The sequence below is a fragment of the Carcharodon carcharias genome, chromosome 5, assembly GCF_017639515.1.
Source record: "Carcharodon carcharias isolate sCarCar2 chromosome 5, sCarCar2.pri, whole genome shotgun sequence".
Lineage (NCBI taxonomy): Eukaryota > Metazoa > Chordata > Chondrichthyes > Lamniformes > Lamnidae > Carcharodon > Carcharodon carcharias.
The window spans coordinates 21,275,425-21,833,889 of NC_054471.1; the positions used below are offsets into that span (position 1 = coordinate 21,275,425).

General features: G+C 46.2%; 4 protein-coding genes and 1 pseudogene across 6 annotated transcripts; 4 read left to right on the top strand and 1 right to left on the bottom strand.

Moving 5' to 3' along the window:
• The first annotated feature begins 70,587 nt into the window (after positions 1 to 70,587).
• Positions 70,588 to 73,037, top strand: LOC121277658 (annotated as a pseudogene).
• A 52,929-nt stretch (positions 73,038 to 125,966) lies between these two features.
• LOC121278032 (transport and Golgi organization protein 1 homolog) lies at positions 125,967 to 246,418 on the top strand. Its single transcript, XM_041188050.1, has 29 exons — positions 125,967 to 126,104; positions 129,971 to 130,104; positions 133,584 to 133,670; positions 138,798 to 141,882; positions 147,717 to 148,514; positions 157,665 to 157,819; positions 176,997 to 177,128; positions 177,482 to 177,503; positions 178,553 to 178,641; positions 179,736 to 179,813; positions 179,899 to 180,009; positions 190,119 to 190,190; positions 194,744 to 194,848; positions 194,937 to 195,059; positions 196,389 to 196,500; positions 203,709 to 203,761; positions 203,856 to 203,946; positions 205,010 to 205,148; positions 215,004 to 215,105; positions 218,386 to 218,446; positions 225,682 to 225,717; positions 228,738 to 228,805; positions 229,865 to 229,989; positions 233,729 to 233,869; positions 233,984 to 234,100; positions 235,473 to 235,586; positions 238,774 to 238,850; positions 245,110 to 245,266; positions 245,389 to 246,418. Exons 1-29 carry the CDS (start codon positions 125,984 to 125,986, stop codon positions 245,637 to 245,639), a joined length of 6,756 nt encoding a protein of 2,251 aa, XP_041043984.1. The 5' UTR covers positions 125,967 to 125,983; the 3' UTR covers positions 245,640 to 246,418.
• A 169-nt stretch (positions 246,419 to 246,587) lies between these two features.
• Positions 246,588 to 324,264, bottom strand: aida (axin interactor, dorsalization associated). 2 transcript variants are annotated; one of them, XM_041188053.1, is made up of 11 exons: positions 323,796 to 324,264; positions 310,689 to 310,758; positions 298,488 to 298,541; positions 288,037 to 288,091; positions 286,145 to 286,208; positions 284,387 to 284,490; positions 280,974 to 280,985; positions 255,369 to 255,491; positions 255,155 to 255,277; positions 254,429 to 254,546; positions 246,588 to 247,314 (listed from the first exon to the last, which is right to left on the bottom strand). In XM_041188053.1, exons 1-11 carry the CDS (start codon positions 323,900 to 323,902, stop codon positions 247,218 to 247,220), a joined length of 927 nt encoding a protein of 308 aa, XP_041043987.1. In that variant the 5' UTR covers positions 323,903 to 324,264; the 3' UTR covers positions 246,588 to 247,217. The 2 variants fall into 2 exon arrangements, with proteins under 2 accessions (XP_041043987.1, XP_041043988.1); XM_041188054.1 differs by lacking the exon at positions 280,974 to 280,985.
• A 66-nt stretch (positions 324,265 to 324,330) lies between these two features.
• On the top strand, positions 324,331 to 371,937 carry brox (BRO1 domain and CAAX motif containing). Of its 2 annotated transcripts, none has more exons than XM_041188052.1 (12): positions 324,331 to 324,464; positions 333,996 to 334,102; positions 339,458 to 339,554; positions 351,485 to 351,580; positions 351,672 to 351,744; positions 354,060 to 354,165; positions 354,912 to 355,001; positions 361,925 to 362,010; positions 362,862 to 362,943; positions 366,016 to 366,166; positions 366,827 to 366,986; positions 369,671 to 371,937. In XM_041188052.1, the coding sequence occupies exons 2-12, from the start codon at positions 334,054 to 334,056 to the stop codon at positions 369,755 to 369,757; spliced, it is 1,077 nt and encodes a 358-aa protein (XP_041043986.1). In that variant the 5' UTR covers positions 324,331 to 324,464; positions 333,996 to 334,053; the 3' UTR covers positions 369,758 to 371,937. The 2 variants fall into 2 exon arrangements, with proteins under 2 accessions (XP_041043986.1, XP_041043985.1); XM_041188051.1 differs by lacking the exon at positions 324,331 to 324,464 and adding an exon at positions 324,504 to 324,925.
• Positions 371,938 to 383,878: 11,941 nt separating this feature from the next.
• Positions 383,879 to 487,173, top strand: LOC121278401 (protein FAM177B). The gene is made up of 5 exons (XM_041188780.1): positions 383,879 to 384,148; positions 478,259 to 478,405; positions 479,905 to 479,971; positions 482,709 to 482,806; positions 486,406 to 487,173. The coding sequence occupies exons 1-5, from the start codon at positions 384,119 to 384,121 to the stop codon at positions 486,628 to 486,630; spliced, it is 567 nt and encodes a 188-aa protein (XP_041044714.1). The 5' UTR covers positions 383,879 to 384,118; the 3' UTR covers positions 486,631 to 487,173.
• The last annotated feature ends 71,292 nt before the right edge of the window (positions 487,174 to 558,465 follow it).

Consider the following 558,465-nt stretch of genomic DNA (forward strand, 5'->3'; position numbering starts at 1 on the left):
GAGACTGGGGGTTTGGGGCCGGGGGAGAGAGAGAGACTGGGGAATAGGGGCTCGGGGAGAGAGTGAGACTGGGGGATAGGGGCTCGGGGAGAGAGTGAGACTGGGGGATAGGGGCTCGGGGAGAGAGTGAGACTGGGGGATAGGGGCTCGGGGAGAGAGTGAGACTGGGGGATAGGTGCTCGGGGAGAGAGTGAGACTGGGAGATAAGAGCCAGGGGAGAGAGTGAGACTGGGGTATAGGGGCTCGAGGAGACAGTGAGACTGGGGTATAGGTGCTCGGGGATGGAGTGAGACTGGGGGATAGGAGCCAGGGTAGAGAATGAGACTGGGTGAATAGCGGCTGGGGGAGAGAGTGAGACTGGGGGATAGGGGCTCGGGCAGAGAGTGAGACTGGGGGATAGGGGCTTGGGCAGAGAGTGAGACTGGGGGATCGGGGTTCGGGGAGAGAGTGAGACTGGGGGTTTGGGGCCGGGGGAGAGAGAGAGACTGGGAAATAGGGGCTCGGGGAGAGAGTGAGACCGAGGGATTGGAACTCGGGGAGAGAGTGAGACTGGGGTATAGGGGCTTGGGGGAGAGAGTGAAACTGGGGGATAGGAGCCTGGGGAGAGAGTGAGACTGGGGGTTTGGGGCTCGGGGAGAGAGTGAGACTGGGGGATAGGGGCTCGGGGAGAGAGGGAGACTGGGGGATAGGTGCTCGGGGAGAGAGTGAGGCTGGGGGATAGGGGCTCGGGGAGAAAGTGAGACTGGGGGATAGGGGCTCGGGGAGAGAGTGAGACTGGGGGATAGGGGCTCGGGGAGAGAGTGAGACTCTGGGATAGGGGCTCAGGGAGAGAGTGAGACTGGGGGATAGGGGCTTGGGGAGAAAGTGAAACTGGGCGGGATAGGGGCTCGGGGAGAGAGTGAGACTGGGGGATAGGGGCTTGGGGAGAGAGTGAGACTGGGGGATAGGGGCTCGGGGAGAGAGTGAGACTGGGGGATAGGGGCTCGGGGAGAGAGTGAGACTGGGGGATAGGGGCTTGGGGAGAGAGTGAGACTGGGGGATAGGGGCTCGGGGAGAGAGTGAGACATGGCGATAAGAGCAAGGGGAGAGAGTGAGACTGGGGTATAGGGGCACGGGGAGACAGTGAGACTGGGGTATAGGTGCTCGGGGATGGAGTGAGACTGGGGGATAGGAGCCAGTGGAGAGAGTGAAACTGGGGGATAGGGGCTCGGGGAGAGAGAAAGACCTTGGCATAGGGGCTTGGGGAGAGAGTGAGACTGGGGGATAGGGGATCGGGGAGAAAGTGAGACTGGGGGATAGGGGCTCAGCGAGAGAGTGAGACTGGGAGATAAGAGCCAGGGGAGAGAGTGAGACTGGGGTATACGGGCTCGGGGAGACAGTGAGACTGGGGTATAGGTGCTCGGGGATGGAGTGAGACTGGGGGATAGGAGCCAGGGGAGAGAGTGAGACTGGGGGATAGGGGTCCGGGGAGAGAGAGAGACTGGGGGATAGGGGCTCGGGGAGAGAGTGAGACTGGGGGATAGGGGCTCGGGGAGAGAATGAGACTGGGTGAATAGCGGCTGGGGGAGAGAGTGAGACTGGGGGAGAGAGTGAGACTGGGGGATAGGGGCCCGGGGAGAGAGTGAGACTGGGGGATAGGTCCTTGGGGAGAGAGCGAGACTGGGGGATAGGGGCTCGGTAGAGAGATTGAGACTAGGGGATAGGGGCCCGGGGAGAGAGTGAGACTGGGGAATAGGGGCTCAGGGAGAGAGTGAGACTGGGGGAGAGAGTGAGACTAGGGGATTAGTGGCCCGGAGAGAGAGTGAGACTGGGGGATAGGGGCTCGAGGAGAGAGTGAGACTGGGGGATAGGGGCTCGGAGAGAGCGTGAGACTGGGGGATAGGGGCTCGGGGAGAGAGTGAGACTGGGGTATAGGGGCTCGGGGAGACAGTGAGACTGGGGTATAGGGGCTCGTGGGGACAGTGAGACTGGGGTATAGGGGCTTGGGGAGGGAGTGAGACTGGGGGATAGGAGCCCGGGGAGAGAGTGTGACTGGGGAATAAGAGCCAGGGGAGACAGTGAGACTGGGGTATAGGGGCTCGGGGAGACAGTGAGATCGGGGTATAGGGGCTCGGGGAGAGAGTGAGACTGGGGAATAAGAGCCAGGGGAGAGAGTGAGACTGGGGGATAGAGGCCTGGGGAGAGAGTGAGACTGGGGGCTAGGGGCTCGGGGAGAGATTGAGACTGGGGGCTAGGGTATCGGGGAGAGATTGAGACTGGGGGATAGGGGCTCGGGGAGAGAGTGAGACTGGGGGATAGGGGCTCGGGGAGAGAGTGAGACTGGGGGATAGGGGCTCGGGGAGAGAGTGAGACTGGGGGATAGGGGCTCGGGGAGAGAGTGAGACTGGGGGATAGGGGATCGGGGAGAGAGTGAGACTGGGGGATAGGGGCTCGGCGAGAGAGTGAGACTGGGAGATAAGAGCCAGGGGAGAGAGTGAGACTGGGGTATAGGGGCTCGGGGAGAGAGTGAGACTGGGGTATAGGAGCCAGGGGAGTGAGTGAGACTGGGGAATAAGAGCCAGGCGAGAGAGTGAGACTGGGGATAGGGGCTCGGGGAGAGAGTGAGACTGGGTGAATAGGGGCTGGGGAGAGAGTGAGACTGGGGATAGGGGCCGGGGAGAGAGTGAGACTGGGGGATAGGGGCTCGGGGAGAGACAGAGACTGGGGGAATAGGGGCTCATAGGAGAGGAGTGAGCCTTGGGGATAGGGGCTCGGGCAGAGAGTGAGACTGGGTGATAGGGGCTTGGGCAAGAGTGAGACTGGGGGATAGGGGTCGGGGAGATTGTGAGACTGGGGGATCGGGGTTCGGGGAGAGAGTGAGACTGGGGTTTGGGGCCGGGGGAGAGAGAGAGACTGGGGAATAGGGGCTCGGGGAGAGAGTGAGACTGGGGGATAGTGGCTCGGGGAGAGAGTGAGACTCGGGGATAGGGGCTCAGGGAGAGAGTGAGACTGGGGGATCGGGGCTTGGGGAGAGAGTGAGACTGGGGGATAGGGGCTCGGGGAGAGAGTGAGACATGGCGATAAGAGTAAGGGAAGAGAGTGAGACTGGGGTATAGGGGCACGGGGAGACAGTGAGACTGGGGTATAGGTGCTCGGGGATGGAGTGAGACTGGGGGATAGGAGCCAGTGGAGAGAGTGAAACTGGGGGTGGGTCCGTGGAGAGAGAGATACTGGGGGATAGGGGCTCGGGGAGAGAGAAAGACCTTGGCATAGGGGCTTGGGGAGAGAAATAGACTGGGGGATAGGGGCTCGGGGAGAGAGTGAGACTGGGGGACAGGGGCTCGGGGAGAGAGTGAGACTGGGGCTAGGGGCTCGGGGAGAGAGTGAGACTGGATGATAGGGGATCGGGGAGAAAGTGAGACTGGGGGATAGGGGCTCGGGGAGACAGTGAGACTGGGGTATAGGGGCTCGGGGAGAGAGTGAGACTGGGGAATAAGAGCCAGGGGAGAGAGTGAGACTGGGGGATAGGGGCCCGGGGAGAGAGTGAGACTGGGGGATAGGGGCTCGGGGAGAGAGTGTGACTGGGGGATAGGGGCGCGGGGAGAGAGTGAGACTGGGGGATAGGGGCTCGGGGAGAGAGTGTGACTGGGGGAATAGGGGCTCGGGGAGCACGTGAGTCTGGGGGATTGGGGCTCGGGGAGAGAGTGAGATCGGGGAATAGGGGCTTGGGGAGAGAGTGAGACTCGGGGATAGGGGCTCGGTGGAGAGAGTGAGACTGGGGGATAGGGGCCCGGGGAGAGAGTGAGATTGGGGGATAGGGGCTCGGGGAGAGAGTGAGACTGGGGAATAGGGGCTCAGGGAGAGAGTGAGACTAGGGGATTAGGGGACGGAGAGAGAGTGAGACTGGGGGATAGGGGCTCGAGGAGAGAGTGAGACTGGGGGATAGGGGCTCGGGGAGAGAGTGAGACTGCGGGATAGGAGCGCAGGGAGAGAGTGAGACTGGGGGAAAGAGGCTCGGGGAGAGAGTGACACTGGGGTATAGGGGCTCGGGGAGACAGTGAGTCTGGGGTATACGGGCTCGTGGAGATAGTGCGACTGGGGTATAGGGGCTTGGGGAGGGACTGAGACTGGGGGATAGGATCCCGGGGAGAGAGTGTGACTGGGGTATAGGGGCTCGGGGAGAGATTGAGACTGGGGGCTAGGGGCTCGGGGAGAGATTGAGACTGGGGGCTAGGGGCTCGGGGAGAGAGAGTGAGCTGGGGGGCTAGGGTCTCGGGGAGAGACTGAGACTGGGGGATAAGAGCCGGGGGAGAGAGTGAGACTGGGGGAGAGAGTGAGACTGGGGGATAGGTCCTTGGGGAGAGAGCGAGACTGGGGGATAGGGGCTCAGTGGAGAGATTGAGACTAGGGGATAGGGGCCCGGGGAGAGAGTGAGACTGGGGAATAGGGGCTCAGGGAGAGAGTGAGACTGGGGGAGAGAGTGAGATTAGGGGATTAGTGGCCCGGAGAGAGAGTGAGACTGGGGGATAGGGGCTCGAGGAGAGAGTGAGACTGGGGGATAGGGGCTCGGAGAGAGAGTGAGACTGGGGGATAGGGGCTCGGGGAGACAGTGAGACTGGGGTATAGGGGCTCGTGGGGACAGTGAGACTGGGGTATAGGGGCTTGGGGAGGGAGTGAGACTGGGGGATAGGAGCCCGCGGAGAGAGTGTGACTGGGGAATAAGAGCCAGGGGAGACAGTGAGACTGGGGTATAGGGGCTCAGGGAGACAGTGAGATCGGGGTATAGGGGCTCGGGGAGAGAGTGAGACTGGGGAATAAGAGCCAGGGGAGAGAGTGAGACTGGGGATAGAGGCCTGGGGAGAGAGTGAGACTGGGGGCTAGGGGCCCGGGGAGAGATTGAGACTGGGGGCTAGGGTATCGGGGAGAGAGTGAGACTGGGGGATAGGGGCTCGGGGAGAGAGTGAGACTGGGGGATAGGGGCTCGGGGAGAGAGTGAGACTGGGGGATAGGTGCTCGGGGAGAGAGTGAGACTGCGGGATAGGGGCTCGGGGAGAGAGTGAGACTGGGGGCTAGGGGATCGGGGAGAGAGTGAGACTGGGGGATAGGGGCTCGGCGACAGAGTGAGACTGGGAGATAAGAGCCAGGGGAGAGAGTGAGACTGGGGTATAGGGGCTCGGGGAGACAGTGAGACTGGGGTATAGGTGCTCGGGGATGGAGTGAGACTGGGGGATAGGAGCCAGGGGTGAGAGTGAGACTGGGGGATAGGGGCTCGGGGAGAGAATGAGACTGGGTGAATAGCGGCTGGGGGAGAGAGTGAGACTGGGGGATAGGGGCTCGGGCAGAGAGTGAGACTGGGAGATAGGGGCTTGGGCAGAGAGTGAGACTGGGGGATAGGGGTCGGGGAGATAGTGAGACTGGGGGATCGGGGTTCGGGGAGAGAGTGAGACTGGGGGTTTGGGGCTGGGGGAGAGAGAGAGACTGGGGAATAGGGGCTCGGGGAGAGAGTGAGACCGAGGGATTGGAACTCGGGGAGAGAGTGAGACTGGGGTATAGGGGCTTGGGGGAGAGAGTGAAACTGGGGGATAGGAGCCTGGGGAGAGAGTGAGAATGGGGGTTTGGGGCTCGGGGAGAGAGTGAGACTGGGGGATAGGAGCCAGGGGAGAGAGTGAGACTGGGGGATAGTGGCTCGGGGAGAGAGTGAGACTGGGGGATAGGGGCTCGGGGAGAGAGTGAGACTGGGGGATAGGGGCTCGGGGAGAGAGCGAGACCTGGGGATAGGGGCTCGGTGGAGAGATTGAGACTGGGGGATAGGGGCCCGGGGAGAGAGTGAGACTGGGGGAGAGAGTGAGACTAGGGGATTAGTGGCCCGGAGAGAGAGTGAGACTGGGGGATAGGGTCTCGAGGAGAGAGTGAGACTGGGGGATAGGGGCTCGGAGAGAGAGTGAGACTGGGGGATAGGGGCTCGGGGAGAGAGTGAGACTGGGGTATAGGGGCTCGGGGAGACAGTGAGACTGGGGTATAGGGGCTCGTGGGGACAGTGAGACTGGGGTATAGGGGCTTGGGGAGGGAGTGATACTGGGGGATAGGAGCCCGGGGAGAGAGTGTGACTGGGGAATAAGAGCCAGGGGAGACAGTGAGACTGGGGTATAGGGGCTCAGGGAGACAGTGAGATCGGGGTATAGGGGCTCGGGGAGAGAGTGAGACTGGGGAATAAGAGTCAGGGGAGAGAGTGAGACTGGGGGATAGAGGCCTGGGGAGAGAGTGAGACTGGGGGCTAGGGGCCCGGGGAGAGATTGAGACTGGGGGCTAGGGTATCGGGGAGAGAGTGAGACTGGGGGATAGGGGCTCGGGGAGAGAGTGAGACTGGGGGATAGGGGCTCGGGGAGAGAGTGAGACTGGGGGATAGGTGCTCGGGGAGAGAGTGAGACTGGGAGATAAGAGCCAGGGGAGAGAGTGAGACTGGGGGATATGGGCTCGGGGAGAGAGTGAGACTGGGGGATAGGTGCTCGGGGAGAGAGTGAGACTGGGAGATAAGAGCCAGGGGAGAGAGTGAGACTGGGGTATAGGGGCTCGGGGAGACAGTGAGACTGGGGTATAGGGGCTCGGGGATGGAGTGAGACTGGGGGATAGGAGCCAGGGGAGAGAGTGAGACTGGGTGATAGCGGCTGGGGGAGAGAGTGAGACTGGGGGATTGGGGCTCGGGGAGAGAGTGAGACTGGGGATAGGGGCTTGGGGAGAGAGTGAGACTGGGGGATAGGGGTCGGGGAGAGAGTGAGACTGGGGGATCGGGGTTCGGGGAGAGAGTGAGACTGGGGGTTTGGGGCCGGGGGAGAGAGTGAGACTGGGGAATAGGGGCTCGGGGAGAGAGTGAGACTGGGGGATAGGGGCTCGGGGAGAGAGTGAGACTGGGGGATAGGGGCTCGGCGAGAGAGTGAGACTGGGAGATAAGAGCCAGGGGAGAGAGTGAGACTGGGGTATAGGGGCTCGGGGAGACAGTGAGACTGGGGTATAGGTGCTCGGGGATGGAGTGAGACTGGGGGATAGGAGCCAGGGGAGAGAGTGAGACTGGGGGATAGGGGCTCGGGGAGAGAATGAGACTGGGTGAATAGCGGCTGGGGGAGAGAGTGAGACTGGGGGATAGGGGCCCGGGGAGAGAGTGAGACTGGGGGATAGGGGCTCGGGGAGAGAGTGAGACTGGGGAATAGCGGCTCATAGAGAGAGTGAGCCTTGGGGATAGGGGCTCGGGCAGAGAGTGAGACTGGGGGATAGGGGCTTGGGCAGAGAGTGAGACTGGGGGATAGGGGTCGGGGAGATAGTGAGACTGGGGGATCGGGGTTCGGGGAGAGAGTGAGACTGGGGGTTTGGGGCCGGGGGAGAGAGAGAGACTGGGGAATAGGGGCTCGGGGAGAGAGTGAGACCGAGGGGTTGGAACTCGGGGAGAGAGTGAGACTGGGTTATAGGGGCTTGGGGGAGAGAGTGAAACTGGGGGATAGGAGCCTGGGGAGAGAGTGAGACTGGGGGTTAGGGGCTCGGGGAGAGAGTGAGACTGGGGGATAGGAGCCAGGGGAGAGAGTGAGACTGGGGGATAGGGGCTCGGGGAGAGAGTGAGACGGGGGGATAGGGGCTCGGGGAGAGAGTGAGACTCTGGGATAGGGGCTCAGGGAGAGAGTGAGACTGGGGGATAGGGGCTTGGGGAGAGAGTGAGACTGGGGGATAGGGGCTCGGGGAGAGAGTGAGACATGGCGATAAGAGCAAGGGGAGAGAGTGAGACTGGGGTATAGGGGCACGGGGAGACAGTGAGACTGGGGTATAGGTGCTCGGGGATGGAGTGAGACTGGGGGATAGGAGCCAGTGGAGAGAGTGAAACTGGGGGATAGGGGTCCGTGGAGAGAGAGATACTGGGGGATAGGGGCTCGGGGAGAGAGAAAGACCTTGGCATAGGGGCTCGGGGAGAGAGTGAGACTGGGGGACAGGGACTCGGGGAGAGAGTGAGACTGGGGAATAGGGGCTCGGTGAGAGAGTGAGACTGGGGGATAGGGGATCGGGGAGAAAGTGAGACTGGGGGATAGGGGCTCGGGGATGGAGTGAGACTGGGGGATAGGAGCCAGGGGAGAGAGTGAGACTGGGGGATAGGGGCTCGGGGAGAGAATGAGACTGGGTGAATAGCGGCTGGGGGAGAGAGTGAGACTGGGGGAGAGAGTGAGACTGGGGGATAGGGGCCCGGGGAGAGAGTGAGACTGGGGGATAGGTCCTTGGGGAGAGAGCGAGACTGGGGGTTAGGGGCTCGGTGGAGAGATTGAGACTAGGGGATAGGGGCCCGGGGAGAGAGTGAGACTGGGGAATAGGGGCTCAGGGAGAGAGTGAGACTGGGGGAGAGAGTGAGACTAGGGGATTAGTGGCCCGGAGAGAGAGTGAGACTGGGGGATAGGGGCTCGAGGAGAGAGTGAGACTGGGGGATAGGGGCTCGGAGAGAGCGTGAGACTGGGGGATAGGGGCTCGGGGAGAGAGTGAGACTGGGGTATAGGGGCTCGGGGAGACAGTGAGACTGGGGTATAGGGGCTCGTGGGGACAGTGAGACTGGGGTATAGTGGCTTGGGGAGGGAGTGAGACTGGGGGATAGGAGCCCGGGGAGAGAGTGTGACTGGGGAATAAGAGCCAGGGGGAGACAGTGAGACTGGGGTATAGGGGCTCAGGGAGACAGTGAGATCGGGGTATAGGGGCTCGGGGAGAGAGTGAGACTGGGGAATAAGAGCCAGGGGAGAGAGTGAGACTGGGGGATAGAGGCCTGGGGAGAGAGTGAGACTGGGGCTAGGGGCCCGGGGAGAGATTGAGACTGGGGGCTAGGGGCTCGGGGAGAGAGTGAGACTGGGGTATAGGGGCTCAGGGAGAGAGTGAGACGGGGGGATAGGGCTCGGGGAGAGAGTGAGACTGGGGGATAGGTGCTCGGGGAGAGAGTGAGACTGCGGGATAGGGGCTCGGGGAGAGAGTGAGACTGGGGGATAGGGATCGGGGAGAGAGTGAGACTGGGGGATAGGGGCTCGGCGAGAGAGTGAGACTGGGAGATAAGAGCCAGGGGAGAGAGTGAGACTGGGGTATAGGTGCTCGGGGATGGAGTGAGACTGGGGGATAGGAGCCAGTGGAGAGAGTGAAACTGGGGGATAGGGGCTCGGGGAGAGAGAAAGACCTTGGCATAGGGGCTTGGGGAGAGAGTGAGACTGGGGGATAGGGGATCGGGGAGAAAGTGAGACTGGGGGATAGGGGCTCAGCGAGAGAGTGAGACTGGGAGATAAGAGCCAGGGGAGAGAGTGAGACTGGGGTATACGGGCTCGGGGAGACAGTGAGACTGGGGTATCGGTGCTCGGGGATGGAGTGAGACTGGGGGATAGGAGCCAGGGGAGAGAGTGAGACTGGGGGATAGGGGTCCGGGGAGAGAGAGAGACTGGGGGATAGGGGCTAGGGGAGAGAGTGAGACTGGGGGATAGGGGCTCGGGGAGAGAATGAGACTGGGTGAATAGCGGCTGGGGGAGAGAGTGAGACTGGGGGAGAGAGTGAGACTGGGGGATAGGGGCCCGGGGAGAGAGTGAGACTGGGGGATAGGTCCTTGGGGAGAGAGCGAGACTGGGGGATAGGGGCTCGGTAGAGAGATTGAGACTAGGGGATAGGGGCCCGGGGAGAGAGTGAGACTGGGGAATAGGGGCTCAGGGAGAGAGTGAGACTGGGGGAGAGAGTGAGACTAGGGGATTAGTGGCCCGAGAGAGAGTGAGACTGGGGGATAGGGGCTCGAGGAGAGAGTGAGACTGGGGGATAGGGCTCGGAGAGAGCGTGAGACTAGGGGATAGGGGCTCGGGGAGAGAGTGAGACTGGGGTATAGGGGCTCGGGGAGACAGTGAGACTGGGGGTATAGGGGCTCGTGGGGACAGTGAGACTGGGGTATAGGGGCTTGGGGAGGGAGTGAGACTGGGGGATAGGAGCCCGGGGAGAGAGTGTGACTGGGGAATAAGAGCCAGGGGAGAGAGTGAGACTGGGGTATAGGGGCTCGGGGAGACAGTGAGACTGGGGTATAGGGGCTCGGGGAGAGAGTGAGACTGGGGAATAAGAGCCAGGGGAGAGAGTGAGACTGGGGGATAGAGGCCTGGGGAGAGAGTGAGACTGGGGGCTAGGGGCTCGGGGAGAGATTGAGACTGGGGGCTAGGGTATCGGGGAGAGATTGAGACTGGGGGATAGGGGCTCGGGGAGAGAGTGAGACTGGGGGATAGGGGCTCGGGGAGAGAGTGAGACTGGGGGATAGGTGCTCGGGGAGAGAGTGAGACTGCGGGATGGGGCTCGGGGAGAGAGTGAGACTGGGGGATAGCGGATCGGGGAGAGAGTGAGACTGGGGGATAGGGGCTCGGCGAGAGAGTGAGACTGGGAGATAAGAGCCAGGGGAGAGAGTGAGACTGGGGTATAGGGGCTCGGGGAGACATTGAGACTGGGGTATAGGTGCTCGGGGATGGAGTGAGACTGGGGGATAGGAGCCAGGGGAGAGAGTGAGACTGGGGGATAGGGGCTCGGGGAGAGAATGAGACTGGGTGAATAGCGGCTGGGGGAGAGAGTGAGACTGGGGGATAGGGGCCCGGGGAGAGAGTGAGACTGGGGGATAGGGGCTCGGGGAGAGACTGAGACTGGGGAATAGGGGCTCATAGAGAGAGTGAGCCTTGGGGATAGGGGCTCGGGCAGAGAGTGAGACTGGGGGATAGGGGCTTGGGCAGAGAGTGAGACTGGGGGATAGGGGTCGGGGAGATTGTGAGACTGGGGGATCGGGGTTCGGGGAGAGAGTGAGACTGGGGGTTTGGGGCCGGGGGAGAGAGAGAGACTGGGGAATAGGGGCTCGGGGAGAGAGTGAGACTGGGGGATAGTGGCTCGGGGAGAGAGTGAGACTCTGGGATAGGGGCTCAGGGAGAGAGTGAGACTGGGGGATAGGGGCTTGGGGAGAGAGTGAGACTGGGGGATAGGGGCTCGGTGAGAGAGTGAGACATGGCGATAAGAGTAAGGGAAGAGAGTGAGACTGGGGTATAGGGGCACGGGGAGACAGTGAGACTGGGGTATAGGTGCTCGGGGATGGAGTGAGACTGGGGGATAGGAGCCAGTGGAGAGAGTGAAACTGGGGGATAGGGGTCCGTGGAGAGAGAGATACTGGGGGATAGGGGCTCGGGGAGAGAGAAAGACCTTGGCATAGGGGCTGGGGGAGAGAAATAGACTGGGGGATAGGGGCTCGGGGAGAGAGTGAGACTGGGGGACAGGGACTCGGGGAGAGAGTGAGACTGGGGGATAGGGGCTCGGGGAGAGAGTGAGACTGGATGATAGGGGATCGGGGAGAAAGTGAGACTGGGGGATAGGGGCTCGGGGAGACAGTAAGACTGGGGTATAGGGGCTCGGGGAGAGAGTGAGACTGGGGAATAAGAGCCAGGGGAGAGAGTGTGACTGGGGGATAGGGGCGCGGGGAGAGAGTGAGACTGGGGGATAGGGGCTCGGGGAGAGAGTGTGACTGGGGGAATAGCGGCTCGGGGAGCACGTGAGTCTGGGGGATTGGGGCTCGGGGAGAGAGTGAGATCGGGGAATAGGGGCTTGGGGAGAGAGTGAGACTCGGGGATAGGGGCTCGGTGGAGAGAGTGAGACTGGGGGATAGGGGCCCGGGGAGAGTGTGAGATTGGGGGATAGGGGCTCGGGGAGAGAGTGAGACTGGGGAATAGGGGCTCAGGGAGAGAGTGAGACTAGGGGATTAGGGGACGGAGAGAGAGTGAGACTGGGGGATAGGGGCTCGAGGAGAGAGTGAGACTGGGGGATAGGGGCTCGGGGAGAGAGTGAGACTGCGGGATAGGAGCGCAGGGAGAGAGTGAGACTGGGGGAAAGGGGCTCGGGGAGAGAGTGACACTGGGGTATAGGGGCTCGGGGAGACAGTGAGACTGGGGTATACGGGCTCGTGGAGATAGTGCGACTGGGGTATAGGGGCTTGGGGAGGGAGTGAGACTGGGGGATAGGATCCCGGGGAGAGAGTGTGACTGGGGTATAGGGGCTCGGGGAGAGAGTGAGACTGGGGGCTAGGGGCTCGGGGAGAGATTGAGACTGGGGGCTAGGGGCTCGGGGAGAGAGAGTGAGACGGGGGGCTAGGGTCTCGGGGAGAGAGTGAGACTGGGGGATAGGGGCTTGGGGAGAGAGTGAGACTGGGGGAGAGAGTGAGACTGGGGGATAGGTCCTTGGGGAGAGAGCGAGACTGGGGGATAGGGGCTCGGTGGAGAGATTGAGACTGGGGGATAGGGGCTCAGGGAGAGAGTGAGACTGGGGAATAGGGGCTCAGGGAGAGAGTGAGACTGGGGGAGAGAGTGAGTCTAGGGGATTAGGGGCCCGGAGAGAGAGTGAGACTGGGGATAGGGGCTCGAGGAGAGAGTGAGACTGGGGGATAGGGGCTCGGGGAGAGAGTGAGACTGGGGGATAGGGGCTCGGGGAGACAGTGAGACTGGGGTATAGGGGCTCGTGGGGACAGTGAGACTGGGGTATAGGGGCTTGGGGAGGGAGTGAGACTGGGGGATAGGAGCCCGCGGAGAAAGTGTGACTGGGAATAAGAGCCAGGGGAGACAGTGAGACTGGGGTATAGGGGCTCAGGGAGACAGTGAGATCGGGGTATAGGGGCTCGTGGAGAGAGTGAGACTGGGGAATAAGAGTCAGGGGAGAGAGTGAGACTGGGGGATAGAGGCCTGGGGAGAGAGTGAGACTGGGGGCTAGGGGCCCGGGGAGAGATTGAGACTGGGGGCTAGGGTATCGGGGAGAGAGTGAGACTGGGGGATAGGGGCTCGGGGAGAGAGTGAGACTGGGGGATAGGGGCTCGGGGAGAGAGTGAGACTGGGGGATAGGTGCTCGGGGAGAGAGTGAGACTGCGGGATAGGGGCTCGGGGAGAGAGTGAGACTGGGGGCTAGGGGATCGGGGAGAGAGTGAGACTGGGGGATAGGGGCTCGGCGACAGAGTGAGACTGGGAGATAAGAGCCAGGGGAGAGAGTGAGACTGGGGTATAGGGGCTCGGGGAGACAGTGAGACTGGGGTATAGGTGCTCGGGGATGGAGTGAGACTGGGGGATAGGAGCCAGGGGTGAGAGTGAGACTGGGGGATAGGAGCTCGGGGAGAGAATGAGACTGGGTGAATAGCGGCTGGGGGAGAGAGTGAGACTGGGGGATAGGGGCTTGGGCAGAGAGTGAGACTGGGGGATAGGGGTCGGGGAGATAGTGAGACTGGGGGATCGGGGTTCGGGGAGAGAGTGAGACTGGGGGTTTGGGGCTGGGGGAGAGAGAGAAACTGGGGAATAGGGGCTCGGGGAGAGAGTGAGACCGAGGGATTGGAACTCGGGGAGAGAGTGAGACTGGGGTATAGGGGCTTGGGGGAGAGAGTGAAACTGGGGGATAGGAGCCTGGGGAGAGAGTGAGACTGGGGGTTTGGGGCTCGGGGAGAGAGTGAGACTGGGGGATAGGAGCCAGGGGAGAGAGTGAGACTGGGGGATAGTGGCTCGGGGAGAGAGTGAGACTGGGGGATAGGGGCTCGGGGAGAGAGTGAGACTGGGGGATAGGGGCTCGGGGAGAGAGTGAGACTGGGGGATAGGGGCTCGGGGAGAAAGTGAGACTGGGGGATAGGGGCTTGGGGAGAGGGTGAGACTGGGGGATAGGGGCTCGGGGAGAGAGTGAGACTCTGGGATAGGGGCTCAGGGAGAGAGTGAGACTGGGGGATAGGGGCTTGGGGAGAGAGTGAGACTGGGGGATAGGGGCTCGGGGCGAGAGTGAGACATGGCGATAAGAGCAAGGGGAGAGAGTGAGACTGGGGTATAGGGGCACGGGGAGACAGTGAGACTGGGGTATAGGTGCTCGGGGATGGAGTGAGACTGGGGGATAGGAGCCAGTGGAGAGAGTGAAACTGGGGGATAGGGGTCCGTGGAGAGAGAGATACTGGGGGATAGGGGCTCGGGGAGAGAGAAAGACCTTGGCATAGGGGCTTGGGGAGAGAAATAGACTGGGGGATAGGGGTTCGGGGAGAGAGTGAGACTGGGGGAAAGGGACTCGGGGAGAGAGTGAGACTGGGGGATAGGGGCTCGGGGAGAGAGTGAGACTGCGGGATAGGGGCTCGGGGAGAGAGTGAGACTGGGGGATAGGGGATCGGGGAGAGAGTGAGACTGGGGGATAGGGGCTCGGCGAGAGAGTGAGACTGGGAGATAAGAGCCAGGGGAGAGAGTGAGACTGGGGTATAGGGGCTCGGGGAGACAGTGAGACTGGGGTATAGGTGCTCGGGGATGGAGTGAGACTGGGGGATAGGAGCCAGGGGAGAGAGTGAGACTGGGGGATAGGGGCTCGGGGAGAGAATGAGACTGGGTGAATAGCGGCTGGGGGAGAGAGTGAGACTGGGGGATAGGGGCCCGGGGAGAGAGTGAGACTGGGGGATAGGGGCTCGGGGAGAGACTGAGACTGGGGAATAGGGGCTCATAGAGAGAGTGAGCCTTGGGGATAGGGGCTCGGGCAGAGAGTGAGACTGGGGGATAGGGGCTTGGGCAGAGAGTGAGACTGGGGGATAGGGGTCGGGGAGATAGTGAGACTGGGGGATCGGGGTTCGGGGAGAGAGTGAGACTGGGGGTTTGGGGCCGGGGGAGAGAGAGAGACTGGGGAATAGGGGCTCGGGGAGAGAGTGAGACCGAGGGGTTGGAACTCGGGGAGAGAGTGAGACTGGGGTATAGGGGCTTGGGGGAGAGAGTGAAACTGGGGGATAGGAGCCTGGGGAGAGAGTGAGACTGGGGGTTAGGGGCTCGGGGAGAGAGTGAGACTGGGGGATAGGAGCCAGGGGAGAGAGTGAGACTGGGGGATAGGGGCTCGGGGAGAGAGTGAGACTGGGGGATAGGGGCTCGGGGAGAGAGTGAGACTCTGGGATAGGGGCTCAGGGAGAGAGTGAGACTGGGGGATAGGGGCTTGGGGAGAGAGTGAGACTGGGGGATAGGGGCTCGGGGAGAGAGTGAGACATGGCGATAAGAGCAAGGGGAGAGAGTGAGACTGGGGTATAGGGGCACGGGGAGACAGTGAGACTGGGGTATAGGTGCTCGGGGATGGAGTGAGACTGGGGGATAGGAGCCAGTGGAGAGAGTGAAACTGGGGGATAGGGGTCCGTGGAGAGAGAGATACTGGGGGATAGGGGCTCGGGGAGAGAGAAAGACCTTGGCATAGGGGCTTGGGGAGAGAAATAGACTGGGGGATAGGGGCTCGGGGAGAGAGTGAGACTGGGGGACAGGGACTCGGTGAGAGAGTGAGACTGGGGGATAGGGGCTCGGGGAGAGAGTGAGACTGGGGAATAGGGGCTCGGTGAGAGAGTGAGACTGGGGGATAGGGGATCGGGCAGAGAGTGAGACTGGCAGATAGGGGCTTGGGCAGAGAGTGAGACTGGGGGATAGGGGTCGGGGAGATAGTGAGACTGGGGGATCGGGGTTCGGGGAGAGAGTGAGACTGGGGGTTTGGGGCTGGGGGAGAGAGAGAGACTGGGGAATAGGGGCTCGGGGAGAGAGTGTGACCGAGGGATTGGAACTCGGGGAGAGAGTGAGACTGGGGTATAGGGGCTTGGGGGAGAGAGTGAAACTGGGGGATAGGAGCCTGGGGAGAGAGTGAGACTGGGGGTTTGGGGCTCGGGGAGAGAGTGAGACTGGGGGATAGGAGCCAGGGGAGAGAGTGAGACTGGGGGATAGTGGCTCGGGGAGAGAGTGAGACTGGGGGATAGGGGCTCGGGGAGAGAGTGAGACTGGGGGATAGGGGCTCGGGGAGAGAGTGAGACTGGGGGATAGGGGCTCGGGGAGAAAGTGAGACTGGGGGATAGGTGCTCGGGGAGAGGGTGAGACTGGGGGATAGGGGCTCGGGGAGAGAGTGAGACTCTGGGATAGGGGCTCAGGGAGAGAGTGAGACTGGGGGATAGGGGCTTGGGGAGAGAGTGAGACTGGGGGATAGGGGCTCGGGGCGAGAGTGAGAGATGGCGATAAGAGCAAGGGGAGAGAGTGAGACTGGGGTATAGGGGCACGGGGAGACAGTGAGACTGGGGTATAGGTGCTCGGGGATGGAGTGAGACTGGGGGATAGGAGCCAGTGGAGAGAGTGAAACTGGGGGATAGGGGTCCGTGGAGAGAGAGATACTGTGGGATAGGGGCTCGGGGAGAGAGAAAGACCTTGGCATAGGGGCTTGGGGAGAGAAATAGACTGGGGGATAGGGGTTCGGGGAGAGAGTGAGACTGGGGGAAAGGGACTCGGGGAGAGAGTGAGACTGGGGGATAGGGGCTCGGGGAGAGAGTGAGACTGCGGGATAGGGGCTCGGGGAGAGAGTGAGACTGGGAGATAAGAGCCAGGGGAGAGAGTGAGACTGGGGTATAGGGGCTCGGGGAGACAGTGAGACTGGGGTATAGGTGCTCGGGGATGGAGTGAGACTGGGGGATAGGAGCCAGGGGAGAGAGTGAGACTGGGGGATAGGGGCTCGGGGAGAGAATGAGACTGGGTGAATAGCGGCTGGGGGAGAGAGTGAGACTGGGGGATAGGGGCCCGGGGAGAGAGTGAGACTGGGGGATAGGGGCTCGGGGAGAGACTGAGACTGGGGAATAGGGGCTCATAGAGAGAGTGAGCCTTGGGGATAGGGGCTCGGGCAGAGAGTGAGACTGGGTGATAGGGGCTTGGGCAGAGAGTGAGACTGGGGGATAGGGGTCGGGGAGATTGTGAGACTGGGGGATCGGGGTTCGGGGAGAGAGTGAGACTGGGGGTTTGGGGCCGGGGGAGAGAGAGAGACTGGGGAATAGGGGCTCGGGGAGAGAGTGAGACTGGGGGATAGTGGCTCGGGGAGAGAGTGAGACTCTGGGATAGGGGCTCTGGGAGAGAGTGAGACTGGGGGATAGGGGCTTGGGGAGAGAGTGAGACTGGGGGATAGGGGCTCGGGGAGAGAGTGAGACATGGCGATAAGAGTAAGGGAAGAGAGTGAGACTGGGGTATAGGGGCACGGGGAGACAGTGAGACTGGGGTATAGGTGCTCGGGGATGGAGTGAGACTGGGGGATAGGAGCCAGTGGAGAGAGTGAAACTGGGGGATAGGGGTCCGTGGAGAGAGAGATACTGGGGGATAGGGGCTCGGGGAGAGAGAAAGACCTTGGCATAGGGGCTTGGGGAGAGAAATAGACTGGGGGATAGGGGCTCGGGGAGAGAGTGAGACTGGGGGACAGGGACTCGGGGAGAGAGTGAGACTGGGGGATAGGGGCTAGGGGAGAGAGTGAGACTGGGGGATAGGGGATCGGGGAGAGAGTGAGACTGGGGTATAGGGGCTCGGGGAGACAGTGAGACAGGGGTATAGGGGCTCGGGGAGAGAGTGAGACTGGGGAATAAGAGCCAGGGGAGAGAGTGAGACTGGGGGATAGGGGCCCGGGGAGAGAGTGAGACTGGGGGATAGGGGCTCGGGGAGAGAGTGTGACTGGGGATAGGGGCTCGGGGAGAGAGTGAGACGGGGGGATAGGGGCTCGGGGAGAGGAGTGAGACTGGGGAATAGGGGCTCGGTGAGAGAGTGAGACTGGGGGATAGGGGATCGGGGAGAAAGTGAGACTGGGGGATAGGGGCTGGGGGAGAGAGTGAGGACTGGGGGAGAGAGTGAGACTGGGGGATAGGGGCCCGGGGAGAGAGTGAGGACTGGGGGATAGGTCCTTGGGGAGAGAGCGAGACCTGGGGGGTTAGTTGGCTCGGTGGAGAGATTGAGACTAGGGGATAGGGGGCCCGGGGAGAGAGTGAGACTGGGGTATAGGGGGGCTCAGGGATAGAGAGTGAGACTGGGGGAGAGAGTGAGACTAGGGGATTAGATGGCCCGGAGAAGAGAGTGAGACTGGGGGATATGGAGGGGCTCGAGGAGAGAGTGTGACTGGGGGATAGGGGATCGGGAGAGAGCGTGAGGGACTGGGGGATTGGGGCTCGGGGAGAGAGTGAGACTGGGGTATAGGGGCTCGGGGAGAGGGGGAGACAGTGAGACTGGGGTATAGGGGCTCGTGGGGACAGTGAGACTGGGGTATAGGGGCTTGGGGAGGGAGTGAGACTTGGGGATAGGAGCCCGGGCAGAGAGTGTGACTGGGGAATAAGAGCCAGGGGAGAGAGTGAGACTGGGGTATAGGGGCTCAGGGAGACAGTGAGATCGGGGTATAGGGGCTCGGGGAGAGAGTGAGACTGGGGAATAAGAGCCAGGGGAGAGAGTGAGACTGGGGGATAGAGGCCTGGGGAGAGAGTGAGACTGGGGGCTAGGGGCCCGGGGAGAGATTGAGACTGGGGGCTAGGGGCTCGGGGAGAGAGTGGGACTGGGGTATAGGGGCTCGGGGAGAGAGTGAGACTGGGGGATAGGGGCTCGGGGAGAGAGTGAGACTGGGGGATAGGTGCTCGGGGAGAGAGTGAGACTGCGGGATAGGGGCTCGGGGAGAGAGTGAGACTGGGGGATAGGGGATCGGGGAGAGAGTGAGACTGGGGGATAGGGGCTCGGCGAGAGAGTGAGACTGGGAGATAAGAGCCAGGGGAGAGAGTGAGACTGGGGTATAGGTGCTCGGGGATGGAGTGAGACTGGGGGATAGGAGCCAGTGGAGAGAGTGAAACTGGGGGATAGGGGCTCGGGGAGAGAGAAAGACCTTGGCATAGGGGCTTGGGGAGAGAGTGAGACTGGGGGATAGGGGATCGGGGAGAAAGTGAGACTGGGGGATAGGGGCTCAGCGAGAGAGTGAGACTGGGAGATAAGAGCCAGGGGAGAGAGTGAGACTGGGGTATACGGGCTCGGGGAGACAGTGAGACTGGGGTATAGGTGCTCGGGGATGGAGTGAGACTGGGGGATAGGAGCCAGGGGAGAGAGTGAGACTGGGGGATAGGGGTCCGGGGAGAGAGAGAGACTGGGGGATAGGGGCTAGGGGAGAGAGTGAGACTGGGGGATAGGGGCTCGGGGAGAGAATGAGACTGGGTGAATAGCGGCTGGGGGAGAGAGTGAGACTGGGGGAGAGAGTGAGACTGGGGGATAGGGGCCCGGGGAGAGAGTGAGACTGGGGGATAGGTCCTTGGGGAGAGAGCGAGACTGGGGGTTAGGGGCTCGGTGGAGAGATTGAGACTAGGGGATAGGGGCCCGGGGAGAGAGTGAGACTGGGGAATAGGGGCTCAGGGAGAGAGTGAGACTGGGGGAGAGAGTGAGACTAGGGGATTAGTGGCCCGGAGAGAGAGTGAGACTGGGGGATAGGGGCTCGAGGAGAGAGTGAGACTGGGGGATAGGGGCTCGGAGAGAGCGTGAGACTGGGGGATAGGGGCTCGGGGAGAGAGTGAGACTGGGGTATAGGGGCTCGGGGAGACAGTGAGACTGGGGTATAGGGGCTCGTGGGGACAGTGAGACTGGGGTATAGGGGCTTGGGGAGGGAGTGAGACTGGGGGATAGGAGCCCGGGGAGAGAGTGTGACTGGGGAATAAGAGCCAGGGGAGACAGTGAGACTGGGGTATAGGGGCTCAGGGAGACAGTGAGATCGGGGTATAGGGGCTCGGGGAGAGAGTGAGACTGGGGAATAAGAGCCAGGGGAGAGAGTGAGACTGGGGGATAGAGGCCTGGGGAGAGAGTGAGACTGGGGGCTAGGGGCCCGGGGAGAGATTGAGACTGGGGGCTAGGGTATCGGGGAGAGATTGAGACTGGGGGATAGGGGCTCGGGGAGAGAGTGAGACTGGGGGATAGGGGCTCGGGGAGAGAGTGAGACTGGGGGATAGGTGCTCGGGGAGAGAGTGAGACTGCGGGATAGGGGCTCGGGGAGAGAGTGAGACTGGGGGATAGGGGATCGGGGAGAGAGTGAGACTGGGGGATAGGGGCTCGGCGAGAGAGTGAGACTGGGAGATAAGAGCCAGGGGAGAGAGTGAGACTGGGGTATAGGGGCTCGGGGAGACAGTGAGACTGGGGTATAGGTGCTCGGGGATGGAGTGAGACTGGGAGATAAGAGCCAGGGGAGAGAGTGAGACTGGGGTATAGGGGCTCGGGGAGACAGTGAGACTGGGGTATAGGTGCTCGGGGATGGAGTGAGACTGGGGGATAGGAGCCAGGGGAGAGAGTGAGACTGGGGGATAGGAGCTCGGGGAGAGAATGAGACTGGGTGAATAGCGGCTGGGGGAGAGAGTGAGACTGGGGGATAGGGGCCCGGGGAGAGAGTGAGACTGGGGGATAGGGGCTCGGGGAGAGATTGAGACTGGGGAATAGGGGCTCATAGAGAGAGTGAGCCTTGGGGATAGGGGCTCGGGCAGAGAGTGAGACTGGGGGATAGGGGCTTGGGCAGAGAGTGAGACTGGGGGATAGGGGTCGGGGAGATTGTGAGACTGGGGGATCGGGGTTCGGGGAGAGAGTGAGACTGGGGGTTTGGGGCCGGGGGAGAGAGAGAGACTGGGGAATAGGGGCTCGGGGAGAGAGTGAGACTGGGGGATAGTGGCTCGGGGAGAGAGTGAGACTCTGGGATAGGGGCTCAGGGAGAGAGTGAGACTGGGGGATAGGGGCTTGGGGAGAGAGTGAGACTGGGGGATAGGGGCTCGGGGAGAGAGTGAGACATGGCGATAAGAGTAAGGGAAGAGAGTGAGACTGGGGTATAGGGGCACGGGGAGACAGTGAGACTGGGGTATAGGTGCTCGGGGATGGAGTGAGACTGGGGGATAGGAGCCAGTGGAGAGAGTGAAACTGGGGGATAGGGGTCCGTGGAGAGAGAGATACTGGGGGATAGGGGCTCGGGGAGAGAGAAAGACCTTGGCATAGGGGCTTGGGGAGAGAAATAGACTGGGGGATAGGGGCTCGGGGAGAGAGTGAGACTGGGGGACAGGGACTCGGGGAGAGAGTGAGACTGGGGGATAGGGGCTCGGGGAGAGAGTGAGACTGGATGATAGGGGATCGGGGAGAAAGTGAGACTGGGGGATAGGGGCTCGGGGAGACAGTGAGACTGGGGTATAGGGGCTCGGGGAGAGAGTGAGACTGGGGAATAAGAGCCAGGGGAGAGAGTGAGACTGGGGGATAGGGGCCCGGGGAGAGAGTGAGACTGGGGGATAGGGGCTCGGGGAGAGAGTGTGACTGGGGGATAGGGGCGCGGGGAGAGAGTGAGACTGGGGGATAGGGGCTCGGGGAGAGAGTGTGACTGGGGGAATAGCGGCTCGGGGAGCACGTGAGTCTGGGGGATTGGGGCTCGGGGAGAGAGTGAGATCGGGGAATAGGGGCTTGGGGAGAGAGTGAGACTCGGGGATAGGGGCTCGGTGGAGAGAGTGAGACTGGGGGATAGGGGCCCGGGGAGAGAGTGAGATTGGGGGATAGGGGCTCGGGGAGAGAGTGAGACTGGGGAATAGGGGCTCAGGGAGAGAGTGAGACTAGGGGATTAGGGGACGGAGAGAGAGTGAGACTGGGGGATAGGGGCTCGAGGAGAGAGTGAGACTGGGGGATAGGGGCTCAGGGAGAGAGTGAGACTGCGGGATAGGAGCGCAGGGAGAGAGTGAGACTGGGGGAAAGGGGCTCGGGGAGAGAGTGACACTGGGGGATAGGGGCTCGGGGAGAGAGAAAGACCTTGGCATAGGGGCTCGGGGAGAGAGTGAGACTGGGGGACAGGGACTCGGGGAGAGAGTGAGACTGGGGGATAGGGGCTCGGGGAGAGAGTGAGACTGGGGAATAGGGGCTCGGTGAGAGAGTGAGACTGGGGGATAGGGGATCGGGGAGAAAGTGAGACTGGGGGATAGGGGCTCGGGGAGTGAGTGAGACTGGGGGATAGGAGCCAGGGGAGAGAGTGAGACTGGGGGATAGGGGCTCGGGGAGAGAATGAGACTGGGTGAATAGCGGCTGGGGGAGAGAGTGAGACTGGGGGAGAGAGTGAGACTGGGGGATAGGGGCCCGGGGAGAGAGTGGGACTGGGGGATAGGTCCTTGGGGAGAGAGCGAGACTGGGGGTTAGGGGCTCGGTGGAGAGATTGAGACTAGGGGATAGGGGCCCGGGGAGAGAGTGAGACTGGGGAATAGGGGCTCAGGGAGAGAGTGAGACTGGGGGAGAGAGTGAGACTAGGGGATTAGTGGCCCGGAGAGAGAGTGAGACTGGGGGATAGGGGCTCGAGGAGAGAGTGAGACTGGGGGATAGGGGCTCGGAGAGAGCGTGAGACTGGGGGATAGGGGCTCGGGGAGAGAGTGAGACTGGGGTATAGGGGCTCGGGGAGACAGTGAGACTGGGGTATAGGGGCTCGTGGGGACAGTGAGACTGGGGTATAGGGGCTTGGGGAGGGAGTGAGACTGGGGGATAGGAGCCCGGGGAGAGAGTGTGACTGGGGAATAAGAGCCAGGGGAGACAGTGAGACTGGGGTATAGGGGCTCAGGGAGACAGTGAGATCGGGGTATAGGGGCTCGGGGAGAGAGTGAGACTGGGGAATAAGAGCCAGGGGAGAGAGTGAGACTGGGGGATAGAGGCCTGGGGAGAGAGTGAGACTGGGGGCTAGGGGCCCGGGGAGAGATTGAGACTGGGGGCTAGGGGCTCGGGGAGAGAGTGAGACTGGGGTATAGGGGCTCGGGGAGAGAGTGAGACTGGGGGATAGGGGCTCGGGGAGAGAGTGAGACTGGGGGATAGGTGCTCGGGGAGAGAGTGAGACTGCGGGATAGGGGCTCGGGGAGAGAGTGAGACTGGGGGATAGGGGATCGGGGAGAGAGTGAGACTGGGGGATAGGGGCTCGGCGAGAGAGTGAGACTGGGAGATAAGAGCCAGGGGAGAGAGTGAGACTGGGGTATAGGTGCTCGGGGATGGAGTGAGACTGGGGGATAGGAGCCAGTGGAGAGAGTGAAACTGGGGGATAGGGGCTCGGGGAGAGAGAAAGACCTTGGCATAGGGGCTTGGGGAGAGAGTGAGACTGGGGGATAGGGGATCGGGGAGAAAGTGAGACTGGGGGATAGGGGCTCAGCGAGAGAGTGAGACTGGGAGATAAGAGCGAGGGGAGAGAGTGAGACTGGGGTATACGGGCTCGGGGAGACAGTGAGACTGGGGTATAGGTGCTCGGGGATGGAGTGAGACTGGGGGATAGGAGCCAGGGGAGAGAGTGAGACTGGGGGATAGGGGTCCGGGGAGAGAGAGAGACTGGGGGATAGGGGCTAGGGGAGAGAGTGAGACTGGGGGATAGGGGCTCGGGGAGAGAATGAGACTGGGTGAATAGCGGCTGGGGGAGAGAGTGAGACTGGGGGAGAGAGTGAGACTGGGGGATAGGGGCCCGGGGAGAGAGTGAGACTGGGGGATAGGTCCTGGGGGAGAGAGCGAGACTGGGGGATAGGGGCTCGGTAGAGAGATTGAGACTAGGGGATAGGGGCCCGGGGAGAGAGTGAGACTGGGGAATAGGGGCTCAGGGAGAGAGTGAGACTGGGGGAGAGAGTGAGACTAGGGGATTAGTGGCCCGGAGAGAGAGTGAGACTGGGGGATAGGGGCTCGAGGAGAGAGTGAGACTGGGGGATAGGGGCTCGGAGAGAGCGTGAGACTGGGGGATAGGGGCTCGGGGAGAGAGTGAGACTGGGGTATAGGGGCTCGGGGAGACAGTGAGACTGGGGTATAGGGGCTCGTGGGGACAGTGAGACTGGGGTATAGGGGCTTGGGGAGGGAGTGAGACTGGGGGATAGGAGCCCGGGGAGAGAGTGTGACTGGGGAATAAGAGCCAGGGGTGACAGTGAGACTGGGGTATAGGGGCTCAGGGAGACAGTGAGATCGGGGTATAGGGGCTCGGGGAGAGAGTGAGACTGGGGAATAAGAGCCAGGGGAGAGAGTGAGACTGGGGGATAGAGGCCTGGGGAGAGAGTGAGACTGGGGGCTAGGGGCCCGGGGAGAGATTGAGACTGGGGGCTAGGGTATCGGGGAGAGATTGAGACTGGGGGATAGGGGCTCGGGGAGAGAGTGAGACTGGGGGATAGGGGCTCGGGGAGAGAGTGAGACTGGGGGATAGGTGCTCGGGGAGAGAGTGAGACTGCGGGATGGGGCTCGGGGAGAGAGTGAGACTGGGGGATAGGGGATCGGGGAGAGAGTGAGACTGGGGGATAGGGGCTCGGCGAGAGAGTGAGACTGGGAGATAAGAGCCAGGGGAGAGAGTGAGACTGGGGTATAGGGGCTCGGGGAGACAGTGAGACTGGGGTATAGGTGCTCGGGGATGGAGTGAGACTGGGGGATAGGAGCCAGGGGAGAGAGTGAGACTGGGGGATAGGGGCTCGGGGAGAGAATGAGACTGGGTGAATAGCGGCTGGGGGAGAGAGTGAGACTGGGGGATAGGGGCCCGGGGAGAGAGTGAGACTGGGGGATAGGGGCTCGGGGAGAGACTGAGACTGGGGAATAGGGGCTCATAGAGAGAGTGAGCCTTGGGGATAGGGGCTCGGGCAGAGAGTGAGACTGGGGGATAGGGGCTTGGGCAGAGAGTGAGACTGGGGGATAGGGGTCGGGGAGATTGTGAGACTGGGGGATCGGGGTTCGGGGAGAGAGTGAGACTGGGGGTTTGGGGCCGGGGGAGAGAGAGAGACTGGGGAATAGGGGCTCGGGGAGAGAGTGAGACTGGGGGATAGTGGCTCGGGGAGAGAGTGAGACTCTGGGATAGGGGCTCAGGGAGAGAGTGAGACTGGGGGATAGGGGCTTGGGGAGAGAGTGAGACTGGGGGATAGGGGCTCGGGGAGAGAGTGAGACATGGCGATAAGAGTAAGGGAAGAGAGTGAGACTGGGGTATAGGGGCACGGGGAGACAGTGAGACTGGGGTATAGGTGCTCGGGGATGGAGTGAGACTGGGGGATAGGAGCCAGTGGAGAGAGTGAAACTGGGGGATAGGGGTCCGTGGAGAGAGAGATACTGGGGGATAGGGGCTCGGGGAGAGAGAAAGACCTTGGCATAGGGGCTTGGGGAGAGAAATAGACTGGGGGATAGGGGCTCGGGGAGAGAGTGAGACTGGGGGACAGGGACTCGGGGAGAGAGTGAGACTGGGGGATAGGGGCTCGGGGAGAGAGTGAGACTGGATGATAGGGGATCGGGGAGAAAGTGAGACTGGGGGATAGGGGCTCGGGGAGACAGTGAGACTGGGGTATAGGGGCTCGGGGAGAGAGTGAGACTGGGGAATAAGAGCCAGGGGAGAGAGTGAGACTGGGGGATAGGGGCCCGGGGAGAGAGTGAGACTGGGGGATAGGGGCTCGGGGAGAGAGTGTGACTGGGGGAATAGCGGCTCGGGGAGCACGTGAGTCTGGGGGATTGGGGCTCGGGGAGAGAGTGAGATCGGGGAATAGGGGCTTGGGGAGAGAGTGAGACTCGGGGATAGGGGCTCGGTGGAGAGAGTGAGACTGGGGGATAGGGGCCCGGGGAGAGAGTGAGACTGGGGGATAGGGGCTCGGGGAGAGAGTGAGACTGGGTGATAGGGGCTCGGCGAGAGAGTGAGACTAGGGGATTAGGGGACGGAGAGAGAGTGAGACTGGGGGATAGAGGCTCGAGGAGAGAGTGAGACTGGGGGATAGGGGCTCGGGGAGAGAGTGAGACTGCGGGATAGGAGCGCAGGGAGAGAGTGAGACTGGGGGAAAGGGGCTCGGGGAGAGAGTGACACTGGGGTATAGGGGCTCGGGGAGACAGTGAGTCTGGGGTATACGGGCTCGTGGAGATAGTGCGACTGGGGTATAGGGGCTTGGGGAGGGAGTGAGACTGGGGGATAGGATCCCGGGGAGAGAGTGTGACTGGGGTATAGGGGCTCGGGGAGAGATTGAGACTGGGGGCTAGGGGCTCGGGGAGAGATTGAGACTGGGGGCTAGGGGCTCGGGGAGAGAGAGTGAGCTGGGGGGCTAGGGTCTCGGGGAGAGACTGAGACTGGGGGATAAGAGCCGGGGGAGAGAGTGAGACTGGGGGAGAGAGTGAGACTGGGGGATAGGTCCTTGGGGAGAGAGCGAGACTGGGGGATAGGGGCTCGGTGGAGAGATTGAGACTAGGGGATAGGGGCCCGGGGAGAGAGTGAGACTGGGGAATAGGGGCTCAGGGAGAGAGTGAGACTGGGGGAGAGAGTGAGACTAGGGGATTAGTGGCCCGGAGAGAGAGTGAGACTGGGGGATAGGGGCTCGAGGAGAGAGTGAGACTGGGGGATAGGGGCTCGGAGAGAGAGTGAGACTGGGGGATAGGGGCTCGGGGAGACAGTGAGACTGGGGTATAGGGGCTCGTGGGGACAGTGAGACTGGGGTATAGGGGCTTGGGGAGGGAGTGAGACTGGGGGATAGGAGCCCGCGGAGAAAGTGTGACTGGGGAATAAGAGCCAGGCGAGACAGTGAGACTGGGGTATAGGGGCTCAGGGAGACAGTGAGATCGGGGTATAGGGGCTCGTGGAGAGAGTGAGACTGGGGAATAAGAGTCAGGGGAGAGAGTGAGACTGGGGGATAGAGGCCTGGGGAGAGAGTGAGACTGGGGGCTAGGGGCCCGGGGAGAGATTGAGACTGGGGGCTAGGGTATCGGGGAGAGAGTGAGACTGGGGGATAGGGGCTCGGGGAGAGAGTGAGACTGGGGGATAGGGGCTCGGGGAGAGAGTGAGACTGGGGGATAGGTGCTCGGGGAGAGAGTGAGACTGTGGGATAGGGGCTCGGGGAGAGAGTGAGACTGGGGGCTAGGGGATCGGGGAGAGAGTGAGACTGGGGGATAGGGGCTCGGCGACAGAGTGAGACTGGGAGATAAGAGCCAGGGGAGAGAGTGAGACTGGGGTATAGGGGCTCGGGGAGACAGTGAGACTGGGGTATAGGTGCTCGGGGATGGAGTGAGACTGGGGGATAGGAGCCAGTGGAGAGAGTGAAACTGGGGGATAGGGGTCCGTGGAGAGAGAGATACTGGGGGATAGGGGCTCGGGGAGAGAGAAAGACCTTGGCATAGGGGCTTGGGGAGAGAAATAGACTGGGGGATAGGGGCTCGGGGAGAGAGTGAGACTGGGGGACAGGGACTCGGGGAGAGAGTGAGACTGGGGGATAGGGGCTCGGGGAGAGAGTGAGACTGGGGAATAGGGGCTCGGTGAGAGAGTGAGACTGGGGGATAGGGGATCGGGGAGAAAGTGAGACTGGGGTATAGGGGCTCGGGGATGGAGTGAGACTGGGGGATAGGAGCCAGGGGAGAGAGTGAGACTGGGGGATAGGGGCTCGGGGAGAGAATGAGACTGGGTGAATAGCGGCTGGGGGAGAGAGTGAGACTGGGGGAGAGAGTGAGACTGGGGGATAGGGGCCCGGGGAGAGAGTGAGACTGGGGGATAGGTCCTTGGGGAGAGAGCGAGACTGGGGGTTAGGGGCTCGGTGGAGAGATTGAGACTGGGGGATAGGGGCCCGGGGAGAGAGTGAGACTGGGGAATAGGGGCTCAGGGAGAGAGTGAGACTGGGGGAGAGAGTGAGACGAGGGGATTAGGGGCCCGGAGAGAGAGTGAGACTGGGGGATAGGGGCTCGAGGAGAGAGTGAGACTGGGGGATAGGGGCTCGGAGAGAGCGTGAGACTGGGGGATAGGGGCTCGGGGAGAGAGTGAGACTGGGGGATAGGGGCTCGGGGAGACAGTGAGACTGGGGTATAGGGGCTCGTGGGGACAGTGAGACTGGGGTATAGGGGCTTGGGGAGGGAGTGAGACTGGGGGATAGGAGCCCGGGGAGAGAGTGTGACTGGGGAATAAGAGCCAGGGGAGACAGTGAGACTGGGGTATAGGGGCTCGGGGAGACAGTGAGATCGGGGTATAGGGGCTCGGGGAGAGAGTGAGACTGGGGAATAAGAGCCAGGGGAGAGAGTGAGACTGGGGGATAGAGGCCTGGGGAGAGAGTGAGACTGGGGGATAGGTGCTCGGGGAGAGATTGAGACTGCGGGATAGGGGCTCGGGGAGAGAGTGAGACTGGGGGATAGGGGATCGGGGAGAGAGTGAGACTGGGGGATAGGGGCTCGGCGAGAGAGTGAGACTGGGAGATAAGAGCCAGGGGAGAGAGTGAGACTGGGGTATAGGTGCTCGGGGATGGAGTGAGACTGGGGGATAGGAGCCAGTGGAGAGAGTGAAACTGGGGGATAGGGGTCCGTGGAGAGAGAGATACTGGATGATAGGGGATCGGGGAGAAAGTGAGACTGGGGGATAGGGGCTCGGGGAGACAGTGAGACTGGGGTATAGGGGCTCGGGGAGAGAGTGAGACTGGGGAATAAGAGCCAGGGGAGAGAGTGAGACTGGGGGATAGGGGCCCGGGGAGAGAGTGAGACTGGGGGATAGGGGCTCGGGGAGAGAGTGTGACTGGGGGATAGGGGCGCGGGGAGAGAGTGAGACTGGGGGATAGGGGCTCGCGGAGAGAGTGTGACTGGGGGAATAGGGGCTCGGGGAGCACGTGAGTCTGGGGGATTGGGGCTCGGGGAGAGAGTGAGATCGGGGAATAGGGGCTGGGGGAGAGAGTGAGACTCGGGGATAGGGGCTCGGTGGAGAGAGTGAGACTGGGGGATAGGGGCCCGGGGAGAGAGTGAGATTGGGGGATAGGGGCTCGGGGAGAGAGTGAGACTGGGGAATAGGGGCTCAGGGAGAGAGTGAGACTGGGGGAAAGGGGCTCGGGGAGAGAGTGACACTGGGGTATAGGGACTCGGGGAGACAGTGAGTCTGGGGTATACGGGCTCGTGGAGATAGTGCGACTGGGGTATAGGGGCTTGGGGAGGGAGTGAGACTGGGGGATAGGATCCCGGGGAGAGAGTGTGACTGGGGTATAGGGGCTCGGGGAGAGATTGAGACTGGGGGCTAGGGGCTCGGGGAGAGATTGAGACTGGGGGCTAGGGGCTCGGGGAGAGAGAGTGAGCTGGGGGGCTAGGGTCTCGGGGAGAGACTGAGACTGGGGGATAAGAGCCGGGGGAGAGAGTGAGACTGGGGGATAGAGGCCTGGGGAGAGAGTGAGACTAGGGGTTAGGGGCTCGGGGAGAGAGTGAGACTGGGGGATAGGGGCTCGGGGAGAGAGTGAGACTGGGGGACAGGGACTCGGGGAGAGAGTGAGACTGGGGGATAGGGGCTCGGGGAGAGAGTGAGACTGGGGAATAGGGGCTCGGTGAGAGAGTGAGACTGGGGGATAGGGGATCGGGGAGAAAGTGAGACTGGGGGATAGGGGCTCGGCGAGAGAGTGAGACTGGGAGATAAGAGCCAGGGGAGAGAGTGAGACTGGGGTATATGGGCTCGGGGAGACAGTGAGACTGGGGTATAGGTGCTCGGGGATGGAGTGAGACTGGGGGATAGGAGCCAGGGGAGAGAGTGAGACTGGGGGATATGGGTCCGGGGAGAGAGAGAGACTGGGGGATAGGGGCTCGGGGAGAGAGTGAGACTGGGGGATAGGGGCTCGGGGAGAGAATGAGACTGGGGGATAGGGGCTGGGGGAGAGAGTGAGACTGGGGGAGAGAGTGAGACTGGGGGATAGGGGCCCGGGGAGAGAGTGAGACTGGGGGATAGGTCCTTGGGGAGAGAGCGAGACTGGGGGATAGGGGCTCGGTGGAGAGATTGAGACTAGGGGATAGGGGCTCGGGGAGAGAGTGAGACTGGGGAATAGGGGCTCAGGGAGAGAGTGAGACTGGGGGAGAGAGTGAGACTAGGGGATTAGTGGCCCGGAGAGAGAGTGAGACTGGGGGATAGGGGCTCGGTGGAGAGATTGAGACTAGGGGATAGGGGCCCGGGGAGAGAGTGAGACTGGGGAATAGGGGCTCAGGGAGAGAGTGAGACTGGGGGAGAGAGTGAGACTAGGGGATTAGTGGCCCGGAGAGAGAGTGAGACTGGGGGATAGGGGCTCGAGGAGAGAGTGAGACTGGGGGATAGGGGCTCGGAGAGAGAGTGAGACTGGGGGATAGGGGCTCGGGGAGAGAGTGAGACTGGGGTATAGGGGCTCGTGGGGACAGTGAGACTGGGGTATAGGGGCTTGGGGAGGGAGTGAGACTGGGGGATAGGAGCCCGGGGAGAGAGTGTGACTGGGGAATAAGAGCCAGGGGAGACAGTGAGACTGGGGTATAGGGGCTCAGGGAGACAGTGAGATCGGGGTATAGGGGCTCGGGGAGAGAGTGAGACTGGGGAATAAGAGTCAGGGGAGAGAGTGAGACTGGGGGATAGAGGCCTGGGGAGAGAGTGAGACTGGGGGCTAGGGGCCCGGGGAGAGATTGAGACTGGGGGCTAGGGTATCGGGGAGAGAGTGAGACTGGGGGATAGGGGCTCGGGGAGAGAGTGAGACTGGGTGATAGGGGTTCGGGGAGAGAGTGAGACTGGGGGATAGGTGCTCGGGGAGAGAGTGAGACTGCGGGATAGGGGCTCGGGGAGAGAGTGAGACTGGGGGCTAGGGGATCGGGGAGAGAGTGAGACTGGGGGATAGGGGCTCGGCGAGAGAGTGAGACTGGGAGATAAGAGCCAGGGGAGAGAGTGAGACTGGGGTATAGGGGCTCGGGGAGACAGTGAGACTGGGGTATAGGTGCTCGGGGATGGAGTGAGACTGGGGGATAGGAGCCAGGGGTGAGAGTGAGACTGGGGGATAGGGGCTCGGGGAGAGAATGAGACTGGGTGAATAGCGGCTGGTGGAGAGAGTGAGACTGGGGGATAGGGGCTCGGGCAGAGAGTGAGACTGGGGGATAGGGGCTTGGGCAGAGAGTGAGACTGGGGGATAGGGGTCGGGGAGATAGTGAGACTGGGGGATCGGGGTTCGGGGAGAGAGTGAGACTGGGGGTTTGGGGCTGGGGGAGAGAGAGAGACTGGGGAATAGGGGCTCGGGGAGAGAGTGAGACCGAGGGATTGGAACTCGGGGAGAGAGTGACACTGGGGTATAGGGGCTTGGGGGAGAGAGTGAAACTGGGGGATAGGAGCCTGGGGAGAGAGTGAGACTGTGAGTTTGGGGCTCGGGGAGAGAGTGAGACTGGGGGATAGGAGCCAGGGGAGAGAGTGAGACTGGGGGATAGTGGCTCGGGGAGAGAGTGAGACTGGGGGATAGGGGCTCGGGGAGAGAGTGAGACTGGGGGATAGGGGCTCGGGGAGAGAGTGAGACTGGGGGATAGGGGCTCGGGGAGAAAGTGAGACTGGGGGATAGGGGCTCGGGGAGAGAGTGAGACTGGGGGATAGGGGCTTGGGGAGAGAGTGAGACTGGGGATAGGGGCTCGGGGAGAGAGTGAGACATGGCGATAAGAGCAAGGGGAGAGAGTGAGACTGGGGTATAGGGGCACGGGGAGACAGTGAGACTGGGGTATAGGTGCTCGGGGATGGAGTGAGACTGGGGGATAGGAGCCAGTGGAGAGAGTGAAACTGGGGGATAGGGGTCCGTGGAGAGAGAGATACTGGGGGATAGGGGCTAGGGGAGAGAGAAAGACCTTGGCATAGGGGCTTGGGGAGAGAAATAGACTGGGGGATAGGGGCTCGGGGAGAGAGTGAGACTGGGGGACAGGGACTCGGGGAGAGAGTGAGACTGGGGGATAGGGGCTCGGGGAGAGAGTGAGACTGGGGAATAGGGGCTCGGTGAGAGAGTGAGACTTGAGGATAGGGGATCGGGGAGAAAGTGAGACTGGGGGATAGGGGCTCGGCGAGAGAGTGAGACTGGGGGATAGGGGCTTGGGGAGAGAGTGAGACTGGGGATAGGGGCTCGGGGAGAGAGTGAGACATGGCGATAAGAGCAAGGGGAGACAGTGAGACTGGGGTATAGGGGCTCAGGGAGACAGTGAGATCGGCGTTTAGGGGCTCGGGGAGAGAGTGAGACTGGGGAATAAGAGTCAGGGGAGAGAGTGAGACTGGGGGATAGAGGCCTGGGGAGAGAGTGAGACTGGGGGCTAGGGGCCCGGGGAGAGATTGAGACTGGGGGCTAGGGTATCGGGGAGAGAGTGAGACTGGGGGATAGGGGCTCGGGGAGAGAGTGAGACTGGGTGATAGGGGTTCGGGGAGAGAGTGAGACTGGGGGATAGGTGCTCGGGGAGAGAGTGAGACTGCGGGATAGGGGCTCGGGGAGAGAGTGAGACTGGGGGCTAGGGGATCGGGGAGAGAGTGAGACTGGGGGATAGGGGCTCGGCGAGAGAGTGAGACTGGGAGATAAGAGCCAGGGGAGAGAGTGAGACTGGGGTATAGGGGCTCGGGGAGACAGTGAGACTGGGGTATAGGTGCTCGGGGATGGAGTGAGACTGGGGGATAGGAGCCAGGGGTGAGAGTGAGACTGGGGGATAGGGGCTCGGGGAGAGAATGAGACTGGGTGAATAGCGGCTGGTGGAGAGAGTGAGACTGGGGGATAGGGGTTCGGGCAGAGAGTGAGACTGGGGGATAGGGGCTTGGGCAGAGAGTGAGACTGGGGGATAGGGGTCGGGGAGATAGTGAGACTGGGGGATCGGGGTTCGGGGAGAGAGTGAGACTGGGGGTTTGGGGCTGGGGGAGAGAGAGAGACTGGGGAATAGGGGCTCGGGGAGAGAGTGAGACCGAGGGATTGGAACTCGGGGAGAGAGTGAGACTGGGGTATAGGGGCTTGGGGGAGAGAGTGAAACTGGGGGATAGGAGCCTGGGGAGAGAGTGAGACTGTGAGTTTGGGGCTCGGGGAGAGAGTGAGACTGGGGGATAGGAGCCAGGGGAGAGAGTGAGACTGGGGGATAGTGGCTCGGGGAGAGAGTGAGACTGGGGGATAGGGGCTCGGGGAGAGAGTGAGACTGGGGGATAGGGGCTCGGGGAGAGAGTGAGACTGGGGGATAGGGGCTCGGGGAGAAAGTGAGACTGGGGGATCGGGGCTCGGGGAGAGAGTGAGACTGGGGGATAGGGGCTTGGGGAGAGAGTGAGACTGGGGATAGGGGCTCGGGGAGAGAGTGAGACATGGCGATAAGAGCAAGGGGAGAGAGTGAGACTGGGGTATAGGGGCACGGGGAGACAGTGAGACTGGGGTATAGGTGCTCGGGGATGGAGTGAGACTGGGGGATAGGAGCCAGTGGAGAGAGTGAAACTGGGGGATAGGGGTCCGTGGAGAGAGAGATACTGGGGGATAGGGGCTCGGGGAGAGAGAAAGACCTTGGCATAGGGGCTTGGGGAGAGAAATAGACTGGGGGATAGGGGCTCGGGGAGAGAGTGAGACTGGGGGACAGGGACTCGGGGAGAGAGTGAGACTGGGGGATAGGGGCTCGGGGAGAGAGTGAGACTGGGGAATAGGGGCTCGGTGAGAGAGTGAGACTTGGGGATAGGGGATCGGGGAGAAAGTGAGACTGGGGGATAGGGGCTCGGCGAGAGAGTGAGACTGGGAGATAAGAGCCAGGGGAGAGAGTGAGACTGGGTATACGGGCTCGGGGAGACAGTGAGACTGGGGTATAGGTGCTCGGGGATGGAGTGTGACTGGGGGATAGGAGCCAGGGGAGAGAGTGAGACTGGGGGATAGGGGTCCGGGGAGAGAGAGAGACTGGGGGATAGGGGCTAGGGGAGAGAGTGAGACTGGGGGATAGGGGCTCGGGGAGAGAATGAGACTGGGTGAATAGCGGCTGGGGGAGAGAGTGAGACTGGGGGAGAGAGTGAGACTGGGGGATACGGGCCCGGGGAGAGAGTGAGACTGGGGGATAGGGGCCCGGGGAGAGAGTGAGACTGGGGGATAGGGGCTCGGGGAGAGAGTGAGACTGGGGGATAGGGGCTCAGGGAGAGAGTGAGACTGGGGGAGAGAGTGAGACTAGGGGATTAGTGGCCCGGAGAGAGAGTGAGACTGGGGGATAGGGGCTCGAGGAGAGAGTGAGACTGGGGGATAGGGGCTCGGAGAGAGCGTGAGACTGGGGTATAGGGGCTCGGGGAGACAGTGAGACTGGGGTATAGGGGCTCGTGGGGACAGTGAGACTGGGGGATAGGTGCCCGGGTGAGAGAGTGAGACTGGGGGAATAGGAGCCGGGGGACAGAGTGAGACTTGGGAGTAAGGGCCTGGGGAGAGAGTGAGACTGGGGTGTAAGGGCCCGGGGAGAGAGTGAGACGGGGGGATAAGGGCTCGGGGAGAGAGTGAGACTGGGGGTAGGGGCCAGGGGAGTGAGTGAGACTGGGGGATAGGGGCCAGGGTGAGAGTGAGACTGGGGGTAGGGGCTCGGGGAGAGAGAGAGTCTGGGGGATAGGGGCTCGGGGAGAGAGTGAGGCTGGGGGGTAAGGGCCCGGGGAGAGAGTGAGACTGGGGGATAGGGGCTCGGGGAGAGAGTGAGACTGGGGGATAGGGGCTCGGGGAGAGAGTGAGACTGGGGGATAGGGGCTCGGGGAGAGAGTGAGACTGGGGGATATGGGCCCGGGGAGAGAGTGAGACTGGTGGATAGGAGCCAGGGGTGAGAGTGAGACTGGTGGATAGGAGCCAGGGGTGAGAGTGAGACTGGGGGATAGGGGTCCGGGTAGAGAGAGAGACTGGTGGATAGGGGCTCGTGGAGAGAATGAGACTGGGGGACTAGGGGCCGGGGGAGAGAGTGAGACTGGGGAATAGGGGCCGGGGGGAGAGTGAGACTGGGGGACAGGGGCCGAGGTGAGAGAGAGACTGGGGAATAGGGGCTCGGGGAGAGAGTCAGACCGAGGGATTGGAACTCGGGGAGGGAGTGAGAGTGGGGGATTGGGGCTTGGGGGAGAGAGTGAAACTGGGGGATAGGAGCCTGGGGAGAGAGTGAGACTGGGGGCTGAATATCTGGCTTGTGGAGCCCAGCATTTTCTGCAGAGCTGGGTTAGCAGCAGCAATGCAGTGAGACTGCTCCTCGATATCCCGGTTGTTTAAAGTTGCCTCACTGTTGAAACAGGGATGGGTGCTCCCCTTAGTGAGAGAAGAGGGAAATGCAACCCAGCACGTTTCCAGACCCAGTCTCCTCCATTTTGTGCCCCATTTGTTTCTGAGGCCATTTTACAGGCCAGCTCTGATCATAAGTCACAGCAATTTCTGCATATACAGGAAAAACACATTTAAAATCTAAACAAGAAGCATAATGACCTCATATTTTCCTACATTTACATCCATTTGCTCATGCACCATTCACTTAATCTATTCACATCTTTTTAGTCTTATTCCATCTTGTAATATTCTACCTACCTTTTATCATGGGCACATTTGGATATGTGGTTTTCCTTATAATCATCAAAGTCATTAATAACCACAGTGAGTAGTTAATGCCCTAATACGAACACTTGTTACATAGCCCATAGTGCCATTCATAGCGGCTCAGACTCTGTCCTACACTCTGTCAGCTGCTTCTCAGACAATTTCTCAACCATATCAATAAATTGGCTTGAATTCCCAGAGCTTTAACTTTAGCTAACAGTTTTTTTTCAATAAAGGACTTTATCAAATGTCTTTTGGCCATACATTCCCATGTCCACTGCAGTGCTTCAAAAATTCAATCAGATTCGTCAGGCTTGATCAAGATCCTTTATAAATCCCTGCTGATTCTCTCTGATTGGCTGTAAATTTTCAAGGTGTTCAGTCACTCTATCATTAATTGTAGTTTCTAGTAATTTCCCGTGCCAGATCTTTGGTTAGCTGGTCTATAATTCCGTCATTTCCCTCTCCCGTCTTTCTTAAATAGCCAAGTGACATATGCAATTTTCCAGTCTAAAGGAATGGTTCCCAAATTATAGTTGGATTATAGCTGGAGCATCTGCAATGTCCTCAAACACTGGGATGAAAACCACCTGGCCATGTGGATTTGTTGCACTTTAGTGCCTATAATTTCTCCATTACTGTCATTTTTGCGTATATTAATTTTGATGAGCCCCTGTTCCTGATTCATTAGATAGCAGGTGCTGAACCTCAGGCATTGCTGCTGACTCATAAATGTTTACAGCACAGAAGGAGGCCATTCAGCCCATCGTGTCAGCACCGGTCAACAAAATCTGACTACACTAATCCCATTTTACAGTGCTTGGCCCACAGCCCTGGAGGCTATAGCAACGCTGCTGCTCTCCATTCCCTTCCTGGTATCACCTACTCAAAAGATTCCAATTATTACCCACCATTTCCCCAGGAAGCCTTTGTAAAGGCAGTGTACCTGCTCCAGAGCATTTGCCAATCAGATCTGGAGTTCTGAGCACCACACCTTATGAAGGATATATTAGCCTTGGAGGGAATGCAGTGTATATAAGAACATATGAATTAGGAGCAGGAGTAGGCCATTTGGCCCCTCAAGCCTGCTCGACCATTCAACAAGATCATGACTGATCTGACTGTGGCCTCAACGTCACTTTCCTTTTCCACCCCCTACACTCTTTGACTCACTTGTTGATCAAAAAATGATCTAATTCAGCTTGAAAAATATTCAATGACACTGCCTCCACCACTCTCTGCAGAAGGGAGTTCCACAGACTCATGACCCTCAGAGAAAAAATTTCTCCTCATCTCTATCATAAATGGGAGACCCCTTCCTGTATTTTTAAACTGGATCCCCTATTTCTGGTCTCTCCCACTTGGGGAAATATCCTTTCAGCATCCACCCTGTTAAGTCCCCTCAGGATCTTACATGTTTCAATAAGATCACCTCTCATTCTTCTAAACTCCAATGGATACAGGTCCATCCTGTCCAACCTTTCCTCAAAGGATAAACCCCTCATTCCAGGTGTCAGTCAGTGAACCTACTCTGAATTGCTTCTAATACATTTATGTCCTTTATTAAATAAGGAGACCAAAACTGTACACAGTACTCCAGATGTGGTCTCACCAATACCCTATACAACTGTAGCAAAACTTCCCTATTTTTATATTCCATTTCCCTTGCTTTAAATGCCAACCTTCCATGTGTCTCCCTAATCACTTGCTGTACTTGCATACTAATTTTTTGTTATTCATGTACCAGTACACCCAGATCCCTCTGTACCAAGTTCTGCAACCTCTCTATATTTAAATAGTACGCTGCTTTTCTAATTCTTCCTGCCAAAATAGTCAAGTGCACATTTTCCAACACTATACCCCATCTGCCAAATTTTTGCCCACTCATTTAACCTATCTATATCCTTTTGTCGTTGATATAGATTATAAATAGCAGAGGCCCAGCACTGATCTTGTGGCACTCCACTTGTTGTAACTTGCCAAGCTGAAATGACACATTTATGCCTATTCTCAGTTTCCTGTTAGTTAACCAAACTTCTAACCGTGCTAATATGCAACCCCAACATCATGAGCTCTCATTCTGTCTAGAAACCTTTGATGTGGCACTTTTAAAAATTCCCCACAGTTCCCTCTTCCAGTAGACTGCTGACAACTTGGTATCTCCCTTGAGATCCAGAACTCACTTGATATTCACTGTTACTCTAACTTTAGAGCAACTGGTCTAAGATTCTTACATTTACTTTCCTCAGAAATCTGTTAATATGTCCAGCTAGGGAGAGACTTAAACTGCGTCCTCCACCTTAAAGCATAATCACCAACTACACTCAAACTGCTTTCAGCTTCTCTGTGTCTGTGGGCCCCTCTCTCTGGGCCTCTGTTGCTAGGCAACAGCACAGTTTTTTCTATCTTGTGTTTGTTAACTTCCCTTCAAGAGTCACAAAACCTCGTTTAAATGCAGGCATCTTTTAAAGTGAAACTAAAACTGAGGTTTCCCCCCCACCTTAACACAAAATACAAATTAAACTTAAAGATATATCTTATTCCTGACGTCCACAAATACAAGCGTAACTTAACTTAAACTTTGTCATCTTGCAGCCATGTCTCTGTAATGGCTCTCAGATTGTGCATACTTATTTCTAGTTGAGCTGTCAATTCACCTGCTTTGTTATGAATGCTACGTGCATTCAGATCCAGAGCCTTTAATTCTGCCTTTCTACCATTTTTGCAACCTCTGGCCTTACCTGCTGGCACACACTTATGTTTGTATACTCTATCCCTTCCTGCCACACTCTGATTTATCACTCCTCTTATTGCTACCTTGCCCTCTAGCCTTTCCTTCAATCTTTAATTGATCACATCTTCCCACACTTGATCCCTTATCCCCACTATTTAATTTAAAGCTCTCTTTACCGCCCTAATTATACGACTTGCCAGGACACTGATCCAATGGTACAGCTCCCACTTTCCCCAGTACTGGTGCCAGTGTCCCATGAATCGAAACCCATTCCTCTCACACCAATCTTTGAGCCATGCATTTAACTCTCTAATCTTATATACCCTTTGCCAGTTTGCTCATGGCTCAGGTAATAATCCAGAGATTGGAAGCAGTTCAGAGAAGGTTTACCAGACTAATACGTGGAATAGGTGGGTTGTCTTATGAGGAAAGGTTGGGCAAGCTGGGCTTGTATCCGCTGGAGTTTAGAGTAAGAGGCGACTTGATTGAAACATACAAGATCCTGAGGGGTCTTCATTGGGTGGATGTGGAGGGGATGTTTCCTCTTGTGGGAGAATCTAGAACTGGGGGTCACTGTTTAAAAATAAGGGGTCACCATTTAAAACAGAGATGAGGGAAATGATTTTCTGAGAGTCGTGAGTCTTTGGAACTCTCTTCCTGAAAAGGTGGTGGAAACAGAGTCTTTGGATATTTTTAAAGCAGAGGTGGGTAGATTCTTGTTAAGCAAGGGGTTATCATATGTTACCAGGGGTAGGCAGGATGCAGATTTGAGGTTACTATCAGATCAGCCATTAGTCATTAAATGGCGAAGCAGGTGACTCCTGCTCCTTGTTCATATGTTCATATTACCTTTGAGGTTCTGCTTTTTAATTTAACCCCTAGCTGCTCAGACTCCCTCAGAACATCTTTCATAGTCCCACCCATGTCATTGGTAACTACATGGACCATGACTACTGGATCTGTCCCCTCCCATTGCAAGTTTCTCTCTAGTCCAGAGCAGATGTCTCGAACCCTAGCGCTGGGCAGGCAAAACAGCCACCTGGACGCTCTCTCTCAGCTGTAGAGAACTGTGTCTGTCTCTCTGGCTATATTGTCCCTACTACCGCTACATTCCTATTTATTGTCCCCTCCTGCCCCACTTGAATGGCCTCTTGTCATGGTCAGTTCGTTCATCCACCCTTCAGCCCCACTTTCATCCATGCAGGTTGCAAGCACCTTGAATCTGTTGGACAATTGCAAAGGCTGAGGCTCCTTCACTTCTATATCCTGGATCCCCATACCTGCCTCACTTGCCATCATAGCTCCTGTGTCTGACCTCTGCCCAAATCTGAAGACTCTATCCTAAAGGGTGTGACTGCCTCCTGATACAAAGTGTCCAGGTAATTTTCCCCCTCCCTGATGTGCCAACGTGTCTGCAGCTCGGCCTCCGGCTCAATGACTCTGGGCGAAGCTCCTCAAGCTGCAGACGCTTACTGCTGACAGGTTTGCCTTGGATCACGGCAGTGTCCAAGATGCCCCACAGCCTGAGGTCACAATACATCACCTGCCCTGCCATCTTTATTATGTGTTAACTAATTTTTCTTAATTTATAATGAATAAACACTGCTACTCCCAATAAACTTTACTACTGATAGTAAACTTTACTATAACTAATAAAACCTCACAATTACTAATAAATTACGCTAATTTTGAAGATAACCAACAAAATATTCACCAACCAATCACTTATCTGTTTTCCACAAGTGACAGGGGGTACGGCACAGTCCAACTTCTTGAGGCGTATCATGCCAGCCTGGACCTTTGCAACACTGGGGACAGGTAGAACCTCAGCACATAGTAACACTTGATGTTTGCATACCGAGGGTCTATGCATTGCTTGATGCAGCAATATACAAAGGTGGCCATCAGTTTGAGTTTTCCCCCTTTATCTAGAGGTTTGTACATCATGTCCCTTCGAACATGGTTGATTTTCAACCTTCAGATAAAGCAGAAGATGGCTCGGGTGATCGTCACAGTGCAGGAGTGAGGAATGGGCCAGACCTGCACCACCTACAGCAACACTGAGAATGACTCACACCCGATAACCAGGTCCTTACCCACAATGGAGAGGGAGCATCGCTCCCACATTTTGTTTTTGTTTGACCATAGACACACACTCCTTCCAGTTTCTAACGCATGTCCTGGTCCCTCTGAACCATATCCCCAGCACCTTCAGGTGTCTGACCTGATGGTGAAGGGGACGAAGGTTCAGTCAGCCCAGTTCCCAAAGAACATGGCCTCAATCTTGCCACGATTTACCTTGACACCCAAGGCCAGTTCAAGCTGGTTGCTGATGTGGATCAGTCTGCGCACCGACAGCGGATACAAGCAGAAGACAGTGACATCATTCATGTACGGGGAGGCTTTGACCTGAGTGCCTCCACTGCCTTGGATCGTCACTCCTCTTATGCCCGGATCCTTCCTTATGGACTCAGCAAAGGGTTCTATGCAACACGCGAACAGGACAGGCCTGACTCCAGATTTAATTGGGAAGCTTTCTGATTCCCACCAATTGATTGAAACTGTGCTACTGATGTTTGTGTACAGCAGTTGGATCCAATTGCAGATTCCCTCCCCAAACTCCACTTGGAGAGCACATCCACCATGTAGGTGTGCGATACTCTGTCAAAGGCCTTCTCCTGGTCCAGGCTGATGAGGCAGTTTCCCGTACATAGGAAATCATATCCCTGAGTAGCGCAAGGCTGTCAGAGATCTTCCTGCTGGGTACAGCTCAGGTCTGGTCAGGGTGGACCACTGATTCCAGAGCAGATCTGACTGAATTGGCAATGACCTTGGACAGAATTTTATAGTAAAACATTCAGCAGTGAAATGGACCTCCAATTTCTAATTTCCTCCCTTTCCCGCTTCTGCTTGTAGATGAGGGTAATGATGCCTTTGTTCATGGATTCTGACATGCTGCTGGCTTGGAGCATACTCTCGGACACTGCCAGATCTGGGCTGATCCAGTCCCACAGAGCCAAATACAACTCAGCCGGTAAGCCTTCTCTTCTGGGAGTTTTACTCTTCTCGAAGGACTCAAGAGCCTTTGTCATTTCATCCAGAATTAGCGGTTTGTCCAGACTCTCCTGTGTACTGTTGTCTAAGACCTCTGTGATAGAGGACAGGAAGGACTGGGAGGCCATGCTGTCTGTGGGCTTCATGTCATACAATCTGGCATAAAAGGATTTGCTGACCCTGAAATGACTTTACTGAGCCATCTTCTGCCTTCAGGCTGCTGATCAGAGCTCTCTGTGTGTACCTTTTGGAAAAAGAAATGTGAGCACGTCTCATCCTGGTCCACGGAGTGGACTCTGGACCGGAAGATGATCTTGGACGCCTCTGATGCATAGAGCGAGCCTTGCTGGCTCTTCATCTCTTGGAGTTCCTCCTTGACATCAGCCCTCATCGACTGAGGCCAGAGCAGGTTCTGCATGCTTTTCTGGAGTCGGAACATTTCCCTCTGTTCCTTTCTACCCTTCTGAACACCTTTGAGGATGAAAAGCCTCTTGACGTTCTCCTTGATCGCTTCCCTACAGCGCGTAGGGACTCAGAGGGGTTTCACAGTTCTCCAATCCCTTTTGAGTTCCTCAGTGTTCTTTGGAGTCAGCAGCTTCATGTTCAGCTTCCATGTCCCCCTGCCCACCCTCTAGTCTTCCTGTAAGTGATAGTCAGCCAGAAGGAGGCAGTGGTCAGAGAAGAGCAAAGATATATCCCAATGAGGAAGAAGGATTCCAGGAAGGGGATAAACCAACTATGGTTACCCAAGGAAGTTAAGGATAATATCAAATTGAAAGAAAAAAACATACAATGTGGCAAAGATTAGTGGTAAGCCAGAGGATTGGGAAAGTTTTAAAAACCAACAAAAGATGACGAAAAAAAAATATGGAGAAAATAAACTTTGAGAATAAACTAGCAAGTAATATAAAAACGGACAGTAAGAGCTTCTTTAAATATATAAAAAGGAAGAGAGAGGCCAAAGTGAACATAGGCCCTTTGGAGAATGAGGCTGGGGAAATAATAATGGGGAACCAGGGAATGGCAGAGCAGCTGAATAAATACTTTGCATCAGTCTTCACAGTAGAAGACACTAATAGCATTCCAAAAATACTAAATAATCTTGGGGCAAAAGGGGGGGGAGGAAATAAATACAATAACTATACCTGGAGAGAAAGTACTAGGGAAACTAATGGGGCTAAAGGCCAGTATGTTCCCTGGACCTGATGGGTTGCATCCTAGGATATTAAAGGAAGTAGCCACAGAGATAGTGGATGCACTGGTAGTAACCTTCCAAGAATCCTTAAATTCTGGAAAAATCCCAGAGGATTAGAAAACTGCAATGTTACATCCTTATTCAAAAATGGAGACAAAAAACAGGTAACTAAAGGCCAGTTAGCTTAACATCTGTCATTGGGAAAATTTTAGAGTCAATTATGAAGGATGTAATAGCAGAGCATTTAGAAATGCATAATATAATCAAGCAGAGTCAGCATGGCTTCATGAAGGGGAAACCATGCCTGACAAATTTATTAGAATTCTTTGAGGAGGTAACAAGCAGGATAGATAAAGGGGAACCAGTAGATGTAATATATTTCGATTTCCAAAAGGCGTTCAATAAGGTACCGCATGTAAGGCTACTTAATAAGAGCCCATGGTGTTGGGGGTAGTATAGAGTCATAGAGGTCTACAGCACAAAAAAGGCCCTTTGGCCCATCGAGTCTGCACTGGTCAAACAAGTACCTAACTATTCTAATCTCATCTTCCCGCACTAGGCCCATTGCCTTGTATGCCATCGTAAGTGCACATCCAAATACTTCTTAAATGTTATGAGGGTTTCTGCCTCTACCACCTTTTCAGGCAGTGAGTTCCAGATTCCCACCACCCTCTGGGTGAAAAAACATTTTCTCACATCCCCTCTAAACCTCCTGCCCCTTACCTTAAATCTATGCCTCCTGGTTATTGATCCCTCCACCAAGGGGAAAAGTTCCTTCCTGTCTACCCTATCTATGCCCCTCATAATTTTATACACTTCAACCATGTCCTCCCTCTATCTCCTCTGCTCCAGGGAAAATAACCCCAGTCTATCCAATCTCTCCTCGTAACTAAGACTCTCCAGCCCAGGCAACATCCTGGTAAATCTCCTCTGCACTCTCTCTAGTGCAATCACATCCTTCCTATAATGAGGATTCCAGAACTGCACACAATACTTTAGCTGTGGCCTATTAGTATGGATAGAGGATTAGCTAACTAATAGAAGACAGAAAGTTTGGATAAGGGGGGTATTTCAGGATGGCAACCTGGAGTGCCACAGGGATCAGTGCTGGGGCCACAATTATTTACAATATATATAAATGACTTGGATGAGGGAAGTGAATGGACTATCGTCAAGTTTGTGGATGATACAAAAATAGGTGGGAAGGCAAGTGATGAGGATGACACAAAGAGTCTACAGAGGGATATAGACAGGTTATGTGAGTGGGCAAATGGAATATTTGGCAGATGGAATATAATGTGGGAAACTGTGAGGTTATGCACTTTGGCAGGCAGAATAGAGGAACTGAATATTATTTAAATGGAGAAAGGCTGCAGAGGAATATGGGGGTCCTCATGCATGAATCCCAAAAAACTAGCATATAAATTCAGCAGGTAATAGGGAAGGCTGGTGAAATGTTGGCCTTTATTTCAAAGGGAATGGGGTATAAATATAGGGAAGTCTTGCTAAAATTATACAAGACACTAGTTAGACCACACCTAGAATACTGTAAACAGCTTTGGTCCCCTTATCTAAGGAAAGATGTACTGACATTGCAGGCAGTCCAGAGAGGGTTCGCTAGGTTGATCCTGGGTATGGAGGGATTTTCTTATGAGGAGAGGTTGAGTAGGCCTGTACCCATTGGAGTTTAGAAGAATGAGAGGTGACCTTATTGAAACATATAAGATTCTTAGGCAGCTTGACAGGGTGGATGCTGAGAGGTTGTTTCCCCTTGTGGGATAGTCTAGGGCCAGAGGGCATAATCTCAGAGTTAGGGGTCGCCCATTTAAGACAGAGATGAGGAGGAATTTCTTCTCTCAGAGGGTAGAGAATCTGTGGAATTCTTTACTGCAGAGGGCTGTAGAAGTTGCGTTGTTAAGTATACTCAAGATTGAGATAGACAGATTTTTAATCAGTCAGGGGATCAAGGGTTATGGGGAAAAGGCAGGAAAATGGAGTTGAGGATTATCAGATCAGCCATGATCTCATTGAATGGCAGAGCAGCCTCGATGGGTTGAATGACCTACTTCTGCTCCAATGTCTTATGGTCTTAAGAACACTGGCTTAACGCTCAGGACACAAACAGGAGGTCCATCCTGGAATGGATGGACCCATCTGACCGTGACCAACTGTCCTACGCTGCGCCCCGTCTGCAGGGTTGTTGAAGACGTCGTGCAGCTTGGCATCCTTTACTGTTTCCATCAGGAGTCTGGACGTGGTGTCCAGTCTGCTGTTGGCCCTGCCGGATCGTCCAGCTGCTAGGTTGATGCAGTTGAAGTCACCGCCCTGAATGTCCAGCCTGGAAGTCGCCAGCAGCATTTGGAATTGCTGAAGGACAGCCAGGCCTTTGCTGTTTTGAGCCAGGACGTACACGTTAATTAACTGGAGCGAGCTATTCTTGTACAATACATGTGCTATGAGGAGGCCCCCGCCCACCAGCTCCTTAAATTCGGAGATGGTAAAGTCGCCTCCACACAGAATACCCAGGCCAGATCAATGGCCCATGGGATCACCATCGCGACCATTGCCTGTAGGAGCTGTGGTGCAGTATCACATACTCCTGCAGAAACAACAGGTTAGCTTTGTCCTTGGCAAGATAATCCAAGGTTACAGCTCATTGCGTGTAGATTTAACTCTACGCATGCTAATGGACACAATCTTTATCCCCATTTTGCTGCTTACCAGACCTGTTGTCTTTGACAGTTCCAGTCCTTTGGCCTGCTCCTGCGTACCCATAGTGTTCGCAAATGATCTCAGTTTTAGATGGGCTGAGATAACAGTCTTGAACCGTCCTGTTGGAAATGTTCAGCTCGGGTGACAGGGAGCAAGGCTCGGACTGTTCTCTGGTGGAGAAATCTCTCCAATCCATTCACCCTCAGGGACGTTGCTGCTCTCGGATTCCCAGAGCTGGGGTGCGCTCAGCACTTCACTGCTCCCAGCTTCCTGGGGCTGGGGTACGCTGGCCTCTTCAAGTTGGGGTGCGCTGGCCTCCTCATTCTCTCCAATGTTCTGGAGCTCGGGTGTCTCCTCCTCCAGTTCCCTAGAGTTTTGCCGCTTCTTCTGTAGGTGCTGCCCTTGCCCTTCTTCATTTGAAGAGCAGCAGTCGCTGTTGTCCATGTTGGAAGGGAGTCGCCTCTTGCCACTCATCTGGGAAGTAGCCTGATCCCTTCTTGGGCCCCTTCTTCTTTTTGGTCGTCTTCACCAGCTGCCACTCCCCTGGTTGATCCTCTGCTGGTTCCTCCTCCAGTGATTTGCTCTGCTGAGGAGTGGGAAGTTCAGGGGATGATGCTGGTGTTTGGCCATCTGCCATCTTGCTCTTTTCCTCCCTGTTGTCTCTCTCTGGCCTCCTTTGTCCCATTCTGCTCACTGGAGGCCTTGGCGAATGAAGGTTTGCAAGTCTCATCGGTGATAGTCATACTCACCGTTTCGTCTGTTTGTCCCTCCTTAGTTTCCACCTGCTGTGCATAAGTGAGGCAGCGTTTGGGGAAGGTCCTGTAGAGGTGGCCTGCCCCACCACACAGGTTGCAGCAGCGTTTGCAGTCCTTTGTCTGGTGCCCTTTCTGCTTGCAGTTCTTGCAGAGGACGGTGCTATAGTTGCCCGCTACATGACCACATTTGCTGCATGAGCGACAAACTTTGGGTTGCCCGGCATCCAAATCCTGAAGGCAGCTTGACCTTGGTGCAGTTCCCAACCTTGTCGACAGACCTGGCGAGGAAGGTGAGCACATTGATGACAGGAACAGGGGGTTGTAGAGGTGCAGAGTCACCATGCAGTCCCTTTGCGATGGCAAAGTAAAGATCACCTTCGCCGTGAGGATTCTCAGCTGTTGTTCATCTCTCTTCTCCTCAAACACCTTCAGGAACTTCATGCAGGCAGCAACAAAAGGCAATTGGTGCTTGACCAGTTGTTAATTTTCTGAAGAAGAGTCATACAGACTGGTAACGTTAACTCTGTTTCTCTCTCTGTAGATGCTGCCAGATCTGCCGAGTTTTTCCAGCATTTTCTGTTTCAGATTTCCAGCATCTGCAGTATTTTGCTGTTATGTTAATTTTCAATCTAAGATTAACAGATTTTTTGTTCATGATACCTATTAAGGGATATGGGGAAAAGTTGGGTATGTGGAGTTAGGTCACAGATCAGCTATAAACACAGTGAATGATGGAGCAGGCTCAGGGGACTAAGTGCATGTTCCAGATGGTGTAAAGCTGCCTCATTGTTGAAACAGGGCTGGGTGCTCCCCTTAGTGGAAGGGGAGGGAAGTGCAACCCAGCACATTTCAACACCTAGTTTCCTCCATTTTGTGCCCTCTCTGTTTCTGAGGCCATTTTACAGGCTGCCTCTGAATTCATGAACCACATAGGCTTTTATGACAATCTAGTCATTGCACAGTCACTATTACTGACACTAGTTTGTTTATTCCAGATTTATTTAATTAACTGAATTTAATTTCCTCACCTTTGGTGGGATTTGAGCTCCCGTCTCCAGATAGCATCACTCACCAAAGCACTTTCGAGAGCACTTTCCAAACTCTCAAACTCTACAACCTAGGACAGGCTTGTCCAACATACAGGCCATAACCCGGCCCACAGAGCCAGTGTTCAAGGGAGATAGGGAGAAACTGTTCCTGCTTGTAAAAGGATCGAGAATGAGAGGGCACAGATTTAAAATGCTTTGCAAAAGAAGCAAATGCAATGTGAGAAATAAACTTTGTCACACAGTGAGTGGTTCGAGTCTGGAATGCACTGCCTGGAAGTGTGGTGGAGGCAAGTTCAATCGAGGCATTCAAGAGGGCATTAGATGATCATTTGAATAGAAACAATGTGCAGGGTTATGGGGGAAAGGCAGGAGAATGGCACTAAGTCATAATACTCATCTGTGAGCCAGTGTAGACATGATGGGTGGAATAGCCTCTTCCTTCACCATAACAATTCTGTGATTCTGTCACATAAACTCCATCTATGTTCTACCTACAATGCACTTACCAGTCAAGGAGAAGACCCAAGTAGGACTGGAACAAAGATTGTTCAATACGTGGCACAAAAATACCAAGTAAGAGCTTGTAAATGAATCGTTCTTCAATCTGTTGCAGAAAAAGAAGCTGGTTTTACGGTATCAAAATCTCACTTTAGTCTTAAAGCAGGCAAAAATAGGGACTAACCAGATAATGTTTTGTATGAGTTGTCAACTCGTGGCTATTGAAAGGTGCTATGACCAATGCAGTAGGTAAAGCAGAGTTATTTAAAAATCCCAGAGGGAAACTTTAAACAACTGTCATAACCAATAATTTTAAGTGTTATGTTTGAGATGCGACTCTAAATTCAGGAATCAGATCACCAGTTCTCGAGGTTTTACATTAAACTAAATGAAACATTTTATTAATTTACACAGGTTAAAATATATGTACACGTGACTACAAATTACTATCATAACTTTTAACAAATTCCCAAACTAATCTCCATTAAAGCAACAGCAACCCATAGATTTAACCAAACACCAGGCAAAGCATTTTCACCGTACAAATTCAAAATGAGGTTCTTTTCACTTTGGTTCCTGTGAAGTCAGTTGGAGGCTTACAGCTGCCTTTTGATCTCACATTGCCTCTGCTCAGCACACCCAGAACGGTTGCCTTGTTATACCTACCACTGCCTGTTGAATGTTAATTCTCATTGTATCAACAACCCCTGAACTAAACCTCTCTAACAATAAAACTTCTTTCATAGTACCGATTTTATTAGTAATATAAACATATTGCTTGGTAGCTGCTGACTGGGTGTCCACTTTCACCCTACTTCTTGAATGCTCTATTCAAAAAATGCAAATGTCCCTAACTCTCTTACATATCAAAACTAGTACCCATCACCCAGACTAGCTGGCTTTAATCCAATTAAGACACACCCACAGACTAAACCTCTATTTTAAAAGAAAAACATTTTCCAAAATGTTATATATATTAATAGCTTCATGACAAAGGCTGAGTGAAGTGAGACATGCCCAAATTGCTGCCCATCATGAACTGTTTGGATCTCCAATTCCCATTTTGATTAATTTGAAATCTTTATGACCAGGGCCAGGAGCTTTGGAAAGGCTGTTTTTAGCACTTTGCCTCATTGGTGATCAGCCCTAGGGCACCAAGACCTGTTGGTGTGAGCCAGTATTGGGGCTCCATACTGAGTCCCTGGAAACCCCGCAAAAAACCTGGCCTCTGACCCTTTCTCAGTAGCATCAGATTTACAGGCTGCATTGAAGATACATTGTCTGAATGAAGTCTAGCTGAAAGTGAAATATTGCAGCTACTTTTTAATGCCACTACCCACCCGTGATGAAGGGGAGCAGAATTGGAATTACACAATCAGCATCGGGAAAATCTGAAAAGCTGGTTATGTTACAAGTTATGGACCTGGTCCTCATACTACAGAGAGAGGCTGGGAAGTGGGGCAAGTGGAGCCCGGGCTGGAGGGGGAGTCTAGATCTGGGCAGGTGAAGGGGAACCCAGGGGTGTAGTGGGAGGGGAATCTGGGAGCGGAGGAAGGTTAGGGGGTTGGGGGGAAGGAGAAGCCCAGGGGAAGGGAGGCCTGAGGCGATAGGGTAGGGGAAGGGGGATTCCAGAGGGTTGAGGGGGAAAGGGGAGTCCAGAGGGTTGAGGGGGAAAGGGGAGCCTGGAGGATTGAGAGGGAAGGGGAGTGTAGTAATTATAGTTTTGATAAACGTTGGACTGCAGCCTTAAGAATAATCCTGTGTTGTAAGATCACATGGTCTGTGTAAACCAATCAGTTAACAGCACAGGGAACCTCTAGCTGGGAGTTCTTTAGTTATAGGGTTTGGCGTACACATGTAGCTGCTGCTGTCTTGTAAATAAAATTCAATGTTTCCACTAAGAAAAGTTGCCTGGAAAGTCAACTCTATAACATACTGGCAATGAGGATAAATCAGATCTGTTGCTGTCCCTTGCCCAGCAATTGTGAGTATCTAAGATAATTAAAAAGAAAGGAAGATATACTCATCTGGGATGCCACAGTTTGGCAGAATCGATCCCTTTGAGCCAGCCAGAGACGGCTGGTCTCAATATATAGAACGTCTTGCGTTCTACTTTCAAGCCAACAAAATCATGGGGGAGGAAAAGAGGAGAGTGATTCTCCTGAGTATTTATGGGAGTAAAACCTACAGTTTAATTGAAACTTGACAGCACCCAGTGCTCCAGATTCGAAGACTTTCAGTGAATTAGTCGACCTGGTTAAGGGACATTTCTAACACAAGCCCCAAGTCACAATGCAGAGGTTCAGGTTCAATTCACGGAACAGATCCTCTGAGGAGACCATTGCTCCCTATGTGGCGAAATTAAAACAACTAATGGAAAATTGTGATTTTGGTGAAACCCTGAATAATATGTTCAGGCATCATTTGGCCTGTGGTGTGGAAGAGGATGCTATTCACCGAAGCTCTTGATTTTAAGAAGTGAATCTTGATTTTAAGAAAGCGTTAGAAATAGCGCTTGTGATGGAGAGTGATGTAAGGGATTCACAAGTGATTCAAGGTGCACAAAATGGCTCCTTTTTCCTGGTTGGGCAGAAACGGTCAGCAGAAAGTGAAGTGAAAAGCCGAGACTCCACCGCGGAACAGGGAACAGCCCCCGCTAACCGAAAATTTAGAGGAAACAGCTCAGCAGCAAATTCAAAAACGAATATTTATCAACGTGGAAACAATCATACTCCTAACGATTGGCAATTTAACAAGGTGGAGTGTTATCTTTGTCACAAAAGAGGTCACAAATTGAAACATTGCAAAATGAGATTAAAACAGGCTTCCAGGCAACAGACAAACTCCAGTGAAGTATATTGTGTGGAAGAGCCAGAAACAGCCAATTCTGACACTTATTCATCCTGAAAGTTGAGAAGACAGAGACTGTCACATTGCAAGTGAATGGTAAACCCTTAAAAATGGAAGTAGACATTGTAGTAGGAGAACAGACTTTCAGATATTTAAATAAAGGTGCTCAGCAATTAAATTTGGAACAAACCTCTGCCAATTTGAAAATGTACACAGGTGAAGAAATCCAGGTAAAAGGTATCACCAGAGTACCAGTTTATTATCGATACCAAATAGCACAACTACCAGTGATGTGTTTCTTTTAAAATTTATTCGTTCATGGGATGTGGGCATCACTGGCCAGGCCAGCATTTATTGCCCATCCCTAATTGCCCTTGTTCAGAGGGCATTTAAGAGTCAACCACATCGCTGTGGGTCTGGAGTCACATGTTGGCCAGACCAGGTAAGGACAGCAGATTCCTTCCCTAAAGGACATTAGATTGAGTCGGTAGTTAGGAAGGCAAATGCAATGTTGGCATTTATTTCGAGAGGACTAGAATATAAAAGCAGGGATGTGCTGCTGAGGCTTTATAAGGCTCTGGTCAGACCACATTTAGAATATTGTGAGCAATTTTGGGCCCCGTATCTCAGGAAGGATGTGCTGGCCCTGGATAGGGTTCAGAGGAGGTTCACGAGAATGATCCCAGGAATGAAAGGCTTAACATATGAGGAATGTTTGAGGTCTCTGGGTCTATACTTGATGGAGTTTAGAAGGATGAGGGGGGATCTGATTGAAACTTACAGAATACTGAAAGGCCTGGATAGAGTGGACATGAGGAAGAGGTTTCCATTAGTAGGAGAGACTAGGACCTGAGGGCTCAGCCTCAGAGTAAAGCGAAGACCTTTTAGAAAATAGATGAGGAGAAACTTCTTTAGCCAGAGAGTGGTGAATCTATGGAATTCATTGCCACAGAAGGCTGTGGAGGCCAGGTCATTGAGCGTATTTAAGACAGAGATAGATAGGTTCTTGATTGGTAAGGGGATCAAAGGTTATGGGGAGAAGGTGGGAGAATGGGGTTGAGAAACTTATCAGCCATGATTGAATGGCAGAGCAGACTCGATGGGCCGAATGGCCTAATTTCTGCTCCTATGTCTTATGGTCTAGTGAACCAGATGGGTTTTTACAACAATCGACAATGGTTTCATGGCCATCATTAAACTTTTAATTCCAGATTCTTATTGGATTCAAACTCCACCCACCCGGGATTTGAACCCAGCCCCCACACCATTACCCTGAGTCTCTGCGAATATCACCATGCCATCGCCTCCCCATGGTATTAGAAGGTAGAGGACCAAGCCTTCTAGGTCGAAATTAGTTGAGGGAAATTAACCATGATTGGCCAGTGAGATTTCAAAAAGAAGCAGGAAGAGTTCCTGAGTTGAAAAAGGAACAAGGCAAGAAAACAAGGAATGTGGTTCCTGTCAAATTGTCGGAGGTTGTGGAGCTACGATGTTCCTCACAGATCAGGAAACCACCTGAAAGACTGAACTTGTAATACTGTAATGTCATGAGATAAATATCCCTGTAAGTACAAAATGTACAGAAAAGTTAAATGGGGAGGAATGTAGTAATTCTAGTTCCGATAAACATAGGACTGTAGCTTTAAAAATAATCCTGTGTTGTAAACTAATGAGTTAGCAGCGTGATGAACCTCCAGAAGGGAGTTCTTCTTTAGTTATAGAGTTTGATGCACACATGTAGCTGCTGCTGCTGTCTTGTACATAAAGTTCAATGCTTCCACCAAGAAAAGTTGCCTGGAAAATCAACTCTATAACACTGCCCATTCCTATAGGGTTAGGATCAGTGCTGCCCATTCCTATAGGGTTAGGCTCAGTTTTACACATTCCTAAAGGGTTAGGCTCAGTGCAATCTATTCCTATAGGGTTAGGCTCAGTGCAATCTATTCCTCTAGGGTTAGGCTCAGTGCTATCTATTCCTATAGGGTTAGGGTCAATGCTGCCCATTCCTGTAGGGTTAGGATCAGTGCTATCTATTCCTATAGGGTTAGGGTGTATACTGCTACTTTATTACATTGCAATTACATTGGATTGGTTCTAAAAAAGCAAGCAGTGAGTAAAAGACGGAGTGACTCTGCAAAGTGTATTGTGTGTACCTGTGTTTGAGTGAAGCCCATCCTTTAGAGTAAACAATAGGAGCTTTGAGTAAATGTGTTGTTTCTAAAGTGTTAACTGTTTGGCCTCTGGATTTTTTTGAGAATTTCACCAGGTCATCATCTAACGGACTGGCGAAAAGAACAGTATAAACTTTTAGGGCGGGAATGGAGAAGTTAACAGGTGAATTGTTGAAAAGAAAACTTGCTCGTTCCCTATTTCGCTACAGGACAACCCCCCCAGCACGACAGGTGCAACACCTGCAGAGTTATCGATGAGCCACCATCTTCGAACAAGACTAAGCCTGACACTTCCCAATTTGGAGCAGAGGGTGAAGAATAGTCAAGAGAATCAAAAAGTGACTGATGTTTTGCATAGTTGTGAGCGACAATTTACTGTTGGAGAAGCAGTATATGTAAGGAATTTCGGTGGATCGAAGTGGTTACCTGGTAAAGTAAGCTCTATGACTGGACCATTGTCGTACCACATGGAAGTGGAGGGCCGGATCACCCTGTAAGCATCTGGATTATTTAAGAAGGAGGGAGATAACCCAACAAAATGATATTCCACCTGTAACCATTGCTGAACCTGTGATTCCTGTTGAAGTTCTCAACCAAAGATATAGGGAGGCAATGGTGTAGTGGTATTGTCCCTGGACTAATAATCCAGAGACCCAGGGAAATGCCCTAGGGACCCGAGTTCAGCAGATGGTGGAATTTGAATTCAATGAAAATCTGGAATTAAAAATCCAATGAACCCATCTGATTCACTAATGTCCTTTAGAATAGGAAATCTGTTGCCCTTACCTGATCTGGCCTACATGTGACTCTCTTGTTGGAGATGGTCATTGCCTGACACTTGTGTGGTGTGAATGATACTTGCCACTTGTCAGCCCAAGCCTGGATATTGTCCAGGTCTTGCTGCATTTGGACATGGGCTGCTTCAGTGTCTGTGGAGTCACAAATGGTGCTGAACATTGTGCAATCATCAGTGAACATCCCCACTTCTGACCTTATGATGGAAGGAAGGTCATTGATGAAGCAGCTGAAGATGGTTGGGCTGAGGACACTACCCTGAGGAACTCCAGCAGTGATGTACCGTGACTGAGATGATTGACCTTTAACAACCACAACCATCTTCCTTTGTGCTAGATATGACTCCAACCAGTGGAGAGTTTTCACCCAATTCCCATTGACTCCATTGTTCCTATGGCTCCTTGATGTTGCATTTGGTCAAATGCTGCCTTGATGTCAAGGGCAGTCACTCTCACCTTGGGAGTTCAGCTCTTTTGTCCATGTTTGAACCAAGGCTGTAGTGAGGTCAGGAACTGAGTGGCCCTGGTGGAACCCAAACTGGAGTCAGTGAGCAGGTTATTGTTAAGTAAATGCTGCTTGATAGCACTGTTGATGACCCCTTCCATTACTTTACTGATGATCGAGAATGGACCCAAGGGGTAGTAATTGGCCGGGTTGGATTTGTCCTGCTTTTTGTATACAGGACATACTTGGGCAATTTTCCACATAGCTGGGTAGATGCCAGTGTTGTAGCTGTACTGGAACAGCTTGGCTAGGGGCACGGCAAGTTCTGGAGCACAAGCCTTCAGTACTGTTGCCGGCCTATTGTCGGGCCCATAGCCTTTGCAGTATCCACTGCCTTCAGCCGTTCCTTGATATCACATGGAGTGAATCGAATTGGCTGAAGACTGGCATCTGTGATGCTGGGGACCTCCAAAGGAGGCCAAGATGGATCATCCATTCGGCACTTCTGGCTGAAGATTGTAGCAAAAGCTTCAGCCTTGTTTTTTGCATTGATGTGCTGGGCTCCCCCATCATTGAGGATGGGGATATTTGTGGAGCCTCCTCTTCCAGTAGTGGTAATGGTAGATTGGGGGATATGGCGGGCCATGAGGTTACAGATTGTGGCTGAGTATAATTCTGCTGCTATGGTTGGCCCACAGCGCCTCATGGATGCCCAGTCTTGAGTTGCTAGATCTTTCAAAATTCAATCCATTTAGCACGTCAGTAATGCCACATAACACAATGGAGGATATCCTCATTGTCAAGGTGGGATTTTGTTTCCACAAGGACTGTGCCATGATCACTCCTACTGATATTGTCATGGACAGACGCATCTGCAACAGGTGGGTTGGTGAGCATGAGGTCAAGTATGTTTTTCCCTTTTGTTGGTTCCCTCACCACCTGCTGCAGACCCAGTCTAGCAGCTATGTCATTTAGGGCTCGGCAGCTAAATGTATAGTGGTGCTCCTAAGCCACTCTTGGCGATGGACATTGAAGTCCCCCACCCAGAGTACATTCTGTGCCCTTGCCACCCTCAGTTTCCTCCAGGAGGTGTTCAACTGGGAGGAGCACTGATTTATCGGCTGAGGGGGGACAGTAGGTGGTAATTAGCAGGAGGTTTCCTTGCCCACGTTTGACCTGATACCATGAGACTTTTGGGGTCCAGAGTTGATATTGAGGACTCCCAGAGCAACTCCCACCCGCCTGTATACCACTGTGCCGCCACCGCTGGTGGGTCTGTCCTGTCGGTGGGACAGGACACACAATGGTGATGGTTGTGTCTGGAACATTATCTGTAAGGTATGATTCCGTGAGGATGACTTTTTCAGGCTGTTGCTTGACTAGTCCGTGAGACAGCTCTCCCAATTTTGGCACCAGCCCCCAGGTGTTAGTAAGGGGGATTTTGCAGGGTTGTTGTTGTTTCTGGTGCCTAGGTTGATGCTGGGTGGTCCGTCTGGTTTCATTCCTTTTATTGATCTGTCTGCCTGTGAGAATGAATTTTTTAAAAAGTATTCTGGGGAATATTGTGTTGTTCTGTGAAGAAGGCTGTGTGTGTGTGTTTATGAGTGTGAGTGAGTGTGTGTGTGTGTACATGATTTAATTAAGCTGGGGGAAGGTTACTAGAAGACAGGCTGTCTGGGTGGGTTTAAGACAAGAAAGGATAGAGGTGTTAGGTTTGTACATTTGTAATATGATATGAGGGGTTTGGGGTTCAAGTGAATAGGTTGGATCTAATATTTGCATTTTTAGATAAGCTGAGAGTCCGTTTGAATATCAAAGGGAAGTCAAAGGTTACAAGTAACGTGTTTGCATCTTGCGGGAGTTCCATAGGTAAACCAAAGAGGGCATATTATGTTTTATTGACCTGAAAGCAGAGACAAAATAGAAACATGAAAGATTTTATATTTGGAAGGACTTGTGTCAAAGAGGTGTGAGAACAATGGAATATGAAATGAAAGAGGGAAAAATATATTTTAGAGTTACTGTGGAGAGTTTAGGGGCACCTGTTGGCTGTGAGTTGGTTGCTGGTTGGCTGTGGGCTATTGGCTGTGTGAGGAAGATTTCCTGGAAACAAATCTAGGCTAGAAGAACACACAGTTTGAATCAGCCATCCAGTCAAGCCAGAAAAGTCTTGGGCTGCAACAAACAGTCTTGTTCTGAGGTTTTTGATTTCCACAGCAGGATGGGAGAGAGTTTGAGGTCATGTGGTATGCCTGTATTAAAGCTACAGCAGTTTGCCTTGGGTAACATTACTGGATTTTTATAGTTAAACATCAATAAGGGAGTGTTGCCTGGAAGGTGTTTACTTGTGGGTCTGACCAAGTAGGGAGTTTTTTTCAGGGAATGTTTTGTAAGACTAATTTTAACTGCGTAATTGTAATCTTGTGTGCTTAAGTTTTTTTTTCCTGCTAATAAAACTTTTACTTTTAATTTTTAAAATCCTACTGGACATCTTGCTGCTGAGATCAGTACATTTTCTTCTCATTGTCAGAGTACAAAAAAGGGTAAGCCAAGGTTCCGTCTGGGATTTAGTTTGCACAGGAATTAACATCTGCTGTGGTCATAACACTGCCATAGGCCTTTTTCCTTGTCTTTCACGACCAGCTGCTGGTACAGTTCTGGAAACCTGTCCACGTCTTCTAAAAGGAAATCATTTGGGACTTCTGACTTTTAGCTTCCATGCTCCTCCCTCTGGAGCTTTTCCTGATGAATTTTCTCAGCATCTGTAGCTTCAGTTGGGAGCTTCTTTCAGTTCATAATCTGTTGAAGATATAATTTTTCCTAACCTTTCAGCATTTCTGTGAGGATGAGGGTTTTTAATCCTGGAGCTGTCACCATGTTGGGATGATGTTGGTTGTAGAATGTGTCTGTTAAATAAATCTCCATAGTGTTCTGTATGTTAAGAGCAAGTCTTTATTAACTGCTTGTAACTATATACAACTATACAGTAAAGGTTACAGGTGTGGAGCTATCTCCACCCTAAGTCTTAACATGACTCTGGCCAACACCACGCTGACCCTAGATCTAGGTCATGTGCTTTCTTACATCACTCTGTAGGCAGCACTGTACACAGTCTCACATTACCCCTGTATGTACCAGGCCCTTCTACTCCAGGAACCGCAGTATTGGTCAAAGAAACAAACACAGCTGTAAAGTGAGATTATATGTGAGAAGGATCATCAAATGAGACCATATGGGTTAAACTGAGAAACAAGAAAATGGCAGCCATACTGATAGAAGTGAACTATACAGCCCCAAGCAGAGGGAGATAGAACAGCAAATATGTAGACAAGTTGCTGAAAAGCTATTCTAGGCCTGGTAGTGTGCAGTGAGGCAAGATTAATTAATGACCTCATAGTAAAGGAGCCTGTTGGTAGCAGTGATCATAACATGATTGAATTTCACATTCAGTTTTAGGGAGAGGAGAATGTGTCCATGATTATGTTTTAAACTTAAATAAAGGCAATTACAAGGGTATGAAGATGATGCTGACTAAAGTGAACTGGGAAGTTTAAGGTAAAGGTCAGTAGAAAAACAATAGCAGACATTTAAGAAGATATTTCATAATGTTCAGCAAAGATATGTTATAGTGAGAAAGAAAGACTCTAGGAGATGAATGTCTCACCCATGGCTAACTCAGGATGTTAAAGATAGTATCAAATTCAAAGAAAATGCATATAATCTGCAAAGATTAGTGGTGGGTCAGAAGATTGGACAGAATTTAAAAACCAGCAAAGAATAGCTAAAAATGTAATAAGGAAGGAGAAATAAGAGTGAGAGAAAGCTAGCTAGAAATATTAAAACAGATGGTAAGACTTTCTACAGGTATTTAAAAAGGAAAAGAGTAAAGTGAGGCTGGGTCCTCTACAGAGAGAATCTGGGGAATTAATAATGGAAAATAGGGAAATGGCAGAAGCATTGAACAGATATTTTGTGCCTGTCTTCACTGTAGAAGATACAAGGCAGTGACCATCACCAACAGGAGAGAATCTACCCACCTCTGTTGACATTCAATGACATTACCATCGCTGAATCCCCCACTTTCAGATCCTGGTGGTTACCATTGACCAGAAACTGAACTGGACTAGCCATATAAAAACTGTGGCTACTAGAGTAGGTCAGAGGCTAGGAATCCTGCGACAAGTAACTCACCTTCTGACTTCCCAAAGCCTGTCCACCATTTACAAGGCACAAGTCGGGGGTGTGATGGAATACTCCCCACATGCCTGGTTGAGTGCAGCTCCCACAACACTCAAGAAGCTTGACACCATCCAGCACAAAACGGCTCGCTTGATCGACACCCAATCCACCACCGATGCACAGTGTGTACTATCTACAGGATGCACCGCAGCCACTCACCAAGGCTCCTTCAACTGCGCCTTCCAAACCTGCGACCTCTACCACCTAGAAGGACAAGAGCTCAATACTACAGAAAGCCTCAAGCAGTATAGAAAGTACAGGGTGAAATTAAAAAGAAAATTATGAAAGCAAAGAGACAGAATAAAAATATTGGCAAAGTAAAATCAAGGAAAACTCACAAGATGCTTTATAAACATTCAAGGGCAAGAGGATAACTAAGGAAAGAACAGGGCCTATGAGAGACCAAAAAGGTAACTTGTGTGTTGAAGTGGAAGTCCTGAGCATGGTTCTCGATGATTACTCTGATTCAGTTTTAACAAAAGAGAGGGATGATACAGATATTGTAGTTCAGGAGGAGTGTGAAAAGGTAAAGATAATGAGGGAGGAAATATTAAAGTGTTTTGAAAATGGATAAATTACCAAGCCTGGATGAAATATATCCTGAGATAACACAGAAAACAAGAGAAGGTTCTGACCATGGCCCCCCAATCCTCTGGCTGCAGCCATGGTGCCAGAGGGCTGGAGGAGTTCTAAAATTGAACCATTGTTTGAGAAGAGAGGAAGGATATCCCAAACAATTACAGGCCAGTCAGCTGGACCTCGGTGCTGGAAAGATAATTCAAAAAATTCTGACATGATATAGATCGTCATTTAGAGAGACAGTCAGCATGGATTTTTTAAGGGAAGGTCATGTTTGACTAACTTGAATTTTTTGAGGAAGTAACAAGAAGGGTTGATGAGGGTAGCACATTTGATATACTTTAGATGGATTTTAGCAAGACTTTTGACCATGTCCCACCTGGTAGACTGATCAGTAAATTAAAAGCTCATGGGATCCAAGGGAAAGTGATAAGTTGGATCCAAAATTGGTTCAGTGGTAGGAAGCAAAGGGTAATGGTCAATGGGTGTTTTTGTGACTGAAAAGCATGTTCCAGTGAGGCTCTGCAGGGTTCATTATTTGGCACCTTGCTTTTCCTGGTATATATCAATGATTTAGACTTAAAAATAAGGGTCATGATTAAAATTTTTTCATGTGATATAAAATTGGCTGTTTGGTGAATGGTGAGGAAGAAAGCTGTCGACTGCAAAAAGATATCAATGAATAGAAAAATTGGAAATGGAATTCACTCTAGAGGAGCATGAGGGAATGAATATGAGGAGGGTAAACGAGTAGGGGATTACTCAATAAATGGTTGGGCACTGAGAAACATGGAAGAACAGATGGATCTTAGAATCCATGTCTGCAAATCCCTGAAGGGATCAGGACAGAGCGATAAGATGGTTAAAAAAATATGGGATACTTTCCTTTATTTGCCTGGGCCTATAAAAGCAGGGAGGTTATGCAAGAACTATATAAAACACTAGTTAGACCACAGCTAGAGTACTGAATACAGTTCTGAATTACTGAAAGAATGTGATCACATTGGAGAGGGTAAGAGGTGCAAGAGAAATTCACCAGAAATGTAGAATTGTAACTTTGAGGAAGGATTGGACAGACTGTGTTTGTTTTCTGTGGAACAGAGGAGGCTGAGGGGAGATTTAATTGAGGTGTGTAAAATTGGGATGGCTATAGATAGAGTGGTAGAAAAGATTTATTTCCGTTATAGAGAGGTCAATAACCAGGCGGCTGAGATTCAAAGGGTAGAATTTTTCACTGAGCAGGCGGGCGGCACCTGACCTGCTCAAGTGTAGAATGAAGGGCGATGATATTAGGATGCTCGCCTGACATTATTGTGCACTCACGCGATATCTCACTGGGCGGGCACGCGCTGGAGCCAGAGCCACGCTCGCCATTAACAGGCCAGTTAAGGCCCTTAATAACCCAATTGATGGCAATTTGACGTTGCCCGTATGAGTTTTTTCCTCATCCTCGGGCAGGATAAGAAGGGTCAGCAGTATTGTCAATATAAGTAGTGAGGAGCTTTGGAGATAGTTTGCTGCTAGTGGCTTATTGAGACTTGGCAGCTTATTCTCTGAGCGGGGCTTCATTTCTGGACTCATTGGTGTCTGCAAGGCCCCCGGAGGATTCAGACCATGTGGACCCTTCCAGGTATCCCTTACCCTGGTGATAGGGATTGTGGTCTCCGCTGTGAGGCACCTTCTCTGAGGAGGAACAGAGGGGCAGAAGGGAGACGAGGCCAGGTGTCCCAATGCAGCTTTCAGGGGAGGGACCTGTGGGAGGCCAGGCGCAGGCACAAGGGGCATGGGGCCAGCAGGTAGTCCAAGACGGAAGGGGCCACAGAAGACGCCACTATCCTGCTGCCAGGGTTTACAGGCGGCGATGCAGCTACCTCAATATGTCTGAGGTACAATGCCAAAGGAGGCTCTGCCCCTCCAGGGAGACAGTCATCTCCATTTGCCAGATGATCAGGCCTGAGACTGTGTGGGTGGACACCCCATGCCAGTGGCTCTGAAGGTCACAATGGCCTCAACTTTTATGTCTCCGGCTCTTTCCAGAGCTCAGTGGGGGATCTATGTGGAGTCTCCCAATCAGCTTTCCACAGTTGCATCAAACGGGTGACGGAAGCTCTGTTCAGGCAGGTATTGACCTTTATTCATTACCATATGGATGAGGCCAGCCAGGCTGAGCAAGCCAGAGGCTTTGTAGGGATTGCTGGGTTCCTCTGCGTCAAGGGTGCAATCGACTGCACACGTGGCCATCAAGGTGCCAGAGGGTCAGCCGGGTGCCTTCATCAACAGGAAGGGCTTCCACTCCATGAACGTGCAGATAGTGTGTGATCACAGGATGCAGAATCTGCAAGTCTGTGAAAGGTACCCTGGCAGCTCCCACAACGTGTCTATCCTCAGACACTCCCAAGTGCTGGGGCTGTTCAGTGCTCAGCAATGCAGGTGGATAAGGTAGTCAGGAAGGCATATGGCATGCTTGCCTTCATTGGCAGGGGTATTGAGTATAAAAGCTGGGAAGTAATGCTGCAGCTGTATAGAACGTTGGTTAGGCCACACTTGGAATATTGCGTGCAATTCTGGTCGCCACATTACCAGAAGGATATGGAGGCATTGGAGAGGGTGCAGAGGAGGTTTACCAGGATGCTGCCTGGTCTGGAGGTTATTAGCTATGAGGAAAGGTTGGAGAAACTCGGATTGTTCTCACTATAGTGATGGAGATTGAGGGGCGACTTGATAGAAGATTACAAAATTATGAGTGGCATGGACAGAGTAGATCGTCAGAAGCTTTTTCCCAGGGTGGAAGAGTCAATTACATGGGGACATAGATTTAAGCTGAGAGGAGAAAACTATAAAGGAGATGTGCGGGGTAAGTTTTTTACGCAGAGGGTAGTGAGTGTCTGGAATTCGCTGCCAGAGGAGGTGGTGGAAGCAGGTACGATAGTGGTGTTTAAGAGGCAGCTTGACAAATCCATGAATAGGATGTGAATAGAGGGATACGGACCCCGGAAGTGCAAAATGTTTTAGTTGACGGGCAATATGATCAGCGCAGGCTTGGAGGGCCGAAGGGTCTGTTCCTGTGCTGTACTTTTCTTTGTTCTTAGTTCTTTGTTCTTTGTAATCTAGCCCGGCTGGATGGATGGCTTCTGGGTGACAAGGGCTATCCCTTGAAATGGTGGCTCCTGATGCCTCTCCGCCACCCAAGAACAAAGGCAGAGAAGTGTTACAATATGAGTCATGCCTCCACAAGGGTGGTGTTAGAGAGAACCATAGGTCTTCTCAAGATCCACTTCCAATGCTTGGACCGTTCAGGGGGTGCATTGCAATACTCCCCAGAGCAGGCTCACTGATAGTTGTTGCATGTTGCGTTCTCCACAATCTGGCCCTGGCAATGAGGGACCCACTGGAGGAAGAGGATGTTGACGCAGCTGCACAGGCCACAGAGGATGAATCCAGTAGTGAGTCAGAAAAGGAGCATGGTGAGGAGAACGCTGAGGGTGTTAAGCCAGACCTTGGTGTCCTTCAGGGAGGTAGGGACACCAGGGACACCTTGATGCAATGTTCCTTCAACTAGGCTGCCAAATAAGAACTACCACCTCATGCCAGGGCTGCTACATCCATCGTGGATCACACAAATGACCCTTTCCTTGGCCCCAAGATATACTCAGTGCCTCTGGAATAAAAATTCAAGCCGCCCACATCCAGCATTACATACTGGCCTACCCAGCACCTAAAAAATAAATGAAGCATAACTCAGGCCAATAACACAAAAGCAAATTTAATTGTATGTTTGAACTCTCATAGTCTTGAACAGAAATAAATCGGCGTTGGTAGTCACACCATTAAAAAAGAAAAAAAGTGGGGGAACAAAATGTGACCTTAAGGTGCTTTAAACTTATGTTTACTGGTGCTTCATCTAGGTGCTCCCCCCTCGCTAGCACCGGCATTGGAGGCAGCCCGCTGACTCTGCTGTCCTGTGGGCATTGATGACCTTGGCGGTCATCCTCTGGCCCGTGGAGCCTGTGCTGGCCGTGCCTGGGAGGGAGCGGGCAGTGCCATGGCTGGCATCTCCCCAGTCACCGCAGCCTCATCAGATGCCATGGTTACTGGCAGAGGGGCAGAGGAGCTGCTGACGTCATCTGGGGCATCCTGAGAGGAGCCCGCAGAGATGACAGGCAGCTCGTATGCCAATGTGAGGTTGCTCTGGACCTCCCTGCTTATCATTCACAGACAGGCACCTAGCTGGGATACGGGGTGCCCCATACATCTCACACACGGACACTGACCAGTTGAGGTCAGTACCTGTGTGAGGGTTTGAAGGCTGAGTACAACCCCAGGAACCTGTGATTCTGTCCCAGGAGCTGCCTCTCCATGAGAGTCACCATTCTCTCCACGGAGGAGGCATTGCGATCGGCCACAAAGGTCAACACTGCTCACGCTCCACAAGTACTCCTCCACAACGGAGACCATGGCACGCAGACCCTCACGTATCCTCCCACACATCCCGCTGGACATCCAGCAGCTGCTGCCTCAGGGACGACTCCAGAGGCTCATCATCTGCCTTCGTCTGAGCATTGTCCTGATCTCCAGCAGTCCTCCGACTGCCAGCGCCCTGGGCACTCTCTGCCTCCGCTTGCACCTCAAGTGAGTGTGAAGTGCCCTCACCAAGGTGCACCAAGATACTATCCACCAAACTAATACCCACCGAGGTGCTGGTATCTGCGCTGGTGCCTGCTTTAGAGACCGGGTGTGACGCAGGTGCTGGGGGTCCTCCGGTGTCAGGGGTGGTCCCTCAGGGTCCGGAGAGCAGACTGGTGAACCTAAAAGGGAGAACGAGGACATGTCATTAGTTAAAGCCATCACACTGTCACTGTGCCAGGTACCCTGGTGAGACAATGGAGATCTGCATCATGGTGCTATCGTCTTTCAATGATCAATGGGGACTCCAGGTTGGAGGGTCCATCAATGAAGAGACTAGACTAGAATGGTTACAATCTGAAACTCTCACCTCTGTGCATTGCGCTCTTACCTTCGTCTAACACCCCAGCCTCACCACGGCCGCTTGGTGCCTCTCGAGCTCCAGGGCCTCCTGCTCGTTGCAGGGGAGGATGAGGAGGTGTGGGGGTCCTCCGCCAGTCCGTGACCTCTCAACATTGTTATGGGATGTCGTCTTCTGAAAGGACGGAAGAGCATGGATTAGTCCACTCTCTACCTGCAGCTCTAATGCAGCCTGGTCAACCCCAGCTGAGGAACACCTCGCAGGGCACATCCGACTCGTGGCCTTCGAGCCGCAAGGCACTCAGTGCAAGCAGCCAGGGCTCACCCCCTTGCCCAGCTCCAGCATGGTTGACAGTTGGCACTCAGACTCTAACACCCCTGAGCTCCACAGGGGGACAGTCAGCCCAAACCAATTCAACACACTGACCCATGCCAACACGGTATTCATCCATCCTGAGCGCAGCAGGTCATTGAAGCACTTCCAGCACTGCACCTAGGTGCATCGTACCACATCGTGGCTGCTCACTGCTCACCTGGGATGCCATGCCACCTCCTCCCATGTCCTCTTGGTGAGGTGCGGCGGCCTCCTCTTCCCATCGCTGAGGACAAGGGTCTCCCTCCTGACAGCCCCCTCCTCCAAGAGTGAGGCTCTAGGAAAAACAGGAGTGGGGGTGGGGGGGGGGTGCGCAGTTGGAGCCCGAGTGCCCTCTCCCTTGACCTGCCCTCCTGCTTGTCATTTGCTGACACTCTGGACTCCATCCTTGCAGCAGTAGATAGATGTCCTTCTCTGACAGCCTCCCTGGGGCTGCCTGGGCCTTTTTTAAACAGGCCACTGGGCAGCTATTGGACCCAGTGGCTGACAGGCCCCTGGCCCCGCTTGGCCCTTCCCAGCCAATGACAAGCCGCGTTTCACGCTGGGCGGGTCTTAATTGGCCCACCAGCGTGAAGTCGCGGTTTGGCCCCAATTGGGGGTGGCAGTTGGCTTTCTGCCCCCTCTGAGTCCACCCACCCTGGGCAAAATTCTACACAAAGTAATTGGCAGGAGAATAAGAGGGGAGCTGAGGAGGAATTTTTTCCACCCTAAGGATGAGGTGGGTGTGGAACTCACTGCCTGAAAAACTGCCTCATTGCATTTAAGAAGCACTGGGATAGGCACTTGAGGTATCATAAACCTCAGAGCTATCAGACCCAGAAGGTGTGATTAAACCAAGCAGCTCTTTTTCAACCAGCATAGATGCAATGGACAGAATGGCCTCTTTCTCTGCTGAGAATCTTTCTATGTTACGAAATGCACAGATTGTTTCTGTTGACACCTTGAAGACAATTGAGGCTATAACACTGACAGGTCATTGCTTCAGGTAGCTGTATCCAAAAGTTTCCCAGTTTTTAAAAAATATGTTATCCATCTTGACCATGTTTTCTCTGGAATTTCTCTGGGTGATTTGTCTTTGAGAATATTTAGGAAAGAGAAGCTTTCAAAACGGAATCTTTGCTGTTAAGGTTATGCTCTGAGCAAAACAACAGGAAACTTGAGCAGGATGACTCATGGTGTTCGGCCCTTGCCAGATTTATTTTTCAGTCTGTGGATTGCCGTCTTAGCTCAAGCTAAACTTAAACAGGGACAAAGCAAGAGGAAAAGCAGAAGTTGAAAGGAGAATCCAGGTACTGCTGGTAACACACAGATTTATTATAACTTAGAACAAAAACAAAGATATCTGGAAAAACTCAGGTCTGACAGCATCTGTGGAGAGGGATACAGTTGATGTTTTGAGTCCGTATGACCCTTCATCAGAACTAAGACATATAGAAATGAGATGAAATATAAGCTGGTAGAGGGGGGTGGGACAGGTAGAGCTCAATAGGGGGCCAGTGATAAGTGGAGGCCAAGAAGAGACTGCCAGAGATGTCATAGACAAGAAGACAAAGGGGTGTTGACAGTGGTGATATTATCTAAAGGACATGCTAATGGTGACATTAAGGGAAGCAAGCAGGACAAGCTAGTGGCAGATGGGCCTAGTGGGGGCGGGGTGAGGGGAAGGGATTGAAATGGGCTAAAAGGTGGAGATGAAACAATAGATCAAAATAAATTTAAAAATAGGAGGGAAAAGAAAAATATATTTGTTAAAAAATGATAAATTATTGGAAAAAGGGAGATTGGAAAGAGGGTGGGGATGGAGGACAGAGTTCATGATCTGAAATTGTTGTACTCAATATTAAGTCCGGAGGACTGTAAAGTGCCTAGTCGGAAGATGAGGTGCTGTTCCTCCAGTTTGCAATGAGCATCACTGGAACAATGCAGCAGGACAAAGACGGACATGTGGGCATGAGAGCAGGGTGATGTGTTGAAATGGCAAGCGAAAGGGAGGTCTGGGTCATGCTTGCGGACAGACTGAAGGTGTTCCGCAAAGCGGTCACCCAGTCTGTGTTTGGTCTCTCCAATGTAGAGGAGACCACATTGGGAGCAGCAAATGCAGTAGACTAAATTGAGGGAAGTGCAAGCAAAATGCTGCTTCATTTGAAAGGAGTGTTTGCGTCCTTGAACGGTGAGGGAGGGGAAGTAAAGGGGCAAGTGTTGCACCTTCTGCGGTTGCATGGGGTTGCATGGGGAGGGGGTTGAGGTGTAGAGGGTGATGAAGGAGTGGACTAGGGTATCCCGGAGGGAACGATCCCTGTGGAATGCCGCCAGGGGGGAGTGAAGGGAAGATGTGTTTGGTGGTGGCATCATGCTGGAGTTAGCAGAAATGGCGGAGGATGATCCTTTGAATGCAGAAGTTGGTGGGGTGATAAGTGAGGACAAGGGGGACCTTATCATGTTTCTGGGAGGGAAAGGAAGGTGTGAGGGCAGATGCGCGGGAGATGGGCCAAACACGGTTGAGGGCCCTGACAACCACCGTGGGTGGAAAACCTCGGTTAAGGAAGCAGGAAGACATGTCAGAGGAACTGTTTTTGAAAGTGGCACCATCAGAACAGATGCAACGGAGGCGAAGGAACTGAGAGAATGGGATGGGGTCCTTACAGGAAGCGGGGTGTGAGGAGATGTGGGAGTCGGTAGGCTTGTAATGGATATTGGTGGACAGTCTATCACCAGAGATTGAGACAGAGAGGTCAAGGAAGGGAAGGGAAGTGTCAGCAATGGACCATGTGAAAATGATGGAGGGGTGAATTGGAAGCAAAATTAATAAGTTTCCAGATCCAGACGAGAGCACGAAGCAGCACCGAAGCAGTCATCGATGTACCGGAGAAAGAGTTGTGGGAGGGGGCCGGAGGAGGATTGGAACAAGGAATGTTCCACATACCCCATAAAGAGACAGGCATAACTGGGGCCCATGCGGGTACCCATAGCTACACCTTTTATTTGGAGGAAGTGAGACGATTTTAAGGAGAAATTGTTCAGTGAGAGAACAAGTTCAGCCAGACGGAAGAGAGTAGTAGTGGATGGGGATTGGTCGGGACTCTGTTCGAGGAAGAAGCCAAGAGCCACCAGACCATTCCGGGGGGGTTGGAGGTGTAGAGGGATTGGACGTCCTTGGTGAAGAGGAGGCTGTTGGGGTCAGGGAACTGGAAATTGTTGATATGATGTAGGGCAAGAGAGGAACTGCGGATGTCAGTGGGAAGAAACTAGAGAAGGGGAGAGAGAATGGTGTCAAGATAGCAAGAAATGAGTTCCGTGGGGCAGGAACAGGCTGACACACTTGGTCTACCGGGACAGTCCTGTTTGTGGATTTTGGGTAGGAGGTAGAAGTGGGCAGGCCGAGGTTGGGAGACTATGAGGTTGGAAGCTGTGGAGGGAAGATCTCCAGAGGAGATGAGGTCAGTGACAGTCCTGGAAACAATGGCTTGATGTTCAGTGGTGGGGTCATGGTCCAGGGGGAGGTAGGAGGAAGTGTCCTATACTGATTACTCACTCAGTGACATCCCCTACAGTTAAAGGGATAGATGGTTAAAAACCTTTAGGGAGGAAGAGAGTTGTTTTGTGAGAGTTGCAATTAGAGCTGAAGGATGAGAGGGTTACTCAATGCTGAAGAAGCAGTGGGCATAGGCTGGAGCAAGCTCATTCAGGTTAAATGGGAAATGATAGTTCATTTCAGATGGGAGGCAATTCTTCTCTTTCTAACTTCACAATCTTTCTTTCCTAATTTGATATGTTTAAATTTATATTTTTTAATGCAATAGACCTTCACAGGGATGGCAGGACGAAGGATAAAGGGGATAAGACACTAGCTGGAATATTCCAGCCCTTCACGTCGGCAGGATCTTCCGGTCCCACCAATGTGAATGGAGAATTCAATGGATTGCTGGCCCCACCACAGGGAACCTGCCTTGGTGGGGGGGGTGGTTGGGGGCTGGAATATTCCGGCCACTGAATAGGAAATGGGAGATGGTTACAGGAAGTAAGTAAAAGCACTGAGGTACATGGTAAAGGGGCTTTTAATGACAAGGAGATATATCGCAGGCAGGGGAGGGACATGCACTGATCTAGAAACGAGAACATAAGATAAAATGTCAGGGGAGTTTTCTTTTTACTATTTTTCTATAGAAAGGATTTGGAAACAAGTATTATCCTTATGCTTCTGGCTTATAGTATCGCGTATATAAATGTAGACAGTGTCAATTATGGTTTGACGTGGGCAGGGTAGGTGTTATAGAACTGGAAATGGTTACAGAGATAGTGAAAGGCGTAAGTTATAGACTGATAAATCCAATACTGAGAATTTTAGATTCTAGACTTTGGGAAACCAGGAGCCAAACTGGTGATGGGTGAGGAGAGGGAATGCAGTTTGTAGAGGGCTGTTGATAAGAGGTCAGCCAGGAGTAATTGAGCATGGTGGTTGCAAAGGTTTGGCTGGTGGATGAGCTGAAGTAGGACTGGAGCCAGAGTGGACAGAACGTGGCATTCTCTCCATAGTTTTCTAACCAATACTGCTCTGTAACCTCCCTCACTAGATCAGTATCCCAGCTGAGATGAGCTCACAGCATTAATCAAAGAATTGACCTATGAACTTCCCAGTCTCTACAGCCCAGTATCAACTTGATATTGGGCTGTAGAGGCTGTGGTACCTGACACTCACACTATATGCCTTTAAAAGTCCCTCTGATGTCTCAACAAGTTAAAATGACAGCCATTACAGGCTAGCAGGCCCGATTCCCCCATTTGTGCTGAGTCATCACATCTTAGCCAAGCCCATGGTGTGAGCCTCAGCATCCCTGGGTTAGTGAGGGACAAGACTGGCCTGGGTTTTTACACCTGAGCAATATTTTGTTGAAAAGTGTGAGTTTGGATTGGATGTGATTGTAATGCCTTCCAAGGCCAAAAAGATTGCCAACGCTCACTACCCAGACTTATGTGTGAAGAATAGGCACTGGGTAGCTGATGCACATGGAACCATTCCCTGGTGAGTCACTGCCTTTGGTAGATGGGAAAACAGTAAACAGTTGGAGTAAAACTTATCCTCAACTACAATTGGCCTTACTTCACTATAGTGTCAGCTGTGGCTCAGTTGGGAGCTTTCTTGCCTCTGAGTCAGAAGGTTGTGTGTTTAAATCCTATTTCAGAGACTCTGTCTGACCACTGTGGCACTAAAGGAGTGCCATGCTGTCAGAGGTAGGTATTTTGATGAGATGTTAAACCGAGGCCCTGTCTGCTCTTTTGGTTTGTCATGAAAGATCCCATGGCATTATTTCAAAGAAGAGAAGGGAATTCTTCCCAGTATCCTGGCCAGTATTTACCCGTCAATCAACATACTAAAATCCGAATATCTGGTCATTATCGCATTGCAATTTACCTTGCTGTGTGTAAATTGGCTGTCACCTCCCTTATACTACAACAGTGTCTACACTTCAAACGTATCTCATATTTTGGGAAGCATTTGATCTTGAGGTTGTCAAAGATGCTTGATAGATGCCAGTCTTTTATTTCTGGAATTTCTCCCAGCCCTAACTGTTACAGGTTTGGGTCATACCTTATGGGTTTAATGGGGTTAGTTATGACGGTTAAGTGGTCTGAGAGTGATGGGGAGGATATGGGGCTGGAATGTGCATGTACATGTGCATGGGATATCATGGGGGGAGGCAGTGGCATAGTGGTTTTATCACTGGCTAGTGTTCCAGAGACCCAGGGTAATGCTTTGCTGAAGGTAAGCATGCAGGTGCAGCAGGCAGTAAAGAAGGCAAAACGTATGTTGGCCTTCATAGCCAGAGGATTCGAGTACAGGAACAGGGATGTCTTGCTTCAGGACCTTGGTGAGACCACACCTGGGATATTGTGTGCAGTTTTAGTCTCCTTATCTGAAAAGGATGTTTTTGTTAAAAGGGAGTGCAGCGAAGGTTTACCAGACTGATCCTGGGATGGCGGGATTGACATATAAGGAGAGATTGAGTCGGTTAGGATTATATTCACTGGAGTTCAGAAGAATGAGGAGGATCTCTTGGAAACCTATAAAATTCTAACAGGACTAGACAGGGTAGATGCAGGAAGGATGTTCCCGATGGTGGGGGTGTCCAGAACCAGGGGTCACAGTCTGAGGATATGGGATAGACCATTTAGGACTGAGATGAGAAATTTCTTGACCCAGAGAGTGTTGAGCCTGTGGAATTCGCTATCACAGAAAGTAGTTGAGGCCAAAACATTGTATGTTTTCAAGAAGGAGTTAGATATAGCTCTTGGGGTAAAAGGGATCAAAGGGTATGGGGAGAAAGCAGGAGCAGGCTATTGAGTTAGATGATCAGCCATGATTATGATGAATGACGGAGCAGGCTCGAAGGGCTGAATGGCCTACTCCTGCTCCTAATTTCTATGTTTCTATGTTTCTTTCAAGCAAAGTATTGATCAAATTGAGCCTTGATTTCTTCCTATCCGATTGAAGACCCTATTGAGACTTACTGTCCACATATATAAGTGAAGAAGGAATAGTGGTGGTGGAGCACCCTAGGGCTACCAACACGAGTGTTCAAAATTAGGAAGGATTTGAATAGAGTATATCAAAAGAAGCTGGCAGGAGGGTCAGTTACCAATGGCACAGATTTAAGATAATGTCAAAAAAGCCAAGGGAGGAGTTAGGAAAAATGAGTTTTTTTCACGTAGCAAGTTGCTATGATATGGAGTGCATTCCTTGAAAAGGAGATGCAAGCAAATTCTACTGTATCTTTCAAAAGGAAATTAGATACATATTTGAAAAAGAAGAATTTGCAGAGCTATGGGAAAAGAGTTGTAGAGTGGAACTAATTGAGTAGTTCTTTCAGAGAGCTGGCACGGGCATGATGAGCTGAATAGCCTCCTTCTGTGCTGCGAGATTCTACAAACCATTGGCAGCAGAAAGGACAATATGTACCCAAGCATTAAGAGCAACTAACTGTGGATATCTTTTATATTCTAGGGACATAGCAATGCTAGGTCATCACTTCCTGCATCTCCTGGGAGCTGTCCTCTTGGTGAGCATAAACTGTCAGAGAACTGTATGCCCAGTGTATGGACGGGCTGCTTTCTGTCACTCCAGCTATCTTACTGCGATCCCATGAGTACCGAGTAATATTGTCAAACTCAACTTAAATTCCAACTATATCCGCCTCGTCACAGATGCATCATTTTCTTTTCTCAATGAGTTGCAGGAGTTGAGGCTGGGAATACAGCAGAGCAAATCACTACATGTTGGGGCAAGAGCATTTAGAAATTTGCCCAATCTGACATCTCTAGACCTGGGAGGAAACAAAGAATTAGAGCTGGACTTAAAGGCATTCGCTGGGCTCGAAAACCTGCAGGTCCTGTATCTGGACTATAATGGTCTGAATGACTCAGTTCTACAACAAGGATATTTTGAAGATTTAGTCTCACTGCACACCCTCATTCTTGAAGGAAACAAGATAGAACATGTCAGGCCAGATCCAACATTTTACAACCTACAGGCGCTGGTAAACGTTCATTTTAAGGCAAATCGGATTCGCCAGCTTTGTGAGGGGGATCTGCATAATGTTCGACAGAGGGTTTTCAAAACATTTGACATCTCCTCAAACAGATACTTGTACAGCGGAGAAAGCTTCAACTGGGAGAAATGTGGCAATCCTTTCCAGGGCATAGTGCTTCACATCTTGGACATTTCACAAACTGGCCTCCACATCCAACAGCTGGAGAAGATGTTTTTAACCATAAGAGGAACGATTATTATTCAAATAAAGATGCAGTACCTGCCCATTGGTAGATCATTTGGTTTTAACAATACAGAGGATCCAAGTAACCAGACATTTTTTGGTCTCAAAGACAGTTCTGTGATGATTCTGGACATGTCCCATGGGTTTATCTTCGCTCTTGCAACTTCTGTATTTTCACACTTGCAGTCCTTGCAGATTCTAACATTATCTTTGAACAAGATCAACCAGATTGAAAAGAATGCATTTTTTGGCCTTGAGTCTCTTCAACAGTTAAATCTTTCTTTCAATCTTTTGGGGGAGATCTACTCATCAACCTTTGAAGGTCTGAGGGACGTCTCGTTAATTGACCTGCAACACAACCATATTGGGGTCATTCAGAATAATACATTTCATGGACTGAATCAACTGAGGACATTGAATCTTCAAGACAATTCTCTCTCCGTTATTTCTGGGTTGCACCACCTTCCACTTTTGGCTTGTTTCTTAGTGGGTCACAACCGACTCAAGACAGTTTATGGCCTGGAGGCAGTTTCCAATAGCACCTTTCTCGATTTCTCAAACAACGCCTTTACCAACCTCAATGTTTTCTACGAGATCATGCAGCTCCCTGCTGTGAAGCATCTTTTGTTGAGGGACAATCGTGTGTCGATGTGCACTCCTGCTCTTACTGACACCATTCCAAAGGACAACCAATTAATACACCTTGACCTCTCAAGCAACTTCCTAGAGTTGATGTGGGCATCGAAACAGTGCTGGGAGGTGTTCCATAATCTGACTAACCTAACTGCCCTTCTCCTTGATCATAATTATCTCACTGAGCTTCCACAGGATGTTTTTAAAGGTTTGGATTCTCTAAAGAGACTCAACTTGTCATCTAACTCTTTGTCCCAGCTCAGCCTCGGCCTGTTTCCCAGCACTCTTGAAATTCTTGACTTGTCTAAAAATCACCTTGTGTCCCCCAGCCCAGAGGTCTTCAGTTTCGTGAGTCATCTGGACATTGAGGCAAAACCAATATATCTGTGACTGTAGTCTCAGGGACTTTATCAAGTGGCTCAATGGCACTGAGGTGGACTTGATGGAACCATTAACAGAGATATACTGTGTGTTTCCAGAAGAGTTGCAAGGGATACCTCTTCGTTATCTCAATGCTGATGGGTGTGAGGAAGAAGATGCTGGGTGGCAAATAAGATCTGAATTCAAGATGAGCACAAAAGTGGGTCAACTAAAGGACCCTATAAAGTTGAGACAAATGTGAACTCCTTATTTCCATACTCTCTCCCTTTAAGCCCACTTTCTTTTACAAGGTTACCACGCATTTACTATTTAGGCAGCGACTCACCATCCTGACTGCGATCACCTGGCAGCATACAGAAAATAACGGGACTTGGAAATATCATCCAAAAGCCCACCACAGTAGTGAAACAATTATTTACACCCTAGCTCTGTGCCTGTGTCCATCATTCAGGCATGTCACATAAACAATGTGTTTTTTAAGCAGTTCTCAACATTTGTCGGTAGACTCTAGCACTAATAGTTGCTGGACAATGTAGTAATGCACAGAAATGTAATTGAAAATTTTACAGGATACATCTAAAAAAATCAAATTCTATACATATCTTTAAACAATATAAATTAATTTCACACTTTCAGTAAAATACAAAAATATATGTCCACCATGATGCTACATAACTGATCACATACGAACATAGGATTTAGGAGCAGGAGTAGGCCACTCAGCCCTTCAAGCCTGCTCTGCCATTCAATAAGATCATGGCTGATCTGATTGTAACCTTCCGCCTAACCCGATAACCTTTCACCCCCTTGTTTATCAAGAATCTATCTACCTCTGCCTTAAACATATTCAAAGATTTTGCTTCCACTGTCTTTTGAGGAAGAGAGTTCCAAAGACTCACAACCCTCTGAGAGAAAAAATTTCTCCTCATCTCTGTCTTAAATGAGTGACCCCTTATTTTTAAATAGTGGCCACTAGTTCTCCCACAAGAGGAAACATCCTCTCCATATCCACTCTGTCAAAACTCCTCAGGATCTTAAAGGTTTCAAATACGTCACCTCTTACTCTTCTAAACTCCACTGGATACAGACCTAGCCTTTCCAACCTTTCCTCATAAGACAACTCACCCTTTCCTGGTACTAGCCTAATAAACCTTCTCTGAACTGCTTCTAATGCATTTACATCTTTCCTTGAATAATGAGACCAGTACTGTAGTAATGTACACAGTACTCCAAATGTGGTCTCACCAGTGCCCTGTACAACTGAGGTATAACCTCCCTACTTTTGTAATCAATTCCCTTCGCAATAAACCATAACATACTTGATATCCAACAATAATTTAATGTATTTTTTAATAATAGATAAATAATATTATGATATATCTATTGAGAGAGCACTTTTAACATAGAAAATGATTTCATGGTGCGACACAGAGGCAGTCGATAAATCTGGCACAGAACCAAAGAATGAAAGATTGGTAGCCTGGGTCAAAGAGGTGGATTTTACGGAGGGTCTTAAAGGAAGAGATGGAGGTCGGGAGGTGAGGAGTTTAGGAAGAGAATTCCAGAGATTAGGAGGCTAAAAACAGGGTGCCAGCGATGATGCAGAAAAAAAGCAGACCCACAAATGACAAAGACAGGACATAGGGAGGAGTGAGGCCAGGGAGGAGTGTAAATACAAGGATGAGAGTTTTAAATTTGAGGTTTCTGGGGAAGCAGGAGCCATTGTGGGTCAGTGAGCCTGTAGATGATGGACAAGATGGATTTGATGCTGAAGAGAATACACAAAGTATGTTTGTTTTGGATGAGCTCAGGTTTACAAAGGGTTAAGGATTGGAAACCAGACAGGAGAGCAGTGAAACAGTTAAGTCTAAAGGAGGCAAAAACAGGCATGAGCACAATAGTAGGAGCACTATCATAACAAGGACTGCAGATATTCAAGCAGAAAGCCCACCACCATCTTGTATGGGCAGCTAGGAATGGACACTAAATGTGGGTATACCACGGCCTGAATTTTACACCTGGTGCGGGAGCTTGAACAGCAGGCCCAGAAGCGGATGTGATACCTGCTTCCGCCCGCGATCAGCTCCTGATCCCAATTTCACGCTGGCTGGCCAATTAACGGCCGGCCAGTGTTGCCAGCAGGGGGCGGGGGCTAGGCAGGCACTGATCCAATGGAGTTGTGGGGGTTGTGGGTTGGGGGGCAGCGGTAGATTTGAAAATGAACAGGGAGCTCCCTGCTGGCTGCCTCGAGGTGGTCAGAAGCCTCAATGAGCTGTATGTGAGTCTGTCAGTGCCTCGGAAGATATTTTCGTTTGGAGCAGCAATTATGGCCTCTGGACCTGCCTCCCAAGCCAGGAAGGATGGCAATGTCTATGGACAATCTACTTCCTGTTTTACCGATGAATGCCCACGTGTTCTCCAGAAGGCAGTGACTGCCCGGCGGGATATATTGATTTCGTGGGATGGTAAGAAGGTGTGGATGGAGGTGGCTGCCCAGGTGAGAGAGCACGATGTTGTGTGCCGCACTTGGCTCCAGTGCAGGAAAAGGTGTGCTAATGTGATGGGCATCTGCACCTATGTCTCCTGAGTGGGGGTTGGGAGTAGGGTATAGGATATTGTCTGGCACATAGACGGGAGACTCATGAAAGCACTTTCACCCTTACAGGAGAAGGGAAGTCAATGCTCAGGAATGAGGTCAAATGGATGGAGGTGTGCCCAACCTCCTGATTCTGACACAGGTTGGGGTAGGAAGCTCTGGAGATGGCCTGCAAGTGTGGAACCAGGTCCACAGGTCATGAAGAGGAAGGGGTCTTGGAGGAAGGTAAGAGTCCAGTGGACAGGAAGAGTCTGGGGGAGGGTATAAGAGATGTAGGGCAATGGCATTTGGCTGGAGACCAAGACAATGCTAAGTCCGAGGCAGACAATGAGCCTCTGGAGCCATCCGTCAGGCGGCAGATGCTGGATGTCCAGCAGGATGGGAGGGAGGATCTGGCAGAGTTCTCTGAGGGCCTGTGTGCCACGGTCTCTGTCTTGGAGGAGTCCATGTGGAGTGTGAGCACTGCATTGGGCTGGAGCTCTGAACGCACAGCCTGCTCCATAGAGAGAGAGACAGTGGCAACTCTCATGGAGAGGCAGCTACGGGAACTCAGTCAGGAGTTTCTGGGGTTGTGTTCAAACCTGCAAGCCTACACACTGGCAGTGATCTCAGCAGGTCGCTGCCATTGTGATATATGGATGAGACACCTAGTAACTGCTAGCTTCCTGTCCGTCAATGGTCACCAAGAGGTTCAGACCAACCTCATGTTGGCGAATGAGCTGCAGCTCGAATTTGCAATTTCCTCTCAGGGTGATGTGGATGATGGCAGCAGCTCCTCCACCATTCTGCCAGTGGCTGTTGCATCTGATGAGACTGCGACGACTGAGGACTACCCAGCTTTGGTGCTGGACTCTCCCACCCAGACAGGGCCTGCACAGTCTCCGCGTGTGACACAGAGGAAGGGATGCAAACCTTATTTCAGAGGTTGGACCTTGACATAAGGATGACAGGATTGTCTCGTCAGGAAAGATCGTTAAGGTGGTGTCACTCTTGCCATCGCATTGACTCCTTGCATTGGAAGCTGAGCTAAAAGTTCCCAGGATCAAGACCTCCCTGGCCTCCTTGCCTCTCCTGGGAACCTCACATTGGTCTCTGCCTCCTCACCTGGGGCTCCTCTGACTCCTCCTTATACCCAGCACTCAACTCATCTTCTGCCCAGCACTCGACTCATCCTCTGCGGTATGTATAGCAGGATCGCTATCTTCACCCGCTAATGGCTCCCCCTTCACAAAGCCAGACTGTGCAGTTGCAACAAACAACAACAATAAGGGAAACGCGCTCTGGAGGAAATTGAAGTGATCCCCCACAGCAGTCGAGGGAGTGGAACCTCATCCTGACTAGACCGATGATCCTCTCAATTTCTGCCTTTGTGGAGGCATGACTGTGATTATATCTCTCCTCAGCCTCTGTCCTTGGGTGTCTCAGTGGATAGCCTTTGTCCCCCAAGAACTAACCATCTAAGCAAGCTGGAGCAATGAAGAGCCTTGACACCTGGGAGGATGTAGGCATCATGACAGCTTCCAGGATACCTGACGCAAACCTGCAATATCTGACGGTTGTGGTCACACACAGTCTGTACATTAAGGGAGTGGAAGTCCTTTCTGTTGACGAAGGCACCCAGCTCCCCTGCTGGCACCTTTATGTCCACATGCATGCAACCTACAGAACCCTGAATATGGGGAAATCCTGCAATTGCAGCAAAGTCTCTGGCTTACTCAGCCTGGCTGGCTTTGTCGGTCCAGGAGTAAATGAAGGCACTGACCCCTCGGAACAGAGTGTCAGTGACAGTGTTCTGCCCACAGTTGGTGTTAATTGCAGTGCAAACCAAATCCCAGAGGGAAATTTTTTTTGTATTCTGAAACCAAGAAGTTGTATCGATCTCAGCAGTAAGAGTTCCAGTAACACTTTTGGAATTAGAAAAATTAAAAATAAAAGTTTTATTCACAAAAAATAAAAGAAAACTTAAGCACACAATATTACAGTTACACAATTAAGGTTAGTCTTACAAAACATTGCCTCAAAACTCTCTACTTGATCAAACCCACAAATAAACACCTTCCAGGCAACACCCTTATAGATACAGAATTACCTGGAAAAACTCAGCAGGTCTGGCAGCATCGGCGGAGAAGAATAAAGTTGCCATTTCGGGTCCTCATGACCCTTCAACAGAACTGAGTAAAATTAGGAGAGGGGTGAAATATAAGCTGGTTTAAGGTGGGGGGGGGGAGAGAAGTGGGGAGGGGGCGGTGTTTGTAGGGACAAACAAGCAGTGATAGGAGCCGATAATCAAAAGATGTCACAGACAAAAGAACAAAGAGGTGTTGAAGGTGGTGATATTATCTAAGAGAATGTGCTAATTAAGAATGGATGGCAAGAGACACAAGGTACAGCTCTATTGGGGGTGGGGTGAAATGAGACTAACAGGGCATAAGAGGTATAGATTTAAAAATAAAGGAAATAGGTGGGAAAAGAAAAATCTATATAAATTATTGGAAAAAATAAAAGGGAGGGGGAAGAAACGGAAAGGGGGTGGGGATGGAGGAGGGAGATCAAGATCTAAAGTTGTTGAATTCAATATTCAGTCCAGAAGGCTGTAAAGGGCCTAGTCGGAAGATGAGGTGTTGTTCCTCCAGTTTGCGTTGAGCTTCACTGGAACAATGCAGCAAGCCAAGGACAGACATGTGGGCAAGAGAGCAGGGTGGAGTGTTAAAATGGCAAGCGACAGAGAGGTTTGGGTCATTCTTGCGGACAGACCGCAGGTGTTCTGCAAAGCGGTTGCCCAGTTTGCATTTGATCTCTCCAATGTAGAGGAGACCGCATTGGGAGCAACGAATGCAGTAGACTAAGTTGGGGGAAATGCAAGTGAAATGCTGCTTCACTTGAAAGGAGGGTTTAGGCCCTTGGACGGCGAGGAGAAAGGAAGTGAAGGGGCAGGTGTTGCACCTTCTGCGGTTGCATGGGAAGGTGCCGTGGGAGGGGGTTAAGGAGTAGGGGGTGATGGAGGAGTGGACCAGCGTGTCCCAGAGGGAATGATCCCTACAGAATGCCGCCAGGAGGGGTGAAGGGAAGATGTGTTTGGTGATGGCATCATGCTGGAGTTGGCGGAAATAGCGGAGGATGATCCTTTGAATGCGGAGGCTGGTGGGGTGATAAGTGAGGACAAGGGGGACCTTATCATGTTTCTGGGAGGGAGAAGGCGTGAGGGCGGAAGCGCGGGAGATGTGCTGGATACGGTTGAGGGCCCTGTGAACCACCGTGCGTGGAAAACCTCGGTTAAGGAAGAAGGAGGACATGTCAGAGGAACTGTTTTGGAAGGTAGCATCAACAGAACAGATGCAACGGAGGTGAAGAAACTGAGAGAATGGGATGGAGTCCTTACTGGAAGCAGGGTGTGAGGAGCTGTAGTCAAGGCAGCTGTGGGAGCCGGTAGGCTTGTAATGGATATTGGTGGACAGTCTATCACCAGAAATTGAGACAGAGAGGTCAAGGAAGGGAAGGGAAGTGTCAGAGATGGACCATGTGAAAACGATGGAGGGGTGGAGATTTGAAGCAAAATTAATAAATTTTTCCAGGTCCAGACGAGAGCATGAAGCGGCACCGAAGTAATCATCGATGTACCGGAGAAAGAGTTGTGGGAGAGAGCCGGAGTAGGACTGGAACAAGGAATGTTCCACATACCCCATAAAGAGACAGGCATAGCTGGGGCCCATGTGGGTACCCATAGCCACACCTTTTATTTGGAGGAAGTGAGAGGAGTTAAAGGAGAAATTATTCAGTGTGAGAACAAGTTCAGCCAGACGGAGGAGAGTAGTGGTGGATGGGGATTGTTCGGGCCTCTGTTCGAGGAAGAAGCTAAGGGCCCTCAGACCATCCTGGTGGGGGATGGAGGTGTAAAGGGATTGGACGTCCATGTTGAAGAGGAGACGGATGGGGCCAGGGAACTGGAAATTGTTGATGTGACGTAAGGTGTCAGAGGAATCATGGATGTAGGTGGGGAGGGACTGGACAAGGGGAGAGAGAAGGGAGTCAAGATAGTGAGAAATGATTTCCGTGGGGCAGGAACAGGCTGAGACGATCGGTCTGCCGGGACAGTTCTGTTTGTGGATTTTGGGTAGGAGGTTGAAGTGGGCCGTCCGAGGTTGGGCGACTATCAGGTTGGAAGCTGTGGGAGGAAGATCTCCACAGGAGATGAGGTCAGTGACAGTCCTGGAAACAATGGCTTGATGTTCAGTGGTGGGGTCATGGTCCAGGGAGAGGTAGGAGGAAGTGTCTGCGAGTTGACACTCAGCCTCCGCGAGGTAGAGGTCAGTGCGCCAGACAACAGCACCACCCTTGTCAGCGGGTTTGATGACAATGTCAGGGTTGGACCTGAGAGAATGGAGTGCAGTAAGTTCACAGAGAGAGAGATTAGAATGGGTGAGAGGAGCAGAGAAATTGAGACGGCTAATGTCACGCCGACAGTTCTCAATGAAAAGATCAAGAGAAGTTAAGAATCCAGAGGGAGGGGTCCAGGTGGAGGGAGAATATTGGAGATGGGTAAAAGGATCCGTTGAACTGGGAGAGGACTCCTGCCCAAAGAAGTGAGCCCGGAGACGAAGACGGCGGAAGAAGAGTTCAGCATCGTGCCGAGCCCGAAATTCATTGAGGTGAGGGCGTAAGGGTATGAAACTAAGTCCTTTGCTGAGCACTGAACGTTCAGCATCGGAGAGGGGAAGGTCAGGGGGTATAGTGAATACATGGCTGGGGTTGGGATTGGAAGAAAGGGTGGGGACGGAGGAACAGGCAGGGGTGGAGGGTCCTAGATGGGTGTTGGTGTCAATGAGTTGTTGCAGCTTGCGTTCCTTAGCACTTGAGAGAAAGAGAAAAAGTTTCTTGTTGAGGCGTCGGATGAGCCGAAGGATAAAATGAAACTGGGGGCACGCGCAGCTTTGAAAAAGGGTACGGCGGTGCTGCTGGAGGGAGAGGTCGAGTGTGTTCATATGGCGGCGCATGGCACTGAGTGTGGATTTCAGAATGTGACGGGAACAGCAGTCCGAGAAACGTTTTATGTCCCGGAGATACCTGTAATCCTGGGTGGGTTCAAAACATGAGGGATGGAATTTCAGTTGAAATCCACATGGGGTAAGTCAGAGATGGAGACTCACTGAGAAAGGAGATATGGCTGTGAAAGCGGGTTTTAGTAAACACCTTGATCTTTTCATTGAGAACTGTCGGCGTGAAATTAGTCGTCTCAATTTCTCTGCTCCTCTCACCTATTCTAACCTGTCTCTCTCTGAACTTACTGCACGCCCTTCTCTCAGGTCCAACCCCAACATTGTCATCAAACCCGCTGACAAGGGTGGTGCTGTTGCTGTCTGGCGCACTGACCTCTACCTCGCGGAGGCTGAGCGTCAACTCGCAGACACTTCCTCCTACCTCCCCCTGACCTCTCATGACCCCACCACTGAACATCAAGCCATTATTTCCAGGACTGTCACTGACCTCATCTCCTGTGGAGATCTTCCTCCCATAGCTTCCAACCTGACAGTCGCCCAACCTCGGATGGCCCGCTTCTACCTCCTACCCAAAATCCACAAACAGAACTGTCCCAGCACACCGACCGTGTCAACCTGTTCCTGCCCCATGAAACTAATTTCTTGCTATCTTGACTCCCTTCTCTCTCCCCTTGTCCAGTCCCTTCCCAACTACATCCGTGATTCCTCTGACACCTTACATCACATGAACAATTTCCAGTTCCCTGGCCCCAACCGCCTTCTCTTCACCACGGACGTCCACTCGCTTTACACCTCCATCCCCCATCAGGATGGTCTGAGGGCCCTTAGCTTTTTCCTCAAACAGAGGCCCAAACAATCCCCATCCACCACTACTCTCCTCCGTCTGGCTGAACTTGTTCTCACACTGAACAATTTCTCCTTTAACTGCTCTCACTCCCTCCAATTAAAAGGTGTGGCTATGGGTACCCACATGGGCCCCAGCTATGCCTGTCTCTTTATGGGGTATGTGGAACATTCCTTGTTCCAGTCCTACTCCAGTGTCCTCCCACAACTCTTTCTCCGGTACATCGATGATTACTTCAGTGCTGCTTCATGCTCTCGTCTGGACCTGGAAAAATTTATTAATTTTGCTTCAAATCTCTACCCCTCCATCACTTTCACATGGTCCATCTCTGACACTTCCCTTCCCTTCCTTGACCTCTTTGTCTCAATTTCTGGTGATAGACTGTTCACCAATATCCATTTCAAGCCTACCGACTCCCACAGCTACCTTGACTACAGCTCCTCACACCCCGCTTCCTGTAAGGACTCCATCCAATTCTCTCAGTTCCTTTGCCTCCGTTGCATCTGTTATGATGCTACCTTCCAAAACAGTTCCTCTGACATGTCCTCCTTCTTCCTTAACCGAGGTTTTCCACCCACGGTGGGTGACAGGACTCTCAACCGTGTTTGGCCCATCTCTCGCGCTTCCGCCCTCACGCCTTCTCCTCCCTCCCAGAAACATGATAGGGTCCCCCTTGTCTTCACTCATCACCCCACCAGCCTCCTCATTCAAAGCACCATCCTCCGCCATTTCCGCCAACTCCAGCATGATGCCACCACCAAACATATCTTCCCTTCACCCCTCCTGGCGGCATTCTGTAGGGATCGTTCCCTCTGGGACACCCTGGTCCACTCCTCCATCACCCCCTACTCCTCAACCCCCTCCCACAGCACCTTCCCATGCAACCGCAGAAGTTGCAACACCTGCCCCTTCACTTCCTCTCTCTTCACCAACCAAGGGCCCAAACACTCTTTTCAAGTGAAGCAGCATTTCACTTGCATTTCCCCCAACTTAGGAGAATTCGTTGCTCCTAATGTGGTCTCCTCTATATTGGAGAGACAAAACGCAAACTGGGCGACCGCTTTGCAGAACACCTGCGGTCTGTCTGCAAGAATGACACAAACCTCCCTGTCGCTTGCCATTTTAACACTCCACCCTGCTCTCTTGCCCACATGTCTGTCCTTGGCTTGCTGCATTGTTCCAGTGAAGCCCAATGCAAATTGGAGGAACAGCACCTCATCTTTCGACTAGGCACTTTACAGCCTTCTGGACTGAATATTGAATTCAACAACTTTAGATCTTGAACTCCCTCCTCCATCCCCACCCCCTTTCCATTTCTTCCCCCTCTCTTTTGTTTTTTCCAATAATTTATATAGATTTTTCTTTTCCCATCTATTTCCATTATTTTTAAATCTATACCTCTTATGCCCTGTTAGTCTCATTTCACCCCACCCCCACTAGAGCTGTACCTTGTGTGTCCTGCCATCCATTCTTAATTAGCACATTCTCTTAGATAATATCACCACCTTCAACACCTCTTTGTTCTTTTGTCTGTGACATCTTTTGATTATCTGCTCCTATCACTGCTTGCTTGTCCCTATAACCACCCCTCCACCCACTTCTCTCCCCCCACCTCCACTCCCCCACCCCGCCACCTTAAACCAGCTTATATTTCACCCCTCTCCTAATTTTACTCCGTTCTGTTGAAGGGTCATGAGGACTCGAAACGTCAACTTTGCTCTTCTCCGCCGATGCTGCCAGACCTGCTGATTTTTTCCAGGTAATTCTGTTTTTGTTTTGGACTTCCAGTATCCGCAGTTTTTTGTTTTTAACTCCCTAATAGATGTCTAACATGAAATCCAGTAATATTACACAAGGCAAACTGCTGTAGCTTCAATAAAGGTGTATCACATGACCTCTACCTGCTTCCACTCTGTATTGGAATCCACTTCAGAATAAAACTGCTTGTTGCAGCCCAAGACTTTTCTGGCTTGACTGGATAGGTGATTCAAACTGCATCCTCTCCCAGCACAAATCTCCAGCCATCTCCAGTTCAACAGTTATCCAGCTTAACAGACATTTCTACCCCAACAGCTATCCACAGTAACTCTAATATACCGTTTTTCCCTTTCATCTCAGTCCCATTGTTCTCATACCCTTTTGAAACTCAACCCCTTCCAGATGTAAGATCTTTCATGTTTCCATCTTGTCTTTGCCTTTGGGTCAATAAAATATCATATCCCCACTATTGTTTACCTATGAACTCCTGCAAGATGCAAACATTTTCCTTCAAACCTCTGGCTCCCCTTTGATATTCAAACCAATTTTCAACTTATCTAAAAATGCAACTGTTAGATCTAACCTATTTACTTGTACCTCAACTTAACACACCTGTCATAAGAATATAGGAACAGGAGTAGGCCATCAGCCCGCTGAGCCTGCTCCGCCAATTAATGTGATCATGGCTGATTGAACGCTTCAATGCCTTTTACCCACGCTACCCCCATAATCCTTTATTTTATTGTTAATCAGAAATCTATCAATCTCTCCCTTAAACCTACTCAGTGACTGAGCTTCTACGGCCCTCTGGGTTAGAGAATTCCAAAGATTCACAACCCTCTGAGTAAAGAAATTTCACCTCATCTCGGTCCTAAGTGGCATCCTCCTTATTTTGAAATTGTGCCCCCTGGTTCTGGATTCCCCAATCAGGGGAGACATCTTACCTGCATCTACCCTGTCTATCCCTTTAAATATTTTGCAGGTTTCAACGAAATCACCTCTCATTCTTCGAAACTCTAGAGAAGGCAGGCTCAGCTTCTCCAATCTCTCTTCATAAAACAGTCCTGCCATCTCCAGAACAAGTCTGGTGAACCTTCACTCCCTCTATGGCAATAATATCCTTTCTGAGGTAAGGGGACAACACTACACACACTACTCCAGGTGCAGTCTAACCAAGCTTCTATATAATTGAAACAAGACTTCACTACTCCTATACTCAAATCCTCTTGTGATAAAGGCTAACATTCCATTAGCCTCCTAGTTGCCTGCTGCACCTGCCTGTTAGCTTTCAGTGATTTACAGACCAGGACACCCAGGTCCCTTTGTACATCTACACTTTCAAATCTCTTACCATTTAGGAAATACTCTGCACATCTGTTCCTTCTACCAAAGTGGATAATCTCACATTTTTCCACATTATATTCCATCTGCCATGTTCTTACCCACTCACTAAGTCTATCCAAATCTTCCTGTTGCCACTTTATATCTCCCTCATAACACACATTCTCACCTAGCTTTGTATCATCTGCAAACTTGGAAATATTACATTTGGTCCCCACATCCAAATCATTGATATACATTGTGAACAAGTACTGATCACTAGTCACAGCCTGCCAATGTGAGAATGACCCACTTATTCCTCTGTTTTCTGCCTATTAACCAATCCTTAACTCATGCCAGAATATTGCCTCCTATCCCATGTGCTTTTATTTTACTTATCAACCTCCTGTGGGGAACTTAATCAAAAGTCTTCTAAAAATCCATCCACTATCAGTTTTGTTAGTAACATCCTCAAAAAGTTCCAACAAGTTCATCAAACATGATTCCCCATTTGCTAATCTATGCTGATTATGCCCAATCAGATCATAATTATTGAGGTATCCATTTATCACATCCTTTATAGTAGATTCTAGTGTTTTCCCTACCACTGATGTAAAGCTAACAGGTCTGTAGTTCCCTGTTTTCTCTCTCCCTCCCTTCTTAAATAGTGGGGTGACATTTGCTACTTTCCAATCTGCAGGAACCATTCCAGAATCTATAGAATTCTGGAAAATGATCACCAATGCATCCACTAACTCGATAGCACCTTTTTCAACACCCTGGGATGCAGAATATCAGGTCCCGGGGACTTATCAACTTTCAGCCTCATTAATTTCTCCAATACAACCTTCTTATTTATACTAATTTCCTTCAACTCCTCATTCTCCCTAGTCCCTTGGATCTCTAAAAAATGAGAGATTTCCTGTATCTTCCTCTGAAAACAGACACAAAATAATTATTTAGCTTCTCTGCCATTTCTCTATTCCCCATTTTGAATTCTCCTGGCTCTGTCTGTAATGGGCCCACATTTGTCTTAGCTAAAACGCTTCCTTTTTACATATCTATAGAAGCTTTTACAGCCCGTTTTTATGTTTTTTGCTAGATTGCCTTCATATTCTCCTTTTCTTTACCAGTTTCTTGGTCTTCCTTTGCTGTATTCTAAAAACCTCCCAATCCTCAGGGTTACTACTACTTCTGACAACTTTACAAACCTTTTCTTTTAATCTTATACAATCCTTAACTTCCTTTGTCAGCCACGGTTGACTGAATTTTTTGGGGTTTTTGCACCTTGAAGGAATGTATAGGTGCTGTATGCTATGTAATAGGTCAATGAAAGCTATCCATTGCCTATGTACAGTCATACCTTTTAATGTATTTTCCCAATCCACCTCAGCCAATTTGTCCCTCATGCCTTCATAATTTCCTTTATTCAACTTTAACACCCTTGCTTCAGAGTGAACTACCTCACTTTCAAACATAATGTAAAATTCTATCATATTGTCACACATCCCTAAAGGTTCTTTTACAACAAGATTATTAATTAGCCCTTTTTCATTACATCTAAAATAGCCTGTCCTCTAGTCAGCTCCTCAACCTACTGCTCTAGAAAACCATCCCTAACACACACCAGAAACTCATCTTCCACAGCATTAGTGCTCAGTTGGTTTACCCAGTCTATACGCAGATTGAAGTCACCCATGATTACAGTATTGCCCATGCTACATGCTTCTCTCATCTCCTGATTCATACCATGCCCCACATTACCACTACTGTTTGGTGGCCTATAAACAACTCGAACCAACAGCCCTTTGCTGTTTCTAAGCTCCACCCAAACAGATTCCACACCTTGTTCTTCCAATCTGAAATCCTCCCTTACTAATACACTGATCCCATCCGTTATTATCAGCGCAGCTCCACCTCCTTTCCCCTCTTGTCTGCCCTTTCTAAATGTTAAATATCCTTGAATATTCAGTTTCCAGTCTTGGTCACTATGCAGCCATGTTTCCATAATGGCAATTATGTCATATCGATTTGCTTCTATTTGTGTCTTTAGATCATCTACCTTATTGTGAATGCTACGCGCATTCAGGTAGAGTACCCTTAACTTTGTCTTTTTGACATCATTCCACATTCGAAGCATACTCGATGCTCTGCTTTGTTTCTGCTGCCTCTGGTCTCACTATTACTTCCTGTTACCAATGTTACTTTCTTCCAATTTGGGCCACCCCTCAGGTTTCCACCTCCCTGACAAACTAGTTTAAGCCCACCCCCAACAGCACTAGCAAATTTCCCTGTGAGTATATCAGTCCCAGTCCTGTTAAGATGTAACCTGTCCAACTTGTACAGGTCCCACCTGCCCCAGAACTGGTCCCAGTGCTTCAGAAATCTGATGCCCTCCTTCCTACAACAGTTTTCCAGTCAAGTATTTAATCGATCTATCCTCCTATTCCTATGCTCACTGGCATGTGGCACTGGGAGTAACCCTGAGATTACTGCTTTTGAGGTCCTGCTTTTTAATTTCCTTTCTAACTCCCTAAAATTTGCTTTCAGGACCTCATCCCTCTTCCTACATATGTCGTTGGTACCGATGTGGACCACGACTTCTGGCTGATCCCCCCTTTCCTCCGAAGGATGTCGTGCAGCCACTCTCTGACATCCTTGACCCTGGCACCAGGGAGGGACCACACCATCCTGGCATCACGTTTACTGCCACAGAAACGCCTGTCTGACCCCCTGACTATTGAATCCCCTATCACTGCTGCTGTTCCATCCTTAGAATCACAGAGTTATACAGCACAGAAACAGGCTCTTCGGCCCATTGTGTCTGTGCCAGCCATCAAGCACCTCTCTATTCTAATCCCATTTTCCAGCACTTGGCCTGTAGCCCTGTATGCTATGGTGTTTCAAGTGCTCATCTGAATACTTCTTAAATGTTGTGAATGCTCAAATGCTCATCTAAATACTTCTTAAATGTTGTTCTCCCCCCCCCACCCCGTACAGCTGAGTCACCCATGGTGCCACAGGCTTGGCTCTGGCTGCACTCTACTGAGGAACCATCAGCATCCAAAATGGAAAACCAATTAGCAAGCAGGATAGACTCAGGGGACTCCTGCACTACCTGCCTGGTTCTTTCAGACTGTCTGGCGGTCACCCATTCCCTCTCTGACTGTACATGTCTGACCTGCAGGGTGACCACCTCCCTGAACATGCTATCCACATAGTCTTCTACCTTGCAGATGCACAGCAGTGACTCCAGCCACTGCTCAAGTTCTGAAACTCAGAGCTCAGACTTGTGCAGCTGGTGACACTTCCTACAGGTGTATTTGTCTGGGACTCATGGTGCATTCATGACTTCACACATAACGCAGGATGTACGCTCCACTTGGCCAAGCTGACCAGCCATCCTGTAACTGTAAAAACTATTGATTACACTCAGAGTAAGTAGAATGAGTAGAATAAATTGCTGGTAACTTAACTTTACTATGCTTACGCTAACTACACTTAAGCTATCCTTTTCATGTTTCCAAACCCCCAGACAACCTAACTGATATCAAACTGTAGCCCAGCTTAATTAAATCACATACACACAGACACAGACACCCAGCCTTCTTTCCAGAATAACACAATATTCCCCAAAATATTTTTAAAAACATTCATTCTCACATCTTTCTATTTAACAAGAAATGAACCATCATAATTCAAAAAGATGGTTTCATTTTTCAACACATTTCTCATTCCTTATTACATTTAACTACACAAACAATTACACTATAATGTACATGCATTAACCATGAAAATATATATACGTCTTCTGCAAAAATGGAGTTCATTCCAGTCCATTCCCCAATTGCCAATATTCAAGTTCTTTGAATTTTAAACTCTTGACAACGCATCTGTGATCAAATTTTCTCATTCAGCCACATGTATAATTTGTAGATTGAATGGTTGCAATAATAACCTCCACCAAAACAGTCTTGCGTTTCTGTTCTGAAACTTTTCCAGAAACTTCAAAGGATTGTGGTCAGTATATACAACTGTCTCTAAAGACAGTTGCAACATCCATTTCAAAATTCTGCAAAGCTAACACCAAACTTAAAGTCTCTTTTTCTATAGTTGAATATTTCTTCTGGTGCACATCCAACTTCCATGAGAAATATCCTACCAGCTTCTCAGTTACTAGGTCATATACTTGGAGCAATATGGCACCAATATCGACATCACTGACATCAATAGCCAACTTAAACTGCTTTGTAAAATCAAGTGCTGATAGAACAGGTATACTTGTTAGTACAGCTTTCAAACTGTCAAATGCATTCCGACACTCCTGTGTCCATTGGAATTTTCTGTTCTTTTTTGATAATTCGGTCAGTGGAGCAACTATACTCTGAAATTTGGCACAAATTTCTAATAAAATCCACTTATTCCCAGAAATCTCAAAACTTCCCATTTCATTTCAGGTATTTGGAATTCCACAACAGCTTTAACTTTTGCATCTCGTGGCCATGTCCACAGTGTGGCCTAAATATGTAACTTGCACTTTTGCAAATCACTTTTAGACAAATTCATAACAAAATTGGCTTCCTGCAGTCAATCAAACAGTTCCTTTAAGTGTTGTAAATGTTCCACGTCTGACTGAATATTATTAAGTCATCAATATAAACAGCACAATTGCTCAGTCCTCAGGTCGCTTTGTTTGTTAGTCTCTGAAATGTTGCTGGTGCGTTTTTCATAACAAAAGGCATTACTTTGCATTGCTATAGACCACCCGACACCACGAAAGCTGATATCTCTTCTGCCCTTTCCAATAAGGGTACTTGGCAATATCCTCACAGCGTGTCAATTTTTGTGATAAATGTTGACTGTCCCACTTTCTTGATACAATCCTCCAATCATGGAATAGGATATGAATCTGCTTTTGTTACTGCATTCACTTTCAATACCTAGTTTTTGTGATCCACCCGGTTTTGGCACCATTACAATAGGTGAACTCCAGTTACTGGGACTGGGCTCTATGATGTTGTTTTGAAGCATGAGTTCAATGTCTTTCCACACCTGGGCTAATTTTACTGGATTTAATCTAAATGGGTGTTACTTTATTGATTCTGAATTGCCCACATCAATATTGTGTACAGCTAAACCTGTTTTCCCCAGTTTATTTCCACAAATTACTTGTGTGACTGCAATAGCTCTTTGAAATCGCTCCAACACTTTTCTGGGAGGTAATCCAATATTACATATAGATTTTTAAGCATTTCCACATTGTCTAATTTAATCAGAGGAAGATCTATTTAGAATCCTTAATTCCTACCTCCATTTCCTTAATTACAACTACCAGTCTATTCTCTCTGTCAAAGTATTTTTTGAGCATATCTGCATGGTACATTTGCTGCCTCTTCTTTCTATCTGGGTACTTACTACATAGTTTACTTCACTCAGTCTTTTTTCAATCTGGTAAGGTCCACTAAACCTTGCCTTCAAGGATGGACATGTGGGCATGAGAGCAGGATAGTGTGTTGAAATGGCAAGTGACAGGAAGATCTGGGTCATGCTTGTGGACAGATCGAAGGTGTTCCGCAAAGCGGTCACCCAGTCTGCATTTGGTCTCTCCAATATGGAGGAGACTGCATTGGAAGCAATGAATGCAGTAGACTAAATTGACGGAGGTGCAAGTGAAGCATGCTTCACCTGAAAGGAGTGTTTGGGCCCTTAGATGGTGAGGAGGGAGGAGGAAAAGGGGCAGGTATTGCACCTTCTGCAATTGCATGGAAAGGTGCTGTGGGAGGGGGATGAGGTGTTGGGGGTGATGGAGGAGTGGACCAGGGTGACCCAGAGGGAACGGTCCCTATGGAATGCTGACAGGGGGTGAAGGGCAGATGTGTTTAGTGATGGCATCATGCTGGAGTTGGAGGAAACATCTCTGCAACCTGCCCTTCAGAACTCCCTGGGGTATGTTGTGGACACATTCCCACTTCCTTACCTATCCCTGATTCTTCCTGCTCCACCTTGCCTCTGTATCTCAGAGCCCACAGTACTCTTATTTTCAGAACTTTTCTAGATTCCAATTACCGCAATCAGTTTCCTGTTTAACCTCCAACAACTTAATCTTCTGTGCCCCGTCTATTTGCAATGGTAACATATCAGTTTCCTTCTTTCAACCCTACTTTCCTCCTTACCATCTTTAATAGACTGGCGTCCTTTCAGCTTGATCCTTGTTACTAATATTTTTACCATCACCCGGTTTTCTAAATGACCAGCTTCCTTGCTGAATTCCTTATGACCCTTTTCCTAAACTTATCTGTTCGTGTGAAATATCAGATGTATCGGCCAAAACCGCAGCTTCGCTGATCTTTTTTCTTTGTCTTTCATCTAAATATGTCTTAATGTTTACTGGAATGCTATTTCTAAATTATTCCATAATCATAAGACCATAAGATGTAGGAGCAGAAGTAGGTCATTCAACCCATCGAGGCTGCTCTGCCATTCAATGAGATCATGGCTGATCTTATAATCCTCAACTCCACTTTCCTGCCTTTTCCCCATAACCCTTGATTCTCTTACTGATTAAAAATCTGTCTAACTCAGCCTTGACTATACTTAACAACCCAGCTTCTACAGCTCTCTGTGGTAAAGAATTCCATAGATTGACTACCCTTTGAGAGAAGAAATTCCTCCTCATCTCTGTTTTAAATGGGAGACCCCTTACACTGAAATTATGCCCTCTAGTCCTAGACTCTCCCACAAGGGGAAACAACCTCTCAGCATCTACCCTGTCAAACCCCCTAAGAATCTAATATAAGATTCAATAAGGTCGCCTCTTATTCTTTTAAACTCCCAACAGGCCCAACCTACTCAACCTCTCTTCATAGGAAAATCCCTCCATATCCAGGATCAACCTAGTGGACGTTCTCTGGACTGCCTCCAATGCCAGTATATCTTTCCTTAGATAAGGGGACCAAAACTATTCACAGTATTCTAGGTGTGGTCTGTTATGACCGATGCAGTTGGTAAAGCGAAGTTATTTTAAAAATCTTAGAGGGAAATTTTAAACAACTGTCGTAACCTAAAATTTGAAGTGTTATGTTTGAGATGCGAATCTAAATTCAGGAAACAAACCGCCAGTTCTCGGGGTTTTACATTAAACTAAGTGAAACATTTTATTAATTTACACAGGTTAAAATACATGGCTACAAATTACTACTATCATAACTTTCAACAAATTCCCAAACTAATCTTGATTAAGGCAACAGCAACCCAGACTTAACCAAACATCAGGCAAAGCATTTTCACCTTACGAATTCTGCAGCTTTCTTCAGTCTTTCTCTATTTAAATAATATTCAGCTCCTTTATTCTTTGTGCTAAAGTGCACAACCTCACATTTTCCCATATTATATTCTATCTGCCATATTTTTGCCCACTCACTTAGCCTATCTATATCCCTCTGAAGACTCTTTGTGTCATCCTCATCACTTGCCTCCCCACCTACTTTTATGTCATCCGCAAACTTGGCGATAGTATATTCATTCCCCTCATCCAAGTCATTAATATATTGTAAATAATTGTGGCCCCAGCACTGCTCCCTGTGGCACTCCACAAGTTACAGGTTGCCTTACTGAAAATGCCCCCTTATCCCATCTCTATGTCTTCTATTAGTTAGGCAGTCCTCTATCCATGCTAATATACTACCCCCAACACCATGGGCTCTTACCTTATTAAGTAGCCTTATGTGTGGTACCTTATCGAATGTCTTTTGGAAATCCAAATATATTACATCTACTGGTTCCCCTTTATCTATCCTGCTTGTTACCTCCTCAAAGATTCTAATAACTTTGTCAGGCATGAAGCCATGCTGACTCTGCTTGATTAGATTATGCATTTCTAAATGCTCTGCCAATACATTCTTTATAATAGTCTCCAACATTTCCCAATGATGGATGTTAAACTAATTGGCCTATAGTTACCTGTTTTTTCTCTCCCTCCCTTTTTGAATAAGGGTATAACATTGGCAGTTTTCCAATCCTCTGGGACATTTCCAGAATCTAAAGACTCTTGGAAGATTCCTTTCAGTGCATCCACTATCTCTGCAGCTATTTCCTTTAATATCCCAGGATGCAACCCATCAGATCCAAGTGATTTATCAGCCTTTAGCCCCATTAGTTTCCCGAGTACTTTTTCTCTGGTGATAGTTATTGTATTTATTTCCTCCCCACATTTTGCCTCTTGATTATTTAGTATTTTTGGAATGCTATTAGTGTCTTCTACTGTGAAGACTGATGCAAAGTATTTATTCAACTCCTCTGCCATTTCCTGGTTCCCCATTATTATTTCCCCAGCCTCATTCTCTAAGGGGCCTATATTTACTTTGGCCTCTCTCTTCCTTTTTATATATTTAAAGAAGCTCTTACTGTCTGTTTTTATATTACTTGCTAGTTTACCCTCAAAGTTTGTTTTCTCCCTCTTTATTATTTTTTGGTCATCTTTTGTTGGTTTTTAAATCTTTCCCAATCCTCTGCCTTACCACTAATCTTTGCCACATTGTATGTTTTTTTTTTTACTTTGATACTATCGTTAACTTCCTTGGTTAACCATAGTTGGTTTATCTCTTTCCTTCAATCCTTCTTCCTCACTGGGATATATCTTTGTTGTGAGTCATTAACTATTTTCTTAAATGTCTGCCATTGCTCATCAACTGCCTTTTCTGCTAAACTCCTTTCCCAGTCCACTCCAACCAAATCTACCCTCATTCCTTTGTATTACCCTTATTTAAGTTTAGCACAGATGTTTCCGAATAATCATAACCTCTCTTACGTTTTCAAAAGTCTTATCTAACTTTAATGCCCTGGACCACTGATCCCAGATAATGTCTTTTTCTCTTGCAAACTCTACATAAGTCTGATTAAGTCTTTTCCTTAAAGCTCTAAACTTCAACTGATAAGCTTCGGGGACAAGATCATAAGCATTTAATATTGCTTTCTTTACTGTTTTGTAAGCTGCAGACTGCTCCTCTGAAAAGCTTGCTTACACATTCATTGCTGTACCTAAGAAAAACACTCTGTAACATAATAACACAAGCATGTCTTTAACAATTCAATTTCATAGCTATCTCTTCAAATGAGGTGAAATATCTTTCAATTTTATCCTCCGTAAACTTAGGCACTAACCGCAGATTTTTAATTAAATCAAATTCCTCAAAGGAATCAAAATCATCATCTGAATCACTATCTCTCCTTTCTTCCTTCATTCTAAGTTTCACTTTAGACAATTGACACTGTTTAGCTTCTTTCTCTCTCTGAAGCTCCCTATATTTTTCTCTCTCTTTCCTCAATTGGTAACTTCTCTCTCTCAAGTTCATGTTCAAGCCTTCGCATTTCTATCTCTTGCAATTTTTTCTTTTCATTTTCCTGTTCCTCCTTTTCCCATTTAGATTTTTTATTTTAAGTTCTTTTAACCTATCCTTTTCTTTTTTGAGCTTCTTCATTTCTCTTTCTTTCTCTTTCTTCCAATACAATACTTTTCAGTTCCATTTCCTGTTCGAGTTCAAGCTTCTTCATTTGCAGCTGAATTCTTACTACCTCCAGCTGTGACTCACTGGTTTCAGGTATCCCTTCCTCCAGCTTTAAATGCTGGGTAAGTACTTATACAATAAGACCATAAGACATAGGAGCAGAAATTAGGCCATTCGGCCCATCGAGTATGCTCCGCCATTCAATCACGGCTGATAAGTTTCTCAACCCCATTCTCCCACCTTCTCCCCATAACCTTTGATCCCCTTACCAATCAAGAATCTATCTATCTCCGTCTTAAATACACTCAATGACCTGGCCTCCACAGCCTTCTGTGGCAATGAATTCCATAGATTCACTATTCTCTGGCTAAATAAGTTTCTCCTCATCTATGTTCTAAAAGGTCTTCCCTTTACTCTGAGGCTGTGCCCTCAGGTCCTAGTCTCTCCTACTAATGGAAACATCTTCCCCATGTCCACTCTATCCAGGCCTTTCAGTATTCTGTAAGTTTCAATCAGATCCCCCCTCATCCTTCTAAACTCTATCAAGTATAGACCCAGAATTCTCAAACGTTCCTCATATGTTAAGCCTTTCATTCCTGGGATCGTTCTCGTGAACCTCCTCTGGACCCTCTCCAGGGCCAGAACATCCTTTCTGAGATACAGGGCCCAAAATTGCTCACAATATTCTAAATGTGGTCTGAACAGAGCCTTATAAAGCCTCAGCAGCACATCCCTGCTTTTATATTCTAGTCCTCTCGAAATAAATGCCAACATTGCATTTGCCTTCCTAACTACCGACTCAACCTGCAAGTTAACCTTAAGAGAATCCTGGACCAGGACTCCCAAGTCCCTTTGCACTCCAGATTTCTGAATTCTCTCCCCATTTAGAAAATAGTCTATGCCTCTATTCTTCCTACCAAAGTGCATGACCTCACACATCCCCATGTTGTATTCCATCTGCCACTTCTTTGCCCATTCTCCTAACCTGTCCAAATCCTTTTGCAGCCTCCCCGCCTCCTCAATACTACCTGTCCCTCCTTCTATCTTTGTGTCATCTGCAAACTTAGCCAGGATGCCCTCAGTTCCTTCAACTAGATCATTAATGTATAAAGTGAAAAGTTGTGGTCCCAACAGTGACCCCTGCGGAACTCCACTAGTCACTGGCTGCCATCCTGAGAAGAACCCCCTTATCCCCACTCTCTGCCTCCTGCCAGACAGCCAATCTTCTATCCATGCTAGTACCTTGCCTCTAACACCATGGGCTCTTATCTTACTGAGCAGCCTCCTGTGCGGCACCTTGTCAAAGGCCTTCTGGAAGTCCAAGTAGATAACATCCGTTGGCTCTCTGTCTAACCTACTCGTTACCTCCTCAAAGAATGCTAACAGGTTTGTCAGGCATGACCTTCCCTTGATGAAACCGTGCTGACTTTGCCTTATTTTACCATGCACTTCCAAGTATTCTGAAATCTCATCCTTAATAATGGACTCTAAAATCTTACCAACGACTGAGGTCAGGCTAATCGGCCTGTAATTTCCCGTCTTTTGCCTCACTCCTTTCTTAAACAGGGGGTTTACATTAGCGATTTTCCAGTCCTCTGGGACCCTCCCTGACTCCAGTGATTCCTGAAAGATCACCACTAACGCCTCCACTATCTCTTCAGCTATCTCCTTCAGAACTCTGGGGTATAATCCATCTGGTCCAGGTGATTTATCCACCTTCAGACCTTTCAGTTTTCCTAGCACCTTCTCCTTGGTAATGGCCACCATACTCACCTCTGCCCCCCCCAACTCTCTTGAACTTTGGGGATGTTACTCGTGTCTTCAACTGTGAAGACTGACGCAAAGTACCTATTCAGTTCCTCCGCCATTTCTTTGTTCCCCACTACTACTTCTCCAGCGTCATTTTACAGCGGCCCAATGTCCATTTTTGCCTCTCTCTTACCCTTTATATATCTAAAAAACTCTTGCAATCTTCTTTTATATTACTGGCTAGTTTACCTTCATATTTAATCTTCTCCCTCCTTATTTCTTTTTTAGTTGTCCTCTGTTGGTCTTTGTAGGCTTCCCAATCCCTGGTTTCCCACTGCTCTTCGCCGCATTGTATCCTTTCTCTTTAGCTTTTATGCTGTTCCTGACTTCCCTTGTCAGCCATGGTTGCCTCATCCTCCCTTTAGTATGCTTCTTCTTCCTAGGGATGAATTTTTGCTGTGTCTCCCAAATTATTCCCAAAAACTCCTGCCATTGCTGTTCCACTATCTTTCCTGCTAGGCTCATCTCCCAGTCAATTCTGGCCAGCTCCTCCCTCATGCCTCTGTAGTTGCCTTTATTCAACTGTAATACCGTTACATTGGATTCCAGCTTTTTCCTCTCAAATTGCAGGGTAAATTCTATCACATTATGGTCACTTCCTCCTAAGGGTTCCTTCACCTTAAGCTCCCTTATCAAATCTGCCTCATTACACATCACTAAATCTAGAGTTGCCTGTTCCCTAGTGGGCTCCACCACAAGCTGCCCCAAAAAGCCATCTCGTAGACATTCTACAAATTCCTTTTCTTGGGATCCACTACCAACCTGATTTTCCCAGTCTACCTGCATATTGAAACCCCCATGATCACTGTAACCTTGCCTTTCTTACACGCCTTTTCTATCTCCTGGTGTATCTTGTGCCCCACATCCTGACAACTGTTCGGAGGCCTGTACATAACTCCCATTATGGTTTTTTTACCTTTGCAGTTCCTCAACTCTACGCACACATGTTCTACATCACCTGACCTTAGGTCATTTCTTGCTATCGATCTAATTTCATTTCTTACTAACAAAGCAACCCCACCCCCTCTGCCAACCTGCCTATCTTTTCAATAGGATGTATATCCTTGGATATTTAGCTCCCAGTCCTGATCCCCTTGCAGCCATGTCTCCGTGATGCCCACCACATCATACCTGCCAATTTCAATCTGCGCCACAAGCTCATTTACCTTATTTTGTATACTGCGTGCATTCAGATACAACACCTTCAGTCCTGTATTTCCCATCCCCTTTCTCATTGTCGCCCCTTTATCTGATGTGCTTGAAGTTAGATTCCTAGCTCTTTCCAAAAACTCTGTCCTATTTTGTGTTCTGGGGACTTTAATAGCCTCCCCTGGGCTCTCCTTTCTTTTCAGTTTTTTCATAATTTTCAATGAATTTGAATCCACCCCCCACACGCTAACCTGCTGCTTTATTTCCCATTAGTTATACTTCTTGGCGTTTTACCCTTCCCTGCCCCCCCACTTTCTAGTTTAAAGTCCTGTTGACCCCCCTATTTACCCTTTTCGCTGGAACATTGGTCCCAGATCGGTTCAGGTGGAGACCGTCCCAACGGTACAGATCCCTCCTGTTCCAATACTGATGCCAGTGCCCCATGAAATGGAACCCCTCTTTCCCGCACCACTCCTTTAGCCACGTGTTTACTTCCCTTATTCTCGCGCTTTAATCATACCAGCCTTACGAAATTCCAGTTTTATCTCTACCTGCACATTCTCTGCTAATCCTTTCAACTGAGTTTTAGTCAAACGTTTAAAATACTCCACGGATACATTTTCCACTCTCAGAAAAGTCATAGCAATTGCCAAAGCCATTTTGCAATTTAACCACTTTAAAACCCCTCAACACAAAACTCCTGAGTTCAGCGTTCTTCTCGCACTCGTATCCCTTGGGTTCACAAACTCCAACCCAGTCAAGGAATTTTAATAACCCTGCAAAGAGCCCCCAAATTTGTTATGATAGCGGCCGGTGTTAATTGCTTCGCAAACCAAATCCCAGAGGGATACCTGGCTTACGGGCCATAGCCTTTTTTCATATTCTGATAGCGAGAAGAAGGCGTAAGTAAAGCAGTAAGAGGTCAAGTAACACTTTAGGGATTTAAAAAAATTATAAGTAAAAGTTTTACTCACAAAAAATCAAGGAAAACTTATGCACACAAGATTACAGTTACACATTTAAGGCTGGTCTCACAAAACGTTCCACCAAAACTCTCTATTTGGTCAAACCCACAAGTAAACACCTTCCATGCAACACTCCCTTATAGATGTCTAACATGAAATCCAGTAATATTACACAAGGCAAACTGCTGCAGCTTCATTAAAGGTGTACCACATGACCTCTACCCGCCTCCACTCTGTATTGGAATCCACTTCAGAACAAACTGCTTGTTGTAGCCCGAGGCTTTTCTGGCTTGACTGGATAGGTGATTCAAACTGCAACCTCTCCCAGCACAAATCTCCAGCTATCTCAACAGCTCAAACAGCTCCAGCTATCTCCAGCTCAACAGTTATCCAGATTAATAGACATCTCTACCCCAACAGCTATCCACAGTAACTCTAATATACCTTTTTTCCCTTTCATCTCAGTCCCATTGTTCTCATGCCCCTTTGAAACTCAAACCCTTCAAATATAAGATCTTTCATGTTTCCATTTTGTCTTTACTTTTGGGTCAACAAAATATCCTATCCCCACTACTTATTTATGAACTCCAACAAGATGCAAACATTTTCCTATACAACTCTGGCTCCCCTATGATATTTGAACAAACTCTCAACTTATCAAAAAATGCAAATGTTGGATCTAATCTATTTACTTGTACCTCAACGTAACACCTCTGTCCTTTTCATGTTTCCAAATCCCCAGACAACTTGACTCCTATCAAACTGTTTCCCAGCTTAATTAAATCACACACACAGACTGACACAGACACCCAGCCGTTGTTACAGAATAACACAATATTCCCCAAAATATTTTTTAAAAGCATCCATTCTCACACCAATTTGATGCAGCTGTGGGCAGCCGACTGTGAGTCACCAGACAGATCTCCCACTCACTCCTGGAAAGAACCTGAGGGGTGAAAGTTCAGGGCCACTGTAACCTTAAGAGCTACTGGCTACACTAACCACCTACGCAGTTGGAGGCAATCTCTGGACCAATCATCTGACATATGGAGGTGACAGTCTCCCTGGAAAGGCAGAGCCTTCTTTGGCACTGAACATCAGACATGTCCAGATAGCAGGAGCACTGCCTCTAGACTCTGCTGGATAACGGTACCTTCCTCCAAACCTTTCTTCATTACACTTCCTACTGGCTGTACCTCCTGATCCAAAGGATGTAGTCATAGAGTGCACTAGATAAGGATTCCAGTACCAGGGATAAAAGCAGCACAGCCAAGCGCCTGTCCAAAGCAACCTCACAGCATTAGGTCCTGGAATAGGGAGGGGGCGGGGGTGAGGAGGTGCGCCTGAAAACTGTCATTGTGCTGCCAAGGAATTCTGTGATGATGAAGTGCCTCGACTGAAACTCACCCCTTGAAACCACAGTCACTCACTAGTCACCGATAGGAAGAGGAGCACAGAAGGCTGATGCTCACTCATGTTTATCTTCAATTTTCCAGCAGAGAGGAGAATGGGAAGAAGATGAATGGTGTGTTTAACGTAGTCTTCATCATCGCCGCAGGCAGGAGGAAAGGTGGAGTAGAGTGCGACATTGGCATCAGGCTCAGCAAATGGAGCTGCATCACCCTAAAGAGCAAGGGGCAGCAAGGCCCCCTCCCAACGCAGAGGATGAAACTCACATATCCGTTAAGCATAGGCGGCTCACAAGATTGAGGGTGTACAGAAGAAACATGTCATTCCTCCATATGAGTGCTCATGCCTGTTAGTCATTCTCAGCGTTACTTCAATCCTAGTAACATTAACATCCGCACTCTTAGTGAGGGATGCAGGGCTACAGTCAGCCTTCTGGCCAGCCAGGGCCCTAGCTAGTCCAAAAATGCAGACAGATCATGGAGCCCTCAAGGTTCAGCGTCATTGATAATAAAGAGCACACATCAGCTACATTCCATCCTCACTCCTATCCCATCTCCATCCTCAGCACTATCATCCCACCTAGCTCACCAAGATCATTGGTCGTTGAGATCAGGCTGAATGGTTCAAGTGATCCCAATACATCACCATCGCAGATCTCACCAAGGCTTTAGATGAGGGGATTGTGCTGCATCCCTACATATCCACGGTAGCCTTGTGGGAACAATGCAGACAACTCCAAAGTCACTAACGGTAAGTGCTGTAGCATTGAGTGCCAGGAAAAAAATGTGCTGGTGAGGGTCAGAGCTCAAGAAGATTGAGATGGGAAGGTGCACACCAATACTGAGGAGCTGTGCAGATTTTCACTCGGAGAGTCAACAATGATGAAGGCAGACATGAGCGCACAGGAGCTCAGAGTGTTTGCTGAGAGATTGAACGCCCTCATGGCTGACGGAGAGTTCACGGAGATCAAGGAAAAATTACCCGTCTCCATCTACATCTCTCCTTCGACACTTCACCTTGACCTTTCCACAATGCAGACAAGTCAGGGGACAACATGAGCCTCCATCTTACACAGCCAGGAATGAACATCATTTGAACCTGCAAAGCATGTCCTTGCACAAGCGCACTTTACATTGAGGGTGATGCTTCCACTGATGTGGAATGAGCTGAGAACCGACACTATACTAAATATTATTTAATGGCTACACAGAACATCCACCTGAGCCACATGATGCGACATCTGTGATAAGTTGGGGGAGAGAACGTGGTGTGAGACCTGATTGACCACCACCCAGCTCACCATACAGAGGAGGCATACACAAGAGGAGATGTGGAATGGCTGCAATTCTAGTTACGTTGTTGGAAACTATGTACATCCGGTGAAAACCTGTGCAACTGTTGTGCTTCTAGTATTTCTTGATCTACCTAACCTTGCCGCTATGTCTTGGTGCATCCCTGACATCTAGAGCTGAGGTGGTGGCAGCCTGCTGACTGCTACGCCCTGTTGTCTTTGATGACTTTGGTGGGCATCCTGTGGATAGCTGAGACCTGGAGGACCCTGGCCTGCTTTGAGTGTCCTGCTGTGGGGCAGGTTTACTCTCCTTGTTCTGTGGAGCTGCAGTTGATGGGGTCACAGGCAGAGGAGATTGGGATCAGCTGGACACTTCTGGAGTCACCTGGATGGATGGCCCTGGGGTGTCCAGCTGCTAGTCTTCATCCCTTTGGGTGCCTGAGGGCCTCTGGCTGACTCCCTGAGGAGAAGGGGAAGTTGGATTGAGATCAAGGTGCCTTGGCCCCCTCACGTGTAGTCACTGCTAGTTGCCACCAATGCCTACAGCTATGGAGTGCAGCTCCTGCAGCAGCACAGGTGCTATGTCCTGGACCAAAGTCTCCAAGGCAGCTGCCATCTGACCTGTTTGACCTCAGTACACTGGCATACCGATGCACTGACCTCAAACTGAACGCAGACGGACTCCTCCATCAGAATGCAGTTGACAACCCTGCCTAATATTCCTGTGACTGTTACTGCAGCTCCAACATTTGAGTTAGTCCACAGGCCCATCATCTGACTGGGATTCAGCAGAATCCTTGCCTCCAGCAGTCCTCTGAGTGTCAGTGACCTTGGATTTTCCAACCTCTGCTTGCTGTGAACCAGAATCAGTGCTGTGCTCACCAGGTTGTGACACCAAACCTGCTCTAGACCTAGGTCCCACTGAGGTGTGTGCCTCTGTGCTGCTAATGGTGTGGCTGAGCGCTGTGACGGCTCTTCCAATGGCGTGTCATCTGGATCCTCAAATGAGGTGTCTCCTGGTGTCCCCGGGGCGTTTGGCTGTGCTGTCTATTAAAGAGAGTAGAGATTGTACATGGCAGCAGATTCCAAATCATAACAATACACTCACAGTGTCACTGTCTGAAGGAGCAGCTGGTGAAGGGTCCTCACTTGGCTCTGCATCACCACAGGCAGAGGGCCAGTCCTCAACGTCACCACAGGCAGAGGGCCAGTCCTCAACGTCACCACAGGCAGAGGGCCAGTCCTCAACGTCACCACAGGCAGAGGGCCAGTCCTCAACGTCACCACAGGCAGAGGGCTAGTCCTCAACGTCACCACAGGCAGAGGGCTAGTCTTCAACGTCACCACAGGCAGAGGGCCAGTCCTCAACGTCACCACAGGCAGACGGCCAGTCCTCAACGTCACCACAGGCAGACGGCCAGTCCTCAATGTCACCACAGGCAGAGGGCCAGTCCTCTCCAGCCAGCCCAACATCTTGCTCCACATAGGGAGTGAGTGCCTTGAGCTCAGGCATCCCACCACTGCTCTGGGACCCCTTCGTCTTATTGTGGGCGAGTTTGTCCTCCATAAAGACAGATGCAAAAGTGTGATCAAGATGTATGCCGAGGCAGATGATAAGGATGCCTGTCTTGTGCGGGTGCTGAGTGGTGCCATGCACAAGATGTGAGGCCAGATGGAGATGTCAAGGTGAGTGTGAGACAGTGAGTGATGATGTCCCTTGAGCTGGCAGTGTGTGAGATCCCTGTGGAGACACTTATCCTGTGAATGTCTGATGAGCTTGGGAAAGTATGAGTTGAGAGTGATGAGATGGTTGAATTAGCCTGGCAGAACAGATGAGATCATTCACTCTCTTCCTGCACTGGATGGCTGATCTCTTATGGGCTGAATTGGTGCTCACTGCCCTGGCCACCTCCTCCCAAGCAGCAGTTGAGAGGTTTTTGGACCTCCTTCTGCCATCATGGGGGTAGAGCGCCTGTCATTGATCCTTGATGGTGTCAAGAAGGTGACCCAGTCTGTGTTGCAGCAGTCCTGGACTGCAGACATTGAAAAGACTGAGCATGGCTACAGTTTCAATATGGCCCCCGCGGCGATGATCCACTTAAATCACAGTGAGGCGGGCGAAACACAGGCTGTCCTTCTGTGATGCTAAGTTTCCTGTTGATGCATATTTAATGAGGCATGAAGCACACAGTCGGGGGTGACAGCCGCCAATGTAGCTGGCAGGAGAAACACTCCCTGTTCCCACCCTCCACCACACTCATTCTGCAGAGTGGAAAATCCCGCCCAGTGTCACTGTTATCAGCTTTCAAAGGGCTCACATTGCTCCTGACCACCCTCTTTTCCTAGTAGTAAACAGTCTATGTGTTAATTTTCATATCCCTTGTAAGTTTCTTTTCATACTTCCTTTAGTAGCTCTTACTTTCTGCATTGTCAGCGTTTGCTGCTCTTTGTATCTTTCCCATTTATCTAGATCTGTGCTATTTTTTGAATTTTGTATGCGTTTTCTTTTAGTTTTATGCTGTCTCTTACCTTTTTAATTGCCCACAGTTGTCTTCTTTACAATCATGGGACAGCACAGAAGGAGGCCATTCGGCCATACAGCCTGAACCAGCCTTTTCAAAGAGCAATTCATTTAGCCTCACTCTCCCACTCTTTCCCCATATCCCTGCAATTTTCTTTCTCCTTCAAGTATTTGTCTAATTGCCCTCTGAAGGATACTAAAGCACTTTTCACTTTGCTGGTGGATTATACGCTCCCACTTTGCTGGTGGATTATACACTCCCACTTTGCTGGTGGATTATACGCTCCCACCTTGCTGGTGGATTATACACTCCCACTTTGCTGGTGGATTATACACTCCCACTTGCTGGTGGATTATATACTCCCACTTTGCTGGTGGATTATACGCTCCCACTTGCTGGTGGATTATATACTCCCACTTTGCTGGTGGATTATACGTTCCCACTTTGCTGGTGGATTATACACTCATCCTTGCTGGTGGATTATACGCTCCTACTTACTGGTAGACTATACACTACCACTTGCTGGTGGATTATATGCTCCCACTTTACTGCTGGATTATACGCTCCTACTTGCTGGTGGATTATACGCTCCCACTTTGCTGCTGGATTATACACTCCCACCTTGCTGGTGGATTATACATTCCCACTTTGCTGGTGGATCATACGCTCCTACTTGCTGGTGGATTATACGCTCCTACTTGCTGGTGGATTATACACTCCCACTTGCTGGTGGATTATATGCTCCCACTTTGCTGGTAGATTATACACTCCCACTTTGCTGGTAGATTATATGCTCCCACTTGTTGGTGGATTATACGCTCCCACTTGCTGGTGGATTATATGCTCCCACTTTGCTGGTAGATTATACACTCCCACTTTGCTGGTAGATTATATGCTCCCACTTGTTGGTGGATTATACGCTCCTACTTGCTGGTGGATTATACACTCCCACTTGCTGGTGGATTATATGATCCCACTTTGCTGGTAGATTATACACTCCCACTTTGCTGGTAGATTATATGCTCCCACTTGTTGGTGGATTATACGCTCCCACTTGCTGGTGGATTATACACTCCCACTTTGCTGGTGGATTATACGCTCCTACTTACTGGTGGATTATACGCTCCTACTTGCTGGTGGATTATACACTCCCACTTTGCTTGTGGATTATACGCTCCTACTTGCTGGTGGATTATATGCTCCTACTTGCTGGTGGATTATACGCTCCTACTTGCTGGTGGATTATATGCTCCTACTTGCTGGTGGATTATATGCTCCTACTTGCTGGTGGATTATATGCTCCTACTTGCTGGTGGATTATACGCTCCCATCTTGCTGCTGGATTATACATTCCCATCTTGCTGGTGGATTATACGCTCCTACTTGCTGATGGATTATACGTTCCCCACTTGCTGGTGGATTATACACTCCCACTTGCTGGTGGATTATACACTCCCACTTGCTGGTGGATTATACACTCCCACTTGCTGGTGGATTATACACTCCCACTTGCTGGTGGATTATACACTCCTACTTGCTGGTGGATTATACACTCCCACTTGCTGGTGGATTATATGCTCCCACTTTGCTGGTGGATTATACACTCCCACTTGCTGGTGGATTATACATTCCCAATTTGCTGGTGGATTATACGCTCCCACTTGCTGGTGGATTATACGCTCCCACTTTACTGGTGGATTATACGCTCCCACTTTGCTGTTGGAATATATACTTCCACCTTGCTATCTCATCCCCCTCCCACGCTATGAACCTATGCCACCAGTGCTCACCATGCTCTGGTGCCTGTGAGCCTCACGAGCTCAGATACCAAGGACCGTACCTCCCAACCCTCTCCCCAACACCCCGGCAAGCTCTACCACAGTGTCAGATGTGGCTCAGTGGATTGTACCTTTTCCTATCTGAGTTAGAAGGTCACAGGGTTCGAGCCCCACTTCAGAGACTTGCACACAAAATCCACCCGACGGTGCAGATAGCCCTTAGGGGTATAAACTGGTTCTGTATTATCTTAAATTCTTTTCTGAACACCTCCCATTGATCTTTTTTTGTTTTACCCATTAACAGATTGGCCCAGCGTGCTATGGAAAATCTGTCTCATCCCACTGAAGACAGCCTTTTCTAAATCTAGAAACTTGATAATAAAAACATAAAGAAGTGGAAATACTCAGCGGGTCTGGCAGCATCTGTGGAGAGCGAAATAGAGTTAACGTTTCAGGTCATGACGTTCCATCAGAACTGGGAAAAGTTAGGTTTCAGGCAAGTGAAAGGGAGGAGGGCGGGGAAAAATAACAGAAGGTGGAAGGCAGGAGTAATCAAATGACGAAATGATTGATGATACAGGCCAAAGAGAGTGGTAATAGGTCAAGAAAAGAAACAGAAGATGTGTCAATGGCAGAACCATGAACTGCTGCTTTCCAAAAGCAAAGGAGAAAAACTAGAGAGAAAAACTAAAACCAGCAAAGAAAAATGAAACAAAATGGAGACAAGATTTGAAATTGTTGAACACAATATTGAGTCTGGAAGTCTGCAAAGAAAACTCTTGCATTATATAGTGCCTTTCATAATCACTGTATGTCTCAAAGCATTTTACAGCCAATGAAGGACTTTTGAAATATGGTCAGTGTTGTAACGTTAAAATATGGCAGCCAATTTGCCCACATGAGAAAGCCCCAGTTAGAGGGTGAGTTCGAGGCCCCAGTGAGTGGGGGAAAGTGGATCAATTTAAAGGGCAGAAAGGGACCCTCCGTTCCTGTCAGCAGGTGCCTCTGTGGGGCATAGAATACCAGTCAAGGAGGGACACGCCCTACCAGGCCACAGGGTTACCCGCCAGCGGGTTGAGCCCCAGACTTAATTGGAGAGTGTGGGAAGGTGGCGAGATCTCCAACTCACACCTTCTGCCAATCACATGGTCACCCCTCTGCCTCCAAACCTGCCTCAGGGTGGGGAGGGGGCGCCAGGGGTTGGGAGGGGGAAAATAAATTCTGTCCCATGTCACAAAGCACTCTCATGCTGTACCCCAAAATATTTTTTGTTGAAAGAAATCTGCATTTCAATGAGTCCTCACAAATTTCTTCTACCCTCTCTTTAGGTAGCCTGTTCCACACATTTACCATCTGCAGGAATCTACAACCCCCACCTTGATGAGTTGTCTTTCTTCATTTGACCAGCTTGGCTGAGAGGCACTGAGCAGAGCAATGGAGGACAGAAAAGGGAAATTTAGAAGATGAATGGACCTCCGCTATTCCCGATCATGTGTGTCACCAAGGAAGCCTTCGTAACACACGATTTATAAGGAACTAAAAGCAAGAGAGTGATATGAGATGGAAGGGAGACCAGAAAACCTTTTTCAAACCATCTTTTATAAAAAGCATTAAAAAAATGGCAGAAATATTTAGTGCTATGTGATTTAAATCTTATAATGATTCTGGATATTTACAAAATGCTTTATATTTGTTATTAAAACATTGTTGGAGGAAAACCTATCCTTCCATTGAAAGTGCATGAGCTGCTTTCTGATTCTCCTCCTTCCATTTAACCTGAGGGAAAGCCTATCGACAAAAACCTTGGTCTCCAAAGATTCTACCAAGAAAACAGTAGAATATTTACCCATCCTTCCATTTCCATTAAATAACTGTTACACACTTTTCTTTTCCTGCTTCCCCACTCCCCTGGGCACAGATAAAGAGAAACTTATTGACACTGAATTGGGAGTAGAGTTAGGACCTATACACCTGTAATGTTTCGCTCTGTGAATAAATGTAAAACTCAGTAAAGATTGTCTTCTGGTCTCCAACTTCACCAACTGGCTGTCAGGAATTTAACAACTCCTACCAAAACTGTCAAGACCAGATGCATCTGTGATGGGTAGATTATTGAGAGCAAGGTCAAGCAGGTTTTTTTCCACTTGTTGGTTCCCTCACCACCTGCCATAGGCCCAGTCTGGCAGTTACGTTCTTTGGGACTTGGCCAACTCAGTCAGTAGTGGTGTTACCAAGCCACTCTTGTTAATGGGCATTGAAGTCCCCCAACCAGAGTACATTCTGTGCCCTTGTTATACTCAGTGCTTCTTCCAGGTAGTTCAACATGGAAGAGTGCTGATTCATCAGCTGAGGGAGGACAGTGGGTGGTAATCAGCAAGAAGTTTCCTCATCTATGTTTGACCTGATGCCAAGAGACTTCATGAGATCCAGAGTCACTGTTGAGGACACCCATGGCAACTCCCTCAACTATATACCACTGTGCCACTACAGTCAGGAATTGTGATGGAGGAATCTGGGGCTGAGCTATGTTTTGGTACGTATGGCTATGTCAGGCTTGCCTCGTCTGTGGGACAACTCTCCCAATTTTGGCATAAATTCCGATATTAGTAAAAAAAGACTTTGTAGGGTCAACTGTGTGTTATTGGGTAGAATCGTCCAAGCATTGATCCCTGCGGTACCCCACTAGTCACCACCTGCCACTTTAAAAAGACCCATTTATTTCTACTTTCTGTTTCCCGCTGCTAACCAATTCTCAACCCATGCCAATATATTACCCCCAATCCCATGTGGCTTAATTGTACACACTAACCTCTTATGTGGGACTTTATCAAAAGCTTTCTAAAAATCCAGATACACCACATCCACTGGTTCTCCATTATCTATTCTCCTAGTTGTGTCCTCAAAAAACTCCAGTAGGTTGTCCATCTGAGTTGACCTGCATCACCACCCCCCCATTGGTTGCACTCCCATGCGGCACCTGTGGCCATCCAACTCAAGGCTCCTCTCACCTTCGATTTCGACAACCATGGTCATCGTGAAGTTTTTAATCAGCTCCCCTGTTCTTTCCCCTCCTGAAGTCACCCATGACCTTTCTCCCACCACTGTTGACCCTCCTGATATTACCTTCCACCAACCCACCATCACCTACCAACCCGAATCCTTGTCATTTCAGGATGTCCAGGTGAATGTGCACATTTCCTACTTTACTGAGAATCCCACCCTCATCCACATTGACCTTCCTGGAGATCAATGGGTGGGCGGAGATGCAGATCAGCTCAGATGGACAACTAGGAGAATAGATAAGGGAAAAATTTATTAATTTTGCTTACAAATTCCACTCCTCCATCATTTTCACGTGGTCCATCTCTGACATATCCCTACCCTTCCTTGACCTCTCTGTTTCAATTTCTGGTGATAGACTGTCCACCAATATTCATTACAAGCCTACCGACTCCCACATCTCCTCACACCCCGCTTCCTGTAAGGACTCCATCCCATTCTCTCAGTTCCTTCACCTCCATCACATCTGTTCTGATGATGCCACTTTCAAAAACAGTTCCTCTGACATGTCTTCTTTCTTCCTTAACCGAGGTTTTTCACACACGGTGGTTGACAGGGCCCTCAACTGTGTCCGGCCCATCTCCCATGCATCCGCCCTCACACCTTCCTCTCCCTCCCAGAACCATGATAGGGTCCCCCTTGTCCTCACTAATCACCTCACCAGCCTCCGCATTCAAAAGATCATCCTCCGCCATTTCCGCCAACTCCAGCATAATGCCACCACCAAAAACATCTTCCCTTCACCCCGCGCCGGCGGCATTCCACAGGGATCGTTCCCTCCGAGACACCCTGGTCCACTCCTCCATCACCCCCTACACCTCAACCTCCTCCCATGGCACCTTCCCATGCAACCGCAGAAAGTGCAACACCTGCCCCTTTACTTCCCCTCTCCTCACCATCCAAGGGCCTAACCACTCCTTTCAAGTGAAGCAGCATTTCACTTGCACTTCCCTCAATTTAGTCTACTGCATTTGCTGCTCCCAATGCAGTTTCCTCTACATTGGAGACCCCAAACGCAGACTGGGTGACCACTTTGTGGAACACCTTCAGTCTGTCCACAAGCATGACCCAGACCTCCCTGTCACTTGCCATTTCAACAGTCCACCCGGCTCTCATGCCCACATGTCCGTCCTTGGCCTGCTGCAATGTTCCAGTGAAGCTCAATGCAAACTGGGGTAACAGGACCTCATCTTCTGATTAGGCACTTTACAGCCTTCCGGACTGAATATTGAGTTCAACAACTTTAGATCATGAACTCTCTCCTCCAACCCTACCCCCTTACCGATCACCCTTTTATGCAAAAATTTATATCTGTTTTTCTTTTCCTATCTATTTCCATTATTTTTAAATGTATTTCCATCCATTGTTTTATCTCTATCTTTTAGCCTATTTCGATCCCTTCCCCCCACCCCACCCCTACTAGGGCTATCTGTACCTTGCTCATCCTGCTTTCTACCCTTAGGTGATCTATTTGCACATTCCTTAGATAATATCACCACCGTCAACATCTCTTTTTGTCCTTTTGTCTGTGACATCTTTTGGCAAGCTCCACCTATCACTGGCCTCTATCCAGCCCTACCTGTCCCACCCCCCCACCCCTCACCCCTTAAACCAGCTTATATTTCACCTCTTCTATTTTTCCTTATTTCTGTTGAAAAGTCATACGGACTCGAAATGTTAACTGCATTCCTCTCCGCAGATGCTGTCAGACCTGTTGAGTTTTTCCAGATATTTTTATTTTTATTTTTGTTTTTGTTTTGGATTTCCAGCATCCACAGTTTTTTGCTTTGACCTTCCTGACCTCATTCTCCTCACCCCCCAGGGTCCATGTCTGCCTCCAGGTTCCCACCAACCACCCTTGACATCCATCCTCACCCTTCCACCCCTACCTGCTCCCTCTGCCCCCTCTCGCACTCACCATTCCCTCCTATAACGTCCACCTTCAGTTCGCTCCCCAGGAGGCAGTCATTGACTCCACAGACCCCCCCCCCACTGTACGTTCACCTGGATGTCCCAGCCCCTTACTCCCTCCTTCTCCCATACTCCCTCCTCCCCATTCCAACCTTACCCCCTGACACCTTTGTCACCACCCTCCCCCTCCCAATCTCAACCCCGTGACACTCCCCCCCCCCCCCCCCCCCCCCCCCCCCCCCCCCCCCCCCCCACAGCCCCCTCAGAATGCAGCCACCATGCGATGCACATGTTCCTCCAGGATCTGGTAGCTGTAGGGCTCCAGCATCCTCTTCTCCTCAGACGTCCATGATCTGAGCAAGGCCCTAAAGGTGAATCCTGACTTCTGCACGTCTCACTTATCCAGACATGTTCTGGGTCGGTGTATTTTCCTGCTGGTGAATGGTAAATCTGACATAGGGGGAAAACGATTCTGGTCGGGCCTTACTTTGCATCCCATCACCGGGACGGGAATCCCAGGGGGTTTCACGTTCCGCCATGGTGGACACCTTCGGATGATCCTGCTGTGCTTTCACCTGGTGTGAAACTGAATTCTGCCCCTCCCGCCGAATTGATCCCCTACCACCCCACCAAAAACCCCGGATGATTCTGCCCATTGTCTTTTCCTGTGCCGAGTTCAATACCAGATGCTCAGTCCAATTTTATTTCTTTATGACTTTTCTGTATCCGTTTGGTAAAACTGAGTGGCTTGCTACACCATTTCAGAGGGCAGTTAAGAGTCAGCCTAACTAGTGCCTTGTATAGTTTTAGAAAGACTTCCCTATTTTTATACTCCATTTCCTTTGAAATAAAGACCAACATTCCAGTTGCCTTACCTATTACCTGCTGAACTTGTATGTTAGCTTTTGGTGATTCATGCGTGAGGGCCCCCCAAATCCCTCTGTGCTGCAGCTTTCTGCAGTCTTTCTCCATTTAAGTAATATTCAGCTCCTCTATTCTTCCTGTCAAAGTGCATAATCTCACACTTCCCCACATTATATTCCATCTGCCACGTTTTTGCCCACTCACTTAACCTGTCTGTATCCCTCTGTAGACTCCGTGTCATCCTCACCACTTGTCTTCCCACCTGTTTTTGTGTCATCCGCAAACTTGGCGATAGTACATTCATTTCACTCATCCAAGTCATTAATATTTATGTAAATAATTGTGGCGCCAGCACTGATCCCTGTGGGACTCCACTAGTTACAGGTTGCCACCCTGAAAATGGCCCCCCTGGTATCCCAACTCTCTGTATTCTATTAGTTAGCCAATCCTCTATCCATGCTAATGGATAATGAAGTAGTAATGGGCATTTGGAAAGTCAAAATGCAATCCATCAGAGTCAGCATGATTTTATGAAGAGTAAGTCGTGTTTGATTAATTTGCTAGAGTTCTTTGAAGATGTGGCAAGCAAAGTGGATAATGGGGATCCTGTAGATGTCGTATATCTGAACTTCCAGAGGTCCTTTGATAAGGTGCCGCACAAAGATTAATACACAAGGTAAGATCACACGGAGTTAGGGGTAATATATTAACTTGGATAGAGGATTGGCTAACCAACAAAAAGCAGAGTCGGGATAAATGGGTCTTTTTCTGGATGGCAAGCTGTAACAAGTAGGGTGCCACAGGGTTCGGTCCTTGGGCCCCAATTATTTACAATCTATATTAATGACTTGGACTCAGGGATAGAAGGTACTATAGCTAAATTTGCAGATGACACCAAAATAGGTGGGAAAGTAAGTTGCAATGAAGAGATAAGAAATTTACAAATGGATATGGACAGGTTAGGTGAATGGGCCAAAATGTGGCAGATGGAGTTTAATGTGGATAAGTGTGAGGTTATCCATTTTGGTCTGAAGAAGAAAAAGGCAACTTATTATTTAAATGGAGAGAAACTTCAGAATGCTTCAGTGCAGAGGGATCTGGGTGTCCTTGTGCATGAATCACTGATAGCTAGTATGCTGGTACAGCAAGTAATAAGGAAGGCAAATGGAATTTTGACATTTATTGCTAAAGGAATAGAGTATAAAAATAGGGAACTGTTGTTGCAACTCTACAAGGCATTGGTGAGACCGCACCTAGAGCACTGTGCACAGTTTTGGTCCCCTTACTTGAGGAAGGATGTAGCTGCACTGGAGGCGGTTCAGAGGAGGTTCACTAGATTGATTCCAGAGATGTGAGGCTTGTCTTATGAGGAGAGATTGAACAGTTTAGGCCTATACTCGCTGGAGTTTAGAAGGAATGAGAGGAGATCTAATTGAGGTATATAAGATGCTAAAGGGGATAGACAAAGTAGACGTGGAGTGGATGTTTCCCCTTGTGGGGCATTCTAGAACAAGAGGCCATAGTTTTAGGCTAAGGGGTGGTAGATTTAAATCAGAGATGAGGAGGAATTACTTTTCTCAAAGGGTTGTGAATCTGTGGAATTCACTACCTCAGTGCAGTAGATGCCGGGGCGCTGAATAAATTTAAGGAGGAGATAGACAGATTTTTAAGTAGTAATAGGTTGAAAGGTTATGGGGAAAGGGTGGGAAATTGGAGTTGTGGTCGAAATGAGATCAGCATGATCATAACGAATGGCGGGGCAGGCTCGAGGGGCTGAATTGCCTACTCCTGCTCCTAGTTCTTATGTTCTTATACTACCCCCAACACCATGGGCTCTTATCTTATTAAGTAGCCTTATGTGTGGTACCTTATTGAACCCCTTTTGGAAATCCAAATATATTACATCTACTGGTTCACTTTATCTATCCTGCTTGTTACCTCCTCAAAGAATTCTAATAAATTTGTCAGGCATGATTTCCCCTTCATGAAGCCATGCTGACTCTGCTTGATTAGATTATGCATTTCTAAATGCTCTGCTATTACATCCTTTATAATAGATTCCAACATTTTCCCAATGACAGATGTAAAGATAACTGACCTATAGTTACCTGTTTTTTGTCTCCCTCCCTTTTTGAATAAGGGTGTTGACATTGGCAGTTTTTCAATCCACCAGGGCCTTTCCAGAATTTAAGGATTCTTGGAAGGTTACTACCAGTGCATCCACCATCTCTGTAGCTACTTCCTTTAATATCCTATGATGCAACCCATCAGGTCCAGGGGACTTATCGGCCTTTAGCCCCATTAGTTTCCCCAGTACTTTTTCTCTAGTGACAGTTATCGTATTTATTTCCTCCCCTGCCTTTTTACCCCATGATTATTTAGTATTTTTAGAATGCTATTAGTGCCTTCTACTGTGAAGACTGATGCAAAGTATTTATTCAACTCCTCTGCCATTCCCTGGTTCCCCATTATTATTTCTCCAGCCTCATTCTCTAAGGCCTATATTGACTTTGCCCTCTCTTCCTTTTTATAGATTTATGGAAGCTCTTACTGTCCATTTTTATATTACTTGCTAGTTTACCCTCAAAGATTATTTTCTCCCTCTTTGTTTTTTTTGGTCATCTTCTATTGGCTTTTAAAACTTTTCCAATCCTCTGGCTTACCACTAATCTTTGCCACATTGTTTGTGTTTTCTTTCACTTTGATACCATCCTTCATTTCCTTGGTTAACCATGGCTGGTTTATCCCCTTCCTACAATCCTTCTTCCTCATAGGGATATATTTGTTGTGAGTCATGAACTTTATTTTTAAATGTCTGCCATTGTTCATCAACCATCTTTTCTGCTAAACTCCTTTTCCAGTCCACTCCAGCCAACTCTGCCCTCATTCCTTTGTAATTACCCTTATTTAAGTTTCGCACAGATGTTTCTGAACTAAGTTTCTCACTCTCAAACTGAATGCTAAATTCCACCATGTTATGGTCACTGTGTAAAAGGGGATCTTTTACTCTGAGGTCATTTATTAAACCTGCCTCATTACACATTACCAGATCCAAAATAACCTGATCCTTGGTTGGATCCTCAACATTGTTCTAGGAAACTGTCCCGAATACACTCTATGATCTCTTGCTTGTGTCTACCTCTGCCAATTTGATTTTCCCAATCTACATGGAACTTAAAGTCACCCATGATTAATATATTGCCTTTTTTACATGCCCTCATTATTTCCTGATTTATTCTCTGTCCGACAGCATAGCTACTTTATGGGATCTATAGACTACTCCCATCAGTGTCTTCTTCCCCTTGTTATTTCTTACCTCCACCCATATGGGTTCCACATCTTCCAATCCAAGATCATTTTTTGCTATTGTACTTATCCCATCTCATACTAACAAAGCTACCCCACCACCCTTTCCTTCCTGTCTGTCCTTTTGAAAAGTCACATACCCCTGAATATTTAATTCCTAGCATTGATAGGCTTGTAACCATGTCTCCGTAATGGCTATAAGGTCATATCCATTGATCTCCATTTGTGCCGTTAATTCATTTATTTTGTTCTGAATACTATGTGCATTTAAGTAAAGAGCCATTAAATGTGTCTTCTTACCATTTTTTCTCCCTTTGACCCTATTTGCTGCTGCTTTTTATGTTTGTACACTCTGTCCCTTCCTGTCGCACTCTAGGTATCATTACCTAAGTAGCTGCCCTGCAATGTTGCCATATCCTTTTGCTTTGTAAGCCTACTTATCCCCTCTCCAGAACCCTCCATCCCTCTATTTAGTTTAAAGCCCTCTCTACAGCCCTAGTTATCCGATTTGCCAGGACTCTGGTCCCAGCATGGTTCAAGTGAAGCGCATCCCACCGGAACACCTCCCTTCTACCCCAGTACTGATGCCCAGTGCCCCATGAACTGAAACCCATTCCTCCCCGCACCAACCTTTGAGCCACACATTTAACTCCTTGACTTTATTTAACCTATGCCAGTTTGCTCATGGTTCAGGTAGTAATCCCGAGATTATTATCTTGGAGGTTCTGCTTTTCAATTTAGCTCCTAACTGTTCAAATTCTTTCAGCAGAACCTCCTTTCTAGTCCTGTCCATGTCACTTGGCTGAGCTGCCCTGCCATGACTTACCCTTACATTTCTCCCTTTACTTTTACTTCCTCTAGTTTAGAGGATATTAGGGACATGAAGTGGTGTTCAAAATGGAGGAGTTCTGACTCATCAGCTAGAGGTGTCAGAGGGCATTTAAGAGTCAACCACATTGCTGTCCCTGAGAGGACATTAGTCCCGGTCCTGTTAAGGTGTAACCATCCTCCTTGTACAGGTCCCACCTGCCCCAGAACTGGTCCTCAGAAATCTAAAGCCCTTCCTCCTACTCCATTTCTCCAGCCACATGTTCAATATTCCTATTCTTATCCTCACTAGCACGGCACTGGGAGTAATCCTGAGATGACTGCTCTTGAGGCCCTGCCTTTTAATTCCCCTCCTAACTCCCTAAAATCTGCTTTCATCCCTTTTCCTACCTATGTCATTGGTCCCAATGTGGGCCACGATCTCTGGCTGCTCACACTGCCCCAAAAGAATGTCCTGCAGCCGTTCAGTGACATCCTTGACCCTGGCACTAGGGAGGCAACATACCATCCAGGAGTCTCATCTACAGCCGCAGATATGCCTGTCTGCTCCCCTAACAAAGGAATCCCCTAATACTATAACACTTGCACTGTTCCTTCTCCCCTCCTGTGCAGCTGAACCATCTGTCCTGTGCCACAAACTCGGCTCTTGCTACAGTCCTCTGAGGAACCATCTCACTCACCAGTAGCTAAGATGGAAAAGCGGTTAGACAGCAAGAGAGTCTCAGGGAATTCCTGCACTACCTGCCTGTTTCTCTTAGATACTCTGGTGATCACCCATTCCCTCTCTGCCTGTGTACTTCTAGCTGTGCTGTGACCACCTCTCTAAATGTGCTATCCACAATACCCTCAGCCTTGAGGATGCAGCACACTGACCCAAGCCACCGCTCGAGTTCCACAACTTGAGCTCAAGTTTCTGTAGGTGTAGTCATCAAGGGCACTTTGGGTCTGCATGACTTCCCACATTCCACATGGCTGAGCTGCACTGACATACCTTAAGCTTTATATAAAGCGTTCACTACTGTATTTATTTACTAATTTATTTTAAATGTTTTCTTAATTAATTTAGAATAACTTCTATGTATACTACAAACTACTCTGCTTATTAAATGCTAGTACCACCCACAAATACAACTAAAAGTTTTCTGTTTCTTAATTTGTCTTTTCTTAAATATATCCCCATTCCTTCACTGTCGCTGGGTCAAAATCCTGCAGCTCACTCCCTAACACCACATGGACTGCAGCGGTTCAAAAAGGCAGCTTGCCACCACCTTCTCAAGAGCAATTAGGGATGGGTAATAAATGCTGGCCTAGCCAACGAAGCCCACCTCCTGTGAATGAATCAAACAAAATTACACAGGTATGTGGTTTAGGACTAGCGCTATTTTCACATTCCCGACTGTCTCTCCTCTCGCTGTTTTCACACCCTTGAATGCCTCTCCCCTCGCATTGTTTTCAATCTCCCGATTGTCTCTCCTCTCGCATGGGAGAAAGGAATGTAAATTTTTGCTGATAGGGTTACATGAAGTAGGGTGGGAGGAAGCTCATGTGGAGCATTACACCAGCACAGATCTGTTGGGTTGAAGGGCCTGATTCTGTGCTGAAAAGATTTTGGAAGGTACTCCCTCAGGTTAATGCCTACTGAAGTGAAATATACTTTTTAAACGTTAACTTTCTGCTTTGCTCTCATAGACTCAGACTCATATACATCTATAGCACAGAAAGAGGCCATTCGGCCCATTGTGTCCACGCCGGTCAACAAAGATCTAACTACATAAATCCCGTTTTCCAGCGCTTGGCCCATAGCCCTGGAGACTATGGCAACACGAGTGAATATCTAAACACTTCTTAAGTGTTATGAGAGTTTCTGACTCTATCACCCTTTCAGGCAGTGAGTTCCAGACTCCCACCACCCTCTGGGTGAAAAAAGTCTCTCCTCAACTCCCCTCTTAGCCTTCTACCTCTTACCTTAAATCTATAACCCCTGGTTATTGACCCCTCTACTAATGGAAAATGTGCCTTCCTATCCACCTTATCCATGCCTCTCATAATCTAATACGCCTCTATCAGGTCCCCTCTCAACCTTCGCTGCTCCAAGGAAAACAACTCCAGTCTATTCAATCTTTCCTCATAGCTCAGACCCTCCAGCCCAGGCAGCATCCTGGTAAATCTCTTCTACACCTTCTCCAGTGCAATCACATCCTTCCTATAATGTGGCGACCAGAACTGCACGCAGTACTCCAGTTGTGGCCTAACCAGTGTTTTATACAGTTCCAGCATATGCTCTCTGCTCTTGTATTCCATGCTAATAAAGGCAAGTATCCCATATGCCTTCCTAACCACCTTAGCTACCTGCCCTGCTACCTTCAGGGATCTATGTATATGCAAGCCAAGGTCCCTCTGATCTTCAGTACTTCCTAGGGACCTAACATTCCCACTGTAATCCCTTGCCTTGTTAGCCCTCCCCAAGTGCATTCCCTCAGACTTTTCCAGGTTGAATTCCATTTGCCACTGCTCTGCCCACCTGACCCGTCCACTGATATCCTCCTGTAGTTTACGGCTATCCTATTTACCACCCGAGCAATTTTCGTGCCATCTGCGAACTTCTTGATCATACCCCCTACATTTAAGTTCAAATCATTTATGTACACCACAAACAGCAAGGGCTCCAGCACCCTTTGCATGGCTCATTCCTCCAGCAGCCAATGCCGTTACCCCCTCAGATCGTGGGGTGCAGGGCTCGAAAGCAGGATCCTCATCCAATCCATTGTCTGCTCTGTTGTTCAATCAGATCATGACTGGTCGGTACCTCAACTCTATTCAGCTGCTTTAGCTCCATGTCCTTGATATCATTACCCAACAACAACCTTTTGATATCAGACTTGTCAGTTCCAATTGACACAGTATTGACAGCCTTTTAGGGGCTGGGTTCCAGATTTCATAGAATCACAGCACAGACAGGAGTCAATTTGGCCCATCAAGTCTGTGCCAGCTCTTTCAAAAAGCATTCCAGTTGGTCCCACTTCCCCATTCTTTCCCCAAAACCCAGCAATATTTTCTCCTATTCATCCAATTCTCTTTTGAAGGCTACTATTTGGTATCCACCACCCTATCAGGTGATACATTCCAAATCCTAGCCACTTGTTGCTTTTGCTTTTTCTAACTTTTTCACTCTGTAGGAATTGGTTCTTACTCTACAATGCATCACAGTGTCTGCAGCTCGGTCTCCAGCTCAATGACTCTGAGCCGAAGCTCCTCGAGCTGCACTTACTGCACATGCGTTGGCCCTGGCTCACATTGCCATCTGGAAGCTCCCACATTCTGCAGCTGTGATCCATCACCTGTCCTGCCATCCTCAATGTGTTTTAATTCACTTTTTAATTTTCTTTTGTTAATATATTTTGTTAACCTTATCACCAGTTCCTGTACTATTTTAAACCTTAGCAATAGAATAGACCTTAACCACTTACCAGATACTCAGCAAATAGCTAGCTTCTTTCCCTGTAGTAGAGTAAGAACAGGGTGAAAAACTTAGAAAAAGCAAAGGAACAGCTCCTTCCCCTCCTCACCTAACTCCCAGGTATATGCTCAGTTCCACTGAAGACCCCTGAATTTATAAACCAAACTGCAGCTACAGAAACTAGATTAAACCAGTTAGCTAGTTAACCACTCAGTTCTCTCAGCAGAGTGTGTTTACTCTGCCTAAGACTGAAAGAAATTTACTTTTAGGTTAAGCAACTTAATCTTAGGGAATGAAGCCGGGCAAGTAGTAGAGGTATCAGTGGGAGAGTATTTTGCAGATAGTGATCAGAACTCCATTAGATTCAGGGTTGTTATGGAAAAAGACAAGGATGGGTCAGAAATCAGAGTTCTAAATTGGGGGAAGGCCGATTTTAATAAGATCAGATATAATTTGGCCAGATTGGACTGGGAGCAGCTACTTTTAGGTAAATCTGCGTCAGAGCAGTGGGACTCATTCAAGAAAGAAATAGGGAGAGTAAAGGGCTGACATATTCCAATAAAGATAAAGGGTGAGACTAACAAATCCAGGGAACCCTGGGTGTCAAGGGATACACAGGATAGGATAAAGAGAAAAAGGGAAGCTTATGCCAGATACCAAGGGCTCAAAACAGCAGAAGCCCTAGTGGAGTATAGAATCTGTAGGGGGAACTTAAAAAGGAAATTAGAAGAGCAAAAAGGGGGCATGAAAAACATTGGCAGGTAAAATAAAGGAAAATCCAAAGTTATTTTACAAGTACATTAAGAGTAAGAGGATATATAGGGACAGAGTAGGGCCCATTAAGGACCATAATGGTAATTTGTGTGTGGAGCCTGAAGACATAGGTAGGGCTCTAAATGAATACTTTGTGTTAGTGTTCACAAGTGAGAGGGACAACGTGTGTATGGAGATCAGGCATAGGATGTGATATAATTAAAGAAACTAACATAGAAAGGGAGGAGATTCTAAGTGGTCTGGCAGGCTTAAAAGTAGATAAATCTCCAGGCCCGGATGAAATGTATCCCAGGCTGTTGAGTGAGGCAAGGGAGGAGATAGCAGGGGCACTGGCAATAATTTTCAATACCTCTCTGGCAACAGGAGAGGTGCCACAGCACTGGAGAACAGCCAATGTGGTGCCATTATTCAGGAGGGAGGAAGGGATAAACCAGGAAACTACAGGCCAGTCAGCCTAACCTCAATGGTGGGGAAACAATTGGAAGCAATTCTGAGGGACAGAATTAATCTACACTTGGAGAGGCAGGGATTAATCAAGGACAGTCAGCGTGGTTTTGTTAAGGGGAGGTCATGTCTGAACAATTTGATTGAATTTTTCAAAGAGGTGACCAGGGTGTAGATGAGGGCAATGCATTTGACGTAGTCTACTTGGACTTCAGCAAGGCTTTTGATAAGGTCCTGCATGGGAGACTGATAACGAAGTTAAGAGCCCATGGGATCCAAGACAATGTGGCAAATTAGACCCAGAATTGGCCGAGTGGAAGGAAGCAGAGGGTGATGGTCAAGGGGTGTTTTTGTGACTGGATGCCTGTGTCCAGTGGGGTTCCACAGGGATTGGTGTTGAGTCCCTTCCTATTTGTGGTATATATAAACAATTTAGACTTGAATGTAGGAGGGTTGATCAGTAAGTTCGCGGATGACATGAAAATTGGTGGGGTGGTAACTAGTGAGGAGGATAGCCTTAGATTACAGGAGCTGGTCAGATGGGCTGATCAGTGGCAAATGGAATTTAATCCAGATAAATGTAAGGTGATGCACTTGGGCAGGACAAACAAGGCACGGGAATACACAATGAAAGGTAGGACCCTGGGAAGTACCGAGGATCAGATGGACCTTGGTGTGCATGTCCACCAGTCCCTTATGGTAGTGGGGCAGGTAGATAAGGTGGTTAAGAAGGCAGATGGGATACTTACCTTTATTAGCCGAGGCATAGAGGGAGGGGGGTATGAGACAGAGGGCCGTCTGTGACCCCCGTATTGACCTCCTCGGAACCGCTGCTGCCTACCCACCTCCCCCCCCAACCCATCCCAGGCAGTCTGTGCGGGGCGAGGGCCCAGGGTGGGGTGGAGGGCAAAAGGCCAAGGAGAATGTGCCATCCACTGGTGTATTTACCCGTCTGTGTTTTCTCCCTCCTTCCTTCCCTCCCCACCGCCGCACCAAACCCCAGGGAGGTTGTGCTGAAACTATAAAACGCTGGTTAGGCCACAGCTGGAGTATTGCATGCAGTTCTGGAATCTACATTATAGGAAGGATGTGATTGCGCTAGAGAGAGTGCAGAGGAGATTTACCAGGATGTTGCCTGGGCTGGAGAGTTTTAGTTATGAGGAGAGATTGGATAGACTGGGGTTATTTTCCCTGGAGCAGAGGAGATTGAGGGGGGACATGATTGAGGTGTATAAAATTATGAGGGGCATAGATAGGGTAGACAGGAAGGAACTTTTCCCCTTGGTGGAGGGATCAGTAACCTGGGGGCAGGAGGTTTAGAGGGGATGTGAAGAAGAATTCTTTCACTCAGAGGGTGGTGGGAATCTGGAACTCACTGCCTGAAAGGATGGTAGTGACAGAAACCCTCATAACATTTAAGAATTATTTGGATGTGCACTTGCGATGCCATGGCATACAGGGCTATGGGCCTAGTGCTGGAAAATGGGATTAGAATAGTTAAGAACTTGTTTGACCGGCGCAGACTCGATGGACCGAAGGGCCTTTTTCCATGCTGGAGACCTCTATGACTCTACTCTACTTACTTACACAGAACTTTCCAGTTACTGCTAATTATAGACATCCACTGATCACTTCTGGCTGAAGATGTGTGCAAACTCTTCAGCCTTATCTTTTCCTCTTCTGAGCTGGGCTCTGTAATCATTGAGGAGGGCCAATTCCCAGGCCACAAGATTACAGATTGTGGTGGAATACAATTCTGATGCAACTAATGGCTGCAGTCGCTCGTGGATATTCAGTTTTGAGCTGTTAGATCTATTAAGGATCTATTCTGTCCAGCACAGCGGTACTGCCACATAACATGATAGGGGCGGTAAGGGTGGGTTGGTGGGTGGGTGGAGGGGACGGAAGGAGGGTGAGGTGGGGAGAGGGGTGGGGTGGGGAGGAGAGTTCCCCTACTCTCTATTTTACATTTTTACGGAGTGTTGGAACGTTTGGATGGGAATTCAACATTGTTCAAATGTTCCCTTCATCTACAATTTTATGATTTGTCCCATGTTTCGCCATTATTTGCATTAGAAGCATAGTAAAGACCAACATTCATTAACAGTATGCATCAGGGTATGAGCTTAATGTAATATTATCTATAAATCCAGTTGGTGAAATACTCCAAAGAGAAAATGCTGGAAACACTCAGCCAGTCATGCAGCATCAGAAATGAGAACAGACAAGTTCAAATTTTCAGACACAGTTGAGGTTTATAATGTATTTTTTCACAACTGCAGTTTCTTGGTTCTCAGTTTACACTGAATTACTATCCCCAACACTTCACCTCCCCTCCACAACAGCGTGCCATTATCTCCCCCCGACCATCCCCGGTTGCCCTGGTAGCCCTCATTCCACCACCCATCCTAGTTGCCCTGGTAATCTTCCACCCTACCCTACCCATGATGCCCAGTTACCCCAGTGACCATCCTACCCCCTGTAGCCCTGGTAATCCTCCTCCTTCCTCCAGTTGCCCTGCCACCCATACCACACCCCACCCACGCCGAGGTTGCGCCAGTAATCCTTGCCCACCCACTGTACCAGTTGCCCTGGTAACCCTCCCACCTCCCCATTACCCTGACCCCTCGCTCCTCTTCCGCCCTCCCTCCCTGCTCTGCCTGTTCCTACCCTCTCCTCTTCTCCCCCTCCCATGTACTCCCCAACCCCCTTCCTCCATTCCCCCTCCTCCATCCCCCCTCCCTCCCTCCTCCCATCCCCCCTCCCTCCCACTTCGCAACCCCATCCTCCTGCCTCCCATCCCCCCCACACTCCCTCCTCTCATCCCCCACACCCTCCCTCCTCCCAGCCCCCCAACCTTGCCTCCACCCATCTCCCCCACACCCTCCCTCCTCCTATCACCCCCACACCCTCCCTCCTCCCATCCCGCCCACACACCCTCCTGCCATCTACCCCACCCTCCCTCCTTGCTCCCATCCCCCCCACACTCCCACCCCTTCCACCCTCCCTCCTCCGATCCTTCCACACCCTCCCTCCTCCCATCCCCCCCACACCCTCCCTCCTCTCCCACCACCCAACACTCCCATCCTCCCACACTCTCTCTCCCCCCACACCCTCTCTGCTCCTACCCTCCCTCCTGCCATCACCCCCAACCTCCCATCCCCCTCCACCCTCCCTCCTCCCACCCCCCACCCTCCCAACCCCCACCTCCCATACCCCCCACCCCCCTCCTGCCATCTCCCTCAACCTCCCTCCTCCCAACCCCCCACACTCCCACCCTCCCTCCTCACATCCCCCCACCTTCCCTCCTCCCACCCCCCATCTCCCCCCCCCATCTCCCCCCCATCCCCATCTCCTCCCCATCCCCATCTCCCCACAATCCCTATCTCCCCCTCCCCATCTTCCCTTCTCCCCCCATCCCCATTTCCCCCTACCCGCATCTGCCCCTCCCGTCCCCCTCCCCCATCTCCCCTCCACCTTCCCCATCCCCATCTCCCGCTCATGTCCCCCTCCCCCATCTACCCCCCTCCCCCATCTACCCCCTTCCCCGCCATCTCCCCCTCCCCCTCATGTCTCCCTTCCCCCCATCTTCCCCTCCCCCCATCCCCATCTCCCCCACCCCCCATCCCCATCTCCCCCTCCCCCATCCCCCCTCATGTCCCCCTCCCCTTCCCCCATCTCCCCCTCCCCCTCATCCCCATCTCCCCCCATCCCCACCTCCCCCCATCCCCATCTGCCCCTCCCCATCCCCCCTCATGTCCCCCTCCCCCATCTCCCCCCCATCTTCCCCTTATCTCCTCCTTCCCCCATCCCCATCTCTCCCTCATGTCCCCCTCCCCCATCTACCTCCAACTTCCCCTCCCCCTCATCCCCATTCCCCCCCTCACCCACCCCATCCCCACCTCCCCCTCCCCCCATCTCCCTCCCCATCACCCCCCCATCCCCATCTCCCCACCATCCCCATTTCCACCTCCCCCCCCACCCCCATCGCCCCCTCCCCCATCCCCTTCTCCCCCATCTCCCCCTTCCCCCATCCCCATCTGCCCCTCCCCCATCATGTCCCCCTCCCCCCCATCTTCCCCTCCCACTCATCTCCCCCTTCCCCCATCTCCCCCTCATGTCCCCCTCCCCCATCTATCCCCATCTTCCCCTCCCCCTCATCCCCATCTCCCCCATCCCCATCTCCCCCTCACCCCCCCATCCCCACCTCCCTCCCCATCCCCCCTCCCCATCTCCCCTTCCCCATCTGCACCTCCCCCCATCCCCCCCTCCCCACCTCACCTTCCCCTCATCTCCCTCCCCATCTCCCCCTCATCCCCACCTCCCCCTCCCCTCATCTCCCTCCCCATCCCCTCCCCATCTCCCCCTCATCCCCATCTCCCCGCCATCCCCATTTCCACCTCCCCCCCACCCCCATCGCCCCCTCCCCCATCTCCTTCTCCCCCTTCCCCCATCTTCCCCTCCCCCCCATCCCCCTCATGTCCCCCTCCCCCCATCTTCCCCTCCCCCTCATCTCCCCCTTCCCCCATCTCCCCCTTCCCCCTCATCCCCATCTCCCCCTCAACCCCCCCATCCCCACCTCCCCCATCCCCATCTCCCTCCCCACACCCCCTCCCCATCTCCCCCCATCCCCATCTCCCCCTCATCCCCAACTCCCCCTCCCCATCTCCCCCATCCCCATCTCCCCCCATCCCTATCTCCCCCTCCCCATCCCCCCATCTTCCCCTCCCCCCATCCCCATCTCTCCCTCATTCCCATCTCTCCCCATCTCACCCTCCCCCCATCTCACCCTCCCCCAACTCCCCCCCATCTCCCCCTCCCCCATCTACCCCTTCCCCCCATCTCCATCTCCCTCCCCATCCCCCTCCCCATCCCCCCTCATCCCCCTCCCCCCCACATCCCCCTCCCCCCCATCCCCCCTCATCCCCCTCCCCCCCACATCCCCCTCCCCCCCATCCCCCCTCATCCCCCTCCCCATCTCCCCCCATCCCCATCTCCACCTCCCCATCTCCACCTCCCCTCTCCCCTCCCCCATCTCCATCTCCCCCCCTCCCCATCTCCCCCCATCCCCATCTCCCCCCCTCCCCATCTCCCCCCCTCCCCATCTCCCCCCATCCCCATCTCCACCTCCCCATCTCCACCTCCCCTCTCCCCTCCCCCCATCTCCATCTCCCCCCCTCCCCATCTCCCCCCATCCCCATCTCCACCTCCCCATCTCCACCTCCCCTCTCCCCTCCCCCCATCTCCATCTCCCCCCCTCCCCATCTCCCCCCATCCCCATCTCCACCTCCCCATCTCCCCCCCTCCCCATCTCCCCCCATCCCCATCTCCCCCCCTCCCCATCTCCCCCCATCCCCATCTCCACCTCCCCATCTCCCCATCTTCCCCTCCCCCCATCCCCATCTCTCCCTCATTCCCATCTCTCCCCATCTCACCCTCCCCCCATCTCACCCTCCCCCAACTCCCCCCCATCTCCCCCTCCCCCATCTACCCCTTCCCCCCATCTCCATCTCCCTCCCCATCCCCCTCCCCATCCCCCCTCATCCCCCTCCCCCCCACATCCCCCTCCCCCCCATCCCCCCTCATCCCCCTCCCCATCTCCCCCCATCCCCATCTCCCCCCCTCCCCATCTCCCCCCCTCCCCATCTCCCCCCCTCCCCATCTCCCCCCCTCCCCATCTCCACCTCCCCATCTCCACCTCCCCTCTCCCCTCCCCCCATCTCCATCTCCCCCCCTCCCCATCTCCCCCCATCCCCATCTCCACCTCCCCATCTCCACCTCCCCTCTCCCCTCCCCCCATCTCCATCTCCCCCCCTCCCCATCTCCCCCCATCCCCATCTCCACCTCCCCTCTCCCCTCCCCCCATCTCCATCTCCCCCCCTCCCCATCTCCCCCCATCCCCATCTCCACCTCCCCATCTCCACCTCCCCTCTCCCCTCCCCCCATCTCCATCTCCCCCCCTCCCCATCTCCCCCCATCCCCATCTCCACCTCCCCATCTCCCCCCATCCCCATCTCCACCTCCCCTCTCCCCTCCCCCATCTCCATCTCCCCCCCTCCCCATCTCCCCCCCTCCCCATCTCCCCCCATCCCCATCTCCCCCCCTCCCCATCTCCCCCCCTCCCCATCTCCACCTCCCCATCTCCACCTCCCCTCTCCCCTCCCCCATCTCCATCTCCCCCCCTCCCCATCTCCCCCCCTCCCCATCTCCATCTCCCCCCCCTCCCCATCTCCCCCCCTCCCCATCTCCCCCCCTCCCCATCTCCACCTCCCCATCTCCACCTCCCCTCTCCCCTCCCCCATCTCCATCTCCCCCCCTCCCCATCTCCCCCCCTCCCCATCTCCATCTCCCCCCCTCCCCATCTCCCCCCCTCCCCATCTCCACCTCCCCATCTCCACCTCCCCTCTCCCCTCCCCCCATCTCCATCTCCCCCCCTCCCCATCTCCCCCCCTCCCCATCTCCCCCCATCCCCATCTCCCCCCCTCCCCATCTCCCCCCATCCCCATCTCCCCCCCTCCCCATCTCCCCCCATCCCCATCTCCCCCCCTCCCCATCTCCCCCCCTCCCCATCTCCCCCCATCCCCATCTCCACCTCCCCTCTCCCCTCCCCCCATCTCCATCTCCCCCCCTCCCCATCTCCCCCCATCCCCATCTCCACCTCCCCATCTCCACCTCCCCTCTCCCCTCCCCCCATCTCCATCTCCCCCCCTCCCCATCTCCCCCCATCCCCATCTCCCCCCATCCCCATCTCCACCTCCCCTCTCCCCTCCCCCCTCCCCATCTCCCCCCATCCCCATCTCCACCTCCCCTCCCCCATCTCCATCTCCCCCCCTCCCCATCTCCCCCCATCCCCATCTCCCCCCATCCCCATCTCCACCTCCCCTCTCCCCTCCCCCCTCCCCATCTCCCCCCCTCCCCATCTCCACCTCCCCATCTCCACCTCCCCTCTCCCCTCCCCCCTCCCCATCTCCCCCCATCCCCATCTCCACCTCCCCTCCCCCATCTCCATCTCCCCCCCTCCCCATCTCCCCCCATCCCCATCCCCATCTCCATCTCCCACCCTCCCCGGTTGCCCTGGTAACCCTCCCTGGCGCCCCCAGCTCTGCTGGGCTGCTGCTGCTGACGTGTCGCTCCGTCCAGTGCGCCTGCGCCGGCAACTTCTCGCAGTCAACATGGCTGCATTGCTGAACCAAATGTGTGTGTCAGTGTTACTGATCACAGTCATCAGCTGTAAAGAAGCACAACAAAAACTCTTCTCTAACTTCAAACGGTGCCTGGATGAGGAATGCAGCAGTAAGTAACAGCCACTCATTGGACTTTTTCAACAGATGATTATTCTTTAAAGTTCATGCATCATTGGTGCTGGGAGGCGGAGGGAAAATATTCAATTACGTACAATTGGTGACCAGTTGGCAACTCAGTAATAATCTGTTCATTAATTTGAAATTTATTGTAACATTTTTCTTTTCCAAAAGCGTGGGAAGCTTTGAGCAACATCAAGGAGCCGAATTTGGGGACATTTTATCATTAATTGGAATATATAAGGGGTGTGGCCATCTGTTTCAAACATAGTAAACTTTTATTCCCTCTTTGTTAGTTGTTTCAAAAATCAGAACTCTCCTTTCTTTGGTTGTAAATTTTCTTGCAAAAATCTACTGGAATCAGAATGTTAGCATAGCGTATTCCCAATGAGGACGTGCCACAGTTCTAAATAAAGACTTGTCTTATAAGACTGTCCAATTCAGGAGAGGGGAAAAATGAGCAAATTTTCATCCTCTCCATCCTTCAACATGGAGGAAAGGACTTTTCATGTTGAGTGAAATATCCTACACATCGTATCCCCTTTTCTAGCTCTGTTTTAGTTTAATTCCTCCAAATTTCTGTTGTAGGGAAAGTTGCTTTTTTTGTTCTCCTTGATGAACAAAATTGATGTGATTTCATTTTGTCACTGAGTAACCTATTCTTGTTTTTATATATAAAATAACAACAATTGTGATGTCTGTGATTGTGGCACAAGCTGGAAGATTGCTACTTGGAGAGACTAGTCTATTATTTCTACTGCCCTTAATGTTTAACTCAGAGTTGATATTTCTTCTGCCAGTCTTAAGACTTTTTTGGTGACCTTGGCTTCCTGCCATGTATATGTTTGTTAGTTCCAACATTGGTGCCAACTTTGGCCTGAGCCCCAAATTATTGCTGATATTTCTGGCAGTTTCCTCTGCTTTGCAAGATGGCTCACCAGCTCTAACTCTTTCTGCTCATTCTAATTCTACATTTTACTTTATGTCCTGAGTTGAAATACTACATTAACTTTAAATAGATTGTAGGTGAGAACATAGGAACACAGGAGCAGGAGTTAGCCATTTAGTGTGATCATGGCTAATCATCCACTTCAATGCCTTTTTCCCACACTGCCCCCCATATCCCTTTATGTCATTGGTATTTAGAAATCGGTCAATCTCTGCTTTAAACATACACAATGGCTGAGCTTCCACAGTCCTCTGGGATAGAGAATTCCAAAGATTCACAAAGAATTTCTCATCATCTCAGCCTTAAGTGGCTTCCCCCTTATTTTGAAATTGTGTCCCCTGGTTGTAGACTACCCAACCAGGGAAAACATCTTACTTACACCTACACTGTCTATCCCTTTAAATATTTTGTAGGTTTCAATGAGATCACCTCTCATTCTTCGAAACTCTAGAGAATACAGGCCCTGTTTCCCCAATGTCTCTTCATCGGACAGTCCCGCCATCCCCAGAACAAGTCTGGTGAACCTTTGTTACACTCCCTCTATGGCAATAATATACTTCCTAAGGTAAGGGGACCAAAACTGTGCACATTACTTCAGGTGCGGTCTAACCAAGGTTCTATACGATTGAAAGAAGACTTCGCTACTCCTGTACTCAAATCCTCTTGCAATAAAGGTTAACAAACCATTAGCCTTCCTAAATGCTTGCTACACCTGCCTGTCAACCTTCAGTGACATATTGATGAAGACACCCAGGTCCCTTTGTACATCTACACGTTCTAATCTCTTACCCTTTAAGAAATACTTCGCACGTCCGTTCCTCCTGCCAAAGTGGATAATCTTTCATGTTTCCACATAATATTCCATTTGCTATGTTCTTGCCAACTCACTAACTCTGTCCAAATCCTCTTGAAGCCACTTTGCATCTTCCTCACAACACACATTCCCACTTAGCTTTGCATCATCCGCAAACTTGGAAATATTACATTTAGTTCTCACATCCAAATCATTGAAATATAATGTGGACACTTGTGGAATACTGTGCGCACTTTTGGGAACCTCATGTTCAAAATAATATTGATGCATTAGGGTTCAAGAAACTGCAAAATTAATTTGGGGACTTGGCATTGAAGTTATGTAAAGAAACTCATTCAGCAGAGACATATCTGGTGTGGACATAAGCAGACATTGTAGTGGGATTTAGAGGGCACAGGGTTAAAACCAGCATCCATGGAAAAAATTGGGGAAATTTTAGAACTCGAGACTGTGGGTGTGATTTCATAGAGTTTTTTAAATGATGAAGAGATGGGACAGAGTAGATAGAACAGTCTGTTAACAGACTGAGGGATTGAGGGGTCCAGAAGAAGGGAACGTATCAGATGAAATGCGAGAGATTGAGGTCAGAGTTCTTGATTGAAGCAGGACCATGTAAATCAATAAGAGTAACTTATAAGTGATTGAAGGAGAGGTGAATAAGAGATATGAGAACAGGAAAGGGATTTAGAATTGTTCCTTATTAAAGATGCAGCAATTAAATGTAAACCGAAATGAATGGCAAGGGACAGTCTGTAAGGGGGGATGCAGGAGGGGGAGACGGTGTACATGAGGGAGAGTTGGAGGGGAGGGAGACGGTGTGCGGGAGAGAGAGTCGGAGGGGAGGGAGACGGTGCGCGGGAGGGAGAGGTGGAGAGGAAGGAGAGGGTGCGCAGGAGGGAGAGGTGGAGGGGAAGGAGAGGGTGCGCAGGAGGGAGAGGTGGAGGGGAAGGAGAGGGTGCGCAGGAGGGAGAGGTGGAGGGGAGGGAGACGGTGTGCAGGAGGGAGAGGTGGAGGGGAGGGAGATGGTGGAGGGGAAGGAGAGGGTGCGTGGGAGGGAGAGTCGGAGGGGAGGGAGTCGGTGCGCGGGAGGGAGAGTCGGAGGGGAGGGAGTCGGTGCGCGGGAGGGAGAGTCGGAGGGGAGGGAGTCGGTGCGCGGGAGGGAGAGTCGGAGGGGAGGGAGTCGGTGCCTGGGAGGGAGAGTCGGAGGGGAGGGAGTCGGTGCGCGGGAGGGAGAGTCGGAGGGGAGGGAGTCGGTGCCTGGGAGGGAGAGTCGGAGAGGAGGGAGTCGGTGCGCGAGAGGGAGAGTCGGAGAGGAGGGAGTCGGTGCGCGGGAGGGAGAGTCGGAGGGGAGGGAGTCGGTGCGCGGGAGGGAGAGTCGGAGGGGAGGGAGTCGGTGCGCGGGAGGGAGAGTCAGAGGGGAGGGAGTCGGTGCGCGGGAGGGAGAGTCGGGGGGAGGGAGAGAGTCAGTGCGCGGGAGGGAGAGTCGGAGGGGAGGGAGAGAGTCGGTGCGCGGGAGGGAGAGTCGGAGGGGAGGGAGAGAGACGGTGCGCGTGGAGGAGATGGTGTGCGGGAGGGAGAGTCGGAGGGGAGGGAGAGTCGGAGGGGAGGGAGAGTCGGAGGGGAGGGAGAGTCGGAGGGGAGGGAGAGTCGGAGGGGAGGGAGAGTCGGAGGGGAGGGAGAGTCGGAGGGGAGGGAGAGTCGGAGGGGAGGGAGAGTCGGAGGGGAGGGAGAGTCGGAGGGGAGGGAGAGTCGGAGGGGAGGGAGAGGGCGCGCGGGAGGGAGTGTCGGAGGGGAGGGAGTGTCGGAGGGGAGGGAGTGTCGGAGGGGAGGGAGTGTCGGAGGGGAGGGAGTGTCGGAGGGGAGGGAGTGTCGGAGGGGAGGGAGTGTCGGAGGGGAGGGAGTGGGCGCGCGGGAGGGAGTGGGCGCGCGGGAGGGAGTGGGCGCGCGGGAGGGAGTGGGCGCGCGGGAGGGAGTGGGCGCGCGGGAGGGAGAGTCGGAGGGGAGGGAGATGGTGCGTGGGAGGGTGAGGTGTGAAGGTGGGCTGATGTGTGGGAGCTCAGTGCTAACCATTTCTTTGATGTCTTGTCTCTTTCAGTGCTGATGTGTCGAGGTAAAGCTGTGCAGGATTTCACAGGTCCCGACTGCCGCTTTCTGAAGTTTAAAAAGGGTGAAACGATTTATGTATATTATAAATTAGCAGGAGAAAGGAATGATCTTTGGGCTGGAAGTGTGAGTAACATTTTATTTCTTTGCATATTACCCCAATGATTCTTTAAATGGGCTTGGATCTTTTAGAAGTCAAATCAAATTTCTACTAAATAATTGACGCTCATTCTGAATTAGCAATTTGTGGGTTCAGGCCTGAGTCCAGGACTTGAGCACTATACCTAGGAGATATCGGAGTTGAGTCATGAGGATGTGTTGTATCATTAGCTGCAGAAGCCTTTAAACTAATTTGAAGTACTGTCTGCCTGCTGCGGCAGGTGTTGACCTAAGAATTGCTAGGTGAAGACCGACCAAGATCCATTTTGTTCATCTTCTAACATCCTGGAAGTTGTAATATAAAATGATAATGGAGTTGTTGTCTCATCAGGGCATTGATGATAATGCTGTTTGCAAAGGAGTAGGGAGTGCTCTGACGAGTGACTCGTTCAATACCAATCATAGCCTGTAGTGTAAATATCTCCACGTGTTACATCCTTGTTGGGAGTTAGCAGACAGGAACTGTAAGTTCTGTACTTGTTTAACCAGCTTATCACTGAGAATGAGAGAAGAGAGGAAAAAAAGAGCTGCAGTAATCCTGATGAAAAAGCAGGAAGTGTTGAATAGAGAAATTCTTATGGCCCAGTGACACATTCCGTGGAATGACTTGCTTGTGTTTCTGTGCACCCCTTTTACAGTACAGATCAGATTGTTATCCACGTTATCCCAGTGTTACCGCAAGGGCCTGCCTGGCATGCTCGCTGTCACCACTTTATCCAGTGGGTCACTGAGCCACACAGACCAGGAAAGTCTCAGGTTCACTGACCTGGCCTCTGTTTAGCTGACCTCCAGAATAGTGACCACACTGACTTTGCAATTAGCTTCCATCTGGTTTAAAGGAGGTGAAATTTGAGAGGATTTTTGTTCCTGATCACTATCCAATAAACCTGTCTGTGACCGTTGGGTGCACCCAGGGCTAGTCTCTCCTTTGTGCAATTCCTCTGTGAAGTGGAATAAAATACTGGCACTCACTTCAAAGCCTAATGTGTGATTGTCTTTGAGAGAAGTAATAGTGTCTGTGGAACTCAATTGCAATATTTTAAATTTGTCACATGGTGTTTCACAGAGGCTAGAAAATGGTTCTGTATCTAGGAAGGTGTTTAGGAGAGTGGAGGAAGCATGCTGCAAAGTGCTTTTATTTAAAAACTACCAAACAGGCCAATAATTTTACATTTAAGGTTCCAGAGACCAGTGGCTGAGAGGTTCCTGGATTGTGCAGTTGTGCACAATGTCCTGTTTCCATGAGTAACCTGTGCCTCACAGAGATGCTTCTCTTTTTACCTTTTGTCAGGAGACATTCCTTTGTGATTATCCATCGATTACGAGCAAGCTAGATCCCACCTATTTCTGGTGCTCCCACACGTTCCAGGCAGGGGTTCACTGAGTAGTGATCAGGAGCAGGAACTCTAACTGGTTTCTATTTTTTTAAAAAGGCGGACTTGTATTCTTCCCTCCCAACCCAGGGGACCAGAGGGCAATTGTGGTATTTCAAGTGCCAAGATTAGGTTACTTGACCAGAGTGCCTCAGCTACGCCCTGCCTTACCGCTCTCATTATCAGGATGGTGAGGGAATGGTTTTAAAATGCTTCTGCTTCACTGATTCTCAGTTTTGATTTTGATACTGATTCTAATCTTCTAATTCTCTGAACCTATGTCCAGTGAAGAAAGCAAAATACTGCAGATGCTGGAAACCTGAAAGGAAAACGCAAAATGCTGGAAAAACTCAGGTCTGGCACATCTGTGGATAGAGAAATAGAATTAATGTTTTGAGTCTGTATGACTCTACTTCAAAGCTAAAGAGAAGTACTTCAGCTCTGAAGAAGAGTCATACAGACTTGAAATGTTAACTCTGTTTCTCTCTCCATAGATGCTATCAAAGGTTACGGGGAGAAGGTGGGAGAATGGGGTTGAGAAACTTATCAGCCATGATTGAATGGCGGAGCAGACTCGATGGGCCGAATGGCCTAATTTCTGCTCCTATACCTTATGGTCTTATGCTGCCAGACCTATTGAGTTTTTCCAGCACTTTCTGTTTTTATTTCTGGTTTTAGTCTGGTGAAGGATTCTGGATAGAACCACCCATGTGACTGGGCATTACAGTTGTCTGTAATCTAATCTGGGACAGTAAATGTTCACAGGAGCTGTGAACAGTCAATAAAATTGAGGGCGCCTCAGATAAGTGGACTGTTGGTGCAGCTTAATATAGGTTTATTGCCCATGATATCTCTACCTATTAACCAGCAGAGTGATAAGGGGATGTGCTTATCTTTGAGTGACAGATATGTTTACTTTGTGAAGTTTCTAGGACACTACACTGAGTATTGTACCATTTCACAGCAAGGAGATGTTGGAATTCATGGTATCAGGGTCAATTAATTCTTTAATGTTTTCACTTTTAAATTCTAAAATTATTTGAAGTGATAACCCTTAATGGTGACGGAGATTATATTTTATTCCCTGTGAGTAGGACTGGACATATGCTAATGCCTGAGCAGTAGCATTAAAGCACTTTACCATTAGACCTGTTTGGAAATGCAGTCTCCTGCTAACTACTTCTATTAAGTTGTGTCCCAGTACCGTCAGATCAGTTGATACACCGTGTAATATCTTTCTAATCTCTTTGCCCTGGGAATCCCTTCTTGTACTTTGTTTACACAGCAAAGCCTATGGAGACCAATTTAACCCATTCGTTACCTCACTATCGTTTGAACAGCCACATTACGAAAGGTGTCATTTATCCATCTGCCTGCCCAAACCAGCTCAGACTCTCAAGATCTCTGACTTCCCACACCCGGTCTCCTATCAGCTCATAAACATTTCCAATGCCAACCTTGACTAAAGGGAGGAAAATCCTGGTGGACTTGGTACTTGGCTATTTTGACTGGACCTTTAAGAATCAGCTAAAAGTTTATCGTTTAGTTCTAATGCAGCAGCCTGTTTGGCTTCATGCTCTGCTCGATTTCTCCAGAAGCTTATCTTTTTACAATTTGGTCAATGAGGCTCCAATTACAACGTCCCATCAAATCACCTCTCAGCTGCTTTTCGTAAGCAGGAATAAATAAATCTTCAGTTTAAAATTCAGAAGAGCAATGAAATTGAAGTGCACAGTCAGCCATAGTATTTAAAATAGTTTTTGTTAATTAGCAAGACAACTCAAAGTAGAGATTTTGCAGGATTCTTACACAGGGGAGCCCCTGCTAATTAAAGTTTTTAAAAAAAAAAAATTTTGATAGTGTTGGTGGGTGAAGACGTGTGGAGTGTTTTTTTGTTTGTTTTGCTTTTGCATCTGTCTTTTTAATACCTATATCGAAAGGGGGACTTGCTCTTTGGCCTCAGTTTTGTTCTGCTCTCCTGAAGATGCTGACCCTCTTTATGTTAACCAGGTAACCTATTTACCTCCTTTCTATCTGCAACGTTCCTTGATCTCCAAATTCTTTCTCTCACAGGTGGGGAGTCAGTTTGGATATTTCCCCAAAAACCTTATTGAAGTAAATCTAATATACTCAACTGCCGAGGTGGAACTGCCTGTTGAGGTAGGTGTGTGATTTCAGTCATTTGTGTGTGTGTGTATGAATATGAAAGGACCAACATCACCTAATGGCATTGTTAATTCTCTAAACCTTAGGTTTCAAAATTGGTTCTTTGGGGCTATCCCAGGATATTCCACCAAGTGATCAGATTGCTGTTTTTCTGCATCTGTTGAATTATTGGCTCATTTCTTATGTCACTGAATACTAATAAATCATACTTCCTGCAGTGGAAGCACAGTGTTTCTTTGTGAAGCTGACTGTGTCTTTTAGGAGTTATCATTGAGGCTTCTGGGAGTGTGTCAGTGTTTACAGGGAAACCCTTGCATGTGTGTCAGTATTTACATGGGGTCTTTAGGAGTGTGAAGGTGGAGGGGCCAAGAGCGCAGATGGTGAGGGTGGTCCTGCCAGTGTGCCTATTTTTGCGGGAGTTGTCTTTGGGAGTTTTTCAAAGATTCATTCTTGGGATGTGAGCGTCACTGCCAAGGCCAGCATTTATTGCCTGCCCCTCCCTAATTGCCCTTAGAAGATGGTGATGAACCACCTTTTTGAACTGTTGCAATCCATGTGGTACAATCCATTGTGTTTTAGTTAGTAGCAGTTTGATATAACCGAGTGGCTTGCTGCTTCACTTCAGAGGGCAGTTAAGAGTCAACCATGTTGCTGTTGTTCTAGAGTCACATCTAAACCAGAATGGGTAAGGACAGCAGATTTCCTCATTAGTGAACCAGATGGGGTTTTTTTAAAACAAATCTAGCAGTTACATAACCATTATTAAAGAGACCAGTGTTTTATTCCAAATTTACTAATTACACTAACTGATTTTTAAATCAGCCCAGCTGCCATGGTGGGACTTGAGTTCATGGCTCCAGAGCATTAGTCTCAATTACTAGTCTAGCAAAGATACCACTGTGCTACTGTCCCAGTGTGCCAGTATTGGTGGGGTGGGGTCTTCATGAATGTGCCAGTTTTTGTGGTTGCTGGGAATATCCCTCAGAGTGTGGTTGTCCTTACAGGGATTCTCACTGAATCACACAGTGCAGAAGAGGCCCTTCGGCCCATCAAGTCTGCACTGACACGTAAGAAACACCTGACTTGCCTACCTAATCCCATTTACCAGCACTTGGCCCATAGCCTTGAATGTTATGATGTGCCAAGTGCTCATCCAGGTACTTTTTAAAGGATGTGAGGCAACCCGCCTCCACCACCCTCCCAGGCAGCGCATTCCAGACCGTCACCACCCTCTGGGTAAAAAAAGTTTTTCCTCATATCCCCCTTAAACTCCATATTCCATTTACGTATCCTTACTATAAAAGTGAATAAATCTGGAGTTTTGTACCTATAATGTTACCTGCTGAGCCAAACAGATAACTATTTTTGATCACAGTTTGATTCTTTGGTTTGTTTTTTACGTCTTCTGCCAATTTCATAAGATCTTAAGAAATAGGAACAGGAGTAGGCCAGGAGAGAAGTAGCAGGAGGGAAGAAGTTCCTTCCCATCTCCAGCTTAAAAAATGGGAGACCCCTTATTTTTAAACTGTGCCCTCTAGTTCTAGATTCCCCGATGAGGGGAAACATCCTTTCAGCATCTACCTTGTCAAGCCCCCACGGAATCTTGTATGTTTCAATAAGATCGCCTCTCATTTTTCTAAACTCCAATGAGTATATGCTTAATTTGCTCAGCTTTTCCTTATAGAGCAATGGGAGGTTGTCTTTATAAGTTGTTGCCCCTTTCTGGGGTAATGTCCTTTGATACCTGCATTAACGTCGCACATGTACTCACTCTTCATAATGTGAGTTTAACCAGTGAGAACCTTCTTCAAAACCTGCTGCATTGATAAAACTTTTATTCATTCCTCCTTGTGTTCCAACACCGTGAGAAACATAGAAACTAGGAGCAGGAGTAGGCCATTCGGCCCTTTGAGCCTGCTTCACCATTCATTATGATCATGACTGATCATCCAACTCAATATCCTGCTCCCACTTTCTCCCCATATCCTTTGATCCCTCTTGCCCCAAAATCTATACCTAACTCCTTCTTGAAAACATGCAATGTTTTGGCCTCAACTACTTTCTGTGGTAGCGAATTCCACAGGCTCAACACTCTCTGGGTGAAGAAATTTCTCCTCAACTCAGTCCCAAATGGTCTACCCCGTATCCTCAGACTGTGACCCCTGGTTCTGGACTCCCCCACCATCGGGAACATCCTTCCTGCACCTACCCTGCCTAGTCCTGTTAGAATTTTATAGGTTTCTATGAGATCCCCCCTCATTCTTCTGAACTCCAGCGAATATAATCCTAACTGACTCAGTCTGTCCTCATATGTCAGGCCCGCCATCCCAGGAATCCATCTGGTCAGAAATTTTGTACCTGAAAAGCACGGCATAAATACAAATTACTGTTGGCCAAACAACAAATGTAGCTTGAATCAGGAGCTTAACAGAGTGAGGTGAACAAACCTACATCTTCGACTGCACTCTGGCTGTTGTATCCCTAACTAAGCTAATGAAAAATTTTTAAAAAATTTATTCTTTCATGGAATTGGTGTCGCTGGCAAGGCCAGCATTTGTTGCTTATCCCTAATTGCCCTTTGAAGAAATAGTAGGACATTAAGAAAAGCTTAACGCAATCAAACAGAGTCAATATGGTTTTGTGAAAGGGAAATCATGTTTGACAAATTTGCTAGAGTTCTTTGGGGACATAATAAACAGTTGATAAAGGGGAACAGGTAGATGTAGTGTATTTGGATTTCCAGAAGGCATTTGATAAGGTGCCACATAAAAGGTCATTGCACAAGTTAGGAGCTCACCGTATTGGGGCTAATGTATTAGCATGGATTGAAGATTGGTTAACACACAGAAGACAGAGAGTCGGGATTAATGGGACTTTTTCAAGTTGGAAAGACATAACTAGTGGAGTGCCACAAGGATCAGTCCTAGGCTCTCAATTATTTACTACCTATAAATGTTTTGGAGGAGGGGGCAGAGTGTAATGTATCCAAATTTGATGATACAAAAACAGGTGGGAGGGTGTGTTGTGATGAGGACATAAGGAATCTACAAGGGGATGTAAACGGGTTGAGTGAGTGGGTAAAAACTTGGCAGATGGCGTTTAATGTAGGAAAGTGTGAGGTCATACACTTTGGTAGAGAAAATCAAAAGGCAGACTATTATTTAAATGGAGAGAGACTCCAAAAAGTGTAGCACAAGAGGGATCTGGGTGATCTTGTGCATAAAACACAAAGAGTTAGTATGCAGGTGCAGCAAGTAATTAAGGCGGCAAATGGAATTTTGGCCTGTATTGCTAGGGGTTGGAGTTTAAAAATAGGGAAGTCCTCTTACAACAAGAAGGGAAGGCAGTGGCGTATTGGTATAGTCACTGGACTTGTAATCCAGAGACCCAGGGTAATGCTCTGGGGACCCGGGTTTGATTCCCACCATGGCAGATGGAGACATTTGAATTCAATAAAAATCTGGGATTAAAAGTCTGATGATGACCATGAAACCATTGTTAAAAACAAAAAAAACTGCGGATGCTGGAAATCCAAAACAAAAACAGAATTACCTGGAAAAACTCAGCAGGTCTGGCAGCATCGGCGGAGAAGAAAAGAGTTGACGTTTCGAGTCCTCATGACCCTTCGACAGAACTTGAGTCACTCAAGTTCTGTCAAAGGGTCATGAGGACTCGAAACGTCAACTCTTTTCTTCTTCGCCGATGCTGCCAGACCTGCTGAGTTTTTCCAGGTAATTCTGCTTTTGTTATGAAACCATTGTTGATTGTTGTAAAAACCCATCTGGTTCACTAATGTCCTTTAGGGAAGGAAATCTGCCATCCTTATCTCCTTATTGAAATAAATTTACATGTGACTTCAGACCCACAGCCATGTGGTTGACTCTTAAAATGTCTTCTGAACAAGGACAGTTAGGGATGGGTAATAAATGTTGGCCTAGCCAGTGACGTCCACATCCCATGAATGAATTAAAAAAAAAACTGTACAGGGTGTTGGTGAGGCTGCAAATGGAGTACTGTGTACAGCTTTGGTCCCCGTATTTAAGAAAGGATATATTGGCATTGGAGGCAGTTCAAAAGATATTCACTAGGCTGATTCCTGGGATGAGGGGGTTGACTTAACAAGAACGTCTAAACAGATTAGGCCTTTATTCATTAGAGTTTAGAAGAATGAGGGGTGATCTTATTGAAGCGTACAAGATTCTGATGGGGTTTGACAAGGTAAATGTTGGGATGATGTTTCCACTATTGGGGGAACCTCAAATTAGGGGACGTAGTTACAGATTAAGGGGACACTCATTTAAAACTGAGATGTGAAGGAATTTCTTCTGAGGGTAGTGAATGTCTGGAATTCTCTACCCCAGAGAGTTGTAGAGGCTAGATCACTGGAAGTATGTCAAGAGGAAGTAGGTAGATTTTTGAAATATCAGGGAGTGAGGGCTATGAGGAGCTGGCATGAAAGAGGCCTGGAGCAGATCAACCATGATCTGCGAGGCAAGCTTGAAGGGCAGAATGGCCAACTCCTCCTATTTCTTGTGTTCTTGAACTGAATGCAGATGGCATTTAAGAATCAACTGCTTTGGTGAGGGTTTGGAGTCACATGTAGGCCAGACTGGGTAAGGATGGCAGCTATCCTTCCCGAAAGGAATGTCCTAAAGGACATGAGTGAACCAGATGGGTTTTTATGACAATTGCTGATAGGTGTTATGGTCACCATGGTAATTAGACTAGCTTTATATTCCAGAATTATTAATTGAATTTAAATTCCACCAGCTGCCATGGTGGAATTTGAACTTAGGTCCACAGAACATTAGCCTGGGCCTCTGGACTACTAGCCCTGTGACATTACCACTTCGCCTAAATCTGTAGTATTGTCACTGGGGTTGTTTGGTCTATTGATACTAATGCACAAAGGGGAAAATTGCACCTTAAATGTGTGCTGTTAACACTTTTTGTATGTTACTGATAATTTGTCAACTGAAATAGTCCTGTCATTGCCATCACTAGCTACAAACCTGTAAATGCTTCATCCCAATAATATGCAGCTCTTAAATGCAGTCTTCTGTGGGAAATTTTGCATTGGCCTGTGTTTACTTCAAACTCTGCTTTTGTCCTGTTTTACAGGAAACAGATTTTGTTTGTTTTGACGGAGGACCTGACGAATTTGATTACGTAGACCTTGATCACTTGATACGAGCAAACGGAGAAACGGGGTTCAACGAAGGCAAGAAGGTATCACATATTGCAACAACAGAAGAAAGTGTGATAGAGAAGAGACATGAAGATACTGGGCAGAAAATTCCAGATGCTGAGTTTAAAAGGATTCCGAAAGTGCCTGAAAATAAATCAGAAGAAAATAAAGCAAGAGATGAGAAAGAGGCCATTGTAGGTTGGAAAGTCAGTGACTCTCCATCACGGATTGAAGATAAAGGAGATGAAACTGTAGATAGTATAATAAATGGTGAACAAATTCTTCACGTTGAAGATGGAGAATCTGAAGAAAAACCTGCTAATGTGGGTGAAAATGCTTCCTCTTTGGAAGAGCATCCAACAGAAGAGGATGATAGTAGCCACGTTAAAGTGAGCGCACATTTGGAAACTCAGGGGCTCCGAACCTCACCTCTAAAAGACTTAGAAAGTGAGGAGCTTAGTGAAGACACCAAAGATACTAGAGTTTCTCGGGGTGAAAACAAGTTATTGGATACAGCGGAACAGGGATCTCAAGATAAACGGGAAGACATTTTTGAACTTGCAGGGTCTTCAAAACTCGTAACTACATTTGGGTCAACAATAGATGTGATTGTGGGAGATGATGAAGTGACCAGCAAAGTGACCACGTTAGATGAAGATCCTGTGTATGATTTTGAGCTGCAGAAAGATGAGTTAGTTGAGTCACCTGAGAAAGTACCTCTGCTCATGTATTCTGATACTAAATTGCAGCAGCAGCCAGAGCTTCCAGAAGCAGACAGTGTTGAAGATGAGGATGTTGGTGAAGACTATGCTGCAAAATCCAATGAAACTGACACTAAAATTACAGCTCAAGATGTTAATCTTCCAGTGACTTCTGTCAATCCAGAAAAGGGGCAATCATTGGATGGAATAACTGAGGAACTTGCCAATATTGGAGATGAGAATGAGGAGAAACTTCAAGCAGGAACCTCAGAAGATGAAAACAGTCAAAAGGGAGAATTGTGGACAACTCTTGGTGACACTTTCTATGCAGTTGTTACTGGAAGTGAAACAACAGCAAAGGTTACAGACCCTTACAGTTTTAATTCTGAAGACATTCAGGAAGATATGAGGGAGGGAAGAATTGAAGATTCAGAGGAAAAAGATAGGGTATATTTGTTGAGCATGTCAGAAAAAGGGGTTGATGATAAACTTGTGAATGCAGTTAATGCAGCAATAGAAAATGATGCTATGAAAGAGAGATCTGACATAATGATGGAAGATTATAAAGTTGAAGATACAATTCAAGCTTTTGTTAGGACCTCCAAAACTGATACTAATTTAGAAACATCCTATAAAGAAAATGAAGGGACAGAGGAGGATCAAGGCATTCGATCCAAAGCAGCACATCAAATTCCTGGGCTAGAAAAAGAGGGTGAATCAAAAATGAATGGCCCAACATTTAATGAGGAAGTTGACAATGATGAATTCTTAAAAGTGCTGGAAAGGGATGACCAGAGCGGAAAAATAGAACTGCAAACTCTAGAGCATCCTAGCATTAAAGATAACTCAAGTACTGGGATGAATCAAAGTTCACAAAAATTGAATCAGTTCGAACAAGAAACTGAAACAGAAAATTTGTTTGGCTCCGAGTCAAGATGGTCTAGAAATCTATCTGAGGTCTTAGATGCTGGAAATGAGGAGTTGGGATCACAAAACAAAATCCAAGCAGCAATACGTGAACAAATTTCTGTAGAGGACTTTCATGCCAAACGATCACAAGATGTAGATGAAGCTAAGGAACATGTTATGAGCTTCGGTGCAAGTGATGAAGAAGTAGAGGACCACAAAATGGTAAATAAAGAATACAAAGGACTTAAAGAATATGATTTGGCAGAGAACCAGAGAGATATAGGTCTGTCTTTGGAAAGTAATTCAAAACTTACTGGAGATGATATTTCAGATCAATTACAGGAAGAAATGAATGATGAGGATTTTGATGTTCTGGAAGAGATCTACACCCTTCAGCCAGAAGTGTTATTAGAAGATGAAAATGCGGCAGAGGCCAGAATGGCACAGAACAGTGATCCTAATGCCACTGATGATCAAGAAGAAGCTTTAGATGATCAAGATTCAGATGTTGATGCTGAGAAATTAAAAGAAGAAAGGAATACAATAGAGCTAAAAGATCGAGGAGATGACACTCCAATTAGGCAAAAGGAAATGCCTGTAAAAGTGAACCATGAAGTCAAAGAACACAGTGATCTTGCTCAGAGTGTTCAAGAACTGTCAGATAAGACTGAAAGCCAAAGAGAATCAGAACAACTGTGCATCAGGCCTGTGCATAAGAATGCTCTGGACATAGTTAATGAAGACCAATCCCGGCATCTGAAACACCTTTCTGAGATGTCACAGAAAGATGTGGGCAAATTCAATGAGGGCAAGGGTCACAAAACTAAAGAGAGCAGGTTGGTGGGGACATACTCGAGTATTGAAAATACATCAAACCCATCTGAAGTTGAAGAAAATAGTGCTGAAGAACCTGCCCATCAAAGAAAAGATATTGGATCAGAGGATGAAAGGAAAATGTTTGCTGGTCCAAGGTACAGTGAGGCAGTGGAACAGCTTACTATTTTGAAAGGCTATTTAAATAAAAAGAGTATTGAATGCTTGTATAGATATCTTGATTCATGGCAAGTTCTAGAACTAGAAGCTGTGCTCCATAACTTGAAAGAGGAACTCAGCCTTGGTAAATCATCCAGAACCAATGAGGAGGATATTGAAAAAGCTCTGGATTTTATATTGGAGGAGTCTGAGATGAGGATTCTTGATATGGTGGAGGAAATGTTGGATAAAAGAGCTGAAGAAAACCACTGGAAGATTGAGGAAAATTCACCAGAACATGATGGAGAAACAATGCTCTTGAGTGATGTCCAGGAACTTATGTTTCAATTAAGGGAGAAGTACTCGGTCAGCAAGGAGAGTGATGCACTCACTCCTGGAATGAAAATAACACAAGAAAGCAAACACTTACCCTATGGTAATAGTTTAAGACAAATTTTTGTTGGGGTGTGGTATTTTTAACAAGCAGCTTTAGTCCCCACCCTCCTCCTCCCCACTTGGTTTTCCTAGATCCTGTATTCCCCATAGCAGGAAATATGCCACCATTGTGTATCAATAATACCCCCAAGAACTATATACCCTTCTCCTTATTTTTATTTTGCGCATCCCTGACTCCACCATTGGAAAGAACTTAGTCTCCTTTTGGTACATCCCCCCCACACACAGCTGGATTTGGAAGTTCTGTTACAGGGGCAGTGGTAGAGGGAAATTCTTGTTCTATTGCTCTGTTAAAGCAGTGTATATTCTTTTAAAGTAATTTTTATTGCTAGCTTTCTTTATCCTCAGGTCTCGCTTATCATACACCATCCTTGCTTGAGAGGAATGAGAAGAATCCCCATTACTAGCTTTGTTCTGTATCACTGTATAACTAAGTGCAGGTATGGCACGATAGATAGCAAACTCACTCTGTAATTGGGGCTGTGACAATGTATAATTATGCAGCCCATGACAGTCCTGAATATTGGAATCGCTGTAGGCTATTCAGACTTGAACCTGTTTGCTGGTCAGTTAGATCATGGCTGATTGGTTCATCAACTCCAATTTTGTTCCACATCTGTTGATTCTCTTATCTGTCAATCAATTTAAAAAAAAATGATTGACCAATTCACAGACTCTTATGGGAGTGAGTTCCATATTTCCACTGTCTTTTTATCTGGAACAAGTGCTTCCTGATTTCAATCCTGAATGGTCCAGCTCTAATTTTAAACTTCTCTTGTTCCGCATACCCCAACCAGAGAAAATTGTTTCTCTGTATCAACATTATTGAACTCCTTAATTATTTTAAAGACCTCAATTAGATCCTTGTTCAACCTTCTAAACTTGGAAATCAAGCCAAGTTTACACAATCTGTCCTCATAATTTAACCATATCATTTTGATGAATCTGTGCTGTAACCCCTCCCCTTCTCGTCACCCAGCCAACACCAATATATCCTCCAAGGTGTGGTGTCTGAGTATTGAACGCTTGTATAGATAAGTTGATTCATAGCAAATTCTAGAATAAGAAGCTGTGCTCCATGATTTGAAAGAGGAACTCAGCCTTGGAAAGTTACCCAGAACAGATGAGGATATTGAAAAAGCTTTGGATTATATATTGGAGGAGTCTGAGATGAGGATTCTTGATATGTTGGATAAAAGCTGAAGAAAACCTCTGGAAGATTGAAGAAAATTCACTAGAGCACAATGGAGAAACAACGCTCTTGATTTGTATTCCTTTCCTCTTTTAAGCTCTCAGCTTCAACATCTAAATCTTGATCATCTAAAGCTTCTTGATGATCATCAGTGGCATTATTTAGTCAAAACTGAATGCAGTATTTGGGGTTTTATTAAGGCTCTGCACCTCTAAAGTATCATTTCCTTAATTTTATGTATTAGGCTTTTTGAGTACATTTTTGTACTTGTTCACTGATTTTTAGTGATTTGTGATTATGAAACCCAAATCCCTTTGCTGTCCCATAGTTTCCAATCTCTCACCATTAGGAAAATATTCCTGTTGGTCCCTCTCAGAGCTGAGGCGGATGAGCTCATACTTCTCTGCAGTTCAAGCATCTCAACTTTACTGAAATCCTATTGATGACTGTGACTCAAAGTTATTTTCTTTTCCTTCAGGTTCACTCAGTCTATTTCATTCGCTACTTCCCAGCTGAGAAAACCTGCTACCTGACCTTATTATCAGCCACTTGAAGGTGCAAAAGAGTACCTTTAGGTGATTCATCTGTTTTTGATTACCTATGCTCTTACCACCACCACAGGTACACAGGACCTCATCTGCAGGATATTGGCTCTCACAATGCAGCACTCCCTCCATATTGCATTGGAGTGTTAACCTGGATGAGGAGCTCAAATCTCGTGTGTTGCTTGAACCTAAAACCTTCTGATCTGTGGATGAGAATATTACTGAATGGGCCACAGGGAGTAGGCAACCCTGATCTGCCCTGAAGAGTACCAACCAGGGCCAAAGCTAGGACCATCCCCATGTCTTTCTGATTGGATAAACCCATGGCCTTCATCTGGTGATTACCACCTCCTCCACAACCAAGTTTGGGATCTTGCTGCACAGAGCCTGCAGATCCATTTACAGCATTGGGGTATAGGTTCAGATCTCACTGCGACAATGGTTGGAATTTAAATTCAATTAATAAATCTGGAATATATAGCTAATGTGACCATGACAGCTATCATCGATTGCCATAAAAACCCATCTGGTTTGCTAATGTTCTTTAGGGAAGGAAATCTGCCATCCTTACCTGGTCTGGCCCACAAATGACTTCAGACCCACAGCAATGTGGTTGACTCTTAACTGTCCTCTAAAATGGGTAACAAGTCACTTGGTTCAAGGGCAATTAGGGATGGGAAACAAATGCTGGCCTTGACAACGATGCCCATGAAAGAATAAAGAAAACAAACTGATTCATCGTGGCAATTTCCTCTTGCATTTTATACTGTAAGTTCCACATGTAAAATGGCAACAGAGTGAGAAGAAGCTCCCTACCCTGATGCCAGTAATGTATACAGTGTGCTGTGATACTGAACCATTCAGGACAAAGCAGCCTGCTTGATTGGCACCCATCCACCACCTTAAACATTCACTGTCTCCACCACTGACACACAGTGGAAGCAGTGTGCACCATTTACAAGATGCGCCGTTGCAACCAAGGCTCCTTTGACAGCACCTTCCAAACCTGTGAACTCTACCATCCAGAAGGACAAGGGCAGCAGATGCATGAGAACACCACCACCTGCAAGTTCCCTCCAAGCATGCACCCACCCTGACTTGGAAATATATCGCTGTTCCTTCACTGTCATTGGGTAAAATCCTGGAACTCCCTTCCTAACAGCACTGTGATGTTCCTATATTACATAGACTCCAGTGGTTCAAGAAGGCAGCTCACCATCCCCTTCTCAAGGGCAGTTAGGGATGGGCAATAAGTACTGGCCTAGCCAGTGACCAAATCCCATGAACAAATACATTTTTAAAAATGGCCAAAAGGGGGTTAATCTTGGCTTCAGTATCCTCAAGATGGGGAGGAAAAAATAAAAGCAGCTAAAGTTTCTTCTGTCGAGTTGAAGATGGATTTGTTCTATCTAGAGCACAGGAGATTAGAGATATTGAAAATTATAAAGGGTTTTGATATGGTAAATGAGGAGAACCTGTTTCCTGTGATTGTAACCAGAGGACACTGATTCAAAGTGGTTGGCAAAAGTATCAGAGATAACATGAGGGGGGAAAAAAAGAGTTTCCATCATATCACGTCTGGTTCTTTTGTCAGTCATCTTGAACTGCAGCGAATTGTTGTACGCTGCCAAAAGTGGTTTTAAAGCAGATTAAATGGTAACATTTTCAAAGAGAATTGGTTAAATTGTTAAAGGGGAAAACATTTGCAGGGCTTTGGGGAAAGAGTGGTGAAGCAGGACTAATTCAACAATTCTATCAAAGAACGGCACAGGCATGATGGGCCAAATGACCACCTGTACCATATCATTCTGATTTTAATACTCTGGCATATGTTCACACATGATAAAAGACCAACTACAGACTAAGGAACTTTAGCCCAGTTTGAGTTCCAACATTTAATAGGCAAAGAGGCAACATTTCAATCATCTATTTCCAGCTCCGCAACATTGCTTAATTCTGTACCTGCTTCAGCTTTTATTCTGCAAAAACCCTCCATGCCTTTGTCACTTCTGGACTTGACTAACCCAATGCAACCCTGGCCGGCCTCCCATCTTCCACTCTGCATAAACTTGAGGTCATCCAAACTCTGTCTTTGCACTAACTTGTATCAAATTCCATTTTTTTTTTATTCTTTCATGGCATGTGCATGTTGCTGGCAGGACCAACATTTGCTGCCCATGCCTAATTTCCCTTGAGAAAGTGGTAGTGAGCTACCTTCTTAATCCATTAAAGTTTATGTGGGGTAGGTATAACTACACTGCTGTTAGGAAGTAAGTTCCAGGACTTCGACCCAGTGTCAGTGAAGGAACAGTGATATTTCCAATTCAGGAAGGTGAGTGTCTTGGAGGAGAATTTGCAGGTGGTGGTGTTCCCATGCATCTGTTTCCCTTGTCCTTCTTGGTGGTGGAGCTCGCAGGTTTGGAAGGTGCTGTTAAGGGAGCCTTGGTGAGTTCCTATAGTACATCTTGTAGATGGTATACACTGCTGCCACTGTGCATTGGCGGTGGAGGGAGTGAATTTTGAAGGTGGTGGATGGTGTGCCAGCCAAGCAGGCTGCTTTGGCCTGGATGGTGTTGAGCTTCTTGAGTGTTGTTGGAATTGTGCTTATCCAGGCAAGTGGAGAGTATTCCATCACATTCCTGACTTGTGTCTTGTAGATAGTGGACAGGCTTCACGTAGTCAGGGGGCGAGTTACCCGCTGCAGAATTTCCAGCCTCTGGCCCACCACAGTGTTTATTTGACTGGTCCAGTTCAATTTCTGGTCAATGGTAACCCTCAGGATGTTGATAATGGGGATTGAGCGATGGTAATGCCATTGACTGTCAAGGGGAGATGGTTAGATTCTCTCTTGTTTGAGATGGTCATTATCTAGCACTTGTGAGGCATGAATGTTCCATGATCACTGTGCTTGCTGACATTAACTTTTGGTTACAAACCACCTTGATTTTAAAGCTCTGATCCTTGTTTTAGAATATCTCCATGACCTTTCCCTTCTCTTTCCCTGTAATCTCCTCCAGACCCACAATCCTTGAAATATCTGCTAACCTCCAGTTCTGGCCTCTTGAGCATCCCCAATTTTAATTGCTCCATCATTGGCGCCTGTGCCTTCTGCTGCTAAGGTTCTAAACTCTTGTATTAGCTTCTTGAACCTCTCATCCTCTGTCCTGCTATAAGACCCTACTTAAAACATACCTCTTAACCAAGCTTTATATCATCTGCCTTAGCAAGGCTAGGTGTCACATTTTGTTTGATATCGCTCCTGTGAAATGCCTTGAATATTTTACTACATTGAAGGCACTACATAAATACAAGTTGTTTGCTTATTGTAGATTGTAGGGAAAGGAACTTTTAGCAAGTTAGACTTGTATAGTTCTGATGTCCTGTGAGGGTATTAGACTCTTGATTTCAACTTCATAAGGATACAGAAAGTCAAAAGTGTCTGTAGCGTGTAAACTTGGGGCATACAAGTGACATGAGTGGAAAATGAAAGAACATCAACATAGAGAAGGACAAGAAAAGAATTGGCCAATGGACGATGAGCTTTATATTGTCTGTTGAATGTGAGGGAAGTGCTAGATGAGCCTATCCAGTTATTTGACCCCGAGTGAATTTAGGTTTTACGTTGAGTTAACAGATGTTGAGGGGAAATTGAGTTTCCTGAAGGCCACTACAAAGGCATGCTCTGAACGCCAGCAAGGTTGGAGAGGACCCACAGAAGAAACCTCCTGTTGGATCTTTGCAGTGAGCCTAGTGTCAGTGCAAGAATTTAATTTGAGGTCAGAGTAGGTTACGATGGCCTAAACATTTCTGGGTTTGAAAAACTAGTGTAGGGTGTGGGGATGGAGCAGTAGAGTTTCTGCTCTTGGTGAATTGTGCACTGGTGAGTAAAGCATTGAGCTCTGCCGTGATGCTTCCAATTGTTCCTTAGCAGCCTTTTGAGGTAGAAATGGTCTTTTATTAAGGTAATGAAGGCAGCCAATTTTGATTGAACTGTACAGGAGGAATGGTTTTCTCCATTAAAAAAAATACTGTTTAGCTTAAAGAAAAGTTACATCTTTGCTAATTTTTATTCTGTAGGATCACTGGACCACAGCAAACAGGAAGAGCAAGAGAGGGATGCTACTGAAGCACAACAAGAAGGGGAGGAGAAGATGAAAGATCAACCAATGAGAGGATTGCCTTCTCCAATCTTCACTGAGGACACATTACATTCAGAGGGAAAGCAGGAGGAAGATGAAGGCCAAGAGCCACAGGGAAAGAAGCAATCTGGAAACCTTACAGAGAGTGCAGCATATCAAGAGAGAAAGGAGGAGGGTGAAGAGAGAGTAAGAGGACCATATTTTCCAGAGAGTGTTAAAGAGACTCGGAAAGAGCATCCTATCTCAAGGAGTGCAACAGGTCAAGAGAAGGAGGAAACAGCATTAGAATTATCTTCCTCAAATTTTACAGAGATTGCTGGACATCCAAAGAGAACATGGGAGGAAATGAAGGACCATGAAGAGGCCACAAGAACTCCACCTCCAAATGTCACAGGGAGGGCAGAAGAGATTCAGAAAGAAACTCCTGCTCTGGTAAGTGGCAGACTTAAAGAGGTGGGATCGAGGAATGACAAAGAGCTTGAGAGAAAAGCACCTTCCTCAAATGTTGGAGGGAGATTGGAGGAAGGGGAGGCTTGGAGAGAACTGAGTATCCTGAACATCAGTGAGCAAAAAGAAGAAGCACAGAAGGAACCTTCTGATGTGACTTTTGCAGAGAATGTGGCACAGTCTGATGGAGGAGACACTGCAGAGAAGAGTTGGCTGAAAGAAAAGCAACAGGAGGGGAAAGATACAGCAAGGGAAGGTGATGAATTGGGCCATTTGGAGGTGGAAATAGGTGAGTGAAAAGTAGCGGCTGATTGCATTGAGAAAAGCCTTGAAGTAATAGTCCCCAGATTGTATAAAAGTCCTCTATGATTAGATCAACTGATTTCATTGTTCCAACTTGTGCTTTCCCAGAGTCTCAAAACTGGAATTCCTCACCTCAATCTTGTAGTCTTTTTTCAATCAGGTACATCTTTTTAAACCCAAACTTGGAGTGACCTCATCACTGCTCCATTTAACTTGATTCTCGTACATCCTCTGGTCCTTTGCTCTTTGACTAGATTTTAAAGAAAAGGCTGTCTTCTTTTAAAACAGGAAGAGGTGGTTGAAGAAACACCTGGTGTTTACACAATCATTATCACCTCAGAAATATCCCAAAATGCTTTACCAGAAATGGAGTATTTGAAAATGCCATCAGTATTTATCATGCAGACAAAATTGGCAGATTCCACTAACAGCAAATGGGACAAATAACCAGTTAATCTAAACTATGTTGGTTGAGGCAGGAATCCTAGTAAGGATACTGTGAGAAATCCCTGTTCTTCTCTGAATAGTGCCATGGGATCTTTTATGTTTGTCTGAACAGGTGAATGGGGTCTCTGTTCACTGCCAGATTCAAAGGAGGGCAGCCTCCTACGCTGAAGTACTCCCTCAGTATTGCACTAACCTAGTAAGCCTAGATTATGTCCTCATCTCTGGAATTGGAATTGTACCCACAGCTTCTGCCTCCCGAACATCACTTTAGTCCATCAGGCTAAGTGAATCAGCCATATAAATACTGTGGTTACAAGAGCAGGTCAAAGGCTGGGAATTCTGCTGTGAGTAATTCACCTCCTGACTCCCCAAAGTCTGCCCACCGTGTGAAAGGCACAAGTCAGGAGTGTGATGGAATACTCTCCATTTGTCTGGATAAATGCAGCTCCAACAACACTCAAGCTTGATACCATCCAGGGCAAAGCAGTCTGCTTGATTGGCACCCCATCCACCAACTTAAACATTCACCTCCTTGACCACCGTCGCACAGCAGTAGTAGTGTGCACCATCTACAATCTACAAGATATCCTTGAGGAAAGGAAATCTTCCCTGGTCTGGCCTACATGTGACACCAGGTCCACAGCAAGGTGGTTGACTCTTAAATGCCCTTTGAAATGGCCTAGAGAAGCTACTCAGTTGTATCAAGCTACTAGAAAGTCAACAAGGAATGAAACCAGACCTGGAATCGACCAAGGCACTGGAAACGACAACAGCAAACCAAACCTTGTCGACCCTGCAAAGTTCTCCTTACTACCAACTGGGGGTTTGTGCCAAAAGTGGGAAAGCTGCCCCACAGCCTAATCAAGCAGCAGCCTGACATTGTTATACTCACAGAATCAGACCTTACAGACAATGTCCTAGACACCACCATCTCCATCCATGGGTATGTCCTGTCCCACCAGCAGAGGTAGCAGCACAGTGGTATACAGTAAGGAGGGAGTTGTGCTGAGTCCTCAATATTGACTCCGGACCCCCTGAGGTTTATTGACACCAGGTCAAACGTGGACAAGGAAACCTCCCACTGATCAGCATGTACTGCCCGTCCCCGTCCCCCCCCCCCCCCACCCCCCCTCACCCTCCAACTTCAGCTGATGAATCAGTGCTCCTCCATGTTGAACACCACTTGGAGGAAGCACAGAGGTTGGCAAGGGCACAGAATGTACTCTGGGTGGGGGGCTTCAATGTCCATCACCAAGAGTAGCTTGGTAGCACCACTGCAGACCGAGCTGGCCATGCCCTAAAGGACATAGCTGCTAGCCTGGATGTGCGGCAGGTGGTGAGGGAACCAACAAGATGGAAAAACATATTTGACCTGATCCTCTCCAACCTGCCTGCCGCAGATAGGAACATAAGAGCAGGAGCACACCCTTGAGCCTGCTGTGCCATTCACGTATGAATGTATGATGTATCTATCCATGATAGTATCAGTAGAAGGAATGAAAAGAGTCTGGCAACAAACATAAAAGGGAATCCCAAGGTCTTCTATAAGCATGTAAATAAGAAAAGGGTAGTAAAAGAAAGATTAGGAGCCGATTAGGGACAGGAAAGGGGACTTGCATGTGGAGGCTGGAGAAATAGAGGTGCTGAACGAGTACATTGCACCTGTCTTTACCAAGGAAGAAGATGCTACCCAGGCTGAGGCGAGAGAGGAGGTAACTGATGCACTAGAAGAACTTAAAATCGAGAGGAATGGGGCGTTGGAAAGGCTATCTTTACTTAAAATAGATAAGGTACTAGGACCGGATGAGATGCATCCAAGGGTACTGAGGGAAATGAGATGGAAATTGCAGAGGCACTAGTGATAATCTTTCAATCTTCCTTAGATACAGGGGCGGTGTGAGAGGGCTGGAGAATTGTGAATGTTACACCCTTGTTCAAAAAGGGATGCAAGGATAAAGCCAGCAACTTCAGACCAGGCAGTTTGACTTCAGTGGTAGGGAACTTCTGGAAACAGGATAAAATCAATCGTCACTTAGACAAGTGCAGGATAATTGAGGAAAGCCTGCATGGATTCATTAAGGGAAAATCATGTTTCACTAACTTGCTGGAGTTTTTTTGTGGGAGTAACAGAGAAGGTTAATAAGGGAAATGCTGTTAATGTGGCATATATGGATTTGCAAAAGGCATTTAATACAGTGTCATACAACAGATTTGTGAGAAAAATTCAAGGTCGTGGAATAAAAAGGAAAGTAGGCACTTGGGTAAGGAATTAGCTGAGTGACAGGAAATAGGGCAGTGATAAATGGTTGTTTTTCAGATTGGAGGAAGGTTTGTAATGGAGTTCCTCAGGGGTCAGTGTTGGGACCCTTGCTCTTCCTGATATATATTAATGACCTAGACTGTGCTGTGCAGGGCATAATTTCAAAATTTGTGGATGATTCAAAGATTGAAAATATTGTCCACTGTGATGAGAATAGTCTGGAACTTCAAAAGGCCATAGACATGTTGGTGGATTGGGAAGACAAGTGGCAGATGAAGTTCAATGCAGAGAAGTGTTAGTTGATTTATTTTGGTAAGAAAAATATGGTGAGACAGTATAAAATAAAGGGAGAGCCTCTAAAAGAGGTGCAGGAAGAAAGGGATCTTATTGTATACATACATAGATCATTGAAGATGGCAGGGCATTTTGAGAGAGCAGTTAATAAAGCATATAGTATATTAGACTTTATAAATAGCGGCATTGAGTACAAGAGTAAGGAGGTCATGTTGAACTTGTATAAGGCACTAGTTAGGCCTCATCTGGAATATTGCGTCCAGTTCTGGGCACCATACTTGAGGAAGGATGTGAAGGTTTTGGAGAAAGTACAGAGGAGATTCTCAAGAATGATTCCAGGGTTAAAGAACTGTAGCTATGAGGATAGATTGGAGAGGTTGGGATGCTTTTCATTGGAGAAAGGAAGGCTGAGAGGAGACTTGATAGAGGAATTCAAGATCCTGAGGGGTATGGACAGGGTAAATAGTGAGAAACTGTTCCCACTCAAGAGAATATCAAGAACTAGAGGGCACAGATTCAAAATAATTGGCAGAAGGAGTAAATGTGATGTGAGGGAAAGTTTTTTTCACCCAGAGGGTGGTTGGAATCTGGAACCAACTTCCTGAAATGGTGGTGGAGGCAGGTTTGATTGAGGTATTCAAAAGGGAATTGGATTGCTACCTGAAAGGAAATAATATGCAAGGTTACGGGGAAAAGGCAGGGGTGTGGGACAAAGTAGAATGCTCTTTCAAAGAGCCAGTACAGACTTGATGGGCTGAATGGCCTCCTGCATTGTAACAATACTGTGAAGGGACCACCATGTGGTCTTTGTGGAGACAAAGTCCTGTCTTCCTGACGAAGTACCCTCCATCGCGTTGTGTGGCACTACCACTTTGATCATTTTGAACAGATCTAGCAACTCCAGACTGGTCATCCATGAGGGCTATCATCAGCAGCAGAATTGGACTCGACCACAATCTGTAACCTCATGGCCTGGCATACCCCCACTCTACCATTACCACCAAGCCAGGGGATCAACCCTGGTTCAATGAAGAGTGCAGGAGGGCATGCCAGGAGTAGCACCAGGCATACCTAAAAATGTGGTGTCAACCTGGTGAAGCTACAACAGAGGACTATTTGCCAAACAGCATAAGCAGCAAGTGATAAACAAAGCTAAGTGATCCCACAACCAATGGATCAGGCCTAAGGTCTGCAGTCCTGACACATCAAGTCATGAATGGTGGTGGACAATTAAACAACTCACTGGAGGAGGAGGCTCCACAAATATCCCCATCCTTAATGATGGGGGAGCCCTGCATATCAGTGCAAAAGATAAAGCTGTGGCATTTGCAACAATCTTCAGCCTGACGTGTGGATTGGATGATCCATATCAGCCTCCAGAGGAGGTCCTCAGCATCATAAATGCCAGTGTTCAGCCAATTTGATTCATCCCATGTGATATCAAGAAACAGCTGAAGGCACTGCATATTGCAAAGGCTATGGACCCTAACAATATTCCAGCAATAGTATTGGAGACTTATGCTCTAGAACTTGCTGCACCCCTAGCCAAGCTGTTCCAGTACAGCTACAACACTGGCATCTGTGGAAAATCTGTGGAAAATTGCCCACATATGTCCTGTACACAAAAAGCCGGACAAATCCAACATGCCCAATTATCGCCCCATCAAGCTATTATTGATCTTCAGCAAAGTAATGGAAGGGGTCATCAACAATGATATCAAGCGGCGCTTGCTTAGCAATAACCTGCTCACTGATGCTCAAATGGGTTTTTGCCAGGGCCATTCAGCTCCTGACCTAATTACAGTCTTGATTCAAACATGAACAAAAGAGCTTAACTCCAGAGGTGAGGTGAGAGTGACTGCTCTTGACATCAAGGCAGCATTTGACCGAATGTGGCATCAAGGAGCCCCGGTGAAAACTGCAGTCAGTGGGAATCAGGGAGAAAACTCTCTGCTGGTTGGAGTGCTACCTAGCACAAAGATGGTTGTGGTGTTTGGAGGTCAATCACCTCAGCTCCAGGACATCACTACAGGTGTTCCTCAGGGTAGTCTCCTAGGCCCAACCATCTTCATCTGCTTCAATGACCTTCCTTCCTTCCATCATGTTCTGATGTGGGGATGTTTGCTGATGATTGCACAATGTGCACCATTCACGACTCCTCGGACACTGAAGCAATCCATGTCCAAATGTAAAAAGATCTGGACAATATCCAGGCTTGGGCTGACAAGTGGCAAGTTACATTCATGCTACACAAGTGCCACGTAATGATTGTCTCCAACAATAGAGAATCTATTTATTGCTCCTTGACTTTCAATGGCATTACCGTTACTGAATCCCCCACTATCAACATCCTGGGGGTTACTGTTGACCAGAAACAGAACTGAACCAGCCATGTAAATACTGTGGCTACAAGAGCAGGTCAGAGGCTAGGATGAGCAACTAACCTCCTGACTCCCCAAAGCCTGTCCGCCATCTACAAGGCACAAGTCAGGAGTGTGATAGAATACTCCCCATTTGCTTGGATGAGTGCAGCTCCAACAACACTCAAGAAGCTGGACACAGTCCAGGACAAAGTAGCCTGCTTGATTGGCACCCCATCCACAAACGTTCACTCCCATCACCACTGATGCACAGTGGCAGCTATCATCTACAAGATGCCCTGTAACAACTCACCAAGGCTCCTTCAACAGCACCTTCCAAACCTGCAACCTCTACCATCTAGAAGGACAAGGGCAGCAGACACATGGGAACACCACCTCCTGGAAGTTCCCCTCCAAGTCACTCACCATCCTGACTTGGAAATATATTGCCGTTCCTTCACTGTCGCTGGGTCAAAATCCTGGAACTCCCTCCCTAACTGCACAGTTGGTGTACCCACACCACATGGACTGTAGCAGCTCAAGAAGGCAGCTTACCACCACCTTCTCAAGGGCACTTAGGGATGGGCAATAAATGTTGGCCTAGCCAGTAATGCCCACAGCCCATGAATTAAAAAAAGGTCCCCCTCCTTTGCTGTACTGATCTGATTCCATGATAGGGGTTCATGGATAAAATGAATAATATTAAAAATAACTAACCAAGGCTCCTGCAACAGCACCCTTCAAACCCGCTCCTTTACCACCTAGAAGGGCAGCAGACACATGGGAATAGCAGCACTTGCAAATTCCCCTCCAAGTCATCCACCATCCTGACTTGGAACTATGTTGCCGCTGTTCCTTCACTCTCGTTTGGTCAAAATCCTGGAACTCACTTCCTAAAAGCAGTGTGGGAAATGATTCAAGAAGCTGACTCACCTCTACCTTCTCAAAGGGCAATTAGGGTTGGACAACAAATGTGGCCTAGCCAACGACTCCCACACACCATGAAAGAGTAAAAATATATCAGGTTCATCTCGCTCTTGGAATCCTCCTACTTATGTAATTTCAGAATATCCACCGCCCTGAGTCCAGTGGGGATTCTCCTTTGTCACCACAACACATTCCCTTCACCTCTCCAGTGTTGCTGTGCAAAGATCATCCCCACTTCCATTGGACTCTCATTGAAACAAGTGAATGTGCACAGTTCAAGGAATCCATAGAACCGAAGAGGTCTTAAGGATTGCAGGTTGGCCTTGCATCTGCAAGTCAAAGTTATTAAGTATATGGACTTCCAAAGCCTTTTGACAAAGTAATACATAAGAGTTGTTAGCAACATTTGGAGCTAACAAGGGGCTGTAGCAGAATGGATACCAAGTTGACTTAGAGATAGAAATTAGAGAGCTGTAGTGAATGGCTGCTTTTTGAACAGGAGGGAGGTGTACAATGCAGTTCCCCAATGTTTTCTACAAGGATCATTGCCGTTTTTGATATACGTTGATGACTGCGATACAGGGCAGAATTTTCAGATGATGAGAAACTTGGAAGTGTGAACAATGAGAAAGCTGGAGGACATAGCCTGGCTGGTGGAATGAGTCAACACATGGCAGATGAAATGCAATACAGAAAAGTGTGAGGTGATGCACTTTGGTAAGAAAAATGGGAGCTAATATAAGCTAAATTGTACAGTTTTAAAAGGAGTGCAGAAACAGTGACTGGGGTGCGTTGGGGTGTTTATGCACCAATCTTCGAAAGTGTAGGACAGATTTTAAAAAAGGTAAAAAACCATACGGGAACCTGGGCTTTATAAGTAGAAGCATGATGTACAAAAGCCAGGAAGTTACGCTAAACCTTAATCAAACGCTACTTCACCCCCAACTAGAGTATTTTGCTCAGTTCTTGGCATCACATTTTAGAAGGACATGAAAGCCTTAGTGAGCGTACAGGAGAAATTTATTAGAATGGTTCCATGCATAGGTGATTACAGTTACATGGGCAGACTGGAGAAACTGGACTTGATTTGTTTCGAGCAGAGAATGGTAAGATGAGATTTGATTCAATGTTTAAAATCCATGAAGGGTTTAGATAGAGGAAAATAAAATTTCTCCAATGGCTGAAAGATCAATGACAAGATGGCACAGATTTTACGGTGTTTGGCAAAAGAACCAGATGTGACATGATGAAAAACTCTGTTTTGCAGTGAGTGGTTAAGATTTGGAATTTACTACCTGATAGGGTGGGTGGATACAGATTCAATAGTAACCTACAAAAGGGAATTGGATAAAGAATTGAAGGAAAATTTGCAGGAATATGAGAATGTGCAGGGAGTTGGAACGAATGGGATTGTGTTTAAAAAGATCCAGTGCAGATCTGATGGGCCGAATAAGCTTGACACCATCCAGGACAAGACATCCACAAACATTCACTCCCTCCACCACTGATGGACAGTGGCAGCGGTGTGTACCATTTGCAAGATGCACTGCAGTAATTCACCAAGCCTCTTTATACAGCACCTTTGAAATGCATGATTGCTACCATCGAGAAGGACAAGGGTAGCAGACACATGGGAACACCAACACCTGGAAGTTCCCCTCCAACCCACACACCATCCTGAGTTGAAAATATATTGCTGTCCCTTCACTGTCACTGGGTCAAAATCCTGGAACTCCCTCCCTAACAGCACTGTGGGTGTACCTACACCACATGGACTGCAGCGGTTCAAGAAGGCAGCTCACCATCACCTTCTCAAGGGCAATTAGGGTAATAAATCTTGGACTAACCAGCAACGCCTACATCCCATGAATGAATTTTTAAAAAAGGGTTTCTTTCTTTGCTGTATTTTTCTATGGTTCCATGATGGGGGTTCATGGAAAAGGTGAATTCAGTTTCTCGGGCACAATATGGAGGTGATGACACTGAACTGAGACTAGCAGCATCCCCACAGTGTGGAAGGGAAGGCAGTAGTGAAGTGATATTGTTACTACACCGGTAATCCGGAAACCCAGGGTAACGCTCTGGGGACCCGGGTTCGGATCCCACCACAGCAGATGATGAAATTTGAATCCAATAAAAAAAAAAAATCTGGAATTAAAAGTCTGATGATGACCGTGAAACCATTGCCAATTGTCAGAAAAACCCATCTGGTTCACTAATCTCCTTTAGGAAAGGAAATCTGCAGTCCTTACCTGGTCTGGCCTACATGTGACTCCAGACCCACAGCAATGTGGTTGACTTTTAAATGCCCTCTGAACAAGCGCAGTTAGGGATGGGAATAAATGCTGGCCCAGCCAGCGACACCCACATCCCATGAACAAATAAAAAAAAATCAATGGTCCAGTTACTCCAAACTAATTTCGGGAATTTCTAGTCACAGACCATGGAAAAGCACATGAGGTCAGGGAAAGTGCATGAGTGGGAAAATTGGATTTTTTTTAAAATGAAGCTGCAGCCAGAATCTAGAATTTTTTTTGTCTTAACGAGTAAAATGTGTTGGGTTGTTCTTTGGACCTCTTCCTCAACTGACAACTGATGCGAGATCAGTAGTTAATTTTAAATATGAGTTTAAATAGATTTGTGTTAGCCACAGATATTAATGGATATAGGGCATATGTGGGTTTATGGACGGATCTAGGTCACAGATCAACCATTGAATGGCAGAACAGTCTCGAGGGGACTGAATGGCCGTCTCCTGTTCCATTATTTGAATGAATGTGTGACTATAACATTCACTGTTACTGCTAAATTAATACTTTTACTGTTTTCATTCTGATTGGAACCCCAGAGACCCCTTCCACCCTGGACAACAGTGTGATAATGGACAAAGGTCAGCTGCAGGATGAAGGCTTGTTCCTGCCGTGGATTGTCACAGTGCTGGATGCTGTTGTCCTGCTGATCAAGGACAATGTGTGGCCTGTCGCTCAGTCACTCTTGGAGTATGTAAGTTCTTTTGTTCTTTTCTCCAGTCAACGTCTTACCTCTTGCTCCTGAGGTGCTGTGGTTCCATGGTGCCAGCCACCTTTTGGTACTTGGATCAAGTTGGCAGTTCTTAATGTTTGAATGTGCATGTTGTTGGGCCATACCTGTGATATTGCATATTCAGGTGCTGACAGGCATGCAGCAGGTCCTTCTGATTTTTATTTCCCCTCCTTGCATGCAGGAAGGTGCCCATTCTCTGTTCCTTCCTATGCTGTGTGACATTGAGACTTGGTGGACCATTGTGGTGTCATTTTGTGGCTTGCCACTTGGTGGCTCCACTGTGCCATTCCATATAAAAATGATTGTAAATTAAGAAGTTATTCTCTTGAAGCTTTTTCTATTACAAAATCACAGAATCAGAGTGCAGAATAGGCCCTTCGGCCCATCGAGTCTGCATCGACACGTGAGAAACACCTGACCTACCTACCTAATCCCATTTACCAGCACTTGGCCCATGGCCTTGAATGTTATGACATGCCAAGTGCTCATCCAGGTATTTTTTAAAGGATGTGAGGCAACCCACCTCCACCACCCTCCCAGGCAGCGCATTCCAGACTGTCACCACCCTCTGGGTAAAAAAGTTTTTCCTTACATTCCACCTAAACCTCCTGCCCCTCACCTTGAACTTGTGCCCCCTCGTGACTGACCCTTCAACTAAGGGGAACAGCTGCTCCCTATCCACCCTATCCATGCCCCTCATAATCTTGTACACCTCGATCAGGTCACCCCTCAGTCTTCTTTGCTCCAACAAAAACAACCCATGTCTATCCAATTTCTCTTCATAACTTAAATGTTTCATCTCAGGCAACATCCTGGTGAATCTCCTCTGCACCCCCTCCAGTACAATCACATCCTTCCTGTGATGTGGTGACCAGAACTGCACACAGTACTCCAGCTGTGGCCTCACCAAGGTTCTATACCACTCCATCATGACCTCCCTACTTTTGTAATCTATGCCTCGATTGTTAAAGGCAAGTGTCCCATATGCCTTTTTCACCACCCCACTAACATGTCCCTCCACCTTCAGAGATCTATGGACACACACGCCAAGGTCCCTTTATTCTTCAGAACTCCCTAGTGTCATGCTGTTCACTGAATACTTCCTTATCAAATTACTCCTTCCAAAGTGTATCACCTTACACTTTTCAGGGTTAAATTCCATCTGCCACTTATCTGCCCATTTGACCATCCCATCTATATCTTCCTGTAGCCCAAGACACTCAATCTCACTGTTAACCACCTGGTCAATCTTTGTGTCATCCACAAACTTACTAATCCTACCCCCCACATAGTCATCTATGTCGTCTATATAATAGGGGACCCAGCACAGATCCCTGTGGTACGACACTGGCTTCCAGTCACTAAAACAGCCTTCTTTCATCACCCTCTGTCTCCTACAACTAAGCCAATTTTGAAACCACCTGTATCCCATGTGCATTTGCCTTCTTTATAAGTCTCCCATGTGGGACCTTGTCAAAGGCTTTGCTGAAATCCATATAAACTACATCAACCACTACCCTCATCTACACACCTGGTCACCTCCTCAAAAAATTCCATCAAATTTGTTAGGCATGACCTCCCTCTGACAAAGCCATGCTGACTATCCCTGATCAAACCTTGCCTCTCCAAGTGGAGATAGATTCTCTCCTTCAGAATTTTCTCCAATAGTTTCCCTACCACTGATGTGAGACTCACTGGTCTGTAGTTCCCTGGCTTATTTCTACAACCCTTCTTAAATAGTGGAACCACATTAGCTATTCTCCTGTCCTCTGGCACCTCCTCCGTGGCCAGAGAAGAATTAAAAATTTTGGCCAGAGCCCCTGCGATCTCCTCCCTTGCCTCCCTCAGCAGTCTGGGACACAAATTATCTGGACCTGGAGATTTGTCCATTTTTAAGCCTGCCAGCACCTCCAATACCTTGTCACTCCCTATATCAATTTGTTCAAGAACCTCGCAGTCTCTCTTCCCAAGTTCCATACCATCATCCTCATTCTCTTGAATGAAGACGGATGTGAAGTATTAGTTCAACACTCTACCGATGACCTCTGGCTTAGGTGAAACTAGTGGTGGATCAGTGAGGATAGGCACAATCTGGTGTGATACTGATTGAGAAAAGTTGATCTCAGCTGTAAATGCAATGGGGTAACAACATTGTTAGCTCATGGGTTTATAGGGAATTAAAATCAACCAGAGTTGCATTGCTGTCCATTGACCCTTTCATGGAAGGTTTATTGATGTCAGATGAGGTCGTGGCTGTGATGCCCTCAGTGGTGGAGTAACCTACAGATGCTTAATGTCAGTGAAGAGTGGTCGCTTCGAAGGGATGCTGGAGATTTGGGTGGGAGGTGGGGCTGATGCTCATGAAGCCCTGCTCAGCATGAGTTGGCTTTCAAAAGAGAATAAACTGAAGGATGTGTGAAATTTTCAAGGTGAAAAGAATAATTTAAATATATTTTTGAATCAGTGATAAAACCAAACTGCTGGAAATATTCAGCAAGCCAGGCAGGCTCTGTGGAAAGAGATGATGACCTTTTACCTGAAAGTTTAACTATTTCTCTTTCTATAGATGCTGCCTGACTCGCAGAGTATTTCCAGATTTTTAACTATCAAACATCTGCAAGTTTGCTTTCTATTTGAATCACTAGGTTACTTTGAGACTCTCTTTTGGAAAAATCTTAAGTTTTGGGCTGGGAGGCGGTGAACAGCGAGCAGAGACTGGTCCTCCAAAGCTGCGGGGCGCTGTCGGGGGAGTGGTCCCTTTGGCGGCCGCTCTCACCCCTGGTGCTGGCTGTGCCGCTGCCGGTGCGCGCATGCGCGCGCCCTCGCGCTTTCCGTGTGTTGACGTGTTTTAAACGGCGGTTGTTCGGGCGCCGGCAGCGTCCGTCAATATGATGCCGAGGACCTGACACCGGCCTGGGCCCCAATCTCCTCTCCTCACCCCATCCCCCATTTAAAACATCGGACAAAGTGTATCCCTCCCGGCGTCCGCCATGGGCTTGGACCAGGAATCGCCGCCCCGCCAGCCGCAGCCCCCACCCGCCGTAGCCGCGCCCGGTGCCGCTGCGCTCGTTTACTCGGCTTTGGTGGGCCGGATCGGCCAGGTCAGTGTGTGCGTGTTAGTTAATATCAGCTCCCCCCCCCCCGCCTCTCAGTGTGGGCCGGATTGGCCAGGTCAGTGTGTGTGTGTTAGTTAACATCAGCTCCCCCCTCTTCCCCCCCCCCCCGCCTCTCAGTGTGGGCCGGTTTGGTCAGGTCAGTGTGTGTGTGTTAGTTAATATCAGCTCCCCCCACTCCCCCCCCCCCGCCTCTCAGTGTGGGCCGGATTGGCCAGGTCAGTGTGTGTGTGTTAGTTAACATCAGCTCCCCCCTCTTCCCCCCCCCCCCCGCCTCTCAGTGTGGGCCGGATTGGCCAGGTCAGTGTGTGTGTGTGTGTGTGTGTGTTAGTTAACATCAGCTCCCCCTCCCCCTCTCAGTGTGGGCCGGATTGGCCAGTTCAGTGTGTGTGTGTGTTAGTTAATATCAGCTCCCCCCCCCCCGCCTCTCAGTGTGGGCCGGATTGGCCAGGTCAGTGTGTGTGTGTGTTAGTTATAATATCAGCTCTCCCCCGCCTCTCAGTGTGGGCCGGATTGGCCAGTTCAGTGTGTGTGTGTGTTAGTTAATATCAGCTCCCCCTCCCCCTCTCAGTGTGGGCCGGATTGGCCAGTTCAGTGTGTGTGTGTGTTAGTTAATATCAGCTCCCCCCCCCCCGCCTCTCAGTGTGGGCCGGATTGGCCAGGTCAGTGTGTGTGTGTGTTAGTTATAATATCAGCTCTCCCCCGCCTCTCAGTGTGGGCCGGATTGGCCAGTTCAGTGTGTGTGTGTGTTAGTTAATATCAGCTCCCCCCCCGCCTCTCTGTGTGGGCCGGGTTGGCCAGGTCAGTGTGTGTGAGTGTTAGTTAATATCAGCTCCCCCCCCCCCCCCCCCCCCCCCGCCTCTCAGTGTGGGCCGGATTGGCCAGGTCAGTGTGTGTGTGTGTGTGTGTGTGTATGTTAGTTAATATCAGCTCCCCCCTGCCTCTCAGTGTGGGCCGGATTGGTCAGGTCAGTGTGTGTGTGTGTGTTATAATATCAGATCTCCCCCACTTCTCAGTGTGGGCCGGATTGGCCAGGTCAGTGTGTGTGTGTGTGTGTTAGTTAATATCAGCTCCCCCCCCACCTCTGTGTGGGCCGGATTGGCCAGGTCAGTGTGTGTGTGTGTGTTAGTTAATATCAGATCTCCCCCCCCCCCTCTCAGTGTGGGCTGGATTGGCCAGGTCAGTGTGTGTGTGTGTTACTTATAATATCAGCTCTCCCTCGCCTCTCAGTGTGGGCTGGATTGGCCAGGTAAGTGTGTGTGTGTGTGTGTTAGTTATAATATCAGCTCCCCCCCATCTCTCAGTGTGGGCTGGATTGGCCAGGTCAGTGTGTGTGTGTTAGTTAATATCAGCTCTCCCCTGCCTCTCAGTGTGGGCCGGATTGGCCAGGTCAGTGTGTGTTAGTTAATATCAGCTCCCCCTCCCCCTCTCAGTGTGGGCCGGATTGGCCAGGTCAGAGTGTGTGTGTGTGTGTGTGTGTGTGTGTTAGTTAATATCCAAGTGGTTATGGTGCTGGGTTTGTAATCCCAAGATCAAGAGTTCAAATCTCACAATGGCAAACTTTGAAACAATATAACTTCATCTGAAACAGATGGAAACGGGTTTGTACTCGAAAGAGTTACATCTTCTATTAAACTTTGTTCTTGGTTTTACAGCTGACCTGAATTAGGGGCTGTGCCTGATTTATCCCAATTTTGTTGATTTAGTTTTCATTTAAAAGATTATCAAGAGTTCAAATCTCACAATGGCAAAACTATGTAACTTCATCTGAATAGGAACACATGGAAACATGTTTGTACTGGAGAGAGTTACAGTGAAAGGGAAAAAGCATTGGCTTGGCCTAAATAGCCAAGTGGTTATGGTACTGGGCTTATAACCCTGAGATCAAGAGTTCAAATCTCACAATGGCAAACTATGAAACAACGTAACTTCATCTGAAACAGATGGAAACGGGTTTGTACTTGAAAGAGTTACATGGATTTTAGCTTGGCCTAAATAGCCAAGTGGTTATGGTACTGGGTTTGTAACCCCAAGATCAAGAGTTCAAATGTCACAGTGGCAAACTATGAAACAATGTAACTTCATCTGAAACAGATGGATACGGGTTTGTACTCGAAAGAGTTACTCCTCTTAGTATATTGTTTAATATGGTACCGTGGCCAAGGGGTCTAAGTGGCTAGATTATAATTGCAATCTCTTTGGAAGTGTGGGCTCGAATCCAACCGCTGCCAAACATTTGCCGGGCATCGGGGTGGTCCTTTCGGCTTACGCCGATGACGTGCTCCTTATGTTTAGTGACCCGGCTGACCTGCGGAGGATGCGCGAGTGCCAGGAGGTCTACTCTGCCGCTTCTTCTGCCAGGATCAACTGGGGTAAATGTTCTGGACTCCTGGTCGGTCAGTGGCAGATGGATCCCCTACCCGAGGAGCTCAGGCCTTTCACCTGGAGCAGGACCAGCCTCCTCTACCTGGGGGTCCATCTCTGCCCCGCTGAGGAATCCTGGCCGGCAAACTGGCAGGAACTGGAGACGAAAGTCACCGCTCGCCTGCGGCGCTGGACAGGACTGCTCCGAGTGCTATCTTACCGAGGTCGAGTTCTGGTCATAAACCAGCTGATCGCCGCCATGTTGTGGTATCGGCTGGTCACTTTGACTCCTCCCCCGGACTTTGTCACAAGAATCCAGAGATTGTTAGTCGACTTCTTCTGGGACAAAAGGTTGCACTGGGTCGCTGCTGAGGTTCTGAGTCTCCCGCTTAGGGAGGGTGGTCAGGCGCTAGTGTGCCTACGCACACAGGTGGCGACTTTCCGCCTTCAGACCCTGCAGCGATACCTCTACGTCGAGCCTCCTCCTAGATGGTGTGCCCTGATGACGTATTTCTTCCGTCAGGTGCACGGCCTGAATTATGACGTGCAGCTCCTGTTTATAGAACAGCTGGGCCTCGGTGGCTCCTTGCAGGCGTTGCCCGTCTGTTACCAGGACCTGATCAAAGTCTGGAAAGTGGTCGCCTCGCGACGCAGCTCTCCCCCGTCAGGAGTAGCGGCTATCGTCAGAGAGCCGCTGCTCAGGAATCCGCCCCTCCGTCCTTTTCAGTGGTTGGCGGAGAGGAGGGCTGTGGCCGCAGGGGTGACCAGGATCGGGGACGTGCTGGGTGGCGGAGGACTGGGCTGGATGCTCCTGCAGGAGTTGGCGCGACGCGCGTCTGTGAGTGTCCAGGTCGCAGCCGATGCCATCCAAGACCTGAGAACGGTCGTGCTCGGACCCGACGTTATTTTGGGTCTTGAGGTGGCCCAGGTGCGCGGTGGTCTTCCGTCTGAGCGTTCCCCTGTTCGGACGGAATTCCACATTGGCCCCAAGCCCCGAACCCTCCCTCGGGTGCTGGTGCCCCGCAATATGAGCCGCCTCGGGGACATGCCCTCTGTGCCTTTTGGCACGGCAAAGAGGGGCTTTTTGTACGGACTGCTGCTGCACACCTTCCATTTTCTCGCCCTTGTCCGTCGACCGGACACGCCCTGGCGTGCCTTGTTGCCGTCCGGCGGCGGAGGCCCCCGATGGGAGGCCCTCTACGGAGGTGTCCTCCCCCTTTTTATTGGGGACCTGGGTTGGAGGGTGTTGCATGCAGCAGTCCCTTATAATAAGAGGATGCATAGGTTCACGGACTCTCAGGACACGTGCCCTTTTTGCGGTCTTGTGGAGTCCGTGGACCATGTATACGTAGGGTGTTGTAGGCTGCACTCCCTTTTTAATTATTTGAAAAACCTTTTATTGATGTTTTGTTTGCACTTCAGCCCCACGCTCCTGATCTATGGGCACCCGGTGCGGAAGGGGGTCGGGAAGGAGGAGGACCTCCTCGTGAACCTGCTCCTGGGCCTGGCCAAGTTGGCCATTAACAGGTCCAGGCAGCGGGCGATCGGCGGGGGAGTCCCGCCCGATTGTTTGTCCCTCTTCCGTGGCTACGTTCGCTGCCGGATGTCCCTGGAGAAGGAGCACGCGGTGTCTGCTGGCACTCTCGAGGCCTTCCGTGCTCGGTGGGCACCGCGGGGACTGGGGTGTTTTGTTGACCCCTTTAATCACATTTTGATATAAAGTTTGTAAGTTTCCTTTAAACTTTGTTCTTGGTTTTACAGCTGACCTGAATTAGGGGCTGTGCCTGATTTATCCCAATTTTGTTGATTTGGTTTTCATTTAAAAGATTATCAAGTTCAAATCTCACAATGGCAAACTAGGAAACAATGTAACTTCATCTGAAACAGATGGAAACATGTTTGTACTCAAAAGAGTTACATCTTCTTATGGTATCGGCTGGTCACTTTGACCCCTCCCCCGGACTTTGTCACAAGAATCCAGAGATTGTTAGTCGACTTCTTCTGGGACAAAAGATTGCACTGGTTCGCTGCCGATGTTCTGAGTCTCCCGCTTAGGGAGGGTGGTCAGGCGCTAGTGTGCCTACGCACACAGGTGGCGACTTTCCGCCTTCAGACCCTGCAGCGATACCTCTACGTTGAGCCTCCTCCTAGATGGTGTGCCCTGATGACGTATTTCTTCCGTCAGGTGCACGGCCTGAATTATGACGTGCAGCTCCTGTTTATAGAACAGCTGGGCCTCGGTGGCTCCTTGCAGGCGTTGCCCGTCTTTTACCAGGACCTGATCAAAGTCTGGAAAGTGGTCGCCTCGCGACGCAGCTCTCCCCCGTCAGGAGTAGCGGCTATCGTCAGAGAGCCGCTGCTCAGAAATCCGCCCCTCCGTCCTTTTCAGTGGTTGGCGGAGAGGAGAGCTGTGGCCGCAGGGGTGACCAGGATCGGGGACGTGCTGGGTGGCGGAGGACTGGGCTGGATGCTCCCACAGGAGTTGGCGCGACGCGCGTCTGTGAGTGTCCAGGTCGCAGCCGATGCCATCCAAGACCTGAGAACGGTCGTGCTCGGACCCGACGTTATTTTGGGTCTTGAGGTGGCTCAGGTGCGCGGTGGTCTTCCGTCTGAACGTTCCCCTGTTCGGACGGAATTCCACATTGGCCCCAAGCCCCGAACCCTCCCTCGGGTGCTGGTGCCCCGCAATATGAGCCGCCTCGGGGACATGCCCTCCGTGCCTTTTGGCACGGCAAAGAGGGGCTTTTTGTACGGACTGCTGCTGCACACCTTCCATTTTCTCGCCCGGACACGCCCTGGCATGCCTTGTTGCCGTCGGGCGGCGGAGGCCCCCGATGGGAGGCCCTCTACGGAGGTGTCCTCCCCTTTCTATCGGGGACCTGGGTTGGAGGGTGTTGCATGCAGCAGTCCCCTATAATAAGAGGATGCATAGGTTCACGGACTCTCAGGACACGTGCCCTTTTTGCGGTCTTGTGGAGTCCGTGGACCATGTATACATAGGGTGTTGTAGGCTGCACTCCCTTTTTAGTTACTTGAAAAACCTTTTATTGATGTTTTGTTTGCTCTTCAGCCCCACGCTCCTGATCTATGGGCACCCGGTGCGGAAGGGGTTCGGCAAGGAGGAGGACCTCCTCGTGAGCCTGCTCCTGGGCCTGGCCAAGTTGGCCATTAACAGGTCCAGGCAGCAGGCGATCGACGGGGGAGTCCCGCCCGATTGTTTGTCCCTCTTCCGCGGCTACGTTCGCTGCCGGATGTCCCTGGAGAGGGAGCACGTGGTGTCTGCTGACACTCTCGAGGCCTTCCGTGCTCGGTGGGCACCGCGGGGACTGGGGTGTTTTGTTGACCCCTTTAATCACATTTTGATATAAAGTTTGTAAGGTTCCTTTAAACTTTGTCCTTGGTTTTACAGCTGACCTGAATTAGGGGCTGTGCCTGATTTATCCCAATTTTGTTGATTTGGTTTAACTGTTTTCATTTAAAAGATTATCAAGAGTTCAAATCTCACAATGGCAAACTATGAAACAATATCAGCTCTCCCTCGCCTCTCAGTGTGGGCCCGATTGGCCAGGTCAGTGTGGGTGTGGGTGTTTGTTAATATCAGCTCTCCCCCTCCCCTCAGTGTGCTTGGTCGTGGCCCCGCAGGTTCAGGTCGCCTGTCTGTCTCCGAGTTGTACAAGGGTGTGTGGCTGGTCCGTCAGTACCTTCAGCTGCATGTAGCATAGTCCTTATGTCACTGGGCGAGTAATCCAGAGCCCTCGACACAAGCTTAAATCTCACCACGGCAGCTGGGAAAATCAAATTCGGTTTGTTAAACAGATCTGAAACTGTAGCAGTCACCTTGAAACTACCAGATTTTCATAAGGGAAACCCCCATCTGGTTCTCTGATGTCAAGGGACAAAATCTGCTGACCTTAGCTGGTCTGGCCTACATGCGATTCCAGACCCATAGCAGTTCAGTTGACTCTTAAACCATCTAATGAAGTAGCCTAGCTAGCCACTCAGTTGTATTAAACTGTTATGGCGGTCATTGTGGGTGTACCCTCGCCACATGGACTGCAGTGGTGCAAAAATATGGTTCCCCACCACCTTCTCCAGGGCACTTAGGGATGAGCAACAAGTACTGGCCTTGCCAGTGACATCACACCTGGTGAACAAATTTTAAAAAGTAAATTAATTCCTAGTACTGCTATGCATATGGTTATCATAGGTAAGATTGTAAGCATAATGTTTATATAGCCATTTTGTATGTAATATAGCATAGGTAACTTTATACATATGATGTATGTGTGCGCAAGAAAATAGCCATGGTAATACTTTCTATAAATGCAAAGCACTTACATTAGCTGCTGATCCAGCAACTCAGCTGTTTTATAACTCTCATCTTTGTCTTCCAATCCCACACTGGCCCCAGCCCTTGCTATCTCTGACCTCTTACAATCCTCCAAGAACTCTCTGTTCCTCTAAGTCTGGCTTCTTGAGCATCTCCTTCTTCCTTCATCCCACTTTTGGCAGCTGTTCCATTAGCTCTCTAGGACCTAAGGCCTAGAATTGCTTCCCTAAACTCTGCTGCCTTGAGGAACCTGTTTAAAACATACTCTTTGACCAAACAGTTGACCACCTGTCCTAATTTCCCCTCCTTTGGCTTGGTGTCAGTTTTTATGATTACACTTTTGTGAATTGCCTTGCGATGTTTATGGTTAAGATGTTATGCACAAGTTATGTTAATATGACCAAGATGGGTGCACTGTGATTTTTAACATTTGGCTTTATAAATGTGTGCAAGTAATGTCATGTTAATATGTATGTGTGAATGTAATTTTAATCATTTTTGTGGGTGAAGCTGATAATGTAAATTTATTGCTAATGCCTAGTTACTCTGAAAGTGGGGGATCTTGAGTAGCAATTGTTTTGTATTTGAGTAGCCAGCTTGGTGTCTTGAGAGGGCATCAAATATCGGCTATGTAGTATGGTGCTAGGATGTAGTCCAGGCTGTGTAGGGTTGGCAGGTTTCTGACCCAGAAAGCATGATCCAGATTGCCCTCGTGATCTGACAGCTTTTAAGTGTGTGAATATAGTCATGTATGTCTGAATTTTATAATTGATCCATCTTTATGTTGATCTCCTGTGACATTATACGCAAGGAGTCAAGGGCAAGTGGCCTTCAGGTAAAGTAGGCTTAGGTGGCTTAGGTGAAAAATATTGGGACCAGTGTGCACAAATTTAATTCAATCCCCATTTTCATTTCAAGTATATATTCTATCTATAATTGTATATTTCCATTAAGTCCTGTGTTCCTATATTCAAGACCGAGTTATATAGGTTCTTGATAGATGAGGAAGTTGAGGGTTATGGAATGCAGAGAGGAAAGTGGAGTTGAGACCACAATCAGATCAGCCATGACCTTATTGAATGGCCTACAGCCCCTAAGTCCTATGTTCCTAGGAATATCTGTGCCCTTATTTATGATGGAAGCTACCTATACGTAAACTGATCATGCTTCAGCAATACAAATACATAACTGCTATGTTGCTGGCTTGGTAATCATCCCAACCTGAATAGACATTTTTTTTTTAAATCCTGTTCAGAAATTTATTCTAATTTATGTCTTGTTACCATGATCACTTCAGGAGGTTGCAAATATTTTTAAATGCTCTGTCACCTGGCAGTAAACCTTGTAGTTAAACAATTAATATAATTTTAAACCAGTGCCTTAGTTAATTCACAGCCTCTTATCGTTCCATTGGCCTGTTGGCTGATGGTCACACTGAGCTCTATTTTAAATGTTGCCACTTTGAGATTTTCCCTTTTAAATAAAAGTTGAGAAAGAGTTTTAATCAAACAGCTTTTCTTATCCAAAATCAAAATATTGCAGATGCTGAAAATCTGAAATAGAAACAAATGTTGGAAATACTCACAAGGCCCGGCATTATCTGTGGAGAGAGAACCAGTTAATGTTTCAAATGATTGATCTTTCAACAGGCCTTTTCTTATCCTTCACTTGACTGCCTAGGTCAGCTCTATTGTGCTGATTGTTGTAGTGCATTAAGAAAAAAATCTTCTAGTTTATAGAAGTGACTCAGTTTGAGTTTGATTCAGTAACAGAGCTGCACAAACCAGGGTGACCATTGTCAGTGCTGAGTAAACTGGACTCAGCCAGTCGTACAAAGAACAAAGAAAAGTACAGCACAGGAACAGGCCCTTCGGTCCTCCAAGCCTGCGACGATCATATTGCCCGTCAACTAAAACATTTTGCTCTTCCGGGGTCTGTATCCCTATATTCCCATCCTATTCATGTAGTTGTAGCTGCCTGTTAAACACCACTATTGTACCTGCTTCCACCACCACCTCTGGCAGCGAATTCCAGACACTGACTACCCTCTGTGTAAATAACTTGCCTCTCACCTTAAATCTATGTCCCCAAGTAATTGACTCTTCCACCCTTGGAAAAAACTTCTGACTATCTACTCTGTCCATGTTACTCAAAATTTTGTAAACTTCTATCCAGTTGCCCCTCAATCTCCGTCGCTCTAGTGAGAACAATCCGAGTTTCTCCAACCTCTCCTCATAGCTAATAACCTCCAGACCAGGCAGCATCCTGGTAAAGCTCCTCTACACCCTCTCCAACGCCTCCATATCCTTGTGGTAATGTGGCGACCAGAATTGCACGCAATATGCCAAGTGTGGCTTAACCAAGGTGCTATACAGCTGCAGCATGACTTCCTAGCTTTTATACTCAATACCCCTGCCAATGAAGGCGAGCATGCCATATGCCTTCCTGACTACCTTATCCAGCTGCGTTGCCACTTTCAATGACCTGTGGACCTATATACCCAGATCCCTCTGCCCGTCGATGCACTTAAGGGTTCTGCCGTTTACTGTGTAATTCCTGCCTGTATTAGACCTTTCAAAATGCATTACCTCGCATTTCTCCGGATTAAACTCCATCTGCCATTTCTCTGCCCAAGTCTCTAACCAATCTATATCCTGTTGTATCCTTTGACAATCCTCTTCACTATCTGCAACTCCTCCAACCTTAGTGTCATCTGTAAACTTACTAATTAGCCCAGTTACATTTTCCTCCAAATCATTTATGTATACCACAAACAGCAAAGGTCCCAGCACTAATCCCCACGGAACTCCACTAGTCACAGCTCTCCATTCAGAAAAGCACCCTTCCATTGCTACCCTCTGTCTTCTATGACCAAGCCAATTCTGTATCCATCCTGCCAGCTCACCTCTGATCCCGTGCGACTTTACCTTCTGTACCAGTCGGCCATGAGGGACCTTGTCAAAAGCCTTACTGAAATCCATGTAGATAACATCCACTGCCCTTCCATCGTCGATCATCTTTGTCGCTTCCTCTAAAAACTCGATCAAGTTAATGAGACACGACCTCCCCTTCACAAAACCAAGTATTACAGCTGGATTCGCTGACCGAGTGCTGTCAAGAGACCTATATTGGAAGTGTGTATATATCCTCATCATTGTTCACCTAGTTGGTATGTTGGTATCAGTACGTGTATAAGCATGTACAACAACTTGGATTTGTATACCGTTTTTAGCAGTAAAACATAATTTAACACACCCAAGACACTTCACAAGGTGTGTTATCAAATAATTTTGATACTGAGCCACACAAGTAGATATTTGGGCAGAAGACCAAGCTTGGTCAAAGAGAGAGGCGCCAAGGTGCATTTTAAAGCAGGAAGGAGGAGAGATTCGGGGTGGAAGTTCTGCCACTTTGGGCCTTGGCTGTTGAAGGCATAACTGCCATTGGTAGAGTGATTGAAATCAGGGATGCTCAAAAGGCCAGAATTGGAGGAGCACAGATATCTGAGAAGGTTGTAGGGCTGGAAGAGATTACAGAGCTAGGGAGGAGTGAGACCATGGAGGGCTTTGAAAATGAAGATGAGAATTTAAAAATCGAGCTGTTTTTTAACTGGGTATCAACATAGGTCAGTGGTAGATACAAATGTGGATTTTTATCTATTTATCCCTGCACATATTTTCTGTGTATACTATGTGCATCACATTCATACACTTCTTTATATAGGCAATACATTCATTATTAATTTGTATTATGTTTATTTATGTATTTCGCCAGTTCATGCATGTCTGTGCTCTCTATAATATGCAATTGCAGGCTAGGTCGTTTTCCCATTAGACTGGTTTTTGCCTGGTGTCTTGTGATCAGCTGTTGAGGTAGAAGAGTCTGTAGAGGACGCACTGTCCTGTTTGGAGCAGGACGTGGTAATAATATGCATATGTGTGAATTGCATATTGTAAACCAATTAGTGTTAATTTAGAAGATACCAGAACCCACAACAAGTGGACTAGTAATCCAGAATCTTGGCCTAGTAATCCAGAAGCCTAGCCTAATGCTCTGTGAACAAGACCCTTGTTCATTTTCCCTTCTACAACTTTATGAATTTTTGGACTGAGTCTTAATTTGAACATCTGATGTTTGGGATTAAGATGAGGTAATAAACTGAATTTACAAATCTGAGCAGTTAGAGTAGAGTGGAATGGGACTTTGTAGCTTAAGTTTCAGCTTTGAAGCTGATAAAGCAAATTTGACTTCCGGTTTCAAAATAGTGAGGCTAGAGGTGAGCCTTCAATTTTTAAACCCGCAAGCCTTACTTCTGCTTTTGGGAAGGTGTTGAAAGTACTTCAAGAAAATCACTATAAGCTACAGCATTTTGTTCCTTGTCAGATTCCACAAAAGTAACCATGTGCACGTGGCGTAGTGTTAATGTCACTGGGCTAGTACTGTAATCTGGAAGTCCAAGCTAATGGACATGAGTTCAAACCACACCAAGGCAGCTGGTGGAATTTAAATTCAATTAATACAATCTGGAATTGAGAGCTAATCCCAGTAATGGTGACCATGAAATTAACATTGTTGTAAAAACCCTCTGGTTCATGCATGTTCTGGATATCTCTGTAGGATTGAATATTCTATATTATGCTACAGTAATGCAGCCCAAATATTCTGAGTTTTTAATCTCCTGGTTTACGAATGTCCTCTGAACCTGTTGACCTGGATCACAAGTTTGTAACATGCTCCAAAATAGTATTATTCTATATTTAGTTGAGCCAAGTTCACAATTGGTTGACCTGTCAGTAAGCCAGCTGGTCAGCTGGCAGGAGAATGGTACAGAGCTTGCTGGGTACACCCTTTGGACCTGCTTGTTTAGATCCTGTTTCTGTTAAATGCAAACAGTATAATAGCTACATTAAATAAGCTGCTGTGTATTGATCATAATCTCTATATATGTTAATAATGTGTGTGAGAGAGATGCTGAACCAGCATTTAGCTGTACTCAAGGTTCTTCCTTTTTCTATCTCAATAGTACAGCAGAGAACGTGTGCAACTGCAATTTTAGTGGTGTCTGGAATCAGCATGCTATGTGTACACAGTCTTAATAGGTTTTTATGTGGGAATCCTGCATTGCCCTTTAATTCTTGGGAAAACTGATTCCTCTGGTTTCATTGATATTCACAGGGCTTGTGAATCCATCCAATGTTAATTGGATTTTACTGTGGTGGTTGTGTGACATGTTAACACCATACCCACATCCTGTTTTGTAATTGCAGTGGTGCCTGAGTTTTAATAACATGGGACTATGGGATTTCCAGGATCCTTTCTGTTGTCTGGGGATTGAGTGTGTTTTCATGCTGATTCCATCCATTTTCCAGTGAAAAATGCAGATTTTGATCTTAGATTTTGTTCCAGTTCTGGAAAAAGGTGCTTGTAGTTAGTTCCAGGTTCTGTCACTGGAAAATTATACAGCACATAGAGCCTGTTCTGGCTCTTGGTAAGAGCTATCCCATTACTCTTGCTCCCCTGCTCAATGCCCTGCAAATTCTTCCTTTTCAAGTATATATCCTTTTGTAATAAAAACAGAAAATGTTGGAAAAACTCAACAGGCCTGTGATGAAGTGTCATCAGTGGGCTTAAAGCTGTGTGCCTTCAATCTGTTAAAGCTTCTCAAGGAGAAGCTGTGGGGTAATCTGGCGAAAGTGAACTGGTTACAGCTACTTGAAGGGAAATCAGTGACAGACCAGTGGGAAGCTTTCAAAAGTGAGATTCTATGTCCCCACAAAGAAAAAGGGCGGTACTGCAAAATCTAGGGTCCCCGGTCATCTCAACATACAAGGTAAGATAAAGCAGAAAAATAAAGCTTATGACAGCCACAAAAAACTTAATACTGTAGAAAACCTAGAGGAGTATAGAAAGTACAGGGGTGAAGTAAAAGATAATTAGGAAAGCAAAGAGAGGATATGAAAAATATTGGCAAGTAAAATCAAAGAAAACCTAAAGATGATTTATCAGTACATTAAGAGCAAGAGAATAACTAAGAAAAGGATAGGGCTGATCAGATATGCATATGGTAACTTGTGCCCTGATGCTGAAGATAAACACAGGCTACACAATAAGTACGTTGCCTCTATCTTCACTAAGGAGAGGAATGAAGCAGATATTCTAGTTAAAAAGGAGTGTGAAATATTAGATACCATAAGCACAGTGAGAGAGGATGTGCTGGAGGGACTGATATTCTTAAAGGTGGATTGTATTCCAGGCTGTTAAAGGAAGCCAGGGCAGATGCTCACTAGATACAGGTGAGGTACCAGAGGATTGGTGGTCTGTGACCGTTGTACCATTATTTAAAAAGGGTGCGAGGGATAGACCAAATAATTATAGGCTGGTCAGTCTGACTTCTGGTGGGCAAATTATTAGAATCAATGCTGAGACAAAATAAACTGTCACTTGGAAAGGAACGGATTAATCAGGGATAGTCAGCGTCGTTTTGTTAAGGGAAAGTCGTGTCTTACTAATTTTTTGAGGATGTAACAAGGAGGATTGATGAGGGTAGTGCAATGGATGTTGTCTACATTAATTTTAATAAGGCGTTTTACAAGGTCCCACATGGCAGAGTGGTCAGAAAAGTAAAAGCCCATAGGATACAGGGGAATGTACTGAGTTGGATTCAAAATTGGCTCGGCAACAGGAAACAAAAGGTAATGGATGATGGATCTTTTTGCGAATGGGAAACCGATTCCAGTGGCGTTCCACAGGGCTCAGTGTTGGGTCCCTTTGCTGTTTGTATAGATTAATGATTTGGACTTAAATGTGGGAGGCACGAATGGGAAATTTGCAGATAGCATAAAAATTGGCAGTGTAGTTAATAGTGAAAAAGGATAGCTGTTGCCTCCAAATGATATCAGTTGCTTGGTTGAGTGGACAGAAAAGTGGCAGGGAATTCAATACGGAGAAGTGTGAGGTAATGCATTTGGGGAGGGCAAATAATGCAAGGGAAGATTCAATAAATGGGAGGATAATGGGAGGGTTAGAGGAAGTGAGAGACCTTGGTGCGCACGTCCACCAGTCCCTGAAGGTGGCAAGACAGGTGGTAAAGAAAACTTATGGAATGCTTTCCTTTATTGGATGAGGTCTAGAATACAAGAGCAGGGATGTAATTATGAAACTGTGCAAAACGCTGGTTGGGCCACAGCGGAATTTTGTGTACAGTTTCGGTTGCCACATCACAAGAAGGACATAATTGCTGTGGAGAGAGTACGGAGGAGATTCACAAGAATGTTGCCAGGGCTTGAAAATTGCAGCTATGAGGAAAAATTGGATAGTCTGGGGTTGTTTTCCTTGGAATTGAGGAGGCTGAGGGGTGACCTGATTGAGGTGTACAAGATTCTGAGGGGCCAAGGTAGAGTAGACAGGAATACCCAGTTTCCCCAAGCAGAGAGATCAATTACCAGAGGGCACAGATTTAAGGTGATTGGTAGAAAGATTAGATGGGACATGAGGAAAAGCATCTTCACCCAGAGGGTGGTAGGTGTTTGGAATTCACTGCCTGGTTTGGTGGTGGAGGCAGAAACCCTGAACTCATTTAAAAGGTACCTGGATCTACACCTTAAGTGCTGTAACCTGCAGGGCTACGGACCAGGTGCTGCAAGGTGGGACTAAAATGGACAGCTGTTCTTTTAATTTTTTTTATTTTTGGCAGCACAGACACGATGGGCTGAATGGCCTTTTTGTGCTGTAACTTTCCTGTGGTTCTCTGGAAACATTAACTCTGTTTCTCTCTCCACAGATGCTGCTAGACAGGCTGGGTTTTTTTTTTGTTTTTATTTCAGTTTTCCAGCATTTGCAGTAATTTACTTTTATTTATATCCTTTTGTACTGGAAGCATATTGAAGGCCCAAATCTGTTTTTTTTTTTCTCCCCCCCCACCCAAAGTCCATAGTTACGCAAGATAATTTATAAGAAGTGTAGTTTATGGGAGATTAGTTTTATTAATGTGCTGTGCAAGGACAAGTTATTTTTTTCAGGGTCACATTACTGAGTCTGTGTGAATAGCATTTTGGGAGTTTCAGTTCTTTTTACTGAAATAGCATACCATGCTAGGACTCTGCAAGAAATCTTCAGAGAAGGCACTGGTAAAGTTCCTGTAATTACTGCCCATTGTTTGCTTGAAAAACTAATATTTGGGTGTTTGTCAGTTATGTGTCTTAAGTGAATTTATCATGAAGGAATCTATTCCTGTACATCTGCCACAGGTCTGATATGTGAATTGCTAGTGCCTTCCATAAGCACACGACTGCTTCATTCCCTGCCTAGTACTTAGGCTATTTGAGACGGACACTGATTTATCTACTTGTAATACATATATATAATATATGTATGTATACTCAATACTCAATGAGTTAGCGATTGAATTGTCAGTAAGAGAGTGCAATACTGTGACTTAATTTCTATTTACGTGAGTGCATTTAATTTATGCCTGTTCTATCTAGTGACATCGCAGGTCATTTACTACTTGCTGATTCACCATTTTGTCAACATTTGTTTCAAATGATACCAAATTTAATCCCAGAAATCCTAATTTTTTTTTATTCATTCAAGGGATGTGGGCATCGCTGGCTAGGTCAGCATTTATTGCCCATCCCTAAGTGCCCTTGAGAAGGTGGTGGTAAGCTGTCTTCTTGAACTGCTGCAGTCCATGTGGTGTAGGTATACCCACAGTGCTGTTAGGGAGGAAGTTCCAAGATTTTGACCCAGCGACAGTGAAGGAACAGTGATATATTTCCAAGTCAGTATGGTGAGTGACTTGGAGGGGAACTTGCAGGTGGTGGTGCTCCCATGTATCTGCTGCCCTTGTCCTTCTAGATAGTAGTGGTTGTGGGTTTGGAAGGTGCTGCCTAAGAAGCCTTGGTGAGTTTCTGTAGTGCACCTTGTAGATGGTACACACTGTTGCTACTGTGTGTTGGTGGTGGAAGAAGTGAATATTTGTGGATGGGGTGCCAAGCTCGTGGGCTGCTTTATACTGGATGGTTCACTAATATCCTTTAGGGAAGGAAATCTGCCATCCTTACCTGGTCTGGCTTACATGTGACTCCAGACCCACAGCAATTTGGTTGACTTTTAACTGTTCTCTGAAATGACACATGCTGGCCTTGTAGCGATGCCCACATCCCATGAAAGAATAGAAAAGGAAATGTGTTAGCATGCACCATTAACACTACTGCATGCTCAATTGCTCAATAGGGATAGGAGACAAATACACAACACAAAGAATGAAGAATATGAACTCATCCTTTTGTCAGTAAAATCTTCTTTAAAATGTTCTTTTCCTCATTTCTAGCTTGTATCCTCCTTGCCTGAAGAAATGAGGCCAGGTCCTGATTTCCGTGGGGTGCCCTGGGAACCCATCTTGATAACTGCTGTTCTAGGAATCATTACTTTTGTCGTCTTTTTATGGAGAACCTGCCTTTCAGTAAGTTTCATTTACATTTTCATAAAATCAAATTGCTTTCTTCCCATGAGCTTAATAATAAAGGAAGGTTACCAGGTGCAGACCGTTAAGAGGTAAAATGTGTATTTTTTGCCTCATCAATGGTACTTTATGCTGTAAAGTTTCAAGCCGCATATGGTGTTTTATGGGGTTGTGGTGGAGGCTGTTTGCTGTTTTGTGGATAAAGCAACCAATGGGACCAGGTTCTGCCTGTAGTGTAATCTTCAGACCTTGCATGGCTTAATGAAAAAGGCTGTGGTACCTTGTTACAGCCCTGTTTGTGTTGATATCAGAGTGGTGTATTGTTACTAATTGTATTTTAATTTGTTTTTCAGGTGAAAAGCAGAAAATACCAAAGTAAGTTTACATCTACCTCGTACACAGAGTATATCTTAAAATGGCCTTTCTGATCAGCTGCTGAGAATTTTTATTTTCAAAAGTATAGCTTTAATGTCTTCCCTCCCCATGACGAAGGTAGCCTGCACCCGAGTCGATCAGACCAAGAAGGTCTTATGTTTGGCTGCTTGTCTGCGTTGTTGATCGATCTTGGTTGCTGTAATTGACCTTGTGCTCCTGGGATTCTATCAACACCTCTCCGTTATCTTGTCCAAGTTGACACTTGTCATGTGTGAGCAGATTATTCATGTCATGTGTGAGCAGATTATTCATCCGTGTAAGATGTTGCAAGTGAACCATCTTGTGGTCACCCACAATGGGTTCATTCCAGCAGAGGTCAGGGGTGGGAAATTTAGCCCTGATTTCTTGCCCAGCAATGCTCATGAAATCAGTTGAAACTTCTCAGTTGGTTGAGAACTATTAGATTTAAATTCTGCTGGCCTTTGTGACTCAGTACAGCACAGGATAATGCTTTTATCCGCTATAACATATAGGAGGAGGATCCTTCAGTTTTAGAGGAAAGCATCTATAGACTCAGACATTTACAGCACAGAAGGAGGCCATTCGGCCCATCGTGTTTGTACCGGTCAACAAAGATCTGACTACATTAACCCAATTTTCCAGCACTTGGCCCATAACCTTGGAGGCTATTGCAACGCAAGTAAATATCTAAATATTTCTTAAATATTACAAGAGTTTCTGACTCAACCACCCTTTTAGGCAGTGAGTTCCGGACTCCCACCATCCTCTGATTGAAAAAAAATTTCTCCTCAGCTGCCCTCTTAGCCTTCTACCTCTTACCTTAAATCTATGCCCCCTGGTTCATGACCCCTCTACTAATGGAAACAAGCCTTCCTTTCCACCCTGTCTGTCCCTCATAATCTTATACACCTCTACCAGGTTTGTGTCATGACTCAACATGTAACATGTTGCTGTACAGATTATTTCAATCTAAGCTGGCTGTGAAAATATTTAGAATTACACTTGTTGAAATCTTTGCCTCTCCCCAGTGACTGAAAAACAGCTATCTGCGAAAATCAAACAGCTTATTCAGGAGAAGACTGAGGTTTTGGAGAAAGTTTCCACTTACGAAAAGAAGGTACAAATCTAATATTTGCTGCTCGGCTTTATTGAAGTTTATGAAGGGGAAAATTGTTATGATTTATGTATTGGGTGGCTTCCATTAAAAACAAGTTGCTCACAGCTCATGTTGGCCTCTTGTTTACCCCTCCAGACCCAGTGAAGCTTAAAATGCCTGGAGAGTTTCCTTTATTTTTAGAATGCAGGTAAACAGTTCTACGAGGTCAGTGGAAGGAAAATGGAAAAAGAATTGTCCTCCCAAGGCAACATTTTTGAAGAAAACACTTACAAAGAGAGAATTTGCCCTTTATGATTACATAAACTGTGCTGTACGTTGTCTTGGGTGGCTGATGGTTTTTGGGTGTTTTGATGTGTTCCTGACCCAAGAGTGTTTGATCAGCTCACCAGCATTCTTTGTTTGGCTACCAACTGGATTTAGGATACCACCTTCCCAATAGCTATTATTTTCTTCCTTCAAGAAGGTGGGACAACAAGGATTGTGTGTTTGACACATGTTATATGGTCAGAGAACCCTATTGTAATCATTGTGATTTGATTCATGTTGAAGAATCAAGGTGAAGGGTCAAAACCCATAGGACAGGGCATCAGTGTAGGGGAGGAGATAAATCAAGTTGCAATTAACTGATGCCCAGCATGGTTTTTAGAAGCTGGAATATTGAAGGGAGTTATAAACTTCCATAGCTCTGGGAAAGAATGAGCTAGATTAGAAATGTGTGATGGACTTTGATTTCAACAATTGAGGATGTAAAGAGGACATAGGACTTTGTACTTGAAGCATAAGAGAAATGAGTGAGGAACATTCAAAGAAGTGCTGACTATTGTACCATTTAAGTAAAAATAAAAAAATTCTTGATGAAGGAGGAGAGATGTGAAACTGGAGGTAGTAGAGAGAAGGATGATCAGATCCCAACAACTTCCTTGTGTCCTGTCCAGGAGTGTGGGAGAAGTGTTCAAAGAGGCTCCATAGATTGAGGATCAGTCTGGAATAGACTTGGGCTACACAGTGGCCAGTGTTAATTATTATTAATTGAAGTATGTTTGAAATGTACTCTTTCTTTCTCTCTCCCTCCTCATCATCCCTGACCCCCTTAGTTGGAAGAAGCCAAGACTGTAATTGATGAAGCACAGAATGTGAAATGCAGTATGTCTGATGAAACTAAAGAACTTAAGGTGAGAGGATACTGTGTACCAATGTGTATATAAATAGTTGACTGAAAGTTTATATTCAAATTTTACAAGTTGTATGTTCCTAAAGGAGACCTGCAGGGAGCTTGAACAGGTGAACCTTCATTTGGAGACACGTGTGAAAAATCTTCAGGCATTGTTAGAGAAAGAGAAGGAGGAGACAGCTAAACAGCAGACTCTGGTAAGTAGTGAGCATTTTTGAAAAGAGAAACTTTTGTTTATTACCCTAATATAGACTTTATAGAATATAGAGGATGGAACAGCAACAACATATTTCACTGTTGCCCAGCTGAGTGGGACTGTTCTCACCTGATTCCACTCTTATCTATTTAATTGTAGCCAGAGAATCACTTGCAATAACCACCCTTCCTGCCCCTGCCCTGTTACCTCTGGTGTCATCCACCAGATAGATCCTTGGCCCTCCCCTCCTACTTCTCAGTTGCTTACCTTGACATTAAACAAAGCTACAGCATTAGTTTTCACATGTATGCTGATGCTACCTAGCACCACCTTTTTTGACTCCTCTACTGTTGCTAAATTTATCAGACCCCTTATTCAACTTCCAGCACTGGCTGAGCAGAAATTTCCTCAATTAAGTATTGGCAGATCTGAAACCATTGTTTTTGGTCCTTGCTCAAACTCTGTTCACTCCATCCTTCTCCCTGGCAACAGTTTGAGAAGCCAAGCTATTCGCAACCTTAGTGCCACAGTTGATCCAGAGAAGAGCTTCTGACCTCGTGCACACCATCACTAAGATCACTTGTTACCTTCATAGACTTCAGACCTGACTATTCAAACGCGCTCCTGGCTGGCCTCCCACATACCCTGTAAACTTAAGGTCATCCAAAACTCTGTCGCCTGTGTCTTAACTTGCAGCAAGCCCTGTGCTCAGTGACCCACATTGGCTCCCAGTCAAGCAATGTTTGGATTTTAAAATTCTCATTCTTGTTTTCAAAACCCTCTCTGACCTTTCCTCTGTCTAACTCTATAATTTCCTCCAACCGCACAACCCTCAGATATCTGAGCTCCTGTATTCCTGGCCTCTTTTGCATTCCCTGTTATAATTGCTGCACGTTGGTGGCCGTGTCTTCCTAAGCTCTCTGCCCCTCTAGCTCACCTTTTTTGACCCAGCTTTTGGTCATCTGACCTAATGTCTCCTTATGGGCTCAATGTCATACTTTGTTTTATAATGCTCGTTAAGTACCTTGGGGGGGTTTCATTACTGTGAAGGTGCTATATAAATATAAGTTGTTGAATGTGGGGAAACAAGCCAAGAGTGATTTGGGATAGTTGAATCTAGAGCTAACAAAGGCAGGGTTGATGGTTTCAGCAGCAAATGAGCTGAGACGGGCAAAATCATTCTACCTTCAACCGTGAGGTCATCCAAAACTGCTGCTCGTTTTCTTAGCTCACAGCAAGTCCTGTTTTCCTATTACCCCTGTTCTCGCTGACCTACATTGGTTCCTGACTAAGCTAAGTCTTTTAAATTCTCATCCTTTTTTCAAATCCCTCCATGGCCTTGTCCCTCCCTATCTCTAATTTCCTCCAATCCCACAACCCTGCACTCCTCTAATTCTGACCTCTCGTGCATTCCCAATTTTAATTGCTCCACCATTCGTGGAGCTAGGCCCCAAGCTCTCTAATTCCCTCCCTGAACCCCTCTATTTTTACTTAGCTTTCCTCCTTTAAGACACTTAAAACATATCTCTTTGACCAAGCTGTTTGTCATTTGATCTAACATCTGCTTATATGGCTTAGTGTCAAACTTTGTTTTGTAATGATCATGTTAAGTGTCTTGAATGTTTTATTATGTTAAAGGTGCTATATAAATATAAATAGTTGTTGAATGGCACGATTGGAATTTCTTGATACATGTACAGGAGAACCTTTTCAGTCACTAAATCCACACTCCAATAAGGGAAGAAGCAATGTTGGATCTGGTTCGTGAAAATGAAGTAGAGCAAATGGAAGTCATCAAATTTACAACGACCATAGTATGTTTTGTTTTGGGAAGACGAGAAAATATCAAAATGCTCAACTGAGGAAGAGCTAATTTCAGTGACTTTATGAAAAAAGCCTCACACAGGTAGATTGGAAAAGGCGATTGCAGGATAAAGCAGGAACTGAACAATAGAGGGCATTCAGGAAAGAGAGAGTTTGTTACAAACTAGACATTTTCCTTTGAAGGATAAAGGTAGAGCATCCAAAACTAGTGTGCTCTGAATGACACAGAAAACAAATAGAAAAAGGAGGCTTATGACTAATGTCAGGCGCAAGTTTCAATCAATAACCAGGCACAGGACAGAATTGAACAAGTTAATAAAGGAAACAAAAAGAGGTATGAGAAAAGATTAGCAAGCAACATTAAATTGAATCCCAAAATGTTTTATAAACAAAATGTGAATGATTAAATAGGGAAAAAAATGAGCCTACTAAGACCCAAAGGAAAGTCTATGTCAAGGCAGAGGACATAGGAGAAGTATTAAATGAGTTCTTAGCATCTGTTTTTATACAGGAAGTGGGCGCTTTGAAGGATACAGTAAAAGAGAGGGATGCTATGGGCAGGATAGTAATAGATAAAGAAGTGATACTAAAAATGTTAGCATTACTGAATGTTGGTCCAGATGGAAGCATCCTATGGAAGCAAAGCCTCAATGGATGCAGGTGTTTTTTTTTATATTTGCTCGTGGAATGTCGGCATTGCTGGCTAGCATTCATTGCCCATCCCTAGTTGCCCTTGTTCAGAGGGCATTTTTAAGAGTCAACCACATTGCTGTGGGTCTGGTGTCACATGTAGACCAGACCAGGTAAGGACGACAGGTTGATTTGCCAGCCAGCGGAGATAACAGATGATTATGAGCTGGTCGATCGTAAGGGAGCATAATCAGCCCAAACTGAAGCTGATGAAGTTCCAGAACATTATTACATTAAAAATGGAATTCTAATGAGGAAGTGGAGACCTCCTCACAGACCTGCAGATTGAGTGGATGGTTGTTCATCAGGTAGTGGTATCGCCTAAATATTGTAAAGAGATATGGGTAGCATGTGAAATTCCTATTGCAGGACATGTAGGAATACAGAAAACACGAGAGCTGATAAATTGGCAGTTTTACTGGCCAGGTCTTCATAAGGACATGGTGCAGTTTTGTAAAACATGCCAGATGGTAGGAAAACCACAACATGCAATCAAAGTGGCACCCTTAATTCCCATATGGGTTTTTGAGAAACCGTTCAGTAGGGTGTTAGTGGACTGTGTGGGGCCATTACCAAAGACGAAAGCAGGGCACCAGTATATCCTTACTGTTATGGATATGACAGCTTGATCTCCAAAGGCCAACCCTTTAAGGATAATTACAGCTGAAGTAGTGGTAGAGAAGTTAACCCAATTTTTTACTCGATATGAATTACCGGTTGAGATCCTGTCGTATCAAAGTTTCGATTTTATGTCTAAACATTTCAGAACATAATGAGTAGTTTGGGCATACAGCGGTTAAAGTCCACAGTATATCATCCACAAACACAGGGAGCTTTAGAGAGGTACCTTCAAACTCTCAAAACAATTATTAAAGCATATTGTCATATATTCCCATGATTGGGACAAAGGACTGGATTATCATTTATTTGTGACCTGAGCTTCTCCAAATGAATCTCCTGGTTTTAGCACTTTTGAATTAATTGATGGACATGAGATAAGAGGCCCTCTGAAATTAATCAAAGAAAAGTTTTTAGGAGAGAAGGACGAATCCTCTGTCTGTTTGTTTGTTTGTTCGCGTTCCATGGGAGCCGGCAAAGTAGCTCAAGAACATCTTAAAAGTTTCTTAGACAAAGATGAAAGAATGGGTAGATAAGCACACTGTGACCTAAATATTACAGCCAGGGGATGATGTGTTAGTGTTATTGCCATTCCAGGGGAACCTCTGAAAGCAGGGTTCAGTGGTCCATACAAAGTAATTAAGGGAGTTAATAAAGTAAATTCTTTGATAAATACCCCAGATCATAGGCAAAGAATCGGCTAAGTCATATCAATATGTTAAAACGATACCATTGTAGTGAGGAAGATAGGAAAGAGCAGGTATGTCAGGTTGTAAAATAGTGAAGGATGAAAAACAGTGAGAGTGAAGTAGAAGGAGTCTTATAGTTCACAAATTGAACCTCCTACTATCCGGTTGGCTAACACTGAAGTATTAGGACAGTTAGATTTTCATACTTAGAGATAGGACATTGAGAGGATCCAGTGAGGCTACTTACAGAATTTAAAGGGACCTGTAGAGATAAACCAGGATGTACAACTTTAGCCACATAATGTGGATGTAGGGGAATTTTCTCCTATAAAGCAACACCTTTATTGTTTAAATCAGAGAAACAAGCTCAAATGATGGCAGAAATTCAAAATATGTTAGAAAATCACCTAATTGAGCCTAGTCAAAACAATTGGTGCTCTCCAGCAGTGTTAGTGTCTAAACCTGGTGGGTCAACCAGGTCCTGCATAGGCTTTAGGAAGATTAATGCGGCAACAAAAACGGATTCCTACCCAATCCCCCATCTTGGAAGATTGTATTGACAATGTTGGCAGGTCCTTACTTAGATAGATTTGTTGAAAGGATACTCGCAGGTACCTTTAACGTTGTGAGCTAAGGAGGTATCAGCTTTTGTCATGCCAAATGGGCTATACCAATGCTGTGTAATGCCATTCGAACTAAAGAACGTTCCAGCCACTTTCCAAAGACTAATGAATCAGATGATTACTAATGTTCCCAACTGTGTGGTTTATTTGGCTGATGTATTGTTTTATAGCAACATATGGAAAGACCATTTCAAACAATTAGAAGCCTTATTTAAATGCTTACAGTCAGCAAATCTAGTAATAAACCTTGCAAAAAGTGAGTTCGCAAAAGTGCGAGTAACTTATTTGAGGCATATAGGATAGCGTACAGGCTTTGATGGAATTCCCTGTCCCTAAAACTAAATGGGAAATCATGAGATTTTTAGGGAAGTGCTGTTTCGATCATAAATTTGTGCCAAACTTCAGCACAATAGCAGCTGTACTGATTGATTTTATTGTAAAAGAAAGCAAATGTGGTGTGGTCAAGAGAATGCCAGACAGCTTTTGAGAAGCTGAAGGCGATTCTAACCAATGAACAAGCATGAGCTGCCCCTAATTTTGCTAAACCCTTCAAGCTGGCAATCAATGTTAGTGATTGGGGGAGGGTGCAGTCTTATTGCAAGAAGATGAATTGGGCATAGGGCAATGTGGGTACTTTGCTAAAACGTTAAATCAGCATCAAAAGAGGTACTCTATGGTAGAAAAGGAAACACTGGGATTGTTACTGGCTCTTAAGCATGTCGAGGTATATATCTGTCATGGCTGTAAAGAAACATTAGTATATACTGGCTGTAATCCTTTGGCCTTTGTGGAAAAATTTTAAGACTCAGATGACAAACTGTTCTGGTGGAGCTTGCTCATACAGCCTTATAACTTAAAAATTGTTCATATTGCTGGAAAAGATAATTGATGCATTATCAAGAGTGTAAATTTTGTAAAATTATCTGAAAAGCAAGGAAGTCAGAAAACTGTACAAGCTCTGTTTGAAGGAATGAGTGGCTGAGTGAGTGCATGTTTGAATTTTGTCTATGAGTATTGTATCTATCTTTTTCTGTCTGATATGTGAAGGAAACATATTTTGAAATGGTGTTTCATCTCTTAAGGGTGGAGGCATGTTAGGATCATATCTCTTTAAACTGGTTTTGGAAGGACATTGCATTATTTGGACATTGGAGACTGCTAAGAGTTTTTTAAAAGGGCCATAGGTTCGCCTTGGAACTGTCAACAATTAGGCCTCTTCCGAGAAATCACCTGAGCTATATGATACTTGAGAAGGAGTTGTTAGTTCGTTTTGTTTGTTTTGAACGGCAAAGGACTGTAATTAATGAAAAGCTGGAAGACAAAAATGCACTCACATGGCAGAGGCAAATCTTAAGCTAAACCACAGGTTCAAACTTTCGGTCTTGAGGAAAGGCTGAGAGTAGAAGGCCATCCTGATCAGCTCTCTCTCACTCTCTATGCTTTGTGAAACCATGTGTGCTTCTCAACCTGTAGCTAGATAATCCTCATCTGCGTGTAGTTTGTCTGAGACAGAAAGAATTGGTCCAGCTATACTCTCCATACTGAAGTGTCGTTGGTGAACTGCCCAACACCTGTTGGGTCCAGTGGCACATCTTCACCCAAGGGAACTTCAGACCGACAGCCTTGAGCCTCTGAACTTTAATTTTTTTTTCTCTGTAAGGTTTTTTTCATCGGCTCAACTGCAGAGAAGAGCTGTGTGTTTTTTGTTTGTTTGTGTGTGTCTATGTGCGTGCTGCGGAAGTTTAAAAGGGTGAGTTAGTTACAGTTCCAGATTATAATCTTGTGTTAACCAGTTCTTGAAACTTGATTCAAAGGAGTTTTGTTCTATAATAAATTAATCAGAGTTTTTTGATAGAAGCCTGGTCAGAGTCTCTTTTCTTCTGCGTACTAGAATAATAGGTAAACAGTTGGCCATTTTGGTGAGAAAATTAAGCACATAAATTAGTTGTACAGCCTGCGGAGTAGCGGGGCTTGATAATTCGCTCACTCCTCCCGTCACGGTCATTACAGGATCCGTTTCTTAATCATCTTTATAAATGACTTAGACTCAGGTGTGGGGGGCAGCATTATAAAGTTTGCAGTTGATATCTATTAAATTGCCACGTTTAATGCGGATAGCTGTAAACTTCGGGGTGACATGGTGAAATAAGCTGAAGCATGGCGGATGTGAAATGTTGCACTTTGGGTGGAATATGAAAGGACCATATACTATACTATAAATGGCATGACTTTGAAATGTGTAGATGAGCAGAGACATCTTGGATCAAAGGTTACGGGGAGAAGGCAGGAGAATGGGGTTGAGAAACTTATCAGCCATGATTGAATGACGGAGCAGACTCGGTGGGCCGAATGGCCTAATTTCTGCTCCTGTGTCCTATAGAGTCCGTAAACACAAATCCTCAAAAGGTGGCATAGCATTTAGAGATGGATACCAAATATTGGCCTTGCCAGTGACGTTCACATGAAAGAATAAAAATATTGATAAGATGGACAAAATTCTAGAAACAATTATTTGGGATAGGATTAGTAGTCACATGGAAAAATATGGGTTGATAAGGAGGAGCCATCATACATTTCTAAAGGGGAAATCGTGTTTAACTAACTTGCTGGAGTTTTTTGAAGAGGTAACAGAAAAGGCAGATGAGGGTAATGCTGTTGATGTGGTGTACATGGACTTTGAAAAGGCATTTGACACAGTACCACACAACCAACTTATGAGAAAAGTTATTGCTCATGGAATAAAAGGGACAGTAGCAACGTGGATACAAAATTGGCTGATAAATAGGAAGCTGAGAGTAATGGTCAATGGATATTTTTCGGGCTGGAGGAAGGTTTGTAATGGAGTTTCCAGGGGTCGGTATTGGGACCCTTGCTATTCCTGATATATATTAATGATCTAGATCTTGGCGTGCAGGGGACAATTTCAAAGTTTGCGGATGATATGAAGCTTGGGAGTGTTGTGAACTGCGAGGAGGATGGTGTGAAGCTTCAAGAGGACGTAGACAAGTTGGTGGAGTGGGCAGATTGGTAGCAGATGAAGTTCAGTGCAGAGAAGTGTGAGGTGATGCGTTTTGATAGGAATAACATGGACAGACAATATAAAATAAGGTGTGAAATTTTGAAAGGATGCAGGAGCAGAAAGACTTGGGTGTATATGTGCGTAGATCATTGAAGGTGGCAGGATAGGTGGAGAGAGCCGTTAATAAAGCATATAGTATCCTGGGCTTTATTAATAGGGGCATAGAATACAAGAGCAAGGAGATTATACTGAATTTATATAAGAAACTCGTTAGACCTCCGCTGGAATATTGTATACAGTTCTGGGCACCACACTATAGGAAGGTTGTGAACACATTGGAAAGAGTGAGAAGAGGTTTACAAGAATGGTTCCAAGGATGAGAAACTTCAGCTAAGAGGATAGATTGGAGAGGTTGAGACTGTTCTCCTTGGATAGAAGAAGGCTGAGAGAAGAATTGATAGAGATGTTCAAAATCATGAGAGGGCTGGACAGAGTAGGTAGGGAGAAACTGTTCCCGCTGGTAGAAGGATCAAGAACAAGAGGGCACAGATTTAAAGTGATTTGCAAAAGAAGCAAGTGTGACGTTAGAAAAAACTTTTTCACACAACGAGTGGTTTGGGTCTGGAATGGGCTGCCTGGGAGTGTGGTGGAGGCAGGTTCAATCGAGGCATTCAAGAGGATATTAGATGATTATTTGAATAGAAATAATGTGCAAGGGTACAGGGAAAAGGCAGGGCAATGGCACTAAGCCATAATGCTCATTTGGAGAGCCGGTGCAGACACGATGGGCTGAATAGCCTCGTTTAAGAGAAATCTATGGGTTATTTGCGATTACGAGCAAAGAGATCATGCTGGAACTTTATAAATCTCTGGTTAGGCCTCAGTTGAGTATTGTGCACACCACATTTTGGGTAAGATGGGCTTGAGGATACATAGGTAATTTTCCACAATGTTATCAGGGACTAGAGGCTTCAGTTATAAGGAGACTGGAAAGTTAGAATTGTTATCCTTGGAACAGGGGAGGTTACAGGGTAGGTAGAGAAAAACCTCCCTCTGGAGAATGGGTCACACTACGTATGGAACCATGTTAAAATTTTAAAGAGAGCTTGGAGTTTCATTTATGTAAATCTTTGAAGGTTGCAGAAAAAGTTGTGAAGGCTCTTTTTGAAAAGAAAGCATACAAGATCCTTGACTTTATAAATAGAGGCATAGAGCTCAAAAGCAGGTGAGTTCTGCTAAATCTCTAAGGAGCCAGCGCGCTTTAGTTCAGAGGGAGAAATTATTTTACACAACGCGTTGTTTTGATCTGGAATGCACCACCTGAAAGGGTGGCGGAAGTTTCAAGAGTCACTTTTGAAAAAAAATTGACGTAAATTTGAAAGGCCATGAGGAAAGAATTGGAACAGTGAATCTACTCTATAGCTCCACCAAAGAGCTGGCACAGCCACATTGGGCAAAAGTGTTTTATGATTCTGTGTGCAGGAAGAATCCCAAGGTTTCAACAAGGTTTTGCATGAAAATAAATTGTAGTTTATTTGTGCAGTTATTACGAAAGCCAGACTTGCCTCGCCAGAGACCAAGGGGCTGGGAACTCCAACTCCTGACAGTTCTCAGGAGTTTCCATGCATGTGTGGAATGGCAGCAGGCTGCACAATTCAGCAGTTTAAGTTCTTCAGGCCAAGGACAGGCCCAGTGTGCCTGTGCAAAAAAGAAAATGGCGTTAAAAAAAACCAAATCATGTGACTGGGATTGGAACGCCATAGCAGAGTCCCTGGCAGGGAACAGGGAGAGGTCCCAATAAAGAAGAAAGAGGAGCAGAAAGAGTGGCTCCAAGCGAAAAAGGGCTGCGGTTAGCAGACTTTGTGAAGAGGGCTTAGGAGAAGCCCTGGCCAGCAAAGGGGGCTTGGCAGAAGCTCTGAAAATCTCAAAGTTGGCACTTCATGCTGCGAGCTGTTGGGGCAGATATCCCTTTGGAGTAGTGGTAATCTGTTTGGTGTGGCCGTAGAGCTGAAGTTGTGCTTGTGAGTTGGTGCTTGAGTGCAGATTCTGGAATCTAGGGGGACTGACCCTTGGGAGACAAGATTGGAACCCTGTGAGGCGAGCTGCTATTAAGACCGTCCAAGTTGGAGTGACTTTTGGAGAGAATTCCAAATCTAGATCTTCGAAGATAAAGATAGGAATCTTTTGTGAGAGAGACAGTTCCAATGAGATTGATTGACTCAGCATTTACTGACATCTGGGTGGGTTGCAGAGAAATCTGAGAGATCTGTCTTGATTGCATTTGCTATTTAATGTGTTGTGTGGTGTGTTCAACCACAATGTACTTGTTAATTCATGCATACTTCATATTAATCCTGAATGTTGAGAGTGTAAGATGGATATTATAAATTGTTTGATCTTTCTGACCTTGTATAGTAGTTTTTTTTTGTTCAAAACCTGTGGAATCTTATGGCTTTATTCTCTTAGCAAGTCTCTGAATCTCAAACAAATCTCATTGTCCACTTTAAACAAAATGTTATTGGTCCCTAACCAAATCTTACCAAAATCTTGGGGGGAGGGGCCTGGTCTAGGATCATAACACAGGACAGACCAATGTTCTTATCTGTTTTTGTCTTGATATTAACTTTTCTCCTTTTTTAAAACCCAGATTGCCGATACTCAGAAATCTGTGAAAAGTTTACAAAATGTTATTTCAACTCGTTCAGCAGAACTCTCTCAGGTAAGACCGCCTTAAGTATAATTGGATAAATGTAGGCTAATGTGAACAGATGTCACAGCAGTATAATGTGGAGGATTGTCATTGTGCAGTTAATGTTATAGCAGTGTAATGTGGAGTATTGTCAATGTACAGTGAATGTTATAGCAGTGTAATGTGGAGTATTGTCAATGTACAGTGAATGTTACAGCAGTGTAATGTGGAGTATTGTCATTGTTCAGAGAATGTTACAGCAGTGGAATGAGGCAATATCATTTACAGAGAGCACTATAGCAATGCAATGTGGGTAATTGTCATTGTTCAGAGTGTACAGAGATTGTTACAGCGTTATAATGTTTTTTTATTCAGTCATGGAATGTGGGCATCGATGGTTAGGCTAGCATTTATCCTCATCCCTAATAGCCACAGTGAAGGAATGGTGACATATTTCCATGTCAGGATGGTGAGTGGCATGGAGAGGAACTTCCAGGTGATGGTGTTCCCATGTGTCTGCTGCCCTTGTCCTTTTAGACGGTGGTGGCCTTGGGTGTGGAAGGTACTGTCTAGGGAGCCTTGGTGAGTTCCTGCAGTGCATCTTGTAAATGGTGCACACTGCTGCCACTGTGCGCCAGTGGTGGAGGGAGTGAATATTTATGGATGGGCTCCTTTGACCTGCTGTGGGAGCTGCACTCATCCAGGCAAGCGGAGAGTATTCTATCACGCCCCTGACTTGTGCCTTGTAGGTGGTGGAGAGCCTCTGGGGAGTCAGGAGGTGAGTTACTTGTCACAGGATTCCTAGCTTCTGATCTGCTCTTGTAGCCACAGTAATTATATGGCTATAAAAACAAAAAAACTGCGGATGCTGGAAATCCAAAAACAAAAACAAAAACAGAATTACCTGGAAAAACTCAGCAGGTCTGGCAGCATCGGCGGAGAAGAAAAGAGTTGACGTTTTGAGTCCTCGTGACCCTTCGACAGAATTATATGGCTAGTCCAGTTCAGTTTCTGGTCAGTGATAACCCCCAGGATGTTGATCATCCACTTGGCACTTTTGGCTGAAGATTGTTGCAAATGCTTCAGCCTTGTCTTTTGCACTTATGTGCTAGGCTCCCCCTTCATTGAGAATGGGGATATTTGTGGTGCCTTCTCTTCCAATGAGTTTTTTTAATTGTCCACCACTATTCATGAATGGACACGATAGGACTGCAGAGCTTAGATCTGATTTGTTGGGATCGCTTAGCCCTGTCTATCACTTGCTGCTTATGCAGTTTGGCATGCAAGTAGTCCTGCGCTGTAGCTTCACCAGGTTGACACCTCATTTTTGGGTATGCCTGGTGCTGCTCCTGGCATGCCCTCCTGCACACTTCATAGAAAAGGGTTGATCCCCTGACTTGGTGGTAATGGTAGAGTGGGGGATATGTTGGGCCATGAGGTTACAGATTGTGGTTGTATAGAATTCTGCTGCTGCTGATGGCCCGCAGTGTCTCATGGTTTTCCAGTTTTGAGCTAGATCTGTTCTGAATCCATCCCATTTAGCACGATGGTCGTGCCACACGATATAATGGAGGGTATCCTCAGTGTGAAAATGGGACTTCGTCTCCACAAAGATTGTGCGGTGGTCAATTGTACTAATACTGTCATGGACAGATGCATCTGCGGGAGGCAGGTTGCTGAGGATGAGGTCAAGTATATTTTTCCCTCTTGTTGGTTCCCTCACCATCAACCCAGTAGCTATGTCCTTTAGGACTCAGCGAGCTTGGTTTGCAGTAGTGTTACCGAGTCACTTTTTGGGATGGACATTTAAGTTCCCCACCCAGAGTACACTCTGTGGTAACATCATTTACAGAGAGCTTTATAACAATTTAATGTGGGTAATCGTCATTGTCCAGATAACATTACAGTATTGTGATGTCACGTGTGCAGAGAATGTTGCTGCACTGTTACATGGGCAACATCATGTATACAGAGAATGTTATAAGAGCTTAATGTGGGGTATTGTCACTGTGTTAGTGAATGTCAGTAGTTTGTCAGTCTGCTTAAGCATCCTCAATGAAACCCCCTATTTAAATGCTTCCTAAATGGTTCCCTGGTGGTTGTGATTAAACAGACCATGTAATTTCCTTTAACAATCCACTTGTGGTGTGTTTTGTGGAAAGAAATTTGAGGTTTTCAAAAGTGAAAATTATATTTTGGAGAAAATTATACATGTTGAACTGTTGTTTTGGTACTCCTGGCATGCTGTGACATGTACTGAGGGAATGGAACTTCTGAGGGATTATGTTTTTTTTAAAAGGAGTAAAAAACTGAAAATGCTGGATTGATGAAGCTTGCATCTAAATAGCAGCTCTCTGTCCTGTATCGCAAAGCACTTCATGTCCTCTGGTCACTTTTGACATACGGCCACTGTTGTGCAGGTATTTTGGCAGATGTGATGAGAAGGAGCAATGTAGGCTAAATGACAGCTCTAAAGAATGTAAATGACAGAGGGACGTGGGGTTCATGTGCCTGGATCTTTGAAGGTGACAGGACATATTGAGGGAGAGTTAGCAAAATATATGCAATTTTGAGCTTCATAATTAGATGCTTTAAGTACAAAAACAGGGACGTTATGCTGAACCTTTATAAAGCCCTGGTTAGGCCACAACTAGAGTATGATGTCCAGTTTTGGTGGTCACACTTTAGGTAAGATGTGAACATCCTTGAGAGGAGGAAGAGGAGATTTATCAGAGTGGTTCCAGCTGTGAAGGGTTTTAGCTCCAAGGTTATGGTTGCAGAAATCAGGGTTGTTCTCCTTGGAACAGAGGTGTAAAAGATATATGGCAGGTTTGGAGAAGGTAGACAAAAGCTGTTCCCTTTAGTTGATGGCACGGGGAATAGGGGACACAGATTTAAAGACTTTGGCAAGAGATGCATGGGGATGTAAGGATGAACTATTTTACAAAGTGAGTGGTAATGACCTGGACCACTCTGCCTGTGAAGATGATGGAAGCGGAGACAATGAATGATTTTAAAAGAAAGTTGACATGCACTTCATGGAAATAAACTTTCAGGGCTGTGGGGATAAAGCAGGGAAATGGGACTGATTGATTCCTCTGCAGAGTGCTGACACGGACTTGATGGGCCAAACAGTCTCATTCTGTCCTGTAGTAACCCTTAAGCTCAGCAATCACCTTGCGTATGCCAAATTCCCAGAAACAGCAAATCAGATGAATGATTGATTAGTCCGCTTTTGCTTATATTGCCTCTTTGAAAAGTGCTATAGGATCTTTTGTGTCCACCAGAACAGGCAGAAGGGACTCAAGTTTAACCTTTCATTTGAAGGGCATCATCTCTGAAAATGCAGCAGTGCCTCAGTACTGTATTGAAGTGTCAGCCTGGATTAAATCCTGAAGTGGAGTTAGAGCTCGTAACCTTTATTTTTATTCATTCACAGGATGTGGGCTTCGCTGGCTGGGCCAGCATTTATTACCCATCCCCAGTTGCCCTTGAGAAGGTGGTAGTGAGCTGCCTCTTGAACCGCTGCCGTCCATGTGGATTGAATGCACCCATATTGCTGTTAGGAAGGGAGTTCCAGGATTTTGACCTAGCAACATGGAAATATATTGCCGTTCCTTCAAAGTCAGGATGGTGATTGACTTGGAGGGGAACTTCCAGGTGGTGGTGTTCCCATCTATCTACTGTCTGTGTCCATCTAGATGGTAGTGGTCGTGGGTTTGGAAGGTGTTGTCTAAGGAGCCTTGGTGAGTTCCTGCAGTGCATCTTGTAGATGGTATACACTGCTGCTACTGCGCGTCAGTGGTGGAGGAAGTGAATGTTTGTGGATGTGGTGCCAATAAAGTGGGCAGTTTTGTCCTGGACGGCGTCACACTTTGAGTGTTATGGGAGCTGCACTCATCCAGGAAAGTAGGGAGGATTCCATCACACTCCTGACTTGTGCCTTGTAGATGGTGGACAGGCTTGGGGGAGTCAGGAGGTGAGTTACTCGTTGCACGATTCCTAGCCTCTGGACCTGCTCTTGTAGCCACAGTATTTATTTGGTTAGTCCAGTGCAGTTTCTGGTCAATGGTAACCCCCAGGATGTTGATAGTGGGGGATTCAATGATGGTAATGCCATTGAATGTCAAGGGGAGAAGGTTGGATTCTCTCTTGTTGGAGATGGTCATTGCTTGGCAGTTGTGTGGCAAGAATGTTACTTGCCACTTTTCAGCCCAAGTCTGAATCCGGTCCAGGTCTTGCTGCATTTGGACATGGGCTGCTTCAGTGAGTCGTTTTGAACGGTGCTGAGCATTGCGCAATCATCAGCGACCACCCCCACTTCTGACCTTATAATGGAAGGAAGATCATTGATGAAGCAGCTGTAGCTGGTTGGGCCGAGGGCTCTACCCTGAGGAACGTTGATGTCCTGGCAGAGGAAATAAATAGCAGGGGCGTTAGAATCTCTAAAGAGGAAGACCATTTGTGGAGATCTCTTCTGTATCTCAGCGTAGGCCACTCCTCCTAGGAGAGAAACTAATGAGTTTACAGTGAACCTGAGTTGGAGACAGGCATAACCTCATGCAGGTGTGTATTTCTTTTAGGTACAGGTAGCCCTTTCTGGTGCCAAAGTAAATGAAGAAAAATTGCAAGCAGACATCCAGTCTATGCAAGAAGAAAATGCCATGCTTAAGCAGAGCAAAAATCAGGTGAATATTCTTTGCTGGATTAGAACCTAGTGACCCATTTAGAATATTTCTAGGTCATTTATAAAGGTTTTGTTTTGTGGGTTTGCAGCTTCTGCAAGAGGCGGAAGGCTGGAGTGAGCGACACAGTGAGCTTAATGAGCAGATTAAACTCTGCCAGAAAGCTCAGAGAAACCTGGAGGAAATGCTGGTTTACAAGGACAATGAAATCGAGGTATGTGGAAAAAGATATCATAACTGGTCTTTTTATTGCATTCAGTTTATCAATGCATGTAATTTTCTAAAGTTTTTACTTAATGGAGAAATTGAGTTAATGGATCCAAGGCCGCAGTGCATTAGGGTTGAAAAGTAGTGATTAGCTAGCACAAGCTTGAATATTAAAAAGCTACAGATTGTAATAGGAAGGACTATGAGGGAAAAATGAGGATTTTGCAGTATTGAAGTTCTGGGGAAGAGCTGAAAGGCAAAGTTTGCAAGGACCCCCACCCCCTCAGCTGTGGCTCAGTAGGTAGCACTCTTGCTCAGTTAGAAGATTGAAAGTTCGAGTCCCAGTCCAGGACTTGAGCACAAAAATCCAGATATATCAGTCCATTGCACTGTCTGAATAGGATGTCAAGGTCATGATTAGGCTGGCTCAGCCTGCAATAGTAAGCAGACAGGGGAATAGAATCAATGGTGAGCTGATGTGCCCCAGGTGGAGTTGCCCAGTGATTACTGGATGTACTTCCATTCAGCAGCATAAGAAATATTGGTTTAAAGTCAGTTTTTTAAAAAGTTTTTTTTATCTGTAGTGGGATTTTTAAAATTGCATTTCCGGAAGGGAATTCATGTCTTCAACCAGTTCTTTTTAAATGTGCTTCCTGGCTGCTTTAATAAATCAAAACTATTTGGAAGTGTTAGAGTTATCAGACAAAGTTTTGTGATATTTTTCTCTTCAAGTCTTAATGGACCAAAAAGGATTGGCACTCGTATTTTTTTAAACTTTTGCTTTCATAAATTTTCTGGTCAATCAAGATGGTGCCGAGGAATGGACTATTTCCCCATCATTTTGGGACAATATCTGTCTTGAGGTTCAGGTTACATACAATACCATTAAGTGCAAAGCATTGCCCCCTCTTCTACTCAGCAATGTGCTGCAACATTCAAGCTTAGCAGAGTACCTTCCCCTTTCCCCACTGTTGCAGCATGACTATCCATTTCTCATGTGTGGAGCATAAACACAGGCATGGACCTTTTGGGCTGAATGGCCTGTTTCTGTGTTGTAAACACTTTGTAACACACCAGCTATTTTGTCACCTCCGAGCAGTTTGGGGATAGTTTTGTGCTATGGACCCATTCCTGTAGGAGCTGGGTTGATAATACTCAAAGGTATTTCACATAGAATCCTTAAAACCAAAAGACAGCAACTTGTTTCCTATTGGTCTGAACTTAGATCCAAAAGGTGAAAAGTCGTCGTTAACCCACCTTTTAGAAATTTGAACCTGCACCCATATTGCTGTCATCTTATCAGATGTAACCTTTCTCATTCTCCTCCAATATCCAGGTATTGACAGACTGCGTGATGCAACTTAGGCAGCTTGACACTGAGTCTGACAGTGAAGATAATGGGTGGGACAAAGAAGTGGATGGTGAAGTGGCTAATGGAGAGCTGCCAGGTAAAACCAGTGCAACGTAACCTGATCACCGTTAACTATTGAGCACAGTGATTTACTTTTACACACAAGTGTCCTGATAAAAGAAGGGTAGTATGAATTTTAGTGCCTTCAGAGGTTTTAAGAAGCCAACTCTTCCCCACTCTAATATAAACTGGGATAGTAATGTAAAGGGTAATATAAAGGGCAGAGATGGGGAAGAGTTTCTGAAGTGTCTTTGGCTGGCTCAATGAGGAAGGAGGCATTGCTGGATCTGGTTCTAGAGAATGAGGTAAGTCAAGTGAATCGTGTCAGTAGGGGAGCATTTAGGGACCATGATCATACTATTATAAGGTTCAATTTGGAAATGGAAAAGATTGAGGTGCAATCCAGAATAAAAATAATTATTTGGAGTTAAATTGGGGTGAGAATGGATTTGAGCCAGGAAAATTAGGATCAAAGATTGGCAGCAAAACTGTAATTCAGGGTTCCCTCAAAGAGGAGATAGTTTGGGTACGGTTATGATGCGTTTTCCCCAAAGGGAATAGGTAGGACAAACCAAGCCAGAGCTCCCTGGATGACAAAAGGGATAGAGTAATATGAAGCAGATATGTTTACGATAAATAAAAACAGAAAATACTGGAAAACTCAGCAGATCTGACAGCATCTGTGGAAAGAGAAACAGGGTTAATGTTTCGAGTCCGCGCGATGTCTCTTCAGAGCTCTGAAGAAGAGTCATACGGACTCGAAACTTTAACTCTATTTCTCTCTCCACAGATTCTGTCAGATCTGCTGAGTTTTCCAGTATTTTCTGTTTTTATTTCATATTTCCAGCATCCGCAGTATTTTGTTTTTATGTTTATGACAAATGCCAGGTCGATTATATGAGTGGGAACCAGGTTGAATGTAGAAAATTCAGAGGGGAAATGGGAAAAGAAATGAGTAGCAAAGAGCGTGTGAGAAGAGACTGACAGCTAATATAAAACAGAATTGCAAAGTCTCAATAGGCATACAAATAGTAAAAAGCTGATAAAAGGAGGAGTGGGACTGCTTAGGGACCAAACCAGGGCATTTATGCATGGAGGCAGGGGACATGGCTGAGGTACTAAATGAGTACTTTGCATTGGACTTTACCAAGGAAGATGCTGCTGCCTAAGTGATAGTGAAAGAAGAGATAGTTGAGACACTGGTCACTAGTTGATAAAGAGGATGAATTAGAAAGGCTAGCTGTAGTTAACATTAAGCCACCAGAACTGGATGAGATGGTCCAAAGATACTGAGGGAAGTAATGGTGGAAATTATGAAGAGGCAGCCATAATCTTCCTATCTTTAGACATGGGGGTGGTGCTAGATGATGGGAGAATTACAGATGTTACACCCACTTCCAAGTGGCATAAAGATAAATCCTGCAACTAGAGGCCAGGCAAAATACTGCGGATGCTGGAAATCTGAAATAAAAACACAAAATGCTGGAAAAAGTTCAGCAGGTCTGACAGCATCTATGGAGAGAGAAACAGAATTAATGTTTCAAGCCCATATGACTTCTTCAGAGCTGAAGAGAAGTAGAAACGTGATGAAGTTTATACTTTTTGAGGGTTGGAGCAGGTAAATCAGGATAGACAGTCAGTGATAGGTGAGGGTTAGGGGGAGATTGACAAAGATGCCATGGACACAAGACAAAAGGAGTGTTAATGGTTGTGGTAAGGACTAAAGGTGCTGATTGTGGCATAAAAGTGAGAAAGCAGAATATGTGAAAAGCAGAACAAGGGTAAGCACTCTGAAAGAACAATATGGAACAGGTAACAGATGGCCCTTTTGGGAATGGGGGGGGGGGGGGGGGGTGGGGTGGGGGGCTGGGGGGTGGGGGGAGAGGTGGTGGTTGGGGAAAAGGATAGAAAGGGGGATAAAAAAAGGGGATAAAACAAAGAATAAAGTAATAAGTAAATTTTAAAAAAATTTAAAAGGGGTGAAGATAGAGAGAATTCACGGTTTGAAGTTGTTGAACTTAATGTTAAGTCCAGAAGGTTGTAAAGTGCCTAATTGGAAGGTGAGTTGCTGTTCCTCCTTTTTGCGTTGGGCTTCACTGGAACATTGCAGCAGGCCAAGGCCAGACATGTGGGCACGAGAGCAGTATGGTGTGTTAAAATGGCAAGCGACAAGAAGGTATGGGTCATGCTTGTGGACAGACCAAAGGTGTTCCGCAAAGTGGTCACCCAGTCGGCGTTTGGTCTCCCCAGTGTAGAGGAGGCTGAGTTGGGAGCAGTGAATGCAGTAGCCCAAATTGAAGTAGGTACAAGTGAAGTGCTCCTTCACCTGAAAGGAGTGCCTGGGCCTTTGGATGGTGAGGAGAGAGGAAGTAAAGGGGGCAGATGTTGTACCTTCTGTAGTTACATGGAAGGTGCGTGGGAAGAGGATAAGGTGTTGGGGGGTGAGGAGTTTTGAGGGGAAGATGTATTTGGTGGTGGCATCATGCTGGAGTTGGCGGAAGTGGTGGAGGATGATCTTTTGAATGCGGAGGCTGGTGGGGTGATGTGAGGACAAGGGGGACCCCATCATGGTTCTGGGAGGGAGGGGAAGGTGTGAGCGCAGAGGTGCAGGGGATGGGTAGGATATGGTTGAGGGCCCTGTCAACCGCAGTGGGTGGGAAACCTCGGATAAGGAAGAAGGAAGACTTGTCAAAAGCGCTGTTTTGGAAAGTGGCATCATCATGACGGAGGAGAAGGAATTGAGAGAATGGGATGGAGTCCTTACAGGACGCGGGGTGTGAGGATCTGTAGTCGACGTAGCTGTGGTAGTCGGTGGGCTTGTAATGAATATTGATGGACGGTCTATCACCAGAAATGGAAACAGGTTGGGGAAGGAAAGGGAAGTGTCAGATGGACCATGTGAAGGTGGTAACTTTGATGTTGGGAAAACCTTTGGAAATGATATTCCGTAACAAAATTAAGTCACTTGGACAAATGTAGATTAACTAAGGAAAGCCAGCACCAATTTAAGGGCAAATCGTATTTAATTAACTTGATTCGGTTTTTTGATGTGATAACAGAGTTGACGGGGATAATGCATTTGATGTAGTGTACATGGACTTCCAAAAACTGTTCTCCGATAGCTGGCTTGACAACAAATCTGAAGCCCATGGAATGAAAAGGAAAATGGCATCATAAATATACAGTTGGCTGAGTGATAGGAAACTGAGAGTAGCGGTGAACAGTTATTTTTGGGACTCGGGGAAAATATCGCGGGATTCCCAATGGGTCACTTCTAGGAATATTGCTTTTCTTGATTTGTGTTAGACATAGGTGTTCAAGGCATGATTCCAAAATTGGAGGATGACACAACTTGGAAATATTGTGAACTTTGAGGAGGAAAGTGATAGACTTCAAGGCGACATAGGCTGGTGGAATGGGCAGATGAATTGTAATGTAGAGAATTGCATAGTGATACATTTTGATGGGAGGAATGAGGGGAGATAATATAAAGTATAAAACACAATTCAAAAGAAGGTGCAGGAGCAGAGGGACCTGAAGCTCTATGTGCACAAATCATTGAAGGTGGCAGGCAGATTGAGAAAGTGGTAAATAAAGCATAGGGGTCCTCAGTTTAATAAATAGCGAAATACATTACAAAAGTAAGGAAGTTATGGTGAACCTTTTATAAAACACTGGTTCAGCCTCAGCTGTGGTATTGTGTCCAGTTCTGGGCATCAGACTTTAAGAGCATGTGAAGGCATTCGATAGGGTCCAGAAAAGATTTAAAAGAATTATTCTGGGATCAAGGACCTCAGTTATGTGAAGAGATCGGAGAAGCTTGGCTTCTTGAGAGGACATTTGACAGATGTACTCAAAATCATGAGAATCTGGGCAGAGTAGGTAAGGAGAAATTGTTCCCATTGATGGTAGGTTGGAGAACCAGAGGACATAGATTTAAGGTGATGGACAAAAGATCCAAAGGCGACACAAAGCTCCCTTTGCACAGCTGTCAACTGTCATGATGAAATTTCAGAGTCTGACCACAAGGTCAGTGTGGAATAAGCTAGTACAGCTGTAGCTTGTATGAAAAAGCCTTGCATGTAGCAACTGACTGTAGGGAAAGTCACAGGAAATATATATTAAAAATCAAACTTAAGGAAATGTATTGTAGAAATACGAAGTATCTGAAAACGGAACTGACAAATTAGCTTTTTAGTTCGAAACCCTTTGGCAAGTGTCAGTTTGGCTCTATTGGAAGGATGATTTTGGGAGGACTAACCGGCAAGGGAATACACACAAGGGAATGGTAGGACCCTAGGAAGTCAGGAGACCTCAGAGGGACCTGGTGTACATGTCCATAGATCCCTGAAGGCAGCGGCACAGATAGATAAAGCAGTTAAGAAGGCATACGGGATACCTGCCAAGGCATAGAATATAATAACAGGGAGGTTATGTTGGAGCTGTATAAAATGCTAGTTAGGCCACAGCTGAAGTTTTGGCTGCCATGCTATAGGAAGGATGTGATTGCAGAGGGTGCAGAGGAGGTTTAACAGGATGCTGCTTGGGCTAGAGCATTTCTGCTATGAAAGAGAGACCGGATAGGCTAGGGTTGTTTTCATAGAATCACAGTGCAGCAGAGCCCTTCCGCCCATCGAATCTGCACTGACACTGCTCCTTAGAGCAGAGAAGGCTGAGGGAGGATACTTGATAGAGGTATACAAAATTATGGGGGGGTGGGGGGCGTAGATAGGAAGAAACTTTTCCCCTTAGCGGAGGTGTCAATAACTAGGGGGCATAGATTTAAGGTAAGGAGCAGGAGGTTTAGAGGGTGGTAGAGGCAGGAACCCTCACAACATTTAAGTATTTAGATGAGCACTTGAAATGCTATAGCATACAGGGCTACAGGTCAAGTGCTGGAAAATGGGGTTGGAATAGATAGGTGCTTGGTGGCCGGCATGGGCAAGATGGGCCGAAGGGCCTGTTTTTGTGCTGTATAACTCTATGCCTTTGACAAGGTCCCTCATGGCAGACTGGTACAGAAGGTAAAGTTGCACGGGATCAGAGGTGAGCTGGCAAGGTGGAGACAGAATTGGCTTGGTTAGAGAAGACAGAGGGTAGCAGTGGAAGGGTGCTTTTCTGAATGGAGAGCTGTGACTAGTGGAGTTCTGCAGGGATCAGTGCTGGGACCTTTGCTGCTTGTAGTGTACATAAATGATTTGGAGGAAAATGTAACTGGGCTAATTAGTAAGTTTGCAGACGACACTAAGGTTGGAGGAGTTGCAGATAGTGAAGAGGATTTTCAAAGGATACAACGGGATATAGATCGGTTGGAGACTTGGGCGGAGAAATGGCAGATAGAATTTAATCTGGACAAATGCGAGGTAGTGCATTTTGGAAGGTCTACTACAGGCAGGAATTACACAGTAAATGGCAGGACCCTTAAGTGCATCGATGGGCAGAAGGATCTGGGTGTACAGGTCCACAGGTCACTGAAAGTGGCAACGCAGGTGGATAAGGTAATCAGGAAGGCAAATGGCATGCTTGCCTTCATTGGCAGGGGTATTGAGTATAAAAGCTAGGAAGTCATGCTGCAGCTGTATAGAACCTTGGTTAAGCCTCACTTGGAATATTGCATGCAATTCTGGTCGCCACATTACCAGAAGGAATGGAGGCGTTGGAGAGGGTGCAGAGGAGCTTTACCAGGATGCTGCCTGGTCTGGAGGTTATTAGCTATGAGGAGAGGTTGGAGAAACTCGGATTGTTCTCACTAGAGCGACGGAGATTGAGGGGCGACTTGAAAGAAGTTTACAAAATTATGAGTGGCATGGACAGATTAGATAGTCAGATAGAAGCTTTTTCCCAGGGTGGAAGAGTCAATTACATGGGGACATAGATTTAAGGTGAGAGGTGAAAACTATAGAGGAGATGTGCAGGGCAAGTTTTTTTATGCAGAGGGTAGTGAGTGTCTGGAATTCGCTGCCAGAGGAGGTGGTGAAAGCAGGTACGATAGTGGTGTTTAAGAGCAGCTTGACAAATACATGAATAGGATGGGGATAGAGGGATACGGACCCTGGAAGTGCAAAATGTTTTAGTTGACGGGCAATATGATCGACGCAGGCTTGGAGGGCCGAAGGGTCTGTTCCTGTGCTGTACTTTTCTTTGTTCTTTGACTATACCATCCTTTTAAGCTGAGATGTTCTGTCTATGTTCTTGTGGGTCTGATATTTAAAGATCCAGTGGAAGAAGGGCAGAGAGTTCTCTGACTGGTCTATTTTTTTCTGTCAGCCAAAGACACCCTCAAAACAGATGCAGTAGTTGTTGATCTTAAGCTGTTTGGCGGATCTTTCAATGTACTAGGTGATATTGCATTGCCTAGCTCGGAGGTTTCCAAGTTTTCTTCTTCAACTTCCCGTCTAATGACCACACATTTTGTTAATCGGTATAATTATACAATACATCTAAACATATGTCTAGAATAGTTTTTTACTTGACCATTAGTGTGATGAATGAGTTGAATGAGTCTGTTTATTGGAGCATAAGCACATGAATTAGGAGAAATGGATGACAATTTCAGACGCAAGCGGTTTTCGACACATGTACAGTGATGCTTGATTCCATTCTAGTGAGTGCCAAAAATCCTCAAACTTAGAAACTCTTAATAACTTAGTAACTCTTTCTACTTATCTCCCCCTCATTGCTTCCCCCTCCCATCCACCCCCCTCCCCTCCTGCGGCCTGGCCCTCCCACCTGCCGCTTCTCCATCTCCCACACTCACGGGAGAGTTGGGGGAAGCAGCAAGTGGGAGAATTGGAAGAAGGAAGGGGTGAGTGGGGGAGGGTCAGAGGAGGCAGCCAGTGGGAGAACTGGAGGAAGGAAGGGGTGATTTATTTTTAAAGACTGAACATGTGCAATAACTTCACACAAATAAAATGGTGGCCGTGCTATACAGGGAATGTCCCCAATTTACAAATTGTTCTTAAACGAAAACGGGCCATTAGAACACACTTTAAACAGGGGGATGTTTGTATTAAAACAAAATTCAGTGTTACACAATTTCTCTTGATTACCCCCTCCTTAGAGACATCTGCCTTGCCCAGGGTTATGCTGGGAACCACTGGGCTAGTTAACTCTCTGCACTTCAAAGCAATTCATTGCATGCAAGGTACAGTGAGAAGTTTGAGATACAAGTTGTTGCATAAATAAATTTTTTCAATATTTTAAGCCACTTCCAGTTTTACTGTTCAAAATGTGTTCTTTCTTTAGATAAAAGCAAAAGGATAAAAATGAAGATTCAGCAAATGATGGATGTTTCAAGGGTGAGTTGTAGAGAACTCCTGTGTGTGTGTTTATTTAGAATGGCATTATTTTGTTGGATGTATGGGAGTGTCATTCTCTTTGATCTTCCTCAAGGTACAAACCACCTTGAAAATCATTGAAGAAGAGAAAGACCATTTCCAAGCCAAACTGACAGATGAAATAAAAGCTAGGCACGAACTAGAAGGTAAGATTTTGTTTTTGTGTGAATGTGAGAAAATTTGACCTGCAAACAATGAAAAAACTAGATGCTGAATTTGCACAATGTTTTCTCCCTTATCAAGGGTGCTGAGGCTAGTTGTAACCTCTCTGCTGCCACCCCAGCTGTGAGAGGCTTATTCAGGACAGAATCCGGATCAAATCTGGGATCTTTCTGTTCTGTAGACAGTGTGGAGCAACAGAGCCGTTGGGAGAACCATTTCTTTCCCACGTTGCTTTGTTTTTGCTTTTTTGTCTTTGCCTATTCCATTAGTTCTACAGATCAAAAGAGGGTTTATTTTGTATTGATGGAGGGAGAGCTTGCCAGTATGAGTGAAACTGCTGTATAATTTCAAAGCTGCACATCGCTGGTTATTAAACCAGTATTTTGGGGAGTGATTTCCACTATTCCCTTAATTTTCTGTGAACAGTAAATCAGTGAAACTGTTTGTCATTCCTAAATGAGTATGGGTAGGTCACACACCTATCAGTGTAAAGCAACTAACCTGTGGTTAGCTTTTGAAAAGAGACCAGTAGACTGATCACTACATTGATATTTTGACTACTGTGATGTTGATGAAATGCAGTGTAATCAGCAACCTGTAATGACCCTAATTTAAGCTATGCCTGTCCATTTCCTAGTTGCCAGTTATAAAACAGGCCAGCATAAATTTTAGGATTAAACTGGCAATTCGTCCTGCATATGCACTTATGAATAATGATGGACAACAAAAGACCTCCTGGTCCATCCAGCTTGTTTCATATAATTGTGATGTGTTGTGTATCGCAATATGCACAACACACACATCCTCCTTTCTAGCATGTAATCTCCTAGGAGCAGAGGAAAACCAAAATAAAAACCCCCGACCAATTGGAAATGGGGGGAATCTTTTTTTAAAAAAAATTCCTTTCTGGCCCCCTTTGACTAGGTTCCCACTCTGGCTTTGCTAAGAACTGTGAATTCTGTGAAAAGGCTGGGATGATGAAAGATAAGGATAGAAATAACTGTCAAAAAGAACCCCACTAATTTTCATTTAAACTTCCTCACTCAGAGCAAATTAAGCAGCTTGAACACAACTTTGTAGCCACTGGAACTGAGAAGTCGAAGCTTGAGAATGAATTTAAAACCATGCAGCAGAAGCTGGAGATCCTGACTGAGCTCTACCAACAGAAGGAGATGGCCCTACAGAAGTAAGTTTGTGATTTCTTACCAGGATCTTGGAGTAACATGAGAGTGAGGGGTGAGTTAGGAATGTTTTCATACAGGCTATTTGAATGTTTGCTGTGGAAGAGAATGTAATAATTTAAAAGGGAGCTGGATAAATATTTAAAAAGGATGCAGGGGGTGGGATTAGACAAGTTAGCTGAAATTGAAGAACTCATACCCACTGCTGAATGGCTGTCTTCTGTGCTATTTTTAGCATTCTAAATCGTCATCTGCAATCACCAAGGGATAAAAGCTTGAGAAGGCTTATTTATAGGGATTCTGAATGACAGAACTTGTTGGCTTTCTTGTCATACAGACTGAGTCAATACCTATGAGCAAGTCCTGACAGTAGCAATAGTGCACAGTTGAGAAGGAGATTTGAGAGTTCTAACACAAACTGAAAATTCTGGAGGTACAGATCAGGACCGCATGCCTCTGAAATATCAAAATGTAAGATCCCACGTGGAACTTGAACCTTTCAGTCTCTCTTAGACTCGGGTGGTTCCAGTGGACTGGAGAATTGCAAATGTTACACCGTTCAAAAAAGGGTGCAAAGGTCAGCCTAGCAACTACAGACCAGTCACTTTAACTTTGGTGGTGGGAAAATTTCTAGAAACAATAACTTGGGACAAAATTAATAGTCACATGGAAAAATGCAGGTTAGTTAAAGAAGGCTAGCATGGGAAAATTGTGTTTAACTTTCTGGAACTTTTTGAAGAAGTAATAGAGAGGGTTGGTGAGGGCAATCTAATGATGTGGTGTACATACCAAAAGACATTTGATAGTGTCACGCAACAGACATGAGCGCAAAGTTATAGCTCAAAATAAAAGAGAAAGTAGCAACGTAGATACAAAATTGGCTGAGTGATAGGAAACAGAAAGTAGTGGTTAATGGATGTTTTTTGGTCTCGAAGGTTTGTAGTGCAGTTCCCCTGGGGTCAGACCCTTGCTTTTCCTCGTGCGTATTAATGAATTCAACCTTGGTGTACAGGCACGATTTGAAAATTTGCGGATGATATGAAATTTGGAAGCATTGTGAACTGTGAGGAAGATAGAACTTCAAAAGGACGTAGACAGGTTGGTGGAATGGGCAGACAGTGGCAGATGAAGTTCAATGTGGAGAAATGTGAAGTGATTCATTTTGATCGGAAGAACATGGAGAGACAATATAAAATAAAGGGCGCAACTCTCAAGGGAGTACAGGAGCAGAAGGACCTGAGGGTATATGTGCATAAATCATTGAAGGTGGCAGGACTGGTTGAGAGAGTGGTTAATAAAGCATGCAGTATGCTAGGCTTTATTAATAGGGGAATGGAGTACAAAAGCAAGGAGGTTGTGTTGAACTTGTATAAGACACTAGTTCAGTCCTAGCTGGAGTACTGCATCCAGTCTGGGCACCACACTTTAGGAAAGATGTGAAGGCATTGGAGAGAGTGCAGAAAATATTCATGAGAATGGTTCCAGAGATGAGGAACTTTGCTGTGAAGATAGCTTGGAGAAGTTAGGACTGTTTTCCTTGGAGAAGAGGTTGATTTGATTGAGGTATTCAAAATCATGAGGGGTCTGGACAGAGTAGATAGGGAAAAACTGTTCCCACTTGCGAAAGGATGGAGAAAGAGAGAGCACAGATATAAATTAATTGACAAAAGAAGCAAAAGCAACATGAGGAAAACTTTTTTACGCAGCGAGTGGTTAAGGTCTAGAATGCACAAATTGTGGAGGAGGCAGATTTAATTGAGGCATTCAAAGGGACTTAGACTTATCTGAAAAGCAAGAATGCAGGGTTACAGGGAGAAGGCAGGGGAATGGCACTACGTGAATAGGTCATTTGGAGAGCCGGTGCAGACACAATGGGCCAAATGGCCACCACCTGCACTGTCACAATTCTGTGATCATTTCTATTTCAGGCACTGAATGACCTGCTGTGTCCCCAGCTTATTCTGTTATCAGTTCTGAATTGAGTCACTGGATGGAAGGGGGACAGAAGTTGAGTGTTTGATTGCTGGAAGTAGCTCTGTCTCCTCCTAATCTGATGAGATTTACTGTTATGTATTATCCAGTTGGTAGGGTCGATGTCTATACAAAGAAGCAATTTTTCTGGATCTTGTCTATTCAGTTGAGCAATCGGAGGCAGTGAGATAACCGTATATGTGAAAATTGGCTTGGTAGAATACTGCATCAGTTGAACTATAGTTGATCTTAAATAAATTACAGGATTGCGGGAAATCAGCACCATTGTATTCTTGGAAGGAAAACAGAAAATGCTGGAAAAACTCAGCAGCTCTTGACAGCATCTGTGGAGAGAAAAACAGTTGATTTTTTGACCCTTCTTCAGAGCTACAAAGTAGAAGTGTGATGAAATTTATACTCATCCCACCCCCACTAGGGCTATCTGTACCTTGCTTGACCTGCTTTCTACCCTTAATTAGCACATTCCTTAGATAATATCATCACCTTCAACACCTCTTTGTCCTTTTGTCTGTGACATCTTTTGGCTATCTCCGCTCATCACTGGCCCTCTATCCAGCTCTACCTGTCCCCCCACCCACCGCCTTAAACCAGCTTATATTTCACCTCTCTTCTATTTTTACTTAGTTCTGTTGAAGAGTCTTATGGACTCGAATGTTAACTGTGTTCCTCTCTGCAGATGCTGCCAGACCTGCTGAGTTTTTCCAGGTATTTTTGTTTTTGTTATGAAATTTATACTGTATAAGGTGGGTGGAGCAGGTGAAGCTGGATAGAAGGCCAGTGATAGGTGGGGGCAAAGGAGAGATAGACAAAGATGTCATGAACAAAAGGACAAAGGGAGTGTTAATGTTAGCGATAAGGGCTAAAAAAGGTGCTGATGTTGGCAAACGTGAGAAAGCAGATTGTGATAATAGCAGAACAGGGGTAAGCACTCTGAAAAGAACAGCATGAACCAGTAACAGATGGCCCTTGGGGTGTGGTGGGGGAGGGGCTGGTGGGAAAAAAAGGATCGAAAATGGGATAAAAAGGGGGGATAAAGAAGGAGGACAAAACAATGAATAAAAATAAATAGATTTTTTTAAAAATTTTGAAAAAGGGGTAAAGAAAACAGTGAAGATAGCGGAGAGAATTCATGGTCTGAAGTTGTTTAACTCAATGTTAAGTCCGGAAGGATGTAAAGTGCCTAATTGGAAGATGAGTTGCTGTTCCTCCAGTTAGCGTTTGGCTTCACTGGAACATTGCAGCAGACCAAGGATGGACATGTGGGCATTAGAGCAGGATGGTGTGATGAAATGGCAAGCGACATCCTGCAAAGTTTCTTGCTGGGGATGATGGCAATCTCCTCGCAGACCCTTTTGTAGGTGTGGAAGTCATTGCCAAGGTGGGTGTAGTATTTCTCAATGCTCACTCGGGCGGCTTTCTTGACCGTCTTAGTCCTGACACGACCCATCTTGGATTCCAGCCAAGAGAAGAGAGAGGTCTGGGTCATGCTTGCGGACAGACCGAAGGTGTTCCGCAAAGTGGCCACCCAGTCTGCTTTTGGCCTCTCCAATGTAGAGGAGACCGTATTGGGAGCAGCAAATGTGGTAGACCAAATTGAAGGAGGTGCAAGTGAAGCGCTGCTTTACCTGAAAGGAATGTTTGTGCCCTTGGACGGTGAGGAGGTAAAGGGACAGGTGTTGTACCTTCTGCGGTTGCATGGGAAGGTGCCATGGGAAGAGGATGAGGTGTTGGGGTGATGGAGGGGTGGACCAGGGTGTCCCAGAGGGAATGGTCTCTACAGGATGCTGATGGGGTTGAGGGGAGGATGTGTTTGGTGGCAGCATCATGCTGGAGTTGGCAGGAATGGTGGAGGATGATCCTTTGAATGCGGAGGCTGGTGGGGTGAAAAGTGAGGACAAGGGGGGGCCCTATCATGGTTCAGGGAGGAAGAGGGAGGTGTGAGGTCAGAAGCACGGGAAATGTGTCAGACATGGTTGAGGCCCTGTCAACCAGAGTGGGAAGCCTCAGCTAAGGAAGACATGTCAGAAGCACCATTTTTGAAAGTGGCATCACCTGAACAGATGCAACGGAGGCGAAGGAACTAAGAGAAGAATAGGATGGAGCCTTTACAGGAAGCTGGGTGTGAGGAGCTGTAGTCGAGGTAACTGGAGTCGGTGGGCTTGTAATGGATATTGGTGAACGGTCTATCACCAGAAATTGAGACAGAGGTGTCAAGGAAGGGAAGGGAAGTGTCAGAGATGGACCATATGAAGGTGATAGAGGCATGGAAATTGGAGGCAAAATTGATAAATTTTTCCAGGTCTATACAAGAGCATGAAGCAGCACTGAAACGGTCATCGATGTATTGAAAAAAGAGTTGTGGGAGGGGGCCGGAGTAGGACTGGAATAAGGAATAAAAACAAAAAAACTGCGGATGCTGGAAATCCAAAACAAAAACAGAATTACCTGGAAAAACTCAGCAGGTCTGGCAGCATCGGCGGAGAAGAAAAGAGTTGACGTTTCGAGTCCTCATGACCCTTCGACAGAACTGTCGAAGGGTCATGAGGACTCGAAACGTCAACTCTTTTCTTCTCCGCCGATGCTGCCAGACCTGCTGAGTTTTTCCAGGTAATTCTGTTTTTGTTTTGGAATAAGGAATGTTCCACATACCCCATAAAGAGACACATAACTGGGGCCCATGCGGGTACCCATGATCATGCCTTTGGATTTTTGGAGTGATGTTTTAGAGCCATCCCAGAGAGGTTTTCCTAAAAAAAACCTTCAATGATATTAAGCTTCTGTTGGGGTACAGTTCCATTATGTGCCATGTGCATGCTCCATCCTGTCCACGCAGAGGATCAGGTTCAGGGACTCATTCCTTATCGGGCACCAAGGCCTATTTCATTTGCTGTGGATGAGAACAGCTATCTCAACACAATGAAAAATGTACATGGGGTCATTCTTGTCATTGGCCTTGGTATCATATCACAAAGCATACTGACTTTCTGGATGATTATGGGACTCTTTTTTTTTCCTCCTCTTCCCTATATCAATGGCTACAGGACTAGTTGTAGGAACCTACTTCCCTTTTGAATGAGGTAAACCAATGCTGCATGAACCAGAAATTGAAGCTGTCTTAGTCTGTGTGGTGTAATACGATGCTGTTTTGTACCACCACCCGCTGAGCTACCTGGGTCATCAATGGGGATTATTGCCCCTGCTGTTTCTAGTTTGGGCTGCTTGTTATTAACACATGAGGGGTGAAATGACTATCCTATTCTACCACTCCAGGTTTTTTTCCCTGTGTTTGCTAACTGGATAGTAGGGGGTTCAATTTGTGCCTCGCCCAGGCCTCCCTCTAACTTGTCCTCACTGTCCCTTTCATCCTCCTCCAGTTCTTTTGCTGTCTGACAGACTGTTTCCTACTGGCTCCCTTTCTGGCTATGTTCCTGTTTTAACATGTTGACGTGACAGAGCCTCTTTTTTCTCTCCCTATGGCCTGGAGTGTCGATTACATGGTTTACCTCCCCTGTTCTCTTTGCTACCTTGTATGGGCCACTGAACTGGGTTTTCAGGGGTTCAGTCTGTATTGGTAGGAGCACTAGCGTAATCTCCTGGCTGGAGGGCTCAGGCCTTGGCATGTCTGCCTACCTGTATTTTCACAGCTATTTGGGAGGTTTTTAAGTGCTCCTGAGCCACATCACAGGCTCTCATGAACCATTCATCGAACACATTAACATGGAGACTTCTTGATTCTGTTCTAAAACTTTCACCTTGATTCGTTTCAGAGGACCCCTCACTTGGTGTCTGTAAGCTAATTCAACCTGGGTTAACCTGGTTGATTCATTGGGGTAAGTCCCTTGAGGCGAACAGAAGAAAACCCAGTCCTTTATCCCAGTCATGGGGGTACTAGTGACAGTATGCCTTCTTCATTGTTTTTAGGATCTGGGGGCACTGTTCTAAAGCTCCTTGTGACTGTGGGCAGTATGCTGAGGCCTTTAGCTGGGTTACGCCTGTGTTGCCCATGACTTCCTGGAATATGCCGTACATGAAATTTGAAACCTGATCCGACTGCATCTTGGTGGCAGCCCATATTGATAAAGAATTGTGTTAAAAGCAAAATACTGCGGATGCTGGAAATCTGAAACAAGCAGAAAATGCTGGGAAAACTCAGCAGGTCTGACAGCATCTGTGGAGAACGAAAAACAAAGCTAACGTTTCGAGTCTGTATGACCCTTCTTCAGAATTGTGTTAATCCCTCCACAACTACTTTCGTACAGAGACTTCTCGGGAATGGCTTCTCAGAATCGGGCGGCCACATCCATAATAAGAATATACTGGTAGCCCCCTTTTGTTTTCAGTATAGATCCCACACAATCCACTAGCATCTTGCTGAAGCATTCCTCAAAGGCAGGTATAGGAATGATAGGTGAAGGTTTAATTGCAGGCTGCGGTTTCCCCACTACCAGACATATTTTGCATGCCTTTGTGTAAGTGAGGCCAGTAAAAATGCTGGCTTATGTGGGCTAGGGGTTTTCATATACCGACATGTCCAGCCATCAGGATTTCATGGGTTAGCCTCAGTGTTTCTCCTCGGTACCTTGACAGCAGGACTACCTGGTGGATAACTGTCCACCTCTCATCTCTAAGTCTGTGAGGGGGTCTCCACTTCCTCATCACCTCGTTTTTAAGATAATAGCATTCCATGACTCTCTCTGCTTTAGCTTCAGGTTGGGCAGTCTGCACTAACTTTTTTAGTGCCAGGTCAGCTTGCTGAGCTGCAACCAAGGAAGACTTTACATCCTTAGGCCCTTCTAAACTTCTGAAAAAGGTTTCAGTTAACCAGGTGGCAGGGCCATCTGTTTGCAGTGCGGGTTTGGCTTCCTCTGGCACGGCTTGTTTGGTTACAGACCGGGTTACTGTGCAGTCATGAAAATGCCAGAGACTTTCTCCTGCAGCTGCTCTTTCCCCCTGACCTTTCTTAGCTTCTCTAAAACTACTGGGGATGCTACCACCTTTGATACTGTCAGGTCATTGCTGAGGAGCAGGTTGACCCCTTCTACAGGTAAATTGGGTACGACTCCCATGGTCACCGGTCCTGAAATAATGTCACACTCCAGGTGCACCCTATATAAAGGTATGGGCATGTATTCTTCCTTGATGCACTTTGGCCTATACTGCGCTCTCTGGGGGAAAGATCATACCTCTTTTCAACAGGAGAGATTGGCTGGCTCCAGTATCCCTCAGTATGACTCTGGGCGTACTTGCCCAGTTCTAGGGAAATGGGGACAACTTGCCTTCTGACACAAAATTCTTGTAACTCTCGGGCTTTGCTTGGCTCATCTGCATTCTTAGGGGTACGTTTACAGGGACTTGATGCTGTGGTTAGAGCCACAGACTGGTCTGATATGCTCTCTGTATGACTCCCTTTTTCTGCACAGGGCCTATATGCCTCAATAAATCCTATAGGCTTTCCCTGTAGCCTCCAGGCTTCAGCAATCAGCACAAAAGTGTCCAGTGTTATTGACAATAGAAACACACAGGCTTCTGAGTGTCACACCTGTTCTCAGCACAGCCCTTTAAGGTCTGAGCGGGGCTCCCTGTGTTTCCAACTATCCGTTCTCTCTCTTGGCTTCCTATCGCTCTCCCACCACCTTGTCAGGTTGGTTGGGGCTAATTAGGGGAGGGTTTCCTTTGGGATGAGGGCCTTGTGGACAAGCTTATAATTATCAGTCAGGGTCATTGCCCGCCTGGTCCTTGCCACTTTCTGTTCCTCTGCATTTTTAAAAGGAGAGGGAATGAATTTTTGAACTCTTAAGCGGAGCATTATTTCTTAAGCGTTCGTATCCACTGATCCAACTGCTGAAGCTGCTCAAATTAAAGGTGCATCTGGTCTTGCCGTTTTCGGAGGGTACAGAATTTCTTAGTGTACCTGTTTGGCACCAGTTCATACACACTTAAAATAGCATTCTTTGCCACCTCGTAGTTTGCCAAACTCTCATCAGGCAGCAGGGAGTAAACTTTGAGCCTTGCCTGCGCTGCAACAACGGGGCCTGTCTTTCTTCTGGTCTACTTACTTGCTGAGCTATGCTCTCAAAAGAGATGAAGAAGGCTCCCACCTCATCCTCATCAAACTTGGGTATTAAATGGGAAAACTTGAATAACTTGTGCTCAGAACTGAGCTAGGGGTTCTGTGGGCACAGGGGATCTATCCCTATGCAGTTCATGTCATCTTAACTTCCTTTCTTGCTGTTCCTTTGGAGAGCTTGTTTTCTCTCTCTCTCCCTCTCCCTCTCTCTCTCGTAATTTCTTCTCTTTCTCTTTCCCTAGCTTGGAATTCTGGCTCTGCCCCCTCTGTTCTAGCTGTAATTTTCCTAAAGCTAGCTGCCTGTTGCAATTTCTCCAAGTTCATAATCCAATTCTCTAGCCACTAGTTTTAAAACTTCAGGTTTCCTGGCTATCGGGCGAAATTCTAACTCCAGCTCCTTGGTTACACTTTTTAACTCCTCAAGGGACAGTTATTTAAATTATCAAAAGTAATCTCCATTTGTGCTAGAAAGGCACTGACTTCAAATGTGAACATTTTTGCACTTTAGTATTGCAAACCCAGGAAAACTCATACAGCAGTTTGTTTTTTTTCAATAGCCCCACTCCAATTCTCTCGTACATCTGTGGGATCAGTCCTGGACTTGAACCCCTGAATTTCTGTTATGACTACATGAGGAGGGGTAAAATGACTCCCCTGCTCTACCACTCCAGGTCTGAACGTAACAGGTTTTTTTGTGAATTTAGAGAGGATGTGCTTTGCCAATACTGCAGAAGTCCCACTATTTGCGCTTGTAGATTGTAAAGAATGAGTTAGACAGGCTTTCTTAGGTTAAACAGAGAACAAGATAAGCTTATTGAGACTATTTCCTGAATTTAATGAAAACTAGGTAAATCGCAACCACCATTCATATGCCCCACACATTCCCTGGGTGCACTCACTCTCTCACAAGCACACGCACGCACACACATACACAAGTATAGATGGGAGAATAAGAGGATACTGTAAAGAGTTCTTACGGTTTGTGAAGTAGATAAAACAAAGGAGTATACTGTTTGCTGTTCTTTGGCTGGTCACGTTGTGGCGATTCCACATTGTGGCCACTTTGTTCAGTTGTCTTCCTGGGTGTAGTTGTATGGAGCAGATTTCAACGTTTTATTTCCAAAAGATCTCAGTTTGCAGTAGATTTCTCTTCTCAGGATGGTTACTCTGAAAACCTGGGCACAATACTCCAGAGAGAAAGAGCACGTGCAAACAGCTTTTGCAGCCTGTTTCAGCATTCAGATTTATCTCTCTCTTGCTTGGTAAAACAGTCCCTAAGAACTTGGCTGGCTGCATATTCCATGAGAGTCCTATTAGTCCATGTCTGCTGCAGTCATTATTTTTAGCACAAGTAATAGCATTTTGACGCCTCATTTCTGAAACTTCTGAGAAGTATCAGGATAGTGTAAACCCAACAGGAGGCGGGGTCTTTCACACTCCCCAAGCAGTTGAATATCTGTTCTTCCACGCTGTATACTGTAGCCATCTGGCAGTCTCCATAGCCTTTAAAGGGTTTCAGTTCTTTTTCTTTTCCTTCTGGTTGGATTTTGAAAAAAAAAATAGAAATTGTATTTTTTTAAAAGTACATCCTCATAACACTGCTTCATAATTAACTGACTTCAGTCACTTGTTTTCTGTATTTTAGTTCTGAGTAGGTGATTTGTTGATAGAGGCTACAAGTGATTCTCTAAAAATGAAGTCTGTTAGAAACAGTTTAGGAACAGTGACGGTCCACTGCCCTCATTATATCAGGATACAACTTGAGTTTGCTGGTTTGTCTATTTTACTTTTTCCCCTGTAGGAAGCTGACCCAAGAAGAGTGTCAGCGTCAAGAGAAGGAACTTAAACTATCTGCAGCTGATGAAAAAGCACTCCAGGCTGTCGAGGAAGTGAAAATGTTCAAGTAAATAGTTCTGTGGTTTTGACTTATTAATGTGAAAAGAGTGACTTTGATAATTAGGGTGTGCCACAATGCCATCTAACACCATTCATGACCCTGGGACATGGCAAAGTGCTTACAACCAATTAATACTTTTTGAAGTGTAGTCACTGTTATGAGAAATGTAATAACTATTTTATGCACAGCCAAATCCCATTAAAAATTAGGAGTAGGCCACTCGGCCCCTCAAGCCTGCTCTGATATTCAATAAGATCATACCCTCCCTACCCCCGATTACCTTTCACCCCGTTGCTTATCAAGAATCTGTCTACCTCTGCTTTAAAAGTATTCAAGGATTCTGCTTCCACCACCTTTTGAGGAAGTGTTTAAAAGCTCTCTACCCTCTGAGAAGAAATTTCGCCTCATCTCTGGCTTAAATGGGTGACCCTTTATTTTTAAACAGTGACCCCCTACTTCCAGATTCTCCCACAAGAGGAAACACCCTTTCCACATCCACCCTGTCAAGACCCCTCAGGATCTTATATGTTTCAATCAAGCCACCACTTTCTGTTCTAAACTCAGGCAGACACAAGCCTAGCTTATCTACCTTTCCTCACAAGACAACCAGCCTATTCCTGGTATTAGTCTAGTAAAGAAGGCAGCTCACCGCCACCTTCTCAAGGGCAACTAGGGACGGCCAATAAATGCTGACCCAGCCAGCGAGGCCCACATCCCGTGAATAAGTAGAAAAAACCTTCTCTAAATGGCTTCCACTGCATTTACATCCTTCCTTAAATAAGATCAATACTGTACACAGTACTCCAGCTGTAGTCTCACCAATGCCCTGTACAACTGAAGCATAACCTCCCTACTCTTAGGAACATAGAAACTAAGAGCAGGAGTAGGCCATTCGGCCCTTCAACTCTGCTCTGCCATTCATTATGACCATGGCTGACCCTCTATCTCAATGCCATATTCTCACTTTCTCTCCACACCCCTTGATGCCCCTAATATACAAAAATTTATTAAGTTCTTTCTTGAATATACTGTGACCCGGCCTCCATAGCCTTCTGTGGTAGAGAATTCCACGGGTTGACCACCCTCTGAGTGAAGGAATTTTCCTCATCTCAGTCCTAAAAGGCCTGCCCATTAATAACATTCTATTACCTTTTCTAATTGCTTGCTATACCTGCATTTTAATCTTTTGCTATTAGTTCACTAGGACACCCAGATCCCTCTGCACCTCAAAGCTCTGCAATCTCTTACCATTTAGATAATCATATTCTTTCTGCCAAAATAGACAATTTCAAATTTTCTTACATTATACTCCATGTTCCAGATCTTTGCCCACCCACTTAACTTATCTATACCCTGTTTGTAGCCTCCTTATGTCCTCTCCACAACTTAATTTCCAACCTATCTTTGTGTCATCAGCAAATTTGGCAACCATTCCTTGGAAACATTAGGACTTTCCGTTCTTTTTAACTGAACAAAATTTGGAGCTAAGTTTGATGAAACTCAATTCATAGATTAATGTGTTAAGTCAGCTCAAACCTAACAGAAAATTCACCTTGTGTAATGTGTCCTTAGAAGCTGCCCAAATCTCAGTTATAATTTGGTCATGGTGGGAGGGGAATTGCAAAGTCAACACTGATGAGAAGCCTTTTGATTCATCCTACTTCATCCATCCAGGTATAGCCACCTAGTCCCTTTATCTCTCTGCCTCCACAGCCTTCTGAAGCAGAGGGTTTCAAAGTTGCATAACCCCCTGAAAGAAAAAAATTCTCATCTCTGCCCTAAAAGGATGACCCCTAATTTTAAAACAGTGCCCCTTATTTCTGGACTCACCCACAAGAGGGAACATCCTTTCAATTAAGGATCTTGTATACTTCAATCAAGTCACCCCTTAATCTTCCAAACTCCAGTGGAAATTAGCTCAATCTGTCCAACCTTTCCTCATAAGACAACGCACTCCTTTCAGGTATAATCTAGTAAACCCCCTCTGAGCTGCCTCCAATGCACTTACATAGAGAAAAATAGGAGCAGGAGTAGGTCATTCACCCCTTCAAGTCTGCTCAGCCATTCAATATGATCATGGCTGATCCCGTATCTCAACGCCATATTCCTGTGCTCTCCCCATACCCCATGATGCCTTTAGAGTACAGAAATTGTTATCTATTTCCTCCTTAAATATATTTAATAACTTGGTCTCCATAGCCTTCTGTGGTAGAGAATTCCACAGGTTATCCACCCTCTGAGTGAAGAAGTTTCTCCTTGGCTCAGTCTACCCTGTATCCTGAGACTGTGACCCCTTGTTCTAGACCCCGCAGCATGAGGAAAGATCATCTCTGCATCCAGTGTGTCCATCCATAAAAATTGTATGTTTCAATGAGATCTCCCCTCATTCTTCTAAACTCCAGTGAATACAGGCCCAATCTATCCTCATATGGCAATCCTGCCATCCCAGGAATCAGTTTGGTGAGCCTTCACCACACCCCCTCTATGGCAAGTATATCCTTTCTTAGGTAAGGAAACCAAAACTGCACACACTACTCCAGGTCTGATCTCACCAAGGCCCTGTACAGCTTCAATAAGACATCCTTGCTCCTGTACCTGAGTCCTCTTGCAACAAAGGCCAACATCCATTTACTGCCTTCACTGCTTGCTACACCTACATGCTTGCTTTCAGTGATTGGTGTACAAGGACACCCAGGTCCCTTTGTGCATCAACACTTCCCAATCTATCACCATTTAAATAATGCTCTGCCATTCTGTTTTTCCTACCAAAATGGATAACTTCACATTTATCTACGTTATACAGCATCTGCCATGTATTTGCCCACTCACTCAACCTGTCTAAACCGTCTTGAAGCCTCTTAACACCCTCCTCAACACTCACATTCCCACCTAATTTTCTGTCATCCTTCCTTAAATAAGGAGACCAAAACTGCACCGTATGCTCTATAAAGTTGTCATCTCATGGACTGTCTCTCTTCGGCCTCTTGGAGTCTAATTGCTTATTTTATACATTCATACCCAAAATTAAATATATTCCAGTTGTGTGGTCTGTTCAGTGAAGCCTTGTCCTACCAATACGATGGATGACATTCACTTAAGCTTTCAGCATATTTTAAAAACAGCCATGCTATGTACTTTGTGGTTTTTCCATACAGCTGTTCTCTTTCTCTCCCCCCCCCCCATCTCCCCAAAGCACCTCAATTTTTTTCTGATGTATTTTCTAAGCTTGCATAAGCTGGAGGAATTCCTTTTGCTTTACTAATGGTCTTTCTTTTCGATTTAATAGACAAAGAATTCAGGAAATGGAAGAAGAGCTACATAAGACTGAGAGATCATTCAAAAATCAGGTAACTGGGAAGGATGTCTTATGGTTCTCAAGTGATAGCATTGAGTCTTTGAGGAATCAAGATGCAGAGTAGATATTGCCTTTTGTTTTCTAACCTGGAGTTGGTGACTCCTGGCTCCAAACCCATACTTTCTGATACAGCCACCATGCAGATGAATCCAGAGCTAATAACACAAAAATTGAAAATGAAATACAAGAAAAAAATTAGATAAAAATCCATGCCTTTGTTGCTCGGCTATCCCAGCGATGTCTTGGTCATTTTTTCTTTCCATTCATTCACGGAATGTGGACTTTGTTGGCTGGGCCAGCATTTATTGCCCATCCCTAGTTGCCCTTGAGAAGGTGGTGATGAGCTACCTTCTTGAACCACTACATGTGGTGTAAGTAGACCCACAGTGCTGTTAGGAAGGGAGACCCAGCGACAGTGAAGGAACGACAATGTATTTCCAGGTCAGGATGGTGAGTGACTTGGAGGGGAACTTCCAGGTGGTGATGTTCCCATCTATCTGCTGTCCATGTCCTTCTAGAAGGTAGTGGTCGTGGGTTTGGAAGGTGCTGTCGAATGATGCCTTGGTGAATTCCTCCAGTGTATCTTGTGGATGGTACACACTGCTGCCACTGTGCATTGGTGGTGGAGGGAGTGAATGTTTGTGGGTGTGGTGCCAATCAAGCGGGCTGCTTTCTCCAGGGTAGTGTCAAGCTTCTTGAGTGTTGTGGGAACTGCATTTATCCAGGCAAGTGGGGAGTATTCCATCACACTCCTGACTTGTGCCTTGTAGATGGTGGACAGGCTTTGGGAGTCAGGAGGTGAGTTTCCCGTGGCCGGATTCCTCACCTCTGACCTGCTCTTGTACCCACAGTATTTCTATGGCTAGTCTAATTCAGTTTCTGGTCAACGTTAACCCCCAGAATGTTTATAGTGGGGGATTCAATGATGGTAATGCCATTGAACATCATGGAGCGATGGTTAGATATTGCCTGGCACTTCTGTGGCATGATTGTTACTTGCCACTTGTCAACCCAAGCCTGGATATTGTCGCAGTTTTGCTGCATTTGGACATGGACTGCTTCAGTATCTGAGGTGTTGCGAATGGTGGTTAACAATGTGCAATCATCAGTGAACATCCCCACTTCTGACCTTATGATGAAAGGAAGGTCATTGATGAAGCAGCTGAAGATGGTTGTGCCGAGGACACTACCCTGAGGAGCTCCTGCAGTGATGTCCTGGAGCTGAGATGACTGATCTCCAACAACCACAACCATCTTCCTTTGTGCTAGGTATGACCCATTGACTGTAGCTTTGCTAGGGCTCCTTGGTGCCACACTCGGTCAAATGTGGTCTTGATGTCAAGGGCAATCACTCTCACCTCACTTCAGGAGTTCAGCTCTTTTGTCCATGTTTGAACCAAGGCTGTAATGAAGTCAGGAGCTGAGTGGCCCTGGCAGAACCCATACTGGGCATTAGTGAGCAGGTTATTACTAAGTAAGTGCCACTTGATAGCATTGTTGATGACCTTTCCATTACTTTTCTGAAGATCGAGTGTACACTGATAGAGTGATAATTGGCCTGGTTGGATTTGTCCTGCTTTTTGTGTACAGGACATACCTGAGCAATTTTCCACATAGTCAGTTAAATACCAGTGTTGTAGCTGTACTGGAACAGCTTAGCTAGGAGTGTGGCAAGTTCTGGAGCACAAGCCTTCAGTACTATTGCCAGAACATTGTCAGGGTCCATAGCCTTTGCACTATCCAGTGCCATCAGCCGTTTCTTGATATCACGTGGAGTGAATTGAATTGGCTGATGATGGGGACCTCTGGAGGAGGCCGAGATGGATCAGCTACTTGGCACTTCTGGCTGAAGATTGTAGCAATGCTTCAGCCTTACCTTCTGCATTGATGATCTGAGTTTCCCCATCATTGAGGATGGGGATATTTGTGGAGTTTCCTCCCCCAGTGAGTTGTTTTATTGTCCTCCACCATTCACGACTGGATGTGGCAGGACTGCAGAGCTTAGGTCTGATCCGTTGGTTGTGGGATCACTTAGCTCTGCCTATCGCATGCTGCTTATGCTGTTTGGCACACAAGTCATCTTGTGTTATAGCTTCACCAGGTTGACACCTCATTTTTAGGTAATACCTGGTGCTGTTCCTGGCATGCTCTCCTACACTCTTAATTGAACCAGGGTTGATCCCTGGGTTTGATGGTTTATAGTAGATTGGGGGATATGCCAGGCCATGAGGTTACAGATTGTGGTTATATGTAATTATGCAGATGACCTTCAGTACCTCCTGGATGCCCGGTTTTGAATTGCTAGATCTGTTTGAAACCTATCCCATTTAGCACAGTAGAAGTGCCACATGACGTGACAGAGAGTATCATCGATGTGAAGATGGGAATTAGTCTCCACAAGGACTGTGCAGTGATAACTCCTAACAGTACTCTCGTGGACAGATGCATCTGCAACAGTTAGATTGGTGTGGATGAGGTCAAATAGATTTTTTCCCACTTGTTAGTTCCCTCACCACCTGCTGCAGACCAAGTCTAATAGCTATGTTTTTTGTTATTCATTCTTGGGATGTGGGCTTCGCTGGCTAGGCCAGCATTTATTGCCCATCCCTAGTTGCCCTTGAGAAGTCGGTGGTGAGTTGCCTTCTTGAACCACTGCAGTCCACGTGGTGTAAGTACACCCGCACTGCTGTTAGGAAGGGAGTTCCAGGATTTTGACCCAGCGACAGTGAAGGAATGATGATATAGTCCCACTCCCCTGCCTTATCCTCATAATCTTGCACATCCTTTCTTTTCAGGTAGCAATCCAATTACCTTTTGAATGCTTCGATCGAACCTGCCTCCTCCACCCTCTCATCACATCACATTTACTCCTTCTGCCAATTATTTTGAATCTGTGCCCTCTAGTTCTTGATCCTCTCTTGAGTGGGAACAGTTTCTCACTATTTACCCTGTCCATACCCCACAGGATCTTGAATTCCTCTATCAAGTCTCCTCTCAGACATGTCTGTGTCGTTTTGAAGTTCATAACTATCCTCATCACAGTTGATAACATTTGCATGATCTACAAATGTTGAAATCATGCCCTGAACATCACAGTCTAGGTAATTAATATACATCAGGGAGAGCAAGGGTCCCAGTGCTGATCCCTGTGGAATTCCATGACAAAACCTTCCTCCAATCTGAAAAACAACCATTTATCATTACTCTTTGTTTCCTGTCACTCAGCCAATTTCTCATCCAAGTGCCTACTTTCCCTTTTATTCCATGACCCAGAGTTTTGCTCACAAGTCAGTTGTCTGGCACTTGATCAAATGCTTTTTGAAAACCCATATACACCACATCAACAGCATTTCCCTTATCAACCTTCTCTGTTACATCCTCAAAAAACTCCCAAGTTAGTTAAAAATGATTTTCCCTTAATGAATCCATGCTGGCTTTCCTTAATTATTCTGCACTTGTCTAAGTGACTATTGATTTTATCCCAAAGTATAGTTTCCAGAAGTTTCCCTACCATTGAAGTCAAACTGACTGGCCTGTAGTTGCCAAATTTATCCTTGCACCCCTTTTTGAACAAGTGTGTAACATTCGTAATTCTCCAGTCCCCTCGCACCTCCCCTGTGTCTAAGGAAGACATGAAGATTATCACTGGTGCCTGTGCAATTTACAATGTCACTCCTCTCAGTCCCCTAGGATCCATCTCATCCGGTCCTGGTACGTTATCTATTTTAAGTAAAGATAGCCTTTCTAACACCCCTCCTTCTCAATTGTAAATTCTTCGAGTGTACCAGTTACCCCCGTCTCACCTCGGTCTGAGTAGCACATCGTTTCTTTGTAAAGCCAGATGCAAAGTACTCATTTAATACCTCCGCTATTTCCCCTTTTTTATCCGTACTCTGCCTTACTCTTTCTTTTCTCACCCTTTTATTATTTATTTGCTTAAAGAAGACCTTGGGATTCCCTTTTATATTAGCTGCTGGGGTCTTTTCATGCTCTTTCCTTGCTTTTCTTATTAGTCTCTTCACTTCCCTTCTAGTCCTTCTGTGTTCAGCCTAATTCTCCATTATATTTTCTACATGACATCTGTCAGATGCTCACTTCTCCCTTTTCATCTTCACCTCTATCTCTCTCGTCATCCAGGGTGCTCTGGATTTACTTGTCCTACCTTTCCCCTTCAAGGGAATATACCTTGACATTGCCTATAATACTCTTTCTTTAAGGTGGCCCATTGTTTAGTAACTTTGGAGCAGAGAAGACTGAGGGGGCGACCTGATCGGGGTGTACAAGATTATGAGAGGCATGGACAGGGTGAATAGGGAGCAGCTGTACCCCTTAGTTGAAGGGTCAGTCACGAGGGGACATAAATTCAAGGTGAGGGGCAGGAGGTTTAGGGGGGATGTGAGGAAAAACTTTTTTACCCAGAGGGTGGTGACGGTCTGGAATGCGCTGTCTGGGTGGGTGGTGGAGACAGGTTGCCTCACATCCTTTAAAAAGTACCTGGATGAGCACTTGGCACGTCATAACATTCAAGGCTATGGGTCAAGTGCTGGTTAATGGGATTAGGTAGGTAGGTCAGGTGTTTCTCACGAGTTGGTGCAGACTTGATGGGCCAAAGGGCCTCTTCTACACTGATTCTGTGAACTGTCTTTTCTGCCAACGTTTGATTCCAACTCATTGACTCAGATACATTCTCATCCCGCTGAAGTTGGCTTCCCCCCATTAATTATTCCTGCTCTGGATTGTTCCTTGTCCTTTTCATAGCCAACCTAAACCTTTATGTTACAATGGTCACTGTCCCCTAAATGCTGTCCCACTGACATTTGATCCACTTGGGCCAACTCATTCCCCAGAACCAGGTCCACAGTGCATGCCCTCTTGTTGGATGGAAACATACTGCTGCAGAAAATTATCTTGAACGCATTCCAGGAACTTTCTCCCCTCTTGTCCCTTTATACTATTCCTATCCCAGTCTACATTTGGATAATTGAAGCCCCCATTATAGTTACTCTGTAATTTTTGCACCTCTCTGTAATTTCTTCGCAAATTTGTTTCTCCACCTCCCTTCCATTAGTTGGTGGTCTATATGCTACACGTTTTTCATTCCTTACCTCTAGCCAGAGAGTTTCCGCCCTTGACTCCTCTGGAACATCCTCTCTCTCCAGTATTGTAATGTCATCATAATCAATATAGCCACTTCCCCCCATCCCCTTTTCTTCCTTTCCTGGTTCTCTTAAACACCTTGCACCCAGAAATATTTAACACCCAGTCCTGCCCTTCCTTGAGCCATGTACGTGTCTATTATAGCAATAACATTTGGCAACCTATGCCTGTAGTTCACCAGTCTTATTAAACATACTCCATGCATTCACATACATGCACAATAACCGTGATTTAGGCTTTTTTGCTTTCTCCCTACTGACCCCATCAAATGACTTGCTATTGCCTACTCTAATTCTTTCAAACTCTCCAAGTATTCTGTCTACCTCGATATATATTCTCTGATATTTCCTCATCATCAGTTAATACTTCTCTACTTCCCACTGCCAGTTTTTCTCCTCTGCGCTTTGAATTTCCCCTCGGGTTCCTATTCCCCTGCCAACTGAGTTTGCTAGCAAACCCCGCTACGAGGACATTATTCCCAGTCCTGTTAAGGTGTCCTTCTTGTACAGGTCCCACCTGCCCCTGAACTGGTCCCAATGCTTCAGAAATCAAAAGCCCTCCCTCCTACTCCATTTCTCCAGCCGTGTATTGAACCGTTCAAACTTCCTATTCTTATGCTCACTAGCCTGTGGCACTGGGAATAACCCTGAGATTACTGCTCTTGAGGTCCTGCTTTTTAATTCCCTTCCTAAGTCCCTAAAATTTGCTTTCAGGACCTCATCCCTTTTCCTAACTATGTCATTGGTCCCAATGTGGACCACGATCCCTGGCTGTTCACCCTTCCCCAGAAGAATGCCGTGCAGTCGCTCTGTGACTTCCTTGACCCTGGCACCAGGGAGGCAACACACTATCCTGGAGTCATGTCTACGGCCACAGAAACGCCTATCTGCTCCCCTAACTATGGGATACCCTATAAGAGGAAGAGTGGATTTCTCCTGTGCAGCTGAGCCACCTGTGGTGCCATGGATTTGGCTCTTGCTACAGTCCTCTGAGAAACTATCTCGCTCACCAGTATCCAAAATGGAAAAGTGGTTAGAGAGCGAGAGAGCCTCAGGAGGTTCCTGCACCACCTGCCTGTTTCTCTTAGGTACTCTGGCGATCACCCATTCCCTCTCTGCCTATATGCTACTTAACTGCGGTGTGACCACCTCTAAATGAGCTATCCATGTGATCCTCAGTCTTGTGGCTGTACTGTAGTGACTCCAGCCGCCGCTTGAGTAATGCAACCAGGAGCTCAAGTTTCTGCATGAAATGAAAGAAGGAAGTGCAGCAGTTAGATAGGGCGTAGATATATAAATATGGAAGTAGGGAAAAAATCTGCTGGAACTCCAAATGGGAAAGACATAGGGGCCTTGGTGGTATTTATCCTAGAATGTGAGGGAAGTTGGGGAGGAAAGAGCAAAGGCTAAACATCCGTGGATCTAGAAGTTACACCTGGTGTTGCCAATGTAGCAAATCCTGTCCAGAAAGGGAGAGAGAGATAAACACGAGAGCGATTTATCAGTCAGCCTAACATTGGTAAGTAGGCCAGCTTCTTGGGTCATAAAATGGATAAAACTGATATTGACTTAAAAGTAGTAGTTACTGAAGAGCAGCCAGCATGGATTTATGAAAGACAATTGTATCTGACAAACTTTTAAGTTTTTTGAGGAAATTGGGAAGCACGATGCTTTGGGAACAAATTTCCCAGAGGTTTTCCTGAAATTGTCTACCGGTTTTTGGTTTAATCTTTGTATTTTTCCCCCTCCCTTCGAGTTAGCGTTACTTGCAAATGTGCTGCATCCTCTAACAGTGAGCTATGAAGGGCTGAGCAGTCTTTTTATGGCCTCTTTTTCATTTGTTTATATGGATCTAATGTCCTCTAGTCTGTTCAACAGAGGTATCATTTAGATACATGGTGAAGATGGTTTCTGATCAATCACTAGTGCAGTGGATAATCATTTTTATTTTTTTCTCTCCCTTCTTTAATGTAATCTTCTATTGTAATCACCTAAATGGATGTAGGCATTTCATTAACTTTTTTAGTTACTGCATTTCTTCAAACAAATATTTTCTACATTTATTTTGTAGATTGCCGCACATGAGAAGAAGGCTCATGAAAACTGGGTGAGTTTGGATGTGTGAATTGTTGCTCCAGATCATTGTATATAGATTTAATTTATAGATGTCATGTAATCTGTAGTTTTAGGTTAACATTTCTTTTGCCTTCTGCTCACAAAGAGGATGATTAATCTCATAGCAGCTTGGTTGAAGAGATTAAAACAGAAAATGCTGGGAAAAACTTAGCTGACCTGGCAACATCTGTGGAGAGAGAAACAAGAGTTAACGTTTCAAGTCCGTATGACTCTTCTTCAGTTTTTCTTTTGCTATCTTCTTGGTTGAAGAGATGTTCACCTGCTTGGATAGCATTTAATTGCAGTCTGAGAATGCATTGCATTTCTAATGACCTATATCATCAAAATATGTCCTTGTTCTATATCTGCCTACCCCTATCCTCCCCCACTCCCAATTTTATTTCCTCCTTTATTAAAGGCCAATATCTGTTTATAGCACAAAAAGGATGCCATTTGGCCCGTCATGTTTGTGCCATTTCTTTGCTAGAATAATTCTAATCCTATTATCCTGCAAGCTTTTCCATCATGGCCTTTCTGTTGCTTGGCGTTAAATATTTATTTAGTTTTTCCTTAAAACATGCAATGGTCTTGGCACCAAGTAATTGTGGCAAAGAATTTCATGTTCCAGCAACCATCTGTAGAAATAAATTCTTCCAAACCTCTCCTCGCTCATGGTAAAACATTTAAACTCATGTTTCTTCATTGCTGGATCTCAGTCAGAGGAAATAGTATTTTCCTACTTACTTAACCAAAACTTTGCAATCTAAAAACGTCAATTAAATTTCCTCAGCCTTTGTTGCTCCACTGAAAATAGAGTATCGCATGAACCTCCTGAAAACTGCTGCTCCCCATCCTTGACATCGTCTTGGTGAACCTACTGTATGTTCTCTATAGCTTTATCTTTTTCTATAATGGGGTACCCAGAACTGTACACAATATATTGTCTGTTTATTGACTTGTACAAATTTATCTTGCATCTTTACTCTTGTACTTTTATGTCCTTGTTTATAAAAGCAATTGGAAATTCGCCCTTTTTAATTATCTTTTCTACCTTGTATTTGCACTTTTAGGGAATTATTTATTTCAACTTGTTATATCCTGATAAAAGGCCTTATTCTTTCCTTTTATATGATCTGCTAGCCTTTCAGTTCTTAAAATTTTTCTTTTAAACCCCCCCCACTATACTTTTATGTTCCTCAATATTTATCATCCATAAAGATGCCACTCAAACTTGAGTCCCAATTTTTTTTAGTATGTTGACTTTTTTCCTACTTTGATCTTTTCGTTTCCATGTCAGTAATGTTTTGTCCCTCACTATCTCAAAACCTCTTCTTTCTCTGCTGGTAATATTTTGTCCCCTTATTTCAGCAAAGCCATCTGCTTTATTCCAACTTAGGTCATTTTTGCTCTCTTCCTCTCTAGCTTCAGACCTAGACTTTACCTACTCAGTGATACTGGTTTGAATTCTTCCTCTGCTCAACTTACCCTGTGTGCATGGATGTCTGTCCAGGTTTTGCCTTCCCTTGCTGCAGAATTTACTTAAGTGCTCTATGAATGTGAATCCTTCCCTTCTGCAACTGTAAATTGACTGATCTAATCTTCCTCCTTTCTCTAGCATGTTGCTCGGGAAGTAGTCTGAAGATTATTATCCTTGAGGTTTTCTTCAGTTTAATGCCTTAGATAAGCACTCATTGCAGGACCTTCGCCTGTGTCTTTGGTTCTAACAAGGACCATGATTTTGGGTTGGGCTGTTCCCACTTGCTGCCACAAAATAGATGGTAGGAATTATTTGAAATTTCTCAGTGGCGGAAAGTGGGAAGTGGTGTTGATGAGACTGCTGGGACCACTGTGAAGTAGCATGTGCATCAGTGATTGGGTCTTGGGAATTTTAGTTACGGTGTTGAAATTTTCAGCTAATATTAAGTTGGGTGTTCAATTATAGCAAAGTGTGAGGTGGTTTATTTGAACGATAAGAAACCAATTAGAGGAGAGGAACAGAGAGGTCTGGGAATACAGAGACATAAATCATTAGAAATAGCAACACAGGATGATAAGCCATGAAGTGTACTTGATAAGTACTGAGGTTTCCAGGGAATAGGATACAAAAGCAAGGCTGTAATGTTTAATACAGAACCTTGTTTGTAGAACTATTACCTAACCTAAGGGATGTGACTGCCTCCTGGGTCAGAGTTCAGTTAAGTATGCGCCCTCCCTGATGCAGTGCAATGTCTGGATCCTGGATTCCAGCTCAGCAATTCTGAGCCGAAGTTCCTCAAGTTGTAGGTATGGTTGCCTGGAATAACGGTGTTCTTCACAAATTCCCACAAGCTGCAGATGTGACACACCTGCACAGCCATCACTATCTAATCTCATTTTCAAGATTTAATTCAAGTTTTACGTAACTTCTTTATTTTAAACAAATTCATTCAATGAAAAAGGAATGCACATTCCCCCCCACCCCCCCGGCTTGCACTCTCACCAAATTCTCTACTTCCCACTTTATGGACGCTCCGTTCACATTGTGCTCTGCCTTAGATATTTTATCAAACATAAAATGGGAGGGAGAAAATAATCTAGTCATGGATGTTGGGTTTTGGTAGGGAAAGTGAAAGGTAATTTACCTGTCCTTGCCTTCCACTTTGAGATCTTGCACTTGGGGGGAAGAACCTGAGTACGATGGTAGGATTGGGTGGGCATTGTCAGAATTCTGCAGACATAATTCAGTTCCCATTTTAGTCATGCGTTGTCCCTTTATTTTTTATGTTGTGCTTTGATTTAATATTATTTGTAGTTGAATAGAAAAACTTACTGAATTTAGGTTGGAGCATAGAAGTTGCTCCGTGTTACAGTCTGAGAAGCCGAGTGAGACAAAATGGGAGTTTCCACTGTGCCTACATAGGAAAGAGGCTGTAGTTACAGAATTACAAATTTACAGAGGCAGTTTCCATTATAATATGGATATAATTTATAATTGGAAAAACTGACAATGTAAAATTTCTGCTTTTCTAACAGTTAAGTGCCCGATCAGCAGAAAGAACGCTTACTGAAGAAAAGAGGGAGACCGCAAATTTGAGGCAGAAGTAAGTGCTATAGTTTGCAATTGTCTCCAATGCTTCATTTACACCCCAGCATGAATTTGTGCAGAATTGGTCATGCTGTATCTGGTTGAAGTTTTTGAGATCACTAGTATGATGAATAGGGAGTGTCTATGGATGTTGTCTACGTGGACTTCTAAAAGCATTTAATATTACAAGAGATTCGTAAAATTTGGTGGTAACTTTGTGACCTTGATTGGTAATTGGTTGAGAAGTAAGAAACAGAAAGCAAGGATAATAGGAATGTGATTGGTGAGATGTGGCATGTCAGCTTTCAACAACTTGAATGAAGCAATAGAGAGTTGTGCAGCCAAGCTTTCATCAGAGGCATAGTAAATTGTGTAGATGTGACCAGGAAGTTGCAAAGGAAACAAACTGTTAGTGGACAAAACTGTAGTGGATGGAATTCAATATGGGAAAGTGAGAGGTCATCTACTTAAGATTTGAGAAGGACAGATGGGAATATTTTATTAATGGTGAGAGACTCAACTGAAGAAGCAAAGGGATTTGGGCACCAAAAATCAATAGGGTAAGGTACAAGAGGGCTGAAATTCAAAGAGGGTTGGAGTGGGGTACAGCACAGATTTACCAGTATGATACTGAGGCTTGAAGATTTAAATTGTGATAACAGGATACATAAACTTGGCTTGCATTCCCTTGAATTTAGCTGGTGATTTCATAGGACTATTTAAAATGATTAAGGGATTCGACACAGTAAATTTTCTCAGAATCCAGAACAGGGGCACAATCTAAACATTAAAGGGAGGCTATTCAGGAGTGAAATCCGGATGGAGAATATTCCATGAAGGGTATTAGAAATCTGGAATTCGCTATTCCAAAGGATATGGATGCTAAAATCAATAGCGTTTTGTTGGTTAACTGTATCAATGGACATTGATAAAGTGTAGCAAAGGCAGGTAAATGGAGTCAAGGTATAGATCAGACATGAACTTGTTCTACCATTCAGTTAGATCAAGGGACTGAATGACCTATTTGTGCTCCTAAAATTAAAGACAATTAAATGCTTGCATTTTGCCAATTTAGGATGATTGAGTTGAACCAGAAACTCTCGCAGGTTCAAAGACCTTCAATAATCAAGCCAACACCAGGTAGACCTGATTTTCAGGTCCCTCCAGGAGCACCCCCACCCCTTGGAGTAGCACGCAGAGGTAAGGAGTTGTTTATTTAATCTTGTACATTCGTGGGATATGAAGATTACATTTGACCAGTTCCTCTTTCAGTTCTGTGGGTTTCTTTGTTTGCGTCACTTGGTAAAGGTTATTGTGGTTAAATTACCTGAAATATGTGGATCAATGCATGTACCATGCTGCCAAGTCATTTTATGAAAAATGTGGTAATTATGGAAGAAGAAACTCCCAGTCCCAAATAATTTCCATCAGAATCCAAAGAAACCTCAAACAATTAAAACTGGGGGAGCTTTTGGTGGAAGAAGTGATCCCACAACCAACAGATCAGATCTAAGCTCTACAGTCCTGCCACATCCAATTGTGAATCGTGGTGGACAATTAAACAACTCACTGGAGGAGAAGGCTCCACAAATATCCCCATTCTCAATGATGGGGGAGTCCAGCCCATCAGCAAAAGGTAAGGTTGAAGCATTTGCTGCAATCTTCAGCCAGAAGTGCCGAGTGGGTGATCCATCGCGACCCCCTCCGGAGGACCCCAGCATCAAAGATGCCAGCTAACCCGATTCATTTCATGTGATATTAAGAAATGGGTACAGTAAAGGCTGTGGGCTCAGATAACATTCCGGCAGTTGAATTGAAGACTTGTGCTCCTGAGCTTGCCACGCCTTTAGCAAAGCTGATCCATTCAGCTACACCACTGGCAAACACCTGGAAATGTGGAAAATCGCCCAGGTATGTCCTGTACACAAAAAGCAGGACAAATCCAAAATGGCCAATTACTGCCATCAATCTACTCTCAATCGTCAGTAAAGTCATAGAAGGGGTTGTTTACAGTGCTATCAAGTGGCACTTACTCAGCAATAACCTGCTGATTGACACTCAGTTTGGGTTCTGCCAGGGCCGCTCAGCTCCTGACTCCATTAGATACAACCTTAAACCAAATATGGACAAAAGAGCTGAACTCCAGGGGTGAGGTGAGAGTGACTGCCCTTGATATCAAGGAAGCAATTGACCTGAGTGTGGCATCAAAAAGCCCTAGCAAAACTGGAGTGACTGGGAATCGAGATAACTCATCGCTGGTTGGAGTCATACCTAGCACAAAGGAAGATGGTTGTGGTTGTTGGAGGTCAATCATCTTGGCTCCAGGACATCACTGCAGGAGTTCCTCAGAGTAGTGTTCTTGGCCCAACCATCTTCAGCTGTTTCACCAACGACCTTCCTTCCGTCATAAGGTTAGAAGTGGGGATATTTGCTGATGATTGACAGTGTTCAGCACAATTCGCAACTTCTATCATGAACACTTTAATCACAGATTAAATCTTCAAGAACTTATGACATTCTGGAAGGATTTGTGTTTTAAAAAACACTGTTCCTTAACGGGTTAATTATCGTTATTCCTGGAAAAAGCATTCTTTCATAAGAAAGGTTAATTAAGCAGATGTTTTTTTTTAAAAAAAAACCTAAACCTCTTGATCCTGGTGAACTGTGTACAAAGGGGGTCACAAGGGTTTTATGGCTCTGGGGGAAAAAAAAGCCAATCCTGGAAGACTCTGCTTTAAAAGTAGCTTATTTTTTTGCTTGAAAAGGAAAGGAACAACTGTTTGAAGGAAGACAGCAGTCTTTTGCGATCCAAAGCTAGCCCACAGCTAGAAGTGAATATAAGCTGCTCCTGAAATGCTCTGCGTTCTGGAAGAGAATACCCTCAAGTATTCCTTGAGACCACCTTGAAAGCAGTGTCAGAATGATTGATTGTTTTGCGTATCAATGCTGAGAAGCCAACCCGGACACCATTTCAAGAACTCCTCCATCGATCCTTTAGCTTTGACGCACTGACTTTTAACTTTTGGCTGAATTCCTCCATTTTTATATTATTTTCATTGTATTTTTTGTATGGGAGACTTAGGGTATCTCGAAAGAGTAATTAGTATAACTTCATATTCCATACTGGATGTTGATAAGCTTTGCCTTTCTATTTGATAAGACTGGTTTTTTAATAAACTAATAAGTTTGTTGTTTATTGAAAGAAGCCTGATTAAAATCTCTTAATTTGGGTACCAGTAGTGAAGGTAAATAATTGACCACTTGGTGAGTAAATTAAACTTTTCAACTAATGGTACGACCTGTGGAATAGTGGGACTAGATCAACTGCGCACACCTCCCATCCCAATCGTAACACTTCTTAGACACTGAAGCAATCTGTGTCCATTTGCAGCAAAACCTGGACAACATTCAGGCTTGGGCCGATGTGTGCTGCAGATGTTACTTGCCACTTAAATGCCAGGCAATGACCATCTCAACAAGAGACAATCCAACCATCCCCATCTACCACCTTAAACATTCACTCCGTCCACTGATGCACATTGTCGGCAATGTATACCATGTACAAGATGCATTGCAGCAACTCACCAAGGCTAGTTCTACAGCACCTTCCAAACCCATGACCGCAAGAAGGACAGGTGCATGGGAGCAGCATCACCTGTCAGTTCCCCTCCGAGCCTTGCACCATCCTGACTTGGAAATATATCTCCATTCCTTTACTGTCGCTGGGTCAAAATCCTGGAACTCATTCACTGTAACTCCTGCCACTGTGGGTGTACCAACACCATATGGACTGCAGCGGTTCAAGAAAGCAGCTCATCACCACCACCTTAAGGGCAATTAGGGAAGGGCAATAAATGCTGGCCTAGCCAGTGACCTTCGCATGTTGTGAAAGAATTAAGAAAAGATTGGTGGGGGCAGAAAGGAACTAAACAGTGGACTGAACTGTGGCAAAAGAAACTGGGCTTGTGCATCTTTTTTGTTGCTGTTTGATCTACATCTCTAGGGAAGTGATGTGCTTCTGCTGAATATTTTGAAAATTACTTCAGCTGAAGAGTTGAGAACAGAACTCTGCTGACATTCTGGTTCAAAGCTGGGTTCCTGTAGTGTGTGTATTTCAGCTGATCTCTGAGCCATGCTATGATGCTTAGAAGGCCGGTCAAATTATCCATTTTCTTCCACCCACCCTGCCACATTTGGCACTCTGTTTTCTCTCCGACGTTGATGACTTTTGAAGTGATACAGTTGCTAATTATCCATTTTTTAATCCATAGCCATGCAATCAGGTTATTTTTTTTAGTGATTTGGAGAACTAAAATTATTATATGTAAATATGCAGTTCAGAGTTGAAAGACAAATCCTTGTGCATTGCACAGTCTGCTCCAGATACTCTTCTCCTATGCCCTGTGCCAGTGTCTGTTTGTTTCTATTACCTAGGTGAGCACTTGTTGGATTAAAGAGCTTCTATACCTGTAGTTTATAAATATTTTCCTCAATTAAAGGAAAGACAAGATAGTCATCCTGTTTGCATACAAATGAATCGTAGAAGGAAAGAAGTCTGGTCCATATGATATTCAGTCCACTGTAACTCCTGCCACTGACTAGAAAGGTGTCAGGAACAGTTGCACGTGTGCACTCGGTCTCCACTTCAGCTGCTAGCACATGTGCAGTTGTTCCTGATGCCTTTCCAGTTGGCAGCAGGAGCACCATTGAAGTTTAAAAGGTGCCCAAAGTGCTCCCCTCATTTTGCAGCACAAGTAAACAGTCTTCTGATAAACTATAAATGCATAACAATAAATGTTAAGCGATAGAATCTATTCCAAAATGAAACCAAACTGATTTCTGGTCAGTCTTGCATTCTAGTGGCCTTCAGATGTCCTGTATTAATCTGTTGAAATCACAAGCCTTATCTTTGTCACCCCTATCCTTTTGTGTGTTACAGGTCCACTATCCCGTGATGACTCTTATGGGCCATCTCCAGTAAGTGGTGGGGCACCTTCACCACCATTGATGATGGAGCTCCCTGTGCGGCCTCCCTCTGTTAATGCGAGCCGTGGCTTCCCACGAGATCGGGGTGATGGAGGTAGGCAGGAAATGTGTTTGGACAGTTTTGTCGGAACAGTTCTCGCACAAGTACTAAACTGCAAATGTGTGTTAACTGTTAAGAACTGGCTTCTGATCAACTTTTAACTTCCAGGTATGCGGGTTCCTCCAGGCGCTTTTGCTCCCCGTGAGTGGATTGGTCCTGGCCCAGACCGACTGGGACCATCTTCTGATCAAGGATCGCCACCACCACAGTGGGATAGGCGGCCAGGTAATGTTACAAAAACACAGTTTTCCTGTTCTCTCGATATTCTTTGCTGCTCCATCACATCACAGGTTAATCTGGCTACGATTAAAAGGGCTATTTTCACAATGGCAGGGTGTAACTAGTGAAGAGCTGCAAGGATCTGCACTTGGGCCAATCTACATCAATGCTGAGGATACAAAGCTCGGTGGGAAAGTAAGCTGTGAGGAGGACGTAAAGAAGTTGCAAAGGGATGCAGGCAGGTTGTGACTGCACAAGCAGATGGCAGGCGGAGTATAATGTGGGAAAGTGGGAAATTATCCACTTTGGTAGGAAGAATGGAAAAGCAGAATATTAAAAGTTGAAAGACTGGCAAATATTGGGATTCAGAGGGTTGCATAGGATTACGTGGAAGCAGGCCAGTTGGCCCAACCTCAACTAAATCTCCCATAGTGATCATCTACTTTCTTCTCCCTCAAATGCTTCTCTAGCTTCCTCTTAAATGCAACTACATTGTTCGTTTCACCCGCTACCTGTAGTCGCAGGTTCCACGTTCTCGCCACTCTTTCGGTAAAGAAGATTTTTTCTTTCTTAGTGACTGTCTTCTATTGATGGCCTCTAGTTTATGCTCTTCCTCGCAAGAGGAAACATTCCCTCTTATCAACCCTAACAAAACATTTCATAATATTTAAAAGCCTCTATTAGGTCACCCCCTCAGCATTTTTTCAAGAGAAAACCCAGCATATCAGTTTTTTATTTATTCATTCATGAGATGTGGGTGTCACTGGGTGGGTGATCAGTTCAGCTCCAACAGCACTCGAGAAGCTCGACACCATCCAAGGCAAAGCAGCCCACTTGATTGGCATCCCATCCACCATCTTGAACATCCACTACCTCCACCACTGATGTGCAGTGGCAACAATGTATACCATCTACAAGATGCACTGCAGCAATTCACCAAGGTTCCTTTGACAACACGTTTCAAACCCACATCCTCTAACACTCTGAAGGACAAGGGGAGTAGATGCAAGTTCCCACCTAAGTCACACACCCTCCTAACTTGGAAATATATCACCATTCCTTCACTGTCATTGAACTCCTGGAACTCCCTAATGGCACTGTGGGTGTACTTGCTCCGCATGGACTGCAGCAATTCAAGAAGGTGGCTCACCACCACTGTTCTGAAAAGCAATTGGGGTTGGGTAATAAAAATGCTGGCCTAGCTAGCAACACCCATGTCCTGTGAAAATCATTTTTTTCTAAAAAGAGGAATTGAGGAATATGGGGATTGGATGGGAAAGTGGAGTTGAAAAATAAGTTCAATCATATTGAATGGTGGAGCAGGATCCCTATTTCTTATGTTCTTTTGATTAGATCCTTTTTATTGTTGCTCTTCCAGGTCCAATGGATGGCTATTCTGGACCACGGAGACCACCTTCAGATTCAGGTGTAATATCTGGACGAATTTCTGGTCCGGGTGAAATTCGTGGGCTTCCACCTCCTAATAGAGCAGGTAAATATTAAAAATTTAACTTGAGTTAACTTGCGCGAAACTGAAACATGGCTTGGGATTGGTTCCGTTAATGAATGCATTTTGTTAGAATCCTGTTTGGGACCGCAATCTGAACACCTCATTTTAACCAATGGAGCTATGCCACAAATTTCATGTTTTTTAATAAAACACAAACTTTATTGTACATAGAACAAATTAAACAAAGCAAATGCAATTAAGTTAACACCATAGCTTAGGTTTACTACTTCCTTCCCTCCAGAATTATCTGATATGCTACAATATCTTAAAGTTACTTACTTCTATAGGGAACAACTATAAGTGTGCCACAGTTCCCTGGAAACTACAATATCTTTAATTCTCCTCAGCTCCAGCTATTCTCAGAGGTAAATCTTTCATTTACCATCTCTTGACTGTGGATGCCTTAGCCCCCTGTTCTAGTTACTTTTTCAATACTTCCAAGGTAATCTGCTCATTGCAAAAACAAAAATACCTGGAAAAACTCAGCAGGTCTGGCAGCATCTGCGGAGAGGAACGCAGTTAACGTTTCGAGTCCGAATGACCCTTCAACAGAACCAAAGAAAAGTAGAAGAGAGGTGAAATATAAGCTGGTTTAAGGGGGGTGGGGTGGTGAGACAAGTAGAGCTGGATAGAGACCAGTGATAGGTGGAGATTGCCAAAAAGTGTCATAGACAAAAGGACAAAAAGAGGTGTTGACGGTGGTGATATTATCTAAGGAATGTGCAAATTAAGGGTAGAAAGCAGGACGAGCAAGGTACAGATAGCCCTTGTGGGGGTGGGGTAGGGGTGAAGGAATTGAAAAAAGGCTAAAAGGTAGAAATGAACCAATGCATGGAAATACATTTAAAAATAATGGAAATAGGTGGGAAAAGAAAAATCTATATAAATTATTGGAAAAAAAGTGGGGGGGTGGGAATGGCGGAGAGAGTTCATGATAGACAGGCATAGCTGGGGCCCATGTGGGTACCTATAGCCACACCATTTATTTGGAGGAAGTGAGAGGAGTTTAAGGAGAAATTGTTCAGTGTGCAAGGACCCCTTCCACAACTCTTTCTCCGGTACAACGATGATTACTTTGGTGCTGCTTCATGCTCCCGTCTGGACCTGGAAAAATCTATTAATTTTGCTTCCAATTTCCACCCCTCCATCATTTTCACATGGTCCATCTCTGACACTTCCCTACCCTTCCTTGATCTCTCTGACTCAATTTCCGGTGATAGACTGTCCACCAATATCCATTACAAGCCTACTGACTCCCACAGCTCCTCACACCCCGCTTCCTGTAAGGACTCCATCCCATTCTCTCAGTTCCTTTGCCTCCGTCGCATCTGTTCTGATAATGCCACTTTCAAAACCAGTTCCCCTGACATGTCCTCCTCCTTCCTTAACCGAGGTTTTCCACCCACGGTGGTTGACAGGGCCCTCAACTGTATCCGGCCCATCTCCCGCGCATCCATCCTCACACCTTCCTCTCCCTCCCAGAAACATGATAGGGTCCCCCTTGTCCTCACTTATTACCCCACCAGCCTCCACATTCAAAGGATCATCCTCTCATTTCCACCAACTCCAGCATGATGCCACCACCAAACACATCTTCCCTTCACCCCCCTTGGTGGCATTCCGCAGGGGTCATTCCCTGCGGGGCACCTGGTCCACTCTTCCATCACCCCCTACACCTCAACCCCCTCCCACAGCACCTTCCCATGCAACCGCAGAAGTTGCAACACCTGCCCCTTTACTTACCCTCTCCTCACCGTCCAAGGGCCCAAACTCCTTTCAAGTGAAGCAGCATTTCACTTGCACTTCCCTCAATTTAGTCTACTGCATTTGTTGCTCCCAATGCGGTTTCCTCTACATTGGAGAGACCAAACGCAGACTGAATGACCGCTTTGTAGAACACCTTCAGTCTGTCTGCAAGCATGACCCAGACCTCCCTGTCGCTTGCCATTTCAACACTCCACCCTTCTCTAATGCCCACATGTCCGTCCTTGGCTTGCTGCATTGTTCCAGTGAAGCTCAACGCAAACTGGAGGGACAGCACCTCATCTTCCGACTAGCCACTTTACAGCCTTCCGGACTGAATATTTAGTTCAACAATTTTAGATCATGAACTCTCTCCTCCATCCCCACCCCCTTTCCAATCCCCCTTTTTTCCAATAATTTATATAGATTTTTCTTTTCCCACCTATTTCCATTATTTTTAAATATATTTCCGTCCATTGTTTTATCTCTGCCTTTTAGCCTATTTCGATCCCTTCTCCCCACCCCACCCCCCCACTAGGGCTATCTGTACCTTTATTATCACATTCCTTAGATAATATCACCAGCTTCAACACCCCCTTGTCCTTTTGTCTATGGCATCTTTTGGTTATCTCCACCTATCACTGGCCCTCTATCCAGGTCTACTTGTCTCACCGCACCCCCCCTTAAACCAGCTTATATTTCACCTCTCTTCTATTTTTCCTTAGTTCTGTTGAAGCGTCATACAGACTTGAAACGTTAACTGTGTTCCTCTCCGCAGATGCTGTCAGACCTGCTGAGTTTTTCCAGGTATTTTTGTTTTAGCTAAACAGGCACTTGGAAGGGTGGAAATGGGAAGTTTTGGATTGGAAAATATTGCCAAAAACACTCAGCCAGACAGATCTTGGATCCAAAAGAATGTTCTTGCAATAAGTACCATGTGAATAAAGGTACATTCAGTTGAGTCCTTTTTCAGAAAACTTAGATGCTGCCCTTAAATAAAGTTTAAAAACTAAATGTCTATAAGAAATGCAATTTCTATTGAATTTGCCTTTTTTTGATCTTAATTTTTTTTAACTGAGTGAAAATGTCATAGGAGCACACAGGAGGCCATTCAGTCCATTGTATCAGTTCCAGCTATTTGAAAGAGCTGTCCAATTACTCCCACTTCCCTCTTGTTTCCCCATAGATCCGCAAATTTCTCCTTTTTCAGTATGTATATCTAATTTCCCTTTGAAAGTAACTGTGAAACAAACACATTCTGCTAATCTCCTCTCTACATATTTTATCAATTATCTTTAAATCTCCCTACTGACCTGTCAGTGGAAAGGGGTTCTCCCATCCACCTGATAAAAATGATTTTGAACACCTGTACTGAATCTACCTTTAACCTGAGGAATTTAGTAATAAATTTCATCTCCTTCAATAGAAATGGGCCCAGGAGGACCAGCACAACTGGCAAGTGGGCCAAGGACATCTTCACCAAATTTGACAGAGTGCGCAATGGTAAGATTTGCATTAATCTACTTTCTTGATCGTAAATTATTAACATCATGCCCTTTTTTCTGTTCCCTTAAGGGGCACAGATTTGAAAAGAGGTGAGCAACTGGTTTAGCCATCCACTGCCATACTTGGCTTGACCACATAAAACACTATTGGGTCCTGCTCTCACCTCCCTGAACTGCTCCCTGTTCCAGGATCATTCTGGAATGCATAGAAAGCACCTGGCTCTGCAAATATCCCCATCCTCAATGATGAGGGAGCCCAGCACGTCAGCGCAAAAGACAAGGCTGATGCATTTGCAACCATATTCAGCCGTGGTGCTGAGTGGATAATCCATCTTGAAGTCCACTTGAGGTCCCCAGACTCTCAGGTGCCAGTCTTCAGCCAATTTGATTTACTCCTTGTGATATCAAAGAAACAGCTGAAGGCATTGGATACGGCAAAGCCTATGTGACAATATTTCGGCAATAGTACTGAAGACTTGTGCTTCAGAACTAGCCATGTCCATAGCTCAACTGTTTCAGTATAGTAACAACATTGGCACCTACACAGCCATGTGGAAAAATGGCCAGTTATGTTTTGTACACAAAAAGGACAAATTCAACCTGGCCAGTTACTGCCCCCATCAGTCCACTCTTGATCATCAGCAAAGTGATGGAAGGTGTCGTCAACAGTGCTAACAAGTGGCACTTACTCAGCAATAACCAGCTCACCTACGCTCAGTTTGGGTTCCGCCAGGACCACTCAGCTCCTGTTCTCATTCTTGTCCACGTTTGGATCAAGACAGCAGAATTGAACTTGAGGGGTAAGGTGAGAGTGACTGCCCTTGACATTAAGGCCGCATTTTGACAGAGTGTGGTGTCAAGGAGCCCTAGTCAAACTGAAGTCGGTGGGAATTGGGGAAAACTCTCCGCTGGTTGGCGTCATACCTATCACAAAGGAAGATGGTTGTGGTTGTATGAGGTCAATCATCTCAATCCCAGGATATCACTGCAGGAGTTCCTCAGGGTAATGTCCTTGACCCAACCATCTTCAGATGCTTCATCAATGACCCTCCTTCCATCATAAGGTCAGAAGTGGGGGAGCTTGTTGTTGATTACACAATGTTTGGCACCATTCATAACTCCTCAGATACAGCAGCAAACCCAGATAATATCCAGGCTTGGGCTGACGAATGGAGTTACATTCGTTCCAAACAAGTGCTAGGAAATGATCATGTCCCACAAGAGAGAATCTAACCATCATCGCTGAACACCCCACTATCAACCTTCTGGGGTTACCACTGACCCTGAACTGGACCAGCCATATAAATACTGTGGCTACAAGAGCAGGTCAGAGGCAGAGAGTTAAGGTGAGTAACTCCCCTCCTCAAAGCCTCTCCACAATCTACAAGGCACAAGTCAGAAGTGCAATGGAATACTCTCCATTTGCTTGATGAATGCTTCAACACTTGAAGCTTGACACCATCAAGGATAAAGCAGCCTGCATAATAGGTGCTCCCTCCACCACTGACACACAGTTGTAGCAGTTTACACCATCTACAACAGGCTTGCCAAACCTTTTCTTGTGGGTGCCCACATTTCAATTCTTTTCTCATTCAAGGAGCTGATGAACAAATTTTGGAAAGGTAAGGTTTGGCATAACACACTCCCCTCTCTCCCAGACATGCGCGCACACATTCGCACACCAACACACATCTACGCTCACTCTCTCCTAAATCTCTCATATGTGCACTCTCACTCTCTTCTACACACACACTCACACTCTCCCCTTCCTCTCTCACACATGTACACTCACTCTGCCTTCTCCCACACCTGTGCGCTCACAGGCAGGCCTGGCTCTTGCTCAGGGCTCTGACACTTAGCTTGGAAACTTAACTTCACTTCCCACTGTTTGCAGCTTGTCCAATCACAGGCTGCTTTGTCCCTGCATTTGGTGAGCTTGTGATTAGACAAGCAGCTTTACAACTGAGTTAGATTTGAAAGATGCTGTATGCCCAACAAGTTTGGCATGCCAAGTCCAGAGGGCTCAGGGGCCACAATCTGGCTCGCAGACCGTGACTTGGACATGCCTGCTGTCCAAGATGCTGCACAACAACTCATCGAGGCTCCTTCAACAGTACTTTTCAAACCCACAACCTCTGCCATCTGGTATCGCAAGGGCAGCAGATGCATGGAAATACCCCTTCCATGCAAGTTCCCCTTCAAACCACACACCATCCTGACTTGGAACTATATCGCTGTTCTTTCACTGTCACTGGGTCAAAATCCTGGAACTCCCTTCCTAACAGCACTGTCGGTGTTCCTACACTACATGGACTGCAGTAGTTCAAGAAGACAGCTCACCACCACCTCCAGAGCAATTAGGAATGGGCAATAAATGCTATCTTTACTAGTGACGCTGACATCCCATGAGCTAATATAAAAAAAAATCTCTGCCAAGTTCCACTAGCCCACCTGGACATAATTGTGTTAATAATCTCCCTTGCCCTGACCTTGCATATTTCTGTAGTTTCCCTCCCATCTCCCTTCATGCTCTCTCTGGGCTCATGTCCATGAGGCCCACCTCTTGTTCCCTCAGTCCTATTCCCAGTAAATTTCTGATCACCCAACTTCCCTTCCTGGCCCCAATGTTAGGTATTATGAACAGTCCTGTCTTTTCTGGCGTTATCCCTCTCGCATTTAAATCTGTTGCCATCACTGGGCTATCCTCAAACTACCACCCCATCTGCAACCTCCCTTTCCTCTCCAAAGTCTTTGAAATTGTTGTTGTCTCCCAAATCCATTCCTCCTCTTTCCCAGAACGACATGTATGAACCCCTCCAATCAGGTTTCTACCCCACCAAGGTACCAGAATAGGTCTTATCAAAGTCAGAAATGACATCCTATGTAACTGGCAAAGGCAAACCTCCTCGTCCTTCTTGTCAGCAGTCTTTGACATGGTTGACCACACCATCCTCCAATGCCTCCTGCTGTTGTTCAGCTGACTTGGACTGATCTCATATAGACTCATTCTTATCTATCTAACTGTAGCCAGGGAATCACTAGCAATGGCTGCTTTTCCTATTTCTCCAATGACCCACCCTCCCAGCCAAGGATCTATCCTTGGCCCCCTCTTATTTCTCATCTGCTTGTTGTTCCTCTGCAACATCATCTGAAGACAGTGTTAGTTTTCACACACATGCTAACAACACCCAACTCTACCTCACCATTCTCTCCCTCAGCTCCTCAACTGTTGCTAAATTATCAGATTGTTTATCTGATAGTTCTGGATGAGCAGAAATTTACTCCAATTACATATTGGGTAGACTGAAGCCATTGTTTTCATTCTCTGCTCCAAACTCGCATAGCTACCAACTCCATTCCTTGCCCTGGCAACAGTCTGTGATTAAACCATGCTATTTACAACCTCACATTTGATCCCGAGATGAGTTTGTATCATCTTTAAGCCTACTTATTTCCAGCTCTATAACTTTGTCTGTCTTGGCTCATTTGCTGCAGAACAAACATTTCACGCCTTTGTTACCACTGACTATTCCAGTACATCTCTGACATTCTATCCTCTACCTGAGATCATCAAAAACTCTGCTGCTCCTATTCTCCCTCTGCTCGTTGACCTAGATTGGCTCCCAGTCGACAACATCTTGACTTTAAAATTCTCATCCTTGTTTTCAAATCCTTCCATGCCATGCCCCTGTAATCTCTTCTAGTCCCATGAGATATCTGCATTTCTCTAACTCTAGCCTCTTGTGCATTCCCAATTAATTGCTCCACCATTGGTGGGCATGCCTTCAGTTGGCCCCAAGTTCTGGAATTCCTTCCCTACACCTCACTTTCCTCCTTTAAGACACTCCTTAAAACCTTCCTGTTTGATCAAGTTTTTGGTCATATGACCTAATATTTCTCTATGTGGCTCACTGTCATCCTACTTCTGATTCTTTAGCCAAAACAAAATGAAACCTTCAGATTTCAAGTGTTCTTTTCTAAGATGCTCACACTTTGTCAGAATGCTAAGGGAGTAATTGGCTAGATATGTACAACAGGAATTTTCAGATTCAAACCCTTGACTTTGTGGATTTGGCCAATTTTATCTTGGGTAGTGATGTGAGCTGTGCATTCAGGATCAACACCCTTCGGAACGGAAAAATCCTGGCCACTTTTCTGTAACTCCTATTGGAAAATACCAGTGACAGCACCTGATGAGGACAGAGTTAGAACCATGGACCATTCAGTCCACTGCATCTGCGCCAGCCAAAAAGAGAAAAAAGAAACTAGCCACTCATTTTAATCCGACTTTTAGCATCTAGTCCATAGCCTTGCAGGCTCCAGCACTTCGGATGCAGGTGCCTTTTAAAAGAGTTGAGCATTTCAGCTTCAACCACCAATTTAGGCAGTGAATTCCACATGCCCACTACCCTCTGGGTGAAAGTTTTTCCTAATGCCCCCTCTAATCTTTCTACCAATCACCTTAAATATATGTCCCTAATTGACCCCTCAGCTGTGGAAAACAGGTCCTTCCTTTCTACTCTACCTAGGCCCCTCAATTAGGTCACCCCTCAGCCTCCTCTGTTCTAAGAAAAACAACCCTAGCCTATCCAATCTCTCCTCATTGTTGCAGTTTTCAAGCCCTGGCAACATTTTTGTAAATCTTCTCTCTGCACTCTGCAGAGCAATTATGTCCTTCCTGGAATGTGGTGACCAGAACTGTGTACACAATTCCAGCTGTGGCCTAACCAGCGTTTTATACACTTCCATCATTACATCCTGCTTTTGTATTCAATACCTCACCCAATAAAGGAAAGCATTCCATATGCTTCCTTGACCACCTTCAAGGACCTGTGGACATGCATGCCAAAGTCTCTCACTTCCTCAACCCCTCTCAATATCCTCCTGTTATTGAGTATTCCCTAGCTTTGTTTGCCCTCCCCAAATGCATTACCTTACACTTTTCCAGATTGAATTCTATTTGCCACTTTCCTATCCACCCAACCACAGATATTATTCTGGAGTCTACAGTTATCCTCTTCACTATCAACTACATGGTCAATTTTTGTCATCTGCAAATTTCCCAAACGTGTCTGTCACATTTAAGTCTAAATCATTAATATCTATACATCAAACAGCAAGGGCCTCAACACTCAGCCCTGTGGAACACCACTGGAAACCGTTTTCCATTTGCGAAAACATCCATCAACCATTCCCCTTTGTTTCCTGTCACTCGGCCAATTTTGGATCTAACCTGCCACCTTCCCCTGTATCCCGAAAGATCTCTTTCCTGGCCAGACTCTGTGTCAGACACCTTACTAAAATCCATGTAGACAACATCCACTGCACCACCCTCATCAATCCCCCTTGTTACTTCCTCAAAAAATTCTATTAAGTTAGTAAGACACAATCTACCCCTAACAAAACCATGCTATCACTGATCAATCCATGCTTTCTAAGTGACTTTATCTTGTGTCTCCAATAATTTTCTCACCATTGAAGTCAGACTGCCAAGCCTATAATTTTCTGGTCCATCCCTCGTACTCTTTTTAAATAATGGTACATTTACAGACCTCCGATCCTCCTGGCTTCCTTTAGCAGCCTGGGATACAATCTATCTGGCCCTGGTGATTTATCCACCTTCAAGGATGCCAGTACAGTTTAGTGCAGAGTAATCCAGTTACGTTGAGTTTCACACAACTGGTTTGCTACTGTTTTACCCTTCACTTTATTTTCTATTAATTTCTTTTTTTCTAAAGCAAGACACTGTTGATAAGCCTGAAGAGTCAGTATCTTTCTCTCAACCACCCTCCTCTGAACAATCAAAGACAGTGAGTAGTAGTAACAGGAGATTGAAGCCGTATGCTTTGAGATTTTAAATTCACACCTGTGTTAAAGATAAAAGCAGTGTGTGCCAAGTAATAATTTGTATATTTAAAGCAAACTAATACGAACTCAGGTCAACATGAATTTGAAGGAATGACTGTCATTTGTGCTTCACTCAATTTTACAACTTTGCATGTCAAGTAAACTAACTGTACAATTGTTACACCCCAGGTTACGTTTTGTGGCTTGTATTCCTCTATTTAACACAGCTCTAACTGTTCCTTAGCTGTAACTGGATGAAATATTGTGAATACAGGTCATCTGCTTGAAGGACCTACTTCCATCTGTATATGCTGCTGAAAACTTAGTGGTTGAAGAAATTAGTAATATTGTGAATATTGAGGCTTTTAAAATCTTTTCTCTTTTCCCCATCCTGATGACTAAAACTACAGGTGAATGCTAATACTCTTCAGGCTGCACCGTCTTTTCCTGGAACACCTATTATGAATTCACCAATGGGTGGAATAACTCCCCTGGGACCTCGACATGGGCCTCCTCCATCATCCAGAGGCTCATATGGACCAGTCCCACTTGCACAAAACCACTTAGGTAGGATTAACTTATTCTAAATAGCTGCTGCTGTGGTTTAAATTGAGGATATTTTAAAATTTCATTTTGAACTCACCCTGGATTCTGCCAATCTGACTCCTAGTTTTTCTTGGATTTTACAGTGCGTGTTCCAGCCCTTCGAGACTTCCCTCCAGGCCCGTTTCTCCCTCCAGGCCCGTTTCCTCCTCCAAGCCACAGACCTTTTCTTCCTGGGCCCTTACCACCACCACCACATGTTCTGAGAGACATCCCACCTGGTGCCAGGGAGTATCCGCATGGACCAAGGAACCTTCCTCCTGGTCCGACACTGCCTCCTGGTAGCCGGGAATATCCACCAGGCTCGCATCCACCAGAACCAGACAACCGCTTGTGATTTTAAAGGCATCGTGAGGCCAGGCTTTCAACTTAACTGATCCCTCATCTCAGGCAGTTGTACTTTTTAAATGTATGTCAAAGTATTCAATGGGCCTCAGTTCTCCTGTGCCCAGGAATTAGGGATAATTTCACTAGCAACAATCTAATTAGGACATGTTTAAAATGTAATGGCTTATGGAGAATCCCATCACTCTGCATGAGCAGTGGCTTTTACCATTGGGTGACAGGGTCAGATTCCGTCACCAGTTTAGAATTCTTCAGCTGGAAAACCCTTGGACTGCTGGAGTTCTGTATGTTCCAATTGTGGAAATGGGTAAGTGTATTTGTAGAGGCGATTCTCAAATAATTAAGTGTAACTGCTGGTTACAGCTTTGAAAACTTTACTTGGAATCTATTTGTCACAAGATAGCCACTCTGCCAATCAAAGGAGTTAATTGTGCAATATTAGGGTGCCTGTGTCTCTTGTGTAGTGATATAAATCTTTTGCTAATGTGACCAGTGTTTTGATGCCTTTTTATTTTAAATGGTTGGGGGAAAAACTTTTCCTGTGGAAATATCAGCTGATTAGAGAGCTGCCTGATTGATGTAGTCATGGCAATACATTTGTAATCCGTACATATTTCAATGAACCCATCCATTTGTGTCTTGCAGCCCCTGTTTTAGTTTGATTTCTGTTTAGGAAAAACAAACAGGAATATTCTATAATTAAGGCCAGATGTAACTTATTTTACTATTGAGAAAATTTATTAATAAAGATTAAAATTACTGGGTTGTCAATGAACATTCCTCAGTGCTGTTCTTGCCCCCTTTTCTTTATCAACAGTGATTTACATGTAATAATGGCTACTGAATGTACAGATTAGCACAGTATGAATCAGTGTTTTTCGTATTCCCTTCCCTCCCCCCCCCCCCCCCCCCCCCCCCCGCAAGCATACATGAATCTTCATTATAAACTCCACAAATTATTATTGAACAGGATGCTACATGCTGTTGTAGTGCAATGATTAGACATAGAATACATTTTTTAGAAAGAGCTTTGGCCAACACACTGCACTCTGGCACTTCAAATACATTTTTAGCAAAGCATCTGAGTGACTTTTGTTTCAACAAATACCCTTCTGGCTGTTTGGAAGTACCACTATATAATATTCCCACTCACCTGTACACCAGAAATCCTTCCTTTGTGCACTTGATTTTACTGTAATAGTTAACTACAGAAAGCTACTGCCTCCAAGATGATTTCAGCAATTCCTTCAGTTTAAATAAGTTAACAAGTGCTGTATTAGCTACCACAGGTAGTGTAGGTATTTTTCATTCTTCAGCACACCGAACAGTAATTCTGCCAACATTCCAGGATTAATTATTAAAATGATATAAAATGGCAATGTTAACCAGTATGAAATATTTTCCTGAATTGCAGCAGCTTGGGACTCGATGTCTTCATGGGACATTTAACAATGATACTGTATTCTTATTGCAAGTATTGGATCATAAACGTGCTACACAGTGCTAGTTCTGTTGTACACACACAGATTTACCACAATGTTTGCCCATGTACCACAGCACATATAGCAGATCACTCCTTGTGCAATGTCTGATGGAGGTGGAGATACAGTGGTTTCTTGGTTAGCAAATGCAACTTTTTTCTCTTGAAGTCTGTTGGCTTTTTGTATCTGAGCAGAAAGAGTAGAGAAAATAAGTCTTTAAAATCACCTTTGTGCGGTAAGGATAAGGATGGAGAAAATCATGACATTTGACACAGCCACAGAAAGAGATATGATCAAATGCTTGACCAAAGTGGATAGGTTTTAAGCAGCATCTTGATGGAGAGATAGGGGTTTAGGGAGGCCAAGACAGTTAAAAGAATGCTGAAGTAATTGAAATGAGGTTTGCACAAGAATTGGAGAAGCAGAGATCTCAAAGGCTTGCAGGGCTGGAGGAGGCTGCAGAGAGTGGTGTGACAATGGAAGGATTTAGGATGACTTAAATTGTTCTGTCTGCAAAGGGGTAATGGATGAACAAAATTTGGAGTGTTAAGATATGGGCAGCAGAATTTTGGATTTTAATTGCTTCCCCCATTGGTGGCTACACCTTCAGTCAACTAGGCCCAAATCTTTGGAATACCCTCCCTTTAACTCCACTGCCTCTCCACCTTGCTTTCATCATCTGACCTAATATCTCCTTATGTGCCTCTGTCATTTAGTTTTATAACTGGTATGTTTCATTACATTAAAGGCACTATATAAATATATATGGGTGGGGGTATTGTTAGATGACCACCACTTTTATTAAGGTGGAAGATGGGAGGCTGGCCAGCAGAGCATTAGAAGAGTTAAGTTTAGAACTAACAAAGGTATGGCTGAGGGTTTCAGCAGCAGATAAGTTGAAGCAGGCCATTTGGCTCATGTCTGCAAAGGCTCTTCAAATGAGCAATTCACTTAGTGCCATTCTCCCTACTGCACGTTCTTCCTTTTCAGTGCTTCTACTGAACCTGCCTCTGCCACACAACAAGCAGTGCATTCCTGACCTTAACTACTTGCTCCATGAAAAAGTTTTTCCTGCTGTCACTTTTGCTTCTTTTACTAATTACTTTAAACCTACACCCTTGTGTTCTTGATCCATTCACAAGTGGGAACAGTTTTCCTTTTCTATTCTGTCCAGACCTCCTCAGGATTTTCAATACCTCTATCAAATTTATTCCAATCTATCTTAACTGAAGTTCCTCATCCCTGGAACCATTCTCGTTAATTTTTTTCACTGACCTCTCCAATCCCTTCACATCCTTACAAAAGTGAGACACCCAGTACTGCATGCGATACTCCAGCTGAGGCCAGACTAGTGTCCCATACAAAACCTCCTTGCTCTTATCTCTATGCCCCAATTAATAAAGCCTAGGATACTGCATGCTTTATTAACTACACTCTCAACCTGTCCTGCCACAATGACATTTGCACATATTCACCAAGGCCCCCCTGCTCCTTCAGAGTTGTACCCTTTATATTGTCTCTCCATGTTTTTTCTACTAAAATGGAACACTTCTCTGCATTTCTCTGCATTGAACTTCACCTGCTACCTGTCTACACATTCCACTAACTTGTCTATGACCTTCTGAAATTCTATACTATCCTCCTCACAGTTCACAATGCTTCCAAGTTTCGTATCATCTGCAAATTTTGAAATTGTGCCCTCTATACCAAGGTCTAGGACATAAATATATATCAGGAAGAGCAAGGATCCCAACACTGACCCCTAGGGAAAGCTTTATCAATCACAAAGAATGTCATTTGTGACTTTAGCAAGGACCATTTCAGTACTGCAGCCGGACCAGAAACTGATTGGAGGGATTCAAATTTGTGGGGAAGATGGACACTGATTTGGGCAGCAATTTGTTCGAGTTCTTGAGAGGAAAGGGAGGTTGGAAACAGGGTGCAGAGGAATCATTTGGGGTGGAAGGGGAGGAGGAAAGAGTGCCTGAGGAGAGAGAAGCCAAAGTGAATCCTTAGATTCTGAAAAGGCCGCAGAGGATTGGAAAACTGCCAATGTAACATCCTTATTCAAAAAGAAAGGGAGACAAAAACATAACTGTAGGCCAACTAGCTTAATATCTGTCGTTGGGAAGATGTCTATTATAAAGGATGTAACAGCAGAGCTTTTAAAAATACATAACATAATCAAGCAGAGTCAGCACGGCTTCGTGAAGGAGAAACCATGCCTGACAAAATTATTAGAATTCTTTCAGGAGGTAACAAGCAGAATAGATAAAGAGGAACCAGTAGATGTAATATATTTCGATTTCCAAAAGGCATTTGAGAAGGTACCACATGTAAGCCTACTTAATAAGAGCCCATGGTGTTGGGGGTGATATACTGGCATGGATAGAGGATTGGCTAACTAATAGAAGCCAAAGAATTGGGATAAGGGGAGCATTTCCAGGATGGCAACCTGTAGCTAGTGGAGTGCCACAGGGATCAGTGCTAAGGCCACAATTGTTTACAATATATATTTAAGAGGGAAGTGAATGTACTATCGCCAAGTTTGTGGATGACACAAAAATAGATGGAAAGGCAATTGGTGAGGATGGCAGTCTACAGAGGGATACAGACAGGTTAAGTTTAATGGGGAAAAACTTGGCAGATGGAATATAATGTGGGAAAGTATGAGATTATGCACTTTGGCAGGAAGAATAAAGGAGTTGAATATTATTTAAACGGAGAAAGCTGCAGCACAGGGATTTGGGGGTCCTCATGCATGAATCACAAAAAGCTAGCATACAAGTTCAGGTAATAGGGAAGGCAGATTTCAAAGGGAATGGAGTATAAAAATAAGGAAGTTTACTAAAACTATACAAGGCACTCGTTAGCCCATACCTAGAATACTGAGAAAAGTTTTGGCCCCTTATCTAAGGAAAGATATACTGGCATTGGAGGCAGTCCAGTGAAGGTCCACTAGGTTAATCCCATATATGGAGGGATTTTCTTATGAGGAGAGGTTGAGTAGGTTGGGCCGGTACTCATTGGCGTTTAGAAGAATGAGAGGCGACCTTATTGAAATATACAAGACCTGCGTGAGAAGGGCAACGGGAGATAAAAACTGGCGCCACTTCAACTTGTTTCTACCTGTCAGAGCCGGAGCGTGACGTCAAAGGAAAACTGGTAGGTGACTGGTGGGCATCTCTTCCGTGTCTCTCTTGATTGGCCTAGTAGTTTAAATCAGCTGTTTTTACAGTTGAAGAGTTGTTAAAAAATTCACTATTTAACATCCAAATTAATTAATTAAATAGAGATAACTGGGCAGGCGATGTGTTGCATCTGTAGTATGTGGAATCTGGTGGACGCTGGTGCGATCCATGGTGACCACATTTGCAGCTAGTGTTGGCTGCTCAAGGAACTTCAGCTCAGAGCTGTTGAGCTGGAATCCGAGCTGTGGACATAGCGACACATCAGTGAGGGGGAGAGTTACTTGGACATTGTTTCAGGTGACAGTCACACCCTTTATATATTAATTACATCAAATCTGGGGGTCCAGAACTAAGCTTTGGAGGAGCCTCAGCCAGTGCCCTTGTCAAATAGATTCTTGGTCCCAGTGTGGACGAGGGCACGGACTGTAGGGAGGATGAGCGAACTGACCACAGCACTGTGGTACAGAGCACCATTCAAGTGGGGAAGAAAAGAGAATGTAGTAGTAATAGGTACTGAAACAAAAACAGAAAATGCTGGAAAAACTCAGCAGGTCGAACAGCGTCTGTAGAGAGAAAATCAGTTAACGTTTCAAGTCTATATGACTCTGCTTCAGAGCCTCTTTAACTCGGTCTGACAGCATCTGTGGAGAAACAGTTTTTCCAGCATCCGCAGTATTTTGCTTTTATCTTAGTAATAAGTACTGTTCTCCGCAACAAAGACAAAGTCCCAAAGGCTGTGTCGCCTACCTTTTTTTATTATTCATTCATAGGATGTGGGCGTCGCTGGCTAAGCATTTATTGCCCATCCCTAATTGCCCTTGTTCAGAGGGCCTTTTTTTCCAAGAGTCAACCACATTGCTGTGAATCTGGAGTCACATGTAGGCCATACTAGGTAAGGATGGCAGATTTCCTTCCCTGAAGGACATTAATGAACCAGAGGGGTTTTTACGACAATCGACAATGGTTTCATGGTCACCGGACTTTTAATTCCAGATCTTTATTGAATTCAAATTTCACCATCTGCCATAGTGGGATTTAAACCTGGGTCCCCAGAGCATTACTCTGGGTCTCTGGAATACCAGTCCAGCGACAATACCACTATGCCACCATCTCCCTCTGGCGCCAAGGTTAAGGACATCTCTTCTGGGCTGGAGAGGAACTTGGAATGGAAGGGGAAGGATCCATCTGTCATGGTCCAACAACATAGGTGGGACGAGGAAAAAGATTCTGCTGAGGGACTACGAACTGTTTGGGACTAAATTAAAAAGCAGAACTACAAAAGTAATAATCATTGGATTACTACCTGAGCCACGTGCAAATTGGTGTAGGGTAAATAAGAATAGGGAGGTAAACGCATAGCTCAAAGATTGGCGTGGGAGAAATTCTGATTCATGGGGCACTGGCACCAGTACTGGGGAAGGAGAGAGCTGTCCCGGTGGGATGGGCTTCATTTGAACTATGCTGGTACCAACATCCTGGTGAATCGTATAATTAGGCTTAGAGATAGGACTTTACACTAATTAGTTGGGGGGAGGGTTCAATTGAAGGGAAGTTTAAAAATTCAAAAAGAAACGAGAGAGCAAAGGTGCAGGGTAGTGAAGAGGCAAACGATTAAGTGTGACAGGAAGGGGCAGAAAATAATAGCAGAAGAGCGCAGCAGAAATCAGAACCAAAATGAGCAATAATGGTTAAAAAGTCAAAAGCTTCAAGCTCTTTATCTGAATGCACACAGCATTTCTAACAAGATAGATGAGTTGACACAAAGGGAAATAAATGAATGACTTGATAGCTATTACAGAGTTGTTGTTGCAGGGTGACCAAGACTGGAAACTCAATATTCAGGGAAGTTCGATGTTCCGGAAAAATAGGTATAAAGGAAAAGGAGGTGGGGTAGCTTTGTTAATAAAGGAAGGTATCAGTGCAGTGGTGAGTAGGGATATAGGTGCAATAGATTGTGATGTGGAATCAGTTTGGGTGGAAACAAGAAATAGCAGGGGGAAGAAGTCGGGGTGGGAGTCATCTATAGGATCCTGAAGAGTTGCCTCACTGCAGGACAAAGTATAAATTAGGAAATAATGGAAGTGTGTAAGAAGGATGCTACAATTGTCATGGGTGATTTTAATCTGAATAATGACTTGACAAATCAGATTGGCAGGGATAACATGGAGGACAAATCTGTAGATTGGGAATTTTTTAGGAACCAGCAGTGGATGACTAAAAAGCTAATAGGGAGAAAATTCATAATGAAAATAAATTGGCAAGAAACATCAAAACAAACATCAAGAGCTTCTATGGGTATATAAAAGGAAAGAAAGTGGCTAAAGTGAGCGTAGAACCCTTGGAGTATAGGATTGGAGAATTGAGGGACAAAGTATTTGACAAACTAATGGGACTAAAGGCAGACAAGTCGCCAGGACCTGATGGCCTGCATCCAAGGGTTTTAAAGGAAGTGACTGCAGATATCATAGAGGCATTGGTCGAAATATTCCAGAACTCTTTGGATTCCTGGAGGGTCCTTGCAGTTTGGAAAACCACTAATGTGACACCCATTGAAGAAGGGGGGGGGGGAAAGCAAAAAGCAGGAAACTATAGGCTAGTCAGCCTAACATCTGTTGTTGGGAAAATCCTGGAGTCCATTATTAAGGAAGAAATAGGACATTTAGAAAAGCTTAATGCAATCAAACAGAGTCAACATGGTTTTGTGAAAGGGAAATCATGTTTGACAAATTTTCTAGAGTTGTTTGGGAACATAACAAGCATAGATAATAAAGGGAAACCGGTAAATGTAATGTACTTGAATTTCCAGAAGGCATTCAAAAGGGTGCCACATAAAAGCTTATTGCACAAGATAGGGGCACGTGGTATTGGGGGTAATGTATTAGCATGGATTGAGGATTGGTTAACACACACAAGACAGTCAGGATTAACGGGTCTTTTTCAGGTTGGAAAGACACAATTAGTGGAGTGCCACAAGGATCAGTCCTAGGGCCTCAATTATTTGCTATCTATATGAATGACTTGGAGAAGGGTGCAGAGTGTAATGTACCCAAATCTGCTGACAATACAAAAATAGGTGGGAGGGCATGTTGTGATGAGGGCATAAGGAATCTGCAAGAGGATATACATAGGTTGAGTGAGTGGGCAAAAACTTGGCAGATGGAGTTTAATGTAGGAAAGTGTGAGGTCATGTACTTTGGTTGGAAGAATCAAAAGGCAGACTCCAAAAATGTACAGCACAGAGAGATCTGGGTGTTCTTGTGCATGAAACACAAAAAGTTAGTGTGCAGCAAGTAATTAAGAAGGCAAATCGAATTTTGGCCTGTATTGCTAGGGGGTTGAAGTTTGAAAATAGAGAAATCTTGTTTCAACTGTACAGGGTGTTGGTGAGGCTGCACCTGGAGTACTGTGTACAGTTCTGGTCCCCATATTTAAGGATATACTGGCATTGGAGGCAGTTCAAAAGAGATTCACTAGGCTGATTCCTAGGATGAAGGGGTTGACTTACCAAAAACGGCTAAACAGGTTAGGCCTTTATTCATTAGAGTTTAGAAAAATGAGGGGTGATCTTATTGAAACATACAAGATTCTAAGGGGGCTTGACAGGGTAGATGGTGAGAAGATGTGGGGGAATCTCAAACTAGGGGACAAAGTTAGAGAATATGGGGACAATCGTTTAAAACTGAGGCATGAAGGAATTTCTTCTGAGGGTAGTGAATGTCTGGAATTCTCTACCCCAGAGAGTTGTGGAGGCTAGATCACTGGAAGTATTTAAAAAGGAGGTCGATAGATTAATTGAGGGCAATGAGGAGCTGAGGCCTGGGGCAGATCAGCCATGATCTTATTGAATGGTGGGACAAGCTTGAGGGGCCGAATGGCCTGCTCCTTGCTCTTACGTGAGCAGCCTTCTTGAACCACAAGGATGATGAATAGAAAGGACTTTTTGCAAGGGACAGAGTGGAAGATGGAGTCTGACCAGGAGAGTGTTGAAATAGGTCACAAAGTAGAAGTTACAAAGGCATGGGTTATCTTTGAACATTTGGGAGGGTGAAAAGGTGGACAAAATAAAAGTGAAATGTTGAATCTTTAAGAACAAATGTTCCAATACTCACAGTTCTATAACCATCTGTCCAGCTTTGATTTCATCCATTTCCATAAAAGCAAAACATTTTGTGCTTGTGAATCGCTTTTTAGGTTTGTAATGTTTGAATTCAAAGAAAATAGCAGCACCTGTTAAAGAAAAGCAAGACGTATTTCCTGATCTAGAAGTACATGCATTGGAAACTAAATCTGATAAATATCACAGCAGCATCACTAAATGGTACAAGCATTAAGATGAATATTACATTTCACTTTTTGAATGTTCCAGTGTTAAAATATTGACTAGTTAAAATTGTGAGGGAGAGATGGAAAACAGGCGCAGCAAGCATAGTTGGTTAGACCATGGCCTTTCACTTCTGAGACCTGCGTTTGAATCCACCTAGCCTAATGAAATGAAACTTTTCTGCATTGACTCATACCAGTTTCTCGTGTGGAGATTTGAATAAACAACGATGAGTTCCAAGATTCATGGTGTTTTCATATTTAAAAATATTTGTGTTTGTATAATATGTATTAGTAACTCTCACACAAGTTAATATCTCATTTCAGATTAACAGGGCTGTAACACATATTCCATCCATACTGACTGAGCCTCAACCCAAACAATCTAATCTAAATTATTTCATCGTGGCATATGGGCTGAATATTTTTGGTGGGTGTCAGGATATTCTCCAGCACAGTGGTCTGTTCACCACGAGTGAAAAGGATCTTCAAGGAAGTAAATTAAGGTGACTCACCTTTTGGCAGTTTCTCTATGTGTTTTTGGATTTCCACATCAACAGCGAAGTGTACGTACATATCTTCTTTCCTAGTAGCAACTGGGGTATCTTGTACAGGGGTCAGATCTACCCCATTGACATCTGTATGATTATAGGCATTACATTATCTGTCATCTTTAAGTAAATAGAACTACATGCACACCAAACCCATTTTAAAATCCCACTATATTACCTTTTACACTGACTGTTACGTAGGGATCGATACACTGTCCTGCATCCTTGAGACCAATTTTTTCTATTTTAATAGTGAGCAGTGCCATGCCTGGTTCTGAGGGCAGCCGTGGTAGTAGGGTACCTGAAGACAAACATTCATTACCATATCATTCTACAGCAGTTTGATGTAGCATTAGTTTATAGTTAACCAGTGTAACATCACTTATTCTGAACATTCATGCTGCAGCTGTATAGAACCTTGACACTAGTCATCTCAATTTCTCTGCTCCTTTCACCCATTCTAACCTGTTTCTCTTTGAACTTGCTGCACTCCATTCTCTCAGGTCCAACCCTGACATTGTCATCAAACCCGCTGACATGGGTGCTGTTGTTGTCTGGCGCACTGACCTCTACCTCACAGAGGCTGAGCGTCAACTCGCAGACATTTCCTCCTACCTCCCTCTGGACCATGACCCCCACCACTGAACATCAAGCCATTGTTTCCAGGACTGTCACTGACCTCATCTCCTCTGAAGATCTTCCTTCCACAGCTTCCAACCTTTGATGGCCCTCTTCTACCTCCTACTCAAAATCCATAAACAGGACTGTCCCAGCAGACCGATCATGTCAGCCTGTTCCTGCCCCATGGCATTTCTTGTTATCTTGACTCCCTTCTCTCTCCCCTTGTCCAGTCCCTTCCCACCTACATCCGTGATTCCTCTGACACTCTACGTCACATCAACAATTTCCAGTTCCCTGGCCTTAACCGCTTCCTCTTCATCATGGACGTCCAATCCATCTACAGCCCCATCCCAAGGGATGGTCTGGTGGCTCTCTGCTTCTTCCTCGAACAGAGGCCCGAACAATCCCCATCCACCACTACTCTCCTCCATCTGGCTGAACTTGTTCTCACACTGAACAATTTCTCCTTTAACTCCTCTCACTTCCTCCAAATAAAAGGTGTGGCTATGGGTACCCGCATGGGCCCCAGCTATGCCTGTCTCTTTATGGGATATGTGGAACATTCCTTGTTCCAGTCCTACTCCGGCCCCCTCCCACAACTCTTTCTCCGGTACATCGATGATTACTTCGGGCTGCTTCAAGCTCTCGTTGGGTCCTGGAAAAATTTATTAGTTTTGCTTCCAATTTCCACCCCTCCATCATTTTCACATGGTCCATCTCTGACACTTCCCTTCCTTGACCTCCCTGTCTCAAGTCCTAGTGAGAGACTGTCCACCAATATCCATTACAAGCCTACCGACTCCCACAGCTACCTCAACTACAGCTCCTCACAGCCCGCTTCCTGTAAGGACTCCATCCAATTCTCTCAGTTCCTTCGCCTCCGTCGCATTTGTTCTGATGGTGCCACTTTCAAAAACAGTTCCTCTGACATGTCCTCCTTTCTTAACCGAGGTTTTCCACCCACGTTGGTTGACAGGGCCCTCAACCATGTCGGGCCCATCTCCTGTGCATCCGCTCTCACACCTTCTCCCTCCCAGAAACATAATAGGGTCCCCCTTGTCCTCACTTATCACCCCACCAGCCTCCACATTCAAAGGATCATCCTCCACCATTTCCGCCAACTCCAGCATGATGCCACCACCAAACACATCTTCCCTTCATCCCCCTGGTGGCATTCCGTAGGGATCGTTCCCTCCGTGACACCCTGGCCCACTCCTCCATCACCCCCTACTCCTCAACCCCCTCCCACGGCACCTTCCCATGCAACCGCAGAAGATACAACACCTGCCCCTTCACTTCCCCTCTCCTCACCGTCCAAGGACCCATACACTCTTTTCAAGTGAAGCAGCATTTCACTTGCACTTCCCTCAACTTAGTCTACTGCATTTGTTGCACCCAATGCGGTTTCCTCTACATTGGAGACACCAAACGCAGACTGGGTGACCACTTTGCAGAACACCTTTGGTCTGTCCGCAAGCATTACCCAGACCTCCCTGTCCCTTGCCATTTCAACACTCCACCCTGCTCTCATGCCCACATGTCCGTCCTTGGTTTGCTGCATTGTTCCAGTGAAGCTCAAAGCAAACTGGAGGAACAGCACCTCATCTTCCGACTAGGCACTTTACGGCCTTCTGGACTGAATATTGAGTTCAACAATCTTAGATCATGAATTCACCCCTCCATCCCCACCCCCTGTCCGTTTCTTCCCCCTCCTTTTTGTTTTTTCCAATAATTTATATAGGTGGGAAAAGAAAAATCTATTTCCATTATTTTAACTGTATTTCCATCCATTGTTTATCTCTGCCTTTTAGCCTTTTTAGTATTCCTTCACCCCACCCCACCCCACCCCCACTAGGGCTATCTGTATCTTGTTTGTCCTGCTTTCTACCCTTAATTAGCACATTCCTTAGATAATATCACCACCTTCAACACCTCTGTCCCTTTTGTCTGTGACATCTTTTGGTTACCTCCACCTATCACTAGCCCTTTACCTAGCTCTTCTGGGCCCAACAGCCCCCCCACTTAAACCAGCTTATATTTCACCCCTTTCCTATTTTTACTTAGTTCTGTTGAAGGGTCATGAGGACTCGAAACGTCAACTTTGCTCTTCTCCGCCGATGCTGCCAGACCTGCTGAGTTTTTCCAGGTATTTCTGTTTTTGTTTTTGTATAGAACCTTGGTTAGGCCACACTTGGAATAGTGCTTGCAATTCTAGTCACATTACCAGAAGGATATGAAGGCTTTGGAGAGGGTGCAGAGGAGGTTTACCAGGATGCTGCCTGGTCTGAAGATTATTAGCTATGAGGAAAGGTTGGAGAAACTTGGATTATTCTCACTAGAGCGACAGAGATTGAGGGGCGACTTGATAGAAGTTTACAAAATTATGAGTGGCATGGACAGAGTAGATGGTCAGAAGCTTTTTCCCAGGGTGAAAGAGTCAATTACTGGGGGACATAGATTTAAGGTGAGAGGAGAAAACTTTTGAGGCGATGTGCGGGGTAAATCTTTTTACGCAGAGGGTAGTGAATGTCTGGAATTCACTGCCAGAGGAGTTGGTGGAAGCAGGTACAATAGTGCTGTTTAAGAGGCAGCTTGACAAATACATGAATAGGATGGGAATACAGGGATCCGGACCCCGAAAGTGCAAAATGTTTCAGTTGACGGACAATATAATCGGCGCAGGCTTGGAGGGCCGAAGGGCCTGTTCCTGTGCTGTATTTTTCTTTGTTCTTTGAAAGCAATAATAAATCAGTCACTTAAATTAATGTCTCTCAGATAGATGTGAAAGATCCCCTGGCATTACTCAAAGCAAGGGATTTTTCCCTATATCCTACCATTTATCCTTGAACTAATACCAGAAAACAGATTACCTAGTCATTTCTCTCAGTTATTAGAGGGAACATCTGTGAATTTTGGAAGTTGCTTTCATGTACGTTGCAACAGTGACTACACTTCAAAATCACTTTCTTGACTGTGAAGTGCTTTGGATGCTCTACCACCTGGAAGCTCCCCTCTAAGCCACTCACCATGCTGGCTTGGAAATATATCGCAGTTCCTTCACTGTCACAGGATCAAAATCCTGGAACTCCCTGCGTAACAGCATTATGGGTGTACCTACACCATAGGGACTGCAGCAGTTCAAGGCGGCAGCTCATCCCTAAGGGCAATTAGGGATGGGTCTGAGGCTGTGAAAGGTATTACATACATGCTAAAGCTTTCTTGAAAAGCCACTTTGAGGAGCAGTACATGCATCCTCCCATCATGAAGGCCAGGGCACATAGCTCCTGAGGTCATTACAGCCTTGGTTCAAACATGGACAAAAAAGCTGAGCTCCAGAGGTAAGGTGAGAGTGACTGTCCTTGACATCAAGGCTGCATTTGACAGAGTGTGGCATTAAGGAGCCCTAGCAAAACTGGGGTCAATGGGAATCGGGAAAATTCTCCACTGGTTGGAGTCATACCTAGCGCAAAGGAAGATGGTTGCGGTTGTCGGGGATCAATCATCTCAGCTCCAGGACATCACTGCAGGAGTTCCTCGGGGTAGTGTCCTCGGCCCAACCATCTTTAGCTGCTTCATCAATGATCTTCCTTCCATCATAAGGTCAGAAGTGGGGATGTTGCTGATGATTGCACAATGTTCAGCACCACTCGCGACTCCTCAGATACTGAAGCAGTCCATGTCCAAATGCAGCAAGACCTGGAAAATATCCAGGCTTGGGCTGACACGTCGCAAGTAACATTCGCACCACACAAGTGCCAGGCAATGAATTTCTCCAACAAGAAAGAATCTAACCATCGCCCCGTGATATTCAATAACATCACAATCGATGAATCCTCTGATATCAAAATCCTGGGAACTACCATTGACCAGAAACTGAACTAGCCATATAAATACTGTGGCTACAAGGGCAGGTCAGAGGTGAGGAATCCTGCGATGAGTAACTCACCTCCTGACTCCACAAAGCCTGTCCACCATCTACAAGGTACAAGTCAGGAGTGTGATGGAATACTTGCCACTTGCCTGGATGAGTGCAGCTCCCACAACACTCAAGAAGCTTGACACCATCCAGGACAAAGAACCTCACTTGATTAGCACCACATCCACAAACATTCACTCCCTCCACCACCGATGCACAGTAGCAGCAGTGTGTACCACCTACAAGATGCACTGCAGGAATTCACCAAGGCTCCTTAGGCAGCACTTTCCAAACCCATGACTATTGCCATCTAGAAGGACAGGGGCTGCAGACACATGGGAAGACCACCACCTGGAAGTTCCCCTCTAAGCCACTCACCATCCAGACTTGGAAATATATCGACTTTCCTTCACTGTCACTGGGTCAAAATCCTGGAACTCCCTCCCTAACAGTACTGTGGGTGTACCTACACCATAGGGACTGCAGCAGTTCAAGAAGGCAGCTCACCGCAGCCTTCTCAAGGGCAATTAGGGATGGGCTAGCCTAGCCAGCGACGCCCACATCCCATGAGTGAAATAAAACAAACCATTTCACGGGTGTTCCGCATGCACCTTTTAGACAGGGTCGAGCAGGTTTTTCAACATGGGCAACATGGCAGCCAGCTTGCACTCACTTTTCTCCCTGAATCTCCAAGTTTCACAAAAGTTCTCTTTGCAGGAGGAGTCATGGCGGACCAAAAAGGGGATTTATGCATGGAGGCAGGGGACATGGCTGAGGTATTAAATGAATACACTTTGCATCCGTCGTTACCAAGAAGCAAGATGTGCCTTGCCCGTTGCGAACAGTGGAAGGGACGTGCTGTTTGATATGATCCGCCAGTCTTTGGGATGTACAGCTTATATACCCAGCATCACACTGGCACTGAAATTCATACACCACATTATTCATTTGTGTGAGATAGAACATATTTATGGCTTGACGGCAGCACCCTGTTAGTGGCAAATACCACTCGTGTTGCTACTGCGTAGTCGCAATGTCAAACCAGCTGGCTTCATCTGCTAGTGCAAGATAAAAAGCTTCAACACAATGTCTTTTTTCTGCAATACTCAGTAATACTCAATACATAAGTCAAGCAAGTACAGGCCAGTCAGTTTAACCTTGGTGGTGGGGAAGCTTCTAGAAATGATGATTCAGAACAAAATTAAGTCACTTGGGCAAATGTGGGTTAATTAAGGAAAGCCAGCAGATTTGCTAAGGACAAATCATGTTTGACTAACTTTCTGGAGTTTTTTGATGAGGTAACAGAGAAGGTTGATGTGGGTGATGATGCTGTCATGATGTACATGGATTTCCAAAAGGCATTTGACACGTGCCACACAATAGACTGCAAGTGAAGTCGGAGCTCATGGATAAAAAGGGACAGTAGCAATGTGGATACGAAATTGGCCAAGGGACAGTGCAGGTCAATGGATGTTAATCAGACTGGAGGAAGGTTTGCAGTGGAGTTCCCCAGTGCTGAGACCCCCGCTCTTCCTGATACATATATATATTAATGACCTAGACCTTGGTATAAAGGGTATTAATTTAAAATTTGTGGATGATATGCAACTTGGAAGCATTGTGAAGAAATTAGTGTAGAACTTCATAAGGACATAGACAAGTTGGTGGAATGGGCAGACAAGCGGCAGATGAAATTTGATGTAGAGAAGTGTGAAGTGATTCAATTTGGTAGGAAGAATTCAGAGTGACAACATAAAATAAAGGGTACAAATCTAAATGGGGTGCAGCAGCAGATGTGCATAAAACATTGAAGATGGCAGGACAAGCTGAGAGAGTAGTTAATAAAGGATACAGTGTCCCAGGCTTTATTAACAGGGACATAGAATACAAGAGCAAGGAGGTTATGCTAAACTTGTAAAGAACACTGGTTTGACCTCAACTGGAGTTCTGCATCAGTTCTGGGTGCTGCACTTTAGGAAAGATGTGCAAGCATTAGAAAGAGTGGAGGCAAGATTCACGAGAATGGTTCCAGGGATGAGGAACTTCAGTTACGTCGATAGATTGGAGAAGTTGGGACTGTTTTCCTTGGTGAAGGTCGAGAGGAGATTTGATAGAGGAATTCAAAATCGAGGGACCTGGACAGAGTAGAAAAGGAAATCTGTTCCTACTGGTGGTAAGATTGAGAACAAGAGGGCACAGATTTAAGGTAATTGGCAAAAGATGCAATGATGACAAGAGGAAAATTTTTTTCACACTGCGAGTGGTTAGGATCTGGAATCCACTGCCTAATAGAGTGGTGGAGGCAGGTTCAATCAAAGCATTCAAGAGGGAATTTGTTAGTTATCTGAAAAGGAAGAATGTGCACGGCTACCGGGAGAAGGCAGGGGATGGTACTAGGTATATTATTCCTACAGAGACCCAGTGCAGGCATGATGGGTGAATGGCCTCCTGCTGTGCTGTAACAATTCTGTGATTTCTCTCTTATTCAGGAACATTAAGGTCAATTGTTGCTTTGGCTAAAGCTTAGTGCAAAGAACAAACCTGGGATCTTGCTGGTCCACAGGGCTCAGTACCACACCAGGGCAGCACATGTAGCCATTGAACCATGTTGAGATGAAGAAACCTTATGCTGCCTTCTAAAATTTGACTTTAAACTATCCCTAAACCTCTCTCCTTTGTTGCTTTTCAAAAACATACTTCTGACTAAGCTTTTGCTGTCAAATTTTGTCTGTACATGCGTTTCACCGCTATTCGCCACTTTTACAGTGTAAATTTAAATTATGGTACAGTTTGTGTTAAATGAATACCAAAGGCTTAGTGTGGATTAGCTGGATTAATATTGTAGTGACCTCAACAACTTCCATATCTGCATCATTTACTGCTTGGGGAATGTAAAACCTTTATGTTTAGGTGCAAACATATCTTTTAATTGGCAGGTTGCTGAATATTATTCCCAACAACAGGAAAAGTCATTCAACTGCTTTAGTTTAGCCAAGATCTGGAACACTAATCCACGCTTCCAACTTGTTTCACACACCAACAATGCCATAAATCTTCAAGTTCTCAATCCCAGCTTCACTGCAACCATATGCACATATGGTCAAAGCTCCCAGGAGAAAGGCAAATTGGGACAGAATTGTTATTGTACCATGCTGACTACTAACCTGTTCTGCATTGGCTGGATATCTTAATCTAGGTCACTGATCTGCCCTCAGGGGCCTGGTATACAGAAAAAATATAAGAAACTGCATTTACATAGCACTGTATCAGGCAGCTTACGATATCCAATAAATTACTTTTCGAAATGTTGTCACCATTACATGGCAAATGTCTACAATAACATCTCAAAAACAACAAATGAGGTAAATGGCCAGTTAATTTGTTTTTTGTGATGGTGATGGTTGAAGAAGGAATATTGGCCTGGGTACAGGGAGAACTCCCCACTCTTCACATTGTGCCATGGAATCTTTAAATCCCATAAACCACAGGAACAAACAGAGAGAGCGTCATTTAAACTCACGCAATGGACAGCATCTCCAGCATTGCAGCAGTCCTTTCGCGTTGCACTGGAATGCCAACTGAGGCGTTATTACCTCAAATCCTGGTAAAGGGATGAATCCCATCCTCCTGACTCAAAGTAGAAGCAGGAGTTGGGGGGGAGCTGGGGGGCAAAGAGATGTGCCCTCACTCATTCCCCAAAATGCATTTTTAACATGTCTTACTTCATTTTTGGCCTCTGGCAGCTTTGAACATGTCCACAGTTAGAAAATTATGGGAGTCTATAGGTGCCCATGACAGCATATTGCCTCATTAACTTCACTGACATGGTAGCTGTACACAAAGTACAGCTTTCAGAATCTGATTAAACCATACCTGGCAGTATAATCAATGCCACAAGTGCTTTAAAACACAAACAGGATTTCCCAACTTTAGTAAAAGCTGAGAACCAAGATGAAAATACACCAACATATTACACACGGTGTAGAACTCAAACCTGGGATTTAGAAATAGCCTTTGGTAAAGTACTCCACATATTGTGATAAAGTACAACTATTAGAGACACTGACACTTTAACTGAATATTATTTGAATCCTTGTGATCATTTAACACCCTCATTAGTTCAATGTCCTCCACAGTTTTGCATCAAACCTGGAATATTTCTGATTGGTGCGGACCAGGATTAAGTGAATCATTTATCCAATGAGCTGTCAAGTAAGCACATTTCCACTAGGCCTTTCAAAGTAGCCAGGATATTCTACACTTCTCTGAAGAGATGTCACCCAGTTTCAAGATTAAAGGGATGTAGAGGGGCCTTTGTCTGTTACTGTGCACAATCATCCCAATGAGTAACTCACCTCCTGACTCCCCAAAGCCTGTCCACCATTTACAAGGCACAAGTCAGGAGTGTAATGGAATATTCTCCACTTGCCTGGATGAGTGCAGCTCCCACAACACTCAAGAAGCTTGACACCAACCAGGACAAAACAGTTCGCTCGACTGGCACCCCATCCACAAACATCCTCCCATGCCATCACCGACTCACAGTAGCAGCAGTGTGTGCCATCTACAAGATGCACTGCAAAAACTCACCAAGGCTCCTTAGACAGCACCTTCCAAACACACGACCGCTACCATCTAGAAGGACAAGGGCAGCAGACACATGGGAACACCACCACCTGGAATTCCCCTCCAACCTATTCACCACCCTGACTTGGAAATATATCACCATTCCTTCACTGTTGCTGTGTCAAAATTCTGGAACTCCCTCCCCGAACAGCACTGTGGGTGCACCAGGGGCTGCGGCGGTTCAAGACGGCAGCTCACCACCACCTTCTCAAGAGCAATTAGGGATGGGCAATAAATGCTGGCCCAGCCAGTGAAGCCCACATCCCAGAAATGAATTTTTAAAAAATCCATCAGCCCAGCTTGAAACCTGAAACAACTCATGCATCTGTTTCAGTCTGACTACAGAAGACAGGTGATTGGGAAAGAATTTTCGGTATTAATCAACCACGGCTCAGAAGTCAATAACTACCTATTGCACCCATCGTGAAGACAACAATTATCCATCTGTGTTTAAAGCTCTCAACTAAACTGCTATTAGAGTTTCAATTACCTAAAATAAGATCACAGTTAGTGACCTTCATGTCTGCATCACAAAGATCTGGGTTGCAATGTGGACCTCACCATGTGGATGTCAGTAGGATGAGACCCATTACCCTCGCAGTTTACTGACTCATTGGTTAAAGACATCTGCTGGAATCTATCCCTCAGGGCCAGGGAGACAGCAGTGGGAATGGGAGAGTCGATTGAAGAAAATCAGCATAGATTTGTGAGGGGCAAGTCATGTGTGACTAATTTAGTTGAATTTTCTGAAATCATCAGCATGCTGCAACTGAATGTTGTCTAGATGGATGTCTAGTGGCATTTGATAAAATATTGCATAGTGATTGTTAACAAAATTTACAGCTTACAGAATTGGAGGTAAGCTTGTAACATGGGTTGGTAATTATTGAGAGATAGTGGATAAAGAGTAGGGAGAAAGAGAGCGCACTTGATTAGCAGGGTGTGAGAAATGGTATTCTTTGGGATCTGTACTGAGATTTTAGCTTTTCACCATATACACTGGACCTGGAGAGGACTACAGCTTGTCTATGGAAGTTTGCAGATAAATTAAGTTAGAAGACATAGTAAGTTGTATAAACATGAGCAGAAAATTACAAACAGATTGAGTGGGAAAAGCTACAACGGATGGAGTTCAATGTGGGAAGTGTAAGTTCACCCACTTTGAATACAAGAAAGTCAAATCAGAATATTTTAGTTATGAAACTGGGAAATGTGAGGGAGCAAAGGGATTTGGGTGCTAAGGCAAACAATAATTCAAACAATCAAATCAAGCTGGTGCACAGGTATAAAAAGTACTCCAAAAGACTAATTGGTGGCCTCTACCTTAAAAGGTTAGAATTCAAATCGGGAGGAAGTTATGCTTCAGTTGTACAGAACCTTGGTTAGACCCCATGTGAGCACCATGTTGAGTTCTGGACATTGTACCATAGGAAGAATACAATAGCCTTAGAGGTGATACAACCCAGATTCACAAGAGTTTACAGAGTTTAGATTATGAGGATGGGTTACATAATCTGCTTTCCTTTTTTTAAACAATAAAGGAAGGCTGAGGGATTATTTTAAAATGATGATTTGATAACATAGGAAAAGGAAAGCTATTTTCTCGGGCGAGGAATCCAGAACAAAGTGGCACAATCTTAAGAAGTGTAATTAGGAAGAACATTTCACAGAAAGGCTCGAAGTAGTGTGGAAATCTTTCCCCAAAAGGCTGTCAAAGCTGGGCCTCAACTGGAGTTTTAAAGGCTGTGTTCAACAGATCGCTTGTTAAATAAGATTATCAAGGCATATGGAACAAAAGCAGGGGATGCTTGAAGGGGATGAAAGACCTATTGTTCCTATGTAGGAGTGTGAGATCTCCTCAAGGAACTGATAGACATTTTCCTCTTGCAGTGGCACCTGGTGACAAATCCCAGACTGGAGTGAGGAAACATATTAGCATAAAGTTCAATGAGCTGAGGTACAATGAAGGACACTGCAAAGATTTTGGTACAGAAACCCTTCAAGTTAGGTGTGTCCAAATTTGCTTACTTGTGGGTAAAAGCAAACTACTGCAGATACTGGAAATCTGAAATAAAACCAGAAAATGCATTTTCTGTTTTTATTTTTTATTTATAGTGCTTACTTATAGAGAGTAGAGCAGCGCTAGATCTAGAACGCCAACATTTTTTTGTCTAGTCTTCCTCATCAAATTTAACGAGTTCACAGTTGGATACAAGGAGTCAATAATAGAAACAAAAACAGAATTACCTGGAAAAACTCAGCAGGTCTGGCAGCATCGGCGGAGAAGAAAAGAGTTGACGTTTTGAGTCCTCATTTGGGAGAATGTTGGGGTGGGGTCAGAGGAGGTTTGCTCGATAACACCATCCTGTTCCCAGCACAAAGGAAGATGATTGTGGCTGTTAGGGGTCAGGGATCTCAGCTCCAGGACATCACTGCAGGAGTTCCTCAGGGTAGTGTCCTCGGCCCAACCATCTTCAGCTGCTTCATCAATGACCTTCCTTCCATCATAAGGTCAGAAGTGGGGATGTTCGCTGATGATTGCACAATGTTCAGCACCATTCGTGTCTCCTCAGATACTGAAGCAGTCCATGTCCAAATGCAGCAAGACCTGGGCAATATCCAGGCTTAGACTGACAAGTGGCAAGTAACATTCACACCACACAAGTGTCAGGCAATGACCATCTCCAACAAAAGAGAATCCAACCATTGCCCCTTGATATTCAATGGCATTACCATCATTGAATACCCCACTAGCAACACCCTGGGGGTTACCATTGACCAGAAACTGAACTGGACCAGCCATATAAATACTGTGGCTACAAGAGCAGGTCAGAGGCTAGGAGTCGTGTGACGAGTAACTCAGCTCCTGATTCCCCATCTACAAGGCACAAGTCAGGAATGTGATGGAATATTCCCCACTTGCCTGGATGAGTGCAGCTCCTACAACACTGATGAAGCTAGACACCGTCGCTTGATTGGCAGCACATCCACAAACATTCACTCTCTCCTCCACCACCAATGCAAAGTAGCAGCAGTGTGTACCATCTACAAGATGCACTGCAGGAATTCACCAAGGCTCCTTTGACAGCACCTTCCAAACCCACGACCACTACCATCTAGAAGGACAAAGGCAGCAGATAGATGGGAACACCACCACTTGGAAGTTCCACTCCAAGTCACTCATCATCCTGACTTGGAAATATATCGCCGTTCCTTCACTGTTGCTGGGACAAAATCCTGGATCTCCCTCCCTAACAGCACTGTGGGTGTACCTACACCACATGGACTGCAGCGGTTCAAGAAGGCAGCTCACCACCGGCTTCTCAAGGGCAATTCGGGATGGGCAATAAATACTGACCCAGCCAGTGAAGCTCATCCAGTGAATGAAGAAACAAAATTTGCATCCTGTTCCCAGATTTGCTGAATATTATTTACCAAATATATTTGTGACATGTAATGACAAAATAGTGATACAATACCAACTTTTATTGACAACTTATCCAACTGGTGCATCAGACAAGTCAGGGTCTAAAAATATTGCAGACTGCATTGGAATGAATTATCACACATGTTCTTCAGAAACACTAAAAACAAGTTTCTCAGTCAAATTTGCAAGAAAAACTGAACTTCGTATTCTGCATGTTTTCTGCATTAAGCTTTAGCCAATTGAGTGAGTGAAACCAAACAAAGCTACACCTGAGGTGGTAAAAAGCTTCACAATACATTCAATTGTTGATGCATAGTAAATTATTAACATGCTGTGCTGATTGGTGGTTCAAACCCATGTTACTTCATGAAGGGAGTTACTGATCTCAGCTGCACTGTTGTGGCACTGGTCTCCAAAGAGGGGAGAATCGAAGAGGGAGACAAACTGTTTGGCCACAATGCATTTTCTGTGGCTTTCAAGCCCTAGAATGGGACAGGAACCCAGACCTTCTGGCTCAGAGGCAGGGACACTACCACTGTGCCACAAGATCTCTGAGGAGGGAGACAAGGTGCACGGGTGTTTTATGGCTATCAGCTGGATAAAAGTTTGAATAAGGCAGGCATGGGGCCAGAATTAGTATTCTTACCTTAACGGAGAAAGAAAAACATACGTTTGTACACACATCGGACATACAACACAGAAACATGCGATTCGGCCCAACCAGTCCATGCCGGTGTCTATGCTCCATTGAGCCTCCTCCCATCTTTCCTCACCTAAATCCATCACCGTACCCTTCAATCCCTTCTCCCTCATACGCTTGCTTAGCTTCCCCTTAAATGTATCTATACTATTCATTTCAACTGCTTCCTGCGGTAGGGAGTTCCACATTCTACAAGCGTACAAATTAGGAGGACTAGGCCACTCAGTCCCTCGAGCATGCTCCGCCGTTCAATAAGATCATGGCTGATCCAATTGTAACCTCCATTCCAAATTCCTGCCTACCCCCGATAACTTTTCACCCCCTTGTTCATCAAGGATCTATACAGCTCTGCCTCAGACTCTGCTTCCATCACCTTTTGAGGAAGGGAGTTCCAAAGACTCCAACCCTCAGAGAAAAAACTTTTGTTCTTCTGGCTTAAATGAGCAACCCCTTGTTTTTAAGCTGTGATCCCTACTAGATTCTCCCATGAGAGGAAACATCCTCTCCATATCTATTTCTGTCAAGACCCCTCAGGATCTTAAAGGTTTCAATCAAGTCACCTCTTACTCTTCTTGCCCAATGTTTCCTCATAAGACAACCTGCACATTCCTATTAGTCTAGTAAACTTTCTCTGAACTGCTTCTAATGCATTTTCATCCTTCCTTAAATAAGGAGGCCAGTACTGTACACAGTACTCCAAATGTGGTCTCGCCAATGCCCTGTATAACTGAAGCATAACCCCTCCACTCTTACATTCAATTCCCCTCACAATTAACATTAACATTCTATTAGCTTTCCTAGTTATTTACTGTACTTGCACACTACCCTTTTGTGATTCACGCACTATGACACCTAGATCCCTCAATTTCCAAGCTCTGCAACCTCTCACCATTTAGGTAATATGCTTTTTTATTCTTCCTGCCAAAACGGATAATCTCACATTTGCCCACATTATACTCTGTCACGAAGCTATTAATGTATATAATGTTATTGGAATTTTTTTTAAAAATAGAGGTTTAGTCTGTGGGTGTGTCTGTGTGTTAATTGGATTAAAGCCAGCTAGTATGGGTGCTTTGATGTACAGCAATTTTGAGATGCAAACTGTAAGGTAGAGTGCATTTGCATTTTGTTGAATAGGGCATTCAAGAAGGGAAGTGGAATCTTGCACCTTGCTAGGAGACACCAGCAATATGTTTATATTACTAATAAAATTGGTACTATGAAAGGGGTTTTATTGTTAGATGAGGTGGCATTCAAAGGGCCCAGTGGTGCAATGAGAATTTATATTCAAAGAGAAGAAATGCTGGGTATAACACAAAGCAGCTGTGTGTGTGCAGGGCAGAGGCACGTAACATCAAAGCAGCTGTAAGCCTACAACTGTCTGCAAAGGAACCATATCGAAAGGAACCTCATTTTGAATTTGAGAGTTGAAAATGCTTTGCCTGGTGTATGCTTAAAGTCCATGGGTTGTTGTTGCCTTAGTGGAGATTAGTTTGGGAATTTGTTAAAAAGTCATGATAGTAGTAATGTGTAGCCATGTGTATGCGTTTAATACCTTATTGTAAATTATAAATGTTTCATTGAGTTTGATATAAAAACTTCTTGCAAACTGGTGGTCTTATTCCTGAATTTAGAGCTGCATCTCAAACATACCAATTGAAAATATAGGTTATGACAGAATTTTTAAAGTTTCCTTCTGGGATTTTAAATAACAGCCTTTACCAACTGCTGTGTCATAACAACTCCATTTGCCAGATCTTCGCCCTATCTATATCACTTTGTAGCTCCCTTGTGTCCTCTTTACAACTTACTTTCCTACCTATCTTTGTGTCATCAGCAAATTTAGCATCCATACCTTCAATTCCTTCATCCAGGTCACTTATATAAATTGTAAAATATTGAGGCGCCAGCACTGATTCCTCTGGCATGCCACTTGTTATAACCTGCCAACCAGTAAAAGATCCATTTTTGGCTACCCTGTTTCCTGTAGCTAGCTAATCTTCTATCCATGCCAATATATTACCCCCGATACCATGAGCTTTTATTTTCCGCAATAACTTTGATGTGGCATCTTATCAAATGCCTCTGGAAATCAAAGAACTCTAATAAATTGGTTAAACAGGATTTCCCTTTCACAAAACCTCTGCCTGATTGCCTTGAATTTTTTGAAGTGCCCTGCTTTAACATCTTTAATAATAGCTTCTAATGTTTTCTCTATAACAGATATTAAGCTAACAAGCCTGTAGTTTCTTCCTTTCTGTCTCCCTTCTTGAATAAAGGAGCTACATTTGCTATTTTCTAATCTAGTGGAGCCTTCCCCGAATCCAGGGAGTTTTGGAAAATTAAAATCAAGGCATCAACTATCTCACTGGCCACTTGTTTTAAAACCCTAGGATGAAGTCCATCAGGACCCAGGGATTTTTGAGCCCGGAGCTCCAACAATTTGCGCATTACCACTCCTCTGGTGATTGTAATTATTCTGAGTTCCTCCCTCCCTCCCATTTACATGCTATTTCTGTGAAGTTATTAATTCCCCAGACTCACTTTCTACAGGACCAAGGCTCACTTTGTTAACTCTTTTCTTATTTAAATATCTGTAGAAACTCTTGCTGTCCATCTTTATATTTCTAGCTAGCTTCCTCTTGATATTAATTTTTCCCTCCTTATTAATCTTATTGTCACCACTCTGGGTAAAGAACATTCTTCTGAATTCCTTTTTGGACTTCTTGATGACTATCTTTATTTCGACAGCCTCTAGCTATGCTCTTCTTCACAAGAGAAAATATTCTCACTATTTCCACTCCAACAAAACCTTTTGTAATTTAAAAGACTTCTATTAGCTCATTCTTCAGCAATGTTTTTACTGCCCCCAAAGAGAAAAAGAGACCCAGCCTGATCATCCTTTCCTGATATGTGTACCCACACATTTCTGGTCTCATCCTTGTAAATTTTCTCTGCACCCTCTCCAGTGTCTCTACATCACCAACCAGGACCATGCGCAGTAGTCAAAGTGTGGTCTAACCAAGGTTCAATACAGGTTTAATATAGTGTTACAGTGCACAGTTATGATACTACAAATTTTTAGAGAACTGTTTTAAAAGGTTACATTTTTAAAAAAATCTTGGACTGAGTTTAAAGATTGTTTCAAAATGGCTACAAGCTACCAAGACAGGTGTGTGTTTTAGATTGGACCTCATCCAGAAGATAATTAAGTTTTGTTGACACCTCATTGTAACAATGTAAATTGTGCCTTGGCTGGGGCAAAAGCTAAGAACCACAGGTTTGAAGGGTCATTTGATGTGTCAATGCCTTATTTGAGAGATGACGAGGCATTTTGTACAGGTCACACGATAACAGTAGCCAACATAGCTTTCCTGCAAAAGTACTGTAAAGTGCAGGAAGCTGGCAGATCCACAGAGATACACAGAAACTAGGTGCAGGAGTAGGCCATTTGGCCCTTCAAGCCTGCTCCGCCATTCACTATGATCATGGCTGATCATCAAACCCAATATCCTGCTCCCGCTTTCTCCCCATATCCTTTTTACCCCAAGAGCTCTCTCTAATTCCTTCTTGAAAACATATAATGTTTTGGCCTCAACTATTTTCTGTGGCAGCGAATTCCACAGGCTCAACACTCTCTGGGTGAAGAAATTTCTCCCCATCTCTGTCCTAAATGGTCTACCCCATATCCTCAGACTGTGACCCCTGGTTCTGGACTCCCCCATCATCGGGAACATCCTTCCTGCATCTAGTCCTGTTAGATTTTTATAGGTTTCTGTGAGATCTCTCCTCTTTCTTCTGAACTCCAGCGAATATAATCTAACCGACTCAACCTCTCCTCATATGTCAGTCCCGCCATCCCAGGAATCAGTCTGGTAAACCTTCGCTGCACTCCCTCAATAGCAAGAACATCCTTCCTCAGATAAGGAGACCAAAACTGCACACAATATTCCAGGTGTGGTCTCACCAAGGCCCTGTATAATTGCAGCAAGACATCCCTGCTCTGGACAAATGCGAGGTAATGCATTTTGGAAGGTCTAATACAGGCAGGAATTATACAGTAAATGGCAGAACACTTAAGTGCATTGACGGGCAGAGGGATCTGGATGTACAGGTCCATAGGTCACAAAATGGCAACGCAGGTGGATAAGGTAGTCAGGAAGGCATATGGCATGCTTGCCTTCATTGGCAGGGGTATTGAATATTAAGGCTGGGAAGTCATGCTGCAGTTGTATAGAAACTTGGTTAGGCCTCACTTGGAATATTGCGTGCAATTCTGGTCGCCACATTACCAGAAGGATATGGAGGCGTTGGAGAGGGTGCAGAGGAGGCTAACCAGGATGCTGCCTGGTCTGGAGGTTATTAGCTATGAGGAGAGGTTGGAGAAACTCGGATTGTTCTCACTAGAGCGACAGAGATTGAGGGGCTACTTGATAGAAGTTTACAAAATTATGAGTGGCATGGACAGAGTAGATAGTCAGAAGCTTTTTCCCAGCTTGGAAGAGTCAATTACTAGCGGACATAGATTTAAGGTGAGAGCAAAACTATAAAGGAGATGTGCGGGGTAAGTTTTTTACGCAGAGGGTAGTGAATGTCTGGAATTCGCTGCCAGAGGAGGTGGTGGAAGCAGCTACGATAGTGGTGTTTAAGCGGCAGCTTGACAAATACGTGAATAGGATGGGAATACAGGGATACGGACCCCGGATGTGCAAATTATTTTAATTGATGGGCAATATGATCGGCGCAGGCTTGGAGGGCCAAAGGGCCTGTTCCTGTGCTGTACTTTGTTCTTTGTACTCGAATCCTTTCGCTATGAAGGCCAACATACCATTTGCCTTCTTTACCGCCTGCTGCACCTGCAGCTTCAACCCAGGGAGAGACAGAGAAAGGCATCTAGAAACAGTCTTGGCTTCTGCTGTAAGTAACTAGTCAGTTTAAAAATGCCATGCCTGCAGTACCAGAAGAAAAGGACCTTCTGTTCTTCCTGCAAACCTGATTTTATTCAATAAGCTCACCTGTCAAAGCAACTTCTGGCAATGCAACAGTGGAAGCCATCGCAGCTGCAGAGATAATCCTGCAACTTCAAAACCTGCATTTCAGACAAGTCAACATCTCGACTTAAAATAATCTATTGAAAAAAAAATTAGGCCTGCACTGAATATATAAAAATTGGATCAATTTAGTCTAAGTATGCTTTTATCTTCATTTGTAACTAATCCTTATGTATGTGAGCAACTTTATCTTTTTTCAAGTAACTTCCAGAGCAATAGAGTGAAATAAACAATTTTTTAAATAAAAGATAAAGGCTTTGCTGCTGGGTTTTTTTTAAACTGAATTTCTCACTCCATGGTAAGAAAGCACACACACATAAATATATTGCTCATGGGCTTTGTGGAAACATCTTTTAAAGCGTCCGGTACAATAGCTTCCCTGCTTTTCAATTCTATTCCTCTCGATAAAAAGCCTAGTGCTTAGTTTGCTTTTTTATGGTCATGCTAAACTGTGGTCAACTTTTAGCAAGTGAGTGAGTGAGAGAGAAAAAGCAGAACTCACAGGTATCAAAGTTTTAACAGAGGACTGTCAACAACTACAACTTGCATTTCTATAGTATCTTTAAGGAAGTAAAGTTTCCCAAGGTGTTTCACAGTAGTGTTTAAAAGCAAAACTTGACACCCAGCCACAGGGGATGTTAGGAGAGATGACCAACTAACAGCTTCATCAAAGAGGTGGATTTAAAGGAGCATCTTAATTATAAAATTGTTACAGCATGAATGCAGACCATTCTGCCTGTCGTGTGCGTGCTTGCTCTCAGAGCAACTCAGCTCGTCTATTTCCACTATCTATTTCTATCTACTCTGCCCAGACCCCTCATGATTTTGAGCACCACCTCCATTAAATCCCCTGTCAACCATCCCTTCTTGGATGCAATACTTATTTAAGGCTGAACAGGTGCTTTATAAAAGTTCACCATAACTTCTTGTTTTTGGTACTCTTTACTACTGTTTATAAAACCCAAAATCCCATGTGCTTTTTTATTAACCACTTTCTCAATCTACCTTCCTCTTTCAATGATTTGTTAATATATACCCCCAGGTCTCTCTGTTCCTATACCCTCCTTTAGAAATATCATTTATTTTACACTGCCTCTCTTCGTTCTTCCTACCAAAATTTATCACTTAAGAACATAGGAACAGGAGGAGGCCATTGGGCCCATCAAGCCTGCTCCACCATTCAATTTGATTATGGCTGAACATCTACCTCAACTTCGCCTTCCTGCACTATCCCCATATCCCTTGATGTTATTGGTCTCCAGAAATATATCAATTTTTATCTTGAACATGCTCAACGATTGAACTTCTACAGCTCTCTGGGGTAGACAATTGCAAAGATTCACCACCCTCCGAGGGAAGAAATTCCTCCTCATCTCAATCTTAAATGGCCTACCCCTTATTCTGAGACTGTGTCCCCTGGTTCTAGATTCACCAGCCAGGGGGAACATCTTACCTCCATCCACCCTGTCAAGTCCTGTCATTAAATTTCATGTGCCACCTGCCTGCCCAGTCCACATTCTATGTCCTCTTGAAGTCCATTACTGTCTTCTTCACAGTTCACAATATTTCCAAGTTTTGAAACTGTGTCTTGTACACCCAAGTCGAGGTCAGTAAGGTAGATCGAGAAAAACAATGGTCCTAATAGTAACCCCTGGGGAACCCCACTGTATATCTGCCTCCAGTCCAAGAAAAAACAGTTCAACACTATGTTCCCTGTCACTCAGTCAATTTTGTATCCATGCTGCCACGGCCATTTTATTATATGGGCCTCATCTAGGCTGCAAAGCCTCTTATGTGGCACTTCATCCATTTTTAAAATATTCATTCATGGGATGTGAGCATTGCTGGCAAGGCCAGCATTTTTTGCCCATCCCTAATTACTCTTTACAAGGTGGTGGTGAGCTGCCTTCTTGAACCGCAGCAGTCGATGTGGTGTGGGTACACCCACAGTACTGTTCGGGAGGGATTTTGACTCAGCGACAGTGAAGGAATGGCGATATATTTCCAAGTCAGGATGGTGATGGCTTGGAGGGAAACTTCCAGGTGGTGGTGTTCCCATGTTCTTGTCCTTCTAGATCGTAGCAGTCAAGGGTTTGGAAGGTGCTGTCTAAGGAGCCTTGGTGAGTTTCTGCAGTGCATCTTGTAGATGGTACACACTGCTGCCACTGTGCATCAGTGGTGGAGTGAATGCTTGTGGATGTCATGCCCATTAAGTGGGCTGCTTTGTCCTGGACGGTGTCAAACTTCTTGAGTGTTGTGGGAGCTGCACAAATTCAGGCAAGTGGGGAGTATACCATCACACTCCTGACTTGTACCTTGTAGATGGTGAACAGGGGAGTAGATGGGGAGTCAGGAGGTGAGTTACTCACTGCAGGATTCCTAGCCTCAGAACTGCTCTTGTAGCCAAAGTATTTATCTAGCTCGTCCAATTCAATTTCCAGTCAATGGCAACCCCCAGGATGTTGATAGTGGGGGATTCAGTGATTGTAATGCCATTGAATCTCAAGGGCAATGCTTGGAATCTCCCTTTTTGGGGATGGTGATTGCTTGGCATTTGTGTAGCAGCACCAATGTTACTTGCCACTTGTCAGCCCAAGCATGGATATTATCCAGATCTTGCTGCATCTAGACATGGACTGCTTTAGTATCTGAGGGGTTACAAATTGTGCTGAACATTGTGTAATCATCAGTGAACATCCCCACTTCTGACCTTATGATGGAAGGTAGGTCATTGATGAAGCAGCACATGATTGGGCCTGGGACACTGCCCTGAGGAACTGACTTTTGGAAGTCCCTTAACACCACATTATCATTATTGTCATCCACTCTCTCTGTTACTTCATCAATAAACTTAAATAAATTAAGCATGGGTTTCCTTAATTACTCCACAGTTGTCCAAGCAGCTGTTAATTTTGTCCCAAAGGGTAGCAGAGCAGGTAAATAAGGTGGTTAAGGCGGCATATGGGATACTGCCTTTATTAGCCGAGGCATAGAATACAACAGCAGGGAGCTTATGCCACAACTGGAATACTGCGTGCAGTTCTGGTCACCACATTATAGGAAGGATATGATTGCACTGGAGAGGGTGCAGAGGAGATTTATCAGGATGCTGCCTGAGCTGGAGCGTCTGAGCTATGAGGAAAGATTGGAAAGGCTGGGGTTGATTTCCTTAGAGCAGTGAAGGTTGAGAGGGGACCTGATAGAGGTGTATAAGATTATGAGGGGCATAGACAGGATGGATAGAAAAACACTTTTTCCATTAGTAGAGTGGTCAATAATCAGGGGACATAGATTGAAGGTAAGAAGTAGAAGGCTAAGAGGGGAGTTGAGGAGAAATCTTTTCATCCAGAGGGTGGTGGGATTCTGGAACTCACTGCCTGAAAGGGTGGTTGAGTCAGAAACTCTCAAAACATTTAAGAAGTGTTTAGACATTCACTTGTGTTGTCACAGTCTCCAGGGCTATGGGCCAAGCGCTGGAAAATCGGATTAGTGTAGTCAGATCTTTGTTGACCGACCGAATGGCCGCCTCCTATGCTGTAAACGTCTTTGAGTCTATGAGTTTCTAAAGCATTCCCACCACTGAGGTTAAACTAAATCACAGAATCACACAGTGCAGAAGAGGCCCTTTGGCCCATCGAGTCTGCACCGACACGTGAGAAATACCTGATCTACCTACCTTATCCCATTTACCAGCACTTGGCCCATAGCCTTGAATGTTATGATGTGCCAAGTGCTCATCCAGGTACTTTTTAAAGGATGTGAGGCAACCCGCCTCCACCACCCTCCCAGGCAGCGCATTCCAGAACTTCACCAACCCCTGGGTAAAAAAGTTTTTCCTTACATCCCCCTAAACCTCCTGACCCTCACCTTGAACTTGTGCCCCCTTGTCACTGACCCTTCAACTAAGGGGAACAGCTGCTCCCTATCCAGGCCCCTCATAATCTTGTACACCGAGATCAGGTCGCCCCCACAGTCTTCTCAGCATATCCAATCTCTCTTCATAACTTAAATGTTTCATCCCAGGATAACATCCTGGTGAATCTCCTATGCACCCTCTCCATTGCAATCACATGCTTCCTATAATGCAGCCACCAGAACTGCACACACTACTCCAGCTGTGGCCTCACCAAGGTTCTATACAACTCCAACATGACCTCTCTACTTTTGTAATCTATGCCTCGAATGATAAAGGCAAGGGTCCCATATGCCTTTTTCACCACCCCACTAACATGCCCCTCCACCGTCAAAGATCTATGGACACACACGCCAAGGTCCCTTTGTCCCTCAGAACTTCCTAGTGTCATGTCGTTCACTGAATATTTCCTTGTCAAATTACTCCTTCCAAAGAGTATCATCTCTGATTTTTCAGGCTTAAATTCCATCTGCCACTTATCAGTCCACTTGACCATCCCGTCCATATCCTCCTGTAGCTCAAGACAGTCAGCCTCACTGTCAACCGCCCGGCCAATCTTTGTGTCATCCGCAAACTTACTAATCCTTCCCCCCATATAGTCATCTATGTCATTTATATAAATGACAAATAATAGGGGACCGAGCACAGAACCCTGTGGTAGGACATGGGCTTCCAGTCACTAAAGCAGCCTTTTGGCATCACCCTCTGTCTCATACAACTAAGCCAATTTTGAATCCACTTTATCATATTACCCTGGATCCCGTGTGTATTTGCCTTCTTTATAAGTCTCCCATGTGGGACCTTGTCAAAGGCTTTGCTGAAATCCATATAAACTACATCAACTGCACTACCCTCATCTACACACCTGGTCATCTCCTCAAAAAATTCAATCAAATTTGTTAGACATGACCTCCCTCTGACAAAGCTATGCTGACTATCCCTGATCAAACTTTGCTTTTCCAAGTGGAGATAGATTCTCTCCTTCAGAATTTTCTCCAATAGTTTCCCTTCCACTGATGTGAGACTCACTGGCCTGTAGTTCCCTGGCTTATCTCTACAACCCTTCTTAAATAACAGAACCACATTAGCTGTTCTCCAGTCCTCTGGCACCTCCCCCATGGCCAGAGAGGAATTAAAAATTTGGGTTAGAGCCCCTGCGATCTCCTCCCTTGCCTCCCTCAGCAGTCTGGGACACAAATCATCCGGACCTGGAGATTTCTCCACTTTTAAGTCTGCCAATACCTCCAATATCTTGTCACTCCATATATCAATTTGCTCAAGAACCTCGCAGTCTCTCTCCCCGAGTTCCATACTTTCATCTTCATTCTCTTGGGTGAAGACGGATGTGAAGTATTCATTCAACACTCTACCGATGTCCTCTGGCTCCACCCATAGATTGCCCTCTTGGTCCCTTATGGGCCCTACTCTTTCCCTTGTTATCCTCTTCCCATTGCTATACTTATATAATATCTTGGGATTTTCCCTACTTTTACCAGCCAGAGCTTTCTCATATCCCCTCTTTGCTCTCCTTATTGCTTTCTTAAGCTCCACCCTGCACTTTCTGTAGTCCACTAATTCCTCCGCTGATTTGCTTCCATTGTACCTGCTAAAAGCCTCTCTTTTCCTTCTCATCGTAACCTGAATATCTCTAGTCATCCATGGTTCTCTCAGCTTGTTACTCCTTCTATCACACAAGTCACTTGCTCATCCTGCTTTCTACCCTTAATGTCACCATTACCACATCCTTTAGCTAATGTCACTACTGTCAACACCCCTTTGTCCTTTTGTTTATGACAATTTTGGCAATCTCTCCTTTGCCTCCACTTATCACTGGCCCTCTTTCCAGCTCCACCTGTCCCACCCCCCTTAAGCAGCTTATATTTCATCACATTTCTATTCCTCTTTAGTTCTGCTGAAGAGTCATACGGACTCAAAATGTTAACTCTGTCTTCCTCTCCACAGATGCTGTCAGACCTGCTGAGTTTTTCCAGCAATTTTTGTTTCTGTTTCTTCTCTTACACTCTCTTGGCTTCTCATTTTTTTTTCACTTCCCTTCTGAGCTTATTCAGTCTGGTTCTCACATGTGCTATCCACCTGACATCTGTCATACACACTCTTTTTCTGCTTAATTTTATTCTATTTTTTCGCTATCCAGGGAGCACTGGATTTGTTTCTTGCACTTTTCCCTTTGTGGGAATCTACCTGAACTGTGCCAGAACTATCTCATTTTTAAAGGCAGCCTATTGTTCCATCAGAGCTTTGACTGCCAATCTTTGATTCTAATTTACCTGCGTTGGATCTGTTCTGTCCCTACTGAAATTGTCCCTCCCCCAAGATTTTTACTCTCGATTGCTCCTTGTTTGTTTCTTATAGCTAACCTAAATATTATATTAATACTATGATCACTGTCCCTAAATATTACCCTACTGACACTTGATCCAGTTGGCCAACATCATTTCCCAGATCCCACAATGCCTCCTTCCTTGTGGAATTAGAAACATACTGATGTAGAAAATTTTCTTGAACACTCTAGAAATTCTTCCCCCTGTGTCCTTTACACTATTACTATCCCAGTCCATATTAAAGTCCCATTATAACTACTCTATAATTCTTGCAACTCTCTTGGAGTTTCCTTGCAAATTTGTTCCTCTATACCTGTTCCAGAATACACCTAATAGTGTAATGCTTCTTTTTTTGCTTTTTAGCTCTAACCAACTAAATTCTGTCCTTGATCCTTTAAGACATTGTTTCTCTCCAATACTATTATCTTTAATCAATATTGTTATCCTCCTTCTTTCTTTCCTTCTCTATCTTTCCTGAACATCTTTTATTCACAAATATTTAGTAACCAGCCAGGTCTCTGTTTTCTCCACATCATCATATTCCCAAGCGGCTAGCTGTGCCTTCAGTTATTAACACACTCCAGAGGAGACAGAGCTGGAGAAATTTCCAGAATTTAGGGCCTTGGCAGCTGAAAGCACAGCCACCAATGGTGTAACAATTAAAAACAAGAGGATCAGAGTTAGATGAGCACAGATATCTTGGAAGATTGTGGGCCGGGAGGAGATTACAAAGATAGGGAGGGGGGTGAGGCCACGGAAGGATTTGTAAACAAAATGAGAACTTTTAAAATGGAGGCATTGCTGGACTGGGAGCCAGTGTAGGTCAGCAAGCAGAGGGGTGAATAGGACTTAGCAAGTTAGGAAACAGGCAGCAAAGTTTTGGGTCAGCTGAAGTATACAGAGAGTGGAAGCTGGAGGGCTGCCTTTGGAATAGGAGTATTGGAATTGTTAAGTCTAAAGATGATAAAAATATGGATGTGGGCTTCAGTGGCATATGAAGCAAGTTGGGGCGGAGTCAAGTGATCTTAGAGGTGGAAGTAGACAGTCTTGGTGATGGATTTCCCGTTATTAGCTTTAAATTCAATTTTCTTTTCATCAAAAAGGCAAGATTAAGGATTAAAGTTAAGCAAAATTTGGCACAGCAGAAAGAACCAAACACAATCAGGTATCCAAAGCAGCAGCGTTACCTTCAACGGCTCCTGAGGTTAGAATGCAGCACATGCAGATCAGAAACGGATGAGTTGACATGATCAAACCATGCAGATGAAAGACAGGATTACAGGTTAATGTATCAGGTGAATACAACCTCCGATTCCAATATACGCAGCAAGTTATATGAGGATAATGGATAATTGGCAGTAGGCAGAGAAAGGGAGAAAAGTGACAACCACATGCATTGTGCAGAATACTGGTTTCCAGTCATTCCACATAGTCTGAGCTCTTGGTCTTGGATTTTTTTCAGTCAGTGGGCATTGTATCTCACAGGAAGAAGGTAGATGAGGAAAAATAGGAAAACTGTCATCCAAGGGTGTAGTAGAATAATGGGTCCATCGCCTACCACCTCAGTGATGTGCACTAGGTTGCACCAAGTCCTCGCTCCTCTGGGATTGGATGGTACAGTGCGACATACACTGTCCTTTCCTCTCTGGGACTGGGTGATACAGTGCAACACACACTGTCCTTTCCTTTCTAGGACTGGGTAGTACAGTGCGACACACACTGTCCTTTCCTCTCTGGGACTGGGTGGTACAGTGTGACACACACTGTCCTTTCCTCTCTGGGACTGGGTGGTACAGTGCGACACACACTGTCCTTTCCTCTCTGGGATTGGGTGGTACAGTGCGACACTGTCCTTTCCTCTCTGGGACTGGGTGGTACAGTGCGACACACACTGTCCTTTGCTCTCTGGGACTGGGTGGTACAGTGCGACACACACTGTCCTTTGCTCTCTGGGACTGGGTGGTACAGTGCGACACACACTGTCCTTTCCTCTCTGGGACTGGGTGGTACAGTGCGACACACACTGTCCTTTCCTCTCTGGGACTGGGTGGTATAGTGTGACACACACTGTCCTTTCCTCTCTGGGACTGGGTGGTACAGTGTGACACACACTGTCCTTTCCTCTCTGGGACTGGGTGGTACAGTGCGACACACACTGTCCTTTCCTCTCTGGGACTGGGTGGTACAGTGCAACACACACTGTCCTTTCCTCTCTGGGACAGGGTGGTACAGTGCGACACTGTCCTTTCCTCTCTGGGACTGGGTGGTACAGTGCGACACACACTGTCCTTTCCTCTCTGGGACTGGGTGGTACAGTGTGACACACACTGTCCTTTCCTCTCTGGGACTGGGTGATACAGTGCGATACTGTCCTTTCCTCTCTGGGACTGGGTGGTACAGTGCGATACTGTCCTTTCCTCTCTGGGACTGGGTGGTACAGTGCGACACACACTGTCCTTTCCTCTCTGGGACTGGGTGGTACAGTTTGACACACCCTGTCCTTTCCTCTCTGGGACTGGGTGGTACAGTGCGACACTGTCCTTTCCTCTCTGGGACTGGGTGGTACAGTGCGACACTGTCCTTTCCTCTCTGGGACTGGGTGGTACAGTGCGACACTGTCCTTTCCTCTCTGGGACTGGGTGGTACAGTGCGACACTGTCCTTTCCTCTCTGGGACTGGGTGGTACAGTGCGACACACACTGTCCTTTCCTCTCTGGGACTGGGTGGTACAGTGCGACACTGTCCTTTCCTCTCTGGGACTGGGTGGTACAGTGCGACACACACTGTCCTTTCCTCTCTGGGACTGGGTGGTACAGTGCAACACACACTGTCCTTTCCTCTCTGGGACTGGGTGGTACAGTGCGACACACACTGTCCTTTCCTCTCTGGGACTGGGTGGTGCAGTGCAACACACACTGTCCTTTCCTCTCTGGGACTGGGTGGTACAGTGCAACACACACTGTCCTTTCCCCTCCACACCTGGGTGATACATTGACATTTGGAACTCGGATATCGATCAGGTCAGATACAATGAAAGGCTACTCACTGCTAGCTGTATTTAAAATCCCAGTTCAGTTACTATTTGGTACAAGTCCACAGGACTATCTTAAAGAAGCAACAGGAATTGTGATTAAGGAATATTGCTGAGTGGAACAAAGCAGAAGCTTTAATCTGATCTAACCAGACTGCAAATGTCCAGTATAGTCCAGTATAGGAGTGAGTACTAGGGAGTGAAAATCCCACAAACCAAAGTAGGTTCGTTTGAATAGAAACATTTATCCATGCAGGCATTTAGAGAGGTTGAGAGGTGTAGAGAAAGGGAGAGAGCAATTAAAAGATAGGGTGCACAATAGAGACAGAAGTCAAGTGTAAAAGGTACAAGCTGAGCTGTTTCATTAGTTCATCTAGACATCTATTACCATTTAAGGAATAAGAAATATTTTTTATATTCGTTTATGGGATGTGGGCGTCCCCTAAATGACAGTAAAGAATGAACCACATTGCTGTGGGTCTGGAGTCACAGCTCAGGAGCTTAGGTAAGGAGAGCAGATTTCTAAAGGACATGGTTTCATGGTCATTATAAGACTTTTAATTCCAGATTTTTATTGAATGCAAATTTCACCATCTGCTGTGGTGGGATTCAAACCCAGGTCCACAGAGCCTCTGGAATACTAGTCAAGAGACAATACCACTATGCAACCACCTAATTCTGTTTTAAGGCAGAGTTAACTAGTTGCTTGTTTGTCTCAATGCACAAACCACATGATTGAAATTAGTGCAATTGTTGTACTTGCTGAAAATTTCTTTTGAAAAACAACAGTTGTACAGTTTTAATAGTAGTGTTAGTACTAAACATATATCGACAAATAGAGAACATTTTGACTGAGACAGTACCAATCTATCAGAGTCTTGCTCAGGGACACAGCCATCTCTAGTAACCTAGCCTTTTTGTCTCTCTCTAGAAGAATGGGCACTTTAACCTGCATTGGGATTTTCCTACGTGGCCAAGAAATGAAAAACCTCCAGAGAATCTATGTAAATAAGGGTCTCAGTGCCTCTACTAGAGAGAGAGATCTGGGAAGGACAGAGACATACTATCATTAGCGTGGCTGCAATTCACTGAACAACAGCCCTTTAGAGAAATGCTCTGACAACAGAGCACCGGGTTACTACCTCACTTACTAAAAGTCAATATGAAAAATACAACCCCTTTCCTGTGTGTATAGATGGGAGAAAGAACAGAGGGTTCAAAACGAAGCATTACATAACACCAAATGTGGGGAAGAGATCACTTAACTAAAATAACAGCATAAGGGCACAGATTTCCTTCTGTACATCAATGATATTCCCCTCCTACAAAAATGGTAAAACTTATTTGCATGAGGGGGTGGATGGGAGAGATAAATGAGGAGAATCAAATAGAATATTTGATTATAATTGTGAATGCTTCTCCATCTCCCCTCAAAATGACATTAACTTCAACATCACAGAAGGCTAATATGCAGTTTGACATATTCACTGCAGATTGCATAATTTTGTCTTTAGCTACAAGCTCAGTCACATCCTTCAGGTGCAGGAAGTACCAATAGTAAAAACCAACCTGGAACTCTGGTGGTGAAAAGATCAGGTGACCCCACTCCTGCTCCGCCCTCCTCCTCTTCCTCAAACTCCAAGTTCTCCTCTTCTCCGGGTGCCAAGATTTTCCTGCCACACAATAAGAACAAAATCTTGTGAAGCTTTCTATCCTGTTGGGCAGCAAATCTACATTGCAAAATGAACTTAAATACCACAGGGTATTAAAACTAAATGTAAAATGTGGGACTGAGCAGATGGCAAGTTCCTCTTTGTTATGGCTGAAAGTTAAATAACTCACTAGGTAATTAAAAAACTATGGAATAACATTGGCTATTCAGCCTTTCAAATTCTCTTCACCTAACACCAAGTCATTCCTGTCTGTGGGAGACAGTTACTGTTGAGTGTGAGATTCTTTGTTTAAAATTGCTTCAAACATTTGGGTTACTGAAGCCGACTGATGTAAAACCATTGTGCCCACCCCCATTACCCAATGGATTTATTCAGTGAGCAACACAAACCAGAGGGTGCCAGGTTCAACCCTGAGTTAGCTAATCTCTCTTGATAGTAATGATGTTCTAATTGACCTCAGTGCCTCTAGACTAAACGCAGAGGGGGAAATCAGCTGGATTTCCTTGCTCCCATTAGCCATTCAGGAACCCCAGCTGGAAAGTATGCTTGTATGGATAACAATATCAAGTTTGGCTGTGATGCTACCCACAGTTGAACAGTTTTCAGGATACTCTACCTAGGTTCACACATGAATCACAGTCTCTTAAAGTACTAGGGGGCAATAGACAACAATGGAATCATACACCAGACTGAAGTTTCTATCTTTACAGAGGAAGGCAGGATAGAAATAGTAATCCCTATGCAAAAGCTACTGGTAGGCAATATTAAATAAAAATAAACAATTTTATTTCAATACATAGCCAGAGGAGCACGACACAGAAATTTTAACAATCTTTATTTTCATCAACAATACAGAACATCATGCTGTTATGTGGCTATGAGAAAAGGGGGCTGAGTAAAGATGTATCTAAACTCTTGTTTGCAGATGCCAACCACCTGACTAGAAAGTGATGACTGATGGGAAGGCACAAGTCTTGAGTTTCCTATCACCCAACTGACTCATTTGTACTATGGTCAATGATTAACCTATATGGTTATAGGAGGAATTAGAGTCCAGTTCAATTCTGTCCATTTCTGTTGACAAGGCAGGACAAAAAGGAGGGTGGGGAAGAAAATCAATGAACAAACAGGAACAGAAACCTTGGCTAATGTTCCCCTCCTTCATACAGAGAGACAGAGGCCAAATTTATCACCTATAACCAGCCAACTCAATACACAGTAGGGAGCTTAAATTCAACTCCCTTTCCAGTCCATTTATCCACTGAGCCATCAAGGGACTTCTAACCAATCAGTAAGGTGGTGATTGACTTCAACAAACAATATTAAATTAGCTAAGTGACGAGAGAAACCTAGGTTCCCTTACACTGTACAATTAGGATTCACTCAGCCATGAAGCAAAACGAAGCACAATCTCCGTTATTCCTGTAAAGAGTATAGAAATCAGCCAACACAGCAGAAAATATATTAAAAAGCAGATGAAAAGCAAGCTTGAGCTCTGTTGCATGAAGAAGCACAAACAATTCCTGATATTCTGCTGGAAAATTGCATGCCCAAAAGAAAACAGAACAGAATAGCAGCAACTCATTATCAAGATGGTTCACTTCTTTTTAAATAAAGAATTTGAAAGGAAAAGTATCCAAATTAAATGATTTACCTTATAGGGACAGGTTGAACATCAAAAGGGAAATCTTTGTTATAAGAAAGAATGTTCTTTATAACTGTAAAGGAAAAAGAAAAAAAACAAACCAAAGTCTACTATTAAAAGCAGAATTGTAAGTAATTACAGGGATTTAATCTGCAGCTCCTGTAATTGTGTTTAAACTGATACAGGGATTTAATCTGCAGCCCCTGCAATCATGTTTAAGGATCTCTGAAACAGGGACTTAACAGCCAGCTTTTGAATTGTGTTGAAGAAGCTGATATAGAAATGTAAATGCCAATGGTTTGACTCGTATGATGTAATTTCTGTTGTCCAGTTTTTAATTCAATTTACTGTCACAGTCCCATGCTTTTGCACACACAACAGGGTCATCTTGAAGGATATGGTTGGTCAGCACTGTTTACTGACATAATCTCATTTATTGTATGAACAAAAATATTAAGAGAATCTTATCAACGAAAATGAAATATTTGAAATTGGGGACTTCACTCAGCAGGTAGTGAGAGTTATGGGAAAGCTAATTATAGGGAACAATCCACATTTTTTCCCCCCCTAACCACTTTTAAAAAAAAAGCTGAGTTTTCTCCTCCTCCTCTCTAGGTATTCAGGCTAATGCCTGGCTAAGCAGACAATCTACTCCTGAACCCCTGGCAATGCTAATTTGATAATAGATTCCAGGGTGACTTTATTGCCAGTAAAGCATGACAAGGAGAAACCCAAGAATATAAAATGTTGCAAGAAAGAATCCGATCCTCAGAAGAGACAAGTATGATTGGGGCATTGATTCTAGTACATCAGTGGTGTCCCTTGCTTCCGAGTTAGAGGTTATGGGTTCAAATCTCACTCCAAACACTTGGAACTTCAATGCAGTACTGACAGAGCGCTACAACGTAGGAAATGTGAATTTTCAGACAAGACGTTAGACCAAGGCCCAGTCTGCCCTCTCAGGTAATGTTAAAGATCCCAAGGTATCTTTTTTTCAATTGGATGGAGCAAATCACAGTCGTTTTCAACCTGACCTCATCCAGCACTCACCTACAGATACTTTCCAGTGGGAATCATTGAATATCAACCACTCCCAATTCCAGAGCTGCTGAAGCTAAACGTAGGACCCATTATACGATTGAATGATGAGGAAAGGTTGGAAGTTGAATGAGAAGGTATCCTACAGAATTATACAAGCTACCAAGTAGAATAGGGGGACAAAGGCATCATTTAAAAGGCAAGTAGAAGCTATGATGGGGAAAAAGAGTGTACAGGATAGAGACCACTGGTTTCTTTGAAAGGAATAACTCGACACGCTGAATGTTCCTATTCATCTGAACTTACTCCCATGAAGCATCAAAGTTCAGTGTAACGTGGTAAGTTTGTGCCATTCATGTAGAAAATCATCCCGAAGTATTTGATGGAGATAGTAATAAAAAGATGGATGCTGAGCCACAGATATTGATTAATGACCAAAAATCTTGGTCTTGGCCTTTGGGGAGGAGGAGAAGCAGGGGGATTTCGAGAAAGATTCCAGAACGAGAGGCCTTGATGACACAAAGCACGGCTGGCAGTGGAGGGTCAAAGTTAGACAAGTGGAGATTTTCAAGTGGGGTGAGGGAGGAAACAAAGCCACACAAGTCCATATGATCAAATCAAATATATCCAAAATGATCCTGTTAAATGGCTCTATGTAACTGGAATGTGACACTAGCAATTGCCAGGTCAGAATTTTATGAAGGTTTACTTCAGCCAAATTACTCTTAGATATATACCATCTGTGTCATTATATGCATGAGCAAATTAACTATAGGTATCAGAAAGCTATAGTGTCTGGTTCCTATTAGTTGAAGGACAACACAACTGTCTTTACTATTACATGTGGTACAAAAAATACTTACTTGGCTCTAACGTCTTTAGATCTTCCAATTTGAATTCTTCCTGAGTTTGTGCTGTCTATATAAAATTTAAAAATAAAAGAGGAACTTATGTAAATTATTGTCATAAAACATCCATTTCATGTGACACATCTGAGAGTAAATAAATAAATAGAAGAAAACAAACTTGTTTTGATATAAGCAGCTGTCAGGATGTCCCAAAGCACTTCACAATTAGTTAAGTACTTTTGAAGTTTGATTGCTGTTGTAATGGCATGTGGTAGTCGATTTGCGCAGAGCACGAATCCCACAAATAGAAATGGGATAAATAACCAGATAATCTGCATCCAGTCATGTTGCTTGAAGGATAAACATTGGCTCATGTTCTTTTCCGAAATACTACCATGGAACCACCAGAAGACACTGCCTAGGCCACAGTTTAATGTCTTATCTGAAAGACAACACTTCCAACAGTGCAGTGTTCCCCAGTACTGTACTAAAGGATATCTGCAGCAGTTATAATTGATAACTGAAACAATGGATTTAGGTTGTCTAACTTGGCTTGATAATTCTGCAGCAAATTTACTCAAACACAGGCTTACTTCAAAATCTGGTCAAATCAAGCCAATCTAGACCGTGATTTCCTCTGCTAAAATCACAACTGCAAGATCACCCTGTAGGGCAAAAATAATTCCTTTACTGTCAGGTACGAGCATGAAGGTGAGAATACACAAGAGAGTGAAAAGTGCAAGACAGTGCGAGTAAAACAAAGATACATTTGAATGCCACAAAGAAAATGCACATCCAATCTTCTGGTCACTTCTCTTGAGCCAAGACAGTGAATGCTAGCAGACTCGACACTGAGAAATAACTTTTAAATTTTATAGACAGATAAATTAAGGGCACTAGAAATCACAACATTGAATAATGATGGTTAGCACACTGAATCATTCATGAACACTGAAAGAATCTTTCAAATGAATCATTACCTAATAAGCTTTGAAAGATTCTTTCAGTGTTCATGAATGAATCAGATCTTTTCCCCTCATCTCCCTTCCTGATGCCTTGCTGGGGTGGGATTCCAAAGACGCCCGAGTCCTTTAGTACCTCAGTCAAGGTAATGTTGTTTACATGTACGCTAGACAATAAATGCTGACAGACATACAAGTCTGATCATGTTCTTATTAGACATCCAAACAGAAATTACTGGATAACAATCAGAATCCATCAACGTTCCCTCATCCTCCCTATCCTGGGTTGCTGAAACAGCTGTAGAGATCCCACAGTGGTAAAGATCACCAGAGACCAAGAAATAAACACTGGATCTTCCTGCTCTATTTAATCCAGGTCTACACTGAACCAGAGCACGAGGGAGTGGGGCGGGGGGGGGGGGAGCGCAGGGGGGGGGGCGAGAGGGAGAGAGCGCGGGGGGACGAGAGGGAGAGAGCGCGGGGGGGGCGAGAGGGAGAGAGCACGGGGGGACGAGAGGGAGAGAGCGCGGGGGGGCGGCGAGAGGGCGAGAGCGCGAGACGGGGGGGAGAGAGACAGGGGAGAGAGACGGGGGGGAGAGAGACGGGGGGGAGAGAGACGGGGGGAGAGAGACGGGGGGGAGAGAGACGGGGGGGAGAGAGACGGGGGGGAGAGAGACGGGGGGGAGAGAGACGGGGGGGAGAGAGACGGGGGGGAGAGAGACGGGGGGGAGAGAGACGGGGGGGAGAGAGACGGGGGGGAGAGAGACGAGGGGAGAGAGACGAGGGGAGAGAGACGAGGGGAGAGAGACGGGGGGAGAGAGACGGGGAGAGGGGAGAGAGTGGGGGGGAGAGAGACGGAGAGAGGGGAGAGAGTGGGGAGCGGGGAGAGAGGGAGAGAGAGAGATTGAAGGAAAACTTATTGAAAAATATATAAACCTTGATAAACTGCCGGATTAAGTCTCCTCAGCTGATTTTTCTCCTCCACCCCCTAATCCACAGACACAAATTGCAGCCTGCTTGTGGCAGTAACTCAGCCCTGGGATATCCTGGATCTGTCTCGCTCAACAGAGGGCTGGATAAACTTTCTGAACCATCACAAGTATTTCTCAGAGAAAGCCAGGCTATGGTGCACATCAAGAACTCTTTTTGGAGCTGATAAGTCAGCAGATATTTTGAACTATCAAGCCTTTCTACTTCAGTTAAGACATTTGCTATGATGCTCATACAGATTTGGTCCAAGATACAGTGATAGCTGATACAAGTTATGATTTCTTATGCAAATATTTGCGCTGATATTAAATACTTAATATTCAAAGCTGCTTTCAGGCAAATTATTATCTTTGACATGTCTCACCTTCCATAATTAATGAGTGAGCAACATTAAAGAACTAGTGTCAGGGTTTGAATGCTTCTTCCCATTAGAGTAATCAAGCTCCTACTGTGCCAACATGTCATGATTATCAGGGTTCAAGTTTAAGATTCCCTCCTAGGTTACTGGGTCTTCAGATAGCACGCTAATATAAACCCTACAATGTAACCAACTGCAACAGTAATAATGAATGAGCTGTAACATTGAAAATTCTCTGCCTTCTAAAAGTGCCTCCAACTTTACCCTTCATGAACCGGCACTGTTACCCAGATATTTACCACTTTTCCCTTCATCCCAATGTATCAGCAATTCACGAGCTGGCAGAGGTTTCTTGACAGATTTTCAACTGGTCTCAATTCACAGGTTAGCCAATTAAAATAAGATGATAGCACACAATTTGAGTTTGACAAGAAGAGAAAGTCATTTCAGTTGGAACAGATGGAATGGTGCCTAAAATTTTTGCCACTGGGGGGAGGAAATATGTCACTCAAAGGGACCTGAACAGATCAAGACATGAGGCAGGTTACTAACTGAGCATCGCAGTGTGCTAAATGGAACAAATCTAGCAGCTCAAAACTGAGCATCCATGAGGTGCCATGGGCCATCAGCAGCAGCACTGTACTGAACTACAATCTATAACCTCATTGCCTGATGTGGCCCTCAACCTACCATTGCTATCAAGCCAGGGACCAACCATGGTTCAATGAGGAGTGTAGAAGAGCATGTCAGGAGCAGCGCCAGACATATGCAAAACCGAGGTGCCAACCTGGTGAAGCTACAACACGGGATTACTTGCATGCTAACAACAGAAGTAGCATGCAATAGACAGAGCTAAGCGATTCCACAACTAACAGATCAGATCAAAGCTCAGCAGTCCTGTCGCAGTCATCTCAAATGGTGGTGGACAATTAAACAATCATCAGGAGGCAACAGCACCACAAATATTCCCATCCTCAATGATGGGGAGCCCCAGCATATCAATGCAAATGACAAGGCTGGAACATTCACAACCAGCTTCAACCAGAAGTGTAGAGTGGATAATCCATCTCAGCCTCCGCTGGAGGTCCCCAGCATCACTGGTGTCAGTTTTCAGCCAATTTGATTCACTCCACGCAACATCAAGTAACAGCTGAAGGCAATGTTTACAGCAAAGGCAATGGCCCCTGACAACATCCCAACTGAAGTATTGAAGTGTTCCCGAACTAGTCACGCCCCTAGTACAGCTACAACACTGGCATCTACTCGACAATGTGGAAAACTGCACAAAATACAGGACAAACCCAATCCAGCAAATTACTACCCCATCAACCTACACTAAATCATCAAAGTAATAGAAGGTGTTGTCGACAGTGCTATGAAGTGACACTTACTCAGCAATTTGTTTACTGATGCTCAGTTTGTGATCTATCAGGCTCATTCAGCTCCAGACCTCATTACAGCCTCGTTCCAAAACATGGACAAAAGAGCTGAAGCTGGGGAGTGAGGTGAAAGTGATTGTCCTTCACATCAACGCTGCATTTGACAGTGCGTCATCAAGGAGTCAACAGGAATCGGGGGAAAACTTTCCACTGGCTGGAGTCATACCGAGCACAAAGGAAGGTGGTTGCGGTTTTTGCAGGTCAATCATTTCAGTTCCAGGACATCACTGCAGGATTTCCTCAGAGTAGTGTCCTAGGCCCAGCCATCTTCATGAATGACCTTCCCTCTATAATAAGGTCACGGGGAGGTGATGGCATAGTGGTACTGTTGCTGGACTAGTAATCCAGAGACCCAGGGAAATGCTCTGGGGACCCAGGTTCAAATCCTGCCACGGAATCCTAATTAGTGATGACCACAAAACCATTGTCTATTGTTGTAAAAATGTCCTATAGGTGGTCAACACACAGAAATTTGGTTGACTCTTAAATGCCCTAGCAAGCCACTCAGTTATAACAAACCACTACAAAGTCACTGAAAAGGAATGAAACTGGACAGACCAGCATCGATCTCCGCACTGGAAACAACAATGGCAATCGCAGCCCTGTCAACCCTGCAAAGTTCTTCTTACTAACATCTGGGGGCTAGTGCCAAAATTAGGAGAGCTCTCTCACAGACTAGTCAAGCAACAGCCTGGTATAGTCATCCTCATGGAATCATACTTTACAGATAATGTCCCAGACACTACCATTATCCCTCGGTATGTCCTGTCCCACCGGCAGGACACTCCCAGCAGAGATGGCGGCACAGTGGTATGCAATCGGGAGGGAGTTGCCCTGGGAGTCCTCAACATCGACTCCGGACCCAGACCCCATGAAGTCTCATGGCATCAGGTCAAAATTGGGCAAGGAAACCTCCTGCTGGTTACTACCTCAGCTGATGAATCAATGTTCTTCCATGTTGAACATCACTTGGAGGAAGCACTGAGGATGGCAAGGGCACATAATGTACTCTGGGTGGGGTACTTCAATGTCAATTACCAAGAGTGGCCTGGTAGCACCACCACTGACCAAGCTGGCAGTGTCCAGAGGGAAAAACATACTTGATCTCATCCTCAACAACCTGCCTGCCGCAGATGCATCTGTCCATCACGGAATCAGAAGGAGTGACCACCGCACAGTCACTGTGGAGACAAAGTCCCGCCTTCACATTGAGGATACCCTCCACTGTGTTGTGTGGCATTACCACTGTGCTAAATAGGATAGTTATCAAACAGATCTAGCAGCTCAAGACTGATTCCATGAGGCGCTGTGGGCCATCAGCAGCAGTAGAATTGTACTTGAACACAATCTGTAACCTCATGGTCCCGCATATGTCCCACTTCACCATTACCATCAAGCCAGGGGATCGACCCTTGCTTCAATGAAGAGTGCAGGAGCACATACCTAAAAATGAGGTGTCAACCTGGTGAAGCTATAACACAGGACTATTTGTGTGCCAAACAGCATAAACAGCAAGTGATAGACAGAGCGAAGCGATCCCACAATCAATGGATCAGATCTAGGCTCTCCATCCTGCCACATCCAGTTGTGAGTGGTGGTGGACAATTAAACAACTCACTGGAGGAGGCGGCCCCACAAATATCCCCATCCTTAATGACAGAGGAGCCCAGCACATCAGTGCAAAAGATAAGGCTGAAGAATTTGCAACAATCTTCAGCCAGAAGTGCCAAGTGGATGATCCATCTCAGCCTCCTCCAGCGGTTGCCAGCAACACAGATGCCAGTCTTTAGCCAATTCAATTCAATCCATGTGATAGCAAGAAATGGCTGAAGGCACTGGATACTGCAAAGACTATGGGCCCTGACAATATTCTGGCAATAGTACTGCAGACTTGTGCTCCAGAACTTGCCACACCCCTAGCCAAGCTGTTCCAGTACAGTTACAAAACTGTCATCTACCCGGCTATGTGGAAAATTGCCCAGGTATGTCCTGTATACAAAAAGCAGGACAAATCCAACCTGCCAATTACCGCCCCATCAGTCTACTCTCCATCATCAGTAAAGAAATGGAAGGGGTCATCAACAGTGCTATCAAGCGGCACTTGCTTAGCAATAACCTGCTCACTGATGCCCAGTTTGGGTTCCGCCGGGACCACTCAGCTCCTGACCTCATTACAGCCTTGGTTCAAACATGGACAAAAGAGCTGAACTCCCAAGGTAAGGTGAGAGCAACTGCTCTTGACATCAAGGCAGCAGTTGATTGACTGTGGCATCAAGGAGCCCTAGCAAAACTGGAGTCAATGGGAATCAGGAGGAAAACATTAGCACTGGGCAACAATCATCCCCACCCAGTAAGAATCTAACCATTGCCCCTTTACATTCAATGGTATTGTGAACCATTACTGAATCTCCCACCATCCATCTGCTGCAAACCATTGATAAATTTGATAAATTTAACTGCACCAGCCACATAAATTATTTGGCTACAGGAGCAGGTCAGAGGCTGGGAATTGTGTGTCAAATAACTCACCTTTTGGACTCCCCAAAGCCTACATGGCACAAATCAGAAGTGTGATGGGATATTTTCCACTGACCTCTCTAACAGTCCAGTGGGTATACCTATACCACATGGACTGCAGTGATTCAAAAGGGTGGCTCACCACCATCTTCTCAAGGGCAATTAGGGATGGGCAATAAATGCTGGCCTTGCCAGTGATGTCCACATCCCATTTATGAGTATATAAAATCAAAACTGTGGATGGCATCACATGCAAGCTCAATCTTGTGTTCAGCTAAAATCCATACATGAACCTCTGAGCAGAAGTGGTCGGATAATCAGGAACAGATAGAGACCTCAGGACAGAGCGCTGGAGACAAAATGTAGTATCTCTACCTCAGAGGGCAGCTAATTTAACACAGCTTAGGCAGTCTTTGGGTCACAGAATCACAAAAATCACACAGTACAGAAGAGGCCCTTCGGCCCATCAAGTCTGCATCGACGCATGACCTACCTACCTAATCCCATTTACCACCTGGCCCATAGCCTTGAACGTTCTGACATGCCAAGTGCTCATCCAGGTACTTTTTAAAGGATGTGAGGCAACCCACCTCCATCACCCTGCCAGGCAGCGCATTCCAGACCGTCACCACCCTCTAGTTACATTCCCACCTAGCTGTGTCATCAGCAAATTTGGAAATATTACAATTGGTCCCCACATCAAAATAATTTATATAGATTGTGAACAGCTGTGGACCCAGCACTGATCCTTGCTGTACCCCACTGGTAACAGTCTGCCATTCTGTGAATGACTCGTTTATTCCTACTCTCTGCTTTCTGTCTGCTAACCAATTCTCAATCCATACCAGTCTATTTCCCCCAATCCCATGCGCTCTAACTTTATTTACAAATCCTGTGTGAGACGTTATCAAAAGCCTTCTGAAAATCCAAATATACCACATCCACTGGTTCTCCTTTATCAATGTGATAAGTATGCTCCAAAACTCCAACAAGCTAGTCAAATATGATTTCCCTTTTACAAATCCATGTTGACTCTGCACACTTTTACCACTCTTTTCTAAATGTTCAATTATCAACCTTTATAATAGATTCTAACATTTTCCCTACTACTGACATCAAACCAACAGGTCTCTCGTTGTCCATTCACCCTCTTCCTCCTTGCTGAAATAGTGAGGTTACATTTGCTACTTTCCAGTCTGCAGGAACCTTTCCAGTATCTATTGAATTTTGAAAGATAATCACCAATGCATCCACTATCTCTCCAGTCACCTCCTTCAACACTCTGGGATGAAGCTCATCTAGTCCAGGGGATATTTCAACCTACAATCCAGTTAATTTTGCAAGTCCTACCTCTTTGCTAATACTAATTTCTTTTAGTTCCTCAGTTTCACAAGTCCCTTGGTTGCCTAGTATTTCTTCAGTGAAGACAGACGCAAAGTAACTGTTTAGTTTCTCCATTTCCCTATACTCCACTATAAATTCTCCTGTCCCCAGCCATAATGGGCCCACATTTGTCCTAGCTAATCTTTTCCTTTTCACATACCTGAAGAAGCTTTTACAGTTCGCTTTGAAGTTCCTCACTAGTTTGCATTCATATTCTTTTTCCTTCCTTAGTCAGTTTCTTGGTCCTCCTTTGCTGGATTCTCAATTGCTCCCAATCCTCAGGCTTCCCACTTTTTCTGGCAACCTTATAAGCCACTTTCTTTGATCTAAAGCAATCTTTAATTTCTTTTGTTAATCACGGTTGATTTACCTTTCCCTTTGGGTTTTTGTGCCTGAGAGGAATGTATATCTATTGTGTAGTATTTCCTTAAATACCAGCCATTGTCTGTCTATATCAAATCTTTTAGTGTATTTTCCCAATCCACCATAGCCGTTTTGCCATTCATAATTCCCTTTCTTCAGATTTAATAGCCTAATTTCAGAATGAACTATATCACATTCAAACGTAATTCAAAATTCTATCATTTTATGGTCACTATTTCAAAAGGGCTCCTTTACAGCAAGGTTAGCCCTTTCTCATTACACCACACTAAATCCAAAATAACCCAATTCCTAGTTGGTTCCTCAACGTACTGTTCCAGAAACCCATCTCATACATGTTCCAGGAATTCCTCCTCCACAGCATTAGTGCTGATTTGGTTAACCCAGTCTATGTGTAAATTGAAGTCGTTCATTATTACTGTATTACCCACATTACACATATCTCTAATTTCCTGACTTATACTGTGCCCAACATTACCACGATAGTTTGGTGGCCTATAAACAACTCCCACCAATGTTGGATGCCCCTTGCTGTTTCTTAGCTCCACCCAAAAATTGATTCTACATCTTGATCCTTCGATCTAAGATCCTCTCTTACTAATGTACTGATCTTGTCCTTTATTATGAGTACTAACCCACCTCCTTTTCCTTTTATGCCTATCCCTTCTAAATGCTAAATATCTTTGAATATTCAGTTCTCAGTCTTGGTCAACCTATAGCCACGTCTCTGTAATGGCAATCTAATCACACCTATATACCTCAATTTGTGCTTTCAGGTTATCAGCCTTTTTATCTGAACGCATGTAGCATTTGCTGAGTGCCTTTAATTCTGCTTTTTTAACATTATTCTCGATTCTTATTTGATGCTTCCCTGTGCTTCATCTGCCTTCTATTTTTACCAGTTTTGCTTCCCTCAAAGGTTCCCAGCCCCCTGCCAATCTAGTTTAAACCCTCCCCAACAGCACTAGAGAATCTCCCTGCGAGGATGTTAGTCCCAGTCTGGCTAAGGTGCAGCATGTCTATCTTGTACAGGTCCCCACCAGTCCCAGAACCAGTCCCAATGCCTCAGAAAGCAGGTGCTCTCCCTTCTACACCAGTTCTCTAGCCACATGTTCAATCGCGCAATTCTCATATTTCTATGCTCAGTAGCACGTAGGACTGGAAGTAATCTTCAGATTACTGCTTTTCAATCTCCTTCCTAGCTCCCTGAAATCTGCTATCATGACTTCATGCCCCTTCCTACCAAAATAATTGGAACCGATGTGGACCACAACTTCTGGCTGTTCACTCTCCTCCAGAAGAACGTCCTGCAGCCCTACCTTTGTAATATTCTATTCACCTTAAGTTAGGGAATATCAGTCTCTGGACTACTTCCATTAATAATATCTGTGTAAGGATGGAGTGAAGGGACAGATGGCGAGGAAACAGTTTGTGCAGTTGGGAATTTGGTTCAGGCGGGAAATAAGTGCACAGGAGTAAAGAGGGGCTCCTTTTTCCACTTCCTTTCAGCTTCCAGTAGTTAGTGAGTTTTCTTCCTTTGTCTCCAAGATAGGTGAGTGCAACTTTCTATTTACTTTAACTGTGTAAATTATTACTAATTGACTAATTAAATAAATAAGTTTGGACAGAAATGGCAGGGCTGATAGTGTGTTGTGATTGCAGCATATGGGTACTGCAATCCCAGGCAACCATATCAGCAGTGTCTGCAGTTTAAGCAACTTCGGCGCAGAGTTGCTGAGCTGGAGTCCGAGTTGTGGACATTGCAGGCTATCAGGGAGGGGGAGAGTTACATGGACATCCCTTACGTTAGGCAGAACCTTAAGAGTTAGTCTATGGTCAGGGACAGGAGGGTGAGACTGTGAGTCAGGCATGTATGGGAAATCAGCATGTAGTGTTTTTTTAAATTATTCATTCATGGGATGTGGATGTTTGATAGAGTAGATGCTGAGAGATTGTTTCTGCTGGTCGGGTAATCTAAAACACTGGCGCACAGTCTCAGCATAAGGGGCCAATCATTTAGCGCTGCTATGGGGAGAAATTACTTCACTCAAAGGCTTGTGAATCTTTGGAATTCGCTGCCCCAGAGGGTTGTGGATGCTCCATCACTGAACACATTTAAGGCTGGGATAGACAGGTTTTTGGTGTTTCAGGGAATTAAGGAATAAGGGGAGCAGGTGGGAAAATGGAGTTGAAGCCCAACATCAGCCATGATCGTATTAAATGGCAGAGTAGGCTCAACTAGAGTGTGGTCTACTCCTGCTCCTATTTCTTGTGTTCTGTGCACAATGGGGTAACAATACATCACAATTTCATTCATTTGAACAAACTCCCATGTCTAAAATATACCGTAGAGCTTCTACTTCTCTCAGAAATCTGAACATCACACGATAAATTCAATTAAAATGTATATTTACAAGGTTATCCGATTAGTAGTACCTGCAAAGCTGTACTTCGTAATTCAAGGCATGTCGCTATTTTGCCGAGTGTTTTCTGTGAAAAAGTGAAAAGTACTGTTAGATACTTTAGATGGGAGACAGAGCATTCACAAGGACAACAATAATATCAATTTCACCAGAGGCTGGCTACAGAAATGACATTTACATTTTTAAAAATTAATTCTTGTGATGTGGGCATCGCTTGCTAGGCCAGAATTTATTGCCTATCCCTAGTTGCCCTTGAGTCTTTGTGAACTGCTGTAGTCCATGTGGTGTAGGTACACTCACAGTGCTGTTAGGGAGGGAGTTCCAGGATTTTGACCCAATGACAGTGAAGATACGGTGAAATATTTCCAAGTCAGGATGGTGAGTGGCTTGGAGGGGATCTTCCAGCTGGTGGTGTTTCTGTCTAACTGCTGCCCTTGTCCTTATAGATGGGAGCGGCCGTGGGTTTGGAAGGTGTTTACGGAGTCTTGGTGAGTTCCTGCGGTGCATCTTTATATAAGTCCTTAGATACCTTAGCTAAACTGCAATCAAATTACTTTGAAACTCATTTCACATTGTCATGACTCACTGGGGATAGCGCGCTGTAATATCAAGCCCCACTGTTCCCCGAGCCGTGACAAATGAGAAAAAGTTTGATTAAACTACCAGATTGTCCCAATTCTACTTAACTGTTTAATTTAGATTAACAGAATATAAGCACCAAGTTTGTAAACATAATAAGTAAATAACTGTTTATTGAACAAATCGTTGTAAACTAGTGGCAAAAGAAAGAAATACGAACTGCTAATTTCTAACATCACAACTTAAACTCTACCCCCTTCTGAAGTAAATCCCAATATACACACATACATGACACATAAGACACACAAATCATGGATTTTAAGGGTGGGATAAAACAGTTCAATAGTACCAATTCCGATTTGATGGGTTGATTTTGATCAATGCCTTTCAAATTCCTTTCAGTTCTTGTTGGTGACACTAGGTGGTCTTCCAGCACTTTCAGTATTTAGTTCACTGGTTGAGTACTTCCAATGTCTCTAACAGTGATTTTCCCCTTTGCTTCTTGACAGAGGATTTTAGAGAGAGCAGGTTAGAGAGATATCAGGAGAAAAAGCCAGCTAGCTATTCTTGTAGGATTACTGGAATCTTACACACACTGGACAGAGAGAGGTTTTAGGTCTTTTCCCTTTCAGGCTAGGAGCTATTCAGCTGCCTTGCTCGTCACACAAAATCTTAGTCACTTGGTCAGGAGCCAATTAAAATGCTGTTGTCAGGCAGCTCCCTTGGTCCAGGACTCTAGTACAGCACAATCCTGTCTTTCATAGCACACTCTGTTCCAGGGCTGCAACATTGTATATATCTCTCATCCTGTTCCAGTGGACATGTCTTTCAACCTGCAGCCATTGTAATTTCAAAATCCACATTCCAACAGAAAATAAAAAGATATGTTCTTTACAACAGTCCAAAAGAAATAACAAGATATGTTCCATGCAACATACAAAATCCCATGAATACTATTGAAGTGAATAATTAATTAAGCTTTCCCACAATATTGACTGAGAGTGAAATGTTAACTTGACATGGCAAGAACCTCCTGTGCTTTCAATAGTGCCAAGGGACCTTTAAATCACTACTTGAACTGCCAGAACAGGCAAACAAGGGTCAATTTCAGTTCAGCTGAAGAATGGAAAGAGTAATTGAGACCAAGGGTGCGACAGGTCTTGGACACTCAACTTTTATTCATTATCCATGGCTGCTGTGACTGGTAAGGCACTTATTCCACAGTGTTTTCTCTTCTGCACCTGGCTGGAATTCAGTTGAAATTTAGTGAATCCTCTGCTTGCACCAACATCATTCACTTGTTAGGGTGGGAATGGAATCAGTTCAAATTATCAGACACACCCTCTTGGATTTCAGCTCCTGGCATTATACTGTGCTGGATCCAGACCTAAATGCTTTTTATCTTCACACCTTGGCAGACAGAGGTAATGGGCTTTCCAATTCGTAATAGCCAGCTGGTTTTGACAAAGGTGATCAAAATTTTATTTTTCATCTAAAGAATCTGTATATATTAACATCTGCATACACATTAGCAACAACCCAGCTCATGTAGATGGAATGCTCATGTCTTCCATTTTATTTCCATTACATAGGATATACAGCACAGAAACAGTCCACGTGGTGTTTTGGCTCCATGCAAACCTCCTCCCATCTTTCCTCATCTACATCTATCAGAGAGGAAAATGTCTAGCCAAGGGAAAAGCTTACTGTGTTGTTTCAATTTGAAACTATTTAAGAACTGGAATTCCTTATATATCACCATCTCAAATCACTTCATAGCACAGTGAATTATGGTGAAGATTTACTTCTATATAGAATCATAGCAATTACAGTGCAGCAGTACCTTACAATGCTGTGACCTCTACCACCTAGAAGGAAAGGACAGCAGATAGATGGGAACACCACTACCTTCACGTTGCCCTCTAAGTCTCACACCATCCTGACTTGGAACTATATTGCCATTGCTGGGTCAAAATCCTAGAACTTCCTTACTAACAGCAGTTTGGGTGTACCTACACCACATGGACTGCAGCAGTTCAAGAAGGTGGCTCAACACCACCAAGTTTAATTAGGGATTGGTAATGGGACACCCACATCCCGTGAAAGAACGGTGCAGCCCACCACACTTGTGTAGTGCTGGTTCTTCGTAGGATATACAGCAGAGAAATAGGCCAACCAGTCCAACCGTTCCATGCTGGTGTTTGTGCTCCACAAAAGCTTGTTTCCTATCCTCCTTTATCTAATATTATAAGCGTTATCTGCAATTTCTTTCTCGTGTTTATCTAGCTTCATCATTAATATATCTGTGTTATTGATCTCAACCACTCCTTTGGATAACAATTTCACATTCTCATCACTCTGAACAAAGTTTCTCCAATGTTGTAGGACTTGAAATGTTAGCTCTGTTTCTCTTTCCACAGATGCTGCCAGGCCTGTTGAGTTTTCCCAGCATTTTCTGTTTTATTTCCCCTAAATTCCCTGTTGGATTTATAAGTGGCTTTCCTATATTTATAGCCCCTAGCTTCCAGAGTGTTGATGGTGGGGGGGTAGAGAGAAGGCTCAGCAATGGTAAAGCCATTGCATGTCAAGGGGAGACAGTAAGATTCCCTCGTTAGAGATGGTCATTGCTTGGCGTGAATGTTACTTGCCACCTCTTAGCTCAAGCCAGTATGTTGTCCAGATCTTGCTGCATTTGGGCACAGACTGCTTCTTTATCTGAAGAGTTATAAATGATGCTGAATGCTTTGCAATCATCAGCAAACATCCCCATTTCTGACCTTAAGATAGAGGGAAGGTAATTGATGAAGCAGCTGAACATGGTTGGGCCTAATACTCTATCCTGAGGAACTCCTGCAGCTAAGTCCCAGGTCTGAGGTGACTGGCCTCCAACAACTCCAGCCAGTGAAGAGTTCTCCCCCCCAACCCAAATTCACATTGACTTCAATCGTACTAGGGCTCCTTGATGCCACATTCCTACCATCTAACTGCCAGGCAATGCCCATTTGAACAAGTGAGTCTAACCACTTCCCCTTGATATTCATCAGCACCACCACTGCAGTCTTCCTCATTGTAAACATTCTGGGGGTCACCATTGACAAGAAACTTAAGTGGACGAGCCACATAAATACCGTGGCTACAAGTGCAGGTCAGAGATTGGGAATTCTGCAGCAAACAATTCACCTCCTGATTCCCCAAAACCACCCACTATCTACTAGGCACAAGTCAAGAGTGTGATAGCATGCACTCCAGGGGTGCGATGAGTGCACTTCCAAAAACAGTCAAGAGGCTTGACACCAGGACAAAGCAGCCCACTTGATCAGCATCCCTAGCCAACACCCTAAACATTCACTCCCTCCACCACTAGCACACGGTGCCCCTGCTGTGTGTAACATCCACAATATGCACTGTAGCAGCTCTTTTCTCCAAGTTTGGATCAAGGCTATAATGATGTCTGGTGCCAAGTATTCCTGGCAGAACACAAACTGAGCATCATGATCATTTAGTTAGGGTAGATATGTTTCCATTTGTAAGCGACACAAAAACCAGGGGACTCAACTTAAGAATAAAAGGTCGACTGTTTCAGACGTAGATGGGGGAATTTTGTTCTCTCAAAAGGGTCGGTAGTTAGTGGAATTCACTTCCCCAGAAAGTAGTGGAGGCTGGGTTATTAAATTTATTCAAGGCTGAGTTAGACAGATTTTTGAGAGACAAGGGAGTAAAGAGTTATTGGGGGGGGGTACAGAAAAGTGGCATTGAGACCACAATCAGATCAGCCATGATGTTATTCAATGGCGGAGCAGGCTCAGAAGGCTGAATCACCTACTCCTGCTCCCAAGTCCTATGTTCCTGTGCTGCTTGATACCACTGTTAATTAATCATTATCAAAGTAACTGAAAATGTGAGTAGATGAATGGGGGTGGCTGGGCGGGGGGGGGGCGGGGGGGGGGGGGGGTGGTGTTCATCTGGATTGGATTTGTCCTGCTTTTTATGGACAAGAAGCTCTGGCTGGTAAAAGTAGGGAAAATCCCAAGATTTTTCTATAAGTATATCAATGGGAAGAGGATAACCAGGGAAAGAGTAAGGCCCATAAGGGACCAAGGAGGCAATCTATGGGTGGAGCCAGAGGACATCGCTAGAATGTTGAATGAATACTTCACATCCATCTTCACCCAAGAGAATGAGGATGAAGGTATCGATCTCAGGGAGAGAGACTACGAGGTTCTTGAGCAAATTGAAGTTGGGAGTGACAAGGTATTGGAGGTGTTGGCAGGCTTAAAAGTGGACAAATCTCCAGGTCCAGATGATGTGTGTCCCATACTGTTGAAGGAGGCAAGGGAGGAGATCGCAGGGGCTCTGACCCAAATCTTTAATTCCTCTCTGGCCATGGAAGAGATGCCAGAGGACTGGAGAATAGTTAATGTGGTTCCTCTATTTAAGAAGGGTTGTAGAGATAAGCCAGGGAACTACAGATAAGTGAGTCTCACGTCCGTGGTAGGGAAACTATTGGAGAAAATTCTGAAGGAGAGAATCTATCTCCAATTGGAGAGGCAAGGTTTGATCAGGGATAGTCAGCATGGCTTTGTCAGAGGGAGGTCATGCCTAACAAATATGATTGAATTTTTGGAGGTGACGACCAGATGTGTAGATGAGAATAGTGCAGTTGATACAGTTTATATGGATTTCAGCAAAGCCTTTGACAAGGTCCCACATGGGAGACTTATAAAGTAGGCAAATGCACATGGGATACAGGGTAATTTGATAAGGTGGATTCAAAATTGGCTTAGTTATAGGAGACAGAGGGTAATGACAGAAGGATGCTTTAGTGACTGGAAGCCAGTGTCCAGTGGCGTACCACAGGGTTCTGTGCTGGGTCCCCTATTATTCGTCATTTATATAAACGACTTAGGTTACTATGTGGGGGGTAGGATTAGTAAGTTTGCGGATGACACAAAGATTGGCCGGGTGGTTAACATTGAGATTGAGTGTCTTGGGCTAGATGGAGATATAGATGGGATGGTCAAATGGGCAGATAAATGGCAGATGGAATTTAGCCCTGAAAAGTGTGAGGTGATACACTTTGGAAGGAGTAATTTGAGAAGGAAGTATTCAAAGAACGGCATGACACTAGGAAGTTCTGAGGGACAAAGGGACCTTGGCGTGTGTGTCCATAGATCTCTGAAGGCGGAGGGCATGTTAGTGGGGTGGTGAAAAAGGCATATGGGACCCTTGCCTTTATCAATCGAGGCATAGATTAAAAAAGTAGGGAGGTCACATTGGAGTTATATAGAACCTTGGTGAGGTCACAGCTGGAGTAGTGTGTGCAGTTCTGGTCGCCACATTATAGGAAGGATGTGATTGCACTGGAGGGGGTGCAGAGGAAATTCTTCAGGATGTTGCCTGGGATGAAACATTTAAGTTATGAAGAGAGGTTGGATAGACTTGGCTTGTTTTTACTGGAGCAGAGAAGACTGAGGGGTGACCTGATCGAGGTGTACAAAATTATGAGGGGCATGGACAGGGTGGATGGGGAGCAGCTGTTCCCCTTAGCTGAAGGGTCAGTCATGAGGGGACATAAGTTCAAGGTGAGGGGCAGGAGGTTTAGGTGGAATGTAAGGAAAAGCTTTTTTACCCAGAGGGTGGTGACGGTCTGGAATGCGCTGCCTGGGAGGATGGTGGAGATGGGTTGCCTCACATCCTTTAAAAAATACCTGGATGAGCACTTGGCACATCATAACATTCAAGGCTGTGGGCCAAGTGCTGGTAAATGGGGTCAGGTAGGTAGGTCAGGTGTTTCTCACGTGTCAGTGCAGACTCGATGGCCGAAGGGCCTCTTCTTCACTGTGTGATTCTGAGAGAACATATCTGAGCAATTTTCCATTGTCGGGGAGCTGCCAGTGTTGTAGCTGTACTAGGACAGCTTGGACAAAGGCGCAGCTAATTCTGGAGCACAGACTTCAGTACTACCACCAGCATGTTGTTGGGGTCTGTAGCCTTTGCTGTACTCAGAGTGCTCAGCCATTTCATGATATCAACTGGAGTGAATGTAATTGGCTGAAGCCTAACAGCTGTGATGGTGGGGGTGAGGATCATTCATTCATTCATTCTTCATTTCTTGATGAAGATGGTTGCAAATGCTTCAGCCTTGTCTTATGCACTCACATGCAGAATCCACTGTCATGGAGGATGGGGATATTCATACAGTCTTCTCTTCCCATTAGTTGTTCAATTGTCCATCACCATTCTCAACAGGATTTAGCAGGACTAGAGTTCTGATCTGATCTTTGGTTGTGGGGTCACTTAGCTCCCTATCTATAGCATGTTGCTTCCACTGTTTAGCATGCATGAAGTCCGGTGTTGCATATTCACCAACTTAGCAACTCATTTATGCCTGATGCTGCTCCTGGCATGCACTCCTACACACAAGGGGAAGTGGTGAGGGATATGCTCTGCACTGAAGTTACAGACTGTGATGAAATACAATTTTGCTGCTGCTGATGGCCCTCAACACTCATGGATGCTCAGTTTTGAGCTGCTAGATCTGTTTTGAATCTATCTCATTTCACACTGTGGTAAAGTCACACATCAGGATGGTGTCCTGTGTACAAAGAAACAATGAAGAAGGGACTCTATTGCCACAAGAACTGTGCAGTGATCATTCATATCAGTAGGATCAGTATTTGGGGCCCCAGCTGTTAACAATATACATCAATGATTTGGATGTAGGGACCAAATGGAATATTTCTAAGTTCGCGCATGACTCAAAGCTAGATGGGAATGTGCGTTGCAAGGAAGCTGTAAAGCAGCTTCAAGAGGATTTGGACAATTTGAGTGAGTGAGCAAGAACTTGACAGATGGAATAAAATGTAAAAAATTGTGAGGTCATCCACTTAGGAGGAACACATGTGCAGAGTATTTCTTAAATGGTAAGAGATTAGAAAGTGTCGATGTACAAAGGGACCTGGGTGTCCTCGTCAATAAGTTACTGAAGGCTAGGAAGGTGCAGCAAGCAATTAGCAAGGCTAATATTATGTTAGCCTTTGTCACAAAAAGATTGAGTATTGGAGTAGCGAAGTCTTGCTTCAATTGTATAGAAGCTTGGTTAGACCGCACCTGGAGTACTGCGTGCAGTCTTGTCCCCTTACCTCAGAAAGGATATTATTGAGATAGGGGGAGTGCAACAAAGGTTCATCAGACTTGTTCCCAGAATAGCAGGGCTGTCCTATGAAGAGAGATTGGGGAAACTGGGCCTATTTCTCTGGTGTTTCAAAGAATGAGAGGTGACCTCATTGAAACCTATAAATACTTAAATGGATAGATGGGTAGATGAGGGTAAGATGTTTCCCCTGGTTGGGGAGAGTCTAGAACCAGGGGACACAGTTTCAAAATAAGGGGGAAGCCACTTAGGACCTGGGTGAGGAGATTTTTTTCTTACTCAGAGGATTGTGAATCTTTAGAATTCTCTACCCCAGAGGGCTGTGGAAGCTCAGTGATTGAGTATGTTTAAGGTAGAGATTGACAGATTTCTAAATACCAATGACATAAAGGGATATGGGAGAGTCTTGGAAAAGGGCTTGAAGTGGATGATCGGCCAGGATCATATTGAATAGTGGACAGGCTCAATGGGCTGAATGGACCACTCCTGCTCTTATGTTTGACTTAATGCCATGAAGCATCATGGATTCAAAGTCAATGTTGAGAACTCCCAAGGTCAGTCCCACCCAAGGCTATACCATTGTGCTGCCACCTCTGGTGTGTCTGTGATGGGCAGGACTAACTAGGAATGGTGATAAAGGAGTCTGAGACATTGGCACTATGATATGACCATGTCAGGCTGCTGCTTGACTAGTCTGTGGGACAGTTCTCCCAACTTTGGCACAAATTCTCAGTTGTTTGTCAGGAGGACTTTGCAGAATCGACTTGGCCGAATTCACCATTGTCATTTCCCGTCCCTAGATTGATGGCAGGTTCTCAGGTTTTATTCTCCGTTTGTAATATTTGATACAACTGAGTAGTTTGCTGTGACATTTCAGAGGACAGTTAAGAGTCAACCACATTGCTGTGGGTCTGGGGTCACATCAAGGCCAAACTGATTAAGGAAGACAGATTTCCTCCCCGAAAGGTCATGAGTGAACCAAATGTGTTTTTCAAACAATTCAGTAGACCATAAGACATAGGATCAGAAATTAGGCCATTTGGCCCATTGAGTCTGCTCTGCCACTCAATCATGGCTGATAAGTTTTTCAACTCCATTCTCCCGCCTTCTCCCCGTAATCTTTGATCCCTTTACCAATCAAGAACCTATCTATCTCCGTCTTAAATAAATTCAATGACCTGGCCTCCACAGCCTTCTGTGGTAATGAATTCCATAGATTCACCACTCTCTGACTAAAGAAGTTTCTCCTCATCTCTGTCCTAAAAGGTCTTCCCTTTACTCTGAGGCTGTGCCCTTGGGTCCTAGTCTCTCCTACTAATCCCAGGCCTTTCAGTATTCTGTAAGTTTCAATCAGATCCCCCCTCATCCTTCTAAACTCCATCGAGTATAGACCCAGAGTCCTCAAACGTTCCTCATATGTTAAGCCTTTCATTCCTGGGATTGTTCTCGTGAACCTCCTCTGGACCCTCTCCAGGGCCAGAACATCCTTCCTGAGATACGGGGCCCAAAATTGCTCACAATATTCTAAATGTGGTCTGACCAGAGCCTTATAAAGCTTCAGCAGCACATCCCTGCTTTTAGTCCTCTCAAAATAAATGCCAACATTGCATTTGCCTTCCTAACTACCGACTCAACCTGCAAGTTAACCTTAAGAGAATCCTGGACTAGGACTCCCAAATCCCTTTGCACTCCAGATTTCTGAATTCTCTCCCCATTTAGAAAATAGTCTATGCCTCTATTCTTCCTACCAAAGTGCATGACCTCACACTTCCCCACGTTGTATTCCATCTGCCACTTCTTTGCCCATTCTCCTAACCTGTCCAAATCCTTCTGCAGCCTCCCTGCCTCCTCAATACTACCTGTCCCTCCACCTATCTTTGTATCATCTGCAAACTTAAACAGAATGCCCTCAGTTCCTTCATCTAGATCATTAATGTATAAAGTGAAAAGTTGTGGTCCCAACACTGACCCCTGCGGAACTCCGGCCGCCATCCTGAAAAGGACCCCCTTATTACCATTCTCTGCCTCCTGCCAGATAGCCAATCTTCTATCCATGCTAGTACCTTGCCTCTAACACCATGGGCTCTTATCTTACTGAGCAGCCTCCTATGCGGCACCTTGTCAAAGGCCTTCTGCAAGTCCAAGTAGATAACATCCATTGGCTCTCCCTTGTCTAACCAACTCGTTACCTCCTCAAAGAATTCTAACAGATTTTTCAGGCATGACCTCCCCTTGATGAAACCATGCTGACTTTGCCCGATTTTTACCATGCACTTCCAAGTATTCTGAAATCTCATCCTTAATAATGGACTCTAAAATCTTACCAATGACCGAGGTCAGGCTAATCGACCTGTAATTTCCTGTCTTTTGCCTCACTTCTTTCTTAAACAGGGGGGTTACATTAGCGATTTTCCACTCCTCTAGGACCCTCCCTGACTCCAGTGATTCCTGAAAGATCACCACTAACGCTCCCACTATCTCTTCAGCTATCTCTTCAGAACTCTGGGGTGTAATCCATCTGGTCCAGGTGATTTATCCACCTTCAGACCTTTCAGTTTTCCTAGCACCTTCTCCTTGGTAATGGCCACCAAACTCACCTCTGCCCCCCGACTCTCTTGAACTTTGGGGATATTACTCGTGTCTTCCACCGTGAAGACTGACGCAAAGTACCTATTCAGTTCCTCTGCCATTTCTTTGTTCCCCACTACTACTTCTCCAGCGTCATTTTACAGCGGCCCAATGTCCATTTTTGCCTCTCTCTTACCCTTTATATGTCTAAAAAACTCTTGCAATCTTCTTTTATATTACTGGCTAGTTTACCCTCATATTTAATCTTCTCCCTCCTTATTTCTTTTTTAATTGTCCTCTGTTGGTCTTTGTAGGTTTCCCAATCCCTGGTTTTCCACTGCTCTTCGCCGCATTGTATGCTTTCTCTTTAGCTTTTATGCTGTCCCTGACTTCCCTTGTCAGCCATGGTTGCCTCATCCTCCCTTTAGTATGCTTCTCCTTCCTAGGGATGAATTTTTGCTATGTCTCCCAAATTACTCCCAAAAACTCCTGCCATTGCTGTTCCACTATCTTTCCTGCTAGGCTTATCTCCCAGTCAATTCTGGCCAGCTTCTCCCTCATGCCTCTGTAGTTGCCTTCATTCAACTGTAATACCGTTACATCTGATTCCAGCTTTTTCTTCTCAAATTGCAGGGTAAATTCTATCACATTATGGTCACTTCCTCCTAAGGGTTCCTTCACCTTAAGCTCCCTTATCAATCTGCCTCATTACACATCACTAAATCTAGAATTGCCTGTTCCCTAGTGGGATCCACCACAAGCTGCTCCAAAAAGTCATCTCGTAGACATTCTACAAATTCCTTTTCTTGGGATCCACTACCAACCTGATTTTCCCAGTCTACCTGCATATTGAAATCCCCCATGATCACTGTAACCTTGCCTTTCTTACACGCCTTTTCTATCTCCTGGTGTATCTTGTGCCCCACATCCTGACTACTGTTCGGAGGCCGGTACATAACTCCCATTATGGTTTTTTTTACCTTTGCGGTTCCTCAACTCTACCCACAGATTCTACAGCATCTGACCCTACGTCATTTCTTGCTATTGATTTAATTTCATTTCTTACTAACAAAGCAACCCCACCCCCTCTGTCAAGCTGCCTATCTTTTCGATATGATGTATATGGTCAGTGTTACTGATAATAGCTTTTAGTGCAGGTTTATTTGATTAACTGAATTTAAATTCCCCAGCTGCCCTTGTGGGATTTGAACTCGTATATCCAGATCATTAATCAAGGCCTCTGGATTACTAGCCCAGTAACAATTAACTCTTGTAACACAAGAGCAGGTGAGCTTAACAGTGATCACATCCCATAGAAAGCTTGCCTAAACATCCAGGCGCACATCAAGAACAGTTGCTTAGAGATGCTACCAAAGGGCTGCAGGCAACTGTGGGATCTTGCCATGGCTACAGTCAGCATCTTCAAAATGAAAGGAAGAAAGTATAATGAAAAGGAAAAATTGAAAATCAAAAACCAGATCTTTTTTCTTCAAGAAAGCAGAATAAGCAAGGACAAATTAGAAAAACTAAAACATACTCAGATACATTTTACCCACAACCTCTAGCATCTAATTAGTGGAATGAGAAATCTGACAGAAAGCTTACTGAGTCTTACACAGATTCACACACTGCGCAAGACTCCGAGTCAGAGTAAGTGAACAGCCCACACATTTGCAAAAATGCCAGCCCTGGAACAGGTGATGGGGATGAGGAATGAAATGCTTTCTCTTGAAATTTAAATAGTTCACAGATATTTTGTAGTAAAATAGTAATATTTGTGATTGTAGCACTGACAATCAAATTAACTTTTGCTGGCAGGTACCTTTTGATCTCTATTAATGAACTACTGAAATCAGAATGCACCAGGACATAAAATACAGGGCACTAACATTTCTGTGGTGCTGCACCACTTACCTTTTGGTCTTCTGAGAGTTCAGAAGAGTTGGCTGTTGACTGCACTTCCTTCTGCAAATGCCTGGCTAGTCTGTGTAAATATAATTTTCACAAAGTTATATTTCAAAAATTGTTAGTATGTTACTGTGCAACAAACTATGGATATCATAAAGTTTCTCATGGAGAAAACACAAGCGTTTCATATACTGTTCATGTGGATTCTATTTTATGAAGTCATTACCAAACAGTATGATCTCACTTTAATTTCTGTACTCAGTAATTTTATCAAGAGGGTGCGATGCCATCTTGAACTCAAAGCACATTTAGGTAATAATGTCCATTAACTACAAGGATAGATTAAACAAACTAAGGCTGTAGTCTCTGGAATTTAGAAGGTTAAGGGATGATTTGATCAACGTTTTCACGATATTAAGGGCAACTGATAGGATAGATTGGGGTGTCTAGGACTAGGGAGAATGGTTTAAACATCAGACGCAAAATTAGGAAATACCTGGGTGATAAAAATTTGGAACAATCTTCCACAAACGGCAATTGATCTTTGATCAATTGTTGCCTTAAAATCTCAGATGGACAGACTAAAGGTATTAATGGATATGGGGCAAAGGCATGTATATACAGTTAGGTCACAGACCAGCCACGACTTCATTGAATGGCAGAACAGGCTTGAGGGGCTAAATGGCCTACTCCTGTTCCAATAACTAATAAGCAAAACAAAGGGTACAAAGCAATGTCGGCTTAGCGCAGTTGGTAGGCTTCTCTATTCTCACTCATAGTTGCAGGTTCAAATTCCCATCCAGCAAAGGGTGGGGAAAGACAGTGGTGGGGTGGGGGCAGGGAGAGAGTGTTTTTTTTGTTGGGGGGGGGGGGGGGGTGGGGAAGAGAGTGGTGTGGGGGGGGGGAAGAGAGTGGTGTGGGGGGGGGGAAGAGAGTGGTGTGGGGGGGGGGAAGAGAGTGGTGTGGGGGCGGGAAGAGAGTGGTGTGGGGGGGGGAAGAGAGTGGTGTGGGGGGGGGAAGAGAGTGGTGTAGGGGGGGGGAAGAGAGTGGTGTGGGGGGGGGAAGAGAGTGGTGTGGGGAGGGAAGAGAGTGGTGTGGGGGGGGGAAGAGAGTGGTGTGGGGGGGAAGAGAGTGGTGTGGGGGGGAAGAGAGTGGTGTGGGGGGGAAGAGAGTGGTGTGGGGGGGAAGAGAGTGGTGTGGGGGGGAAGAGAGTGGTGTGGGGGGGAAGAGAGTGGTGGGGGGGGGAAGAGAGTGGTGTGGGGGGGGGAAGAGAGTGGTGTTGGGGGGGGAAGAGAGTGGTGTGGGGGGGGAAGAGAGTGGTGTGGGGGGGGGGGAAGAGAGTGGTGTGGGGGGGGGGGGGGAAGAGAGTGGTGTGGGGGGGGGGAAGAGAGTGATGTGGGGGGGGGAAGAGAGTGGTGTGGGGGGGGAAGAGAGTGGTGTGTGGGGGGGGAAGAGAGTGGTGTGGGGGGGGGAAGAGAGTGGTGTGGGGGGGGGAAGAGAGTGGTGTGGGGGGGGGAAGAGAGTGGTGTGGGGGGGGGAAGAGAGTGGTGTGGGGGGGGGAAGAGAGTGGTGTGGGGGGGGGAAGAGAGTGGTGTGGGGGGGGGAAGAGAGTGGTGTGGGGGGGGAAGAGAGTGGTGTGGGGGGGGGAGAGAGTGGTGTGGGGGGGAAGAGAGTGGTGTGGGGGGGGGAAGAGAGTGGTGTGGGGGGGGGAAGAGAGTGGTGTGGGGGGGGGGGAAGAGAGTGGTGTGGGGGGGGGAAGAGAGTGGTGTGGGTGGGGAAGAGAGTGGTGTGGGTGGGGGGGTGGGGGGAAAAAGAGTGGTGTAGGGGGAGAATGTGTTAGTTTCCTTTTTATATCTTTCTCACACCGTAGAAATTGGTTCTTGCTTGGTGAGGGATCTTGTTTGGTGAGTATCTAGTTAATTGGTAATTTCTATTCTATCCCCAAGATTTAAAATAGTACATAATTTGGTGATAAATTTAATAAAATATATAAGAAAGCAACATAAATAAGTGATTAATATAATTAGTTAATTATTTAAGACACATTAAGGATGGCAGGACAGGTGATGCGTCAAGGCTGCAACATGTGGGTATTCCTAGATAACGTTGTGATCCAGGGCAAACACGTCTGCAGTAAGTGCTTGTGGCTCGAGGGACTTCAGCTCTGAGTCATAGAGCTGGAGGCTGAGCTGCAGACTCTGTGACACATCAGGGAGGGGAAAAGTTACCTGGACACTTTATACCAGGAGGCAATCACACCACTTAGGATAGGGTCTTGTGATTTGGTCAGTGGCCAAGGACAGGAGGGTGTGACTGTGATTGAGGCAGGTAAGGGGACCCAGAGGGTGTGACTGCAGGAGCCTGAGCCTCTCCAATTGTCCAATAGGGTTTGAGGTTCTCTCAGCTTGTTTGGATGAGAGTGGGGGGCTGCAGGATGAATGAGCAAACTGACCATGGCACCGTGGTACAGGAAGTCATCCAAATGGGGGGAGCAAAAAGGAATGTGGTAGTAGTACGGGACAGTATAGTCAGGGGGTTCGACACTGTTCTCTCTAGCAAAGAGCAAGATTCCAGACAGCTTTACTACCTGCCTAGTGCCAGGGTTCAGGACATTTGCTCAGGGCTGCAGTGTAACTTGCAGTGGGAGGGGAAGATCTAGTAGTCGTGGTCCATGTAGGTACCAACAACATAGGTGCCAAATTAAGAAGCAGAACCTCAAAGGTAATAATTTTGGATTATTACTTGAGCTACATGCAAATTGGCATAGGACAAATAAGATTAGAGAAATTAGAGGCTGAAAGACTGGTGTGGGAGAAGTGGGTTCCGGTTTGTGGGGCACCAGCACCAGTATTGGGGAAAGTGGGATCTGTACTGCTGGGACAGTCTACAGCTGAACTGTGCTGTGGCTGGTGTCCTCATGAGCTGCCTAACAATGGAAGTAGAGAAGGTTTTAAACTGAATAGTGGGGGCAAGAGATCACACTTGGCAAGACGTGGTAAACCAAAGAGCAGAGAAAAGGCAAGGGAGGAAAGTATTAATATGGGAAATGATAAACAGACTGTGACAGGAATGGACAGAGGGTACAAATCTAAGAGTAAACCAGCAGATAAGGCTAGATGCTGCAAAACAATAAAAGGACAAAACTAAAGGCTCTGTATATAAATGCACATAGCGTTCGAAACAAAACAGATGAACTGATAGTGCAAAAAGAAATAAATAAATACGATCTGATAGCCATTACAGAGACATGGCCACAGGATGCCATTGATTTGGACTTGAATATTAAAGGGTGAGAGACATTTAGGAAGGACAGGAGGTTAGGAAAAGGTGGAGGAGCGGCTCTGTTAATTAGTGATGGTATTAGCACATTAGAGAGGGATGACCTAAATTCAGGAAACCAGAATGTAGAAATGGGTTTGGGTTGAGATGAGGAATAAATAAAAGTGGGAGTGGTTACAGGCCCCTTAATTGTAACTACACAGTAGGACAGACCATGAAAGAAGAGGCAATGGGAGCTTGCCAGAAAAGTAGAGCAATAATCATGGGGGATTTTAATCTACGTATAGACTGGAAAAATCAGATGGGCAAAAGTAGCATATATGAGGACTTCATATAGCTTCTAGAACAGCACGTTCTGGAGCCAGCCAGAGAGCAGGCTATACTAGAGCTGGTATTAAGCAACGAGATCGAATTAATTGATAACCTCCTAGTGAAAGCACCCCTAGATAGCAGCATTCATAAATGTAAAATTCAATCATATTATTTTGAGAGAGAAATCAGTGCGTCCAAGACTAGTATTTTGAACTAAAATAAGGGCAATCATGGGAGCATGAAAGCAGAGCTAACTAAAGTGAACTGGCAAATGAGGTTAAGGGATAGGTCTTCATTTTGATTCATTCATGGGATGTGGGCTTCACCGGCTGTGCCAACATTTATTGCCCATCCTTAATTACCCTCGAGAAGGTGGTGGTGAGCTGCCTTCTTGAACCGCTGGAGTCCATGTGGTGTAGGTACACCCATAGTGCTGTTAGGAAGAGAGTTCCAGAGTTTTGACCCAGCAACGGTGAAGGAACAGTGATGTATATCCAAGTCAGGACAGTGAGTGACTTGGAGGGACTTCCAGGTTGTGGTGTTCCCATCTATCTGCAGCCCATGTCCTTTTATATGGTAGTGGTCGTGGGTTTGGGAGGTGTTGTCTCAGGAGTCTTGGTGAATTCTTGCAGTGCATCTTGTAGATGGTACACACTGCTGCTACTATGTGTCGGTGGTGGAGGGAGTGAATGTGGATGTGTTGCCAATCAAGCAGGCTGCTTTGTCTTGGACAGTATTGAGCTTGAGTGTTGTGGGAGTTGCACTCATCCAGGCAAGTGGGGACTATTCCATCACACTCCTGGCTTGTGCCTTGTAGATGGTGGACAAGCTTTGAGGATTCAGGAGGTGAGTTACCCATCACAGGATTCCTAGCCTCTGACCTGCTGTTGTAGCCACAGTATTTATATGGCTAGTTCTGTTTCTGGCCAATGTTGATAGTGGGGGAATTCAGTGATAGTAATGCCATTGAATGTCAAGGGCCAATGGTTAGATTGTTGGAGATGGTCATTGCATGGTACTTGAGTGGCACAAATGTTACTTGCCACTTGTCACCCCAAGCCTGAATATTGTCTAGGTCTTGCTGCATTTGGACATGGGCTGCTTCAGTATCTGAGGAGTGGCAAATGGCGCTGAACATTGTGCAATCATCAGTGAACATCCCCACTTCTGACCTTATGATGGAAGGAAGGTCTTTGTTGAAGCAGCTGAAGATGATTGGGCCGAGGACACTACCCTGAGGAACTCCAGCAGTGATGTCCCAGAGTTGAGATGATAGACCTCAACGACCACAACCATCTTCCTTTGTGCTCGGTATTACTCCAACCAGCAGGGATTTCCCCCCGGATTCCCATTGACTCCAGTTTTGCTCGGGCTCCTTGATGCCACACTTGGTCAAATGCTGCCTTGATGTCAAGGGCAGTCACTCTCACCTCACCTTGGGAGTTCAGATCTTTTGTCCGTGTTTGAACCAAGGCTGTAATGAGGTCAGGAGCTGAGTGGCCCTGGCGGAACCCAAACTGGGCATCAGTGAGCAGGTTATTGCTAAGCAAGTGCTGCTTGATAGCACTGTCGATGACCCCTTCCATTACTTTACTGATGGTTGAGAGTAGGCTGATGGAACGGTAAGTGGCCGGGTTGGATTTGTCCTGCTTTTTGTGTGTGGAACATACCTGGGCAATTTTCCACATAGCAGGGTAGATGCCAGTGTTGAAGCTGTACTGGAACAGCTTAGCTAGGGGTGCGGCAAGTTCTGAAGCACAAGTTTTCAGTATTATTGCCGGAATATTGTCAGGCCTCATAGCCTTTGCACTATCCAGTGCCTTCAGCTGTTTCTTGATATCACGGAGTGAACTGAATTGGCTAAAGACTGGCATCTGTAATGCTGGGGACCTCCGGAGGAGGCCAAGATGAATCATCCACTCGGCACTTCTGGCTGAAGATTGTAGCAAATGCTTCAGCTTTATCTTTTGCACCAATGCACTGGGCTCCTCCATCATCAGGATGCGGATATTTGTGAAGCCTCCTCCTCCAGTGAGTTGTTCAATTGTCCACCACCATTCACGACTGGGTGTGGCAGGACTGCAAGAGCTTAGATCCATTGGTTGTGGGATCGCTTAGCTCTGTCTATCACTTGCTGCTTATGCTGTTTGGCACACAAGCAGACCTGTGTTATACCTTCACCACGTATGCCTGGTGCTGCTCCTGGCATGTCCTCCTGCACTCTCCTTTGAACCAATGTTCCAGTACAGCTCCAACACTGGCATCTAGCCAGCAAGGTGCAAAATTTTTCACAAAAAAACAAAGACAAATCCAATCTGGCCAATTCCCGCCCCACCAGTCTACTCTTGATCATCAGCCAAGTGACGGAAGATGTCGCTGACAGTGCTATCAAGCAGCACTTACAGAGCAATAACCTGCTCATTGATGCTCAGCTTGGGTTCCGCCAGGGCCACTCAGCTCCTGACCTCATTACGGCCTTTGTCCAAAATGGACAAAAGAACTGAACTCCAGAGGTGAGGTGAGAGCAACTGCCCTTCACATCAAGGCAGCATTTAACCAAGTGTGGCATCAAGGAGTCCTAGCAAAACTGAAGTCAATGGGAAAAGGGGAAATTTCTCCCCTGGATGGAATCATACCTAACACAAAAGAAGACAGTTGTGCTTGTTGGAGGTCAATCATCTTAACCTCAGGATATAGCTGCAGGAGTTCCTCATGGTGATGTCCTCAGCCTAACCATCTTCAGCTGCTTCATCAATGACCTCCCCTCCATCATAAGGTCAGAAGTGGGGATGTTCGCTGATGATTGCGCAATGCTCAGCACCATTCAAGACGACTCAGATACTGAAACAGTCCATGTCAAAATGCAGCAAGAACTGGACCGTATTCAGGCTTGGGCTGACAAGTGGCAAGTAACATTCTCACCACACAAGTGCCCAGCAATGACCATCTCCAACAAAAGACAATCCAACCATCTCCCCTTGACGTTCAATGGCATCACCATCATTGAATCCCCCATTATTAACATCCTGGGGGTTACTACTAACCAGAAACTGCACTGGACCAGCCATCTAAATACTGTGGCTACAAGAGTAGATCAGGAGCTAGGAATTCTGCAGCAGGTAACTCACCTCTTTACTCCCAAAGCCTGTCACTATCATCTACAAGGCACAAGTCAGGAGTGTGATGGAATACTCTCCATTTTCCTGGATGAGCGCAGATCCAACAACACTCAAGAAACTTGACACCAACCAGGACAAAAGCAGCCCATTTGATCAGCACTCCTTCACCTTCCACCACTGACGCACAATGGCAGCAGCGTGTACCATTTACAAGATGTACTGCAGTAACTCACCATGGCTCCTTCAACAGCAGCTTCCAAACCCAGACGTCCAGACCTCTATCACCTAGGACAAGTGGAGCAGATGCATGGGAATTCCACCACCTGGAAGTTCCCCTCTAAGCCATTCACCATTCTGACTTGGAACTATATCGCCGTTCCTTCACTGTCGCTGGGTCAAAACCCTGGAAATCCTTTACTAATAGCACTGTGGGTGTACCTATAGCACAGGGACTGCAGTTCACCATCATCTTCTCAAGGGTAGTTAGGGATGGGAATAAATGCTGGCCTTGTCAGACACATCAATATCTATGAATAAACTAAAAAATGATATAAAAGGATGAGTGTTTACAATAGTAATCCTATTTCCCCAAACATTTTATATATATCGTTTCAACAATATCATAGATTAGCTTCTTCACCTTTTTTCACATCTTCCCTCCCTCCTTTGGAGGTAGCCATTTGCAATTCTTTTAGTTCCACAAGAACATTAATTCTCCAGTGCCCTGCCCAATTCTCCAGTGCCCTTCCTAAGTGGCCATTCTTTAGTCTTGATGTGCCTGCAGCACCAAGACATTCAAAAGAGATCTATTGACACCCTCTCTCCTCTGATCTCTCCAAGTGTTCCATCCTGTTCCATCATTGCTTATTGGCCTAGCTACGTGTAGCTACCCTGGTACATCTCCCAAAACAGCCAATATGTTCCCTGCAAGAGCTTCTTCCATTCTGCGGGGTTACCATGGCATACCCATTCTTTCCCCTATCTACATGCTGCCTTTATTACATCTCAAGTCAAATTTGCAATCCTGGCCAGCCCCCATCACTGTCCACTTTCCATAAAGTTCAGCACACCCAAAACTTCACGTCCGATACCCTGTTCCACACAAAGTCCCACTCACCTATCAGCTCTGTGTTCACTAATCTACATTGGCTCTTATTCCGCCAATGCCTCAAAATCCTCATGCTCATGTTCAAATCTCTACAACTTTCCCTGCCACTCCTGCCCCCAGTATGGATTTGTAAAGGTAAATTGTGTTCAATTAACTTGATGGAGTTTTTTGATGAAGTAACAGAGGATCAATGAGAGTAATTTGGTTGATGCAGTGCACATGAGCTTCCAAAAGGCATTTGATAAAGTGCCACATAACAGGCTTGCCAGCAAACTTGAAGCCAATGGAATGAAAGGCACAATGGCAGCATTGAAATGAAGTTGGCTGATTGACAGGAAGCAGACTTGTAGTTGTGAATGGTTGTTTTTCAGACCAGGGGAATGTATATACCGTGGTTCCTTAAGGGTCTGTACTAAGACCACGTCTTTTCTTGAGCTAGATTAATGACTTGGGCTCTACAGAGCACAATTTCAAAATTTGCAGATGACAGAAAGCTTGGGCACTGTGAGGAGGATAATGATAGACTTCAAGAGGACATAAACAGGCTGGTAAACACAAGGCTGAATAAATTTTACACCATGAAGTGTTAAGTGATACATTTTGTTACGAAGAATGAGAAGAGGCAATATGTCTTGATGTCAAGGGCAGTCACTCTCACCTCCCCTCTTGATAATGCAAATCCTACTGACTCTCTCAGTCAAGACCTATGTGAATAATGGTCACATGGTCATGATAGAATTGCAACACTCACATTCAAGGATAAGGAACCCAAACAGTATGTCAACACTTTCAGGAGTCAAAGAGAGAAAATAAGCAACAACAAAAACAAATGGATAACATGTCCCATTAACCACACCCCTCCTCCCCCCACCATTTCCACAATTTTTAATCACAAGCCTTATTAAGAATCTCACCCTTCTCTGAACACATCTAATATGAACCAGTCGAGGGAAAAGATGCAGTAGAGGATCTCTCAAGAGGATATTTCCAGGAATAGTCCACTAAGACCATTTCCTGCAAAAGAAGTTACACACCCATTTCCTGTTTTGAGGAAAACACCTTACAGACCAGCCAATACAGACATACATGCTATGAAGAAAGGCACTAGCCACAGCAAGGAATAACTGTTACACTTTTGACATGAACGCCTTGAACCCAATCTGGACAAAAGCATGGCAATATCATTTTTTAAAGACCATTCCCTTTCTCACTGCTGAAATGGAACCCAATACAAACATCACTAAAAATCCTAGGATGGAATAAAATGCAACTTTTTAATTATTAAGTTTTATTTCACAGGGAAGGGAAACCCATAAATCATGACAATCATAGAATGGTAACAACATAGTAGGGGGTCTTTTTTTTATTTGAATCGCTAGCCAGGCCAGCATTTACTGCCCATCTCTAATTGCCCTTGTTCAGAGGGCATTTGAGAGTCAACCATATTGCTGTAGGCCAGACCAGGTAAAGATGGCAGATTTCCTTCCCTAAGGGACATTAGTGAACAAGATGGGTTTTTAACGACAATCGGCAATGGTTTCATAGTCATCATCAGACTTTTAATTCCAGATTTTTTACTGAATTCAATTGGATTGGAACCCAGGTCATTATCCTGGGTCTCTGGATTACCTGTCCAGTGACAATACCACTATGCTACCACCTCCCCACTATGCCATACCTCCTCGCTCGGCCTGTCATGTCTGTGCTGGCTCTGCAAAGGAACAATTTACCTCGTGCCATTCCCCAGCCTTATCCACATAGCCCTGCTCATTCTTCCTTTTCAGATAATAACCTATTAAATGCCTTGAATGGACGTGCCTCCACAACACTCAGGCAGTGCATTCCAGATCCCAATCATGCACTGCATGAAAACATTTTACCTCATGTTATCATTACTTCTTTTGCCAATTAAATCTGTGCCCTCTTGTTCTCAATCCTGTCATGAGTGGGAATATATCATCCCTCATGATTTTGCATACCTCTAACAAATCTCCTCTCAACCTTCTCTTCTCCAAGGAAAACAGTCCCAACTTCTCAATCTACCTATATAACTGAAGTTCCTCAGCCTTGGAACTATTCTCGCAAATCTTTTCTGCATTTTCCCTAATGCCTTCACATCTTTCCTAAAGTGTGATGTCCAGAACTGGCCACTCCAGCTGAGGCCAAATCTGTGTTTTATATAAGTTTAACATACCCTCCTTGCTTTTCTACTCTATGCCCCTATTAATAAAGCCGAGAATGCTGCATGCTTTATTAACTGTTCTCTCAACCTGCCCTGCCATCTTCAACGATTTACACACATACACTCAGGTCCTAATGCTCCTGTATCCCCTTTAGAGTTGCACCCTTTATTTTATATTGCCTCTCCACATTCTTCCAACCAAAATGAATCACTTCATACTTCTCTATGTTAAATTTCACTTGCCTTTTGTCCACCCATCCCACCAACTTGTCTATGTCCTTTTGCAGTTCTTACACTATCCTCCTCACAGTTCATGATGCTTCCAAGTTTTGTATCATCCACAAATTTTGAATTTGAGCCCTTTATACCAAAATCCAAGTCATTAATATATATCAGGAAGAGAGATGGTCCCAACACTGACCCCTGTGGAACTCCACTTCAAACCTTCCTCCAGTCCAAAAAACATCCATTAACCACTATGCTGTGTCTTGTAACTACTGTTCCCTTTATTCCATGAGTTATAACAGGTAAAAATCCTGAAATTCCCAAACAGCACTGTGGGCATACCTACACACATGGACTGCAGCGGTTCAAGAAGGCAGCTCACCACCACCTTCTCAAGGGCAATTAAGGATGGGCAATAAATGCTGGCATAGCCAGCAATGCCCACATCCAATGAATGAATAAAAAAAATTTGCTGAGTCTTTTGTGTGGCACTTTTGCAAGTTCATATACGCCACAGCAACAGCATTACTTTCATGAAACTCCTCTGTTACCTCAGCAAAAACTCCTGCAGGTTAGTTAAACATGATTTGCCCTTAACAAATCCATGCTGGATTTCCTTAATTAACTCACATTTATCCATACGACTATTAATTTTGTCCCAAATTTTAAGAACATAAGAACTAGGAGCAGGAGTAGGCAATTCAGCCCCTCAAGCCTGCCCCACCATTCAATATGATCATGGCTGATCTCATTTTGGCCTCAACTCCAATTTCCTGCCCTCTCCCCATAACCTTTTAACCTGTTACTAATTAAAAATCTGTCTATCTCCTCCTTAAATTTATTCAGCGTCCCGGCATCCACTGCACTGAGGTAGTGAATTCCACAGATTCACGATCCTTTGAGAAAAGTAATTCCTCCTCATCTCTGATTTAAATCTACCACCCCTTAGCCTAAAACTATGGCCTTTCGTTATAGAATACCCCACAAGGGGAAACATCCACTCCACGTCTACTTTGTCTATCCCCTTTAGCATCTTATATACCTCAATTAGATCTCCTCTCATTCCTTCTAAACTCTAGCGAGTATACGCCTAAACTGTTCAATCTCTCCCCATATGACAAGTCCCGCATCTCTGGAATCAATCTGGTGAACCTCCTCTGAACCGCCTCCAGTGCAACTACAACCTTCCTTAAGTAAGGGAACCAAAACTGTGCACAGTGCTCTAGGTGTGGTCTCACCAATGCCTTGTAGAGATGCAACAACACTTCCCTATTTTTATACTCTATTCCTTTAGCAATAATTGCTAAAATTCCATTTGCCTTCCTTATTACCTGCTGTACCTGCATACTAGCTTTCAGTGATTCATGCACAAGGACACCCAGATCCCTCTGCATTGAAGCATTCTGAAGTTTCTCTCTATTTAAATAATAAGTCACCTTTTTATTCTTCCGACCACACTTAGTCGCGTTAAACTCCATCTGCCAAATTTTGGCCCATTCGCATAACCTGTCCTTATCCATTTGTAACTTTCTTATTTCTTCATTGCAACTTACTTTCCCACCCATTTTGGTGTCATCTGCAAATTTAGTTATAGTACCTTCTATCCCTGAATCCAAGTCATTAATATAGATTGTAAATAGTTAAAGCCCAAGGACCGAACCCTGTAGCACCCCACTAGTTACAGCTTGTCATGCAGAAAAAGACCCATTTATCCCAACTCTCTGCTTTCTGTTGGTTAGCCAATCCTCTATCCAAGCTAATATGTTACACCTAACTCCGTGTGATCTTATCTTGTTTTTAATCTTTTGTGTGGTACCTTATAAAAATTTTCATTTCTAGAACCTTCATAACCACTGAGGTTAACGTGAATGAACAAGGGTGTAACATTTGTGACATTTACAATTCTCCAGTCCTCTGGCATCACCCCAAAGTCCAAGGAGAATTATGGCCAGTGCCTCTGTAATGTCCACCGTAAATTCCCTCAGTGTCCTTGGATGCATCTCATCTGGTCCTGGTGCCTTATCAGCTTATCCAAAAGGTTCTCATCAATTTTAAACCATTCTCATGTCTGATTAATACCTCTTTCACCATGACCTGCGCAGCATCTTGTTCCCTGGTAAAGACAGGTGCAAAATATTCATTTAAAATCCTGCTATGCTCCCTGCATCTATTTTTTTTATTCTGACAGATTTGTTGCTTGAGATCTCCAGAGATGACATGCACACAATCATGTATGTAGCACCACATTTTAAAAGGTCTATCTAATATGCTGTGCTGCAAATGGGTAGGCTAGCAGTTTATTTCCACATTTACCTAACAAGTTCAATAAACTGCAGAGCAAGGGGAAAAAAGTCAGAATAGAGGCCAGAAACTTTACCACAAGGAAGTTAAGAAAAGAATCATCCTGATACCATTCATCTAATGCAGGGGTATGTGTATTCGCCAATGATTTGATGCAGGGCAAATAAAAAAAAAACACAACTTATAGAACATTTTTGTAGAAATATATATTTTTATAAGAAACTATGTAATTATTTCCTAATTTTGTCTAGCTGCAATGATCAAACATAGTCAGCTAAAGCCTTTAATTTAAAAGCATTTAAAAAAAAGCCAACTCCAATGGAAACAAAAATATCCAACTATTCTCGTCCAAAACAGAGTAAGCATCAACATATCCTACTGTCTCCACCCATAACAAAAGAGGGTGTGGATGCAGAATGAACTGAGCAAGGATCTGGCATTTTAAATTCCAAAGGCTGGTGGTATTTTCAGTATTTTTCTTAAAAAGTTCCTCTGCAGTCCTACAATGAAATAAATAAATATATTTTTTAAAAGTTCGGTCAATAATAGCTGAAACGGTTAATGTAACGGGATTAATAGTCACTCACATTTGGTACTCGTCGATAGCTTCCACTAACTGTCCCCAGGAATCGAAGTCTGTACCCTTTTTGAAACTTGCGTGCCATTTTTGTATTGTTTTATTAATATCAGTCATTTTTTAAAAAGTGTTTTTTTTTAAAAATATATATATTATCGCTCCAAATGATATGAAGTCAACATTTGGACTCGGTTTACAAACTATTCCTCGCGTTACATTCTGACTCAAGTCACAGCCTCCAACCAGTACCAAATCCAGCTACTGACCAAGCCCATCTGAGCTCTCAGTGGAGTCCGAGCCAAAGAAGGAGGGAGGGGAAAAGACCCTCAACCTAACCTGATAGCGGATAGCCCCGCCACTTTCCGACGCCCTCCTTGCTTTCTTCGATTCTGATTGGGTTTTCTGGCCCGCGCGGCTGCTTTAGCCCTGGTCTGATTGGCTCAAGAGGTAATCACTCATTTTTTTTCCAGCCCCCAGAATCTACTCCACATTTAAAGCTAGGTTGAGCGGACGAGTGACGCGACGGTTGAGATGAGGTAACCGTAAACAAGAGAAGGCGAGCCCGCGAGGTCGCGCGCCCGTATCGGGCGCTTCGACCAATGAGAATGCTGAATGCCGAAATGACGTCTTCCCAAGATGAAAGAGGGGCGTAGGAGACACAGTCAGGCAATGGCACACGGTGATTAACGCTTTTCTTTTTGGAAAACAGAAGCAACGTTGAAGGACTCCGGAGAAATCATCGGGCGGCGGCGGCGGGAGGTGGATTTTTAAAAAAACCCAAAATAACTCAAAGTAAACTGGCGTGCGCGGTACATTCGGCTGCCGACCAATAGGATGTGACGTGCGGGAGAGCGGCGTGGTGCGGCTGACGTCAGCGCGCAGCGTGCCGCGAGCTGTTTGTGATTTCCGGATGTACCGGAGCGCCGCAGGGAGGAGGGGCACGCGAGTGGTGGACGCGCGGATCTTTCTTATCAGCTGTGCGGCCACCCCGCCGGTTTATTAAAGGCGGCTTCTTTATTCAACGAGTGGGCAAAGCACAATGACGCACTGGTTTCATCGAAACCCGTTAAAAGCGACGGCCCCGGTTTCTTTCAATCTCTACGGAGTTGCCACCAACAACGCCGCGGCCAAGATCTGCAAGTAAGGTTTGAAAAAAAAATCAAGCCAGGCCCTTTAAATCTACAAGGCTTTTCCACTGACCCCCCCCCCCCTCCCAAAGCAAAGTCTGCCCTGCCCCTTGTCGACCTGTCTCATCCCTCTCCCCATCAGACAGGACCAGCTGGGTGCAATTCACTTATAAAACACTCAATAATAAAAAGTCACAGCTCCCTTCACCAATTCCTTGTTTACTGACGGATTTGACACCAAGCCCACGGTGAGGGGAGACAATTATAGCGCAGGAAGGAGGCCAGTCGTGTCTGTTCCAGCACCTCGTCTCCCACTTCCCTGCCTTTTCCCCGTAAACCCTGCAGATTTTTTTTTTCTTCTCAGATAATCCACTTCCCTTTTGAAAAGCCTCAGTTGGCCCTGCCTCCACCCACACTCTCTGTATTCCAGATCCTCGCTGTGTGGGCAAGTTTTTCCTCATGTCACCACTGCTTTTTTTTGGTCTGGAAGTTCTACAAGAAAGATCATCAGTCAGTTGTTAAAACTTAACTGGTTCACTAATGGTCTTTAGGAAAATAAATGTGCCCTTACCCATCCTGCCTTCTATGGACTCCATTCCCTTGACTCTTAAATGCCCTCTGTTCTTCACTAATGTCAAGAAGGTTCATCACCACCTTTCGAGGAGGACTGGAGATTTGCAATAAATGTCAGCTTTGCCAGTGATGCCTGTCAACCAAATGGAAAAGTTATCTTGGGATGGTATTCTAGCTAAATTGATGCATCATGTTGTTTTATAAGCTTAGCTGCAGAGAGATGGTGAAATGGTATTGGAGGAAGGAGCAGTTACACATTCCAATAGTAACACAGGAAATTTTGATCACCTGAATGGGGAGTATTTTTGCATATGGGCAGTGCTGGCAAGGTCACATTTATTGTCTGTCATTATTCCTGAGATGGTGGTTGTTGGTTTCTTCCTTGAGCTGCTTCAGCCTTGTGGTGACGATGTTAAGTAGGGATTTATGGGTTCTCACCCAGTAATGATAGAGGAATTGTGATATATGTGCAAGTCAGGATCCTGTGTGACTTGGAAGTGAAGGACTTCCTAATACTTGCTGCACTTGGCCTCTGTAATAGAGGACATAGGGCTGGGAATGAGCTGTCAGAATAACTTTGGCGAGTTGATGCAGTACATCCTGTAAACAGTACATTCTGCAATTACAGTAAATGGCCTTGATGGTGCCCACCTTAAGTGATGTAACAGTTTTTTTTTAAATTCACTTACGGGATGTGGGCAGTGCTGGCAAGGCCAGAATTGATTGTCCATTTTTAATTGCCCTTGAGAAGGTGGTGGTGAGCTGCCTTCTTGACCTGCTGCAGTCCCTGTGACGTAGGTGCACCCACATTGCTATTAGGAAGGGAGTTCCAGGATTTTGACCCAGCAACAGTGAAGGAACGGTGATATAGTTCCAAGTCAGGATGGTGAGTGGCTTGGAGGGGAACTTGCAGGTGGTGGTGTTCCCATGTGTCTGCTGCACTTGTCTTTCTAGGTGATAGAAGTCACAGGTTTGGAAGCTGCTGTTGAAGAAGCCATGGTGAGATATCGCAGTACATCTTGTAGATGGTACACACTGCTTCCCTTTGTGTCAGTGGTGGATGGGGTGCCAATCAAGTGGGCTACTTTGTCCTGGATGGTGTCAAGCTTCTTGAGTGTTGTGGGAGCCGCACTCATCCAAGCAAGTGGAGAGTATTCCACCACACTCCTGAACTGTGCCTTGTAGATGACGGACAGGCTTTGGGGAGTCAGGAGGTGAGTGACTCGCTGCAGGATTTCTAGCCTCTGACCTGCTCTTGTACCCACAGTATTTATATGGCTAGTCCAGTTCAGTTTCTGGTCAATGGTAACCCCCAGGGTGTTGATAGTGGGGGACTCAGCGATGGTAATGCCATTGAATATCAAGAGAGCAATGGTTAGATTCTCTCTTGTTGGAGATGGTCATTGCCTGACACTTTTGTGGTATGAATGTTACTTGCCACTTGTCAGCCCTAGCCTGAATGTTGCCCAGGACTTGCTGCATTTTCATCCATCTAACTGAGCAGTTAGTATTCCATCACATTTCTTAAAGTACTGCTGCTGAGAACTGCTCCACCACTGTTCATGGTGTTGTCTCTGCCTACAGGTAATTGCATGCAGAACCTACCAAAGTCATTGTTTAATTAAGGGTCCTCGTAGGGTGGAGAGTCTTTGGAGGCTGCATGGTTCTCAAGCTTCTTAAATTCACCTCTGGTTTCACCTTGCATCAGTTGCACTGCTTTACATATAAAAGAAAAGGAAGGCTTGCATTTATATAATGTTTCTCACAACCTCATAATGTCCCAAAGTGTTTTACAGCCAATAAAGTACTTTGAAGTGTAGTCATTGTTGTAGTGTAGAAAATGCAGCACCAATTTGCAAACAACAAAGTGAAAATGACCAGATTATTTTTTCAGTGATGTTGCTTTGATGATAATAATTGACCTGGATCCCACAGGTATCCTACTTTTCTTCAAAATCATACCATCAGATCTTTTACATCCAATTCAGAAAGCAGGTGGGGCCTCAGTTGAATGAACATACAAACAATGAGCCGGAGTAGGCCATTCAGCCCTCAAGCCTGTTCCGCCATTTAATAAGATCATGGCTGATCTGATAGCCTCAAATCTGCATCCCGCCTACCCCCAAAAACCTATCACCCCCCTTGCTTGCCAAGAATGTATCCACCTCTGCCTTAAAAATACTCAGACTCTGCTTCCACCACCTTTTCAGGAAGAGAGTTCCAAAGACACAACCATCTGAGAGAAAACTTTTGCTTCATCTCTGTTTTAAATGGACGACCCCTTCTTTTTAAAACAGTGACACCTGGTTCTAGATTTTCCCACAAGAGGAAACATCCTCTCCACATCCACCCTGTCAAGACCCCTCAGGATCTTATGTTTCAGTCAAGTCACCTCTTACTCTTCTAAACACCAATGAATACAAGCCCAGCCTGTCCAATCTTTCCTGGTAAACCTTCTCTGAACTGCATCCAATGCATTTACATCCTTCCTTAAATAAGGGGACGAATACTGTACACAGTACTCTAAATGTGGTCTCACTTGTGCGCTGTACGACTGAAGCATAACCTCCCTACTTTTCTATTCAATTCCCCTCGTAATAAATGATAACATTCTATTAGCTTTCCTAATTACTTACCGTACCTGCATACCAGTCTTTTGCGATTCATGTATTAAGACACGTAGATCCCTCTGCATCTCCAAGCTCTGCAATTCCTCACCATTTAGGTAATATGCCTCTCTTTTATTCTTCTTGCCAAAATGGACAATTTCACATTTTCCCACATTATACTCCATTTGCCAGATCTTTGCCCACTCACTTAACCTATCCATATCTGCTTGTAGCCTCCTTATGTCCTCGTCACAACTTACTTTCCTACCTATCTTTGTGTCATCATCAAATTTGGCATCCATCCCTTCATCCAAGTCATTTATGTAAACAGTTGAGGTCCCAGCACTGATCCCTGTGGCACACCACTTGTTACATCTTGTTAACCTGAAAAAGACCCATTTATGCCTACTCTGCTTCCTATTAGCCAGTCAATCTTCTATCCATGCCAATATGTTACTCCCCTACACCATGAGCTTTTATTTTCCACAATAACCTGTGATGTGACACTTTATCAAACGCCTTTTGGAAATCTATCCCTTTATCCACAGCACATGTTACTTCCTCAAAAAACTCCAATAAATTGGTTAAACATGATTTCCCTTTCACAAAAACCATGTTGACGCTACCTTGAATTTACCTAAGTGCCCTGCAATAGCTTCTTTAATAATAACTTTAATAATAACATTTTCCCTATGAGAGATGTTAAGCTAATTAGCCTGCAGTTTCCCACTTTCTGTCTGTCCCCCCCGCCCCCCTTCTTGAATAATGGAGTTACATTTGCTATCTTCCAATCTAACGGGACCTTCCCCAAATCTAGGGAGTTTCAGAAAATTAAAACCAATGGATCAACTATCTCACAAGCCACTTCTTTCAAGACCTTAGGGTGAAGTCCATCAGGACCCAGGCACTTATCAACCTACAGCTTCAACAATTTACTCAATACCACTTCCCCGGTGATTGTCATTTTCCTGAGTTCTTCCCTCCCTTCCATTTCCTGATTTATAGCCGCTTCTGGGATGTTACTCGTATACTTTATAGTGGTGACTGATGCAAAATACCTGTTCAATTCATCTGCCATTTCCTTGTTTTCCATTATCAATTCTCCAGACTCACTTTCTATAGGACCAATGCTCACCTTGTTAACTTGTTTCTTTTTAAAGTACTCTTCTTATCTGTTTTTATATTTCTGGCAAGCTTTCTCTCATACTCTAATTTTTCCCTCTTTATTAATCTTTTAGTTACCCTTTGCTGTACCTTATATCGTGTCCCATCTTCTGGCCTAGCCCCTATCTTTGTACAATTATATACTTTTTCTTTAAGTTTGATGCTATCTTTAACCTTTCTAATTAACCGCGGATGGCGTGTTCATCCCTTGGACTCTTCTTTTCATGTTGGAATGTATTTATTCTGTGTATTCTGAAATGTCCCTTTAAATGTTTGCGACTGCACCTCTGTTGAGCTATCCCTTAAGCTAATTTGCCAATTTGCTTTAGCTAGCTCTGCTTTTGTTCCCTCATTGCCCTTATTTAACTTTAAAAGCATAGTCTCAGACCTACTCCTCTCTCCCGCAAACTGAATGTAGTCAAAGAGGTCTACAGCACAGAAAAAGGCCCTTCAGCCCATCGTGTCTGCGCCGGTCAAACAAGTACTTAACTATTCTAATCCTATTTTCCAGCACTAGACCAATAGCCTTGTATGCCATGGCATCGCAAGTTCACATTCAAATACTTCTTAAATGTTACGAGGGTTTCTGCCTCTACCATCCTTTCAGGCTGTGAGTTCCAGATCCCTACTGCCCTCTTCCTCACGTCCCCTCAAAACCTCCTGCCCCTTACTTTAAATCTATACTCCCTGGTTATTGATGCCTCCACCAAGGGGAAAAGTGCCTTCCTGTCTACCCTATCTATGCCAATCATTATTTTATACACCTCAATCATGTTCCCCCTCAATCTCCTCTGCTCCAGGGAAAATAACCCCAGTCTATCCAATCTTTCCTCATAACTAAAACTCTCCAGCCCAGGCAACATCCTGGTAAATCTCCTCTGCACTCTCTCTAGCGCAATCACATCCTTCCTTCCTATAAAGCGGATTCCAGAACTGCACGCAATACTCTAGCTGTGGCCTAACCAGTTTTATACAGTTCCAGTATAACCTCCCTGCTCTTATATTCTATGCCTCGGCTAATAAAGGCAAGCATCCCATGTGCCTTCTTAACCACCTTTTCTACCTGTCCCACTACCTTAAGAGACCGGTGGACATGTACACCAAGGTCCCTCTGATCCTTGGTACTTCCCAGGGTCCCACCATTCATTGTGTATTCCCATGCCTTGTTTGTCCTTCCCAAGTGCATCACCTTACACTTATCCGGATTAAATTCCATTTGCCACTGCTCAGCCCGTCTATATCCTCCTGTAATCTAAGGCTATCCTCCTCACTATTTCTCACCCCATCAATTTTCATGTCATCCGCGAACTTACAGATCAACCCTCCTACATTCAAGTCTAAATCGTTTATATACACCACAAACAGCAAAGGACCCAACACCGATCCCTGTGGAACCCCACTGGACACAGGCATCCAGTCACAAAAACACCCCTCGACCATTACCCTCTGCTTCCTGCCACTCAGCCAATTCTGGATGTAATTTGCCAAATTGCCTTGGATCCCATGGGCTCTTACCTTCATTATCAGTCTCCCATGTGAGGCCTTATCAAATGCCTTGCTGAAGTCCAAGTAGATTATGTCAAATGCATTGCCCTCATCTACACACCTGTTCAACTCTTCGAAAAATTCAATCAAATTAGTCAGATATGACCTCCCCTTAACAAAACCATGCTGACTGTCCTTGATTAACCCCTGCCTCACCAAATGTAGACTAATTCTGTCCCTCAGAATTGCTTCCAATAGTTTCCACACCACTGAGGTTAGACTGACTGGCCTATAGTTCCCTGGTTTATCCCCCTTCCTCCCTTCTTGAATAACGGTACCACATTGGCTGTCCTCCAGTCCTCTGGCAGCTCTCCTATGACCAGAGAGGTATTGAAAATTATTGCCAGCACCCCTGCTATCTCCTCCCTTACCTCACTCAACAGCCTGGGATACATTTCATCCAGACCTGGAGATTTATCTACTTTTAAGCCTGCCAGTCCACTGAGAACCTCCTCCCTTTCTATGCTAATTTCTTTAGTTATATCACAGTCCTTCTGCCTGATTTCCATATCCATGTCGTCCCTCTCATTTGTGAACACTGACACAAAGTATTCATTTAGAGCCCTACCTACGTCTTCCGGCTCTACACACAAATTACCATTATGGTCCTTAATGGGCCCTACTCTTTCCCTAGTTATCCTCTTACTCTTAATGTACTTGTAAAATAACTTTGGATTTTCCTTTATTTTACCTGCCAATGTTTTTTCATGACCCCTTTTTGCTCTCATAATTTCCTGTTTAAGTTTCCCCAGTATACATTCTATACTCCTCTCGGGCTTCCACTGTTTTGAGCCCTTGGTATCTGCCATAAGCTTCCCTTTTTCTCTTTATCCAATCCTGGAAATCCCTTGAATCCAGGGTTCCCTGGATTTGTTGGTCCCACCCTTGTCTTTACTGGAATATGTTGGCCCTGTACTCTCCCTATTTCCTTCTTGAATGAGTCCCACTGCTCTGACGCAGATTTACCTAAATTTAGCTGCTCCCAGTCGACTCTGGCCAAATCATATCTGATCTTATTAAAATCGGCCTTTCCCCAACTTAGAACTCTGATTTCTGGCCCATCCTTGTCCTTTTCCATTACAATCTTGAATCTAACGGAATTATGATCATTATCTGCAAAATGCTCCCCCACTGATACCTCTACCACTTGCCCGGCGTCATTCTCTTAAATTAAGTCCAGGACCTTATAACTATAACTTTCTTATAAGACTTTCTAGGTACTGGCTTAAAAAGCTCTCCTGGAAACATTTTAAGAATTCCGTTCCGTCTAAACCAATTACACTATGACTAACCCAGTTAATGTTGGGGAAGTTGAAATCCCTCACCATTACTACCCTATTATTTTAACACTTCTCTGAAATTTGCCTACATATCTGCTCTTCTATTTCTCTCTGTTTGGGGGCCTATAGTACACTCCCAGCAATGTGATTGCTCCTTTTTTGTTTTTCAGTTTTACCGATATGGTTTCATTTGAGGAGCATTCTAAGATGTCATCTCTCCTTACTACTGTAATTGATTCCTTCCTTGATCAATAGTTTGATACCCCCTCCTCTTTTACCTCCTTCCCTGTCTCGCCTGAAGACCCTATATCCTGCAATATTGTGCTGCCAATCCTGCCCCTCCCTCAACCATGTCTCTGTGACAGCAATGACATCATACTTCCGTGTGCTAATTTGTGCCCTGAACACATATGCCTTATTTGTCGGACCCCTTGCATTAAAATAAATACCATCCAACCTTGCCAAACTCCCTTGTGCCTTAACTGGCCTATAACTTCTGTGCCTTCGTGAATTACTTGCTCTCTCTTCTAATTTTGGCTTTGCATCTCCCCCTGCTGAACCTCCTTTCAGGATCCCATCCCCCTGCCAAGTTAGTTTAAACCCTCCCCAACAGCACTAGCAAACCTTCCCACATGGATGTTGGTCCCATTCAGTTCTGGTGCAACCCATCCACCTTGTACAGGTCCCACCGCCCCCCAGAAATAGTCCCAATGCCCCAGAATTCTAAAGCCCTCCCTCCTGCACCATCTCCCCAGCCTTGCTTTCATCTGGACTAACCTCCTATTTCTGTACTCATTAGCGCGAGGCATCGGAAGTAATCCAGAGATTACTACCTTTGAAGCTCTGTTTTTTAATCTGCTTCCTAGCTCCCTAAATTCTGCTTGCAAGACCTCATCCCTCTTTCTATCTATGTCGTTGGCACCAGTATATACCACAATCTCTGCATGTTTGTCCTCCCCCTTTATAATGCCCTGCAGCCATTCCGTGACATCCTTGACCCTGGCACCAGGAAGGCAACATGCCATCCTGGAGTCACGTCTATGGCCACAGAAACACCTTACTATTGAGTCTCCTACCTATTGCCCTTCCCCTCTTTTTCCTCTCTCCCACTGTGCAGCTGAGCCACTCACAGTGCTATGAGCATGGCTGCTCTCCCCAGAGGAACCATCACTCACCGTTTTCCAACACAGAAAAACAGTTCTCAAGTGCACCCTGGGGATTTCCTGACTACCGGTCTGACACCTTTCTTCTGACTGATGGTCACCCATTCCCTCTCTGTCTGCACTTCCGTAAGCTGTGGGGTGACCATGTCTAAAAACGTGCTATCCGCTAAACTCTCAGCCTCACGGATGCACCTCAGTGCCTCCAGCTGCTGCTGAAGCTCTGAAATTCAGAGCTCAAGTAGCTGCAGCTGGTGGTACTTCCTGCACATGTGGTTGGTCAGAGCACAAGGAGCATCTAGGACTTCCCACACATTGCAGACGGTAGATAAAACGGGACTGAGCTGCCCTGCCATGCCTCTGGTTGGAAAAAAACCCTTACTTTAAGTTAAATAAGGTGGGAGGTGACCAGTTTTGGGGGGGAGGAAAAATGAAAAGGGATCATTCATGAAATTGAAATGAAAGGAAATACTACGGACGCTGGAAATCTGAAATAAAAAACAGAAAAAGCTACAAAAACACCTACTGGTCTGGCAGCATCTGTGGAGAGAGCAATAGAGTTAACACTTCACATGAAGGACAGAAGGTGGGGTGGTAATTCGCAAGGACAGTGGGGTCAAGGGCTGGTAATTTATGGTAATGTTTTAAATCTAAGCCATATAGAAGTGTGCTGTATAGTAATATTCCACGTTTATGCAAGGTTAGTAATCACAGAAATAGCCTGTTAGTAATATAATTTTTTTGTCTTTCAGTGACTTGAGAAGCACAAGGCTGAAACTTCTGGAGTTGTTTACAGATGTGAATTGTAACATGGACATGATGAAAAATGCAGTGGATGCTTATTTTTCTCTTTTACAAGGTAGACATGTAATTAAAGAGAATTGTCAAAAATCTGTTGCCAACATTATTTATGCTAAATTTTATACCAGGGAGGAGAGGAATACTCAGACAGTATAAATTGTTTTATTTCCCCTTATATTGGTATTCTTGCAAAGTGTCCTGATGAGTGCAAGACAAAAAGCTTCGACATTTTTTTTTCAGCAAATATGGGGATTAGGTGGGAAAGTGGAATTGAGGTTGAAAATCAGCCATTATCATCTTAAGCGGTGGAACAGGCTTAAGAGCTTGCATGGCTTATTCCTGCTCCTATTTCTAACTGCAGTCACTGGCCTTGATTTTTTTTTGTCTCTAATGCCTGTTTTTCCATACCAACCCACCAGCTCCCCAAATCCATTTCTACAAGCTTGCTATTTTCCCCATGCTGTTTTTTGCATTTTGTTGCCATGTGCACTTCTGTAGCTTATTCTTAGGAAAACTTTGAATTGGCTGTGAGGAAAGGACCAGACCAAAGAGGAGCAACTAACGAATAGGAAATTTTGGGAATTGCTAAATGAACTAAATGCCTCTTGGTAAAATTGCCAGTTTAGTGCCAACATTCTTGTAACCTGTAGCAAATCATGGGGATTTCTGCATCCACTGGGAATTGGATGGAAGAATGTACCATTCTTATTCCTACAGGCATCCAAGAAAGAAAGACTTTCATCCCATTATCTAGCCTAGACTTAATCTTGCAAAAGTGAGATTATGCATGTATGTGGGAGATTGAAGAACTATAAATCAGTTTTGTTTTTCGATTGAACAACTCTTATTCTCAGATCTGAAGGTGTGGGTTAACTATTGTATGCTGTGAAACTACAAAAATTTCAATGCTTAAACTGCCTAGTTAGTAGTCCACAAAGGGTACGAGAAATTCCCAGTACGTCACATAGAAAGTGTTAGGTGCATCATGTCAACTGCCAGTGATTATCAATGTATATTGGCTGGCTGTTCCCTACCTCTGGAACCTCCTCCAACTCTACGACCCTCCAAGATCTCTGACCTCCTCCAATCCTTGTCTCCGATGTAACCCTGATTTTTTTTCATTACTTATTCATTGGCAGCTGTGCCTTCAACAGCCTGGAGCCTAATTGCTGAAATTCCCTCCTCAAACATCTCTGCTGGATTTCCAGCATCCGCAGTTTTTTTGTTTTTATTTTTTTGTTTTTATCTCTCTTTCTCTGTCCATTTAAGGTGGTTCTTAAAATGTGCCTCTTTGTGCTTTTGGTCATCTTTCCTAATATCTCCTTATGTGGCTCGGTGTCAAATTTTACTTGATAATATTCTGTGAAGCACCTTGGGACCTTGAAGTACAGGTTATGGATTCCAGTCCCACACTTCAGCATGAAAATATAAGCTGACACTCCAGTGCAGGACTTAGGGAGTGCTGCACTGTTAGGGGTGCTGTCCATTGGATGTAACATTGAACTGAGGCCCTGTCTGCTCTCTCAGGTGGATGTAAAGGATCCCATGACACTTTCTAAGCAGATAAACCTGAGGAGTTATCCTTGGTGTCCTGGATAATATTTATCCCATCTGTTTGTGGGAGCTTTTGTGTACAAATTGACTGCCACATTTCTTGCGTTGCAACAGTGAATACACTGGCTATGCAGTGCATTTGGATGCCAAGAAGTCGTGAAAGGCGAGATATAAGTGAAAGTCTTTTTAACACCATAATAAATAGCAGGAGTAGGCCATTTGGCCCCTTCGATCTTCTTTGCCATTCCATCAGAAGGTCAGAAGTGATTTGCTGATGATTGCACAATGTTCAGCACAATTCTCGACTCCTCAGATACTGAAGCAGCCCATGTCCAAATGCAGCAAGATGTGGATAATATCCAGGCTTGTTCTGACAAGTGGCAAGTAACATTCACGCTACTCAAGTGCCAGGAAATGACCATCTTCAAAAACTGTCGCCCCTTGACATTCAATGGCATTACCATCGCTGAATCCCCACTATCAACACCTTGGGGGATACCATTGACCAGAAACTGAACTGGCCCAAGCATATAAATACTTCGGCTACAACAGCAGGTCAGAGGCTAGGAATTCTGTGGTGAGTAACTCATCTCCTGACTCCCCAAAGCCTGTCCACCATCTACAAGGCACAAGTCAGGAGTGTGCTGTAATACTCTCCACTTGCCTGGATGAGTGCATCTCCAACAACACTCAAGAAGCTTGACACCGCCCAGGACAAAGCAGCCTGCTTGATTGGCACCCTTTTCACAAACATTCACTCCCTCATCACCGATGCACAGTAGCAGCACTGGATACCATCTACAAGATGCACTGCAGAAACTGACCAATGCTCCTTAGGCAGCACCTTCCAAACCCACTACCACTACTGTCTAGAAGGACAAGGGCAGCAGATAGATGGGAACACCACCACCTCGAAGTTCCACTCCAAGTCACTCACCATCCTGACTTGGAAGTATAACACCGTTCCTTCACTGTCACTGGTTTAAAATCCTGGAACTCCCTTCCTAACAACACTGTGGGTGTACCTACAACACAGGGCCTGCAGCAGTTCAAGAAGGCAGCTCACCACCACCTTCTCAAGGGCAAAAAGGGATGGGCAATAAATGCTGGCCCAGCCAACGATGCCCACATCCTGTAAATGAATAAAAAAATCATGGCTGATCTGATTGTTATTTTAGCTCCACTTTCCAGCCTGCCCCTTTTCTTTTATTTCAGGCATTATATAAATGTAGGTTTTGGTGTATGCTGGATCTACTGCCCCTAGATGACCTGATCATTTCACTGAAATAATGGCTCCAAAATGCATGATATTTGAGCAGGTTTATTCTGTTCTGAATTTGAGTAAGTTGGTTGTTTCTTCCTTCATCAGGAGGCCCTGTCTCCATTTTATCTCTCATGAATCCCCTTATATGGTGAAAAATGTGATGGCTGAATACATTTCTTATTTAAAGAGATGCTTATCCATGCTTCTTGTGGGTGTCAGGCTGTGCACTTTCTTGATGTGTCAAGACTGAGAGCTGAACAAACCTACAGCTGGTGAAAAATGCAAGTAGGCAGGAGGCCAGATGGAATGGTGTGGTAGAAAGGCTGAGATGGGGGAAAGGCCAGAATATGTGCTGAAGTGTGTTCTAGTCCCATCAGTACTTGTCTAACAAGATTGGTGGAATTTATGTGGGATAAAATTGCACATAATGGAAATGTTTTAATTTGAACGCTCTCAGTAGGTAAGCTAGTCTCGTTGTGGTACTGGACCAGATGTTGCTGTGCCAAGTTGGGAAACTGAATTTAGTAAATCTGTCATTTGTGGCCACTAGTAAAACTGACGGAAAATTGATGAATTGTCATAAAATTCCACCTCAGATTATGAAGCGGTCTTTGCCCATGCAGCAAAACATGGACAACATTAAAGCTTGGGCTGATAAATGGTAAATAACATTTGTGCCACACAAGTGCCAGGCAATGACACCTCTGACAAGAGAATCTGACCACCTTCCCTTGACCAGGTCTTAATTAGACCAACCACATAAATGCAACGGCTACAAGAGTAAGTCAGAGGCTGGGAATTCTATGGGTAATGATTCACGTCTTGATTTCCCTAAAGACATTCCACCATCTATAAAGCGCAAGTCATGAGTGAACTGGAATACTCTCCACATGCTTGAATGCGTGTTGCTCCTAGAACACTTAATAAGTTCGACACCATCCAGGATAAAGCATTCACTTAATTGGCACTCCATCCACCACTTGAACTGTTCAGTTCTTCTGCCGTTAGCACATAGTTGCAGCACATAGTACCATCTACAAGATGTATCAGCATCTTGCCAAAACTTCTTCAACAGCAACTCCCCAACACATGACCTCTACCACCTAGAAGGACGAGGACAGCAGATGAATGAGAGCACACGCAAGTTCCCTTCCAAGTCACATGCCATCCTGACTTGGAAATATATTGCCGTTCCTTTCCTGCCACTGGGTCAAAATCCTGGAACTCCCTTCCTAAAAGCACCTGCACCACAGTTGTTCAAGAAAGCGGCTCACCACTACCTTCTCAAGGGCAATTAGAGATGGAAAATAAATGATGGCCTTACCAGCAATATCCACATCCCATGAAAGAATGAAAATAAATACCACTATATCAGTGCCATCCACCCCCAAGAACAAAATAAGTTGAACCCAGGCCACATTCTCTGAATTTACACAGCCATTGTTTGTCAACCAAAGATTTGTAGGGATGTGTTAAGCAAAGTGGGAATTTTGCCCGGAGGAGAGTTCTATAGGTTCTCCACTAGAACATCTGCCAAGCAGAACAAAAAATGTAGAATTTTCTTGGAGCTACACAAATACCAAAAGACCTCATTCAAGCCTCCATAAACCAAATGGTCAAAATTAACAGATCGTACTTCTTCACCACCTCCAACCCCCTACCCTCACTTCCAGGTGTTGATTCAGCAGAAGCCCAATAAAACCACTACCACCTGAGCCTACTGACCAGGAACAAACATCTACCTACCCTGTCAATTAGTAACTGCACACACACAAAGAACTTGAGTGTCTGAATGACGTTCAATGGCATTACTATCACTGAATCTCCCACTGTCAACATCCTGAGGCTACTATTGACCAGAAACTGAACTGGACTAGCCATATAAATACTGTGGCTACAAGAGCAGGTTGGAGGCTAGGAATCCTGCAAGGAGTAACTCCCCAAAGCCTGTCCACCATCTACAAGGCATAAGTCAGGAGTGTGATGGAATACTCCCCACTTGCCTGGATGAGTGCAACTCGCACAACACTCAAGAAACTTGACACTATCCAGTACAAAGCAGCCCGCTTGATTGGCACCACATCCACAAACGTTCACTCCCTCCACCACCGGTGCAAAGTAGCAACTGTGTGTACCATCTACAAGATGCACTGCAAGAATTCACCAAGGCTCCTTAGACAGCACCTTCCAAACTGGCGACCACTACCATCTAGAAGGACAAGGGCAGCCGATAGATGGGAACACCAACACCTGGAAGTTCCCCTCCAAGTCACTCACCATCCTGACTTGGAAATATATCGTCATTCCTTCGTTGTCACTGGGTCAAAATCCTGGAACTCCCTTCCTAACAGCACTGTGGGTGTCCCTACACCACATGGACTGCAGTGGCTTAAGAAGGCAGCTGACCACCACCTTCTCAAGGGCAACTAGGGATGGGCAATAAATGCTGGTCCAGCCAGCGAAGCTTATATCCCATGAATGAATAATAAAAAAAGAAACTCAAATACAACACAATAACAACATAAAATGGGAAAAGCAATATTGATATCATGGTTTGCTCACCCTTCTCTCTTTCTAACCGTTCACCTTCCCAAGGTTTTATATCATCCCTGGATGGTACAACACAAGAAAATAAACTGCGTTTCATCCAGAACTTCAAATGGACTGACACTTTACAGGGAAATATTGCAAGGTGGGTTTCTTAATTATGTGTTTACTGTTGCTTTAGATGTGATGAAATTCAGTGATTTACCTTTTGTGATGGTGATTAAATTGTGTAGGCTTGGTGAGTACCTGTAAACCCATTAGCCAACTTTATCCATCTTTACCTCAGCTGAAGGTATTAACTACTTGTCAAGATGCAGTTCTATGGATGCAACTTCCAATACTCAACTAATTTATCATTCAAATGTGAGCTTTTGACATTAAATGTCAGTTGGCCATTTGATGGCTGATGGTTCATTACAGATTATTAAAAAAAAAGACTTGCATTGATAGAGCACCTTTCATGACCCGGCGAATGATCCGGACAGATGAGTTCAAATCCCACCATGGCAGGTGGAAAATTTACGTTCAGTTAATTAAATCTGGGACAAGAAGAAATTAGCCTCAGTAATAGTGAAATTGACATTGTTGTAAAAACCCATCTGGTGCACTAATATTCTTTAGGAAAGGAAATCTGCCATCATTACCTGGTCTGGCCTAGTTGTAACTTCAGACCCACAATAATGTGGTTCTACACAAACATATGAATTAAATGCACGAGTAAGCCACTTAGCACCTTGAGCCTGCTCCACCATTTGATAAGATCATGGCTGATCTGATTGTGGCCTCTACTTTCCTGTCTACCCTCTGTAGCTTTAGATTCTTGATTAACAAGGCAGCCAATCAAACTCAGCCTTAAATATATTCAATGACCCACCCTCCAATGCTCTTTGGGGAAGAGAATTCCACAGATTAATGACCCTCTGAGAGAAAAAAATTCTCTTCCTCTCTGTCTTAAATGGGAAACCTCATGTTTTTAAACTCTGCCCCCTAGTTCTAGTCTCTCCCATAAGGGGAAACATCCTCTCAACATCCAGCCTGCCAAGTCCCCTCAGGATCATGCATGTTTCAATCATATTTCTAATTCTTCTAAACTCCAACAGATACAGGGCTAACCAGTCCAACCTTTCTTCATAAGATAAGCCCTCCTTCCCAGGAATGAGTCAATTGAACATTCTCTGAACTGCTAATGAAATTAGTAAGGAGACCAAAACTGTACACCGTACTCCAGATGTGGTCTCACCAAGGCCCTGTACAGTTGACTCTAAACTGGTCTCTGAAATAACCTAGTAAGCCAGACAGTTGTATTCAAGAAGGCAGCTCACCAGCACCTTCTCGAGGACAAGACTTCAATGATAAAATAAAATCAAGTTTCAGAGGGCAGACAGGATCTCAGTTTAACATCATATGTGAAAAATGGTAGTGTAGCACTCCTTCAGTAATGTACTGAAGTATCCTCCTGGATTATGTGCTCAGGTCTCTGGAATGGGACTTGAACTTTTCGACTCAGATGTGCACCCAAAGAATAAAGATCAGGAACACTAGTCAGATTTTCCTTCCCTAACCCAAGGGCCATTGTACCATCCCTGAAATCAATTAGCTCGGGACAGACCAGGAACCAAACCTAGAACTTTGCTGGGTCTGTGGGATCAGCTGTTGGGCTGTTTTTGGAGCTAATATCTGCTTACCTATAATGGGCACACTTGAACATCTAAATTACATGCACTGTTGCTCTGCAAATAACACACATCTGTAAAGAATGTGTTACCTGTTTACAGTAAGCTAGTATGCTGAACTCCACACCTGTGTTCAGTCACTTTTTAAAAAAAAAAACAATTTTGTTGCTGGAAATTTCAACTGGTCAGGCATTTATTAGCACTAAAGTCAAAAAGAGAGAGAAAAAGAGCAAGAGCTGGGATTATAGTTGGGAAGGAGGGAAGGGAAGTAGCAGCAGAAACCAGAAATGTACCTAAGAGAGAGAGTAACATGACTGCAGCTAAAAGAGAGCCAGTAAGAGGAAATAAGGGAGGCAGGCAGGAGGGAATAACAAGATTTGAAAATACAACTAGGAGGAATGGGTGACAGCAGCCCAGAGGGAATGACATTAGGACTGAAAATGAGATTGAGGAAGCAAGAATGAGAGTGAAGCAGAGTTAACAACCACTTTCTTTACAGATTGCTATTTATCCCCTGATGAAAGAGTAGCACAAGGTGTCAAATTGCTTAAATCTAACTAGAGTGTACTCTGAATCACTCTAAGTGTAGCAGGTAAACTTGGCAACTACTTTAAGCACAGCAAGGTCCCATAGAAACAAATAAATAAACGGCCAGCTAATTTGTTTGTTGAGGGATGAGTGTTAGCCAGGACGCTGGGAGACTTCTCTGCTGTTCTTTTAATTGTGCCATGAGATCACTTATGTCCATCTGACTATGCAGACTGGGCATCAGTTTAACATCTCATCGGAAAGATGACACCCCTGACAATGTAGGACTGTGGTATTTCCTCAGTACTGTAGTGAAGCATTCCAAGTCCTTAGAGGGGCTTGAGCCACCACATTCTGATTCAGTCTGGGAAACTATTACCTGAGCCAAGGTGACATTTAAAAGTGAGATACAAAGCTATAAGACCATAAGACATAGGAGCAGAAATTAGGCCATTCGGCCCATCGAGTCTGCTCCGCCATTCAATCATGGCTGATAAGTTTCTCAACCCCATTCTCCCACCTTCTCCCTGTAACCTTTGATCCCCTTATCAATCAAGAACCTATCTATCACGGTCTTAAATACACTCAATGACCTGGCCTCCACAGCCTTCTGTGGCAATGAATTCCATAGATTCACCACTCTCTGGCTAAAGAAGTTTCTCCTCATCTCTGTTCTAAAATGTCTTCCCTTTACTCTGAGGCTGTGCCCTCAGGTCCTAGTCTCTCCTACTAATGGAAACATCTTTCCCACGTCCACTCTATCCAGGCCTTTCAGTATTCTGTAAGTTTCAATCAGATCCCCCCTCATCCTTCTAAATTCCATCGAGTATAGACCCATAGTCCTCAAACGTTCCTCATATGTTAAGCCTTTCATTCCTGGGATCATTCTCGTGAACCTCCTCTGGACCCTCTCCAGGGCCAGAACATCCTACCTGAGATACGGGGCCCAAAATTGCTCACAATATTCTAAATGTAGTCTGACCAGAGCCTTATAAAGCCTCAGCAGCACATCCCTGCTTTTATATTCTAGTCCTCTCGAAATAAATGCCAACACTTCATTTGCCTTCCTAACTACCGACTCAACCTGCAAGTTAACCTTAAGGAGAATCCTGGACTAGGACTCCCAAGTCCCTTTGCACTCCAGATTTCTGAATTCTCTCCCCATTTAGAAAATAGTCTATGCCTCTATTCTTCCTACCAAAGTGCATGACCTCACACATCCCCATGTTGTATTCCATCTGCCACTTCTTTGTCCATTCTCCTAACATGTCCAAATCCTTCTGCAGCCTCCCCGCCTCCTCAATACTACCTGTCCCTCCATCTATCTTTGTATCATCTGCAAACTTAGCCAGGATGCCCTCAGTTCCTTCATTTAGATCATTAATGTATAAAGTGAAAAGTTGTGGTCCCAACACTGACCCTTGCAGAACTCCACTAGTCACCGGCCGCCATTCTGAGAAGAACCCCCTTATCCCCACTCTCTGCCTCCTGCCAGACAGCCAATCTTCTATCCATGCTAGTACCTTGTCTCTAACACCATAGGCTCTTATCTTACTGAGCAGCCTCCTGTGCGGCATCTTGTCAAAGGCCTTCTGGAAATCCAAGTAGATAATATCCATTGGCTCTCCTTTGTCTAACCTACTCGTTACCTCCTCAAAGAATTCTAACAGATTTGTCAGGCATGACCTCCCCTTGATGAAACCATGCTGACTTTGCCCTATTTTACCATGCACTTCCAAGTATTCTGAAATCTCATCCTTAATAATGGACTCTAAAATCTTACCAACGACTGAGATCAGGCTAATCGGCCTGTAATTTCCCGTCTTTTGCCTCACTCCTTTCTTAAATAGGGGGTTACATTAGCTATTTTCCAGTCCTCTAGGACCCTCCCTCACTCCAGTGATTCCTGAAAGATCACCACTAACGCCTCCACTATCTCTTCAGCTATCTCCTTCAGAACTCTGGAGTGTAATTCGTCTGGTCCAGGTGATTTATCCACCTTCAGACCTTTCAGTTTTCCTAGCACCTTCTCCTTGGTAATGGCCACCATACTCACCTCTGCCCCCCGACTCTCTTGAACTTTGGGGATATTACTCGTGTCTTCCACCGTGAAGACTGACACAAAGTACCTATTCAGTTCTTCCACCATTTCTTTGTTCCCCACTACTACTTCTCCAGTGTCATTTTCCAGCGGCCCAATGTCCACTTTTGCCTCTCTCTTACCCTTTATATATCTAAAAAAAACTCTTGCAATCTTCTTTAATATAACTGGCTAGTTTACCCTCATATTTAATCTTCTCCCTCCTTATTTCTTTTTCAGTTGTCCTCTGTTGGTCTTTGTAGGCTTCCCAATCCCCTGGTTTCCCACTGCTCTTCACCGCATTGTATGCTATCTTTTTGGCTTTTATGCTGTCCCTGACTTCTCTTGTCAGCCATGGTTGCCTCGTCCTCCCTAAGCATGCTTCTTCTTCCTAGGGATGAATTTTTGCTGTGTCTCCCAATCTCCTGTAGAATCTTTTCTGCCAGGATATTTCATTTTTAAAATCAGTGTCTTGAAATCTCCTGATGATTTCATTACCATTTTTTTAGTTTTGCGCTGCTTGCTCTTCCCAATGGCTCAGTAAGTAAATGTATCACCCAGTGTGGTACGACCCCACTTTAATTCTTGGACTGTGCTAGGTCAGGTGATCTCAGCCAAGTAGAACAGAAGTTGGCCTCCACATTCTTGGGCAAGGTGCGATGGAGGGGCAAAAAAGCATTAGCCTGAGTATCTGCCCCTTGCTATCCTGCAATACTTGATGTAAGTGCAAACAACAGCTCAGCAATAACGCCCTCTCCCTGAATTTGAATAGACAGCTTGCTGGCTAGACTCAGAGGAAGACCAACCACTATATCAAAGGAACCATATCCCAGATTGAGTAATTACCTTCAGGACTACCAACATATAAGAATGACAGATCAAAAAAAAAACAACTGGTTCATTCATCTTGTCTCATATCAACTTCCTCCTCCCTCCCCTATCCCCTGAATCCACCAGCAGCTATATAAACTCCTGGGAAAGAGAAAAACATATTTTAAAAAAAACCTAGACCAAGTTAGAGAGAAAAGAAATCTAGGAAACTTCTCTGACTTCCGAAGGTGACCAAGAAGTGCTCCAGGAGAATGCAGTAATCAATAATGCACATGACCCAATACCACAGCTACCTTTAATAGATAGTGATAATAGCTCAGCCAGGAATTCAACCAATAAAAACAAAAAAACTGCGGATGCTGGAAATCCAAAACAAAAACAGAATTACCTGGAAAAACTCAGCAGGTCTGGCAGCATCGGCGGAGAAGAAAAGAGTTGACGTTTCGAGTCCTCATGACCCTTCGACAGAACTTGAGTTCAAGTCCAAGAAAGAGTTGAAATATAAGCTGGTTTAAGGTGTGTTGGGGGGTGGGGGGGGTAGCGGGGAGAGAGAGAGAGAGAGAGAGAAGTGGAGGGGGTTGGTGTGGTTGTAGGGACAAACAAGCAGTGATAGAAGCAGATTATCAAAAGATGTCAACAACAATAGAACAAAAGAACACATAGGTGTTAAAGTTGGTGATATTATCTAAACGAATGTGCTAATTAAGAATGGATGGTAGATGGAAATCTTTAAATGGTAGCGAGGAAGAACTAGGGAAGAAATAGAATTTTATTCTGAAAAGCTGTGGGGGAAGGAAAGTATTAGTAGTCTTGAGTTACAGTTTAATAACCCATTCTCCATGCAGCACGCTTCCTATGACTACAGGAGCTTTAATAATTGCACTATTCATGGAAAAGCAGTTCAGAGAAGAACTATAGCAGAGTTTAAACTCCATACAGTCACTTAACACAAACTGTACTGAGGACCCGTGCAGGAATTGCAAATTCTGCTCTAGCTCAAACAATGGGAATGTGTGTATCTCTTTGAAAAAAAACTGAATGCTGTGATAGTGACTTTTATGGCTCAAGCTTTTTGCAATGCAAATTGTCAGCAGATTAACATTCCATGGAAATGAAGGCACACGGAACAATAACTGCATACAAATGAGCATCTTGATTCATGAGCCATAAACTTACTGATCAAAGAGTTTCAACAGTTTTCAAAAAAGACTAAATTAAATCACTTTTACTTCTGCATTTTAGCATCAAGTTCTAGGTTTCTGTAGCATTGTTTCACTTTGTACTGATCTCTTTAGCTGCACTGGGCTTGTTTCTGCAGCCTGTAGGTATGCAAAAGGGACTCGGGTTCCTTCCTGTTTACTTCCCCATAGTTAATTACCTTAATCAACCCCAAACCATGGCTCATTTATAATTGCATCTCCTAATAGACAGAGAACTTTGGACTAAAGTAGAAAAGCCCCTACAAATAGTTATTGTGCTTAAGCATGCAATGCGCACTTAATAACATACCTAACTTATTGGCACCTTCTTAAAAAAAAAATCTCTTTTGAGGTAAGGTGGGAAGGACGTAGATTCCCAATGAGCCAAAAGGGTTATTTTAAGTAATTGTGTGCAGGGCATTTGCCTACAGAAAAGAACCCATTTATTGTGAAACGCTTTACGATATCCTGAAGAGATGGAAGACATTTTATCTGTTTTGTTTTGTTCTTTCATTGAGGATCTGAAGATGGTGGCTCAAGGGCAATTAAGGATGGGAAACAAATACTGGCCTTGCCAGTGATGCTCACACCCATGAAAAAATTAAAAAGTGAATTTACTCTGTTTGTTTCTTTGAACTGTTAATTTTAAAAACTACAGATATGTCTCAGTCCATGCGGCCTCTCATCTAGTGGTCTTCTGTAGATCAGTTAACAGTCAATGCTGAGATTTAAAAGTTTAGAATGGGAAAGGGTAGAGTTCAGACCCCCTTAAGAAGACCAGCAATTTATAACTAACGATACTGCCATCCTTACCAGGTCTGGCCTATGTGTGACCGCAGGCCCATAGCAATGTGGTTGACCCTCTGAAATAGCCTTGCAAGCCACTATTATATTCAAGAAGGTGGCTCACCAATAGCTTCTCAAGGAGAGTTAGGGATGGATAATAAATGCAGTCTTACCAGCGATGGTCATCCTGTGAATGAATAAAAAAGACTATAGGTTATCATTTTGTTGAAAGGTGTTGCACTGGAAAACTCTGTGTTTCTCTGGTATTGCAGGGTGAACTTTCCAGATGTTGAGAAATTCTTTGCTACTCCGTGCTCTTAAAACATGATGGTGTTCTTATGTAAGAAGTGCTAATCATAACTTTTTAAAATATGTGTTTCTCTAAAAAAAAGATTGTGTTTCAATGCCCTCCTCTCTCCATTAACATTATGATTTGATTTGACTGGCTCATTAGGTGACACAGATCAATGCATTCTACACAAGGCCAGCAATGACTGTCTAATAGAATACAATCTCTGAAGGCATTTTCATAGCAGTCACCTTCTATGAACTCTAACCCATGTTTCTGTTCCATGCTACCTAATGAATGTCTAATAGAATACAATGTCTGAAGGCACTTTCACAGCAGTCACCTTCTATGAACTCTAACCCATGTTTCTGTTCCGTGCTACCTAACCCATTTTACCTTTTCCCTCTTGAGTGTAATTATGTACAAGGTTCTAACCCACTTAACCTCCACACTGCTTTATTTGGTTTCTTTTGGCCTTACCCATAACTCTTCCTCATTCATGCCTACAGATTGGCTGTTGCCCCAACTTAAAGCGTGAGGAAGTCGAAAAAGGAAAGTCCTAATGCACGTCAGTGTGTGCTTGTTTTCAAGCTGGTTTCATTTGGCTGCTTTTAAAACCTGTTTTGCAGATTTTGGATTCAATTATTTAAGAAAGATGAGAGAGAACCTGGAAATTATAGACCGGTTAGTTTAACGTCTCTTGTGAGGGAGTTATTGGAATCTGTAATTAAGGACAGAATGATTGAGCACTTGGAGAGATACTTGAGCTGAGCAGATGGAGTTAACATACATTTATACATTGCTATTAGATTAATAGTAGTTAAGTATCTACCAGAAGGGGAAGGATAAAGAATGGGGAGGGGAGTAGAGACATTAAGGAGCTTTTTACCTGCTTGGTAACCTGCAAAACAAAACATATCAGCTGTTCATGTAGAAATAATCAATAATCAACAATCCCAACCTATCAGCTGAAGGAAGACGATGATGGGACCAGGCAGTTGTAAACAAGGGTTATGAGGTAGGAAGTAGGATTCACTAGTGGACTGCCGGATAAACACCTGATGTAACACTGCATACCTTTCCGATCAGCAGGTTCCAATTATTAGAACCTATAAATAAGGACTGCATGTGTGAACACTTGAAATATTTGAGCAGATTAGACAGAGCCAACGTGGATTTGTAAAGGTTCGGCCATGCTTAATAAAGTAATTACATTTTTTGAGGAACTAATTCGTGGAGTAGACTGAGGAATGCCTTTAGATTATGTTGAATATCTAGATAATAGCTCATGTTAATATTTTAGAGGTAATGCTTAGTTCCGGGAAGATTAAGGTGTAGCTTTAGAAAATAGGATAAATGTAGCTAAAATAGCTTGGAGTCTATTAGTGCACCAGGGAGGCAATGGTATAGTGGTATTGTCACTGGACTAGTAATCCAGAGACCCAGGTAATGCTCTAGGACCTGGGTTCAAATCCTGCCATGGCAGATGAATTCAATAAAAATCTGGTATTAAAAGTCTGATGACCATGAAATCATTGTCGATTGCTGTAAAAACCCATCTGGTTCACTAAGGCCCTTTAGGGAAGGAAATCTGTTGTCCATACCTGGTCTGACCTACACGTGACTCCAGACCCCCAACAATGTGGTTGACTCTCAAAATGCCCTCTGAAATGGCCTAGCAAGCAAGTTTTAACAAACCGCTACAAAGTCACATCTAATAGGTTGGGGCCATGAAGATTTAAGGCCAATAAGGTTTGTTTTGGGAGTTAGAGCATTCATGGAGATGGGTGGAACTTAAGACCACACCAGTGGTCTCTGGTTTCCGTTTTTTTGTGTGTTTGCTCGGAGAGGGTTGAAGTTTGGATCTCGTGTAGTTCAGAGCTCACAGAGCTGTTACCAGGCTCCAGGCAGTTAGGGCTCAGAGAAGTCCTGCAGAGCTGAGAAGGTGGCAGAAGGTCACTGGTTCAGTGCCAGGTAGTTACGGCTCAGAGAAGCCTTGGGAGCCATTTATAGTTTGGCGCAGCTGGGAAACTGTATTTCAGTGAAACCTAGGGTAAGTGCCAACTTAGCAAAGTTAGTGGTCTGCGAAAAAGTTGGAATTATGTCGGTAATTAGAGGCAGGAGTGTAGCTTTGTGAATCCCGTGGAATGTAGTCTGAGGAGAAGAGATCGAACTATCAGGAAGTGAGCAGTTATTGAGGCATGGAAGTCAGAGGCAAGATCTTTGAAAGTGAAAAGTTGAAAACCCTTGTTACGGAGACAGAGTTTTAACGAGATTTTGTGACTCTCAATGGTCACTTAAGTCTGGGTGGATTGCTGAGAAATCTGTGGGATCTGTCTTGGTTGCATCTGCCATTTATGGTGCAGTGTGGTGTGTTTGACCACAGCTTGCCTGTTATTCATATTTACCTCATGTTAATTCTGAGTGTTAAAGTATAAGATGGATATTGTAGTTGTTTTACTTTGCTGACTTTGCATAGTTAAGTTTGTTTTGTTTGATTAAACCCATGGAATCCTGTGGCTTTATTATCTTAGTAAGTAGCTGGGATTTCATTTTTGTCTACTTTAAACATAAAGTTACTGTTCTCAACCTGATCATAACAGGATGTAGTTTACGAGACTAATAGCTAAAATTAAAGCCTATGGAATTGAAGACAAATAATTGACCTGGTTAGGTGGTAGAAGACAGAGAAGGGATAATGGGATAGGTGCTCCAGTTGTAAGGGAAATGAATAGTGGTGTCCACATGAGTCTGTGCCAGGGCTTTATTTATTCACTATCTTTTTAATTTTTTCAAAGAAATTGATTGGGTAGATAGACTGAAGCATTTTCTACTCATGGGATACAGAAGGACAAGGGAACATAACTTTAAATCAGGACCAGCATTCAGAGAGGTGTTAGGAGCAACTGCTTCACACAAAGAACTCTGGAACTTCCTGCCACAAAACCTAATGGTGTGATAAGCTACAGAGTAAAATTTTAACACTTCCATCCAAAAGTGATAAATTAACTAAACACAAGGGCTGGAAAGGAGATTTGTATGGACAAGTTGGAAAGGTTGTAATTTGCATTTTTGATGGGTTTTTTTGTCCTAGGTTTACCCTGGTCCTTCCTCACACTGTAGAATTGGGGAGACAAGATTTCCACATTGCATTACAATCTCATAAAGGAAACCTGGGTTAGTGGTTTTGGAGAAAAAGAAAAATGTGAATGTTGGGCATTCAGGAATAAAAGCCGAAAAGGTTGGAGATTCACCACTGGTGTGTCAGCATCTGAAAATCGGTGAATCATAACTGATTTTAGTGCTTCAGGGAATGCCTCCCCTGGTATGTCAGTTAATGTTGTGCTAAGATAATATCAGTAAAAAGGCATTGAAGTGGATGATCAGCCATGATCGTATTGAATGGCAGAGAAGGCTCAATGGCCTGAATGACCTCTTATGTTCCTATGAACTCCCAGGCTCAAAACTTGCTGAATTAAGTGATTTCAGCTGGAGTGCTTATTGGAATGCTGCAATTGACCTCTTTACCAAGGCAAGTAAAGAAAATTAGCCAGTTTCTCACTTTTCTGTGCATATTGAATGATGACAGGATTGGCTTGTAAATGATGCATTCTCAATGGCATATCCCACTAACAGTGTTTAGGCTTACATGTGAAGAATGGTCACTTGGGTGGGGTGCAAGAAGCCTACTTATGCCCGTTTTAACTCTAAGCACATCCAGAGAAGAGAAATTGTGTTTGTAGGAACACTATTTTGAAAAGGTAGGTAACTGTTATGAATTTAAGGTCTTCATACTGTTCTCTCAGAATCAATAGCACTTGTTATTCCCATAGATGGGCCCCATAATATTACAATAACCTCTTGTTCATTCCCTTAAACATCTGCCCCTCTGCTCCTTACGACTTATCTCTTTAATTAACCCTCCTAACATTCCTTCTTTGGCTTGGGATCCATTTCTTTTTATGTCTCTATCTAGCAACTTGGAATGTTGTTTTGGCTTCATGCTTGCCTATCCAGTTGTAACCAGAGCATCTCCACCAATGGCTTCACTTCCTGCCACTGCACTGTTACTTACCGGGTTTTCCAAGAGTCGATTCTTGACCTCCATGCACCTTCTGTGATTACATGCTGGCCCTTGGCAACGCAAAGTCTGTTTCTAACTATCCTATCTCATCCTTTCATATTTTAAAACACTTCTTTCTGATCTAACAACAATCTTTGTTGTAAAAGACCCATTTCTTTCACTTCTTTCTCCTTATTTTGTGTTTCTTCATACCAGATGATATCCTAGTGAATCTGCACTGTACCCTTTGAAAAGCCCCAAAATCATTTCTATGTTGTGGATTTGGATACTGCTGAGTTCTTATTTGAATTTTATTATGTTTTATATAGTTCCTTACACCTATTTGCTGACTTATCCCCATAACCTGTTTTCCCCCACCTGTCTTGTTTTCAAATCCCAGTGGTAACTCAAGAACTCACACCCAAATTCCCTCTGGCATACATAGTGCAATTTCCATGCATATTCTTCTCAGTTAAGAGAGGGAAAGGGCACTTCATTGTTCTGAGTCTGTCAGCCTGTACAGAGCAGTCTCTCCAATAAATTGCATGTCAAGGTAGGTTGATGCAAATATCTCATCCCTTTATCAAACAAAGATTTATGAGACTATTTCGATTTTGCTCTCATAGTGCCCAGCAGGATGCTATCTTTGACCTGGTCTCCATGGAGTTTAACGTAGCTTTGTGGCACACAAAATATGCTTCCAGACTAGCCGGAAAGGAGGAGTAAGTAAACACAATTTAATGCCAACCATTCTTGTATTGTATTTTTCTGGACTGGAGTCATTTGGATTAATGTTGCTGTATATATTTTTAGTATAACCGTGGATGAAGCAAAAGATGTGCACAGAAGCTTGAGGAGCGCAGCTGGAATCTTCAAACATATCAAGGTAAACAGTCGCTACCTTAAATTTAACTTCATCTGGCTTTGTCATTCTTTCTTTCCCCTTCCTAACATCTGGGCCAGTTGGCCTCCTTCTGTGCTGTAAATTTCTATGATTTACAGCAGTGGTAATGAAGTTGTGGTTTGTAGGCTGTCTCGTTGCTCCTTTTATGTAAGGTTGGTGCATGGCACGGGAGAAAATATCCCATCTCACTCTCTCCATTCTACCCAAAAGCAGCGCAGCTCCAGAGTACCACAGTTTTTTCAAGGCTTTGCTTAAACTTGTTGGGATTTGCAACTTCGACCCCTTTCTACTATGCTATATTATGCTAGCTTTGATTAAATTTATTTGTTAAACCTCAACTATTCTTTTTGTCTTGCCTCAGTGCCCCCCCACCCCAACCCAAACAAAGAAAGTGCCAGTTGTCACATTGACTCCATTGGCAGCATTCTTGCATCCTGGAACTCCTTCCCTAACAGCACTGTGGGAGTACCACACCACACATACTGCAGCAGCTCAAGAAGGCATCCCACCACCACCTTCTCAAGGGCAATTGGGATACGGAGGTTGCTGGCAAGACCTGCATTTATTGTCAGCAACCTCCGTATCCCATGAGCAAATAAAAAAAAGATGCAACTGAGTGGCTTGCTCGGCCATTTCAGATGGACGTTAGGAGTCAACCACATTGTTGTGGGTCTCAAGTCGCGTGACTGGGGAGGAATGGCAGATTTCCTTCCCTACAGGATGTTATTTATATTATTGTGTCACAAGCCATGTTTATTGGCCCAGGTTACTGGCCATGATAGACATTGGTTATTTTCAGATTGAACATAGGACTTAGGAGCAGGATAGGCCATTCAGCCATTTGAGCCTGCTCTGTCATTCAATAAGATCATGGCTGACCTGATTGTGGCCTCAACTCCACTTTCCTTTCTGCTCCCTATAACCTTGACTCCCTTGTCTTTCAAAAACCTATCCAACTCAGCCTTGAATAAATTCAATAGCCCAGCCCCTCCATTGCTTTTTGGGGAAGAGAATTCCACTGATTAATGCCCCTGTGGGCATTTCCATATTAAAAGGGAGACCTCTTACTTTTAAACTGTGTCCTCTAGGTCTAGTTTCCCTACAAGAGGAAACATTCTCTCAGCATCCTATCAAGTCCCTTCAGGGTCTTTTATGTTTCATTAAGATCACCTCTCAATCTTCTAAACTCCGATGGGTGTAGGTTCAACTTGTTCAAACTTTCCTCATAAGGTAAAGCCTTCATCCCAGGAATGAGTTCAGTGAACCTTGTCTGAACTGCTTCCATCACAGTTTTATCCTTTTTCAAATAAGGAGACCAAAACTGTACCCCATATTCCAGATGTGGTCTCACGCAAGGCCCTGTTCTAAAGGGGGTGCAGGAGCAAAGGGACCTGGGTGTTTATGTGCATACGTCATTGAAGGTGGCCGGACAGGTTGAGAGAGTGGTTAATAAAGCATGCAGTATTTTTCAATTGGGGCATAGAGTATAAGAGCAAGGAGGCTATGTTGAACTTGTATAAGTAAGCTAGATTATTACATCCAGTTCTGGGTGCCATGCTTTAAGAAAGATGTGTAGACATTAGAGAGGGTGCAGAAACGATTTTGCTCTCTGCTCCTTGGTTACGTGATGAATTTTTCTTTTCATTCTCCCTAAATGTTGATTTCTGGACACTGGCTAATTTTGCCCCAACCTAGAGGGGTATCCTGGCCAATTGCACTCTCCCTAGCTCATTGAACTGGGGACTTCCTGCTATTTATGTCAATATCTCAATGGGAAGTGCATTATCCAGTAAGTCTGCAGGGAAACTCTTGGAAGCCCTTTATATCAGGCTGATAGTCTTGCAGGTTGGCACCATTCTGCCGGTGAATATGAATTGATTTTAATGTTTTTAATTGGATAAAAAAGTGTTGGTTAACTGGCCTGCTGTTTGGAATGTGATCCATTCGGTTTGTAACTTGCTGATTCTCATATAATTAATGTACTTGGAAACTCTTGAATGTTTATACAGCTGGCATTTCACTCACAGTGACCTGGCAGAAAGTTTGATCAGTACACAGCAGCAGAAATAACTAATACACTTGGACAGAAATCTGATGTCACCTTGGAGTCCAGAGACCCTCGGAAGAGGCTTCCAGTTTCAGTGTGAAAGTATTATATTATAACATTACATCATAGAGTATAGTGAACCGTATGATGTATCTTTTTCCCTAAGGCAATAATGTATCTTTCTACTGTTTTTATCCCTCATGCATAAACTGATATCATGATTAATTCAATTTAATTTTACTCTGCTAAGGAAGGCGAAGTAGGCAGACTTGTGACAGCGCCTGAGAAAGGAAAGGATCTTGAATCACGGGTTCTCGATACCTACATCATTCAGTGTCAAGCTGAGGCTCAAGAAGGTACGAATAGATGTCAGCTTTTTCAATTCTTTTCCTATAACTGTAACTTCTTCAGTATAAATCTGGCCTCATCATTTGAAGGCTGTTGTAGGGGCTGTGGACTAATAACCCAGAAAGCATGAGTTCAAATCTCACCATGGTAGTTTAATGCAATTTTTTTTAAAAGCAAGCTTGGAAATAGGTAACAGTAAAAGTGACTATAAAGCTGTCAAATCACCACACAAACCTATCTGGTTCACTCACCTCCTTTAGGGCAGGAAACCTGCTGTGCTCACTCAGGTGTGGACTCTATGTGACTCTGTGATCAGTGGCGGTTCAGCAAGTAGTATCAAATCGCTACAATTCTGCAGCTCAAGAACATGTTCTATCAGCTCCATCTCAAGGGGAACTGGGGATGGACAAACATGCCATCCTTGCCAGAGACTTCCAGATCCTGAGCATGTATTTAAAATAAAAGGCTCTTATAAGGGCAATGTATTCCTCTTGTCCAGTTGCTGCAGTGTGTTAGAGCTCTGAGCTGTGTACCAGTCCAGATGACATGTCGCTTCATACCTCTGAATTCTTGCTCAGTGAGTTCCAGTTTTCTCACCCATGGGAAGGTACAGGAAGCAGGCATTCTGCAAGGAGGGATAACTGTAAAGATAAATCATCCATATAGATCAACAGTAAATAGAGCTTTTAAAGAATGAGGGACAATTAACATTATTGTACAAGAAAGTAACTGTTCATTTGCCTTTTGATTGAAGTTACCATCGCACGAGCCATTGAATTGAAGCACAACTCTGGTCTGATCGCAGCTTTGGCCTATGAAACAGCCAATTTCTATCAGAAGGCTGGTAAGTTGCACTTTCTTACTCTTGTTTATGCTCTCAATCATATTCTCTCATTTATTTGCACTCTTGCTCATAACATCATTCTTTTTCTTTCTCACTCAGGCAAATACCCATTGAAATTTGCAGAAGTCTGGTGGCCACTTGTGTGATAATGTTAAACTAGGCTTGTTTGTTGTCCAAAGAGATATCCCTTTTAATTCGGAGGAAAAGCTCCTCAGAAGGCCTTGGTCAATGTATTGACAGCCCACCTTGATACATAAGTTAGTTTATCCAATAAGTGAGTAGATGATCTTTGCAGGTTAGGAAAGTTCATAGTACTACCCCTGTCCTGGACTGAGTCAGCTAATATCAGTAGGAGCAGTAAGTGGGTGGCTGCAGTTGGTTAGAGAGACAGAAGTTGGGTAGAGTCATTAATCGCTATATAGCAGCTCCTAGATATGAACATACTAACATACATACAAATATATGAAATATATGGCCCCTCGAGCCTGCTCCACTATTCAATGATCATGGCTGATCTGTTTGTGTTTCGAGTTCTACATTCCCATCTACCTTACGTCACATCAACAATTTCCAGTTCCCTGGCCCCAACTGCTTCCTCTTCACCATGGACGTCCAATCCCTCTACACCTCCATCCCCCACCAGGATGGTCTGAGGGCCCTTAGCTTCTTCCTCGAACAGAGGCCCGAACAATCCCCATCCACCACTACTCTCCTCCGTCTGGCTGAACTTGTTCTCACGCTGAACAATTTCTCCTTCAACTCCTCTCACTTCCTCCAAATCAAAGGTGTGGCTATGGGTACCCGCATGGGCCCCAGCTGTGCCTGTCTCTTTATGGGGTATGTGGAACATTCCTTGTTGCAGTCCTACTCCGGCCCCCTTCCACAACTCTTTCTCCGGTACATCGATGATTACTTCGGTGCCGCCTCATGCTCTCGTCGGGACTTGGAAAAATTTATTAATTTTGCTTCCAATCTCCACCCCTCCATCATTTTCACGTGGTCCATCTCTGACACTTCCCTTCCCTTCCTTGACCTCTCTGTCTCAATCTCTGGTGATAGACTGTCCACCAATATCCATTACAAACCCATCGACTCCCACAGCTATCTCGACTACAGCTCCTCACACCCCGCTTCCTGTAAGGACTCCATCCCATTCTTTCAGTTCCTTCGCCTCCGTCGCATCTGTTCCGATGATGCTACGTTCAAAAACAGTTCCTCTGATATGTCCTCCTTCTTCCTTAACCGAGGTTTTCCACCCACGGTCGTTGACAGGGCCCTCAACCGTGTCCGGCCCATCTCCCGTGCATCCGCCCTCACGCCTTCTCCTCCCTCCCAGAAACATGATAGGGTCCCCCTTGTCCTCACTTATCACCCCACCAGCCTCCGCATTCAAAGGATCATCCTCCGCCATTTCCGCCAACTCCAGCATGATGCCACCACCAAACACATCTTCCCTTCACCCCCCTTATCGGCATTCCGTAGGGATCGCTCCCTCCGGGACACCCTGGTCCACTCCTCCATCACCCCCTACTCCTCAACCCCCTCCTATGGCACCACCCCGTGCCCACGCAAAGATGCAACACCTGCCCCTTCACTTCCTCTCTCCTCACCGTCCAAGGACCCAAACACTCCTTTCAAGTGAAGCAGCATTTCACTTGCATTTCCCCCAACTTAGTCTACTGCATTCGTTGCTCCCAATGTGGTCTCCTCTACATTGGAGAGACCAAACATAAACTGGGCGACCGCTTTGCAGAACACCTGCAGTCTGTCCGCAAGAATGACCCAAACCTCCCTGTCGCTTGCCATTTTAACACTCCACCCTGCTCTCTTGCCCACATGTCTGTCCTTGGCTTGCTGCATTGTTCCAGTGAAGCCCAACACAAACTGGAGGAACAACACCTCATCTTCCGATTAGGGACTTTACAGCCTTCCGGACTGAATATTGAATTCAACAACTTTAGGTCGTGAGCTCCCTCCCCCATCCCCACCCCCTTTCTGTTTCCCCCTTCCTTTTTTTTCCAATAAATTATAAAGATTTTCCTTTTCCCACCTATTTCCATTATATAAAAAAAAACCTCCACTAGAGCTATACCTTGAGTGCCCTACCATCCATTCTTAATTAGCACATTCATTTAGATAATATCACCAACTTTAACTTTAACACCTATGTGTTCTATTGTACTATTGTCATTGACATCTTTTGATGATCTGCTTCTATCACTGCTTGTTTGTCCCTACAACCACAGCACCCCCCTCCACCTCTCTGTCTCTCTGTCTCTCCGCCCCCCACACACACACCTTAAACCAGCTTATATTTCAACTCTTTCTTGGACTCGAACTCAAGTTCTGTCGAAGGGGCATGAGGACTTGAAACGTCAACTCTTTTCTTCTCCGCCGATGCTGCCAGACCTGCTGAGTTTTTCCAGGTAATTCTGTTTTTGTTTTCCCACCTACATTTCCTGATAACCTTTGATTCCTTTGCCTAACAAGAATCTATCTACCTCTGCCTTAAAAATATTCAGTGACCCTGCTTCCGCTGCCTTCTGAGGCAGAAAGTTCCAAAGCCACACAACGCTCTGAGAGAAAAAAATTCTCCTCATCTCTGTCCTAAAAGGGTGACCCCTAATTTTAAAACAGTGCCCCCTAGTGCTGGACTCACCCACAAGAGGAAACATCCTTTCCATATCCACCTTATCAAGACCAGTCAGGATCTTATATACTTCAATCAAATCACCCCTCAATCTTCTAAACTCCAGTGGAAAGAAACCCAGCCTGTCCAACCTATCCTCATTAGACAATCCGCTCATCCCAGGTATCAATCCATTAAACCTCCTCTGAAACACCCTGAACGCATTTGTATCCTTCCTTAAATAAGGAGACCAAATCTGCGCACACTATTCAATATGTGGCCTCATCAATGCGCTGTATAACTGAAGCATAACATCCTTACTTTTATGTTCATTTTCTTTCATAATAAAGGATAACATTCCATTAGCCTTCCTGATTACATTCTGTACTTGTATACTACCATTTTGTGACTCATGTACTAGAATACCTGGATCCCTCTACACCTCAGAATTATGCAGTCGTTCTCTGTTTAAGTAACACTCTGCTTTTTTATTTTTCTCGCCAAAATGAACAACTTCACATTTTCCCACGTTATGCTCCATCTGTCAGATTTTTGCCCACTCACTCAACTTATCTATATCCGTCTATAAACTCCTTGTGTCGTCATCACAACACTTTCCTACCTATCTTCGTGTTGTCTGCAAATTTAGCTACCCTCATCGAAATCATTGGTGTAAATTTTAAAAAACTGAGGCCTTAGCACTGACTCCTGCAGACCCCACTAGTCACATCCTGCCAATCAGACAAAGAACCATTCACGCATACTCTGTTCACTGCCAGCCAGCCAATTCTTTATCCGGGCAAATATGTTACCCCCTACACCATGAGCTTCTATTTTCCACGATAACCTTTGATGTAACACTTTATCAAATGCCTTCTGGATATCCAAGTACAATACATCTGCAGGCTCCCCTTTATCCACAGCGCATGTTATTCCTTTAAAGAATTCTAATAAATTGGTTAAACATGATTTCTCTTTCACAAAACCATGCTGACTGTTCCTGAGTACACTGTGTTTTTCTAAGTGCCCACCTATAACCTCCTTAATGATCAATTTTAACACCTTCCCCACGACAGACGTCAAGCTAACTGGCCTATAGTTTCCCGTTTTCTGCCTGTCTCCTTTCTTGAATAGAGGGGTTATATTTGCTACTTTCCAGTCTGATCGAACCCTTCCAGAATCTTTGGAAACTTAACACCAACATATCTTCTAGCTTATTAGCCATCTCCTTTAGACCCTAGGATGAAGTCCATCTGGACTTGGAGACTTGTCAGCCCACAGTTCCATCAGTCTGCTCAGTACCGCTTCCCAAGTGATTGTAATTTTACCAAGTTCCTCTCTCCCCTCCACCTCCTGATTTACCGTTATTACTGGAATGTTTTATATCCTCTATAGTGAAGACAGAAGCAAAATATATGTTCATTTCATCTGCCATTTCCTTATTATTTACTATTAACTCCCCATTCTCATTCTCTAGAGGACCAACACTCACTTCACCTACTCTTTTCCTGTTTAAGTACCTATAGGAACTTTTGCTATCCATTTTTACATTTCTAGCTATCTTCCTCTCATACTCTAATTCCTTTCTCCTGATTAACTTTTAAGTCATTCTCTGCCGTTCTTTATATCCTAACCAATCATCTGACCTGCCATTCATCTCTTGTGCAGCTATATGCTATTTCCTTAAGATTGATGCTTTCCTTAACTTCTTTAGTTAACCACGGATGGTGGGTCCTCCTTTTAGAATTTTTCTTGATAGTAGGAATAAACTTATTCTGAGTATTCTGAAATATCCCCTTAAACGTCTGTCACTGCTTCTGTATTGATCTTTCCTCTAGCCTAGCATCCCAGTTCACTTCAGCTAGCTCAGCTTTCATGCCCACATGGTTGCCCTTCTTTAAGTTTAAAATACTAGTCTTAGACCCATTCTTCTCTCTTTCAAACTGGATGTAAAATTCAGTCATATTGTGGTCACCAGCTACCAAGGGGTGCCTTCACTCTGAGGTCAATAATTAATCCCATCACACTAAACAATATCAAGTCTAATATAACCTGCTCTCTGGTTGGTTCCAGAACATGCTGCTCTAAGAAACTCAAAAGCACACTATTATCCAGGCTACCACTGCCAATCTGATTTTTCCAGTTTATGTGTAGATTAAAGTCACCCATGATTATTGCCATCCCTTTATCACAAGCACCCAATATTTCTTCTTGTATACTTTGTCCTACATTGTGGTTACAGTTAGGGGCCTGTAGACCACTCCCACCAGTGACTTCTTTCCCCTACTATTCCTCATCTCCACTCAAACCAATTCTACATTCTGATCTCCTAAACCAAGGACATCTCCAACTATTGCACAAATCCCGTCCTTGATCAACAGTGCTACCCCTCCACCTTCACCTAGCTTCCTATTCTTCTTGAAGGCCATATACCCCTCAATATTCAGGACCCAATGCTTGTCATCCTGCAGCCACATCTCCGTAATGGCTATCAGAACATACTTATTTACTTCAGTGTGTGCTGTCAATTCATTTACTTTGTTATGGATGCTATGCACATTCAGATAGTCTTTAGTTTTGTCTTTTTGTTGTCTTTATTACACCTTGATTCTTGATGTATTCTTAGGTTCTTTTCTCTCTGTCCCTCCCTGCCATTTTCCGACTCTCATTTCCCATATTAATATTGTCCTCTCTTATCTTGTCTCTACTCTTTTATATACTACATCTTTCCACATTTTCCCCCACTATTTAGTTTAAAAGCCTCTCTATCTCCCTAGTTATGCAGTTCACAAGAACACTGGTTCCAGCGTGGTTCAGGGATAGACCGTCCCAACAGCACAGCCCCCACTTTCCCCAGTATTGGTGCCAGCGCTGCATAAACCAGAACCCACTTCTCCCACACCAGTCTTTGAGGCATGTATTCATCTCTCTAATTTTCTGTACCCTATGCCAATTTGCACACAGCTCAGGTAATAATCCAGAGATTATAACCTTTGAGGTACTGCTTTTCAATTTAGTACCCAGCTCCTCATACTCTCTTTGCAGAACCGCTTTCCTAGTTTTCCCTACGTCATTGGTGCCTACATGGACCATGACAACTGGATCTTCCCCCTCCCACTGCAAGTTCCTCTCCAGCCCTGAGCAAATGTCCTGAACCCAGGCACCGGGCAGCAACACAGCCGTCTGGAGTCTCGCTCTTTGCTCCAGAGAACAGTGTCGATCCCCCTGACTATACTGTCCCACACGACCACCACATTCCTTTTTTCTCCCGCCACTTGAATGGCTTCCTGTACCGCGGTCAATTTGCTCATCCATCGTGCAGCCGAAGTTCCTCGAGCCACAAACACTTGCTGCAGACGTGTTTACCCTGGAAGACAATGTTATCCAGGAACTCCCACATGCTGCAGCCTTCTTGTCATCCTTAATGTGTCGTAAATAATTATTTAATTATAATAATCACTTATTTATGTTACTTTTAAAATATATTTCATTAACTTTACCACCAATTTGTGGTAAGGTAACCTTAGAAATAGATACCAAACAGCTAGCTCCTTTCCCTGTAGTAGAGCAGGAAGCAATTCCTACAGGGTGAGAGAGATAGAAAAAGGAAACAAACACCACCTTCCCCCCACCCCTTCACTGAACACCCCCTCTCACCAAACTCCAAGTCTGCACTCAGTTTCCTCAGCTACACTCACTTGCCCTGCTGGATGTGGGAACATGTGGATTTTTCTATGGCTCTAAATAAATGCCAATGGAGGAATAGCCTGCAACATGGATATCCATACAGTGTCTGAGGGGAAACAAGTGAACTTTTATTATTCAATTTTACAAAATAAATCCTGGATTAAAATATTTCCTCTCTGGTGTATTTTGCATGGGAATCATAATTGAAGTATAGGACAGTGTTGGATAGATTCCTGATTATTTCATTGTATTATTGACATTGAAACTGATACAATTGCTACTGAGAGAGGCTTTGACACACAATAGGTGTGCAACAAATGAGATTATCACCCGTTCTTTGTTGCGCCCCATTGTACTCCTATAGTGGGAGACTTGGCTAATTCTTCCTTCTGTATCCTGGGGGTGTTGATGTTTTTTATAGCCCACTTGCTGCCATCCCACTGAGATCAGCTCATCTGGTACAGATTGGAGATTGAATCTGGCACCTTCATGATCTTGACAGCTCTGCTACTCACTGGATAAATGTGCTGCAACATCAGGGAAGCAGGTAGAGCTTTCACTGAGTTTGTTCGAAAATGATGGCTTACATCTGATCTTCCTTCTTCAGATCACACTCTTACCACCTTGGATCCAATCTACACAGCAAAATGGAGGAAGTACTTACAGCTCAAAAACTCCTTCTACCTGGCTTATGTAAGTGTTAACCTTGCAAATTCAAGCAGAAGGCTGCTAATTTTATGATGCTGTAGTGTTCAGTGCCAGCTCATTAATCCCTGGAATGGGGAATTGGATCTGATGGTCTGATCAGAATAGCACTTTCTTGAAGGAGATTCTATTTCCCTACCTCCTCTAAGTAGACCATTGTTGATGGCTCTGTTAGATGAGAACAAATCCGTATGATGCCTTTTCTATCTGATTTGCTTCCAGCAGCAATAATGTACTGCTCACCACAGGTGCTGACATGCTGTTTTACTGCACATTGGGATTGACAAGAATGAGAAACTGGGTGCCATAACTGGCCTGTATGGGGCCTGAGGAGCTGATGGTCTCCTTAGGCTTTGTGTCCCGATCATATCGCCTGCTGCTTCTTTACCACTTTCTCTTTTGGACTCGTGCCCCAGGCAAATCTCCTTGTTTCAAATAGTTATTTCACTGTTACTGAACTGTATGTGACATTCTCAGGTGGAGAATGGTGGATTACAGAATGTGAGATCATGCTGCTTTATTGGTGCATAGTATGTGCAGTGAGAGTCCTCCAGCTCTTAAAGCTCTTCTTGGACTGTTCAACTAAGGAATCATGTAGGAGGCTTGCTTGTGGCAGCCTGCTATACTTGGGGAGAGGAGGGCTATTGTGTGGGGGTGGGGAGGGGCAGTGAGCATTAATCAGGGCAGAGCGCCCTTTGCCAGTTGGCCTAGGGTTGCATCCATCATACACTCGAGGGTTTGGTGTCTCCCAAGATTAAACAATCTGGTCATTTTTAAGTGGTATTACAGCAGCGTGTGGATTTAACATCAAGTCAGTATTGTGTACTTGTTCTTTACAGGCATACTGTTACCATGGCCAGACCCTGCTGGCCAGTGACAAGTGTGGGGAAGCCATCCGATCACTACAAGAAGCAGAGAAGCGTGAGTATAAAGGAGTCATTATTAGCTCTATAGGAATTGTATCTGTCACAGTGGACTGGAAATAACCTAGGCTCATCTAACAGTCATACTCCACCTTTTCAGACCAATTCTCCCAGCTCCCTCATGCATACTGAAAGCAGGTAGAGTGCTTATGATGGGTGCCTATTTCATGGAATTGATTTGGTTTGATTTCTGTTGCTTTCTGATGCTTTCAACTTGTGTGTGAGCAGGCTGAACTGTTGAATGTAGCATCTGTTCAGTGGGAGCTGATTCAGGATTGGCTGCAAGGCTCTGGAATGATCTTTGTGCTCTAGAGCTGGTCCCAAATCCTGCTGACCTGATTTGCTGCTTCCTCCTAGAATGAGCAGGAGAGAGTTTACAGAGAAACTGCAGCTATTGTGGTGCATAGCCAGGCTAGAATCAAGGCTAAGATTGCCAGGGCCCTCCAGCTCTCCCTGAAGATCAACCCCTCAGTTTGTGTGTGCACCAAGGGATGTGTGAGGCACCTGCCTTTCTACAAACAAAGATCCACACCCAAAGTAGTCAGCTATGAGCAATGTTCCCCCGCCCCTGCCCCACCCCCAGCTATGCTTACCCGCACAGGGAGGGAGCACAAACCAGACAATATGCCCCTGATGGGCTCAGTCACAGATCAGCATTGGCAGAACATGATAACAAGTCAAGGACAGAGATTATGAGGAGTTTTGGGCAGTGAATAGGATTCATAATTTATTTGTCATTCAGACTTTTTAAAAAATGTCTGAATTCAGGTTTCTGGTGTGACACTGAGACATGTAGCCCAGGAATATGCCCAGGTTCCTCATCGTATCCCTGGGCTGAGGGAGGGAGGTGGAGTGGTGTCGGGGGCAAGGGTAGTGGCTTGAAATCTCTGGAGAATCTTGTGATCCTGAACAGGAGGGGAAAATTGAATGAAGATCAAGTTGGAGCTGTGGTGCCCCCTATGTTTAAACAACCAACTCATACAACTCTTCAGTTTCTCACACACTACACACACTGCTGGTCCAGCAGAGAAAGGACCCCCTACTTCACTGTTAAGTCACAATTCACAAATGTGAGAGAGCAAACAGCACAAGGCAAGTTCCCCGTTCCCCTAAAAAATAGCATAGAGCATAAAAAGCTTTAATTACTCTTGCATACCTCCCAGCAATTCATGATTTCAATCTAGGAGCAGATAGACATAAGGACAGCATGAGAAATGTGCCCCCTCCAAAGCACGGTATCCACACCCCAGCAATGAGGAGGGTGAGGAGTTGCACAAGGACCTCTCCATTTTATGACATTATGAAACTTTTAAGATCCACCAAAATATCATAATGAAAGGACTCTCCTTGCGCTGTTTACTTTTAGACTACAGAACACTGCCTCTTTATTTAAGGGATTTCCATGTCAGATTGGTGGTATGTTATGAGATACAGGCTTTTGACAGCATTCCATTATAACTCGTGTGGCAAATGGGTGGTCAGGGGACTGACCTTTCATATTTGGGATCACCACTGGTTGGAGTCATACCTGGCAAAAAGGAAGATGGTTGTGGTTGTTGGGGGTCAATCATCTCGGTCTTGGGACATTGTTGCAAGAATTGCTCAAGTGGTGTCCTAGGCCCATCTTCAGCTGCGCTCTCAATGACCTTCCTTCCATCATAAGGTCAGAAGTGGGGATGTTCGCTGATGATTGCACAATATTCAGCACCATTCACGACTGCTCAGATACTGAAGCAGCCCATGTCCAAATGCAGCAAGATCTGGACAACATTTAGGCTTGGGCTGATAAGTGGCAAGTAACATTCATGCCGCAAAAGTGCCAATCAGTAACATGAGAGAATCTAACCATATCCCCATGACACTCAGTGGCATTACCATCTCCAACAAGAGAGAATCCACCATCTCCCCTTGATATTAAATGGCATTACTATTACCATCACTGAATCCCCCACTATCAACATCCTGGAGGTTACCATTGACCAGAGACTGAATTGGACCAGCCATATAAATACTGTGGCTCCAAGAAAGGTCACAGGCTGGGAATTCTGCAGCAATTAACTCACCTCCTCACTCTCAAAAGCCTGTCTACCATCTACAAGGCACAAGTCATGAGTGTAGTGGAATACTCTTCACTTACCTAGATGAGTGCAGCTCCCACAACACTGAAGAAGTTTGACACCATCTAGGACACAGTAGCTGCTTGACAGGCACCTCATCTACCACCTTAAACATACACTCCACCAATGCAAATAGCAGCAGTGTGTACCATCTACAAGATGCACTGCAGCAACTCACCAAGCCTCTTTTGGCACCACCTTCCAAACCCATGACTTCTATCACTTAGAAGGACAAAGGCAGCAGATGCATGGCAACACCACCACCTGGAAGTTCCCCTCCAAGCCACACAGCATCCTGATTTGGAAATATATTGCCATTCCTTTACTGTTACTGGATCAAATCATTAAACTCCCTTTCTAGCACTGTGTGTACCTACACCACAGGGACTGCAATGGTTCAAGAAGGTGTCTCATCAACACCTTCTCAAGAGTGATTAGGGATGGGCAATATGTGCTGACCTAGCCAGTGAAGTCCACATCCCATGAATGAATAAGATAAACCAGTCCAGCCCAGATTGATGTTATAAAGATATCCTTTGATTCCTGGTCAAAGGGTCCCTATGTGAGATGGGTTTGAATGGCTTCAATCCAGTCCCGTGTGGACATGGGCTTCCAATTCAAAATGGGCCTCAATGGCAATCTGACTCTGAGGGGTCACAGAAAATAGAGACATGTCATGATAATGTACAAGTTCTGTTGATGCAGAACTCTTTTCTCCTGTACTAACCTGGAAGTGCTTCAGGTTGACTGGATACCGGGAGTGGGGAAGAGTTTCATTTCACTCACCATAAAATCCACACAAAAATACTAAAGCCACATTCTGCCAATGAATCATTTCACTGTGGTTGGCAAAGGTAGAGGTGCTTCCCGGGTTTTCTACTATTACCCAACTGTGAGTAGCATGTGAAAGTTGGGCGAGTGGTTTCCTCTACCTTCCTTTTTTATTCCTGCAGATTATTCCAAGGCAGAGGCTCTGTGCAAGGAATATGGTCAAACAAAGGGAGCAGGATCTACAGCCAAGCCATCTGAGCATTTGTTCTTTAGGAAGTTGGGAACATACATCAAAAACACCCTGGAAAAGTGTCAGAGAGAGAATGGCTTCATGTAAGTTTCTTTTTATTCATTGGCAAGGCAAGCGTTTATAGCCCATTCTTAGTTGCCCAGATATGAAGCAGCTGAGTGGTTTGCTAGGTCACTGAGGGTAGTTAAGGGTCTATCACATTGGCGTTGAACAGGAGTCACATAAGGATGGAAGGTTCTCATCCCTAAAGAATATTACTGAACATTAGTTGAGTTTCTAAAGTCAATCTTCACAGTCACTTTTACTGATACTAACTTATATTTTTATAAACTGAACTCAAATTGTCACATTGCCATGGAGGGATTAGAACTCATTCTCTGGACCACTAGTCCAACAATGTAACCTCTACACTATCTTACCCATGTAACTAACAGTAGCAGGATGAACCAGCCCTCTGGGAGCTTCATGGGGGTCAGCATTTCAATCTGGCTGGCTGGCTGGCTGTCCAGTTACTCATGGATTTTAGCCTGTTTCATGTGTTGCTATTGAGCTTCAGAAAGCCCAGGAAATAGGGATTCTATATCTGAATGCAGCTGTGTAGAGAGTTGTCTAACTGTGATAAATTAATAGCAGAAGGAGCTTTCCTGAATCTCCCAAGAATGAGAGAGAATGCTGTTTGTATGATAGACATAGGCAACCAAGGAAGACCCATTTTTATCATCCTTCATTATTTTTCTTTCAAGCTACTTCCAGAAAGTTCCTCCAGAGGCTCCGCAGCTGGAACTGAAGGCGAGCTATGGTTTGGTGGAGCCACAGTCATTTGAGCTTCCAGTGCTCAGCACTCAGTGGACCCAGGAAGTATATGCTGCATTCGACATTACCAGAGCCCCCAAGGACGACAAGGTAGGAAGAGAGGTCTGTTTATGTGTGTGGCCCTTTCACTCAGTGACTGGATGGGTTCACACAGTGAGTAGCTGAGCTTTAGCAAGCATGAAAGCCCCAAGGGTTGATCCTCATTCTGTAATTAATTAGCTGATCTCAGCTGATAATAGCTACCGGCATGAGGGTACCAGAGGGTGGGACTGAATCCCAGCAAAGCCCAGGATGGTAGCTAGCCTTGGCAGGCCTTGGATCAGAGAAAGAAAAGAAATATTTTCGTTTCTGTAGCACCTTTCACCACTTCAGGATATCCAAAGGACTTTACAGCCAATTGAATCCTTTTAAAGTGTAGTCACTGTGGTAATATTGGAAGAAGTGTTCGATCCAAGTCTTGGCATGAACCAAGTGCCTTCAAGGAAAGAGGGTAGACAACTGTAATGGAGGAAGAAAAATGTTCTCCTGTATAACAATAACTATACCAAAAGTAATTCATCAGCTGATCACATTCCACCCTCCGTTCTACTGGGGACAAGTTCCTGTTATTATCCTGAACTCTTGTCTGTTGGGGACCACTCCTGTTATAATCCTGGACTCAGTCGGCGCAGCCAGCTCCTGTTATAATCCTGGACTCAGTCGGCGCAGCCAGCTCCTGTTATAATCCTGGACTCAGTCTGCGCAGCCAGCTCCTGTTATAATCCTGGGCTCAGTCTGCGCAGCCAGTTCCTGTTATAATCCTGGGCTCAGTCTGCACAGCCAGCTCCTGTTATAATCCTGGACTCAGTCGGCGCAGCCAGCTCCTGTTATAATCCTGGACTCAGTCTGCGCAGCCAGCTCCTGTTATAATCCTGGGCTCAGTCTGCGCAGCCAGTTCCTGTTATAATCCTGGACTCAGTCTGCGCAGCCAGTTCCTGTTATAATCCTGGACTTAGTCTGCGCAGCCAGCTCCTGTTATAATCCTGGACTCAGTCTGCGCAGCCAGTTCCTGTTATAATCCTGGACTCAGTCTGCTCAGCCAGTTCCTGTTATAATCCTGGACTCAGTCTGCGCAGCCAGCTCCTGTTATAATCCTGGGCTCAGTCTGCACAGCCAGTTCCTGTTATAATCCTGGACTCAGTCTGCGCAGCCAGTTCCTGTTATAATCCTGGACTCAGTCTGCGCAGCCAGTTCCTGTTATAATCCTGGACTCAGTCTGCTCAGCCAGTTCCTGTTATAATCCTGGACTCAGTCTGCGCAGCCAGCTCCTGTTATAATCCTGGGCTCAGTCTGCACAGCCAGTTCCTGTTATAATCCTGGACTCAGTCTGCACAGCCAGTTCCTGTTATAATCCTGGACTCAGTCTGCACAGCCAGTTCCTGTTATAATCCTGGACTCAGTCTGCACAGCCAGCTCCTGTTATAATCCTGGACTCAGTCTGCACAGCCAGCTCCTGTTATAATCCTGGGCTCAGTCTGCACAGCCAGCTCCTGTTATAATCCTGGACTCAGTTTGCGCAGCCAGTTCCTGTTATAATCCTGGACTCAGTCTGCACGGCCAGTTCCTGTTATAATCCTGGACTCAGTCTGCTCAGCCAGTTCCTGTTATAATCCTGGACTCAGTCTGCGCAGCCAGCTCCTGTTATAATCCTGGGCTCAGTCTGCACAGCCAGTTCCTGTTATAATCCTGGACTCAGTCTGCACAGCCAGTTCCTGTTATAATCCTGGACTCAGTCTGCGCAGCCAGCTCCTGTTATAATCCTGGGCTCAGTCTGCACAGCCAGCTCCTGTTATAATCCTGGACTTAGTCTGCACAGCCAGCTCCTGTTATAATCCTGGACTCAGTCTGCACAGCCAGCTCCTGTTATAATCCTGGACTCAGTCTGCACAGCCAGCTCCTGTTATAATCCTGGACTCAGTCTGCACAGCCAGTTCCTGTTATAATCCTGGACTCAGTCTGCGCACCCAGTTCCTGTTATAATCCTGGACTCAGTCTGCGCAGCCAGCTGCTGTTATAATCCTGGACTCAGTCTGCGCAGCCAGCTCCTGTTATAATCCTGGACTCAGTTTGCGCAGCCAGTTCCTGTTCTAATCCTGGACTCAGTCTGCACAGCCAGTTCCTGTTATAATCCTGGACTCAGTCTGCGCAGCCAGCTCCTGTTATAATCCTGGACTCAGTTTGCGCAGCCAGTTCCTGTTATAATCCTGGACTCAGTCTGCGCAGCCAGTTCCTGTTATAATCCTGGACTCAGTCTGCGCAGCCAGCTCCTGTTATAATCCTGGACTCAGTCTGCGCAGCCAGCTCCTGTTATAATCCTGGACTCAGTCTGCGCAGCCAGCTCCTGTTATAATCCTGGACTCAGTCTGCGCAGCCAGTTCCTGTTATAATCCTGGACTCAGTCTGCGCAGCCAGCTCCTGTTATAATCCTGGACTCAGTTTGCGCAGCCAGCTCCTGTTATAATCCTGGACTCAGTCTGCGCAGCCAGTTCCTGTTATAATCCTGGACTCAGTCTGCACAGCCAGCTCCTGTTATAATCCTGGACTCAGTCTGCATAGCCAGTTCCTGTTATAATCCTGGACTCAGTCTGCGCAGCCAGCTCCTGTTATAATCCTGGACTCAGTCTGCACAGCCAGCTCCTGTTATAATCCTGGACTCAGTTTGCGCAGCCAGCTCCTGTTATAATCCTGGACTCCTGCAGAATGTGACAGTTAATGTATTTCTATCTTCCTTTTAGGCCAAGGATATAAAGGAAGAGGAAGTGAAGCCTGTGAAGGAGCCAGACATGAAACCCCAGAGAGACACGGGCTGCTCGATTTCTTAGAGACAGCCAGTGGAGAGTAACCTGTCTGTTAGACCATGCTCTACATTTTCTATGTAAAGTGCATGGCTTGTCTCCCAGAAGGACCTTGTTTAAATGGCCAAGAACTGAAACATAACAGCCTGATTTTTTTTTCTTTCCCTCCCCCCCCATTCCCCCCCCGCCCACATACAATTTAAAATAAAGTTTAAACCAGAATCATCAAGTAAAGACCAAACTGTTTTTGCAGTTCTGACTCAAGCGCCTGCTGTTGTCCAGGGCGAAGATCGTTACCGTTCTGATCAATTTTGGCCTGTTCTGGAAAAGTCTGGATCACTATATCATCCTGTGAGAACACAAAAAACTCACACCAAGGAGCTGACACAGATCGAATCCAATCAGTTCGGACACTCACATTCCTGTTGCCTGTTGTGTTGGACTTCATTAATATTCGCCTTAACCAGCTAACTGGATGGTCCACAGCAGGATTTGATAAACATTCTTATTTGTTTAATTCCAAAATCTAAATTTGTATCTCACATTCAAAACTTAGTTCTCAAGAATTTGCGGTTGGGAGGGGTTAATTTATTCTCTTCACCCCCATATATCCCAGCCCCCGTGCTTGCTTTTTCTCCATTGCCAATTTCTATCCATGAATTTATCCTCTACAGCATGTATTAACTATGGCCAGGGGTGGGGAAAAGAGTGACAGTCACCAAATGTAGGGGAGGAGGCCCATGAACCATTCTGAATCATCGATCAGGCCAATGCATATGACTCTATTCCCTCCCCTCAAATTTGTTCCCATTGTCTATGATAGGCTCAGTCCAAGCTACTTTTTATATCCTATTCACATGGCATTTGAACCCTGCCTTCTCAAATACGGTCTACCAGTGTGTGAAGAGAATAAGGACAGACATTCAGCTCCTCCATTTCCTTGCTTTTCTCTCACTCCTAAATTGCCACATCTATTTTCACTGAAATGATTCAGGGTTTTTTCTTCTAGTACCTTTCTAATCGAGAGCATGTATTAAACATTCGTTTCAGTATCAGTCACTCTCCCACTGTCTTTTAAAGGAAGAACTAAGAAAATGTAAATAGATATATGAATATATATTACACATTCACTTATAAATATATGTAAGCATTATACATTTAAATTTTAGAATATTTTAGGAAGAGAGTTAATTAGCAGGTTTTGTTTTTAGTGGATTGCAAGGCTCAGACCAGGACCTTGTTTCTTCATACAGTGATTGGGGAGGGGGGTTATCGACACCTGTCGCTGGGTCCAATAGCCTAGAACTGATGTGCAATCTGCATCCTGAGATTTCAGCCACCTCTGAGGTAGAGATGAGAGAAAAAAATTATCAGCCAAGGTTCATGTTGCTCGTTGCTCACCACTGCACATATGTGGGATCATTAAACTTCTCTGCAATGTTCATGACAGTTGAATTCCCTGAAGACACCTAATCTTAGCTCACAGATAATGATTGTGGGTTGGTGGGTAGCCTGGAATTAAATTGTGCCTTCGTACTTGTCTCAGATGTGGGGTGGGGGATCGATGGTGGTGGTGGTGTTTAGGCTGTAGTTGATAGGAATGGTAGGACTCTCTAGCTGTGGCTGATTCCAGGCTGGAGTCTTGGGCAGTGGGTGTCCCAGGGTTGGTAGTCCAAGAGAGGGACATGTTCAGTCTTTGGGTGGTCTGGGAACATGTTTCTCAGGCTGTGGGTGGTCCCGGAAAGGGATGTTCTTAGGTTGTGGTTGGTCTTGTCTTCAGCTGTGGACCCCAGCTTCTGGTCCCAGATTTGAAGTCCTTTTCTGTTTTGTCTTTTGAATAGTGGGCCAGCTCACGAGCAGATTCTCGTGATGGTCAGAATGAAGTATTGCGCCTGTATGGCACTAACAGCATTTATCTCCATTTCTGAATGCTTACACTATTAGGGCAAACAACAAATTGCACATTGTTAAAAATTTTAACTCAAATTAAAGTCTGTAAATAATCAATGGGATTAGTTCTGAATGAAGGGAGGGAAAAGGACAGATTATATAGAATTGGTTATCAATGACCCTGCATTATTCCTATTCCCTCTACCTGGTGTTAAAATGCTGGTTTATCATGTAATCCTGTGTAGATTAAAAGGTAAAAGATAATGTAATCAATTTATGTTGCTTAGAAAAAATAAACATATTTATAACCATTTAAACTGGGTGTAGAGCGGGAGATTTTGAAATTGTTTTTTCCTCGCTGTCCACCCTCTCGTCTGAACAGACTGATTGTGATGAGTTGCTGTTTGATGCCTGTCTGTTCCTCATGAACAGATAGAACAATATAGCTGGGCACCAGACTTTTGGAGGGTAAATGCCAGCAGGGACCGGTTGGGCCAAATGGTTTGTTTACCTGTTGTAATTTCTATGTAGGTTCAATCCCTGGTCTATACATAGTATCTTGAATTCAGGCATAGCAACGGTTAGATGCTGCACATCCCTCTCAGACCTATTAAAATCAGCTAGGGCTCCCCCTCCTGTTTGTTATCTGCTGACTTTCAAGGGAAGGGAGAGCTTATGTACTGTACCTGACTGGGCTGTGATGCTCCTGTGATTGTACAGCACATGAAAAATGTCCATTTAGCTAAGCCGCTAGAGGATGCCTATCATTGTTGCCTCCTCTTCCCAATATGGAGCCAAGTTTGCTATTGGCAAAGCAAGGAAGCAAAATGGAGGGGAGGGCAGTTTATCAGTGTGACGACCTGAAACCTTTGTCATCCTTCCAATGTCCAGTGACAAGGCTGGAGTATCACCATGCTGTCCTGGAATGCAGTGGCAGGGGTTCATCTATTAACTGCCACCATGTCAGGAACAATACCAGTTCCATGTAAGTCCTAATGCTTCCCCAGGGAGAGATTACATGGGCCATTGTCCCTGAGAAGGAGAAGAAAAGGGAAAGAGATTGTGGATCAAGGAGGTGGGGAAATAGCTTTATTCTTTGAAAAAGATAACTGAGCATCTGCACAATGCACATTTTATAATGTTACCATTACTGGGTTGTTTCAAACTGTGCGTTTTTTGGAGTACTCTGAGGCTAACAAGAGAAAATAAACCAGTTTCCTAACTGGTATGTTGATTTTCTTCTGTTGCCTTTCTCGAATATGTTGACTTCCCTCTCAAACTGTACTTTAGTATTGTCTGCTCTTCCTGTCCTGCACTAGCCTGCACGGGGCAGGGAAGATATCGAAGCAGTCTGTGTCCAAATGCAACAAGACCTGGACAACATTCAGGCTTGGGCTGATAAATGGCAAGAAGCATTCGCACCACACAAGTGCCAGGCAATGACCATCAGTAACATGAGAGAATCTAACCATCTCCCCATGACACTTAGTGACATTACCATCGCTGAAACCTCCACTATCAACATCCTGGGGGTTACCATTGACCAGAAACTTAACTGGACCAGCCATATAAATACTGTGGCTACAAGAGCAGGTCAGAGGCTAGGAATTCTGCGCTGAGTAACTCACCTCCTGACTCCCCAAAGCCTGTCCGCCATCTACAAGGCACAAGTCAGGAGTGTGATGGAATACTCTCCACTTGCCTGGATCAGTGCAGCTCCAGTAACACTCAAGAAGCTTGACACTATCCAGGACACAATAGCTGCTTGATAGGCACCTCATCCACCACCTTAAACATTCACACTAGCAACGCACAGTAGCAGCAGTGTGTACCATATTAAAATTGCACTGCAGCAACTTACCAAGGCTCTTTTGAAAACAGCTTCCAAGCCTGTGATCTCTACAACTTAGAAGGATAAGGGCAGCAGATAGATGGGAACACCACCACCTGCAAGTTCCCCCCCAAGTCAATCACCATCCTGACTTGGAAATATATCGCCCGTTCCTTCACTGTCACTTGGTCAAAATCCTGGAACTCCCTAATAGCACTGTGGATGTACCTACGTGGACTGCAGCGGTTCAAGAAGGCAGCTCACCACACCACAACAGCAATTGGGGATGGACAATAAATGCTGGCCCAGCCACTGATGCCCATATCCTGCGAAAGAATTTTTAAAAATCTCTACTTTCCTGCCCTGTGCCCATATCCTTTCATTCCCTTAATTCCACCCGCCCCCCCCCCAAAATCTACCGATCTGAGTCTTGACTATCCCCAGTATTCTGTAATATGTTGTAAGTATCTAACTTATTCCCATCTAAATTTTTGACCCCTTTTCCTGAGGCTATGACCCCTAATTCTAAACTCTTCAGGGGAATCAACCTCAGCATCTAACCTATCAAGCCTTTGAAAAATTTTATATGTTTCATTGAGATCACCTGGCATTCATCTAAACTACAAAGAATATTGGCCCATTCCACTCAGTCTCTCCTTGTGGAATATCCCTCATTCCCAGAATAAATCTAGTGAACCTTTGTTACGCTTCACTCTGAGACAAGTATTTTCTTGGGTAAGACCAAAATTGTGCACAGTATTCCAGGTGTGGTCTCACCCAAGACCTGTATAACTCTAGCAAGAGTACCTTACTCTTGCACTGCAATCTCCTTGCCATAAAGGCCAACATACCATTTGCCTTCCTAATTGTTTGTTGTACCTGCATGTTAATTTCTGTGGGTCATGTACAAAGACACCCAAATCCCTGTGAATCCCAACATTTACTAGTGCTTCACGTTTTTAAAAAATACATCTGCTTTTCCATTTTTCCAATCAAAATTGATAATTTCACACATTATACTCTATCTGCCACCCACCGCTCTATAATCCCTCTGCGACCACTTTTCATTCTCCTCAGAGCTTGCTTTCTCACCGAGCTTTGTATTGTCAGAACCTTGATCTCTTATGCTTGGTCCCCGTATCTAAGCCATTGGTGAAGATTGTAAATAGCTGAGACCCAAGCCTTGCTCCTTCTGGTACTTGATCTGTTACACCCTGCCATCCCGAAAATGACAAGTTTATTCCTAGTCTCTGTTTTTTGTCTGTTAGCCAATACTCAATGTATGCAAATTTTTTTTATTTGTTCATGGGTTGTGGGTGTGACTGGGTAGGCCAGCATTTATTACCATCTCTAATTGCCTTTGTTCAGAGGGCATTTAAGAGTGAACCACATTGCTGTGGGTCTGGAGTCACATGTAAGCCAGACCAGGTAAGGATGGCAGATTTCCTTCCCTAAAGAACATTAGTGAACCAGATGGGTTTTTGTGACAATCAGCAATAATTTTGTGGTCGTCGTCAGACTTTTAATTCCAGATTTTTATTGAATTCAAATTTCACTCTCCCCAGAGCATTACCCTGGGTCTCTGAGTTACTAGTCCAGTGACAATACCACTACGCCACTGCCTCACCAGTAACATACAACCTCCATTCCCATGAGCCATAATGTTGTGTAACAACCTTTTGTGTGCCACCTTATTGAAGGCCTTCTGAAAATCCAAACATACCACATCCTCTGGTACCTACCTTGCTAGTTTTCCCCTCAAACTTCAATAAATTTATCAAACACAATTTCCCCTTCAGTGTGATGCCACAACCAAAGACCAGACCCTCTGCAATGTTCTGGTCCACTCCTCAGTCATTCTCAATATCTCTGCCCTTCCTCTTCCCACGGCACCTTCCACGGAAGTGCAAGAGATGCAACACGTTCTTTTACTTTCTCCCTCCTCACTGTCCAAGGCCCCAAGCACTTCTTCCCAGTGGGGATGGGATTTTAATTTATGGTGAAGGATATTAATGCTTGTGAATAAAATGTTTTTGCATTGTCTAGTGGTATTATCAAGAACTCCCAGAAGCAATTATACCAAAGATGAACGACAGAGGCGCCCTCTATATCCCAGAGCCTCTATATCTATATTATCAACTATTGACAGAATGCATTAGAACAGCTAAAACCTCCAGAACTGAGATGCAATGTCTTAGGAGCACCATCACCAATACACAGATCATACTTTTTTGGATATCATCGTTGGATCAGTATCCCAAATTCATTACATAACATCTGAACAGAGCACTAGCACCACAAGGAATGCAGATGTTGAGAAGAAGAAAACACATCAGCCTCTTCGAACAACCAGTGGTCGATAATGAAGCTGGTCTTCACAGCTTTGATCAGAGTATCTTTTAAAAATGTTGATGTTTCTCAGTTTTAACCTCTATTATATTCCTCAATGTAATAAATTGGGAGACATTCTATGCTGAGGACATGCTGAACCCTTGAAATTGCTCCAAATATCTGTTACTGTTGACAAAGTGAAAAATCAAACCATCAATGTATGAGGTGTAAGAACTCCCAGAGAGGAAAGGACAGTGTCTGACCCAGTGTACCACACAGTCCCAGAGAGGAAAGGACAGTGTGTGACCCAGTGTACCACACAGTCCCAGAGAGGAAAGGACAGTGTGTGACCCAGTGTACCACACAGTCCCAGAGGGGAAAGGACAGTGTGTGACCCAGTGTACCACACAGTCCCAGAGAGGAAAGGACAGTGTGTGACCCAGTGTACCACCCAGGCCCAGAGGGGAAAGAACAGTGTGTGACCCAGTGTACCACCCATTCCCAGAGGGGAAAGGACAGTGTGTGACCCAATGTACCACCCAGGCCCAGAGGGGAAAGGACAGTGTGTGACCCAGTGTACCACCCAGTCCCAGAGGGGAAAGGACAGTGTGTGACCCAGTGTACCACCCAGGCCCAGAGGGGAAAGGACAGTGTGTGACCCAGTGTACCACCCAGGCCCAGACGGGAAAGAATCATGTGAACCACTGTACCCAGACCATTAGGGGAAAGGACAGTGTGTGATCCATTGTAGCACCCAGTCCTGGAGGTGGACAAGACAGTGTGTGACCCAGTCTACCGTCTAGTCCCAAAGTGGAAAAGACAATGTGTGACTCAGTGCATCACCCAGTCCAAGAGTGGAACAGACAGTGTGTGACCCAGTGTACCACCCAGTCATAGAAGGGAAAGGACAGTGTGTGATTCAGCGTACCACCTCTCCCAGAGGGGAAAGGACAGTGAGTGTTACCTATGGTACCACCGAGTCCCAGAGGGGGAAAAGACAGTGTGTGAACCAGTGTACCACCTAGACCCAGTGGGGAAAAAACACTGTGTTACCCACTGTACCACCCACAGAAGAAAGGAAAGTGTGCAACCCACTATAGCACTCACTCCTGGAGGGGAAAGGACAGTGTGTCACCCAACGTATCACCCAGCCCCAGAGGGGAAAGGACAGTGTGTGAGCCAGTGTACTACCCAGTCCCAGAGGGGAAAGGACAGTGTGTGTCCCAGATTACCACCCAGTCCCAGAGGGGAAAGGACAGTGTGTGACCCAGATTACCACCCAGTCCCAGGGGGGAAAGGACAGTGTGTGACCCAGTGTACCACCCAGTGCCAGAGGGGAAAGGACAGTGTGTGACCCAGTGTACCACCCAGTCCCAGAGGGGAAAGGACAGTGTGTGTCCCAGATTACCACCCAGTCCCAGAGGGGAAAGGACAGTGTGTGACCCAGTGTACCACCCAGGCCCAGAGGGGAAAGGACAGTGTGTGACCCAGTGTACCACCCAGTTCCAGAGGGGAAAGGTCAGTGTGTGTGATCCACTGTAGAACTCACTCCTGGAGGGGAAAGGATAGTGTGTGACCCAGCGTACCACCTCTCCCAGAGGGGAAAGGACAGTGTGTGGCCAACTGTACCTTCCAGTCCCAGAGGGGAAAGGACAATGTGTGACCCAGTGTACCACGCAGTCCCAAAGGGGAAAGCACAGTGTGTGACCCAGTGTACCACCCAGTCCCAGAGGAACAAGGACAGTGTGTGACCCAGTGTACCACCCAGTCCCAGAGGGGAAAGGACAGTGTGTGACCCAGTGTACCACCCAGGCCCAGAGGGGAAAGGACAGTGTGTGACCTAGTGTACCACCCAGGCCCAGAGGGGAAAGAATCATGTGAACCACTGTACCCAGACCATGAGGGGAAAGGACAGTGTGTGATCCATTGTAGCACCCAGTCCTGGAGGTGGACAAGACAGTGTGTGACCCAGTCTACCGCCTAGTCCCAAAGTGGAAAAGATAATGTGTGACTCAGTGCATCACCCAGTCCAAGAGTGGAACAGACAGTGTGTGACCCAGTGTACCACCCAGTCATAGAAGGGAAAGGACAGTGTGTGATTCAGCGTACCACCTCTCCCAGAGGGGAAAGGACAGTGTGTGTTACCTACGGTACCACCGAGTCCCAGAGGGGGAAAAGACAGTGTGTGAACCAGTGTACCACCTAGACCCAGTGGGGAAAAAACATTGTGTTACCCACTGTACCACCCACAGAAGAAAGGAAAGTGTGCAACCCACTATAGCACTCACTCCTGGAGGGGAAAGGACAGTGTGTCACCCAACGTATCACCCAGCCCCAGAGGGGAAAGGACAGTGTGTGAGCCAGTGTACTACCCAGTCCCAGAGGGGAAAGGACAGTGTGTGTCCCAGATTACCACCCAGTCCCAGAGGGGAAAGGACAGTGTGTGACCCAGATTACCACCCAGTCCCAGGGGGGAAAGGACAGTGTGTGACCCAGTGTACCACCCAGGCCCAGAGGGGAAAGGACAGTGTGTGACCCAGTGTACTACCCAGTCCCAGAGGGGAAAGGACAGTATGCGTCCCAGATTACCACCCAGTCCCAGAGGGGAAAGGACAGTGTGTGACCCAGATTACCACCCAGTCCCAGGGGGGAAAGGACAGTGTGTGACCCAGTGTACCACCCAGGCCCAGAGGGGAAAGGACAGTGTGTGACCCAGTGTACCACCCAGTCCCAGAGGGGAAAGGTCAGTGTGTGTGATCCACTGTAGAACTCACTCCTGGAGGGGAAAGGACAGTGTGTGACCCAGCGTACCACCTCTCCCAGAGGGGAAAGGACAGTGTGTGGCCAACTGTACCTTCCAGTCCCAGAGGGGAAAGGACAGTGTGTGACCCAGTGTACCACACAGTCCCAGAGGGGAAAGGACAGTGTGTGACCCAGTGTACCACCCAGTCCCAGAGGAACAAGGACAGTGTGTGACCCAGTGTACCACCCAGTCCCAGAGGGGAAAGGACAGTGTGTGACCCAGTGTACCACCCAGGCCCAGAGGGGAAAGGACAGTGTGTGACCCAGTGTACCACCCAGGCCCAGATGGGAAAGAATCATGTGAACCACTGTACCCAGACCATTAGGGGAAAGGACAGTGTGTGATCCATTGTAGCACCCAGTCCTGGAGGTGGACAAGACAGTGTGTGACCCAGTCTACCGTCTAGTCCCAAAGTGGAAAAGACAATGTGTGACTCAGTGCATCACCCAGTCCAAGAGTGGAACAGACAGTGTGTGACCCAGTGTACCACCCAGTCATAGAAGGGAAAGGACAGTGTGTGATTCAGCGTACCACCTCTCCCAGAGGGGAAAGGACAGTGTGTGTTACCTATGGTACCACCGAGTCCCAGAGGGGGAAAAGACAGTGTGTGAACCAGTGTACCACCTAGACCCAGTGGGGAAAAAACACTGTGTTACCCACTGTACCACCCACAGAAGAAAGGAAAGTGTGCAACCCACTATAGCACTCACTCCTGGAGGGGAAAGGACAGTGTGTCACCCAACGTATCACCCAGCCCCAGAGGGGAAAGGACAGTGTGTGAGTCAGTGTACTACCCAGTCCCAGAGGGGAAAGGACAGTGTGTGTCCCAGATTACCACCCAGTCCCAGAGGGGAAAGGACAGTGTGTGACCCAGATTACCACCCAGTCCCAGGGGGGAAAGGACAGTGTGTGACCCAGTGTACCACCCAGTCCCAGAGGGGAAAGGTCAGTGTGTGTGATCCACTGTAGAACTCACTCCTGGAGGGGAAAGGATAGTGTGTGACCCAGCGTACCACCTCTCCCAGAGGGGAAAGGACAGTGTGTGGCCAACTGTACCTTCCAGTCCCAGAGGGGAAAGGACAGTGTGTGACCCAGTGTACTGTCCAGTTGCTGAAGGGAAAGGACAGAGCCTGACCCAGTGAAACACCCAGTTCCAGAGGAGAAAGGATGGTGTGTGATCCAGTGAACCACCCAGTTCCAGAGGAGAAAGGATGGTGTGCAATGCCCAGTCCCAGAGAGGAAAAGACAGTGTGCGATTTAGTGTACCACCCTCTCCCAGAGGGGATAGGTCAGCTTGAGTGTGCCAGAGAACCACCCAGTCCCAGAGGGGGAAAAGACAGTGTGTGACCCAGTGCATCACCCAGTCCCAGAGAGGAAAATACAATGTGTGACCCAGTGTACCACACACTCCTAGAGGGGAAAGGTCAGTGTGTGTGTGCCAGAGAACCACCCAGTCCCAGAGGGGAAAGGACAGTGTGTGACCCAGCATACCACCCAGTCTGGGAGGGGAAAGGGCAATTTGTGACCCAGTGTACCGCTCACCCCCAGAGAGAAAAGGACAGTGTGTGATGCATTGTACTGCTGACTCCCAGAGGGGAAAGTACAGTGTGTGACCTACTGTAACATGCAGTCCCAGAGGGGAAGGGACATTGTGTGACCCAGTGAACCACCCAGTTCCAGAGGAGAAAGGACCATGTGTGACCCACTGTACCACCCAGTCCCAGACAGGAAAGGACAGTGTGTGACCAGTGTACTATCCAGTCCCAGAGGGGAAAAGACAGTGTGTGACCCAGTGCATTGCCCAGTCCCAGAGGGGAAAACACAGTGTGTGACCCAGTGTACCAACCGGTCCCGGAGGGGGAGAAAACAGTGTGTGATCCAGTGTACCACTCAATCCCAGAGGGGAAAGGACAGTGTGTGTCTCAGTGTAGTTTCCAGTCACCGAGGGGAAAGACAGTATGTGTCACAGTATACCACCCATTCCCACAGGGTAATGGACAGTGTGTGACCCAGTTTACCATCCAGTTCCAGAGGAGAAAGGACAGTGTGTGACCCACTGTACCACCTACTCCCAGAGTGTCACAGTATACTAGCCAATCCCAGAGGAGAAAGCACAGTCTGTGACCCACTGTACCACCTTGTTTCACAGGGTAAAAAACAGTGTGTGACTCACACTACCACCCAGTCCCCAAGGAGAAAGGACAGTGTCCGTGACCCACTGTACCACCCAGTCCCAGAGTGGGGTGGACAGTGTGTGAATGACTGCACAACCCAGTTCCGGAGGGGATGTGACAGTGAGACCCACTGTACCACCCACTCCCAGAGAGGAAAGGACAGTGTGTGACCCTGTGTACCATCCAATCCCTGAGGGGAAAGGACAGTGTGAAACCCACTGTACCACCCACTCCAAGAGGGGAAAGGACAGTGTGTGACCAAGATTACCACACAGTCCCAGAGGGGGAAAGGACAGTGTGTGACCCAATGTATCACCCAGGTCCAGAGGGGGGAAAGACAGTGTGTCACCCAGTGTACCAGCCACTCCCAGAGGGGAAATGACAGTGTGAGATCCAGTGTATCACCTAGTCCCAGAGAGGAAAGTATAGTGTGTGACCCTGTATACCACCCAGACCCAGAGGGGAAAGGACAGTGTGCGACCCCTGTAATACCCAGTTCCAGAGTGGGGAAAGGCAGTGTGTCACCCAGTGTACCAGCAACTCCCCGAGGAGAAAGGACAGTGTGTGACCCAGTGTATCACTCAGTCCCAGAGGGGGATAAGATAGTGTGTGGCCCAGTGTACCACCCAGTACAGTGAGTGATCCAGTGTACTATCCAGTCTCTGAGGGGAAAGGCCAGTGTGTGATCCAGTATATCACCCAGGCTGGAAGGGGAAAGGGCAGTGGATGACCCACTGTACCACAAAGTCCCAGAGGGGGAAGGACAGTTTGTGACCCACTGTACCACTCGGTTCCAGAGGGGGAGAATACAGTGTGCGACCCAATGTACCATCTAGTCCCCGAGGAGAAGGGACAGTGTGTGACCTATTGTACCATCCATCCCCAGAGGGGGAAACAACAGTGTTTGTGAGCCAGTAAATCAGCAAATCCCAGAGAGGAAAGGACAGTGGGTGACCCAATATACCATCCACTTTGAGAGGAGAAGAGACCGTGTGTGACCCAGTGTAATACCAAGTCCCCAAGGGGAAAGGACAGAGTGTGACCCAGTGTACCACCCATTCCCAGAGGGGGACAAGGCAGCGTGTGACCCATTGTACCATCAACTCTGAGAAGACAACGGACCATGTGTGACCCAGTGTACCACCCAGACCCACAGGAGGCAGGACAGTGTGTCTGAGACCCACTGTACCACCCAAAACCAGAGGAGAAAGGATAGTGTATTTCCCAGTGTACCAACCAGTCCCAAAGGGGGAAATGACAGTGTGTGACTCAACATACTATCGACTCCCAGGTGGGAAAGTACAGTGAGTGACCCAGAGCACCACCCAGACTCTGAGGGGAAAGGGCAGTATGTGACCCACTGTACCACCCATGCCCAGAGGAGGAAAGGACAGTGTGTGACCCAGTGTAATCGGGAAATTACAGGTCGATTAGCCTGACCTCGGTCGTTGGTAAGATTTTAGAGTCCATTATTAAGGATGAGATTTCAGAATACTTGGAAGTGCATGGTAAAATAGGGCAAAGTCAGCATGGTTTTACCAAGGGGAGGTCATGCCTGACAAATCTGTTAGAATTCTTTGAGGAGGTAATGAGTAGGTTAGACAAAGGAGAGCCAATGGATGTTATCTACTTGGACTTCGAGAAGGCCTTTGACAAGGTGCCGCACAGGAGGCTGCTCAGTAAGATAAGAGCCCATGGTTTTAGAGGCAAGGTACTAGCATGGATAGAAGATTGGCTGTCTGGCAGGAGGCAGAGAGTGGGGATAAGGGGGTCCTTCTCAGGATGGTGGCCGGTGACTAGTGGAGTTCTGCAGGGGTCAGTGTTGGGACCACAACTTTTCACTTTATACATTAATGATCCAGATGAAGGAACTGAGGGCATTCTGGCTAAGTTTGCAGATGATACAAAGATAGGTGGAGGGACAGGTAGCATTGAGGAGGCGGGGAGGCTGCAGAAGGATTTGGACAGGTTAGGAGAATGGACAAAGAAGTGGCAGATGGAATACAATGTGGGGAAGTGTGAGGTCATGCACTTTGGTAGGAAGAATAGAGGCATAGACTATTTTCTAAATGGGGAGAGAATTCAGAAATCTGGAGTGCAAAGGGACTTGGGAGTCCTAGTCCAGAATTCTCTTAAGGTTAACTTGCAGGTTGAGTCGGTAGTTAGGAAGGCAAATGCAATGTTGGCATTTATTTTGAGAGGACTAGAATATAAAAGCAGGGATGTGCTGCTGAGGCTTTATAAGGCTCTGGTCAGACTACATTTAGAAGATTGTGAGCAATTTTGGGCCCCGTATCTCAGGAAGGATGTTCTGGCCCTGGAGAGGGTCCAGAGGAGGTTCACGAGAACGATCCCAGGAATGAAAGGCTTAACATATGAGGAACATTTGAGGACTCTGGGTCTATACTCGATGGAATTTAGAAGGATGATGGGGGAATCTGATTGAAACTTACAGAATACTGAAAGGCCTGGATAGAGTGGACGTGGGGAAGATGTTTCCATTAGTAGGAGAGACTAGGACCCGAGGGCACAGCCTCAGAGTAAAGGGAAGATCTTTTAGGACAGAGATGAGGAGAAACTTCTTTAGCCAGAGAGTGGTGAATCTATGGAATTCATTGCCACAGTAGGCTGTGGAGGCCAGGTCATTGAGTGTGTTTAAGACCGAGATAGTTAGACTTTTGATTGATAAGGGGATCAAAGGTTATGGGGAGAAGGTGGGAGAATGGGGTTGAGAAACTTATCAGTCATGATTGAATGGTGGAGCAGACTCGATAGGCTGAATGGCCTAATTTCTGCTCCTATGTCTTATGGTCTTATGTACCACCCAGTCCTAGAGGGGAAAGGACCGTGTGTAACCCAGTGTACCACCCAATCCCAGAGGGGAAAGGACAGTGTGTGACTGACTGTACACACAGTCCCAGCAAGGAATGGTATGTATTCTAATTGTACAGACCTGGTTATTTTTGTTGAATTGACTTTTTGGGATTGCTGTCTGGTGTACAGTTTTGTCTCCCTCTAGTGCCCCTTGGAATTGAGACTAGGCTGCGAGTATCAAGAACCTTCTTTAACTGTTCACAGCTTCACATCACGAATCTGATTCCGTCTTCACCCAACACTTATCTCGATAACCAGCCATGGCTGTTACCATATTCCACCTCTGCCTGAAGCACTGAGGCCAGTAAAACTCATCTGATCGGCACGATAAGCTGCCTGTCACCCGCCCACACAAGGCAGGTGCTGGAGTCTCTGAGCTGGGATCCGGTTACTCAAATCTCACCTACAATCTGCTTCCTTCTTTCCTTCGCTGCGTGTTTGGATTTTTCTGCCTGTGGGAGTGTATTCGTGATCGGGCCCGGAGAATGGAGCCGGACAGAGGGAGCACGAAACAGGCGAGAGCGGGGTCTGGGGGAAGCGCGGGGGACGGGGGCGGGCGACGTGTCAGTGCAGTCAATGCTGCCTCATATAGGGTTTAAATGCTGCCCATCCCTATAGGGTTAGGGTCTAAATGCTGCCCATCCCTATAGGGTTAGGGTCTAAATGCTGCCCATCCCTATAGGGTTAGGGTCTGAATGCTGCCCATCCCTATAGGGTTAGGGTCTAAATGCTGCCCATCCCTATAGGGTTAGGGACTAAATGCTGCCCATCCCTATAGGGTTAGGGTCTAAATGCTGCCCATCCCTATAGGGTTAGGGTCTAAATGCTGCCCATCCCTATAGGGTTAGGGACTAAATGCTGCCCATCCCTATAGGGTTAGGGTCTAAATGCTGCCCATCCCTATAGGGTTAGAGTCTAAATGCTGCCCATCCCTATAGGGTTAGGGTCTAAATGCTGCCTATCCCTATAGGGTTAGGGTCTAAATGCTGCCCATCCCTAAAGGGTTAGGGTCTAAATGCTGCCCATCCCTATAGGGTTAGGGTCTAAATGCTGCCTATCCCTATAGGGTTAGGGTCTAAATGCTGCCCATCCCTAAAGGGTTAGGGTCTAAATGCTGCCCATCCCTATAGGGTTAGAGTCTAAATGCTGCCCATCCCTATAGGGTTAGGGTCTAAATGCTGCCTATCCCTATAGGGTTAGGGTCTAAATGCTGCCCATCCCTAAAGGGTTAGGGTCTAAATGCTGCCCATCCCTATAGGGTTAGGGTCTAAATGCTGCCTATCCCTATAGGGTTAGGGTCTAAATGCTGCCCATCCCTAAAGGGTTAGGGTCTAAATGCTGCCCATCCCTATAGGGTTAGGGTCTAAATGCTGCCCATCCCTATAGGGTTAGGGTCTAAATGCTGCCCATCCCTATAGGGTTAGGGACTAAATGCTGCCCATCCCTATAGGGTTAGGGTCTAAATGCTGCCCATCCCTATAGGGTTAGGGTCTAAATGCTGCCCATCCCTATAGGGTTAGGGTCTAAATGCTGCCCATCCCTATAGGGTTAGAGTCTAAATGCTGCCCATCCCTATAGGGTTAGGGTCTAAATGCTGCCTATCCCTATAGGGTTAGGGTCTAAATGCTGCCCATCCCTAAAGGGTTAGGGTCTAAATGCTGCCCATCCCTATAGGGTTAGGGTCTAAATGCTGCCTATCCCTATAGGGTTAGGGTCTAAATGCTGCCCATCCCTAAAGGGTTAGGGTCTAAATGCTGCCCATCCCTATACGGCTAGGATCTAAATGCTGCCCATCCCTATAGGGTTAGGGTCTAAATGCTGCCCATCCCTATAGGGTTAGGGACTAAATGCTGCCCATCCCTATAGGGTTAGGGTCTAAATGCTGCCCATCCCTATAGGGTTAGGGTCTAAATGCTGCCCATCCCTATAGGGTTAGGGTCTAAATGCTGCCTATCCCTATAGGGTTAGGGTCTAAATGCTGCCCATCCCTAAAGGGTTAGGGTCTAAATGCTGCCCATCCCTATAGGGTTAGGGTCTAAATGCTGCCCATCCCTATAGGGTTAGGGACTAAATGCTGCCCATCCCTATAGGGTTAGGGTCTAAATGCTGCCCATCCCTATAGGGTTAGGGTCTAAATGCTGCCCATCCCTATAGGGTTAGGGTCTAAATGCTGCCCATCCCTATAGGGTTAGGGTCTAAATGCTGCCCATCCCTATAGGGTTAGGGACTAAATGCTGCCCATCCCTATAGGGTTAGGGTCTAAATGCTGCCCATCCCTATAGGGTTAGGGTCTAAATGCTGCCCATCCCTATAGGGTTAGGGACTAAATGCTGCCCATCCCTATAGGGTTAGGGTCTAAATGCTGCCCATCCCTAAAGGGTTAGGGTGTAAATGCTGCCCATCCCTATAGGGTTAGGGACTAAATGCTGCCCATCCCGATAGGGTTAGGGTCTAAATGCTGCCCATCCCTATAGGGTTAGGGTCTAAATGCTGCCCATCCCTATAGGGTTAGGGACTAAAAGCTGCCCATCCCTATAGGGTTAGGGTCTAAATGCTGCCCATCCCTATAGGGTTAGGGTCTAAATGCTGCCCATCCCTATAGGGTTAGGGTCTAAATGCTGCCCATCCCTATAGGGTTAGGGTCTAAATGCTGCCCATCCCTATAGGGTTAGGGACTAAATGCTGCCCATCCCTATAGGGTTAGGGTCTAAATGCTGCCCATCCCTAAAGGGTTAGGGTCTAAATGCTGCCCATCCCTATAGGGTTAGGGACTAAATGCTGCCCATCCCTATAGGGTTAGGGTCTAAATGCTGCCCATCCCTATAGGGTTAGAGTCTAAATGCTGCCCATCCCTATAGGGTTAGGGTCTAAATGCTGCCCATCCCTATAGGGTTAGGGTCTAAATGCTGCCCATCCCTAAAGGGTTAGGGTCTAAATGCTGCCCATCCCTATAGGGTTAGGGTCTAAATGCTGCCTATCCCTATAGGGTTAGGGTCTAAATGCTGCCCATCCCTAAAGGGTGAGGGTCTAAATGCTGCCCATCCCTATAGGGCTAGGGTCTAAATGCTGCCCATCCCTATAGGGTTAGGGTCTAAATGCTGCCCATCCCTATAGGGTTAGGGACTAAATGCTGCCCATCCCTATAGGGTTAGGGTCTAAATGCTGCCCATCCCTATAGGGTTAGGGACTAAATGCTGCCCATCCCTATAGGGTTAGGGTCTAAATGCTGCCCATCCCTAAAGGGTTAGGGTCTAAATGCTGCCCATCCCTATAGGGTTAGGGACTAAATGCTGCCCATCCCGATAGGGTTAGGGTCTAAATGCTGCCCATCCCTATAGGGTTAGGGTCTAAATGCTGCCCATCCCTATAGAGTTAGAGACTAAATGCTGCCCATCCCTATAGGGTTAGGGTCTAAATGCTGCCTATCCCTATAGGGTTAGGGTCTAAATGCTGCCCATCCCTATAGGGTTCGGGTCAGTGCTGCCCATTCCTATAGGGTTAGGGTCTAAATGTTGCCCATCCCTACAGGGTTAGGGTCTAAATGCTGCCCATCCCTATAGGGTTCGGGTCAGTGCTGCCCATCCCTATAGGGTTAGGGTCTGAATGCTGCCCATCCCTATAAGGTTAGGATCTAAATGCTGCCCATCCCTATAGGGTTAGGGTCTAAATACTGCCTATTCCTATAGGTTTAGGGTCTAAATGTTGCCCACCCCAATAGGGTTAGTGTCTAAATGCAGCTTATCCCTATAGGGTTAGGGTCTACATGCTGCTCATCCCTATCGGGTTAGGGTCTAAATGCTGCCCATTTCTATAGGGTTAGGCTCTAAATGCTGCCCATTCCTATAGGGTTAGGGTCTAAATGCTGCCCATTCCTATAGGGTTAGGGTCTGAATGCTGCCCATCCCTATAGGTCTAGGGTCTAAATTCTGCCTATTCCTATAGGGTTAGGGTCTAAATGCTGCCATCCCTATAGGGTTAGGGTCTAAATGCTGCCCATCCCTATAGGGCTAGGGTCTAAATGCTGCCTATTCCTATAGGGTTAGGGTCTAAATGCTGCCCATCCCTGTAGGGTTAGGGTTTAAATGCTGTCCATCCCTATAGGGTTAGGGTCTAAATTCTGCCTATTCCTATAGGGTTAGGGTCTAAATGCTGCCCATTCCTATAGGGTAAGGGTCTAAATGCTGCCCATCCCTATAGGGTTAGGGTCTAAATGCTGCCCATTCCTATAGTGTAATTGTCTAAATGCTGCCCATCCCTATAGGGTTAGGGTCTAAATGCTGCCTGTTCCTATAGGGTTAGGGTCTAAATGCTGCCCATCCCTATAGGGGTAGGGACTAAATGCTGCCCATCCCGATAGGGTTAGGATCTAAATGCTGCCCATCCCTATAGGGTCAGGGTCTAAATGCTGCCCATCCCTATAGGGTTAGACTCTAAATGCTGCCCATCCCTATAGGGTTAGGGTCTAAATGCTGCCTATCCCTATAGGGTTAGGGTCTAAATGCTGCCCATCCCTATAGGGTTAGGGTCTAAATGCTGCCCATCCCTATAGGGTTAGGGACTAAATGCTGCCCATCCCTATAGGGTTAGGGACTAAATGCTGCCCATCCCGATAGGGTTAGGATCTAAATGCTGCCCATCCCTATAGGGTTAGGGTCTAAATGCTGCCCATCCCTATAGGGTTAGAGTCTAAATGCTGCCCATCCCTATAGGGTTCGGGTCAGTGCTGCCCATCCCTATAGGGTTAGGGTCTGATTGCTGCCCATCCCTATAGGGTTAGGTTCTAAATACTATCTATTCCTATAGGGTTAGGGACTAAATGCTGCCCATCCCGATAGGGTTAGGGACTAAATGCTGCCCATCCCGATAGGGTTAGGATCTAAATGCTGCCCATCCCTATAGGGTTAGGGTCTAAATGCTGCCCATCCTTATAGGGTTAGAGTCTAAATGCTGCCCATCCCTATAGGGTTAGGGTCTAAATGCTGCCTATCCCTATAGGGTTAGGGTCTGAATGCTGCCCATCCCCTATTGGGCTAGGGTCTAAATTCTGCCTATTCCTATAGGGTTAGGGTCTAAATGCTGCCCATCCCTATAGGGTTAGGGTCTGAATGCTGCCCATCCCTATAAGGTTAGGATCTAAATGCTGCCCATCCCTATAGGGTTAGGGTCTAAATACTGCCTATTCCTATAGGTTTAGGGTCTAAATGCTGCCCATCCCTATAGGGTTAGGGTCTAAATGCTGCCCATCCCTAAAGGGTTAGGGTCTAAATGCTGCCCATCCCTATAGGGTTAGGGACTAAATGCTGCCCATCCCGATAGGGTTAGGGTCTAAATGCTGCCCATCCCTATAGGGTTAGGGTCTAAATGCTGCCCATCCCTATAGGGTTAGGGTCTAAATGCTGCCCATCCCTATAGGGTTAGGGTCTAAATGCTGCCCATCCCTATAGGGTTAGGGTCTAAATGCTGCCCATCCCTAAAGGGTTAGGGTCTAAATGCTGCCCATCCCTATAGGGTTAGGGTCTAAATGCTGCCCATCCCTATAGGGTTAGGGACTAAATGCTGCCCATCCCTATAGGGTTAGGGTCTAAATGCTGCCCATCCCTATAGGGTTAGGGTCTAAATGCTGCCCATCCCTATAGGGTTAGGGTCTAAATGCTGCCCATCCCTATAGGGTTAGGGTCTAAATGCTGCCCATCCCTATAGGGTTAGGGTCTAAATGCTGCCCATCCCTATAGGGTTAGGGTCTAAATGCTGCCCATCCCTATAGGGTTAGGGTCTAAATGCTGCCCATCCCTATAGGGTTAGGGTCTAAATGCTGCCCATCCCTATAGGGTTAGGGTCTAAATGCTGCCCATCCCTATAGGGTTAGGGTCTAAATGCTGCCCATCCCTATAGGGTTAGGGTCTAAATGCTGCCCATCCCTATAGGGTTAGGGTCTAAATGCTGCCCATCCCTATAGGGTTAGGGTCTAAATGCTGCCCATCCCTATAGGGTTAGGGACTAAATGCTGCCCATCCCTATAGGGTTAGGGTCTAAATGCTGCCCATCCCTATAGGGTTAGGGTCTAAATGCTGCCCATCCCTATAGGGTTAGGGTCTAAATGCTGCCCATCCCTATAGGGTTAGGGTCTAAATGCTGCCCATCCCTATAGGGTTAGGGTCTAAATGCTGCCCATCCCTATAGGGTTAGGGTCTAAATGCTGCCCATCCCTATAGGGTTAGGGTCTAAATGCTGCCCATCCCTATAGGGTTAGGGTCTAAATGCTGCCCATCCCTATAGGGTTAGGGTCTAAATGCTGCCCATCCCTATAGGGTTAGGGTCTAAATGCTGCCCATCCCTATAGGGTTAGGGTCTAAATGCTGCCCATCCCTATAGGGTTAGGGTCTAAATGCTGCCCATCCCTATAGGGTTAGGGTCTAAATGCTGCCCATCCCTATAGGGTTAGGGTCTAAATGCTGCCCATCCCTATAGGGTTAGGGTCTAAATGCTGCCCATCCCTATAGGGTTAGGGTCTAAATGCTGCCCATCCCTATAGGGTTAGGGTCTAAATGCTGCCCATCCCTATAGGGTTAGGGTCTAAATGCTGCCCATCCCTATAGGGTTAGGGTCTAAATGCTGCCCATCCCTATAGGGTTAGGGTCTAAATGCTGCCCATCCCTATAGGGTTAGGGTCTAAATGCTGCCCATCCCTATAGGGTTAGGGTCTAAATGCTGCCCATCCCTATAGGGTTAGGGTCTAAATGCTGCCCATCCCTATAGGGTTAGGGTCTAAATGCTGCCCATCCCTATAGGGTTAGGGTCTAAATGCTGCCCATCCCTATAGGGTTAGGGTCTAAATGCTGCCCATCCCTATAGGGTTAGGGTCTAAATGCTGCCCATCCCTATAGGGTTAGGGTCTAAATGCTGCCCATCCCTATAGGGTTAGGGTCTAAATGCTGCCCATCCCTATAGGGTTAGGGTCTAAATGCTGCCCATCCCTATAGGGTTAGGGTCTAAATGCTGCCCATCCCTATAGGGTTAGGGTCTAAATGCTGCCCATCCCTATAGGGTTAGGGTCTAAATGCTGCCCATCCCTATAGGGTTAGGGTCTAAATGCTGCCCATCCCTATAGGGTTAGGGTCTAAATGCTGCCCATCCCTATAGGGTTAGGGTCTAAATGCTGCCCATCCCTATAGGGTTAGGGTCTAAATGCTGCCCATCCCTATAGGGTTAGGGTCTAAATGCTGCCCATCCCTATAGGGTTAGGGTCTAAATGCTGCCCATCCCTATAGGGTTAGGGTCTAAATGCTGCCCATCCCTATAGGGTTAGGGTCTAAATGCTGCCCATCCCTATAGGGTTAGGGTCTAAATGCTGCCCATCCCTATAGGGTTAGGGTCTAAATGCTGCCCATCCCTATAGGGTTAGGGTCTAAATGCTGCCCATCCCTATAGGGTTAGGGTCTAAATGCTGCCCATCCCTATAGGGTTAGGGTCTAAATGCTGCCCATCCCTATAGGGTTAGGGTCTAAATGCTGCCCATCCCTATAGGGTTAGGGTCTAAATGCTGCCCATCCCTATAGGGTTAGGGTCTAAATGCTGCCCATCCCTATAGGGTTAGGGTCTAAATGCTGCCCATCCCTATAGGGTTAGGGTCTAAATGCTGCCCATCCCTATAGGGTTAGGGTCTAAATGCTGCCCATCCCTATAGGGTTAGGGTCTAAATGCTGCCCATCCCTATAGGGTTAGGGTCTAAATGCTGCCCATCCCTATAGGGTTAGGGTCTAAATGCTGCCCATCCCTATAGGGTTAGGGTCTAAATGCTGCCCATCCCTATAGGGTTAGGGTCTAAATGCTGCCCATCCCTATAGGGTTAGGGTCTAAATGCTGCCCATCCCTATAGGGTTAGGGTCTAAATGCTGCCCATCCCTATAGGGTTAGGGTCTAAATGCTGCCCATCCCTATAGGGTTAGGGTCTAAATGCTGCCCATCCCTATAGGGTTAGGGTCTAAATGCTGCCCATCCCTATAGGGTTAGGGTCTAAATGCTGCCCATCCCTATAGGGTTAGGGTCTAAATGCTGCCCATCCCTATAGGGTTAGGGTCTAAATGCTGCCCATCCCTATAGGGTTAGGGTCTAAATGCTGCCCATCCCTATAGGGTTAGGGTCTAAATGCTGCCCATCCCTATAGGGTTAGGGTCTAAATGCTGCCCATCCCTATAGGGTTAGGGTCTAAATGCTGCCCATCCCTATAGGGTTAGGGTCTAAATGCTGCCCATCCCTATAGGGTTAGGGTCTAAATGCTGCCCATCCCTATAGGGTTAGGGTCTAAATGCTGCCCATCCCTATAGGGTTAGGGTCTAAATGCTGCCCATCCCTATAGGGTTAGGGTCTAAATGCTGCCCATCCCTATAGGGTTAGGGTCTAAATGCTGCCCATCCCTATAGGGTTAGGGTCTAAATGCTGCCCATCCCTATAGGGTTAGGGTCTAAATGCTGCCCATCCCTATAGGGTTAGGGTCTAAATGCTGCCCATCCCTATAGGGTTAGGGTCTAAATGCTGCCCATCCCTATAGGGTTAGGGTCTAAATGCTGCCCATCCCTATAGGGTTAGGGTCTAAATGCTGCCCATCCCTATAGGGTTAGGGTCTAAATGCTGCCCATCCCTATAGGGTTAGGGTCTAAATGCTGCCCATCCCTATAGGGTTAGGGTCTAAATGCTGCCCATCCCTATAGGGTTAGGGTCTAAATGCTGCCCATCCCTATAGGGTTAGGGTCTAAATGCTGCCCATCCCTATAGGGTTAGGGTCTAAATGCTGCCCATCCCTATAGGGTTAGGGTCTAAATGCTGCCCATCCCTATAGGGTTAGGGTCTAAATGCTGCCCATCCCTATAGGGTTAGGGTCTAAATGCTGCCCATCCCTATAGGGTTAGGGTCTAAATGCTGCCCATCCCTATAGGGTTAGGGTCTAAATGCTGCCCATCCCTATAGGGTTAGGGTCTAAATGCTGCCCATCCCTATAGGGTTAGGGTCTAAATGCTGCCCATCCCTATAGGGTTAGGGTCTAAATGCTGCCCATCCCTATAGGGTTAGGGTCTAAATGCTGCCCATCCCTATAGGGTTAGGGTCTAAATGCTGCCCATCCCTATAGGGTTAGGGTCTAAATGCTGCCCATCCCTATAGGGTTAGGGTCTAAATGCTGCCCATCCCTATAGGGTTAGGGTCTAAATGCTGCCCATCCCTATAGGGTTAGGGTCTAAATGCTGCCCATCCCTATAGGGTTAGGGTCTAAATGCTGCCCATCCCTATAGGGTTAGGGTCTAAATGCTGCCCATCCCTATAGGGTTAGGGTCTAAATGCTGCCCATCCCTATAGGGTTAGGGTCTAAATGCTGCCCATCCCTATAGGGTTAGGGTCTAAATGCTGCCCATCCCTATAGGGTTAGGGTCTAAATGCTGCCCATCCCTATAGGGTTAGGGTCTAAATGCTGCCCATCCCTATAGGGTTAGGGTCTAAATGCTGCCCATCCCTATAGGGTTAGGGTCTAAATGCTGCCCATCCCTATAGGGTTAGGGTCTAAATGCTGCCCATCCCTATAGGGTTAGGGTCTAAATGCTGCCCATCCCTATAGGGTTAGGGTCTAAATGCTGCCCATCCCTATAGGGTTAGGGTCTAAATGCTGCCCATCCCTATAGGGTTAGGGTCTAAATGCTGCCCATCCCTATAGGGTTAGGGTCTAAATGCTGCCCATCCCTATAGGGTTAGGGTCTAAATGCTGCCCATCCCTATAGGGTTAGGGTCTAAATGCTGCCCATCCCTATAGGGTTAGGGTCTAAATGCTGCCCATCCCTATAGGGTTAGGGTCTAAATGCTGCCCATCCCTATAGGGTTAGGGTCTAAATGCTGCCCATCCCTATAGGGTTAGGGTCTAAATGCTGCCCATCCCTATAGGGTTAGGGTCTAAATGCTGCCCATCCCTATAGGGTTAGGGTCTAAATGCTGCCCATCCCTATAGGGTTAGGGTCTAAATGCTGCCCATCCCTATAGGGTTAGGGTCTAAATGCTGCCCATCCCTATAGGGTTAGGGTCTAAATGCTGCCCATCCCTATAGGGTTAGGGTCTAAATGCTGCCCATCCCTATAGGGTTAGGGTCTAAATGCTGCCCATCCCTATAGGGTTAGGGACTAAATGCTGCCCATCCCTATAGGGTTAGGGTCTAAATGCTGCCCATCCCTATAGGGTTAGGGTCTAAATGCTGCCCATCCCTATAGGGTTAGGGTCTAAATGCTGCCCATCCCTATAGGGTTAGGGTCTAAATGCTGCCCATCCCTATAGGGTTAGGGTCTAAATGCTGCCCATCCCTATAGGGTTAGGGTCTAAATGCTGCCCATCCCTATAGGGTTAGGGTCTAAATGCTGCCCATCCCTATAGGGTTAGGGTCTAAATGCTGCCCATCCCTATAGGGTTAGGGTCTAAATGCTGCCCATCCCTATAGGGTTAGGGTCTAAATGCTGCCCATCCCTATAGGGTTAGGGTCTAAATGCTGCCCATCCCTATAGGGTTAGGGTCTAAATGCTGCCCATCCCTATAGGGTTAGGGTCTAAATGCTGCCCATCCCTATAGGGTTAGGGTCTAAATGCTGCCCATCCTATAGGGTTAGGGTCTAAATGCTGCCCATCCCTATAGGGTTAGGGTCTAAATGCTGCCCATCCCTATAGGGTTAGGGTCTAAATGCTGCCCATCCCTATAGGGTTAGGGTCTAAATGCTGCCCATCCCTATAGGGTTAGGGTCTAAATGCTGCCCATCCCTATAGGGTTAGGGTCTAAATGCTGCCCATCCCTATAGGGTTAGGGTCTAAATGCTGCCCATCCCTATAGGGTTAGGGTCTAAATGCTGCCCATCCCTATAGGGTTAGGGTCTAAATGCTGCCCATCCCTATAGGGTTAGGGACTAAATGCTGCCCATCCCTATAGGGTTAGGGTCTAAATGCTGCCCATCCCTATAGGGTTAGGGTCTAAATGCTGCCCATCCCTATAGGGTTAGGGTCTAAATGCTGCCCATCCCTATAGGGTTAGGGTCTAAATGCTGCCCATCCCTATAGGGTTAGGGTCTAAATGCTGCCCATCCCTATAGGGTTAGGGTCTAAATGCTGCCCATCCCTATAGGGTTAGGGTCTAAATGCTGCCCATCCCTATAGGGTTAGGGTCTAAATGCTGCCCATCCCTATAGGGTTAGGGTCTAAATGCTGCCTATTCCCTATAGGGTTAGGGTCTAAATGCTGCCCATCCCTATAGGGTTAGGGTCTAAATGCTGCCCATCCCTATAGGGTTAGGGTCTAAATGCTGCCCATCCCTATAGGGTTAGGGTCTAAATGCTGCCCATCCCTATAGGGTTAGGGTCTAAATGCTGCCCATCCCTATAGGGTTAGGGTCTAAATGCTGCCCATTCCCTATAGGGTTAGGGTCTAAATGCTGCCCATCCCTATAGGGTTAGGGTCTAAATGCTGCCCATTCCTATAGGGTTAGGGTCTAAATGCTGCCCATCCCTATAGGGTTAGGGTCTAAATGCTGCCCATCCCTATAGGGCTAGGGTCTAAATGCTGCCTATTCCTATAGGGTTAGGGTCTAAATGCTGCCCATCCCTGTAGGGTTAGGGTTAAATGCTGTCCATCCCTATAGGGTTAGGGTCTAAATTCTGCCTATTCCTATAGGGTTAGGGTCTAAATGCTGCCCATTCCTATAGGGTAAGGGTCTAAATGCTGCCCATCCCTATAGGGTTAGGGTCTAAATGCTGCCCATTCCTATAGTGTAATTGTCTAAATGCTGCCCATCCCTATAGGGTTAGGGTCTAAATGCTGCCTGTTCCCTATAGGGTTAGGGTCTAAATGCTGCCCATCCCTATAGGGGTAGGGACTAAATGCTGCCCATCCCGATAGGGTTAGGATCTAAATGCTGCCCATCCCTATAGGGTCAGGGTCTAAATGCTGCCCATCCCTATAGGGTTAGAGTCTAAATGCTGCCCATCCCTATAGGGTTAGGGTCTAAATGCTGCCTATCCCTATAGGGTTAGGGTCTAAATGCTGCCCATCCCTATAGGGTTAGGGTCTAAATGCTGCCCATCCCTATAGGGTTAGGGTCTAAATGCTGCCCATCCCTATAGGGTTAGGGACTAAATGCTGCCCATCCCGATAGGGTTAGGGTCTAAATGCTGCCCATCCCTATAGGGTTAGGGTCTAAATGCTGCCCATCCCTATAGGGTTAGAGGTCTAAATGCTGCCCATCCCTATAGGGTTAGGGTCTAAATGCTGCCCATCCCTATAGGGTTAGGGTCTGATTGCTGCCCATCCCTATAGGGTTAGGTTCTAAATACTATCTATTCCTATAGGGTTAGGGACTAAATGCTGCCCATCCCTATAGGGTTAGGGACTAAATGCTGCCCATCCCGATAGGGTTAGGATCTAAATGCTGCCCATCCCTATAGGGTTAGGGTCTAAATGCTGCCCATCCTTATAGGGTTAGAGTCTAAATGCTGCCCATCCCTATAGGGTTAGGGTCTAAATGCTGCCTATCCCTATAGGGTTAGGGTCTAAATGCTGCCCATCCCTATAGGGTTAGGGTCTAAATGCTGCCCATCCCTATAGGGTTAGGGTCTAAATGCTGCCCATCCCTATAGGGTTAGGGTCTAAATGCTGCCCATCCCTATAGGGTTAGGGTCTAAATGCTGCCCATCCCTATAGGGTTAGGGTCTAAATAGCTGCCCATCCTATAGGTTAGAGTCTAAATGCTGCCCATCCCTATAGGGTTAGGGTCTAAATGCTGCCCATCCCTAAAGGGTTAGGGTCTAAATGCTGCCCATCCCTATAGGGTTAGGGACTAAATGCTGCCCATCCCTATAGGGTTAGGGTCTAAATGCTGCCCATCCCTATAGGGTTAGGGTCTAAATGCTGCCCATCCCTATAGGGTTAGGGTCTAAATGCTGCCCATCCCTATAGGGTTAGGATCTAAATGCTGCCCATCCCTATAGGGTTAGGGTCTAAATGCTGCCCATCCCTATAGGGTTAGGGTCTAAATGCTGCCCATCCCTATAGGGTTAGGGTCTAAATGCTGCCCATCCCTATAGGGTTAGGGTCTAAATGCTGCCCATCCCTATAGGGTTAGGGTCTAAATGCTGCCCATCCCTATAGGGTTAGGGTCTAAATGCTGCCCATCCCTATAGGGTTAGGGTCTAAATGCTGCCCATCCCTATAGGGTTAGGGTCTAAATGCTGCCCATCCCTATAGGGTTAGGGTCTAAATGCTGCCCATCCCTATAGGGTTAGGGTCTAAATGCTGCCCATCCCTATAGGGTTAGGGTCTAAATGCTGCCCATCCCTATAGGGTTAGGGTCTAAATGCTGCCCATCCCTATAGGGTTAGGGTCTAAATGCTGCCCATCCCTATAGGGTTAGGGTCTAAATGCTGCCCATCCCTATAGGGTTAGGGTCTAAATGCTGCCCATCCCTATAGGGTTAGGGTCTAAATGCTGCCCATCCCTATAGGGTTAGGGTCTAAATGCTGCCCATCCCTATAGGGTTAGGGTCTAAATGCTGCCCATCCCTATAGGGTTAGGGTCTAAATGCTGCCCATCCCTATAGGGTTAGGGTCTAAATGCTGCCCATCCCTATAGGGTTAGGGTCTAAATGCTGCCCATCCCTATAGGGTTAGGGTCTAAATGCTGCCCATCCCTATAGGGTTAGGGTCTAAATGCTGCCCATCCCTATAGGGTTAGGGTCTAAATGCTGCCCATCCCTATAGGGTTAGGGTCTAAATGCTGCCCATCCCTATAGGGTTAGGGTCTAAATGCTGCCCATCCCTATAGGGTTAGGGTCTAAATGCTGCCCATCCCTATAGGGTTAGGGTCTAAATGCTGCCCATCCCTATAGGGTTAGGGTCTAAATGCTGCCCATCCCTATAGGGTTAGGGTCTAAATGCTGCCCATCCCTATAGGGTTAGGGTCTAAATGCTGCCCATCCCTATAGGGTTAGGGTCTAAATGCTGCCCATCCCTATAGGGTTAGGGTCTAAATGCTGCCCATCCCTATAGGGTTAGGGTCTAAATGCTGCCCATCCCTATAGGGTTAGGGTCTAAATGCTGCCCATCCCTATAGGGTTAGGGTCTAAATGCTGCCCATCCCTATAGGGTTAGGGTCTAAATGCTGCCATCCCTATAGAGTTAGAGACTAAATGCTGCCCATCCCTATAGGGTTAGGGTCTAAATGCTGCCCATTCCCTATAGGGTTAGGGTCTAAATGCTGCCCATCCCTATAGGGTTAGGGTCTAAATGCTGCCCATCCCTATAGGGTTAGGGTCTAAATGCTGCCCATCCCTATAGGGTTAGGGTCTAAATGCTGCCCATCCCTATAGGGTTAGGGTCTAAATGCTGCCCATCCCTATAGGGTTAGGGTCTAAATGCTGCCCATCCCTAAAGGGTTAGGATCTAAATGCTGCCCATCCCTATAGGGTTAGGGTCTAAATGCTGCCCATCCCTATAGGGTTAGGGTCTAAATGCTGCCCATCCCTATAGGGTTAGGGTCTAAATGCTGCCTATCCCTATAGGGTTAGGGTCTAAATGCTGCCCATCCCTATAGGGTTATGGTCTAAATGCTGCCCATCCCTATAGGGTTAGGGACTAAATGCTGCCCATCCCTATAGGGTTAGGGTCTAAATGCTGCCCATCCCTATAGGGTTAGAGTCTAAATGCTGCCCATCCCCTATAGGGTTAGGGTCTAAATGCTGCCCATCCTATAGGGTTAGGGTCTGAATGCTGCCCATCCCTATAGGGTTAGGGTCTAAATTCTGCCTATTCCCTATAGGGTTAGGGTCTAAATGCTGCCCATCCCTATAGGGGTAGGGACTAAATGCTGCCCATCCCGATAGGGTTAGGGTCTAAATGCTGCCCATCCCTATAGGGTTAGGGTCTAAATGCTGCCCATCCCTATAGGGTTAGGGTCTAAATGCTGCCCATCCCTATAGGGTTAGGGACTAATGCTGCCCATCCCTATAGGGTTAGGGTCTAAATGCTGCCCATCCCTATAGGGTTAGGGTCTAAATGCTGCCCATCCCTATAGGGTTAGGGTCTAAATGCTGCCCATCCCTATAGGGTTAGGGTCTAAATGCTGCCCATCCCTATAGGGTTAGGGTCTAAATGCTGCCCATCCCTATAGGGTTAGGGTCTAAATGCTGCCCATCCCTATAGGGTTAGGGTCTAAATGCTGCCCATCCCTATAGGGTTAGGGTCTAAATGCTGCCCATCCCTATAGGGTTAGGGTCTAAATGCTGCCCATCCTATAGGGTTAGGGTCTAAATGCTGCCCATCCCTATAGGGTTAGGGTCTAAATGCTGCCCATCCCTATAGGGTTAGGGTCTAAATGCTGCCCATCCCTATAGGTTAGGGTCTAAATGCTGCCCATCCCTATAGGGTTAGGGTCTAAATGCTGCCCATCCCTATAGGGTTAGGGTCTAAATGCTGCCCATCCCTATAGGGTTAGGGTCTAAATGCTGCCCATCCCTATAGGGTTAGGGTCTAAATGCTGCCCATCCCTATAGGGTTAGGGTCTAAATGCTGCCCATCCCTATAGGGTTAGGGTCTAAATGCTGCCCATCCCTATAGGGTTAGGGTCTAAATGCTGCCCATCCCTATAGGGTTAGGGTCTAAATGCTGCCCATCCCTATAGGGTTAGGGTCTAAATGCTGCCCATCCCTATAGGGTTAGGGTCTAAATGCTGCCCATCCCTATAGGGTTAGGGTCTAAATGCTGCCCATCCCTATAGGGTTAGGGTCTAAATGCTGCCCATCCCTATAGGGTTAGGGTCTAAATGCTGCCCATCCCTATAGGGTTAGGGTCTAAATGCTGCCCATCCCTATAGGGTTAGGGTCTAAATGCTGCCCATCCCTATAGGGTTAGGGTCTAAATGCTGCCCATCCCTATAGGGTTAGGGTCTAAATGCTGCCCATCCCTATAGGGTTAGGGTCTAAATGCTGCCCATCCCTATAGGGTTAGGGTCTAAATGCTGCCCATCCCTATAGGGTTAGGGTCTAAATGCTGCCCATCCCTATAGGGTTAGGGTCTAAATGCTGCCCATCCCTATAGGGTTAGGGTCTAAATGCTGCCCATCCCTATAGGGTTAGGGTCTAAATGCTGCCCATCCCTATAGGGTTAGGGTCTAAATGCTGCCCATCCCTATAGGGTTAGGGTCTAAATGCTGCCCATCCCTATAGGGTTAGGGTCTAAATGCTGCCCATCCCTATAGGGTTAGGGTCTAAATGCTGCCCATCCCTATAGGGTTAGGGTCTAAATGCTGCCCATCCCTATAGGGTTAGGGACTAAATGCTGCCCATCCCTATAGGGTTAGGGTCTAAATGCTGCCCATCCCTATAGGGTTAGGGTCTAAATGCTGCCCATCCCTATAGGGTTAGGGTCTAAATGCTGCCCATCCCTATAGGGTTAGGGTCTAAATGCTGCCCATCCCTATAGGGTTAGGGTCTAAATGCTGCCCATCCCTATAGGGTTAGGGTCTAAATGCTGCCTATCCCTATAGGGTTAGGGTCTAAATGCTGCCCATCCCTATAGGGTTAGGGTCTAAATGCTGCCCATCCCTATAGGGTTAGGGTCTAAATGCTGCCCATCCCTATAGGGTTAGGGTCTAAATGCTGCCCATCCCTATAGGGTTAGGGTCTAAATGCTGCCCATCCCTATAGGGTTAGGGTCTAAATGCTGCCCATCCCTATAGGGTTAGGGTCTAAATGCTGCCCATCCCTATAGGGTTAGGGTCTAAATGCTGCCCATCCCTATAGGGTTAGGGTCTAAATGCTGCCCATCCCTATAGGGTTAGGGTCTAAATGCTGCCCATCCCTATAGGGTTAGGGTCTAAATGCTGCCCATCCCTATAGGGTTAGGGTCTAAATGCTGCCCATCCCTATAGGGTTAGGGTCTAAATGCTGCCCATCCCTATAGGGTTAGGGTCTAAATGCTGCCCATCCCTATAGGGTTAGGGTCTAAATGCTGCCCATCCCTATAGGGTTAGGGTCTAAATGCTGCCCATCCCTATAGGGTTAGGGTCTAAATGCTGCCCATCCCTATAGGGTTAGGGTCTAAATGCTGCCCATCCCTATAGGGTTAGGGTCTAAATGCTGCCCATCCCTATAGGGTTAGGGTCTAAATGCTGCCCATCCCTATAGGGTTAGGGTCTAAATGCTGCCCATCCCTATAGGGTTAGGGTCTAAATGCTGCCCATCCCTATAGGGTTAGGGTCTAAATGCTGCCCATCCCTATAGGGTTAGGGTCTAAATGCTGCCATCCCTATAGGGTTAGGGTCTAAATGCTGCCCATTCCCTATAGGGTTAGGGTCTAAATGCTGCCCATCCCTATAGGGTTAGGGTCTAAATGCTGCCCATCCCTATAGGGTTAGGGTCTAAATGCTGCCCATTCCTATAGGGTTAGGGTCTAAATGCTGCCCATCCCTATAGGGTTAGGGTCTAAATGCTGCCCATCCCTATAGGGTTAGGGTCTAAATGCTGCCCATCCCTATAGGGTTAGGGTCTAAATGCTGCCCATCCTATAGGGTTAGGGTCTAAATGCTGCCATCCTATAGGGTTAGGGTCTAAATGCTGCCCATTCCCTATAGGGTTAGGGTCTAAATGCTGCCCATCCCTATAGGGTTAGGGTCTAAATGCTGCCCATTCCTATAGTGTTAGGTCTAAATGCTGCCCATCCCTATAGGGTTAGGGTCTAAATGCTGCCCAGTCCCTATAGGGTTAGGGTCTAAATGCTGCCCATCCCTATAGGGTTAGGGTCTAAATGCTGCCCATCCCTATAGGGTTAGGGTCTAAATGCTGCCCATCCCTATAGGGTTAGGGTCTAAATGCTGCCCATCCCTATAGGGTTAGGGTCTAAATGCTGCCCATCCCTATAGGGTTAGGGTCTAAATGCTGCCTATCCTATAGGGTTAGGGTCTAAATGCTGCCCATCCCTATAGGGTTAGGGTCTAAATGCTGCCCATCCCTATAGGGTTAGGGTCTAAATGCTGCCCATTCCCTATAGGGTTAGGGTCTAAATGCTGCCCATCCCGATAGGGTTAAGGCTAAATGCTGCCCATCCCTATAGGGTTAGGGTCTAAATGCTGCCCATCCCTATAGGGTTAGGGTCTAAATGCTGCCCATCCCTATAGGGTTAGGGTCTAAATGCTGCCCATTCCCTATAGGGTTAGGGTCTAAATGCTGCCATCCCTATAGGGTTAGGGTCTAAATGCTGCCCATCCCTATAGGGTTAGGATCTAAATGCTGCCCATCCCTATAGGGTTAGGGTCTAAATGCTGCCCATCCTATAGGGTTAGGGTCTAAATGCTGCCCATCCCTATAGGGTTAGGGTCTAAATGCTGCCCATCCCTATAGGGTTAGGGTCTAAATGCTGCCCATCCCTATAGGGTTAGGGACTAAATGCTGCCCATCCCTATAGGGTTAGGGTCTAAATGCTGCCCATCCCTATAGGGTTAGGGTCTAAATGCTGCCCATCCCTATAGGGTTAGGGTCTAAATGCTGCCCATCCCTATAGGGTTAGGGTCTAAATGCTGCCCATCCCTATAGGGTTAGGGTCTAAATGCTGCCCATCCCTATAGGGTTAGGGTCTAAATGCTGCCCATCCCTATAGGGTTAGGGTCTAAATGCTGCCCATCCCTATAGGGTTAGGGTCTAAATGCTGCCCATCCCTATAGGGTTAGGGTCTAAATGCTGCCCATCCCTATAGGGTTAGGGTCTAAATGCTGCCCATCCCTATAGGGTTAGGGTCTAAATGCTGCCCATCCCTATAGGGTTAGGGTCTAATGCTGCCCATCCCTATAGGGTTAGGGTCTAAATGCTGCCCATCCCTATAGGGTTAGGGTCTAAATGCTGCCCATCCCTATAGGGTTAGGGTCTAAATGCTGCCCATCCCTATAGGGTTAGGGTCTAAATGCTGCCCATCCCTATAGGGTTAGGGTCTAAATGCTGCCCATCCCTATAGGGTTAGGGTCTAAATGCTGCCCATCCCTATAGGGTTAGGGTCTAAATGCTGCCCATCCCTATAGGGTTAGGGTCTAAATGCTGCCCATCCCTATAGGGTTAGGGTCTAAATGCTGCCCTATCCCTATAGGGTTAGGGTCTAAATGCTGCCCATCCCTATAGGGTTAGGGTCTAAATGCTGCCCATCCCTATAGGGTTAGGGTCTAAATGCTGCCCATCCCTATAGGGTTAGGGTCTAAATGCTGCCCATCCCTATAGGGTTAGGGTCTAAATGCTGCCCATCCCTATAGGGTTAGGGTCTAAATGCTGCCCATCCCTATAGGGTTAGGGTCTAAATGCTGCCCATCCCTATAGGGTTAGGGTCTAAATGCTGCCCATCCCTATAGGGTTAGGGTCTAAATGCTGCCCATCCCTATAGGGTTAGGGTCTAAATGCTGCCCATCCCTATAGGGTTAGGGTCTAAATGCTGCCCATCCCTATAGGGTTAGGGTCTAAATGCTGCCCATCCCTATAGGGTTAGGGTCTAAATGCTGCCCATCCCTATAGGGTTAGGGTCTAAATGCTGCCCATCCCTATAGGGTTAGGGTCTAAATGCTGCCCATCCCTATAGGGTTAGGGTCTAAATGCTGCCCATCCCTATAGGGTTAGGGTCTAAATGCTGCCTATCCCTATAGGGTTAGGGTCTAAATGCTGCCCATCCCTATAGGGTTAGGGTCTAAATGCTGCCCATCCCTATAGGGTTAGGGTCTAAATGCTGCCCATCCCTATAGGGTTAGGGTCTAAATGCTGCCCATCCCTATAGGGTTAGGGTCTAAATGCTGCCCATCCCTATAGGGTTAGGGTCTAAATGCTGCCCATCCCTATAGGGTTAGGGTCTAAATGCTGCCCATCCCTATAGGGTTAGGGTCTAAATGCTGCCCATCCCTATAGGGTTAGGGTCTAAATGCTGCCCATCCCTATAGGGTTAGGGTCTAAATGCTGCCCATCCCTATAGGGTTAGGGTCTAAATGCTGCCCATCCCTATAGGGTTAGGTCTAAATGCTGCCCATCCCTATAGGGTTAGGGTCTAAATGCTGCCCATCCCTATAGGGTTAGGGTCTAAATGCTGCCCATTCCCTATAGGGTTAGGGTCTAATGCTGCCCATCCCTATAGGGTTAGGGTCTAAATGCTGCCCATCCCTATAGGGTTAGGGTCTAAATGCTGCCCATCCCTATAGGGTTAGGGTCTAAATGCTGCCCATCCCTATAGGGTTAGGGTCTAATGCTGCCCATCCCTATAGGGTTAGGGTCTAAATGCTGCCTATCCCTATAGGGTTAGGGTCTAATGCTGCCCATCCCTATAGGGTTAGGGTCTAAATGCTGCCCATCCCTATAGGGTTAGGGTCTAAATGCTGCCATCCCTATAGGGTTAGGGTCTAAATGCTGCCCATCCCTATAGGGTTAGGGTCTAAATGCTGCCCATCCTATAGGGTTAGGGTCTAAATGCTGCCTATTCCCTATAGGGTTAGGGTCTAAATGCTGCCCATCCCTATAGGGGTTAGGGTCTAAATGCTGCCCATCCCTATAGGTTAGGTCTAAATGCTGCCTATCCTTATAGGGTTAGGGTCTAAATGCTGCCCATCGCTATAGGGTTAGAGTCTAAATGCTGCCCATCCCTATAGGGTTAGGGTCTAAATGCTGCCTATTCCTATAGGGTTAGGGTCTAAATGCTGCCCATCCCTATAGGGTTAGGGTCTAAATGCTGCCATTCCCTATAGGGTTAGGGTCTAAATGCTGCCCATCCCTATAGGGTTAGGGTCTAAATGCTGCCCATCCCTATAGGGTTAGGGTCTAAATGCTGCCCATCCCTATAGGGTTAGGGTCTAAATGCTGCCCATCCCTATAGGGTTAGGGTCTAAATGCTGCCCATCCCTATAGGGTTAGGGTCTAAATGCTGCCCATCCCTATAGGGTTAGGGTCTAAATGCTGCCCATCCCTATAGGGTTAGGGACTAAATGCTGCCCATCCCGATAGGGTTAGGGTCTAAATGCTGTCATCCCTATAGGGTTAGTGTCTAAATGCTGCCCATCCCTATAGGGTTAGGGTCTAAATGCTGCCCATCCCTATAGGGTTAGGGTCTAAATGCTGCCCATCCCTATAGGGTTAGGGTCTAAATGCTGCCCATCCTATAGGGTTAGGGTCTAAATGCTGCCCATCCCTATAGGGTTAGGGTCTAAATGCTGCCCATCCCTATAGGGTTAGGGTCTAAATGCTGCCCATCCCTATAGGGTTAGGGTCTAAATGCTGCCCATCCCTATAGGGTTAGGGTCTAAATGCTGCCCATCCCTATAGGGTTAGGGTCTAAATGCTGCCATCCCTATAGGGTTAGGGTCTAAATGCTGCCCATCCCTATAGGGTTAGGGTCTAAATGCTGCCCATCCCCTATAGGGTTAGGGTCTAAATGCTGCCCATCCCTATAGGGTTAGGGTCTAAATGCTGCCCATCCCTATAGGGTTAGGGTCTAAATGCTGCCCATCCCTATAGGGTTAGGGTCTAAATGCTGCCCATCCCTATAGGGTTAGGGTCTAAATGCTGCCCATCCCTATAGGGTTAGGGTCTAAATGCTGCCCATCCCTATAGGGTTAGGGTCTAAATGCTGCCCATCCCTATAGGGTTAGGGTCTAAATGCTGCCCATCCCTATAGGGTTAGGGTCTAAATGCTGCCCATCCCTATAGGGTTAGGGTCTAAATGCTGCCCATCCCTATAGGGTTAGGGTCTAAATGCTGCCCATCCCTATAGGGTTAGGGTCTAAATGCTGCCCATCCCTATAGGGTTAGGGTCTAAATGCTGCCCATCCCTATAGGGTTAGGGTCTAAATGCTGCCCATCCCTATAGGGTTAGGGTCTAAATGCTGCCCATCCCTATAGGGTTAGGGTCTAAATGCTGCCCATCCCTATAGGGTTAGGGTCTAAATGCTGCCCATCCCTATAGGGTTAGGGTCTAAATGCTGCCCATCCCTATAGGGTTAGGGTCTAAATGCTGCCCATCCCTATAGGGTTAGGGTCTAAATGCTGCCCATCCCTATAGGGTTAGGGTCTAAATGCTGCCCATCCCTATAGGGTTAGGGTCTAAATGCTGCCCATCCCTATAGGGTTAGGGTCTAAATGCTGCCCATCCCTATAGGGTTAGGGTCTAAATGCTGCCCATCCCTATAGGGTTAGGGTCTAAATGCTGCCCATCCCTATAGGGTTAGGGTCTAAATGCTGCCCATCCCTATAGGGTTAGGGTCTAAATGCTGCCCATCCCTATAGGGTTAGGGTCTAAATGCTGCCCATCCCTATAGGGTTAGGGTCTAAATGCTGCCCATCCCTATAGGGTTAGGGTCTAAATGCTGCCCATCCCTATAGGGTTAGGGTCTAAATGCTGCCCATCCCTATAGGGTTAGGGTCTAAATGCTGCCCATCCCTATAGGGTTAGGGTCTAAATGCTGCCCATCCCTATAGGGTTAGGGTCTAAATGCTGCCCATCCCTATAGGGTTAGGGTCTAAATGCTGCCCATCCCTATAGGGTTAGGGTCTAAATGCTGCCCATCCCTATAGGGTTAGGGTCTAAATGCTGCCCATCCCTATAGGGTTAGGGTCTAAATGCTGCCCATCCCTATAGGGTTAGGGTCTAAATGCTGCCCATCCCTATAGGGTTAGGGTCTAAATGCTGCCCATCCCTATAGGGTTAGGGTCTAAATGCTGCCCATCCCTATAGGGTTAGGGTCTAAATGCTGCCCATCCCTATAGGGTTAGGGTCTAAATGCTGCCCATCCCTATAGGGTTAGGGTCTAAATGCTGCCCATCCCTATAGGGTTAGGGTCTAAATGCTGCCCATCCCTATAGGGTTAGGGTCTAAATGCTGCCCATCCCTATAGGGTTAGGGTCTAAATGCTGCCCATCCCTATAGGGTTAGGGTCTAAATGCTGCCCATCCCTATAGGGTTAGGGTCTAAATGCTGCCCATCCTATAGGGTTAGGGTCTAAATGCTGCCCATCCCTATAGGGTTAGGGTCTAAATGCTGCCCATCCCTATAGGGTTAGGGTCTAAATGCTGCCCATCCCTATAGGGTTAGGGTCTAAATGCTGCCCATCCCTATAGGGTTAGGGTCTAAATGCTGCCCATCCCTATAGGGTTAGGGTCTAAATGCTGCCCATCCCTATAGGGTTAGGGTCTAAATGCTGCCCATCCCTATAGGGTTAGGGTCTAAATGCTGCCCATCCCTATAGGGTTAGGGTCTAAATGCTGCCCATCCCTATAGGGTTAGGGTCTAAATGCTGCCCATCCCTATAGGGTTAGGGTCTAAATGCTGCCCATCCCTATAGGGTTAGGGTCTAAATGCTGCCCATCCCTATAGGGTTAGGGTCTAAATGCTGCCCATCCCTATAGGGTTAGGGTCTAAATGCTGCCCATCCCTATAGGGTTAGGGTCTAAATGCTGCCCATCCCTATAGGGTTAGGGTCTAAATGCTGCCCATCCCTATAGGGTTAGGGTCTAAATGCTGCCCATCCCTATAGGGTTAGGGTCTAAATGCTGCCCATCCCTATAGGGTTAGGGTCTAAATGCTGCCCATCCCTATAGGGTTAGGGTCTAAATGCTGCCCATCCCTATAGGGTTAGGGTCTAAATGCTGCCCATCCCTATAGGGTTAGGGTCTAAATGCTGCCCATCCCTATAGGGTTAGGGTCTAAATGCTGCCCATCCCTATAGGGTTAGGGTCTAAATGCTGCCCATCCCTATAGGGTTAGGGTCTAAATGCTGCCCATCCCTATAGGGTTAGGGTCTAAATGCTGCCCATCCCTATAGGGTTAGGGTCTAAATGCTGCCCATCCCTATAGGGTTAGGGTCTAAATGCTGCCCATCCCTATAGGGTTAGGGTCTAAATGCTGCCCATCCCTATAGGGTTAGGGTCTAAATGCTGCCCATCCCTATAGGGTTAGGGTCTAAATGCTGCCCATCCCTATAGGGTTAGGGTCTAAATGCTGCCCATCCCTATAGGGTTAGGGTCTAAATGCTGCCCATCCCTATAGGGTTAGGGTCTAAATGCTGCCCATCCCTATAGGGTTAGGGTCTAAATGCTGCCCATCCCTATAGGGTTAGGGTCTAAATGCTGCCCATCCCTATAGGGTTAGGGTCTAAATGCTGCCCATCCCTATAGGGTTAGGGTCTAAATGCTGCCCATCCCTATAGGGTTAGGGTCTAAATGCTGCCCATCCCTATAGGGTTAGGGTCTAAATGCTGCCCATCCCTATAGGGTTAGGGTCTAAATGCTGCCCATCCCTATAGGGTTAGGGTCTAAATGCTGCCCATCCCTATAGGGTTAGGGTCTAAATGCTGCCCATCCCTATAGGGTTAGGGTCTAAATGCTGCCCATCCCTATAGGGTTAGGGTCTAAATGCTGCCCATCCCTATAGGGTTAGGGTCTAAATGCTGCCCATCCCTATAGGGTTAGGGTCTAAATGCTGCCCATCCCTATAGGGTTAGGGTCTAAATGCTGCCCATCCCTATAGGGTTAGGGTCTAAATGCTGCCCATCCCTATAGGGTTAGGGTCTAAATGCTGCCCATCCCTATAGGGTTAGGGTCTAAATGCTGCCCATCCCTATAGGGTTAGGGTCTAAATGCTGCCCATCCCTATAGGGTTAGGGTCTAAATGCTGCCCATCCCTATAGGGTTAGGGTCTAAATGCTGCCCATCCCTATAGGGTTAGGGTCTAAATGCTGCCCATCCCTATAGGGTTAGGGTCTAAATGCTGCCCATCCCTATAGGGTTAGGGTCTAAATGCTGCCCATCCCTATAGGGTTAGGGTCTAAATGCTGCCCATCCCTATAGGGTTAGGGTCTAAATGCTGCCCATCCCTATAGGGTTAGGGTCTAAATGCTGCCCATCCCTATAGGGTTAGGGTCTAAATGCTGCCCATCCCTATAGGGTTAGGGTCTAAATGCTGCCCATCCCTATAGGGTTAGGGTCTAAATGCTGCCCATCCCTATAGGGTTAGGGTCTAAATGCTGCCCATCCCTATAGGGTTAGGGTCTAAATGCTGCCCATCCCTATAGGGTTAGGGTCTAAATGCTGCCCATCCCTATAGGGTTAGGGTCTAAATGCTGCCCATCCCTATAGGGTTAGGGTCTAAATGCTGCCCATCCCTATAGGGTTAGGGTCTAAATGCTGCCCATCCCTATAGGGTTAGGGTCTAAATGCTGCCCATCCCTATAGGGTTAGGGTCTAAATGCTGCCCATCCCTATAGGGTTAGGGTCTAAATGCTGCCCATCCCTATAGGGTTAGGGTCTAAATGCTGCCCATCCCTATAGGGTTAGGGTCTAAATGCTGCCCATCCCTATAGGGTTAGGGTCTAAATGCTGCCCATCCCTATAGGGTTAGGGTCTAAATGCTGCCCATCCCTATAGGGTTAGGGTCTAAATGCTGCCCATCCCTATAGGGTTAGGGTCTAAATGCTGCCCATCCCTATAGGGTTAGGGTCTAAATGCTGCCCATCCCTATAGGGTTAGGGTCTAAATGCTGCCCATCCCTATAGGGTTAGGGTCTAAATGCTGCCCATCCCTATAGGGTTAGGGTCTAAATGCTGCCCATCCCTATAGGGTTAGGGTCTAAATGCTGCCCATCCCTATAGGGTTAGGGTCTAAATGCTGCCCATCCCTATAGGGTTAGGGTCTAAATGCTGCCCATCCCTATAGGGTTAGGGTCTAAATGCTGCCCATCCCTATAGGGTTAGGGTCTAAATGCTGCCCATCCCTATAGGGTTAGGGTCTAAATGCTGCCCATCCCTATAGGGTTAGGGTCTAAATGCTGCCCATCCCTATAGGGTTAGGGTCTAAATGCTGCCCATCCCTATAGGGTTAGGGTCTAAATGCTGCCCATCCCTATAGGGTTAGGGTCTAAATGCTGCCCATCCCTATAGGGTTAGGGTCTAAATGCTGCCCATCCCTATAGGGTTAGGGTCTAAATGCTGCCCATCCCTATAGGGTTAGGGTCTAAATGCTGCCCATCCCTATAGGGTTAGGGTCTAAATGCTGCCCATCCCTATAGGGTTAGGGTCTAAATGCTGCCCATCCCTATAGGGTTAGGGTCTAAATGCTGCCCATCCCTATAGGGTTAGGGTCTAAATGCTGCCCATCCCTATAGGGTTAGGGTCTAAATGCTGCCCATCCCTATAGGGTTAGGGTCTAAATGCTGCCCATCCCTATAGGGTTAGGGTCTAAATGCTGCCCATCCCTATAGGGTTAGGGTCTAAATGCTGCCCATCCCTATAGGGTTAGGGTCTAAATGCTGCCCATCCCTATAGGGTTAGGGTCTAAATGCTGCCCATCCCTATAGGGTTAGGGTCTAAATGCTGCCCATCCCTATAGGGTTAGGGTCTAAATGCTGCCCATCCCTATAGGGTTAGGGTCTAAATGCTGCCCATCCCTATAGGGTTAGGGTCTAAATGCTGCCCATCCCTATAGGGTTAGGGTCTAAATGCTGCCCATCCCTATAGGGTTAGGGTCTAAATGCTGCCCATCCCTATAGGGTTAGGGTCTAAATGCTGCCCATCCCTATAGGGTTAGGGTCTAAATGCTGCCCATCCCTATAGGGTTAGGGTCTAAATGCTGCCCATCCCTATAGGGTTAGGGTCTAAATGCTGCCCATCCCTATAGGGTTAGGGTCTAAATGCTGCCCATCCCTATAGGGTTAGGGTCTAAATGCTGCCCATCCCTATAGGGTTAGGGTCTAAATGCTGCCCATTCCTATAGGGTTAGGGTCTAAATGCTGCCCATCCCTATAGGGTTAGGGTCTAAATGCTGCCCATCCCTATAGGGTTAGGGTCTAAATGCTGCCCATCCCTATAGGGTTAGGGTCTAAATGCTGCCCATCCCTATAGGGTTAGGGTCTAAATGCTGCCCATCCCTATAGGGTTAGGGTCTAAATGCTGCCCATCCCTATAGGGTTAGGGTCTAAATGCTGCCCATCCCTATAGGGTTAGGGTCTAAATGCTGCCCATCCCTATAGGGTTAGGGTCTAAATGCTGCCCATCCCTATAGGGTTAGGGTCTAAATGCTGCCCATCCCTATAGGGTTAGGGTCTAAATGCTGCCCATCCCTATAGGGTTAGGGTCTAAATGCTGCCCATCCCTATAGGGTTAGGGTCTAAATGCTGCCCATCCCTATAGGGTTAGGGTCTAAATGCTGCCTATCCCTATAGGGTTAGGGTCTAAATGCTGCCCATCCCTATAGGGTTAGGGTCTAAATGCTGCCCATCCCTATAGGGTTAGGGTCTAAATGCTGCCCATCCCTATAGGGTTAGGGTCTAAATGCTGCCCATCCTTATAGGGTTAGAGTCTAAATGCTGCCCATCCCTATAGGGTTAGGGTCTAAATGCTGCCCATCCCTATAGGGTTAGGGTCTAAATGCTGCCCATCCCTATAGGGTTAGGGTCTAAATGCTGCCCATCCCTATAGGGTTAGGGTCTAAATGCTGCCCATCCCTATAGGGTTAGGGTCTAAATGCTGCCCATCCCTATAGGGTTAGGGTCTAAATGCTGCCCATCCCTATAGGGTTAGGGTCTAAATGCTGCCCATCCCTATAGGGTTAGGGTCTAAATGCTGCCCATCCCTATAGGGTTAGGGTCTAAATGCTGCCCATCCCTATAGGGTTAGGGTCTAAATGCTGCCCATCCCTATAGGGTTAGGGTCTAAATGCTGCCCATCCCTATAGGGTTAGGGTCTAAATGCTGCCCATCCCTATAGGGTTAGGGTCTAAATGCTGCCCATCCCTATAGGGTTAGGGTCTAAATGCTGCCCATCCCTATAGGGTTAGGGTCTAAATGCTGCCCATCCCTATAGGGTTAGGGTCTAAATGCTGCCCATCCCTATAGGGTTAGGGTCTAAATGCTGCCCATCCCTATAGGGTTAGGGTCTAAATGCTGCCCATCCCTATAGGGTTAGGGTCTAAATGCTGCCCATCCCTATAGGGTTAGGGTCTAAATGCTGCCCATCCCTATAGGGTTAGGGTCTAAATGCTGCCCATCCCTATAGGGTTAGGGTCTAAATGCTGCCCATCCCTATAGGGTTAGGGTCTAAATGCTGCCCATCCCTATAGGGTTAGGGTCTAAATGCTGCCCATCCCTATAGGGTTAGGGTCTAAATGCTGCCCATCCCTATAGGGTTAGGGTCTAAATGCTGCCCATCCCTATAGGGTTAGGGTCTAAATGCTGCCCATCCCTATAGGGTTAGGGTCTAAATGCTGCCCATCCCTATAGGGTTAGGGTCTAAATGCTGCCCATCCCTATAGGGTTAGGGTCTAAATGCTGCCCATCCCTATAGGGTTAGGGTCTAAATGCTGCCCATCCCTATAGGGTTAGGGTCTAAATGCTGCCCATCCCTATAGGGTTAGGGTCTAAATGCTGCCCATCCCTATAGGGTTAGGGTCTAAATGCTGCCCATCCCTATAGGGTTAGGGTCTAAATGCTGCCCATCCCTATAGGGTTAGGGTCTAAATGCTGCCCATCCCTATAGGGTTAGGGTCTAAATGCTGCCCATCCCTATAGGGTTAGGGTCTAAATGCTGCCCATCCCTATAGGGTTAGGGTCTAAATGCTGCCCATCCCTATAGGGTTAGGGTCTAAATGCTGCCCATCCCTATAGGGTTAGGGTCTAAATGCTGCCCATCCCTATAGGGTTAGGGTCTAAATGCTGCCCATCCCTATAGGGTTAGGGTCTAAATGCTGCCCATCCCTATAGGGTTAGGGTCTAAATGCTGCCCATCCCTATAGGGTTAGGGTCTAAATGCTGCCCATCCCTATAGGGTTAGGGTCTAAATGCTGCCCATCCCTATAGGGTTAGGGTCTAAATGCTGCCCATCCCTATAGGGTTAGGGTCTAAATGCTGCCCATCCCTATAGGGTTAGGGTCTAAATGCTGCCCATCCCTATAGGGTTAGGGTCTAAATGCTGCCCATCCCTATAGGGTTAGGGTCTAAATGCTGCCCATCCCTATAGGGTTAGGGTCTAAATGCTGCCCATCCCTATAGGGTTAGGGTCTAAATGCTGCCCATCCCTATAGGGTTAGGGTCTAAATGCTGCCCATCCCTATAGGGTTAGGGTCTAAATGCTGCCCATCCCTATAGGGTTAGGGTCTAAATGCTGCCCATCCCTATAGGGTTAGGGTCTAAATGCTGCCCATCCCTATAGGGTTAGGGTCTAAATGCTGCCCATCCCTATAGGGTTAGGGTCTAAATGCTGCCCATCCCTATAGGGTTAGGGTCTAAATGCTGCCCATCCCTATAGGGTTAGGGTCTAAATGCTGCCCATCCCTATAGGGTTAGGGTCTAAATGCTGCCCATCCCTATAGGGTTAGGGTCTAAATGCTGCCCATCCCTATAGGGTTAGGGTCTAAATGCTGCCCATCCCTATAGGGTTAGGGTCTAAATGCTGCCCATCCCTATAGGGTTAGGGTCTAAATGCTGCCCATCCCTATAGGGTTAGGGTCTAAATGCTGCCCATCCCTATAGGGTTAGGGTCTAAATGCTGCCCATCCCTATAGGGTTAGGGTCTAAATGCTGCCCATCCCTATAGGGTTAGGGTCTAAATGCTGCCCATCCCTATAGGGTTAGGGTCTAAATGCTGCCCATCCCTATAGGGTTAGGGTCTAAATGCTGCCCATCCCTATAGGGTTAGGGTCTAAATGCTGCCCATCCCTATAGGGTTAGGGTCTAAATGCTGCCCATCCCTATAGGGTTAGGGTCTAAATGCTGCCCATCCCTATAGGGTTAGGGTCTAAATGCTGCCCATCCCTATAGGGTTAGGGTCTAAATGCTGCCCATCCCTATAGGGTTAGGGTCTAAATGCTGCCCATCCCTATAGGGTTAGGGTCTAAATGCTGCCCATCCCTATAGGGTTAGGGTCTAAATGCTGCCCATCCCTATAGGGTTAGGGTCTAAATGCTGCCCATCCCTATAGGGTTAGGGTCTAAATGCTGCCCATCCTATAGGGTTAGGGTCTAAATGCTGCCTCATCCTATAGGGTTAGGGTCTAAATGCTGCCCATTCCTATAGGGTTAGGGTCTAAATGCTGCCCATCCCTATAGGGTTAGGGATCTAAATGCTGCCCATCCCTATAGGGTTAGGGTCTAAATGCTGCCCATCCCTATAGGGTAGGGTCTAAATGCCTGCCCATCCCTATAGGGTTAGGGTCTAAATGCTGCCCATCCTATAGGGTTAGGGTCTAAATGCTGCCCATCCTATAGGGTTAGGGTCTAAATGCTGCCCATCCCTATAGGGTTTAGGGTCTAAATGCTGCCCATTCCTATAGGGTTAGGGTCTAAATGCTGCCCATTCCCTATAGGGTTAGGGTCTAAATGCTGCCCATCCCTATAGGGTTAGGGTCTAAATGCTGCCCATCCTATAGGTTAGGGTCTAAATGCTGCCCATTCCTATAGGGTTAGGGTCTAATGCTGCCCATCCCTATAGGGTTAGGGTCTAAATGCTGCCTATTCCTATAGGGTTAGGGTCTAAATGCTGCCCATCCCTATAGGGTTAGGGTCTAAATGCTGCCCATTCCTATAGGGTTAGGGTCTAAATGCTGCCCATCCCTATAGGGTTAGGGTCTAAATGCTGCCTATCCCTATAGGGTTAGGGTCTAAATGCTGCCCATCCCTATAGGGTTAGGGTCTAAATGCTGCCCATCCCTATAGGGTTAGGGTCTAAATGCTGCCCATTCCTATAGGGTTAGGGTCTAAATGCTGCCTATCCCTATAGGGTTAGGGTCTAAATGCTGCCCATCCTATAGGGTTAGGGTCTAAATGCTGCCCATCCCTATAGGGTTAGGGTCTAAATGCTGCCCATCCCTATAGGGTTAGGGATCTAAATGCTGCCCATCCCTATAGGGTTAGGGTCTAAATGCTGCCCATCCTATAGGGTTAGGGTCTAATGCTGCCCATCCCTATAGGGTTAGGGTCTAAATGCTGCCTATTCCTATAGGGTTAGGGTCTAAATGCTGCCCATCCCTATAGGGCTAGGGTCTAAATACTGCCCATCCCTGATAGGGTTAGTGTCTAAATGCTGCCATCCCTATAGGGTTAGGGTCTAAATGCTGCCCATTCCTATAGGCTTAGGGTCTAAATGCTGCCCATTCCTATAGGGTTAGGGTCTAAATGCTGCCCATCCCTTATAGGGTTAGGTCTAATGCTGCCCCATTCCTATAGGGTTAGGGTCTAAATTCTGCCTATTCCCTATAGGGTTAGGGTCTAAATTCTGCCCATTCCTATAGGGTTAGGGTCTAAATGCCTGCCATCCCTATAGGGTTAGGGTCTAAATGCAGCCCATTCCTATAGGGTTAGGTCTAAATGCTGCCCATCCCTATAGGGTTAGGGTCTAATGCTGCCCATCCTATAGGGTTAGGGTCTAAATGCTGCCAATTCCTATAGGGTTAGGGTCTAATGCTTACCCATTCCTATAGGGTTAGGGTCTAAATGCTGCCCATCCCTATAGGGTTAGGGTCAGTGCTGCCCATCCCTATAGGGTTAGGGTCTAAATGCTGCCTATCCCTATAGGGTTAGGGTCTAAATGCTGCCCATCCCTAAAGGGGTAGGGTCTAAATGCTGCCCATCCCTATAGGGTTAGGGTCTAAATGCTCCCCATCCCTATAGGGTTAGGGTCTAAATGCTGCCCATCCCTATAGGGTTAGGGACTAAATGCTGCCATCCCTATAGGGTTAGGGTCTAAATGCTGTCCATCCCTATAGGGCTAGGGTCTAAATGCTGACCACCCCTATAGGGTTAGGGTCTAAATGCTGCCCATCCCTATAGGGTTAGGGACTAAATGCTGACCATCCCTATAGGGTTAGGACTAAATGCTGCCCATCCCTATAGGGTTAGGGTCTAAATGCTGCCCATCCCTATAGGGTTAGGGTCTAAATGCTGCCCATCCCTATAGGGTTAGGGTCTAAATGCTGCCCATCCCTATAGGGTTAGGGTCTAAGTGCTGCCCATCCCTATAGGGTTAGGGTCTAAATGCTGCCCATCCCTATAGGGTTAGGGTCTAAATGCTGCCCATCCCTATAGGGTTAGGGTCTAAATGCTGCCCATCCCTATAGGGTTAGGGTCTAAATGCTGCCCATCCCTATAGGTTAGGGTCTAAATGCTGCCCATCCCTATAGGGTTAGGGTCTAAATGCTGCCCATTCCTATAGGGTTAGGGTCTAAATGCTGCCCATCCCTATAGGGTTAGGGTCTAAATGCTGCCTATCCCTATAGGGTTAGGGTCTAAATGCTGCCCATCCCTATAGGGTTAGGGTCTAAATGCTGCCCATCCCTATAGGGTTAGGGCTCTAAATGCTGCCCATTCCCTATAGGGTTAGGGTCTAAATGCTGCCCATCCCTATAGGGTTAGGGTCTAAATGCTGCCCATCCCTATAGGGTTAGGGTCTAAATGCTGCCTATTCCTATAGGGTTAGGGTCTAAATGCTGCCCATCCCTATAGGGTTAGGGTCTAAATGCTGCCCATCCCTATAGGGTTAGGGACTAAATTGCTGCCTATCCTATAGGGTTAGGGTCTAAATGCTGCCCATTCCTATAGGGTTAGGGTCTAAATGCTGCCCATCCCTATAGGGTTAGGGTCTAAATGCTGCCCATTCCTATAGGGTTAGGGTCTAAATGCTGCCCATCCTATAGGGTTAGGGTCTAAATGCTGCCCAGTCCCTATAGGGTTAGGGTCTAAATGCTGCCCATCCCTATAGGGTTAGGGTCTAAATGCTGCCCATCCCTATAGGGTTAGGTCTAAATGCTGCCCATCCCTATAGGGTTAGGGTCTAAATGCTGCCCATCCCTATAGGGTTAGGGTCTAAATGCTGCCCATCCCTATAGGGTTAGGGTCTAAATGCTGCCTATCCCTATAGGGTTAGGGTCTAAATGCTGCCCATCCCTATAGGGTTAGGTCTAAATGCTGCCCATCCCTATAGGGTTAGGGTCTAAATGCTGCCCATCCCTATAGGGTTAGGGTCTAAATGCTGCCCATCCCTATAGGGTTAGGGTCTAAATGCTGCCCATCCCTATAGGGTTAGGGTCTAAATGCTGCCCATCCCTATAGGGTTAGGGTCTAAATGCTGCCCATCCCTATAGGGTTAGGGTCTAAATGCTGCCCATCCCTATAGGGTTAGGGTCTAAATGCTGCCCATCCCTATAGGGTTAGGTCTAAATGCTGCCCATCCCTATAGGGTTAGGGTCTAAATGCTGCCCATTCCTATAGGGTTAGGGTCTAAATGCTGCCCATCCCTATAGGGTTAGGGTCTAAATGCTGCCCATCCCTATAGGGTTAGGGTCTAAATGCTGCCCATCCCTATAGGGTTAGGGTCTAAATGCTGCCCATCCCTATAGGGTTAGGGTCTAAATGCTGCCCATCCCTATAGGGTTAGGGTCTAAATGCTGCCCATCCCTATAGGGTTAGGGTCTAAATGCTGCCCATCCCTATAGGGTTAGGGTCTAAATGCTGCCCATCCCTATAGGGTTAGGGTCTAAATGCTGCCCATCCCTATAGGGTTAGGGTCTAAATGCTGCCCATCCCTATAGGGTTAGGGTCTAAATGCTGCCCATCCCTATAGGGTTAGGGTCTAAATGCTGCCCATCCCTATAGGGTTAGGGTCTAAATGCTGCCCATCCCTATAGGGTTAGGGTCTAAATGCTGCCCATCCCTATAGGGTTAGGGTCTAAATGCTGCCCATCCCTATAGGGTTAGGGTCTAAATGCTGCCCATCCCTATAGGGTTAGGGTCTAAATGCTGCCCATCCCTATAGGGTTAGGGTCTAAATGCTGCCCATCCCTATAGGGTTAGGGTCTAAATGCTGCCCATCCCTATAGGGTTAGGGTCTAAATGCTGCCCATCCCTATAGGGTTAGGGTCTAAATGCTGCCCATCCCTATAGGGTTAGGGTCTAAATGCTGCCCATCCCTATAGGGTTAGGGTCTAAATGCTGCCCATCCCTATAGGGTTAGGGTCTAAATGCTGCCCATCCCTATAGGGTTAGGGTCTAAATGCTGCCCATCCCTATAGGGTTAGGGTCTAAATGCTGCCCTATCCCTATAGGGTTAGGGTCTAAATGCTGCCCATCCCTATAGGGTTAGGGTCTAAATGCTGCCCATCCCTATAGGGTTAGGGTCTAAATGCTGCCCATCCCTATAGGGTTAGGGTCTAAATGCTGCCCATCCCTATAGGGTTAGGGTCTAAATGCTGCCCATCCCTATAGGGTTAGGGTCTAAATGCTGCCCATCCCTATAGGGTTAGGGTCTAAATGCTGCCCATCCCTATAGGGTTAGGGTCTAAATGCTGCCCATCCCTATAGGGTTAGGGTCTAAATGCTGCCTATCCCTATAGGGTTAGGGTCTAAATGCTGCCCATCCCTATAGGGTTAGGGTCTAAATGCTGCCCATCCCTATAGGGTTAGGGTCTAAATGCTGCCCATCCCTATAGGGTTAGGGTCTAAATGCTGCCCATCCCTATAGGGTTAGAGTCTAAATGCTGCCCATCCCTATAGGGTTAGGGTCTAAATGCTGCCTATCCCTATAGGGTTAGGGTCTAAATGCTGCCCATCCCTATAGGGTTAGGGTCTAATGCTGCCCATTCCTATAGGGTTAGGGTCTAAATGCTGCCCATCCCTACAGGGTTAGGGTCTAAATGCTGCCCATCCCTATAGGGTTAGGGTCTAAGTGCTGCCCATCCCTATAGGGTTAGGGTCTGAATGCTGCCCATCCCTATAAGGTTAGGATCTAAATGCTGCCCATCCCTATAGGGTTAGGGTCTAAATACTGCCTATTCCTATAGGGTTAGGGTCTAAATGCTGCCATCCCTATAGGGTTAGGGTCTAAATGCTGCCCATTCCTATAGGGTTAGGGTCTAAATGCTGCCTATTCCTATAGGGTTAGGGTCTAAATGCTGCCCATTCCTATAGGGTTAGGCTCTAAATGCTGCCCATCCTATAGGGTTAGGGTCTAAATGCTGCCCATTCCTATAGGGTTAGGGTCTAAATGCTGCCCATCCCTATAGGTTAGGGTCTAAATTCTGCCTATTCCTATAGGGTTAGGGTCTAAATGCTGCCCATCCCTATAGGGTTAGGGTCTAAATGCTGCCCATCCCTATAGGGCTAGGGTCTAAATGCTGCCCTATTCCTATAGGGTTAGGGTCTAAATGCTGCCCATCCCTATAGGGTTAGGGTCTAAATGCTGCCCATCCTATAGGGTTAGGGTCTAAATGCTGCCCATTCCCTATAGGGTTAGGGTCTAAATGCTGCCCATCCCTATAGGGTTAGGGTCTAAATGCTGCCCATCCCTATAGGGTTAGGGTCTAAATGCTGCCCATCCCTATAGGGTTAGGGTCTAAATGCTGCCTATTCCTATAGGGTTAGGGTCTAAATGCTGCCCATCCCTATAGGGTTAGGGACTAAATGCTGCCCATCCCTATAGGGTTAGGGTCTAAATGCTGCCCATCCTTATAGGGTTAGGGTCTAAATGCTGCCCATCCCTATAGGGTTAGAGTCTAAATGCTGCCCATCCCTATAGGGTTAGGGTCTAAATGCTGCCTATCCCTATAGGGTTAGGGTCTAAATGCTGCCCATCCCTATAGGTTAGGGTCTAAATGCTGCCCATCCCTATAGGGTTAGGGACTAAATGCTGCCCATCCCGATAGGTTAGGGACTAAATGCTGCCCATCCCTATAGGGTTAGAGTCTAAATGCTGCCCATCCCTATAGGGATCGGGTCAGTGCTGCCCATCCCTATAGGGTTAGGGTCTGATTGCTGCCCATCCCTATAGGGTTAGGTTCTAAATACTATCTATTCCTATAGGGTTAGGGACTAAATGCTGCCCATCCCGATAGGGTTAGGGACTAAATGCTGCCCATCCCGATAGGGTTAGGATCTAAATGCTGCCCATCCCTATAGGGTTAGGGTCTAAATGCTGCCCATCCTTATAGGGTTAGAGTCTAAATGCTGCCCATCCCTACAGGGTTAGGGTCTAAATGCTGCCTATCCCTATAGGGTTAGGGTCTGAATGCTGCCCATCCCTATAGGGCTAGGGTCTAAATTCTGCCTATTCCTATAGGGTTAGGGTCTAAATGCTGCCCATCCCTATAGGGTTAGGGTCTAAATGCTGCCCATCCCTATAGGGTTAGGGTCTAAATGCTGCCCATCCTATAGGGTTAGGGTCTAAATGCTGCCCATCCCTATAGGGTTAGGGTCTAAATGCTGCCTATCCCTATAGGGTTAGGGTCTAAATGCTGCCCATCCCTATAGGGTTAGGGTCTAAATGCTGCCCATCCCTATAGGGTTAGGGTCTAAATGCTGCCCATCCCTATAGGGTTAGGGTCTAAATGCTGCCCATCCCTATAGGGTTAGGGTCTAAATGCTGCCCATCCCTATAGGGTTAGGGTCTAAATGCTGCCCATCCCTATAGGGTTAGGGTCTAAATGCTGCCCATCCCTATAGGGTTAGGGTCTAAATGCTGCCCATCCCTATAGGGTTAGGGTCTAAATGCTGCCCATCCCTATAGGGTTAGGGTCTAAATGCTGCCCATCCCTATAGGGTTAGGGTCTAAATGCTGCCCATCCCTATAGGGTTAGGGTCTAAATGCTGCCCATCCCTATAGGGTTAGGATCTAAATGCTGCCCATCCCTATAGGGTTAGGGTCTAAATGCTGCCCATCCCTATAGGGTTAGGGTCTAAATGCTGCCCATCCCTATAGGGTTAGGGTCTAAATGCTGCCCATCCCTATAGGGTTAGGGTCTAAATGCTGCCCATCCCTATAGGGTTAGGGTCTAAATGCTGCCCATCCTATAGGGTTAGGGTCTAAATGCTGCCCATCCCTATAGGGTTAGGGTCTAAATGCTGCCCATCCCTATAGGGTTAGGGTCTAAATGCTGCCCATCCCTATAGGGTTAGGGTCTAAATGCTGCCCATCCCTATAGGGTTAGGATCTAAATGCTGCCCATCCCTATAGGGTTAGGGTCTAAATGCTGCCTATCCTATAGGGTTAGGGTCTAAATGCTGCCCATCCCTATAGGGTTAGGGTCTAAATGCTGCCCATCCCTATAGGGTTAGGGTCTAAATGCTGCCCATTCCTATAGGGTTAGGCTCTAAATGCTGCCCATCCCTATAGGGTTAGGGTCTAAATGCTGCCCATTCCCTATAGGGTTAGGGTCTGAATGCTGCCCATCCCTATAGGGCTAGGGTCTAAATGCTGCCTATTCCTATAGGGTTAGGGTCTAAATGCTGCCATCCCTATAGGGTTAGGGTCTAAATGCTGCCCATCCCTATAGGGTTAGGGTCTAAATGCTGCCTATTCCTATAGGGTTAGGGTCTAAATGCTGCCCATCCCTATAGGGTTAGGGTCTAAATGCTGTCCATCCCTATAGGGTTAGGGTCTAAATGCTGCCCTATTCCTATAGGGTTAGGGTCTAAATGCTGCCCATTCCTATAGGGTAGGGTCTAAATGCTGCCCATCCTATAGGGTTAGGGTCTAAATGCTGCCCATCCCTATAGGGTTAGGTCTAAATGCTGCCCATCCCTATAGGGTTAGGGTCTAAATGCTGCCCATTCCTATAGGGTTAGGGTCTAAATGCTGCCCATCCCTATAGGGTTAGGGTCTAAATGCTGCCCATCCTATAGGGTTAGGGTCTAAATGCTGCCCATCCCTATAGGGTTAGGGTCTAAATGCTGCCCATCCCTATAGGGTTAGGGTCTAAATGCTGCCCATCCTATAGGGTTAGGGTCTAAATGCTGCCCATCCCTATAGGGTTAGGGTCTAAATGCTGCCCATCCCTATAGGGTTAGGGTCTAAATGCTGCCCTATCCCTATAGGGTTAGGGTCTAAATGCTGCCCATCCCTATAGGGTTAGGGTCTAAATGCTGCCCATCCCTATAGGGTTAGGGTCTAAATGCTGCCCATCCCTATAGGGTTAGGGTCTAAATGCTGCCCATCCCTATAGGGTTAGGGTCTAAATGCTGCCTATCCCTATAGGGTTAGGGTCTAAATGCTGCCCATCCTATAGGGTTAGGGTCGAATGCTGCCCATCCTATAGGGTTAGGGTCTAAATGCTGCCCATCCTATAGGGTTAGGGTCTAAATGCTGCCCATCCCTATAGGGTTAGGGTCTAAATGCTGCCCATCCCTATAGGGTTAGGGATCTAAATGCTGCCCATCCCTATAGGGTTAGGGTCTAATGCTGCCCATCCCTATAGGGTTAGGGTCTAAATGCTGCCTATCCTATAGGGTTAGGGTCTAAATGCTGCCCATCCCTATAGGGTTAGGGTCTAAATGCTGCCCATCCTATAGGGTTAGGGTCTAAATGCTGCCCATCCCTATAGGGTTAGGGTCTAAATGCTGCCCATTCCCTATAGGGTTAGGGTCTAAATGCTGCCCATCCTATAGGGTTAGGGTCTAAATGCTGCCCATTCCTATAGGGTTAGGGTCTAAATGCTGCCCATCCCTATAGGGTTAGGGTCTAAATGCTGCCCATCCCTATAGGGTTAGGGTCTAAATGCTGCCCATCCCTATAGGGTTAGGGTCTAAATGCTGCCCATCCCTATAGGGTTAGGGTCTAAATGCTGCCCATCCCTATAGGGTTAGGGTCTAAATGCTGCCCATTCCTATAGGGTTAGGGTCTAAATGCTGCCCATTCCTATAGGGTTAGGGTCTAAATGCTGCCCATCCCTATAGGGTTAGGGTCTAAATGCTGCCCATCCCTATAGGGTTAGGTTCTAAATGCTGCCCAATCCCTATAGGGTTAGGGTCTAAATGCTGCCCATTCCTATAGGGTAAGGGTCTAAATGCTGCCCATCCCTATAGGGTTAGGGTCTAAATGCTGCCCATCCCTATAGGGTTAGGGTCTAAATGCTGCCCATCCCTATAGGGTTAGGGTCTAAATGCTGCCCATCCCTATAGGGTTAGGGTCTAAATGCTGCCCATCCCTATAGGGTTAGGGTCTAAATGCTGCCCATCCCTATAGGGTTAGGGTCTATATGCTGCCCATCCCTATAGGGTTAGGGTCTAAATGCTGCCATCCCTATAGGGTTAGGGTCTAAATGCTGCCCATCCCTATAGGGTTAGGGTCTAAATGCTGCCCATCCCTATAGGGTTAGGGTCTAAATGCTGCCCATCCCTATAGGGTTAGGGTCTAAATGCTGCCCATCCCTATAGGGTTAGGGTCTAAATGCTGCCCATCCCTATAGGGTTAGGGTCTAAATGCTGCCCATTCCCTATAGGGTTAGGGTCTAAATGCTGCCCATCCCTATAGGGTTAGGGTCTAAATGCTGCCCATCCCTATAGGGTTAGGGTCTAATGCTGCCCATCCCTATAGGGTTAGGGTCTAAATGCTGCCCATCCCTATAGGTTAGGGTCTAAATGCTGCCCATCCCTATAGGGTTAGGGTCTAAATGCTGCCCATCCCTATAGGGTTAGGGTCTAAATGCTGCCCATCCCTATAGGGTTAGGGTCTAAATGCTGCCCATCCCTATAGGGTTAGGGTCTACATGCTGCCCATCCCTATCGGGTTAAGGTCTAAATTCTGCCCATTTCTATACGGTTAGGCTCTAAATGCTGCCCATTCCTCTAGGGTTAGGGTCTAAATGCTGCCCATTCCTATAGGGTTAGGGTCTAAATGCTGCCATCCCTATAGGGTTAGGGTCTAAATGCTGCCCATCCCTATAGGGCTAGGGTCTAAATGCTGCCTATTCCTATAGGGTTAGGGTCTAAATGCTGCCCATCCCTGTAGGGTTAGGGTTTAAATGCTGTCCATCCCTATAGGGTTAGGTCTAAATGCTGCCTATTCCTATAGGTTAGGGTCTAAATGCTGCCCATTCCCTATAGGGTAAGGGTCTAAATGCTGCCCATCCCTATAGGGTTAGGGTCTAAATGCTGCCCATTCCTATAGTGTAATTGTCTAAATGCTGCCCATCCCTATAGGGTTAGGGTCTAAATGCTGCCTGTTCCTATAGGGTTAGGGTCTAAATGCTGCCCATCCCTATAGGGGTAGGGACTAAATGCTGCCCATCCCTATAGGGTTAGGGTCTAAATGCTGCCCATCCCTATAGGGTTAGAGTCTAAATGCTGCCCATCCCTATAGGGTTCGGGTCAGTGCTGCCCATCCCTATAGGGTTAGGTTCTAAATACTATCTATTCCTATAGGGTTAGGGACTAAATGCTGCCCATCCCGATATGGTTAGGGACTAAATGCTGCCCATCCCGATAGGGTTAGGATCTAAATGCTGCCCATCCCTATAGGGTTAGGGTCTAAATGCTGCCCATCCTTATAGGGTTATAGTCTAAATGCTGCCCATCCCTATAGGGTTAGGGTCTAAATGCTGCCTATCCCTATAGGGTTAGGGTCTGAATGCTGCCCATCCCCTATTGGGCTAGGGTCTAAATTCTGCCTATTCCTATAGGGTTAGGGTCTGAATGTTGCCCATCCCTATAAGGTTAGGATCTAAATGCTGCCCATCCCTATAGGGTTAGGGTCTAAATACTGCCTATTCCTATAGGTTTAGGGTCTAAATGCTGCCCATCCCTATAGGGTTAGGGTCTAAATGCTGCCCATCCCTATAGGGTTAGGGTCTAAATGCTGCCCATCCCTATAGGGTTAGGGACTAAATGCTGCCCATCCCGATAGGGTTAGGGTCTAAATGCTGCCCATCCCTATAGGGTTAGGGTCTAAATGCTGCCCATCCCTATAGGGTTAGGGTCTAAATGCTGCCCATCCCTATAGGGTTAGGGTCTAAATGCTGCCCATCCCTATAGGGTTAGGGTCTAAATGCTGCCCATCCCTAAAGGGTTAGGGTCTAAATGCTGCCCATCCCTATAGGGTTAGGGTCTAAATGCTGCCCATCCCTATAGGGTTAGGGTCTAAATGCTGCCCATCCCTATAGGGTTAGAGTCTAAATGCTGCCCATCCCTATAGGGTTAGGGTCTAAATGCTGCCCATCCCTATAGGGTTAGGGTCTAAATGCTGCCCATCCCTAAAGGGTTAGGGTCTAAATGCTGCCCATCCCTATAGGGTTAGGGTCTAAATGCTGCCTATCCCTATAGGGTTAGGGTCTAAATGCTGCCCATCCCGAAAGGGTTAGGATCTAAATGCTGCCCATCCCTATAGGGTTAGGGTCTAAATGCTGCCCATCCCTATAGGGTTAGGGTCTAAATGCTGCCCATCCCTATAGGGTTAGGGACTAAATGCTGCCCATCCCTATAGGGTTAGGGTCTAAATGCTGCCCATCCCTATAGGGTTAGGGTCTAAATGCTGCCCATCCCTATAGGGTTAGGGACTAAATGCTGCCCATCCCTATAGGGTTAGGGTCTAAATGCTGCCCATCCCTAAAGGGTTAGGGTCTAAATGCTGCCCATCCCTATAGGGTTAGGGTCTAAATGCTGCCCATCCCGATAGGGTTAGGGTCTAAATGCTGCCCATCCCTGTAGGGCTAGGGTCTAAATGCTGCCCATCCCTATAGGGTTAGAGTCTAAATGCTGCCCATCCCTATAGGGTTAGGGTCTAAATGCTGCCTATCCCTATAGGGTTAGGGTCTAAATGCTGCCCATCCCTATAGGGTTCGGGTCAGTGCTGCCCATTCCTATAGGGTTAGGGTCTAAATGTTGCCCATCCCTACAGGGTTAGGGTCTAAATGCTGCCCATCCCTATAGGGTTCGGGTCAGTGCTGCCCATCCCTATAGGGTTAGGGTCTGAATGCTGCCCGTCCCTATAAGGTTAGGATCTAAATGCTGCCCATCCCTATAGGGTTAGGGTCTAAATACTGCCTATTCCTATAGGTTTAGGGTCTAAATGTTGCCCACCCCAATAGTGTTAGGGTCTAAATGCAGCTTATCCCTATAGGGTTAGGGTCTACATGCTGCCCATCCCTATCGGGTTAGGGTCTAAATGCTGCCCATTTCTATAGGGTTAGGCTCTAAATGCTGCCCATTCCTATAGGGTAAGGGTCTAAATGCTGCCCATTCCTATAGGGTTAGGGTCTGAATGCTGCCCATCCCTATAGGTCTAGGGTCTAAATTCTGCCTATTCCTATAGGGTTAGGTTCTAAATGCTGCCATCCCTATAGGGTTAGGGTCTAAATGCTGTCCATCCCTATAGGGCTAGGGTCTAAATGCTGCCTATTCCTATAGGGTTAGGGTCTAAATGCTGCCCATCCCTGTAGGGTTAGGGTTTAAATGCTGTCCATCCCTATAGGGTTAGGGTCTAAATTCTGCCTATTCCTATAGGGTTAGGGTCTAAATGCTGCCCATTCCTATAGGGTAAGGGTCTAAATGCTGCCCATCCCTATAGGGTTAGGGTCTAAATGCTGCCCATTCCTATAGTGTAATGGTCTAAATGCTGCCCATCCCTACAGGGTTAGGGTCTAAATGCTGCCTGTTCCTATAGGGTTAGGGTCTAAATGCTGCCCATCCCTATAGGGGTAGGGACTAAATGCTGCCCATCCCGATAGGGTTAGGATCTAAATGCTGCCCATCCTTATAGGGTTAGGGTCTAAATGCTGCCCATCCCTATAGGGTTAGAGTCTAAATGCTGCCCATCCCTATAGGGTTAGGGTCTAAATGCTGCCTATCCCTATAGGGTTAGGGTCTAAATGCTGCCCATCCCTATAGGGTTAGGGTCTAAATGCTGCCCATCCCTATAGGGTTAGGGACTAAATGCTGCCCATCCCGATAGGTTAGGGACTAAATGCTGCCCATCCCTATAGGGTTAGAGTCTAAATGCTGCCCATCCCTATAGGGTTCGGGTCAGTGCTGCCCATCCCTATAGGGTTAGGGTCTGATTGCTGCCCATCCCTATAGGGTTAGGTTCTAAATACTATCTATTCCTATAGGGTTAGGGACTAAATGCTGCCCATCCCGATAGGGTTAGGGACTAAATGCTGCCCATCCCGATAGGGTTAGGATCTAAATGCTGCCCATCCCTACAGGGTTAGGGTCTAAATGCTGCCTATCCCTATAGGGTTAGGGTCTGAATGCTGCCCATCCACTATTGGGCTAGGGTCTAAATTCTGCCTATTCCTATAGGGTTAGGGTCTAAATGCTGCCCATCCCTATAGGGGTAGGGACTAAATGCTGCCCATCCCGATAGGGTTAGGGTCTAAATGCTGCCCATCCTATAGGGTCAGGGTCTAAATGCTGCCCATCCCTATAGGGTTAGGGTCTAAATGCTGCCTATCCCTATAGGGTTAGGGTCTAAATGCTGCCCATCCCTATAGGGTTAGGGTCTAAATGCTGCCCATCCCTATAGGGTTAGGGACTAAATGCTGCCCATCCCGATAGGGTTAGGGACTAAATGCTGCCCATCCCGATAGGGTTAGGATCTAAATGCTGCCCATCCCTATAGGGTTAGGGTCTAAATGCTGCCCATCCCTATAGGGTTAGAGTCTAAATGCTGCCCATCCCTATAGGGTTCGGGTCAGTGCTGCCCATCCCTATAGGGTTAGGGTCTGATTGCTGCCCATCCCTATAGGGTTTGGTTCTAAATACTATCTATTCCTATAGGGTTAGGGACTAAATGCTGCCCATCCCGATAGGGTTAGGGACTAAATGCTGCCCATCCCGATAGGGTTAGTATCTAAATGCTGCCCATCCATATAGGGTTAGGGTCTAAATGCTGCCCATCCTTATAGGGTTAGAGTCTAAATGCTGCCCATCCCTATAGGGTTAGGGTCTAAATGCTGCCTATCCCTATAGGGTTAGGGTCTGAATGCTGTCCATCCCCTATTGGGCTAGGGTCTAAATTCTGCCTATTCCTATAGGGTTAGGGTCTAAATGCTGCCCATCCCTATAGGGTTAGGGTCTAAATGCTGCCCATCCCTATAGGGTTAGGGGTTAAATGCAGCCCATCCCTATAGGGTTAGGGTCTGAATGCTGCCCATCCCTATAAGGTTAGGATCTAAATGCTGCCCATCCCTATAGGGTTAGGGTCTAAATACTGCCTATTCCTATAGGTTTAGGGTCTAAATGTTGCCCACCCCAATAGGGTTAGGGTCTACATGCTGCCCATCCCTATCGGCTAGGTTCTAAATGCTGCCCATTTCTATAGGGTTAGGCTCTAAATGCTGCCCATTCCTATAGGGTAAGGGTCTAAATGCTGCCCATTCCTATAGGGTTAGGGTCTGAATGATGCCCATCCCTATAGGGCTAGGGTCTAAATTCTGCCTATTCCTATAGGGTTAGGGTCTAAATGCTGCCATCCCTATAGGGTTAGGGTCTAAATGCTGCCCATCCCTATAGGGCTAGGGTCTAAATGCTGCCTATTCCTATAGGGTTAGGGTCTAAGTGCTGCCCATCCCTGTAGGGTTAGGGTTTAAATGCTGTCCATCCCTATAGGGTTAGGGTCTAAATTCTGCCTATTCCTATAGGGTTAGGGTCTAAATGCTGCCCATTCCTATAGGGTAAGGGTCTCAATGCTGCCCATCCCTATAGGGTTAGGGTCTAAATGCTGCCCATCCTTATAGGGTTAGAGTCTAAATGCTGCCTATTCCAATAGGTTTAGTGTCTAAACGCTGCCCATTCCTATAGGGTAAGGGTCTAAATGCTGCCCATCCCTATAGGGTTAGGGTCTAAATGCTGCCCATTCCTATAGGGTAATGGTCTAAATGCTGCCCATCCCTATAGGGTTAGGGTCTAAATGCTGTCTGTTCCTATAGGGTTAGGGTCTAAATGCTGTCCATTCCTACAGGTTTAGGGTCTAATTGCTGCCTATTCTTATAGCATTAGGGTCTAAATGCTGTCCATTCCTATAGGGTTAGGGTCTAAATGCTGCTCATTCCTAAAGGGTTAGGATCTAAATGCTGCCCATCCCTATAGGGTTAGGGTCTAAATGCTGCCCATCCCTATAGGGTTAGGGTCTAAATGCTGCCTGTTCCTATAGGGTTAGGGTCTAAATGCTGTCCATTCCTATAGGTTTAGGGTCTAAATGCTGCCTATTCTTATAGGGTTAGTGTCTAAATGCTGTCCATTCCTATAGGGTTAGGGTCTAAATGCTGCTCATTCCTAAAGGGTTAGGATCTAAATGCTGCCCATCCCTATAGGGTTAGGGTCTAAATGCTGCCCATTCCTATAGGGTAAGGGTCTAAATGCTGCCCATTCCTATAGGGTTAGGGTCTAAATGCTGCCCATCCCTATAGGGTTAGAGTCTAAATGCTGCCCATCCCTATAGGGTTAGGGTCTAAATGCTGCCCATTCCTATAGGGTTAGGGTCTAAATGCTTCCCATTCCTATAGGGTTAGGGTCTAAATGCTGCCCATCCCTATAGGGTTAGGGTGTAAATGTTGCCCATCCAAATAGAGTTAGGGTCTAAATGCTGCCCATTCCTATAGGGTTAGTGTCTAAATGCTGCCCATTCCTATACGTTTAGGGACTAGATGCTGCCCATCCCTCTATGGTTAGGATCTAAATGCTGCCTATTCCTATAGGGTTAGGGTCTAAATGCTGCCCATCCCTATCGGGTTAGGGTCTAAATGCTGCCCATTCCTATGGGGTTACGGTGTAAATGCTGCCGATTCCTATAGGGCTACGGGCTAAATGCTTCCCATTCCTATAGGGTTAGGGTCTAAATGCTGCCTATCCCTATAGAGTTAGGATCAGTGCTGCCCATTCCTATAGGGTTAGGGTCTAAATGCTGCCCATTCCTATACGATTAGGGTCAGTGCTACCCATTCCTATAGGGTTAGGGTCTAAATGCTGCCCATTCCTATAGGCTTAGTTTCTAAATGCTGCCCATTCCTATAGGGTTAGGGCCAGTGCTTCCCATTCCTATAGGGTTAGGGTCTAAATGCTGCCCATTCCTATAGGGTTAGGGTCAGTGCTGCCCATTCCTATAGGGATAGGGTCTAAATGCTGCCTATTCCTGTAGGGTTAGGGTCAGTGCTGCCCATCCCTATACGGTTATGGTCTAAATGCATCCCTTTAGGGCTAGGGTCTAAATACTGCCCATCGCTGTAGGGTTTGTGTCTAAATGCTGCCCATCCCTATAGGGTTAGGGTCTAAATGCTGCCCATTCCTATAGGGTTACGGTCTAAATGCTGCCTATTCCTATAGGGGTAAGGTCTAAATACTGCCCATCCTTATAGGGTTAGCGTCTAATTGCTGCCCATTCCTATAGTGTTAGGGTCTAAATTCTGCCCATTCCTATAAGGCTAGGGTCTAAATTCTGCCCATTCCTGCAGGGTTAGGGTCTAAATGCCGCTCATCCCTATAGGGTTGGGGTCTAAATACTGCCCATTCCTATAGGATTATTGTCTAAATGCTGCCCTTCCCTATAGGGTTAGGGTCTAAATACTGCCCATTCCTATAGGATTAGGGTCTAAATGCTGCCAATTCCTATAGGGTTAGGGTCAGTGCTACCCATTCCTATAGGGTTAGGGTCTAAATGCTGCCCATCCCTATAGGGTTAGGGTCAGTGCTGCCCATCCCTATAGGGTTAGGGTCTAAATGCTGCCAATTCCTATAGGGTTAGGGTCAGTGCTGCCCATTCCTATAGGGTTAGGGTCTAAATGCTGCCCTTTCCTATAGGGTTAGTGTCAGTGCCGCCCATTCCTATAGGGATAGGGCCTAAATTCTGCTCAATCCTACAGAGTTTGGGTCCAAATACTGCCCACTCCTATAGGATTAGGGTCTAAATGCTGCCCCCTATAGGATTAGGGTCTAAATGCTGCCCATTCCTATAGGATTAGGGTCAGTGCTTCCCATTCCTATAGGGTTAGGGTCAGTGCTGCCCATTCCTATAGGTTTAGTGTCTAAATGCTGCCCATTGCTACAGGGTTAGGGTCAGTGCTGCCCATTCCTATAGGGTTAGGGTTAGTGCTGCCCATTCCTATAGTGTTAGGGTCAGTACTGCCCATCCCTCTAAGTTTAGAGTCAGCGCTGACCATTCCTATAGGGTTAGGGTCAGTGCTGCCCATCCCTCCAGGTTTAGGGTCAGTGCTGCCCATCCCTATAGGGTTAAAGCCTGTAGTAATTATACTTCTGATGAACGTAGGACTGTAGCTTTAAGAATAATCCTGTGTTATAAGGTCACATGATCTGTGTAAACCAATCAGTTAGCAGCACGGGGAACCTCTAGGAGGGAATTCCTTAGTTATTGAGTTTGATGCACACATGTACCTGTTGCTGCTGTCTTGTAAATAAAGTTCAATGTTTCCACGAAGAAAAGTTGCCTGGAAAATCAATTGTATAACAAACTGGGAATGAGGATAAATCAGATCAGTTGCTGTCCCTCGCCCAGCAATTGTGAGTATCTACGATAATTAACAGGAAAGGAAGATATACTCATCCGAGATGCCACAGTTTGGCAGAATCGTTCCCTTTGAGCCAGCCACAGATGATTGCTCTCAATATATAGTTTCAAGCCAACAAAATCATGGAGGGGGAAAAGAGGAGAGTGATTCTCCTGAGTATTTGTGGGAGTAAAACCTACAGTTTAATTGAAACTTGACAGCCCCCCAGTGCCCCAGATTCGAAGACCTTCAGTGAATTAGTCGACCTGGTTAAGGGACATTTCTAACACAAGCCCCAAGTCACAATGCAGAGGTTCAGGTTCAATTCACGGAATAGAGCCCCCTGAGGAGACCATTGCTTCCTACGTGGCGAAATTAAAACAACTAATGGAAAATTGTGATTTTGGTGAAACCCTGAATGATATGCTCAGGGACCATTTGGTCTGTGGCGTACGGGAGGATGTTATTCAGCAAAGAATGGTGGCTGAAGTGAATCTTGATTTTAAGAAAGCGTTAGAAATAGCGCTTGTGATGGAAAGTGCTGTAAGGGGTTCACAAGTGAAGCAAGGTGCACAAAATGGCTCCGTTTTCCTGGTTGGACAGGAACGGTCAGCAGAAAGTGAAGTGAAAAGCAGGGACTCCGCCTCAGAACAGGGAACAGCCCCCGCTAACTGAAAATTTAGAGGAAACAGCTCAGCAGCAAATTCAAAAATTAATATTTATTGACGTGGAAACAATCATACTCCTAACGATTGGCAATTTAAAAAGGTGGAGTGTTATCTTTGTCACAAAAGAGGTCACAAATTGAAACATTACAAATTGAGATTAAAACAGGCTTCCAGGCAACAGACAAACTCCAGTGAAGTATATTGTGTGGAAGAGCCAGAAACAGCCAATTCTGAAACTTATTCATCCTGAAAGTTGAGAAGACAGAGCCAATTACTGTCACATTGCAAGTGAATGGTAAACCCTTAAAAATGGAATTAGACATAAACACACCACTGTAGTAGGAGAGCAGACTTTTAGATATTTAAATAAAGGTGCTCAACAATTAGATTTGGAACAAAACTCTGCCAAGTTGAAAACGTACACAGGTGAAGAAATCCAGGTAAAAGGTATCACCAGAGTAACTGTTCATTATAGACACCAATCGGCACAACTACCAATGATGATGGTAGAAGGTGAAGGACCAAGCTTTCTGGGTCATGATTGGTTGAAAGAGATTAACTTAAACTGGTCCAAAATCTTCCAGTTGCGAGCAGCTGGACTGCCAGAGCTGTTAAGAAAATATGACACCGTCTTCAAGGATGAACTGGGAAAAGCCAAAGGCCTACAGGCCAAGATTTACGTGGATCCAGAAGCAACTTCTCGCTTCTTGAAAGCAAGACCGGTGCCATAAACCTTGAGAGAGAAGCTTGATGCTGAGCTGAACTGGCTAGAGAGGCTGGGTGTTATAAAGGTGGTTCCGTTCTCAGAATGGGCAGCACCCATAATCCCTGTCCCAAAACCGGATCAGACTGTCTGGATCTGTGGGATCTATAAACTAACGGTCAACAAAGCAATCAAACTGGACAGTTACCCTATTCCCAGGATTGAAGACCTCTTTGCCAAACTAGCAGGAGGGACAACGTATACAAAGCTTGACATTAGTCACGCATATCAGCAACTGGAACTGGATGATGCCTCCCGAGAATTTGTGACCATAAACACCCACAAAGGGTTATATCAATACACACACCTGCCCTTCGGTGTTTCTTTGGCCTGTGCCATTTTTCAGAGGATGATGGAGAGCTTATTACAGGGACTACCTCAAGCTGTGGTCTACCTGAATGATGTGCTAATAACTGGATTCATGGAAATGGAACACTCAACTAATCTAGAGGAAGTCCTGAAATGATTTTTAGAAGCAGGTGTGCACCTAAAGAAGGACAAATGCACTTTTCAGGCAAATTAAGTCATTTATTTGGGTCACCAGGTAGATGCCCAAGGGTTATACCCTGTTGAAGAGAAGGTTAAAGCAATCAGAGAGGCACCTGAACTTAAGTCATTTTTAGGGATGGTAAATTATCATGGCTGATTTCTACAAAATCTATCCACAGTTCTAGCTCCTCTACATTCACTGCTAAGAAAACAAAACAGTATTGGGTTTGGAAGTCACCCAAAGGAGAAGTCTTCGTGAAAGTAGATCAGCTCTTGCACTTATCAAATTTGTTAGTGTATTATGACCAGACAAAGGAATTGGTGCTAACCTGTGATGCGTCCCCCTATGGAGTGGCAGCGATACTATCTCACAAGATGGATGGCAGTACAGAGGCCAATATGCTATGTATCCAGGACATTTACCACAGCTGAAGAAGGATATTCTCAGATCGAAAAGGAAGGTCTGTCGATTATTTTTGGTTTAAATAAATTCCACCAAAGGGCGACACTTCACGATAGTATCAGACCACAAATCACTTTAGGGTCGGTGTAGTGAGGAAAAGGCTATCTCTCCCAAAGCTTCCACACAGGTTCAATTTTAGCCACATTTTATGGCCCTAATTTTAGCAGCATATGAATACACCTTTTTGCATAGACCAGGGATTCATACAGTCAATGCCGATGTCCTAGGTCACCTTCCTTTGTAAGAGAACAATGACCATGTTCCAATTCCCTAAGAGCTCATATTAGTGATAAATTTCCTGGATTCCTCACCAGTCTGTGCCAGGCAGATAAGAAACTGGACGAATCATCATCCAGTCCTGTCTCGAGTGAGAGACCAAGTGTTACATGGATGGTCCCAGGAACCAGTCTCTGATGAATTGAAGCCATTTTTTAACTGAAAACATGAAATGAGCAGTTAAGATGGTATTCTATTATGGGGGGCATGTGTAGTAGCTCCTTTATAAGGAAGGGAACCACCCTTAGTAGAGTTACACAGTGCCCATCCAGAAATCTCATGAATGAAGATGATAGCATGAAGTTATCTTTGGTGGCTGGGGATGGGCGTCGATATTGAGAAGGTGGTAAAACACTGTGTGCAATGCCAACAGCTACAAAAGTTGCCAGTTACAGCCGTATTACTCCCATGGGAGTGGCCTGGTAGACCCTGGGTGAGATTGCACATAGATCACGTCGGTCCTTTTCTTGGAACCAAGTTTCTATTGATTATAGATACTCATTCCAAGTGGTTACACGTTTATGAGGTTAAGTCACCAACGTCAGGCGCTACTATAGAAAAACTATGCCAAGGCTTTTCTATCCATGGGTTGCCAGAAGTAATCATCTCAGATAATGGTACTGCATTCACCGAGTGCTGAATTTCAAAGGTTTGTCAGCCTGAATGGTATCAACCACATGAAGACTGCACCATATCATCCAGCATGTAATGGACTGGTAGAAAGAACAGTATAAACTTTTAGGGCGGGAATGGAGAAGTTAACAGGTGAATTGTTGAAAAGAAAACTTGCTCGTTCCCTATTTCGCTACAGGACAACCCACCCAGCACGACAGGTGCAACACCTGCAGAGTTATCGATGAGCCACCATCTTTGAACAAGACTAAGCCTGACACTTCCCAATTTGGAGCAGAGGGTGGAGAATAGTCAAGAGAACCAAAAAGTGACTGATGTTTTGCATAGTTGTGAGCGACAATTTACTGTTGGAGAAGCAGTATATGTAAGGGATTTCAGTGGATCGAAGTGGTTACCTGGTAAAGTAAGCTCTATGACTGGACCATTGTCACATCACATGGAAGTGGAGGGCCGGACCACCCCGTAAGCATCTGGATCATTTAAGAAGGAGGGAGATACCCCAACAAAATGATGTTCCACCTGTAACCATTGCTGAGCCTGTAGTTCCTGTTGAAGCTCCTCAATCAAGGATAGACATGCCCGATGTCTCTGTCGGAGTGAACAACACTGAACTGCCTGTGCCTAATGAGGTACCTGATGTTAATGTGGTTCTAGAGAATGTGGTTCCTGTCAAAGGGTCGGAGGTTGTGGATCTACCACGTTCCACACGGATCAGGAAACCACCTGAAAGACTGAACTTGTAATTTCATGACCTGTGTAAATACTGTAATATCATGAGATAAATATCCCTGTAAGTACAAAATGTACAGAAAAGTTAAAGGGGGAGGAATGTAGTAATTATACTTCAGATAAACATAGGATCGTAGCTTTAAAAATAATCCTGTGTTCTAAGATCACATGATCTGTGTAAACCAATGAGTTAGCAGCATGATGAACCTCCAGAAGGGAGTTCTTTAGTTATAGAGTTTGATGCATACACGTAGCTGCTGCTGCTGTCTTGTACATAAAGTTCAATGTTTCCACCAAGAAAAGTTGCCTGGAAAATCAACTCTATAACACAGCCCATTCCTATAGGGTTAGGGTCAGTGCTGCCCATTCCTATAGGGTTAGGCTCAGTTTTACACATTCCTAAAGGGTTAGGCTCAGTGCAATCTATTCCTATAGGGTTAGGCTCAGTGCAATCTATTCCTCTAGGGTTAGGCTCAGTGCTACCCATTCCTATAGGGTTAGGCTCAGTGCAATCTATTCCTATAGGGTTAGGCTCAGTGCAATCTATTCCTATAGGGTTAGGCTCAGTGCAATCTATTCCTATAGGGTTAGGCTCAGTGCAATCTATTCCTATAGGGTTAGGCTCAGTGCAATCTATTCCTATAGGGTTAGGGTGTATGCTGCTACTTTATTACATTGCAATTACATTGGATTGGTTTTAAAAAAGCAAGCAGTGAGTAAAAGACGGAGTGACTCTGCAAAGTGTATTGTGTGTACCTGTGTTTGAGTGAAGCCCATCCTTTAGAGTAAACAATAGGAGCTTTGAGTAAATGTGTTGTTTCTAAAGTGTTAACTGTTTGGCCTCTGGATTTTTTTGAGAACTTTTAATAGGTTCAGGTAATCAGAACTCTGCCCATCTTTGAGCACTAAATAATTTCATACCGCATCCGTGAATAAAAGTTTTGTATGGTTCTAGGATATATTATTGCCCTGGTGGCTGCACATTACAATAACTTCCTAATTCATGTAGGGATAGGGAGATTCAGGCTTGAAGTGGAACTAGAATTTTTACTACGTTTCCTTACACTCCCAATGTATTTTTTTATTCATTTACGGGATGTGGGCTTCACTGGCTGGGCCAGCATTTATTGCCCATCCCTAATTGCCCTTGAGAAGGTGGTGGTGAGCTGCCTTCTTGAACCACTGCAATCCATGTGGTGTAGGTACACCCGCAATGCTGTTAGGGAGGGAGTTCCAGGATTTTGACCCAGCGACAGTGAAGGAATGGTGACATATTTCCAAATCAGGATGGTGAGTAACTTGGAGGGGAACTTCCAGGTGGTGGTGTTCCCATCTATCTGCTGCCCTTGCCCTTCTAGATGGTAGTGCTCATGAGTTTGGAAGGTGCTGTTGAAGGAGCCTTGTTGAATTCCTGCAGTGCATTCTGTAGATGGTACATACTGCTGTTACTGTGTGTCGGTGGTGGAGGGATTGAACGTTCATTGATGTGATGCCTATCAAGCGGGCTGCTTCGTCCTGGGTGGTATCAAACTTCTTGAGTGTTGTGGGAGCTGCACTCATCCAGGCAAGTGAGGAGTATTCCATCACACTTCCAACTTGTGCCTTGTAGATGGTGGACAGGCTTTGGGGAGTCAGGAGGTAAGTTACTCATTGCACGATTCTTAGCCTGTGACCTGCTCTTGTAGCCACAGTATTTATATAGCTAGTCCAGTTCAATTTCTGGTCATGGTAACCCCCAGGTTGTTGATAGTGGGGGATTCAGTGATGGTAATGCCGTTGAACATCAAGTGGCGGTGGTTAGATTCTCTCTCGTTGGAGACAGTCATTGCCTGACACTTGTATGGTATGAATGTTACTTGCCACTTGTCAGCCCAAGCCTGGGTATTGTCCAAGTCTTGCTGCATTTGGACATGGGCTGCTTCAGTATCTGAGGCATTGTGAATGGTGCTGAACATTGTGCAATCATCAGTGAACACCCCGACTTCTGATCTTATGATGGACAGAAGGTCATTGATGAAGCATCTGAAGATGGTATGGCTGAAGACACTGCCCTGAGGAACTCCTGCAGTGATGTCCTGGAGCTAAGATTACTGACCTCCAACAACCACAACCATCCTCCTTTGTGCTAGGTATGACTCCGACCAGCAGAGAGTTTTCCTCCTGATTCCCATTGACTCCAGTCTTGCCCGGGCTCCTTGATGCCACACTCGGTCAAATGTGGCCTTGGTGTCAAGGGCAGTCACTCTCACCTCACCTCAGGAATTCAGCTCTTTTGTCCATGTTTGAACCAGGACTGTAATGAGGTCAGGAGCTGAGTGGCCCTGGCGGAACCCAAGCTGGGCATCAGTGAGCAGGTTATTGCTAAGCAAGCGTCGCTTGATATCACTGTTGATGACCCCTTGCATTACTCTACTGATGATCGAGAGTAGACTGATTGGGCGGTAATTGGCCAGGTTGAATTTGTCCTGCTTTTTGTGTACAGGACATACCTGGGCAATTTTCCCCATAGCTGGGTGGATGCCAGTTGTAGCTATACTGGACCAAGTTGGCTAGGGGCGTGGCAAGTTCTGGAGCACAAGCCTTCAGTACTATTACCGGAATATTGTCATGGCTCACAGCCTTTGCAGTATCCAGTGCTTTCAGCTTTTTCTTGATATCACGTGAAGTGAATCGACTTGGCTGAAGACGGCATCTGTGATGCTGGGGAGATGGATCATCCACTCGGCACTTCTGGCTAAAGATTGTAGCAAATGCTTCAACCTTATCTTTTGCACTGATGTGCTGGGCTCCTCCATCATTGAGGGTGGGGATATTTGTGGAGCCTCCTCCTCCAGTGAGTTGTTTAATTGTCCACCACCATTCACAACTGGATGTGGCAGGACTGCAGAGCTTAGATCTGATCCATTGTTTGTGGGATCACTTATCTTAGTCTATCAATTGCTGCTTATGCTGTTTGGCACACAAGTAGTCCTGTGTTATAGCTTCACTAGGTTGACATCTTATTTTTAGGTATGCCTGGTGCTGCTCCTGGCATGCCCTCCTGCACTCTTCATTGAACCAGGGTTGATCCCCTGGTTTGATGGTGATGGTAGAGTGGGGGAATATGCCAGGCCATGAGGTTACAGATTGTGTTTGAGTACAATTCTGCTGCTGCTGATGGCCCACATGGATACCCAGTCTTGAAACCTATTTCATTTAGCATGGTGGTAGTGCCACACAACACAATGGAGGGTATCCTCAATGTGAAGGAGGGACTTCGTCTCCACAACAACTGTGCCATGGTCACTCTTACCAATAATGTATGGACAGATGATGCATCTGCGGCAGGCAGGTTGGTAAGGATGAGGTCACCTGCCGTAGATCTTGTCCCAGTCTAGCAGCTATGCCTATTAGGACTCAGCCAGCTCGGACAGTCGTGGTGCTACTGAGCCACTCTTGGTGATAGACATTGAAGTGCCCCACCCAGAGTACATTCACTTCCCTTGCCACCCAAGTGGTGTTCCACATGGAGGAGCACTGATTCATCAACTGAGGGCGGTATGGTAACCAGCAGGAGGTTTCCGTGCCCTTGTTTGGCCTGATACCATGAGACTTCATGGGGTCCAGAGTCAATGCCGAAGGCTCCCAGGACAACTCCCTCCCAACAGGGCAATCTTTTCCAGTGCTGGGTGATTCATTTCTTTTTTTCGTGACTTTGTAGTGGTTTGATACATAGCTAGGCCATTGTTAGATCTTTTTCAAATGGCTAGGCCATTTCAGAGGACATTCGTCTGGAGTCACATGTAGGCCAGATCAGGTAAGGATGGCAGATTTCCTTCCGTGAAGGGCATATGGGGTGTTTTTTTACAACAGTCAATGATGGTTTTATGGTCATAATTTTAATTCCAGATTTTTATTGAATTCGCTGTGGGATTTGAACCCAGGTCCCTGGGGCATTATCCTGGGTCTCTGGATTACTAGTCCACTGTCAATACCACCAGGGACAGGCAACCTTTGTCATCCTTGCTAAAATGGTCATGTTTATTGTGGAGCAGCCTGGATGATGTACGTCAGCTAGCTATTTGACTATGAAGGGCTTTGCAGCTGAGCAGGAACATCTGATATCCACACTCAAGCACCACACGTGCAATTTGCAGTAGGTGTAACAGCAATCAAAAGCTGCAATCCTGTCTGAAGCAGCTTCCTTTCCTTGCAGTGCCCTGGGTAGGATCAGGTCAGCTGAGACTAGAGAATCACATCCTGAAACTTCTTAATCTTTGAGTTAGAAATGTACCACAAAATTCCATTGGGTAAACCGCCCCAGTTTATGGTCATTGTGCAAAGGTGGAGCCAGTCTGTCTCCTTTAACCAAGTCTCAACCCGCCCACACTACAATGAAGGAATTCGCGGGGGAAAAATTGATTGCACTTTTTTAACCGCTCCTGAAGGCTCCAGTTCATGATGGGGTGCAGTTCAGTGATACCCTCTGGCGTTTCACTCAAGTGGTCATTCTTCATCTGTGTGCCTGGTTAGTAATTGTTGAAAGAATATTTGACTAAAGCTTTCTTCATCCAAAGTTGTCTACACTCATGCTGTGGAAAGTGGCACCAAGCAGGCACACCCATAGAATTAAAGGGCAGGAAACGCTGCTGGAGTGATGCAAGTGTGTCCCCTGTGCATGCCCAAAGAGGATGAAGTCAGAGACATCAACGAGCTTACGCAACACAGGAATACTAAAATCAACAAAGCAAGATGGGCCCTGTTCTGAGGCTGTTTAAAGACCACTCAGCCCATTGCCGCCGAAGTGTCTTTGACTTATTTGTGCTCAAGCTAAATTGGTGGATGCACGGTGGTGAGTTGCTGGAAGAGTTTGAAGGTTTCTGTTGGCCATAGGAGTTATGGGGCATTAGTTGCAGTGTTACTTGTTCTCCAAGATGATCAGGACATGCAGAGAAGGAGGAGGAGGCAGAGATGGAACCTCTACGAGGAAGGACGAGATGGAGGGTTCTCCCTAGATAGTCCTATTGTGAGAGAGTCTTCCAGGAGCATCACTCCTACCTTGGATGAGCCAGGAGCAGTGCCTCAGGAGGTTTCACTTCACTAAGGAGATAGTTGTGCCTCTTCCTTCATGAAGACCTGGAGCCTCAAACCAGGGTGAGGTCCTCTCAGTGCCAGTGAAGATCACCGTTGCTATTTCCCCATTTATAACTTGTTCCTTCAGTCGGCAGCTGGCAACTTTAGCAACATGTCACAATTTTCTGTCCACAGAACTCTTCAGAAGGTGACTGGGGTGCTCAGGAGGAGAGGGGACTTCATCTTCTTCTCTCTGAGGAGTGAAGCCCAGGATGAAAGGATGAAGGGTTTGTCAGGATACTCGGCTTCCTGATGGTGCAGGACATTATCAACTGCACACAGATGGCCCTGGGTGTCCCCCATTTGAATAGGGAAGGGTACTGCAAACACAAGGGCTACCCTCAGTCAATGTGACCACACAAAGTAATTCATCTCAGTGAATGTCCACAATCCTTGCAGCACCTCAAGGCTTTTACTCTGTGACAGTTAGCAATTCCCACCAATTCCCATATTAAAGGATGATTGCTCAGTGACAAGGGATACTCCCCTCCACACATGGCTCATGATTCTCCTCAGCCATCCCACCACATGAGGTCAGGGAGCCTTCATTGAGAGCCTTAGAGCCACACACAATATTGTGGAGTTAGCTATATAGCTCCTCAATCAATAGGTTCACTATGTGACCGCCACAGGGACCTCTCCAATACATGCCCCAGAGGGTTTCCAAGTTTGAAGTACTGTGCTGCATCCTCCACAGCTTTACAATAATGAGAGCCTAGCCAGTATATCCTGGGATCCAGAGGTCACCTCGGAAGGAGGAGGGAATATACATCACGGCAACTGGATGAAGTAAAAAGGACTGTATAGTGAGGTTTCGCTTCATTTGAAAGGAACTTCCCCATCCCCAATGTTCCCTTACAGTACATCCACTTCAGACTCCCCATCTCAAAGTCCCCTTGGCCGACATCACTCAACAAATGCCAACAACAAAAACCTTCAAGAACAACTTTATCCAGCAAGACGTGTATAATAATAAAAAGAACAGAATTAATCACCCTTGTACATCCTCTCAGTGCCTGTGTTATGGAGTGCCTTTCCCTATCCTAGTGCTCCTATTGTCAGACACTCAAATACCTACCTCTAGATTGTAGGCCGGGGACCCTGACGATCCTCAGGCCTCCTGCCCATGCGCCTGGCTGGAATGTTTATTTCTTTTTGCATGATACAAGTTGAGTAGTGGCCCTGCATCCCGCGCAGAAGGGAGGAAACAGAACGGCGTGCAAAGGCAGGTCGTAGGACCTGGAACCGAACATCTCGTAGGTGTCCCAGGGAGCAGGACACAGGAAGGGGACAGGGAGAAGGTCCCACACCAGGAAGGGGGAACAGGAAGAGGTTCCAAAAGATAGTCCCAGGTAAGGATTGAAGACAGGGGACAGGAATAGGTTCCCTTAAATGAAGTTAAAGAAAGAAGCAGAATAATAGGCTCCAAATTCAAAAAAAGAGCTGCAGGGAGCAGATACTGAGCGAAGTGGGCGCGAGAGGAGCCCTGAAGATCTGAGAATGTGGCTGAGGGTTGGTGACTCCACTCAGTCTCAAACTTCATTGACTCTAAGCAAAACATTATTGGTACCTAGCCAGATCCTCCTCCACTTCCCAGGCTCTGGTAAAGAATCATAACACTCTGCAGTGTTACATCACTGGTTACAGTATGGCTGGCGGAAGGCTGTTAATTCACAGAGGGAGGCAGCAAATGGTCGTAGAGGATTTCCTCAAGTGGCCCTGGGTCTTGAGAGCCTGACATCAGACTGCACCACCTTGGCTTGGGGGGGGCACTCCAGGTGGGAGCACTCCAGGGTGGGGACACTCCAGAGTGGGGACACTCCAGGTGGGAGCACTCCAGGTTGGGGACACTCCAGGGTGGGGGCACTCCAGGGTGGGGACACTCCAGGTGGGAGCACTCCAGGTTGGGGACACTCCAGGGTGGGAACACTCCAGTGGGGGGACATTCCAGGGTGGGGACACTCCAGGGTGGGAGCACTCCAGGGTGGGAGCACTCCAGGGTGGGGACACTCCAGGGTGGGGGCACTCCAGGGTGGGGGCACTCCAGGGTGGGTGCACTCCAAGTGGGAGCACTCCAGGGTGGGGGCACTCCAGGGTGGGGGCACTCCAGGGTGGGAGCATTCCAGGGCAGGGGCACTCCAGGGCAGGGGCACGGCACTCCAGGGTGGGGGCACTCCAGGGTGGGAGCATTCCAGGGTGGAGGCATTCCAGGGTGGAAGCACTCCAGGGTGGGGACACTCCAGGGTGGGGGCACTCCAGGGTGGGGGCACTCCAGGGTGGGAGCATTCCAGGGCAGGAGCACTCCAGGGTGGGGACACTCCAGGGTAGGGGCACTCCAGGGTGGGAGCATTCCAGGGTGGAGGCATTCCAGGGTGGAAGCACTCCAGGGTGGGGACACTCCAGGGTGGGGGCACTCCAGGGTGGGGGCACTCCAGGTGGGGGCACTCCAGGGTGGGAGCACTCCAGGGTGGGGACACTCCAGGGTGGGGGCACTCCAGGGTGGGGGCACTCCAGGGTGGGTGCACTCCAAGTGGGAGCACTCCAGGGTGGGGGCACTCCAGGGTGGGGGCACTCCAGGGTGGGAGCATTCCAGGGCAGGGGCACTCCAGGGCAGGGGCACTCCAGGGTGGGGGCACTCCAGGGTGGGAGCATTCCAGGGTGGAGGCATTCCAGGGTGGAAGCACTCCAGGGTGGGGACACTCCAGGGTGGGGGCACTCCAGGGTGGGGGCACTCCAGGGTGGGAGCATTCCAGGGCAGGAGCACTCCAGGGTGGGGACACTCCAGGGTAGGGGCACTCCAGGGTGGGAGCATTCCAGGGTGGAGGCATTCCAGGGTGGAAGCACTCCAGGGTGGGGACACTCCAGGGTGGGGGCACTCCAGGTGGGGGCACTCCAGGGTGGGGGCACTCCAGGTGGGGGCACTCCAGGGTGGGAGCACTCCAGGTGGGGGCACTCCAGGGTGGGAGCACTCCAGGTGGGGGCACTCCAGGTGGGGGCACTCCAGGGTGGGGGCACTCCAGGGTGGGAGCACTCCAGGTGGGAGCACTCCAGGGTGGGAGCACTCCAGGGTGGGGACACTCCAGGGTGGGAGCACTCCAGGGTGGGAACACTCCAGAGTGGGGGCACTCCAGGGGGGGGACACTCCGGGGGGGGGGGGCACTCCAGGGTGGGGCCACTTCAGGCTCACTGCCTGAGGGGCAAGTGCTGGGGTACTAGCGGATTGGTATTGGTGAGAGGACAAATGCTGTCATCTTGAGAGAGAGGACAGCAGGTTCCTGCTCCATGGTACCACTGTCTTGGGATGGCATCTCAGCAATCCTTGTTACCTTCCAGTGAACAGAGTACTGGATTTCATGCCCTTTCGAGCGCTGAGATAAGCAGCCATGATGGAAGCTGTCTGTGCCTGGATGCTAGTAGCCAGGATCTTGTGATCTCAGCCTGAGCTTCTGCTGCAGTTGATACATCAGGAGACCTTGGTCTGTCCTGCAATGGAAGCTGAGACAGCAGCCAGCAGATGCTCCATCTTGGGCTGCTCTGGCATTGCTGTCATGGAGGTGCCCATCACTCCCACGGTGGGCAGGGATGAGCTCAAGCTCAGCACAATGCCCTGTATCATGGTGGAACTGGACTCCTCCATGCTCCTCGCCAGTGACTGGAGGCTGTCTGACAGGCCTGCCAATGCATCAAGCATCTTGGTGTGCATGTTCATCAGTGTTTTCATATTGTCTGCTCCAATGAGGTCCTCACCTGGGTTCCCTGCAACAGAACCAGTGTGCAACTTCATCCTCCAGAGTTGACACAGGAGCTGACTTATCCCTGTCATGGCTGTAGTGCACTTGTGTCCAGTGACTCAGCACCTGTAGATCTCAACTCTAAACTAGCATCTAAGGCGCATGCAGTGCCAGTATCTGAACTGATGGCTGTTAGAGTTATGTTGAGTGATGGTATATCTTCCTCAGAGCTCCCTTCTTGCTCTTGCCCTATAACATGAGGCTCCAGGGGCTGCACAGCTGGCAGAGCTAGGCTATCTGAAAACACTAAAGCCTAAGGGAAGGGTAGAGCTGAGTGAGGGCGGGTAGGGAAGAAAGCTCCATCAGCAATTTCCGTTTCATGGCACCTTTCAGGATGAAGGTGAAGAGTTAGTGGAGAAAGTGCTTTGGCTGTGCTGCAGTTCCATGTCCCTGGTGCCCATGATCCTCAGGACCATCTGTTCAAGGGTGCTGAGGGATGTATCCATGGTGGCCCTTCACCCATCATCTGCTCCCCACCCATTATGGCTCATCTTCTCCTGTAAGGGAGGGGGCAGAATGTCACTGACTGTCAGTTGTCATGGGGCTATGCCCCTTTAATTTTGAAAATATGATTTCTCGGCTTTTAGCTGACTGGAAATTTTGCAATTTGAACTGAGACAGAGCAAACTGCTTAAAAATGCAAGGCCACGTTCCAAGGTGATGGTGAGAAACAAACAACTCACCCTCATGGAAGTGTGAAGAGAGAGACATTTCCTAAAATCCAAACACCCATTGAAATTCATAACTAAGGAAGAGACATTTAACATGCAAAGCACTGGTTATTGAAACAATAGTTGCCACAGACGGACACCCCCAAAACCTCTTGGAAATACACAATGGGTGAAGTATTTCAAGGCAAGGCTGCCCAGCCACTAGAGAGAGATTGCAAGTGATACAGGCGGTGTCAAGAAAGTCTTCAGCAGAGGAAACAGACTGAAGGCAGCTCTCTCTCCCCCTCTCTCTTTTGGAATAATTGTGATGCCCGAATCGAGAAGCCAACTCTAACGGAAATCTACTAGCAAACCAATGTCTCTTAATAATTGTAACACCTTCTACATCTGACTGCATCCAAGAAACTAGCTAACCTGCCCAGCCACAGGTTTTAAAATCTATGCCTCAAGGACATTCAAAGGACACTTAACTATCTATTTTTTTATCTTTTTAAAATTGTGCTCTAACTCCCATTATCCCTGATACATGTGTATGTGTGTGTATCTGTGTGTGTGTGTGTCTGTGTGTGTGTGTATCTGTGTGTGTGTATCTGTGTGTGTATCTGTGTATGTGTGTATCTGTGGGAGTGTATCTGTGTGTATCTGTGTGTGTATGTATCTGTGTGTGTGTATGTGTATCAGTGTGTGTGTATCTGTGTGTATCTGTGTGTGTGTGTATCTGTGTGTGTGTATCTGCGTGTATCTGTGTGTGTGTGTATCTGTGTGTATCTGTGTGTGTGTGTATCTGTGTGTATGTGTGTGTGTGTATCTGTGTGTGTATCTGTGTGTGTGCATCTGTGTGTATGTGTGTGTGTGTATCTGTGTGTGTGTATGTGTATCAGTGTGTGTGTATCTGTGTGTATCTGTGTGTGTGTGTATCTGTGTGTATGTGTGTGTGTATGTATCTGTGTGTGTGTATGTGTATCTGTGTGTATCTGTGTGTGTGTGTATCTGTGTGTGTGTATCTGTGTGTATGTGTGTGTGTGTATCTGTGTGTGTATCTGTGTGTGTGTGCATCTGTGTGTATGTGTGTGTGTGTATCTGTATGTGTATCTGTGTGTGTGTACGTGTATTGGGGTGTGTGTGTATGTGTGTGTGTGTGTATCAGAGTGTGTGTGTATGTGTGTGTGTGTGTATTGGGGTGTGTGTGTATGTGTGTGTGTGTGTGTGTGTGTATGTGTGTATCAGGCTGTGCTTGTGGGTGTGTAATGACTGCATGAGGGCCGAATGTTTGATGTTGCATTTTGATTATTTTTCTCAGGTTTAGTGGTTAATAAATTTGCTCTTACTCAAGAAAACCTGGTTTGATTGGTTCCTTATTGCTCACAGCTTCAATAGTTAAATACATTCTTTTGGAAAAGGCATTTCCTCATGAAAAAGAAACTTAAACTTTTGTTGTGACCATCCAGGGGTTTGAATAGAGTGAAGCCAGTTCACCCATTCTCACCTGGTCATAACAAAAATGAGGGGCCCATGTCCGGGATCGTTCTCACAGACTGGTGAAAGAATTGGAGTGGGGAAAGTAAATTGTTGCTTCAAAAGCAATTTAAAAACTGCAGAAGGTTTCCTTGGGCCTGCAATACTAAAGTGCTAAAATATCCACATTCGATGTCAATGCTTTCATGGATCAGGATGAGATAACTGGCGAGAAGTTAAGGACACTGTCCTTGGAAGAATTAAAAGGTGTAGCTAGAGAGGCAGGAACAGGAGGACAAGAGAGAATTCCAGGAAAGAGAAAAGGAAAAGGAGTTTAAATTAAAATAGCTCGAGCTGAGAAGGAAGGATCCCACTTTGCCCATTGAAGACACCCCTGGTGAGGGAATCACCCCTAGCTCAGACTTAGGGCCTGAGGTATTCCAGTTTGCCCATTTAATCCCTAAGTTTGATGAAGAAGAGGTGGACGTCTTCTTTATCTCTTTCGAAAGGTTAGCTCAGCTGTTAAAGTGACCAGCCCATCACTGGTCCCTGCTATTGCAGAGTAAGCTGACAGCAAAAGCTCACAAAGTTTACTCCCTCTTGCCTGAAGAAGGTGCAACAAGCTATGAGGCAGTAAAAAGGGCTGTTTTAGGTGAGTGCCAGTTAATGCTGGAGATGTACCGTCCGAAATTCCATTCCCTCAGGAAACGACCTGACCAAAAGTACCTGGAATTTGAACGACTTAAGCAACTCGCTTTTGACCAGTGAGTACAGGTGCTCAAAATTGAGGCCACCTACCACCTTTGTGAGATAATTCTCCTCAAGGAGTTCGAAAGCTCCATACCCTTCCCAGTAAGAACTCATACAGAAGAATAGAGAGTAACGGGGCTAGAGAGGCAGCCGCCTGGCTCATAATTATCAGCTTGTCCACAAACCCTCATCCCAAAGGAAACCCTTCCCTAGTCACCCCCAACCAACTGAAAACGATAGAAGGTGGGAGAGTGATGGGAAACTGAGCACCCATGGGAGAGAAGGGACGGCTGGAAACACAGGGAACCCTCCTCAGGCTAGAAAAGATGGCGCTGAGGAGAGAAGTGAGGCCACAGGCCTGTGTGTTTTAACTGCCACAAGGCAGGCCACCAATGTAAAATTGCGCGAGATGAAGTTGGCGAGCGTCCTGATGCCATTGCGCACTTGCGCGATATTTTGCTTAACGGGTGCGCGCAAAAGTCAGAAGCGTGCCCATCAACATTAAGACGGCAACTAAGCCCATTAATGGCGCAATTGTCTCCAATTTTTCGTGGCCTGTCCAACCTTACAGTTGGCGGACGGGTGAATCAGCCAGGCAGCCTTTACACTTTTCATCCAACCTCATCCAGAGGCGGATGAAATCTCCGTTATGATATAAAATAAAAATAAATAGCGGCGGACGGCATTTTTATGAGGTATATTTTCTGGTGCTTGATTGTGATTCATGGACATTTTTTTGCAGCTTTTTAAACACTTAGTTGATCACTGGAAGATCTGCAGCTCCCTGAGGTAGCCGCCAGCCTTCAGGGAGCTCTCTGTCGCAGCATTCACCCGCGCCCCCGGTGACATCATCGCCCGCTTTCTCCCCACCCCCGCCCCGGCAGCGCTCAGCTTTTCAGCGCACATTTCGTGCTAGCTGATTGGCCAACCAGCGTGAAATCGTGGTCGGGGGCTGATAGAGGTCAGCAGTCTGTTTCCTGACCAGTCCCAGGTCTGCTGATCACACATGCATGCCAAGGGTAAAATTCAGGTCCATTTTGGTAAAACTGTACTGCACTCCCTCTAAGGCCAGTACATCCTTTTTAAGTTGTGGTGCTCAGAACTGCTCACAATATTCCAGATGATCAAACCCAGGTTTTGTTTAGATAAAGCACAACTTCTACCTCCTTGTACCCTAGTCCTGTAGATATCAAGGCTAGCAATCCATTAGCCTTTTTGATTATTTTCTATACCTGTCATGACATTTTAATGCTATATGTATTTTGATTCCCAAAGTCATTATGTACCTTCACTGCTTCTAGCTTTTCCCATTTAGAAAGTACCCTTTTTAGATCCAAAGTGGATGATCTCACATTTGCCTATACAGAAATTAATTTGCCACAGTTTTATCCATTTATTTAACCTATCAATATCTCTTTGCTGATGACAAAGATGGTTGGTGTTGTAAACAGTGTAGATTGAAGTGGAACATTATAGTTGGACACGTGACTTTCTATTTCATCATCTAAGTCGTTAATAAATATGGTGAATAGCTGAGGGCCTGATACAGATCCTTGTGGGATATCACTAGTTGCATTCTGCCAGTTGGAGTACCCACCCTTTATCCCTATTCTCTGTCCCTTGTTGTTCAGCCAATTTTGGAATCAGGTCAATAATTTACCTTCAGTTCCATGGCCAGGATTTTTACCTTGTCGGATGGGCACAGCGGGCAGGCTTGACCCACGGTGGGCGGGCAAAACTGACCGCCGCCCGCGATCGGGCCCTGACCGGAGTTTCACGTTGGCTGGCCAATTAACGGGCAGCCAGTGGGAATCAGGCGCTGAAATGCTCAGCCCTGCCTGGGTGGGGTGGGGAATGGAGGGCGAGTACAGAAGTCAGCGCATGCGCGTGGGTGTGCTCAGTGAAAGCTCCCTGAAGGCACACAGCTGCCTTAGGGCACTGAAGATTTCTAACATTAAAATTAAACAATTAAACAACATTAACATTAAAAATAAACAATTGAAAAATAAGGAAAACATGTCCCCTCATGTGACTGTCACATGAGCAGGGACATGTTGCAAATGAGTTTTAAAAGTTTGTATTTTTTTTAATTCACTGGTCGAAACCTCATCCCGCCCATGGATGAGGTTTTGCAACAAATGCACAATGGACGTTATCAACTGGAAGTCTTTCAAATGCCTGTTGGAGGTCCATATAATACATTCATTGCGCTTTCCCTGTCTACTATTTTAGTTATTCCCTCAAAAAATTCAATTCGTTTTATTAGACATACTTAGCCTTTACAAACCCATGTTGTCTTGCTATAATCAGTTCAAATTTCTCTAAATGCTCAACCACTCTACCCTTAATTATAGATTCCAAGATCTTTCTCACAACAGATGTTTGACTAACTGATCGATAATTTAATAGTTTGGTTCTCACTTTTCTTAAATAATGGAGTTGCTTTTGCAATTTCCCAGTCTAAAGAGGCAATTCCTAAATTGAGAAAACTTTGGGGAAGGTTATAACTGAAGCATCTGCAATTTCTTCACACACTTCCTTTAATCTTGGAGTGGAAAGCATCAGGTTATGGGGATTTGTCAATCTTTATTTTTCTAATAGTTTCCTGCTTTATGTTAATTTCAGTGAGTTCCAGTTCAGGGATTAGTTATTAGCATCCGTTAGAATTTTGTTAATGATTCAATGGTTGTAAGTAGATGGTGTCCAAATGCTATGCTTTGTCTTCAGAGGTATTGTATCTGAGGAGAGAATAATTACTCCGCTTCTAGTAATCTACCTGCTGGATTTAACAGTCTGGTATCACACTATTAAACTCTCTGTAATTAACAGATTTGAAATACTGAATATCAATACTTGCACGAAATTAAATGAAGCACAGTAATTAGTAAATAATAGAAGTACTGAACACGTATACAGTGAGAAAAGCAGTAAAAGGCTGAGGAGAATGCGAGAGAAGTCTGGGTCAGGCAGTCAGCAACAGCTAGAGTAGAGTGTGAGACAAAGACTCTGCGACAGAAAGTCAGCAGCACCTACAGGAGAGTGCAAGAGGACCATCCTGGGACAGGCAGCCAGCAACACCTAGAGGAGAATGTGAGGAGAGGACCATGGGATGGGCAGTCAGCGGAATCTAGAGGAGAGTGTGAGAAAAGGACGCTGGGACAGGCAGTCAGCAGCACCTGGAGGATCTAGCATCTAGTCTGTACTCAAGTAGATCAAAGGTGGGGATATTCGCTGATGTTTGCACAATGTTCAGCACCATTCACGACTCCTCAGATACTGAAGCAGTCCATGTCCAAATGCAGCAAGACCTGGACAATATCCAGGCTTGGGCTGACAAGTGGCAAGTAATATCCACGCCACACAAGTGTCAGGCAGTGACCATCTCCAACAAGAGAGAATCTAACCACTGCCCCTTGAAATTCAATGGCATTACCATCACTGAATTCCTCACTGTCAACATCATGGGGGTTACCATTGACCAGAAACTGAACTGGACTAGCCATATAAATACTGTGGCTACAAGAGCAGGTCAGAGGCTCAGAATCTTGCAACAAGTAACTCATCTCCTGACTCCCCAAAGCCTGTCCACCATCTACAAGGCACAAGTCAGGAGTGTGATGGAATACTCCCCACTTGCCTGGATGAATGCAGTTCCAACAACATCAAGAAGCTTGACACCGTCTAGGACAAAGCAGCCCACTTGATTGGCACCACATCCACAAATATTCACTCCCTCCAGCACCAACACACAGTAGCAGCAGTGTGTACCATCTGCAAGAGGATTCACCAAGGCTCCTTCAACAGCACCTTCCAAACCCACGACCACTACCATCTAGAAGGACAAGGGCAGCAGATAGATGAGAACACTACTACCTGCAAGTTCCTCTCCGTCAACTCACCGCCCTGACTTGGACATATATCACTGTTCCTTCACTATCGTGGGGTCCAAATCCAGGAACTCCCTTCCTAATGGCACTGTGGGTGTACCTACACCATATGGACTGCAGAGGTTCAAGAAGGCAGCTTACTACCACCTACTCAAGGGCAATTAGGGATGGGAAATAAATGCTGGCCCAGCCAACGAAGCCCACATCCTGTGAATGAATAAAAAAAAGCAAGGGTCCGCATTCTATTTAGTCAAGATATGTCTGGGAGCTCAGTCCCATAATTTGCACATCCTGCACTATGTGGGAATTGTAGCTCCTGATGGTCTGGATGACCATGAGGTGCCTCTGACTGCAGCAACTTGAGCCCCGGGTTTTCAAGCTTGAGTGGCGGATGGGGGTATTACGATGTATTCATGAGGCTGAGAGGTTTGTGGATAGCACGTTTCAGGATGTGGTCACCCCACATCTTAAGGAAGTTTTTAAAAATTCATTCATGGGATGTGGACATCACTGACTAGGCCAGCATTTATTGCTCATCCCTAATTGCCCTTATTCATTTTACAGTCAACCACATTGCTGTGGGCTGGAGTCACATGTAGGCCAGACCAGGTAAAGACGGCAGATTTCCTTCCCTAAAGGACATTAGTGAACCAGATGGGTTTTTGCAACAATTGACAATGGTTTCATGGTCATCATCAGACTTTTAATTCCAGGTTTTTTTTTAATTCAGATTTCACCATCTGCCATGGTGGGATTCAAACCCAGGTCCCCAGAGAATTACCCTGGGTCTCTGGAATACCAGTCCAGTTACAATACCACTACACCACCATACCACCACCTCTCATTGTTACAGTGCAAGCAGAGAGAGAATGGGTGACTGCTAGACAGAAGAAGGGGACCAGACAGATAGTGAGGGAATCCCCCGAGTGCATCTCACTCACAAATCGTTTTTCAGCCTTGGAAAACTGTGAGAGTGACGGTTCCTCTGTGGAGGCCAAACAGAGCCAAGACCATGGCACTGTGGGGGGTCCAGCTGCTCAGGGGTTGAGGAAGAAGTGTGGAAGGGCAATAGTGATGGGGGATTCATTAGTGAGGGCAGTAGACAGGTGCTTCTGCGGCCTTAGACTTGACTCCAGGATGGTGTGTTGCCTCCTGGGTGCCAGGGTCAAGGATGTCACAGAACAGCTCCAGGGCATTCTGAAGGGGGAGGGTGAACAGCCAGAGATCATGGTCCATGTTGGGACCAATGACATAGGATGAAAGAGAAATGAGGTCCTGCAAACAGACTTTAGGGAGTTAGGTAGGAAATTGAAAAGCAGGACTTCAAAGGTAGTAATCACTGGATTATTCCCGATACCACGTAGTAGTGAGCATTGGAACAGAAGGATAGAGCAGAAGAAAGCGTGACTGGAGAGATGGTGCAGGAGGGAGGTCTTCAGATTCCTGTGGCATTGGGACCATTTCTGTGGGAGGTGGGACCTGTACAATTTGGACAGGTTACATCTGAACAGGAACAGGACCAACATTCTCTCAGAAGGTCTGCTATGCTGTTGGGGTGGATTTAAACTAAATTGGCATGGGGGTGGGATCCTGAAAAGTCGTTCAGAGGAGGGAGGGAAGCTGAGATGGAATTAGAAGTTAAAACACTAGTAAGTGAGTCTGGAATGCAGAGGAAACACAGGCTAGATAAGAAAGATGTGAGTTCAGCAAAGCTAAATGGAATATATTTTAACATATCCTCTGGCAAGGAGCCTGAGGAATAAGATAGATGAGCTGAGGGCACACATAGGCACACAGGAGTATGACATCATAGCTATGGCCGAGACTTGACTAAAGGAAGGGCAGGATTGGCAACTCAACATTCCTGGTTATAGGGTATCTAAATGAGATAGAGGGGGGGATAGGAGTGGGGTGGGTGTTGGGGGGGGGGGCGGTGGGGTGGGGTGTTGTGGGGGGGGTGGGGGGAGTGGTGGTTGCAATATTGATCAAGGAATCAATTACAGCAGTGAGGAGAATGATATCTTGGAAGGATCATCAGATGAAGCCATATGGGTAGAGGCAACAAACACAAAAGGGGCAAATACGCTGATGGGTGTACTATAGCTTCCAGACAGTCAGGGAGAGATAGAGGGTCAAATATGTAATCAAATTTCAGAGAAGTGTAAGAATAATAAGGCAGTGATAGTAACCAACTACCTAAATATTAACTGGGATAGGTTTAGTGTGCAAGGTAGGGAGGGAGGAAAATTCTCAAGTTGCATCCAGGAGAACTTTTTTAGCCAGTATGTAGAAATCCCAACAAGGGAGGGGGCAGTTCTGGACCTAATACTCGGAAATGAGCCCAGGCAGCCGGAAGGAGTATCAGTAGGGGAGCATTTTGGAGATAGTGACCATAACTCAGATTTAGGATAGTTATGGAAAAGGATAAGGTTGGGCCGGGAATAAAAGTTCTAAACTGGGGAAAGGCTAATTTTACTAAGATGAAATACGATTTGGCCCAAGTGGACTGGGAGCAGCTACTTGCAGATAAAACTGTATCAGAGCAGTGGGAGGCATTCAAGGAGGAAAGAGAGAGTACAGGGCAAATATGTTCCCAGACCAAGTCCGGAGAATCCTGAATGTCGAGGCACATAAAGGTTAACATTAAGAAAAAAAAGAGAAGCTTGTGGCAGAAACTGAGGGCTCAATATGGCAAAGTCCCTAGAGGAGTAGAAAAAGCAGTGGGGAACTTAAAAATGAAATTAGGAAAGTTAAGAGAGTGCATGAGAAAGCATTGGTGGGTAGAATAAAGGAAAACCCAAAGGGGTTTTTTAAATAAATAAAGAGCAAGAGAATAACTAGGGAAAGAGTTGGGCCACTTAGGGACCATAGAGGTAATCTGTGTGTGCACCTGGAAGACGTGGGTACAGTCCTCAATGAATACTTTGCATTGGTCTTCACAATGGAAAAAGAAAATGCAGGTATAGACATCAGGGTGGAGGACTGTGAAATATTAGAGGAAATTAACATAGAGAGGAGGTACTAGTGGGTTTAGCGGCCTTAAAAGTGGATAAATCCACAGTCCCGGATGAGATGTATCCCAGGCTGTTGAGGGAGGCAATGGAAGAGATACCAGGGACCCTGGCAGTAATTTTCAAATCCTCTCTGGCCACAGGTGAGGTGCCAGAAGTCTGGAGGCTGCTAACATTGTCCCATTATTAAAAAAGAGATGAAGCAATAGACCAGGAAATTACAGGCCAGTCAGTCTAGCCTCGGTGGTGGGGAAGTTACTAGAAAGAATTCCGAAAGACAGAATATATCTGCACTTGGAGAGACATGGATTAATCAAGGATAGTCAGCATGGATTTAAAGGAAGGTCATGTTTGAAAAATTTGAAGAGGTATCTAGGAGTGTTGATGAGGGTAATGCTTTTTGATGTGGTCTACATGGACTTTAGCAAGGCTTTTGATTAGGTCCCTCATGGCAGACTGGTCAAGAAATTAGGAGCCCATGAGATCCAAAGCAAAGTGGCACGCTGGATCCAAAATTGGCTGAGAGGCAGGAAGCAGAGGGTGATGATAGAGGGATGTTTCTGTGACTGGAAGACTGTTTCCAGTGGGGCTTGGTGCTGGAGTCCTTGCTATTTGTGGATTTGGACTTAAAAGTAGGGGGTACGATCAAGAAGTTCATGGATGACATGAAAATTGGTAGGATGGTAAGTAATGAGGAGGATAGCCGTAAACTGCAGGAGGATATCGATGGACTGGTCAGGTGGGCAGAGCAGTGGCAAATGGAATTCAAACCGAAATGTGTGAGGTAATGTGCTTGGTGAGGGCTAACAAAGCAAGGGATTACACTATGAATGGTAGGACCCTGGAAAGTACCTTGGTGTACATATCCATAGATCCCTGAAGGTAAATAAGGTGGTTAAGAAGGCATATGGGATACTTGCCTTTATTAGCCGAGACATAGAATACAAGAGCAGGGAGCTTATGCTGGAACTGTATACAAAGCTGGTTAGGCCACAACTGGAGTACTGTGTGCAGTTCTGATCACCACATTATAGGAAGGATGTGATTGCACTAGAGGGGGTACAGAGGAGATTTACCAGGATGCTGCCTGGGCTGGAGGGTTTGAGCTATGAGGAAAGATTGGATAGACTGGGATTGTTTTCTTTGGAGCAGCGAAGGTTGAGAGGACCTGATAGAGGTGTACAAGATTATGAGGGACGTAGATAGGGTGGATAGGAAGGCACGTTTTCCATTAGTAGAGGGGTCAATAAACGGGGGCATAGATTTAAGGTAAGAGGTAGAAGGCTAAGAGGGGAGTTGAGGAGAAATTCTTTCACCCAGAGGGTGGTGGGAGTCTGGAACTCACTGCCTGAAAGGGTGGCTGAGTCAGAAACTCTCATAACATTCAAGAAGTATTTAGATATTCACTTGCGCTGCCATAGTCTCCAGGGCTATGGGCCAAGTGCTGGGAAATGGGATTAGTGTAGATAGATCTTTGTTGATCTGTGCGGCCACAATGGGCCAATTAGCCTCTTTCTGTGCTGTAAACGTCCATGAGTCTATGAAGCTAACTAACCTTTGTGAGAACAGCTTCTGATTATATTCAAGAACCCTACAAAGTCAGTGAACAGAGTTCTGCACAGCAATTTCAGCTCAATTTATTCTTTAGAATCATAGAATTGTTACAGCACAGAAGGCTATTCGACTCATTGCATTCGTGCTGGTTTCCCAAAGCCTTTTGGTCGTATTTGGTCCCTGGTATGATAGTAGGGGTGACCACCACACAGTCCTTGTGGAGATGAAGTCCGGTCATCGCATTGAGGATACCCTTCGTCGTGTTATGTGGCACACTGGTGTGGGAGAAGTGGGTTCCGGTTTGTAAAGCGCTGGCATCAATACTGGGGAAAGTGGGGGCTGTACTGTTGGGGCGGTTTACATCTGAACCATGCTGGGACAAGTGTCCTTGCAAATCGCATAACTAGGGAAGTAGAGAGGGCTTTAAACTAAACAAGAGGGATGAGGGATCAAGCTTGGGCAGAGGTAACAATTCAAGGTGTAGAGACAAGACAGGAGAGCAAAATAGTAATATGAGAAATGAGGGTTAGAGAATGGCAGGAAGGGACAGAGAGAAAAAAGCCTAAGAATACATCAACAGTCAAGACTAGATGTTACAAAGGTAACAAAAAGACAAAACTGAAAGCTCTCTATCTGAATGCACATAGCATTCATATCAAAGTAAATGAATTGATGGCCCACATTGAAGTAAATAAATATGATCTGATACCAATTACGGAGACGTGACTGCAGGATGACAAAGATTGGATCCTGAATATTGAGGGTTACATGACATTCAAGAGGAATAGGAAGCTAGGTAAAGGTGCAGGGGTGACCCTGTTAATCAAATGGGGCATTGGTGCAATAGTTACAGATGACCTTGGTTCAGGAGATCAGGATGTAGAATCAGTTTGAGTGGAGATGAGGAATTGTAAGGGCCTTCCTAACAGTAGCCACAGTGTCGGACAAAGTATTTAAGAGAAAATATTGTGTGCTTGTGATAAAGTGATGGCAGTGATCATGGGTGATTTTAATTTACATAACAACTGGAAAAATCAGATTGGCAGTAATAGCCTGGATGAAGGGTTCTTAGAATGCTTTTGAGATAGTTTCTTGAACCAGTATGTACTGCAACCAACCAGAGAGCATGTTATATTAGACTTGGTATTGCATAATGTGACAGGGTTAATTAATGACCTTAGGGTAAAGGCACCCTTAGGTAGCAGCGATCACAATACAATTGAATTTTACATCCAGTTTGAAAGGGAGAAGAGTGGATCTAAGACTAGTATCTTAAACTTAAATAAAGGAAACTGTGTGGGGATGAAAGCAGAACTAGCTGAAGTGAACTGGGAAACTAGGTTAGAGGATAGATCAATAGAGAAGTAGTGGCAGACATTTAAGGGGATATTTCAGAGTATTCAGAATAAGTACATTCATGTTATAAAGAAAAATTCTAATGGGAGGACACACCAACTGTAAAGAAGTTAAGAAAAATGCATACAACTCTGCAAAGGTGAGTGGTATGACAGATGATTGGTCAGAATATAAAGGACGGCAGAGAATGACTAAAAGGTTGACCAGGAGAAAGAAATTAGAGTATGAGAGGAAGCTAGCTAGAAATGTTAAAATGGATAGCAAGAGTTTCTACGGTACTTAAAAAGGAAAAGAGTAAGTAAAGTGAGTGTTGGTCCTCTTGAGAGTGACAGTGGGGAGTTAATAGTAGATAATAAGGAAATGGTGGAAGAAATAAACAAATATTTTGCTTCTGTGCTCACTATAGGGGACACAAAAAACATTCCAGTGATAGCTACAAATCAGGAGGTGAAAGTGAGAGAGGAACTTGGTGAAATTGAAATCACTGGGGAAACAGTACTGAGCAAATTGATGGAGCTGCAGGCTGACAAGTCTCCGGGTCCCAATGAACTACATCCTAGAGTCTTGAAAGAGGTGGCTAATGAGATAGTCAATGCACTGCTGTTAATTGTCCAAAATTTGCTATTCTGGAAATATTCTGGAAAGGTTCCGGAAAGGTTCTATCAGACTGGAAAATAGCAAACGTAACCCCTCCATTCAAGAAGGGAGGGAGGCAGAAAACAGGAAACTATAAGCCAGTTAGTTTGAAGTCTGTCGTGGGGAAGTTGTTAGACTTGATCATTAAGGAGATTATAGCTGGGCACTTGGAAGAGCTCAGGACAATAGGGAAGAGTCAGCATGGTTTTGTGGAAGGAAAATCATGTTTAACCCATTTATTGGAGTTTGTTGAAGGAATAACATGCACTGTGGATAACGGGAAGCCTGTAGATGTACTGTACTTGGATTTCCAGAAGGCATTTGATAAGGTGCCACATCAAAGGCTATTATGAAAAACAAAAGCACATGGTATAGGGGGGTAACATATTAGAATAGATAGAAGATTGGCTGGCTGGCAGAAAGCAGAAAGTATGCATAAATGGGTGTTTTTCTGATTGGCAGGATGCGACGAGTGGAGTCCCACAGGGGTCTGTGCTGGGGCCTCGACTTTTTACAATTTACATCAATGACTTAGATGGGGGGAGTGAAGATATGGTAGGTAAATTTGCAGATGATAGAAAGATAGGTAGGAAAGTATGTTGTGAAGAGGACATGAGGAGGTTGCAGATGAATATAGATAGGTTGAGTGAGTGGGCAAAGATCTGGCCAATGGAGTTTAATGTGGGAAAATGTGAAGTTGTTCACTTTGGCAGGAAGAACAAAAAAGCAAAGCATTACTTAAATGGAGAATGGCTGCATAATTCTGAGGTGCAGAGGGATCTAGGTGTTCTGGTTCATGAGTCACAAAAGCTTAGTATGCAGGCACAGCAAGTAAATAAGAAGGCTAATGGAATGTTATCCTTTTAATGAAAGGAATTGAACATAATAGTAAGGATGTTATGCTTCAGTTATATAGGGCATTGGTATGACTGCACCTTGAATACTGTGTGCAGTTTTGGTCTCCTTATTTAAGGAAGGATGTAAATGCGTTAGAGGTGGATCAGAGGGGGTTTACTAGACTAATATCTGGAATGAGTGGGTTTTCTTATGAGGAAAGGTTGGACAGACTGGGCTTGTTCACACTGGAGTTTAGAAGAGTGAGGGGTGATTTGATTGAAGTATATAAGATCCTGAACAGTATTGACAAGGTGGACATGGAAAGGATGTTTCCTCTTGTGGATGAATCCAGAACTAGGGGGCACTAGTTTATAATTAGGGGTCAGCCTTTTAGGACAGAGATGAGGAGAAATTTTTTCTCTCATAGGGTTGTGCGACTTTGGAACTCTCTGCCTCAGAAGGTGTTGGGGGCAGGGTCATTGAATATTTTTAAGGTATAGCTAGATAGATTCTTGTTAGGCAAGAGAATCAAAGGTTATCAGGGGTAGATGGGAATGTGGAAATTGAAACACAAGAAGATCAGCCATGATCTTATTGAATGACTGAGCAGGCTCGAGGAGCACCTTATGTTCTTATTACCATTGTGCTAAATGGGATAGATTTCGAACAGATCTAGCAGCTCAACTCTGGGCATCCATGAGGTGCTACAGACCATCAGCAATAGCAGAACTGTACTCAACCACAATCTGTAACCTCATAGCCTGGCATATCCCCTACTCTACCATTACCACCAAGCCAGGAGGTCAACCCTGGTTCAATGAAGAGTGCAGGAGGGCATGCCAGGAGCAGCAGCACGCATACTTAACAATAAGGTGTCAACCTGGTGAAGCTATAACACAGGACTACTTGCGTACCAAACAGCATAAGCAGCAAGTGATAGACAGAGCAAAGCAATTCCACAATGAACGGAGGATATCTAAGCCTTGAAGTCCTGCCACATCCAGTTGTGAATGGTGGTGGACAGTTAAACAACTCACTGGAGGAGGAGGCTCCACAAATATCCCATTCTCAATGATGGAGGAGCCCAACGCATCAGTGCAAAAGATAAGGCTGAAGCATTCGCCACAATCTTCAACCAGAAGTGCCGAGTGGATGATCCATCTCGGCATCCTCCGGAGGTCCCCAACATCACAGATGCCAATCTTCAGACAATTCCATTCACTCAACATGATATCAAGAAACAGCTGAAGGCATTGCATACTGCAAATGCTATGGGCCCTGACAATATTTCAGCAATAGTACTGAAGACTTATGCTCCAGAACTTGCCGCGCCCCTAGCCAAGCTGTTCCAGTACACCCACAACACTAGCATCTACCCGGCAATGTGGAAAATTGCCCAGGTATGTCCTGTACACAAAAAGCAGGACAAATCCAACCCAGCCAATTACTACCCAGTCAGTCTACTCTTGATCATCGGAGAGTTCATGGTCTGAAGTTGTTGAACTCAATGTTAAGTCCAGGAGGCTGTAAAGTGCCTATTCGGAAGATGAGGTGCTGTTCCTCCGGTTTACATTGGTCTTCACTGGAACATTGCAGCAGGCCAAGGACGGACATGTGGGCTTGAGAGCAGGATCATGTACTGAAATGGCAAGTGACAGGAAGGTCTGGGTCATGCTTGCGGACAGACCGAAGATGTTCTGCAAAGTGATCACCCAGTCTGAGTTTGGTCTCTCCAATGTAGAGGAGACCACATTTGGAGCAGCGAATGCAGTAGACCAAATTGAAGGAGGTGCAAGTGAAGTGCTGACTCACTTGAAAGGAGTTTTGGGCCCTTGGACTGTGAGGAGGGAGGAGGTAAAGGGGCTGGTGTTGCACCTTCTGCGACTGCATGGGAGGTTGCCGTGGGAGGGAATGAGGTGTGGTGCATTCAATGGCATTACTATTGTTGAATCCCCCAATATCAGCATTCTGGGGGTTACCATTGACCAGGAACTGAATGGGACTAGCCATATAAATACCATGGCTTGTGAAAATGGATGTTTTTTAAAAAATATTTTAGGGAAATATTGTGCTATTCAGTAAAGAAGGCTGGGTTTCTGTTTCTTTATGTGTGATTTAATTAAGCTGTGCAAGAGGTTGATAGGAGTTAGGTTGTCTGGAGTTTTGGAAACATTAAAAGGATAAGAGGTGTTAAATTGAGGCACAAGTAAATAAGTTAGATCTAACATTTGCATTTTCAGATAAGTTGAGAGGTTGTTTGAATTCCAAAGGGGAGTCAGAGGTAACATGGAAAATGTTTGCATCTTGCAGGAGTCCATTGTTTGACATGTAGTGGGGTATTATATTTTTATTGACTCAAAAGCAAAGACAAGATGGAAACATGAAAGATCTTATATTTGGAAGGTTTTGAGTTTCAAAGGGGTGTGAGAACAATGGGACTGAGGTGAAAGGGAAAAAAGATATATTAAGAGTTACTCTGAAGTGGATTTCACACCCTAAAATGGAAGAGGGTAAAGGTCATGTGGTACACCTTTATTGAAGCTACAGCAGTTTGCCTTGTGTAATATTGCTGCATTTTTTATATTTAAACAACTATAAGGGAGTGTTGCCTAGAAAGTGTTTACTTGTGGGTATGACCAAGTAGAGTGTTTTTGCGGGAATGTTTTGTAAGACTAACCTTAATTATGTAACTATAATCTCAAGTGCTTAAGTTTTCTTTTTTTGTTAATAAAATTTTTACTTTAAATGTTTAAAAACCCAAAAGTGTTATTGGACTTCTTAGTGCTGAGATTGGATACGCCATCTTCACATTATCGGGAACAAAAGGCTGTAGCCCACAAGCAAAGTTTCCCTTTGCGATATGGTTTGCCCAGCAATTAACACTGGTTGTGGTCATAAAGATTACAAGAGCTGGTCAGAGGTGAGTAACTCACCTCCTGACTCTCCAAAGCCTATCCACTATCTACAAGGCACAAATCAGGAGTGTGATGGAATACTCCCCACTTGCCTGGATGAGTGAAGCTCTAGCAACACTCAGGAAGCTTGATACCGTCCAGGACAAACCAGCTGCTTTATTGGCACCACATCCACACACATTCACTCCCTCCACTGCTGACACACAGTAGCAGCAGTGTGTACCATCTACAAGATGCACTGCAGGAATTCACCAAGGCTCCTTAGACAGCACCTTCCAAACCCATGACTGCTACCATCTAGGAGGATAAGGGAGCAGATACATGGGAATACCACCACCTGAAATTTCCCCTCCAAGCCACTCACCATCCTGACTTGGAACTATGTTGCCATTCCATCACTGTCGCTGGGTCAAGACCCTGGAAATCCCTCCCTAACAGCACTGTGGGTGTACCTACACCACATGGACTGCAGCGGTTCAAGAAGGCAGCTCACCACCACCTTCTCAAGGGCAATTAGGGATGAGCAACAAATGCTGGTCTAGCCAGTGACATCCACATCCTGTAAATGAATTTTTAAAAAGTGGACTCAATTAAAAACAACATTACAAATAAAATGGCAAATATCTAGGAATATAGAAAGAAAGATAGAAAGAGCAAAAGATAAAAAAGAAATAATTGCATTTCTTTAGAGCCTTTCATGTCCTGAGGACATCCCTGCACAGTTTACAGCCAATTAAATAATTTTGAAGGAAAGCCATTGTTGTAATGTAGAGAACTTAGCATATCTGAAACCACCATTCTGATCTCCACAATAAGACAAAAGTTTTTTTTCTCCCACTGAACAAAGGATCAATGTTACTAATTTAGTCAAGGATGTAAACCTATTTGCTCTGAATCAAGCATACAGTCTGATCTTTATGTAAATGAAACAAATAAATCAAAACCAAAAATAATATATCAATTATATTCTGTTTCTGCCCATACACCGAATGCCTGTCTGGCAATGCCTCTATTTTAAAGTTCTGATTCTTGTTTTCAAATCCTTACATGGCCTCACACCTCCCTTTTTCTGTAATCTGTAAACCTAGAGTACTGCGTACAATGGTGGCTTTTAGAGAGAGATGGCTGCCAAATTATGGGAAGTGCTCAACATTTTCCAGAGTTTCTTGTTCAACATGTTTGGGAGGTGGAATATTTGTTTGACCAGGTGTGGCTTAATATGAGATTTTTGCTTTGGCAACATTTGAAGACAGGCGGAGTTTCTTGTGTGCAGAATTGAAGAGATTGAGAGTAGCTTGCAGGTCTGGTGCAGAGTGGGCAACGACACTGCAGTCAACCTCAAACTATAGATCATATATGTCTATGGTGGTCAGTTTAGTTTTGGCACGGGGGCGACCAAAGTTTAAGAGTTTTCCACTTAGAGGCTATTTAATACTGACATCAGAAGGCAGATGACCTTTGATGAGGTGAATAGCCATTGTCGGTTAGATTATAAATAAGATGGAGCTATCACACAGCCTTGCTTGACCCCTGGATTTTGAAAGCGTCAGTTTCAGATCTCCTGCTCAAGATAGTTGCAGTCATATCATCGTGATGCAATAACAAGATTGTGATGACATTTATAGGACGTGTAAATTGTTGAAGCACAATCCACAGAGCTTCGCGATTTACTGAATCAAATGCTTTGGCCAGGTCAATGAATGCAATGAAGAGATCCTGGTGTTCTTCTTCACATTTTCTTGGATTTATCTGGCAACAAAGACTATGGGTGGAATTTTTGTGCCCACTGGCGTTGGGCGTGAGCGGTGGCATGAGCAGACAATATGGCGTGATTGGTTTTACAACGGCAGGGAACCAGTTCGTGACCGTCCGCTCAGCCTGCCGATGACTGGCCGCGTTTCCCACCATCGGACATCAGGAACCTCATTGTGATATATCAGCATATCATTATCAGGCCAGCCCGCCAGAATCCTACCCCCCACCTTGCTGGATCCTCCGTCCACGTCAGCGGGAAAGCTCACCGACACGTTTCACAACACCACATGAAAGGTGTGCACTTGGCGGTTGTGCTTTGAGGGGAACTCGGAGGTGAGTACACAGTAACATTGTGCAGCTCTCGCCAGGGTCGCCTGTTGGACTTCAAGCTTCAGGGGCATCGGGGGGGTCGGGGTTAAGGGCAGTCCTGCCGTTGAATATAGTGCACAAGCATTTGGGGTGGGGGTCAGGGTGGGTGAGGGAAGTGGCCACGCATTCAGGAAACCTGTATAAAAGTGACCATTCCTCGGCAACTGAGACAGTTCAGGTGCAGCCACATTGATACGGTTGATCCTAGATTACCAGCCCATTCAAGCAATGCAGAGGCATCAAAGTGCCATCAAATGCTCCAGACACCTCTTGCTGGCACAGGCTGCAAATTCATGATCATTTTCGTGGACGGCAAAACAGTTGGACGACTGCATATGTTGTTCAATCTCCTGTCATGGAGCAGTCACTGCTGGAGGTGTTCACAGCCCCTTGCAATCTCCGCATCCCGGTTTGGACCAGTCTCCCCCATGGTTCAAGCTAACAGGGCAGCTTTGCAGTGCAGGTTAGGAGAATGTCTGTGTCTGAGCTGACAGCACAGCAGGCAGTCCAGTGGGTGAAGCTGCCACCAATCGGTCAGGTGGAGTGGGGTGGAAGTGGTGGGGTTTCGGGCAGCCAAGCAGCGTAATAATCTCTGGCCAGCACTCTCCAGGAAGCATTAAGGGGCCTTCACACTTAACTAGGACAGGTTCTTAGTACACCCATGCTAACCACGTGTCTCTCTTTCATCCTACAGGAGGAGTACATCAGGATCACGGAGCCTGGTGAACTAGCTGTATGTCTGATGGCTTACAGAGTGTGAAGAAGATGGAGGAGAGAGTGACTGAGGCTCCTGGTTGCACAGAGGCAGCAGCAGCAACTTCAGGAAGAAGGGGTGTTTGGGGCTCCCACACGTACTGCCAAAGAGCCACAGCGAGATGTCACTGGTCAGCACCTAGTGACACCCAGGGTCTATAGTCGCCGCCTTTCATTCCTGCAGATGACTGAGAACCAGTGTTGCCGAAGACTGCACATGTCTAGGGAACTGGTCGGTCATATCTGCCAGCTGCTGCAGGATTTGGTGCCATGGGGACAAGGAGGGCACCCACTGCCCGTGGCTGTGAAATTGACAGTGGCCTCAATTTCTACGCCAGTGGCTCCTTTCAGGGCTCCACAGGTGACCCCTGTGGGATATCACAAGCCTCCACCCACAAATACATTCATGAGGTCATGGATGCCATCTTCACGAGGACACACAGCTTTGTGCATTTCACCCAGGACCAGGACAGCCAGGATGCAAGAGCGATTGGATTCACCCAGATCTCAGGTTTCCCACAGGTGCAGGGTGCGTTCGATTGCACCCATGTGGCGCTCAGATCTTCATCGCAACACAGTTAACTATGTCAACCACAAGGGCTTCCATTCGCTGAATGTGCAGCTGGTGTGTGACCACCACAAACACATCCTGCAGGTGTGTGCACGGTTTCCAGGGAGTGTCCACGGCTCCTACATCCTCAGTTGGTCACAGATCCCTGGAGTCTTCCAGGATCCACAGAGGCTGCAGGGTTGGCTCCTCAGGGACAAGGGCTTCCCACAGAGGCTGTGGCTGATGACACCCGTCTGGTGGCCTCAGGCTGTAGCAGAAAGGTGTCACATCTGAGTGACAAGAACATTGCTCATCAGGACAAGGAGCCATAGGCAGTGAGACCTTCTTGGGAACTTATTGACAATAGTAAACATTATGTACAAGTGATTAACACCCATGCCCAGGTGTGCAACTAATTCTCCTTAACTTTTCTAATCTTGCCACTATGTCTTGGTGCTCCCCGGACATCCACAGTGGAAATGGAGGCAGCCTGTTGACTGCCTGTGATGACTTTGGCGGGCGTCCTCTGGAGGGCCGACACTTGGAGGCCCCAGCCTGCTTTTGGAGTCTTGCTGCGTGGCAGGGGCACCCTCCTCGGCCTGTGGAGCTGGAGTTGCTGAGGCGGCAGGAAGAGGGGAGTTGGATAGGGTGAACACTCTCAGAGTCACCTGGATGGATGGCCCCGGAGTGTGCACCTGCTGATCCAGCCGGGGGCCCCAGGCCGACTCTGTAAGTGGAAGGGGTAGTTGGAGTGAGATCGAGCTGCCCAGCACCCCTCTCGCGTACACACTGTTGGAGGCCAATTATGGCACCAGTGATGGAGTTAAGCCCGCGCAGCAGTGCAGGAGCTAAGTCCTGGACCAAGGCATCCATGGTGGCTGCAATCCTACCAGTGTTGACCTCGGTGTGTTGACATGCCAGCGCTATCACCCCAGAGTGAAAATGGACTGAATCCCCATCATGCCTTGCAATCTGAAGAATGCAGCGGACATCCCTTCCTGATGTTCCCGAGCTTGCCTTTGCAGCTCCAGTAACTGTGACATGACCGAGTTCAGGGGCTCATCATCTGACTCAGACTCAGCAAAGTTCCAGCCTCCAGCAGTCCTCCGAGTGCCAGAAACCTGGAAAGCCTCTGCCTCCAACTGTTGTGGATCGGACAGTGCAATGTGCTCACCAGATTATGATCCTGAGGCTACTCTAAAGCTAGGTCCCACCGAGGTGTGTGTCTCTGTGCTGGTGGCAGGTATGGGTGAGCGCTGTGAGGGGACTTCAGGGAGGGTGCCTCCAGATTCCTCTTCAGAGGTTTCTTCAGGACTTGATTGGAGGCCCTGGGTCATGGACTCTCTCCGGTGTTTCCGAGATGTGCCTACGGAAGCAAGGGGAGATAATTAGTGCACGGCAGTGGCCTGTGAAAGAGGACACATCACTCACAGCATGGTTGTCTGATGGATGTTGCACTGATGTATCCTCACTTGGTAGAGCAGCGCCAACCTCACCGGCAGCACAGGAACGGTCCAGATCCTCACTGGCCAGCTGGATGGCTCTGATTTCAAAGCCCATGAGGACCTTGATTTCAGGCATTTCTCCACCGGTCTGTGACCTCTCCCTGTTGTTGTGTGCCAGCTTGTCCTGCATGAATAGAGATGGAGAGAGTGTAAGCAGGATGCCTGCCAGGCCAGATGATAAGTATGCCTGGCCTGTGCAGATGGTGAGTGGTCACATGAACGGGATGAGGACAATGACAGTTTGAGTGAGAGTGTGAATGGTGATGTCCCTTGAACTGGCAGTGAGTGAGGGCCCTGTAGATGTGAGATAGGTTTATGAGTGTGTGGGTTGAGAGTGATGAGGGGGAACGGAGGAGATCATTTATCCTCTTGCAGCACTGGGTGGCTGTCTTCTTTTGAAGGGCGTTGGCACTGACCACCACTGCCACCAACTCCCAAGCCAGGTTAGTGCTGTTGCTTCCCATCCTACAGCCAGAGCGGGGGTAGAGGACATCCCAGCGGGCCTCCATGGCATCCAAAAGGTACTTGAGGGACACGTCGCTGAAGCTGGGGGCTGCAGTCTTCTTCAGTTTCAGGGCCATGTCTTCCGTGCATCAGTATTAGTCTGGAAGCCCTGAGATGTGTGCTTGTGGGTGGACTTTGAATATGACGCCCTGCATCATGCAGCAGCGGTGTGATGGTGGGCAGGCGAATGAGAGCCCGCCCGTCATGGAAACGGCTTCTTTCCTGGGAGCAAATAAATGATATGGCCAGTTTGGGGCAATACAGCATGAAAAACATTGTTTTACCCACCCGCCGGCGCACTTAAGCTCAACACCATCCAGGACAAAGCAGACTGCTTGATTGGCACCCCATCCACTACCTTCAACACACACTCCCTCCACCACCAATGCACAGTGGCAGCAATGTGTGCTATCTACTAATGCAGTGCAACAACTCACCAAGATTCTTTTGACATCACTTGCAAAACAACCGCTACCGCCCAGGAGGACAAGGGCAGCAGATGTACGGGAAGTTCCCCTCCAAGACACACAGCATCCTGACTTGGAACTATACCGCTGTTTTTTCACTCTTGGTGGGTCAAAACTCTGGAATTCCCTTCCTAACAGTACGTGGGTGTTCCGACAACACATAGACTGCAATGGTTCAAGGGCAATTAGGGATGGGCAATAAATGCTGGCCTATCCTATGAATCAATAAATTAAAACAAAAATCTTCGCAAGTCAACAGAAGCAGAGTAGTCATTGCTACTAGGCATCTGTAGTGTAGTGAGACCTGGACTGCATATCAACCAAACATAAAAGCACTAGAGTGATTCCATCAGCAATGCCTTCATGCATCCTCCATCCTCCAGAACCAATTAAAGTAGTGTCGAACAAATGCTCCTCCTTCTTGAAGACAGGTCCACAATCATTCAGACAAAACTCTTGCAAAATCAAGATAAAAACAAAAAAACTGCGGATGCTGGAAATCCAAAACAAAAACAGAATTACCTGGAAAAACTCAGCAGGTCTGGCAGCATCGGCGGAGAAGAAAAGAGTTGACGTTTCGAGTCCTCATGACCCTTCGACAGAACTTGAGTTCGAGTCCAAGAAAGAGCTGAAATATAAGCTGGTTTAAGGTGTGTGTGTGGGGGGCGGAGAGATAGAGAGACAGAGAGGTGGAGGGGGGGGGGTGTGGTTGTAGGGACAAACAAGCAGTGATAGAAGCAGATCATCAAAAGATGTCAACGACAGTAGTACAATAGAACACATAGGTGTTAAAGTTAAAGTTGGTGATATTATCTAAACGAATGTGCTAATTAAGAATGGATGGTAGGGCACTCAAGGTATAGCTCTAGTGGGGTTTTTTTTATAATGGAAATAGGTGGGAAAAGGAAAATCTTTATAATTTATTGGAAAAAAAAAAGGAAGGGGGAAACAGAAAGGGGGTGGGGATGGGGGAGGGAGCTCACGACCTAAAGTTGTTGAATTCAATATTCAGTCCGGAAGGCTGTAAAGTGCCTAGTCGGAAGATGAGGTGTTGTTCCTCCAGTTTGCGTTGGGCTTCACTGGAACAATGCAGCAAGCCAAGGACAGACATGTGGGCAAGAGAGCAGGGTGGAGTGTTAAAATGGCAAGCGACAGGGAGGTCTGGGTCATTCTTGCGGACAGACCGCAGGTGTTCTGCAAAGCGGTCGCCCAGTTTACGTTTGGTCTTTCCAATGTAGAGGAGACCACATTGGGAGCAACGGATGCAGTAGACTAAGTTGGGGGAAATGCAAGTGAAATGCTGCTTCACTTGAAAGGAGTGTTTGGGTCCTTGGACGGTGAGGAGAGAGGAAGTGAAGGGGCAGGTGTTGCATCTTTTGCGTGGGCATGGGGTTGTGCCATAGGAGGGGGTTGAGGAGTAGGGGTTGATGGAGGAGTGGACCAGAGTGTCCCGGAGGGAGCGATCCCTACGGAATGCCGATAAGGGGGGGTGAAGGGAAGATGTGTTTGGTGGGTGGCATCATGCTGGAGTTGGCGGAAATGGCGGAGGATGATCCTTTGAATGCGGAGGCTGGTGGGGTGATAAGTGAGGACAAGGGGGACCCTATAATGTTCCTGAGAGGGAGGAGAAGGCATGAGGGCGGATGCGCGGGAGATGGGCCGGACACGGTTGAGGGCCCTGTCAACGACCGTGGGTGGAAAACCTCGGTTAAGGAAGAAGGAGGACATATCAGAGGAACTGTTTTTGAATGTAGCATCATCGGAACAGATGCGACGGAGGCGAAGGAACTGAGAGAATGGGATGGAGTCCTTACAGGAAGTGGGGTGTGAGGAGCTGTAGTCGAGATAGCTGTGGGAGTCGGTGGGTTTGTAATGGATATTGGTGGACAGTCTATCACCAGAGATTGAGACAGAGAGGTCAAGGAAGGGAAGGGAAGTGTCAGAGATGGACCACGTGAAAATGATGGAGGGGTGGAGATTGGAAGCAAAATTAATAAATTTTTCCAAGTCCTGACGAGAGCATGAAGCGGCACCGAAGTAATCATCGATGTACCGGAGAAAAAGTTGTGGAAGGGGGCCGGAGTAGGACTGCAACAAGGAATGTTCCACATACCCCATAAAGAGACAGGCATAGCTGGGGCCAATGCGGGTACCCATAGCCACACCTTTGATTTGGAGGAAGTGAGAGGAGTTGAAGGAGAAATTGTTCAGCGTGAGAACAAGTTCAGCCAGACGGAGGAGAGTAGTGGTGGATGGGGATTGTTCGGGCCTCTGTTCGAGGAAGAAGCTAAGGGCCCTCAGACCATCCTGGTGGGGGATGGAGGTGTAGAGGGATTGGACGTCCATGGTGAAGAGGAAGCGGTAGGGGCCAGGGAACTGGAAATTGTTGATGTGACGTAAGGTGTCAGAGGAATCACGGATGTAGGTGGGAAGGGACTGGACAAGGGGAGAGAGAAGGGAGTCAAGATAACGAGAAATGAGTTCTGTGGGGCAGGAGCAAGCTGAGACGATCGGTCTACCGGGGCAGTTCTGTTTGTGGATTTTGGGTAGGAGATAGAAGCGGGCCGTCCGAGGTTGGGCGACTATCAGGTTGGAAGCTGTGGGAGGGAGATCCCCAGAGGAGATGAGGTCAGTGACAGTCCTGGAAACAGTGGCTTGATGTTCAGTGGTGGGGTCTTGGTCCAGGGAGAGGTAGGAGGAAGTGTCTGCGAGTTGACGCTCAGCCTCCGCGAGGTAGAGGTCAGTGCGCCAGACAACAACAGCACCACCCTTGTCAGCGGGTTTGATGACAATGTCAGGGTTGGACCTGAGAGAATGGAGTGCAGTAAGTTCAGAGAGAGACAGGTTAGAATGGGTGAGAGGAGCAGAGAAATTGAGATGACTAATGTCGCGCCGACAGTTCTCAATGAAAAGATCGAGAGAAGGTAAGAATCCAGAGGGAGGGGTCCAGGTGGAGGGAGAATATTGGAGATGGGTAAAAGGATCCGTTGAACTGGGAGAGGACTCCTGCCCAAAGAAGTGAGCCCGGAGACGAAGACGGCGGAAGAAGAGTTCAGTATCATGCCGAGCCCGAAATTCATTGAGGTGAGGGCGTAAGGGTATGAAACTAAGTCCTTTGCTGAGCACTGAACGTTCAGCATCGGAGAGGGGAAGGTCAGGGGGTATAGTGAATACATGGCTGGGGTTGGGATTGGAAGAAAGGGTGGGGACAGAGGGACAGGCAGGGGTGGAGGGTCCTAAATGGGTGTTGGTGTCGATGAGTTGTTGGAGCTTGCGTTCCTTAGCACTTGAGAGAAAGAGAAAAAGTTTCTTGTTGAGGCGTCGGATGAGCCGAAGGATAAAATGAAACTGGGGGCACGCGCAGCTTTGAAAAAGGGTACGGCGGTGCTGCTGGAGTGAGAGGTCGAGTGTGTTCATATGGCGGCGCATGGCACTGAGTGTGGATTTCAGAATGTGACGGGAACAGCAGTCCGAGAAACGTTTTATGTCCCGGAGATACCTGTAATCCTGGGTGGGTTCGAAACATGAGGGGTGGAATTTCAGTTGAAATCCACGTGGGGTAAGTCGGAGACGGAGACAGTCACTGAGAAAGGAGATATGGCTGTGAAAGCGGGTTTTAGTAAACACCTTGTCAAACACTAGGAGGGAAATGGAAAGCAATGAAGGTGACCAAGGAAACAGAGAGATACGGAAATCTTGTCGCAGAGAGGAACAGAACTTCTTCAAGGAGGTAGGCATTTCTTGAAGAGCAGTGGCAGTCAATTAAACACAGAGATAAAAACAAAAAAAACTGCGGATGCTGGAAATCCAAAACAAAAACAGAATTACCTGGAAAAACTCAGCAGGTCTGGCGGCATCGGCAGAGAAGAAAAGAGTTGACGTTTCGAGTCCTCATGACCCTTCGACAGAACTTGAGTTCGAGTCCAAGCATGTCTGTCCTTGGCTTGCTGCATTGTTCCAGTGAAGCCCAACGCAAACTGGAGGAACAACACCTCATCTTCCGACTAGGGACTTTACAGCCTTCCGGACTGAATATTGAATTCAACAACTTTAGGTCGTGAGCTCCCTCCCCCATCCCCACCCCCTTTCTGTTTCCCCCTTCCTTTTTTTTTTCCAATAAATTATAAAGATTTTCCTTTTCCCACCTATTTCCATTATAAAAAAACCCCACTAGAGCTATACCTTGAGTGCCCTACCATCCATTCTTAATTAGCACATTCGTTTAGATAATATCACCAACTTTAACTTTAACACCTATGTGTTCTATTGTACTATTGTCGTTGACATCTTTTGATGATCTGCTTCTATCACTGCTTGTTTGTCCCTACAACCACACCAACCCCCTCCACCTCTCTGTCTCTCTATCTCTCCGCCCCCCACACACACACCTTAAACCAGCTTATATTTCAGCTCTTTCTTGGACTCGAACTCAAGTTCTGTCAAAGGGTCATGAGGACTCGAAACGTCAACTCTTTTCTTCTCTGCCGATGCTGCCAGACCTGCTGAGTTTTTCCAGGTAATTCTGTTTTTGTCTTGCAAAATCAACTTCAACGGACTGGACTCTGCCCTGCCGCATCATACTTCTCAATTCCTAAGTGATTAATTTTCCAGGGGAGATAAAAAAATGTGCTTCAAAGACCTGGATGCTCTCCTTGAAGCACACCAGCGCTGACCTCAATGACCAGGAAGAGCTTTCTACCAATTGTTCAGAATGGCAACAATGTGTCTTAAGCTGCATCAAGTTTTGAGTCCCAATGCCTTATTGATGAGGGAGAGGGGCGGCAGAGGAGAAAAGGAAGCAAATCCTGCGCTCCAGATCCTGTTACCTCATACAATGTCTTGCCATGGATCTGCAGGTCGAGAATCAGCTGTTCATATGAAGACTCATGGCAGAAATTTGTTACCCTGAGTAGACAGCAAATAATTAGGAAAGCTAATAGAATGTTATAATTTATTGCAAAAGTAGGGAGGTTATACCTCAGCTGTACAGGGCACGTGTGAGACCACATCTGGAGTACTGTGTACAGTATTGGTCACCTTATTTAAAGAAGGATGTAAATGCATTAGAAACAGTTCAGAGAAGGTTTACGAGACTAAAACCTGGAATGGGTGGGTTGTCTTATGAGGAAAGGTTGGACAGGTTAGACTTGTATCTGCTGGAGTTTAGAAGAGTAAGAGGCAACTTAATTGAAACATATAAGATCCTCAGGTGTCTTGACAGGGTGGATATGGAGAGGATGTTTCATCTTGTGGAAGAATCTAGAACCAGGGGTCACTGTTTAAAAATAAGGTGTCGCCCAGTTAAAACAGAGATGAGGTCAAATATTTTCACTCAGAGGGCTGAGTGTCGTTGGAACTCTCTTCCTGAAAAGGTGGTGGAAGCAGAGTCTTTGAATATTTTTAAGGCAGAGGTGGGTAGATTCTTGATAAGGAAGGGGCTGATAGGTTATTAGGGGTAGATGGGATGCAGATTTCAGGTCACTATCAGATCAGCCATGAACTTATTAAATGGCAGAGCAGGCTCGAGGGGCTGAATGGCCTACTGCTGCTCCTTGGTGCGTATGTATTTTCGAATGTACGTCATTCATGTATCAAGGGACAGCCAACATCTTTGTACAGTTTTTGTCTCCTTATTTAAGGAGGAATATACTTGCATCACAGGCAGTTCAGAGAAGGTTCACTAGAATGGAACGGTTGTCTTATGAGGAAAGGTTGAGAAGATGGGTCTACATTCACTGGAATTCAGAAGAATGAGGAAAGGTGATCTTTTTGAAACATATATGATCCTAAGAGGGCTTGATAGGGTTAATGTTGAGGGGATGTTTCCCCTCATGGGGTAATCTAGAACTAGGTGGCATAGTTTGAGAATAAGGGGTCTCCCATTTGAGATAAAGAGGGTCTCGGGGGGGGGTCATAAATCTTTGGAATTTTCTACCTCAGAGAGTTGTGGAGACAGGGTCAAAGCTGAGAAAGACAGATTTTTGATCAAGGTGAATCAAGGATGATGAGGAATAGGAGAGTGGAGTTGAAGCCAAAATCAGATTTGCCATGATCCAATAAATGGCGGAGAAGGCTCAAGGGTTGTACAGCCAACTCTGCCTGGGCTTTGCTGGCTGGGCAAGCACTTTATTGTCCATCTTTAGTTGCCCTTGAGAAGGTGGTGGTGAGCTGCCTTCTTGAACCGCTGCAGTCCATGTGGTGCCATGCCATTAGGAAGGGAGTTCCAGAATTTTGATCCAGTGACAGTGAAGGAACAGTGACATATTTCCAAGTCAGGATGGTGAGTGGCTTGGAGGGGAACTTCCAGGTTGTGGTGTTTCCATCTATTGCTACCCTTGTCCTTCTAGATGGTAGTGGTCGTGGGTTTGGAAGGTGCTGTCTAAAGAGCCTTGGTGAATTCCTGCAGTGCATCTGGTAGATGGTACACACTGTTGTTACTGTGTGTCGGTGGTGGAGGGAGTGAGTGTTTGTGGATAGTGATGCCAATCAAGCGGGCTGCTTTGTCCTGGGCAGTGTCAAGCTTCGAGTATTGTGGGAGTCGCACTCATCCAGGCAAGTGGGGAGTATTCCATCACACTTCTGATCTGTGCCTTGTAGATGGTGGACAGGCTTTGGGGAGTCAGGAGGTGTTACTTGTCACACAATCCCTAGCCTCTGACCTGCTCTTGTAGCCACAGTATTAATATGGCTAGTCCAGTTCAGTATCTGGTCAATGGTAACCCCCAGGATGTTGATAGTGGGGGATATGGTGATGGTAATGCCATTGAACATCAAGGGGTGATGGTTGGATTCTCTCTTGTTGGAGATGGTCATTGCCTGACACTGTGTGGTGCGAATGTTACTTGCCACTTGTCAGTCCAAGCCTGGATATTGTCCAGGTCTTGCTGCATTTAGACATGGACTGCTTCAGTATCTGAGGAGTCTGAACTTCCAAAAGGCATTTGATCAAGTGCCAAATAACAGCCTTTCAGCAATGTTGAAGCCCATGGAATGAGGGGGACAATGATAGCATGGAGGCAAAGTCAGCCAAGTGACAGCAATCAGTGAATAGTAGTGAATGGTTGATTTTTGGACTGGAGGAAGGTATACAATGAGGCTTGCCAGGGCTTAATACCAAAACTACTTCTTTTCTTGATCTGTATTAATGACCTAGGCTTGGGTGTGGAGGGCAATTTTAAATCTTTTAGAAGACACAAAACCTGGAAATACAATGAACCCATGAGAAGGATGAAGTGATGTGAGAGTGACTGCTCTTGAAGTCAAGGCAGCATTTGATCAACTATCACATCAAGGATCCTTAGCAAAACTGGAGCAAAAATGGGAATCGGGGGAAAACTCTCCGCTGGTTGGAGTCATTCGCAGCACAAAGGAAGGTGGTTGTGGTTGTTGGAGGTCAATCATCTCAGTCCCAGGACATCACTGCAGGAGTTCCTCAGGGTAGTGTCCTAGGCCCAAACATCTTCAGCTGCTTCTTCAATGACCTTCTCTCCATTGTAAAATCAGAAGTGGGGATTTTTGCTGAATATTGCAGTGTTCAGCCCCATTCATATCTCCTCAGACACTGAAGCAGTCCATGTTCATCTACAGCAACATTCAGGTTTGGGCAACTCATCAAGTCTCTTTCAGCAGCACCTTCCAAGCCTGTAACCTCCACCACCTAGAAGGACAGGTGCAGCAGATGTATGGGAACACCATCACTTGGAAATTCCCCTCCAAACCACTCACCATCCTGGCTTGTAAATATATCGCCATTCCTTCAGTATCACTAGGTTAAAATCCTGGAACTCCCTTCCTAACAGCACTGTGGGTGTACCTACACCACATGGACTTTAGCAGTTCAAGAAGGTGGTTCACCACTACCTTCTCAAGGGCAATTAGGGATGGGCAATAAATGTGGCCTATCCGCATTCCATGAAAGAATGAAAAAAGAGGTAGTAACAGAGTTCAAGAGGACATAACCAGTCTGGTGGAATGGGTGGACATGTGGCCAATGAAATTTAATGCATATAATTGTGAAGTGATACATTTTGGTGAACAAGGAGAGACAATATAAAGCATACAATTCTAAAGCAGGTGCAGGAGCAGAGGGGCCTGGCGGTAATTGTACACAAATCACTGAAGGCAGCAGCGTGGGTTGAGACCCTGGTTAATAAGGCATACAGGATCTGGGATATATAAATGCAGAGTACAGAAACAAGGGAGTTATGGTGAACCTTAATAAAACATTGGTTCGATCTCAACTGCAGTATTGTGCCCAATTCTGGCTACCACACTTGGATGTGAAGACTTTAGAGAGGGTAAAAAAAGATTTAAGAGAATAATTCCTGGAATGAGGGACTTCACTTGTGTGAATAAATTGGAGAAACTGGGGCTCTTCTCCATTCAGAGGAGATTTGATAAAGTTATTCAAAATCATGAGGGCTCCAGACAGAGTAGATAGGGAGAAATTATTCCCATTGAAGGAAGGATCGGGAACCTGAGAACACTGAGGTGGGTGGCAAAAGAACCTGGGATCACATGAGGAAAGACATTTTTTATGTAGTGTCCAATTAGAATTCTGGAATGCACTACCTGAGAGTTTGGTTGAGTCAGATTCAATTGTGGCCTTCAAGAGGGAATTGAATAAGTACCTGAGGAGAAAAAAAATTGCAGGGCGATTGGGAAGGGGCAGGACGGTGGTGATGGGACCAGCTAGGTTGCTCTTGCAGAGAACTGGCTTGGACTTAATGGGCCAAACTGCCTTCTTCTGTGTTGTAAGCGTTTTCTGATTTTATTATAATACGCCAGTTAAGTGCCTTGGGACATTTGATTATGTCAAAGTTACTATATAAATGCAAGTGCTCAATCATGGGCACCACACTTTAGGAAGGATGTGAAGGGTTTGGGGTGGGTACATTTTGTCAGGAAGAATGTGGAGAGACAATATAAAATAGAGGGTACAATTCTAAAAGTATGTGCAGGAGCAGAGGGACCTGGGTGCATTGATGCATAAGTTCATAAATCATTGAAGGTGGCAGGATAGATTGAGAAGGTGGTTAATAAAACATATGGCATCCTGGGCTTGGAGGGGAGCTTCCAGGTGGTGGAGTTCCCATGTGTCTGCTGCCCTTGTCCTTCTAGATGGTAGTGGTCATAGGGTTTGGAAGGTGCTGTCTCAGGTGCCTTGGTGAGTTTCTGCAGTATATCTTGTAGATGGTACACACTGCTGCTACTGTGCGTTGGTGGTGGAGGGAGTGAATGTTTGTGGAAAGGGTGTCAATCAAGCGGGCTGCCTTGTCATAGATGGTGTCAAGCCTCTTGAGTGTTAGAGCTGCTCTTATCCAAGCAAGTGGAGAGTATTCCATCACACTCCTGACTTGTGCCTTGTAGATGGTGGACAGGCTTTAGGGAGTCAGGAGATGAGTTACTTGTCGCAAGATTCTGAGCTTCTGACCTGCTCTTGTAGCCACAGTATTTACATGGCTGGTCCAGTTCAGTTTCTGGTCAATGGTAATCTCCAGGATGTTGATAGTTCTGAGCACCACACTTCAGAAAGATGTGAAGGCATTAGAGAGGGTGCAGAAAAAATTCATGAGAACGATTCCAGGTATGATGAACTTCAGTTACGTAGAAAGATTGGAGAAGTTGGAGGTTAGAGAAGGTTGAGGGGAGATTTGATAGAGGCATTCAAAATCATGAGATGTCTGGACAGAGTAAAAAGGGAGAAACAGTTCCCATTGGTGAAAGGATCGGGAACCAGAGAGCAGAGATTTAAGGCAATTGACAAAAGAAGCAATGGTGACATGAGGAAAAACTTTTTATGCAGTGAGTGGTTAGGGTCTGGAAGGCATTGCCTGAGAGTGAGGTGGAGGGAGGTTCAATTGAAGCACTCAAGACGAAATTGGATCATTATCTGAAAAGGAAGAATGTAGAAGGCTACGGGGAGAAGGCAGGGGATTGGCTCTAAAGGAATTGCTCCTTCAGAGAACTAGCACAGCCATGACGGGCTGATTGGCCTTCTTCTGTGCTGCAAGCATTCCCTGATTCTATAGGATACCAAAGAGATTTTCTACAATTGTTCTAGGAATGAGGAACTAGTTATGTGGATAGAATGGAGAAGCTGGGGCTGTTCTTCTTCAAGAAAAGGTTTAGAGGAGATTTTATAGAGGTCTTTAAAATCTTGAGGGCTTTAGATAGAATAAATGAAGAGAAACTGTTTCCAATGGCTGAGGGGCCAGTGACCAGAGGCACAGATTTAAGGTCAAAGACCCAGAAGTGGACAGGCTTTTGAATGCAGTGAATGGTTAGGATTTTGAATGTACTCCTGATACAGATTCAATAGTAGCATTCAAAAAGGAATTGGATAAATGCTTGAAGGAGAAAAAAATTGCAGGGATATGGGGAAAGAGTGGGAGAGCAAGACTACATAGATTGCCCTTTGAAAGAGCTGGTGTAGACTTAGTAGGCTGAAGAGCCTCCTCCTCTGCTGTACTATTTCATGTTTATATAAGTTGTGTGAAAAATATACTTCTCCCTTTGAATCAGTTAATCAAGTTTCAAGTTATCTAAGTTCCTTTAAAAAAAATTATTTTTCACCACCACCATCCACCAATTTTTAAATGGCATATTCCTTGCTCATATCAACTAACCTTGGCCACTGTCAAGATGTGAAAATTTTTTCAAACTGTCAATCATTGCTCACTGTGTACTAAACCTGATCAGATTCAAGTACCTAATATTGCAAAATATTTTAACTATTCTCAACTGAAGCATTGTGAAACGCAGGACGTGAGTCTTGCATGTGTGTGTCAGATTATAACTTCTTTACAGGGTCTGTGTCAATTCAGGACAACCTGACTGGTGGTGAGGCACTGAGCAGCTCCTAAATCCTCCACTAACCAATCACCTTTTATCTAACAAAATGCAAAATATTGTAGATGTTGGAAATCTGAAAATAAAACCCAAAAAGGTGGAAATATTCAGCAGCTCAAGCAGCATCTATAGAGAACCAGGAGTCTGGAATTAACTGCCTGAAAGGATGGAGGAAATAGATTAAATAACTTTTAAAAGCAAATTGCCTAAATGCTTGAAAAACAATAATTTTCAGGGCTATGGGGAAAGAGTACACAGAGTGAGGCTAATTGGCCTGTTTCTGCACTGTATCTTTGATAAGTTTATTAATTGAAATTTCAGGTCTTAGACCCTTTCTTAAGATTGGCAGTTGACTTACATCCATTTGTCCACAGATACATCCTTACCTGACTAGTGTTTTCAGCAACTTCTGTTTTTGTTCCTGTGGATAGCACCTGCCCTCTGCTCAGTGCTTCCATTTTATCACATGGCCAAGATAGGGAACTCAAAAGTTGTCAGGTTGCGTCCTATTGTTCCATCACACAGTGCCATGGAATTTCAGAATGCCACATCACTGCCTTGTACTTCACTTGTTCTGTGTACAGGGCAAACTGATCTAATCTCCAGTTTAATTACTCTTAAAGGCAGAGAGAGCTGAACTTGAAGACTTGGAGGCAGGAAAACAAGAACCCAAAAGACTCATTCACTTTTCAAGTGGAGAAACTATGGAGGAATACAGCACTGAAGAGGAGCTTGAAGAAGAGCAGAAAGTGTTAGAGACAGTCAACCCTGTAAGTGCTCCAATAGCAATCCGAATACATATACAAAATCAAAATACTACTGGAAAGCTGAAATAAAAACAGGAAATGCTGGAAAAACTCAGCAGGTCTGGTAGCATCTAGCAGAGTTAACATTTTGAGTCCAGCATCTTCTGTTTTTATTTCAGCAATCTGAATATAGTTGTCCAATAATTCAGTAATTTCTTGCAGCAAAATAATTATCCAATAATTGAATTAAACAATTTTGCATTAAGAGCCGTGGAATGTACAGTTACACATGTATCCTTTGTATGCTAGCTGTCCATCTGTCAACTATACTCATACCAGCTTCCTACATCCCATCAGCGACCAATACACCCACCAGCTTCCCAAAGCCCTCTATTCAGCTTCCCACTCCTGCTCCCACCAGCTTTCCATACACCTCCCAACCAGTTTCCCATACATCACACTAACTCCCACTATGACTCCACCAGCTTTGCATACACCTCCCGACCAGATACTCATACCACCCCACCAAATTGCAATACCTCTCAGTCAGATTTCCATACATCCTAGCAGTTTTCCATACCACCCGGCTGGCAGCCCTTATACCCCACCACCTCACACCCGCAGCAGCTGCCCATATGCCTCACCCAGCTTCCCACGTTCCATCCCCACCAAATTCCTATGCACTACCCCCACCAGCTTCCTGCACAATCCCCAACCAGCTTCCTATACACCCCACCATCCCCCTCATCACCCATGACACCTCCACTGACTGTCCTATTCCCAACCACTCATGCACCTCGCCAACTGCCCGTACCTCCAACCTACCCCACAACTTGCTGTCCATACCTTCACCCACCCCACCAGCCTGCTGCCTATTTTCACCATCAGTTTTCCACCCTCTTCTTCATGGGGTGATGAAGGAGATGGTCACATGAAAAAAAAAGGGAAATGTAGCCAAAAATATCTTTCAAAAGATCAATGGGACCAGGAGAAGGGCAATAGGCATTTATACAGGGAGTGCTCTGTGGTAGGTCAGATAAGCTCATAGTCCACGGTCCAGGATCAACTAGAAGTATTTTTTTTATTCTTTCATGGCTTGTGGGCATTGTTGGCAAGACCACCATTTGTCGCCCATCTCTAACTGTCCTTGAATTGAGTGTCTGCTAGGCCATTTCAGAGAACAGTTAAAATTCAAACACATTGCTGTGGTCTGGAGTCACATGTAAGCCAGACCAGGTTGGAATGGCAGATTTCCTTCCTTAAAGGATATTGGTGAACCAGATAGTATTTTTTTTACAACAATCATTGGTGGTTTCATGGTCACTATTACTGAGATTAGCCTTTTAATTCCACTTAGTTACTCAGATGAGATACCATGAATGTTAGTATATCTCTTGATGAGTAGGGGTCACAGGAGAAAAGTGCTACTATACATACCTGAGTTCACTCAGAAAATATTCACTTTGGTTGAAGGTTTTAATTGTCTGTGAAAAGTGACTGTTCATCTCTTGATTATCTTACAGTCCACACTCCCCTGGAGCCAATTCCTGCTGTTTTGGGTGATGAAGTTTGCCAGGACATCATTATTCAGTGAGTATTGTATATTAGCACATTATACATACAGCACCTATACATTCCTGCAAGGTGCAAAAACCCCCAAAAATTCAGTCAACCATGGCTGACAAAGGAAGTTAAGGATTGTATAAGATTAAAAGAAAATTCTTATAAAGTTGTCAGAAGTAGTAGTAACCCTGAGGATTGGGAGGTTTTTAGAATACAGCAAAGGAAGACCAAGAAACTGGTAAAGAAAAGGAGAATAGAATATGAATGTAATCTAGCAAAAAACATTATAACGGGCTGTAAAAGCTTCTATAGGTATGTAAAAAGGAAGCGTTTAGCTAAGACAATGTGGGCCCATTACAGACAGAGTCAGGAAAATTCAAAATGGGGAATAGAGAAATGGCAGAGAAGCTAAATGATTATTTTGTGTCTGTTTTCACAGAGGAAGATACAGGAGCTCTTTCATATTTAGAGATCCAAAGGACTAGGGAGAATGAGGAGTTGAAGGAAATTAGTATAAGTAAGAAGGTTGTATTAGAGAAATTAATGGGACTGAAAGTTGATAAGTCCCCGGGACCTGATATTCTGCATCCCAGAGTATTGACAGAGGTTGCTATAGAGGTAGTGGATGCATTGGTGATCATTTTCCAAAATTCTGTAGCTTATGGAATGGTTCCTGAAGATTGGAAGGTAGCAAAAGTCACCCCACTATTTTGGAAAGTAATGAAAGAGAAATCAGGAAACTACAGACCTGTTACATAGAAACTAGGAGCAGGAGTAGGCCTTTCGGCCCTTTGAGCCTGCTCCGCCATTCATTATGATCATGGTTGATCATCCAACTCAACAGCCTGTTCCCGCTTTCTCCCCATATCCTCTGATCCCTTTCGCCCCAAGAACTACATCTAACTCCTTCTTGAAAACATACAGTGTTTTGGTCTCAACTACTTTCTGTGGTAGCAAATTCCACAGGCTCAACACACTCTGGGTGAAGAAATTTCTCCTCATCTCAGTTAGCCTTACATCAGTGGTAGGGAAAATGCGAGAATCTGTTATAGAGTGATAAATGGGCACTTGGACAATCATGATCTGACTGGGCATAGTCACCATAGATTTGTGAATTGGAAATCATGTTTGACGGACTTGGAGTTTTTTGAGGATATTACTAACAAAATTGGTAAAGGAGTCGATGGGCATAGTATACTTAGATTTTCAGAAGGCTTTTGATAAATTTCCCCACAGGAGGTTGATTAACAAAATAAAAGCACATGGGATAAGAGGCAATATACTGTCATTGATTAAGGACTGGCTAACAGGCAGAAACAGAAAGTAGGAATAAATGGGTTATTCTCACGTTGGCAGGCTGTGACTAGTGGAGTATCGCAAGGATCAGTATTTGGGCCCCAGCTGTTCACAATGTATATCAATGATTTGGATGTGGGGACCAAATGATATATTTCCAACTTTGCAGATGATACAAAGCTAGGTGGGAATGTGAGTTGTGAGGACGATGTAAAGCGGCTATAAGAGGATTTGGACAGATTTATTGAGTGGTCAAGAACATGGCAGATGGAATATAATGTGGAAAAATGTGAGGTTATCCATTTTGGTAGAAGGAACAGGTGTGCAAAGTATTTCCTAAATGGTAAGAGAATAGAAAGCGTAGATATACAAAGGGATCTGGGTGTCCTTGTCTATAAGTCACTGAAAGCTAACATGCAGGTGCAGCAGGCAATGTTAGCCTTTATCACAAGAGGATTTGAGTACAAGAGTAGTGAAGTCTTGTTTCAATTGTATAGAAGCTTGGTTAGAACGCACCTGGAGTAGTGTGTGCAGTTTTGGTCCCCTTACCTCAGAAAGGATATTATTGCCATAAAGCGAGTGCAACAAAGGTTCACCAGACTTGTTCCGGGGATGGCGGAACTGTCCTATGAAGAGAGATTGGGGAAACTGGTCCTGTCTTCCCTAAAGTTTTGAAGAATGAGAGGTGATCTCATTGAAACCTACAAAGTATTAAAGGAACAGACAGGGTGGATGCAGGTAAGATGTTTCCTCTGGTTGGGGAGTCTAGATTCCAGGGCACACAATTTCAGAATAAGGGGGAAGCCACTTAGGACCAAGATGAGGAGAAATTTCTTTATTCAGAGGGTTCTGAATCTTTAGAATTCTCTACTCCAGAGGGCTGTGGAAGCTCAGTCATTGAGCATGTTTAAGGGAGAGATTGATAGATTACCAATTAACAATAACGTGAAGAGTTATGGGGATAGTGTGGGTAAAAGGCATTGAAGTATTCGATCAGCCATGATCGTATTGAATGGCGGAGCAGGCTTGACAGGCTGAATGGCCTTCTCCTGTTCCTATGTTCCTAACAGCAAGAGGCCTGCCTGCAATCAGCTAATTTAGCAAATTCTGAATGAGAACCACAGGTTAAAGTAGAATTTACTGATATATGGAGTGAATAGTGGGTGATTTAATAATGGACTGAGCCGTGGATGCTTTAGGAGAGAAGTGGAATGAGTGGTGGTTTCTTTAGGAGAGAGATAGAATGAGCGGTGGATGTTTTAAGATAGAGGTGGTTGGGAGTTTGAGTGTCAGTGTAATTGTTACACCAAACAGCTGTACTGTTTGTACTATAGAAGTTTTATAGCATTGAAGGAGACTACTACCTTACTCAGGGATTGAACCTGCTATTTTCGTTTTAACTGACAGCTGTGAGAGGCTGGCACTGTAACTGCATTTCTGTGACATTTTATCATTTCTTTTCTCCTAGCCTGTGACTTCCTTGGAGAAAAACTGGCCAACCTGTTCGGACTGACATCAGCCAAATACCAATATGCAGTAGATGAATTCTACAATGTTCAAAACCAGGTCACCCAAATATTTTAATGCCTATAATTACCAGATTAATTATGTGTTTCATTGTATATCATTATTTAAACAAGGTGGAATTATTGGTTAATGATGGACTGCCTCAAATATTTCACACTAATCCTGGTGGACAGTTAGAGGTTATTGATAAACTATATTAAAACACAATTATCAACAGGTTCTTGATAAACTGCCTCAAATGATCTACACAATTATTAATACAGAATGTAATTATTATTAGGTGATCAACATACCATTTAACACCAGTAGTGCTGGTGCATTACAGTTCACTCAGGGAATCCAAGTTGCTGTGGCAACATGCATATGTGGCAACTTTTACATGCATATCTGGAGCTATGGATAGTGATTGTAGAGGTTCCAACTTGCTATCCATCACCAGGATAACCAGGAATCTCTCTGCTTATACCGTCTACCATTGCTGTGTGTTACAGGTTGATAATCAACCTGTTTGGCCGCATTATGAAAACAACTTCCTTGGCCAACAGGTCCTGAAACAGATTTGAAGGGCTAAATGGCTTCCTCCTTTTCCTGTGTTAGGTTCAAATCTTTGAGATTCACCAATAACCTATTGATAACTGTAGATCAGTATTTGTGTAAAACGTTTGAGACAGTTTACCAATTTTTAAAGAAATATTCATTCACGGGATATGGGCTTTGCTGGCTGGGCCAGCATTTATTGTCCATCTCTATTTGCCCTTGAGAAGGTGGTGGTGAGCTGCCTTCTTGAACCGCTGCAGTCCATGTGGTGTAGGTACACCCACGGTGTTGTTAGGAAGGGAGTTCCAGGATTTTGATCCAGTGACAGTGAAGGAACGGCAATATATTTCCAAGTCAGGATGGTGATTGACTTGGAGGGGAACTTCCAGGTGGTGTTCCCATCCATCTACTGCCCTTGTCCTTCTAGATTGTGTGGTTGTGGGTTTGGAAGGTAGTGTCGAAGGAGCCTTGGTGAATTCCTGCAGTGCATCTTGTAGATGGTACACACTGCTGCTACTGAGTGTCAGTGATGGAGGGAGTGAATGTTTGTGGATGTGTTGCCAATCAAGTGGGCTGCTTTGTCCTGGATGGTGTTAAGCTTCTTGAATATTGTGGGAGTTCCATTCATCCAGGCAGGTGGAGAGTATTCCATCACATTGCTGACTTGTGCCTTGTAGATGGTAGACAGGCTTTGCAGAGTCAGGAAGTGAGTTACTTGTCACGCGATTCCTAGCCTCTGACCTGTTCTCGTAGCCACAGTATTTATATGGTTAGTCCAGTTCAGCTTCTGGTCAATGGTAACCCCTATGTTGATAGTGGGGGATTCAGTGATGTTAATGCCATTGAACATCATGGGGCAATGGTTAGATTCTCTCTTGTCAGATGAAGATGGTCATTGCCTGGCACTTGTATGGCGAGAATGTTACTTGCCGGTTGTCAGCCTAAGCCTGGATGTTGTCCAGGTCTTGCTGCATTTGGACATGGACTGCTTCAGTATCTGAGGAGTTGTGAGTGGTGCTGAACATTGTGCAATCATCAGCGAACACCCCCACTTCTGATTTTATGATGGAAGGAAGGTCATTGATGAAGCAGCTAAAGATGGTTGGGCCGAGGACACAACCCTGAGGAACTCCCGCAGTGATGTCCTGGAGCTGAGATAATTGACCTGCAACAACCACAACCATGTTCCTTTGTGCTGGGTAAGACTCCAACCAGTGGAGAGTTTCCCCCTGATTCCCATTGATTCCAGTTTTGCTAGAGCTCCTTGATGCCACACTCGGTCAAATGCTGCCTTGATGTCAAGGGCAGTCACTCTCACCTCACCTCGGGAGTTCAGCTCTTTTGTCCATGTTTGAACCAAGGCTGTAATGAGGTCAGGAGTTGAGTGGCCCTGGTAGATGGTCATTGCCTGACACTTGTGTGACGCGAATGTTACTTGCCACTTGTCAGCCCAAGCCTGGATATTGTCCAGGTCTTGCCATAAGACTTCCATCTGGTTAACATCAGTAATCATATACAATCATCGATAGATGTTCAATAGACCAATTAACACTGATAACAATGTACAATTATCATTAGATTATCTGTAGACTGTTTTATAACAACAACTTATATATTTATATAACACACGTAATGTAATAAAACATCGAAAGGTACTTCACAGAAGCATTATAAAATAAAAAGGCACTGAACCACACAAGGAGATATTGTGTCAGATGACCAAATCTTGGTCAAAGAGATGGGTTATAAATTGTACCTTAGAGAAGGAAAGTGAGGTCCAGAGGCAGAGAGGTTTAGAGAGTGAATCCCAGAGCTTCAGGCCTAGGCAGCTGAAGGCATGGCCACCACTTAAAATCAGGGCTGTTTAAGGAGCCAGAATTAGATGGGTGCAGATATTTCAGAGGGTAGTGGGGCTAGAGGGGTTTACAAAGATAGGGAGGGGCAAAATCATGGAGGAATTTAAAAACAAGGATGAGAATTAACAGTAAATCAACTCACAGTGCTTCTTTATATAAAGAAGGAGATGAAGGAGAGGAGGAGGAGGACATGGCAGGGAAGGGAGAAAGGCAGGAGGACAGGGAAGGGAGAAAGGAGGGAGGACAGGGAAGGGAGAAAGGAGGGAGGACAGGGAAGGGAGAAAGGCAGGAGGACAGGGAAGGGAGAAAGGCAGGAGGACAGGGAAGGGAGAAAGGAGGGAGGACAGGGAAGGGAGAAAGGAGGGAGGACAGGGAAGGGAGGAAGGAGGGGAGGACAGGGAAGGGAGGAAGGAGGGGAGGACAGGGAAGGGAGAAAGAAGGAGGACAGGGAAGGGAGAAAGAGGGAGGACAGGGAAGGGAGAAAGGAGGGAGGACAGGGAAGGGAGAAAGGAGGGAGGACAGGGAAGGGAGAAAGGAGGGAGGACAGGGAAGGGAGGAAGGAGGGAGGACAGGGAAGGGAGAAAGAGGGAGGACAGGGAAGGGAGAAAGGAAGGAGGACAGGGAAGGGAGAAAGGAGGGAGGACAGGGAAGGGAGGAAGGAGGGAGGACAGGGAAGGGAGAAAGGAGGGAGGACAGGGAAGGGAGGAAGGAGGGGAGGACAGGGAAGGGAGGAAGGAGGGGAGGACAGGGAAGGGAGAAAGAGGGAGGACAGGGAAGGGAGAAAGAGGGAGGACAGGGAAGGGAGGAAGGAGGGGAGGACAGGGAAGGGAGGAAGGAGGGAGGACAGGGAAGGGAGGAAGGAGGGGAGGACAGGGAAGGGAGGAAGGAGGGGAGGACAGGGAAGGGAGGAAGGAGGGAGGACAGGGAAGGGAGGAAGGAGGGGAGGACAGGGAAGGGAGGAAGGAGGGAGGACAGGGAAGGGAGGAAGGAGGGGAGGACAGGGAAGGGAGGAAGGAGGGAGGACAGGGAAGGGAGGAAGGAGGGGAGGACAGGGAAGGGAGGAAGGAGGGAGGACAGGGAAGGGAGGAAGGAGGGGAGGACAGGGAAGGGAGGAAGGAGGGAGGACAGGGAAGGGAGGAAGGAGGGGAGGGCAGGTGCAGGAGAGAGGGATGGAAAATTAGCAAGAAAAGTAATGCAGTTTTTTTTAATGAGTTTAAAGATGAAAATGTTGCTCTTTATTTCTAGGAAGGGTATGAAGACGGTGATGAAATGACAGTCATGGAGGAAGTAAAAATGAATGAGAAACAGCACCTCCCACTCCAGAATTCTCAATATGGGACTTTGAACACGGTGGAGAGATCAGGAGTTGACAGCAGGGCAGACAACAAGCACACAGTATGTTACGACAATGAAGCATTGGAAGACAACGCAGAAATTACTGATCAGATAAAAGTGGACAGCAACCAATGATCCAGTTGTTGATTACTTCCTTAACAGACTCAGTAACAGGTTGTTTGTAGTATTAGATGAAGGCATACACTGAGACTGAACGCTTCCCACAAGTTTTCCCCCTGCTGTGCCGAGGGTGCTGATATAGCAGATTATTGTTCCATGGATGCCAAACATCCTCCAGTGCCTCACAGCCATTCTGCATGTTTGAGCCGAACAGCTAGCAGCAGCAAGCTGTTAAACCATGAAGCGCATTACAGCTGACCCTGTCCTCACTTGGTATTCAAACACATACGTACAATCGCTGGACGCAAATCAGGAATGGGAACTCTGACATTCTTTTCTCTTCTCTCCAGTCCAGGGCTACTGTAGTTTGTTGGCTGTAGTGTGTTTTAATATGTCTCTATGGGATAGCAGCTTGCCATCACTAGAAGGGAAGTGTGTGATCCAGTCTGTTTCACTTTGGTCTGTGAGCAGAAGACAGTATATACAGCTGTCCTGCTGATATCTTCAAGCTTCCTATCCATGTATATATTTACTCCTGTGTCTAATCTAAATAAATGAACCCACAATGTGTTTACTCAATCCCTTATGAGTGTTTGTTGCCTTTATACCATTCTAAAAACCACAACATAATGACCATCCATTTTGCAGCTGAGATCAGCACAAAGACTGAACTTAAGCGTATTGCTGGTTTGCAGAGCTCAGCTACACTTTGCATTTTTTAGTTACCTACTCAGAATATGTGAGAGCTTGCAAACCAGTTATCTAGTTAATCTTTTGACAAATAACTCAGGATGCCATTCTGCTTTTTAACCAGCTGAGTGTCTGACCTAATTGGAAACCCAAGTCCAAACATTCCCTGCAGATAGCAGTTTCTGTTTGCCTGACATGGAAGACAGACACACCCTATTCCTGTAAGGACAAACCCTGCTGATTTAAGTCCAGGGATCTTAGGCACAAGGGTACTTCTGAAAAGTATTCAGTTAAATAGCATACCATTGGAGCCTTGGGAAGCTTCCCATTGCTTAACCTATTAACATCCTCGGGGGGTGGAAGGGGTGGCGGAGGGGGTGGGGGGGGGGTGGGGGGCGGGGGGGGGGGGGGGGGGGGGGCGGTGGAGGAGGTGGGATGGTGGTGGCGGGGAGGTTACCATTGACCAGAAATGGAACTGGAGTAGCCATATAAATACTGTGGCTACACGAGCCGGTCAGAGGCTAGGAATCCTGCAGCGAGTAACTCAACCCCAAAGCCTGTCCACCATCTACAAGGCACAAGTCAGGAGTGCGATGGAATACTCAACATTTACCTGGATGAGTGCAGCTCCCACAACACTCAAGAAGCTTGACAACATCCAGGACAAAGCAGCCCGCTTGATTGTCACAAACATTCCTCCACCACCGACAAACAGTGGCAGCAGTGTATACCAGCTACAAGCTACACCGCAGAAACTTACCTTCCAAACCCACAACAGCTATCATCTAGAAGGACAAGGGCAGCAGATACATGGGAACACCAGCACCTGTAAGTTCCCCTCTGAAGTTTTTTGTCACTTCTTAACAATTAAGAATACACACACAGCCATCTGCTTCTGAACTCCAACTTCCTGTGTGAAAAGCAGAAGGTTCCTTTATTCCTTATTCTCCACCAGAGGGCAATACATCCAGGACTTGGCACACCTGACTGTCAGGTTTTATATAACAATTCTTTTTAACTAAAATGTCCTTTTCCAAAAAAACATAAACATTAAACACAAACATCAGACCCTCCAAGCTGCTCACCATCCTGACTTGGAAATATATCGCTGTTCCTTCAATGTCACTGGATCAAAATCCTGGAACTCCCTCCCTAACAGTACTGTGGTTGTACCTACATCACAGGGACTGCAGCGGTTCAAGAAGGCAGCTCACCTCTCAAGGGCAATTAGAGATAGACAATAAATGCTGGCCCAGCCAGCGATGCCCACATCCCGTGAATTAATGAAAAAATCCTACCAAGAACACCCTACTCATTAGAACACTAGTTATCTGCAACCGAATGATAAGAATCAACAACAACTAGTATTCATATAACATCTTTAATGTAATAAAATAGCTCAAGGCATCTCACAGGAGCAGTATAAAATGAAATTGACACAAAGCCACCTAAGGAGGGCAGATGACTAAAAGCTCAATCAAAGAGGTAGGTTTTTAAGTAGCATACTAAAGAAGAAAAGAGCAATAGAGAGGCAGAGAAGTTTAGTGAGAAAATTCCAGAGGTTAGGACTTTAGTAACTGAAGGCACGGCCACCACTGGTGCAGTGATTAAAATTGAGGATGCTTAAGAGGCCAGAATGAGAGGAGCACAGATATCTCAGAGAGTTGTGGGGCTGGAGGAGTTTGCTGAGAAAAGTTAGGCCATAGAGGGATCTGAAAGCAAGGATAAGAATTTTAAAATGGAGTTGTTTCTTAACCTGGAACGAAAGACTTTTCCATCTTTAGGCAGCCCCTAGGCATTGAGCATGACTTACTTTTAATCCCGTTTTATGGGTTCTGAGATGATTAATAACTTCAATATGCGATCTGCAGACTCTGCCAAATGCAGGGCAGGTGGTGCTTGAAGGATTGGATAGCTGAGTTGTTTGGAGATTTGTGTGCACTCTCTAATACTACAGCTTCACTTCTGCTTGTCCCTGACAAAGTCTCTCGATGGGGTCGGTGCCTTCCCAAATGAACCTGCTTTGTTTTGGGCAGTCACAGGCCAAGGACTCCTGTGAGTCGGCGAGGATGTTTGACTTCTTCAGGGATGCTTTGAGAACATCCCTAAAGCATTTCATTTTTCCTCCAGGGAGTTCTTGCCATGACCCAGTTGTGAAGGAGCCAAAGTATGTCAATGAGAACAGGGGATGATGGGTAAATGGGTCTTAGTGTGAGTAAGGACATGGGCAGAATTTTGGATGACCTCAAATTTACAGAGTTTAGAATGCAAGAGGCTGGCCAGCAATGCATTGGAATAGTCAATTCTGGAGGTCAAAAATGTATTAATGAGGGCTTCAGAAGCAAGTGAACTGAGGCAGGGTGGAGTTAGTGGAAATTAGCAGCTTTAGGCAATGGTGCGGATATGTGGTCAGAAGCTTATGTTGGAGTCAATTATAACACCAAGGCTGTGAATAGTCTGGTTCAGTTTCACGGTGAGGGATGGAGTTGGTGGCTAGGGAACAGAATTTGTAGCACAGACAGAAGACAATAGCTTCAGTCTTCCTAATATTTATTGCAGCAAATCTCTTCTCATTCAGTACTGTATGTCAGACAAGCACAGTGGCAGAAACAGAATTCATACTTGCTTTTAAAGGGAAGTGGATAAATATTTGAAGAACAATTTTAAAATAAAAAGGAAGGGGAATGGAACTAAGTGGGTATCATATTTAGATTCAGTGTAGTTACAGTGGGCTAAATGGTCTGCTGGTGCTGCAAAATTCTATAACCCGTTTATCTTAGTAGTTGGTCATTAGACAATTTGCTAGACTGACAGCAGGTTCAGGGCCCCTCATGTTTATAGTTGAAGTAGCACAATTTACCATAAGATGCTGCCACAATCTTATGACTAGGGTATGGACACAAACCATATCCCTTCAAATGCTGGTTCCAACATACAGAAGTGGAAAGCTTTGGCAGGAGTTATTTATCTCTCTGGTAGGTACCAAGCTCTAGAAATATCCAGGTAACAACTCCCAGCAGGTTCTTCATTAGAAGTATGATTAACATCCAATATTGGCATGACAGAAGGAGCTTTGCAACATGTCAGACAGATGATACTTTAGACATACAAGTCTAATACTGTACAACAAAAACAGAATTACCTGGAAAAACTCAGCAGGTCTGGCAGCATCGGCGGAGAAGAAAAGAGTTGACGTTTCGAGTCCTCATGACCCTTCAACAGAACATGCTGGACTTTATTTGTCATCAATCCCTCAATTCAGGATTGGCAAAGAGACATTAGAGTCTGACTCCCTCTGCAGGGTACTCAGTGAGTGACACGCCATATACCTCCCTCCCTGCAATTGTTCCTCCATAATTCATCTCACAGCCATGAGAGCCATGGGTTAGCAACAATACAATGTCTGAAAGATAGTGCAAAATTTTCAGTAATTTCCACTTCTGTAGAGAATGTTTCTTAAGTTGAGATAATTTTAAGCTATATCCTGCACTTAAGAGCTGAACATATGTCAATTTTAGCACAGAATGAAGAATCAAATCATGTGGGACAAACTGCCCTCCAGTAACCTGTAAGATGCATTAACTGAAGCTGCTCAGGTTATACAGTTAACATTTTTCGATTCAAAGTTGCTTAATTTAAGGTATCCATTCAATTTTTTTCAAGCAAATAGCACCTCCCATGCTGTATTATAGAATCATAGGGCGAGGACTGGAAATTCCTGCCCAAAGTCAATGGATCTTTGCTGGTCCATCAAATTTTCTGTCCTGCCGGTGACGATTCCTGCACCAATAGATGGCACCAATAAGGGAATAGTTGTACCTTTTCAGTCCTGGGTAAGGATGTACCAACAAGAGACAGCTGTACCTCTACTTCCCTAGGATCAATAGCACCAGTAAGGGGCCAGTCCTCCCTCTACATTCTGGAGTAGGTTGGCACCTACAAGGGTCAGCTGTATATCTTCAACATTGGGCAAGGTTTCAGCTCTACTGTCCTGGGCTAAGATGGCACAGCTGATGGTTGCTGGTTTTGAAATTGGGTTTGTGAGCAGTATTGCTTGGAAAAGATTTTTTTTTTATCAAATATGTCCTGGGCCATCAGCAGGGGAGTCACAGCCAGTATAAGAGCAACGTGCTTCCAGTTCTTGAATGAACTGACTATCTCAAGATTTTCTGTCATATGCACCAGCCTGCATTCTGCAGACACTAGCCTCGGAATCACCACGTCATCAGCTGATTGGCTTCCGTTAGCCTGCTGTCTTCCAAAGGTTGATATTGTTGCATGTCTTGTTGACTCTGTAAGATTATCAGTGTATGGGTGAACTTTTCTTAATTTGTGAGGACATTACTCCTCTCTGCACCACCAACCCCCCTTCAAGACATTAATTGGTTTATTTACACATATCTTTTACATACATGTAGAATATATTTAATGCATACATATATTCTATATTCGCAAAATTTTTAGGATCAAGGTGACAAACAGGTACACAAGTTGGGAAACAAGCACAATCGCCAAAAATAGCATGGGTTAAATAGAGAGTAAAGCTCCCTTTACTCTGACACTTTGTGTGTCAACGCCAACCTCAACCATCTCCTGTTGCAATAATCATCCACAGGTATTCACTAAGTGAGAGGGACTCATTTGCAATTTAATACAGGCATTTTTGTGTTATGGGCTTACACCGATAAGGTAATGAATTCAAACTCAAGTCAATTTTAATTTTTAGATGGTGGTAAATCCCCCAGCAAGGGGCAGCTCTCCAGATCGGGCACCAGAACTTCAGTGCAAACCCCAGATAGACAAAGTAAATGGAGTTTTTGTTGATCTTCTGCTGGGAGATTTGTCTGGGCTGTATTCACATTGAAGTCCCAGAGGTGGGAGGGCAGATCTCATACATTTCTGACATCAAGGCCTTCAGTCTCCTCTAACACAGGAGATGCCACTAGGAAATTGGGCATCAGTGTGTAAATCTAGCACCCCATAAATCACCTCTCAGCTTGTCAGTAACTTGTCTAAATTGGATATATTTGACATGCTGTTATCAGAGGCTCCTCCTAGTGGTTGATACTAATGTGGGTGAATTGACTGGAATTCCATTTCTGCTTTTTTAATCATAGATGGTATGAAGTGTTTAGACTGCAGGGTGTACTGAAATGTAAATTTAAAGATAAGTTTGCGGCTGTTCTGCTACTTGGTTAGAATCATACAGAAGGAGGCCACTTGACCCACTGAGTTTATGCCAGCTCTTAGAAACTATTAGTCCCCACTCTCCATCTCTTTCCATGAAGCTCAGCTCAGTGAATCAATAAAGCAAGGGGACTGCTGAATAAGTTGCTATTGGAAGCTTCAACAGCTAAGAGATACGATGAAGATTTAAGGGGACAAATGTAGAGTATGGACCTAAATTGTTTCTGTTCATTGTGTGTTTAAAATAAACCTGATAAAGCTTCAATTTTGTGCCCAAACCACCTCCCCACCCAATTCCTAAACTTTAATCCGTCGTATAGAACCTTGAGATTTGATCTTTCTAGTACTCTCCTGTTTGGCCTCCTGACCCAACTCACCACAAATTATAACTTCTCCAGGACACCAGGCCCTGTGTCCTCTCTCAAACAAAGTCCTGCACTCCCATCACCTCAACCTTTTTAAGCTCCACTGGTTCTCCAAATCCCAGTACATCTACTTCAAGATCTTTTGTCCTTGCTTTCAAATACCCACATGACCCCAGCCTACCTCATCAATCACTTCCTGTGGTATGTGCATCCTCCTCATCCCCGCCCTCCCTGACGAAAACCCCGGGGTTCAACTATGGAAAAGTCAGGTGGGGTGTTAAATAGGCTGTCCATTTTGTGCCAAACACACTGCTGTAAATGTTTGGGCTGGGGTGCCACAATTCGGAGTGGGCACAACTTGATTTGTTTAGAGCAAAGCTATGTTCTTATATTTGTAAAATCCTCTTTTACACAAGTGGCATCTTCACCTGGACAGCAAGTGCTTGTGCCTCTTTTTCTGTGTGTCTGTGGTTCTTTCTCTCTTGCTCTCCTCCCAAGCTGAATATATACCCCTGTGTGTTTTATATATTAGAACAAGTTCATTACCATTGGCTGAGGAACCACCTGTCTGGTGTTTCCTCGATTCATATGCTCCAGGAAAGCTTCTTCCGGGACAGCTTCAGCCTGCTCGACAGACAATGTCCACACAGTTTGCATCTCTTTCAAAGCAAGATAAGAAAAATGAGTTATAGCACTCTCCAAACTGCAATAAAAAATGTCCTCCTTCTACCAGCAGCCAGTCATCTCTCCCAGTACAGTACAAGCACAAGGAAAAGTTTATCATAACCTACCACCGGCTTACTTTCTTTTGGAGTGGTTACGTTGGTTGGCACCAACACTAGCACAGTGACAGGCCCTATCTCCACAGTAATCAGTGCTGTCATCCAGGGTTACTTTTCAAGATAACATGACCTGAAGTCCATGTCTGCTGTGAGAAAGGAATCCAGTTGCATTTTCCCCTAGTTGATTTTCATGATCAAAACTTTACTCTGAGGGCAGACTTATCACTCCACCTAGAGTGACCCTTCCATACCCACCCCAATACACAAACATACCTGGAAAACATCTGTTATGAAGATTCTGTGTGAAAGAGTCCCAACACACTGTGCCATTGACTGAAAATTCTCCATAGTGATTCACTGGCCTCTGCTGAATCACTGGGAGGCACTGAGTAAAACACAGCTGTTTCCCACCATTAGGATTTGTACAAAGTGTTGCTCCTATATCACACTCAGGCAAACTGCCAGGAAGCCATTTCAAATATTTTATTTTGGCTTCTCTAAATACCTTTATATCACAGGACATGCAGTTCTTGATGCCATGAGCAGGGTATGTCTGGATGTCCCTCTAGTTAAAAAACATTTCACTGGCCTCATTAAATCTGTGAAAAATAAAGGAGATCAGCATTATTTGTTAATGCCAGAAAGAAATTCTGTTGTTTGTGGGCAAAACCTCTTCCCATCCTTCCCCATCTAACTCAATCAGCATAACCCTTAATTTCCTTCTCCCTCATATCTAGCTTCTCCTTAAATGCAGTTGCACTATTCATTTCAGCTATCCCGTGGTAGTGAGTTCCATAATCTCACCACTCTCTGGCTAAAGAAGTTTCTTCTGAATTTTCTGTTTGATTTCTTGGTGACTATCTTATGTTAATTGTCTCTAGTTTTGCTCTTTCCCACAAGTGGAAACATATTCCATGGCTGCTAAATACGGTTTCCTAGTGCTTGGTATTTTGGTGCTATGAATACCGTTTTGTCTCCAAATTAGGGTTTGTGGTGTGTGCGCACACTTCTGGTACTAGCTACGACAGACACCATTTTGGTGAGGGCATTTATGTGTGAACTGAGAGCACCCACACGACCTAGCATGTTGAGTATGCAGATCATGGTGTCAATCAGTACAAAATGGTGATCTGATGCCAGCACTGCCATTTTGGAGCACAAGGCTTCAGCTAATACTCAAACAAGCACAACTGACCTGTTCAGCAACAGGAAGACATGCCCTTCCCCTGCCACCCACCCCAACCTGTGTTATCCAAAGGGATCCTCAACTACGTTCAGTTTTTAGTTGCTGATTAATAGATTGATTGATTTTGCTGGCTCTTTCTGCAATCGTAGAAGTGTTTTGTGATGTCCAGAATTGTTTAAAATTGCTGAAGACTACAGGGAATGATGTGGCATGTGCTGTAGGACTTTGTCCTGACTACTTGGTCCCAGACATGGGTGCACGCGTATGCAACTCCCACCCCAGCCTACAACATGACAGGGAGCAAGCCAAGCTGCGGAAAGATGGAAGAGGAGGTCGGGAAGAAAGGCGCTCAGCAGGAGGCTATAACTGCCCAGGCTGTTCAATGGAAATCTTCAACCTGCACCTCAGTGAGGAATAATGTTAAAGATCGCTCTGCTTCACAAAGGAATTTTTTAATGAAATCTGCCACTGCTGCTGCTCCAACTGCAGCCTCAGAGCATGGCGAGGACAGCATTGTCTGTAGCTCTGAATGTGACCCTGGTTGTGAATTTTTATGCTTTAAGGTGCAGCAAGTGATATTTTCAAAACCTACCAGTTTGCTGTCTGCTGTTGCATAAGGGAAGTCACTGAGGCTCTGTATTCCAAGAGAGCTGAATACTTCTCATTCCCTTTTGTCAGAGAAACAGGCTTCTCCAAGATTGCAAACTTCCCCTTAGTGCTGGGTACCACTGATGCACGCATGTTGCTTTGTAGGTGGTGGTTGGGGGTGGGGGGGGGGGGGGGGGGGCGGTGTGTGTGTGTAGGTAGTGGGGCACATGTCAACTCTGAGAATTACCGTAACTGGTAGGGATTCCATTCCCTTAACAACCAGCAATTGTACAACCATACACAGCCTCTCATGTAGGTCAATGCCTGGTATCCTGGCAGCAGTAATGATGCCATCATCATACTGTGGCAGTCCACTCTGTACTTGAGGACAGTCCATCTACACTTGAGCCATGATGACAAACCAGAGGGTAGCTACTGGGCAACATGTTCATAATGCTGGTGCGCAACCTGTCTAGTTATGGGTAGCATGCAAATAATGATAGCCATGCTGCCACATGAAATGTGACCACTGGGGTGCTTAAATAATCCTTCTGCTGCTGGACTTCTCTCGAGGAGCCCTGCACACTGCATATGTCAAGATTCATGGGGGGGTTTACTGCATGCTGCACACCTCTTGCCAAGAGCTATGCAGCAACCAACTGAGGAGGAGGAAGTAGAGGAAGGGATGAAGCAATCAACCTTTCTGGTTGGACTGTTCCTGATCGACTCATCTGACTGTGATACCAGTAAATGCACTCGCAACTCCCCACTCACCAGCAATTTCACACCTACCTTCCCTCTGTTACTGACCATCACAGTGTTCTTTTGGCCAAAATGCAAAAATAAAAGGTATCACAAAATAAACATTCCAAGTATATTAATCAAACCATGCCAGACTGCATATAAACGTCACAGAATCACACAGTGCAAAAGAGGCCCTTCGGCCCATCAAATCTGCACCGACACATGAGAAAGACCTGACCTACCTACCTAATCCCATTTACCAGCACTTGGCCTATAGCCTTGAACATCACCCTTGTACATACTCTTAGTGCCTGTCCTCCACGTGCCTTTGCCTATCCTAATGCTCCGGCGCAGCGCTAGCCCAGTAGCTTCAACATGGCAGGTGGAAGGCAGCTGATGGCCTTGTAGGACCTCAAATTTCAGACCATCTCGGCATGGGCAATAGCAGTCTGAGCTGACTGACAACAGCAAGGGCGCTGACAGAGTGACAGTGATGGAAGGATGAATGCTGTCATCCTGAGAGGTTTGCTTTCCATGGTGCCAGTGTTACTCACCTGGGTTGATGCCTTAGCAATCCTAGCAATGTGTTGGAGCACAGGTTGTCAGACTGCTGTGGTACCCTGCCAGCCCCTTTGAATACTGATAGCTCTAGGGCAGCTTGAGCTTGCATAGCAGAAACCTGAGCTTGCATGACTTTAGTCTGAGCTTCCACCGCAGCTCTCAGAGGTTGGGTGCTTCTGCTTTTGCTGCAAGGGAAGCTGAGATATTGGCTACCAGATGCTGCTTCATGTTTGGATTTACAAGTGTGCTAATGGGGTTAACCACTCTGGGGAGGATGGGCTCTAAGCTTTGCGCAAAGGCCTGGACTTTCCATGCTCCTTCACATACCACGCACTAAGCATTTCATTGTGCATCAGCCTTCTTCTGTTGGCTGTCGGCCATCCCATCAAAGTCCTCATCTGAGTCCTCTGTAGTACAACTCGTGCAACCTCACCCTCTGGCGAGCTGACACACGTGCTACCTTTGTCCACTGCCCTGACTATAGGCCACTCCTGCCTGGTGTCTCAACGCATCCCAATTCAATCTCTAAGCTACTCTCTGAAGTACACATAATGTTAATTTCTGCTGATGGTTGCATGAGACTGAGTGATGAGGTTCCTTCTTCATCGCTGTCTTCCTGAACTTCTACCTCTGGCTGTTCACCACTGCTTGGCCAGGCTTATGTTCTTGGGTACCTGAAAGGAGAAAGATGCAGAGGTAGTGTTGTATTGAGGGCAGGGAGGAAAGCAAGAAGTGCATGCTTACACCATCTGCAACTTGGAAATCAGAAGGAACTGTTGGTTGAGGGGCAAGTGGAATAAGAGAAAAAGGATTAGGTACGAGCACACAGTCATTTTTAATAGTTTCATCCCTTCCTTTGGCCATGGCCTCAGTCGTGGCAGCTCCAATGATGGAGTAAACCATCTCCTCCATGGGGTAAGGACATGCAGCCATGCCTGTCTCCTGTTGCTGCCTTCGAATGTACAAGAGAGAAGGAAATGTGTCAGTTATTGTGCTTACAATATGTTTGGGTGATGTGGCTGTGATGGTTAAGTAGCTGGCAATGTGTGCAAGCAGTGAAATGTAGATGTGAGGCTTGCAGTAATGTGAATGTGTGAGGATAAAGAGCAGCTACGTATGTCAGGTATGAGTCAGGATTAAAAAAGATTGTTGGCATGTGAGTGATAGGGGTGCCTTGAGCAGTGTGTGGTGCAGCTGGAGTATGTGTGAGGTTATTGAACTTCTTGCGGCACTGCATACAGATCCTCAGAGCTAGATTGACTTCCACAGCTATCTGGTCTGATTACCTTCACCGGGTTTGTCTGGAGGACTTCCTGACCTGCTGGGGAAAGATGACACCTTTCCTTCTCTGCACCTCCTGCTCCACTGAAGCAACCTTAAACCTTGCAGCCCAACCTCTGCTAAGTTGTACCATTTGTGTCTTTCCCCAGGTCAAAATCATTTTTAGAATTACTTCCAACAACTGTTCCAGTCAAAATGTACCTTTAAGAGGTACAGGCTGGCTTTAAGTAGTGCAGCTACCTTGAACTCATGCTAGCATCTCATCAGCTGGCTGCACGCTACAAGTCAATCAAACTAACAGGCATCATGAAGCAAAGGTGCTGGTTAAAGGCTCATCAAAGTCCCTGCACTCCTTTTCAGTGAGTTATAGAATTTCATGGCCTCTGTGCTTACTTTATCAAAACCTTTCAAAATTTTAAAGACCTCCATTAGGTCACCCTGCAGCCTTCTCCTGTCAAGAGGAAAGAGATCCTTCATTTTCATATGAACATACGAAATAGGAGCAGAAGTAGGCCATTCTGCCCCTCGAGCCTGCTCCACAATGCAATAAGATCGTGACTGATCTGTTTGTGTTTCAAATTCCACATTCCCATCTACCTCCGATAACCTTTGATTCCCTTGCCCAACAAGAATCTACTTACCTCTGCTTTAAAAATATTCAATGATTCCCGCCTCTACCACCTTCTGAGGCAGAGAGTTCCAAACCTCTGAGTTCCTGCTAGGTATAACATCACAGTTCTGGTATCGTCTTTGTAAATCTTTTTTGCACCCTCTCCAGTGCCTCCATGTCCTTTTTATAAGATGGTAACCAGAACTACACACAGTACTCCAAATGCAGTCAAACCAAGGCTTGATACAAGTTTAGCATAACCTCTCTACTTTTCAATTCTGCCTCTCCAGAAATAAACACTAGTGCTTGATATTTGCTCTTGTTATGGTTTTATCCACCTGCGTCTCAACTTTTAGTGATTTGTGTGTTTGTACTTTCTGATCATTTTGCTCCACTATCACATTTAGGTTCTTATTTTCTAAGTAATATATATTTTTTTCTTTAAGGGATGCAAGTGTCGCTGGCTAGGCCAGCATTAGTTGCCCATCCCTAATTGCCCTTGAGAAGGTGGTGGTGAGCCATCTTTTTGAACTGCTGCAGTGCATGTGGTACACTCACAGTAGGTACACTCACAATTTAGCAATTGTGTTTTTTGATTCCTAAGTCTAAATCATTAATGTAAACTGTGAACAGCAATCTCAGCACCATTCCTCGTGGAATCCTACTTCCAACATTCTGCTACTCTGAATAGCTACCCTTTAGAATCCTACTCTCTGCTTTCTGTCTTTCAGCCAAGCCAGCTATCCATTTTGTACTTGTACTCTGGCTCCATATATTCTGACCTTATTCATTTGTCTATTATGGGGTAACTTATTGAAGACTGTTTGGGAATCTAGATATCTTACATCTACACCATCACTCTTATCTACTCTCAGTTAACTCTTCAAATCATTCAAAATCCATTTCAACTATCATTATTACACTGGCAACACCCCTTTGACCTTTTGTTTATGACATCTTTGGCAATCTCTCCTTTGTCTCCACCTATCACTGGGCCCTCCAGTTTCACCTGTCCAACCCATCTTAAACAGTTTATGTTTCACCACATTTCTATTTCTCTTTAATTCTGATGAAGAGTCATATGGACCTGAAATGTTAACTCTGTATTCCTCTCCACAGATGCTGTCAGACCTGCTGAGTTTTTCCAGTAATTTTTGTTTTTGTTTCAGATTTCCAGCATCTGCAGTATTTTATTTTTAACTCATTATTACATTTTTGGTTTCTTGGTTTCCAGATGTTTATTTTCTCTTTCAGTAGGGGTTCCATGATTTTTCTATGATAGATGTTGAGCTGAATGATCTAATGTTTCTTAGAGATGCTCTATTCATCTCCCTTCTTAAATATATATATATAAATGTAATATTAGCTATCCGCCAGTCCTTTGGTACTGCACATTTTTCTAATGAACTATTAAGTATATGTAATCGTGCCTCTGCTGTCTGATCTCCAGATTATTTTAGAATGTGCAGATACAGACCAGATGAGGGTTTCTAACCTCTTTGACTTTGATTTTGATTATTTAATATTTCTCCTCTTTTTACCTTAAACGTGATTATATCATTTCTTATCTCATCTTCCAATGTCATGTCCACCAGATATAATTCCTGGTAAATACTAAAGCAAAAGAATTTACCACTCCTGCCATTTCACTATTGCTGCTATTTTACTATTTTGTTTTATATTCCTTGATAATTTAATTTCAGAGTTCCTCTTTGCCTTTTTAAGTTTTTTTTTACTTCTCTCCTAGACTCATCGAGGCTAATTCTGAAGCACAAGTATTCAGCAATGCAGCTGGCATGTTGCCAGGCCCAGATGAGATGTATCCCAGGCTGCTATGTGAGGCAGGGGAGGAGATTGCAGGGGCTCTGACACTAATTTTCAAATCCTCTCTGGCCACAGGAGGGGTGTCAGAGGACTGGAGGACAATGAATGTGGTACCATTATTCAGGAAGAGTAGTAGGGATAAACCAAGTAATCACAGGCCAGTGAGTCTAACATCAGTGGTAGGGAAACTATTGGAAAGAATTCTGAGGGACCGGATTAATCTCCACTTGGAGAGGCAGGGATTAATCAGGGATAGTCAGCATGGCTTTGTCAGGGAGAGATCATGTCCAACAAATTTGATTGAATTTTTCAAGGAGATGGCTAGTTATATAAATGAGGGTAGTGCAGTTGATGTAGTCATGGACTTCAGTAAAGCTTTTGACAAGGACCCACATGGGAGCATGGTGAAGAAGGTAAGGGCCCATGGGGTCCAGGGCAATTTGGCAAATTGGACCCAAAATTGGCTTAGTGGCAGAGGTTGATGGTTGAAGGTTATTTTTGCAGTTGGAAGCCTGTGACGAGTGGTGTACCACAGGGATCGGTGCTGGGACCCTTGCTGTTGTAGTGTACATTAATGATTTAGACGTGAATTTAGGAGGTATGATCAGTAGTTCGCAGGTGACACAAAAATTGGTGGTGTCATAAATAGTGAGGGGGAAAGCCTTAGATTACAGGATGATATAGATGGGCTGGTAAGATGGGCGGAGCAGTGGCAAATGGAATTTAATCCTGAGAAGTGTGAGGTGATGTATTTTGGGAGGACTAACACAGCAAGTACATAATGAATGGTAGGACCCTAGGAAGTACGGAGGATCAGCCGGACCTTGGCGTACATGTCCATAGATCACTGAAGGCAGCAGCACAGATAGAAAAGGTGGTTAAGAAGGCATATGGGATACTTGTCTTTATTAGCCGAGGCATAGAATATAAGAGCAGGGAGGTTATGTTGGAGCTGTATAAACTGCTAGTTAGGCCACAGCTGGAGTACTGTGTGCAGTTCTAGTCGCCACACTATCGAAAGAATATGATTGCACTGGAGAGGGTGCAGAGGAGATTCACCAAGATGTTGCCTGAGGTGGAGCGTTTCTGCTATGAAGAGAGACTGGATAGGCTAAGGTTGTTTTCCTTATAGCAGAGAAGACTGAGGGAGGATAGAGATATGAGCAGTAAAGATCAGGTAAATAGGAAGAAACTTTTCCCCTTAGCGGAGGTGTCAATAACCAGGAAGCATAGATTTAAGGTAAGGGCCAGGAGGTTTAGAGGAGATTTGAGGAAAAAAAATTTTCACCCAGAGGGTGGTTGGGATCTGGGACACGCTGCCTGAGAGTGTGGTAGAGCAGGAACCCTTATAACATTTAAGAAGTATTTAGATGAGCACTTGAAATGCCATAGCTTTCAGGGTATGGGCCAAGTGCTGGAAAATGGGATTAGAATAGAGAGGTGCTTGATGGCTGGCATGGACACAATGGGACAAAGGGCCTGTTTCTGTGCTGTATGACTCTAACCCCCTCATCCAAGGCCCAAGTTAGTGAACCTTTGCTGTACCGCCTCCAAAGCAAATATATCCTTTCTTAAATGAGAAGGCCAAAACTTCACACAGCATTCCAGGTGTAGCCTCACCAAAACCATGTATAACTATCGCAAGACTTCTTTATTCTTGTATTCCAATCTCCTTGCAATAAAGGCAAAACATGCCATTTACCTTCCTAGTTACTTACTGCACCTGCTTGCAAACTTTCTTCGTTCCTTGTGCAAGCACACTCAAGTCTCTTTGAACATCAACATTTACAAGTTCATACCTCTTAAAAATATTCTAGTTTTGCTATTCTGACTACCAAAGTGAGTAACTTCACACCTCTCTACATTACATTCCACCTGCCATCTTGTGGCCCATTTATTTAATATGTCTATAATTCTTTGCAGACCCTCTGTGTCCTCCCCAAAGCTTACCAAGGCTCTTTATACAGCAACTTCCAAACCCACAACCACTAACACCTAAAAGGACAAGGGTAGCAGACACATGGGAACATCAACCATTACATAGGTAATGGGGGAGAACTGGCCAAAGTTAATTGGGTAAGTGGACTAAATGTCATGGTAGTAAATGAACAATATGCAATAAAAACAGAAAATGCTGGAAAAGCTGAGCAGGTCTGGCAGCATCTGTAGAACAATGTGCAAGTTCCCCTCCAAGCCACTCACTATCCTGACTTGGAAATATATCGCCGTTCCTTCACTGTCGCTGAGTCAAAATCTTGGAACTCCCTCCCTAACAGCACTGTGGGTGTACCTACACCACATGGATTGCAGCAGTTCAAGAAGACAGCTCACCACCACCTTCTCAAGGGCAGTTAGGGATAGGCAATAAATGTTGGCCTAGTCAGCGATGTCCACATCCCATGACTAAATAAAAAAACCTTCCCGCCTTGTTTTGTATCGTTAACAAACTTTGATACATCATTCTCTGTCTTAGTCTATGTCGTTAATATTAATTGTAAGTAGCTGAGGCTCCAGCACTGATCCTTGTGGCTATTCATGATTTGCCAACTTGAAAAAGCCCCATCTACGCTCACTTTCTACTTTCTATCCGTTAACCAATCCTCTAACCATCCTAATATATTACCCCCACTCCGTGGGCCCCTTTCTTGCCTATTGACCTTTTGTGTATAACCTAATCGAATGCCTTGTGAAAATCCATGTGTACTACATCTACTGGTTGCCCTTTATCTACCCTACTAGCTACATCCTCAAAACCCTAATAAATTTGTCAAAACAGGATTCCCCTTTAGTAAAACCATATTGATTTGTTCTAATCATACTATGTTCTTCTAAGTGCATTGTTAAGACTTCCTTAATAATAGATTCCAGCATTTTCCCAACAACTGATGTTAGGCTAAATGGCCTATAAGTTCATTGTTTTCTCTCTCCCTCCTTTCATGGAAAGTGCTGTAATATTTAACAACTTAGAATATAGTGGGACTGTTCCGAATCGACTGTTCCCGAATCTAAGGAATTTTGGAAAATGTTTCCAGCACATCCACTATCTCTGCAGCTATCTTTTTAAAACCTTAGGTTGTAGGTTTTCATGTCTATGGGAGTTGTCAGATTTTAGTCCTTTAACTTTCTCCAATACTTTTTTCTGCTGATATTAATCTCCTCACTCTTTTTAGCCCCTAGGTTACCATCTATTTCTGGTATGAAACTTTGTGTCCTCCACTGTGAAGACAGGCATAAAATACTTATTCAACGCCTCTGCCATTTCCTCATTCCCCATGATAATTTCTCCTGTCTCTGCTTCTAAGGGACCAATGCTGACTTAAACTATTCTCTTCATTCCTGTATCCTAATAAAAACTCTTTCAATCTCTTTTCATATTTCTAGCTAGTTTAGTCTCATATTCTATTTTTTCCCTTTTTTAACTTTTTAGTAGTCCTCTGCTGGCTTCTAAAGCACTTTTTTAAAATTCACTCATGGGATGTCTGATTCACTGACTGGGCCAGCATTTATTGCCCATCCCTAATTACCCATGAGAAGGTGGTGGTGAGCTGCCTTCTTGAACCGCTGCAGTCCATGTGGGTTAAGTGCATCCTAAGTGTTGTTAGGAAGGGAGTTCCAGGATTTTGACCCAGCGACAGTGAAGGAACGGCGATATATTTCTGAATCAGGATGGTGAGTGACTTGGAAGGGAACTTCCAGGTGGTGGTGTTCCCATCTATCTGCTGCCCTTTTCCTTCTAGATGGTAGTGGTCATGGGTTTAGAAGGTGCTATCTAAGGAGCCTTGGTGAATTCCTACAAAGCATCTTGAAGATGGTACACATTGCTGTTACAGTGTGTCAGTGGTGGAGGAAGTGAACATTTGTGGATGTGGGGCCAATCAAGTGGGCTGCTTTTTCCTGGACAGTGTTGAGCTTCTTGAGTGTTGTAGGAGCTGCACTCAACCAGGCAAGTGGGGAATATTCCATCACACTCCTGACTTGTGCCTTGTAGATGGTGGACAGGTTTTAGGGAGTCAGGAGGTGGGTTGCTCATTGCATGATGCCTAACCTCTGACCTGCTCTTGTAGTGACAGTGTTTATATGGTTAGTCCAGTTCAGTTTCTGGTCAATGATAATCCCCAGGATGTTGATAGTGGGGGATTCAGTGATGGTAATGCCATTGAGCATCAAGTGGCAATGGTTGGATTCTCTCTTGTTGGAGATGGTCATTGCCTGACACTTGTGTGGTATGAATGTTACTTGCCACTTGTCAGCCCAAGCCTGGGTATTGTCCAGGTCTAGCTGCATTTGGTCGTGGACTGCTTCAGTATCTGAGGAATCGTGAATGGTGCTGAACATCGTGCAATCATCAGCGAACATTCCCGCTTCTGACCTTATGATGGAAGGAAGGTCACTGATGAAGCAGCTGAAGATGGTTGGGCCTAGGACGCTACCCTGAGGAATTCCTGAAGTGATCTCCTGGAGCTGTGATGACTGACCTCCAACAACCACAACCATTTTCCTTTGTGCTAGGTATGACTCCAACCAGCAAAGAGTTTTCCCCCGATTCCCATTGACTCCAGTTTTGCTAGGGCTCCTTGATGCCATACTTGGTCAAATGCTGCCTTGATGTCAAGGGCAGTCACTCTCACCTCACCTCAGGAGTTCAGCTTTTTTGTCCATGTTTGAACCAAGGCTTTAATGAGGTCAGGAGCTGAGTGACCCTGGCGGAACCCAAACCGGGCGTCAGTGAGCAGGTTATTACTAAGCAAGTGCCCCTTGATAGCACTGTTAATGACCCCTTCCATTACTTTACTGATAATGGAGAGTAGACTGATGGGGCGGTAATTGGCCGAGTTGGATTTCTCCTGCTTTTTATGTACAGAACATATCTGGGCAATTTTCCACATTGCTGGGTAGATGCCAGTGTTGTAGCTGTACTGGAACAGATTGGCGAGGGGTGTGGCAAGTTCTGGAGCACAAGCCTTCAGTACTACTGCTGGAATATTGTCAGGGCCCATACCCTTTGTGATATCCAGTGCCTTCAGCCGTTTCTTGATATCACATGAAGTGAATCGAATTGGCTAAAGACTGGCATCTGTGATGCTGGGGATCTCCGGAAGAGGCCAAGATGGATCATCCACTCGGCACTTCTGGCTGAAGATTATAGCAAATGCTTCTATCTTATCTTTTGCACTGATATGCTGGGCTCTTCCATCATTGAGGATAGGGATATTTGTGGAGTCTCCACCTCCAGTGAGTTGTTTAATTGTCCACCACCATTCACGACTGGATGTGGCAGGGCTACAGAGCTTAGATCTGATCCATTGGTTTTGAGACCGCTCAGCCCTGTCTATCATTGCTGCTTATGCTGGTTGGCACACAAGTAGTCCTGTTTATAGCTTCACCAGGTTGACAACCTATTTTTAGTTATGCCTGGTGCTGCTCCTGGCATGCCCTCCTGCACTCTTCATTGAACCAGGGTTGATCCCCTGGCTTGATGGTAATGGTAGAGTGGGGGATATGCTGGGCCATGAGATTATAGATTGTGTTCGAGTACAATTCTGCTGTTGCTGATGGCCCACAGTGTCTCATGGATGCCCAGTCTTGAGTTGCTAGATTTGTTCAAAATCTGTCCCATTTAGCACAGTGGTAGTGCCACACAACACGATGGAGGGTATCCTCAACGTGAAGACGGGACTTTGTCTCCACAGTGACTGTGCTGTGGTCATGCCTACCAATCCTGTCATGGACAGATGCATCTGCAGCTGGTAGGTTGGTGAGGATGAGGTCAAGTATGTTTTTCCCTCTTGTTGCTTCCCTCACCTCCTTCCACAGACCCAATTTAGCAACTATGTCATTTAGGACTTGGCCAGCTTGGTCAGTAGTGGTGCTACCAAGCCACTCTTGGTGATGGACATTGAAGATCCCCACCCAGAGTACATTCTGTGCCCTTGCCACCCTCAGTGTTTCCTCCAAGTGGTGTTCAACATGGAGGAGCACTGATTCATCAGATGAGGGAGGGTGGTATGTAGTAATCAGCAGGAGGATTCCTTGCCCATCTTTGACCTGATGTCATGAGAATTCATGGGGTCCAGAGTCAATGTTGAGAACTCCCAGGGTAACTCCCTCCCGACTGTATACCACTGAGCTGCCACCTCCACTGGGTCTGTCCTGTCGGTGGGACAGGACATATCCAGGGATAATGATGGTGGCGTCTGGGACATTATCAGTAAGTTATGATTCTGTGAGATGACTTTTTCAGACTGTTGCTTGACTAGTCCGTGAGACAGGTCTCCCAATTTTGGCATTAGCCCCCAGATGTTAGTAAGGAGGGCTTTACAAGGTCGACAGGGCTGAGTGCCATTGTCGTTTCCGGTGCCTAGGTTGATGTTGGGTGGTCCGTCCGGTTTCATTCCTTTTTTGTGACTTTGTCATGGTTTGTTACAATTGAGTGGCTTGCTAGGCCATTTCAGAGGGCATTTAAGAGTCACATTGCTGTGGGTGTGAGTCACATGTAGGCCAGACCAGGTAAGGATTACAGAGTTCCTTCCCTAAAGGACAGTAGGATCTCAAACCTTAGACTTGCTATTGTTTTTTGCAACATTGTAAGCCTCTTCTTTTAATCTAATAGTATTCTTAACTTCCTGAGTGAGCCTGAGTGGTCTTTCTTGCTGAGTTTTTGTTTTTCAATAGAATGTGGTTTTGTTGAACATTTTGAATTGTTTATTTAAATGTTGTACATTGCTCATTTACCTCCATACCATTTAGCCTATGTACCCAATTAACCTTAGCCAGGCCTCCCCCCTTACCTATATAATTGGCTTTAAGTTTAAGATTCTTGTTTGTGATTGGAGTATGTCATTTTCAAACTTAGCATTGAATTCACTGTCTTATGATCACTATTTCCCACTTTTACTATGACATTAGGCTGGAATAGATCATTCACTCCACATTTCAGGCTGAAAATGGTTGTAAACCCTTCAGCCTTGTCTTTCACACTCATGTGTTGGGTTCCACAGTCATTGAGCATGGTGATGTTCATGGATCTTCCGCCTTCTGTGGCAAAGCATTCTAAGCTCAAACAACTTTCCACATAAAGTGCCACTTCCGATTTCTGTTCTCACTCTGAGTAACAGTTTTAAATGGATGATCCCTTCTAAGGGCTGTCTGTGTAAAGAAAATGCTTCCTAATTTGGCAGTCTCACTCAAAGGGCATAGTAGGGACAACTCTTCTGAGGTTGTTGAATAAGGTATATTGTTTAGGCAGAGTGCAGTAAACTTTCCATTGAATTTGTGCTATTCATAATGCAGTGGTGTTCAGTCTTAGTGTTGGATGCGTGATTATGAGAGATTCTGCAGCAGGTACAGGCTCACAGTGACCATGAGTTTGAGAACTGTGACCATGGTTGTACGGCACTATCTCCACCCCAGCTTGCACTTGTGAGCTCCAAAACTGATAACACTCTTGTGAAATAGAAACATAGAAAAAACATAGCAGTAGGATTGGATCTTTCAGCTCTTTGAGCCTGCTTTGTCATTCAATATGATCATGGCCGATCCTCTATTCAACACCATGGCCCTGCTCTCTCCCCCATACCCCTTGATGCCTTTAGAGTCAAGCAATCTATCTATTTTTTTCTTAAGTATATTCAGTGACTAGGCCTCCACAGCTTTCTGTGGTAGGGAATTCCAAAAGTTCACCACCTTCTGGGTGAAGAAGTTTCTCCTCATCTCAGTCCTAAATGGCCCACAGTATCCTGAGAGTGTGACCCTTTGTTCTAGACCCCGCCCCCCCCCCCCCCCCCCCCCCCCCCCCCCCCAGCCAGAGGAAACATCATCCCTGCATCCATTCTGTCCAGCCTAGTCAGAAGTTTATATGTTTCAATTAGATCTCCTTCTAAACTCCAATGAATACAGGCCTGGTCGATCCAATCTCTCATCATATGATAATTCTGCCGTCCCACAAATCAGTCTGGTGAACATTTGCTGCACTCCCTCTATGGCAAGTATAATCCTTTCCTAGATAAGGAGACCAAAACTGCACATAACACTCCAGGTGTGCTTTCAGCTGCCCTGTACAGCTGCAGTAAGACATCCTTGCTCCTGTACTCAAGTTCTCTCACAATGAAGACCTACATACAATTTGCCTTCTTAACTGCACCTACATGCTTGTTTTCAGTCAATTGAGGAGCAGTGGTGTAATTCGTGTTTTCAGTGATTGGTGTACAAGGACACCCAGGTCCCTTTGTACATCAACATTTCCCAATCTCTCACCATTTGAGTAATATTTTGCCATTCTATTTTTCCGACCAAAGTGGATAACTTTTCCATGTTATACAGCATCTGCCATGTATTTGCCCATTCACTCAACTTGTCTAAATTGCCTTGAATCCTCTGCACACCCTCTTCAATGCTCACATTCCCACCAAGTTTCGTGTTGTCAGCAAACTTGGAAATATTACATTTGGCTCCCTCATCCAAATCATTGATATATATTGTGAATAGCTGGGGCCCAAGCCCTGTGGTACCCCACTAGTCACCCCCTGCCACACCAATAAAGACCCAGTTATTCCTACTCTCTGTTTCCTATCTGCTAACTAATTCTCAATCCATGCCAATATATTACCCCCAATCCCATGTGCTTTAATTTTGCACACTAAAATTAAATGGCATCTTGGGTGTCTAAAATGGAAATTGCCTTTTTAGCTTTTCCTTAAGTGATCAATAAAAAAGAAATCACACAGAGGGTTCAGGCTGCTGGCAACACCAGGCTTCGCCTTTGTCATATTGAATTTTAATATCATCAAAAAACACACAATAGTAAACATCCAGCCTGGTGCGTATGGCTTCATTTATGTAACCACAGATTACATGTTTAACAGGACATTAACCACATTAGCTTATATCTTCAGTTTGGCGTGACAGTTCCCAACACTGAATCAGAACACACGCTGTAGGCAGGATTTAATGTTCTCTTCCAAGATGTGTTTGGAGGTGGGGATGGCATTTAATAGGGCTCCATTAGAGTTGAGGCTCTTAAGTGGGCAATTAATGTCCACTTAAGGGCCTCATCCTGCCATCTCCGGTATTTAACTAGCAGCGGGCAGGGCAGTCGGGAATCTGAAAAGCAAACACCCTAGTGTGTTTGCTTGCGGACTCCTGGGAGAGTGTGGGGGAAAGTCCCTCATTTAAAGGCACTCAGTGCCTGAAGGGGGACCTGGCATCAGGAAGAGGGGTAGGCCCGCTGTGAGCCAACTCTTCAGCCCTTGCTGCTGAGCCACTTCTCCAGCCGGTGGATCAGACTCCCATCATCTCAATTAGATGCTACCCTTTAGGCAAGTCAGAGAAATCAACTAAATTAAAAATGACCTGGAATGAATGAATTGCTGACTTAATGGAGGAAGAAATTGAGCAGTCAATTTCGAAGGGAGGAAGTTGTTTTCAGCTGTAGCCCCTGCCCACCCCCATCCCTTACCCATCAGTAGCTATCCTGTTCCAGCTCCTTTACCTCTTTTCTTCACTCCTTACACTCTTCTTGGCAACACCCACGAGGTTTAGAGTATTGAACACAACCTACAAAGAAAAATGAACAGGGCTTTCACGAGAAATGAAACATACCAGCTCCTGGTGTAAATCTGAACTCAGCTGGGTTCTCCTGGTCTGTGTAGCTATATTGCAATTACCTTTATCACCTAAGCCCACTGGGGAACTAACTTTCTACATGTGGCCAAATTATTATTACCACTGTTATTTCTTTGCACTTTACCTTTACTTTTTGATGGTACACTGGAAGAAGTTACAAACTATTAAAACCCACTAATAGACTAAGAGTCTTGGGAATGGACAGTCTAGAGAATTAACATTCCTCAGTTCTTCATATGCCCACCCAAGATGTTAGGACTAGCACTGGTCAAAGAAGTGCTCCTTATTGCACTAATGCAATGTTATCTATCGAAGCAGCTGGGCAGCCACAGGAATTACTACCGCAAAACCCTTTTAGCCACTAATTTTAGTAGGAAATGCCTTGTATGTAGTGCTAGTCATTAAACATCTGCCTCCAATCAGTGAAAAACTTTGCCGTATTTTTATTTCACCAAAGTTTAGGATTTGGGCATAAGCTTATCAGACATTGTTGGAACATGGGGAGGAACCTTGGAAGTCAGAAAATTAGCTTAACAGAAATATAGCTGAGAAATGTAAATGCTAGCTTTGTTTGGGTTTTGAAATGCAACAGCACTACATGTCCTATTTGGCCTGCCTTAATCATGTGACTTCTGCCATGCGGCAATCTCTTTGTAAGTTGCCATTTTACAACAGTTCAATATGGCCTCTCAATGAGAAAGCACTGAAATCGTTGAAGTCGAAAGATGGTGATCAGACGTGGGATTTAAAATAGAGTTTTGAAACACTGGAAATGCTGCAGAGAAGCTGCAGCACAGAAAGGCACACAGAAATGTTCAAATCTGCTAAAACAGGACATGAAAAAGCGAAAACAAACCGAAAGCTGCAAGTGAAATACTGGGTGAGTTAACACTGTTGTAAGCATCCCCCTCCCAGCTCCATTAGAAATGAAAGGCAATATGTGGCAGAACTGGCAGTTTTTCCACTTACAATGGCAAAACTATGAGCTGGTTACAGATTAAATTAAGCTGGAATAGATAAGAGTAGCACATTTCTAACACTGCTGGGGAAGGACTACTAGAAATTGTATACCACCATAAATCTATCCAACAAACAAAGGAAACAGACAACAGAGATTTTGAATGCCTTGAATGCACATTTTGAACTCTGAGTGAACATTACTTACAAATGCTATGTATTCAACACAAGAGCTCAAGATGCGAACAGGTCCATTGAATGGTATGTGACTATAGTAACACAGCTTGCAGGATCATGTGAATATGGACAACTAAAAGGTGATCTGATTAAAGGTCGAACAGTCTTAGGCCTACAAGACCCCACAGTGAGACCAAGTCTGCTGAAAGAGGAGAAACCTATGCTCAGGAAAGCAACAGATGTCTGTAGAAATGTGGAGTTTGTAAAAAGTCAATTAGAGCACATGTATGGCAGAACAGACCAGGAAATACAATATGCTGAGAGACAGTCCAGACCAAAAGAGCAGAACAATCACAGACCAAGGGCAGGGTGCAAATACTGTGGGTGACATCATACAAAGGAAAAAGAGGATTGCCCAACGTGGGAAAGCAGTGTTTTAACTGCAAGAAGCCGAATCATTTAGCACACAAATGTTTGGCTAGAAAGATGCAAAACAAGCCTATACAGATATGGAGCGATATCATCAGAAGAGTCTGATGAAGCACTATACATGATACAACAAGTATAGGTGATAAATGGTCTGTGACTGTTACAATTGTGACCGCAGAAGGAGAGCATCAAGTGAACAAGAAGTATCAGATAGACATAGGTGCATCATGCAATATCATGACCTTGACAACCTGAACAAAGTGGCGATCCAAAAATAGAGCCCTCAAGAGTAAGGTTGAGGCTATATGATGGCACGATACTCATACCGAGAGGACAAATTAGTCTGAGAGCCCAATGCAAGAGTAAGAAGGAAGATTTAGATTCCAGCTCATAGATGGGATGCAACAGCCACTCATCTCAACTGAAGCAAGTCAAAAGCTTGGACTGGTAACCCTGGATGTGCCAAGAGACATTTACAACATGTCGCAGCACACAAAACTATTGACTGCCGAACAGATCCTAGAGGAGTACAAGGATACGTTTACAGGGTTGGGATGTCTACCAGGAGAATATCATCTAGAAGTAGATGAGAGTGTAAGACTAATTCGGCATCTGCCAAGAAGAATTCCAGCGGCCCTCCAGTCAATCCTAAAAGACAAAAGACAAGATAGAAGTGCTGGAAAAGAAGGGAGTAATCATGAAAGTGATAACTCCTGGATTAGCAGCATGGTAGCAGTGAAACAACCTGGAAAGCTGCGAGAATGCTTAGACCCAAACGATCTAAATAAATGCTGAAGAAATCTCATTATCCCAACCAACCATTGAAGGAATTCTGCCGCAACTTGCCAAGGCAAAAGATCTTTATTACCCTAGATGCAAAGGATGGTTATTGACAAGTGAAGCTGGATGATAGCAGCAGCTTTCTAACAATATTTTTGATGCAGTTTGGGAGATACAGATGGTTGCGCATGCTATTTGGCATTTCCATGGCTCCAGAAAAGTATCAACACAGACAGCATGAGGTAGTCAATGATCTTCCTGGAGTGGAAGCAATAGTAGATGATCTACTAGTCTATGGATGTGGAGACACAATGGAAGAAGCCATAGCCGACCATGATCAGAATTTAATACGACTGCTAGAGAGAGCTCGCCAGATGACCCTGAAGCTGAACAAGAAAAAATTGCAACTAAAGATGCCTGAAGTCATGTACTGATAGCAACAGATCTTCATCTGGATCCTTTTTTAAAATTATTTGTTCATGGGATGTGGGCGTTGCTGGCTAGGCCAACATTTATTGCCCATCCCTAATTGCCCTTGAGAAGATGGTGCTGAGCTGCCTTCTTGAACCGCTGCAGTCCATGTGGTGTAGGTACACCCACAGTGCTGTTAGGGAGGGAGTTCCAGGATTTTGACCTGGTGACAGTGAAGGAACGGCGATATATTTCTAAGTCAGGATGGTATGTGGCTAGGAGAGGAACTTGCAGGTTTTTCCAAGTGTCTGCTGCCCTTGGCCTTCTAGATAGTAGCAGTCATGGGTTTGGAAGGTCCTATTTAAAGGGAGTGAATGTTTGTGGATGGGATGCCAATCAAGCGGGCTGCTTTGTCCTGGACAAGGTGAGAGCTGTTGTAACAATGCAGCCACCAACAGATGCGAAATCAATGCAATAATCTGTTGGATTCGTGAACTATTTAGCAAATCTTTGCCCAATTTGTTGTCAGTGTGAGAACCATTATGCAAGCTCACTGCCAAGGAGGTGCAGTGGTATTGGGGCACAGAACAAGAAGCAGGGTTCACTAAAATCAAACAACTAGTGATAACAACATCAGTGCGGAAGTACTATGACAGTAGTGATGAAGTCACCTTTCAGTTTGACGCCAGTGAGACAGGTCTTGGAGGAACCCTAATACAGCAAGGATACTCAGTTGCTTTTGCATCCTGGACACTGGTGCAAATGGAATGATGCTACGTTCAGATTGAGAAAGAGTGCCTGGCTATTGTTTTGCTTGTGAGCAGTGTCATCAATACCTGCTTTGGAGAGACAAGGTAACAGTGGAGTCTGACCACAAGCTACTTCAAAGCATTTTTCTCAAACAACTACAACCTGCTGCAAAGCATCTGCAAAGAATGTTACCTCTCTTACAGGGATATCATCTGGATGTGAAATACAAGCAAGGGAAACAGATGCACATCGCAGACATGCTGTCGAGAGCAGTGCTCCCCACAAAGAAAGTTGAGGATTCTGCAACAGAATGTGAAATCTTCCAGATTCAACGTGAAGCAGCAGCTCAACATGATCTGGAACTAATCAACCCAGCAGAGACACTGAATCTGTCAGACAAGTGTCTTGCTCAAATCAAGCAAACTGCCCAACACGATGCAACTCTCCAAGCATTACAAGAAGTAGCGATGAAAGGATGGCCGGAGAGGATCAAGGTCACACCTGTGGTCACAAGACCATATTGGGCATACCGAGTTGAATTGACAGTCCAAGATGCATCTTGTTCAAAGGAAATAGAGTCATCATCCCTAAGGAGATGAGAGGAGATATGCTGAAGCACATTCATACAAGCCATCAAGGAATTGAATCCGGTCTGAGAAAGGCAAGAGAAGTGCTCTACTGGCCAAACATGAGCAATGAAATTAAAGACCACACGGACCACAGCAGCACTTGTATCGAGTACAAGCTAAACAAGCTAGAGAGAGCTGTTGATGGAGCATGACATCCCAGACAGGCCATTGATGAAGCTGGGAGTAGATCTCTTCACTATAGCAGGAGCTGTCTATCTTGTCACTGTAGACTACTACTCTGACAATTGGGAATTAGACCAGCTGAATTCAACAATGACAAGAGATTGCCTGAAAGCAAACCTCAGTGGTTATGGCATTCCAGACATTGCGATGAATGACAATGGCCCTCAGTTCATGAGTGAAGAATTCAGCTGCTTCACAAATGATTGGGAAATTAAACACTACACATCATCTCTGCACTATCCCCAGTCGAATGGAAAGGCTGAGGCGGCAGTGAAAATTGCCAAAGGAATTATCAAGAAATTGAGCAAATCAGAACACACCGACTGAAGGCATGGAAAGTAGTTCAGTCCAAAGACTAATGTCATGCCGCACATAAACTACTCATCCAATTGTAAAAAGGCTATTGAAACCAGAAGTAGTAACAGGCGTGAGTAAAAAAATCAAGGGGAAATGGCAGAAAAGGAAGGATGTGCTGGCCCTGGAGAGGGTCCAGAGGAGGTTCACGATAATGATCCCAGGAATGAAAGGCTTAACATATGAGGAACGTTTGAGGACTCTGGGTCTATACTTGATGGAGTTTAGAAGGATGAGGGGGGATCTGATTGAAATTTACAGAATACTGAAAGGCCTGGATGGAGTGGACGTGGGGAAGATGTTTCCATTAGTAGGAGAGACTAGGACCCGAGGGCACAGCCTCAGAGTAAAGGGAAGGCCTTATAGAACAGAGATGAGGAGAAACTTCTTTAGCCAGAGAGTGGTGAATCTATGGAATTCATTGCCACAGAAGGCTGTGGAGGCCAGGTCATTGAGTATATTTAAGACCGAGATAGATAGGTTCTTGATTGGTAAGGGGATCAAATGTTATGGGGAGAAGGCAGGAGAATGGGGTTGAGAAACTTATCAGCCATGATTGAATGGCAGAGCAGACTCGATGGGCCAAATGGCCTAATTTCTGCTCCTGTGTCTTATGGTCTTATGGTCTAAAGCCAACTTTCATTTTGACAAGACTGCCAAACCACTGCCAGAGCTGAGCAGTGGATAGCCAGTCAGGGTACAAACCTTCAACACTCTCAACATGAGTCAGCCCATGTGGAAATTTGGGACATGTGTAGAGAAATTGTCACCTCAATCGTACGCAGTGAAAGTGAACAACCAAATATACTGGCGCAACCATAGGCATATATGAACAACTAGCAAAGCTATTCCTTCACCATAGTTGGCAAGTCAGGAAGATGGGATCTCATCAGTTGTACAAAGTGGAGAATGACCATCACTCCCAGAGGTCCAATTGTCCCCAACAATGGAAATGGAACAATAACAGGTACCATGGCAACAAGTGCCACTGAATCGACACTCTCCAGACAAGGAACATCACCAGACGAATAGCCAATGGCAATGCACATGCATACCATTAAGAGACCCACACGATTTAAAGACTGTGGGTGGAATGTTCTATGCCTGTTGGTGCTGGGCGTCATGGCAGGTGTAAGCAGACAATATAGCGAGAAGGCCGCTGTGAAACCAGTTGGCAATCGTCTACCCCGCCTGACAGTGGCGGGCCACCCTTCCTGCTGCTGCATGCTGGGAACGTCATTTTAATACATGTGCATATCTTTAAAAGCCCTGCTCACTGGAATCATCACCCCATGTCAAATTCACTATCCATGTCGGCGGGAAAAATGCTGGTGCAGGACATGTCTTGACAAGTGTGATGTGCAGGAGTTGGGTCTTACCATCAGGGCCTTGCTCACATCGCAGACATCCAAGGAGCAGAAGATACTGGAGCACTAGAGCAACTGGACCCTGGAGGAACACGTACATCACATGCTAGCCGGATTCTGATGGACATGGCTCCGCCGCAAAGCAGCTCACAGAAGGTGGAAGGTCACCATTGGGGGTCTGCTTCAGGACATTGGTGTTTTGGACATGTCTGCTACCGATGATCGTCGAGAGGGTGGAGAGGAAGGTCGAGCTGTGAGTGGGAGAGGAAGGTGTACCAGGGCTAGTGGGAGAGGGAGGTATAGGTTTGACCAGGAGAGGAAGGTATACCAGGGGTTGGGAGGGGCTGGGGGGTGCGAGGAGCGGTGTGAGGTTGGGAATGGGGGAAACGATGGTGCTGTGGGGTTGAGGTTGGGTGGGCTGGGAGAGAATGATGGTGTCAGGGGGTTGTGGTTGGTGGGGGAGGGATTTCGGGGGGAGGAGGGTGTAATGGGGGAGTAAGTGGCAACTGAGGAGGAAGGTGTAATGGGGAGGAAGGTGTAAGAGAAGGATTTCAGTGGGGGGAAGGAGTTCAGGAGGGGAAGGACATTGGCTGGAGAAAAGAGTTCAGAGGGGGTCAGGATTTCGGGTTGATGAAGGAGTTCGCAGGGGTGAAGGACTCCATGGGGAGAAACGAGTTTGGAGGGGGGAAGGAGTCTGGGGGAAGGAAGGAGTTTGCAAGGGGGAAGGAATCCAGGGGAATGAAGGAGTTCGGAGGGGGAGGAGTCCAGGAAGAGGAAGGAGTCTGGGGGGAGGAAGGAGTAAGGGTGGAGGAAAGAGTAAGGGGGGAAGAACGGAGTAAGGTGGGCGGATGTCCAGGTGAACGTGCAAGGGAGGGTTTCTGCTGAGTCAATGATTGCCTCTTGTGGAGCGAAATGAGGGTGGGCGTGTAGGAGGATATGGTAAGAATGAGAGAGGGCAGAGTGAGCCAGTAGGGTGGGAGGGTGAAGGTGTGACAGTAGCAATAGAAGGGACAGCATGGGTGGTTAGTAGGGTCTTGGAGGCAGACACAGATGCTAGGGGTGAGAAGGGGTAGGTCAGGGAGGTTAATGTGGATAAGGGTGGGATTCCCAGGAAGATAGGGAATGTGCAAGTTCACTTCCACTTCCTGGGAGGAAAAGGGTTCTGGCTGGTAGGTGACGGTGGGGAGGTGGAACATTATACCAGGGTGGGGGGAAAGGGCATGGGTGACTGGGGGAGGGGAAGGGATGGGTGAGCTGAAGACATACTTCATTATTACCATATTGCAAAACCAAAAGTGAAATGAACCTTGTGTTGGGAAGGATCAAGTGCTGCATGGGAGTATGATCAATGGGTGGGTGGAGATGCAGGTCAGCTCAGATGGACAACTGAAGGAGAACCCCAGTAGACTTGGGACATTGAGATGAGTGGAGGAAGGATCTGTGTGTGTGGGACAGTGCTTCCACGAGGCTCTGAAAGGCCCTGACACACACACACAGACTTCTCCCTCCAGAATCTCATGGTTTGGGTGCATGCAGCTGAACTGCTAGTGGCAGGGATGCAGGGGGAGAACACGAGAAGCCTGTAAATGAAGCTGAAAGACACCACGACACATTATTCGGTGAAAGTGAGTATATTTTCAGATTATAAAGTGACAAAATGTGTTCACCCATGCAGCCACTTGTGATCAGAAATTCTTAACTTTTCTAGGCCTACCAGTTCTTCTAGGTGCTGCCCTGACATCTGCAGCAGGGATGGAGACAGCCCGTGCAATTGTTGGCCCTGTTGCCTCTGATAACTTTGGCATGGGTCCTCCGGAGAACTGAGGCCTTTAGGGCCCCGCCTTGCTTTGGCTGTCCTCCTGTGGGTCAGATGCTCCCTCTGTGGTGACAGAGGACGAGGTTGAAAGGGTCACAAGCAAAGGGGACTCAGAGGGAGTGGACAGCTTTTGAGATTCCTGAGTGTATGACCCAGGAGTGTCCAGCTGCTGCTCCTCCTCTCTTCGGATGCCTGAGGGCCCAGGCCTGACTCCTTGAGAGGAACAAGCACCTGGAGGGACATTAAGGTGCCCTGCTTCCCTCTCGCGTTGCAACTGCAGGAACTCATCCATGGCTACCGCGATGCAGTGCAGGATGCAAGAATGCTGGGATTTGCCCAGATATCAGATTTTCCACAGGAACAGGCTGCCATTGATTGCACTCGCATGGCACTCAGATCTCTGTGGCAGTAGGCGGTCAACTATGTCAACTGCAAGGGTTTCCACTCGCTGAGTGTTCAGCTGGTGTGCGACCACAACAAACGCATCCTGCAGGTCTGTGCATGGTTCCCAGGGAGTGTCCACAACTCCTACATTCTGAGTCGGTCTCAGATTCCTGACACCTTCCAGGGTCCACAGAGGCTGCAGGGATGCTGCCTCGGGGACAAAGGCTACACGTAGATGACACCTGTACAGTGGCCTCAGACTGCAGCAAGGCGAAATACAACGAGTCTCATGCTGCAACTCCCACCTTGGTGGAGCAAACCATCGAGATGTTGAAAATGAGGTTCCGGTGCCTGGTCCGGTCTGGTAGAGTCCTGAAATATAGTCTAAGGCAGGTATCACAATCCTCGTCATGTACCTGACACTGCAACGAGGAAAGGAGCTGGCTGAGGAAGAGCTGGATGTCCCCTCCAATGAGGAGGACGTCTACAGGGATGAAGGTGAGGAGGTCCTTGAAGGCGAAGATGATGGCAATGAGGCCATTGCATTGGCCAGAAAAGGCAGGCGTGTTCAGGAGGCCCTCATAGCTGCTAGATTTGTGGAGGATGATGACGACATGCAATGAGGAGACGCCATAAATCCTCACATTGCCTCTGTGAATGCCTGACTCCTGTCTGGCTGAGGGCAGCTCACTTGCACTCTGTGCTCAGGATTATATCTCAATGTAATATCAAGAAACAGTTGAAGGCACTGGATACAGCAAAGGCTATGGGCCCTGACAATATTCTGGCAATAATACTGAAGATTTGTGCTCCAGAATGTGCCACGCTCCTCGCCAAGCTGTTCCAGTACAGCTACAACACTGGCATGTACCCAGCTATGGAAAACTGCCCAGCTATGTTCTGTCTACAAAAAGCAGGACAAACCCAACCTGCCCAATTGTCGCCCCATCAGTCGACTCTCCATCAATAGTAAAATAATGGAAGGGGTCATCAACAGAGCTATCAAGTGGCACTTGCGTAGCAATAACCAGCTCACTCAAGCTCAGTTTGGGTTCCACCTGTGGCACTCAGCTCCTGACTTCATTACACCTTGGTTCAAACATAGATAAAAGAGCTGAACACTAGTGGTGAGGTGAGAGTGACTGCCCTTGACATCAAGGCAGCATTGACCGAGTGTGGTATCAAGGAGCCCGAGCAAAACTGGAGTCAATGGGAATCAGGGGGAAGCTCTCTGCAGGTTGGAGTCATACCGAACACAAAGGAAGATGGTTGTGGTTGTTGGAGGTCAGTCATCTCAGCTCCAGGACATCACTGCAGGAGTTCCTCAGGGCAGTGTCCTCGGCCCAACCATCTGCAGCTACTTCATCAATGACCTTCCATCATAAGGTCAGAAGTAGGGAGTTTCGATGATGATTGCACAATGTTCAGCACCATTTGCGACTCCTCAGATACTGAAGCAGTCCATGCCCAAATGCAGCAAGACCTGGACAATATCCAGGCTTCAGCTGACAAGTGGCGAGTAACATTCGTGCCACACAAGTGTCAGGCAATGACCATCTCCAACAAGAGAGAATCCAACCATCACCCCATGACATTCAATGGCATTATCATCACTGAATCCCCCACTATCAACAGCCTGGAGGTTACTATTGACCAGAAACTGAACTGAACCAGCCATATAAGTACTGTGGCTACAAGAGCAGGTCAGAGGCTTGGAATCCTGCAGCAAGTAACTCACCTCCTGACTCCCCAAAACCTGTCCACTATCTACAAGGCACAGGTCAGGAGTGTGATGGAATACTCTCCACTTGCCTGGATGAGTGCAGCTCCCACAATACTTAAGAAGCTTGACACCATCTCCAGGACAAGGCAGCCCACTTGACTGGCACCCATTCACAAACATTCACTCCCTCAACCACCAACGCACAGTAGCAGCAGTGTGTACCATCCACAAGATGCACTGCAGGAACTCACCAAGGATCCTTAGACAGCACCTTCCAAACCCATGACTGCTACAATCTAGAAGGACAAGGGCAGCAGATAAATGGAAACACTACCACCTGGAAGTTCCCCTCCAAGCCACGCACCATCCTGACTTGGAAATATATCGCTGTTCCTTCACTGTCACTGGGTCAAAATCCTGGAACTCCCTCCCTAACGGCACAGTGGGTGTACCTACACCACATGGACTGCAGCGGTCCAAGAAAGCAGCTCACTACCACCTTCTCAGGGGCAATTAGGGATGGGCAATAAATGCTGGACTAGCCAGTGATGCACACATCCCGTAAAAGAATTTTAAAAAAGTGCTGTGTTTATAGCTTCACCAAGCTGACACCTCATTTTTAGGTACACCTGGTGCTGCTCCTGGCATGCCCTCCTATACTTTCCTTTGAACCAGGGGCAATCCGTTGGCTTGATAATGGTAATGGTAGAAGTGGGGAAATGGCAGGCAATGAGGTTACAGATTGTGTTTGAGTGCAATTCTCAGTCCAGTCTTGAGTTGCTCGATCTGTTCAAAATCTACCCATTTAGCATGGTGGTGGTGCCACACAACACAATAAACAGTATCCTCAATGTGAAGGCGGGACTTCGTCTACACAACGACTATCTGCTGGTCACTCCTACCGACACTGTCATGGACAGATGCATCTGCGGCAGGTAGTTTGGTGAGGATGAGGTCGAGTATGTTTTTCCCTCTTGTTGGTTCCCTCATCACCTGCCGCAGATCCAATCTAGCACCTACGTCCCTTAGGACTCGGCCAGCTCGGTCAGTAGTGGTGCTACCGAGCCACTCTTGGTGATGGACACTGAAGTCCCCCACAGAGAGTACATTCTGTGCCCTTGCCACCCTCAGTGCTTCCTCCAAGTGGTGTTCAACATGGAGGAGCACTGATTCATCAGCTGAGGGGAGGTGCAGGAAGTGATATGTGGTAATCAATAGGAGGTTATCCTGCCCATGTTTGACCTGATGCCATAAGACTTCATGGGGTCCTTCTAGGTGGTAGAGGTCGTGGGTTTGGAAGGTGGTGTCAAAGAAACTTTAGTGAGGTGCTGTAGTGCATCTTGTATACAGATTCAGCGATATTAATGCCATTGTATGTTAAAGAAGATAGTCAGATCAGCTCTTGGTGGAGATGGTCATTGCCTGACAGTTGTCAATGTACATCACTTGCCACTTATCAGCAAAAGCCTAAATGTTGTCCAGGTTTGCTGCATAAGGGCATAGGGGCTTCAATATCCGAGGGGTAGCAAATGGTGCTGAACTTTGTGCAATCACTGGATCTAAATACATTATTTTCACTGGTTGGAGAGTCTAGGACTGGAGGGCACAGTCTAAAAATTAGAGCCAGACCTTACAGGGGTAAAATTAGGAAACAATTCTACACATCAAGGGTGTTAGAAGTTCGGAACTGTCTTCTGCAAACCAGAATTGAAGCTACAAAAGATTTTAAATCTGTGATTGATAGATTTTTCTTGTCAAAAGGCATTAAAGGATATGAAACAAGTGTGGATATAGGAAGTTTGGTCACAGATCAGCCATGATCTCAGTGAATAACTGAACAGGCTTGAGGGGCTGAATGGCCTATTTCTATGTTCCAATGTTCCACTGCTGATTGGTATTCAGTGACCCAGGCTGGAAAGTACATGTGTGCACACTTTAGATCAGGATAGGATTGGACTTGGTCCTAATGCCTTCTAGGATTAATAAAACCTTCCAACACTCAACGTCCAGACACACAAATGGAGAATGATCACTGGGAGAGGTAATGTACCTGAGCAAGAGGCAATCCCCTCAGGTGAGGAGAGGAAATCCTGATTTAAAATAAAGGGCAAAGTTTAAAACAATGTGTCCCCAGACCAATAAATTGAACAGTTATATAACTCAGTGCAACAGCTGCATACCTCCATTAGGTAAACTTTCACATCTTCATCAACAACAAAGTCACAGCGAACCAGTTCAAAGAAGTTCCTGCCAAAAAAGTTAAACAAAGAAATGATAAATAGGAACTTTCCTCCCCTTCAATCAATAGAAACCAATCGCCCCATCAGTCAGATAGTGGGAACCATCCTCCCATCAATCAGATAGTGGGAACCATCCTCCCGTCGATTAGATAATGGAGACCATCCTTCCATCAATTAGATCCTGGCAACCATTCTCCGTTAATTAGATAATGGAGACCATCCTCCCTTCAGTTAGATATTGGGAACCATCCTTCCCTCAATTAGATAGTGGAAACTATCCTCCCATCTATTAGATAATGGAGACCATCCTCTTGTCAATTAGATAATGGGAACCATCATCCCCTTAATCAGATAATGGGAACCATCCTCCCATCAATTAGATAGTGGGAACCATCCTCCTGTCAATTACATAATGGGAACTATCTTTGCATCAATTAGATAATGGAGATCATCCTCCTGTCAGCTAGATAATGGAGACTATCCGCCCCTCAATTAGATTGTGGGAACCATTCTCCTGACAATCAGATAGTGGGAACCATCATCCCGTCAATTAGATAATGAAGACCATTCTCCCCTCAATCAGATTTTGGGAACCATCCTTCCATCAACTATATCATGGGAACCATCTTCCTGTCAATTAGATCATGGAAACTATCCTCCTGTCTTTTAGATAGTAGGAACCAAGCTTCCATCAATCAGATAATGGGAACTATCCTCCTGTCAATACGATAACCGAAACCATGCTCAATCAAGATGAACCAACTCCCAGTCAAGCAATAGGAATCAACCTCTCCAACAGCAGACAATAGAAATCAACCTCCCTCCCCAACAAACAGACAATAGGACCAAACTACCAGTCAATCAATAGGAATTAACCTCCCCAACAATCAGACAATAGAAATCAACCTCCCCAACAGTCAGATAATAGAAACCAACCTCTCCAACAATCAGACAATAGAAATCAGCCTCCCCAACAATCAGACAGTAGAAATCAGCCCCCCCAACAATCAGACAATAGAAATCAGCCTCCCCAACAATCATGCAATAGGATCCAACTTCTCCAACAATCGTACAATAGAAAACAACCTCCCAGTCAATCAATAGGATCCAACCTTCCCAACAATCAGACAACAGAAACCAACCTCCCCAACAATCAGACAATAGGATCCAACTTCCCAAACAATTGTACAATAGAAAGCAATCTCCCAGTCAATTAATAGGATCCAACCTTCCCAACAATTAGACAATAGGAACAACCTCCCCAACAATCAGACAATAGAACCAATCTCCCCAACAATCAGACAATAGGATCCAACCTCCTCAGCAATTAGACAATAGGGACAACCTCCTCAACAATCAGGCAATAGAACCAACTTCCCCAACAATCAGACAATAGAACCAATCTCCTCAACAATCAGACAATAGGATCCAACCTCCCCAACAATCAGACAATAGAACCAATCTCCTCAACAATCAGACAATAGGAACAACCTCCCCAACAATCAGACAATAGAACCAATCTCCTCAACAATCAGACAATAGAGAACAACCTCCCCAACAATCAGACAATAGAACCAACATCCTCAACAATCAGACAATAGGAACAACCTCCCCAACAATCAGACAATAGGAACAACCTCCCCAACAATCAGACAATAGGATCCAACCTCCTCAACAATCAGACAATCAAACCAACCTCCCAGTGAATCAATAGGAACAACCTCCCCAACAATCAGACAATCGAACCAACCTCCCCAACAATCAGACAATAGAACCAATCTCCCCAACAATCAGACAATAGGATCTAACCTCCTCAGCAATTAGACAATAGGGACAACCTCCTCAACAATCAGACAATGGAACCAACTTCCCCAACAATCAGACAATAGAACCAATCTCAACAATCAGACAATAGGATCCAACCTCCCCAACAATCAGACAATAGAACCAATCTCCTCAACAATCAGACAATAGAACCAATCTCCTCAACAATCAGACAATAGGAACAACCTCCCCAACAATCAGACAATAGAACCAATCTCCTCAACAATCAGACAATAGAACCAAACTCCTCAACAATCAGACAATAGGAACAACCTCCCCAACAATCAGACAATAGAACCAATCTCTTCAACAATCAGACAATAGGAACAACCTCCCCAACAATCAGACAATAGAACCAATCTCCCCAATAATCAGACAATAGAACCAACCTCCCCAACAATCAGACAATAGAACCAATCTCCCTAACAATCAGACAATAGAACCAACCTCCCCAACAATCAGACAATAGAACCAACCTCCTCAACAATCAGACAATAGGAACAACCTCCCCAAAAATCAGACAATAGGATCCAACCTCCTCAACAATTAGACAATAAGGACAACCTCCTCAACAATCAGACAATCGGACCAACCTCCCAGTCAATCAATAGGAACCAATCTCCTCATCAGTCAGTTAATTGGAACCAAACTTTGCATTCAATTGGATTACAGAACCAATCCCTCCCTCTCCAACACACCAGAAAACAGGAGCCACCTATTTAATTACCTAATCAGATAATAGAAATTAATCTTGTATAAGATGATAGGAACCAACCCTAACCAAATAAAAGGAACTAGCCCCACCACCCCCACCCCCACCCCCCCCCCCCAACCCCACCCACACCCTTCCCACCACCAAAATCATTAACAGGACAATTGTTGCCACCTCAGGTCATTGATGCAGGAGTTCTTCAAGCAAGTGTCCTTGGACCAAACATCAACAATTGTTTCATCCATGACCTTAGGACAGGTTTTCCACTCCCATCCATGGTGGGAATCATTGTGGGTGGGGTGGAAAATTTGAAGACCACCTGAATGTCTGTTGACTTTGGGTGGGACTAGAAAACCCTGGCCCTAGTGTCTGCCATAAGATCAGTGGTAAGGCAGTTTGTCAGACATTTCTACAGTATCCTGCTCATTCACAGCCCCTGTCATAATGAAGCAGTATGTTTCAGACTATATCCTTCAATGTCATCATCCTCCTGTGTCTATCAAAATCTTGGGGTGGGGGTGAGGTCACTACTGACCAGAAGCTTACATGGATTAATCATAGCAATACCATAGTTACAAGAGCAAAACAGAGCATAGGTGACAAGATCTCTGCAAGCTTCTTCATAATCTACAGCACAAGTCCAGAGTGTAATGAATACTCTTCTATCAACTGGATGGGTGCACATGTAACACCATATCTAGAGAAAAGAAATCAGCCTGCTGTTGAGTAAACTCTACCAGGAAGTATGAGTATAGGTGAGGGTTAAATCAGGTTTATCGTGATAAATCTCCCTAGTCAAATAGCCAGGATGAAGTACCAGAAGGCATCTGTGAAAAGAATCCCATTAAGTATCATTGCACTTAAGGATAAAAGTAGATGAAAGTAGTTAGATTTGGGAAAAAGTTATTATCTTTGATTCATTCTTGGTATGTGGGTGCTGCTGGCAAGCCCAGCATCTATTGCCCATCTAAAGTTGCCCTTGAGAAGGTAGTGGTGAGCTGTCTTCTTGAAATGTAGCAGTTCACGTAAGGAAGGTGCTCCCACCATGGTGTTATGTAGGGAGTTTCCCGGGCTTATAACTCAGAATGATGTGAATTGAAACAGGAATTTGGAGGTGATGGTGTTCCCATACACCTATTTTTCCTATTCTTCTAGTTAGTGAAGGGTTTGAAATTGGAACATAATACAATTTCTGATTGCATTCAAATGTTGAGGTGAGCCTGATTACTGCAGGATAATTCCCAGGTTTGCTCTGAACAACTGCACCTTGCACAAAAAGCAGATTAGTCTGATGATGGCATATACCTTGTAGATTTATAGTTGGTACATATTTTATTAGCTTTAATTCTTGCATTAGGAAAAGATCCTGGAAAGTGTTCCTTATCTGAGACCAGAGCTTCTTGGGATGATGGCCTAATATAAATGATGATAGAAATGCAACTGAATAAGGAATGAACAATTTTTCCGCCTAGCATACACCGGTAAGCACAGGTAATAGTTACATAAAGTGTTGGGCTAAGTATTTTCCCAAGGTTTCAAACCATTAAAAAAAATGGCTGCCATTTTTGCAAAGTCTGCCTCTTTGAAGAAAACATCCTCCACATACTGCAAGAGCAGGTTTTGGTTATTCATGAGATAGAATTAGAATTACAATTATCCTTTGAATTTCCTTTCATAACCTCAAGATGCCCAAAGTATTTTGCAGCAAATGGCTTGCTTTTGAAACCTAGTCAATTCTTTTATAGATGAATGCGCAGCTACTTTCCAAACAGCAAGTGAGAAATAGACCGCCAATCTGTTTGGATGGTATTGGTTGAGGGATGAATTTTGACTCAGCAAGATCTCCCTTCCTTTCTTTAAAAATTGCCATGGGATCTTTTATGTCCATGTGAACAGGTAGGCAGGACCTCAGTTTAATGTCTCATCCGAAGGACAAAGCAACACAATAGCTAGATTTCTATCTTTGAGCAATGGAAACAGTTACTCCAACCACCTGGGTAGCAATTAATAAGAAATTTAACCACCTTAACTGTGCATAATTTAGTCAAATATGCATACAGAGGGGCTGGTTGTAGGTGGTTGGGAGAGCAGATTTATCATAATATAAGGAGGATATTTTGTTGAAGAATGACTATAGTGATCTCATAAACAAGTTTCCCACTTGCCCTATGGGTAATTACCAAACATTTTTAGAAATGGAAATTGTGCCAAAGAACCAGAGGTGTCAAATGATGCATCCCAGTCCAAAAAGGGGAAATGAATAATCTAGGAAATTGTAGGCCAGGCTAGTCTTATTTTGGTTATCTTTAAACTGACTTGGATGAGTGTGCCAGCAGCTCACCCGAATTAATAACATTATCCAATTAAGCACTCATCATGTCTCTGGAGATAGAGGTTCAGTGATTGTTTGTGGCTATACTTCATGTGATTATAAGCAGTTGGTAATGATGGCATCTGAATAAAGATAAAGTCTCACTAGGTGTTCTCATCTGACAAACATTAGGCTCTTAAAGAACATTTTGATTTAATAAATGGTCTCTGGTTACATATTGATTTTCTCCAGTGAGAACACACACTTATCAATTAAATCACTCATTGTTCTGCTTGAAAATAATGTTCGTGAGCTGGGTGAGCTTGCACCCAGATTCCTCCTCCTGCTGACTGCTGGATATCAGGCCTGATACAGTTAGGAAGTGCTGCACATATCCCAACAAAGGGGAAAGGGTTCAGAAGGATAGCTAAACAGAACAATAGAAGATGACAACACAGGAGACCTTTTGGCCCCAACGTATCCATTCCTGCTCCTTGCAAAATAATCCAAATTTAAACCCACTGCTCACCCCTGTATCTTTGTCTACTTTAAATATTTATCTAATTTTTCTTTGCAATGCTGTCAACTCAACCATTTTCGGGTGCTGTTGGTTGAGAGGAGAACGTAGGCCAGGACACCAAGAGAGCATCCTTCAAATAAGAAAGAAGAACTTGCTTTTGTATAGTACCTATCACAACCTCAGGTTGTCCCAAAACACTTTACAGTCAATGAAGTACCAATTGTTTGTGGGGAAATACTGTAGCTAATTTATGCACAACAAGGTCCTACAAATTACAATGAGCAACTAGATAATTGGTTTTAGTGATGTTGATTGAAGGATAAATATTGGCCAGGACACTTCCCCACCCCTCCCCCCCACCCCTTACTCCACTCTTCTTCAGAGAGAGCCATGGGATATCTTACATTCACCTGAGAGGACAGAAGGAACCTCAGCTTAACATTTCAAACAATGGTACCTCTGACACTGCAGTACTCTCTCAGCACATCATTGAAGTATCAGCCTAGATTATATACTCCATACTGCGACTACAAGACCATAATCCACAGCTTTCTGACTCAGAGATGAGAGCACTATCACGGAGTTATCTAAATAAGTAATGTCATGGAATCTTTAGTATCCACTTGAACAACTAGAGTTAGTGGATAGGGACTTGGTTTAACACCATCAACAATGCAGCATTCCTTCAGTTCTATACCAAAGTGCCAACCTAGATCATTTGGTCAAGTCTTGGAGTCAAATGAGTTCTTGGAAACGTGAGTACTGCATTTAAGGATGTAAATCAGAACAAGATTCACTTTCCCTTTAGATTTCTCAACTGCTTGAAGGAAGATTGAAAATGCACTCTACACTTGTGCTGTGTCTAAAATGGATTCACATTCACCTGCCAGGTCGGGATATAATCATCTGCTACCACATTCTTTTTCACATTGGTCAGATCAAAGGGGTAATACTCGTGGCTGCAAAACCTTAGAAAAAGCAGAAATACAAATCAGAGACTGGCCAGGATTTGAGATATATGTTCAAGGAGAAAATGATCTCCTGTTTCAATTAAAACTGCGTTGTGCTCCAGAGGATCCCCTGCTGCTCCCCAACATCACACCCTTAGCACATACACCCTAACCTTTTATCTCCAACATGCACGTTGCAGCTAACCAAACTAAAATGAGATAAAAAGAGGAAAAATACACAGATCTTTCAGCATCTGTAAAGAGGAGGCAGGTTAATGTTAAACTGTCTTTTCTCTTTTCTAATGCAGGCTCAACATGATCCAAATTCAGCAAAATCTGCCACTGAGAAATGCCATAAAGATAGCGAATGCAGGAAATGGAAGTAGATCTAATTGGCCGATTGGGTGATGTTCTGAACCTGCAGAGTAGGGCACCTTATAAGGGCAGAAAAGGGTCAGTCTCATCCCATATCTAACTCAATCTGAGAATGCTGCTGGTGGGTGGGGTAACAAAAATTTTCCATTTCTCATCACAGGCTTTCCTCACCTTTTTATACAGAAAGATCCAAACACCAGCTGTTGAGAAAAAAAAAGAACCCTGGCATCTTCTGTTGGGAAGATATCTAAGCTTTTGCATCCTTACTATAAAGTTAGTCAATCACTCCTAATTAAGGTCAGCAGACTCAGCACAGGCCAGGCATCAAACCTGTGACAATTCTGGTCTGTACTGCTCTTCTTCGTACCATGCTACATAACCACAGTCATCCAGCCTCGTGGGAGTACATTAGGTGTAAAAGTAAATATACAATAAATAACAAGTTGGGCGTAAGATGCTGAAGTGAATTGCAATCTAAGATTATTTGCATGATATTTCCATATCGTACCATCTGTTCTTATTGGAAGAGCGTTGATGCCCATATTACAGTTGCATTGCCAAAAAGTTACACTTGGGGGTGCTGCAGACCTATTACAAATGTTTGTTCTCAACAACACGAGCAAGGATTTTGTGCTGCCGCAGTCTCCATTTCGCTGCATTTTGCATGGGCAGACTTTCTGCTCATTATATTAGTGCAATTCGGTAGAATCAGCTGGATGGGCACTAAAGAACACCAAGTTTTGAGCAAAAGTGAATTAGACCCATCCCAAAATCACTTACATTTGTGTTTTTCAAAATCTTTTCCACTGTTTCAAGTTTCAATTCACTCGACTCAAGCTGTCCCATGGGTTGAAATTGCAAGATTCCACCAAATGCATTGGTTTGGAAATGCTGTTTATATTGTGCTCATTTTCTTAAGCGCACAACCACTAGTAGGCACATTTTAGAAGATTTTCATATCAAAAATATTTAACTTACTAAGAAACTGATTAGTGTAGACCATTGAAAGTATTAAATGGTTCAGTATAGCTTTTTAAAAGTAATTTTTAGTCATTTTAAATCAGGTTACTTACAGGTGGAGGACTGGACACTTATTAAAATCCTTATATTTGTTAATAAATCATTTCAAATGCATCAATATAACTGCACCAGGTGACCACTCTTAAATACATCAACGACTACATTTTAATGGGAACAGAGACCATAAGGATTAGGGACAGGAGTGGACCCTATGACCTCTTGAACCTGTTCTGCCATTCAATACGATCATGGCTGATCTTTGGCCTCAACTCCACTTTGCTGCCTGTTCCCCACATCCCTTAATTTCCTGAGGGTCAAAAATCTGTCTAGGTCAGCCTTAAATATATTCAAAGATGGAGAATTCACACCCTCTGGAGTAGAGAATTCACATCTCTTTGAATGAAGACATTTTTCCTCATCTCAGTCCTAAATGATCATCCAGGGAAACAACCTCTCAGTGCAGACCTTTTCAAGTTCTGTCAAGAAAGAACTGTATATTGCCCACAAAATCAAAAATAGCTGGAAAAACTCAGCAGGTCTGACAGCATCTGCGGAGAAGAACACAGTTAACGTTTCGAGTCTGACTCTTCAACAGAACTAAAGAAATATAGAAATGAGGTGAAGGGGGTGGGACAGGTAGAGCTGGATAGAGGGCCAGTGATAGGAGGAGGCAAAGAAGAGATTGCCAAAGATGTCTTGAACAAAAGGACAAAGGGGTGTTGACAGTGGTGATATTAACTAAAGGATGTGCTAATGGGGACATTAAGAGTAGAAAGTAGGACGAGCAAGTGACAAATGGCCCTAGTGGTGGTGGGGTGGGGGGAAGGGACCGAAATGGGCTAAAAGGTAGAGATAAAACAATGGATGGAAATACATTTAATAATAATGGAAATAGGTGGGAAAGAAAAATATATTTTTTAAAAATTATAAATTATTAGAAAAAAGGGGGATTGGAAAGGGGGTGGGGATGGAAGTGAGAGTTCGTGATCTGAAGTTGTTGAGCTCAATGTTAAGTCCGAAAGGCTGCAAAATGCCTAGTTGGAAGATGAGGTGCTGTTCCTCCAGTTTGCATTGACCTTCACTGGAACATTGCAGCAGGCCAAGGACGGACATATGGGGCATGAGATCAGGGTGGAGTGTTGAAATGGCAAGCGACAGGGAGGTCTGGGTCATGCTTGCGGACAGACTGAAGGTGTTCCGCAAAGCGGTCACCCAGTCTGCCTTTGGTCTCTCCAATGTAGAGGAGACCACATTGGGAGCAGTGAATGCAGTAGACTAAATTGAGGGAAATGCAAGTGAAGTGCTGCTTCACTTGAAAGGAGTGTTTGGGCCATTGGACGGGGAGGAGAGGGGAAGTAAAGGGGCAGGTGTTGCACCTTCTGCGGTTGCATGGGAAGGTGCTGTGGGAGGGGGTTGAAGTGTAAGGGGTGATGGAGGAGTGGACCAGGATGTCCTGGAGGGAATGATCCCTATGGAATGCCGCCAAGGGGGGTGGAGGGAAGATGTGTTTGGTGGTGGCATCATGCTGGAGTTGGCGGGAATGGCGGAGGATGATCTTTTGAATGTGGAGGCTGGTGGGGTGATTAGTGAGGACAAGAGGGACTCTATCATGGTTCTGGGAGGGAGAGGAAGGTGTGAGGGCGGATGCGCGGGAGATGGGCCGGACACGGTTAGGGCCCTGTCAACTACTGTGGGTGGAAAATCTCGGTTAAAGAAGAAGGAAGACATGTCAGGGAACTGTTTTGGAAAGTGGCATCATCAGAACAGATGCGACGGAGGCAAAGGAACTGAGAGAATGGGATGGAGTCCTTACAGGAAGCGGGGTGTGAGGAGCTGTAGTCGAGACAGCTGTGGGAGTCAGTAGGCTAGTAATGGATATTGGTGGACAGTCGATCACCAGAAATTGAGACAGAGAGGTTAAGGAAGGGAAAGGAAGTGTCAGTGATGGATCATGTGAAAATGATGGAGGGATGGAAATTGGAAGCAAAATTAATAAATTTTTCCAGGTCCCAACGAGAGCATGAAGTAGCACCGAAGTAATCATCGATGTACTGGAGAAAGAGTTGTGGGAGAGGGCGGGAGGAGGACTGAAACAAGGAATGTTCCACATACCCCATAAAGAGACAGGCATAACTGGGGCCCATGCGGGTACCCATAGCCACACCTTTTATTTGGAGGAAGTGAGAGGAGTTTAAGGAGAAATTGTTCAGTGAGAGAACAAGTTCAGCCAGACGGAGGAGAGTAGTGGTGGATGGGGATTGTTCGGGCCTCTGTTTGAGGAAGAAGCTGAGAGCCCTCAGACCATCCTGGTGGGGGATGGAGGTGTAGAGGGATTGGACGTCCATGGTGAAGAGGAGGTGGTTGGGGCCAGGGAACTGGAAATTGTTGATATGATGTAGGGCGTCAGAGGAATCACGGGTGTAGGTGGGAAGAGACTGGACAAGGGGAGAGAGAGAATGGAGTCAAGATGGCAAGAAATGAGTTCCGTGGGGCAAGAACAGGCTGACACGATCAGTCTGCCGGGACAGTCCTGTCTGTGGATTTTGGGTAGGAGGTAGAAGTGGGCTGTTGGGAAGTTGGGAGACTATGAGGTTGGAAGCTGTGGAGGGAAGATCTCCAGAAGAGATGAGGTCAGTGACAGTGCTGGAAACAATGGCTTGATGTTCAGTGGTGGGGTCATGGTCTAGGGGGAGGTAGGGGGAAGTGTCTGCGAATTGACGCTTAGCCTCTGCGAGGTAGAGGTCAGTGCGCCAGACAACAACAGCACCACCCTTGCCAGCAGGTTTGATGACAAAGTCAGGGTTGGACCTGAGAGAACGGAATGCGGCAAGTGTATATTGCCCAATTGTGCTGGTTCACAAAAAACTTTGCATTTTTGATTATGCAAATGAATTTTAGTGGAAGCATGAAATTTCTGCTTGTATCCAAAGCTGAAACTCTACACATACGTTTCTTTTATTGCTTGAAATATTCTCAATGTGGTATATCAGCTCATGACAGCATCAGACTCAGCTAAAAGACCTGTGAACCTCATTGTTGATTATTCACTGTCAAGTCACATACATGATGAGTGTCCTCTCTGATACGATATTAGATAATCTGTTAGTAGCCACAAAACTGTACCTTGGCATAAGTCAGTGCCTTCATAAAAGGAGGTTAAGAAATTAAAAATGAAAGGTCCACTTTTCCCTGCAAAAGAGAACTGCTGCCACTAGAGAAACTTGATCAAAACTATATCATAAGACAGACATGAACACAGCACATTGAATTTTATTATTAAAATAATGTTACAATCTGCATAGAGACTGTTGAAACTAAAAGTTATTTTACAAAACATATGAACTATGAAATCAGATAATTGCAACACCTCTGTCTGGAAAAAATTGTGCTGTGTTTTCATTTATACCTTTTAGAATATGACAACTTATAAGATGCTCTACATTGTAACAATTAGTTCACCACATGATAATTCTCCCATTGTCCGCAAATCAGTCCATTTTGATGACAGCATACTACTGAATCCATCTCCGCTTACAATATAAAATATTACTTCTTCAAGTGTTTTCTGAAAGTTTTCTTCTCACAATAATTAAAATTCAAAGTTCCCTCTGCAAAACGAGATTTCTCACTGCTATTCATGTGTAAAGTTGCAGGCTCCGCTTCTAAAAGAGTCTGCTCAGAATCCAACTTCTGAACTTCACTGTCCTTCAAACATGTAGTTTCTTCATTGTTTAAGTTTGAAAAGAATATCCCAGTTGATTCCACAGTTACACCATCTTGATTATTGCTATAAAGAGACATGTTGCCAAAGTTTTTTATCTTGCATTCATTGGGACAAATGCAAAAATGCCAAATTTCAAACCATCACAACAATTTATACTACAGGAGAAGAGGGTGCTGATTGGTTGGCAAGCTGAATCTGATTGGCCAAGGTGTTGCCATGGAGAAAGCAGTAGGCAACTATAGGCTCCCCAAGCTTCTTGGTAATTCAAAAATAATGCAAGCCTTGAACATATTCCTTTTGTTTGGAGGGAATGGGACCCTGCGTATGAATGTATGTCACTTCTAGCAAGCGTAAATGAGCCACATTACAAGCTCAACTGATTGGGACAAATCTTCGGAGGAGTGGCAATCACTGTCAGATTGCCACTTCAATCCTATCTTTTTTACACACCACTGGAGTTGCGGAGCTTACCTGTTTTCTGAGTCTTTCTTCGTAGGATGGGATCGTTGTGGGAAGCCAAGCCATGCCCACTTTTGCAACACGAGATGCTGTAGTTTGGTAAGTTTTCATTCACTAACAGAGTAAAAAGCTTTGGGACACTTAAATAGATTTTCACTGTGTTAGTGAATGAGTGTTATTAAGGTAAGTGGGTAGGGAGGTAGGTGGCAAGGTGATGGGTGGTAGGGTTGTGGGTGGCAGGGTGGTGGGGTGGGTAGGGTGCCAGATGGGTAAAGTGGCAGGTTGGTAGGGAGGTAGCTGGCAGGGTGAGTAAGTTGGCAGGGTGATAGGGTGGTGAGGGTGGGTCAGAGGGGTTCCAGGGGGATCGGGGGCTAGGTGGTGAGGTCGGGTGTGGGGGGTTTGGGGAGAGTGAGGGGGTTGGGGGGAGTTGGAGGGTCAGGGTGGAGTTGGAGGGTTGGTGGGGAGTCAGAGGTTTGAGGGGGCAGCAGAGGGTCGGTGGGGGGGAAGTTGTGGGGGGTCAGTAGGGAATTGGAGAGGGGGGTCAGTTGTGCACTGGACACTAGTCCAGTGACATTACCGCTACACTAGCATCTCCCCACTTACCAGAATAGTTACCCAGGAAATGGCAGGCAGAGAAAAAAACCATATCTAACTAAGGGTGGCAGATTTCCTTCTCTAAAGGACATTAGTGAAGCAGATGGGTTTTTATGACAATCGATGCTAGTTTCATGGTCACCATTACTCAGACTAGCTTTTCAATTCCAGAAAATGAATGTCTTTTAGGGAAGGAAATCTGCCATCTTGACCTGGTCTAGTCTACATGTTGCTCTAGTTCCAAAGCAATGTGGTTGACTGATAACTGCCCTCTGAGATGTCCTAGCAAGCCACTCGCTTCATGGGCAATTAGGGATGGACAAGAAATGCTGGTCTTGCCAATGATGCTCAGATCCCATGAAAGAATACATTTTTAAAAAGGAACTCTCCGAAGTCTCTAACTCAAAATCAGAGTTAGTGATTTTTTGGGCGGGTTCTGGGTGCAGAAGAATTGTCCATCGGAAGTTGAAACTTTCTGGGCAATTCAGGGAGAGACCCTGCATTGGGACTTCCGAGGGGACCCCCAGCACATCCTCCAGGGTACAACCATCTGGAGACTGGGAGATCTGAGCCATTATCTTAAATTGGCTGTTGATGTCGCTATTAGTACAGTCAGGGTTGTTCAGCGAGTGCTGCCCAATTGCAGAATCACATCGAACAGTAGGTGTTTTGAGTTTTTCAAAGCGTGGGCTGGTTGAGTACAGTCTGTACTTTGCCTATTATTAAAAACCGATGGAACATGTTTGATTTGATCAGCCAATTACCGGGATGTATGGCCTATGTAACTGGCATCCGACTGGTACTGAAATTCATACATGATGTTGTTCAACTATATGTTAGGCAGAACGTCTTTTTGGACAGACAGCAGTGGAAAATACTACTCACATAGTCACTGCATAGTAGCAGTGTTGTTCAACCTGTTGTTTAATTTTTCTAGATGCTTTACCTTTCCACGATAATTAGAGGTACACTGGGCGCTTATAAAGTCCAAAAGCAGCAGCCTTTGGCCCATTTGTGGGTTTGTGTGATACACAGGAAACAATGATCTGCTCAGGATAGCCAATGTTCCGCAGGGTAGCTTTGATGTACATCCTTATGTAATGTAATTGTTAAAGAACCACACCAAACCATGAAAGGACTTGATGGGTAATCACACTTTATTGAGGTGAGAGCAGCTGAGGCAAAAGATTATTCTGCTTGAACTGCCCAAAACAGTACATCCACTTATTAAGTTTTAAGTGGCACTTTGTAATTGATGCTGATAGCGATGGCAAATGTTTGCATGATGTGCCTGAAATAACCAGCTGTCCAGGGTAAAGGTGGATGATGTAAGTGGTGGGAAATGTATTTATAAAACATTGATTGGGTATCTGACATGGTTGAAGAGTCAGCATGATTCTGCGCAAGTAGACACCACAGAATAACATCTACCAGAACCAGCCCAACAGTTTGATCTTACCAAAAGGTCAGCACGTGCAACCGACCTGAATGCCCTACTGCTGTATCAGGCTAGATCATGTGCTCAGAAGTACAACCAACTGACCCAGAGCCAAAAGCGGTACTGGACAAGTCAAACTCGGACAAAAAAAAAATTAACCATCCTGTTCTGACATTACCAGCTCAACCATCTACCCTCAGGACATCCAGACTTCCTAACCACCAACCCTGAAATGGAGGCAGAAGGTTGTAAAGAGAAGGAAATCATGATCCTCTCAATAGTGTTTGACTGACATATACATTGCAGGGAAGGATCATTCTGTCAGTTACCTTAGGATCATCTCTTCTTCATAAACGTAGACCTGCAGGGGATTGATGGAAGTCAATATGGTGTAAACACCAATGTCAAATTTCCTCTGTAAAGAAAGGCTATTGTGAGAATGACTTTCCTGTGGATTTGGTAATTATGCAGAGGTCTTGCTGTGGTACACCTGCATAAGTCAGTATTGCACCAACAATAGATTACAGCTTGTTAAAATTATTTAGAAGTGGCCACAATAGCTTAGTGAGTAAATGCATGACTGAGTGTATTATTGAGCCACAGAAAACTAAGATGGTTGAGTGTTTGGCTCCCTGTCCATGCAGAGTTAACTGATTGCAACAAATTCTGGCTCACCCACAATTATCAGTCTGTGGCATGGCAATTTGAAGCTCCTGTCATGGCCTTTTGGGTAAATGTACTGGCTGATGGAATCCTCAGTCTGAGGTAGCAGTAATGCTGCTACAGTTGCCTTCAGTGCTCTGGGCTCGGGAGGGAAGAAATCAGCAATCTTCTCATTGATGATCATCATCCAGTGACTCATACAGTAAAGTGTAATTGAGTGAAGATGAAAGGGAGCCTTTCAACCGATGTAGCTCAGCCTTCTACAGAAACGCCCAATCCCATTCCCCCTCATATGTCTAAGTGCCTCTTAAGTGATACCAGAGGTTTTACCTGCACTACCTACTTATCTGGTCTTGAAAATTACATTGCCACTTCCATTTGCCAGAGCTGCTTGGGGTCTGCATCGAAAGACTCCTCGCAGGCCCCAGCAAAGGGTAGCTGCAGCAGGTTCAAGGAGATCCCACCGCCTTTTTTACGGCACTTGCTGCCATAAAGCATATGAGTTTAAAGGGCCAGGGAAATTGACCGGCCAGGGAGAAGGTAAGTGTCTAAGGCAAGTGCATTGGATTTGCGGCGTTGGGGTATCTGGGGGCGGTCCTGGGGGGGTGGGTGGGTTGGTCGGAGGTCTGGGGTGGTGGTGGGGGGGTCAGAGCTCCGGGGATTGGAGGTCAGAAGGGGGATCAGAGGTCGTTGGAGGTCGGGAGGTGGGGACATTGGGGTCAGAGGGGGAGTGGTTGTTGTTGGGGGTCTGGTAGTATCGGAGGTCGGGGGGGGGTCAGGGTGTTGGAGGTTGGGGGATGGGGGGTGCTGGAGGTCGGGGGTGGGGGTGTCAGAGGTCAGGGGCAGGTGGGGTGTGTAAGAGGTCAGGGGAGTGGGGGTTATCGGAGGTTGGGAGGTGAGCGGTATCGGAGGTCGGGGGAGTGTCAGAGGTCGGAAGACGGAGGAGTGGGCATGTTGGAAGTCAGCAGATGGGGGTGTCAGAAGTCCAGGGACGAGGGACGGGGGGGCATTGAAGGTCATGGGGGTGGGGAGACTCCCGTGTGGGTAGAGATCCGTGGAGGTGTGGGGGCGTCCAGTGGGGTCGGTTTGGGTCTTTACAATAGTTACTCAGAAGTTAGAAGAGGTTTTAATTCTGCTAACGTTTCCTGAGTAACTATTGGTACAACCCCAGCGGAACCATCCGAAGTTAGTGGGCAGAATTTTCCCAATGGCATGCAGAGACAGGCCCCACACGCCAGTGCGTAAAATGACGCACGGTGATGTCGGGCGAGTGTCCTGAAGTCACCGTGCGCTATTGCGATATTTCGTTGGGCAGGTGCACGATGATACCTGATGTGCGCCCGCCATTAATTAACCAGCCACTTAATGCCCTTGGGGCACCAATTGACGGTGATTTTTCAGCACCTGAGCAATCTTCGGGTCGGCGCAAGGGTGTAACAGGCAGACGGGTAGGACACATTTGTATAAACCTCATCCATGGGTGGAATAAGAGGGCTCAGTGGGGTTGCAAGTGTGCTCTGTCAAATATTGTTTTTTCAAAGTTACTGATACTTACCTGAGTGATCTGTAATACTTTAAAATGCATATCAGCTGCTTGGTCTGGACTCACAACCTTCAGGTCAGCACTCTGCAGTGAGGAATCTTTTCTGGGCCTGCAGGTTTCAGGAAGCCTTCACTTAGCCTGGGAATGGGAGCTGAACTCTCCTCTGGAGGCACCTCCTCTGAGGAGGAAGGGAGGGTTAGAAGGGGGAGGAGGCCAGGGGAGCCACCTTTGGGAGGACAGGTGCAGGCATAAGGGGCACAAGGCCAAGAGGTTGTCCAAGGTGGAAGGGGCAGCAGAAGGTGCCACTATCCTGCTGCCAGGGTATACAGGCGGCGAAGCAGCTACCTCAATATGACTGAGGTGCAGTGCCGAAGGAGGCTTCGTCTCTCAAGGGAGACAGTCAACTTTATCTGTCAGATAAAGATAAAATTGGGCCTGAGATCTCCGTGAACTGTATGCCAGTGGCTCTAAAGATCACAGCTGCCCTCAACTTCTATGCCTCTGGCTCCTTCCAGGGTTCAGTGGGTGACCTTTGTGATGTCTCCCAATCAGCTGTACACACTTGTGTCAAGCAGGTTACAGACGCTCTGTTCAGACGGGCATTGACCTTCATTGACTCCCGTTGGGACCAGGCAAGCCAGACACAATGAACAAGAGGCTTCGCAGCCATTGCTGGCTTCCCCCGTGTCCAGGGTGCTATAGACTGTACACATGTGGCCATCAAGGCACCAGCAGGTGAGCCTGGTGCCTTCGTCAACAGGAAGGACTTCCACTCCATGAACGTGCAGATAGTGTGTGATCACAGGATGCTGATTCTACAAGTCTGTGCAAGGTACCCAGGCAGCTCCCACAACGCCTACATCCTCAGACACTCCCAAGTGCTGGCACTCTTCAGTGCTCTGGCTCGGCTGGATGGTTGGCTGCTGGGTGACATGGGCTATTCCTTCAGAAGGTGGCTCATGACGCCTCTCCGACATCCAAGAACAGAAGCTGAGCAGTGGTACAATAGGAGCCACACCTCCACAAGGGCTGTGGTGGAGAGAGACATCAGTCTTCTCAAGATGTGCTTCCAGTGGCTGGACCGCTCAGGGGGCGCACTCCAGTACCCCCCAGATCGTGTGTCGCTGATGGTGGTTGCATGCTGCACTCTCATTTAAATTTCAAACAATGCTTGGCAGTAAACTGTCAGTCACCATCATCATGATCACGGCTGATCATCCAACTCAATAGCTTTCTCCTCATATCCTTTGATCCCTTTCGCCCCAAGAGCTATACCTAACTCCTTCTTGAAAACATACAATGCTTTGGCCTGAACTATTTTCTGTGGTAGCGAATTCCACAGGCTCATCACTCTCTGGGTGAAGAAATTTCTCATCTCAGTCCTAAATGGTCTACCCCATATCCTCAGACTGTGAGCCCTGGTTCTGGACTCCCCCACCATCTGGAACATCCTTCCTGCATCAACCCTGTCTAGTCCTGTTAGAATTTTATAGGTTTCTATGAGATCCCCCCTCATTCTTCTGAACTCCAGCGAATATAATCCTAACCGACTCAATCTTTCCTCATATGTCAGTCCTGCCATCTAAAGAATCATTCTGGTAAACCTTCGCTGCACTCCCTCTATAGCAAGAACATCCTTCCTCAGATAAGGAGACCAAACTGCACACAATATTCCAAGTGTGGTCTCACCAAGGCCCTGTATAATTGCAGCAAGACATCCCTGATCCTGTACTCGAATCCTCGCTATGAAGGCCAACATACCATTTGCCTTCTTTACCACCTGCTGCACCTGCATGCTTACCTTCAGTGACTGATGTATGAGGACACCCAGGTCTCGTTGTACATTCCCCTCTCCCAATTTATAGCCAATCAGATAATAATCTGCCTTCCTGTTTTTGCTACCAAAGTGGATAACCTCACATTTATCCACATTATACTGCATCTGCCATGCATTTGCCCACTCACTCAGCTTGTCCAAATCACACTGAAGCATCCTCCTCACAGCTCACCCTCCCATCTTCAAATTTAGCAGATAATTCATTTCATTCCTTGTCTAGCAATAACGTTGGCTATCGGGCCTACCGAATAAAGCACTGTGTTAACTTGTTTAACTTCTGCTTTTTTAGCCAGACTGGAAGCAATCATGTATCTAAGGAATCTTTTTCTCAAGTCCCCAATTAGTTGATTGATCTGGGTGGAATAGCGGTATTGTCACTAGACTAGTAATCCAGAGCTGGGGACTTGGGTTCAAATCCTACCAAGACAGATGATGGAATCTTAATTCAATAAACTATCTGGAATTAAGAGTCTAATATCCATGAAACCATGCTGATTGATGTAAAAACCCATGTGGTTCACTAATGTCCTTCAGGGAAGGAAATCTGTTATCCTTACCTGGCTTGGCTGACATGTGATGCCAGACCCACAGCAATCACCCTGAAGCATCTCTGCATACTCCTCACAGCTCACCCTCCCATCTAGCTTTGTGTCATCTGTAAATTTGGAGATATTACATTTAATTCCCTCATCTAAATCATTTATATATATTGTGAATAACTGGGGTCCCAGCTCCGATCCCTGCGGTGCCCCACTAGTCACTGCCTGCCATTCGGAAAAAGACCCATTTATTCCTACTCTTTGTTTCCTGTCTGCCAACCAGTTTTCTATCCATCTCAGTACATTACCCCCAATCCCATGCACTTTAATTTTACACGTTAATCTCTTATGTGGGACTTTGTCGAAAGCCTTCTGAATGTCCAAATAAACCACATCCACTGGCTCCCCCTCATCAACTCTACTAGTTACATCCTCAAAAAATTCTAGTAGATTTGTCAAGCATGATTTCCCTTTTGTAAATCCATGCTGACTCTGTCTGATTCTGCCAGTGTTTTCCAAGTGCTCAGCTATTAAATCTTTTATAATGGACTCTAGAATTTTCCCCACTACCAATATCAGGCTGACTGGTCTATAATTCCCTGTTTTCTCTCTACCTCCCTTTTTAAATAGTGGGGTTAGAATGATGAGGTGGTTGCCACACCCTGGCTGCACAGATGAGACCATTCTTTCTCTATCTGCATTGGATGGCCAACCTCTTCTGTGCAACATTGGCACTGATCACCACTGCTACTGCCTACCAGGCCGGAGTAGAAATGTAGCTGCCCCTCCTGCAGCCAGAGCAGGGGTAGAGGATATCACAGCAGCCTCCACGGTGTCCAAAAGGTGTTCGAGGGCTACAGACTTCTTGCCTTTTGGGGCCATGCCTATTTTGCTGCAGTCCTGGGCTGGAAGCACTGAGCGCGGCTGTACTTTAAATGTGGTGCCTGGCGTGATGAAGCAGCGAGTTGACAGCATGACAAGTGAATTGGAGCCCGCCCACCATTGAAACGGCATGTATCCCAGGAATGCATAATTAATGTGGGGTTTGGGGCAATACGGCGTGAAAAGCCGCCATTGCGGTGGTGGGTAAAACGTCGTTTTATCCATCCGGTACTCTACATTAGTGCAAATGTGGGATGATTCTGCCCAATGACTTGGATGAAGAGACAGAGAGTAATGTATCAAAGTTTGCTGATGATACCAAGCCAGGTGTGAAGGTAAGCTGTGGGGAGGACACAGAGGCTGCAAAGAGATTTGGAAGATTATGTAAGTGGGCAACAGGATGGCAGACAAGAGTATAAAGTGGAGAAGTGTGAAGTTATTCACTTTGGTCATAAGAATAGAAGGGCAGTTTATTTTTTAAAAGGTGTGAAACATCTAAGTGTTGCTTGTACAAGGAACACAGAAAGTTAGAATGCAGGTGCAGCAAGCAATTAGGAAGGCAAATGGCTCTGAAGAAGAGATATACAGACTCGATCAGCTAGCTCTTTCTCTCTCCACAGATGCTGCCAGACCTGCTGAGTTTTTCCAGCATTTTCTGTTTTTATTTTAAGCAAATGGCATGTTGGCCTTTATTACAAGTGGGTTGGGGTACAAGAATAAAGAAGTCTTGCTGCAATTGTCCAGGGTTTTTGTGAGACCACATTTGGAATACTGTGTGCAGTTTTGGTCTCCACATTTAAGAAAGGATATACTCGTATTGGAGGTGGTACAGCAAAGGTTCCCTAAATTGGTCCCTGGGATAAGGGGGTTGTCCTAGGATGAGAGACTGAGTAAATTTGGTTTATATTCTCTGGAGTGTAGAAAAATGAGAGCCGATCTCATTGAAACCTACAAAATGCTGAACTGGCTTGATAGGGTAGATGCTGAGAGATTGTTTCCGCTGGTTGGGGAGTCTAAAGCACCGGGGCACAGTCTCAGGATAAGGGGCTGATCATTTAGGACTTACTTCACCTAAAGAAAGGGTTGTGAATCTTTGGGATTCTCTACCCTAGAGGGTTGTGGATGCTCCACTGTTGAATACATTTAAGGCTGGGATAGACAGATATTTGGTCTCTCAGGAAAGTAAGGGTTATGGGGTATGGGGTGTGGGCAGGAAAATGGAGTTGAAGCCCAAGATCAGCCATGATCGTATGGAATGGTGAGAGAGGCTGGATGGGCCATATGGTCTACTCTCGCTCCTATTTCTTGTGTTCTTGTGTACTAAGTCAGTACTGTCACTAAGCCAAAAATGTTGTCATTGAGGGCAGTACTGTCACTGAGCCAAAAGTACTAGGAACATAGGAAATAGGATTGGCTCAGTCTTCTCAACTTCTCCTCATAGGACAATCCTGCCATCCCAAGGATCAGCCTGATGAACCTTCCTTTCACTCCCTCTATGGCAAGTATATCCTTCCAAAGGCTGATCTTGGGCTTCAACTCCATTTTCCTGCCCGCACCCCATATCCCTTACTTTCCTGAGAGACCAAAACTTTACACAGTATTCCGGGTGTGGTCTCACCAGGGGTCTGTACAATTGAAGTAAGACTTTTTACTCCCATACTCAAATTCTCATGAAATAAAGGCTAACATATTATGTGCCTTTCTGATTGCTTGCTGCACCTGCATGTTAACTTTCAGTGACTTATGAACAAAGACACCCAGGTTCCTTTGGACATTAACATTTCCCAATCTCTCAACATTTAAGAAATACTCTGCATTTCTGTTTTTCCTACCAAAGTGGATAACGTCACATTTTTACAGATTATAATCCATCTGCCATGTTCTTGCCCACTCACTTAGCCTGCCCAAATCCCCTTGAAGCCTCTTTGCGTCCTCCTCACAACTCACATTCCCACCTAGTTTTGTGCCATCAGCAAACTTGGAAATATTACATTTGGTCCCCACATCTAAATCATTGATATAGATTGTGAACAGCTGGGGCCCAAGAACATATCCTTATAGTACCTCACTAGTCATAGCCTGCCAATCTGAGAATGATCTGTTTATTCCTACTCTCTGTTTTCTATCCATTAATCAATTCTCAGTCCATGCCAGTGTCCCATGTGCTCTAATTTTGCTTACTAACATCCTGTATTGGACCTTATCGAAAGCAGCCTTGTGAAAATCCAAGTATACCACATCCAATGGTTCCCCCTTATCTATTTTGCTAGTTACATCTTCAAAAAACTCCAACAGGTTTGTTAAACATGATTCCCCTTTCATAAATCCATGCTGAATCCGCCCAATCCTACCATTGTTTTGTAAGTATCCAGTTATCACATCCTTTATAACAGATTCTAGCATTTTTCTTGCTACTGATGTAAGGCTAACAGGTCTGTAGTTCCCTGCTTTCTCTCTCCTTAAATAGTGGGGTTACATTTGCTACTTTCCAATCTGCAGGAACCATTCCAGAATCTATAGAATTTTGGAAAATGATCACCAAAGCATCCACTATCTCTTTCAGCACTCTGGGATGAAGATCATCAGATCCAGGGGATTTATCAACTTGCAGTACTATTTTTTTTCCAGTACTATTAATTTCTCCAGTACTATTTTTTTTACTAATACTAATTTCTTCCAATTCCTCATTCTCGCTAGCCCCTTGGTTCTCTAGTATTCCTGGGAAGTTTTTAGTATCTTCCTCTGTTCTCTGCCTTTTATGAACATGCGAAGTAGGAGCTGAAGTAGGTCATTTGGTATCTCAAGCTTGCTCTGCCATTCAATAAGATCATGGCTGATCTGTGGTGTTTCAAATTTCACATTCCCATCTACCCCAATTACTTTTGATTCCCTTGCCTAATAAGAATCTATCTAACCTCCGTCTTAAAATATTCAATGACCCTGCCTCCACCACCATCTGAGGCAGAGAGTTCCAAAGACGCAAAACCCTCTGAGAGAAAAAATGTCTCCTCATCTCTGTCCTAAAAGGGTGACCTCTAATTTTAAAACAATGCCCTCTAGTTCTGGAATTATGCACTAGAGGAAATATCCTTTCCACATCCACCTTGTTGAGACTGTTCAGGATCTTTAATTAAGTCACCCCCTCGCTCTTCTAAACTCAAATGGAAATAAGCCCAATCTGTCCAACCTTTCCTCATAAGACAATCTGTTCATTCCAGGTATCAATCTAGGAAACCTCCTCTGAACTGTGTCCAATGCATTTACATCCTTCCTTAAAGGAGATCAAAACAGCACAGGGGTATGTGAGATCTGGTCCCACTAATGCCCTGTATAACTGAAGCATAACACCCTTACTTCTATAAAAATATAAAAACAAAAAGATAAAAACAAAAAACTGCGGATGCTGGAAATCCAAAACAAAATCAGAATTACCTGGAAAAGCTCAGCAGGTCTGGCAGCATCGGCGGAGAAGAAAAGAGTTGACGTTTCGAGTCCTCTGTTGAAGGGTCATGAGGACTCGAAACTTCAACTCTTTTCTTCTCCGCCAATGTTACCCTTACTTCTATGCTCAATTCCTCTCGTAATAAATTAGCATTCAATTAGCCTTTTTAATTACTTGCTGTACCTGCATACTAACCTTATGTGACTCATGTACCAGGACACCTAGATCCCTCTGCACCTTGGAATTCTGCGGTCTTTCTCCGTTTAAGTAATACTCTGCATTTTTATTCTTCCTGCCCAAGTGAACAGCTTCAAATTCTTCCACATTATATTCCATCTGTCAGATTTTGGCCCACTCACCCAACCTTACTATATCCGTCTACAACCTCCTTATGTCCTCTTCACAACACACTTTCCTACTTATCTTTGTCTCACTTGCAAATTTAACTACCATGCATTGCTCACCACATCTAAGTCATTTTTACGAATTGTAAAAAGTTGAGGCCCCAGCACAGACCCCTGTGGGTGAGTGAGTGTTAAATGTGTGTGGGAGTGACTTGAGTGTGTGTACGAGAGTGAGTGAGCATGTGCATGGGTGTGAGTGTGGTTTTTTAAAAATTAATTCATGGGATGTGGGTGTCGCTGGCTGGGCTAGCATTTATTGCCCATCCCTAACTGCCCTTCTTCAGAGGGCATTTAAGAGTCAACCACATTGCTGTGGGTCTGGAGTCACATGTAGGCCAGACCAGGTAAGGACAGTAGATTTCCTTCCCTTAAAGGACATTAGTGAACCAGATGGGTTTTTACGACAATCAGCAATGGTTTCAAGGTCAGCATCAGGCTTTTTAATTCCGGATTTTTATTGGATTCAAATTCCACCATCTGCCAAAGCATTACCCTGGGTCTCTGGATACCAGTCCAGAGACAATACCACTATGTCACCTCCTCCCTAATGTGGTGTGGGAGTGAGTGAGTGTGGGTGTGGGAGCAGGCCCCTGGCGAGGCAGCGGATGGACCCCAAGAGAGGCAGCAGGGAGCATAGGACCTTAGGTGAGGGGGGGAGAGAGAGAGAGAGAGGGAGAGAGTGTGTGAGGGTGGTTTGGGTGGTGGGGGGAGAGGAGTATGTGAGAAGCACTTATCAATTAATGTATTTTCTTGGCTTCATCCTTCAGGTCCCGGCATCTGGGGGGAGCAAGGTTCTCGGTGGGTATGGGGGGGGGGGGGGGTCCCGGGCTGGAGATGGGGAGGGGAACCTGCTGGGAGGGAGATGCCCAAAGATGGAGCTGAGTTCATGGCCCCACTAACTGTAAATCCGTCACTGGCTCCAGGGAAAGTCACATTGGGTGACTGTTTCCCACGTGGTTTGGACTTTTGACTCCCTTCTGAGCCTGACAGCAGTGTTCAGAACCAGGGAAAATCCTGCCCCCAGCTCCTGGATCACAAAAATGCAACTTTCAATTCTAAGAGGCACATTGTTTAAGCCTAAAGACACAGACAGTTGGTTGCTTTGGGATCCTGTTTTTGGGGAGCGAGCAAGTTTGTTGGCCATTGACACTTTTGGATACAGTTCACAGGGCTCTACCATCTATGCTTCCTACAGAATGAAAACACTAACAGAACCACAAGGGTAAATACAAAGATAAAGAAAGAAAGGGAGGTGTATGTGTATCACTTAGTTCAGCTAGTAGCAATGTCACCTTGAAGTTAGAAGGTATATGTTCAAGTCCCATTCCAGCACATAAACGAGACTCATACTTCAATGCAGTACTGAGACAATGTGCCATTGTCAGAGGTGCTTTCTTTCAGCTAAAACGTGAAACTGAGGGCGGAATCGTCCCAGATTTGCACAAAGTGTGGTAGCGGGCGGGAAAAAAGTTGTTTTACCTGCCGGTCGCAATGTCCCATTCCCATCTTATTTATTATGCAGCAACAGGAAACATGCCATCTCGCTGACAGGTGGGCACCTGATTTCACCGCCTCGCCGACATCTCACCGTTTCCTCACGCAGGGCGCCATATTTAAACTGCAGCCGTGTGCACTTCTCAATACTTGCAGTCCACGACTGCTCTGGTGAAGATGTGGCCCCAAAAGCCAAGAGGTGTGCAGCCCCCCGATTCAGTGACACATCTCTGGGATGCCTTCTTGATGCTGTGGAGGCCCGCTGCGATGTCTTCTACCCCCACTCTGACCGCAGGAGGCTCATCAGTCTCACCGCTCTGGCTTGGGAGGCAGTGGCAGAGGTGGTCGGTGCCAATGCTGCACACAAGAGGTTGACCATCCAGTGCAGCAAATGGATAAATGATCTCATCCATGCCGCCAGGGTCTTATCACTCTAAACTCACACACTGACAAGGCCATCACACATTCACTGGTGCCTCACTCACTGCCAGGTCAAGGGACATCACCACTCAATCTCTCACACACATGCTTACATCTCCATCTGGCCTCATCTCCTCTGGAGACCATCTCCTCAGCCCTCACCGTCTTGAGACCACTGGAACAGATCAACATGTGCCCCCCCTACACACATCCTGGGATATCCCGCTTCCCTAGTACAGCCCTCACCCTGCAACCTCTTCCCTTGCCTGAGGCCACTTCTCCCCTTTCCCCAAGCAAGCCTTAGCCCTGCAGCCATTGAAAAGCCACCCCCTTACACTGGTCTGGTATGTAGAGACCTGGCAGTGAACCCCCATAAAAGTGATGTAGTGCGCCCTGGGAAGCCCAGCGTTGATGACTGCGAATGCTGCCTGAAGGAAGGTAGACAAACAAATGTTGAAGTCCCGAGCAAAGTGCTGGTCACCAGGTGGACGTCGCTTATGTATAATGGTGCAAAACGTCGGTGTGCAATCACGCCAATGTGCCCTGATGATCCAGCATGGGGAGATGATTCTGGTGAGCAAGGCTTATGATATGCTAAAGTATTGAAATTAGGTTCCCGACGTGTGGCGGTGGGAAATCCGGCCTGCCATTGACAGGTGGAGTGGATGATTGCAAACTGCTTTTGCAACGGCGTGAAACTGATTTTAGGCCTTCTTGTCATATTGTCCCCCCACTGCCTGCCATAACGCTCGATATCAAAATTCCAGCCCAAGTCCTTGTGTGTTTAGATAGATTTAAAGATCCTGCGGCACTATTCCCCTAGTATCCTGGCCAATATTTCTCTCTCAACCAACATTACCAAAACCAATATCTCATTGTTGTTTGTGAAATATTGCTGTTCATATATTGGCTACTGCACTTTAAAAGTAAATTTTTTGGTGGTGAATAGGGAGAAGTTCAGACATTACAGACACATGCACTTACCCTGGAGAGACATTACTCTGATACCTCTGTGCAGATTGCTTTGCTCCACCCAAAGCTTATCTGCGTGTTTCTTGTCTACAGATTAGAAGAGAATTCCAATGAAATATCATCATATTTAAACCCCGCATTTAGGATACATCTTTCATGGAATAACATTTTCTGATAGCTCATTGTGCATAATATCTAAAACAACATTAAACTGATCCATTTCCAGTCTTCCACATTGAACTTAGTGATGAGCTCTCATCTTTACATGTCCTTACATATTAGAGTTCACATTACAAAGCTGCCAAGCATTAATAAAAGCTATTTTTGATAATAGCTCTCAACTGTTCTTGCAATCTAATTTTATCATCTCCTTATTCAAAGACACTGATCCTTGCTGTGCAATTCAACTATGGAGGACTGATCTTGCCCACAGCAAGCACAGCATTTTTTAGTAAGGGTCACCAAATAGCAATGAGGAGCAATTGCCCTGCCTGATATACATATATATGAATTAGGAGCAGGAGTAGGCCACTCGGTCCTTCAAGCCTATTCCACAATTCAATAAGATCATGGCTGATCTAATTGTAACCTCCCGCCTACCCCCGATAACCTTTCACTCCCTTGTTAATCAAGAATCTATCTAGCTCTGCCTTTAAAATATTCAAACACACTGCTTCCACTGTCTTTTGAGGGAGAGAGTTCCAAAGACTCATAACCCTTTGAGAGAAAAATATTCTCTTCATCTCTGTCTTAAGTGAGTGACCCCTTATTTTTAAACCATGAACCCTAGTTCCAGATTCTCCCACAAGAGGAAACATCCTCTCCACATCCACCCTGTCAAGACCCCTCAGAATTTTAAAGGTTTTGATCAAGCCACCTCTTATACTCTTCTAAACTCCAGAGGATACAAGCCTAACCTGTCCAACCTTTCCTCATGAGACAACTCACCCATTTCCTGGTACTAGTCCAGTAAACCTTCTCTGAACAGTTTCTAATGCATTTACATCTTTCCTTAAATATGGAGACTGATACTGTACACAGTACTCCAGATGTAGTCTTACCAGTGCCCTGTACAACTGAAGCATAACCTCCTTACTTTCGTAATAAATTATAACATTCTATTAGCTTTCCTAATTACTTGCTGTACCTGCATACTAGCCTTTTATGATTCATGCACTAGGACACCCAGATCCCTCTGAATGTCAAAGCTCTGCAATCTCTCAGCATTTAGATGCTTTGCTTTTTTTGGAAAAATATACTTTATTCATAAAATATCTGAAAGAACATTTCAAAACATTTCAAAATGGCCATCACAAAAAGTGCAATCATATTCAACTTTTCCACTTAGATCACAAGGTGCTTCAATACAATCAATGAACATTACAGTCATCTCAACATGGTCATGACAGGCAGTGCAATGGTATTCAAGTTATCGACATAGATCATATTGCGCTCTGAGGTGCTTCAATACAATTATGGTACATTTAGTATTCACTGCATGCATTCATTGTGAGGCATACAGCACGAGGGGTCTATACAATTCCCAGCCCCCCGGTGCACTATGGCAAAAAGACAGAGACATTTCCCTATTGTGTCAAACTGATAAGAACAGATACTTTATTTTTTGGAAAAATATACTTTATTTATAAAATATCTGAAAGAACATTACAAAACATTTCAAAATGGTCATCACAAAAAAGTGCAATCATATTCTATAAATATGCTTTTTTTTATTCTTCCTGCTAAAATGGGCAATTTCACATTTTCCCACATGACACCCCATTTTCCAGGACTTTGCCCACTCACTTGACCTATCTATGTCACTTTATAGCCTCCTTACATCCGCTTCACAACTTGCTCTCCTACCTATCTCCTACCTAGTTACAGTTGCCATTTCCAATCTAATGGAACCTTCCCCGAATCTAGGGAATTTTGGAAAATCAAAATCAACACATCAACTACTTCACTAGCCACTTCTTTCAAAACCCTAGGATGAAGTCCATCAGAACCCAGGGATTTATCAGCCTGCAGCTCATTACCGCTCCTCTAGTGATTGTAATTTTCCTGAGTTCCTCCCTCCCTCCCATTAACGCGCTATTTCTGAGATGTTACTTTTATCCTCTACAGTGAAAACTGATGCAAAATATCTGTTCAATTCATCTGCCATCTCCTTACTTTCCATTATTAATTCCCCCGACTCACTTTCTATAGGACCAACACTTACTTCGTTAACTCTACTCTTATTTAAATATCTATATTTCTGATGAGATGCAAGGTTTTCCAGAATTGATTGAAGCTTGACAAAGGGACAGTTGTATGACCAAAGCACATCCCATTTGGAATCCTTGTCTCCACATATGTATCCAATCCTTTCAAACACTTTCATTACATGTTCCAGGTAACCTGAGTCTGCCTGTACAAGATATACAATTTCTACAGCACAGTGACAAAGGGGACTAACAGCCACTTGTATTATAACACTGGGTTACATCCGAGTGCAGACAAATGCACCCAAAGCTACAGTGATCAATTGCTCCTCTGACCTTCCCTCTCTTGTTCCTTCTATGCTCCTGTCATGCCCAGTAAAGATATCATATTCCTAACTTTCAAGAATCCCAATGTGGTCTAAGAAGTGAACACTGTGTCCTCTCAAAATGGCTGCCAGAAAGCCAAGTGGCCCTCTGCGATTTCTGTACAAAGGATTAACTCATGTCTGAACATACTTCCAGGAATTCGTTAAACTGTAAACGACCGTGTGTTGAATGCCCTCCTTTGAATAGGCATTCACAACACAAAGCCACTGTGAATTTACACCTCCCATTGAAAGATTGGCCGGGTGGTTAACAGTGAGGCTTAGTGTCTTGGGCTACAGGAAGATATAGACGGGATGGTCAAATGAGCAGATAAGTGGCAGATGGAATCTAACCCTGAAAAGTGTGAGGTGATACACTTTGGAAGCAGTAATTTGACAAGGAAGTATTCAATGAATGGTCTGACACTAGGAAGTTCTGAGGAACAAAGGAGCTTTGGAGTGTGTGTCCATAAATCTCTGAAGACAGAGGGGCATGTTAGTGAGGTGGTCAAAAATGGGACACTTGCCTTTATCAATCGAGGCATAGATTACAAAAGTAGGGAGATCATGTTGGAGTTGTATAGAACCTTGGTGAGGTCACAGCTGGAGTACTGTGTGCAGTTCTGGTTACCACATTATAGGAAGGATGTGATTGCACTGGAGGGGGTGCAGAGGAGATTCACCAGGATGTTGCCTGGGATGAAACATTTACGTTGTGAAGAGAGGTTGGATAGACTTGGGTTGTTTTCATTGGAGCAGAGAAGACTGAGGGGCGACCTGATCGAGGTGTACAAGATTATGAGGGGCATGAACAGGGTGGATAGGGAGCAGCTGTTCCCCTTAGTTGAAGGGTCAGTCACGAGGGGACATAAGTACAAGGTGAGGGGCAGGAGGTTTAGGGGGAATGTGAGGAAAAACTTTTCTTACCCAGAGGGTGGTGATGGTCTGGAATGTGCTGCCTGGGAGGGTGGTGGAGGTGGGTTGCCTCACATCCTTTAAAAAGTACCTGGATGAGCACTTGGCACATCATAACATTCAAGGGCCTCTTCTGCACTATGTGATTCTGGTCGCTCTGGAACAATTTAATGGTCATCAGACCATTAATTAGCTCAGGGTGAGGCTTATGCCCCCATCTGGGAGGATATCCTGCCTATGGCCAATCAGTGGGCTGGCAGCCCTCATGTCCCAACAGTGCCACTGGGAGCACTGTTGGGTCTACAGGCAGGCCCCATTGAGGAAGAGGCACGAGGCAGGATGAGGAAGTATGTTTGTGGTTTTGCAGGGGTCAGGCTGGGGACGTGGGCCTCTGTTGGATGAGGGACTCCACTCAGCTCAAAAAAAGGCCGCAAGATGTGTGGACATCTCCCATTGTCGGTAAAATACCAGCGGAGGCAGGCAGGTAAAGGACACAGCGCCGCTACTATGGCACCCAATTTTATGACCCTGTTCCTGCCTGCCAGCCTGCTTCAAGGGTGGGGCATAAAATTCCACCCTTGGTGTGAGTTAGCATTTGGGCAGCAGAGTTTTGGATGAACTCAAATTTACCAAGTTCTCTTTTAACTTAAATGTGAGACATCTGAAGTTATTTTAGTTTTATTTACCAATGTCCTCTCTAATGATTAATTATAGAATTGATAGTTGGGGGCTGATCTACAACAATAAAATAGCCTCTTTCAATTTATGTACTATCACTGCAGCAACTCACCAAGGCTCCTTAGGCAGCATCTTCCAAAACCACAACCACTACCATCTAGAAGGACAAGGGCAGATAGATGGGAACACCACCACTTGGAAGTTCCCCTCTAAGCTACTCATCATCCTGACTTGGAAATATATCGCCGTTCCTTTATTGTCACTGGGTCAAAATCCTGGAAAACCCTCCCTAACAGCACTGTGGGTGTACCTACACCACAGGGACTGCAGCAGTTCAAGAAGGCAGGTCAAGGGCAATTAGAGAGGGGCAATAAATGCTGGCCCAGCCAGTGACGCCCACATCACATTAATGAATATTAAAAATAAATTCTGCTAGCACAATACTAATTCATTCCAGCTCGTTCACTAATTTAGTTGAGGGTGTACAATTGGGCATGTAATGGACACCTCTACTCAGGCAGTGGATAAATAGAGGTTGAAGCTTGGGGCCTTCACGCAGCTTCCGGGAGCAGAGACAGCTGGGCCAGGGAGGGTCTCTTCTACTCAGGCGGCGGACTAAGTTTGAAAAATTAACATCCAGGAATGACATCACAGGAAAACTGTAAGTTCATTGGTTGGTGAGAAGCTGCTGTCAGGGAGTGTTTAAATAGCTTAAAGCTAGAAAAATGTATCATTTATAAAGAAGTAGCTACTTGGATTTCAGTAAGGAACACTAGCAATAGGGAAGTAAAGTTAAATTAAGTCAAAGTGAAATAAAGTAACCAAAGTAAGATAAAGCCAGTGTAAGTGTAGTAAAAACAAAAAACTGCAGATGCTGGAAGTCCAAAACAAAAACAGAATTACCTGGAAAGTTCATGAGGACTCGAAACGTCAACTCTTTTCTTCTCCGCCGATGCTGCCAGACCTGCTGAGTTTTTCCAGGTAATTCTGTTTTTGTTTTGTAAGTGTAGTAAAGTTAAGCTACTAGTAATTTATTCTGCTCATTCTACTTACTCTAAGTGTAATAAATAGGTTTTAGAGTAATGGGATGGCAGGTCAGCTCTGACATGTGGAGTGTACATCCTGTAGTATGTGTGAAGTTGTGGATGCACCATGTGTCCCTGACAAATACATCTGTAAGAAGTGTCACCAGCTGCACAAGCTTGAGCTCCGGATTTCGGAACTTGAACGGCGGCTGGAGTCACTGCTGTGCACCTGTGAGGTAGAGGACTACGTGGATAGCATGTCCAGGGAGGTGATCACCCCACAGGTCAGAAGTGTACAGCCAGAGATGGAATGGGTGACTGCCAGGCAGTTTAAGAGAACCCAGCAGGTGGTGCAGGAGTCCCCTGAGTCTCTCCTGCTTGCTAATCGGTTTTCCATTTTGGATGCTGATGAGGGCAATGGGTCTTCAGAGGACTGCAGCCAGTGCCAAGCCTGTGGCACCACTGGTATAGGGGAGGCAAGGTAGGATGAAGAATGGAAGGGCAATAATGACAGAGGATTCCATAGTCAGGGGGTCAGAAAGGCATTTCTGTGACAGTAAACGTGACTCCAGGATGGTGTGTTGCCTCCCTGGTGCCAGGGTCAAAGATATCATGGAGTGGCTGCAGAACATCCTTTTGGGGGGGGGAGGGGGGATCAGCCAGAAGTCGTGGTCCACATTGGTGCCAACAACACAGGTAGGAAGAGAGCTGAGGTCCTGAAAGCAGTTTTCAGGGTGTTAGAAAGGAAATTAAAAAGCAGGACCTCAAGAGCAGTAATCTCAAGATTCCTCCTAGTGCCACGTGCCAGTGAGCATAGGAATAGGAGGATAGATCAATTAAATACGTGGCTGGAAAACTGGTGTAGGAGGGAGGGCATCAGAGGCATTCTGGGGCAGGTGGGACCTGTACAAGTTGGACAGGTTACATCTTAACAGGGCTGGGACTCATATACACACTCATATATTTGCTAGTGCTGTTAGGGTGGGTTTAAACTAGCTTGTCAGGTGGTGGTGGGTGTGGGGGGGGGGGGGGGGGGGGGGGGGGGGGGGGGCCTGAGGGGTGGCCCAAATTGGAAGAAAGTAACATTGGTAACAGGAAGTAATAGTGAGACCAGAGGCAGCAGAAACAAAGCAGAGCATCGAGTATGCTTTGAACGTGGAATGATGTCAAAAAGACAAAGTTAAGGGCACTCTACCTGAATGCGTGTAACATTCACAATCAGATAGATGATCTAAAAACACAAATAGAAGCAAATCGATATGACATAATTGCCATTATGGAAACATGGCTGCATAGTGACCAAGACTGGAAACTGAATATTCAAGGATATTTGACATTTAGAAAGGGCAGACAAGAGGGGAAAGGAGGTGGAGCTGCGCTGATAATAACGGATGGAATCAGTATATTAGTAAGGAAGGATCTCAGATTGGGCGAACAATGTGTAGGATCTGTTTGGGTGGAGCTAAGAAACAGCAAAGAGTAGCAAACATCAGTTGGAGTTGTTTATAGGCCACCAAACAGTAGTGGTAAAGTGGGGCATGGTAAGAATCAGGAGATGAGAGAAGCATGTAGCATGGGCAATACTGTAATCATGGGTGACTTCAATCTGCGAATAAAGTGGGTGAACCAATCCAGCACTAATGCTGTGGAAGACGAGTTTCTGGTGTGTGTTGGGGATGGCTTTCTAGAGCAGTAGGTTGAGGAGCTGAGTAGAGGACAGACTATTTTATATCTAGTATTATTTAATGAAAAAGGGCTAATTAATAATCTTGTTGTAAAAGAACCTTTAGGGATGAGTGACAATATGACAGAATTTTACATTATGTTTGAAAGTGAGGTAGTTCACTCTGAAGCAAGGGTGTTAAAGTTGAATAAAGGAAATTATGAAGGCATGAGCTGAGGTGGATTGGGAAAATACATTAAAAGGTATGACTGTACATAGGCAATGGATAGCTTTCATTGACCTATTACATAGCATACAGCACCTATACATTCCTGCAAGGTGCAAAAACCCCAAAAAAGTCAGTCAACCGTGGCTGACAAAGGAAGTTAAGGATTGTATAAGATTAAAAGAAAAGGTTTGTAAAGTTGTCAGAAGTAGTAGTAACCCTGAGGATTGGGAGGTTTTTAGAATACAGCAAAGGAAGACCAAGAAACTGGTAAAGAAAAGGAGAATATGAAGGCAATCTAGCAAAAAACATAAAAACAGGCTGTAAAAGCTTCTATAGGTATGTAAAAAGGAAGCGTTTAGCTAAGACAAATGCGGGCCCATTACAGACAGAGCCAGGAGAATTCAAAATGGGGAATAGAGAAATGGCAGAGAAGCTAAATGATTATTTTGTGTCTGTTTTCAGAGGAAGATACAGGAAATCTCTCATATTTTAGAGATCCAAGGGACTAGGGAGAATGAGGAGTTGAAGGAAATTAGTATAAATAAAAAGGTTGTATTGGAGAAATTAATGAGGCTGAAAGTTGATAAGTCTCCGGGACCTGATATTCTGCATCCCAGGGTGTTGAAAAAGGTGCTATCGAGATAGTGGATGCATTGGTGATCATTTTCCAGAATTCTATAGATTCTGGAATGGTTCCTGAAGATTGGAAAGTAGCAAAAGTCACCCCACTATTTAAGAAGGGAGGGAGAGAGAAAACAGGGAACTCCAGACCTGTTAGCCTTACATCAGTAGTAGGGAAAACGCTAGAATCTCTTATAAAGGATGTGATAAATGGATACCTCAATAATCATGATCTGATTGGGCATAGTCAGCATAGATTTGCAAATGGGGAATCATGTTTGGCGAACTTGTTGGAATCTTTTGAGGATGTTACTAACAAAATTGATAAAGGAGAGTCGATGGACGTAGTACAGTTGGATTTTCAGAAGGCTTTTGATAAAGTTCCCCACAGGACATCGATTAGCAAAATAAGAGAAAATTGGATAGGAGGCAATAGACTGACATGGATTAAGGATTGGCTAATATGCAGAAAACAGACAGTAGGGATAAATGGGTCATTCTCACGTTGGCAGGCTGTGACTAGTGGGGTACCGCAAAGATCAGTACTTGAGCCCCAGCTGTTCACAATATATATCAATGATTTGGATGTGGGGACCAAATGGAATATTTCCAAGTTCGCGGATGATACAAAACTAGGTGGGAATGTGTTGTGAGGGAGATGCAAAGCGACTACAGGAGGATTTGGACAAACTTTGTGGGTGGGCAAGAACATGGCAAATAGAATATAATGTGGAAAAATGTGAGGTTATCCACATGTGCAGAGTATTTCCTAAATGGTAAGAGATTAGAAAGTGTAGATGTACAAAGGGACCTGGGTGTCCTGGTCCATAAGTCACTGAAAGCTAACATGCAGGTGCAGCAGGCAATTAAGGAGGCTAATGGAATGTTAGCCTTTATCACAAGAGGATTTGAGTATAGGAGTAGTGAAGTCTTGTTTCAATTATATAGAAGATTAGTTAGACTGCACCCTAGAGTACGGTTTTGGGCTCCTTACCTCAGAAAGGTTATTATTGCCATAGAGCGAGTGCAACAAAGGTTTACCAAACTTGTTCCGGGGATGGTGGGACTGTCCTATGAAGAGAGATTGATTGGGGAAACTGGGCCTGTATTCCCTAGAATTTTAAAGAATGAGAGGTGATCTCATTGAAACCTACAAAATACTTAACGGTAGATGCTGGTAAGATGTTTTCCCTGGTTGTGGAGTCTAGAACCAGGGGACACAATTTCAAAATAAGGGGGAAACCACTTAGAACCAAGATGAGGAAAAATTTTTTTACTCACAGGGTTGTGAATCTTTGGAATTCTCTACCCCAGAGGGCTGGTGGAAGCTCAGCCATTGAGCATGCTTAAGGGAGAGATTGATAGATTTCTGATTAACAATAATGTAAAGTGTTATGGGGATAGTGTGGGTAAAAGGCATTTTGTTCGATCAGCCATGATCGTATTGAATGGCAGAGCAGCATTGACAGGCTGAATGGCCTTCTCCTGGTCTATATTTCTACCAAAGCAACAATGCAACATTCCACAACATGTGGTGACATCTGGAAAATAGACTCGATGAAAGATGCAGTATTTGTGTCCCAAAGTGTGATTATTTTGAACTTCTGGGGATCACAAGATGGCAGAGGGTGTTTCCAAGTAAAATCCAGACGTTATAAACAAAATAAATACCAAATTAGAATGAGAAAAGCCAACCTGAATTAGTACTAGAGAGAAAAAACTGAGGGAGGTGTACCTCCCTTTGCCGAGTCAGGCACCTCTGCTGCTCTCTCCTTTTGTTTTGAAAAATATACTTTATTCATAAAATATCTGGAAGAACATTACAAAACATTTCTAAATCGCCGTCACAAAAAGTGCAATCAGATTCAACTTTTACACATGGATCATGAGGTGCTTCAATACAATCAATGAATTTTACAATCAATTCAGTATGGTCATTACAGACAGTCAGACAGTGCAATGGTACTGGAGTTATTGACATACATCATGTTGCACTCTGAGGTGCTTCAATACAATTATAATACAATTAGTATTCAATGCATACATTCATTGTGAGCTGTACAGCCTGAGGGGTCTATACCATTCCCAGCCCCTCGGTACACTATAACGGAAAGGTCTTAGACAGCAACCTTTCCCCATTGGCCCTTTGCAGCGGCTGCCCCAAGCTTTAGCGCATCCCTCAGCACGTAGTCCTGGACCTTGGAATGTGCCAGTCTGCAACACTTGGTCGGGGACAACTCTTTGCGCTGGAAGACCAACAAGTTTCGGGCAGACCTCTCTTCTTCTTCATCTCTGCTCCCGGTAAGCCATGAGGCATACAATTAAGTCACCAGGCTCCATGATCCTGATGTTCTCCTCCTGCCCCTTTGGCATCTGTGTCATGGT

Bases quoted from the DNA above. Each gene is read 5' to 3' on its own strand.
- brox (XM_041188051.1), top strand. From the start codon at position 324,825: ATGACGCACTGGTTTCATCGAAACCCGTTAAAAGCGACGGCCCCGGTT. The intron at 362,011-362,861 runs GTAAGTGTTAAC...TGTTCTTTACAG, and splicing joins ACTCCTTCTACCTGGCTTAT to GCATACTGTTACCATGGCCA. The intron at 366,987-369,670 runs GTAGGAAGAGAG...TCTTCCTTTTAG, and splicing joins GAGCCCCCAAGGACGACAAG to GCCAAGGATATAAAGGAAGA.
- LOC121278401 (XM_041188780.1), top strand. From the start codon at position 384,119: ATGGAGCCGGACAGAGGGAGCACGAAACAG. The intron at 384,149-478,258 runs GCGAGAGCGGGG...TTACTCTTAAAG, and splicing joins ACAGAGGGAGCACGAAACAG to GCAGAGAGAGCTGAACTTGA. The intron at 482,807-486,405 runs GTCACCCAAATA...CTTTATTTCTAG, and splicing joins TCTACAATGTTCAAAACCAG to GAAGGGTATGAAGACGGTGA.
- LOC121278032 (XM_041188050.1), top strand. From the start codon at position 125,984: ATGGCTGCATTGCTGAACCAAATGTGTGTGTCAGTGTTACTGATCACA. The intron at 157,820-176,996 runs GTAAGTTCTTTT...CCTCATTTCTAG, and splicing joins CTCAGTCACTCTTGGAGTAT to CTTGTATCCTCCTTGCCTGA. The intron at 225,718-228,737 runs GTGAGTTTGGAT...CTTTTCTAACAG, and splicing joins AGAAGGCTCATGAAAACTGG to TTAAGTGCCCGATCAGCAGA.
- aida (XM_041188053.1), bottom strand. From the start codon at position 323,902: ATGACTGATATTAATAAAACAATACAAAAATGGCACGCAAGTTTCAAA. The intron at 254,547-255,154 runs GTGAGTCACCTT...TTTCTTTAACAG, and splicing joins CATAGAGAAACTGCCAAAAG to GTGCTGCTATTTTCTTTGAA. The intron at 247,315-254,428 runs GTGAGTATTGGA...CTTTCTGCTCAG, and splicing joins GGACAGATGGTTATAGAACT to ATACAAAAAGCCAACAGACT.